The following is a 568,462-nucleotide window of genomic DNA, read 5'->3' as shown; positions in this document are numbered from 1 at the left end:
TACCAATAAGGTACTGTTGGGAATTAAATATCAAACTGTAGCGTTTACCAAATTGTTGGGATTAGTTATCTGACTCCATTAACCAAACACAACCCAACAATTTATGCACGCTCGTTTCTTGAGGGAAAAGATGAACAGGCAGCCGACATTTCCACACGGGGGCAGATTTAATTTCATTAACAATTTAACCAAGTGTACTCCATCAAAAACGGCCGAATTAGTGACGTTGGAGTCTCTGGGAAGTCTTTTTCTCAAGCCCTTTAGCTTTCTCCTATTGGCCATCTTTTCCCCGCATAATGGCGTGCCGACTCCTCCCATGGGCGTGCCAAGCAAGCCCCCCCTGGGCGTCGCGATGTCTGGAATACTCAAAACAACACCGAGCGTTTCTACGTCATCAGGGCCTTTCTGTGTCACCAGCGTCTGGATGTGCTGATTATCTTATCAACTTTACGTCCCGTTCCCGCCGTTCCTGTAAACAACATTTTCCACCAGGGTGCCCTGACATTGAACTACAGCCCAGTCAGTGAATATCTTTTGCATTAAATGTAATTTGTAGTCAATCATATAAAATCCTTTATAGTCAAATGTAGAAAATTCTTTAATATCTAGGGATACTTTTGTTCAAAAGGAGTTGTTAATAGACTAAATTCATAGGTTCAAACAGTTTAACTAAGTGTACTCCATCAAAAACGGCCGAATTAGTGTTGTTGGAGTCCCTGGGAAGCTCTCTTCTGAAGTCCTTTAGCTCTCTCCTATTCATATCTTCTCCCCACATAATGGCGTGCCGACTCCTCCCATGGGCGCGCCAAGGAAGCCCCCTGGGCTTCACCATCTCGTAGAAGAGTCCCGATGTCTGGGATACTCAAAAAAACACAGAGCGTTTCTACGTCATCAGGGCCTTTCTGCGTCAGCAGCGTCTGGATATGCTGATTATCTATTCAGCCTTACGTCCCGTTCCCGCCGTTCCTGTAAACAGCATTTTCCACCAGGGTGCCCTGACCTCGCACCACAGCCCAGTCAGTGAATATCTTTTGCATTAAATGTAATTTATATTCAATAGTATGAAATCCTTTATAGTCCAATGTATAAAATCCTTTATATTCCAATGTATAAAATCCTTCAGTACCTAGTACTATCGTAGCTAAGTCTGTCTGACTTCTCCTGTGAACAAACAGCCTATTCAAAATGATCCATCTGCCATACTTAATATATTGTGCAGAAGTCTGGGGCAATCATTACAAAAGTTCACTCCAGCCCCTTTTCATCCTCCAAAAATGTGCAATTAGAACCATACACAGGGTAGGATATCGGATCGTACTAATATTGATGATTTAGTAAAACTTTTCACTTCACAACTGCTATTTATGGTCAACAAAAACACAGTGCCAGAAAACATTTAAAAATGATTAAAGGTGAGAACCACCAGGAAAAGTATGCGTGTGTCTGTGTGTGGAGTCAAACTTTGGAACAATTTACAAGACGAGATCAAACAATGTCCAACTATTCACGTGTTCAAATATAAATACAAAAAAAACATTACTGGCAGAAAACAGAGATGAATAAAATGGCGTATGAGTGATACTAAAAATTGGAAACACTGTGTTTACAACTATAGTTCACCTTGTTGTTATTGTTACTATTATTATATCATAACTGTTATTATTGCTATTGTTTTTATTATCACAATGATATTTAGTGACGAGTAGCATTATAACGTTAATAGATGGGTACTACAATCATTAGTGTATAAAATATGTGACTTGTTATTATATCCGTGAGATATTATACACAAGAGGAGCTATCTATAGAATGTAATGAATAGGGAAGATAAATAAGCGTCTGCTTCTTACTACCCCTTTTTGAACATGTTATGTTAACATTGTTTTTGTTGTTGAGTCAGTTTTTGTCCTGTTTTATTTTATAAAATGCTCGAAATAAAGTTTTCAATCATTCATTCAACACGGTAAGTGCTCATTATAGACTCACTTTTTATTTCGTGAATATCTTCCTATTTGTCTTATTACCCTACCTTTTGGATGTTTAATTATTATTTGCATTTTTAGTGATCCAGGAAGATGTGTTTCATAGCTATGTATGGTTCTTGTGGATACCTTTCGGAGGACAGGAGTGGACTAATTAATTTAAAATGATTTAATATCGGAAAATGTCACCTGCTACACTAGATATTTGAGCTAGGAGCACGGTTGCCATGGCGCCCAATTGGCCCCGCCTGTGTGCCACTATCTGTGACTCGTTGACAGATTGGCTTCCCTGCTACAATGGAACCTCGGTTATCGAACGCCTCTCAGTTCGAACAAATCGGTTCTCGACCAAAAATTTCGAGAAATTCTTGAATTCGTTCAAAAAATCGGAGTTCGAACGCCGGTACGCTAGGGTGCGATGCTGAGCGGCGTACGGATGTAGATTGCCCCCACCCCTCGTGAAGAACTGTTATGACGTGCGCGCGCACTTCTTTTCGCTTTCGCTTTAAATATCGGTGAACGGAGTGTTTTAGCCCCTAATTATGCCTCCGAAGAAGGTCGGTGCAAGCAGCAAAGTTGCTACAGGTGAAAAAAGAAAAGTAGTGCGTACAACTATTGCATTTAGGAAAGAAATTATAGCAAAATATGAAGGTGTGCGAGTTTCCCTTCTTTCGAGGTAATAGAGCATGGCTTCTGCAGACCTAAGAAATCCTATTCATAATTCTTTTCTTTATCCTTTAACCGCTCACCACTTTTTGCGGAGATCCGGGTGCTAAATGACGTGTAAACGACCTGATTTTTTATGTTGTACACGTTCATGTTAGCGTAATCTTTCGTACGGAAGATTACGCTAACGCGAACGTACGATTAGCCTGGGTTAGCTTTATGTCTACGTTCATGGTAAGCATTCAGGGTGTTAGAACGGATTAAAACGATTTTACATTACTTTTAATGGGAAAAACGATTTTCGGTGATCGAACAAATCGGTTTTCGAACAGGGTTCTGGAACGGTTTATGGTCGAGAACCGAGGTTCCACTGTATTTAAACCCAGTCCTGTCACTCTCCTTTTGTCAGTCCATCAACGAACTACTGCCCCGCAAGACATGGGTTTCGACTCGGTCCTGTTCCTGTTGGTATTTCCTGTCCTGTATTGTTCCCGTTTATTTTGTCCTGTTTGATTTCGGTTTCCAGTTTTCTTTCCGTCTATTTTTGTCCTGTTTATTATTTTATCCAGTTTTTGTTCCGTGTAGTTTGTCCTGTTTATTTTCGATATCTTGTTTCATTATCTATCCTGTCTGTCCCGTCCTGTCCAGTATCGACCCCATTTGTCCGATATCAACGCGGGAAATTGGTATCGGTCTCGTCAGCCTCTGGCTCCCTTTCATTTCACGCCAGACTGCTTCCCAACGTGCATGGCTCCCCATTGCCCGTAAAATAAAAGGCTTGTGTGGGTACCGTCACGCGTTTGGGTCCCGATCCTGTTCTGGTTCATGACACTTATGAGTTACCACTGTATAGAGTTACAGATCAGTTCTAACTATAGTTGTTATTAATATCGTATTGTTACACTTTTATTTATAATCATCTGCGTGCATGATGACAAAGCCGGAAAATCAGTCAATTTTCGAGAAGCTTGTCAGATGTTGCTGACGTGCCAACACTCGGATTCGGAAACACCTCCAGGTGAAGTTCTTCATCCGAAAAGAAGCCAACCTGCTTCATTCCATCTGGCCGGCAATCACGGATGAACGCTTCAGCCTCTGGCTCAATCTAATGAGCAAATGTCATCATTATTATTAGAGAAGTATTTTTCTAAATGAAAATGCGAGAAGAATGTTTAAACAAACAAAAAGTTTTTAGGTCTTGATCAAATTGAGAATTTTAGGAGGTGAGGTTTGGGAGTGACCTTGGTTGTTTGCTTTTATTGAAAAAAAATAAATAAGATAGATAGATAATAATAATAATAATAATAATTTCCTTTGTATTGTCATTCTTTGTAACAATGTACACAGAACGAAATGTCGATACACCTGACCCGTTGTAGCGAGCCGATGCAGCCGCAGCCAACAGAGGGCGCCGCCATTTTACCAATGTTACAAAACAGAGGGCGCCGCCATTTTACCAATGTTATACAGTGGAACCTCGGTTTTCGAACGCCTCTCAGTTCGAACAAATCGGAGTCCGACCAATAATCTGTAGTCTGTGCAGCCCTTTGAGACTCCCTGCGATTAAGGGTGTTTGATCTTAATTCATTTGGTGAAAACTTGATTTTTTTTAATTATTATTCTTTTACAACATAGAATATTCTGTTGTTTTGTGTACTATTTTCCTACCTGTCCCGAACTTCAAAATTTGAATAAAAAGGAAAAAATTTAAGATGTGTTTTAAAAAAAATCGTATTCATCGAAAAATAATCAATCGATTATTCAATTGACCTGAAACATGGCATTGAACTTATCCGATAATAACATCGCCTGACTTTTTTTGTGTCGTTGTTTTCACCTTCAGCCACAAAAATACAAAAAAACTCTTTATTTTTAAAACCACCCCATCAACAATCTCAACTTTTTCGCCGCATTCGGTTGTTGTCTGCACATTGGTCATAAACCGCCTACACTCCACTTATCTGGGAGGACAAACCGTCGATGGCATCGGTGTGTTTTTTTTTTCTTTTTTTTTTCCAGAAGTCTGATATTCAGCGCTCGGGCAAATTCCCTCTTTAGATGTTTATCTGCTGTAATATGGCTTCTCTCCTCGCCACACTGGCCAAGAGTCTGCTTCCATCAGCTATCATGTCAGAGGAGCTTTCGGGGACCGGGCGGCACGTAAAGTCGCCCTAAAATACATCACAAGACCTCTAATGGGCGGAGGCTCCGGCCGGGTCTTGAATTATAGTCCCGGTATAGTCCTGATCCTGTAAATGGCCGGCCTATGTGACATATTTCATCCGAGAGAATTAGTCCTGTTTAGGAGCCGATGTTATATAGCAGCTGTCCTCCACGGGACACGGTCCAAAACTGTCGGACCGCTCGATTGACGACGTTCCTCCGTTGAACACCGGCGTCGTGGCGAAATACAGCAGTGGCGGGCTGTGCATTTCTCACCTAGACCTTCAGTGATGGCCCTTATGTACAAACGTCTAGGTAGTGCAATGACAGGAATCGTTTCCCCACCGAACAACAGCCGGTTCCGTTCGAGACATTTTTCCTCTCTTGTGATTTGTCAGGGATTCTATGTTAACGACTTTAATCAGGGTTCATGGGATCTTTGAAAAGTCTGAAAAAGCATTGAATTCATTATTCTAAAAAGTAAGGCCTTAATTGGCATTACAATGTCTTGAATCCCATATTCAAACCCCCTAAAATATAAACACAGTGATATGATTTGTATTTATCTGAACTAAATAGATTTTGGAAGATTTATCGATTGTTTTTTTTATTAATTCACCGATTTATTTTCGTGGCAACACCGCGGGTGTCAGGACCAGAACGGAGACAGGACCCACTTGCGTGCGTTTCTCTTAGTTCTATAGGGAAAAAGGGAAAGGATGGTACACACGATCTGTAAATCGCTGGTTGTGGGGAGCAGGTTGCTCAGACGCAGAAGTGGTATTTCCATGGCGAGCGATGGCGTTGTCGAGAGCGGAAAAAACAGGTCAGTAGCAGGGACGGGGGAGCAAAAATCATGGTCGAGTTTAGAAAAAAGGTCGGAGCCGGGAAACAGACGGGAACCAGTACAGGAGAGAGTCATGGTCGAAAGGCTTGCGTAGCTTAAGCTGAGGTTCACGGACGGACTGACCACCGGTGACAGAAAGACCGGGGTTTGAAAGGCAGTTGGCGCCCAAGGAGCAGGCTCAGGTGCCTCGCATCAGTAATCATGACAGCGGGACCACAATAACGGAACTTTCAAAACGATGATGTGGTTTCAGTCGGGCTTTTTGGAGCAGGCGTATGTTTTAGGTCTACCCACAATACATATAGCAACTATAAGCTGTGCCAGGTAATGTGTACGAGGCACGATGTATTGTGTGCAAGAAATATTGTTTCAATTGTGTCTTAAATTTTATTTAAAATTGCATTTAAAAGTATTGAATTTAAATTGCTCTAAGCTGTAGGAACCATGTTAAAGATGGCGTCTGTAACTTCATAATATTCTACTTACTGACGCCATCTTCTGGCGGAAATCATCATCGCAGCCTGTGGCGCATGCAGTTGCAAGACTATTTTAGAGAAAGTTGCTTTAAATTAAATTCATTTGTTTCAGGAACTAATTTGGTGGTTACCGATTCGGTCAGCAGGTAGTGCTCATGGATTCTCACCCGAATTAATTCGAACTCCTCATATTTTCTAGCATTTATTATGAAGGAAGCAATACTCAACACATATTTTGATTTTAGCTTTAAATTATCCACCTTGACCATGTTCCCCTCCCTGGCAAAAACACAGCCCTAGATTGATTTAATTACAATGGAAACTTCGTCAGTCGGCTCTGGTAAATCAATCAACATGAGTAACCTTTTAACAAGTCAATAGATGAAATGCAGATGGGGGCGTAGTTTCTGTCGCAGAGGGGTATCTGTATTTTAAATAAACGACAACTATATGGCGACTGTAGCGAATATGGGTGGTAAATAAATTATTCTAACAATTTATCGACCAATTGAATTAAAGAGCCGAGTTTATTCTTTTCAAAACTCGTCTCGCCTTTTTGGAGTACCACATACGTTTTTACATAATTTTGACCTTGTTCAGTGTTGTGGAAAATAGACTTGCATTTGTAGAATAGATTTGCATACATTTAGAAATGTAGAAAGACTTGCTTACAGTTGTGAGAAGAGTCATGTTGACATCATTTCGGGAAGGTCCTTGGCAGACAGTTGAGTTTCCTTAAAAGGGCATGGGACCTGCAAGGACTCTCTGAGCGAACTGAGGCGAACAACATGTCCTAATAAGGGTACCGGGCCGCCTCTTGGGTTGTACTCAATTGAAGCTATAAAAGCGTTGTTATGTCTAAAGTTCTCTGAGTTCTTTGGGATGATGCAATAAAGAACTGCCCCTCATGGCAAGCCTCCATGCATTTGTTGAAACACGTACGAGAAGACTTAATCGATTATCGAACCTGCATTTTCTCCTACATCAGTTCTTTTGAAAGGTGGCTACACACACTTTAAGTGAATTATTTTGACCGTTTTGATAGTTCAATATACTTTAATCAAGACACACACACTCGTGGGTTTATGGACCTTTCGTTTACTAATCATCTACTGAAGAAACCTGAATAGAAGAATAAACAGTAATCAGAAAATAAAACAAAACTAGAGGTGGAGACCTTAAACTAGCACTATTTGGATAGACCACAATGTTGGCTTGATTATTATGTTATTGCATTTTGATAGAGTTCCCCCTTTTACGTCACACCAATACCGAGCAACAACGAGATGTTCTGCGAAGTTCTGCTTCAGTGAAGATGACGGCCCAGTCTTTATTTTCTTTGGCTGTAGAGCGATGAGAAATCCTGGTAGGCTTGTGAGCCGGTTTGGACAAGGACCACAGGATTCAGTGTGTTGAAGTGTTGACTGCCGGTGGCTTGAGGCTTCTCTGAAGTCGCTGGCTTTGTCCGACTGGTTTGACCTCTAGCTTGATCAAGCTTGGCTGCAATGTTCCCTGTAATTTTCCTTACGGGTCTGAGCGTTCACACAAAGTCGGTGAGCAACGCTTGAAACAACAGTGAGCAACAGCAATCCCAGGTGTGGCCGGATAATTAATTATCAAACATGTCCAAAACTTGACATCAAGTTACATTTGCTGAGTTTCCGGCAATGTAAAGTTATTTTTCTCTTTTGAATGAATTGACTCATGTACGATTGCAAAGGTTGTACAGCCTACAAATTCTTTCACAAGATATCCATTTCTTTTTATTTCCTGATATATTTTATCGCATATTAACATTTTGGAGGGCTTTTTTAGTCGGTTGTAAGATACAGAACTGTACTTAATCACATTTTTGAGTGGAAGTACAATGTTGGCAGGTTCACTTGATATAAATGGAAATTATTTGAATGCAACACAAACTTTTTCTTATTTTTTCTGTGTTTTTTCTACTTTTTTTAAAATTCCTTTAAAAAAAATCTTATTGTGTTAATTTTTTCCAAGCTGTTACTTTTTTCTTTTTGTTCTCTGTTTACTTTTTTCCTACATTTCTTTCTTTTCTTTTTTGCTGGCTTTTTTTTAAATGTTTCCTTCTTTTTTCTCTCCCCTTTTTTTCTTTTTTTCCTCAGCTTTTCACTACTTTTTCATTTCGGTATTTTTTTCTTTTTTGTTCTATTCCCCCCTTCCTTTAAGTCATTCTGTGCATCATTTTACATAATATTTGGTCATGTTGGGATTAAAGAAGCAAAAACAACCTGAAGAGCCGTTTAGGACCCAAAAGAGCCGGTTCCTTTTAATGAGCCGAGCCGAAGAAGCCGGTTCTCGACCAACTCTACTAACTTTACTCAACTTCGTTCTACTCTGACTCGACTTCAAAATCCCGCCTTTAGGACACAACGTCAGGGGAACTCGTGTATTTTTACTTTCATGCACTGTAACTTTGACTTAAGTCGCTTCTTAATTAGTAATTTTGAGCCCTGATTTTTGTGCGCCGGCTAGATTTTCTTGTGCGCAGAGAATGTGCGAGCAGTGCGCAATTGCGCACTCGCACAGCGTAGAGGGAACACTGCTTGGCTGCTGATTTGACAAGGTTCTCTGGCTGCTTGTTGAGATGAGACTTGGTCAGGACCGACCAGGTTTAGATCCAATTCTTATTGTTTGGATATGCCCTCTTGCCTTCTTGCGAGGTTAGACGTGCACCAGCTCTTGGTTCTGGTCTCCTGAGAGGGGTGGAGCCCTGTGGTGAAGTTGTCACGGCAACCTTTGATGCACAAAGATAACGTCCCCTACCCAACCTAACATTTCACCAGTATCAGTCAGATAAAATATCTACGTGATTGACTTAAAACACAGTACAGTGGAACCTCGGTTTTCGAACGCCTCTCAGTTCGAACAAATTGGCGTCCGACCAAAAATTTCGAGAAATTCTTGCTTCGCTGTTCGGTCAAAAAATCGGAGTTCGAACACCGGTAATGCGTGAGTGCGTACGCTAGGGTGCGATGCTGAGCGGCGTACGGGTGTTTTAGCCCCTTATTATGCCTCCGGAGAAAGTTGCTCCAGGTGAAAAAAGAAAAGTAGTTCGTACAACTATTGCATTTAAGAAAGAAATAATATCCAAATATGAAGGAGGTGTGCGAGCGCCTTCTGCTGACCACCACAAAGGTAAGAAATCCTATTCATAAGATTACGATAACGCGAACGTACGATTAGCCCGGGTTAGCTTTAAGTTAACGTTAAACATTCAGGGTGTTGGAACGGAGCCCAACATTGAGGGTGTTGGAACGGAGCCCCCTTTCCAATGAACTGCTCACCACTTGTTGTGGAGACCCCGGTGCTAAATGACTTGTAAACGACCTGATTTTTTTATTTTTACACGTTCATGTTAGGGGAATCTTTCGTACGGAATATTACGATAACGCGAACGTTCGATTAGCCTGGGTTACCTTTATGTTTACGTTAAACATTCAAGGTAACCATTCAGGGTGTTGGAACGGATTAAAACGATTTACATTATTTTCAATGGGAAAAATGATTTCGGTGATCGAACAAATAGGTTTTCGAACAGGGTTCTGGAATGGATTATGGTCGAGAACCGAGGTTCCACTGTATTTCCTTCACATGTCTTGATATTGCTTGATCATTTTCTGACATTGCAAAACGGAATTCTGACCAAACGTTGAATACTCTACACAACAAATCAGGGTCTAGGAACCCTGCATCTAAAAAAAAACGCACAGAAACTCATTTATTCAAAGCTAAATTTCAGTGTCCCGCTCACGTCACTTACAAGAAGAAAACGAGCCCTTGAAAAATGGAAGTTAACATTCCGACGCTCGCCAACGCCGCGGAAGAGCGCGGAATTTACAACGCATCTGAGCGTGAAATTGGCCGAATGGAGAAAATAAGAAACGGCCGACGCGCCGCTCACTTTAGGTTTGACTTATTGGCAAAAGATATGGAAAAACTCCCCTACCCAGTCAGCGTTACCGATGTTTATCCGCTGCCTCTTTATTACCGGGGGATGATTCCGTCTCTTCCGTCCTGTCGGGGAAGCGGCGTTAAGGAGCGATCATCACACAGAACAATCCCGCCACAAGTTAATACCCGCAGCGGGGGGGGGGGGTATTTGTACTTAATCCCCGTTATGAGAAAAAGGAAAATAAGACCTCGCAGTTCCCCGCAGCTCAGCACCGACTTTATTAATCTTTAGTACTTTAATCTACATGTATCTCATCTTTTTGCCTTTATTAAACGCTGTTCCTGTCTCGTTTGCCGGATCTTAAATATCCTCCGTGTCGTGGGCATCGCTTTGGTTGTGCCTAGGAAATGAAGAAGGAAAGTTTTGAGTTCTATTTCAAGTGACCCTTATGTCCTGATAACTCACAATGAGAATCCCCTGCTCTTTTTCTTCTACTTTAACTTACAGTGGAACCTCGGTTCTCCACCGTAATCCGTTCCAGAACCCTGTTCGAAAATCGATTTGTTCGATCGCCGAAATCATTTTTCCCATTCAAAATAATGTAAATCGTTTTAATTCGTTCCAACACCCCGAATGTTTACCTTAAATGTTAAACGTAAACATAAAGCTAACCCAGGCTAATCGTACGTTCGCGTTATCGTAATCTTCCGTACGAAAGATTACGCTAACATGAACGTGTAAAAATAAAAAAATCAGGTCGTTTACAAGTCATTTAGCACCCGGGTCTCCGCAACAAGTGGTGAGCGGTTCATTGGAAAGGGGGCTCCGTTCCAACACCCTCAATGTTGGGCTCCATTCAACACCCTGAATGTTTAACGTAATCTTAAAGCTAACCCAGGCTAATCGTACGTTCGCGTTATCGTAATCTTATGAATAGGATTTCTTACCTTAGTGGTGGTCAGGAAAAGGCGCTCGCACACCTCCTTCATATTTTGCTATTATTTCTTTCTTAAATGCAATAGTTGCACGCACTACTTTTCTTTTTTCACCTGTAGCAACTTTGCTGCTTGCACTGACTTTCTTCGGAGGCATAATAAGGGGCTAAAACACCCGTACGCCGCTCAGCATCGCACCCTAGCGTACGCACTCACGCATTACCGGCGTTCGAACTCCGAATTTTTTGACCGAACAGCGAAGCAAGAATTTCTCGAAATTTTTGGTCGGACACCGATTTGTTCGAACTGAGAGGCGTTCGAAAACCGAGGTTCCAATGTACTGTATTTTCACACCCGGATTTAATTTTCCCGTATGTTCCTTTCCGGAGCCTTCGCTCTGAAAATGCTGGTCTACTAGTGATCCCAAGAGCCAAGAAGAAATCCACAGGTTCGAGAGCGTTCTCCATTCGGGCCCCAGTGCTGTGGAATGCTCTGCCCACTGAGATTTGATCTGCAACCTAAGTGGAACTGTTTCAATCTAGGCTTAAAACACACTTCTATTCTATAGCTTATGTATGAGCTATATTTGATGTTGATAATATCTGTGCATTATTTGTTATTGCAACATCTGTTGCAGCCTGGTCATCCCCGAAGGGGGATTACCTCATGTGCAGGCCCTTCTCGAGGTTTCTTTATTTTCCTCATGTTAAGACTTTTGAGTTTTTCCTCGCCCTGATGTAGGTTTCAGGTGATGGTGTCATAATAGTCTGTGGTTTGCAATAATCTGTGGTCTGTGTAGCCCTTTGAGACTCTTTGTGATTAAGGGCTGTACACACAAACATGACTTTACCCAATAGGTGCACTGTTTTAAAGGGCGCACTCTCCTTGGTTCAAATTATTATACAAAACTGAGTTTGATTGCAGTTTATTTAGGATTTATCACAGTGTAAAACACCCAAAAACAACAAAATTCCGTGAAAAAATAAAAGACTAAAAAGTTTGGCACCCACATTTTTACACAAAGCCCTCAAACTCTTCGTCCTCCGTCTTAGACATGAAAAGCTTCGCCAAAGCTTTGATTTCTGAGTCACTTCCCGTGCCGTGCAGCCATATAGGAATTATGCCGGCTTTTGAAAACAATCGAACGATAGTCTGTTTATAAAAGTTATGTTACTTTTTTTAAATACTAAATATAATTTACATACAAATATAATAATAATAATAATAATAATAATTTCCTTTGTATTGTCATTCTGTGTAACAATGTACACAGAACGAAATGTCGATACACCTGACCCGTTGTAGCGAGCCGATGCAGCCGCAGCCAACAGAGGGCGCCGCCATTTTACCAATGTTATAAGTCTTTGGTATGATTCGGCGGAGGCGCGAACCAGCGACCTCCCAGTCTCAAAGCGGGCGCCTTACCATCTAGGCATGAAAGTTTCAACTTTGACTGTTTCCTCCTGAAACAAAAGAATAAAAGAAGAATTTTCAAGGGAACAGAAAGTGCTGCAGAACCTCAGAGGGAAAACAAATCAGAAAATACGTAAAGAGAATAAGTAAAGTAAAAAGAAAAATGTTAATAATGACAAGTTTAACTCTACCCAAAGGTCAAATTCTATGTTTGGTCGCTTCGAGTTTCCGTAGCTTGTATTCTTTCTTATTTTTGTTTGCACTATGCAATACAGCGACCTGTAGCAATCAAATTTTAACAGTGTATAAATAGTATTCAAATAATTCCTGATGTCCCATCATCAGGGTTGGGTAGCGGTACTTTAACTTTATCTCATCTAATCTCATTAGCTGCACCGCTTATCCTCAGCAGGGTCGCGGGGGTGCTGGAGCCCATCCCAGCAAACATCGGGCAGTGGGCAGGGGACACCCTGAACTGGTTGCCAGCCAATCGCTCAGTTACATCTAGGGACAATTTGGACCGGCCAATTCACCTGAAATGCATGTTTTTGGAATGTGGGAGGAAACCGGAGTGCCCGGAGAAAACCCACGCAAGCACGGGAAGAACATACAAACTCCGCACAGTAAGGCCAATAGCTGGATTTGAACCCACGCAGGAGGTTCCCACGACCTCAGAACTGTGCCGCACACGCACTAACCACTGCGCCGCCGTGCTGCACGTTACTTTAACTTGATTACTTTCAATTACTTTTGGATTACTCCAATACCAAATATGCTAATTAAAGACAAAATAAACTAAATATGAATAAAAGGACTAAATTTTGTGCAGGCTTGGGGAGTAACGGAATACATAGAACGGCAAAAAGGATGTTGGCAAGTTGTTTGGATTTATTTTCATTTTGTTTCTGTCGCATTTTATGTTCGTTTTGCCGGAGATCAAAGAGATCAAAGCCAGGAGAGAAAGCTTACCACGTGTTGTGAGTCATCATTTTATTCATATCTAGTTTTTTTTGTCTTTTATTAGCATATTTGGTATTGGAGTCATCCAAAAGTAATTGAAAGTAATCCAGTTAAAGTAACCCTACCCAACCCTGCCCATCATCTTGTTTTTTAGGCGCAAGTAAAAAATCTGGCCACCAGGCTGAGTTTGATCTTAATATTTACACGTTTGAGATACTTGACCTTATTCATTTCTCCTCGCTCCCGTGCAGAAGAAAATCGAGATTGATTACCAGTTCCCCGCTCTACCCCTTCCTCACATTTGTTGCCGCGCTCCGCCGATATTTGTGTCTCACAAGATTCAATCGGACTCGAAAATCGATGCGGGTATCGACGGCTGTCGAATAAAACCCATTACGGCGAACAGATCTAATTCTTCATTCGGAATTGATCGATTCTGGTTTCAATGACCCGTGCATGTTCGGCGGTGCACGCAACCGCCGCAGTGACGTAGGGACGGGGAGGGGACGGGAAGACGTTATTCATCAGCGGCAAAATGTCCCGTCTTTGCACCCTCATAAAAAAGCAGAGTAATGACGCTTCTCTGGGTGCTGTCAACTCCACACTGCTTCATAAAGGATGACACAATTATATTTTACAAGCTCTCCCAAAAAGTGCTGACGTGAAAATCCAATATAAGCTGAAGACGAGCGCATTGGTATCTTGGAGTCCCGGCTTTGGCACTTTGGGGTGTTCCTCCACAGATATTCACTGACGTTACAGTAATCCCCCGGTTTTCGCGGTGAATGGGGACCAAGACCACCCGCGAAAACTGAAAATCCACGAAGTAGCGGCCCCCTTCAAAAATGCTTAAAAAAACGTATACAGGTATACAGTACAGTGGAACCTTGGTTCTCGACCATAATCCGTTCCAGAACCCTGTTCGAGAACCGATTTGTTCAATCACCGAAATCGATTTTCCCATTAAAAATAATGTAAATCGTTTTAATCCGTTCCAACACCCTGAATGTTTACCTTGAATGTTTAACGTAAACATGAAGCTAACCCAGGCTAATCGTACGTTCGCGTTAGCGTAATATTCCGTACGAAAGATTACGCTAACATGAACGTGTAAAAAATTAAAAAATCAAGTCGTTTACAAGTCATTTAGCACCACAAGTGGCTAGCGCTTCATTGGAAAGGGGGCTCCGTTCCAACACCCTGAATTTTGGGCTCAGTTACAACACCCTGAATGTTTACTTCGAATCATAAAGCTAACCCAGGCTAATCGTACGTTCGCGTTATCGTAATCTTCCGTACGAAAGATTACGCTAACACGAACGGGTTAAAAAAAAAGATAAAGCAAAGAATTATGAATAGGATTTCTTACCTTTGTGGTGGTCAGCAGAAGGCGCATGCTGTATTCCCTTAGCAAGATCGGAAACTCACACACCTCTTTCACATTTAGCTATTATGTCTTTCTTAAAGGCAATAGTTATACGAACAACTTTTCTTTTTTCACCTGTCCTGCTTGCACCGACCTTCTTCGGAGGCATAGTTAGGGGGCTAAAACACTCCGTTCACCGATATTAAAAGCGAAAGCAAGAGGCAAGTGCGCACGTGATAACAGTTGGTCACGAGGGGTGGGGGCGATCTACACGATCTACACCCGTACGCCGCTTAGCATCGCACTCTGGCGTACGCACTCAGGCATTACCGGCGTTCGAATTCCGAATTTTTGACCAAACAGCGAAGCAATAATTTCTCGAAAATTTTGGTCGAACACCGATTTGTTCGAACTGAGAGGCGTTCGAAAACCGAGGTTCCACTGTATACCCCCCCGCCATTAAACCGAAGTGATCGCTGGCATGATGGCAAGGAGTTATTGGGTGACTCATCCAGAACTCTTCACGCTGGAACTGAATGTACCAAAACATGACCCACAAGTGTAGCCATGTCTTACATAATCAATTTACACGGAATAGAACTGCGGCGAAACCACTACGGACCATTCAGTATGATTGTATCAACCGCTCTCAACCACATGCAGCCATCGCAGTTTATTTCGCTTGTTAACACTACCCGTTACATATTGAAATAAAAACAGCTAAAATGTGTTGTGTTTGTGAAGTGTTTTGGGAAAAAACAGTTAAAAAAATGGTCTGTGTTCATTTTAATAAAAGTGAAAGAGCTACCTTCTGACAATAACAACATACTTTAGCTAGCGGCATCGAACGGCTTTTACAACAAATACACGAAACCACACACAATTAGCCGTGTTTAGGTAGTACAAACAACCGCTCGCTTTTGGTATAATAAAGTCAAACTTGAGATGAAATGTGACAGAAGAGAATATACTTACGTTGCGTCGCCGAGTTCCCTCCTTGATAAACCGAGCGCCACATAAGAAGGGGGTGAGGTGGGAGGAGTTGAAGGAGAGGGGGGGACTGGGCGATGCGGCAATGACTAAGCATTATGTCAGGGCCTCCCCCTCCCCCTTCACAATAAGAGTGTCCACACCGTGTCCTCAGTTGACACAAGCTCGCGCTTGCTCAAGTCAATAAATGCTTTTATTGAAGGAAAGGTATATTCTTTAGACCCGCGAAGCTCTGAACCCGCAAAAGTGGAATCGCGAATTAGCGAGACTCCACTGTATAACTTTTTGTAGGCAGTGGCCATTTTAAGGCAAAATATAGTTTGAATGTGCCTTTGTATGGTGTTGTCTTCAAAAGATTTTACACTACCTTATTGTTCCTTTATGTTACAGAAGTTCTTACTGTTCATTTATTATGCTCGCAAGCCTTCTAGGGACCAGCGTCCATTTAGTCATGTCATTTTGTTGAAACCAATCAGATGTGTTTTATGTATTCATGTATTCTTGTTTAAGCCAATCAGATGTGTTGAAGCAAACAAGGCCGGCAGAAGAAATACATTGCGAGTTGTGTCTCGAAAAACAAAGATTGCATAGCCAACAATTTTTGTGGGAAATGCAGTGACCTTGTATGCAATAGTGACACCTATGTGTGGACCTCGTTATGGTCCCATGATCTACTCGTCCTCCATATAGTCAGACATGATGACACACAAACATACCCAAATCATTGTTATTTGGTAAAGTGTGAATAAAAAGTAACAAATCAACCTATAGAAAATGAAATTACTCTTTTGTTGAAAAAATACAAAATTGATATCCAAAAATATGGTCTTAAGTTAATTGCAAAGTGCAATGATTTAAATCGGGGTTATTTTCAACCAGACTCATGCAAGAGTAATGACTAGTAAGTCATGCATTAAAAGTAGGATCGGGTCTAAAACATTCAGCCCGACCCGACCTGAGTCGCGGGTACATTAGCCCGAACCCGCCCGTACTCGACGGATGAACTTAATTGATAAACAAGGGTGAAATAAAATTTGCCGCCAAAGTAAACACGAAGATTTACTCCGGTCTTGCATACTTTAGCACCGAAACTATGTTTCGGCGGAACTACGCAGCTTGGGGTTTACTTGGGGCCGAGTCCCTCAAATCAAGTGTGCACTGCGCGTGCAGCACCTTAATGAACAGTTTGGCCCCCTAAGTGCCCATCTCGGCGACGTGCAGCAAACGAAAGGGAAACTAAACAGAATCTCATCATAATCTGAAGAGTGAAATATTCGTCCCCAATTTTTTTTTTTTCATGTTTTTGTATGTTTAAGGTTTACATAAGTATGTTTAAGGTTTGTATAAGTAATCTGTATTGTTTTGTACTAAAAAATAAACGTGCTCTTTAAAGATAAATAAAGTTAAGTTCAATTTACTTTTGGAAGATGAGCTTCAAAAATTAGGCGACATCCTCCTCCGTGGTAAAAAAAAGTGTGTAAAGCTTGTAAGCTGTTGGCAAGAAGTGGAAATGACGTCTGACGAGAGGGAGGTGGAAGGAGGAAGCCGCGCGTCATTTACCAAAACACAGAGGAGGAACATTTCTTTGGATTTTGTGATTTTGAGTTAAACTGTCTTGAAACAGGTCGGGAAGGAGGAAGTTGGAACTCATTTGCGTAGACGATCCGTCACTTTAATTGAGAAAGAAAAGTTGTCCAACACACAAACGGACCATAAACAAAACAAAGCAGGCTCAAATACAGGCAAAACTACAGTCTAGGATTTAACGGGATCAAACAGAACTTGCAGGAATCCCTCAGAATGTTACACCGAAGTGCAACAAAGTCCAACAAGCACTACAAGAATAAACAGGTATCAAACAGGCATGAACAGGTTTTCAACAAGGGTAAACAACGATCTGGCAAAAAGTACCCATAGGAGTAATCAGGAAATGCAGGTCAGCCAGTGTCAAGGGGCGGGGCCAGCTGGGCGCTATGACAACCGTGCAGGACATGACAGATAATGTGGTAAGCATTATCTTTATCTTCATAAATACTTGAGTAAAAGTACATGCAAGCTGTGTAGATCCTCCACTAAGGGGAAAAAAAAAGCAGTGAGAGAGAAGCCCGACCGGCCCGACTTAATGATTGACATTTTAAGCCTGAATTTCAGGTCGGTTTCGGGCCCTAGATCTTACCTCGATCATGCACCTAATGCTTCATCTCATCTCATCAGCTGCACCGCTTATCCTCAGTAGGGTCGCGGGGGTGCTGGAGCCCATCCCTGCAATCATCGGGCAGTGGGCAGGGGACACCCTGAACTGGTTGCCAGCCAATCGCAGGGCACACGGGGACAGACAACTCACTCGCTCACTCATACCTAGGGACAATTTGGACCGGCCAATTCACCTGAAATGCATGTCTTTGGAATGTGGGAGGAAACCGGAGTGCCCGGAGGAAACCCACGCAAGCACGGGGAGAACATACAAACTCCGCACAGTAAGGCCGGGAGTTGGATTTGAACCCGCGCAGGAGGTTCCCACGACCTCAGAACAGTGCCGCACACGCGCTAACCACTGCGCCGCCGTGCTGCCCGCACCTAAGGCTTAATACAGAATATTTATTCGTGTGGTTTTATTTTCCTGCAAAACCGAAAGGCCGACAAAATACATCAACGTGAAAGTGTAGTGTTATTTAATACAGCACTTTCAGTGTTTTTATATATATTTTTTACGGCAAGTGCTTCTCAAATAAATTCTACTTACAGCAGTGAATATTTCCAACCGTGAACCGACTGAGAGTACATCAGTGATGTCATGCCTCTCTCTTTGTGTCACGTGTAACATATCCTTTCTCGTCTTAAGTGCATTTCTATCGCCATCTCAGCCTAAACAGCATCCTAACGCCGCATTAGCATCACTCCCTCAACTTGTTTTTTGTTTGTCTCAAGTATGATGGAGGACGGCATTAAAAAGCGGAACTAAACCTGAAATCTTGCTTACTCGGAGACAGCTCGACCCGATGTCCCGCTGCTCGTCGCGTTGCACCGGGAAAATGTGGCAGGTTCTTAGCGGACCGCGGCACGGTTCCTACTCCCCCCCCCCGTGTTTATTTATTACATTTTATTCCTTTGAGAGACGCATCTGGCCTCGGATAATCTCTCCTTTAGTCTTTTTCGTGTGTAATACATGCAAAGCTCGGCCGCGTGTAATTCCCTGCCTGTTCCTTTATTTCCCCACCCTTGACGAGATCAGAGACATCACGGCGGTGAGATGAAGCGTGTCAACTCGTTGATGTCCTTTTCTGTTGTTTTCCATTCAACCCTCCCTGCTAGAAACCCTTACGATACCAAACTGTATGTGACATCCTACATGCCGACATTTCTTGTTTAAATATTGTGTAAATCATAACTATAAACCTATCCTCCTTGTTTTATAACCTTATCTTCTCTGTTCCTTTATCTTATTGGTTTTTTGCCTCATTGGGAATGTGTGAAACTGGAGTGTCATGCCCAATTTCGTTGTCACAATATCTTAACCCATTTTGTAACAATGACAATAAAGGTACAGTGGAACCTCGGTTTTCGAACGCCTCTCAGTTCGAACAAATCGGTGTCCGACCAAAAATTTCGAGAAATTCTTGCTGTTCGGTCAAAAAATCGAAATTCGAACGCCGGTAATGCGTGAGTGCGTACGCTAGGGTGCCATACTGAGCGGCGTACGGGTGTTTTAGCCCCTTATTATGCCTCCGAAGAAAGTCAGTGCAAGCAGCAAAGTTGCTACAGGTGAAAAAAGAAAAGTAGTGCGTACAACTATTGCATTTAGGAAAGAAATAATAGCCAAACATGAAGGAGGTGTGCGAGCGCCTTTTCCTGACCACCACTAAGGTAAGAAATCCTATTCATAAGATTACGATAACGCGAACGTACGATTAGCCTGGGTTAGCTTTAAGTTTACGTTAAACATTCAGGGTGTTGGAACGGAGCCCATAATTGAGGGTGTTGGAACGGAGCCCCCTTTCTAATGAACCGCTCACCACTGTGCTAAATGACTTGTAAACGACCTGATTTTTTTATTTTTACACGTTCATGTTAGGGGAATCTTTCGTACGGAAGATTACGATAACGCGAAAGTTCGATTTGCCTGGGTTAGCTCTATGATTACGTTGAACATTCAGGTAAACATTCAGGGTGTTGGAACTGAGCCCAAAATTCAGGGTGTTGGAAAGGAGCCCCCTTTCCAATGAAGCCCTAGCCACTTGTGGTGCTAAATGACTTGTAAACGACCTGATTTTTTTATTTTTACACGTTCATGTTAGCGTTATCTTTCGTACGGAAGATTACGACAACGCGAACGTACGATTAGCCTGGGTTAGCTTCATGTTTACGTTAAACATTCATGGTAAACATTCAGGGTGTTGGAACGGATTAAAACGATTTACATTATTTTTAATGGGAATAATGATTTCGGTGATTGAACAAATCGGTTCTCGAGGGTTCTGGAACGGATTTTGGTCGAAAACCGAGGTTCCACTGTATATATATATATATATATATATATATATATATATGTATATATATATATATATATATATATATATATAATGTTGGTATATGTCTTTATTTATACATTAATTTTCATGAAAGCAAATCGACTTTTTCCGCTAATCAACTTGCATTCTTGATAACACGGCAAGAACCGCATACAGTCCAGACGTCATAATCAAAGGAAGTAAATCAAGGCGGTACGGAGGCAGAATAACATACAATGTTAATGGTAATGGAATGCGGAACTCGTCGCCCAGACAAATATAAGGTACCTGCAGTGGCCGCCTTGTTTATTTATTAACAAAGGAATTGTCTGCTTCACTTTTGCTATCACTGAAGCTTGTCAGCTGCAGACCGCAAGTGATGCATGAGCCAATATGTGGACTGCAGAGAACTCAACGTTGCACATCAATATGAAAATCAGTTCCTGGCTCAAATAGCTCAGGGCAGTACATCCAGCTCCAAAAAAGTGACTAATCTTTGGGTCATAAACCCCGCGTAAGACGCCCGGGGTCTTTTTTTTTTTTCTTCTGGTGGAGAGACAGCGTTCAGAAATGCCATCGTTTTCCATTTCGCCAGCCAAGGACCTCACTCCTTGCATTAGCAGATTTCTTTTAATAGTGTGTGAAATAGCAAGGTTGCCAGAAGAGCAAATAAAAGTGGGGAGGAAAAAGGGGGTTGGGTAAGGTGACCTTAGTCTCTGGAGCACCAGATTAAAAACTTCAAATGCTTCGCTAGAGGCTCCGCCGAAGAAACAAAAAAGACCACGGGCACAATGTGACAGTGGATGAAGGTGCTTGGCGAATATCTTCTTGGTACAGAGAGGGATTAGACGTTTCATAAGGCACTGCTAGTCCCATCGGTGCCTATGTTGGTTTGCATAATATTCTTCAAATCTATACTGTGTGGGTGCTGTTTTTTGGAATGACAGACGCTGCCCTACTTACGAACCAGGTTCCGGACGATCGTTCGTAAGTTGAATATGTCTGTAAGTTGCTTCAGTGCTATATTTTGTATGTTTAAGGTTTATACAGTGGAACCTCGGTTCTCGACCATAATCCGTTACAGAACCCTGTTTGAAAACCGATTTGTTCGATATCCGAAATCATTTTTCCCATTGAAAGTAATGTAAATCGTTTTAATCCGTTCCAACACCCTGAATGTTTACCTTGAATGTTTAACGTAAACATAAAGCTAACCCAGGCTAATCGTACGTCCGCGTTATCGTAATCATCCGTACGAAAGATTACGCTAACACGAACGTGTAAAAATGAAAAAATCAGGTCGTTTACAAGTCATTTAGCACCCGGGTCTCCACAACAAGTGGTGAGCGGTTCATTGGAAAGGGGGCTCCGTTCCAACACCCTCAATGTTGGGCTCCGTTCCAACACCCTGAATGTTTAATGTAAACTTAAAGCTAACCCAAGCTAATCGTACGTTCGCGTTATCGTAATCTTATGAATAAGATTTCTTACCTTTGTGGTGGTCAGCAGCGGCGCTCGCACACCTCCTTCATGTTTGGCTATTATTTCTTTCTTAAATGCAATAGTTGTACGCACTACTTTTCTTTTTTCACCTGGAGCAACTTTGCTGTTTGCACTGACTTTCTTTGGAGGAATAATAAGGGGCTAAAACACCCGTACGCCGCTCAGCATCGCACCCTAGCGTACGCTTGAATGTTTAATGTAGCTCAGGAGGTAGAGCGCTCGTCTTGGGATCAAGGGATCCCCGTTCGAATCCCGGCTCGTCCGTGTAACATGTCAAAGTGTCCTTGGGTAAGACACTGAACCCCTAATACCCCCAATAAGCAGGTTAGCGCCTCACATGGCTGCAAGGCCGCTATTGGGAAATGTGGAGCACATTGTAAAGCGCTTTGAGAAGTCATTGACTTGAAAAGCGCTATATAAATGCAGATCATTTCATTTAACCCAGGCTAATCGTACGTTCGCGTTATCGTAATCTTCCGTACAAAAGATTACGCTAACATGAACGTGTAAAAACAAAAAAAAAAGGATAAAGAAAATAATTATGAATAGGATTTCTTACCTTTGTGGTGGTCAGCAGAAGGCGCAGGTGGACGGTGGGGAGAGGAAAATCATCAAAAGTTTTTCAACCTCTTCCAAAACTTGCCGTTGTTTGCTTATAGCACTCACTCCCTTAGCCACATCACTAGATTTCACAGTCTCCTTATTCTTTAGTATCGTACTGATCGCAGATTTAGCCATGCTGTATTCCCTAGCAAGATCAGACACTGGCACACCTCCTTCATCTTTTGCTATTATTTCTTTCTTTAATGCAATAGTTGTACGCACTACTTTTCTTTTTTCACCTGTAGCAACTTGCGCTGACTTTCTTCAGAGGCATAATAAGGGGCTAAAACACCCGTACGCCGCTCAGCATCGCACCCTAGCGTACCCACTCACGCATTACCGGCGTTCGAACTCCCATTTTTTGACCGAACAGTGAAGCAAGAATTTCTCTAAATTTTTGGTCGGACTCCGATTTGTTCGAACTGAGAGGCGTTCGAAAACCGAGGTTCTACTGTATAAGTTTGTTTAAGGTTTGTATAAGTAACCTGTATGGTTTTGTACCAAAAAAATCAACGTTTCATGAAGTATAATGCTCTATAAAGATCAATAGAGTTAAGTTCAACTTACTTTTTGAAGATGCGCTTCAAAATTTAGGCGACATCCTCCTCCGTGGTAAAAAGTGGCCGAAAAAAGCCATCCAACCATTTTCTCAACCGCATCAAACTTTCTTATTCCACTTTTATTTCAAAAGAAACAGCCCGCCTCTTCTTTTCACCAACCATATTGAATGGATGCACGAGATATTAAACATTAAAAATGTCAACGTTCTTTGCGCGCTGGCAATACAGTGTAGTATGTTTACTCACAAACTAGGAAGAGAAAGCTGGATTTCTACTTCGGGGTGGATACTGGGGGACATCTCACAGCGCCACAGGCCGGTAGTGGCAAAAAGAAGCACTACAGTAACGTCCTGTACTCACGAAAAGGTGCACACAATACAAAATCTAATTTACAGCAAGAGTAAACTCCATTCATCCATCCATTATCTGCACTGCTTATCATCAGTAGGGTCGCGGGGGTGCCGGAGCCTATCCCAGCTATCCTCAGGCAGTGGCCAAGGGACACCCTAAACTGGTTGCCAGCCAGTCCCAGGGCACACAGGGACAGACAATTCGCGCGCTCATTCACACTTAGGAACAACTGGGACCGGCCAATTAACGTAACATGCATGTTTTTGGAATGTGGGAGGAAACCAGAGCGCCCAGAGGAAACCCACGCAAGCACGGGGAGAACATGCAAACTCCACACTGGAGGTTCAATCTCATGACCTCAGAACTGTGCTGCATACGCGCTAACCCCACCGTGCTGCCCCAAGAGTAAACTCACCTTTATTTATCTTTATAGAGCATATTATTTCATTTTATTTTGTAGTACAAAACAATATAAGTTACGCATACAAGCCTTATACATACTATAAACTAAACATCCAAAATATAGCACTTAAGCAACCTACGAACAAATTCAACTTACAAACTCATTTGTAAGTAGGGCAGCGTCTGTTTTGTAATGATACAATGTTCAATAAAAAAAAAAGACTTAAAATGTAAGATAACTTTTTTATAAAAACAGTCTCGGTGCCCTCTACCTGACCAATGCGATACTACAACTCTCAGCGTCTCAACTGGATTGTGTGCACTCTTATTTGCATACCTGTCAAGCTGTACGTTTTTACCGTACAAAGTACGTTTATTATGCATTTTAAGACGTGAAAATCTGTATGGAAAAACGCAAATTTGTCACTTATGGGTACCATCCGGTAAACACCGACTATTACGAAACTGCAAATCAATCAAGTCAAACGAGTTCGCCGCGGTAGCCTCCATCTCGGTATCGTTTTTTTTTTTCGTTGCATACGAAGCGAGCAGTTTGATGCTACTGTTCGCATGCGTCTGCCGCCTCGGATTTCATGCGGTAGTTATGTAGTGAAAGGAAATCCGTCTCTTTTTAAAGAACCGGCTTTTTCGGCTCAACTCATTAAAGAGAGCCGGCTCTCAAACGGCTCACTTGCTTTGATGCATTATATTACCAATTGTTATGTTGTATAAAGTAGTTAAGAAAAAAAAGGAGCCCATCCCAGCCATCTCTGGGTAGAGGGCAGGGGACACCCTGAACTGGTTACCAGCCAATCAAAGGGCACACATATATATCTCATCTTATCAGCCGTACCGCTTATCCTCATTAGGGTCGCGGGGGGCTGGAGCCCATCCCAGCCATCATCGGGCAGTGGGCAGGGGACACCCTGAACTGGTTGCCAGCCAATCGCAAGGCACACGGGGACAGACAACTCACTCGCTCATTCGCACCTATGGACAATTTGGACCGGCCAATTCACCTGAAATGCATGTCTTTGGAATGTGGGAGGAAACCGGAGTGCCCGGAGGAAACCCACGCAAGCACGGGGAGAACATACAAACTCTGTACAGGAAGTCTGGAGCTGGTTAGCTGGTTAGCGCTTGTGCGGCACAGTTCATGTCATGGGAACCTGTCGTGGGTTCGAATCCAGCTCCAGACTTCCTGTGCGGAGTTTGTATGTTCTCCCCGTGCTTGCGTGGGTTTCCTCCGAGCACTCCGGTTTCCTCCCACATTCCAAAAACATGCATTTCAGGTGAATTGGCCGGTTCAAATTGTCCATAGGTGTGAACGAGCGAATGAGTTGTCTGTCCCTTTGTGCCCTGCGATTGGCTGGCAACCAGTTCAGGGTGTCCCCTGCCCACTGCCCGGAGATGGCTGGGATGGGCTCCAGCCCCCCCGCGACCCTAATGAGGATAAGCGGTACGGCTAATGAGAGATGTACAATATAACATGTTAAACTACATAAATGAACACGTTTGGAAAAAAAATAATGGTGTAAGATTTTTTTGTATTCTGTAAGGGAAAATACGACGGTTTGTAAGGGAACGGAGCCGTGGAGGTTGACAGGTATGTATTTGCATCAATTGAACGTACTCAGTGGCTCATAAATCACTCGATACAACAAATCGATGATCTAATTAGTCGCCGGCGCTTTTAATCATCGATCTCCAACGATCGAATCGATTAGCTATTGCAGCCCTAGACTGGTCTTTTATAAGCCTCTGGCTTCCTTTTTGATACCAGCTGATTTCTTCATATCGTGATGTGACGTGACTGATTAAACAAGAAAACACGGAGTATCGCCACGGTTTTTATTTCCTTTCCACTGGCGATTGTATCGTTTTAGGACTGCTGACACGTTTAAACAGCCACGGCACGCTCAATCCTTCCACTGCCTCGATAATAACCGCGCTCACTTAATTACAGACTCGGCTTCCCGGAAAGAAAATAGCAAGGAAAAGATTTCACTCAAGAGGGAAAGTGAGACAATGCCTCTCCAAATCCTTGAACGGATTTCTATCTCCAAAGCTCGTGGTGGAGACTATTTGAACCCTAGCATCGCCTGGTGCTTTAATTACTCTTCAATGACTTCAACTAGCAGTCCTTGACCCAGTTTAGATTTCTTATCAAAGAGACCCGGGAAAAAAATGATACTTTTTAAACTTGGGATGAGTGAGGGCTAAAAAAAAAAAAATAAGTAAAAGAGGCTTTTATAGGAAGTCATACTGAAAAGTGGACACAGCCCAGAGTCATTTGAAAAGCAATCGTCCGTTCGATGGCGTGGGCTTGGCATCTTCGCGCCGCTTAAAATTCTCTTTCCGAAACCAGATGGTTATGGAATTACATTTTTTTTTAATCTAAGGCATGGACTTCCTCAGGCTTTGGGAAATCTTCTTGGGATAGCCATTTTGGTTTTATTTGTGGAGGAGAAATTCGGTTGCCCCGGGGGTTAGTTTGACACAGAATCTCCTGAGTCCTTGTATTGACTGTGTCATGAAGTCCGTTTATCTTAAACTTGTGGTTTTCAAATGGTGCATGGTGGATATATTTCCACTTCTTAAAGGGACAGTGTGTATTATTTAGCGGTGCTAAAAAACAAAAGAAAAGCATACCTGTCAACCTGTACGTTTTTGCTGACAAAGTAGGTTTATTATGCATTTTAAGACAGGTACGACGTACAAGAAAATCAGTACGGAAAAACGCAAATTTGTCAATGATGGGTACCATCTGGTATGCACCGACGATCACGAAACAGCAAATCAATCAAGTCAAACGAGTTCGCCGCGGTAGCCTCTATCTCAGTATCGTTTTGTTTTTTTGCAGGTTAGCGTCTTACATGGCTGCAATACAAGGCTTGCTATTGTGCGCATGTGTCTGCCGCCTGGGGATTTCCCATGTCAAGTCAAGTCGCATTTATTTATACAGCCCTTAATCACAAAAATGTCTCAAAGGGCTGCGCAGGATTACAATTACAAAATTACACAATTACACAGATACCTGATCTTAAAGCAGCATGCGGGCAAGAAACAACTCAAAAACCTCAGCGTGAGGAAAAAAAGAGAAACCTTGAGAGAGGACCTCACATGTGGTAATCCCCTTCCAGGATTGACCCAGAATGCCTAGGTAATTATAGGCCAGTGTCTAATCTGCCATTTTTTGCAAAATTACTTGAAAAGGTCGTTGCACAGGAGCTAAATGACTTCATGTCCGAAAATAACCTCTTTGAAACTGTCCAGTCAGCATTTCGGGCAAATCACTCTACTGAGACAGCCCTGGCTAAAGTAACCAATAACCCATCATGCATCATTCCGAAAGCAGAACAGTAGGCCTACATTACAACATAGTTTTGAATTTTCTTTGGATACAATCATCAAGTCGCAATGGCCGAACCTGAATTAAAATGCCGTAAGTCATTCTGATCTGAAAACAACAGGCGGGGTTGATTGAATAAATTTTAAATACATGTGGCCCTAAAAAAACATCGGATTTCATGTGGTAGTTGTGTAGTGAAAGGAAGTCCGTCCCTCTTTAGAGAACCGGCTTTTTCACTATTGGCTAAAGTTATCATTTACATGCTGGCATAGGCTAAAGCGCCAAAACAAAGCCTGCAATTGGCCGAAGAAGATGTGTCAATCATCAGCTGAATCGATCACTATTGGCTAAAGTTATTCAGAGGTAAAGGGGGCGGATCCTTTTTATCATTTACAGGCTGGCATAGGCTAAAGCAGCAAAACAAAGCCTGCAATTGGCCGAAAAAGATGAATGTGAATAGCAGGTTCACATTTCACGGTTGACGGCATAGAGAAAACAGTATTTTACTATTCTGTACTGTATTTGTAAATATTTTTCTCTCCTGGATTTACTACACTCACGGATATAAGAGGACCATGGTTGCACATTATTATTGAACACAACGACTTCGGTGAGCTACTCCAGCTATATATTTTCCCTGTATCTTGTTTCAGACTCGATGTTTCTGTGATAAGCGGTGCAGATAATGGATGGAATGGAGTGTCTATTTTTAAATTAAACTCAATTCCAAGTGTTTATTGTCATATGCACAGTAAAGTTGCGAGCGAAAAAGAAAATAGAAACTAAGGAATGGTTGGCATTTCTTGAATCCCAAGACTTTAACCTTCCGAATGATATTTGGAACGATGCATTTGAGTGACATCGTACGGACACCGCATCCGTACGTGTCCACGACTCGTATTTGCTTCTTTGCAAGCTTTGGGAAAGTTAAGGGGGTAATCAGTTGGACTGAACTATCTGACTGTTTTGTCCACGTTCCCATTGTAGCGCCTTATCATCCGGTGCGTCTTATGTATGTCAAATATAGGACCAAAAACTATTTTTGGGGGGCCCTGGAGTGCGACAGGTATGCAATACACACTGTCCCTTTAAATAAAAAATAATGTACACAGATTAAACAAATCCCGGTTTTGCCTGATATTTCCCTCTTCCGCCATTATCACAGAATAAAAGAAAGGTCCGGCGGGTGTCTGCTGCTTTTTTCCGCGCGGTGCATGCAACATCGAGCAATGCACTTAAAGGTTAATTGGAAAAATTATCTGTTGAGCCCAAAACAAATGGCGCCGGAGTCCCCCTGCTGGCAGACGAGTTAATCTATGGCAGGTCTCCTCTCCGCTCCACCTGCGATCCATCTCCGTCATTCCGCCGACAGTCCCTGCAGGCTCCTGAGAGGACATGCCTCACCGCGCCATTGTGACTGGCCTGCTAATGAATACAGAAGAGCCCGGGACATCCAGACGTGCAGGAAACGCCCGGATCGCTTAGACGATCCTCCGGCCGGATGTTGGGTCAAATGAAGCAGAACGCGGCCCGTAGACCAAAAGCCCAGACAGTTGATGGGTCGGATGTTTGAGGATCATTCAATGGACCAGAGCAGACCCCGATGGAGAAAGGTTTATTACGGCAGATGGATAGGTTGGGGGGTGGAGTATGGATGAGGATTATGCTGTCGTACGAAGAAGACAGCATGAATAATAACCTTCAAGCGAGTACGCTATCAGTTCAGGGGGGAAATAGGGTCCCGATTTTGAACCCTCAAACCAGGGATTATAGCTTCATGCAAAATAGTAGTCAACCTGAAATAGTCTTTACTTGTCTTCCATGTAAAATGAAAGGTCGAAATCTAACAATTGATGAACTAACCTTGGAAACAATTATTATCAGGGTTGGGTAGGGTTACTTTAACTGGATTACTTTCAATGACTTTTGGATGACTCCAATACCAAATATGCTAATAAAAGACAAAATCAACTAAATAGGAATAAAATGATGACTCACAACATGTGGTTAGCTTTCTCTCCTGGCTTTGATCTCTTTGATCTCCGGCAAAACTAACATCAAATGCCAGGGGTGTCAAACTCGTTTTAGCTCGGGGGCCACACGATAGAACAAACATTCTGTCGGGGGCCGGACTAGTATATTAGAGAGAAAGAAAAAGAGAGAAAGAAATAAGACAAAGCGGAGAGAAAAAGAGAGTGGGTGGGACAATGAAAGAGAAAAAGAGAGAGAGAGAAAAAGGGAGGAAAAGAGAGAGAGAGAAAAAGGGAGGAAAAGAGAGAGAGAGGAAAAGGGAGAGCGAGAGAGAGAGGAAAAGGGAGGAAGAGAGAGAGGGAGAGAAACACATACAAGTACAGTGTCTTTGTTCGAGGCACCTGGCTTTGGCAACATCAAGTGGACATATTTCGACCTGCAGCTCGTTTTTCTCTTGCGCTTCTCTGAGCGTTGTCTCGTGGGCCGGATTCAACCCCTTAGTAGGCCTGATCTTGCCCCCGGGCCGCCTGTTTGACACCCCTGTCAAATGCGACAGAAACAAAATGAAAATAGATCCAAACAGCTTGCCAACATTTTGCCGTTCCATGTGTTTCGTTACTCCCCAAGCCTGCACAAAATTTTGTAATTTTGTTCATATTAAGTTTCTTTTGTCTTTTATTAGCAATGTGGGCTTTTACTCCCCCAGGTGGAGTTAAAGAGCCTCATGGCATGAGGAAGAAATGATCTCCTCAGTCTGTCCGTGGAACAAGGCTGTGACAGCAGTCTGTCGCTGAAGCTGCTCTTCCGTTCTTCCATCCATCCATCCATTATCTGGGCCGCTTATCCTCAGTAGAGCCGCGGGGATGCTGGAGCCCATCCCACCTGTCCTCAGGCAGTGGGCAGGGGCCACCCTGAACTGGTTGCAAGCCAGTTGCAGGGCACATAGGGACAGACAATTCAGTCGCTCATTCACACCTAGGGACAATTTGGTTAGGCCAATCAACCTGACATGCATGTGTTTGGAATATGGGAGGAAACCGGAGTGCCCGGAGGAAACCCACGCAAGCATGGGGGAGAACATGCAAACTCCACTCGGTTCGATCTCATGACCTCAGAACTGTGCCGCACACGCGCTAACCACGGTCTGGCGTGGAAAGACAGGAAGCCAGAGACCGACAAGATCGATTCCAATTGCCCGAGCAGATATCGGACAGATGGGGTCGATACCGGACAGGATGGGACAGACAGGATTGATAATGAAACAGGATATCAAAATTAAACAGGTCAAACTAGACGGGAACAAAAACTGGAGAGAATAATAAACAGAACCAAACTAAACGGGTACAATACCAGACAGGAAATACCATCAGGAAAAATGGACCGAGTCAGAACCCACGTCTTGCGGGGCAGAGGTTCGTTGACGGGCTGACAAAGGAAGCTTGATAGCACTGAGCTTAAAATAGACATAAAGCCAATCTGTTAACGAGCCGCAGCTGGCGCCACATGGGCTGGGCCAATTGGGCGCCATGGCAACCGTGACATACTCTGCCTTTATGATTAATTCAAAACACAAAAATGCATAGTTATATTTACCTGAACATGTATATTGTGCTCTAAATTCCTCAAGTAAATGGCCCCTTTAATGATGTTTAGTCATTTTGTATATCTGGCTAGCCAGCTTGCTAGCTGTGAGCTCCAGTACCTCAATTATCTATGGATTTATAACCCAGATTTGCTTTGTCAATCATATTGTAAATTGTGTTATAAATTATATATGTTCCCTTATTTGAATTTTGTTTATAACCTATGTTGGGAAAATCATACAACTAGCAAGCTAGCTTTTGTCATGGTGACTTATTAATTTTGCTTTCTGATTGGTTCTCCGTTCCACTTAAATTCCGTCCTTTCACTCGCCTGTTGTCAGTCCGTCAGCGAACCTCTGTTTCTACAAGGCAAGCATTTTAACTCTGAATCCCGTCGGTCCCGCTTTTTTTCACCCATTTTCCACCCACGTTCCTGATTTCCCCTGTTTGTTTCCGGCGACGACCTGTTTATTGACCCCGACCACGTTTTGATCTCCCGTCCCGGCTTACGATCCCTTTTTTTTAAACCCCGACCACGTTTTGCCCTCCTGTCCAGGCTATCGACCTGTTTTTTCGTCTACGACACTACGATCCACTTCTGCATTCGGAACACGTTCCGATTCTGTGAGCGTCTTGCTTCCCGCGTCCAGCGAGCACCGGATCGCGGGCGCTGCCTTTACTCGTTATCTCAATGAACTTGTGGTTAACGTTACGCATCTGGGTCCTAATTCCGTTCTGGTCGTGACAGCTTTTTACCCCGAAACTGGGAATTTTCGAGCTTTGTCATTATTTCTCGTTTCCTGTTGTTTTCGATGGGTGACACCGTGATGTTCTAGTCATCATTAAAGACTCGTTTGGATCGAAAACCATATGTCGAAAAATCGAGTCAGCGGAGTGAAAACCACGGGGAACCTCTTTAGCTGCAGGCATTAACGGCACACTTCAGTCTGTCAACATCACAGAAAACAAAGATGCTTATGGCTGTTAGTTCTGAATGAATAATGAGATTGTTACTGTACAAGGTATCATCCAGAGCAGGGGTGTCCAACTCATTTGAACTCGGGGGCCACACGATAGAACAAACATTCTGTCGGGGGACCGACTAGTAGATTAACGAAAAAGAAAAAGAGAGATAAATAAAAGAGAACGAGAGAGGGAAAAGGAGAGAGGGCGGGACAAAGAAAGAAAAAGAGAGAGCGGGAGAGAGCGTGAGAAACAAAAGAGATGAAAAGGCGTGAGAGAGGGGGAAAAGAAAGGGAAAGGAAGAAAGAAATCCAAAGAGAAATAGAACGACAGAGGGAGAGAAAAGATAAAAGAAAGCACGAAGGGTAGGAAGAGAGAAAGAGAAAAGGAAAAAAGGAAGTTAGAGCAAATGAAGTTAAAAGGACACAGAGAGAGAAAGAGACAAAGAGCAACAAAGGAAGAGAAAAAGAGAGACACGGGGAGTGAAAGAGACAGAGAGTGGGAGAAAAGGGGTGGAAAAGAGAAAGAGAGAGAGAGAGAGAATTAAATACAAGTACAGTGTCTTTGTGAGAGGAACCTGGCTTTGGCAACATCAAGTTGACATATTTCAACCTGCAGCTTGTTTTTCTCTTGCGCTTCTCTGAGTGTTGCCTCGCGGGCCGGATTTAATCCCTTAGCGGGCCTGATCTGGCCCGCAGGCCGCCTGTTTGACTCCTGTGATCTAGAGCAGTGGTTCATAACCGTTCTGACTTCAGGACCCATCATTCTAGCCTAATGGCAAGCGGCACATCCATTATCTGCACTGCTTATCCTCAGTAGGGCCGCGGGGGTGCTGGAGCCCATCCCAGTTATCTTCTGGCAGTGGGCAAGGGGACACCCTGAACTGGTTGCCAGCCAGTCGCAAGGCACACAGAGACAGACAATTCACACCTAGGGGCAATTTGGACCGGCCAATTAACCTGTGCTAGGTTCAAAACGATGTACGGATGAAATAAAAGACTTTTGAGTTACAATCAAACTCGTTTATTAAAGAAAAGAAAGCACATTGAAAGAAGGCAAAATTGCTCTCTTGGATTGCTATGAAATAATCCCACGGACTGAAGCGTGAGCCTCTTTCTTATACCGTGTCATAGATTTCTGATTGGAGGATAGAATAAAACACGTGCACGTAAGTGCGTTCTGATTGATTTAGGCAGGAATCACATATTTAAATGCAGTATATAATGTTTGTCGCTAAATGGCATACGGTTAAAATAAATGATACACCACAGCAGTTTATTGTTTGAAAATAGATAGGAGTCTTAAGAAGATTACCAGTGGCCTCCAAATTGGAGAGACTATTATGGGACGGTCAAAAAATTAAGGTGGCATTTCCTAGTAGTAAATTGTAATGGGAAGAACTTTTTAAAAACACATATTTTCGCATTTTATTCAAGATCTAAAAATGATGTCTTAAAAAATGCAAGAGCAAGATTAAAAATGGCGTATGTAAATTGCAGCTATATTTGTTGATATGCAAAATACATGGTCTTTTTTTTTGGTTGGTTGGTTCGTTGGTTCGTTCGATGGTTCGTTCGATGGTTCGTTCGATGGTTCGTTCGTTGATTGTTTGGTTTGCTGTTGTTTGGTACGGTTTTTGCTTGGTTCGTTCGTTGGTTTGTTGGTTCATGGGTTTGTTGGTTCGTTTATTAGTTGCTTGGTTGGTTGGTTGGTTCGTAAGTTGGTTGGTGTGTTGTTTTGGTTCGTTGGATCGTTGGTTGGTTCGTTCGTCCGCAAAAGCACGATTAAAGATGGCGTGTGTAAATTGCAGCTATATTTGTTGATATGCAAAATACATGGTCTTTTTTTTTGTCTTTTAATGGTAGGTCGGTCAGTCAGTCAGTTCGATGGTTGGTTCGATGGTTGGTTCGTTGATTGTTTAGTTTGTTCGTTGTTTGGTAGTTTTTTTGCTTGTATCGTTCGTTGGTTTGTTGGTTCATGGGTTTGTTGGTTCATGGGTTTGTTGGTTCGTTTATTAGTTGTTTGGTTGTTTGGTTGGTTCGTAAGTTGGTTGGTGCGTTGTTTTGGTTCGTTGGATCGTTCGTTGGTTCGTTCGTCTTCAAAAGCAAGATTAAAAATGGCGTAAATTGCAGCTATATTTGTCAATATGTAAAATACATGATCTTTTTTTTTCTTTTCAGATTCAGATTCAGATTCAGATTCAGATCTACTTTATTGTCATTCTAGTACACGTGTATACAGAACGAAATGTCGATGCATCTGACCCCCACAGTTTCCTTGAATGTACAGATATAAATAATGTTGTATTGTATTTTGGCTACGTATAGTATTTTACCATAGTGCCGATAGTGCAAGAAGAGTAGCTAACCAGATGCGCAAAATGGGCAGTCAGGTTAACAAGTCAGGTACACAGTAACATTAACACTGTAACAGTAACGCTGTAATTACAATAGTGCAGAGAGCAATGTGCAAGGAGTGGCAAGCTATAAAAAAAAAAAAACTGCCAGTAGTGCAAAAGTCAGATTAGCAGCCGTTTAGATTTAAGTTAACTATATGTTAGATTGACCATTTAACAGTCTAATGGCCAGGGGGACTAGATGGTTTATTGGTTGGTTGATCGGTCGGTCGGTCGTTCGTAGGTTTGTTCTTTTGTTGGTCGGTTTTTGGTTAGTTGGTTAGTTGGTTGATGGGTTGGTTGGTTGGTTGGTTGGTTGGTTGGTTGGTTCGCTGGTTGGTTGGTTCACTGGTTGGCTTGTTCGCTGCGTGGTTCGTTCGTTGCTTGGTTCGTTCGTTCGCTGCTGGGTTCGTTTGTTGCTTGGTTTGTCCGTTGGATCGTTCGTTTGATTTGTTGGTTGGTTGGTTGGTTGGTTGGTTGGTTGGTTGGTTGGTTCGATGGTTTGTTCGACGGTTGGTTCGTTGATTGTTTGGTTTGTTTGTTGTTTGGTACGTTTTTTGCTTGTATCGTTCGTTGGTTTGTTGGTTCATGGGTTTGTTGGTTCATTGGTTTGTTGGTTCGTTTATTAGTTGTTTGGTTGATCGGTCGTTCGTTCGTTTGTTGGTTAGTTCTTTGGTTGGTTGGTTGGTTGGTTAGTTGGTTGATTGGTTCGTTGGTTCGCTGGTTGGTTGGTTCGCTGGTTTACTCGTTCGCTGCGTGGTTCGTTCGTTGCTTGGTTCGTTCGCCGCTGGGTTCGTTTCTTGCTTGGTTTGTCCGTTGGTTGGTTCCTTTGGTTGGTTGGTTGGTTGGTTGGTTGGTTTGTTGGCTCGTTCGTTGGCTCGTTTCTTGGGTTTGTTTGATCACTCTTTCATTAGTTCGTTGGTTCGCTCTTTCATTGGTTTGTTCGTTGGTTCCCTTAACCAATAAGGTCGTAGGGGCACCATTTCCTGTGGAGTGTCTTGGGCAAGTACAGCCTGGTGGCGCCCATCCCTCTCCAGGCCAACACTGGAGAAATTGTCAAATTGGCTTTGAAAGCCCTCAAAAGGTGCTTGAATTAGGCCTAGAAAAGGGTGTACGAAAAAATAGACACGTCTTGTATTAAATCGAAAACGGTTGAGAGTTTTATGCAAAATGCAGTGAAATCATGTTGAGCCACCGTTAAGAAAGCACAACTTAGAGTAGATAATCGCCATAAACGGTTCCAAGATCAAAAGTAACAATCTCATTCGCAGCGGCTTTCGCAAAAGTGGGTGAGGAGAGCGTGGATCCTCTTTAACGGTATTTGTCAGTGTGTTGAGAGGGAAAAACACTGCTTTGGTTTTGAAGTCTGAATGCAAAGGACGGAGGCACACTCATCACTGTTGGGATTGCAGAAGCTTCCAGTGATGGTTTATTTGTACAAAAAATAAAAACAAATAGCAAAACAAATATTGTGACAATCTAAAGAAAATGGACTTAATTTCACTCTGAGGAGTTTAGTGGTAGAAGTAGTACGATAACAATACAATCAAGAAAATAGAAAATGTTCTTTTTGTCAATTGGCTCCAAATAAAATAGTTTAGATCTTAATATTTTAGTAGACTATTATAGTACACATTATGTCACAAAAGTGAGTACACCCCTCACATTTCTGCAGAGATCAATTATAGTGTTTGTAGAACAACATGGAAGAAACATCGCTTTGTCACACTGAAAGGTAGTCTGTGTAAAGCTAGCGGTGTTAATTTATTCTAACAATGAACAAACTCAAAATATAGCTGTCAATAAAAGTGAGTACACCTTAAAGTGAAAGTTCCTGAAGTGTATGGTCTTGAGCAGGGTTGGGTAGGGTTACTTTAACTGGATTACTTTCAATTACTTTTGGATTACTCCAATACCAAATATGCTAATAAAAGACAAAAGAAACTAAATATGAATCAAATGATGACCCACAACACGTGGTAAGCTCTCCTGGCTTTGATCTCTTTGCTCTCCGGCAAAACTAACATAAAATGCGACAGAAACAAAATGGAAATAAATCCAAACAGCTTGCAAACATCATTTTTGCCAATCCAAGTATTCCGTTACTCCCCAAGCCTGCACCAAATTTTGTAATTTTATTCATATTTAGTTTCTCTTGTCTTTTATTAGCATTTTTGGTATTGGAGTCATCCAAAAGTAATTGAAAGTAATCCAGTTAAAGTAACCCTACCCAACAACATGGAAGAAACATCGCTTTGACACACTGAAAGGTAGTCTGTGTAAAGCTAGCGGTGTTAATTTATTTTAACCCTCAACAAACTCAAAATATAGCTGTCAATAACTGAACCCGTTTGCAACAACAGTGAGTACACCTTAGAGTGAAAGTTCCTGAAGTGTATGGTCTTGAGTACTTCCAGGCTGACCCCTCACCTCTTCAATCGCTGCAGCAATGCTGACAGCAGCCCTCCCCGTATTGTTCTTAGTGACACCGAGCACATTCACTCAGCTTATTTGGACATCCAACACAAGCCGTGTTGTGAGTGCATCCTGATTTTTTTAAAACACTGGAAGATCTTGGCCACTTTACTGCAGCTCAACTTCAGTGTCTTGGTAATCATCTTGTAGCCTTGGGCAGCCTTATGTAGTGCCACAATTAGTTTTTTAGAGTCCCTAGAGAGTTCCTTGCCATGGTGTGCCATTTGGGAGTTTCAGTGACCAGTATGACAGAGTGTACTTCAAAGTGAACACGCCCTATTAATACTGGACACCTGGTATTTTGGAGGGGAAATAACAAGCCGTGCTTTGTTTGGACATATAGGGGTGTAGTGCCTTTGGGGTGTACTCACTTTTGTTGCCAGGGGTTTAGTTATTGACGACAATATTTTGAGTTTCGTGAGGGGGAAAATAAATGTTCACTACTATATATACTATACTATATAAGCGTCACACAGACTTCTTTTCATTGTGTCTTAAAATTATTTCCTCAGTGTTGTTCAATTAAACATAATGAAATATTTGCAGAAATGTGAGGAGTGTACTCACTTTTGTGACAAACTGTATATATGTCTATAGTCCAGGTTACATGTGTATGCACACTTATTAAAAATAATCGATCAATATAGGTTTTTCAGGGCCTATACCGATATTTATTACTGGTATTAAGAGGAGGCAGATCACTATTTGGACATCCAAATATGGAGATGATATTCAGTTGCAGTAAAAGCTTAAGAATTGACGTGTTTTTCATGGTCTCTCTTAATCACAAACACACATGTTTGAACAAATGTTATGATAAGAGCTAATATATGAGTCTCCAGCTGAACTGGCTTACCTAAAACAAGTTCACTACCCTTTTTACGCTATCTCTTAAGCACACTCATGCTTCTTTATCATGGACTTTTGAAAAATCTCAATATGATCAGCTGTTTGGATTTACAGGGATGTCGGGGCGCTGTCTACTGCTCTCTAAAGTTCTTCTTCCTGCTCCAGTGGCTCGGCCCCCCGGTCTCTCATCCAATCTGAAGGCACTTTGTGGGTAGTAGCTGAGACTGAAAAGCAGGAGAGAGGGAGAGAGAGGCTCAGCTGCATCTGAGCCTAAATATCTAAGTTTTCAATTTATTAAATCTGCCAGTTGAATAAATAAAAATGCAGATATCCGTCAAATTCCCAAATATCAGTGCCGATAACCGGCCCGCTTCATAATTGTCCGGCTTTTACTTGTTAAGACTTTTTTTGTTATTGTATGAATTAAAAAAAACATTTATAGAATTAAATTTAAATTATTATAAAAGTATGAATTATATAAATAGATTTGTTTTATATGTGTATGAAAGCTGTTTGATGCTAATTCGAAGCAAATACTTTATAGGTGATATGTAAAACCTGTGCACACCCACATTTTAGCTTGTTTAATATCAAGCTAGCTCAAGGCTAATGCACAATGGATTCATCAGATACATACAAGACTTATTAGCCTTGTCGTCCTTGCACAAATATATTGACCCGTGCCATGAGCACACGTTGCATTCCACGAAAGTATGAGAGCCATGATATAACGAAACACATGTACAATAAAACATGTTAAACTATATTAATAAACACGTTTGAAAAAAAAGATATTATTTTGTATTTTATAAAGGAAAATGTTAGGTTCAAGTCTCCAACATTTATAATAAAACGCTCTGAAATAAAAGACAAAGAGAATCGGTTCCTTTTCAACGGAGGATTAAATTTTACTCACGATTCTCTAAGTCCTTGGCTTTCCGTCAACCGTCAGATCCCAGCCCGCGAGGGAAGGTCCAGTCCCGGAAAAAGGGTCTTTATGCTGTGGCCACAGTCTTTCCTGGATTTTCCTCTCGCGTCCTGGAATCGTCAGGTATCTTGGAATCCGGCTCGAAGGACCAATTAAATGTTGGGTTCAAGTCTCCAACATTTATAATAAAACGCTCTGAAATAAAAAACAAAGAGAATCGGTTCTTTAGAATTGGTTATTTTATTAATCATCATTATGAGAGCCGCGGAGACCAAGCTGTTAGAATCTCCTCCTCGCTCTGAAGACTTCTCCGAACCCTCCCTTCTAATATTCAGGTTCTTGGAGAAAAACAACTTGAGTTATGGCATGCACAGGTCAGGGTGCACCCACTGGAATGTGAAAGAGACAGAAACAAAAACTCATGGCCTCGAGAAACAGCTTAGGCTGAAAACAATACAAAAAGGGCTGAGAACACTTATAACATATTTGTGTCAACTGTAGGATAAATATACGTATATAATCCCAACAGAAAATACGACAGTTTGTAAGGGCATGGAGCCATGGAGTGCGACAGGTATGCGCATTATAGTGTGGAAAATACGGTACGTATGATGTGCTCAGTGCCTCTTGTTTCCAACGGTAGCTCCTCTCGAGGATAGGCGGGGGCGAAAAGTTAACAGAGCGTCGAGTAGCTAGGTATTAATGCGGTACTGTACTTCAATATGTTTTATCAGTTCGCTCCATAATCATGGTCCTATGAATGATAACAGCTACTTCATTTAGTTCCACATTGAGTTTGATAGGGCTCATTCACTCTGATCCTCAAATCACATTCTATTATACGCAACCCGAGCACTCGTCTCGGGCGTGACAGCGCCGGGGTATGAAATGGCGCCCCCCCTTTTTCATCAAAAGAGTTACGATCACTCGAGACGGGCTCGTAACAAATAGCCAGCTTTTCGCTTTTATCAGCAACGCCGTGACCCTCGATAGCGTGACCTCATCATTAATATGGGAAGGCCAGATGATAGATCAAACCCATGGTTCAGTGGAGCATCCCTGGGCCGGGACCGGCCTTGAATCGTTCATCACGGCATCCCTGTGGGGAGAGGGGACGCTCTCCAGACTGTCAAATTTGTTTTACTGCTTTTGATAATGGATCCTTTAAAATATGATGGGAACAAAAGGAATTCCTGAGACGCCATGACATTCTCTCATGTTAATACGAGGGGGCTTTTATTCCGTTGGGGTCGGGAATGAGTCACTCATAAAACATGTATCAAACAGCCTGGGTCAGCCAGTCGAAACCGTCGGAACCAGATGAAGATGAGTGGCTTGGCCACTTATGACTCCCCTCGGTAATAGTGATGTAAAAAAAACTTTGAAACACAGATACAATTTTTAAGAATCATCTACAGAATTCCTACACTGTTTCCAAGTCCCTTTTTTCATAGCTTGACTGTTCCTTAGACCAATGGTTCTTAACTGGTCTATCCTCAGGACCCACCATTCCATTCTTATGACGAGCTGCCATCCGAATCCCCCAAATTACACTTCTCAAATGAAAAGACTGTGTAGTTTAAAGCAGGGGGTAGTAGAATATATATATATATATATATATATATATATATATATATATATATATATATATATATATTCAGAATAGCTCACACCTTATAGAATGGATTACTGACTAGCTGACAGACCCCAGTATGTGAAACAGGGGGCTGTACTATGGACAGACTGAAGAGATCTTTTCTTCCTCATGCCATGAGGCTCTTTAACTCTACCCGGCAGAGTAAAAGCCCACAGTAAACCACACCACCTACATTGCATATTACCGAATCTTATTGCAATATGTATTCTGTGTAGCACTATTTAGTTACTCTATATAACACGCTACAGTGGGCATTTGCACGTTACACTGGGTATTTGTATATTGTATTCTTTTTGCTTTATTATTGTATTGTTCTCAGCTCAGGGATGCTGCTGGAAATGGGAATTTCCCTTCGGGGATGAATAAAGTATCTATCTATCTATCTATCTATCTATCTATCTATCTATCTATCTATCTATCTATCTATCTATCTATCTATCTATCTATTTATCTATCTATCTATCTATCTATCTATCTATCTATCTAGACATCCATCCATCTATCTAGACATCTATCTATCTATCTATCTATCTATCTATCTATCTATCTATCTATCTATCTATCTATCTATCTATCTATCTATCTATCTATCTATCTATCTATCTATCTATCTATCTATCTATCTATCTATCTATCTATCTATCTATCTATCTATCTATCTATCTATCTATCTAATATAAGTTAGGCAGTGTTCATTTTAGCTGTGAAAAGTGATGGGTCCCGGGGACTCGCATGCTCAAAAATCTATGGGTCCCCAAAATTTAGTGTTATCGCGGTTGTAATTGTTAATCGGTGACAAATACATAACATAAATCTATATATTCATTCAGTTTTAATCATCACAGTTAATCGGTAATACAAAGCAGTTATCACTTCTGATTTTTCAGTTCACAATATTGTACACTATACAAAATAATACTGCTGAAATATTTATATATTCTTGCACTTTTAATCATCACAGTTAATTGGTAATACAAATCAGTTATCACTTCAAATTTTTCAGTTCATATATTCTTCGTGGTTTGCTGTCCCGCCATAGTTGTAATGCCTTCTCAAGGTCCAATCCATTATCATCCTCCTCATAGCGTCACCAGGAGTATAATTTAGTCCATTTTGGCAGAAAAGTCCTTTTCTTGCTAGCAGTATTCTTTTGTTTATTTTCTTTTGTCGAATCGTTCGCTTCAACACACGTGTTTTCATTGCCTTCGCGATCTTCTGAAGAATTTCTCCGCCGTTTTTTCGTGCCGGAATGATTGCCGTTGTTACCACTTTCTGTGTTATGTTTCGACTTATTACCGACACAGAAGAAATGACCAATTTTTGGTTGATTTGCACCTGATACCAACTGATTTTCGGAGGCATACTTCTCTTTCACTCGACAACCGCCACAACGATATCTCAAAGCAACGAGATCTCGTTTGCCGAGATCGGCGCGAGACCAAAACAACAATGGCGAATGTGCCTGACGAAAAGTTTGGAGTGCGGTAAATCTTTGTTAAAAAAAAAAAGTAATCGGTTAATAATGACAATTTGGTGTCAAAAACGTTGCGTCCCGGGGATGCGCGTCGATTTGACCCAATGCGTCCCCAGCAAAAATGATGTGTCTAGGACGCAGGGACGCGGGCAAACCAGAACACTGGTTAAGTCATATTTCTTTGTATATCCCTTAATCGAATTAGTCTCAAAGGACTGCATAGGCCACAATTACAGCATCCCCTGATCTAAAACCAACATGAGGGCAAGGAAAAACTCAAAACCTAAACTTGAGAGAAATAAGAAACCTTGAGAAGGAGCCTCACAAGTGGTAATCAAGATGACTTGGGTGCAATAGATTTAGCATTGGGTAACAGTACACAAAACATAGTGAACACCTACCTACCTACAACATATATAAAGGCTCTTTAAACTCAGTTGACCATTGTTAACGCATAATTAATAGGGAAAATATCTAATTTTAGACTTTTTAAGGACACCTCAAACTGCACACCCCACCTTACGAAATAGCATGTTTTTGTGAATAATAAAATAGAAGCGGAGTGGAGTGGAGAGGGGGGGCGAGCGGAGAGGAGGCGAGAGTAGAGGAGACGGGAGGAAAGGAGAGTAGGCGGGATGTGAGGAGAGGAGATAAGGCGACATGGAAGGAGAGGAGAGGGGAGAGGACAGAAGGTGAGAAGAGGGAAGAGGAGAGTAGGGAAGGCGAGAAGAGGCAGGAGGAGAGGAGGCCAGAGGAGAGAAGGTGAGGGGAGAGGAGGTAAGAGGAGAGGAGATAAGGTGAGAGAGGAGGCGAGGGGTGAGGACAGAAGTAAGGAGAGAAGGCGAGAGGACGGGAGAGGTGAGGAGACAAGAGGAGAGGCGAGGAGGAGAGAGCAGGGGAGGAGAAGAGAGGAGGTAAGAGGAGTATGGAGAGGTGGGGAAAGGAGGAAAGAGGACACGGGAGGAGAGGAGGCAAGGGGAGAGAAAAGGAGGTGAGAAGAGAGGAGATAAGGCAACATGGAAGGAAAGGAGAGGAGGCGAGAAGGGAGGAGTGGATGCGAGAGGAGAGGGGAGAGGACAGAAGGTGAGATGAGGAGAGAGGAGAGTAGGGAAGGCGAGAAGTGGCCAGAGGAGAAGAGGCAAGAGAAGAGGAGAGGAGGCGAGAGGAGAGAAGGCGAGGGGAGAGGGGGTAAGAGGAGAGGAGATAAGGTGAGAGAGGAGGCGAGGGGTGAGGACAGAAGTAGGGAGAGAAGGCGAGAGAACGGGAGAGGTGAGGAGACAAGAGGAAAGGCGAGGAGGAGAGAGCAGGGGAGGAGAAGAAAGAAGAAAAGAGGAGTATTGAGAGGTGGGAAAAGAGGACACGGGAGGAGAGGAGGCAAGGGGAGAGAAAAGGAGGTGAGAAAAGAGGAGATAAGGCAACATGGAAGGAAAGGAGAGGAGGCGAGAAGGGAGGAGTGGATGCGAGAGGAGAGGGGAGAGGACAGAAGGTGAGAAGAGGAGAGAGGAGAGTAGGGAAGGCGAGAAGTGGCCAGAGGAGAAGAGGCAAGAGAAGAGGAGAGGAGGCGAGAGGAGAGGAGGCGAAAGGAGAGGAGATAAGGCGAGGGAGGAGGCGAGTGGTGAGGACAGAAAAAGAGAGAGAAGGCGAGAGAACGGGAGAGGTGAGGAGACAAGAGGAGAGGCGGGGAGGAGAGAGGAGGGGAGGAGAGGAGGAAAGAGGAGTGAGGAGAGGTGGGGAGAGGAGGAAAGAGGAGACGGGAGGAGAGGAGGCGAGGGGAGAGGAAAGGAGGTGAGAGGAGAGGAGAGTATGAGAGGCAAGTGGCGCAAGAAAAGCTACAATAAAAACACCCTGGTTTAAAATGAAAAGTTAAGGGTAATACTTTAGAAATATGCAATATTACATTTTAAAGAAATAGCAGAATAGGGCAATTTTGTACAGCACACCAGAAAAGGTCTCAGGCTGAAAAAACACTGGTCCAAAAAGCTTTTAGGTTGTTATGTTCTTTTATTTTCCTCCAAGAAAGTTCTGTTGACAATGTTCAAGCTACTTTCACCCAGGTCACGCCACTTGACTGATTTTTACTTTCACAGATAGCGAATGTTTCGGCCTTGGCAGACGTTTTATGGTTCCCATTTGACTTACGTGCTCTGTGATATAACCTGCCAGACGGAGCCTGACGTTGATGATGTCTACCAAAACAATACAGGAAATTGAAACACAAATCAGAAGTACGGCAAAACCCGGGAACAAACAATCTGCGCTTTTTCCTCTCTGTGTTCAATCAAGTTGCATTCAATCTACAGGGTTGGTACATCTTTTCCATGGACAAATTCAAGCACTTATTCAGGTCTTTCAAAGCAGATTTTTCAATTTCTCTAGGGTCATTAAAAGTAGGTACCGTAAATTCCGGACTATAAGCCGCTACTTTTTTCCCCAAACGTTCAACCCTGCGGCTTATTCAGTGATGCGGCCAATTTATGCAATTTTTCTAACGGCCGCCAGCGGCGCTCGAGTACAAAAGGTAAGATTTAGACCGGTGGAATATATGCGCTGAGGAAGACTGCAACTTCTTGGCTTGTGCACGAATTAAATTAGCGTAAACATACCCTCATCATGCAAAATGCAAAAAGAAAGAGGAAGATGAGGACGGTTTACCGTGATTTTTACAAGTACGGTATGTTTTTTTACCAGACCCGTTTACTGTGTTGCTAGCGTGTTGCTACCATTAACTGCCCTGTCACAGGCACCGTTTGGGATGAAAGTTATATTATTATTATTAAAGCTAGGAAAACTCTCTCCGTGTACAGTCTTTCTTTGTAAATATGTGTAACCCATGTATAATATGTATTTGCAACTGTATATGTTTGTAATGTATTTATTTGTATTTATTTTAGACACTTATTCTGATATATTTTGCACGGGTGAATGAAAAAGGAGGGGCGGAACAAACGCGGGGTGACAGGAAGTGGGGACCGGTAAAGGTGAGGAACAGACGGACCTGTTAGCAGACGCGGCCGACAATAGTGGATATATATTTTTCCCACCCTTACCTTTGGAAATATACACTTTTTTCCTTGGATTACTTTCAACGGGACCCGGACTCTGCAGGTCTTCATCAAACCTTAAGTATCGGTATCATTTTCCGTTCATTTTGCCGGCTGTGATTTTTGGACTGTGTACTTTAATGAAGGAAATTTAGTTTCAATCGCGGGACTTAAAGTCAGGTTTGGGTTAATTTTGTGTTTGTGTACATTTTTTAATGTGGGCGCATGCGGCTTATACACAGGTGCGGCTTGTGTAAGTACGAAATCGTTTTTCCTCTTAAAATGTGGTGGGTGCGGCTTATAATCAGGTGCGCTGTATAGTCCGGAATTTACGGTATTCAGCCTGATTCATGTATTTTGTAGATCTATAAATGTATGGATTGCATTTGTGATAGTTAATGGTCTGCATTTATCTAGCGCTTTTCAAGTCAATGAAGACCTCCCAAAAGCGCTTTACAATGTGCTTTATACCCATTCACACACACTCTCACACACCAATAGCGGCCATTGCCGACCTGCTTATTGGGGGAATGAGGGATTCAGTGCTAATGCCGCCCATTATAGCACTTTACAATGTGCTTCACACTCTTCCCTTTTACACACTAATTAACCGATAGCAGCGTCAGCCATGCAAGGCAACTACCTGCTATCGGGGCCATTAGGGATTCAGTGTCTTGCCCAAGGACACTTCGACATATAACACGGAGGAGCTGGGAATCGAACCTGCGACCTCTTGATCCCAAGACGAGCGCTCTACCTCCTCAGCTAGTTTTTTTCTACATTATCTGCATCGCTTTCCTTAGTAGGGAAACTGGAGTGCCCGGAGAACATGCAAACTCCGCCCCGGAATAAGTAGCTGGGTTTGATCCCATGACCTCAGAACTGTGACGCGGACACGTTAACCACTCATCCACCCTTCCGCCGTGCACTGATCAATGTTTTGGTAAATAACAGATATTTGTTGCTTACATTTTCAGTTGCAGGAATTTCTTCCCGTTACAATTTTACACTGGGAAACACTACCTTCATTTTTTTTTTGGCCCATAATAAATCTCTATAATTGATACGTAATCCTTGCACTAGTACACATTTCATTGTACCCGGTTTAGGTGTAGCGACCTGTAGGGGGCAGTGCCGCTTCATAGGACAATGCCATACAAACTAATGCCAGCTGCTGTTAGTCAAAAGGGAAGAAATACAATGGCAGAGCAAAGTCAGCGTCATTTTAACAGCACATTGCGTGTGCATTCATGAAGACATATGATTTTTAGATCTTTAATGAATCGCGAATATGTTTTTGTATCTGAACAGTACGTGAGTAATATTTTTCTGGTGCTGAGGTTTTGAGTTTTTCCTTGCCTATATGTTGGTTTTAGATCAGGGGATGGTGTCATTGTAACCTGTGCAATCCTTTTAGATATTTTGTGATTAAAGGCTATACAATTAAATGTATTTTAACTTGATAATTTTGCAACAAATATCTCCCCATATATGTGTTGTCAGGGATAGACATTATTAAAACTATTTAGTGGCTATATTTGCACAGATAAAATACATGTATATAGTTTAATTCTACATGATGGTGGAAGCAAAGAACTCACGTCCTTCTTGGCTGAAGTCCCGATCAGAGAGAGGGAGTGTTTTATTTTCGTCATGGAAATCATTACAGACAAAAACACGACTTCAAAATAAAAGACTACCAGATTGATAAACGTACAAGAGATATAATTACACTCATTGTTGAAACGTTACTTTATGTGTGTGTTTGTATGAGAAACATTGTTTTTATATTTAGTAATATAAAAACAAGCTAATTACCTTGAGACAGAAATTCAAGAGATTTACATTGAAAACCTGACATTTTTGTGTAAAATTAGGGTAATATGTTACTTATATTTTTAGTGAGGGAGAGGACTTCCTGTTACCTTTGCATAGTCTATAATAAATGTCCACAATCGATACGTAATCTTTGCACTAATACACATTTAATCATTGCATAAGTGGGTAGTTTATCTGCACCGTTTATCCTCAGTACGGACAATTTGGACCGGCAGATTAACCTGTCATGCATGTTTTTGGGAATGTGGGAGGAAACCCGCACGGGGAGAACATGCAAACTCCATACGGGGGAAGCTGCAGTAGCTGGACTTCAACCCTGAACCTCCGCACCGTGCCGCCCATAATAAACATACGGGACATTAAGCTATGTTTTGGATGCATTGGGGCGGCAGTAGCTCAGGAGGTAGAGCGCTCGTCTTTGGATCAACGGATCCCAGTTCGAATCCCGGCTCGTCCGTGCTACATGTCGAAGTGTCCTTGGGTAAGACACTGAACCCCTAATACCCCCAATAAGCAGGTTAGCGCCTTACATGGCTGCAATACAAGTCCGCTATTGGGAAATGTGGAGCACATTGTAAAGCGCTTTGGGAAGTCATTGACTTGAAAAGCGCTATATAAATGCAGATCATTTCATTTTTTTCATTTCAAACTGTTAGCGAATAAAAATCAAAATCATAGTTAGCTAGTCCATCCATTATCTGCACCGCTTATCCTCAGTAGGGTCGCGGGGGTGCTGGAGCCCATCCCAGCTATCTTCGGCAGTGGGCAGGGGACACCCTGAACTGGTTGCCAGCCAATCGCTAGTCATCTCCGTGAATTACCTTCCATATGACTAGACCGATCTGATTCTCCTATTGTCAAGTCAAGTCAAGTCATTTTTATTTGTATAGCCCTGAATCACGAAGAGTCTCAAAGGGCTTCACAGATTGTTACACTATATTACACAAACTATTTTCAACCGACAAGAGGAGTAGGTTATTCGTATGCAATGGAGTAGAAGTGAGTTTTAAGTTTAGATTTAAACATTTCCACTGAGGTTGCAGATCGAATCTCAGGGGGAAGAGCATTCCACAGCACCGGTGCCCGGATGGAGAACGCTCTCGAACAAGCAGAAGACTTCTTTGCTCTCGGGATCATCAGAAGACCAGCACTCTCAGATCGTAGGCTTCGGACCGGGACATAGTGGCAGATCAGATCTGAAAGATAAGAGGGAGCAAGTCCATGTATGATTTTGTACAATACTAAGAGAACTTTGAAGTCACATCTTTGGCTAACTGGGAGCCAATGCAGGTTAGCCAAAATCGGTGTTATGTGATCGTACTTTTTTGTCCTGGTTAAAAGCCTCGCTGCGGCATTTTGTACTAGCTGAAGAGACTTGATTCTGGACTTCGGGAGACCGGAGAGTAGTGCATTGCAGTAATCGAGACGGGAGGTAACAAATGCATGAATTATTGTTTCTGCATCAGACTGAGACAGTATTGAACGGATTTTAGCAATGTTGCGAAGATGGAAGAAGGCAGTTCTAGTAATTTGCTTTACATGCATCTCAAAGGATAGATCAGGGTCAAATATGACACCTAAATTTTTAACTGAGTCACTCTGTGTGATGTGACATTTGTCAATGTTCACAGCAGTTTTTGAGAATAAGTCCCGGCATTTAGAAGGACCAATGACTAACATTTCGGTCTTTTCAGAGTTAAGACGCAAGAAATTGAGTGACATCCACTCTTTTATCTCAGTGAGACAGGCCTCCAAATTTCCACAGTTTAGTGTGGAAGATTCCTCCAACGGAAGATATAGTTGAGTGTCGTCTGCGTAGCAATGGAAGCTGATATTGTACTTGCGAATAATATCACCTAATGGAAGCATGTAAATGTTGAAAAGTAGGGGGCCGAGCACTGAACCCTGCGGAACACCGCAGGTAACATTAAAGGGCTCAGATGTCGTTTCACCATATTTAACACAGTGCGTCCTATCTGAGAGGTAGGATTTGAACCACGAGAGGACAGCTCCTGAGAGACCAATCCATTTTTCCAACCGTTCTAGTAGGATATTGTGGCGCACTGTGTCAAAAGCAGCACTAAGATCCTATGGATCTCTTTTTTTGCATACTTTGGATTTGTTCCACGTTTTAGCCATTGTTTGTAGTTTCCAATTTCTAGCCATCGTTCGTTAAAACGGCAGCCTACCGTCCGATGCATTCGTCTCTTGGATGCAACGTGTAGGGGCAATGACACTTCACATGACAACGCCGTACAAACTAATACCAGCTGCCGTTGATCAATGCAATAGCAGAGCGAAGCCACCTGAGCAGGTGCGTTGAAGATGTTTAAGCACAGTCATGATTACTCATGGCACTCGCATGTGCCCGTCCTCTTTAAGCTCAGTCCTTTCACTCGCTTGTTGTCAGTCCGTCAGCGAACCTCTGTTTTCACAGGGCAAGCATTTTTGACTCTGACTCCTGTCTGTCCCATTTTGTCAACCGTTTTTCACTTGTCCGTTCCTGATTTCCCCGTTTGTCTACGACCTGTTTTTTGACCCCGACCATGTTTTGAACTCCCGTCCCGGCTAACAACTCGTTTTTTTGTTGTCTTTTTTTTACCCCGACTACGTTCTGATCTCAGGTCCCGGCTAAAGACTGTTTTTTTTTTGTCTAACTACACTACGATCTCCCGCTCCGGAAGATCCACTTCCTCATTCGGAACACGTTCCGATGCCGTGTCGCTTTCCTCTATATTTCAATAAACTTGTAACGTTACGCATCTGGGTCCTACTTCTGTTCAGGTCGTGAGACACTTGTTTTATTTGTTTTATTTAACGTGTAGTTTATCGAGTTGGACTGCCAGGAAGCATGTGTTAGGTCTATTACCCTACATCTCTGAATAAAACACCAAATACAGAGACAGGTGACAGTATTTGCTCATGAGGAGATGTTTCATAGTCAAACCCTGATTCACATCTGACCAGAACCACAACAGCTCCCCTATTTTACTACAAACAAGAGTCGCTGGGGGAGGAGGGTTTACGATAGCAAGAGGACACCATCATAAAACTAGTAACATCAAACAGACTGTAGAAAAATAAACATGACAATGCAGCAGCTTCTCACCTCAGGCGAACGGTTGAGTGGTTCACACGGTGACGAAACACTTTAGAGCAAAAAAAACATTTTACTCAACCGTAGGAACCTTATATAATTAAGCAGGGTTGGGTCGGGTTACTTTAACTTCATTACTTTCAAATACTTTTGGATTACTCCAATACTAAATATGCTAATAAAAGACAAAAGAAACTAAATATGAATAAAATGACTAAATTTTGTGCAGGCTTGGGGAGTAACGGAATACATGGAACGGCAAAAATGATGTTGGCCAGCTGTTTGGATTTATTTTCATTTTGTTTCTGTCGCATTTTATGTTAGCTTTGCCGGAGATCAACGAGATCAAAGCCAGGTGAGAAAGCTTACCACGTGTTGTGAGTCATCATTTTATTCATATTTAGTTTCTTTTGTCTTTTATTAGCATATTTGGTATTGGAATCATCCAAAAGTAATTGAAAGTAATCAAGTTCAAGTAACCCTACCCAACCCTGTAATTAAGACAATACTAAATCCAATTATAATTCTGACATTGTCGTAAATGAATAACGAATGGATTTACAATCATCCCATCGCATGGCAACCATTTCAAGCCTTTACAAGCACTTTCAAAATCACGAAAACATAACTTTAAAGCACCCGTACGAAACCCAAATCTACAATTTATATTTAGAGGTCATATCTGTAAACAAAATCTTTATTATGCCAGTGTTGGTTTTCACACACTGGCCCTCGGGGTAGGATCACACAACAGTGTCCCATAGACCGTTAAATGTAGTGTAACTATGCTACAAACACAGATCATTAAATAAGGAAAATGATTGCTGACAGTCTCCGAGGGAGTCATAATCGTAAAGAAAGGCATCGCCTTTTTAGATTTAGTGGGGGAAAACATGCTTTCTATTTGTTTTTGTTTTGTGATATCATTGCTCAAGGTTGACAAATGTCGACGTTGTTCGGAGACATTCGGCACGTTCGCATTTTCAATAAACGCAGAGTTTATCTGATATTGAAAATACCGCGACGGATGGAATATGTATTATTTTTTCCCTCGACGGCGACAATGTGATTTATTTGCGACGGATTTGTATCTTGAAACGAGAGTCAAAACAGGATCCTGTTTTAATCACGAAATATAGATAATTCTTTAATTGACTGTGTTTTATGGCTTATGTATTGCACTTGTATTCTTAGGGTTTATTCCGGCTGAATATACTCTGAAGTGACATGTAATTATGTAGAAAAATAGCAAAAATTTTAAATATAGCTTATTACACCAGGCAAATTACGGCCCGCGGGCCACATGCGGCCCGTCAAGCTTTTTCTGTCATGATTACCGATCTGATGCAACTGTGCCCGCTCCTTTGGCGGCAACTGCCTCGGACTCTGATTGGCTCCCTGTCACTATTTAAACCCGCTGTCACCGGTTGTCAGTCCGTCTGCGAACCACAGTTTACTCTAGGCAAGCTTTTTCGACCCTGACTCCCACCTGTTTTTGCTCCCGTCTGTTCCCCGGCTTCGACCCGTTTTTTTTATCCTGATCTCGTCTAAAATTCTAGAATGCTTCTATATTGTCATGATTACTGATTTGACTCGCTTGTGCCCGCTCCTTTGGTGCCAACTGCCTCGGACTCTGATTGGCTCTCTGTCCCTATTTGAAGACACTCCTATCTGTCCCCTTTTGTCAGTCCGTCTGTGAACCTCAGTTTACTCTAGGCAAGCTTTTTTGACCCTAACTCCCACCTGTTTTTGCTCCCGACTGTTCCCCGGCTTCCGCCCGTTTTTTGATCCTGACCTCGTCTACTCTCCTCTCCTGGCTTTCGACTCGTTTCTGTTCCCGACCACATTTTTGCTTTCCTGTCCCGGCTACTGACCTGTTTTTTCCCGTTCCCGACACTGCCATCGCTCGCCACGGAAGTTTCACTTCCGCGTTCAGAGTGACCTGCTTTCCGTGACCAACTGTCACCGGATCGTGGGTGCAATCCTTTCCTTTCTTCCCAATAAAACTGAGAGAAATGTAACGCAAGTGGGTCCTGTCTTTATTCTGGTACTGCCATTCTCATCCTGGCCGCCAACAAAATTGGTCAAAATACGATCATATATGTATCATAGTAAATACAGTACTACTAATATTACATGTTTGTTTGGTGCCATTTGTTTGTGTGTGTGTGTAATGCAAACATACTTCTATGTAAATACTCCAAAAATACTCCAAAATATCAAATTTAGTTCATAAAAACAGGTACCTTACACATATTTTCATTTTTTTCTGAATATGAAGATAATATTACAAAAATACTAAAAAAACATTTAAAAACTAAAAACGACTCCAAAAATACTACATAAGTTCTACAAAATACTACTATGGAAAAATTCCAGAATACTATATATATATATATATATATATATATATATATATATATATATATATATATATATATATATATACTACAAAAGTAAACTTGTAAAGAAAACTAAAAAAGGAGCTAGATAGCTAGCTAAATGCGTAAAAAGCCAACTAAATAGCCAAGCTAGAAAAAAAAAGAATAAGAATATTATTTTTCGGCGATTTTGGGAATTTTCGACCGCTGAAAGTCTGTAAGTTACAAACACAAAAAGAAAGTGTCCGCTGTCATGCTAGTCTATTTTGGGGGATTCCGTTGAACAGAAAAAAAAAAACGTTCATTCCCAAGAACCAGCAAACATCGCGTTAAATCTGAAACCAATCCTCTCACTTGTTGGAGATATTTGCTCTCGTGCTCTGGATTGTTGCAACATATGGCCCACGGGTTGAACTCATGGCCGCCGTGCCAGAAGAACAAGCCAGGCACAAAAGAAGAGGACGAGCCATCGATCAGCTCCTCTTTTCATATGGACCAGGTACCCTTGACCAGGTCATGCCTCTTAGGGCATGGTCTCAAATATCTGAGACCACCAGGATCAGATGACGGTGTTTGAAATTGCTAAACTTGTTAGAAAGCCAAAGAAGTCAGAAATGTAATGTCCTGTACTTGCGACTGTCCCTCCAATCGACATAATTGAGAACATGGTGAATTAGTACGACCGGGAACTCTCCAAAAGGGGACGCTGTCGTTCTATCCATTCCAAAGTTCTGAGTTATTTGAAACAAAGCAGGTGGAAGTCATTTTTGTGCTGCTCTACTTTTACATTATCATGATTTTATTTTTTTACAGCAACAACATACACGCTGCAATTGTTTGTTTTTTTAAATCGAAGAATTATTTAAAAACAATTATTACTCAGAAATCCATTACTTGTTTTCAGTGCATCCTATTTAAGATGTGTGCTAAGAGGCTTCCATAAAGTGCCTCCGCATAACACCCAACACGATAGTAGCCCGATTTTTACAAAGCCTTATAAGCTGTTTATGAGCTATAAACTGTCCCCCGGCGGCTCATTTTGTGACCCCGGAGTAGCACGAAGGGAATATCGTTCTGAGCGTGTCGGGTATGTTTTGTATTTGCGTAAATCCCATTCTTGTGTGAAATGAGCAGTGTCAGGTACTTTTTCCAGTTACTTCATGTAAAAGTAATTCAGTTACTCCACCCAAAAAGTAGGGCGTCACTTGGGAATTACCGTATTTTCCGCACTATAAGGCGCACCTAAAAGTCTTAATTTTTTTCAAAAGCTGACCATGGGCCTTATAATACAGTGCGCCTTATATATGGCTCAACATTAAATCGCAAGGTCTCGCAACTTACGCAACAGCCGCCGACTCGATTTTCCCCCGCACGTGGAGTAGTCCGCGGTGTATGCTGGGATTTATATACCGGCGTTTCATTGGCTAACCAATGTGTCAATCATCATTTGAATCGATCGCTATTGGCTGAAGTTATTCGGAGCCTCGGATTGGCTAGATGGCCAAAACAAACCCTGCAATTGGCCGAGTTTAGCAATGGCGTAGCAAGCTTAGCAAGCTTGCTAAAGTACGCCATAAAGAAACATGTTACATTAGTCTGGATTTACTTCACTCACGGTTGTAAGAAGACCATGATTGCGTATCCCTATTGAAGGTGAGAACTTAGGTGAGCTATGCGGCTTTATATTTTCCCGGTATCTTGTTTTAGAACGATCTTGATGTTGCTGTGATGAGTTGAGTGAATTAAACTCAATTCCAAGTGTTTATTGTCATATGCACAGTAAAGTGACGAGCGAAAAAGAAAATAGAAACTAAGGAATGGTTGGCATTTCTTGAATCCCAAGACTTTAACCTTCCGAATGATGGAACGATGCATTTGAGTGACATCGTACGGACACTGCATCCGCACTTGTTCTCGACACGTCTTTGCGTCTTTGCAAGCTTTGGGAATGTTAAGGGGGTAATAAGTTGGACTGAACTATCTGACGGTTTTGTCCACGTTCCCATTGTGGCGCCTTATAATCCGGTGCGCCTCATGTGTGTCAAAAATAGGACCAAAAACTATTTTTTTGGGGGTGCCCCCTATAACCCAGTGCGCCCTATAGTGCGGAAAATACGGTAACTGTATATCTCAGTTGTGTCAAACTGCTTTTACCTTGGGGGCCACATGGCAGAAGAAAAAACGAGTAGGTTTAAAAAAGGGATGAAATAAAGTTAGAGGGAGGACAAGAGAGAGGTAGAGCGAAAGAAAGAGAAAAGGAAAAGTGTTTGAAGTTTTATTGATAACACATTGCAGTACGGGCAGCACGGCGGATCGGTGGTTAGTGCACCGCCCCACATTGCAGAAGTCCAGGGTTCGATTCCAGCTCCCGAAATTCTTCTCGTGAGGAGTTTGCACGTTCTCCATGTGCCTTTGTGTGTTTCCTCCAAGCACTCCGGTTTCCTCCCATATTCCAAAAACATGCATTGGAGGTGATTTTTCTGGTTGAAAATGGACGGACGTTACAGTACGTAAGGGAAGTACTGTAATCGCGATTATGTTGATACGCGTTGATATCAACACTGGTATCGAGTTATTGATAGATGGATGGATGGATGGATGGATGGCGACGGTGGCTCAGGAGGTAGAGCGCTCGTCTTGGGATCAAGAGATCGCAGTTCGAATCCCGGCTCCTCAGTGTTACATGTCGAAGTGTCCTTGGGTAAGACACTGAACCCCTAATACCCCCAATATGCAGGTTAGCGCCTTACATGGCTGCACGGCCGCTATTGGGAAATGTGAAGCACACTGTAAAGCGCTTTGGGAAGTCTTGACTTGAAAAGCGCTATATAAATGCAGATCATTTCATTTCATGGATAGATGTCTAGATGTCTAGATTTCTAGATAGATAGATGTCTAGATGGATAGATAGATGGATGGATGGATGGATGGATAGATAGATAGATACTTTATTCATTCCTGATAGATAGATAGATAGATAGATAGATAGATAGATAGATAGAAAGATACTTTATTCATCTCCGTAGGGAAATTCACACTTCCAGCAGTATCCTTTTGTTGTTTATTAACAGATTAACAGGATGGCCTCGGGGTGCTGTGTTATTTTAGCAACAGCGGAGTGGATGACGTCACACGCTAGGCCAAAAGTTCGACGTCCCTGCAGCAGATGGAAATCTTTGTGCCCAGGGTTACACCGCCTCGTGTTCACGTAGATAGCGAGTCCGTCTCCCCTCCGCTTCCCGCAGGCTTTTGTGTCTCTGTCTGTCCTAACAGCGCTAAAGCCGGGTAGCTCCACGTTATTGTCCGGGATGCTAGACGTGAGCCACGTTTCCGTAAAACACAGCAAAATGAACTGCCTGTGCGCTTTGATATTTTTCACCAGCACAGCCAGTTCGTCGGTCTTATTTGGTAGGGAGTTCACTTTTACCATGATTACGGACGGTAACAGAGGCTTATAACGCCGCTAGCCGCTTAGCACGTGTTTTTGATTGTTGCACGTGAGGTAATCTAGCCTTTTCATAGGTAAGAACAAACGAAGACAAACAGGACAGCAAACAAATAACTGGATGGCATTTTCCAGCCGGGGACTGATGGCTGGTTAATTATTATTTGCGGTTCCGGTAAACGTGTTACACGGGGACAGTTGTTGATATTGTGAGCCGTGTTGCGTGCGCTCTAATTTCCAAGCCGTAACCCCGCCGAGTGCAAAGGTGCCGTCTTCAGTAATCCCCCACGCCGAAGACTTTAATGAAATGTGTAATAACGTTCCGTGTCGTACTCTTGCGTGTGATAAGGTTGCCCAGCGGGGCTGACAAAGATAAATGGCCGAGCTCCCATGTCACCCGTCTGCACTTTAAGCAAAAGACACAACTTGCTCACAGATATTTTATCTCTCTTCTGAAAAATCCGACGAACATGAAAAGCATCCCTGAGTTCTTAAACGAGCAAAATGTGAGGAAATAGTACACGGTTTGAGCATGAAATCTATAGAGTATTCCCTTGGTTATTGCAGGTAATGGGGACCAGATACCTCCAATGAAACAAGGTGCACTGAGATTGTTTTTTTTTTAATTACTCTGTGTGTTTGACTAGATTGTTTGGGTATTAACAGTTTGTTCTGTGGGTTTTCATCATAAATTGCCTTAAGTCTCAGTGGACATACAGTGATAAAAATAAATATATAAACACCCTGCTATTTTGCTAGTTCTCGCACTTAGAAATTATGGAGGGGTCTGAAATTGTCATAGTTGATGCATGTCCATTGTGAGAGAGATAAACTAAAAAGAAAAAAACAGAAATCACAATTTATAATTTTTTAATAATTTATTTGTGTGATACACCTGTAAATAAGTATTTGAACACCTGTGTATCATCTAGAGTTCTGACCCTGAAAGACCTGTTAGTCCGCCCAGTAGAAGTCCACCTGCACTCCGTGTATCACCCTGAATCAGATGCACTTCTTTGAGGTCCTTAGCTGCAGAAAGACACCTGTCCACACCATACAATCAATAAGACTTTAACTTGCATGGCCAGGACCAAAGAGGTGTCCAAAGACACCAGAGACAAAATTGTACACCTCCACAAGGCTGGAAAGGGCTACGGAGCAATTGCCAAGCAGCTTGGTGAAAAAAGGTCTACTGTTGGAGCAATCATTAGAAAATGGAAGAAGCGAAACATGACGGTCAATCTCAATCGGAATGGAGCCCCATGTAAAATATCACTTTGTGGGGTCTCAATGATTCTGAACATAGTGATTTCCCACGATTTGTAGCTCCAAGTCATTTGTTTCATGGGTAATGGATCTGGCCTTGGTGAGACACAGGCTCTGCTGGAGTGGCTTGTGGGGGTTCTTAGCTTATCAGTATCAGTAGGCCGGAGCTGAAGCCTCGCTAGTGCCTCCTCCCCAGATGCCTCTTCAGTCCCTACCAGGACCTAATAACAATCCACAGATAATCCGATGGTGATCACCATTTCATTTCTTTGCCGTCTTCTGAGTTACCACAGTGTCTGATTAAATTGATGAATTTATTTACAAATTAACGAGCTACTATAGCTAGCTGTTGCCGTGCCACCCAGTTTGTTTTGGTGGACACATTGACTCTTGTACCCACCCCCCCCTGTTTGATTGACAGCACACACCAGCCTATCACAGTCACACACACAACATACAAGTATACAACCTACCCGTCGTGATAACATATGCTGTATGCTGTCTTCTCAGAACACAATGCACAATATGTTGATATCAATGACAATAGAGACAATTCAAATCAAAATCCGCAAAACAAATGGCAGCAGAAGCTTAGCAAGTCAAAAACTATAGTGAGCAGCCAGGCTAACCATTAGCTAACAACGAAAAGCGGCGAGATTGAATAAACCAAGGAACATGCTAAAACTGGCGCTAACGACAGGCTAGGCGGGCAAAACACACAGTATAAGAGCGTTAACTGAAAGAAAACAAAAGAGTAAAACCCGACGCTAACGGGAAGCTGGCCGGACAAAATTATACCAACCTCAACATACGCGTCTAAAAACTGACCAACAAAAGCCACAACCGCCTAAACACTGCTCTACACTGGAATTAAATATCAAAATGTACCATTTACCAAATTGTTCGAATTAGTTATCTGACTCCATTAAGGGAAAAATGAACAGGAAAGCCAACATTTTCACACGGGGGCAGATTTAATCTCCCTAACAATTAAACTAAGTGTACTCCATCGAAAACGGCTGAATTAGTGACGTTGGAGTCTCTGGGAAGCCCTCTTCTGAAGTCCTTTAACTTTCTCCTATTGGCCATCTTCTCCCCACATAATGGCTTGCCGACTCCTCCCATGGGCGCGCCAATGAAGCCCCCTTGGGCTTCACCATCTCGTAGACGAGCGTCCCGATGTCTGGGGTACTCAAAACAACACCGAGCGTTTCTGCGTCAACAGCGTCTGGATGTGCTGATTATCTTATCAGCCGTACGCTCCCGCCGTCCCTGTAAACAACATTTTCCACCAGGGTGCCCTGACCTCGCACCACAGCCCAGTCAGTGAATATCTTTTGCATTAAATGTCATTTGTATTCAATTGTATAAAATCCTTTATAGTCAACTGTATAAAATCCTTCAAGAGAAAACAAGCCAGATGGGTCGATTTTGAGACCCTCTGTATATTCGCAATGGTGCTGCTTTTTCTGTGCCTAATTGTAAAAAGAAATCTGTTTCGGAATACCTTTAAAACTTCACGCCAATAGTTAGTTTCCTAAACATGACATTTATCGTATCCTGCTCAGACATTCTCCCCTTTAAATTACTTTGTGAGACCATTGGAAATGTCAGCCGGCATTACTGTCATCGGGCAACGAGACTGGGCGTCCGCAGGGTAGGGTTTTCGGCGCCAGACATAGCTCAGCTCCTGCAGGTAGCAGCTGACATGACTATTAGTCTTTCTTCAGCTACTTGCAAGTGTCACAGTCGCCGCTGCACACTTGTCAGAGCTGCTCTGTGTGTTGTTTGAGGTGATTCATCTTCTTGCCAGCATCATTAACTTCTTTGTGAAAGGAACGAGCGAGGGAGACTCCAAACGAGGCGCCGCAAAGTTTCTCCGCCTCTCGCCACTTAAATTTCCTTTTCTGTAATCGGATTGAAAGTTTCTGGGTTTGTAATGTACCTGTCGAGCGAAGCCAATTGCTGTCCTTGTTATGGTGCAAGCAGATTTTTTTTTCTTTTCGAAATTACTTGTTTGGGCGTTTACAGTTTGGTCTGTGGCTTTTCATCATAAATTGTCTTAAGTCTCAGTGGACATACATTTTTAACAAGCTTCCATATAATGGAATCTTAATCGATGGACACCCAACACCTATTTACTCACAGCAAGACAGACAATTTGGTCGGGTATGTTCGGGTCTATTTGAATACTGATTTCTTTAGTTTGAATACCGAAGCAAAATTAGTTTAGTTCTTTTAATATTATGAGTACATCACTTGTTTGCATACTTGTCAAGCTAAGCCAATTGTTGCCCTGGTTATGATTGCCATTTTTTTCTTATAAAGTAAAAATAAACCCTACAATCGCAGCGCAGCACCTATTTACCTACAAGTAGATTTAAAACAAAAACAATGTGTTCAGGTGTATTCGAATTCTGCCTTTTTTAGTTTGAATACCAAAGCAACAAGAATTTTAGTTCTTTTAATATTTTTGAGTACGTGACTTGTCTGCATACCTGTCAAGCTCAGCTTTCCCTGTTATGATTGCAATTTTCCTTAAGCAAAAATAAACCTTACAATTACAGAGAAGCACCTATTTACTCACAGCATGATAGACTGAGTTGGATAAAAAATACAATTCATGTTAAACTGGTTTATTTTAGTGACCAATTAAAACAAACAAATAATTGTTTTAACATCTTTCTTAGTTCTTTCACCACTTGAAGTAAATTTATTATTGCTTATTGTATTAAATCAAATTTATTTGTAGAGCAATTTTAGCCAATAAATGGCCTCCAAAGGTACTGTGTAAAAACGTTCTGAGTACAATAAGACAACAAAATCCCACCCTTTATCCCCACCTAACAATCCAAACCACCTAATAAACGGACACACACTATAGTTAAAGTACCGTATTTTCCGCACTATAGGGCGCACCGGATTATAAGGCGCTACAATGGGAACGTCGACAAAACAGTCAGATAGTTCAGTCCAACTTATTACCCCCTTAACATTCCGAAGGCTTGCAAAGACGCAAATACCTGCCGAGAACACGTGCGGATGCGGTGTCCGTACGATGTCACTCAAACGCATCGTTCCATCATTTGGAAGGTTAAAGTCTTGGGATTCAAGAAATGCCAACCATTCCTTAGTTTCTATTTTCTTTTTCGCTCGCAACTTTACTGTGCATATGACAATAAACACTTGGAATTGAGTTTAATTCACTCAACTCATCACAGCAACATCAAGATCGTTCTAAAACAAGATACCGGGAAAATATAAAGCCGCATAGCTCACCTAAGTTCTCACGTTCAATAATGATACGCAATCATGGTCTTCTTACAACCGTGAGTGAAGTAAATACAGGAGTGTAAATTATTTGCAAATACAGACTAATAAAACATGTTTCTTTATGGCATACTTTAGCAAGCTTGCTAAGCTTGCTACGCCATTGCTAAACTCGGCCAATTGCAGGGTTTGTTTTGGCCATATAGCCAATCCGAGGCTCCGAATAACTTCAGCCAATAGTGATCGATTTAACGGATGATTGACACATCTTTTCCAGCCAATTGCAGGGTTTGTTTTGGCCCTCGAGCCAATTCAAGGCTCCAAATAACTTTAGCCAATAGCGATCGATTCAACGGATGATTGACACATCTTTTTCGGCCAATTGCAGGGTTTGTTTCGGCCCTCTAGCCTATCCGAGGCTCCGAATAACTTTAGCCAATAGCAATCGATTTAAATGATGATTGACACATTGGTTAGCCAATGAAACGCCGGTATATAAATCCCAGCATACACCGCGGACTACTCCACGTTTGGGGGAAAATCGAGTCGGCGGCTGTTGCGTAAGTTGCGAGACCTTGTGATTTAACGTTGAGCCATATATAAGGCGCACTGTATTATAAGGCGCATGGTCAGCTTTTGAAAAAAAATAAGACTTTTAGGTGCGCCTTATAGTGCAAAAAATACGGTATAAGAAAAACTAAATGAGTAGTGATAGAAAATAATATGATTATGGCAAGGCACAGACCAACCATGTGAGGAAAGGGAACTGAGGGTTGCTTATTCACACTGATGGGATGGCATCAGATGGCCTCAGGATATAATGTAGCAGTATAACAAAAAGAAAAATCCTAAACAAAAGTTGTTATACGTTGCACACAATTTAAAATTATGAAAAATAAATGTATATATAAAATGCAGTGAAGCAGTGTAAGTTGACTGGTAAATGGATGTTTCCAAATGATATAGAGTGTTACCTCAGAACTTGATCAGAATCCATTCCGAATCAGTGTTCAACTGCCGAATTGTTTGCATACCGAAACTTTTTTTGTCGTTGTCATTGACCACTTTATTGTCATATATGCTTACATAAGTATATAAACATATAAAAAATGTATAAGGTTTACAATAAAAAGTATGCAAAGTATAAGTCAGAATCTAAATAGTGCAGTAATGCATTGGTTAAATTTTATGACAAAAAGTAAAGATTGTATTTTACACATTATTTAAATAAGCCAAAACATTTCTACACATTGTGAAAGAGTTGTGAATGTTTTACTTCTTGATAATCACACTTAAAAAATGATCCCGGGTTACATTTATGCAGGTTTCCAGCTCTGATTTCAACACAGCCCGTGAAATTATCTTGGGAATTATATTGGCTAACCAAAGTGTCATTCAACATTTGAATCGGTCACTTGTGGCTAAAGATTTTTGGAACCAAAGTAGTTCATGAGATTTTTTTGCAATTAAGGCCCTCAAATTTGCAATTGACAGAGTGGTGTCGTTCAAAGTATCAGAGGCTAACGGCCGTATTGTAAATCATCTGACGAGTCTGTTTATTTTTAAAGGGGATCAATGGAGCCAAACAAACTCATTACAACAAGAATTGTCAAACGGTGCAGGAATGCTTTCAGGCAGATTTTTTTTTTTTATCCGTCTGCATTGTCTTATGTTTCGAAATAAATATTTTTACACTGTTGGATTGCCTGGACTCTTGTGAATGTAGGCAGACCGTTTTTGCGGGGAATTATGTCATGAATAGAATTTCACACCACTTTTGGGTGAGTTATACTGGCTTTATAATTTTTGAGTATCTTGTTCCAGACTGATCGTGATATTTCTGTGACGAGTGTATTTTGAAATGTTCATCATATCTTGCATCCCAAAAGTTTAAGCTTTCCTATAATATGTGGCATGAAGTGTTTCAGTGACTGGTGACATCGGAAAGAGTTTGTTTATCAACTGTCTGACGGTTAAGAAGTAATTGTGTCACATGACACTTTACTGTTAAGGTGTGTACCTTAACAGTAGTCAATTAAATGGGTAGATAATAAAGATTTGTAATAATTTCCTTCTTTAACTCGATTGATGTTCTCATTGTTTTTCTTTTTTCCTTCCCTTTGTCACAAACAGTCATGGGAGCTATTATTATAGGCAAAAAGGCAATAAAACCCACAAAACCGTAATAAAACGAGATGTGGTTCCTATTAAACACAATGGGGATGGCGCCGATTGAACAGGAAGAAAAGATCGGGTATTTCTTATGTAAAAGAAATACACTTTCCTCAACTTATTTATAATAAGAATAAATATTGGTATGATAAGTATTTTTGCCTAGTATTCAAATCAATGTATATTTCGTACCACCAGGCGGCACTAAACATTACACAATGTAATCCGTCAGGCAATTATTTAGTTGGACCTTAAAAATAACAAAGGCCTCAACACTTTCCCGCGTACTAAAAAAACAGAAAAGGAGAACATATCAAAACATCCCAGGCAATATCGTATTTATCATTTCCCCATTAACCTAACGAGTTTCCGTCTTTCGCCATTAATTAGTTCACGTGAGTTCAACTGCAGATATTTGCCGAGCAAGTATTCAATTAGAGACGCGTAAAGCTCCATCAAATTAACCTTTCTTTTCCACTACATTACGTACACGGGGCGTCAAACGCCAAATGAAGTTTTACTTTACGCAAGATGGCGGTACAAATTGCACGTAATGACGAATGAAGCCCAACTTGATGAAAAAGACTCAAAAAGGTTGAAATGTAGCATCAAATTTAGCTCATTAATGACACATACAATTCACATTTCCTGCCTCATTACATTGCACATTACCGGATACGCTCAGGAGCTGACGGAACTGGACTCCGCTCGCTCCCCTTTCCTATTTCCTAACTCTCGATTGAACTTATTTTCCCTCTGAATTGAAAGTGAATGAGTTGTACGCCATGCAGTCAGGTGGGGCTATGCCTTGCCTGCAGGGTTGGGTAGGGTTACTTTAACTGGATTACTTTCACTTACTTTTGGATTACTCCAATACGTAATATGCTAAAAAAAAAGACAAAAGAAACTAAATATGAATAAAATGACTCTTTTATTAGCATATTTGGTATTGGAGTCATGCCCCATGACCAAGCCTCTGGCTGATTGGTCGGCGCCGTCGTCGATGCAGATGCATAAAAGACAAAAGAAACTCAATTTTGTGCAGGCTTGGGGAGTAACGGAACACATGGAATGGCAAAAATGATGTCAGCAAGCTGTTTGGATTTATTTTTATTTTGTTTCTGTCGCCTTTTATGTTAGTTTTGCCGGAGATCAAAGAGATCAAAGCCAGGAGAGAAAGCTTACCACGTGTTGTGAGTCATCATTTGATTCATATTGAGTTTATTTTGTCTTTTCTTAGCATATTTGGTATTGGAGTCATCCAAAAGTAATTGAAAGTAATCCAGTTAAAGTAACCCTACCCAACCCTGGTCGCATTTTATGTTCGTTTTGCCGGAGATCAAAGAGATCAAAGCCAGGAGAGAAAGCTTACCACGTGTTGTGAGTCATCATTTGATTCATATTAAGTTTCTTTTGTCTTTTATTAGCATATTTGGTATTGGAGTTATCCAAAAGTAATTGAAAGTAATCCAGTTAAAGTAACCCTACCCAACCCTGGTCGCATTTTATGTTCGTTTTGCCGGAGATCAAAGAGATCAAAGCCAGGAGAGAAAGCTTACCACGTGTTGTGAGTCATCATTTTATTCATATTGAGTTTCGTATGTCTTTTATTAGCATATTTGGTATTGGAGTCATCCAAAAGTAATTGATAGTAATCCAGTTAAAGTAACCCTACCCAACCCTGGTCGCATTTTATGTTCGTTTTGCCGGAGATCAAGGAGATCAAAGCCAGGAGAGAAAGCTTACCACGTGTTGTGAGTCATCATTTGATTCATATTTAGTTTATTTTGTCTTTTATTAGCATATTTGGTATTGGAGTCATCCAAAAGTAACTGAAAGTAATCCAGTTAAAGTAACCCCACCCAACCCTGCTTGCCTGTATTCATGGGAATAGAGCTATATTTATTTCGGTGTTTAAGTTGCAATGCAAAATTATTTTTCACTTTTGAAGGAATTGACTCATGTACTATTGTACTTTTTTTACAACAATTCTTTCACAAGATAGCCATTTCTTTTTATTTCCTGATATATTTTGTTGCATAATATTAACATTTTTGGGGACTTATTTAGTCGGGTGTAAGATACAGAACTGTACTTAATCACATTTTTTAGTGGAAGTACAATGTTGGCAACAAGATTCACTTGATGTAATTGGAAATTATTTGAATGCAACACAAACTTTTTTTTCTTTTTTCCGTGTTTTTTTCTACTTTTTTTAAATTCCTTTAAAAAAATCTCATTGTGTTTATTTTTTCCGATCGTTACTTTTTTCTTTTTGTTCTCTATTTACCTTTTTTCTACATTTCTTTCTTTTCTTTTTTTTCTGGCTTTTTTAAAATTTTTCCTTCTTTTTCTCCTTCTTTTGTTCCTTTTTTCTCTCAGCTTTTCGCTACTTTTTCCATTTTGGTATTTTTTTTTTTTTGCTCTATTCCCCCCTTCCTTTAAGTCATTTTGTGCATAATTTTACACAATATTTGGTCATGTTGGGATTAAAGAAGCAAAATCAACCGAAGAGCCGCTTAGGACCCGTAAGAGCCGGTTTCTTTTTAGTGAGCCGAGCCAAAGAAGCCGGTTCCCCGACATTCTACTAACTTTACTCAACTTCGTTCTCCTTCGACTCGACTTCCAAATACCGCATTTAGGACACAACGTCAGGGGAACCCGTGTATTTTTATCTTTATGCATTGTAACTTTGACTTAAGTCGCTTCTTAATTAGTCATTTTGAGCTCTCATTTTTGTGCGCTGGCTTGATTTTCTTGTGCGCTGAGAATGTGCGAGCAGTGCGCAATTAGAGGGAATAGTGAGGCACGCAATTCTTTTGCCTCATGAAAGAGGGCGACAGTAAGACCAAGGATTCTGATTTGGTGCACACTTTAGCCCCAAACAATAAAAATAGACATAGTATTAACAAGCTAACAGCAAAGCTAAGTCATTCAGTATTTTATCTCCTTGCAAGGATTTTTTTCATAATAAAGGATTATCTATTGATTTATTTTATTCAATAAGCGTAGACTTCATTAATACACGAATATCAGACCATTAGTTTGTATATTGATTCTTGGCCTTGCTAATCAAACGATAAACACGATGCAGGTTCATTTATTTGTAAATCTAACTGTGCCTCGCCAGACACAAACCTCTTGATTGTTTTCCTGAAAGGTTTTTTTTTTTTTTTAAACGGTTTCATGACCTCCCCTCCAAAAGCTCACTCCGCTTTCCAGGAACTTGATAGCAAGTTATTATCCAATGTAGCATCCCTTTGAGAGGAACTGAAAAGTGGCAGAGTCCCCTTGTGTGGAGCGCTTATTAAGCCTCTTCAGCAGGGGTGTCAAACTGATTTTAACTCGGGGGCCACAAGATAGAACAAACATTCTGTCGAGGGCCGGACTAGTAGATTAGAGAGAAAGAAGAGAGAGAGAATATTAGAGAGAAAGAAGATAGAGAGAGAGAGAGAGAGAGAGAGAGAGAGAGAGAGAGAGAAGAGAGAGAGAGAGAGAGAGAGAGAGAGAGAGAGAGAGAGAGAGAGAGAAAGGATAAAAAGTCGTGAGAGGGGGAAAAGAAAGGGAGAGGAAGAAAGAAATCCAAAGAGAAATAGAAATACAGAAGGAGAGAAAAGAGAACAGAGAGAAAAGGAAAAAAGGATGTTAGAGCAAAAGACACAGAGAGAGAAAGAGACAAAGAGCAACAAAGGAAGAGAAAAAAAGAGACACAGAGAGTGAAAGAGACAGAGACAGAGTGGGAGAAAAGGGGTGGAAAAGAAAGAGAGAGAGAGAGAGAGAGAGAGAGAGAGAGAGAGAGAGAGAGAGAGAGAGAGAGAGAGAGAGAGAGAGAGAGAGAGAGAGAGAGAGAGAGAGAGAGAGAGAAATAAATACAAGTACAGTGTCTTTGTTCGAGGCACCTGGCTTTGGCAACATCAAATGGACATATTTCAACTTGCTGCTTGTTTTTCTCTTGCGCTTCTCTGAGTGTTGTCTCGCGGGCCGGATTCAATCCCTTAGCGGGCCTGATCTGGCCCGCGGGCCGCCTCTTTGACACCTGTGCTCTTCAGGAACGCTGAAGACACTCATTCAACCTCGGAGATTTTCGCAAAAAAAAAAAGCACAAAGCTTCAAATTCAGTTCTGATTCTGCCGTGAATATGTGACACGTTCGGCTTTAAACCTGTTAGCAGCGTTAGGCCTTGTCATATTTATTGCGCCTCACCAGCAACAAATTTATCCTACACTTGAAGTGGAACAAATATAAACAGTAAAGAATGCAATGAATAACGATCAGCATTAAACAAGAGACAGTGAGTTTAATACATTAAATCTTACTCTCACAACCTGAGGCAACTGGTCAAGTAGACATAGGCCTACCTGTCAAGCTGTACGTTTTTGCCGTACAAAATATGTTTATAATGCATTTTAAGACGTGTACGACGTACAAGAAAATCTGTACGGAAAAACGCAAAATTTTCAATGTTGGGGACCATCCGACTATCACGAAACGGCAAATCAATCGAGTCAAACGAGTTCGCCGCGGTAGCCTCTATCTCGGTATGTTTTTTTTCCGTTGCAAACGAAGCGAGCGATTTGATGCTACTGTGCGCATGGGTCTGCCGCCTCGGATTTCATGTGGCAGTTATGTAGTGAAAGGAAGTCCGTCTCTTTTTAGAGAACCGGATTTTTCGGCTCAACTCATTAAAGAGAGACGGCTCTCAAACGGCTCACTTGCTTTGATGCATTATATTACTAATTAGGATGTTGTATAAAGAATTTAAGAAAAAAGGAAGTATAAAAGGAGAAAATGAAAAATGACAGGTTTGTGGTTGTCGCTTTAATCAGTATATTACCAACAATAATTTACTGCAGAAAATGAATTCATAATTTGAATAAGAAAATTCTACTTAATTATATTTGCAAGTATTTTTTCCTTCTACAGTGAACGTCCAAGCTACTTAATTTTTGAACTTTTTAAAAATAAACATCATTCATGTCGAGCAACTCAGTATCCAACAAAAAAATGTATTTAACAATATATATGATAGAACAAAACACATGTACAATATAACATGTTAAACTACATAAATAAACACATTTGGAAAAAAAATATGGTGTAAGATTATTTTGTATTTTGTAAGGGAAAATACAACATTTTGTAAAAGGGCATGGAGAATATAAAGTGAGTTTCACTCTATGAAATGAATCGATTTCTAGTCAGACAACTGCTCATGTATAAATATACTACTCTACTTCAAGTATTTTCACACAACAAAAGTACAGCTCAACAATATGAAGTGTGTTTAAAATAAATACACCAAACTCGCACAACCTGACAGTCAAGTAAAAATAGGCAACTACACTTCAAATATTTTGTTCACAACAAAAGTTAACAGTAAAACAATATAAAGTGACTATCCAATCCCGCTCACGATGTGAGGTTATGCGCTTAATAACATAAGAACTACATTACCCATAATACCACATTCTTACTGAGCATTCTTAGTGTGCCCCCTGACACGAAAGTGACCACGTCGGTTGTTAGCATATTGAAATGTGCCACTGTAGACATGAGTTTATTTGTTTCCCTATATGTCTCTTGGAAACATTTCAATTTTAATATCTATTTACCGTAAATTCCGGACTATAAGCCGCTACTTTTTCCCCTAACTTTCAACCCTGCGGCTTATTCAGTGATGCGGCCAATTTGTGTAATTTTTCTAACAGCCCCTAGCGGCGCTCGAGTGTTGCTACCATTAACTGCCCTGTCAAAGCTATATTTTTATCATTAAAGCTTTGAAAACTCTCTCGGTGTACCGTCTTTCTTTGTAAGAATGTGTAACCCATGTATAATATGTATTTGCAACTGTATATTTTTGTAATGTAATTATTTGTATTTATTTTAGACTCTTTTTCTGATATGTTTTGCACGGATGAACGAAAAATGAGGGGCGGAACAAACGCGGGGTGCCGAGTTTAAGTGGGGACCGCTAAATGTGAGGGACAGACAAGGAAAGAAGAGGGGGTAAAAAGTTGGTTAAAGAAAAAGGAGTTGCGTGAGTAAATGTGTTCATCTGATATATTTTTCCCACCCTTACCTTTGGAAATATGCACTTTTTTCCTTGGATTACTTTCAACGGGACCCGGACTCTGCAGGTCTGCATCAAACCTTAAGTACCGGTATCATTTTCCATTCATTTTGCCGGCTGTGATTTTTAGACTGTGGACTTTAATGAAGGACATTTAGTTTCAATCGCGGGACTTGGAGTCTGGTTTAAGTTAATTTTGTGTTTGTGTTACATGTTTGAATGTGGGCGCATGCGGCTTATAAACAGGTGCGGCTTGTGTATGTACAAAATCGGTTTTCCTCTTAAAATGTAGTGGGTGCGGCTTATAGTCAGGTGCGCTCTATAGTCCGGAATTTACGGTACTTATATACATCATACTATTCACTTGCTGCCTCAATGTGCCCGTGTGTCTGGTCGTGTTTTCGGAGCAGGACGTTTATCGGCCCCGCCCCAAAACATACACAAAGGAGCAGAGAGAATCGAAATGAGAGGGGACACGTTGTTTATTTCATCCAAACATTGAGTCGTGTTCCAAAGTTGTCCAGGCGACAGTGGCATTTATACTGTGTTCTGTCAGCGATGATGTGTTGTTTTTCTCTAGCCGGGCGCTCGATTCGAGTTGCCCTGACCCAGCCAAATTCTTCTCAGTTGAGCAAATAGTTGGAGTCGCCCTGACCCGGCCAAAGTCCCGTCAGTTACGCAACTTCCAAATGTTTCTACTTTTATTCCACAATAGTGTTAAATGATATTGTATTGCCAAGGGCCTTGCCAGGCCAGCTGCAACATTTCCAGCAACAGGGGGAGAAAAAGGTCATGGGGCGTTCCCACTTATCCATGGCTGCCTCCTTTTCTAGCCACGCCCATTTCTTATAAAAACACCGGCTCTGCATTTTGACATTGTCAAGATCCCACATGGTGCAGAAAGACAGATTAGTACAATCAACGGTTGTTCTTTGTTTGGGCAGGGTTTGGTACTTGAAAAGTTGGGCAGTGAGGCGACAATCCATGACTTCATCATGCGGTACTCATGATCCGGAATGGCAGGCAAAACATTCAGTAAACTGGATAAAGACCTCAGACAAGAGTGTTTAGGACTTGATGAGAAAAACAACAAAATAGCAAGAAATCAAGGTGATGGAGTACTGATAAAGGAAAGAGGAAGAGTTGTGACTGGAGGGAAAACTGTGGGGAAATAATTCAAGTCACCACAGCTGTGAGGAAGTCAATTGAACCTAGGAGTGAATGGCCAAATCAGGTAAGAGAGAAAGGACAGAGAGAGAAAGAGCGAGAGATAGTGATAGAAGAGAGCAGAGAGAGTGACAGGAGAGGGCAGAGAGACTGTGGACAGAAAGAGAAACAGAAATAGGAGAGAGGACAGAGGACAGAGGACAGAGAGACTATGGTAAATGATTTAGGGAGCGAGAGAAATAAGAGAGTGGGTGACGAAGAGACATGGATAAAGAGAGAGACAGGGCAGAAAGATAGTAGAGAGGACAGAGTGAGAGAGAGAGAGTGATAGAAGTGAAGACAGAAAGAGAAATAGGCAAGAGGACAGAGAGAGAAAGCAATAGGATAGATAGAGGAATGAGATAGTATAGAGGACATAGAGAGAAAATAGAGATAGGATAGAGGACAAAGAGAGACAAGGGACATAGGGAATCAACAGAAATCAAAACAATGCTTTCAGGCGGACACCTAGCTCTGTCTGTCTTCACAATCCCAGAGTATATTTTTTATTTTATTTATTTTTGTAAAAATGTACACATAAATCCGGCGGCACAGTTCTAGAGGTCAAGGGTTCAAATTCAGACTTCCTGTGCGGAGTTTGCATGTTCACCCCATGTTTGTGTGGGTTTCCTCCGAACATGCATGTCAGGTTAATTGACCAGTCCAAACTGTCCCTAGGTGTGAATGAGGGAGTGAGTTGTCTGTCCCGGTGGTCCCTGCCAGTCCAGGGTGTCCCCCTGCCGACTGCTTGAAGATAGCTGGGATGGGCCCCTGCACCCCTGAACCCTCGTGAGCATGAGCAGTGCATAGAACAAAAGAATGGATAAACAGAAATCCTTGCTCCAGGATTTTTTTTTGTCTTGCAACCTGGATGTTGATTATGAAGGATTTTATACATTTGACTATAAAGGATTTTATACGATTGAATACAGGTTAGATTTATTGAGTTTAATGCTGTATTTATTTAATGACTGTGCCTTTATTCAATGAGCAGAGAAAGTTCAGGGCACCCTGGTAGGAAGTATTGTTTACAGGAATGGCGGGAACGTAAGGCTGATGAGATGATCAGCACATCCAGACGCAGAAAGGCCCTGATGTCGGAGGGCGGCAAGGGGAGTTTTGAGAAACCCTCTCCGTTGTTTTGAGGAACCACAGTTATCGGGGCGCTGGAAAATGTGAAGCTCACGTTGGGCTTTGTTGGCGCGCCCATGGGAGGAGTCGGCACACCATCTTACAGAAAAGCATGGGCTGAGAGAAAAAGCTGGAGGACTTCTGAGGAGGGCTTCACAGAGACTCCAACGACACTAATTCGGCCATTTTCGATGGAGTACACTTAGCTAAATTGTTAATGAAATTAAATCTGCCCCCGTGTGAAAATGTCGGCTTTCTTGGTCATCTTTTCCATCAAGAAACGAGCGCGCATAAATTGTTGGGTGAACGTAAGTTGTTTTTGGTTAATGGAGTCAGATAACTCATTCGAACGATTTGGTGAACGGTACATTTTAAAATTTCATTCCCAACAATTAGAATAGAGAAGAAAATGCTCTTCTACTTCGGTAGGCAATAACACACCATTCATGTAATACCCAGATAGCTTTCCCCATTCTAATCCCCAAACCATAATTTGGATTATCAGACTCTCATACGAGCGGTCTTTTAATCCCAGAATTGCCGAACTAAAACACTAAACGCAATAATGAGGTCGAAGTATGTTCCGAAAAAGCCATAGAAGACGCTCCTGGGAGGACGGCGGCCCCGTGTTTGATATAGAGCAGGGGTGTCCAACTCATTTTAACTCGGGGGCCACACGATAGAACAAACATTCTGTCGGGGGCCGGACGAGTAGATTGAAAAGAAAAAAAAAAGAGAGATAAAGAAATAAGAGAAAGAGGGAGGGAAAAGAAGAGAGAGAGGGAGAGAGCGTGAGAAACAAAAGATAAAAAGTCATGAGAGAGGGGGAAAAGAAAGAGAGAGGAAGAAAGAAATCCAAAGAGAAAAAGAAAGACAGAAGGAGAGAAAAGAGAAAAGAAAGCGCAAAGGGTAGGAAGAAAGAAAGAGAAAAGGAAAAAAAAGTCGCCCTGACCCGGCCAAAGTCCCGTCAGTTACGGAAGTCAAGTCATTTTTATTTGTGACGCCCTTAATCACAAAGAGTCTGAAAGGGCTGCACAGGTTATTGCACGGACTAATATTTCAGACTATTATTACACCATCCCCTGATCTGGAACCAACATGAGGGCAAGGAAAAACTCAAAAACCTCAACATGAGGAAAATGAAGAAACCTTGAGAAGGGACCGCACATGTGGTAATCCCCCTTTCAGGATGACCAGGCTGCAATGGATGTTGCAATTACAAAAAGTACAGAGATATTGTCAAAAAAAAAAAAATTAGAGCAAAATAAGTTAAAAAGACACAGAGAGAGAAAGAGACAAAGAGCAACAAAGGAAGAGAAAAAGAGAGACACAGAGAATGACAGAGACAGAGAGTGGGAGTAAAGGGGTGGAAAAGAGAGAGAGAGAGAGAGAGAGAGAGAGAGAGAGAGAGAGAGAGAGAGAGAGAGAGAGAGAGAGAGAGAGAGAGAGAGAGAGAGAGAGAGAGAGAGAGAGAGAGAGAGAGAGAGAGAGAGAGAGAGAGAGAGAGAGAGAGAGAAATAAATACCGGTACAAGTACAGTGTCTTTGTTCGAGGCACCTGGCTTTGGCAACATCAAGTTGACATACAGTGGAACCTCGGTTCTCGACCATAATCCGTTCCAGAACCCTGTTCGAAAACCGATTTGTTCGATCACCGAAATCACTTTTCCCATTCAAAATAATGTAAATCGTTTTAATCCGTTCCAACACCCTCAATGTTTACCTTGAATGTTTAACGTAAACATAAAGCTAACCCAGGCTAATCGTACGTTCGCGTTACCGTAATCTTCCGTATGAAAGATTACGCTAACATGAACGTGGAAAAACAAAAAAAAGGATAAAGAATAGAATTATGCATAGGATTTCTTACCTTTGTGGTGGTCAGCAGAAGACGCAGGTGGACGGTGGGGAGAGGGATGGAGGAGGAAGGAAAATTATTGTTTGGAAGGATGTTCTTTTCTCTTAACATATCCAAACTAATGACACTTGGTTCTGCCTTCTTTTTAGCACTTTTCATAATTAGGGGCTAAAACACTTGGTACACCTACCAGTATATTCAAAGCGAAAGCAAAACGAAGCACGTCCGCACGCGATAACAGTCGGTCAGGAAAAGAGCGGTCTACACCCGTACGCCGCTCAGCATGGCACCCTAGCGTACGCACTCACGCATTACTGGCGTTCGAACTCCAATTTTTTGACCGAAAGAATTTCTCGAAATCTTTGGTCGGACTCCGATTTGTTCGAACTGAGAGGCGTTCGAAGACCGAGGTTCCACTGTATTTCAACCTGCAGCAATGTTCCCTGTAATTTCCCTTACGGGTCTGAGCGTTCACACAAAGTCGGTGAGCAACGCTTGAAACAACAGTGAGCAACCATAATCCCAAGTGTGGCAAGATAATTCATTATCAAACATGTCCAAAACTTGACATCGAGTTACATTTTGCTGAGTTTCCGGCAATGCAAAAAATGTTTTTACTTTTGAATGAATTGACTAATGTATTATTGCAAAGATTGTAAGGCCTACAAACGTCATTTGTTTTTACAACAATTCTTTCACAAGATATCCATTTCTTTTTATTTCCTGATATATTTTGTCACATAATAATAACATTTTTGGGGCTTATTTAGTCGGTTGTAAGATACAGAACTGTACTTAATCACATTTTTAGTGGAAGTACAATGTTGGCAACAAGATTCACTTGATATCATTGGAAATTATTTGAATGCAACACAAACCTTTTCTACTTTTTTCAAAAATTCCTTTAAAAAAATCTCATAGTGTTTATTTTTTCCGAGCTGTTACCTTTTTCTTTTTGTTCTCTATTTACTTTTTTCCTACGTTTCTTTCTTTTCTTTTTTTCTGTCTTTTTTTCAAAAATTTTCCTTCTTTTACTCTCTTCCTTTTGTTTCTTTTTTTCTCAGCTTTTCACTACTTTTTCATTTTGGTATTTTTTTTCTTTTTTGTTCTATTCCCCCCTTCCTTTAAGTCATTTTGTGCATAATTTTACATAATATTTGGTCATTTTGGGGTTAAAGAAGCAAAAACAACCAGAAGAGCCGTTTAGGACCCGAAAGAGCGGGTTCCTTTTAGTGAGCCGAGCCGAAGAAGCCGGTTCTCGACAAACTCTACTGACTTTACTTTTCAACTTCGTTCGACATTTACTTCAAAATACCGCATTTAGGACCCAACGTCAGGGGAACCCGTGTATTTTTACCTTCCATGCACTCTAACTTTGACTTAAGTCGCTTCTTAATTAGTAATTTTGAGCCCTGATTTTTGTGCGCTGGCTAGATTTTCTTGTGCGCTGAGAATGTGCGAGCAGTGCGCAATTGCGCATGCGCGCAGCTTAGAGGGAACACTGACCTGCAGCTTGTTTTTCTCTTGCGCTTCTCTGGTTGTTATCTCCCGGGCCGGATTCAATCCCTTAACGGGACTGATCTGGCCCGCGGGCCGCCTGTTTGTCACCTGTGATATAGAGGATACAAGGCCGTCTGTTTAGGTTCATTGTCAGAGTTGGGTTGGGTTACTTTAACTTGATTACTTTCAATGACTTTTGGATGACTCCAATACCAAATATGCTAATAAAAGACAAAAGAAACTAAATATGAATAAAACGATGACTCACAACACGTGGTAAGCTTTCTCTCCTGGCTTTGATCTCTTTGATCTCCGGCTAACCAAACATCAAATGCGACAGAAACAAAATGAAAATAAATCCAAACAGCTTGCCAACGTCATTTTTGCCATCCCATGTATTCCGTTACTCCCCAAGCCTGCACAACATTTAGTACTTTTATTCATATTTAATTTCTTTTGTCTTTTATTAGCATATTTGGTATTGGAGTAACCCAAAAGTAATTGAAAGTAATTAAGTTAAAGTAACCCTAAGCAACCCTGTTTACAATGTACTTCAGACTTTACCCATTCACACACACACTCGCACACCGATGGCGGAGTCAGCCGTGCAAGGCGCCTACCTGCTTATCGGGGGCATTAGGGGTTCAGTGTCTTGCCCGAGGACACTTTGACAGGCCAAAAAGCCAAATTAGGATGCAGAGCCTATTGCCCACACCTCTATCCAGCAGACAGTAGATTAGGAACAGGGTTGGGTAGGGTTACTTTAACTGGATTACTTTCAACGACTTTTGGATGACTCCAATACCAAAGATGCTAATAAAAGACAAAAGAAACTAAATATGAATAAATTGATGACTCACAACACATGGTAAGCTTTCTCTCCTGGCTTTGATCTCCATGATCTCCGGCAAAACGAACATAAAATGCGACAGACACAAAATGAAAATAAATCCAAACAGCTTGCCAACGTCATTTTTGCTGTTCCATGTATTCCGTTACTCCCCAAGCCTGCACAAAATTGAGTCATTTGATTCATATTTAGTTTCTTTTGTCTTTTATTAGCATATTTGGTATTGGAGTAATCCAAAAGTAGTTGAAAGTAATCCAGTTAAAGTAACCCTACCCAACCCTGTTCATTGTATGTTCATTGTATGCGTTCTACTCGGGTAATAGGGTTAAAAGGTGGCTAGCGCAGGCGCTAATAGGAAAACCAGTGAATCCTGGGAGCAGTTTCATCTCCGGTGTCTCCACTTGATTAGTTTAACAGCTCCTTTGATCTTTTGCCGTGATTGAAGTGTTTAAGTAGAACATGCTCGGGGAAAAGCCCGAGTGCCGGCAGCGGGTATGTGTGGCACATTGCATGCCTAAGAGGCACAACGTCTTAATGTCAGGGGGAAATTAAAACACTTTTCCATTACCCGGGCCCCGGAATTTGAATTCCTTCGTCTACATGCGATACAAAGTAGGTGACAAGGTCAGTAAATAGCGACTGAATGAGATGTGAGAGTTAACCTTTGAGAACAGGTTGGAATGACTTGACTGCTTACCTGAAAGTGGATTTTTTTATAGTATGGGTGAGAGTGTTTTTCCTATTCCATATCTAGGTTGGGGGGATGGTTTGAAAAGGTTTGTACAGAGCCACCCCGACTTACGACCATTCGAAAAACGGTAGTGTTGGGAATCAAAAGCTGACCATGCGCCTTATAATACAGTGCGCCTTATATATGGATCAATAAATTGTCAAATTTGCTGACGACACTACTGTTTCTGTCATGATTACCCAAGTGGAGCCACCTGGGGTAATCATCTGGCGCGCTGGAATGCGCTTCCTGTTTGGGTTATGTTCCCTTTTTAAGCACGCTACGCGGAGACCTCTTCGTGGGAGGATTACTTCTGTACCCCGTATGACTCTCCCGATTACCTGTGCCTTCTTGTTTACCTGATTCTGCCTGCCTGCCTCCGATCCGACCTGCTTCCGTCCCACGCTACGATCTTCTCTCCAGTCCCGGTAAACTCGACCTGCTTCCGTCCCACGCTACGATCTTCTCTCCAGTCCCGGTAAACTCGACCTGCTTCCGTCCCACGCTACGATCGGCTACGTGTTCCGAAGTTGTCTTCACGGCGTTGCTGCTGACGTTCGACGGTCATCGCGTCTCCCGCTAACCCTGTACGCTTCCCCAAATAAAAGACTTGTAACGAACGCTCTGGGGTCTCCTGCTCTGTTCCGGTCCTCCTGACAGTTTCTGGTTACATTATGAACAATGATAAGAGCGCATACAGACGGCAGGTGGATAACATCGTGGAATGGTGCAATGGAAATGATTTGACATTGAATTTGGACAAAACCAAAGAAACGATTATTGACTTTCGGACGAAAAACAAAAACCAGAAGGAACCTTTACTTATCAATGACAAAAGAGTCGAGCAGGTGGAACATTTCAAACTTCTCGGGACTTTTATTTCAGAAGATCTAAGCTGGGCACTGAACTAAAGAAGGCACGCCAAAGAACTTTTTTCCTAAGGAAGTTGAACTCCTACGAAGTACTAGTCAATTTTTATCGTGCGATTATTGAAAGTGTTTTAGCAAATTCTATTATTGTTTGGTTTGGTCGAATCACAAAGAAAGATCTGTCGAAGTTCAATTCTGCCATCCCTGGAATCTATATATAATGAGTTTTGAAACGTACCTCAAATATTCTTAAGAATGAGAGTCATCCTGGTAATGATCATTTTCATCTGTTACGGAGCGGTGGACGCTTGAAGTCATTCAAGGGTACTAAAAGGTTTACAAACAGTTTTTACCCGAGTGCTGTCCGAATTTTTAATAATTGTAAATTGTAATTTCTGTTTTTCGTTTTATATTCGGAATGTTGTTAAATTTTAAAATTCTCACTGAGCCGAGACAACGAGACGATTTCCGATGATTTTTATGTGAAGATTATTGGTTGAATAAACTAACTAAACTAACTAACTAACAATATTAAGTCGCAAAGTCTTGCAACTAAGGCAAGCAGCCGCCGACTAGATTTTCCCCCGAAGGCTAAGTAGTCCGCGGTCTATGCTGGGAGTTATATACCGGCGTTTCATTTGGTACCAGGAGTAAGCATTTGAGGGCAATAATTCCCTACTCGATCTATTCTTCCAATTCAGTCAATCAAGGCTGTTTCAATTGTGTCTGAGAGGGACCACATCTCATTTTATTGCGACTCTGTTTGTTTTTTTTCCCATTTCTGCTTAGAATAATGGGTCCCAGTGAAGTTAGTGATAAGAGGGAAAGGGGAAAACCGTGACAACAATGATCCAGTCAAAGAAGGGAATGATTGCGAAATACGAAAACTGTGTAGTTTTTAGTTTGGTTTGTTTCGGTACGAGTTTCTGCTTTTTAAACACTGCTTGGAAAGTACAGTAAAATATTTAACTTTTTTACTCTTAGTTTCATATTCATTATCTTTATTGTCGGCCTGGCGGCTGGGTGGTTAGTGTGCAGCCCCAGGGTGCAGCGGTTCAGGGTTCAAGTCCAGCTACTGCCGCCTCCCCTTGTTTAGTTTGCATGTTCTCCCAGTGCCTGCGTGGGATTTTTCTCTGTAAGCCCTGCGACTAGCTGGTAACCAGTTCAGGGTGTCCCCTGCCCAATGCCCGAAAATGACTGGGATGGGCTCTAGCACCCCGGCGACCCTACTGAGGATAAACGGTGCAGATAATGGATGGATGGATTAGCAACATTGGTATCATTGTTTAAGTACATGTTTTATTTAAAGTTTGGATATGAATTTATTTTAGTATGTGGTGATTTTAAATCAGTTTTAGGGGGTCTCTTATATGCGTATTGAATGATTTTATACATTTCACTATAAAGGATTTTATACGATTGAATACAAGTTACATTTATTGAGTGCAATGAAGATTTTCGCCGAGTAGGCTATAGTTCAATGACAGGTCACGCCGTTCCAAATGCAGAATATTTTGACGAGGGAATTTTGATAACAGGACTCTGATGGAGGACGGCAGGCGATGTTTTGAGAACAAGGCCCTGATGACGTAGAAACGCTCTGTGTTGTTTTGGAGTTTTCCAGACATCGTGACGCCCAGGGGGGCTTCCTTGGCACGCCCATGGGAGGAGTCGAGACGCCATCTTGCGGGGAGACGTGGGCCGAGAGGAGGAGTTCAGGGGAGGCTAGACAGAGACTCGAGCGACACTAATTCGGCTATATTCGATGGAGTTCACTTAGTTCTTTGATTAGGGAAATTAAATCTGCCCCCGTGTGGAAATGCCGGTCCCTTGTTCATCTTTTCCATCAAGAAACGAGCGCGCATTGTTAGGTGAATGTAGTTAATGGAGTCCGATAACTAATTCGAACAATTTTATAAATATTTAATTCTTATCAGTGTATATTCAGTACTTGAAGTCGTTTTGGCTTCGCTGGTCATTTGTTTTTTTGAAAAAAGAGAAAATTGTCTACTAGCTCTGCTTTAACTTCACAACCCTTTCATTCGATACATTTGAGAAGTGGACATTTTTTTTCTTGATTTTGGCTATTAATTAACGTGCTATGGTGGGTCCAGAACTCAGACCAGTTGAGAAGAACTACTTTGAAGGAAAAACAGGTTCTGTAAATTTATGTTGTTTGTTTTTTGGCCTTGGTTTTGAGACATTTATTACACACAAAGAAACTATAGGTCCACCAATACAAAAGCCGCTTTTGTTATCTCCCTCCGACTCCTTCACCAAAAGGCTCCATTCTTCTCTTCACAAATCTCAGCTGCCACTTGCAGCTAAGCCATTTCGCCGGGCGCCCATCAGCCGTCAAATGTCAGGAGCTTCACAAGTCATAAGCTTGAAGTATCTCTGGAACACGCAAACAATTTGCTAGCCGTAATGTTGTGTCAATACCGCCGTGCACAAGACAGATGTGGTTATTATTTTGTCATTTCAACATTTCACATCAGTTGGAGAACCTCACAGATTCTGCTGTCCGGAGCCCGAATGTCAACTAATGAGCGGACAGGTGGAAAAGAGCAGCAAATTTGTTACCGCTGACAGGAAGCACTGATGGATGCAACAGCTGCAAACATCCACAAACTGAAGCCGGCAGCCGGTCGTGCACGGATCACCAAACTGCTGCATGCATAGATACAGAGAGGCGCACACGCTTTAGCTTTAGCTTTGTCCGAAATTTTTGTCCCTTGAAATAAACGGCAAAGGGAAAGTTACAATTGCCTTATCCCTTGAAATTAGCATGAACAGTTTCAATATACTGATCGATTGAATTGTAAGTTACAACCAGGATTGGGTAGATTTACTTTAACTGGATTACTTTCAATTACTTTTGGATGACTCCAATACCAAATATGCTAATAAAAGACAAAAGAAACTCAATATGAATCAAATGATGACTCACAACACGTGGTAAGCTTTCTCTCCTGGCTTTGATCTCCGGCAAAACTAACATCAAATGCGACAGAAACAAAATGAAAATAAATCCAAACAGCTTGCCAACATCATTTTTTGCCGTTCCGTGTATTCCGTTACTCCCCAAGCCTGCACAAAATTTAGTCATTTTATTCATATTGAGTTTCTTTTGTCTTTTATTAGCATATTTGGTATTGGAGTCATCCAAAAGTCATTGAAAGTAATCCAGTTAAAGTAACCCTACCCAACCCTGGTTACAACCTATCGCAGAGGCTTTAAAGAAGGACAAAATAATAAGCTAACTGCTATATATAATTATATGTTCAGTATTCCGTTTAATACAACCTTTGTGAGTTTTGCTTTTGTTTTGTTGTTTAGGGTTACTGTTAGTTTAGTTTGGTTTAGTTTTGGGTTGATCTAGTGCAGGGGTCGGGAACCTATGGCTCGCGAGCCATATATGGCTCTTTCTATGAGTATCTGTGGCTCAGAGACCAATTTGATTGCATGCAAAATTTCTCCATCTTGTTCAAAACCGGAGTTGTCTATCCTATACAAGTACACGTAAAGCCAAACCAAAGATATACACGAGAATGACACTTCGCAGTATATATAGGGCACGTTTTTCACTACAATTTACAGTCAAGGTGTCACACAAAAAAAGGGGGAAAAAAAACTTGTTTTGGCTGTACAACGCTAAAGAATCCTTTATTTAAAAGTTCACTATATAATCTGTGTTCAGTGTTCAGATACTTTATGATGAATCCACAGAACTGTAAATACGCCAAAACACCGGAAGAGAACTTAGTCATTTGATTGGGTGAGTGGGAGGGATGGGTGGAGCTATGCAAAAAGTACAAGCATTCCCTCCCATCTCTCGCCAAAGGTAAGCACATAAGGCTCCCTATTCTCAGAATGTTGTGACGTTTTTACAAAATAAATGCTTGCATCTGGTTTTGAAACCAATATGTATGAAAAAAAGGGTCAAAAGGAGTTTAACCGATCTTGAGTAATTGCAAGAAAGAGACAAGTTTAAAGTGGTATGTTTGTTGAATTTGGGACAGGGGCTCTGGCATTATTCTCTTTTCATAATTTTTATCAAATCATCAAAAATAAATGTGCTGAAGACTAAGCTTTTGTCTGGGGCGCGGGTTTAGCAATTTAGTAAATTTGTCTCATAATATATGGTGTGGCTCTTTCCCAAAATAAAATTAATATTTTTTGCTTTTATGGCTCTTTGAGTCAAAAAGGTTCCCGACCCCTGATCTAGTGTAACTGCGGTGTACCCGTCCCACCAAAGATCCACATTAACGCTGGACTGGATGATGAGGCTTTTATTACAGTTGCTGCAATGAGCGACACAACATACACACACCATGTGGTTAGCACCTCCGCTGGTTCTCAATATCGTTAGCAGCGCGCTGGAGACTGCTCTCAACATATCAAATACTTTTCTTTTCAGTTAACATACAATACATCTTAGAATATCAACCATCACAATACATTTTTACATCCATTTTAACAAGATACTTTTAACAAGTGATCGTATAGTGTTTTTTTTTATTCAACATATTTCTTTTCCTGAATTTTAACCAACATCATCCTTTTTATATATATGAGAAAATAGAAATGATTACAATAACGAGTGTAAAAATGGGTACAATTTACCAGCAATGAGTCACACAAGATATCCACAACATGTGGTTAGCACCTCCGCTGGCTTTCAACACTATAAGGGGAATTAGCATTTTAGTACAACGTGCAACGTCCGGCAAAACTAACATAAAAGGCGACAGAAACAAAACGAAAATGAATCCAAACAGCTTGACAACATCAATCACATTACTGTGCATGTTGAGAGATTTGTCAGCTGTGGTTTTATTGTTTAAAATTAACTATTTGCGGAGCACCAAAAGATTGTGGTTACCGTTAGCAGCGCGCTGGAGACTCCTAACAACATCCGTCTTTCGGTCACAAAATCAGAAGCCAAACCAAACCTTACCCCCTACCAGCAGGTGGCACTGTTGGACTCGTCATTGCAGGACACTTACACACAAACTATACAAACATATTTTAGCAGGAATTTCAACAAAACAAAAGTTATTATTACACCCGTTACACTAGTTTAGTTCGGTGGTGGGTTTGTGTGTTTTGTTTCGGGTTGATCTTATTTGGTTTAGTTCAAATTTGTTTGGTTTAGTTAGCTTTAGTTTTGGGTTGATCTTGTTTTGTCTTTAATTTGGGATTGGGTTGCTGTTGTTTGGTTTAGTTAATTTAGTCAAGTTATTTAAGTTTAGTCTAGTTTAGTTTAGTTTTGGGTTTCAGGTTTGTTTTGTCTTTTGTTTTTGCTTGGGCTGTTTTTGGTCAGGGTAGGATTGGGGTTGTTCGGTTTAGTTACGTTAGTTTGGTTTAGGTTTGTCTTTTTTGTTTTGTCCTTTGTCTATGTTGTGTTGAGTTTGGTTGGGTTGTTTTTATACAGATTTGGGATGGGGTTGTTTAATTTATTTAAGTTTGGTTTGGTCTGGTCTTGTTTTTGTTTTTGGTTCAGCTTGGGTGTGGTTTCTTTGTTGTTGTTTTTTTCTTTGTTTTGTTTTGGTTTGGTTTGGTTTGGTTTGGTTTGGTTTGGTTTAGTTTAGTTTGGTTTGGTTTGGTTTGGTTTGGTTTGGTCTGGTCTGGTCTGGTCTGGTCTGGTCTGGTCTTGTTTTTGTTTTGGTTCAGCTTGGGTGTGGTTTCATTGTTGTTGTTTTTGCTTTGCTTTGGTTTGGTTTGTTTTGGTTTGGTTTGGTTTGGTTTGGTCTGGTCTGGTCTGGTTTCGGGTCGGTCCAGTCCGTGTGTGGTTTTGTTGTTGTTGTTTTTTAGTTTTTCATATTTCCACAACACTGATCTTTCTGTCCAGGATTTGGCAACAGAGGCACAATGTGGGCCTGCTTATTGCAACGTATTCAAGTCGGGTAAAAATAAAGAAGTTCAAGGTGTGTCTTTCAAAGTTTTTTTTATTTATTATTATTTACTTTGTATAACGGGAATGCTAAAATACTTATTTATTGTCACCCGAACCCTGTTATTGTATGGATAGCAAGTTTTTTGGGCTATAATTGGGCCGTGGGTAACACGCTCATTAGCATTAGCGACTTATCAGTGGCTTTCATTGTGGCTTAGCCTTGAGCTAGCTACATATGAAACAAGCAAAATTATGGGTGCAAACAGTATGTATTTCTTTAACTGCCACACTAAACTGTGGAAATTTGAAGGCCTGCCTCACTGAGATAAAATAATGGATGTCACTGAACTTCTTGCGCCTTAACTCAAGAACTTGTGACTTGTTCTCAAAAACTGCTCTGAACATTGACAAATGTAATATCACCCAGAGTGACTCAGTCAAAAATTCAGGTGTCATATTTCACCCCGGTCCGTCCTTTCGAACACACGTGAAGAATATTACTAGAACAGCTTTCTTCCATCTTCGCAACTTTGCTCAAATTCGTCCTGTGCTGTCTCAGTCAGACGCGGCGATTATAATTCACGCGTTTTTTACTTCCCGTCTCGATTACTGTAATGCACTACTCTCCGGTCTCCCGAAGTCCAAAATCAAGAGCCTGCAGCTGGTACAAAATGCTGCAGCGAGGCTTTTAACTAAGACAAAATCACATGACCCGATTTTAGCTAACCTGCATTGGCTCCCTGTTAGCTTAAGATGTGATTTTTAAGTTCTGTGGGTAGTATCCAAAATCATGCAAGGACTTGCTCCCTCATAACTTTCAGATTTAATTTCGCCCTATGTTACGGTCTGGAGCCTTCGCTCTGAAAACGCTGGTCTTCTAGTGATCCCAAGAGCCAAGAAGAGATCCACAGGGTCAAGAGCATTCTCCATTCGGGCCCCGGTGCTGTGGAATGCTCTTCCCCCTGAGATTCCATCTGCAACCTCAGTGGAAATGTTTCAATCTAAACTTAAAACACACTTCTATTCTATAGCATATGAATAACCTATATTTTATGTTGACAATATCTGCGTATTATTTGCCCTTATGTAGGTTTTAGATCAGGGGATGGTGTCATAATAGTCTGAAATAATAGTCTGTGCCTTACTTTCAACAGGACCCGGACTTTACAAGTCTGCATCATACGTTAATTACAGGTATCATTTTCCATTCATGATGCCGATTGTGGTTCTAAGATTGTCTACTATATATCAAGTTACAATCGTGGAACTTACAGCCTAGTCTGGGTTAAAGTTGTGATTGTGTGACAGGTTTTAATGCGTACGCACGCGGCTTGTACAGAGGTGCGGCTTGTGTAAATACAAAAGTGGCAAATCACTCAAAAAGTGGTGGGTGCGGCTTATAATCAGATGCGCTCTATTTAGTATTGATTTAGTTTCTTTTGTCTCTTATTAGCATCTTTGGTATTGGAGTAATCCAAAAGTCATTGAAAGTAATCCAGTTAAAGTAACCCTACCCAACCCTGGCGCTAAATAAGACCCATTTCTCGTTCAATAAAGATATCTGTATGTCACCTTGTGACGGATAACCCAAATTCCTCATCTGTGTTTTGTTGCCCCCTGCGGTCTCAGTTAGCACAAGCTTACATCGGGAGGAATTACAGAAGACTTCTTGTTAGAACTCCAATCACTCCAATTCCATTTTCACCAAAGTGACTTTTCCCAGTCATCCGACCGGGGATTTCTTTAGCCATCAATTAGAAACGTCGCTTCTAATCTGAGTCAGCTTCCCCGACACTGGTCATTTCCCATTAGAGTCATTTTCCCCACAATCCCGTGGAGCGATAAACATCTCCGTGGCTCGATAGAGGAGACGTGGAGGAGACCGTAATTAAAGAGGTGCCATTTACTCTCAGTCAGACCCTCTCAGAGATCTGAATCTGCAATTACCTTTTAGAAAATAGCATTGTCAGGACAAGAATCGCATTAATAATGGCCTGCATTTCGGTTTCCACTGAAGTTGCACTTTGATTGTTTATCGCGGAGGAAGGAAGCAATGGAGTGAGATACCAGTACAGGTACAGTGTCTAGAAAAAAGTATTGGCCTGAACTTTTTGGTCAAATTGTCACATTCCGGGCTTTAACTTAAAGCTTCAAGACTGAAAATATTTTCTAAGAATTAACAACACGTGAGACACCATTGTGAATAGGAACCGAATCCTTTCAACATTTTATGTTTTATTTACAACAAATTAGGTGTTGCAAAAATATTGCCTCCGCCAGTCCTTTTAGCTCAGACAACTGCCTGCAATTGGCCGAAAAAGATGAATGCGTATAGCACGTGGCTGACGGCATACAGAAAGCATTTTTTTACTATTTTGTATTTGTAAATATTTTATTCTCTTGGATTTACTAAACTCACGGATATAAGAGGACCACGGCTGCACATTATTATGAACACAACGACTTCGGTGAGCTACTCCGGCTATATATATTATCCCTGTATCTTGTTTCAGACTGAACTCGATGTTTCTGTGATAAGCGGTGCAGATAATGGATGGAATGGAGCGTCTATTTTTAAATTAAACTCAATTCCAAGTGTTTATTGTCATATATACAGTAAAGTTGCGAGCAAAAAAGAAAATAGAAACTAAGGAATGGTTGGCATTTCTTGAATCCCAAGACTTTAACCTTCCAAATGATGGAACGATGCATTTGAGTGACACCGTACGGACACCGCATCCGCAAGTGTTCTTGACACGTATTTGCGTCTTTGCAAGCTTTGGGAATGTTAAGGGGGTATTAAGTTTGACTGAACTATCTGACTGTTTTGTCCACGTTCCCATTGTAGCGCCTTATAATCCGGTGCGTCTAATGTATGTCAAAAATAGGACCAAAAACTATTTTTTGGGGGTGCGCCCTATAACCCGGTGCGCCTTATAGTGCGGAAAATACGGTAATCTTTATTGGATTGAGCTGACAGAGCTGGCTTTGGAAGCCGACGGTTGTCGGTCGCTAGCAGCGTTGGACGGAACGGTAGTTCCGTGACAGGTAGGCAGAATGAATATGTTTTAGCGGGCAGGTCGATGGCCAGAGCAGGAGAGTAGATCGTAAACGCGGGGCAGAAACAGGTCGGAACCGAAGGCAGGAATCAAAACAGGAGAGTAGTATTTGGTACTTGGTAATCTGGCGAAACACACAGGAACACAGAAGTACGGTCTGACGTCCTTCTCTGGGCGCTGACCGCTTAAGAAGAGAACGTCAGCCAATCAGAGAGCGCCCTCCAGCGCGCCAAACGATTGCCACAGGTGTCTTCACTTTGATTTGTTGTTTTGTTTCATTCAATACTTTTCTATACTTATTGCCGTATTAATCGTTGGACTAGGATATTCCGCACGTATATAAAGATCCCTGTAGCTCTTACTGTAGTCTCAATTTCATAGAATTTATAGTCTGGTGCGCCTTATATATGAAAAATATATGACTAAAGACTGTTTTTGGGGGGTCGGCGTTGTAGTCTGGAACCTTAGGTGATTGTGTTCCAAGAATATGTTCCTTCCTAACACGTTTAGCCCAGCACTGCTAACAACACGCCATCCTCCTAATCAGTTGTGACATCATGCATCGTACTCTTCGCCTTTCCCGCTCTCTCGGATGCAGCCTCGTTCACGCGGCGAATAAGCTCGCCCGTGCGTGACTCTCTGCACACTTTATCAAGTGCATAAGGACCATTTGCACAGAAGGCAATTAAAAGCTTTAGTGGTTCCTGCAGGCAAAGCGGTAGTTTGGAGGCCCCAGTCCTCACATGAGCCAGTACCTTATTGGACGAGGCTGGATTCCCGCAACAAAATAGCGTCCGTAATTTATACTGAATAGACGGTAGGCGGGGCGCTCGGGCCAAGACGAAGGCATCTGCATTAATCAAAGGGAAATTACCCGGCACGTCGGCTAATTTGTAGAGTGGGCGCTTCGCACCTGAGCGGGAAAGCGGAGGGAAATGAGTGACTAAATACTGTGAAGAATGCGGTTGCTAAATGGCGGTATTAAATGAAAGAGCCGATTGGTTTTTATCCCCCGTCCCAAGAAAATAGGTGAAAACGTTGATGGAATCGCAATTGACCAGGGTTGGATAGGGTTACTTTAACTTGATTACTTTCAATTACCGTATTTTCCGCACTATAAGGCGCACCTAAAAGGCTTTATTTTTTTCAAAAGCTGACCATGCGCCTTATAATACGGTGCGCCTTATATATGGATCAATATTAAGTCGCAAAGTCTTGCAACTAAGACAAGCAGCCGCCGACTAGATTTTCCCCCGAAGGCGGAGTCGTCCGCGGTGTATGCTGGGATTTATATACCGGCGTTTCATTTCCTAACCAATGTGTCAATCATCATTTGAATCAGTCACTATTGGCTAAAGTTATTCAGAGTTAAAGGGGGCGGATCCTTTTTATCATTTACAGGCTGGCATAGGCTAAAGGGGCGAAACAAAGCCTGCAATTGGCCGAAAAAGATGAATGTGAATCACACGTTGGGTTGCACTACGGCTTAGAGAAAACATTTTTTACTATTCTGTATTTGTAAATATTTTACTCTCCTGGATTTACTACACTCACGGTTGTAAGAAGACCACGGTTACGTATCATTATTGAACGTGATGGCTGCAAGAGAACTTAGGTGAGCTATGCGGTTTTATATTTTCCCGGTATCTTGTTTTAGAACGATCTTGATGTTTCTGTGATGAGTCAATTTTTAAACTCAATTCAATTCAAAGTGTTTATTGTCATATGCACAGTAAAGAACCCCGTTTCCCTGCACAATACAATTCTTACTTTGCTGTCCACACAGTTGCCAGCAAAAAAGAAAATGGAAACTAAGAAATGTTTGGCATTTCTTGAATCCCAAGACTTTAACCTTCCGAATGATATTTGGAACGATGCATTTGAGTGATTGGTTTCATCATACAGACACTGTTTCCGTACATGTCTGAGACACGTATTTGCCTCTTTGCAAGCTTTGGGAATGTTAAGGGGGTAATAAGTTGGACTGAACTATCTGACTGTTTTGTCGACATTCCCATTGTAGCGCCTTATCATCCGGTGCGCCTTATATATGTCAAAAATAGGACCAAAAACTATTTTTTGGGGGTGCGCCCTATAACCCGGTGCGCCTTATAGTGTGGAAAATACGGTACTTTTGGAATACTCCAATACCAAATATGCTAATAAAAGACAAAAGAAACTAAATATGAATACAATGACTACATTTTGTGCAGGCTTGGGGAGTAACGGAATACATTGAACAGCAAAAATGATGTTGTCAAGTTGTTTGGATTTATTTTCATTTTGTTTCTGTCGCATTTTATGTTCGTTTTGCCGGAGATCAAAGACATCAAAGCCAGGAGAGAAAGCTTACCACGTGTTGTGAGTCATAATTTTATTCATAGTTAGTTTCTTTTGTCTTTTATTAGCATATTTGGTATTAGAGTAATCCAAAAGTAATTGAAAGTAATCAAGTTAAAGTAACCCTACCCAACCGTGGTGAAAACAATGATGGAATCGCAATTGACATTGATAAAAATGTGTCGGAGCCAACCTGAGAATGGACACGGTGGAATTTGGAATTTAAAACTTCTGAAAACTAGAATGAGTGTGCACCATTATTGGAGCATCACATGTGTTGAGACGCAAAACCATTTCCCGTTTTGGTCAAGTTATTGGAACATCAGGATGGAAACCCCAAGAATATGACAGAGGGAAAGGGAACTGGCATTTTTCACATCTAAGGTAACCTACCTGACTGCCTGTAAAGCAGGGGTGTCAAACTCATTTTAACTCAGGTGCCACACGATAGAACATTCTGTCGGGGGCCGGACTAGTAGATTAAAGAGAAAGAAAAAGAGAGATAAAGAAATAAGAGAAAGAGGGAGGGAAAAGGAGAGAGGGCAGGACAAAGAAAGAAAAAGAGAGAGAGGGAGAGTGCGTGAGAAACAAATAATAAAAAGTCATGAGAGAGGGGAAAAGAAAGGGAGAGGAAGAAAGAAATCCAAAGAGAAATAGGTAGACAGAAGGAGACAAAACAGAAAAGAAAGCGCGAAGGGTATGAAGAGAGAAAGAGAAAAGATAGAAAAGGAAAAAAGGAAGTTAGAATAAAAGAAGTTAAAAGACACAGAGAAAGAGACGAAGAGCAACAAAGGAAGAGAAAAAGAGAGACACAGAGAGAGAAAGAGACAGAGACTGAGTGGGAGAAAAGGGGTGGAAAAGAAAGAGAGAGAGAGAGAGAGAGAGAGAGAGAGAGAGAGAGAGAGAGAGAGAGAGAGAGAGAGAGAGAGAGAGAGAGAGAGAGAGAGAGAGAGAGAGAGAGAGAGAGAGAGAGAGAGAGAGAGAGAGAGAGAGAGAGAGAGAGAGAGAGAGAAATAAAGTGTCTTTGTGAGAGGCACCTGGCATTGGCAACATCAAGTTGACATATTTCAACCTGCAGCTTGTTTTTCTCTTGCGCTTCTCTGAGTGTTGTCTTGTGGGCCGGATTCAATCCCTCAGCGGGCCTGATCTGGCCCGTGGGCCGCCTGTTTGACACATGTGCTGTAAAGTATAGTGGTCATATACCAACTCCTTCCCTCTTTTCTTTGGTGGACAGACAAAACAATCTGCTTTGCTGCCTCAGGAACTGGACAACTTCCTGTGGTTGACTGAATAAGGAATTCTGGTGTCTACCAGAAGATCCTGAGGGTGACTTCAGCCAACAGTTCTTGCCCTCAAACACAAGCGCTTTTAGTGTCAGAACCCGAACAGACAGAGGACCCAGAAGCGTAATGTTTTCACACAAGCTTTATTTTACGGGAATAGGGAAGTCATGCGAGGGATTTGGCGATCGCTGGGCAGAAGATGTGAGAGAGAAGTCAGGCGCGGGAAAACAGGAAGTCAGAGGCAGACGAGATCGATATCGGACAGGATAGACGGGTACCAGATACAGGATACACGAGGAGATACCGGACAGGAGGGAACAGACGGGATCGATACCGGATCCTGGAGCAAGATACTGGACAGGACGAGACAGACGGGATCAATACCGGATACTAGATACTGGAGCAAGACGGGACAGATGGGATTGATACCGGTTTCTTCCCGCTCCTTTGACTTTCCTAAGTGAATTGATGAATTTCTTTTCAATGTAACAAGCTGCTAAAATACTCACTATTGCCATGCTTTGCAGTTTATTTGTCTGAAGATTCGTTCGATGCTGTCCCAATCAGATGCAGAGGTTTTAATTCATGCGTTTATTACTTCTCGGCTTGATTACTGTAATGTATTGCTTTCTGGTCTCCCGATGTCTAGCATTAAAAGTTTGCAGCTGGTTCAGAATGCGGCAGCTAGACTTTTGACTAAGTCCAAAAAGTTTGAGCACATTACTCCTGTATCTGCCAACTTGCACTGGCTCCCAGTCCACTTAAGGTGTGACTTTAAGGTTCTCTTATTAACATATAAATGTTTGCATGGGCTTGCACCCTCTTATCTCTCTGATTTGATTTCCCCCTATGTTCCTGCACGGAGTCTGCGCTCGGAAAATGCCGGTCTACTTGTGACTCCGAGAGCCAAGAAGTCTGCGGACTCGAGAGCGTTCTCCATCCGGGCCCCGGTGTTAGGGAACGCCCTGCCTCCGGAGATAAGATTTGCAACCTCAACGGAAGTTTTCAAATCGAGGCTTAAGACACACTTCTATTCCAAAGCTTATAATTGATGCCCACCTCATATTCTGTATTGTCCTGTCTTTTTCCGACTGCCTGCCTGGCTGATACGAAGGAGAAGGACGATTTGAGATGAGTCAGCTGACCAGTGTCTGACCTGCAGCATGTCAACCCCTGCATTTACTAGCTGGTAGAGATGGGAAGCAGCGTCGTGGCCGTCATAGACTTTCTGGACTGGTTTGCAGGCTGGGGGCGTCGTTGGTATCATGCTCTTTCCGGACATCTTCAACATCTCACCTAGTGTTTACTATTCTGTGTACAGTAATGCTAATTGTAATTCACCCTGGTCAGTCCTGGTAGGGGGATTACCACATGTGAGGTCCTTTGTCAAGGTTTCATTTTTTTCCCTCACACTAAGGTTTTTGAGTTGTTCCTTGCCCGCATGCTGGTTTAAGATCAGGTAATTGTGCAATTTATTAATTGTAATCCTGTGCAGTCCTTTGACACATTTGTTGTAATTAAGGGCTGTATAAATAAATGTGACTTGACTTGACTTGACTGACAGCATACAACAGCCTCGCACAGTTGCAGCCCTAAGCCACCGGCCCCCATGATGGCATTCTCTGTGTGTTGTCTGCTGCAGAACCCAATGCATTGCACAATGAAAATCCACAAAGTATCAAAACAGGAAAACGTAAACTACAATACAGCAAGGGATTACTATATTGTAAACCCCGACATGATGTTGCTTGGGACATACACTAGTTTTGGAGGTCCCTAAGCTAACGTAGTTTCTTGATTTGATCACACATGCAAATGCAACGATTAGCAAGGAGTGTTGCCAAATTGGAGATAAGCATGTCCTTAAAACGACCATATGCAAAAAGAGCGATAATGGATGATTATGGTCTTATCAATCCCCATGCTGTAATGGGTACAGACTAAGATCAATGTCACTAATTTCTTCTTTATTTATTCACTTTCCAATCTTTCCCTTCCTCACGTGAGACCAACGAGAGGAGGCGTTGAGGACATTAGGTGACCTTCCTAGTTTGTTTGTTATACACGAGTCTGGCAAACCATTTTGTTTTCTTCTTCCAGCCTTCAGAAAACCCGGCTGTCTTTATCGCTCCACGGGATCAGCAATTGTTCACGGACAGTCTCTCAGTAATGCATCCTTACCGGTATCTCTTCAGTGGACCGCTCTGTGCTTTGCAAATGTAAGGTACAATGAGAGAATACGAGAGGAGGATAGAGGTGACTTGGTTGCATTTCAAGTAACTTCCTACGTTCAAACAGGGTATGTACTATGAAAACTACGAAAGGCGGCTTGAGAAGTAAATCATACTCGCTCCTACATATAACGTCATACTCAAACAAGCACAACTGTACTTTCATATAGGCACAGTCATACCTATGTACAAACACTACTATACTGTTCCATAAACACTGCCCAACTGCCTCACACATACTATTATACTCTCATACCCACACTACTGTACTTTCTCACACATACACTACTATACTCGCACATACTACTATACTGTCATATACACGCATACAAAGTCTCTCACACATGTAGCGTGCATAGTCGTGTGTGCATAAGAGTGCAGTAGTTTACAGTATAAAAATACACTCTCAATCATACGACTACTATTATACTATTATACACTAATTTACACGGGTTATATTCATAGCAAATGTATGAGAGAATTCATTAATGAATGGCTTTCTGAGCAGATGGCAACAGATCGCATAGTACAATCAGACAAAGTGTTACCGGAAGCTGGGGATTTAAATGTACAGGGTGCGCCAATCAGCTGTCCTGGCTGTTGGCGCCAAATCCTGAACACAGGTGTTCCCGATCCGGGTGATTGTGACATTAGTATACAGTAAACTAACGTATTCTCATGCACACACTACTATAGAATAGAATAGAAAATAATATTCCTTTATTGTCATTGTTACAAAATGGGTTGAACATATTGTGCCAACGAAATTGGACGTGGCACTCCAAGTTCACATTTAACAGTGAGAATAAAATAAAACAAAGAAGATAAAGGAAGAGAAAAGTAAGAGAGTATAGTACTGTGCATGGGAGTATAGTAGTGTTTGTGATCATAAATAAACTTGTGGTTAACATTACGCATCTGGGTCCTACTTCCGTTCTGGTCGTGATAGATAGAATATATTTGTGTGTGTATGAAAGTATTGTAAGATTGTCAATGAGAGTATAGTAGTTTATGTGTGACAGCATAATAGTGTGTACTAAACTCTCTCACACATACTACTGTACTTTCGTGATGGGGGGGTGAGGGTCAAACAGAGTTGCTGGATACGACAGGAATGTTTGATGTTTGATCTTTCATTACACATTACACATAGTCCAGTGTTTTTCCGAATAGTGAGAATAAAAGAAAACAAAGAAGATAAAGGAAGAGAAAAGTAAGAGAGTATAGTACTGTGCATGGGAGTATAGTAGTGTTTGTGATCAGTTGTGCATGTGTGAAAGTACATGAGAGAGCAAGTATGAGTGACTTCTCGAATGGCCTCTACTACAAAACAACAGACATGTGTAAGATGTTGCTGTTATTCTCCAATATTTCTTACCGGCAATTACCAGCATCAAGGTTACAATGTCGACCATTTCTTTAGAGCAGATAACATGACTCACCAACTCAGTTCAAAAGTACAGTTTTAATCTTTCGGCAACTTAGAAATTATGCAGCAAAATATGGAAAAACATTTGGACCCCCTTCCTGTTCTGAGCGCCTCATAGGTGTCGTAGCACGGACTTAATTGGATGAATTTCTCTGGCGACGAGGAAGTGTACCTCCAGGCACAGATAAAAGACTTCTAAACTCTGTTTTGTGCAGCTTGCAGATGAAAGGCCGGAGAAGACAGGAGCTTGTCAAAAAGACGCGGCGCCTGGCAGGTGTGAAGCGGACCAGAAGAACGACAGGTTATCCTCGGCACCGCTGTATGAGAAATCGAATTGCGTCAAATCCTGAGGTCTTGTTCTTGCCTCTGTTTTCACCCGCTCCGCAACTGTTACATTAATTACAAACAGGGGAGAATTGCACTGTTGTTCACAGAGTCAGAATCAGAAAAATACTACGATATAACAAATGATATTTAGAAAAATATTAGATTCAGATTCAGATTCAGATTCAGATTTACTTTATTGTCATTCGTGTACACGTGTATACAGAACGAAATGTCGATACATCTGACCCGCACAGTTTCTTTGAGCGTCAGCCAGGATAGATAAGATTAACCATGTCTTCGTCAGAATTTTGGCGCAGCAGTTCGTCATCTCGCGGTTCGATGCCTCTTCCAGTTGTTAAATGGTCCAGTTTATTGTCCAGAGAGCGAATGTTAGAGGGGTTAGCCTTTAGCCTAGCTGTTAGCCCGGCCCGCTTCGTCGAGGAGTTAGCCTTTAGCCTAGCTGTTAGCCCGGCCCGCTTCTTCGTCACGCCGCTGTCTTGCCACTCTGCTTCGCTGCTTTGTAGGCCGCTGGTCTTGTAGGTCTTGTTGACATAGCAGTCCGTGGCTAATAAACACTCCCGAGTGGTCGTAGCACCGAGCGCTTGATGTCGAGTGGTCGTAGCACCGAGGAGTGGCCAACACTGTCCTCGAGACTTATTGCACTTAGAATTGGGATATTGCTCTTAAAATTGTGCTCCAAAACTGTGGTTCACTGTGTTGGAAGGTCTGGGGAAGAAGCTATCCCTCAGTCTGTTCATTCAGGCCTTGTGGGATCTCAAATTTTGTTTTGTACTAAAAAATAAACATTTCATAAAATAATATGCTCTATCAAGATGAAAAAAAGTTTAACTTACTTTTGGAAGATAAGCTTCAAGAGGTCCTCCTCCGTGTTAGAGAGTGGCCGAAAAAAAGCGATCCAACCATTTTTCTCAACCGCATCAAGCTTTTTTATTCCACTTTCATTTGAAATGAAACGGCTCACCTCTTCTTTACACTTTACACCTACCGTATTGAATGGATGCCTGAGATATTAAACAATAAAAACGTCAACGTTCTTAGCGCGCCTGAGATAGTATAGACATAGACAATATAGAATGTTTACACACGAACTAGGAAGAGGAAGCGGACTTTTTTACTTCCGGATGGATGCTGGGTGACCTCTCACAGCGCCACATGCTGGTAGTGGCGGAAAGAAGCATTTCAGTAATTCCTGTACCTGAAAAAAGGTGCACACAATACAGAATCTAACTTACACCAATGTCCGGATATTTTTCTCCATCCCGAATTTTTTTTTCGCATCTACCGCTTTACGTAAGTCTTATGGTCATAAGTAGGGGAGCATCTGTATAAGGTAGATAATGAGACGCTTTATAAGCTAGTAATATTTTTTATTATAATCGGTGCCATTTGTAACTCGCTGCATATGCTAATGGCAAGAATGGAAAATCGGCCTCCATTGTTGCTTCTTTCATTCTTCTAAAAAAAAACATTCAATAGCGCACGACTTCATTTCATCTGTCGACTCTTTAATGAAATAGATTTTGGTTCAATTGCTCTCTCATTTTCATACCAAACGGCATATCAATAATTGAGCTCGTGTTTAATTTTGAGGGATGAGCTACGAAGAATGGCAGAAATTGGCCATGGCCACGCTAGCAGCAAAGCATCTGTCAGCAATTGGAACCGAAAAAACGTAAAGATTGGTTAGAAACGAAACAAGGGAATCATTTACTCAAGGAGGCATTGAGGGGTTGGGTTGAGAACCGAACCAAGCTCAATTTCCTCTAGTTTGGTGTGTTAATAGACAAAGGTTTGCGGCGCTCTTTTATCTGTTCAATTTGCAACAAATAGTAAAATTATGATGCAGGACTTATCCACCTCGCTGCACATTTTTCCGGAGTAGATTTAAACTGTCTTGTCACATTTTAGTCAAGTAGAAACCGTGTTTGCTGCAAGACTAATCAGTATGCGTATGCTGTTTGTTACTTTCTTCCTTACTACGGGGTGGCCCTTCAACCAAATCAAAGTTCAAAAGTCATGTTCATTTGTGACGCCCTTAATCACAAAGAGTCTCAAAGGGCTGCACAGACCACAGACTAGTACAGAAGACAAACTAATATTACACCATCCCCTGATCTCAAACCTACATAAGGGCAAGGAAAAACTCAAAAACCTCAGCATAGGTTATATTACATTTGTCAATGTTCAGAGCAGTTTTTGAGAACAAGTCACGGCATTTAGATGGACCAATAACTAACATTTCGGTCTTTTCAGGTCAAACCATTTGATTCCGATTCGTTATATTTTCTTTACCTAAGTTTGCAATAAAGTCAAGGTCAAATGGATGGAGGGCTGAACAAAAATTTGGCTACAAGTTGAAGGCCAGACTGAAATAATGTTGGTTTTTTTCTCAAATGAAAAGATTATACTTTAGTAGACACACAAAATAAACAGTATAGAAATACTTTAAAAATATATTTCTAACTCAACTGTAATATAAGAGACAAGAGATCCAGACCAAAAAAGCAGCAATGTAACAAAAATACAATGATAACAACGTCAACATGACAACTTCGATACCTTCTTTTGCGTAACATTTTGATAATAATGTCCCCAATGCAAATAAAGTGTTAATTGTCTCTCAATGGCTCTGTTGACATAAAGGCAATGGATGTACAGTTTTTGTTAAAAAACAGTAACATGTTTACATTTTTGTTGTTGTTCTTTGCTGGGCGAGCTCTTTCTTATATTTATGCAAATGTGTGGTGTTGCCAAAGTATCAGACCAATTCACCAAATAAAGTAGACTTGGCATTGTCCTCTTCTGTACGAACTGGCTATGCTGGTGAAAAACATCAAAGCGTAAAGGGAATGCAGTTTACTGTATTTTACGGAAACGTGGCTCACGTCTAGCATCCCGGACGCTGACGTGGAGCTACCCGGAGCTACCCGGAGCTACCCGGCTTCAGCGCTGTCAGGGCAGACAGAGACACAAAAGCCTGCGGGAAGCAGAGAGGAGGCGGACTCACTATCTACGTGGACACGAGGTGGTGTAACCCTGGGCACAAAGATATCCATCTGCTGCTCCATCTGACGTCAAACTTTTGGCCTAGAGTGTGACGTCATCCACTCCGCTGTTGCTGAACTACAATCACAGCACCCCGAGGCCATCCTGTTAATCTTTTAATAATCAACACAAGGATACTGCTGGAAGTATGAATTCGCCTACGGGGATGAATAAAGTATCTATCTATTTATCTATCCATCTATCTCTATCTAGTAGCGATAATATCGATATTTTGATAGATCTGCCCTCCCGTATTCAACAGTAAAAGCATCGGAAATAACAGCCTGCATTAAATGTGTCAACGGAGTGCCAACAGTAATAGTGAGTGCAGGGATTTATTTTCCAACTCGCGCTTGACAGGCATTCTCAACATAGATTTACTGAGGTGCAAATTAGCATTGATGGTTCCTACTCATATTAAATAAAATATGTCACATCAAGTTAGCAAATCGTAAATGTTGCGTGAGAATAAAGGAGCAGTACATCCGTCTGTTTTTTTTTAGCTCTTCAATCATTCCTTTGAAATAGATCCACTTGGCATATCTTACCATCTACTTTATTACTTGGATCCAAATCAGTTGTAATTAAACTCTTTTCAATGGCTTCAGTTTTACACGCATTAATTTTTTATACAGTCCCTTGCAAAAGTATTGGTGCCCCATTATTTTTTTATCATATTGACAAAAATAAAAAACTCGAATATTTTCTAAGAATCAACAACATGTGATTCACAATCGTATTTTTTTAATACAATCAACATTTTATGTTGTGCTAACAAAATAAAATTTAAAAAGTATAGGTTGCAAAAATATCGCCCCCCTCCTGAGTTAACACTTTGTACAGCCTTTTCTTTCAAGGCTTTTAGGATATGACTTGTAGAGTAATTGCTTTATATCATCTTTATTTCATTTAGAATCTAATTAGAGGGTTACCAGCAGATAGTGCTCACGGTTTCCCACCAGAATAAATTCGACATAGCCTCATATTGTGTGTAGCATTCAAATTGCAGGAAGCAATACTCTAAACACATTTTATGGAGAGACACACAAATAAATAATGCATACAGTTGATACTAACAAACTACATTTTATTTACATGACACGTAAAATTGAATCAGACGAGAGAATAAAAAGGACTCTGTCGACAAAAGCCCTTGTGGTCTTAGAAAAACGGGAACAGAGAAAGAAATACTGTAGCAGTAATGAAATAAATGATCCATAAACCCGGTTAAGATAACCAAGTAATATAATGATCAGGAATTATTTTCATAGCACCAGGCCAGCACCAAACGGTTTGTTGTGAAATCCTTTCTTGCCCAACTTTGGGTTAAAAAAGGAGGACGTGGTGGGAAGGAAAAAGGTGGGAGGAAGGCTCCATGGCGGGGAAAAAAACCCTCTTCAGAAAGGTCTCTATCCCATTTTGTCACATTCCTCAGCCGAGGGATAGGGAAAAGGAGAACCATGGCTTGGTTTTGCCTAAGGTAACACTCAGGAGGTAGAGCGCTCGTCTTGGGATCAAGGGATCCCAGTTCGAATCCCGGCTTGTCCGTGTTACATGTCGATGTGTTCTTGGGTAAGACACTGAACCCCTAATATCCCCAATAAGCAGGTTAGCGCCTTACATGTGCAAGGCCGCTATTGGGAAATGTGGAGCACATTGTAAAGCGCATTATTGACTTGAAAAGCGCTATATAAAAGCAGATCATTTCATTTCATGTTTCCTGGGTGGGGGAGACAAGGCTTCGGCTTTCGGCCTTTAGGCAGCCTAGGCCCGCCTACTCGCTTCTGCGCCACATTTTTCATATCTTTCCACAACTGCTCTCTAGAATTGAGGCCTGGACTTTGACTTTGCTATTCTAAGACCTGTATAATGTTAGTTTCAAACAATTTTATTGTAGATTTTGTTTTGTCTTTAGGGCCGTTGTCCTGTTGGAAGGTCTCTTGCTGACTCCAACCAGATTGTCTGCTAGAATGGCCCTGTATTCGGCGATATCCATCTTCCCATCAACTCTAACAGCCCCTGCTGAAGAAAAGCAACGCCAGAGAATGATGCTGCCACCACCATGTTTGACAGTAGGGATGGTGTTTCCAGGGTGATGTGAATTGTTACTCTCACGCCAAACGTAACGCTTTGCGTTCAGTTACAGGTTCATTTTTAGTCCCATCTGACTAGAGCACCTTCTTCCACATGTTACTTATCGCTTCTTGCAAATGCCAAACAGGCCTTTTTATAATATTCTTTCAGAAAGGGCTTTCCTCTGGCCACACTTCCATAAAGTTCAGACGGATTATGGCTAATATTTGTTTTATGCACATTATCCCACCTCAGCTGTGTATGCCTGCAGATCATCCGATGTGATTATGTGTCTTCTGGTTTCTTCTTTAGTGTTCTCCTTGTTTGGGTCGATGTTTAGAGGGATACAGGATTCCTTGAAAAGTCTTTAAAAGAATTGAATTCATTCTTCTAAAAATAAGGCCTTAATTGGCATTAGCATTTCTAAAAAACAATTTTCAACTATTAAAAATGTAAACATGTTCATAAGATTTAAATTGGTTTGAACTAAAAAGATTTAGTAACAGTTATCAATTACCTTTTTTCAAAAATTCACTGATTTATTTTCGCGGCATCATCGCCAAAAATAACGGAACCATCAAAACGGTAATGTGGTTTCAGTCGGGCTTTCCAGACCAGTGATTAAGGGCTATACAAATAAACATGACTTGACTTGACTTAAGTCTACCCAAAATATAATTTTTCGCCATGGCTAAGCTTTCTACCAGGTAATGTATATGAGGCACAATCTGTTTCGTGAAGGAAATATTTGAGTTTATTTTTGTTTTGTGTGTTTCAATTGTTAGGTTTTTTTTTGTCGACTTGGTCTTAAATATGATTTCAACAGGTATTAAAAAAAAGTATCTAAAAGTCCAGTGAATTAAACTTGCCTTAAGCTGTACGGACCCTGAGGACAGACAAATCTTGGTACGTTTGAGAATATTGTTCACCCAGTGCTCCGGGAGATGTATAAATGTTGCGAAATCTTCATTTATCCCAATTATGCTTTGAACTATTCCAAAACTTCATCCTGGACCAACCTATTGTGTTTTTTGGTCCTAAAATTGTTGTCATAATGCATCATAGCACTGTATTTATAGGTGCATTTGAACTGAGACCTATGGAACACACATGCACCCTGTTTGCCATTTAAGTCGACATTGGATCATTTAGATTTCATCGGGGAACTTCTGGACTCAACTACTTTTCATTTTTTGTTGTTGTAAAAAAGTAATAAAATGGTTAGCGCATGTGCGGCACAGTTGAACCTCCTGCGTGGGTTCAAATCCAGCTCCAGACTTCCTGTGCGGAGTTTGTATGTTCTCCCCGTGCTTGCGTGGATTTCCTCCGGGCACTCCGGTTTCCTCCCACATTCCAAAAACATGCATTTCAGGTGAATTGGCCGGTCCAAATTGTCCCTAGGTGTGAATGAGCGAGCGAGTTGTCTGTCCCTGTGTGCCCTGCGATTGGCTGGCAACCAGTTGTCCCCTGCCCACTGCCCGATGATTGCTGGGATGAGCTCCAGCACCCCCGCGACCCTACTGAGGATAAGCGGTGCAGCTAATGAGATGAGATGAATATGGTTGCACTTCACGATTGTGTCCCAATTGTTGTTGATTTGTAGAAAATGTTGTCAGGTTTTTTTGGCTTTAAGTTTAAAGCCTGAAATGTGGCAAAATGACAAAAAGTTCTCAGGGAACCAAATCTTTCGCAAGGCACTCTAATTTTATCACAAGTCTTCATTTTATTCCAATCATTTTCATCCATTACCATAGATCTCATTACTTAGATCCCAATCAGACTCAATGGTATTCCTTTCAGATGACTTCTTTGTTGAATTGTATGACTTCGTTTTAAAAACCCGGAAAAGGAGAAACCGGGCTTTGCGTCACTCTCAATTTTGCTCTCGACCTGACAATGACCAAGTTCTGATAAGGTCAGCCGGGCTTACCCTGTCACTGTGGCCTTTTTCTCCCACCTTATAACTTCTGTCTCCATCTGTCTTCATCACCCCAGCCATTGAATTCTCGCCTGGATGAAGTGATCATTAATACGATTTGACGGTCCTCTAATGAGACTGAAATAGATTTCATGTCTCTGCTGTTCCGAATATGGGTGGTAAACAAATGATTCTAACAAACAATTTATTGACCGATTGAATTAAAGAGTAGCGCTTGTGCGGCACAGTTCATGTCATGGGAACCTGTCGTGGGTTCAAATCCAGCTCCAGACTTCTTGTGCGGAGTTTGTATGTTCTCCCCGTGCTCGCGTGGGTTTCCTCCGGGCACTCCGGTTTCCTCCCACGTTCCAAAAACATGCATTTCAGGTGAATTGGCCGGTCCAAATTGTCTATAGGTGTGAATGAGCGAATGAGTTGTCTGTCCCTGTGTGCCCTGCAATTGGCTGGCAACCAGTTCAGGGTGTCCCCTGCCCACTGTCCGGAGATGGCTGGGATGGGCTCCAGCCCCCCCGCGACCCTAATGAGGATAAGCAGTACGGCTAATGAGATGAGATGAGATTAATTAAAGAGCCGAGTTTATACTTTTCAAAATTCGTCTCGCCTTTTTGAAGTACCGTATACGTTTTTATGAAATTAAATGATCTGCATTTATATAGCGTTTTTTTTCAAGTCAATGAAGACTTCCCAAAGCGCTTTACAATATGCTTCACATTTACCCATTCACACACACACTCACACACCAATAGCGGCCGTGCAGCCATGCAAGACCGCAGGTTGGCATTAGGGGTTCAGTGTCTTACCCAAGGACACTTCGACATGTAACACGGAGGAGCCGGGATTCGAACTGCGATCTCTTGATCCCAAGACGAGCGTTCTACCTCCTGAGCTACTGCCGCCTTTTTAGATCGTTATGTCAGGAAAATGGATGAAAAAAATGGTTTAGTTATTCTGAAGGGTGGCTACACACTCTTTAAGTGAATTATTTTTACCGTTTTTGATAGTTCAATATACTTTGATCAAAACACACACAAACTCTTGGATTTATAGACTTTTCTTTTACTAATCATCTGCTGAAGAAGCTTGAATAGAACAGATATCAATAATAAGAATATAAAACAAAGACAACTAGAAGTTGAGAACTTAAACTAGCCCCATTTGGAGAGACAAGAATGTTGGCTTGATTTTTATGTTATTGTATTTTGACAGAGTTCCCCCTTTTAGGTCACACCAATACATACCTGTCAAGATCCAGGGCTCCATGCCCTTACAAAATGCTGTATTTTCCCTTACAAAATACAAAATAATCTCCATCTCATCTCATTAGCTGCACCGCTTATCCTCAGTAGGGTCGCGGGGGTGCTGGAGCCCATCCCAGCAATCATCGGGCAGTGGGCAGGGGACACCTTGAACTGGTTGCCAGCCAATCGCTGGGCACACAGGGACAGACAACGCTTGAAACAACAGTGAGCAACCATAATCACAAGTGTGGCAAGATAATTAATTATCAAACATGTCCAAAACATGACATCACGTTACATTTTGCTGAGTTTCCGGCAATGCAAAAAATGTTTTCACTTTTGAATGAATTGACTCATGTATTATTGCAAAGGTTGTACGGCCTACAAACGTCATTTGTTTTTACAACAATTCTTTCACAAGATATCCATTTCTTTTTATTTCCTGATATATTTTGTCGCATAATATTAACATTTTGGGGGGCTTATTTAGTCGGTTATAAGATACAGAACTGTGCTTAATCACATTTTTTAGTGGAAATACAATGTTGGCAACAAGATTCACTTGATATCATTGGAAATTATTTGAATGCAACACAAACGTTTTCTTCTTTTTTCCGTGTTTTTTTTTCTACTTTTTTTTTTAATTCGTTTAAAAAAAATCTCATTGTGTTTTATTTTTCCGAGCTGTTACTTTTTTCTTTTTGTTCTCTATTTACTTTTTTACTACATTTCTTTCTTTTCTTTTTTTATGGCTTTTTTCTAAAGTTTTCCTTCTTTTTCTCTTCCTTTTGTTTTTTTTTTTCTCAGCTTTTCACTACTTTTTAATTTTGGTATTTTTTTCTTTTTTGTTCTATTCCCTCCTTTTTTAAGTCAATTTGTGCATAATTTTACTTAATATTTGGTCATGTTGGGATTAAAGCAAAAACAACCTGAAGAGCCGTTTAGGACCCGAAAGAGCCGGTTCCTTTTTAGTGAGCCGAGCCGAAGAAGCCGGTTCTCTACATAATTTACTAACTTTACTCAACTTCGTTCGACTTCAAAATACCGCATTTAGGACACAACGTCAGGGGAACCCGTGTATTTTTACCTTCATGCACTGTAACTTTGACTTAAGTCGCTTCTAATAAGTAATTTTGAGCCCTGATTTTTGTGCGCTGGCTATATTTTCTTGTGCGCTGAGAATGTGCTTAGAGGAAACACTGCATGTCAGGTGAATTATCCAGTTCAAATTGTCCCTAGGTGTGAATGAGCAAGTGAGTGGTCTCTCTCTGTGTGCCCTGCTGGGATGGGCTCCAGCACCCCCGTGACCCTACTGATGATAAGCGGTGCAGATAATGGTTGGATGGAGTAACTTAGCAACAGTGTAGTAACGACAGTTCTGTTTCTAAATTGTAGTAATTATATTCAAGGATTTGTCCCAACACTGCATGTAAGATGGAATAATGAGAATGTTTCTTTTCCAAAATGTGTTTAAAAAGTATGAGGTGCCAGGCTCACACACCTTTGATATTAAAAAGCATTTAAAAAATATCATCTTCAGCTTCCCGACATTTTCTCTGCTGACATATGCAGCAAAGTCTCCTTGCCCTTAAATTAAAGGGATTCAAATCCCCGATAAGCGTCCCGGTATCTTCTCGTCTAGCGGTCTTATCTTCTAGCCCCTCCACTTCAAGACAGGTCAATGAATCATCCCTATGATACCCGATAGCAGCTCCCCTATCAAAATGTGCAATATACGTAACCGAGATCAAATTGTTTTTTTTCCCAGTTTTGCAGACTTTTATCTTCATTACTGTAAGAACATTGGAGGAGCATGGATGTAGACTGGTTGACTTTATCACTCACTCTACAGAATTATGTCCATCCATCTAAAGAGGAATTAGCTATCACAAGCCCACAGGGAGCCGTTATGGAGTCTTGTCGGCGTGAATGGCTTAACCCGAGTCGCTTCATGTTTGCCATTGACGAGAAATCGGAAGCTCACGGAAAGACAATGCCAAGGCTGGCTGAGAATTAACCGCATTTGGGTTTCTAGCACATTTAACACAGTTTTCTTGAACACGTTTCCTGCAAAAATGAATATCCATTTGTGTGGAAAGATGATGAACCAACCTCTCCATAGTCAGGAATGATCACAACTCTGCATCCTTTGTTCTGTATGAGAGTGGCCCCCATTTTTGATCTGGAAATGTGTCAATTGTGTTTTAACTAGGCTACTATTTACCACTCCACAGTTTTATGTTACTGTTCTGGACTTATAGCAAGGACTCATGAATTTTACCTCATTCAATGCCGGATTATTCTCTCGAATAGGAACCTGCCAATTTGAGTCATTTTTGAAGACCTACAGAAAATATGGAACTGTAATAATATAGGCATGGGAAGCTTAAACCCTCATATTTTATTTTTTATTCTTTGTTATTGTATGTGTTTGTCTTGCTGTCGGTCACCCTTCTTGAGGGATATGACCAAGGTAGGTAGGCAGGTAGGTAGGTGGGTGGGTAGGTAGGTAGGTAGGTAGGTAGGTAGGTAGGTAGGTAGGTAGGTAGGTAGGTAGGTAGGTAGGTAGGTAGGTATGTAAGTGGGTGAGTGGGTGGTTAGGTAGGTAGGTAGGTAGGTAGGTAGGTAGGTAGGTAGGTAGGTAGGTAGGTAGGTAGGTAGGTAGGGAGGGAGGGAGGGAGGTAGGTAGGTAGGTAGGTAGGTAGGTAGGTAGGTAGGTAGGTAGGTATGTAAGTGGGTGGTTAGGTAGGTAGGTAGGTAGGTAGGTAGGTAGGTAGGGAGGTAGGTAGGGAGGTAGGTAGGTAGGTATGTAAGTGGGTGAGTGGGTGGTTAGGTAGGTAGGTAGGTAGGTAGGTAGGTAGGTAGGTAGGTAGGTAGGTAGGTAGGTAGGTAGGTAGGTAGGTAGGTAAGTAGGTAGGTAGGTAGGTAGGTAGGTAGGTAGGTAGGTAGGTAGGTAGGTAGGTAGGTAGGTAGGTAGGTAGGTAGTTTTAACCTTTGCGATACCTCCAACATCTAAAAAATGTTTTGAGTTTTTCTTTGCCCTCATGTAGGTTCTAGACCACGGGATGATGTCATAATAGTCTGTAGCTTGTAATAGTCTGTGGTCTGTGCAGCCCTTTGAGCCTCCTTTTGCTTAAGGGCCAATCAAATAAACATGACTTGACTTGAGGTTTTTGAGGGTTTTTTTTTGCCCTCATGTAGGTTTTAGATCAGGGGATCAGGTCATAATAGTCTGTAGTTTGTAATACTCTGTGGTCTGTAAAGCCCTTTGACACTTCTTGTGATTAAGGGCCAAACAAATTAACCTGACTTGACCTCATTTTTGTTATTGCTATATTTATATTTAAATCATACTTGTGCATAATGTCACCTAATAATTCGCAATATATATATATATATATATATATATATATATATATATATATATATATATATATATATATATATATATATATATATATATATATATATATATATATATATATATATATATATATATATATATATATATATATATATTTTTTTTTTTTTTTTTTTTTTTTTTTTTTTAACCATTGTGTGTGTGTGTGTGTATTGGTCATTTGGAGCTTGGGGGGAAAAGGATATTGTATTTTTTATTTTCTTATTGTACATTTAATGTTTTAACAAAATCTTTTCAGTAACAATTATTTGGCTGATAAGTGCTACAGAAATATATTTTGATTGATTGATGTTAACAAAAATATAATAGTAGAGTGTCCACAATTGTTGTGAGAAACAGATCACAAGCCAAGTCAAGTTTGTTTGGCCCTTAATCACAAGAAGTCTCAAAGGACTGCACAGACCACAGACTATTACAGACTAAAGACTTGTATTAAACCATCCCTGATCTAAAACCTACACGAGGGCAAGGAAAAACTCAAAAACCTCAAGACAAGTCAAGCCATGTTTATTTGTGACGCCCAAAATCACAAGGAGTCTCAAAGGTCTGCACAGACCACAGATTATTGCAAACTACGCAGTATTGTGACACCAACCCCTGATCTAGAACCTACATGAGGGCAAGGGAAAACTCAAAACCTCAGTCAAGTCATGTTTAATTGTATAATCACAAAGGGCTGCACAGAGTACAGAGTACAGAGTAGTATCACACCATCCCCTGATCTATAACCTGCAAGGAAAAACTCAAAACCTCAGCATAAAAAAAATAATGATTGAAACAACAAACAACATTGTGCAACAATACTGGTATTCAAGTACTCTTTACCCTGTGCAGAAAATGCTTATCACTAGCTAGTTTTTGCAATTTTTGACAGTGTATTTTATATGAAATGAAATACTACTGCATACTTGTTTTTAAAAATTACTATGATCATATAGTTTTTTTTACCACGACTGGGGCCTAAATAATACACACTGTCCCTTCATATAGTTACCTCATATTTTACTTTTTTAAATCATAAGCCGGAAGTCATGTGAGCTGTGTCGCTTATTGAAGGTATGAAAATAATCGCAGTAACCAGGGGAAAAATGTCAGGTCATGCTTCGGGCCCCCATGCGGGATTTAACCGAAATATTACATCTCTTAAGACCCCCGCAATCGTGTTGCAATTATCGAAACCGCCAATACATACGATGTAACCGAATACACTTGTGGCTCTGACACCATAGGGCGGATTTAGAAATCGATATTGATCCAATGACTAGAAAAAAAACATAAAAGGTTTAATTAAATACCTCATTCTTGGTCAGGGATGCTGATTATTGATTGTAGAAGATTGTTGCATGCATTTTTATAACAAATAGAAGTAGTTGAATGAATTTTGTTTGAACTAATGTAACTCACGCTCAGGGTTGGGTAGGGTTACTTTAACTGGATTACTTTCAATTACTTTTGGATTACTCCAATACCAAATATGGTAGTAAAAGACAAAAGAAACTCAATATGAATAAAATGATGACTCACAACAAGTGGTAAGGTTTCTCTCCTGGCTTTGATCACTTTGATCTCCGGCAAAACATAAAATGTGACAGAAACAAAATGAAAATAAATCCAAACAGCTTGCCGACATCATTTTTGCCGTTCCATGTATTCCGTTACTGCCCAAGCCTGCACAAAATGTTGTCATTTTATTCATATTTAGTTTCTTTTGTCTTTTATTAGAATATTTGGCATTGGAGTCATCCAAAAGTAATTGAAAGTAATCAAGTTAAAGTAACCCTACCCAACCCTGCTCCTAATCTACTGTCTGCTGGATAGAGGTGTGGGCAATAGGCTCTGCATCCAATTTTGGCTTTTTGGCCTGTCAAAGTGTCCTTGGGCAAGACACTGAACCCCTAATGCCCCCGATAAGCAGGTAGGCGCCTTGCACGGCTGACTCCGCAATCGGTGTGTGAGTGTGTGTGTGAATGGGTAAAGTCTGAAGTACATTGTAAACAGGGTTGGGTAGGTTTACTTTAACTTGATTACTTTCAATTACTTTTGGATTACTCCAATACCAAATATGCTAATAAAAGACCAAAGAAACTAAATATGAATAAAATGATGACTCACAACACGTGGTAAGCTTTCTCTCCTGGCTTTGATCTCTTTGATCTCCGGCAAAACATAAAATGCGACAGAAACAAAATGAAAATAAATCCAAACAGCTTGCCAACATCATCTTTGCCGTTCCATGTATTCCGTTACTTCCCAAGCCTGCACAAAATGTAGTTATTTTATACATATTTAGTTTCTTTTGTCTTTTCTTAGCATATTTGGTATCGGAGTCATCCAAAAGTAATTGAAAGTAATCAAGTTAAAGTAACCCTACCCAACCCTGCTCACACTCTAACCCAGGGGTGGTCAACCTACATCGCCGAGCCACATGCGGCCGGTCAGGTTCTTTCATCCGTCCCGCCAAACTAAAATGGTTAAAATATAATGACAATAAATATAATAGAATAAAGTATGACTAATGAAAAAAACGTTTATATCTTTGTGCCATTTTTGTTTTCATTGTCCATTTGTGTGTCTAGAACAAAAATACTACGATAGAAGTACTATAAATTACTGCAAAAATATAAAATTTCGTGCTAAGACCTAATTATCTATTTTGATTCCATTCTGAAAAGAAAAATATTAATAGAAATACTTCAAAAATACTACTACAGAAACGTCACAACACAAACACTTCAAATACAACTACAAAATACTACCATGAAAATACTACCAAAATACTACAATGGAAATAATTCCAAACAATTCTCCAGAAATACTACAAAACTACCACATACGTATACTAGAATACAAAGTTACTGTACTACGACAGAAATATTATGACAGAAATACTACGGAATTATTATATCAGAATGTTAAAAGGTAATGGTAAACGGTCTGCATTTATATAAAGCGTTTCAAGTTACTGAAAACCTCCCAAAGTACTTTACAATGTACACTACAAAAAGACAACTACAGTAATATGGCAAAAATGCTAAAGAAATATGACAAAAATACTGCTATGGAAATACTACAAAAATACGACTAAAATACGTGTCTGTGCAGCCTTTTGAGACCCTTTGTGATTAAGGGTGTCACAAATAAACATGACTTGCTTTGGAAATACATCAATTATACTTCTACTGAAATACTAAAATAATACCAATACGTCCATCCATCTATTATCCGTACGGCTTATAATCAGTAGGGTCGCGGGGGTGCTGGAGCCCATCCCAGCAATCCTCAGACAGTGGGCAGGGGACACCCTGAACTTGTTGCCAGCCAGAGCACAGAGACAGACATTTCACTCGCTCATTCACACTTAGGAACAACTGGGACCAGCCAATTACCCTGACATGGAACCCACAGAGGCACGGGGAGAACATGCAAACTCCACACGATGAGGCTGGTAGCTAGATTTGATCGTTATGACCTCAGAACAGTGGCACGGATGCGCCAACCACTAAGCCGCCCGCCGCCCATATACTAATATATTATACTATATTACAAAAACTACTAGAGAAGTGTTGCTACAAAAGACTACTACAAGAGGTTTACAACAGAAATACTGCAAATTACACCTGTAGCGATATTACAAAAATTCTCCTATGGATATATCACAAAAATACCACAAAAATAAAACTACAGTAACACTATACTACAAAAATACTACATAAATACTTCAGATATACAACAAACATTCTTATATGGAAATACTACAAAATACACATAGATAGTCAAAAATACTGAAAAAAAAACAATACTACAGTAATACTCCAAAATGCTAAAATCATAAAACTACTGTAATAATACAAAAATACCCCAAATTACTGCATGTATACAACAACAACAAAAAAATCTACTTTCGAAATACAACAAAGGTATTACAGAAAGACTGAAAAAATACGACAGAACAAACATTATTATACGGAAATACTACAAAATAAAACAGAGATAGTACTAAAATACTAACAAAGACAAATAGTAGTACTACAAAAACACTATAATCATAAAACTACTATAATATAACAAAAATACTACAGATATACAACAAAAACACTACTTTCGAAATCAAACAAAAGTAAGACAGAAATACTAAAAAAATAGTACTATGGAAATACTACGTACAAATCTGACTTCAGAAATACTAAAAAAAAACTCTACTGTCATGATTACCAATGTGATGCTTTGGCACCAACTGTCTCGGACTCTGATTGGCTCCCTGTCACTATTTAAACCCACTTCTTTCTGTCACCTGTTGTCAGTCCGTCTGTGAACCTCAATGTACTCTAGGCAAGCTTTTTCGACCCTGACTCCCACCTGTTTTTGCTCCCGTCTGTTTCCCGGCTTAGACCCGTTGTTTTTATCCTGACCACGTCTACTCTCCTCTCCTGGCTTTACACTTGTTTCCTATCCCAACCACGTTTTTTGCTCTCCTGTCCCGGCTACTGACCTGCTTTTTCCGTTCCCGACACCGCCATCGCTCGTCACTGAAGTCCCGCCTTCGCGTTCAGAGTGATCTGCTTCCCGCGTCCAGCGATCATCGGAATGTGGGTGCATCCCTTTCCTTTCTTCCAATAAAACTGAGAGAAACGTAACGCAAGTGGGTCCTTTCTCCGTTCTGGTCCTGACACCCTACAGTAGTACTTCAAAACTAAATAACAAATGAATTCCTGGAATTAAGCATTAACCTATCTTGCTTGTAAGTACACGTTTGATCCAGAATTTAGGTTAAGAAATGTTCTTATGGTTGAGCACCTTTATAGTCAGTATAAGTGTTTGACGTAAGGTAAACCTTTGATGACGCTACGTGCAACGCGATGTATAATAGACAAACTGAAAATCCAGGGAGAGAAAAATATTCGTCAGGGCTATTTTTGGCATCATCAAGGTATGGTTTCGAATGTATACTGTTTTTTTAGATTATTGTGGAAATAAGTTGTAACAATTAAAATAATTGTTACGGGTTGATGTTTTTTTTTTTTTTTTTTTTTTTTTGCACGCGTAGTTAAAAGCAGACATAAACAATCCAATAAATGTCAGTATTACTCCTTGTATTTTATTTTTGTGTTGAAAATGAAAAATGATAAAACTGTATTACTCGAATGTTGACATGTTTGCGAGGCTTCGAATCCGCGCGTGCGCAGTAGGCGGCGCCTAGCTAAGCAAGCTAAGCTAACAACCCGGATAGGGCAGACACAGTAAGCTAGCCTAGATATAAATTAGACAAAGAAAGCTGGCGAAGAGTCCTACTGAAAAACAAGAGTTTAAAGTGACGGATGGTGACAGGAGCTCCCGTGGCACTAAGCGACACATCTCACCCGATACATACGAAAGTATGAAATTGAAAGGTACGCCGCCACGATGGATTTTCCAACTTTTTTGGCAGCCGATCCATATATTAGCTTCGGCTAGCTGCTAGTTAGCCACCGTTGTTTTCCTAACAGCATATTGAAACGTGAGGGTTTATGTTAGCTTGCTAAGCTAGCGTCTTGTCAAAAGAGCTACATAGGCCACCCTTTTTATATACTAGATACAAATAATATAAGTTTTATTAATATACGGTTCTTTATTTAGTTTGCGGTGCGACAACGATATTGATATGTAACGTGAGCGCGTTGAAGTAAAAATAAATTACTCGTTGAATGTTTGAGTCAAGCTAGCTGATTGTTGTTAGCTGCGTTTGCGTTCGTTAGCATACAGAATGCAACATTTGTCTTCGCTAGGGAGAGTTTAAATCTCAATTTGGACGAAAGCTAAGAGTGTATGGCTGTTTTTTTAATACCAGTACATCGAATTAATGTCATGTTTTTACTCCTAAGCGAACCGTCGTTTTTTAAGGGCGTTAGTGTTAGAATACTACCTGATACATGTTTTGTATATTGTTCATTTTAAGTTTAAGAATCTTTAATAAGTGTCAGAACAAAAAAAAAATACTATTATAGAACTACTAGATATATAGATAGATACTTTATTCATCCTCGTAGGGAAATTCACACTTCCAGCAGTATCCTTGTGTTGAAAATAAAACAATAATAAAGTAAAAGGAATATAATACATAAATACCTAATGTAACGTGTTGATATAGAGTATCCAAATAGTGCTACATAAAATACACACTGTAATAAAAATAGGGTAATATGTGGGGGTGTGGTTTAATGTGGGCTTTTAGATAGATAGATAGATAGATAGATAGATACTTTAATTCATCCCCGGAGGGAAATTCACATTTCCAGCAGCATCCCTGAGCTGAGAACAGTACAATAATAAAGCCAAAAGAATACAATATACAAATACCCAGTGTGACGTGCAAATGCCCACTGTAGCGTGTTATATAGAGTAACTAAATAGTGCTACACAGAATACATATTGCAGTAAGATTCGGTAATATCCCCCGGGTGGAGTTAACGAGCCTCCTGGCATGAGAAAGAAATGATGAAATGAAATGATCTGCTTTTTATATAGCGCTTTTCAAGTCAATGACTTCCCAAAGTGCTTTACAATGTGCTCCATATTTCCCAATAGCGGTCTTGTATTGCAGCCATGTAAGACGCTAACCTGCTTATTGGGGGTATTAGGGGTTCAGTGTCTTACCCAAGGACACTTCGACATGTAACACGGACGAGCCGGGATTCGAACTGGGATCCCTTGATCCCTAAACGAGCGCTCTACCTCCTGAGCTACTGCCGCCCAAATGATCTCCTACAAAAATTACTGCAACAATTTTAAATTTCGTACTAAGACCTAATACTCTATTTTGCTTCCATTCTGAAAGGAAAAACACCAATAGAAATACTTCAAAATTACTACTACAGAAACGTTACGACTCAAACACTTCAAAATACAACTACAAAAATACTACCATGAAAATACTACCATGGAAATAATTCATATACATTCTCCAGAAATACTACAAAAATACCACCTTTGTATACTAGAATACAAAATTACAATATCAGAAATACTACAAAAATATTATGACAGAATGTTAAATGGTAATGGTAAACGGTCTGCATTTATATAGAGCTTTTCAAGTGACTGAAAACCTCCCAAAGTACTTTACAATGTGCTTCACGCTCACCCATTCACACTCACACACTGATAACCGTGATAGCCATGCAAGGCGCCTACCTGAAATACTACTAAAATACCACCACGGATATATTACAACAAAACTACTACAAAATTGCCAAACATATATATCCATATAAAATTTAGTGCTAAAAAATGGAGACCTAATCTATTATTTTGCTTTCATTAAATAAAGAAAAACTTCAATAGACGTACTTCAAACATCTACAGTGTTACTACAATACAAAATACTACTACAGAAACATTACAACACGAACACTCCAAAATACAACTAAAGAAATATTACAAAAATACTACAAAGAACGTACTACAATGGAAATAATTCCCAAAAAATCTACAGAAATACTACAAAAATACCACTAAAGTGCTAGTACACTAGAGTACAAAAATACTGTACTACGACAGAAATATTATGATAGAAATGCTACAGAAATATTACAATCTAACACGCTACAGTGGGCATTTGCACGTCACACTGGGTATTTGTATATTGTATTATTTTTGCTTTATTATTGTATCGTTCTCAGCTCAAGGATGCTGCTGGAAATGTGAATTTCCCTTCGGGGATGAATAAAGTATCTATCTAATATAAAGGTAAATAGTAATGGCAAATGGTCTGCATTTATATCGCGCTTTTCGAGTCATTGAAAACCTTCCAAAGTGCTTTACAATGTGCTTCACACCCACCCATTTACACACACACACACTCACACATTGGTAGAGGCAACAGTCATGCCAGGCGCCTACATGAAATACTACCAAAATACCAGCACGGAAATATTACGATATAATGTTAATATTTCAATATTACCTGATACATTTTCTGTATAGTCTTCATTTTAAGTTCAAGACTTTTGGTTGAAGCTAAACTTTGAAGGCCTTAAAAATGATCAAGTCTGGTATGAGAAGCAGCTAGATTCAGTAAATCAACCAAGGTTGCTTGTAAATGGAATAAAAACCTTAAATAAACATTTCTATGGGGTGTTGGGTAAGATAATTGTATGTATTGTTGGTATCATTATAAAGCTTGTATTTTTTTTTTTGAGGATTACTCGAGAGTTGAACATTGTTGTTGTTTGAGAGAGTCATATATCCCTTCTCAATAATGCAATGTTTACGATGTAAAAACGCTATTAATAACAAAGACTAAACATGCAGATACATCTTTTCCCCATGACAAACGGCATTTGCAAGAAATCAGGATTTACAGGAGGATTAAATTGCTACCAATTTATTTGTATTTAAAAAAAAAACAGTTTGATGTGGGGGATTGTGTACTGGTGTTATCTTATTGTATATATAAGGTTTTTAGACAGGTCTTTGAGTTGTTATTTATCTGGATTTCGATGCGTGGAACAGCATTGATTGAAAACGACTTTGACACCTGATGTTATGTTATCTGATATACAGTACATGGAATTTAATTTGCAGTTGATCATCGAGTACATTTCATATTTTGGCAAAACACCTCTACATTCATACACTGAAGACTGTAGCATCAGTTGATTGCATAGTAAGTCAATTAAAGTATTTGGAATCTAAAACATTTGTGCCTTGTCCAAACCCACACAGGTTGGTGTTTTACTTTTTACCCAATTTGTTGGGTTTGGTTACCTCTATTATGACACAATGCTTGACTCTGCAGTGTACCTGAGACTGAACAAGACAGAGCCTGACGTTTTAGATAACTACTGGTTTCACAACATGTATTTTTAGGAAGGTGGTTTTCCCTAGTGACACTTCAAACTGGTAATAATTGACGTCAAAGCTCAGTAGGTGATTTCCAAGTCGTCTACTCTCGTTGTAGGTTGGAACAAAAAGTTGGGGGCATGAAGTATCCTGTGAAAAACTAGGCGTAAACAACCTTTGAAATACTATAAACTGATAAAGAGGTGAGCTTCTACTTCATAATTAAAGGTTTGGTTCAAATGTTAGGGTGAATATTGTCCTTGTCTTGCACAGTGTACCACCCGTTTTAACTGTCAAAGTTGTATTTGCATTCACTGACCTGTTCTGGTTGTTGCTATTATTACCACAACATTGGATGGTGTGCTGCATACAATGTCAGCCAACCTGTTGGATCTGTTCTGTGAGGGGTATAAAGGTATCATTCCAGTAGGAGTCGTAAATTATACTCTTAAACAAACAATCCCTTCAAGATTACATGGTCTTTGCGCCATGAAGCGAGATCATCCAAATAACTTTCCAATTGTGATTCTATGGTGTTATTTAGTTTTAGAATAGTTTAACATAAAGTAATCGCTTTATGGTTCCAAACTTTATATGAAATAATATAAAAGCGATGTTACAGGTGCTTTGTCATTTGTAATGTCTCTTGAGGCATGTATCGGTTTTAGGTGAGAAGTTTATGATTTTTAATTTGACAAAAATGTCACATTTCCAAGTCTGTATATAACTGATGAAGAGAAGAGTTTTAAGGCGGATGTAATTATCTAGGAGAATTCCTAAGGGGCTTAAAATAAAATGTATTTAATCTATAAAAGGGACAGAAGTTAAATTGTGGTTCCATATTTTACCAAAAGTCTCACTGAAGTGTAAGTCGCACCAGCCAAAAAGTGTATTATTAAGAAGAAAAAGCTATATATAAGGTTTACCCTGAGTACAATTTTCATTTTTGGGGACATTTATTTGATAAAATTAAACACCAAAAACATAAATGTCATGCTGAAAGGCAATTTAAAATGGAGAAAAACACGCTGAGTACGTTTGGACGGTATACGAAAGTAACGTGATATGATTGACATGCCTGATAATATCAGTAACGACCTATCATATTAATCAGATAACTTTAGCACCGACATGTCGAAAATCTGTCCCGGAGGCCAGTTATGGCCTGTGAACAAATGTTTACTGGCCTTCAGCGTCTGTCATATGATTAATTATTCCAGATATTTTGACAGCAGAACAAAATCAATTATACATATTTTTTGGACCATTTCACTAGATGATGGCAGTAGCCATTTGGCCACTCACCCCTTGGCCTTCTGTTAGAATCTTACACCACCCAATATCTGACACCACGACTTTAAAAGAAAAACTGTGATGACAAGTGGAAATTTGAGTTTTTTCAATAAAATTCAAAATAACTGCATCTGCCTAATTTACGAATAGACTGTCGCTGTTTTCAAAGAAAAGAATATCTTAGAGGCACTACTAGACGACAAAACATGCCGACTTTAAAAAGTGAACTGGAAACGAACGCTGTGAAAAGGTGAGCAACTGGAAGCTGTTTTAACGGCACATATCTCTTAACCAATAGGGCTATATGGGCACCATTTCCTGTGGTGTGTCTTGGGCAAGTACTGCCTGGTGGTGTCCATCCCCCTAAATAAAAAAAACACTTAATTTTCAATGAAGTGCAAAATGTAAATGTTGTCCATTTTAAATCTTTGACTTAAATCGGACTCTGAAGCCTTGTCATGTCAGAGGAATAGCATTAACATTTCTAGACATTGGTTTTGTTGAAAAGTAGGGCTGCAACTATCGACTATTTTAATAGTTGACTAGTCACCAACTATTGAAATAATGAGGCAAACAATTTGACAATTCTTTATTATTTTTTTGTAAAAAATTTGAATGAAGTTGATCCATTTAGATGGCAAATTATAATAAACATAGGAAAAATAGTTTAAATGAAAAATACCTCTTTTATTGCACATACTCCGAATTTATACAAGAATTACATCAAAATGGAATCAGCCCCTGTTGGTCAGTAAAGACAAATGCATAAATAAGCCGCTAGGGCTGCACAATTTTGGAAAAAAATCTAATTGCAATCTTTCAGACCTGTATCGCATCTTTGATGCGGTTTTCGGTTTTAAAAGAAAAGTGCATTTTCTGTGCTAGTTTTCATTCTGTGAGAACTTAAACCAAGTGGCATGTAAACTTGAGATGATGTCCTTAACGGCTGAGTGTACGACTGTAACAAAACAACAACTATACATCTACAACTCAAACCAGAATTGCATTTGAATAAATGGTCTTTATTGTCGTAATACAAATTTGTTACTAAATTGGAGGGCTTCTTAGAGAGTAAGAAAGCGATTTGGAGACCAAAAGGCTAGTCGCACGCTTGCATCGGGTGACCGCGACTTCAGCCAGGTTTCTGCGATGATTACAACACAAAAGTCACACATATAGCAGGTTCACATGAGTTGTAGCTACACGTCATCTGTTTCATGGGTGATAGATCTGAAATTGGTGAAATAAAGCATCCGCAGGAGTGTCTCAAGAGAGTTGTTGACTGCGGCAGTAGGCCAGATCTGCCTCGCTGTTGCCTTCTCTTACAATGACACCTCATTCAGACGCGATAACAATCCACGGAGCACTCGCTAGTGATCACCATTCCTTTGCACTCTTTTGACTTTGCTCAAAGACCGATTTAATCAAGTTTTTTCTTTCAATGTAACAAGCCGCTAAGGCTACCAGCTGTAGCGTAACACAGACGTTTGTTTTGGTGGCCAATTGTGGGCACGCCTACTCCGGCTGTTTTACTGACAGCATGCCCCTGCCTATCACAGTCGCCCACACATTGCAAATCTTGCCTACAAACTTTGCCTCGCCTTTATTGGCTAGTGTCTTTAAGATTTGCCTCTGATTGGCTGGCGACGTTAAAACCCGAATGGTGACAATTCTGGTTGGCCAAAAACTCTATAATTATCGAACATGGAACTATCTTTGAAAATCCTTGAAAAAGCACTACCCATCGCAATATCATTTAATTTTGGTTAATCGTGCTGCTCTTTAAGCTTCTGTCTATTATTTAGAGACAGGCATATAGATGATAAATCAAAATCAAGTGAACATTTTTTGTAACTTTAAACGAAGAACTGGTTCATTAGCAGCCGAAGAACAGAAAATGAAACAAATGTGATTTGCATTTTGTGAAATACATTCGGTGGTCAGGCTCAAGCTTTCTTTTTATAGCGAAATATACGTATGCGTTTAAAACTGTTGGCGTGAACGTTACTTGAATCTTACTAAGGCGAGTCACTCTATTTCGTTAAACTATCCGGTGTGCACTTTGAATGTTCGTGTATCGCAGTTACTGCCTTGATACGCAATGTTTGTTTTGCAAAGTAGTCTTTTTATTCGCTGTATCTTGGTTAAACTTTAGAAGTTTTGGTACAAATACTTGATTTTGAATGACTGTAGAATAAACGGGTAAAAACTGTATTATTTTTCGAGGTTACTTATGAAAGGTTTTACATCAACCATATTAGATTAATTCAAGGATTGTAAGATGGCCGCAAATGCATATCAAAATATTTGCTTTGTCCAGTGCTTTAGTGACACGAGTGCACCCTCCAAAGTGGTGATGTCACGGGTTCCCACCCCCCCTCCTCCTGGGGAGATGTCAAGTGGACCTGTGGCGGAGAGCTGGTGTTACACACAGGTTTGAGTAATCGGCACCTCAATTCTTCTTACAAAAGCCAAGTCATCACTGTCTGATAGCTGCTAGCTGATCCCACATTTTATCATTGCGGAATCATTTATGCTTACCAAACACTCATCATTTGTTTTTTTCCCTTTCGGTGCCAAGGTCAAGGTTGTCAAATTTTCCTACATGTGGACCATAAACAACTTTAGCTTTTGCAGAGAAGAAATGGGAGAGGTGCTAAAAAGTTCAACCTTCTCATCTGGCCCCAATGACAAGATGAAGTGGTCAGTGACTCATTGAAACCCATCACATGTTTTTGTAAACCCATTCAATTTTATACGTTTGGTAATTGATAATTTTGTTCCCTGCCAGGTGTCTGCGAGTCAACCCAAAAGGGCTTGACGATGAAAGCAAAGATTATCTGTCATTATATTTACTTCTCGTTAGTTGTCCCAAAAGTGAAGTCCGAGCAAAATTCAAATTTTCTTTGTTGAACGCTAAGCGAGAGGAGACAAAAGCAATGGGTAAGCCACCGGGCATGAGCTCCACAGCAACTTGGAAACATTATAAAACTGTCTTAAAACTGCCTTTTTCTTTGTTTCAGAAAGCCAAAGAGCCTACAGGTTCGTCCAAGGCAAAGACTGGGGCTTTAAAAAGTTTATCAGGCGAGATTTCCTCCTGGATGAAGCCAACGGTCTTCTGCCTGATGACAAACTTACCCTTTTCTGTGAGGTAAGTTTGGGTTATTTTCACTTGCAACTTCACATATTCCTTTGCAGCTTTAGAAAAGAAGTAGTTTGTTGTTTATGAGGGAGTCAAGTCCGCTTCACTGTTCCAACACACTTCATAGGAGGTTATTATTTTTACCATTTTAAAAATACTTTGGAACATGAAAGAGGGGGGTGGGTCAAGGCATCAGCGACACGATAAATGTTATAACATGTGTTCTGTCTTTTGATTTTTAAGGTTGGATTAAGATGCTAATATTTACTACACACGTTAAAGAAAAACAATAAAAACTTCCGGTTTTAAATCTATTAAAACAACCAAACAGTGGTGTTGGATACTTGCACGGGTGCTTGGCGCCGAGTTATGTACGTAGCTTCTAATTATACGCTAAATTCCTGCTCAAAGGTAATTGTGAAAGCACTTTGTCTGCATCTTTGGTTTTCTTTGTTTTTCCATTAAGATGCAATGTAAAAAAAATCAGTCCTTTGGCTGATTGTTTTGCAGCCAATGCTTGAGGTGTCATAATAGGCTGATTCTAATTGTCAGTGGATTTGTCCGTCAGCCACTAATACTCTTATTCCCTGCGCATGACTTATTTTGATAATATCTCTAAAGCTTTAGGACATCTTGGGAATAATACAATTAGAATCTAAGTTTAGCGTACGGATTCTAAATTTTCAGTCCTTTTGATATTGTCAGGTTTTCTTCTCCACTGTTTATCCTTCCCATAAATACAATATCGCTGATTAACAGTCATAAGAGGACTGCCATTCTTTTGTGACAGTTCTAGTCATGCTGATAACCTGAAGGTTCGATATTTTGCAATGCCTCCAAACTGACCGCGCTTCTCTTAACCTTCTCTCCAGGGGCTATATGCGTTTTTATATGTGCTAAATTCTATTTCACTACTCTTCTTTGCACTAATATCTACACACTGGCAGTTTTTCTCTCAACTTTCTATCCATGGGCTATACTTGTTTGTATATTTTCTAAATGCGATATCGCTACTTTTCCTTTCCCCAATATCTGCATACTGACAGATTTTCTCTTAAGCCTTTATCCACGGGCTGTATATGTGCGAAATGCAATTGCACTACTTTTCATTGCACTATTGCTACGATGCGCTGCATTACAGAATAATTTGCACATACAACTTAGGCCAGTCTGCAAGCACTACTTTTGAATACTTTTGCCTATTAATCCTTAAATTCTTTGATAACATTTTTTCTATTTGGTCTTAGTTACTTGATTTTATTGATTATCTTGAAGTGCCAAGTTTGCAAACAATGTTTAGTATATTGTTGTAAGTGACAATAAAGACTATTCTATTCCGTTACCTCTTATTATAAAAATTAAAATTAGCAACCTGGATTTTAATAACTTGATATCTTGGCAAAAACAAAAATATGATACATTTTGGATTCTACACTTTGGAAAACGACCTAAAAGATGACCTCAACCAAAATCTGGTTCCTCATTGCGATGTCTTGTCTCGTGGGCAGGTCAGCGTCGTCCAGGACTCTGTGAACATTTCCGGCCAGTCCAACATGAACATGCTGAAGGTACCAGAGTGTCAGCTGTCCGATGACCTGGGGAACCTTTGGGAGTGTTCACGCTTCACAGACTGCAGCCTCTATGTGGGGGGGCAGGAGTTCAAAGCCCACAAATCCATTCTGGCAGGTATGAAAGACGCTTTTGGTAACTTTCCTGTTACTTTTCATTCTTAATCGTAAAAATTGTATGTCACAAAAGTGAGTGCACCCCTCACATTTCTGCAATGATTTCAGTAGTCTTTAATTGCTCAGAATTTAAGAAACATCACTTTGGCACAGTGAGAAGTTGTTTGTGTAAAGCTTATATAGCAGTTCAGATTTATTTTCCCCCTGGTGTTGACACTGCTATATAAGCTTTACACAGGCTTATTTTATTGTGACAATTAATAATCAAATCTCTGCAGAAATGTCAGGGGTGTACTCACTTTTGTGAAATACTGTAAAACCAGCATTTTTTAATGGAAACTTCACATCAGGCGAGCTGCTCTTTGTAATTGCCGTACCTAGAGACAAACATGCAGCCTCCCTACAAATCCATTAGGGAGGCGTGATTTATCCCCGCGTTGTAAACGTCGATACGAGAGCATTTAACAAGCACCCGTGACAGAGAAGTGTTGAAAATGGCCTCTGTGAGACATGTAATGCCTCTTACCAATGGCCTTCCTCACAGAGCCGTAAGCACCTTGAAAGGTTAGCTGGGGTCGCTACTTCCTGGCAGGTTTTCAGCGACCTGCTTCTGCAAAGGGTTGCTAATCCACCCCACGATCCCGCCTGACCCCAGCGAGCGCAATCCAGGACTCCTAAAAGCCTGGAAGACGATTCGACACAGCGCCGGTAACAGCTGTGGTCAGACGGGAGAGGGAAAAGCTGACGATAGTTCTGATTTAACACATTAAAGAGCGTGAAAAGTTTAATTTTTTTGTGTGTGAGTGCGTGTGTCGACTGCTGTGCTATTTATCACTTGTCTACCCGTGTTTCTCACAGCAAGGTCGCCCGTCTTCAATGCGATGTTTGAGCACGAAATGGAAGAGAGTAAAAAGGTAGAAAGAGACTCATTACTGTATTTAGAATGTTATTTTTATTGGACGCTCTGACAAAGTCCTTTCTCGCCCCCCTCCTCACAAGAACCGCGTCGACATAAGCGACGTGGACCCTGACGTCTTCAAGGAAATGATGGGCTTCATCTACACAGGGAAGGCCCCAAACTTGGAGAAGATGGCAGACAACCTGCTGGCAGCTGCAGACAAAGTAAGCGCAAAAATAATTCGCGCTTCCAAACTTGCAAGACTGAATCTGTCATCTGTCGGTTATTTTTATGCCATTTTCACTTTCATTAGCTGCAGTTGGCAACGGGATGTGGGCTGAGCCCTAGACGAGGGCTTCTCAAAACAACACAATGCTGTAGTGTTTATCCAAAGACAAGATGAAAATTCTGTAAAAAGGCCTCTGATGAAATGTTGATCCCTTTCGGAGGGCAATGTGTTAAGTCTCACTTTTTCTTCAGTTTTTAATTCATTGTCCTGTTTTTATGCGAGTTTAAATACACGCCAAGCTTGCAATGATGCAGTATATTCAGTTGGTACAGTTTTGTTTCATTGTCAATGTGCAGATCAGATTTTTTTTTATTTTCTATCAATTGGGGAAAGGAGAAGAAACAATTTCTTAACCAAATATATATCTATTTCATTGATTTCTACTCGTCTTAAGCTGTGAAAATTAATATAAATTGTGATATATGAGCAAAAACATTGAATTGTTCCTTAAAATACTTCTTAGTTCAGCCCCAATGAGTCTTTTTTTTCCACATTTTGTAGATAGTGCAGGGTAACGAGGCCTAAAATTTATATCACGCACAACTTACTCTTTGCAGTAAAGTGTGTGTTAAAGGATTTAAAGTTTAATGCTAGATGGTTTTAAAATTGGTTTTGAGTGATCAGGTTTATAGAATGCATTTCTTGAGCAGTTGAGAAAATATAAAGTAAGATATGCTAGATATTCTCATTATCTCATTAGCCGTACCGCTTATCCTCATTAGGGTCGCGGGGGGCTGGAGCCCATCCCAGCCATCTCCGGGCAGTGGGCAGGGGACACCCTGAACTGGTTGCCAGCCAATCGCAGGGCACACACGGACAGACAACTCATTCGCTCATTCACACCTATGGACAATTTGGACCGACCAATTCACCTGAAATGCATGTTTTTGGAACGTGGGAGGAAACCGGAGTGCCCGGAGGAAACCCACGCAAGCACGGGGAGAACATACAAACTCCGCACAGGAAGTCTGGAGCTGGATTTGAACCCACGACAGGTTCCCATGACATGAACTGTGCCGCCCAAGCGCTAACCACTGCGCCGCCGTGCTGCCCCATGCTAGATATTATATTTTCATTTTCTCTGCAATGCATTTGTTACAGACTGGTCAGAATTGTACAAATTAAACAAGGTGTCACTGTTTTGTGGTTACCACAGATTTCGTTCCAAAACAATCCTTTAATAAATTAAATCCGTAAACTAGAAACTTTATAATTTTTTTAGTTATTATACAATTAAAAATTCTATTAAACATGGAATTTAAAAAGCAAACCCTTTCTCATTTGTTCATCAAATAAAGTGCTTTCTACTCGCAAACATTTTTAACCAATACTCTTCCCTCTTGGCGACGTATTAACCAATCAGGATGTTGAAAATCCGTAAAACAGAGAGACCATGAAAGGTGAACCTCGTTGTTGCCAGGAATTTCTGTATTCTTGTTTTTTTCAGTTAACAAGACAAAATCATATTTTAGAATTAAAATTCCTCAACTACTTTAATCATAGTATTTTTCATATACTGTGTCCAGCATGTCATTCTATATCCATCAAAAATGATTAGCTAGACTAGAGATCTTTTTTACAATATTAAATCACGGGGTTCTCCAACCTTTTTCAAGCTTAGACTAATTATCGCAAAGGGCACCCAGTTTGATATCTCTTTCGAAAAAAACAACTTGTCATTTTATAACTATGTTGTTACTGGATTATTACAAGATTAATAATTGGAAGTAGAGTTAAATAGATTCTCCTGCCAAAAAATACATTACCTTGAAAATCATATTGACCAAGCACTGGTGAGCTATTTTTTTTTTAGAAGAGGTCCGCGTCTACCCCCAGCGATCATTAGGGGGCATTGGGCAACCTGGTGCCCGCCGGCTTCACGTTAGAGACCCCTGGTTGAAGTCAATTTAAGAAACACGCCATCTTGTGCTCAACGTTCATTACACCGTATATCTAGAGTTGATCCATTATTGTAGATCAGCGCTAAATACCACAATTTTTTTTTTTAACCATTATTAAAAAACAACTTATAATTTATAATTGCTACCCATATTCCTGCAACCTTTTTAGTTTTCAAATGACAAATTACCATATTTATTCATGTATAACGCGCACCCCTTCATTTTTGATTAACAATCCGTATCAAATTTTGGTCAAACTAAGCGTTGTAAGTGAAAAACGTTGAATACCTGTGGCCATGATTAAAATCAGTTATTGATAACGTAAACTCTAATTTACAATGTATTCACTTAATGTCTTTCAAAGTCAGATTCATCAACAGGTACACCAAAGACTTGTATCCCTCGTCGTGCCTTTTTTTGCATTTATTTATAGCTTTAAGGACGACTTAGTGTTTTTTCCATTCTGTAACAATTGTCTCTGGTACCGTGAATAGAAATAGTGTGATGAGATAAAACCAAATGCTTTATTGTATGTCACCCATATCATTGGTGGTCTGTGGTTAAGATTCAGCGCTCTCGCAGCAAACCAGGTTTGATTCCCGTTGCACCCAGTGTTTTGCTCTTGTAATCAGCGATATTTTTAACTGATCAATTATTGCACAAATGCGGAAATATACTAACCTTTTGTCCAGTTTAACGTGGACCCAAACTTTGAGTTCTACTTGAGGTGTAAGAGCATTGCATGTTATACACGAATAAACACAGTAATTGAATTACCTCCAATAATTGCAGCTTTACCCTCTATACATCGTGACATGCTATGATCCCCTCGGTTATTGCTGTTAATGGTGACGAGAAGCCCTCGCTAAACGTGAAAATCCGCCAAGTAGCGTTCCACCTTCATAAAAGTCCCTAAGTCGTTTCTCGAATCCGATAATAATCCACAGAGCTTCTGTTGGTGATCACCATTTCTTTGCACTCTCCTGACTTTCCGCACGGTCAGGTTTAATCTAGGATTTCTTTTTTATTTAACGAGCCACTAAAAGCTTGCTGTTTCCATTGTTTTGGTGGCCACATTGACTTGTGCACTCGTCCCCCAGTTTGACTGACAGCATACACTCGCCTATCACAGTCGCGCACACTGCCATGTCCACCTAACACACAAAGCCCAGTGTTGATTTTACCTCTGAAAAGTGATGTGTTCCAGGGACTCGCATGCTCAAAAATCTATGGGTCCCAACAGAGATCTATGGGTCCCCAAAATTTAGTGTTATCGGGGTTGAAATTGTAAATCGGCGACAAATATATAATTCTATATATTCATTCAGTTTTAATCATCACAGTTTATTGGTAACACAAATCAGTTATCACTTCAAGATTTTTCAGTTCACAACAATATGTACATTATACAAAATATTATTGCTGAAATAATTATATTAATCTATATTTTCATTCAGTTTTAATCATCACAGTTAATTGGTAATACAAAGCAGTTATCACTTCAGATTTTTCAGTTCACAATATTGTACACTATACAAAATAACATTGCTGAAATATTTATATATTCATGCAGGTTTAATCATCACAGTTAATTGGTAATACAAAGCAGTTATCACTTCAAATTTTTCAGTTCATATATTCTTCGTGGTTTGCTGTCCCGCCATAGTTGTAATGCCTTCTTAAAGTCCAATCCATTATCATCCTCCTCATAGCGTAACCAGGAGTAAAATTTAGTCCATTTTGGCAGAAAAGTCCTTTTCTTGCTCGGAGTATTCTTTTGTTTATTTTCTTTCGTCGAATCGTTCGCTTCAACACACGTGTTTTCCTTGGCTTCGTTGTCTTCTGAAGAATTTTTCGTGCCGGAATTATTGCCGTTGTTACCACTTTCTTTGTTATGTTTCGACTTATTACCGACACTGAAGAAATGACCGATTTTTTTGTTGATTTGCACCTAATACCAACTGTTTTTTCGGAGGCATACTTCTCTTTACTCGACAACCGCCACAACAATGACGTCATCTCGAAGCAACGAGATCTCGTTTGCCGAGATCGGCGCGAGACCAAAACAACAATGGCGGATGGCGGATCTGCCTGACGAAAAGTTTGGAGTGCGGTAAATCTTTGTTAAAAAAAAAAAGTAATCGGGTAATAATGACAATTTGGTGTCAAAAACGATGCGTCCCGGGGACGCACGTTGATTTGACCCAATGCGTCCCCAGCAAAAATGATGCGTTTAGGACGCAGGGACGCTGGCAAACGAGAACACTGAAAGCCCTCACTAATCTGCCCCCGTAATAGCATTTGCCGTTCGCTCTCTGCTGAACATAATGCCCTATATGTTTAGCAATGACAATAAAGACGATTCACATCAAAATCTGCCTAGCAGTGAACCAGCATTAAGCAAAGCGTGAAGTAGGGAGGGGCCTCTGCAAGTATGTAATATCTCAATATATATCTCGTATTATTGTATTTCTGGATAGGTAATGTTGCCCTTAGCAAAAGTTTGAAACAAGTGTAAATACTGGATCAAGCGCAATAACTTCATTTCTCGGCGTCTTGAAGATGCTCTGGCACCTTCTCCGTCACCCCCTTTATTATTTTGGTCACATATCCTCTTATTTAATCGGCAAATATGCTCTCGTTTCACACGAGTGCTGTGGTCGGCCAGACGACTCCAATTTTGCATGCAGTGGCTAACCGTACGCTCTCTGGTGTTTTGGTAGTATGCTCTGGAGCGTCTAAAAGTCATGTGCGAAGAAGCCCTGTGCAACAGCCTCTCGGTGGAGAACGTGGCCGACACCCTCATCCTCGCCGACTTGCACAGCGCCGAGCAGCTCAAAGCACAAGCCATAGATTTTATCAACAGGCAAGTATCTCGACGAAGAAGGAGGAAGGAGGGGGAAACCTCCTGTGATGAATTTGAGCTGCCATTTCTGTTTACCGTCCCCGAACGCTTACCTTTTTATCTCCTTGCCATAGGTGCAGTGTCCTCAGACAGCTGGGCTGTAAAGATGGAAAGAACTGGAATAGCAAGTATGTAATTAGCTGATATGTGACACAAGATGAATAACGCCCGCTTATCTGGGCCCCTCGCAGATGCATTAGAATTCATTGTTTTAGCCCCGGCGGACGGCACACTATTTGCCTTTTCGCTTTTGGGCTGCGTATCATTCTGTCCAAGTTATTAATAGACTCGTCGCTGGAGAAACTCTGCAAATGGAGCCTTTTCTCTCGTTTTCTCCGGGACGACAACTTTTGCCTTTCCAATGATGATTCTCCTGCTTTCGCGGCACCTTGAAACTAAAACCTCCCTCGCTCGAACAAGAACTTAAATTATAGGTCAAATCCTTTGTTTTTGTCCTACAATGGCGAGGTTTGGCTTTCAGGTCAAAAATGAATTATATCACCTTTTTAGTTCAGACAGTTCATAGTTGCTCAGGTGTTAAAGATGTATGGCTTAATCATTGAATGTTTTTTTGGGGGGATTCATTTTCTTTCTGTTCTGCATAAATGGAAAAGCAAAGGAATATGGAGTAATCAAATTGCTAATGTTGCTTCATCATTTAACTTGAAAACGATAACTCATTTATTAATAAATGGTGGGAAAATGAATCTTCATGAAGAACCTGTAATATTTTACCTGCGTAAACCTGATTTAAAAGTGAAGTACTCAATTGGATTATACTCCATATTATGAATGAACCAAGACGAGCTTAATCTTCTGCCTTTTATAATTACAACCTGGTTATAGCACAGTAACAACAAGTTGTTGAATTACAAATGCATATCAAGCTAGCAGCCCTTCAAGATAATCGGTTACAAAAAATTACCTCTCTTAAAAAGGTTGGTTACCCCCAACTCTAGAGAAAAATGGAATATAGTAAGTGTTTTAAAAAGCTTGATTATCCCATCACTATTTTTGCCCAATTAAAACTACTAAAATCAAACTTTTTGCACATAGTTTTATCCACAGCAATTATAATAAAATTATAAATAACAAGGTATTTAAGAAAAGTGCATTGTTGCAAAAAATATTTGTTTTAGGGAGTGAATAAAGTAATTCAATTTTTCGCGTGGGTTGATAATCAAAACCCCCACAGTAGAAACATGTATTTTTTCTCCGTAACGTATAATATAGATGACTACAAAAAAATAACAACTTTAGATCTGTAAATAAGAACACCTAACAGGGAATTGCAGTTAAAGAAATGGGCTTTGTTGTCATTTTACAATGAAATTCTCGATCAGTGTAAGAAAGGCATATAGAGAACGGCCAGCTAGCTCCACGTTAGCCTCGAGAATACTTGGGTGGACCATTTATCTGCGATGATTTAAAATACAATAGTCATAAACATAGCGGTTTCCCTTGATTTGTAGCTCTGGTTCATCCGTTTCATGGTTGATAGATCTGCCGATTGTAAGATACAAGGTCGGCAGGGGTGTCTTGTAAAAGTTATTTAGCCTATCCGCAGCAGTTGGCTGGACCCGCTGCCCCAGTTTTGCTTTATCTGTCTCTTCCTGGACCCAATAACAATCCACGATGCACCCGCTCATGATCAGCATTTCGTTCCGTTCTCATGACTTTTCTCAGACGTCAATTTACTAGGTGATTTTTTTTTTTTTTTTTCATTGAACTAAGCAGCTTTAAAATACTAGCTATCGGTGAGCTTAGCAGTTCATTTTTGGTGGACCTATTGACTTGTGCACCAGCCCAACCCAGCTGTTTGAGCGACAGCATACACCAGATTATCACAGTCACGCACACGGCCCTCCGCAACCTGCCCCTGTGATAGCATTTGCTGCGTGTTGTCTTCTGCAAAACACAATGCACGATGAAAATCTGCAGTATTTAAACCGCGATACAGCTATGGATTAATGTGTTTGGAAATAAAGTTTTTTTAAATAAGGAAAAACAAAGAGCCTTACCATTTATGAGAATCAAATAAATCCATGCAGTCACCTAAAGGGAGTGTAAAAATGAGATTCAACTCCTCGAAAGGCACGGGTACTTGCACTACATTAGTTGATCATTTCAGAGGATCAAGAATGTACACGCTATTGGTTTTCAGTCTGTTGCTTTAAGGGGCCATAGCACTTTAACATCGATGCTTTGTGACTTGAGCAATGAGTTAGCTCATTAGTTGGTTTCAAGCCGCAAGCCGCTTATCTCAACTCGTCATTTGCACTCATCGATTTTTAATGTCCGCCCGTTAAAACCGATTCCGTTTGTGCTCGCAGCCACGCCACCGACATCATGGAGACGGCGGGCTGGAAGTCCATGATCCAGTCGCACCCCCACTTGGTGGCGGAGGCCTTCCGGGCCCTGGCCTCGGCGCAGTGCCCCCCCTTCGGTCCTCCTCGCAAGCGGCTAAAACAGTCGTGACGGACCGGGAAAAGCGAGGACGCCACTCTTTTGGAATTCCAACAAAACGGAACACGCTTGAAATAGACGAGAGTGGACCTTCCTCACAGGCGTGGGGGAGGACGGCACAATGGATTTGGAGAGGGGAGGGGGCACGGAAGAAAACAAAACAAAACGGACTCTTGCTTTGCTTCCCTGACTGTTGTCATCAGGGCGGGTTGCAAGTCAATCGTCTGCTTCAGTTTTTTTTTTTTGTTTTTTTTTTGTTTTTTTTTTTCAATTTTCCTGTAATTCTTCAAAATGGCCTTAATATATCTGCCATTGCTCTAGAGTCGCTCTGGAGTTTTTCTCCTCCCCTTTTACTCTGTGCCTGCCTTGTCACAAAGACCAGGCCTCCTCCAGGTTGCACTAGCTCCCGTCTGTTGTCGTATTATTATTTTTTTTTCATATGGAGTTCGATAGGAACGTAACAAGGTTGAACTAAATGGGAAATATTATATATTTGTAATGTTTAGCCCGTTTCGTGACCAGACATTTATGAGCATGAACACTTCCAGTGCGAGGTCCGTTCTTAACACTTTTTAAAAAGACGCGTATGCCCCATATTGATGGCACCATTTCTATGTAAATGACAGCTGAATCAAACAGGAGGGAAAAAAACGTCCGTGTTGTGTCTGTGTGGGATGAAAAACAAATGCTCGTTGTAGATTTCCAATGGTCAGCCCTTTATATAGACCCTTTGTAAAAACATTGAAACGTATCCGATGGGCGGGGCTTGGAAACAATACTTGCGCTGGTCAGGAGACGGGAAAAGAAAGCTGTCGTAGCTGCTAGTTGTCATGTTTGTGTGCGAGGATTAGAGAAAATAACGTTATTGTTTTACAGGATCCTGCCAGACACTCGTGAAAGAAGAGTTGTGGTTAAATGCATTAAAGCAAAAATATTAGACCGAGGTACTCATCAAAAATGCTCTGATTTGCACACTTCATAGTAGGAAAGATAAAGTTTATAATTGTTGCTATTGAGTCCTTATTGTTTTTTTTTCTTGGTTCGAGCTAATTGTTAGCATGTAGCCTAAATGCCAGACGCTCGGACAAGCACACCATGCAAACATTAGATTCATTTAACAACGCATTAATTGTTTTGTATGTAGGAGTAGCATCTCTTGAAGGCATCAAGGCTACACACCAACAGCTGAAGCCAAGATACTTGGCCGATACTGTACAAGTAATTTAGACCCGACAGCAACAATCACACGTGTAATTTATTATACCTGATATGAAGCTGCTAAACTAAGCATTTTTGATGAGTGCCTCGGTCCAATCTCTTCGCTTGAATGCATTTACCACATCTCTTTTTCTCTGATCAAGAGTGTCCGCTGGGACGCTGTATAACTTCAATTTCCAATCACTTTATTTTCTGCGATTTTAACACCAAACTAGCAGAAATTAAAGCTTGGTTTATTCAGTGTGTTGACCAGCGCGAAGTAGGTTCTACTGTGACGTCACGCCTGATGCAGGCTATGAAAGGGTCTATAATAAACAATGAAAGCATTTAGGATGTATTCAACCAGGCTCACCGTTTACCAGTTTATGAATTCAGCTGGAAGAAGAAAAAGAAAACCCCGCAAATGTATATTCTCATCACAATGTGGTTTAGTCAAAGTGGGAAGAATAATGCATGGATTGTTAAGGAAAAGTGTTCAAGATGACTTATTTTTTTAATGACTGTCTTTTCTGTCATTTGGTGCAGAATTAAAAAAAAGGAACTGATCGTGTCTATAAAGAAATGTGTCGGATGCTGCGCATCTCTCGGGCCGGCGATGTCAGTCTTTGTTCCGAATGAGAGCTTGTCCTATTTTTTTTTTTTGTTTCTGCGCGTCGTAGAGTGGATGTGACAACACAGCGGGAGCGTTTGTACAATAAGTGGGCAACATCTCTGCGTACGTTTGGAAGCAGCGGGTGGAACTTGAGACGAGCAATTAAAAACATTTTCCAACACACAGGCCCTGAGGTTTTTTTTCAAGGTTTTTTATCACCTCTTCACCCAAAATATGTACCCCACATGAGCTAAAGCCTAATGAAGTCTTCAAAAAGGGACAGCCACGGAGAAAGTCCACCCGCTGCCCCCGCTAAAGAGCGCCCTCAAATCCTACTTCACCTTTCATCTTGTGCGAAGGCAGCTTGTCAAAAACAAAGGATAACGCAGCAATTCCCGCGAGTTTTGTTCTCGTTCAGACGCGCTCCGGATGTGAGGCCTGTTAGCGTGAGGGGGAAAAAGACTCACCTGCTTTAGAAACGGTTCAAGGGATTCCACTGCGGTTCCAAGGTGCCGTTTGGTGATAAACCGCGGCCACGCTCGGCAAATGTAAGGGCTGTTTTCTAGGGCAGTGTTTCTCAAGTGGGGGTTGCGGGTCTTCCTTGGCAAAGTCATTTTAAGAAGGAAAAAATGGAGGGGCAATTACTTGCTGTTCAATCAATCGGTATGTTTGTGAGGAACCACATTTCATTTTATTGGGATTTTGTTTGTTTTATTTCCTTTTTCTGCCCATAACAGGTCCCAACCGCATTAGGGAAAAACGATGACAACAATTGAGTCGAAGAAGGAAATGATTGCAAAATAAAATGCTGTATGTGTGTCTGCCATTGAAGCGCTGCTGGAAGGTACAATAAATGATTTAAAAAGGTCCTATTTTGAGCTTTTTATAAGTATGTTAATATTTTGTGACCTCATAATTAAATACTCTGATGTTTGGGTACACACTTTATCAATATTTTAGTATGTGTCTATTTTGAATCTGTTTTGGCTTTGCTGGTCATGTATTTAAAAAACAATTTAAAATGACTGAATTTTAATGTTTTATTTTCAGGGATAGAAAAGTGCTTGAATTTATGGTGAAATGCTTGAAATTGTTGCTGTTTTTCATCAAGTCCACTTGAAAATGTTGGCGCCACTGCTCTCTGGGTGCTACGCCCTGCCGTTGCATTTCTTCTTCCGTCCTGATTAACGGCAGCTGGCATTCGTTTGTATGTCCTTGCCCTATGAAGCATCTTCACTCACTACGGCTCCTGAGGACAGGTGCATGCTACACCTTAACAGGGAACTATGAAAAGTGTAAGTATTACGTACCAACTATGGACATTTAGGATGGGCCAAGCAATAAATTAAAGGTAATGTTTCCCAGTGGTAAATTGTAATGGGATGAACTTCACGCAACTGAAAATGGAAGCTACCTATTACAGTCAATTTACCCATCACCGGAAAAAAAGTGGTTTCGGTCTTAGAAATGGTTCTCAAAAGTATTTACACACGTACTGTTCAGATCCACAAATACATTTATGATATAGATAGATAGATAGATAGATAGATACTTTGTTCATCCCCGAAGGGAAATTCACATTTCCAGCAGCATCCCTGAGCTGAGAACAATCGAGAACAATCGAAAATAACACGGGAGCTGCTGGAGTGGCTGCCATTTGTGACGGCGCCGGAAGAAAAGATTCAATTTGAATCATGTACAAACAAACAAACAATTGAATCATGTACAAACAATTCATGTTTCAATAAGTGGAGTGTTAATAAAATGGGGGGAAAATATATACCAAACATCTTAAGTGTTGGATTCCACATCTTTTCAGGCTGATACCGGTAATCAACTCTTGGTAGTCACAGAGACCGATACCATGAGTGCAGACAGGTATGTTACCTCTGTAACTCAAATAAATGAATACCTATATATCGTAGCATGATATGTGTTTAATCTATGTTTTTATTAATGGTACTTTATCACTCTTTTTTTTTCAGGTTCCTAATTGTTTGATGGCCACAGGAGGGTTATTGATTCAAAGTGAATACCAATATTTCAAAAAGGTAATTATGGTTGTATGCACATTTTTTCAGACCAACACTAATACTTAACTCTTAGACTGATACCGTTGGTACATACAAGGATGTTCTTAGAATGAATGTCGTCAAATCATAGCATGATATATATATATATATATATATGTAACCGCGTTGTACGTGTCCCACCAAAGATCCACATTCACGCTGGACTGGATGATGAGGTTTTTATTATTACAGTTCTGCAAATGGATGAGTCACAACATTAGCTTTTTCTGCTGGGTTTGATCTCTTTGATCTCTACAAGGGGAATTAATATTTAGTAAAACAGAACCAAAACGAAAATAAATCAAAACAGCTTGACAATATCAATCACATTACTATGCATGGTGAGAGATTTGTCAGCTGGGGTTATAATGTTTAAAATTAACTTATTTTGTGGAGCACCAAAAGATATGTCTTACCTTTGTAGTACTCTGGTTAAACTGACAAAACCCCGCCTCCTGGTCACATGTTAGAAGCCAAAACCAAACCCCACCCCATACCAGCAGATGGCACTGTTGGACTCAGCATTGCAGGACATTTACCAAAAACTATACACATATTTTAGCAGGAATTTCAATAAAATAAAAGTTATTATTACACCCGTTACATATATATATATATATATATATATATATATATATATATATACACACACACACACACAGTGAAGAAAGTAAGTATTTGAACACCCTGTTATTTATCCACTTAGAAATCATGGAGGTGTTTGAAATAGCATTTCCACTGTGAGAGAGAAATTGTTCAAAAATCATGCATTGTGATTTCTGGATTTTTTTGCGCACTGCTCGCACATTCTCAGCGCACAAGAAAATCTAGCCAGCGCACAAAAATGAGGGCTCAAAATTACTTAAGAAGCGACTTAAGTCAAAGTTACAGTGCATGAAGGTAAAAATACAAAGATTACCCTGACGTTGTGTCCTAAATGCGGTATTTTGAAGTCGAACGAAGTTGAGTAAAGTTAGTAGAGTATGTCGAGAACCGGCTTCTTGGGCTCGGCTCACTAAAAAGGAACCGGCTCTTTCGGGTCCTGAACGGCTCTTCAGGTTGTTTTTGCTTCTTTAATCCCAACATGACCAAATATTAAGTAAAATTATGCACAAAACGACTTAAAGGAAGGGGGGAATAGAACAAAAAAGAAAAAAAATACCAAAATGAAAAAGTAGTGAAAAGCTGAGAAAAAAAGAAAAGGAAGATAAAAAAGAAGGAAAAAGAAAAAGAAATGTAGGAAAAAAGTAAATAGAGAATAAAAAGAAAAAAGTAACAGCTCGGAAAAAATAAACGCAATGAGATTTTTTTTAAGGGAATTAAAAAAAAAGTAGAAAATAAACACTGAAATAAGAAGAAAAAGTTTGTGTTGCATTCAAATAATTTCCAATTATATCAAGTAAATCTGGTCGCCAACATGTTACTTCCACTAAAAAATGTGATTAAGTACAGTTCTGCATCTTACAACCGACTAAATAAGCCCCCAAAAATGTTAATATTATGCGACAAAATATATCAGGAAATAAAAAGAAATGGATATCTTGTGAAAGAATTGTAAGAACAAACGACGTTTGTAGGCCGTACAACCTTTGCAATCGTACATGAGTCAATTCATTCAAAAGAGAAAAATAATTTTGCATTGCCGCAAAATGTAACGTGATGTCAAGTTTTAGACATGTTTGATAATTAATTATCTTGCCACGCTTGGGATTATAGTGGCTCACTGTTGTTTCAAGCGTTGCTCACCGACTTTGTGTGAACGCTCAGACCCGTAAGGAAAATTACAGGGAACATTGCTAACAAGCCCATTCAAGATGGAAACATTAGTTTTGTGTAAATCTTTATATGATAATGACTTTGATAACTTCAAGACAGAAATGAGTAATTGAACAAGTATCTTTCTATTGATCAATCTCCATCTCTCTCAATTTGGGAATCATGTCCCCCTAAGTGTAGATAATAAAAAAGAGAGGCGATGGAAAGATGCGTCCCCGTCGGTCAGGCCGACCTGGTAGCGCCTTGATGGCGGAGGAGCGGATACATGGCCCTGATCAGATAAGAGTAATGGAAGCCAATGAAAAGAAGCCTGTCACTGCCGCCCCAGCGGAATGGATGTGCTCCCTGAGGTGTACTTTTAGTATCACATGCGCCTGCAGAAACACATGTATTAGCTATTAAGAAGCGCCACTAAAAATGTGGATTATAGAAAACACTCACACGTATAAATATACAGTGCAGTGAAACAGTATTTTCCTACTTCCTGATTGCTGTGTTTTTTGCATATTTATCACTGACAAAGGTTTCAGATCCACAAACCTATTTTAATATCACACAGAGACAACGCAAATAAAAATGAGGTTTTAAATCAGGGGTGTCAAACTCTTTATCTCAGGGGCCACACGATAGAACAAACATTCTCTCGGGGGCTGGACTAGTAGATTGAGGAGAAATGAAAAAAAAGGGGAAGAAATAAGAGAAAGAAAGGGGGAGACAAGTAAAGAGGGTGGGACAAAGAAAGACAAAGACAGACAGAGACCGAGAAACAAAAGAGATAAAAAGAGAAATGGTGAGAGAGGGGGAAAGAAAGAGAAAGGACAAAATCCAAAGAGAAATGGAAAGGGAGAAGGAGAGACAGAGAGGAGAGACAGAGAGAAGGAGAAAGCAAGATGGAGAGAAAGAAAAGAGAGAAAAAAGAGAGCAAAAGAATGTAAAAAGACACAGAAAGAGACAAAGAGGAACAAAGAAATAGAAAAAGAGTGAAATAAAGAGAAAGAGAAATACAAGGAGAGGCACCTGGCTTTGGCAACAAGTGGATACATTTCAACCTGCAGTTCATTTTTCTCTTGCACTTCTCTGAGCCTTGGCTCGCGGGCCGGATTCAATCCCTTAGTGGGCCTGATCCGGCCCGCGGGCTGCCTGTTTGACACCCGTTTTTTTAAATGTTGATTCCAATTATGAAGGCACATTAAAAAAAACAAAAAAAACTTTTTGGGTCCTACGCGAAAAATAATTCCCCCCTGAACCTAATAGGGAGTTGGGGTCACATACCAGTAATTAAACGCTGACGATAATCGGTAATGAGTCATTCACAATGGTGTGGGGTTATTTAGGCCCACTCTTCTTACCCAGGAGGGCACCCCAAAAAAATCAGGGTCATGGAAAAAAAAGTTTGAAGCCTTAAAAGTGTCGTAATATGGTTAAACAATACAATACAAAAGCAGCATAAACCAAATTTCCCAAGAAAAGGGGTAATTCTGTTCTGTGCCTATCTCCAGTCTCATGGTGGCTCCCCAAACCTCCAAGTGGAATGTTCGATTTAACTCATTCGTAAACACCTCTGCAAACATGGCATCGGAACGGCATCAAGAGTCTGGACGCGGAGAAAAGAGAAAACATAAGAAATGGTCGATGTTGAAATACACAAGCTCATTATTGTACCATATTTCCACATCCATTTGGTGCACTGTTTTAAAGGGCGCGCTATCCTTGGTTCGGATTGTTTTTTGTCGGCTCATATGGCGCACTGGCCTATTAGATGCCAGTCTAACGTCATGGCCTCGAAACGGCAACAAGAGTCTGAACGCGGAAAAAAGAAAAAAAAAGAAGAAATGGTCGATGTTGTAATAAAAAAGCTCATTATTGTCCCGTATTTCCACACCCATTTGGTGCACTGTTTTAAAGGGCGCACTCCTTTGTTTGGATTGTTTTTTGTCTGCTCATATGGCGCACTTGCCTATCGGATACCAGTCTCACGTGACGGCCTTTAATACCAAAACAAGTGTGTGGATTTAAAAAATAATAACAATTAGTTTAAGTGTGGTTTAATCAAGTATTTATCACAAAGTAAAACAGCAGAATACAACAAAATTGTAATGAAAAAAATAAAAAAATTAAACAAAGCCCTCAAACTCCGATAGTGAATGATAGTGTAACCATTTGTGCTTAGGGCACCCAAATGGCTAGCAACGGCCCTGACAGAAACCTACTAACCATGGCTCTAGTACCCAGACCTCTTACCCTAGGACACAGGTGTCAAACAGGCGGCCCGCGGGCCAGATCAGGCCCGCTGAGGGATTGAATCCGGCCCGCGAGACAACGCTCAGAGAAGCGCGAGAGAAAAACAAGCTGCAGGTTGTCAACTATGTCAACTTGATGTTGCCAAAGCCAGGTGCCTCTCACAGAGACACTATTTGTCTCTCTCTCTCTTTCTCTCTTTCTCTCTCTTTCTCTCTCTGTCTTTCTCTCTCTCTTTCTCTTTCTCTCTCTCTCTTTCTCTCTCTCCACCCTGCTCTTTGTCTTTCTTTGTGTCTTTTAACCTTTTGCTCTAACTTCCTTTTTTCCTTTTCTCTATTTTCTCTCTTCCTACCCTTCGTGCTTTCTTTTCTCTTTTCTCCCCTTCTGCTTTTCTCTTTCTCTTTGGATTTATTTCTTCCTCTCCCTTTCCCCCCCTCTCACGACTTTTTATCTTTTGTTTCTCAAACTCTCTCCCTCTCTTTGTCCTGTCCTCTCTCCTTTTCCCCCCTCTTTCTCTTATTTCTTTATCTCTCTTTTTCTTTCTCTTAAATCTACTAGTCCGGCCCCTGACAGAATGTTTGTTCTATAGTGTGGCCCCCGAGTTAAAATGAGTTTGACACCCCTGCCCTAGGATTTGCACTAGGGCTGAACTTACTTAGGTTATATGTTAAAAAAAATCAAGTTTTTTCCAAATGTGAAAAATCGACTCGTATATTTAGTCTATGGTAAAATTAGATTTCTGTTTAGGTAAAAGTTGGCCACTTCCTGTTACAAACAAGTTCTTTTCGCGGTTATCCTGGAGACTCTAAAAATAGAGCACACGATAACGTCTTCTTCTTTTTAACGCCAAAAGGTCGGCATGTACGGCGGTAAATGTCAAGACCAACAAACGTCTCTAAGATTAAACCAACTTTAATGTCTTGGATTGATAACAACAGAGAAACCAAAAGTGTTTTAAAATCAGTACTTACGTAGGACAGGTCTCTTCCGGGACAAACTCGAAGAAATAATGAGACGGTTCTTAAGCAACGGCGAAATATTTACAATTTCAGGGATCTGTACAATTGTTTTTTTCTTCGGAAAACCAACAGAACTCACGTTTTTTGATTCCATTTCTTGGTGGTCCGTGTCCATTTTAACTCGAACTGGAAATGACACTCGTGAAACAACCAACCAATCACGATTCGGTATAATCAGTTGGGTTGACGTCCCTTTAATTCCGTCTCTTGGACCCCCCTCCAAAAGTTCAATAAATCAGAAAGTCAAATAGATACATAGGACATTTTTCTACATGTTATACAAACACCAGAAGGACCGGTTGACTCCATGTACAGGATTTCTTTGTCACTTTTATGACTTTACATGTGAACAAAGACAGTTTTTTTTTCTCTTCCATACACACAATTTACACCAAAGGAAAGAGGAACTCTAAAGACATTTTCTTAGAATACAGTGTTCCAAAAGTTCCAGGCACATTTGAAGTCTCCATATCTCGTTAACTATGAATGGTTGTAAGATAAAAGTTGGGGATGGCCTACGTGGGGTCAAAAATGACCCTATGGGTTGTTATTCTTCAAAATAAAGTTGTGATACTTTCTGGTCCAGGTTATCAACTGGAACAAGATTGCCATTACCTGGACAGGCCACACAGCCCCACAGCATGATGGAACCACCACCAAATTTCACTGCGGGTAGCAAGTGTTTGTCTTGGAATGCTGTGTTCTTCTTCCACCTTGCATACCGCCCCTTGTTATGTCCAAATAACTCAATTTTAGTTTCTAGCTTTGTAGCCTAGATGGTAGGGCGCCCGTTCCGAGACTGGGCCAAGTCATACCTAAGACTTACAACATTGGTACTCATTGCCTCCCTGCTTGGCGCTCGGCATTAAGGGTTGGAATTGGGGGGTTTGGTCACCTAATGACTCCCAACACAGCAGTTGGGTCTAAAATGGTGGCGCCCTGTTTGGCTGCGGCTGCATCGGCTCGTTACACCTGACCCGTACAGTTAAACTGTGTCGACATTTCGTTCTGTATGCATGGTTACAAAGAAAGACAATAAAAGTAAATTTTATTCTATTCTATTCTACCAGTCTACAGCACCTTATTCCAAAATAAAGCTGACTTGTCCAAATGTACATTAGCATACCTCAAGCGACTCTGTGGCTGTGCACAGAAAAGGCATCCGTCGCATTACTCTCCCATGCAGCATCTCCTTGTGCAAAGTGCGCCGAGTAGTTGAACGATGCGCAGATACACCATCTACAGCAAGATCATGTTGTAGGTCTTTGGAGCTGGTCCGTGGGTTGAGTTTGACTGTTCTCACCATCCTTCACCTCTGCCTATCCGAGATTTTTCTTGGCCTTAACTAGAACTGTGCCTGTGAGCTTCCATTTTCTCACTATGTTTCTCACAGTGGAAATTGACAGCTGAAATCTCAGAGCTAGCTTTTTGTTTCCTTCCCCTGAACCATAATGTTGAACAATCTTTGTTTTCAGGTCGTTTGACAGTTGTTCTGAGGCTCCCATGTTGCTACTCTTCAGAGTAGATGCAAAGAGGAGAACAACTTGAAACAGGCCACCTTAAATACCCTTTCTCGTGATTGGCTTTACTGTGTATGTAGGTCAAGGGTCAATGAGTTTACCAAACAAATTTTGTGTTCCAATAATTAGTGCTAAAGTTATTCAAATCAATAAAACAACAAGGGTGCCCAAATTTATGCACCCGCCTACTTTTGTTTAAGCAATTATTGCACACTTTCTGTAAATCCTATGAACTTGATTTTACTTCTCAGGTTTGTCTGCGAGATGATATATTTAACTGAAATTGCTGATCTGAATTACCAACAATTTATGAAGGAAAATCTTGGAAAATGATCAGGGGTGCCCAAACCTTACGACTGTATTTCCCCACCAATTTTCGAGTATGTACTGGTAGGTCATATATCTCTGGGTTAATTCCTTTAAGTATTTTGTAAGGCTATTGATTTTTTTGTTTTCAGACCCATTAACGGAGTTGACTGGTGTGCTGAAATTTGCGAAAACGGAATCATGGACTGTTGTTCAACATGCATTTAGCAGGAAAATTTGGAACGGAGCCACCAGAGAGGAAGTCCATGGTGAGATGGAGTGATTAATTTGTGATAGATGGGTGCTTAACGTGAAGTCTCTTAGCTTTAGAAGATCTGAGTATGAACTGCTTTCTGGTGGAGCCCCTGTAAATCGATCGGAAGAATCAGTAGGGAACTTGAATGTCCTACAACAACTGTATGGCGTGTCTTAAGAAGATGACTGCACATGACAGCTTCCATGCTACAGTTAGTCCAACTGTTGAAGGACACCAACTCTTTGTGACTTTTGCATTGTAATGCCACAGAAGATAGAAGATGGGAGGATTGGACTACCAGCTTGTTTGTAGTGATGAAGCGACTTTCCACGTAAATGGTAAAGTTCACAAGCATAACACTCATGTAGGGGATACTGAGACTCCACATGGATTTCTGAGAATCCACATGAACTTCTGAGGATCCACATAAACTTCTGAGGATCCACATAAACTTCTGAGGATCCACATGAACTTCTAAGGATCCACATGAACTTCTTGAGCATCAGGTGATTCCCAAAATGTGAGTGTGTTTAGTGTAGACCAGGGGTGGCTAACCCGGTCCTGGAGAGCCGCAGGTCTTGCATGTTTTGGAGGTTTCTTTCCTCCAATCCAGGTGATTCCAATCACCTGGATCAGGGGTGTCAAAGTCATTTTAACTCGGGGGCCACACGATAGAACAAACATTCTGTCGGGGGCTGGACTAATGAGGTAGGAAGAATGAAAAGAAGAGATGGACAGAAAGACAGAAAGAAAGACAGACAGAAAGAAAAAGGACGAATGAAAGAAAGAAAGAAAAAGGAAGAATGAAAAGAAAAGATGGAGAAAAAGAAAGAAAGACAGACATAAACAAAGAAAGAAAGGAAGAAAAAAGAAACAACAAAAAAAAGAAAAAGAGAAAGAAATAAAGAAAGAAAGATAGAAAGAAAAACAGAAAGAAGGAGAGACAGAAAGAAAGAAAAAAGGAAGAACGAAAGAAAGAAAGAAAAAAGGAAGAATGAAAAGAAAAGATGGAGAGAAAGAAAGAAAGACCGACATAAAGAAAGAAAGAAAGAAAGAAAAAAGAAACCACGAAAGAAAGAAAAGGAGAAAGAAAAAAAGAAAGATAGAAAGAAAGACAGAAAGAAGGAGAGACAGAAATAAATAAAGAAAGACAGAAAGAAAGAAAGACAGAAAGAAAGGAAAAAGGAAGAATGAAAGAAAGAAAGAAAAAATGAAGAATGAAAAGACAGACAGACATAAACAAAGAAAGATAGAAAGAAAAAAACAACAAAAGAAAGAAAGAAAAACTAGTAAATTAAGGGGAAAGAAAAAGAGAGAAAGAATTCAGAAAAGGAGAGGGAGAGAACAAGAGAGAGGGTGGGACAAAGAAAGGGAGAAAGAGAGAGAGGGAGAGAAAGAGAGAGAGAGAGAGATAAAGGAGATCGCGAGGCAGAGAATGTTAAACAATAGAGATAAAAAGAAAAATAGTGAGAAAGGGGGAAAGAAAGAGAGAGAAAAAAAATAGAAAGAGAGAAGGAGAGAAACAGAAATTGGGAGAAGGAGGAGGTTGATGCAAAAGAAAAGACAGAGAAAAGGAAAAAAAGGAAGGGGTAGCAAAAAAAGGTAAAGACACAGATAGAGAAAGAGAAGAAGAGGAACAAAGAAAGCAAAAGAGAGACAGAGCGAGTGAAAGAGAGAGAGATAGAAGGTGAGAGAAAAAGAGAGGACGAGAGAGAGAGAGTGAAAGAGAGAGAGAGAGAAGAAATAAATACAAGTACAGCGTTTGTGGGAGGCACCTGGCTTTGGCAAAATAAAGTGGACTTATTTCAACCTGGAGCTTGTTTTTCTCTTGTGCTTCCCTCAGCTTTGTCTCACGGGCCGGGTTCAATCCCTTAGCGGCCCTGATCTGGCCCGCGGGCCGGCAGTTTGACACCTGTGACCTGGATTGTTATCAAGCTCTCACAAAGCTCGCTAGCAAGCTGATAATTGGCGTCACCTGTGTTGGAGCAGAGAAACCTCCAAAACATGCAGGACGTGCGGCTCTCCAGGACCGGGTTGGCCAGCCCTAGTGTAGACCGTCCACTCTTCTTAGAGAAACAGTCAATAGTGAGATGTACCTCCACATACTGGAAAACTGGTTAATGGATAAATCGGGTGAGGGATACTCTGGTGAGTTCATTTTCCAGCAGGATGGGGTGCCATCACACTGGAGCCTCAGGGTTGGACTGTTTCTGAACACAACATTGCCAGACAGATTGGTTGGACGGTCTAAGCAGAATGATCTTGGTGCTTAAAATGTCTGTACTATGTGTACTGTGACTCAATGTTAAATCTAATCAACCCTGGTCATACTGGAAGGGGGATTACTACTTGTGAGGCCCCTTATCAAGGTTTCCTATTTTCCTGTGGTTTTGAGTTTTACCTTGCCCGCGTTTTGTATTAAGATCAGGGGATGTTGTCATTGTAACCTGTGCTGTCCTTTGAGACATTTTTGTGATTAAGGACTATACAAATACTAACACCATGGGATTTATTTTTGTGGGTATGTGTGAAAGGATTGGTCTACGGTCCCCCTATTCCAGGAGACGTGGATGAAGGAACTCATAACAGAAGCTGTTGCAACCATTGACAATGAAAAGCTGGGATGCTCTTTCCTAAAAAATGGACTACCTGCTTAAAACAAGACCACATTTTTCTGAACTTTCCATCCCTCATAGCTTCCGAGATATTCAATGCCAAAACGCGCCCAGGACTTTTGGAACACCCGGTCCAACACCCCTCCTGCAAGGATCTTTTACTGTACAGCTGATTGGCTCAGGTGATGGATATCATACATACTAAGGTGTGACAACACATCAAATCTGTAGTTTCCTGTTTGTGTCTTAGCTTTTTAGATCTCCGGGCGGAAATGTCCTGGTCATGAGATGTTATCGCCACGCTCACATTGGTTGCGAATACAGCACGATGCATTCAAGTATATCTGGAAAACAGAGCAGCGATGGAAAGGCTGATGAGACCATAGAGGTACGCGAATGGGATAACATTTTCGGTAAAGTCTGAGCGGGTCAACGAGTGATTTTCAAATACTGCATCACATTTCTGCCAGAATGTAGTATCGGACAAATGGAAATACTTCCTTAGACGTTCGGTTTTTCGGAGTAAGGAGTGGCACATGAACGCACCCCTCCCCCTATGGCATTGCCGTCAACAGAACATCTGGTCAACATGATAATTAGCTTTATCATATGCTACATTAGGGGTGGGGGAGGTTTTACGGGGTTATGTTTTTGTCAACACTGCAAACCAGGTCAAAATGCCATTTTTTCACTCTACACGAGTCATCTGCGGGAATTACCGGTAGTTATAAATAAAAACAATTTTGTTGCTGTCATGTGAAAAAAAAGTTTTAGCCCCTAAGAATAGTAGCAATGCATTTAATATTGGTTGGTTGGTTAAGAATGGTTGCTTAGTTGGTTGGCTAAGAATGGTTGCTTATTTGGTTGGTTGAGAATGGTTTGGTCGGTTGGTTTGTTAAGAATGGTTGGTTGGTAGGATAAGAATGGTTGGTTGGTTGGTTAAGAATGGTTGCTTATTTGGTTTGTTAAGAATGGTTTGTTCGGTTGGTTTGTTAAGAATGGTTGGTTGGTTAAGAATGGTTGGTTGGTTTGTTAAGAACGGTTGGTAAGTTGGTTAAGAATGGTAGGTTGGTTTGTTAAGAATGGCTGGTTTGTTAAGAATGGTTGCTTAGTTGGTTGGTTAAGAAGTGTCAGTTCAGTTGGTTTGTTAAGAAGTGTCAGTTCAGTTGGTTTGTTAAGAATGGTTGGTTGGTTGGTTGGTTATGAATGGTTTGTTCGGTTGGTTGGTTGGTCTGTTGGTTTGTTAAGAATGGTTGGTAGGTTAAGAATGGTTTGGTCGGTTGGTAGGTTAAGAATGGTTGGTTGATTAAGAATGGTTGGTCGGTTGGTTTGTTAAGAATGGTTGGTTTGTTAAGAATGGTTGGTTGGTTAAGAAGTGTCTGTTCAGTTGGTTTGTTAAGAATGGTTGGATTGTTAAGGTTGGTTGGTTGGTCGGTTGGTTTGTTAAGAATAGTTGGTTGGTTAAGAATGGTTGGTCGGGTGGTTTGTTAAGAACGGTTGGTAGGTTAAGAATGGTTTGTTTGGTTGGTTTGTTAAGAGCGGTTGGTGAGTTGGTTAAGAATGGTTGGTTCGGTTGGTTTGTTGAGAGCGGTTGGTGAGTTGGTTAAGAATGGTTGGTTCGGTTGGTTTGTTAAGAATGGTTGCAATACATTTAATATTTACATATTTAAAATACATTGAACATTATAATTCAAGAATTTTTAAGGATTTCAAGCACCTGTCCGAACCCTGGAAAACATTTTAGAAGCTCTGTTTATTTCACATGACAGCAGCAATTTTGTTGAGTGTTTCCAGTATGCACATTAAGTGTACGTACATGAGTGTCCAGTTCGGGGAACCTGAAAACTTTTTCGATACAACATTATTTCCTGTTGTCGAAAGTTTAGAGTAGGAGTGTCCAAACTATGGCCCTTTACTTTTTTAGGCTATGAAATTTTCCTCTGAGAAGTGGGCCTACTACTGTCCAACTGAGTATAAAACTATAAAAATTAATCAATTTAGTCAGTGGGGAAATTAAAGCATATAAATAAAGGTTGTGTCCACAACTTGGAATTTTGCTACTCTCTGCCGCCATCTCCTGGCCTCCTTGCATGGCTTTCTTTTTTCTTTTTTTCTTTCTTTCCTTCTCTTTTTCTTTCTTTCTTTCTTTCACTTTGTGCCTATCGTTTCTCTCTATTTCTTCTCATTCATTATTTCACTCTCCTTTTCTTTCTATTTTCATTCTCTCCAGTTTTCTCTTTTGATCTTTCACACTTTTTGCCTTTTTTCTCTCTCACTCCCTCTTCTCTCTTGCTCACTTTGTGCCTCTCTTCTCTTTCTTTCTTTATTTCACTATGTGCCTCTTTTCTCTCCTTTCATAATTACACTCTCCTTTTCTTTCTATTTTTTTTTCTCCAACTTTCTCTTTTCTTTTGATCTTTCTCACTTTTTGCCTCTCTTTTTTCTCTTGCTCACTTCCTCCTTCTCTTTTTCCACCTCTCTACCTGTCTAATGCCCCTTTCTCACTTTGTGCCTATCGTGTGCCCTTTTTTTCTTTCTTTCTTTTTCTTTTACTTTGTGCCTCTCTTTTATCCTTCTTCTTTCTCATTCATTATTTCATTCTACTTTTCTTCCTTTTTGCTTTTTCTCTCCAACTTTTCTTTTCTTTTGCTCTTTCTTACTTTTTGCCTCTCACTTCTTCCCACTCTCTCTTTTTCTCTCTCTCCTAACCTTCTGTCACCTTTTTCTCTCCTAACTTCCCCCCTCTCTATTCCCATCTATTTCACTTTGTGCCTCTCGTTTCTCTCTCTTTCTTTCTTCCCATTCATTATTTTACTCTCCCTTTTCTTCCATTTTTCTTTTTCTCTCCAACTTTCTCTTTTCTTTTCATCTTTCTCACTTTTTGCCTCTCTTTTGTCTCTTTCTCACTTCCACCTTCTTTTTCCACCTGTCTTTCTCGGTCCCTCTTCTCACTTTCTCACTTTGTGCCTCTCTTTTCTCTCTTTCTTTCCTTCTTTCTTTTCTTTCTTTCTTTTTTTCCTTTTTTGTTATCTCACGTTGTGCCTCTCATCTCTTTCTTCTCATTTATTATTTCACTCTCATTTTCATTCTATTTTTTCTTTTCCTCCCTAACTTTCTCTTTTCTTTTGATCTTTTACACTGTTTGCCTCTCTTTTTCACTTCTTCCCACTCTTTCCCTTTTTCTTTCTCTTCTAACTTTCTGTTACTTTTTTTTCTCTCCTCACTTTCCCCATCTCTTTCTATCTATTTGTCACTCTCTTTCTTTCTTTCTCCCTCTCTTTTCTCTTAATCCTGCAAGAGTCCTTTTTCAACCACGCGGCCCCTGAGCTCTAACAAGTTTGACACCCCTGCATTAAATGAAGAAAAAAGAACAAAATCAAGTGTGCTTAAAAATGACGCCTGCTCTGGTGGCTTCGCTTTGCCATAACATCTCTTCTTCCCTCGCATGGCTGACTCCCTATTGGTGTGCGAGTGTGTGTGTGAATGGGTAAGTGTGAAGTACATTGTAAAGCGTTTTGGGAGGTCTTCATTGACTTGAAGAGCCCTTTTGACTCGGTCGTTTCGTACGTAGCTTGCATGCTAACAAAGTAAGAGTATCCCTGCTTCACAGGTTCTTTCTGCGATGGAATTTAAAAATAAATAATAATCCAAACCATTTCATTTGGACACTCCTAGCTAGGGTAGGGTAGGGTTACTTTAACTGGATTACTTTCAATTACTTTTGGATGACTCCATTAGCAAATATGCTAATAAAAGACAAAAGAAACTAAATATGAATAAAATGATGACTCACAACACGTGGTAAGCTTTCTCTCCTGGCTTTGATCTCTTTGATCTCCGGCAAAACGAACATCAAATGAGACGGAAACAAAATGAAAATAAATCAGCTTGCCAACATCATTTTTGCTGTTCCATGTATTAATTTGATTCCTATTTAGTTTCTTTTGTCTTTTATTAGCATATTTGGTATTGGAGTAATCCAAAAGTCATTGAAAGTAATCCAGTTAAAGTAACCCTACCCAACCCTGCTCCTAGCTAGTGTTTTGAAGGTCAAACCAAATCTTCACACATGGATACACTAACACACACACACACACACCAGGGGTGAAGCGCATTATCCTGTGGAGGAATAGGGCGTGTCACTGTGGTAGTTGTAGTCCGGGCAGACCTTCTGCACCAGTTTGTAGTCCACGCTGTAGAAGGCGATGTAGATACAAATGACCTTGAAGGGCTTGGAGCAGAGCCAGGAGACGTGACTCTGCGTCTGCTCCTGATAGCAAACCTTGGACGGGTCGAAGCTGCACAGCGCCGTCTTCTTGTTGCGGTCCGTCTTCTCGTACTCGATGCGGCAGTTGAAGGACTTGGTGTCCTTGGTCTCCGGCGTGGACTGCTGGGCCGCCTCGAACTCCACCACCTTGGAGGGCGGCACCAGGCTGACCGAGACGTTGCCCAGCCCGGTGGAGTTGTGGCGGAAGTAGACGCTGAAGGTGCCGTTGCCGTGGTCCACGATCTTGCCGGTGATCAGCAGGTTGAGCTTCACCGTTTTGATGTTGGAGTGGAAGTCGCCCCAGCCGAACATCTTCTTGAACTTGCCGGTTTTCACGATGGGCCTGCGCTTAGTTCTGGACGGCCCGTCCCGAACGTCCGTCTGGTTAGATAACCAGTCCCAGAAGTCCTCCATGTTCTGGATGTAGGACATTTCCCTCACGTCGCTCTTGAGCCCGGGGGAGACCCGGGCGAATAGACGCAAGGGGTTGAGGATCCTGGGACTGGCCCCCGTGGGGGACAGCGTCTCCTGCGTGTCCCTCTCCAACTCCATTAGATCTGCCGCTGCCCCGCGTACTTTGCTGCACGCGACCTTGGAGAAAGGAAAAACACGTTTTACAAATCGTCCAATTTTTAATCTTTTAACAAAACGATTCCACGATGATCATTTAAAACAGTGATACTCAAATTTCGGCCCAGTCACATGTAATGTTCCCTCTAAGCTGTGCGCACAAGAAAATCTAGCCAGTGCACAAAAATCAGGGCTCAAAATTGCTAATTAGGAAGCGACTTAAGTCAAAGTTACAGTGCATGAAGGTCAAAATACACGGGTTCCCCTGACGTTGTGTCCTAAATGCCGAATTTGGAAGTTGTAGTCGAGTAAAGTCAGTAGAGTTTTTCGAGAACCGGCTTCTTCGGCTCAGCTCACTAAAGAGAACCGGCTCTTTCGGGTCCCAAACGGCTCTTCAGGTTGTTTTTGCTTCTTTAATCCCTACACGACCAAATATTATGTAAAATTGTGCAAAAAAATGACTTTTAAGGAAGGGGTGGAAATAGAACAAAAAAGAAAGAAATACCAAAATGAAAAAGTAGTGAAAAGCTGAGAAAAGGGAAACAAAAGTAAGAGAAAAAAGAAGGAAAAATTCAGAAAAAAAAGAAACAAAGTAAAAAAAGTAAATAGAGAACAAAAAGAAAAAAGTAACAGTTAGGAAAAAATAAACACAATGAGATTTTTTTTAAAGGAATTAAAAAAACAGGGAAAAAGAAGAAAAATTTTGTGTTGCAAGTCAATCTTGTTGCCAACATTGTACTTCTACTGAAAAAAATGTGATTAAATACAGTTCTGTATCGTGCAACCGACTAAATAAGCCCCCCAAAATGTTAGTATTATGCGACAAAAGATATCAGGGAAAAAAAAAAAAAATGAAAATCTTGTGAAAGAATTGTTGGAAAAACAAATAACGTTTGTAGGCCGTACAACCTTTGCAATTCATTCAAAAGTGAAAAATGATTTTGCATTGCCGGAAACTCCGCAAAATGTAACTTGATGTCAAGTTTTGGACATGTTTGATAATGACTTAGTTGCCACACTTGGGATTGCTGTTGCTCACTGTTGTTTCAAGCGTTGCTCACCGACTTTGTGTGAACGCTCAGACCCGGGGAAAATTACAGGGAACATTGGTCACATGTGGTCCATCCCCTGAACAAAGCCAGAGAGCATTTTAAACCTCATAAAGAACTAAAAAAATAATGACCTCACCGTACATAATTTCGGAGCAGGACGTATATCGGCCCCGCCCCAAAACATACACAAGAGAGCAGAGAGAATCGAAATGAGAGGGGAACTGGTTGTTTATTTCATTCAAACATTCAGTCGTGTTCCCCTCTCATTTCGATTCTCTCTGCTCTCTTGTGTATGTTTTGGGGCGGGGCCGATATACGTCCTGCTCCGAAATATTTGGCGCCCCACGTTGTTTATTTCACCCAAACATTCAGTCGTGTTCCAAAGTTGTCCGGGCGACAGTGGCATTTATACTGTGTTCGGTCAGTGATGGCGTGTTTTTCTCTAGCTGGGCGCTTGATTCCAGTCACCCTGACCCAGACAAATTCTTATCAGTTAAGCAAATAGTTGGAGACGTCCTGACCCGGCCAAAGTCCTGTCAGTCACGTACCTTCCAAATATTTCTACTCTTTATTCCACAATAATAATTATGTCGATTGGAGGGACATTCTCAAGTACAGAACATGACGCAAGTTTCTTACTTCTCTGGCTTTCTAACGAGTTTAGCAAATTCAAACACCAACATCGGATCCTCGTGGTATCAGATATCTGAAACCACGCCTGTAGAGGCATGATCTGGTCAAGCGAGTATCAAATATCTCAGACCACACCCATTGAGGCATGATCTGGTCAAGCATCCCTGGTCCATATACTGTATAAAGAGGAACTGATCGATAGTCCGTGCTCTTACCTACTGGCTCTCGTCTACTGCCCCGCATGGCGGTCGCTTAATGTGGCCGTGCAGGCCTGCCCTGTGGCCTTGAATTCAGCACGTGGGCCACATGTTGCGACCAACCGGAGTATTAGAACAAATCTCACCGCAACAACAAAAGGGCGGTTTGCTGGTTCTTGGGACGAGCGTTTTTTTCTGTACAAGGGAATCTCCCCAAATTGACGAGCATTATAGTGGGAAACTTTCTTTTTGTGCTAGTAACTTTCAGCGGTCGAAAACTTCCATATTCTTCTGCCACTTTTTTTTTTTCTATCGTTAATTATCTGTGTTAATAAACTGTGTGTGCAATTTCAGCCTGGTTCATTGATTCAATTTGGGATTTGAATTCATATCAGAACTCAAAAGAACTCAAGTAATAAGGATTTGATTTTTAGCAGTGTAGGAATTCAGAGAAATGGTGGCGCACAAGCAACCCCTAGAGGCAAAATCGTTTACTGATTGCAGTGAAGAATAATTGGTTTCAACCCTGATGATTTTCAAAATTAAAGCTCAACGATCGCTACAGTTGGTTTGTTGGTTAAGAATGGATGGTTAAGAAAATAGTTGGTTGTTTAAAAAAAAGTTGGCTTGTTGGTTAAAAATAGTTGGTTAAGAATGGTCGGTTGGTTGGTTAAGAATGTTTGGTTGGTGGGTTGGTTTGTTAAGAACGGTTGTTCGGTTAAGAATGGTTGGTTGGTGGGTTGGTTTGTTAAGAATGGTTGGTTGGTGGGTTGGTTTGTTAAGAATGGTTGGTAAGTTAAGAATGGTTGGTTTGGTTGGTTTGTTAAGAATGGTTGGTTGGTGAAGAATGGTTGGTTAAGAATCGTTGGTTAACAATGGTTGGTTCGGTTGGTTTGTTAAGAATGGTTGGTTGGTGGGTTGGTTTGTTAAGAATGGTTGTTCGGTTAAGAATGGTTGGTTCGGTTGGTTTGTTCAGAATGGTTGGTTGGTAGGTTGGTTTGTTAAGAATGGTTGGTTGGTGAAGAATGGTTGGTTAAGAATCGTTGGTTAACAATGGTTGGTTCGGTTGGTTTGTTAAGAATGGTTGGTGAAGAATGGTTGGTTGGTTGGTTAACAATGGTTGGTTCGGTTGGTTTAAGAATGGTTGGTTGGTGGGTTGGTTTGTTAAGAATGGTTGGTTGGTTGGTTTGTTAAGAATGGTTGGTTGGTGGGTTGGTCTGTTAAGGATGGTTGGTTGGTGGGTTTGTTAAGAATCATTGGTAGGTTACGAATGGTTGGTTTGGTTGGTTGTTTAAGAATGGTTGGTTCAGTGGGTTTGTTAAGAATGGTAGGTCTGTTGGTTAATTATAGTAGGTAGGTAGAATGGGTAGGTTGATATGTAGGTAGGTATTCCCAACACTGGGTATGAGATATCATTAATGCTTAGCCACAAAGAAAGTATCCCAGCTGCGGTGGTAAACACAACACGGTCAAACCTCGTCCTATGTTTTTAACTCGACACGCACGTTGCCAAGGTTCTCCTCGACGTGCCGCAAAGGTCGCAAAGCATTACAGACGTTCTTTGATGTCCGCGCCTGCCAACCTCCACGGCCGACAATAAAACAAGCTTATCGTGGCGCTAAGAAGGCGCTAAGCGCTAATCCAGATGCAGCGACGAACCGTGATCCTCCTCGCGCCCGCGAGCTGTTTAGCCCCAGGAGCCTTTCCTGGTCCACTTCAGATAAAGCCTTAATAATTCAGCGCAATAAGCTTAGCCGGTTTTATTAGTAATTAGCGCCGGCTTTCCCCCGGCCCGGTTGCCGGGACGGCGGAGAGAAGCAGATGTTGAAAGCCACGAAGAGCAGAGGCTCTTTAAACTACTTCCACGGTAATTACCATTTTGCTGTAAGCCCGAGTCAAGCGGGCGCACGTGTACTCCGCTAACAAAGTAGGACCGTCTACTTAGTTACCGCAAAACGTCCTGATGCCTGCTTTGGTTTTCGGGTGCTTGAAATCCTTGAAAATGCTTGTACCGTATTTTCCGCACTATAAGGCGCACCTAAAAGTCTTAATTTTTTTCAAAAGCTGACCATGCGCCTTATAATACAGTGCGCCTTATGTATCGCTCAACATTAAATCACAAGGTCTGGCAACTTACGCAACAGCCGCCGACTCGATTTTCCCCCGAACGCCAAGTAGTCCGCGGTGTATGCTGGGATTTATATACCGGCGTTTCATTGGCTAACCAATGTGTCAATCATCATTTGAATCGATCACTATTGGCTGAAGTTATTCGGAGCCTCGGATTGGCTAGAGCGCCGAAACAAACCCTGCAATTGGCCAAAAAAGATGGATCAATCATCCGTTGAATCGATCGCTATTGGCTGAAGTTATTCGGAGCCTCGGATTGGCTAGATGGCCAAAACAAACCCTGCAATTGGCCGAGTTTAGCAATGGCGTAGCAAGCTTAGCAAGCTTGCTAAGGTACACCATAAAGAAACATGTTTTATTAGTCTGTATTTGCAAATAATTTACTCTCCTGGATTGACTTTACTCACGGTTGTAAGAAGACCATGATTGCGTATCATTATTGAACGTGAGAACTTAGGTGAGCTATGCGGCTTTATATTTTCCCGGTATCTTGTTTTAGAACGATCTTGATGTTGCTGTGATGAGTTGAGTGAATTAAACTCAATTCCAAGTGTTTATTGTCATATGCACAGTAAAGTGACGAGCGAAAAAGAAAATAGAAACTAAGGAATGGTTGGCATTTCTTGAATCCCAAGACTTTAACCTTCCGAATGATGGAACGATGCATTTGAGTGACATCGTACGGACACCGCATCCGCACGTGTCTACGACACGTATTTGCTTCTTTGCAAGCTTTGGGAATGTTAAGGGGCTAATCAGTTGGACTGAACCATCTGACTGATTTGTCGACGTTCCCATTGTAGCGCCTTATAATCCGGTGCGGCTTATCTATGGAAGATATAGGACCAAAAACTATTTTTTGGGGGTGCGCCCTATAACCCGGTGCGCCCTATAGTGCGGAAAATACGGTATGTCTATGTTTTGTTTTAGAGGCTTGACTGGTGCTTCAAGTTTGGGTGAACTGCTTGTCAATGCTTGAAATCGTTGCTATGTTTCCGGGCAGTTTGACTCCATGAATCCGGGTTGCTAATCGTACAGATTGAATCCGGCCCGCGAGAAAACACTGAGAGAAGCGCAAGAGGAAAAAAGAGACGAACAATGACCTGCAGTTTTAAAGATGTCCACTTGATGTCGCCAAAGCCGGACGACAGGCCCAAAACAACTGGAGGTTTATATTATTCCCTGTCTCTTTTTCTTTCTCTCTTTTTCACTTTCTGCCTCTTTTTTCTGTCTTTCGTTCTCTCTCGTCGTTCTCTCATTCTCCTTTTTTTCTCTCCCTCCAACTTTCTCTTTCTTTCCCTCTATCTTTTTCTTTCTATCTTTCTTACTTCCCTTTTTCTCTTTTTCCATCTGTCTTTCTCACTCTTCTCTTTTTCTCACTTTGTGCCTCTCTTTTCTTTCTTTCTTTCTTTCTTTCTTTCTTTCTTTCTTTCTTTCTTTCTTTCTTTCTTTCTTTCTTTCTTTCTTTCTTTCTTTCTTTCTTTCTTTCTTTCTTTCTTTCTTTCTTTCTTTCTTTCTTTCTTTCTTTCTTTCTTTCTTTCTTTCTTTCTTTCTTTCTTTCTTTCTTTCTTTCACTTTTTGTCTCTCTTTTCTCTTTCTTTCTTCTCGTTCATTATTTCACTCTCCTTTCTATTTTTAATTTTATCTCCAACTTTCTCTTTTCTTTTGATCTTTCTTACTTTCTGCCTCTCTTTTTTCTCTTCCTCACTTCCTCCTTCTCTTTTTCCATCTATCAGTCTTTCTTGCTCCCTCTTCTCTTTTTCTCACTGTGCCTTTCTTTCTTTCTTTCACCATGTGCCTCTTTTCTCTCTCTCTCTTTCTTAATTATTATTACTCTCCTTTTCTTTCTATTTTTCTTTTTCTCTCTCACTTCCTCCTTCTCTTTTTCCACCTCTCTCTGCCTTTCTCGCTCCCTCTTCTCACTTTCTCACAATGTGCCTCTCTTTTTTCTTTCTTTCTTTCTTTCACTTTGTGCCTCTCTTTTCTCTTCCTTCCTTCTCATTCATTATTTCATTCTACTTTTCTTCCTTTTTTGCTTTTCTCCTCCAACTTTCTCTTTTCTTTTGATCTTTCTCACTTTTTGCCTCCTCATTTCTTCCCACTCTTTTTCTTTTTCTGTCTTCTAACTTCCCCCCTCTCTATTCCCATCTATTTATCTTTCTTTCTTTCTCCCTCCCTCTCTCTTCTCTTTATCCACTAGTCCGGCCCCTGCATGAGTCCTTTTTCAACCAGGCGGCCCCTGAGTTTGATAGATTAAGAAAAAAAACATCAAGTCTGCTTAAAAATGACACTGACAAGCCTGCTCTGGTGGCTTTGATGTAACATTTCTTCTTCCCTCGCGACGAACGGCAGCTGGCATTCATTTATACCGCATCGTTCGGTAAAGCGCCTTTGGTGACGGGACCGATTCCATTTTTGGGAATCCGTGCCTGCATCAAGGCTCCCGACTCTGGTGACGGCTACACAACCTATAAAATAAATACAATCGGTGTATGAATGACACCACGATGGCTGACACCCAATCAGGTTGTCGATATGCTCGGTGTAATTATCGGTAGGCCGCTACTGCAGTGTTAATTCCGCACGATTATAGGGGAGGACCCAAGCGTGCGTTTTTTGCAATGTTTGCCGCTCTTCTATTGCAGCGCTCATTGGAATGTCTCGTTTCAAGTCGCCCGCAGCACGACGGCGCAGATTAAGAAATCCTAATTAAGCTTTTTTTTGTAGATTCACCTTGACGAGACCTTGTTTTCTTGTACAAAAAGATTTTTTTTTCTTCTCTTCCGACTTTCGGAAAATGTCTAGTGCGCCTGAATGATCGAGGTGGGTTGTTCACGGACGAAGCGGCTCGATGGGCCGGCTCCCCATCGTGAAGGCTCCTTTTAAAATACTCTTTCTCTTGTTGTCCCTTTCCTTTCATCTATCTTACTCTATTTCTCCCTTTATTGCGCTCTCTTTCTCTCCTTTCTTTATCTTACTCTATTTGTCTTTTAATCTCTTTCCCTCCCCTTCCCTAGCTCTCTTCCTTTCCTTCTCTCTCTTACCTTTATTTATTTCTATTTTTATTAATTTTCTCTCTTTCACTTTCTTTCCCTCTTTCTCTCCTCTTTCTATCTTACTCTTTTTGTCTTTAAATCTCTTTCCCTCCCCTTCTCTCTCTCTTCCTTTCCTTCTCTCTCTTACTTTTATTTCTTTAGATTTTATTTATTTTCTCTCTTTCACTTTCTTTCCCTCGCTCTCTCCTCTTTCCATCTTACTCTTTTTGTCTTTTAATCTCTTACTTTCCCTGCCCTCCTTTTTCCCTCTTAGTTTTTTAATTCAATTTCTCTTTAACTTCTTTCTCTCTATTTTACCCTTTCTCTCTTCTCTCAATTTGTCTTTTAATCTCTTTCTTTCTCCCTCTTACTTTTTTCTTTCTATTTTATTCAATTTCTCTTTAACTTTGTTTCTCTCTCTCTCTCTTCTTTCTCTCTATTTTACTCTTTCTCTCCTCTCTCTATCTTACTCTATTTGTCTTTTACTCTCTTACTTTCCCTGCCTATTCCTACCTCTTTCTTTCTCCCCCTTACTTTTTTCTTTCTATTTTTTTCAATTTCTCTCTAACTTTATCTCTCTCTCTTCCTTCTCTCTATTTTATGCTTTCTCTCCTCTTTCTATCTTTCTCTAGTTGACCTTTAATCTTCCTTTTCCTCCTTTTTCTATTTCATTATTTTGCCTTACTTTTTCTTTCTATTTTGTTCATTTTCTCTCTTTTACTTTTTTATTCTCTCTATCTTACTCTATTTCTCTCTTTATTGCCATCCCTCTCTCTCCTCTCCATCTTATTGTATTTTGTATAACTTTCCTTCCCTCCCCTTTTCTATCTCTCTTTCTTTCCTTCTCTCTCCTCCTATTTTTCTATCCTACGGAACTTCTCTGTTTCACTTTCTTTCCCTCTGTCGTCTTTTTCTGTTTTACTTTATTTCTCTTTATTTCCCTCTTTGTCTCCTCTCTCTATTTGTCTTTTAATCTCTTTCTTTCCCTCCCTTTTCTATCTCTCTCTCTTTACCTTGCTTTTTTCTTTTTATTCTGTTCAATTTCTCTTTCACTTTCTTTCCCCCCCCTTCTCTCTCCTCTTTTACCCTCTATTTGTCTTTTAATTTACTTTTTCCCTGCCCTTTTCTTTCTCCCTCTTACTTTTTTCTTTCTATTTTATCCAATTTCTCTTTCACTTTCATTCTCTCTTCTTTCTCTGTTTTACTTTATTTTGCTCTTTATTGCCCTCTCTTTATCTCTCTCATTCTATTTGTCTTTTAATCTTTTTCTGCCCTTCCCTTTTCTATTTCTCTCTCCCTTGCTTAATTTCTTTCTATTCTGTTCAATTTCTCTTTCACTTTCTTTCCCCCCTCTCTCTCCTCTTCCTCCCTATCTTACTCAATTTTTCTTTTACTTATTTTTTATTTTTTCCCTGCCCTTTTCTTTCTTTCTCCCTCTTTTTCTTTCTATTTTTTTCAATTTCTCTTTCACTTTATTTATTTCTCCTTTCTCTCTATCTTACTCCATTTCTCTCTTTATTGCCCTCTCTTTATCTTACTCTATTTGTCTTTCAATCTTTCTTTCCCTCCCCTTTTCTATCTTTTTTCTCTCTCTTACTTTTCTGTCTTTATATCTAATTAATATCTTTCACTTTCTTTCTCGCTATCTTACTCTCGTTCTCTCCTCTCTCTATCTCACTCCATCTTCTAATCTTTTTTCCATCTTTCTTTTCCTCTCTTACTTTTTATCTTATGTAACTTATCTCTTTTACTCTTTCTTTCTACTCTTTTTCCCTATCTTACTCAATTTCTCTCTCTCCCTTTTCCTCTTTCTCTATCCAACTCTATTTTTCTTTATCTGTTTCTCTCTCTTTATCTATATCACTATATCGCTCTCTTTATCTCAGTCACTCGCTTTCGGAAGGAGCAATGTCATTTGTGTCGTTTACTTCCTATAAACAATTTGCAACTTTAAATAACATTAAAGTTCCCTGTACAGCACAGGTGTCAAAGAGGCGGCCCGCGGGCCAGATCAGGCCCGCTAAGGGATTGAATCCGGCCCGCGAGACAACATTCAGAGAAGCGCAAGAGAAAAACAAGCTGCAGGTTGAAATATGTCAACTTGATGTTGCCAAAGCCAGGTGCCTCGAACAAAGACACTGTACTTGTATTTATTTCTCTCTCTCTCTCTCTCTTTCTTTCCCACCCCTTTTCTCCCACTCTGTCTCTTTCACTCTCTCTGTCTCTCTTTTTCTCTTCCTTTGTTGCTCTTTGTCTCTTTCTCTCTCTGTGTCTTTTAAACTCTTTTTCTCTAACTTATTTTTGTTCCTTTTCTCTCTTTTCTCTTTCTCTCATCATGCCCTTTGCACTTTCTTTTCTCTTTTCTCTCCTTCTGTCTTTCCATTTCTCTTTGGATTTCTTTCTTCCTCTCTCTTTCTTTTCCCCCTCTTACAAATTTTTATCTTTTGTTTCTCACGCTCTTTCCCTCTCTCTCTTTTTCTTTCTTTGTCTGGCCCTCTCTCCTTTTCCCTCCCTCTTTCTTTTATTTCTTTATCTCTTTTTATTTCTCTTTAATCTACTAGTCCGGCCCCCGACAGAATGTGTGTTCCATCGTGTGGCCCCTGAGTTAAAATGAGTTTGACACCCCTGCTGTACAGTATATTAAACTATTAAAGGCAATTATCGTGTAGTAACAAAATATACATGGGAAATGAATTAATTTGGTGCATAATTATTGGTAAGTTACCATTGAAAACCAGTTTTTTTTTTTTCTAAAAAGAGAGGAAATTTCCATCACTGCTAAATGTGCAAGGTGGGTGTGCGAGTGTTGTCAGCGTTGATGTGTTGATGTGAAGCTTAGACGGCAGTGAAGGATTTCAGGTTCTCCTCTCCTCATCGCTCTTAAGTAGGATGGCTCCTCTCCTCATCCCCTTGTTGCCATCGCCGTTCCTCCACTTGTTCATCATACTTAAACCTCTCTACTCTCATTTGCATTAGAACTGCTCACCTGAGAAGGGGGCAAGGTTTTTTTTTTTTCCAGCTCACTTATAGTTGCTGCCATGAGGTGCTGTAAGATAAATTATGGTTTAAATGTGCCTATTATACTCTTGTATTTTATATATTCTTATATATTTATTTTTATAGTATACTCAATAAGTGTGTGGTTTTACAATTTCGCTTGGTTTTCAGGGGCAAGTGCCTCCGAGGTCAAAAGATGACTTTGCCTCCCACATTCTTCTTGCAGAGACGCATTGTGTTTACAAAGTTTCGATTTTGGGAGAGTTTTCCTTTCACATGTTGGTTTAAGATCAGGTCATTGTGTCATTGTAATCCTGTGCAGTCCTTTGAGACATTTTTGTGATTAAGGGCTATACTTGACATTCCAAGTCTGCTCGAGAGCCACAGAGACCCTTTGTGTTTATAAGGTTTCACTATCCTTCTTACTCATTTACAGGGTTGGGTAGGGTTACTTTAACTGGATTACTTTCAATTACTTTTGGATTACTCCGATACAAAATATGCTAATAAAAGACAAAATAAACTAAATGTGAATAAAATGACTAAATGTTGTGCAAGCTTTGGGAGTAACGGAATACATGGAACGGCAAAAATGTTGTTGGCAAGCTGTTTGGATTTATTTTCATTTTGTTTCTGTGGCATTTGCTGTTCGTTTTGCCGGAGATCAAAGAGATCAAAGCCAGGAGAGAAAGCTTACCACGTGTTGTGAGTCATCATTTGACTCCCTGTACGCTTTGATGTTTTTCACCAGCACAGCCAGTTCGTCGGTCTTATTTGGTAGAGTTCACACTTCCCATGATTACGGACGGTACCGAAGACTTATAACCCCGCTAGCCGCTTAGCTAGCTCCGGCTTTGCATCCACGATAGGGCCCCCTCATCACGCCGGCACGAGAATTCTTCAGGACAAGGAGTTAATTCCTCGAATAAACGCGTTTTTTGTGCGTTAAAACCTATAACGATAGGATAGAAAGTAATCCGAAGTGTCGTTGTCAAACGGGACGAAAAACACCGAAGATAGAAGCGGACACTTAAAACAATAAATCACAGAGAGAGCAAAATAACACGGAGCTGCTGGAAATGATGTCCCTTAAAAATGCTCCTCAAAGAGTTATGAGAATCCCTGATGATTGCAGTCAAAGTCAGACCAAAGCCATTATCGTTGCAGTCCGGCGATCGGGTCAGAATCTCCGATTCCGCCTTACGGCTCGGCGAAGACGGATCTGCCCGGACATCAATCCGTAATCGGCGCTAGCGATCCGAGCGACGGCTCGTCCCGTGGGCCGCCGTATCGTTTAAGGCCTGACACGGAGGTAATTGCTACAGTGACCACTAGTGGCCTCTCACAGGTTATTAAAAAGCCACGAACGTCTGGTTCTTTGCAAAAGATCCCACACAAATCCGATGCCTTTCGATCCCCGCAACCACTAGGGGGCACCCAAGAGTGCTTTACTTTGTGTGTCTGCTCAAAAATACTTCCACAGAAATACTACACAATAACTCCAAAACTAAATATCAAAAATAATGCTTAAAAACAGGGACCTCATATAGTATTTTGCTTTCATTCTGACAATAAAAACAAGTATAGAATTACTACAAAAATACTACTACAGTAATACCCTATTACAAAATACTTGTACAAAATTATTTACTCCAAAAAGACAACTACTGTAATATGTAAATGTAAAATACAAAAGAAATATGACAAAATCATACTATGGAAATACCACAAAAAGTACTCAAATACTGGTTTGGAAATACATCAATTATACTTTGACTAAAATACTAAAAAAATACCAAAACACAATACTATAATACATATAAAAAGGACTAGAGAAATATTGCTACAAAATACTACTACAAGAGGTTTACAACTGAAATACTGCAAATTACACCTATAGCAATACTCCCAAAATTGGAAATATCACAAAAATACTACAAAATAGAAGTACGGTAACAAAAAATGCTCTTCTCTTTATCTCTCCAAATCAGTCTTACTCTATCTCTCCATCTCTTTCAAGCTAACTCTATCACTAACCAAGCTTTCTCTCTCCAACTCCCTCTTTCTCTATCTCTCTATATAGTGTAGATCTATTATACATGAAGTTTATCAGCTTGTATTATAAATGTATATTTTCAATGCCATCTACAAGTTCAAACTAATGTCAGGAACTTTAAGCAAAAAAACAAAGTTCAGCCTTATATCAAGAAACCACGAGACCAAGAGGCAAGCAAAACATTGAAGTTGCTGGGTTTCCTGTTGGCTTATACAACGCCTCAAAAAACCCAACTGAAACTTTGAGAACCACAAGACCAAGGGGCAAGCAAAATAATTGAAGTTGCGGTTTCCTGTTGACCAATACAATGCCTCAAAAAAGGTTTACTATCTCTCTATCTAGTGTAGACCTATTGTACATGAGGATTATCAGTTTTTTATTATAAATGTATATTTTCAATGCAATCTACAAGTTCAAACTAATGTCAGGAACTCTAGGGACAAGAAAAAAGTTCAGCCTTATGTCAAGAGACCAAGAGGCAAGCAAAGAATTGAAGTTGCGGTTTCCTGTTGACCTATACAACACCTAAAAAACAAGTGAAACTTTGAGAGCCACGGGACCAAGGGGCAAGCGGAAAATTGAAGTTGTGGTTTCCTGTTGTTCTATACAACGCCTCGAAAAAGGTATAAAAATTGAAAAATTGAAGACTTTTGGTCTTCAGAACATATTCTGCCAATAAAAACTTCTCGAGAAGCAGTTAGTCTCCAGTCTCTTAATTTACCAACAATCTCCTCACCCGAAATTCAACAAACACGCTAAGGACAAGATCGGAACCAATCCTTCTTCATTCGCTTTATCGCTCCCTCACTCTCACTGTCTCTCCCTCTGTCTCTCTCTCTCCCTCTCCCTGTGTGTGTCTCTCTCTTTCTCTCTCTCTCTCTCTCTCCCTGGTTCTCTCTCTCCCTGTGTGTCTCCCTGTCTCTCTCTCTCTCTCTCCCTGTCTCTCTCTCTCTCCCCGTCTCTCTCTCTCCCCTGTCTCTCTCTCTCCCTGTCTCTCTCCCTTTGTGTCTCTCTCTCCCTGTCTCTCTCTCTCTCTCTCTCCCTGGTTCTCTCGCTCTCTCTCTCTCCCTGTGTCTCTCTCTCTCTTTCCCTGTGTGTCTCCCTCTCTCTCTGTTTCCCTCTCTCTTTTTGTCTCTCTCTCCCTGTGTGTCTCTCCCCCTCTATGTCTCTCTCTCTCCCTGTCTCTCTCTCTATCTCTCTCCCTGTGTCTCTCTCACCTCTCTATCTCCCTATCTCTCTCTCTCTCTCTCTTTGTGTCTCTCTCTCTCTCTCTCCATGTGTGTCTCTCTCCCTCTCTCTCTCTATGTCTCTCTCTCTCTCCCTGTCTCTCTTTCTCTCTCTGTGTGTCTCTCTTTCCCTGTGTCTCTACACATATTTATATACACACATATAACTGTAATGATTGGGATCGTGAGCCGGCGGTAAGGCCCCAGAGGTGCTCGGTCAGCCCGGCATCTCACCGAGAAGAATGGATTGGCGCTCTGATGACTACAAGAGCCTCACGCGCCAAAGCCATCACTTTTCATCAGAGTGGCGTCCGGGAAAATGCCTGCAAGCAGCCCCACTCGTACCCCAGTCCTGTTATGGGGGGGGTGTGGATTTGGGAATTAACTGATTGCATTATACTATACATGGGAGGGGTACGATAGAAAATAATTCTCGCCGGGCCGTACACGTAAATCAATGAAAGGGGAGGAAGAGAGAATGAGGAAGAAAGAAAGAGGGTGAGAGAGAGCGCGAGGGGGAGAGAGAGAGAGACAAAAAAAAGAAGAAATAAAAAGGGAGAGGGAGAGAAATAGATAAATAAATACATCAAGAAAGACAAAAAAGAAAGACATAAAAGAAAAGATGAAAAAGAAAGAAATCGATAAAGAAGTTGATAAAGGAACAAATAGATAAAAAAGAGATAAAAAAGAAAGACATCAAGAAATAGATAAAGAAAAAAAGACAAGGAAATAGATAAAAAGAAAGAAATGAAGAAAAAAGAAAGATAAGATAGATACAAAAAGAAAAACATGTTCCTGTGTGCCCTGCGATTGGCTGGCAACTAGTTCAGGGTGTCCCCTGCCCACTGCCAGGAGATGGCTGGGATGGGCTCCAGCCCCCCCCCCCCGCGACCCTAATGAGGATAAGCGGTACGGCTGATGAGATGATATACAGAATTAGATTAAAAAGAAAGAATGAAAGGAATGAAATTCATTTAGAAAAAATAAAGAAATAGAATAGAATAGAATATGCCTTTATTGTCATTGTTACAACATGGGATATATTGTAACAACAAAATTGGACGACTCCAGTTCCACATTTTACAGTGAGGAAAATGAAACAAAGAGATAAAGGAACAAAGAAGATGTTTTAACTGAAAAGAAATAAAGAAAAAGAGAGAAGGGTAAAGAGTAGGAAAGAAATAGAAAGAGTGAGAGAAATAGAGAGACACAGAAAAAGAAAAAGACATTTAAAAAAAAAGAAAGGGGGAAGGAGAAGGAGAGAAAGATCAAAAGGACACAGAGAAACAGATAGAAAGAGGGAGAAAGAAAGAGAAAGAGAAACAGAGAGAGAGAGAGAGAGAGAGAGAGAGAGAGAGAGAGAGAGAGAGAGAGAGAGAGAGAGAGAGAGAGAGAGAGAGAGAGAGAGAGAGAGAGAGAGAGAGAGAGAGAGAGAGAGAGAGAGAGAGAGAGAGAGAGAGAGAATATACTGATCACGTTTGACCCTCCTGCTATATGGAAATCAAACAACTAAAACCACTATTACCTGAGCCTGGCAAACACATTTGTCTGAACTGGGTCCAGTTCATAGGTGACATCCTGAATATTCTGGAACTGGATTTGTAAACATCGTTTCTGTCACAAAACTCTACAATATAGGTGACTAATGTCAAGAACACACTCACGTTCCACAAAAATTCAGTCCACTTGGCTCTTCCCAACCCGACACCTAACACTAAGCCCCCAGCAGAACAAGGGGTGAGTTGCTGTTCCATGCAACCCTTCATCAGCAGAGACGCCCGACAGCCAACACTGGTTTACCCCCTCCGCATCATATGCGCCGATATCATTCATTCTTAACTATCCTTCCCCATTCACATCTATATCCCTTGCGCACACTCTTGCATCCATGAAATTAACCAACCTCACATCCAGAGCACGTTTCTGAACTTTAAACATTAAGATAAAAATAAAAAAGATCCGATTATATTTCGCGTGATAAAACTAAGTTTGGCTCTTGACTCTTTTGTGTTCTCTTGTGGGCCGGATCAGTGAATCAAAGTATACATCTTCTTTGTTCCTTTATATTGGGTAAATTATAACCTTATCTTCTTTGTTCCTTTATCTTCTTTGTTTTCTTTTAGCCTCACTCTTAAATGTGAACCTGGAGTGCCACGTCCAGTTTCGTTGTCACAATTTGTTCGACCCGTTTTGTAACATTGACAATAAAGGTATATTTGATTCTATTCTATTCTATTTTTACTTTACCATAATTTTTCCAGTATCATGCTTTATCACATAGCATATTATAGTAGCTAACGGTTACTGGAGGATCTTTTCCAAGCAAAACACATTCGTTTACAAAAGGAAAAAAACTGCGTTACCTGGTTTCTTTAAACAGTCGAGTAAATGCAGTTCTACACCTGAACCAACTCACCACGCTGTACAAACTCAAGTAAAAGCTATGGAAAAAAATATAGTATTTACCTTAATTGTCGTACTGGTTTGAAATGGATAACAGATATTTATATACTGTTTTAGCAGTACATCAGCTATAAGATTAGACTACATCAGATAATATTACTACTTAAAAAGAGTGTATCCTTTACTGCCCTCTAGTGGCCAGAAAGAACATTTGGTTTGCATTTATTTTAAAAATCATAGCTTTTAACAGAAATTATCTAGAGACTGGCTTCTTTTTTGAGATGAAATAATCCAACAGACTAAGTCTGGCACCCTGACCCTTTGTTGACACGCAGGCTTGTTTCACATATTTAAGTGTTGCAATTTTCATCCTATCGACCATGCACAAATCCGAAAAGTGGTGAAATTATCCGCAGAAAATCACGGCCGCAGGTGAAGTATTTACCCCAAGTTTTTTCTGAAAGTATTTGCATCAAATGAAAAACCGCAGGGTGTCCGGAACATTTGCCGGAAAACAACCTTCGTCATTTGCATCATTAAAGGGACGCCGCTGCCGAAAGATGGCGGAGAGCGAACATAATCGAGTGCTTGACTAACTACCCGGGACATTTCGGGGGTTTGGTTTTTGCACATTCGCAAGCTCCATTGACTCGGGATTAAAAAAAACATGGCTGCATCTGGAGAATAAACGTCTTGTGAAGATAAAGATTGTGTCCGTGGCTAAACTCAGGGAATGCTAATGCATCACTTTTAAATCACACCTCTTTAGTTTTATCATTTTTACAAAGCAAGCTTTTGGGGTATGTCTACGTTTTGCACATCCTGAAACAAAAATATGTCCTGGTCTCTTGCAGACTCCAACAGATTTTCTGCCAGAATTGCCCTCTATTTGGCTCCATCCATCTTCCCAGTCCCTCCAGAAGAAAAAGCAACCCCAGAACATGATGCTACCACCACCATGTTTGACAGTGGGGGTTGGAGTTTCCAGGGTGTTATGCAACGTTACTCTTCAACAAACGTAACACTTTGCATTCACCCCAAAAAGATCAATTTTGGTCTCATCCGACCAGAGCACCTTGTTCCACAAGTTATTTTGTGTTTTGCGAACGCTAAAGAGGCTTTTTAATGGTATTGTTTAAAAAGGGCTTACTTCTTGCCACTCTTCCATAAAGAGCAGCTTTATGCAGAGTACAACTGATGGGTTTTCTTATGCACATTTTGTCCCACCTCAGTTCTGCCTGTAGGTCATCCAATGTGATCATGGGTCTCTTGTTTGCTTCTCTGATTAGTTTTCTCCTTGTTTGGGCCAAAAGTTGAAACCTGGGGTTTCAGAAAGTGGGCCAGATTTGGTAGGCGGAAAATGTGGGCCGCGTTTAACAAATCTTTGTTTCTCACATTCTCTTTCTTTCTCCTTCTCCCTTTCTCTTTTTCTTTGTCCCACCCTCTCTCTTTTTATCTCCATTTCTTTCTCTTATTTATTTCTCCCGCTTTTTCTTACTCTCACCTACTAGTCTGGCCCCCGAAATAATTTTTGTTGTATCTAGTTTGACACCCCCTAATTTATAGTGTGTTCAAAACAAACTATGTTTTCCTGGACTGGATTGCTCAGCACAACAGCCCGTGACTTCCCATCAAAGCACCTCTACCGGAATTAAATCCGTACTTTGACTTGGCCACACCAGAACATTAATTTTGTCTTTTTGAGCCAGTCAGAGGTGGACTTGCTGGTGTGTTTAGGATCATTGTCCTGCTGAATCATCCAAGAGCGCTTTAAGGGCACAAACTGATGGCCGGACGTTCTCCTTCAGGATCTTCTGGAAGACACCAAAATTTATTATTCCGTGAACCAAAGGACTTAAGGCAGCAAAGTAGCCCCAAACCATCATACTGCCGCCACCATGCTTTACAGTTGGCATCATGTTATTTTTGTCATATGCCGTGACGTTCAGTCTACAGAACGTTTCACCAAAGGTTTAGAAGATAATCAAGATGCTTTTTGGCAAATGTGAGGAGACCTCTCGGTGTTCTTTTGTGACAGCAGTGGTTTTCGCCAGGAAACTACCACTTTGATGCTATTTAGGTCTGGTGTCTTTCTTATGGTGGAGTCATAAACACTGGCGTTAACTGGGGCTGCTTTGCTCTTCGGGACCAGGTCAATTTACTGTAGTTAACGGAATAATGAATTCTGGTGTTTACCAGAAGATCCTGAGGGCGAACAACTGGCCATCAAATCGAACGTTCTTGGCTCATGCAGCAGGGCAACAATCCAAAACACACCAGCAAGTCTAAAAAGAACATGATGCCAACAGCAATGCCTGGGGTGGCAGTTTGATGGTCTGGGGTTGCTTTGCTGCCTCAGGACCAGGACAACTTGGTGTGGTTACAGAATAATGAATTCTGGTGTTGACCAGAAGATCCTGAAGTTGCAGTTTGAGCCCTCAAACTCAAGCGTTCTTGGATCATGCAGCAGGACAACAATCCCAAACACCTCTGAATGGCTAAATAAATAAAGGTTCTGGAGTGGCCATGTCAAAGTCTGGATTTAAATCCAATTGAGATGCTGTGGTGTGACCTTAAACTGGCAGATCATGCTAGAAAACCCTTCATCATGGCAGATTTAAAACAATTTTGCAAAGAAGAGTGGGCCAAAGTTTCTCCGGACCGTTGTGAAAGACTCATAACCAATTATGGCAAATGTTTGAGTAAATCTAGATTCAAGACCTACTTCTATTCAATAGCTTATGATTGATGCCCACCTCATAGTTTTCTTTTCCTGTCTTTTTCCCACTGCCTGTCTGGTGGTGATACGAGGGAGAGGGACGATTTGAGATGAGTCAGCGGACCAGCGTCTGGACCTGAAGCATGTCAACGCCTGCATGGACCGGCCGGTAGAGATGGGAAGCTGTGTGTTGCTGTTATGGACTTTTCAGACATTTTTACAGGCTTGAGGGTTCATTGCTGTCATGCACTTTCTGGACAAATTTCTACGTACCACCTACAGTGGAACCTCGGTTTTCGAACGTCTCTCAGTTCGAACAAATCGGTTCTCGACCAAAAATTTCGAGAAATTCTTGCTTCGCTTTTGGTTCAAAAAATCGAAGTTCGAACGCCGGTACGCTAGGGGCGATGCTGAGCGGCGTACGGGTGTAGATTGCCCCCACCCCTCGTGAAGAACTGTTGTCACGTGAGCGCGCACTTCTTTTTGCTTTCGTTTTGAATATCGGTGAACGGAGTGTTTTAACCCCTAATTATGCCTCGGAAGAAGTTCAGTGCAAGCAGCAAAGTTGCTACAGGTGAAAAAAGAAAAGTAGTGCGTACAACTATTGCCTTTAAGAAATACATAATAGCAAAATATGAAGAAGGTGTGCGAGTTTCCGATCTTGCTATACATACAGCATGGCTTCTGCTGAGCACCACAAAGGTAAGAAATCCTATTCATAATTCTTTTCTTTATCCTTTAACCGCTCACCACTTGTTGTGGAGGCCTGGGTGCTAAATGACATGTAAACGACCTGATTTTTTAATTTTTACACGTTCATGTTTGCGTAATCTTTTGTATGGAAGACTACACTAATGCGAACGTACGATTAGCCTGGGTTAGCTTCATGTTTACGTTAAACATTCATGGTAAACATTCAGGGTGTTGGAACGGATTAAAACGATTTACATTACTTTTAATGGGAAAAACGATTTTCCGTGATCGACCAAATCGGTTTTCGAACAGGGTTCTGGAACGGATTATGGTCGAGAAGCGAGGTTCCACTGTATGTTTGTTTTATGATGTTCACTATGTTTTGTGTACTGTTACCCAATACTAAATCTATTGGACCCTGGTCCTCCTGGAGGAGGGATTACCACTTGTGAGACACCTTGTCAAGGTTCCTTATCTTCCTCGTGCTGAGGTTTGAGTTTTTCCTTGCCCGCATGTTGGTTTCAGATCAGGGGATGGTGTCATTGTAATCCTTTGCAGTCCTTTAAGACATCTTGTGATTAAGGGCGTCACAAATAAATGTGACTTGACTTGATTTCAGTTATGGCTGGCAAAGGTAGCCCAAATTGCTATTAGGTCCCGGGGGCAATTACTTTTTCACATAGGGTCAGCTAGATTTTGAATTTTTGGGGTGCCTTAATAAATAAAATCAACATTTCAAAACTGCAAATTGTATTTCCTTAGGTTGTCTCTCAGTGATTAAAATGGGTTTGATGGTTTAAAACCTTTGTGAGTCCATAAGTATTGAAGTTATATACAATTTTATACACTGTTTTAGCTTACGTAAAGTCAAATATACTTGTTCTAAAATCTGATTTCAGTGTTTGAGAGCAAACTCTGAGAGAAGGGTGTCGTAAACCACGTTTTGCGTTGGAATGTGCCTGTCCTTCCTTTCTGTGCAGATAACAATGACTTATCACCTTGCCTGGGTTGTTGGATATGTGCCTGGCACCATCCTGTCTGTAGGGCGATGACATATCACCCCTCCACCCATTCTTCAAGTCATAGTTGAGAAATTTGCATCGACGACGGCGCAGACCAATCAGCCAGAGGCTTGGTCGTGGGGCGTGAACATTTCTTCGGCATGGGTTATAACATGGGAAGACCCTGGAACCCCGTCGTCTCCTGCACACGATGGTAATTTTGGCACGGCAGAAAGACCCGATTTGTTCAACTCTTTAGGCTAAATAAATTGATATGTGGACTATACTCGTCGTTCGGCTGATTAAATCTCTCCGACTTCTGAACATGCTCCAACTGTAAGGGTTTAGACAAGACACGGGAAGTGTCTTCGGAGTCAGATTTCAGTATTACACATATATATACCACAGCCATATCCTCCTAGCGGGAGGTGGCTGGAGTCATTTCTGACTCTTTTTGGGAGATTGATTGAGAGGAGGGGATTCCCAGCCCCCTCGCTCAACCCAACTGAGGTGTTGGGAGTCATTAGGTGACCAAACTCCCCAATTCCAACCCCTAATGCTGAACGCCAAGCAGGGAGGCAACGGGTACCAAGTCTTAGGTATGACTCGGCCGAGGCTTAAACCACAACCTCCCAGTCTCGGGGCGGGCGCCATACCCCCTAGGCCATTGGGCTGGATTTCAGTATAATAAATGTTAAAACCTTACAGTATGCAAAAAAACACTGAAATCAGGAAGGGGGCAACTACCGTATTTTCCGCACTATAAGGCGCACCTAAAAGCCTTTCTTTTTTTCAAAAGCTGACCATGCGCCTTATAATACAGTGCGCCTTATTTATGGAACAAAATTAATTCGCAAAGTCTTGCAACTAACTTGCAGCCGCCGACTCGATTTTCTCCCGAACGCCAAGTAGTCCGCGGTGTATGCTGGGATTTATTTACCGGCGTTTCATTGGCTAACCAATGTGTCAATCATCAGTTGAATCCATCACTATTGGCTAAAGTTATTCGGAGGTCAAGGGGAGGATCCTTTTTATCATTTACAGGCTGGCATTGGCTTAGACGGCAAAACAAAGCCTGCAATTGGCCGAAAAAGATGAATGCGTATAGCACATGGCTGACGGCATAGAGAAAGCATTTTTTTTCTATTCTTTATTTGTAAATATTTTATTCTCCTGGATTTACTACCCTCACGGATATAAGAGGACATTATTATGAACACAACGACTTCGGTGAGCTACTCCGGGTTTTATATTGTCCCTGTATCTTGTTTCAGACTGAACTCGATGTTTCTGTGATAAGCGGTGCAGATAATGGATGGAATGGAGTGTCCATTTTTAAATTAAACTCAATTCCAAGTGTTTATTGTCATATGCACAGTAAAGTTGCGAGCGTAAAAGAAAATAGAAACTAAGGAATGGTTGGCATTTCTTGAATCCCAAGACTTGAACCTTCCGAATGATGGAACGATGCATTTGAGTGACATCGTACGGACACCGCATCCGCACGTGTCTACCACACGTATTTGCTTCTTTGCAAGCTTCGGGAATGTTAAGGGGCTAATCAGTTGGACTGAACCATCTGACTGTTTTGTCGACGTTCCCATTGTAGCGCCTTATAATCCGGTGCGCCTTATCTATGGAAGATATAGGACCAAAAACTATTTTTTGGGGGTGCGTCCTATATCCCGGTGCGCCTTATAGTGCGGAAAATACGGTACTTTTTTACGACACTGTATCACTAACTGACTTCATCTAGCAAAGAAAACTGTTATCATTGTGTTTTTTTCTTTTATCCTAGGAAATGAAACGGCAGAGACGACGTGCGGTGTTTATAAAGCGTCGGAGGTAGACTCGGACCGACGTCTCCAGGTAAGGCATTTCCTGGGAGTTATCTGGAGAGCTGCCGTAAACACTTGGCATTTTGCGCAAGCGTTACCTTTCAACGCATCATCACTTTCATTTTAATCCCCTTACACGCTCAAAGCTCCGAGTCCCGACACCTGCGGCACATCTCGCGCCGTCTGATAGCCAGGATTCCCGAGAGCCTAATACCACCATCGAACACCTTCCATCATCTAACCCGCTTAGAAACGCGTTTGACTTGTGCGAAACCTCCCAAAATACAGTGGCACCTCTACTTACGAATCAAATTTGTTCTGGGAGTAGCTTTGTAACTTGAAAACTTTGTAAGTTGAGACGCATTTTGAATGTAAATGCATTAATTCGTTCCAAGCCCTGCAAAAGAACAGTATGATATTTGTTTAATAAATCAGAACATGAAACAAATATGCAGGGTTGGGTAGGGTTACTTTAACTTGATTACTTTCAATGACTTTTGGATTACTCCAATACCAAATATGTTAATAAAAGACAAAAGAAACTAAATATGAATAAAATGACTCAATTTTGTGCAGGCTTGAGGAGTAACGGAATACATGGAACGGCAAGAATGATGTTGGCAAGCTATTTGGATTTATTTTCATTTTGTTTCTGTCGCATTTGATGTTAGTTTTGCCGGAGATCAAAGAGATCAAAGCCAGGAGAGAAAGCTTACCACGTGTTGTGAGTCATAATTGTATTCATATTTGGTTTCTTTTGTCTTTTATTAGCATATTTGGTATTGGAGTCATCCAAATGTAATTGAAAGTAATCAAGTTAAAGTAACCCTACCCAACCCTGCCCACTGCCTGAAGAGAGCTGGGATGGGCTCCAGCACCCCCGCGACCCTACTGAGGATAAGCAGTGCAGATGATGGATGGATAGGAATTCGATTATAGCACCATAAACATAAAACGAGAGAGACATCATGTAAAAAAAATACAAAGGATAAAGACAATAACTAAAATACCAATTTACCTTCTGCATTTCTTGAAAAACTGATCCAATGACATCTGCTTTTGCAATATTTTGACAATCCGACGTATTCAAAATGAACAATAGTCTGACCTGTCAAGACTTTTTACTGTTGATTCCTTTCCACAAATTCAGAAAGTACATAAAATTAGCTAAAATGTCTTTCATTTGGGATAACTGAATGATAGGTGCGTCCGCCTTCCCACTATTCTTGCCAGAACCGCTCCGTTTTCTCCCCTCTGAACTGTGATGGTGACACAAAGAGCATGCTGGGATACACACAGCCTGTTTGTTTACGTTCGAGAAACTCCGTACTACACTGTTTTCTGACTTTGTATCCTAAAACTTTTTAACTAGAGGCAATATTTTCTGGTTCCGGTACTCTGTAACCTAAACCATTTATATGTAGAGGTACCACTGTACTCGACAAGTTTTATTCCAACGTCGTTTGTTCTTACAATTCTTTCACAAGATATCCATTTCTTTTTATTTCCTGATATATTTTGTCGCATAATATTAACATTTTGGGGGGCTCATTTAGTCGGTTGTAAGATGCAGAACTGTACTTAATCGCAATTTTTAGTGGAAGTACAATGTCGGTAACAAGATTCACTTGATATCATTGGAAATTATTTGAATGCAACACACAAACTTTTTCCTCTTTTTCCCGTGTTTTTTCTACTTTTTTCTTTTTGTTCTCTATTTACTTTTTTTTCTACATTTCTTTCTTTTCTTTTTTTTCTAAATTTTTCCTTCTTTTTTTCTCTTCCTTTTGTTTCTTTTTTTCTCAGCTTTTCACTCCTTTTTCATTTTGGTATTTTTTTCCTTTTTGTTCCATCCCCCCTTTTCTTTAAGTCATTTCGTGCATAATTTGACATAATATTTGGTCATTTTGGGATGAAAGAAGCAAAAACAACCTCGAGAGCCGTTTAGGACCCGAAAGAGCCGGTTCCTTTTAGTGAGCCGAGCCGAAGAAGCCGGTTCTTGACAAACTCTACTAACTTTACTCAACTTCGTTCTACTTCGACTCGACTTCAAAATACGCATTTAGGACACAACATCAGGGGAACCGGTGTAATTTTACCTTCATGCACTGTAACTTTGACTTAAGTCGCTTCTTAATTAGTCATTTTGGCTCTCATTTTTGTGCGCTGGCTAGATTTTCTTGTGCGCCGAGAATGTGCGAGCAGTGCGCAATCGCGTAGCTTAGAGGGAACACTGATCCCGGGACTTTTCAAGCTTTTTCACGGATATCAAGCACCTTTAAAAAACGGACTTAGCTGACTTTGTACATCGACTTGAACAAATCCTCCCGAAATACTTGAAAAGCTTTTGTCCTCAAATGAATCCGTCTGTTCCCGTAGTGTATTCCAGTGACCTTTTTTTCCTTTTGTTTCAAGTACACTAACTCCTCACCACAGTTAAGGAAGTAATATTGCAAATACATTCGGGGCGGATTTTCCCGTTGAAGTGAATTCTGACAGCGCAATTGTTTTTCGCAGCGATAGCGCGGCGGTTGAAGCCGTTCGGCTTTGAAGAAGAAGCGAGCGAAAAACGGGGCTTTCTGTTTCCCGGCTGTGAAGACGTCAACACAGACGGAGGAGGACTGACGATTCTTGGCAAGGCCCGGCCAATGACAGGCTGAGAGATAGGACGGCCTCAAAGCGCCCGGCGCAAACGAAGCTAAAGTCAAAGTAATCAGAGAGGAGATTTATTGTACTTATTGTAAAGCTGTCACACCTGTCTTGCTCGGAAAACTTCCGCCGCTTTAATTAAAGGAGTCCGTCATTTTTCAAGGCTTGAACATTTCGTGGCTACGCCTGCTTTGGTTGAGTGTTAATTGGATGTCAGAATCCAGCGTAAGATGAAGTAAGGTTGGCATGTTGGGAAAAAAGTAGAGGTAACTAGCGCCGTTATCTAAAATGTATTGGTTCGTTTCAGAGGTAAGATGGGGCCTAAGAAATCCAGTCTGATCGGACCTGGTCCAATGGTATTAAAGCCCTAACCAGCCTGAAGCAAATGACAAGATTTGAGCGACCGAGCCTGAAAAAAAACGATATTCTTCACAAAATGAGTGAATTTGCCCTGCAGATCGCCACGGCAGTGGCTCAGGAGGTAGAGCGCTCGTCCTGGGATCAAGAGATCGCAGTTCGAATCCCGGCTCCTCCGTGTTACATGTCGAAGTGTCCTTGGGTAAGACACTGAACCCCTAATGCCCCCAGTAAGCAGGTTAGCACCTTACATGGCTGCACGGCCGCTATTGGGAAATGTGAAGCACACTGTAAAGCGCTTTGGGAAGTCTTGACTTGAAAAGCGCTATATGAATGAAATGAATGAATGAATTTTTTTTTTTTTTTATAGCGCTTTTCAAGTCAATGAGTTCCCAAAGCACTTTACAATGTGCTCCACATTTCCCAATAGCGGCCTTGCAGCCATGTAAGGCGCTAACCTGCTTATTGGGGGTTTTAGGAGTTCAGTGTCTTACCCAAGGACACTTCGACATCTAACACGGACGAGCCGGGATTCGAACTGGGATCCCTTGATCCCAAGACGATCGCTCTACCTCCTGAGCTATAAATGCAGATCTTTTCATTTCATTTCACCTTCGTCCGAAATTGCAGTATTTTTGTCATCACGGAGTCTTGGCTTCCCCGACGCCGCAGTCCAACTAGCAGGACGCACGCTACACCGGCACGACTGAGACGGAGACTCCGGTAAAAACAGGGGTGGGGGACTATGCGCTGCAATACCAGCAGAATCATTGACACACACTGCTCACCCTAGGGATCAATGACATGAGAGATTTGGGTGACTACACAAAATAGTGTTGAGGATTGTCTTTTCTTCTTCCAGCTATTTACTTGTTCAGGTTTAGATACAAAGGAGCATTCATGGCGAAATACAGAAATGAGGAGTGGTGCGGGAGATTGGGAATAGTGCGTCGAGTTAACTTTGTGTTATTGTTGCTATTCTTAAATCAAAACTGTTATTATTAATATCATTACAATTGTTGTTATATCATTGGCATATTTGGTGGGAAAGATGAAGGGGTAGGTAATATAAGCATTTATTTCTTACTACCCCTTTTCGAACATATTATGTAAGGTTATTTGTTGTTGAGTTATTGTTTTTGTTCTGTTTTTATTTTGATGTTCGAATAAAGTTTCATTCATATATTGCAAAAAACTACCTCACACGAATGTAAAATGGTACTCACGTACATGCTGTCTGCACTATGTTTGTTCACTGCTCAAAACACACCGCACAAAAAAAAAACTGAAAACTTGTGCCAACACTACCTCATACGAATATAATGGTACTCATGTCTATGTTCTTGCACATGTCGACTGCACTACGTTTACTGCTCACCTTGCACAATGTCTGACCATTTCCTTTTTTCTGCACTATGATGTCTATGTTTGCACCAATGCATATGCTGACTATTTTTTTGCACTATGATGACTTTGCACCAAATGCAATATTGCACAACCCTTACGATACCAACGGTATCACGACAACACTGTATGTAACATCCCACATGCCGACATTTCTTGTGTAAATACCATATAAATTATAACTATAGCCTTATCCCCCTTGTTTTATAACCTTATCCTCTCTGTTCCTTTATCTTCTTGGCTCATACCTCACTGTGAATGTGTAAAACTGGAGTGTCATGCCCAATTTCGTTGTCACAATATGTTAACCCATTTTGTAACAATGACAATAAAGGTATATTCTATCTATCTATTCTATTCTATTCATTCATTCATTAAAGAAATGATTTAGACATCCGGCCTTAGCATTTTGAATCTAAAATGAATGAGAATAATGAATTATAAATGAATCTTCTTTTTTTTTTTCAATAAAAGCAAACAACCAAGGTCACACCCAAACTTCACCTCCTAAAATTCTCAGTTTTATCAAGACCTAAAAACTTTTTTTTCGTTTAAACATCCATCTCACCTTCTCTGACAACAAACAACCCCGAGCCGAGGTATACACATCGGCTCCAAAGTTCACAGCATGGACGCCATCCTGACCAACCCAGAAGGGCGATTTTCCCCGTCTCTGACAACATACAACCCTGAGCTGAGGTGTGCTCCCTGACTATCTTGGAAGGGGGATTTTTGCAACCTCTGACAACAAAAAACCTGGCCCTGAGGTGTGCACTTCAGCTCCGAAGGGCCCACTATGTATGCTACCCTGACTACCCCAGAAAGGTGATTTTTTGACGTCTCTGACAACAAAAAACCTCAAGTTCACAGTATGCACGCTACCCTGACTACTCTGGAAGGGTGAGTTTTGCCGTCTTTGACAACAAAAAGCCCGGCGCCAAAGTGCGCAAAATCGGCTCTGGAGTGCGCAGCATGCAAGCTACCTTGATGACCTTGAAAACTTTGTTGGAGAAGGCAAAAAAACACTCTTCCGAAGTCGTCAGGGTAACGTGCATCTTTAGCAGATCCCCCACGAAGAAAAAGGAACATGACAAGTGGATCATTGAAAAAAAAAAAACATCAGCGAGAGAGAGAATTCCCAGCCCAACTTCGAAGATTGACATTTTATGCCCGAATTTCAGGCCAGGTTAGATCTGGTCCCAAGTTCTTACCTCTCCTTCATACATCTCTTTAATGGCCAAATTCAAGCATGTTTTAAGGACTTTCAAAGCCAATTTTCATATTTCTCCAGTACCCATCAAACAAAGAAATCAGGTACTCCTCAAATAAGTCCGCAATCTTCACAAGGGATGGACCAGTTATCAAGCAGGCAGATTGTCGGCACCGATAATTTAGGAATTTAACAGATATCAGCACCAGCATTTATATGTATACGATGGGTCGATTTAATTATATTTAGAACTGGGATGTTAAGGCTCAGATGCAGCTGAGCCTCTCTCTCCCTCTCTCCAGCCTTGGATGCTACCATCCTATATACTTAAAAAAAAAAATTTTTTTGTAAAAGGTTCAAAGGAGCTATCTAAGTTTTTATGTCCCGTTATACGATTTGCTGCTAAGCCCAACTTTATTTCCTGTTAGTTTATGGTCCAAGTAAAGGATTAGTCATGTTAGTTCAGTTAAAATTCAGATTTATCTACAGTAAACGGTTTCAGAAAGCTATTATAGTTTTATGTAATTTATAACAAATGTTCTTTGTTCCTTTTTGCATAATTAAACATTTCTTTAAGCATTCAGAGCAAATAATATCGGCTACAAATATCTGTTATCGACCTCCTCTTAATACTATAATCGGTAATAGGTCGATCCTTAATCTTCACACGTGTTTTTCAGATCGCAAGCCTCTACCAGGGCAAAAATAATGCGAAGAAGAATAAAACGAGGGTCAATTACACGGTAGATAGCGTTGATGCCCTACTCGATGTCGTCTTTCCATTCATTAAATTAGCGTCCTCCCAATTGTGTTTGAGAGGCACCACATCTCATTTTATTGTCATCCGGTTTGTTTTATTTCCTTTCTTGGAAATGTTAATAGATCCCTAGAAAAGTTGTGGTAAGGGTGAGAAAAAGTGGAAAACGGTTACAATAACAGTAGAGAAAAATATAAAAAAATATGGAAACATTGTATCTGCCATTGAAGTATTGCTATAGTATACAGTAGATGGTTTAAAAATGTTATATTTCTATCTCTTTTTTTACCAGTATATTGATCTTTATTATTTACACAATTAAATAATTATGGTTGTTTAGCTTCAGGAGTTTTAAATATTTTGGTCAGTATATGCGAGTATATACGGTAATTGAAGTCCATTTGGTTTTGCCGGTCATTTTGTTGTTTTTGAACTAAAAAGGTCTACGCTTCGAATTGCACGATCCATGACTTCGATGAATTTGAGAAGTGGATTTTTTTCTTTTATTTGGCTTGCCATGAGGGTTAGAATGGTGGGTCCTCGACTCAGACCAGTTGAGAACCACTGAACTAGAGTCCATTGGATTGTTTATTCTGACACTATATGTAGAAGGCATGGATACATCAAGATTTACTGCATCACTGGTTAAGAGGGCACAGCAGCGCCTGTACTTCCGCGGAGGATGAGGAGAGCCCACCTGCCCCCACCCGCCCTCATCACATTCTACAGGGGCACCATTGAGAGTATCCTGACCAGCTGTATCTCTGTGTGGTGTGGAGGCTGCAGCGCTACCAACTGGGGTAGTGTGAGGAGGGTAACGAGGACAGCAGAGAAAATAATCGGGACTACACTTCCCTCCATTCAGGACATTGGCCAGAGGCGCTGCCTATCCCATGCTAAGAACATTATCGGGGACCCCTCTCACCCCCATCATGGACTGTTCACTCTGCTAGCCTCTGGGAAGAGGTACTGCAGTGTGCGGTGCAGAACCACCAGGTTCCGCAGTAGTCTAGTCCCCCTGGCCATTAGACTGTTAAATGGTCAATCTAACATATAGTTAACCTAAATCTAAACGGCTGCTAATCTGACTTTTTGCACTACTGGCAGTTCTTTATAGCTTGCCACTCCTTGCACATTTGCTCTCTGCACTATTGTACTTACAGCGTTATTGTTACAGTGTTAATGTTACTGTTTACCTGACTTGTTAACCTGACTGCCCATTTTGCACATCTGGTTAGCTACTCCTCTTGCACTATCGGCACTATGGTAAAATACTATACGTAGCCATAATACAATACAAGTTTTACTTATATCTGTACATTCGAGGAAACTGTGCGGGTCAGATGTATCGACATTTCGTTCTGTATACACGTGTACTAGAATGACAATAAAGTAGATCTGAATCTGAATCTGAATTTATTTGTAGTAAAATCATTAAATATGTATAACTTCCCATGTTGCTCAGCTATTGCTTGAGAATCATTGCATAGGGGGCACCTGAGATCATACATCACATTAGTAATAAGCTAATTTGTGTCAAAAGAAAACTGCTCTTGATTTGTTTCCTAGTATGTCATCTTGAAAACCTACGTTAGCTCCCCCCCGATTCCTTAAGCTTCGCCCGTACGATAAAACACATTTAGTCCACGAGTTCCCGGTGCCGACGTGCACCAGAGAGCACCGTAACGGTTCCTGACCCTGCCGAGTAGTAAATGACATCGCTCTTAGATAGCCAAGACGGGAATCTAACGTTGCCGCAGGCCGCCATCAAAATTCATAGCTGTAGACCGAGATCAGGAAACTCGACATCATAGTAAACAAAATGGATCCTGTAGTGAAGAGCGTCAAGTACCGAAAATTCCGGACTACGAGCCGCTATTATATTCAGGGATCAGAATGGAGATTTTCATTTTCAGCTGAAATAGCCAGCGTCCAGGAATAAACCAGGGCGGAACCCCCCCCCCCAAAAAAAACCTGGGTTTTAGGCAATTTACTTGTCCAAAACCATGCTTATATTTATCATTTAAGTAACATTTTTAGAATATTAAAATAATTTGCCCACATAACTGATTTTTTGGTAAATACTGCAAGATAAGTTCAAATGCAGTTCAGTCCCTGCAGCTTGAGCAACAATTTTTCTAACGGCCGCCAGGGTGCGCCAGAGCAATAAAGGAAAGAGTGAGACAGTCGGATTTTGAATTTGTTTGCTACGCAAGAGAAAAGTGAAAAAGTCGGAATGCCTTTGGGGTTCAAAAACAGCGGAAATCCGCGGATCCGCGGGAAATTCTGATCCCTGTATATTCCTACATTTTAAACACTGTGGCTTCACGTCCATTTCTGACGTTTTTAAAAATCAGCGGGGTAATGTCTAGTACAGAAAAGTAACACATTGTGCCACGATTACACTAGTTTTTCGACTTTGTCTGCGGCTGTCAATCTATAATAAACTAGCGCAGAAGTCCATCCATCCATCCATTATCTGCACTGCTTATCCTCAGTAGGGTAACGGGGGTGCTGGAGCCCATCCCAGCTATCTTTGGGCAGTGGGCAGGGGACACCCTGAACCGGTTGCCAGCCAGTCGCAGGACACACGGAGACAGACAACTCACTCGCTCATTCACACCTAGGGACAATTTGGACCGGCCAACTCACCTAACATACATGTCTTTGGAATGTGGGAGGAAACCCCATGCAAGCACAGGGAAAACATGCAAACTCCACACAGGAGGTTCGATCGCATGACCTCAAAACTGTGCCGCACACGCGCTAACCACTACGCCACTGTGCTGCCCAGCGCAGAAGTCATTAAAAAACGTTCTCACGACAAAACTAAAAGCACTGTACTGACTCAAATTCAGAAAACTGAAACAATCACACCAGCCGGTAAACAAGCAGAGCCATGCTACATATCTTAAGCTCTCCCATCCTTTGCACGGATAAGAAAGTGAAAATGGAGACCAAGTATTGCTACTACTACATAGAAAATCCTTATACATGACAAAACTAGTTACGAACTGAGGAGGGGTACACGATAATTATTGATAAATGTTTTTTGTATCAGCCACGTGTGTCTGATCTGATATAACGGTAAAACACAAGGAAAAACGATAATGTAGACCACAGGTGTTAAACAGGCGGCCCGAGGGCCGCGTCAGGCCCGCTAAGGGAGTGCATCCGGCCCGCTAGACAACACTCATAGAAGCGCAAGAGAAAAACAAGCTGCAGGTTGAAATATGTCAACTTGATGTTGCCTAAGCCAGGTGCCTCTCACAAAGACACTGTACTTGTATTTCTCTCTCTCTCTCTCTCTCTTTCTTTTCCACTCCTTTTCTCCCACTCTGTCTCTGTCTCTTTCACTCTCTGTGTCTCTCTTTTTCTCTTCCTTTGTTGCTCTTTGTCTCTTTCTCTGTGTTTTTTAACCTCTTTTGCTCTAACTTCCTTTTTTCCTTTTCTCTCTTTTTTCTTTCTCTCTTCATACCCTTTGCGCTTTCTTTTCTCTTTTCTCTCCTTCTGTCTTTCTATTTCTCTTTGGATTCATTTCTTCCTCTCCCTTTCTTTTCCCCCTCTCTCGCGACTTTTTATCTTTTGTTTCTCACGCTCTGTCCCTCTCTCTCTTTTTCTTTCTTTGTCCCGCCCTCTTTCCTTTTCCCTCCCTCTTTCTCTTATTTCTTTATCTGTTTTTCTTTCTCTTTAATCTACTAGTCCGGCCCTCGACAGAATGTTTGTTCTATCGTGTGGCCCTCGAGTAAAATGAGTTTGACACCCCTGATGTAGACGAATCCAATTCTTCTCATTTGCATCTGTCGATTCCTTCCGTTTTTAAAAATCAGCGGGGAAATGTCTAGTACAGAAAAGTAGCACGTTGTGCCACGATTAAGACACTTGTACATAATGATTATTGATAATTGTTTTTTGGTATCAGACAAGTGTCTGTGATCCGATATAACGGCAAAACACAAGGAAAAAAGATAATGTAGACGTAGCCAATACTTATTTTGTTTGTTATGAGTCTATAAAAAAACCATTCAATCAAGTTAGTCGTGAAGCACTTATTAGAACAAATTTATTCGAACCGTCTTTATCGTCGTTGATCATTTTTGATCATAATTTTTCCATTATCAATTATTATGTTCCCCTTTTCAAGCACAACGTTGGATAATATAGATTGGAAAAACTCAAAATGAACTAGATTAGAAGTTTATTTTTTGCATACAATTTGAAAGACATCTTGATAAATTAAAAAAATCAATGATTCAAATTTCAAGTGCAGAGAAAATGTAGCCAGATGTTTCAACATTATTAGTGTCCCCTGCCCACTGCCCGAAGATAGCTCGGATGGGCTCCAGCACCCCCGAGACCCTTCTGAAGATAAGCAGTGCAGATAATGGATGGATGGATTATATATTTATTTTGATTTTACGATTTTCGAATAAAAAAAACCTTTATGACTACTAGGGGGGCCGTGGGCCGTAGTTTGCCTACCCAAATGGTTCAAGGGACATAGAGTATTATTTAGCGCCTCTTAGTGGTAAAAATAACTGCATTTATTACAAAAAAAATATTGATTTGAATAATAATGACTTAAATGGCATGAGGCTTACCTAGAGGGAGCTGCTGTAATTGTCTGCCATCTTTCTGCTACGGGTAACCCCCAAAACCAAAAACCTTGGGAAAGGCTAGGCAAAAAATGAGAATGGTCATTTGGAATTTCTGTAGTTTGTATTTCTTCTTTTCCTTGTGCTTTGTAGCACAATTGTAGTTTTCTGTCCCAATACACAATACAGGGACATCTAGTGGTCAAATTCAAAAACACTGTCCCTTTCTAATATTTTGTTTTCCCATATCTAGGTCTTCCAGGGTTCAAATTTCTTAATTTGATGGATTTTTCATGACTCAAACAAATCGCACTCTTCTTGTGAAACATTTTTCATGAGCAAACTGTTCGCCAATTCTCAAACACTGCTTATGTCATGAAATAAGTCTGAATCCCTTCCCCGCTGAGACAAAAACCGAGCTGTTTACTCCAGTCCCAGATTTTGACGCGCCCCGCTTTTACGGATTACGCTTAATTTCCCACGAGCGTCAGCTCCAATTCGACACCCTTGTTTATTTCGTTCCCCCGAAGTTTAGAGTGTAGTGCTCAAAATGAAGAGAGGAGACATCAATCGATTTTGAACCGTACCATCAGGATCATATAATACCCTCAAAACGCCAAATTCCAATTATGTTCTAAAAGCCTTACCTGTCAAGACTAGAACGGAAACAGGACCCACTCGCGTAACGTTTACCACAAGTTTTATTGAAGGAACGAGAAAGGGGTTCGCTCTCGTACTCGGCTTGTGATCCGAACACGGAAGTGGATCTTCCGTAGCGAGCAATAGGGGTGTCAGGGGTGGAAAACTGGTCGTAAGCCGGGACAGGGAGAGCAAGACGTGGTCGGAAACGAGTCGTAAGCCGAAACGGGACAGCAGACGTGGTCGAGATCGAAACAGGTCGTAGCGGGAGACAAACAGGAGCAAAAAACGGGACAGGCGAGAGTCAGGGTCAAAGAAAGGCTTGCCTTGCATCACGGAGATTCGCAGAAGGACCGACAAAAGAGGACAGATAGGAGTGGGTTTAAATAGGGACAGGGAGCCAATCAGAGTCTGAGGCAGTTGGCGCCAAAGGAGCAGGCACAGGTGATTCGCATCAGTAATCATTACACCAGCCTTGATCCCCTTTTATAAAATCTCCTAGGTTACAAAAGCAGATTCGACCTGAAGGGTGTGGGTATCAAAGAATGGAAAAATAAGGGTTGATAGAGACAATGATGTAAACCGGAGGTGGGCAAACTACTGCAGGCGTAATAATCCAGCCCGTCAAACGAAAACTATAAAAATATGATAACATTTATAATGATAAAGAAAGTACTACTAATAAAAAAAAATATTGGTTTTTTACTTGGTTTTACCTTTTGTGTCTCTACTACAAAAACTACAACAGAAACACAACAATTACTACAAAACCAAATCTCAAATGAAGTGTTTGAAAACAGAGACGAGATATATTACTGTATTTTGTTTTCATTCTGAAAATAAAGATACTTCCGAAAGACAAAAACACTACGAGTAATAATGTAATAGATAACTACTATGACAGTAATACTACAGAAATATTACTACAGAAATAAAACTACAGTAATACACCCAAAAAACGACAATGCAAATACTGCAGAAGTCCTACTACAGAAATACTGCTAAAATATAACTACAGTAAAACAACAAAATTAAATACAGTAAAACTCGGATAAGTCGGACTCGCATAAGTCGGATTCTCGGATAAGTCGGACAAATTGCGTGGAACGTTTGTTCTCTAGGCTTTTCTGTAGTATTACACCTCGCATAAGTCGGATTTTATAAGTCGGATCCTCGCCTAAGTCGGATGGATTTTTCCGTACAATTGACCCTTTTTAATGGTTTTCGCCTCTGATAAGTCGGATCGGTATCAGGTCGCCTAGGACATCTCCCAAATGCTCTAAATTTCAGCCTCCAGTGGCAGTAAGCGATGGAATTTTCCGGGAAGATTTTCACTCCTCACAGATTTTCCGGGAAGATTTTCACCCCTCCCAGATTTTCCGGGAAGATTTCTTGATGTGACGTGGCGTTCCGTGATTGGCAGAGGCTATTCATCAAACTCCTCCTCAGTGTTGAATGATAGCACTCTCAATCACAGCACGCGGTCATAGAACAAAGCCTCGTAATCATAATCCCATTGTTTCTTATTACAGTAGTGCTAGCATTCAAATTGAATTTGTGTGAATTTCTTTGGACTTCCTTCTTAGTTCGAAATTTTGCGACCTCGGATAAGTCGGATCCTCGGATAAGTCGGATGAAAATGACCGGTCCATCTGGATCCGACTTATCCGAGGTTTACTGTATGAAATTAAGTGGCTAAAATAGGGACCTTCCTCCATCCATTATCTGCACCGCTTATCCTCAGTAGGATCACGGGGGTACTGGAGCCCATCCCAGCTATCTTCGGGCAGTGAGCAGGGGACACCCTGAACTGGTTGCCAGCCAATCACAGGGCACACAGAGACAGTCAACTCACTGGCTCATTCACACCTAGGGACAATTTGGACCGGCCAATTAACCTGGCATGCATGTTTTTGGAGCGTGGGAAGAAACTGGAGTGCCCGGAGGCAACCCACACAAGCACGGGGAGAACATGCAAACTCCGCACAGGAGGTTCAAGCTCATGACCTCAGAAAGCCCTTTGAGACTCTTCGTGATTTAGGGCTATACAAATAAAAATGACTTGACTTGACTAACTGTGCCACACACGCGCTAACCACTGAGCCGCCGTGCTGATTAATAATAATAATAATAATAATTTCCTTTGTATTGTCATTCTTTGTAACAATGTACACAGAACGAAATGTCGATACACCTGACCCGTTGTAGCGAGTCGATGCAGCCGCAGCCAACAGAGGGCGCCGCCATTATACCAATTAGGTATGTCTCGGCCGAGGCGCGAACCAGCGACCTCCCAGTGGACCTAATATACAGTATGACTTATACTCCAGATGAGTTATATTTTTTCCTTCTTAATTATGCAATTTTTGGATGGTGCGACTTATACTGCGGAGCAACTTATAGTACAGAAAAAAAGGTAATTTCTCTTTTCATTCCCAAGCATGAATTATTACTAGGTGGCACCGACTGGATAGAACATCGGCATCACGGTTCAGAGGTCCCCGGATCAATTGCAGTGAGTGTCCTCCCTAAGAATAAGTGTATGAGTGAATGGTTAAAAAATGGGGGTTGAGAAGAAAGCAGAATTAACACTTAAACGCTAACACTGAAAACACAGGAAACAGAAATTAAAATATTTATAAATCTATAAAGAAAAAGATACAATAAAAAACAATTGCAACCTTCGTTATACTCAACAAAATCAAAGCCAACAGCACAAAATCCCTGAAAAAAAAAGCATTTCGACCAATCAAAAGAGAAATATATTGTCTCGAAAGGAATTGGCTCTCGATTGGTGGTTCTCGAGGTTGAGGTTTTTGAGTTTTTCCTTGCCCTCATGTAGGTTTTAGATCAGGTGATGATGTAATAATACTGTGTGGTTTGCAATAATCTGCAGTCTGTGCAGCCCTTTGAGACTTCTAGTGATTAAGGGCGTATCAAATAAACTTGACTTGAGGTTTTTGAGTTTTCCCTTGCCCTCATGTAGGTTTTAGATCAGGGGATGATGTAATAATACTGTGTGGTTTGCAATAATCTGCAGTCTGTGCAGCCCTTTGAGACTTCTAGTGATTAAGGGCGTATCAAATAAACTTGACTTGAGGTTTTTGAGTTTTCCCCTGCCCTCATGTTGGTTTTAGATCAGGGGATGGTCTCATAATAGTGTGTATTTTACAATAATCAGTGGTCTGTGCAGCCCTTTCAGACTCCTTGTGATTAAGGGCATCACAAATAAACATGAGTTGACTTGATGTTTTTGAGTTTTCCCTTGCCCTCATGTAGGTTTTAAATCAAGGGAGAGTGTCATAATAGTCTGTGGTTTGCAATAATCTGCAGTCTGTGCAGCCCTTTGAGTCTCCTTGTGATTAAGGGCGTTACAAATAAACATGACTTGAGGTTTTTGGGTTTTTCCTTGCCCTCATGTAGGTTCTAGATCAGGGGATGGTGTCATAATAGTCTGTGGTTTGCAATAATGTGCAGTCTGTGCAGCCCTTTGAGACTCCTTGTGATTAAAGGAGTTACAAATAAACATAGCTTAACTTGACTAGAGGTTTTTGAGTTCCTTGACCTCATGTAGGTTTTAGATCAGGGGATGGTGTCATAAAAGTCTGTAGTTTGCAATAATCTGTGGTCTGTGCAGCCCTTTGAGACTCTTTATGATCAAGGGTGTCACAAATAAACATGACTTGACTTGAGGTTTTCGAGTTTTTCCTTGCCCTCATGTAGGTTTTAGATCAGGGGATGGTGTCATCATAGTCTGTAATAGTGTCTGTTGCAGGCCTTTGAGACTCCTTGTGCTCAAGGACATTACAAATAAACACGACTTGACCTACTGGATAGGACGTGTGCACTGCAAACCTGAGTATTTTTGATGAGCACCTCGGTCCAATCTTTTCGCTTTAATGCATTTTAACACGACGGCAACTTTCTATTCCTTAAATCTTGTTTTGCCTCCTCGTGCGTCACGTTATTTTACCGTAACGTCAAAGCCCTCTCTTGTTGATGACACAAGGTTAACCTTGACAAATTGTCTTGCTTTAGTTTTTTGCCTCCAGGCTAAGCCCCGCCCACCAGATCCAATGTTTACAAACAAATCTAAGTAACAATAGCTGTGATCAGAAGTAGACTCGTTAAGGACCTTCGATGTCTTTAGCCATCGATGGCGGGGAACGAGTTAAAAACATAATAAACCTTTACTCTGGAAACCCGGATGCCGTTTCGGTTCATTTTCTGGCCTCGGGGGCGAACACAGAGGGGGTTCAAAGTCAAGGCCGACGGTCTTGATCCCATTCTACACGACAAAGTCCCTCTCTAAGGACCCTTTCACCTCTTTCCCCTTCCCCTCGCTCAATTAGCTTGTATTTGATTATTTATATCTTGTGTATTTAAGAGCAGCGAACACTAAGGAGTGTGATCAAAAATGTACAGTGCGGGGGATTAGGAGCGGCTTTTTAATCTCACGCCTGTGATAATACAGCTCGGGCTGATTGATTAGTTTTTCAGGAAGCTTATGTCAGAAAAACCTAATCCGTCTCCAGATTGTGCCAGCCTTGTAAGGGTTTTTTTTTTCCCCTCTCTCTCCGTGCCGCCATTTTGTCGTGGCGCCGAATTACAGAAGCTGCCGAGCTGCGATAAGGTTTCTCCCGTCCCTTTTACCGACCGCGCCGCCCTTAAGTCCGGCGACCCCGCCCTACCCCTCCGCTTCTTCCCGTCCCGACGGACAATAAGTCATGTGTTTATATACTTCATGTCCCCGCTCTCTTCGCATCAACCTCTCCCGGGATTTGGTTTGTAAGAATGATGGAGGCCAACTGGAATTTGGAGGTTTTTTTTGAAAGCCAGATTTAAATGCGGGGAGAGGGAGTTGAATTGGAAACGGGGAAAAGGCAAGCAGGCCGGGGAAATCTCTATGGATGCGATTAAGCCTGGATTTGCGGCATTAAAAGGGGCTTGCTGGCACGCACGTGAGGACTTTCAAGAATTACCGTGTTTTCCCACGAAAAGGCGCAGCTAAAAAATCCCAAATTGGCCAGAAAATATGAAGGATGAATTTTTCAATTCCATCGTTTAAAGAAGAAATCCAGTGTTAATCTTGTATCATGTAGAGCCACAAATAGATTCGTGACTTATATCGTATATCCAGGGTTGGGTAGGGTTACTTTAACTGGATTACTTTCAATAACTTTTGGATGACTCCAATACCAAATATGCTGAAAAAAAGACAGAAGAAACTAAATATGAATCAAATGATGACTCACAACACGTGGTAAGCTTTCTCTCCTGGCTTTGATCTCTTTGATCTCCGGCAAAACGAACATCAAATGCGACAGAAACAAAATGAAAAGAAATCCAAACAGCTTGCCAACATCATTTTTGCCATTCTGTGTATTCCATTACTCCCCAAGCCTGCACAAAATTCAGTAATTTTATTCATATTTGGTTTCTTTTGTCTTTTATTAGCATATTTGGTATTGGAGTAATCCAAAAGTCATTGAAAGTAATCTAGTTAAAGTAACCCTACCCAACCCTGCCTATATCTTATATTATTCAAGAAAAAAAATATATATATATATTTCGTTTTTATTATTTTTTTTTCCTCACCCTCATGTTGGTTCCAGATCAGGGGATGGTGTAATAACAGTCTGAAAAAATAGTCTGTGTAATAACCTGTGAAGCCCTTTGAGACTCTGTGAAGCCCTTTGAGACTCTTTGTGATCAAGGGCTAAACAAAAAAAAATGACTTGACTTGACTTAAATCAAACGTTTGCTTTATTCCGATTTTGAAATCTTTGTTTGGTTTGGAAATTTCAGAATTTCAATTGCGGTTCATTCGGTAATTTGCATACTCGGCAGCCAATCACAAACCTGCATCGAATAACTTCGTGCTTCCAGACTTTCCCAAGGTTATGCATTTGCATATCATTTTCCAAAGTGAAAAGCCCAAATTCCATTTTTCAGTACCATTGACGCACAGAGAACACAAAAAAATGGATATATGGTTAGAAAATCAGGCCAAAACCGCAGCCCCAGAAGAAAGATTCAAAAGAAGCTAACAAAATGTATGACGCTACAAAACGTAAACACAACGTCTCTGCCCGGGTGGCCGACAACTTTTTCAAGACAGAAAAAAAAAATCCTTCGTTTTCTTTTTTTTTTTTTAATTCTTTTTTTTCAAATCAAACGTTTGCTTTATTCCGATTTCGAAATCTTCGTTTGGTTTGGAAATTTCGGAATTTCGGTTCGTTTGTCAATTTGCATACTCGGCAGCCAATCAGAAGCCTGCATCGAATAACTTCGTGCTTCCGGACTTTCCCGAGCTTTATAAGGTCATGCATTTGCGTATCATTCTCCAAAGTAGACGCAAGAAAAATGGATAAGTGGTTAGGGAATCAAGCCAAAACCTCATCCCCAGAGGAAAAATTCAAAAGAAGCTGACAAAATTGATGACGCTAAAAAACGTAAAGCATCGTGGAACGAGGAGTTCACGTGGCTTGTAGCAGAAGACGCAACGCAAACATTGCATGAATGAAGATGAGTAAATACAGGTACATACTGATGGCAGATGGAAAACCGCCATGTCATATCCATGCAATGAATGTTATAAGTAGATTTATAATAAACTTAATTTTAAAGTGGCGTTCTGTTATATATTCTGATTATCAATACCTATGTACTTTGCAACAATGGCTTTTTTTGCGATGAGTCGTCTTATTGTGTTTCAAGTTGGGAAAAAATGGGGCAGGCAACTTTATGGCTGGGCAGGCAATTTTTCAGAGTTGTCTTCTTGTGTGCGCGTTTATCGAGATACATCAATATAAGATCTTCAAACATCTTTTTGATGGCCCAATTAAATGACTTTTTAAGGACTTAATCTGGTGTTAATCACAAATCTACAATTTAAATATATAGTTTTCAATCTAGCGTGTGCCTCTATCAAGGCATATGACTTTTAGATCTTGAGTAAATTACGAATATATTTGTTTTTGAGAAAAAACGCTCCCCATTTAGGTGTAATATGTGGATTACATTTTCAGTTGCAGGAAGTTCTTCCCATTACTATTCACCACTGGGAAACGCTACCTTCATCTTTTGCATGGCCCATAATAAATGTTCATAATTGTGCCAAATCCTTGCACTAATACACATTTCATGGTGCCCTGTTATAATGTAGGATGCCCCTGTTTCCTCCCATTGGTGGCAATGGCGCTTTATGGTTCAATGCCGTACAAACTAAGGTCAGCTGCCGTAAACCACGAGGGACTCTCTTACTTTTTGTTGCGGAGAGATTTGGTCTCGCGCTCCGAATGGTCGCAAAATTTGACCCACGTGCTGAACTCAGGGCTGCAGAGCAGGCACATACGGCCGCGCCATGCAGCCGGCTTGCGATGAGTCATTCAGGTAGTTGAAAAGGGGAACGAGCTATCGATCAGCTCCTCTTTTTATATGGACCAAGGACGCCTGACCAGATCTTAGATATCTGGTACTCACAGTATCGGGTGACAGTGTTTGAAGTTTCTTAGAAAGCCAAAAAAGTGAGAAATTTGTCTAAAGTTCTGTACTTGAGAATATCCCTCCGATCGACATAATTACGTATGGTGAGGACATTATTTTATCAATAGATAGCCTTGAATGTTTTAACTACATTCAAAACTTCATTTTACCAGATTTCATCATGGGACATGGTGAATGGGTACGTTCGCGAACTGTCCAAAAGGGAACGCCGCCGTTCCACCCATTCCAAAGCGGACCACCCGAAACAAAGAAGTAATGTATCTTCTGTGCTTATTATCTCTACAATGGTCTGGTGAGAAAGTGTTGACACCTGCACCGAAACAATCCAGGTTCAATTCCCGTTGCAAACAATCTTTTGCAATTTCAACCAGGGATACTTATCTACTAAAAGAAAGAAATAGAGAAAAAAGGAGGAGAAAAAAGAGAAAGAGTCAAGTCAAGTCCTGTTTAATTGTATACCCCTTAATCACAAAGTCTCAAAGGGCTACACAGACCATTGCAAACCACAGGGCAAGGGAAAACTCAAAAACCTCAACATGAGGAAAATGGAGAGAAAAATAGAGAGGACACAAATAGACAGAAGGAGAAAGAAGAAATACAGCTACAGGGTCTTTGTGAGTGGCACCTTGCTTTGACAACATCAAGAGGACATATTTAAATGTGCATCTCATTTTTCTCTCGCCCTTCTCTCACTGTCGTCTTGCCGGCTAGATCCAATTCCCTAGCGGGCCTGATCTGGCCTGCGGACTGCACCTATGACACCACTGCCATAAGTATATAAAGACCCAAACGATTATACAAATAAACACGGTATCTTTTAGAACCGCTTTCTTCCATCTTCTTAACATTGCTAAAATTCGTCCTATAATGTCTCAGTCGGATGCGGAGATTATAATTCACGCGTTTGTTACCTCCCGTCTCGATGACTGTAATGCACTACTCTCCGGTCTCCCGAAGTCCAGAATCAAGAGTCTTCAGCTGGTACAAAATGCCGCAGCGAGGCTTTTATCTAGGACAAAAAAGTCCGATCACATCACCCTGATTTTGGCTAACCTGCATTGGCTCCCTGTTAGCCTAAGATGTGATTTCAAGGTTCTCTTAGTATTATACAAAATCATACATGGACTCGCTCCGTCATATCTTTCAGATCTGATTTCCCCCTATGTTCCGGTCCGGAGCCTTTGCTCTGAAAACGCTGGTCTACTCGTGATTCCAAGAGCCAAGAAGAGATCCGCAGGTTTGAGACAGTCTCCATTTGGGCCCAGGTGCTGTAAAATGCTCTTCCCCCTCAGATTCAATCTGCAACTTCAGTGAAAATGTTTAAATCTAATCTTGAAACTCACTTCTACTCTATAGCATATGAATAACCTATACTTTTCGTGGACAATATCTGTGTATTATTTGTGATTGCAACATCCTTTGCTGTCTGGTAATCCTGAAAGGGGGATACCACATGTGCGGTCCCTTCTCAAGGTTTCTTCATTTTCCTCATGTTGGGGTTTTTTTGAGTTTTTCCTTGCCCTCATGTTGGTTCCAGATCAGGGGATGCTGTAATAATAGTCTGAAATAATAAACTGTGCGATAACCTGTGAAGCCCTTTGAGACTCTTTGTGATTAAGGGCTATACAAATAAAAATGACTTGACTTGACTTTTACTGTAGTCTCAATTTTGTGCGCATTATGAATGTGAAAACCCTATTTTTCAGGGGTGTGCCTTCCAATCCGGTGCGCCTTATAGTGCAGAAATTACGGTATTTGGCAACTTTGCGCGGCACCGATGCCAATCTCGGCCCCCTATCGGGGTCACAAGCTTTGGGCCTCGGGGCCCGACTGCATAATCCCTCTTAAACAATATTGCCGTTGGCATTTACGGCCTCACCGGGGCCCCGCCGTCGTCTCCTAGTTTCTTGGCAAAGGTTGTCATCTTGCCAGCTCCGAACCCTCAAAGCCGCGGCGTCTGGTATTGACCGTTTTCAGCCCCGCAACCTATTTCTTTTCCAATCATCGGGCGTGATTGCGTGTGGAGGCGATCAATTCACGATAAAGGTCTTAAAATGAAGAGAGGGAAGTTGAAAGGGATTGATAGCGGTGACACGGTTGCCCTTTGCACTGACAATAATGTTGAGTGGGACTATTAAAGACTTGAGTCAAACAATTAGGAGCCGCATGATTGGTCTTGTGATGCGCTCAGACGCTGCTTTAAGAGTACTTCGTGCGCTTCGCCCGGCTACAGGATCCATTATGTTTCTCTCATTCGGTTCCATAACGTGTAAATACATTTGTGAGAGCATTTTCCCTTCATGCCAAAACTTAAAATATGTACAGTGGAACCTCAGTTCTCGACCATAATCCGTTCCAGAACCCTGTTCGAGAACCGATTTGTTCAATCACCGAAATCATTTTTCCCATTAAAAACAATGTAAATCGTTTTAATCCGTTCCAACAACCTGAATGTTTACCATGAATGTTTTATACCAGCTCAGTAGCCTAGATGGTAAGGCGCCCGCTTTGAGACTGGGAGGTCGGTGGTTCGCGCCCTGGCCGAGTCATTCCTAAGACTTAAAAAGTGGTCGGCGGCGCCCTCTGTTGGCTGCGGCTGCATCGGCTCGCTACAACGGGTCAGGTGCAATCGACATTTCGTTCTGTGTACATTGTTACACAGAATGACAATACAAGGAAATTATTATTATTATTATTATTATTAACGTAAACATGAAGCTAACCCAAGGCTAATGGTACGTTCGCGTTAGCGTAATCTTCCGTACGAAAGATTACGCTAACATGAACGTGTAAAAGTAAAAAAATCAGGTCGGGTTCAAGTCATTTACCACAACAAGTGGCTAGCGATTCATTGGAACGGGGGCTCCGTTCCAACACCCTGAATTTTGGGCTCAGTTCCAACACGCTGAATGTTTACTTCGAATCACAAAGCTAACCCAGGCTAATCCTACGTTCGCGTTATCGTAATCTTCCGTACGCTAACACGAACGTGTAAAATAAAAAAGATAAAGAAAAGAATTATGAATAGGATTTCTTACCTTTGTGGTGGTCAGCAGAAGGCGCATGCTGTATTCCCTTAGCAAGATCGGAAACTCGCACACCTCTTTCATATTTAGCTATTATGTCTTTCTTAAAGGCAATAGTTGTACGAACAACTTTTTCTTTTTCACCTGTCCTGCTTGCACCGACCTTCTTTGGAGGCATAGTTAGGGGCTAAAACACTCCGTTCACCGATATTAAAAGCGAAAGCAAAACGAACGAAGCACGTCTGTCCACGATAACAGTTGGTCAAGAGGGGTGGGGGGCAATCTACACGATCTACACCCGTACGCCGCTCAGCATCGCACTCTAGCGTACGCACTCACGCATTACCGGCGTTCGAACTCCGAATTTTTGACCGGACAGCGAAGCAAGGATTTCTAAAAATTTTTGGTCGAACACCGATTTGTTCGAACTGAGAGGCGTTCGAAAACCGAGGTTCCGCTGTATTATAAAGCGTTTAGTGGTGCTGGTGTAACAGAGTTGAAATTTGATTGTTTTGAATGTTTTTTAGAATTCTCACAAAATCTGTGTTTTTGTTGTATTACTGTTAATATTCCGGTACCTCATTCAATTGTTAAGTCATGGGCGTCTGCGACTGTCTTTTTCGTTTGGCACTTTATGGGCTTCAGCGCTTGCCGTAGCTTCAGCTAATTTGCATCGCACTGAAGGTAAGATGTGCCCAATATCAGTTGGATAAAAAATGCATATTTTGCCAGATCTAGGAGCTGCTTTCACAATTTATTTTTGTATATAAAGATATATAAGTTGGGCTAAATGATGTATATAAAAAAGCACTAAATAAGAAGTAAAGTAATACAGCTTGAAACGATGATGCAACATGTTTTGCTGCAAACACGCCGCGAGGTGCGGCCTGTTGAGTGATAACCCGTTTTTTTTTGTATTTTTAATGTTCAAGATTATTGCAGTCATGAACAGATGCCCCTGACTTTTGTATTGTTTTGTTTACTGAATGCAGGTACGTGTGAAAGTTATGTTCATTGTTATTATTAAAGTTTTACTATTGATGTGCTCGCATGTTGTTTGCTTGCCGTAGCTTCAGCTAATTTGCATCGTGCTGAAGATTATTGCAGTCGTGAACAGATGAAATGAAATGAAATGATCTGCATTTCTATAGCGCTTTTCAAGTCAAGACTTCCCAAAGCGCTTTACAGTGTGCTTCACATTTCCCAATAGCGGCCTTGCAGCCATGTAAGGCGCTAACCTGCATATTGGGGGTATTAGGGGTTCAGTGTCTTACCCAAGGACACTTCGACATGTAACACGGAGGAGCCGGGATTCGAACTGAGATCTCTTGATCCCAAGACGAGCACTCTACCTCCTGAGCCACTGCCGCCTTGACTTTTGTATTGTTTTGTTTACTAAATGCAGGCATCATTTTTGTTCTCTCTCTCTCTCTCTCTCTCTCTCTCTCTCTCTCTCTCTCTCTCTCTCTCTCTCTCTCTCTCTCTCTCTCTCTCTCTCTCTCTCTCTCTCTCTCTCTCTCTCTCTCTCTCTCTCTCTCTCTCTCTCTCTCTCTCTCTCTCTCTCTCTCTCTCTCTCTCTCTCTCTCTCTGTGTGTCTCTTTTTCTCTTCCTTTGTTTGTCTTTGTCCCTTTCTCTCTTTTAACCTCTTTTCTTTTTCTCTAACTTCCTCTTTTCCCTTTTCTCTCTTTCTCTCTTCATACCCTTCGCGCTTTCTTTTCTCTCCTTCTGTCTTTCTATTTCTCTTTGGATTTCTTTCCTCCTCTCTCTTTCTTTGTTCCGCACTCTCTCTTTTTCCCTCCCTCTTTCTCTTATTTCCTTATCTCTATTTTTCTTTCCCTTTAATCTACTAGTCCGGCCCCTGACAGAATGTTTGTTCTATCGTGTGGCCCCCAAGTTAAAATAAGTTTGACACCCCTGCTCTAAAAGTAGTCGTACTAAGTATAAAGCTATCCAAAATCCTAATAAACGTGGTGGATGTCAAGACACTGGTTTGCCCTCATGAATTCAGGGGTGACGGATGAGAACCCGGCTTGTCTGTACATCGCACGTACATTGTTCTGCTGTCGTCGCGCACGGGGGATAATGGCGGCAGATGTCAACAGGAAAGAATGGATTCTCCCAGGATGGCACTGACCCGCTTATTTGTCCCCGGGGGGTGAAACGCAGATGTTGCGACCGCGGTTTTCGCACATTGACTCGGTGTTTTATCCAGCCTTGTTACTATGGGCGGCCCATAGGGGGCCCTCTCAAGAAAAACATTTGTGCTCACCCTGCCCCCCCATTGGACGCCTGAATTAAAAAGAACATTGTGATATTCTTTATCACTAGGACATTAAAAATATAAAGAGACTTTGAGTATCGCCTGTACAGTTAGACTACATAGCTACGTACTACAAAAATACTTCTACAGAAAAACTACAGCGATGCTATAAAAACAAAAACTACTTTGGAAAGACTTCAAGAATACCGCGACAGATATACTCCAAAAAAGCCACGACAGTAATACTCAAATACAAAAATACTAAAACAAAAAATGTTACAACAGAAATACTACAAAAACACTGCTTCAAAATTTCCACAAAGATTCTACTGGGGAAATACTACAGAAATGCAACTATAGAAATACAACAAAAATACAACTAAGGAAATGTTACAAAAATACTAAAACAAAAATGTTACAACAGAAATACTACAAAAATACTGCTTTGGAATTTCTGCATTGATACTACTAGGGAAATACTACAGAAGTGCAACTATAGAAATACTACAAAAATGCAACTATAGAAATACAGCAAAAATACAACTAAGGAAATGTTACAAAAATACTAAAACAAAAATGTTACAACAGAAATACTACAAAAATACTGCTTTGGAATTTCTGCATTGATACTACTAGGGAAATACTACAGAAGTGCAACTATAGAAATACTACAAAAATGCAACTATAGAAATACAACAAAAATACAACTAAGGAAATGTTACAAAAATACTAAAACAAAAATGTTACAACAGAAATACTACAAAAATACTGCTTTGGAATTTCTGCATAGATACTACTAGGGAAATACTACAAAAATGCAACTATAGAAATGCAACCGAAATACTACTACAAACATATTATGACAAAATACAAAAAAAAGATCCAACTACAGAAGTATTACAAAATTTACTAAAGAAATACTACGGAAATATTACTATGAATACAATACAGAAATACCACATAATCACTAAAAAAATAGTACTTTGGAAATACTTAAATAATACTGCAACATAAATACTACAAAAATGCCCTGACAGTAATACTCAAATACAAAAATACTATTACAGAAATACTACAAAAATACAGCTTCAGGATTTCTACAAAGATTCTATGAGGGAAATACTACAGAAATGCAACTATGGAAATACTACAAAAATGCAACTATAGAAATACTACAAAAATACATTTATGGAAATGCTACAAAAATACTACTACAAACATATTACGACAAAAATACAAAAAAGATACAACAACAAAATATTACAAAATTTACTAAAGAAATACCACGGAAATATTACTACGAATACACTAAAGAAATAACACAGATTAACTAAAAGAATAGTACTTTGGAAAGACTTTAATAATACTGCTACATAAATACTACAAAAATGCCCTGACACTAATACTCAAATACAAAAATATTAAACAAAAATGTTTCAACAGAAATACTACAAAAGACCACTACAGTAATACAACAAAAACTCTGCCTTGGAATTTCTACAAAGATTTTACTAGGGAAATACTACAAAAATACATCTTTAGAAATACTACAAAATGCAACTATAGAAATACAAAAAAAAATAAAACTATGGAAATACTACAAAAATACAACTATGCAAATACTACAAAAATACTACAGACATAAAACTACTTATAATACGAAAATACTACAGATTTACAACAATCTACTAACAAAATACATCAAAATTACTACATAAATACAAAAAATACTACAATAGAAATACTACATAAAATTACTTCAGAAATACTACAAAAGTAGCACAAAAAGTATTCTACAGTAATACTTCAAAACTAAATAACAAATGAAGTGTTTAAAACAGGGACCAAATATACTGTTTTGCTCTAATTGTGGTGGTTTCAAAATCAATTTGATGAAATTAATCTAAATTTAAAAAGAAGAAAAACATGTCCCCTGCCCACTGCCTGAAGACAGCTGATATGGGCTCCGGGACCCCCGCGGCCCTACTGAGGATAAGCGGAGCAGATAATGGATGGATTTGTAATTGTGTTTGTTTATTTTAATAAGCACATATTGGTATATTTTGATTCAGTTTACATGGAAATGTGAATAAAAAAAACATTCAATTTGTTCTACTGTAAGGACCAATCCAAGAAAAGTCATCAAATTGAAAGTTATAAAAAAAAAAAAACATCACTTAGAGCAGTTTTTCAACTAGTGTGCCTGCCGTGAGACCGTGAATTTGCCCAATTTTATCTTTCAAAAAAAATCAGGCCATCATTCAGTATTTTTGCTATCTTCAGACGAGGAACTGTAATACTCATCCATACCAGTAGGTGGCAGTAGATTTTTTACTAATTATCCACTCATGAGGTATCACAGTACATTTAATAACTTAATTTGTTTAGCAAAGCGGTTTACGATTGCACTGTGAAAAATAAAAACATAAATAAAGCACATCATTCTTTTTTTTAAAAAGTATTATTTTCTTATTTTCATATAATAATTATCTGCTTATGAGGTAGTACAGTGAAATACAATGACATCACTTCATTTTCAAACATTTTCGACGGACGGTGTGCCTCGGAACTTTTTTAGAAATAAAAGTGTACCTTGGTTCAAAGGGTTGAAAAAACATTTCTTCCTCGTGCCATGAGGCTCTTTAACTCCACCCGGGGGAACAAAAGCCCACATGAAACCCCACCCCCACAATTGCATATTACCTTATTCTTATGACAGTGTGTATTTTCCATAGCACTATTTAAATACTCTATATCAACACATTATATTGGGTATTTTTGTATTCTATATCTTTTATTTTATTATTTTATTTTTCAACACAAGGATACTGCTGGAAGTGTGAATTTCCCTACGGGGATGAATAAAGTATCTATCTATCTATCTATCTATCTATCTAACACTGACTTAGGGATTTTTTTTCTGTGTTTTAACTAATATACCGAATATTATACCAATCTGTGATTGACAGTTCCTTCATAATGATAAATTTGTCATTGATATCAATGCAGTGTATGAGAAGTGTGGCACTACAGGATAAACACGAATTGAAGACTTAAAAAAAAAAAAACTACGTTCAGAAGAAGGTCGGAATAAACAGTCAAAAAATATTCACACGACAATGCTTGAAGACTGTCTTTCGTTGCAAGTGCATGTAATAATATTAATAGTAAAAATAATCCAATGAAAATGAGTTCAATAACATTTAGCAATAAGCAATAAGCCTGGGAATAAGATATGAATACCCATTTTTCTGTACAATACCCACAATTCAATGAAACAGACATGATTATATTTTTACAATCAAGCATAGCCGGTAAACATCCATATTAAGCATTTACTTGATTGATATATGATACGATAGTCCAAAAAGAGAATAAATGACCAAATTACTCAACTAAATTCACGCCTAGGCTTACTTTGCACAATGTTGCCCATTTTGCACTACTGCATATAACACTAATACGATCCCCTGTAAGTAAACACCCAATGTAAATATCTTTCTTGTGTAAATATTGTGTAAATTACCTTTTTGAATTTTTTATCCTTACACTTAAATGTGAAACTGGAGTGCCACGTCCAATTTCACAATATGTTCAGCCCATTTTGTAACAATGATTATAGAATAGAATAGAATATACCTTAATTGTCATTGTTACAAAATGGGTTAACGTATTGTGACAACGAAAGTGGGCATGACACTCCAGTTTCACACATTCACAGTGAGGTAAAAAAGCCAAGAAGATAAAGGAACAGAGAAGATAAGGTAATAAAACAAGGAGGATAAGGTTATAGTTATAATTTACACAATATTTACACAAGAAACGTCGGCATGTAGGATGTTACATACAGTTGGTATCGTAATACAGTTTGATATATTCTATTCTATTCTATTCTAAATAACACCTAGCGACAAAATGACCATAACAAACATTTTTTTTGTAATAAAAAATCAAGAAAAACGAGTGCTATATTACATGACAGCAACAGAATCCCCAAATAAGCCATTAAATAAGATATGATCATCCCTTTTTTAGACAACATTATAAATGTAAACTGTAAATGTTCTGCATTTATATAGCGCTTTTCAAGTCAATGAAGACCTCCCAAAGCGCTTTACAATGTCCTTCACACTTTTTCCCTTTTACAAACTAACTAGCCTCAGCCTTGCATTAGGAATTCAGTGTCTTGCCCAAGGACACTTCGACATATAACACGCAGGGGCCCGGGAATCGAACCCGCGAACTCTTGATCCCAAGACGATCGCTCTGCCTCCTGATCCAATGCCGCCAACAATAATTAAAACGGGGAATTTGATAGAGATTCTACTGGGGGAATAGCATAGTAATACAACTATGGAAATACTACAAAAATGCAACAATGGAAATGCTACAAAAATACTACTACAAACATATTACGACAATAATACAGTGTAAAAGTATAACATCTCACATGCGGCCCCGGAACTCCAAACAGTTGCCCAGCCCTGGAGTCTCTCATTTTGCTTAGGGGCCCCATGAAGGTTAGGGCCGGTCCTGCTAAAAAGTAAGCGACAGATGGCTATGATGCGAAATATATATTATAATTTCAGGATCAATCGTATCCCTCACGAGTCTTGACTTGATCGATATATGACATAAATCGGGCACAACAGACCAAATCACCAAATTCCATTAAAAAGCTTCGCAAAATCTTACCTGGTGCAGAAGGAGAGAAAAGAGGAATATTTGTAGAGCGCTCATCTTTGGGGGTTTTCTTAAAGTGGGGGATGCGTTTAATCAAAAAGAGCACTGTTTAAATCCTCTTGGAGATGTCGCTCGAACATCTTTGTGGTCGACTACGAGAGGAAAAAAAAAAGGGGAAAACAATTTAAGAGATAGTAAAGATTACAGATAATAACTCATCGCATTGTTTAAGAACAATTAAAGCAATATTGCTTATAGGCTGCGGTGCAAAGCATATTTTTCAACAGGAAGTGTCTTGTGACACCCAAAAATCAAACTCCTAAATCTAATTTAAGAATGGTTTTAAAGTAAAGGACCAGGCATGCAAAAAAAATGTAATTAAACTGAGAAAATAAAATGAATTTAATTCGTTTTTATACTCATTGATATCTACATAGTAAAAAAATGGCACTCCAAGATAACAATGTAATAAAGAGGAAAAAAGGTAAAAGACTTTTGGGGTACTGAAATACATTGAGCCAATTGAAATGAATGGGCGCTCCGTTCACTTCATTTCCCTCAAAACTTAAAGGGACAATGTGTAAATAAAAAAAAAAAAGCGTTATTACATGTCATTACGCACATTAACTCAAAGCATTTTTAAATTCAACCCGCAGAACTCGTGAAAACAAGTTTTGTCAGAATTTAAAGGGACAGTGAATGAAAAAAACCCACATTTGCATATTACCCTATTCTTATTACAGTGTGTATTTTCCGTAGCGCTACTTAAATACTCTATAGCAAAACAATATATTGGGTATTTTTGGTATTCTATATCTTTATTTTATTATTTTATTTTTCAACACAAGCATACTGCTGGAAGTGTGAATTTCCCTACAAGGATGAATAAAGTATCGATCCATCTATCTATCTAGTGTGCCGCGGAATATTGCCCGATTTGATATTTGCACGAAAGATGCCATTGGCCTGTAAACGTCCTTTGTGTAACTGTCACACTCATCCACATCAGTAGGTGGCAGCAGTTTACATTTTATTTCTTATTAGATACTCGTTTTCTGCTCATGAGGTTGTTTAGGGCAGTGTTTTACAACCTTTTTTGAGCCAGGGCACGTTTTTTTTTACATTGGAAAAATTTTGCGGCACACCACTAACCAAAAATGCTGTAAAATGACACTGAACCGTAAGTTTAATGACACATATAATTTATAATACCCCCTGTTTTTACAGCACAGACGCTTGACAATGACATAATATAACATATAATATAACAGGTCATTAGCCGGGACGGGATATCGGGACATGGTCGGGGTGAAAAACGGGTCGTTAACCGGGACGGGAGATCAGAATGTGGTGGGGTCAAAAAACGAGTCGTAGCAGGAGACAAACGGGGAAATCAGGAACGGGCGAGCTGAAATAATATAATAGAAAATGATTCATAATTGTTTTATCAAATTTTCAAAAAGTGATATTGGATAATTTCTCACGGCACAGTGCTTGAAAATCACTGGTTAAGGGAAATAGGGTTTTTTCTTGTTTTTTAATGAAAATTACACTGCAAAAAAAAAATCATAAAACAAGTCAAATAATAGAAAACGTTTGCCTTATTCTAATCATTTTCTTATATTACTTAATAAAGTTAATATAGGGAAATAAATTATTCTTCCTAAGGGCAGATTATTTTTGCTCATTTCAAGTATTTGTTTTTCTATAAAACAGATGGAAATCACAATAAAATTTGAAACTAGTAAAACCCCATATCACACCGAAATTATTAACCAAAAGAACCTGTTTTCGATTTTGAGAGTTTTTTGATCAAAAATGGGCTGAAAAACGAGATTTTATATAAATATATATACACATATACACACACAATGTAGTGCTTAAGAGACTGGTTTAAGTAATAAGAGTGCAAGATTTCTGCGCCGTGATTTCCAGTATTGCAAAAAAAAAAATAGCTAGAAGAAACTCCCAGAAGATGCATTTAAATAACCTACCTTCTTAAGTGGAATTGCTCACTTGATTGGCCGCATCATTATCTTCCTCCTCCTTCGATCCACTTCCAAAGTCCTGACTTGTCTACCAAAACTCTACAACAAAACCAAGAACAGAGTGGAAAAACGATCCTTCCCTGTTACTTTAATCCTGACAAATGCTCGGAAGAGAAATATCCCACAGTGCGCGCGCCCCGTGCGCTCTCCAAAAAAAGCGCGTCGCACTCCTTTACGCACGCACGCAGGCGCTCCTCTTCTGCATCCAAGGCGCACAACGGTCCCGCCTGGCGCCACTGCGACCACCTTTTGTGAGGAGGGGGAACACGTCGCCTGAGATTTAACCCTTTGGGGAGACCCACGCACCCCACTCAACTCCTGTCTTCTTAGCAGGTTCCTGAAAAAGAGCATATCGACATTTTGAGTTGCATAGGGATTGAAATGTGATAATTGATTTCGTTTTTGTAATTGCTACTAAAAGGTGTTATTATGAGTGGTCTAAAAGCACCAGGGTTCTTTTTGAGAGGGTCAAGTGCTTTGCTGAAGAAGTGCGACTTCAAAACATGGTATGTGGCTGAAATGGGACTTGGGCGCCACCATGTGGTTGCTCGGAAACATTAAGAAAGGTGGTTGCAAGAGGAAGTAAATTGACTGATTAATACAGAAAATCCCCCGGGTTTAGTACACCTGTCTCATCTCTCATTAGTTGCACCACTTATCCTCAGTAGGGTCGCAGGGGTGCTGGAGCCCATCCCAGCAATCATCGGGCAGTGGGCAGGGGACACCCTGAACTGGTTGCCAGCCAATCGCAGGGCACACAGGGACAGGCAACTCACTCACTCAATCACACCTAGGGACACTTTGGACCGGCCAATTGGATCGTTGCACAAAAGAATGCCATTGTTCTGTAGACGTCCTTTGTGTAACTGCCACACTCATCCACATCAGTAGGTGGCAGCAGTTTACATTTTATTTCTTATTAGATACTCGTTTTCTGCTCATGAGGTTGTTTAGGGCAGTGTTTTTCAACCTTTTTTGAGCCAGGGCACGTTTTTTTTTACATTGGAAAAATTTTGCGGCACACTTCTAACCAAATATGTTGTAAAATGACATTGAACAGTATGTTTAATGACAATATAATTTATAATACCCGCAGTTTTTACAGCACAGACACTTGACAATGACATAATCTCATCTCCTCTCATCAGCTGCACCGCTTATCTTCAGTAGGGTCGCGGGGATGCTGGAGCCCATCCCAGCAATCATCGGGCAGTGGGCAGGGGACACCCTGGACTGGTTGCCAGCCAATAGCAGGGCACACAGGGACAGACAACTCACTCGCTCAATCACACCTAGGGACAATTTGGACCGGCCAATTCACCTGAAATGCATGTTTTTGGAACGTGGGAGGAAACCGGAGTGCCCGGAGGAAACCCACGCAAGCACGGGGAGAACATACAAACTCCGCACAGGAAGTCCAGTAGGTGGATTTGAACCCACACAGGATGTTCCCAAGACTTTAGAACTGTGCCTGCACACGTGCGAACCACTGCGCCGCTGTGCTGCCCTCGCACACTTGTGTCATGGCCAAATTCGAACACTTTTTAGGACTTTCAAAGCCAATTTTCTGATTTCTGCAGTACTGTTAAAAGACGAAATCCAATGCGTATCAACCCATAGCCAGTGTCTGAAACTCAGGAGAAAAAGTTAGCGGACACATAAAGTTGCCTGCCTCATTTTTCACAACTTGAAACACAATAAGACGACTATTCGCAAAAAAACCCATTCTTGCAAAGTATTAAGGATTGATAATCAGAATACGTATAACAGAACAACACTTTAAAATTAAGTTTATTATAAATCAACTTATAACATTCATTGCATGTATATGACATCGCAGTTTTCGATCTGCCATCACCAGTGTTCCCTCTGAGCTGCGCGCGTGCGCAATTGCGCACTGCGCGCACATTCTCAGCGCACAAGAAAATCAAGCCAGCACACAAAAATGAAGGCTCAAAATGACTCATTAAGAAGCGACTTAAGTCAAAGTTACAGTGCATTAAGGTAAAAATACACGGGTTCCCCTGACTGACGTTGTGTCCTAAATGAGTATTTTGAAGTCGAGTCGAAGTAGAACGAAGTTGAGTAAAGTTAGTAGTTTGTCTAAAACCGGCTTCTTCGGCTCAGCTCACTAAAAGGAACCGGTTCTTTCGGGTCCTTAACGGCTCTTTGGGTTGTTTTTGCTTCTTTAATCCCAACATGACCAAATATTATGTCAAATGATGCACAGAATGACTTAAAAGAAGGGGGGAATAGAACAAAAAGAAAAAAACACCAAAATAAAATAGTAGTGAAAAGCTGAGAAACAAAGGAAACAAAAGGAAGAGAAAAAAAGAAGGAAAAATTTAGAAAAAAAGCCAGAAAAAAAGAAAAGAAAGAAATGTAGGAAAAAAGTAAATAGAGAACAAAAAGAAAAAAGTAACAGCGCGGAAAAAACACATGAGATTTTTTTTAAAGGAATTTAAAAAAGTAGAAAAAAAACACTGAAAAAAGAAGAAAAAGTTTGTGTTGCATTCAAATAATTTCCAATTATATCAAGTCAATCTTGTTGCCAACATTGTACTTACACTAAAAATGTGATTAAGTACAGTTCTGTATCTGACAACCGACTAAATAAGCCCCCAAAAATGTTAATATTATGCGACAAAACATATCAGGAAATAAAAAGAAATGGATATCTTGTGAAAGAATTGTAAGAACAAACGTTTTAGGCCGTACAACCTTTGCAATCGTACACGAGTCAATTCATTCAAAAGAGAAAAATTATTTTGCATTGCCGGAAACTCAGCAAAATGTAACTTGATGTCAAGTTTTGGACATGTTTGATAATTAATTATCTTGCCACACTTGGGTCTATGGTTGCTCACTGTTGTTTCAAGCGTTGCTCACCGACTTTGTGTGAACGCTCAGACCCCTGGAAAATTACAGGGAACATTGGCCATCCGTATGTACCTGTATTTACTCATCTTCATTCATGCAATGTTAGCGTTGCGTCGTCTGCTACAAGCCACGTGAACTCCTCCTTCCACAATGCTTTTAATATACCTTTAGTAGAGTCATAAATTTTGGTCGCTTCTTTTGAATCTTTCTTCTGGGGCTGAGGTTTCGGCTTGATTCCTGGTAAGGATATGTCAGAGTGTGCAGTTTCCTTATGCGTGAGAAGATAAGGAGGACATTGTTGTTCAGCCTTTAAGCATATTTATTCCTCAACAGCAAACAACAACACGGCTCCATTCAATTCAACATAGCGATCAACAATTAGCAAAACGAAAATTATATATATATATGTAACAGGTGTAATAATAACTTTTGTTTTAATGAAATTCCTGCTGAAATGTTATATAGTTTTTGTGTAAGTGCCTGCAACGATGAGTCCAACAGTGCCACCTGCTGGTATGGGGTAAGGTTTGGTTTTGGCTTTTGACTTGAGACCGGAAGGCGGGGTTTGTTGGCAGTCTAACTGCGTGCTGTCAACGGTAAGACACGATCTTTTGGTGCTCCGCAAAAGTGAATTTTAAACATTAAAACCACAGCTGACAAATCTCTCAACATGCACAGTAATGTGATTGACGTTGTCAAGCTGTTTGGATTTATTTTCGTTTTGTTTCTGTCGCCTTTTATGTTAGTTTTGCCGGACGTTGCATGTCTTGCTAAAATGCTAATTCCCCTTATAGAGATCAAAGCCAGCAGAGAAGCTTACCGCGTGTTGTGTTGTGACTCATTCATTTGCAGCAACTGTAATAAAAACATCATCATCCAGTCCAGCGTGAATGTGGATCTTTGGTGGGATACATATATATATATATATATATATATATATATATATATATATATATATATAATTTTTGTTGTTGTTAGAGATGCACCCGCCGGGCGTCCGGACAGACGTTATTTCAGACACTGCCAAAGTCCTGTTGTTCGTCCCAGAGTGCTGCATGTAGTAAAAAGAAAATTGGAAAAATCCAAAAACAAATGTTAAACCAACGGCTGTCGTTCACTAAATAGGACATAGAAAATGGAACTGGGTTGTGTGTCCCATTTTATTAGTGTTTGTTGCCGTCTTTGTTTGGTCCATGTAGTAATAAATGTTCTTGTTCTTTGTCTTACTGACAGCACTCGACATCAAACTTTTTCAAAAGGAAAGTCAATTCTTCTGATTTTAACTCATGTGTGGAACAAGGGGTGCCAGCGTCATTTTTAAGCAGACTTGTTTTGCTTTTCTTCATTTAATGTGTGGTCTGACTGCCGAAAAACAAGAGAATTTCAAGCATTTAAGAGCACTTCACACCATTTCAGACACTTTTCGAGCTTTGAAAGTTCAAGCCTTTTCAAGGATTTCAAGCACCCGTACTGTCATGATACCTGATGCGATGCACCTGTGTCCGCTCCTTCGGCGCCAACGGCCTCGGACTCTGATTGGCTCCCTTTCACTATTTAAACCCACTCCTTTCTGTCACCTGTTGTCAGCCCATCAGCGAACCTCAGTTCACGCTAGGGAAGCTTTCCGACCCTGACTCACTCCTGTTTTTGCTCCAGTCTGTTTCCCGGCTTCGACCTGTTTTTTGATCTTGACCAGGTCTACTCTCCTCTCCTGGCTTTCGACTCGTTGCTGATCCCGACCACGTTTTTTGCCCTCTCCTGTCCCGGCTACTGACCCGTTTTTTTTCCCCGTTCTCGCCGCCGCCATCGCTCGCCAGGCCGCGTTCAGAGCAACCTGCCCCCCGTGACCAGCGATCACCGGATCGTGTGTGCAATCCTTTCCCTTCTTCCCAATAAAACTGAGAGAAACATACGCAAGTGGGTCCTATCTCTGTTCTGGTCTTGACACGTACGGACCCTGATCCCACTTCCAGGTTCACTTATTAAAGGTCTCTTTGGCGTTCTTGCACCTTCAGTTCTAAATATTTTAAACATATCACTCGCCTCTGGTGTAGTTCCAGCTGCTTTTAAGTCCGCTGTCATTAAACCCACACTGAAACGACCCAACCTAGATCCAGAAAACTTATGTAATTATAGACCTGTGTCAAACCTACCGTTTCTTTCTAAAATACTTGAAAAAGTAGTGGCACAGCAGCTGAACGATTTCATGTCCGATAACAATCTCTTTGAATCGATGCAATCAGGATTCAGGGCTAACCACTCTACTGAGACAGCTCTGATAAAGGTAACCAATGATCTCCTACGGGCAATGGACTCGGGCGCATCATCACTTTTGCTGCTGCTGGACATTAGTGCTGCATTTGACACAGTGGACCATATTATCTTGCTAGAACGGTTGGAAAAATGGATTGGTCTCTCAGGAAACGTCCTATTATGGTTCAGATCTTACCTCTCAGATAGGACACACTGCGTTAAATATGGCGAATTGACATCTGAGCCATTTAGTGTAACTTGTGGTGTTCCGCAGGGTTCAGTGCTTGGCCCCCTTCTCTTCAGCATTTATATGCTTCCACTAGGTGATATTATTCGCAAGTATAACATCAGTTTCCATTGTTACGCAGATGACACTCAACTCTATCTCCCGATGGAGGAATCTACCACACTAAACTGTGGAACTTTGGAGGCCTGCCTCACTGAGATAAAAGAGTGGATGTCACTCAATTTCCTGCGTCTTAACCCTGAAAAGACTGAAATGTTAGTAATTGGTCCTTCTAAGTCCCGTGACTTATTCTCTAAAACCGCAGTGAACTTGGACAATTGCCACATCACACAGAGTGACTCACTTAAAAATTTAGGTGTCATTTTCGACCCTGATCTGTCCTTTCAAACACATGTGAAGAAAATTACTAGAACCGCTTTCTTCCATCTCCGTAACATTGCTAAAATTCGTCCTATACTTTCTCAGTCGGATGCGGAAATCATAATTCATGCGTTTGTTACCTCCCGTCTCGACTACTGTAATGCACTACTTTCCGGTCTTCCGATGACCAGACTCAAGAGTCTTCAGCTGGTACAAAATGCTGCAGCGAGGCTTTTAACAAGGACAAAAAAGTATGATCACATCACCCCAATTTTGGCTAACCTGCATTGGCTCCCTGTTAGCCTAAGATGCGATTTTAAGGTTCTCCTACTACTATACAAAATCATACATGGACTTTCCCCCTCGTATCTTTCAGATCTGATCTGCCCTTATGTCCCGGCCCGAAGCCTTCGTTCCGAGAGCGCCGGTCTCCTGGTGATCCCAAGAGCCAAGAAGTGTTCCGCTGGTTCGAGAGCGTTCTCCATCCGGGCACCGGTGTTGTGGAATGCTCTTCCCCCTGATATCCGATCTGCAACCTCGGTGGAAATGTTTAAATCTAGGCTTAAAACTCACTTCTACTCTATAGCATACGAGTAACCTAATCTTCTTATATGTAATAACTTGTGAAGCCCTTAGAGACTAATTGTGATTAAGGGCTATACAAATAAAAATGACTTGACTTGACTTGACAAGGCCTTTATCTATTTTATTCTTACTATCATTATACAATTACAAACTATTTCAGGATTCGTACACCTTTTTAATGGCCGAAGTCGAGCTATGTTAAGAACTTTCGAAGGCAATTTTTCCATTTCTTCAGTGCCATGAAATAAAAAAAATCCAGTGTGAATCGTGTATTTTGCAGATCCACAAAGATATTTGAGATTTACACAGGCAACTTTTAATGTTGCGTGTGCGTTTATCAAGACATGATTTTTAGATCTTGAGTCAATTGGGAATATATTTGTGGATCTGAACAAGACATGTGTAAACAGTCTGGATTCAAATCTGTCAACCAAAATGTCAACCATTTATAAGCACTTGAACCAAAGTTCAAGGACATTTCAATACGTTGTTAAAATTCAAGCATTTTTGAGGATTTCAAACACACATAGGAACCCGGAATTATAAATGTGTCACGGTTGCCATGCTGCCCAATTGGCCCCGCCCATGTGGCGCCAGCTGCGGCTCATTGAGATTGGCTTTCTGTCTGTCTCTCTCTCTCTCTCTCTCTCTCTCTCTCTCTCAAAATGATTGCGAAATACAAAAATGGTGTACGAGTGTCTGCCATTCAAGTATTGCTGCAAGGTAAACAGTTTAAAAATATTAAGATTCTTAGCCATTTACCAGAATAATAATCTTTATCATCTCCAAAACTAAATATTTATTGATGTATAGGTACATATTTTGTTATTATTTGGGATATGAATTTCTTTTGGTATGTGTCTATTTCAAAGCTCTTTTAAAGGGTCGCTTATAATGGATGTAGGATTATGTGAGAGTATATACGGTACCTGACATCGTTTTGGTGGTCATTTTGTCCTTTGAAAAGGAAAAAAAAGGAGAATATAGAATATATTCTATATCTTTGCTTTAAACTGCACAATCCTTTAATACATTTGAGAAGTGTAAATTTTTTCTTGATTCCTGACGTAGCTTATCATTAGAGTGGGTCGTAAAGTCAGACCAGTTGAGAACCACTGTGTTGGAGCAATCCCCATTCGATTTTATTTCACAAGAAATTCACATTATACCTTTAAATACTTTCAGACTCCCCGTTTATGGAGCCAATCGATAACCTGAGAGTTCACCTCCTCTAAAACAGACTCCTCTGACCTTCCTGAGACTTTCAGCCCGTGACTTCCTCCGCTCAGCCAAAAAACATCCACTTCAGCACTCATCGCCTTAACTGTCCGCTCAAAAAGTACCTTAAGAAAGGGAAAAAAAGGATTACTCTAGATAAATGGCAGCGATAGATGGAAAAGACCAAACTGAGGCCGCGTACTCTATCACACATGTTATCCTCTGTGCCGGAAACGAAGAGGACAGCCATGCTTTCAGGTAGACCCCGAAGATCTTCGCTGCGCTGTCGATGAGCTTGAGTCTGTCCTGGTGGGTGCAGGGGGAAGGACAGACAGAGGACACCTCGAACTGCATTCTCCGTTTCACCGCTTAGTAGTTTGGCCAAGGCGGCGGCGGCGCGGCAGCCCATTGATCTCCCTGGAGAAAAACATGAGGTATGTGAGCTTAAAGGTATTCCCAAATAGAACTTTTTTCTCAATAAGGCACATAACCTGTTACTGTTCCCACAATTATGCAAATATGTTGCAAATTTCTACATGCACTAGAGGAATTTGATCTCAAAGTTGGCTTGATTCCTGTAGAGCTGTGAGCTCAGTGAAGAAACACTTCAAAATGACAAATCCCGTTAACACGACAGTGATTGTAAGGAACAGCTCAATTCTGCTTGGAGAAATTGGAACTTTGCTTACCCTGTCAGTGTTCTGGTTTGCCCACGTCCCTGCGTCATGGACGCATCATTTTTGTTGGGGACGCATAGGGTCAAATCAATGTGCGTCCCCGGGACGCAACAGTTTTGACACCAAATTGTCATTATTACCCGATTCCTTTTTTTTCTTTTTCTTTTTTTAAAACAAAGATTTATCGCACTCCAAACTTTTCGTCAGGCAGATCCGCCATCGTTGTTTTGGTCTCGCACCCATCTCGGCAAACGAGATCTCGTTGCTTCGAGATGACATCATTGTTGTGGCGGTTGTCGAGTGAAAGAGAAGTATGCCTCCAAAAAAACAGTTGGTACTAGGTGCAAATCAACAAAAAAATTGGTCATTTCTTCAGTTTAGGTAATAAGACGAAACATAACACAGAAAGTGGTAACAACGGCAATAATTCCGGCACGAAAAAACGGTGGAGAAATTCTTTGAAAGACCGAGAAGGCAAGGAAAACGCGTGTTTTGAAGCGAACGATTTGACAAAAGAAAATAAACAAAAGAATACTAGCAACTTTTCTGCCCAAATGGACTAAATTATATTCCTGGTTACGCTATGAGGAGGATGATAATGGTTGGGCCTTGAGAAGGATGATAATGAAGGCTACATGTTCTGTCATGAGTGCACCCGGCGTGACAAAAAAACTGGATGGCATAAATCATTTCGCAATACGAACTTTCAGAAAAGCACATAGGATCGGCACAACGACAATGGAAACCACAAATTAGCTATGGGAATTCCGTTGCTGCAATTGGACCTTGAAGAGGCATTACAACTATGGCGGGACAGCAAACCACGAAAAATATATGAACTGAAAAATCCGAAGTGATAACTGCTTTGTATTACAAATTAACTGTGATGATTAAAACTGCAAGAATATATAAATATTTCAGCAATATTATTTTGTATAATGTACAATATTGTTGTGAACTGAAAAATCTTGAAGTGATAACTGATTTGTATTACCAATAAACTGTGATGATCAAAACTAAATGAATATATAGATTTATTTATATATTTGTCGCCGATTTACAATTTCAAGTTTTGGGGAGCCATAGATCTCTGTTGGGACCCATAGATTTTTGAGCATGCGAGTCCCCGGGACCCATCACTTTTCACAGCTAAAATGAACACTGCCCTGTCTTTGCCTCCTATTAGGTAGGCGACAGTGGCTTTTTATATATTTTAATGGGCCGCGTGTGTCGCCGTTGGTATAATTCTGTCCGGCTAGCTTCCCGCTTTCATTTTTGTTTTGGGTGTTTGGGCATTTAAGTTGGCCATGGTCCTGAAATGTTTGTGTGTTTTTTGCAATTTTTTTCCTTTCTTAATTTCTTTGTTATTGTGTTTGTCTTGCTGTCGGTCACCCCTCTGGAGGGATATGACCAAGGAAGGAAGGAAGGAAGGGAGGAAGGTAGCTTCCCGCTAGCGACGGGATGCCGAGAGATTCCCTGTTCTGTTTGCTCCTGGTTGGCTCTCGTTGGCTGCCTACTTTGTGTTTTTTGGCTAGCTAGCCTGGAATCTGTGTTGCCCTGTCCCTTATCGGCTTTGGGTTTATTGCCGCAGCTCTGACGCTTTTAGTTGTTGGTTCCAGGTTAGCCTGGCTGCTCACTGTGTGTTTTTTATCCAGCTATCCCGGCGTGAGCACCAATTTTTCCTCGAATTTCTTGCAGGGTCCGTACACCTTTTACATGGCAACATTTTCAAGGCCATTTTACGGTTTCTCCAGTGCCATTAAAAGAGGAAATCTGATGTAAAGCAAATCATTGCCCTGAGGTGACTGAGTGCTGCCTGTAGGAAAAAGAACCGGGTCATTTGATAAATCCTAAGCCACATATAAAACAAGCAGCTGGATAACAAAAGAAACCGTGGCTCATTTCATTATCGTTTGCTGATGTCTCTGTTTGGCCCATGTTGTATGAAATGTTCTAGTTACCGTATTTTTATTACAGACAGCAATTGATGACATCACTCTGAAATATTGATTGATTTATGGCAAATTTATTCTTGTACTATGTGATATCAATTCACCCTTATTCAATAGCATGCACTTATTTATAAACAAAACTGTTCCGTATTAGCAGGGACATAAACTTAGATTAACCGAACATCAAGTTAAGACCAATGGCCAAATTGTTTAGGATCATTCAGCTCTTTTTCTGCCGCTTTTTCTCAATTGCTTCAGGATTTTATGTTTTTCTTTTGCTGCGCTTCTGAGTCAGGCTTTTCCTTCATTGCTGACAGCAGATTTAAAGAGCAGGACCTTTGCATTGGCATTTTGGTGTGATTTACCTGTTCTGACGCAGCTTTCCAAACGCACCTGTAGGGGGCGATGGCGCCTCACGTACCAACGACATACAAAGCAATGCAATAACAGTGGCGTCATATTGAAGCCGTTTTTTCCCTTTGTGCAGAGATGTCAAACTCAATTGCTCAAGGGGCCAAAATTCAAAACACACTTAAGGTCGCGGGCCAAGCAGGATAAACATTTATTGAACACACTTAAATGTTTTTGGAACATAAATATGAATAAAAACAAAAAAGATTATTAAATTTAAACCTTGAATCACTTATACAGTATTTATTATTTTGCTCTGAATAAAAATATCTTGTTAAATTATATAACTTAGAACTTAACTTAAACAACTTAACATTAAAATAACATTCAATGTATATATTAACTTAATTATTTCCCAAAGATCGATTAAACTCATTTTGACCCTTTTTATTCATACATATCGGTTTCAAAACCAGATGCAAGCAGTTATTTTGTAAAAACGTCACAACATTTTGAGAACAGGGAGCCTGATGTGCTTACCTTTGGCGCAGACGGAGTAGGGCGAGAGATGGGAGGGAGTGCCTGCACTTTTTGCATAGCGCCACCCATCCCTCCCGCTCACCCAATCAAATCACTTTAAGTTCTCTTCCGGTGTTTTGGCGTATTTACAATTTGTTCCGTGGATTCATTAAAAAAACACCTGAACACTGATTATATAGTGAGATTTTATATAAAGGATTCTTAAGCGTTGTACAGCCAAAACGAGTTTTTTGGTGTGACACCTTGACTGTAAATCGTAGTGACAACGTGCCCTATATATTCTGCGTTGTACCATTTTGCAATTCAGCTTTGGTTTGGCTTTGCGTGTATCCGAACAGGATTAATGATTCAAGTTTTGAACGAGATGGAGAAATTTTGCATGCAATTAAATTTGTCTCTGAGCCATAGGTTCTCATAGAAAGAGCCATATCTGGCTCGCGAGCCATAGGTTCCCGACCCCTGGTATATAGTATAGTATACGTCATATATGAAGGAATAGGTACAGTGACTAAAACGTCAGAATATGATGTCCAGGGATGAGACGGCATTGCTCATATTGACAGGCCATTAATAACAATAATGTAAAATGGTTTTGCGGGCCGGGAGTTTGACACATGTGCCTTAGTACATAGTCTGTCGAGTCAGACTGCCGAGAAACACCATTTGGCAAGACATTCAAGCATTTTCACGCCCTTCACACAAAATTCAAGCATGTTCCTGACCTTGAAAACACGTTTGTCGCCGCAGCAGTCTTTAGTTCCAAGTTAGGTTGGCTGCTCACTGCTCGTTTTTCTGCCAAGGCTTCTTTAGTTGATCAGTAAGAGTACTTTGGGTTTGTGACTTGTAGAAAAGATGATGCCATGTTATGACTTTGTTTTTATAAACTTATGTTTTCAAGACTACTAACCATTCTGTTAGCCACGCACTTGACAAATAATATATCTCATAGCAACTTTTGCCTTATTTTGTTAATTAATGGTCCATTAAGTAATGCACTGACTTGTTCTCAAAAACTGTTCAAAGCATTGACAAATGTAATATCACCCAGAGTGACTGAGTCAAAAATTTTGTCGTCATATTTGATCCCAAACACATGTTAAGAATATTACTAGAACAGCTTCTTTCATTTTCGCAACATTGCTAAAGTTTTCCCCATGCTGTCCCAGTCTGATGCGTTTGTTACCTCCCATCTCGATTACTGTAATGCACTACTCTCCGGTCCCCCAAAGTCCAAAATCAAGGGCCTTCAGCTGGTACAAAATGCTGCAGCGAGGCTTTTAACTAAGACAAGAAAGTTTGATCACAATACCCCGATTTTAGCTAACCTGCATTGGCTCCCTGTTAACTTAAGATGTGATTTTAAGGTTCTGTTGGTAGTATACAAAGTCCTGCATGAACTCGCTTCCTCATATCTTTCACACTTAATTTCCACCTATGTTCCAGTCTGGAACCTTCGCTCTGAAAATGCTGGTCTACTCGTAATTCCAAGAGCCAAGAAGAAATCCGTAGGTTCGGGAGCGTTCTCCATTCGGGCCCAGGTGTTGTGGAATACTCTGCCTACTGAGATTCGATCTGCAACCTCAGTAGAACTGTTTCCATCCAGGCTTAAAACACACTTATATTCTATAGCTTATAAATGACACATTTTTCACATTGATGTTGTCTGTGTATTGGAACATCAAAAGGAGCATGGTCATCCTGGAAGGGGGATTATCTCATATGTGATCCCTTCTTAAGGTTTCGTCATGCTGAGGTTTTGAGTTTTTCCTTGCCCTCATGTTGGTATAAAATCAGGGATTGGTGTAATAATAGTCGAATAGTCTGTGCAGCCCTTTGAGACTTCTTGTGATTAAGAGCTATAAAAATAATCATTACTTGCCTTTGCTTTACTCAGCTGATAGAAATTGTCTGTTTTGAAGAAAATATTATACTACTTTATTCTGAGTCGGATTTTGTTCTTCCTAGTTGGTGCTACACAATTAGGGCTAATTGTTGAACCCCCGAGCTTTATGCTGCCCAAAAAGGAATTTCTCCAATTTACCTTATCCGTTTTCTCATGACTAGTAGTAATGTTGCTTTTGGGTGACATGAACACATTACCTTGGACAACATAATCAAGTTATATTTCATATTCGCAGTGGTTAGCGCGTGTGCGGGACAGTTCTGAGGTCATGAGATTGAACCTGTGTGGAGTTTGCATGTTCTCCCTGTTCTTGCTTGGGTTTCCTCCCACATTCCAAAAACATGCATATCAGCTTCATTGGCCGGTCCAAATTGTCCCTAGGTGTGAATGAGCGAGTGAGTTGTCTGTCCCTTTATGCCCTGCGACTGGCTGGCAACCAGTTCAGGGTGTCCACTGCCCGAAGATAGCTGGGATGGGCTCCAGCGCTCCCGCGACCCTACTGAGGATAAGCGGTGCAGATAATGGATGGATGACAATCCTGTGTGTGTGTGTGTGTGTGTGAAAGAGTGTGATAAATATGCTAAAATGCTCTGACTGCGTAGTTTATTTTAGGTATAAATGTCTAGGGATGAGTTTATAATACACAAGATGTACCTTTAAGACATTAGACTTGCATTCACACTTATTACTTACCTCCTAAAAATGTCTTCTTGATTGCGATGTTTGGCAAGGAGTTCAAGTAGTCCTGGTTTTAAAAAAAAGTCATAATAATAAACAAATACATTCCATCTCAAGATGTATGACCGTAAAAACAAGTACACACCCACACTGCATGGTAAGCTTTCACACGATAGGCCAGATTTAAACCTTTGCAGGTGAATCTGAGACATAAGTAGCCCTTTAAGGCCAAAGAGTGAGCCAGAGAAACCAGCTGATAGAAGTTCATGTCACCTCCAGCTCCATGGGTTAGTATGACAGCTGTGTTCACGTGTTCTGATGTGGAAGGAACGCACAAGGATGCTTCCAAAGATTTTGTCCCGAATGGCACCGTCACAAGTTCCTGATAAATACAAATCAGTAGTCATATTTATTTGTATAGCACTTTTTCACAAAAAGTCTCAAACAACAAAATAATTAGTAAAATATAACATCAGCTATTTAAAATATCTTTGTGGGAATGGGTATATTTTAAGCAAAAATATAGAAAAAGTAAATATGTAACTTGGTTTACCTAGAATCTAAATGCCATACAAACTTATACCCAGGGTTGGGTAGGGTTACTTTAACTGGATTACTTTCAATTACTTTTGGATTACTCCTATACCAAATATGCTAATAAAAGACAAAAGAAACTAAATATGAACACAATTATGACTCACAACACGTGGTAATCTTTCTCTCCTGGCTTTAATCTCTTTGATCTCCGGCAAAACTAACATCAAATGCGACAGAAACAAAATGAAAATAAATCCAAACATCTTGCCAACATCATTTTTGCCGTTCCATGTATTCCGTTACTCCCCAAGTCTGCACAAAATGTAGTCATTTTATTCATATTTAGTTTATTTTGTCTTTTATTAGCATATTTGGTATTAAAGTAATCCAAAAGTAATTAAAAGTAATCAAGTTAAAGTAACCCTACAAACTAATACCACCTGCAGTTAATCACAAGGGAAGACTAAATGCAATGGCAAAGTAAAACCACCATTGAGCACTGTCTGCATCAATTTTAAGTAGACTTGTGAAATATGCCAACAATGTTCAAGCACTTCACCCAAAATTCAAGCACTTTTCAATTCTTGAAACCACAAAATTAAAATTCAAGCATTTTAAGGATTTCACGCATGTGGAGGAACCCTGATCCTTAAAGACAAATCTGGATGCAAGTAGTCAGATTTAATATTAATTACCATTAGGGTTGGGTAGGGTTACTTTAACTTGATTACTTTCAATTACTTTTGGATTACTCCAATACCAAGTATGCTAACAAAAGACAAAATAAACTAAATATGATTAAAATAATGACTCACAACACGCGGTAAGCTTTCTCTCCTGGCTTTGATCTCCGGCAAAACTAACATAAAACGCGACAGGAACAAAATGAAAATAAATCCAAACAGCTTGCCAACATCATTTTTGCCGTTCCATGTATTCCGTTACTCCCCAAGCATGCACAAAATTGAGTCATTTTATTCATATTTAGTTTCTTTTGTCTTTTATTAGCATACTTGGTATTGGAGTAATCCAAAAGTAATTGAAAGTAATCCAGTTAAAGTAACCCTACCCAACCCTGATTACCATTAAGTATTGAGCAAATGTGCACTGCTGTTAATTTGTGTTTGAAAATGAATGGTACTCTTCGTTTTTCCAACATTTTATATAATTAAATTCAAGCAAGAGTGGTGTCATGAAAAAGAAGTGGTCGAACATAAATAAGTTGTATTATTTCCATAAACCCGAACTTTCGTTGTTCAAATATTGTCAGTTTGTGAAGATGACAGAAGACGGTTTTGTATTTACCTCGCAAAACGAGTCCATGACCGGATGCAGCATCAACAACTTCCGGTTTCTACAATACCTGAAAGAAAACGCCCAGCAGAGGGCGACAGAAAAAACTGGATGCACAGCGATAAAAACACAGGCCATAAATGGTCTGCATTTATATAGCGCTTTTCAAGTCAATGAAGACCTCCCAAAGCGCTTTACAATGTGCTTCACACTTTTCCCTTTTACACACTTACAACATTTTTTTTCAAGTGCCCCAAAACTTAAATGCAAACTTAGTTACGTCTCTAGGATTCTTGTCTGGCATCATAAAACTACTGATAAGCTGTTGACTGAACTACCTCCTATCAAGCTCTTCTCTTCGATCAGTTCAGAATCTCCTTTGCTCCTTTAAGACTTTTCAAGTCAGGTATCAATACTGTATCTTTATTACTGTATTTCTTCGCTATGGGTGCATGGCTTGCAGAGATGCTAGAGGAAGAAGTAAAAAGTGAAATTTCCACAGAATGTCATTAGAATCTTTTTTAATAAAATCTGTATTCAAGTTGTGATAGAAACGGTCTAAATCATGGCAATGAAAAAAGCAATACATAAAATATTTGTCAGTACTGTATAAAATAGAAAATTGGAAAAAAAATATATATATTTTTTTTTCGGCTTCTTGGAAATCACAGTTCCTCCTTGACCTGTAAAAGATGCAAGGACAAAAAGTGGTTACTATTAAATTGATTTGTCTTGACTGTCATTAATATCAATATAATAAAACACTGCACACAGCGAGATTAGACATGGTACTCACTTCAGGGGAAAACCCATATAAGGACTTTCAAGAGAAAATAACAAAAATACGCCAAATATGTTTACAGTTCTTAGAAATTGGCCTAAATCGTAAAAAAAGTGTCACAAATATAAGTCACAATGTATACATTCTTTTACTCATATATTTTTCAAGTATATATATTTGACTAGAATATAAATATTGATCAATATTTAGAACATTTTGATCAAAACTATCCATCCATTATCTGCACCGCTTATCCTCAGTAGGGTCCCGGGGGTGCTGGAGCCCATCCCAGCTATTTTAGGATAAAATACTTACATGCTTCCGAAAGCAGGAACACGGAAAAAGGTCATCGGTAGGATGCTCGACCAACTCCATGCCTTTACGAATTTTGGGTTCAGTCACCTGCAGTTTTGCGTATTCCTACGAGAGAATAATATTGATTTAACATAGAAACTGCGTGGTTTTCTGAATAACAATAAAATAAATACAGTGACTTACAAAACTATTTGAGCCCTTGAATGTTGTGACCATTTTGCCACATTTCAGACTTCAAACATCAAGACATAAAACTGTAATTTCTTGTAAAGCATCAACAATAAGTGGGATGATCTCTCTGGATGAACTGAAGAGTTCTACAGCTAAGGTGGGAGACCAAAATCCAACTTTTTGCCAACAATGCAAGACGTTATGTTTGGCGTAAAAGCAGCACAGCTCATCACCCTCAACACACCATCCCCACTGTCAAACATGGTGGTGGCAGCATCATGGTTTGGGCCTGCTTTTCTTCAGCAGGGTCAGGGAAGATGGTTAGAATTGATGGAAAGATGGATGGAGCCAAATTCTGGAAGAAAACCTGGTGGAGTCTGCAAAAGACCTGAGACTGGGACGGAGATTTCTCTTCCAACAAGACAATGATCCAAAACATAAAGCAAAAGCTACAATGGAATGGTTCACCCAAAAACATTCCAAGGTGTAAGAATGGCCAAGTCAAAGTCCAGACCTCAATCCAATTGAGAATCTTTGGAAAGAACTGACAACTACTGTTCACAAACGCTTTCCATCCAACCTCACTGAGCTCGAGCTGTTTTGCAAGGAGGAATGGGCCAAAATATCAGTTTCCCGATGTGCAAAACTAATAGAGACATATCCCGAGCGACTTGCAGCTCTCATTGCAGCAAAAGGTGGCGCTACAAAGTATTAACTCAATGGGGCTGAATCATTTTGCACACCCACTTTTTCGTTTGTTAAAAAAAACTTAAAATATCCAATAAAGTGTGTTCCACTTCACGATTGTGTCCCACTTATTGTTGATGCTTCACAAGAAATTAGTTTTATATCTTTATGTTTGAAGTCAAATGCGTCAAAAGGTCAAAGTTCAAGGGGGGCAAATAGTTTTGCAAGCATTCTTACATTCTTAAGACAGTTCTATAAACATCAATAAAATAATTCCAAGGAAAAACATTTGAAAATACCTTGAAAAGTAGGTAATAATAACAAAATATGCTGTCTCCCATAAGGTGTTCACGTGCAAACTGTTGACCTGCAAAAGCAATTTTTTGGGCCTGAAAAAAACAAAAACAAATAATCACCATGTAAATAAACCATCCAATAATGCGAATGATTCATGAAAACCAACTTCTTCATCGTGATCTCGAGCCCACTGGATCTTTTCCAACAGATCCTGGAGATCCGCCCTGACTGGGATGTAGTGTTGCCACGGAATAAGCTCCTTGTAGAAATGCTCGTAGTACGCGGAATCCTGCTTGAAGACCACGCTGTCCCCGGCCAAGAGGTAAGGCAATCGATATGCCGCCACCGTGCCGTCAATGTTGACTTGATACTTGTACTGAAGCCCCAACAAAAAAGAAGCACATGAGTTACCGTAAATTCCGGACTATAAGCCGCTACTTTTTTCCCAAACGTTCGACCCCAGGTAAGATATAGACCGCTGGAATATATAATATATGCGCCGAGGAAGACTGCAACTTCTTGGCTTGACTAACAACGAGAAAGCTTTCACTAAAACTGGCCGCATGCGAAAGGCAACTTTTTCGCAAGTCTGCCAGTGGATCCTGACAGCGTGGGGCAGCATAAAAAAATCCACCATCACCAACGGGTTCCGAAAAGCCGGTCACGGAGAGGAGGGCACAGAATCAGGAGTGGATGAAAGTTCCAGCGAAAGTGACAGCGACTTTGATGGCTTCAATTTTAAGGAGGAAGATGAGGACGGTTTACCGTGATTTTTACAAGTACGGTATGTTTTTTTAACAGAGCCGTTTACTGTGTTGCGAGCGTGTTGCTACCTGTCACAGGCACCATTTGGGATGAAAGTTATATTAATATTAAAGCTTTCAAAACTCTCTCGGTGTACCGTCTTTCTTTGTAAATATGTGTAACCATGTATAATATGTATTTGCAACTGTATATTTTTGTAATGTATTTATCTTAGAGACTTATTCTGATATGTTTTCCACGGGCGAATCAAAAAGAAGGGGCAAAAACAACGGGGGCTGACAGGAAGTGGAGTAAAGGTAAGACGTGTTTGTGGACGCGGCGGACAATAGTGGATATATATTTTTCCCACCCTTACCTTTGGAAATATACACTTTTTTTCTTGGATTACTTTCAACGGGACCCGGACTCTGCAGGTCTGCATCAAACGTTAAGTACCGGTATCATTTTCCGTTCATTTTGCCGACTGTGAATTTTGGACTGTGTACTTTAATGAAGGACATTCAAATTCAGTTTCAATCGTGGGACTTAAAAGTCGGGTTTGGGTTAGTATTGTGTTTGTGTTACATGTTTTAATGTGGCCGCATGCGGCTTATATACAGGTGCGGCTTGTGAAAGTACAAAATCGGTTTTCCTCTTAAAATGTGGTGGGTGCGGCTTATAATCAGGTGCGCTCTATAGTCCAGAATTTACGGTAGTTGCGTTTACAATAGACGCGAGAACTCAGACCCGAGCCCAGCCCAAAATGAACAACCCTCCTCCTCCCGAGTCCTCACTACTAAAATATGAATTTTCAGGTTAGCTTCGGGATCGGTCCCCCAAATCAAGTTCATCGGTCAGGCTCTTTCATAACCGCGGGCCCACTAATGTAAATTCCAGTCTACAGAGCGCACCTGATTAAAAGCCGCATGCTCATGTAAATGTTCTGCATTTCTAAGTCAATGAAGACCTCCCAAAGCGCTTTACAATGTGCTTCACACTTTTGCTCAGATTAAATAGCAAGACTCAATTTTTTCGTACAAGCGGTATTGAATTTTAGGCTGCAGGTTTATAGAGCCATAAAAAAAGAACAAATTCACGGCGATTTCTTACATTTTAAGACAGGGGTGGGCAAACTACCACCCGCAAGCCGGATGCGGCCCAGCTGGCTTTTTCATCCGGCCCGCCAAACGAAAATGATGAATCTATTCTTTTCAATCATGTTGCAACAAACATCACATTACAAAATGAACAAATCACCCTAAAAGGGATGACAGGTTGAAGACAAAGACTTATAAGAGACCTGTCCCCAAAATAAATACCTTTGGATGCTTCTTTTATAAACTAATTATCATCCATCCATCCATTATCTGCACCGCTTATCCTGAGTAGGGTCGCGGGGGTGTTGGAGCCCATCCCAGCTATCTTCGGGCAGTGGGCAGGGGACACCCTTTACTGGTTGCCAGCCAGTAGCAGGGCACACAGAAACAGACAACTCACTTGCTCATTCACACCTAGGGACAATTTGGACCGGCCAAATAACCTGACATGCATGTTTTTGGAATGTAGAGGGAAACCGGAGTGCCTGGAGGAAACCCACACAAGCACGAGAAGAACATGCAAACTTCACACAGGTTTGATCTCGTGACCTCAGAACTGTGCTGCGCACGCGCTGACCACTGCGCCGCCGTGCTGCCCACTAATCATCATATCTTACACCATTTTACAATTATTTGTTAATCCATTTAAACAAAACAAAAAAGAAAATGTATACAAACATAAAGAAATACTACTAATAAAAAATGTTTTAGGGTCCCAACTTTGTTTCCATTATCCCATTGTGTGTCCAAAAGAAAAATACCACCATTAAAATACTACCACAGAAATATTACGACAGCAATACTGCAAAAATAATTCTACAGGAATAAAGCAAAAGATATACTGTACTAGTGCCCTGTGATTGGCTGGCAACCAGTTCAGGGTGTCCCCTGCCCACTGCCCGATGATTGCTGGGATGGGCTCCAGCACCCCCGCGACCCTACTGAGGATAAGCGGTGCAGCTAATGAGATGAGATGATATACTGTACTAGGAAAATTCAACTAAGGAAATACTACAAAAATACTACCACTGAAATAATACAAAAATACCATTGCAGTAATACTTAAAGACAAAAAAAAATCATGACATAAATACAATAAAATTTTACTATAGAAATATTACAATACTACAAAATTCTACTATAGAAATACTAGAATAAAACTCCATAAATAATAAAAAAATCCAATTGCAGAAATACTAAAAATCAAACTGCAAAAATACTAGAAAAGTACAATTTCATTATTACTACAAAACTTGATATCAAACCTAGTGCTTTAAATAAGGATATATGATTATGTCGTAATTGTGAGTGTTTAAAAAATAATTTAAAAAGACTTATCTATTTAAAAACATCCATCAATCCATCCATTATCTGCACCGCGTATCCTCAGTAGGGTCGCGGGGGTGCTGGAGCCCATCTCAGCTATCTTCGGGCAGTGGGCAGGGGACACCTTGAACTGGTTGCCAGCCAGTCGCAGGGCACATAGAGAGGGACAACTCACTTGCTCATTCACACCTCTATTTAAAAACAAATATAAAGAAATACAACGGAAATAAGAAAACAAGCACATATTTACTACTGCGCCGAAACAAAAACACGAATGAGGCTGCGCTGCGTAAAATGTGAACCCTGTATTTCTAGACAACAGCGCAACCTTTGTTTTTTCCTAACCTGAATTCATTTTTTTTTTGCATGACTCATAATAAACGCTTACAATTACTCATACACGTGACCCTTAGGGGCAATGCCATACAAACTAATGCCAGCTGCCGTTAACGACAATGACAGGAAAAAAAAGCAATAGCAAAGCCAAGCCACCAGAGTACGCGTGTCGGTGTCATCTTCAAGCAGACTTGTTTTGTTTCTTTAAAGCGTGATCTATTGATTCAACCTGCTGGGCAACCATTTCAAGCATTGACAAGCATTCTACCCAAAATCCAAGCACTTTTAAAACCTTGAAAACACTTTAAAATTCAAGCATTTTCAAGGATTTAACGCACCCGTAATGAATGATTTTTTATTTTATTTATTTGACTATAAGGGATTTTATATAATACAAATTACATTTGTTGAATGCAGTGGGGATTTTTCACAGGAGGACAGGTCGAGTGTTTTGGCTGGGGAATTTTGATAGCGGGGCGCTGACGAGGGAATTAGGCCTTGTTTTGATAAACGCTTGGCATTCCTTTGAGCTGATAAGCTTTCTTGTTGTGAGTCCTCTAGACGTGGCGGCGTCTTCCGGCGAGGAGGAGGTGACCTTGGCACCTGACCCGCCCCATGGGGTGGGGGGGGGGGGGGGGGGGGGGGGGGGCTTCGTGACACACCGGTCAGACGAGGTGGGGAGTTCCCGGCCCGCCCCAGGGGAGGAGTCAGCACGCCCCGACGTGTCAAAGACGGAGGATCAGATCGGAGAACGAGAGATGGGAGGCTCGACAAGACTAATTAGAGCACAGGTGTCAAACAGGCGGCCAACGGGCCAGATCAGGCCCGCTAGGAGATTGAATCCGGCCCGCGAGACAACACTCAGAGAAGCGCAAGAGAAAAACAAGCTGCAGGTTGAAATATGTCAAATCGCTCTCTCTCTCTCTCTCTCTTTTCCACCCCTTTTCTTCTACTCTCTGTCTCTTTCACTCTCTGTGTCTCACTTTTTCTCTTCCTTTGTTTCTCTTTGTCTCTTTCTCTCTCTGTGTCTTTTAACTTCTTTTGCTCTAACTTCCTTTTTTCCTTTTCTCTCTTCCTAGCCTTTGTGCTCTTTTCTCCCTTTCTGTATTTCTATTTCTCTTTGAATTTATTTTTTCCTCTCCCTTTCTTACCCCCTCTCTCACGACTTTTTATCTGTTTTGTTCCTCACACTCTCACCCTCTCTTTCTTTCTTTATCCCACCCTCTCTCCTTTCCCTCCCTCTTTTTCTTGTTTCTTTATCTCTCTTTTTCTTTCTCTTAAATCTACTAGTCCGGCCCCTGAGAGAATGTTTGTTCTATCGTGTGGCCCCCGAGTCAAAATGAGTTTGACACCCCTGAATTAGACTAATTCACTAATAATTCGGAAAAATTTGATGGAATTCACTCAAGAAATAATTTAAGAAAATAAATCTGCCCCCGTGTGAAAATGCCTGTCTCTTGTCAATATGTTTCCCTAAAATTAAGAAAAGAGCATGCATTATTAGGAGAATAAAGTTTGTGTTTGGTCAATGGAGTCAGATAACTCATTCGAACAATTTGGTAAACGCCACATTTGTTGTAATATAGATTTTCCCTAACAGTACAAACCCTGAAATATAGTTCACTAAAGACTATTTTGGGGGGGTGCGCCTTATAATCCGGTGCGCCTTATAGTGCGGGAAATAGCTTATAAAACGTCACCTTGAAAAAGTCAAAGAAGGACACGTGTTTAACCAGCGGGCCGTATAAGCTCTCGTCGTGCTTAAAGAAAAAGAAGTTGGTGAAGGCGGCGTCGATCATGTGTGGGTTGGCCCTGGACAGCTTGACGAGTTCCAGACGCTCCTGCCGACTGTCGCGGCCCCTCCAGAACGCCGTAGCGTTCTTTTGGGCCCAGGGCGGCCCCGTATTACCCTGCACCGACATCATGTCCAGGCTGACTCTGTGTATCGGATGAGACAACAACGTTGTGAGTCACATTTCAGAAAAAAACTGAGAAAAAAATGATATCATGATGAATGAGCAATGGAGCTCATATAATGCCATGTTTGTATAGAAAAACAGCCACAAACAGAAAACTAGCAACAGTGTTTGAAACAATGGCGTGCATCTTTTACGTCGGGCGTACAACTTACACAACGATGTCTGCCCGGTTGGCCGACAACTTTTTCTAGAAAAAAAAAAAAATCTTTTTTTCCCCCTGCAAATGTTTGATTTGGCAATTTGCATATTCGGCAGCCAATCAGAAGCTTTTATCTTATCGAATAACTTCCTGCTTCCGTACATTCCCGACTGTTATAAGGTCGTGCATTTGCATATCAGTTATCCAAAGTAGACGGAAAGAGAACACAAGAAAAATGGAGAAGTGGTTAAGAATCAAGCCAAAACAAGCCCCAGAAGAAAGATTCAAAAGCATCAGTATGTACCTGTATTTACTCATCTTCATTCATACAATGTTTGCGTTGCGTCGTCTGCTATAAGCCACGTGAACTCCTCTTTCCACGATGCTTTTAATGTACGTTTACCTTTTGTAGGGTCATCAAGTTTGTTAGCTTCTTTTGAATCTTTCTTCTGGCGATGAGGTTTTGACTTAATTCCTAACCACTTATCCATTTTTCTTGTGTTCTCTGAGCGTCTGCTTTTAAAAATGATATGCAAATGCACGACCTTATAACACTCGGGAAAGTCCGGAAGCACGAAGTTATTTGATGTAGGCTTCTTATTGGCTGCAGAGTATGCAAATTGCCAAACGAACCGAAATTTCCAAACCGAACGAAGATTTCGAAATCGGAATAAAGCAAACATTTGATTTGAAAAAAAATCTTTAGTTTTTTTTTTTCCTTGAAAAAGTTGTCGGCCACCCGAGCGGAGAGATTCTGTAAGTTGTACGCCCGACGTAAAAGATGCAGGCCCCGGGCGTCCGGGCAGACGTTATTTCAGACACTGCTTTAAGATAGGACCATTTCCAATATTATCTACCATATTTTCATGCGCACTGTATTATAAGGTATTATTTCGGGTTTTTTTTTTTAAGCTGCACCCTGTAGTACAGATAATACGGTAAAAGTGCTTGGCGTGAATCAAAAACAATTTTATTCAGCCTTTCTTTGATGACTTAATAAAATAGGGTTATTATTTTGGGTCAAATCATTCAAAGCCCACACACAACAGCTGAAAAAGACATCTTAAGCCATGAATTTCAATGAGTTAATTCTGAAAATATTTTTTTACTCTTACTTGAAAAAAGTTTATTTAAAGAGGGGTGTTTGAACTTCACACCGCATAAATTTCAAATCATTTGAAGACGTGAATTTGCTCTCAACTACAGTGATCCCCCCATAATTTGAGCTTCGGTAATAGGTGGTTCACTGGTTCACGGATTTTGAATTGGATTGTCTTTTTTGTGAAGCAGACAACAGAAAGCAGATGCTATCTCAAGGGCAGTTTGTATTTGTGTGTGTGTTGGTTGAACCTGACTGTAATAGACTGGTGTGTTTGGCTAGTCTAACAGTAGGACAGGCGCACAAGTCAATAACGAACTGTGAAACATGGCGACGGCTGTCTTTTCAATTTCATTACATTGGAAATAAATTCATCAACTAAATTGGACTCTGAAGAAAATCAGAAAAGCGCAAAGATAGGGTGATCACCAGCTGGTGCTCCGTGAATTATTATCGGGTAGGGAAGCGACCTAGGCAGCATCGGTGGAGAAGGCAATAGCTTTAGGTCTGGCTTACTGCTACAGCTAGGCTAACCGCTCTCTTAAGCAACCCCTGCCAAACTGTATCTCACGAACGACAGATACATGACCCATGAGACTGATGACCTGGAGCTAGAACTTGTGGAAAATCACTATATTCGTGAGAGTTGTATTTTAATCATCACAGAGACATAGCTATATTTAAGGATGCCCGATGCAAGCTAGGTGCTCTGGTCCCACTAACTGCGATAACTAAGGGATTACTGTAATATTTTTATATTATACTAATACAGTGGAACCTGGGTTCTCGACCATAATCCGTTCCAGAACCCTGTTCAAGAACCGATTTGTTCAATCACCGAAATCATTTTTCCCATTAAAAATAATGTAAATCGTTTGAATCCGTTCCAACACCCTGAACGTTTACCATGAATGTTTAACGTAAACATGAAGCTAACCCAGGCTAATCGTACGTTCGCGTTATCGTAATCTTCCGTACGAAAGATTGCGCTAACATGAACGTGTAAAAACAAAAAAATCAGGTCGTTTACAAGACATTTGGCACCTCAAGTGGCTAGCGCTTCATTGGAAAGGGGGCTCCGTTCCAACACCCTAAATTTTGGGCTCAGTTCCAACACCCTGAATGTTTACCTGAATGTTTAACGTAATCATAAAGCTAACCCAGGCTAATCGTACGTTCGCGTTATCGTAATCTTCCGTACGAAAGATTACGCTAACACGAACGTGTAAAAAAAAAAAAGATAAAGAAAAGAATTATGAATAGGATTTCTTACCTTTGTGGTGGTCAGCAGAAGGCGCATGCTGTATTCCCTAGCAAGATCGGAAACTCGCACACCTCTTTCATATTTAACTGTTATGTCTTTCTTAAAGGCAATAGTTGTACGAACAACTTTTCTTTTTTCACCTGTCCTGCTTGCACCGACCTTCTTCGGAGGCATAGTTAGGGGCTAAAACACTCCGTTCACTGATATTAAAAGCGAAAGCAAAAAGAGGCAAGTGCGCAGTTGGTCACGAGGGCTACACGATCTACACCCGTACGCCGCTCAGCATCGCACTCTAGCGTACGCACTCACGCATTACCGGCGTTCGAACTTCGAATTTTTGACTGAACAGCGAAGCAAGAATTCCTCGGAATTTTTGGTCGAACTCCGATTCGTTCGAACTGAGAGGCGTTCGAAAACCGAGGTTCCACTGTACTCAAAAGTGATGCATATAGATTAAATTTACCTTCCCATGGTCTCGAGGACGGATTCAGTCAGGTCATACGTGGGCATGACAATATCTCTGGTGTTGTTGGAGCCACACCAGGAGAAGATGGGATGGATGTTCTGAGAGGGCTTCCTCTTCTCAAGCGGCCAGTCACCCAGGTTGACAAAAAACTCTATATCAGGTAACTTAACCTGGACAAACCACGATATGAGCGTGCTTTAAATGAGAATGTATATATATGTATATGTTGTGAAGCAGTAGTTCTCAGCCTTTTTCAGTGACCTTGAGAAATAGTTTTTACCACAAACCAACGGAAGTTTTTGTAATTAACGGGGTTAATAGTTGTATTACTTTTGCATTATTAAAATGTGTAACTGCATACACAGTCACAAATGAAATGAAATGATCTGCATTTATATAGCGCTATTCAAGTCAAGACTTCCCTAAGCGCTTTAAAGTGTGCTTTACATTTCCCAATAGCGGCCATGCAGCCATGTAAGGCGCTAACCTGCTTATTGGGGGCATTAGGGGTTCAGTGTCTTACCCAAGGACACTTCGACATGTAACACGGAAGAGCCGGGATTCGAACTGCGACCTCTTGATCCCAAGACGAGCGCTCTACCTCCTGAGCCACTGCCGCCCCCGCAATTGTGTAAATTCTAACATTTTATTATGTAAGTCGTTTAAAACTCCTTCACTTATTGAGTCGATATTAATGTACTCCATGGTTGTATATGTATTTGATTTACATTTTTATATCTTAATAGAATTGCTTGACTTCTTAATCTCATCTCATCAGCTGCACCGCTTATCCTCAGTAGGGTCGCGGGGGTGCTGGAGCCCATCCCAGCAATCATCGGGCAGTGGGCAGGGGACACCCTGAACTGGTTGCCAGCCAATCGCAGGGCACCCAGGGACAGACAACTCGCTCGTTCACACCTAGGGACAATTTTTGGACCGGCCAATCCACCTGAAATGCATGTCTTGTGGGAGGAAACTGGAGTGCCCGGAGGAAACCCACGCAAGCACGGGGAGAACATACAAACTCCGCACAGTAAGTCCGGTAGCTGGATTTGAAGCCACACAGGAGGTGACCGAGACCTTAGAACTGTGCCGCACACGCGCTAACCACCGCGCCACCGTGCTGCCCTGACTTCTTAATATATAATTAATTCAGTTGTTATTCAGTCTCCACCTCATTTGGCGTTTTTTCAAGTGTTTTTTTATTCAGTTTGAAGAAAGCCTCGAGTTGTATCAGTACTTGACAGACTCCATACATGGCCCACCCTCCTGGTATAAAAGTGACTGTCAGACACTTTGTGAAACCATATAAGCGTTGCCCGAAGTATTGTAATATAAACCTCAACGGAACTGTTCAACTACACAGCTTGTTTTACCTATTTCACAACCCAGGTGTAAAAAAAAAAAAAAAACATGTGGAGGAAGTTAAAAAAAAAGTGTGATTTTATTCATTATTAATTGATCTATATTAAAAATTAATGTAAGTATAACATTATTTTTTTTCAATCAATTATTAATCAATTAGTGAGTCAATGAATAATTTTGTGCAGTAAGAGCAATAGTACACAAAATAAGTAAAATCATCTTTATGCATACACCATTTTGCTAGATTTAGTTGCATTTTTCCAAATTATAAACAAGACATTTAAAAATATAGTAAGATAAAAAAAACATTAAGGCCTCCTTTTCAATGCATTCATGCGATGGCACATTTAGTTTTTCATGCTAAGAAAATACACAAATATATTTGATATATTCGTATTCAAATCATGTCTCTCCCCAAAGCGGGCAAAAAGCAGGTTTATTGTGTATTGCATAGACGGCAACACACATAAAACTCCTTTTGATTGTTCTGTATGTGTTAAATAATCTCATGGGATAAATGACCTGTTTACGGCAATAATACCCTAAGAAGCAGGGACAGGCCTGGCTAATAGAGCGCTCGTCTTGGGATCAAGAGATCGCAGTTCGAATCCCGGCTCCTCCGTGTTACATGTCGAAGTGTCCTTGGGTAAGACACTGAACCCCTAATACCCCCAATATGCAGGTTAGCGCCTTACATGGCTGCACGGCCGCTATTGGGAAATGTGAAGCACACTGTAAAGCGCTTTGGGAAGTCTTGACTTGAAAAGCGCTATAGAAATGCAGATCATTTCATTTCATTTCATTTACTCAGATAGGCAGTAAATAGGTCATATGGCACACACTCTGCTGCGACGGCATTGACTGTATCCCTGGTACAATCAGTGAAAATTAATTTTCTAAGGGGAACAAAAACAATCAATTGAATGATATGCGACTTAAAATGTACGCAAAAAATAAATAAATTGGATGTAAAATCTGGCAATTCAATCAAAAAGAGGCCCTTAGATCATGAGTTGGACAAACGTGTCAAAATGCAACTTGCCTTTCGACTAAGTGACAGGAGGATGGCGTCCATAAAGATCCGAAAGCCGACGTGTTCGCCGAGTGTTTGAACGTACACCTAAAAAAAAAAGTTGCACAGTACACACTTCAGTGAAGTCTTTTGGGGACTTTCATCATTTGACTTCTTCCATTGAGTTTCACAGGCACGCAATCCTTTCCACGCTACTAAAATAAATTGAAAGAGTAAAACTTTCAAGAGAGTAACCTTGCCGACGACGGCCTGATAAAATGTAAAATAAATTACAAGCAGGGAAAGGATAACTGATTGACTGTAGAGTGTAAGAGTGTTGGAGACGAAAGTATTACTCGTGCAATAACCCCCCTGAATGATTCCCTGTTTTTTTGTGTGCTGTCAAAGCGCTTCACACTCACAGGCACACACACAACTTTATTATTAAACCAGAATTATGATGCAAAAGTTTGTTGGGGCAGTTTTTGTTTTATCGATTCATTTGAGTTTATTTGTCGGAACCATTTGTCAAAAATGTCAGACTTTTATTTACAAGGAAAAGCTAAGGTCCATCAAAATGGGGGAATGGATTTCTACGAAAAAAAAGAGAGTCACGAACTGACAATGACTGCTATAAACGTCAGTGTTTAACAGGTATTGGTAAACGTTTTGAGTCGGGTGATGCATTGGGTTAAAGATTTGCATAGGGGCTAAGAGTCTTAAATCTGATACTATGGTATTACACGAGAAAAATACAATTTTAGTCAATCCATTTTTTATTTGTTTGCATATATCTGCAAGAGTTTTTTCATTGTCCATTTTTTTTATAAAGGGATAATTTCATTAAATTGGTCTGTATATATATATATATATATATATATATATATATATATATATATATAGGGAAGCACGGTGGCGCAGTGGTTAGCGCGTGTGCAGCACAGTTCTGAGGTCATGAGATCGAACTTCCTGTGTAGAGTTTGCATGTTCTCCCCGTGCTTGTGTGGGTTTCCTCCGGGCACTCCGGGTTCCTCCGACATTTCAAAAACATGCGTGTCAGGTTCATTGGCCGGTCCAAATTGTCCCTAGGTGTGAATGACCGAGCGAATTGTCTGTTCCTGTGTGCCCTGCGATTGGCTGGCTACCAGTTGAGGGTGTCCCCTGCCCACTGAATGAAGATAGCTGGGATGGGCTCCAGCACCCCTACTGAGGATAAGCAGATAATGGGTGGATATATATTTATATATATATATTACACACATAAACAAAACTCAATGCATCACGGTGCCTAAGGACAGCTTATGTGCCTGTTCTGTAAATAGCTCACCTACAGTGGTCATTGTGATTTTCTAGTAAAATGATATTTAGTGGTTGACTGAGTCTATCGATCCATCCATCCATTACCGCTTATCCTCAGTAGGGTCGCGGGGATGCTGGAGCCCATCCCAGCTGTCCTCGGGCAGTGGGCAGGAGACACAGGGACAGGCAACTCACTCCTCGCTCATTCACACCTAGGGAAAATTTGGATCGGCCAATTAAGCTGACATGCATGTTTTTTCAGGGAATGTGGTAGGCCGGAGTCCCCGGCGGAAACCCACGCAAGCACGGGGAGAATATGCAAACTCCACACAGGAAGGTTCGATCTCATGACCTCAGAACTGTGCCGTACGCGCGCTTACCACTCCGCCACCATGCTGCCCGTCATGCAAACTAATGTCAGCTTAATCACAACGGAAAAAGAAATGCAATGGCATCGCGAAGCCACCAGAGAGCAGTGTCTGCATGATTTTTAAGCAGACTTGTTGATAAACATGGCAACAATTTCAAGCATTGACTGACAAGCGCCACACCCAAAATGGAAGCTCTTTCTACTGCTTGAAAACCACATTAAAATTCAATCGTTTTCAAGGGTTTCAAGCACCCGTATGAACCCTGTGTACAAAACAAGACTCAGCACAGCATAGGAATGTACAACATCTAATACGTACCTTATTATCTTTAATTGTGTAGTGACACAAGCTTTGCCGCTGCCCAAAACGCTGTGGAATTTCCTGAGCGTTTCGATCCGGGTCGACGCTGGGGAAACGGGACAGGTCTCGTTCTATCTGGGGAAAGGAGTGGGGGCAGCGCATATCGGAAAGCCAAACGGAGCCGTCCGGTTGCGGACAGTTACAGCCCTCGTGGTAGACGGGTCCTGACAAGACAAGAAACACATTGTTACTTGTTAATATAAGATCATAGGTGCCGCCGCGAGCGGCAGCCTTTCCAGCAGCTCCGTGTTGTTTCGCACTTATTCTGATTTATTGTGTTAAGTGCCTCCTTCTATCTTCTGTGTTTTTCGTCCCGTTTGACAACTACACTTTGGATTACTTTCTATCCTTTCGTTATGGGTTTTAACGCACAAAAACGCGTTTATTCGAGGAATCAACTCCTTGCCCTGAAGAATTCTTGTGCCGGCGTGATGAGAGGGCCCTATCGTAGATGCAGAGCCGAAGCTAAGGCTAAGCGGCGTTATAAGTCTTCGGTACCGTCCGTAGTCATGGTAAATGTGAACTCTCTACCACATAAGACCGACGAACTGGCTGTGCTGGTGAAAAACATCAAAGCGTACAGGGAGTGCAGTTTGCCGTGTTTTACGGAAACATGGCTCACGTCTGGCATCCCGGACGATAACGTGGAGCCGCCCGGAGATACCCGGCTTCAGCGCTGTTAGGGCAGACAGAGACACAAAAGCCTGCGGGAAGCGGAGAGGAGGCGGACTAGCTATCTACGTGAACACGAGGTGGTGTAACCCTGGGCACAAAGATTTCCATCTGCTGCAGGGATGTCGAACTCTTCGACTAGCGTGTGACATCATCCACTCCGCTGCTGCTAAACTACAACACAGCACCCAGAGGCCATTCTGTTAATCTGTTAATAAACAACAAAAGTATACTGCTGGAAGTGTGAATTTCCCTACAGGGATGAATAAAGTATCTATCTAGCTATTTATCTATCCATCTAATGAAACAAAATGTTGCCAAATTACAATCGTGTAGACTGTCTTTGAAGCTCTATACAATTGTAGCAGAGGGAAATAATTTAAATATGTCCCTGAATCAATTCGACCTCACAGATTCCACTGTTAGTTGTCAATCCACCTCTGAGAAAGTATGGAGACTTGGCCACGTGTCGATCCTCGAGCAGAACGTGGACTTGAAGGTCGGTGTAGCTTGCGTACATCCGGTAGCGAACCAGGAAAGACCCGTCTTTGCGATCCAGAACCTGAATCCAAATCCTGGGAAACTGCTCAAACGGAGACACCAACTTCACCTCAAAGGTTTTCTCCCCCGGAGAGGTTGTTAGACTGCGGAAAAGAGTGAAAATTGCAGCCTGTCACTTTGCACAAGATTGAATCGGTGCAAAAGCAGTCCACAGGGTTCGTACACCTTTTTCATGGTCAATTCAAGCATTTTGGAATAAGACCATTTTTCAAACTCTCCAGTGCGATTAAAAGAAGAAATCTGGCGTGAATCATGTATTTTGAAGATCCACAAAAATCTCTGTGATTCAGATATACGATTTTTAATCTTGCATGTGCATTTAACGAGACAAATTATTTTCAGATATGTTTACAGTATACATTTACTTTCATGTTCTACCAAGCAAATGATAAGCAGGGTTGGGTAGGGTTACTTTAACTGGATTACTTTCAATGACTTTTGGATGACTCCAATACCAAATATGCTAATAAAAGACAAAAGAAACTAAATATGAATAAAATGATGACTCACAACACGTGGTAAGCTTTCTCTCCTGGCTTTGATCTCTTTGATCTCCGGCAAAACGAACATCAAATGTGACAGAAACAAAATGAAAATAAATCCAAACAGCTTTTTGCCGTTCCATGTATTCCGTTACTCCCCAAGCCTGCACAAAATTTAGTCATTTTATTCATATTTAGTTTCTTTTGTCTTTTATTAGCATATTTGGTATTGGATGGGCAGCACGGCGACGCAGTGGTTAGCGCATGTGCGGCACAGTTCATGTCTTGGGAACCTCCTGAGTGGGTTCAAATCCAGCTCCAGACTTCCTGTGCGGAGTTTGTATGTTCTCCCCGTGCTTGCGTGGGTTTCCTCCGGGCACTCCGATTTCCTCCCACATTCCAAAAACATGCATTTCACGTGAATTGGCCGGTCCAAATTGTCCCTAGGTGTGAATGAGCGAGCGAGTTGTCTGTCCCTGTGTGCCCTGCGATTGGCTGGCAACCAGTTCAGGGTGTCCCCTGCCCACTGCCCGATGATTGCTGGGATGGGCTCCAGCACCCCCGCGACCCTACTGAGGATAAGCGCTGTAGCTAATGAGATGAGATGAGATTTGGTATTGGAGTACTCCAAAAGTAATTGAAAGTAATCAAGTTAAAGTAACCCTTCGCAACCCTGATGATAAGTAAGATGTGGGTTAATTTACTCGTAAATCTGACAGTGCCTCCCTCACCAGACACAAACTCACCAGATCTTACTGATGTGTATAGTCTGTACTAAAAATGTACACTGATAAGTTTCCTAAGTGCAACCATCTTTTTTCACTGAGATAGGCTATCTTTGGACTGACAGGTGAAAAACGATGTGCGTCTCAAGTGCTGCAACCAGGGGCCAATTGTTTCAAATTGTCTGCTCGCTCGAATTACACCCGTCACGGTATTTGGAAAGTTTTGACAAGATCTAAAACTAGACTCTTTGTTTGCTGTTACAAGAGTGGATTGAAATGTAGCTGCTCTGTTCACCTGAGGGGTTGAAGTGTGAATGTGCAACATCAGTGGAAGTTTTGAAATCTAGACTTAAGACCTACTTCTATTCAAGCTAATGATTGATCCTAACCTCATACTTTACTTTTCCTGTCATTTTTCGACTGCCTGGCTGGTGATGATGGGAAGGAGAAGGATTATTTGAAATGATTCAGCGGACCAGCGTCAAGTCAAGTTTATTTGTGACACCCTTAGTCACAAAAAGTGTCAAAGAGCTGCACAGACCACAGATTATTGCAAACCACAGACTATTATGACACCCTCCCCTGATCTAAAACCTACACGACGGCAAGGAAAAACTCAAAAACCTCAACATGAGAAAAATGAAGAAATAATCAACAGCTATCGTCAACATGAAATATAGAAAAGAAGTGTGTTTTGAGCTTAGATAGTCTGGAACTGAAGCATGTCAACGCCTGCATCGACCAGCCGGCAGAGATGGGAAGATTCCTTCTTGCTGTCATGGACTTTATGGACATTTTTACAGGCTTGAGGCTTCACTGAGGCAAACATTTTATAAAATAATATTCTCTATAAAGATAATGCTAAATCTATTGGACCCTTGTCACCCTGGAATGTAAATGTATTGCATTTATATAGGGCTTTTCAAGTCAATGAAGACCTCCCACAGTGCTTTACATTGCTTCACACTTTCCGCTTTTACACACAAACTAACCATGCAAGGCTATCAGGGGCATTAGGGATTCAGTGTCTTACCCAGGGACACTTCGACATATGACACGGAGGAGCCAGGAATCGAACCTAAGACCTCTTGATCCTAAGACGAGCACTCTACCTCTCGAACTAATGCCGGCCTAAACCGAAAACCAGTATATGTCTCCACCTGGTTTTGAACCAGGGACCTAATGGTGTGTAAGTAGTGTGTGATAACCACAATACTATGGAAGCAGCTGCCAAGGGTTTCCAATTGTGAAGCTCCTTCTCAAGGTCTCCCATTTTCCTTATGCTGAGGTTATTGAGTTTTCCTTACCTGCATGTTGGTACAAGATCAGGGGATGGTGTCATTGTAACCTGTGCAGTCCTTTGAGACATTTTTGATTAAGAGCTATACAAATAAATTGGACTTGACTTGAATGTGAACAAAGACACTAGAAATCTAAATCAGTGTTTTATAACTAGTGTGCAGAGAGACCTTGAGCTGTGTGCCACGGGAAATTGCGCAGTGGTTGGCGCGTGAGCGACACATATCTGAGGTCATGAGATCGAACCTCCTGTGTGGAGTTTGCATGTTCTCCCCGTGCTTGCGTGGGTTTCCTCCGGGCACTCCGGTTTCCTCCCACATTCCAAAAACATGCATGTTCGATTAATCAGCCGGTCCAAATTGTCCCTAGGTGTGAATGAGTGAGCGAAATGTCTGTCCCGGTGTGCCCAGCGACTGGCTGGCAACCAGTTCAGGGTGTCCCCTGCCCACTGCCCGAAGATAGCTGGGATGGGCTCCGGCATCCCTGCGACCCTACTGAGGATAAGCGGTGCAGATAATGGATGGATGGCCATCGTGTAGTCACTTACTTTCTTCCTGATGGGTCCACAGCCTGGATGAAGAAAAACCGGGCTGGCAAGACGACGTTTGTCTCAAGTCCAGGCCCCCATACGAGAGTCTTTGCGGTGCAAGGTGCTCCCGAATTGGCCAGAACCTCCGTGAATTCGGGTAGAAACGAAGACAGACCGAAAAGAAGCCACAAACACGTTTGGAGCAACATGTCGACGTTTGGACTCCCTGTTGTTACAAGTTCTTAAAACTTGTCATTATTCGGTTTCATTATAGAACGGTGTCGCTCCAGGGTGTTTTATTCCCGCTCCCATTTGGAAACGTCTTTATGTCTTCTACATATTTAAGAGTGTCGAAAATTAATAATAAACAGTTTTGGGAGTTAGTTGCTTGTGGGAAACGTGCTAGCTTTAGCATTAGCTGCTCTAAGGAGTGAATGGATGAGGGGGATAGAGAAGAGAGGTTTTCAATTGGTTGATCTATCGTCCAATGAGACGTTTTTTGGAGCGTAAATCCGGAAGTGAGATTTACCGAATTAAAGCATAGATCGAATGAAGACTAAAACATTATTTTTATTGATCATTACCAATCGTACATTTTTTATATTTTCATATGTATACATATATATTTGAATAAAAAAAATCTTATAAAAACGTATAATTTCCCACGTCTGTAACTCATTCGTTTTAAACATTCCCTTCATGCAAAACATAATTATTTTTGAAATAGCGGCAACAATGTTTAACTTCTTACATCATTTTCTTGATTTGACCTGTTTTTTTACCTTTCTTATGAGTGCCAAAAACCATATGAAAGGCTGGGTTATGAAATAAAAAGGAAAATGCTGTCGTTTGGGTCACTTTGAGTCTTGGTAGTTTGTATTTTATTTTTTACGTATGTCGAAAAATTAGCATTTTTTCCCTACGTAGCGTAAGACTCGACATGCTTTTCCTCCATCTTGCTTCTACGGGTACCCCAGAGTGCCAAAAACCTTGTGAAAGGCTGGGATATAAAATAAAAAGGGAAATGGTGTTGTTTGGTCATTTTGAGTCTCATTAGTTTGTATTTTTTTCACTCAGGTTGAAAAATGTGCATTATTTTTTACATAGCATAAGGCCCGACATACTTTTCCGCCATCTTGCTACTACGGGTATACCAGAGTGCCAAAAACCTTGAGAAAGGCCGGGTTATGAAAGACAAGGGGAAATTGTGTCGTTTGGTCACTTTGAGTGTTGGTAGTTTTTTTTTTTTTCACTCAGGTTGAAAAATGTGCATTGTTTTGTACAGAGCATAAGGCTTGACATGCTTTTCCGCCATCTTGCTTCTACGGGTACCCAGGAATACCAAAAACCTTGTGAAAAGCTGAATTCTAAAAGAAAAAGGAAAATTCAGTCATTCAGTCACTTTGTGTTGTTTTCAAACACTACCCTGAACCTGACAAATGTAATATCACCCATGGTGACTCGGTCACAAATCTAGGTGTTATATTTGATCCTAATCTGTCGTTTCAGTTACACGTGAAAAATATTACTAGAATAGCTTTCTACCACCTCCGTAATATTGCGAAGATTCGTTCGATTCTGTCCCAATCAGATGCAGAGGTTTTAATTCATGCGTTTATTACTTCTCGGCTTGATTACTGTAATGTATTGCTTTTGGGTCTCCCGATGTCTAGCATTAAAAGTTTGCAGCTGGTTCAGAATGCGGCAGCTAGACTTTTGACTAAGACCAAAAAGTTTGGGCATATTACTCCTGTATTGGCCAACTTGCACTGGCTCCCAGTCCACTTAAGATGTGACTTTAAGGTTCTCTTATTAACATATAAATGTTTGCATGGGCTTGCACCGTCTTATCTCTCCGATTTGATTTCCCCCTATGTTCCTGCACGGAGTTTGCGCTCGGAAAATGCCGGTCTACTTGTGACTCCGAGAGCCAAGAAGTCTGCAGGCTCGAGAGCGTTCTCCATCCGGGCCCCGGTGTTATGGAACGCCCTGCCTCCGGAGATAAGATCTGCAACCTCAACGGAAGTTTTTAAATCGAGGCTTAAGACACACTTCTATTCCAAAGCTTATGATTGATGCCCACCTCATATTCTGTATTGTCCTTGATTTGAGATGAGTCAGCGGACCAGCGTTTGACCTGAAGCATGTGAACGCCTGCATGGACCAGCTAGCAGAGATGGGAAGCTGCGTCGTGGCAGTCATAGACTTCCTCGACTAGTTTACAGGCTGGGGGCGTCGCTGCTGTCATGCACTTTCTGGACAAATTTTCAACATGTTACCTAGTGTTTACTATTCTGTGTACAGTAATTGGGATTCACCCTGGTCAATCCTGGAAGGGGGATTACCACATGTGAGGTCCTTTCTCAAGGTTTGTCTTTTTTCCTCACACTGAGGTTTTTGAGTTGTTCCTTGCCCGCATGCTGGTTTAAGATCAGGTAATCGTGCAATTTTGTAATTGTAATCCTGTGCAGTCCTTTGAGACATTTTTGTGATTAAGGGCTATATAAATAAATGTGACTTGACTTGAGTCTTTGTGGTTTATATTTTTCCATGTGCTCTGTAGCACTGGATTTCAAATGCACTCCCCCATAGAGCGACATCTAGTGGTCAAGTAATACGCACTGTCCCTCTGTAGTAGTAACCTCATGAAAAAAAAACGCTATCGACCTGTTAGCCATTAACTCACACACCCAAAAAACAAATACATCTCTCAACAAAGTACATCAATCCATGTTTAATATCACTTTGCTTCTGCATCAACATATGTTCATTGAGTCAAGTAATCTCTATTACACTAGTATAATATTAAGAAGAAAAAGTGATAGAATCCATTGAAATAAGACAAACTTTGCTGCCATCATCGAGAAAACTTGAGAAATGCTTTTTTTTTCTTTTTTTTCTTTTTTTTTCTCACCGTGTGAAGAACGTCAGAGTTCCGGGTGCTTCGGACAAAGAGTATCAGCAGTGACGGGTACAACACACATAGAGGGAAAAATACCCCGTCCGTATCGTATTTTTCCAACAGATATCGAAAAGTACGGATACTATATAAAACAAACGGAAACGAAAACATAGAAAGAAAACACCCTGTCAGTTGTAGTCTTTTTTTATGTCTTTTTATCCGCCGTTCAAAAAAATGTCTGAGATGTCTCGTTAAATATACGTGGCTATTCTATTCGAGTGTCCGATAACGCGGGGGGACATCATGACGATATTTTGCATGAGTATGTACCTAAATGCAGCAATGATAGACATACTCAAGGCGCCGTGATGTGCATAAAGTGGCTTGCGAAACTATTCGGCCCACTGGAACTTTGTGACAGTTTCAGACTTCGAGCATTGTTGTGGATTGTTTGGAGTCGGCTTGCATAAGGAACGCATTAGAGGGGAAATTCCAGTCTGTTTATCCCGGGTGTAAATGTCAGCGAATATTATTATTAGTAATCGCCTTGGACGAAAGACTGGCGTTCGTCCTGCCAAGATTTCTTGGAAGGGAGCATGCCAGGTCAAACCGACCCCAGGAACAACAGTTCCTGGAACTGTGGAACCGACCCCAAACAGTTCTTGGAAGTTATATAAAAGATAACAAAGCACTGTCCGGTGGCGTGCATGTACACGTGCAAGGGGGCGGACGAAAACTAAAACTGATGTTGTATTAGGATATAAAAAGCCACCCGTCTCTGACGACGGGGAGATACTTCGAGATTTCTGTGGACGAGGTTCAATAAACGAACTCTCCCTCCTACGCCACGACTCCGCTGCACCTTGTTTTTCAAGTATTATGTGTTATATATTGTGGGGCAAATTGATCGAGCTGTTTCCACAATAACATCAAGATAGAAAACTGTCATTTCTTGTGAAGCATCAACAATAAGTGGGACACAATCATGAAGTGGAACACACTTTATTGGATGATTTTCCGTCATGAATCAGAACAGATACAGGACCCAATTGCGTGACGTTCTCACACAATCCTTTATTTTATGGGAAAGTCATGCAAGTTAGGTAGCCGGTCTGGCGTGGAAGGACAGGAAGCCAGAGACCGACGAGACCAATTCCAATTGTCACGGTTGCCATGGCGCCCAATTGGTCCCAGCCGGGTGGCACCAGGTTCTGTCACGGTTGCCACGGTGCCCAATAGGCCCCGCCCATGGACACCGGCTTAAACGCGTTGACTCATTGCTCCTTAGGAGTACTTGAACGCGGTCCTTTGAGCCGTTAGTTGTCTGGGCGTGGGTGAAACTTCTGCAAGACTCCTGTTAAACTCTGTGAAATGCCTAGTTCTGTGAAAATGCCGGTGTTTGATCCTTTTTTATTTTTTGGCCTGATCTGTTTGATTTTGATAACTCTTTTGTTCGGATTTCGATCCACGTCCGGGACCATCGATCCCCGGATCAAGTGTGCGCGCATTCCTCCTCTCCCTAATAAACTGTGAGTACCTTACGCTATTGGGTTCTTTAATCCTGTTTCCTGTCCTGGTTCGTGACACCAATTGCCCAAGTTGATATCGGACAGGAAGTGACAGGCAGGATAGACAACGGATTGGAATATCGGAAATTAACAGGAGAAACTAGACGGGGACGAAAACTGGAGACAATAATAGAGAGGACAAAAACAGACGGAAACTAAACTGGAACCCGAAATTAAACAGGACAAAAATAAACGGGAACAATACCGGACTGGAGATATCACAAGAAAACAGGACCGTGTCAGAACCCAAGTCTTGTGGGGTAGAAGTTCGTTTTACGGGCTGACACTGAAGCAAGAGAGCGCTGAGCTTTATATAAACAGAAAGTCAATCTCTCAACGAGCTGCAGCTGGCACCACAAGGGCGGGGCCAATTGGGCACCAAGGCAACCGTGACACATACGGGCGCGGCCAATTGGGCGCCACGGCAACCGTGACTCACACGGGTGTGGCTAATTGGGCGCCATGGCAACCGTGACAATTTTCAACTTTTTTAACAAATGAAAAACGAAAAGTGGATGTGCAAAATGATTCAGCTCCTTTTATTTCAGTGCAGCAAACTCAGTTCATAAGTTCAGTGAGGATCTCTGAATGATTTAACGTTGCTCTAAATGACTAACGATGATAAATGGAAATCACCTGTGTGTAATGAAGTCTCTGTATAAATACACCTGCACTGTGACAGTCTCAGAGGTCTGATAAAAGAGCAGAGAGCATCATGAAGAACGAGGAACACACCAGGCAGGTCAGAGATACTGTTGTGGAGAAGTTTAAAGCTGGATTAGGAGACAAAAATATTTCCCAAGCTTTAAACATCCCAAGGAGGACTGTGCAAGCAATAATATTGAAATGGAAGGAATATCAGACCACTGCAAATCTGTCTGTAGGACAACAATCAGTCGTATACTGCACAAATCTGGTCTTTATGGAAGAGTGTCAAGAAGGAAGACATTTCTTAAAGATATCCATAAAAGGTGTTGTTTAAAGTTTGCCAAAAGCCACCTGGGGGACACACCAAACATGTGGAAGAAGGTGCTCTAGTCAGATGAGACTAAAATCGCACTTTTTGCCAACAATGCAAGACATTTTGTTTGGCGTAAAAGCAGCACAGCTCATCACCCTCGACACACCATCCCCACTGTCAAACATGGTGGTGGCAGCATCATGGTTTGGGCCTGCTTTTCTTCAACAGGTATAGGGAAGATGGTTAAAATTGATGGGAAGATGAATGGAACCAAATATAGGACCATTCTGGAAGAAAACCTGACAGAGTCCGCAAAAGACCTGAGACTGGGACGGAGATTTGTCTTCCAACAAGACAATGATCCAAAACATAAAGCAAAAGCTACAATGAAATGGTTCACCAAAAAACATATTAGGGTGTTAGAATGGCCAAGTCAAAGTCCAGACCTCAATCCATTTGAGAATCTGTGGAAAGAACTGAAAACTGCTGTTCACAAACGCTTTCCATCCAACCTCACTGAGCACTAGCTGTTTTGCAAGGAGGAATGGGCCAAAACATCAGTTTCTTGTTGTGCAAAACTGATAGACATATCCCGAGCGACTTGCAGCTGTCATCGCAGAAAAAGGTGGCGCTGCAAAGTATTAACTCAATGTCGGCTGAATCATTTTGCACACCCACTTTTTCGATTTGTATTCGTTAAAAAAGTTTAAAATATCCAATAAAGTGTGTTCCACTTCATGATTGTGTCCTACTTATTGTCGATGCTTCACAAGAAATTACAGTTTTATATATTTATGTCTGAAGTCTGAAATGTGGCAAAAGGTCACAAAGTACAAGGGGACCAAATAGGGATTATCCTCCTTCCTTCCGGACGGTTTGAAAAATACAGACGGAATACACAGGTACAAAAGATCCTCTTCACCCGATGCTTTACGACATAATCACGATATGATACACCACCATGTACCATGAAACATTTGTTGTTCTGAAACACACAAGAGCCTTCAGCTGGAGAGGCCGTCACCATCGAATAGAGGACGAGAGGATACCATAATAATCAAGAACGATATCGAATGAAATCAAGGAATCCTTTGCTGTTTTACACATGGACATCTTCACCGACATCTGGATAGCACTGGAAAAAAATACTGTTTTTTTTTCGTTTTTCTCGGTTTTTTTTCGGAACCATTTACTGATAAACGACTCACGAGGAAGTTGGCGGTGTGGACGGTGGAGTCGACCGTCGTATTTTATGAAGACGCGGGTTCAAAATCCTGAAAGTTCAGGAGTCAAGACTTGATTGGAGAGAGGTGAGTGGGAGGATCCTTTCCGATTGGTTGTTTTACTTTTAAGTCGATTCTGTTTTTTGTATAAGACACTTGCAGTTTGTTTTTTGACTGTTCCTGCGTACTGTTGTTCGTAGTCTATTATGAACAGTTTACATCATTGTCACTATCGGCCAATCGGGTTGCTGTTCTTTGATATCCGCACCCTATAGGCCGGATCTGCTTTTGCAACAGATATGCTTATTCCATTTTTAATATCAGACACCTGCAAGGAGATAGCATAGGAGGCCAGATTGTTATTTCGACTATACTTCAGTGTTGTTTGGACTACTATGCACAGTTTACATCATTGTCACTGTCGGCCAATCGGGTTGCTGTTCTTTGATTCCGCACCCTTTTAGGTGGATCTACTCTTGAAACGGATACGCCTGTTCCATTTTTAATATTGGACACCTGCAAAGGAGCTAGCATAGGAGGCCAGATTGTTATTTCGACTATACCTCAGTGTTGTTTGGACTACCATGCACTGTTTACAACATTGTCACTATCGGCCAATCGGGTTACTGTACTTTGATTCGGCACCCTAATAGGCCGGATCTGTTTTTGTAACTGATCAAATTATTCCACTCTAATATGGAAAGGAGCATAGGAGGCCAGATCGTTATTTCGACTATACCTCAGTGTTGTTCGTACTTTGGACTATTATGAAGTTTACATCATTGTCACTATCAGCCAATCATGTTTCTGTTCTTTGATACCCACACCCTATAGGGCGGATCTGCTTTTGTAACTGATAACTTTATTCCATGTTCAATATTAGACACCTGCAAGGAGATAGCACAGGAGGCCAGATCGTTATTTTGACTATACCTGAGTGTTGTTCGTTGTTTTGACTACTATGCACTGTTTACATCATTGTGACTATCAGCCAATCATGTTGCTGTTCTTTGAAAGCTACACCCTTTTAGGCGTATCTGTTTTCGTAACTGATGTTTACTCCTATTTTAATACTCAACATCTGAAAAGGAGATTACATAAGATGCCATTACATTATTTTGACTATTATTGCGCACTGTCATTTATTGTTTTGAGTATTTTAAACTGTTTCGATGGTGGTACTATGGGCCAATCATGTTGCTGTTCTTTGAATCCCACACACGTTAGGGCGGTTCTGCTTTTGGAAGCTAGGTGATTTCATAAAACGAAAGGGGTCAGGAGAGGGCCTTTAGAACAGGTTGGAATCTCTCATCTGAGGTGTGGCTTCTCTCCCTGACCTCCTTGCAAGTTCAAAATCAATTGATGTCTGCTCTTCTTCATTTTGATTGTCTACTAAATTTAAAAGTATCAGGAACCTAGGTAATTTAATAAAAAGAAAGGGCTCAGGAGAAGGGCTTTAGAACAGGTTGGAATCTTTTACCTGAGGTTTGACCTCTCCCCTGTTCTCCTTGCAATTTCATAATCGATTGATGTCTTCTCTCCTTAATTTGAGTGTCAACTAAACTTTAAACTTATCAATAACCTAAAATTTAAACTTATCCTTGTTCTCCTTGCAGGTTCATAATCCATTGATGTCTTCTCTCCTTAATTTGAGTGTCAACTAAACTTTAAACTTATCAATAACCTAAAATGTAAACTTATCCTTGTTCTCCTTGCAGGTTCATAATCCATTGATGTCTTCTCTCCTTAATTTGAGTGTCAACTAAACTTTAAACTTATCAATAACCTAAAATTTAAACTTATCCTTGTTCTCCTTGCAGGTTCATAATCCATTGATGTCTTCTCTCCTTATTTTGAGTGTCAACTAAACTTTAAACCTATAATAACCTAGGAGATTTAATAAAAATAAAGGGCTCAGGAGAAGGCTTTTAACACAGGTGGGAATTTATTTTCTGAGGTTTGACTTCTCCCTTGTTCAAAATCTATTAATGTCTTCTCTCCTTTACTTTGTGTGTTTACCAAACTATAAACATAACATGTGACTCATTAACATATCCCACAAAACCTGCACATCCGGCAAACGGTGACTCAATCACAGAAATCCAAGTCCTTTAAGTGTTACTTTACTAAGAAAAAACATTTTACTCTAGAAAATGGCCCTTTAAACATCCACCAATGTATCATTTGCGTGTCACCACAAACAAATGACCACTACTTATTCGTCTTTTGTGACTTTACACTGATTGCACTCCTGTTTTTTTTTCGTTTTTTTCTTATGGCACATGAATAATATATAAATAGGTTGATATAAACATACGGTGTGTTCTCTGAGCCGTTTTTGCATACAAGTCATACTATTCTTTTCTGGATCCTTAATAGTTGCCGGGTGGTGGAACCTCATCAGCTATTGTATTTGAAATAAGCAGCAGCCCGAACGTAAACTTGATCAATCGTGTAAATCCCTTTATGGTTGGCGAAGATCGCTTAAGTGTTATTTATCGTGAGAGGGGGAAAAAGCCAACTATTTGCGTTTTGAATCAAAAAATATTTGCAGAAAAAAAATCAGAAGAAGAAAAAAAAACAGGTTTTGGCGTAATAGCGATGCAGGTATACGTTAAATTTTTTTGGAATATATATATTTATATATAGATTTTGTCAATATTTCAAAAAATAGAAAGTTTTTTATAGTTCTGTAGTTGGTTATATTAGTAAATAAAAAAAATAATAATTGAATCTCCTGTTAAAGTAGCATTAAAGTAAGCATGCTGATTTTTAATATGGCAGTTTGATATTTCGATAGTCATTCCTTGTTTTGTTTCATGCATGTTTCGTTTTTTTTTGTTTATTAATGTAGAGTATCTACACAGTGAGGTCAAGAAACCCAAACCCATCGGGAATACGCACTCACACACATACAGTGCCCAAAACGCTACCCATCGTTTCTTTTTTTTCCTACCGATCAATTGAGGATTTCTCCCGTCCACTTACTGTGTGACAACGTGGCACACTCGTCCCAAAACCCAAAAAAGAGAAAAGTCTTTCTTCAGCCTCTCTTCCTTTTTTTTTTTTTTGCTTTCATCCGTGGAGTACAAATCCCAGACCTCAGAAATCCATCAGTTTGTCTCACTGGTCTCCCGAGATTAAAACTGGTACCACTTCTTGTCCTTACACTTCAACATCACCTGTGAAGAAAGCATGGCAGAAGTAGAGATTTTTTTTTTCAAACGATGTAATTTCCTAAAACAGGGGTGTCGAACTGGATCAGAACCACCGACGGTGTAAAGTAGGCTTAAACGTATTTGCTCAAGGTGTGTATGTCTAATCAATTACATGTTCCTTTTTGGCGTCTCTTAGTCTTCCTGTCTTTGTTTAAAGGTGTTGGTACTTTTCCAGGGGGGTGGTCTTTTGTCTTTGTCTCAACATACCAGTACTTTTCCATGTCTTGTGATTTCAATAAAGAAGAAGAAGAGGATTTGGAAAATGTATTTAATAGGGAAGATAAAGGGGTAGGGAAAATAAGCATCTGCTTCTGACTACCCCTTTTCGAACATGTTATGTGACATTATTTTGTTGTTGACTCATTGCTTTTGTCCTGTTTTTATTTTAATGTTCGATATAAAGTTTTCATTCATTCATTCATTCAATCAATAAAACACAGAGAAAGACGGGGGTGAGCGAAAGTAAGAGAGAGAGTATGGAAAGAGCGAGTTGCTAGTCCTCTCTCTGCTTATCTCCCCGGCTGCAGCAGGTTAAAAAAACTGAACAAGTCTCTTGCCTGGTGTATTTTCTAGCGTTAGCCAATTTTTATAGCTCTCCCAAACGTCAGTGGTCTTTTTAGACCCCACAGACAGATTTAAACAATACTGAGAAAAGCACAAGAGAAAAGTGAGCCAGTTCACATTAAACAATGACCCTCAGTTTTAAATATGTCCATTGTATGTCGCCACTCACAAGACAAACCACCTGTTGTAACTGTATTTACCATTTATCAAGCATGGAATATTTAAGGAAACACATTTTACTTAATGGTGAGGTGCATCATTTGATGTGTCTCTTAAAAAAAGTTAGGTATGAATTAACACTGCCCAACTGAGTTCAAAGAGCCCTTATGCGGCTATCGGGAGATCAAACCTTCCTGTGTAGAGTTTGCATGTTCTCCCCATGCTTGTGTGGGTTTCCTCCGGGCATTCCGGTTTCCTTCCACATTCCAAAAACATGCTTGTCAGGTTAATTGGCCAGTCCAAATTGTCTCTAGGTGTGAATAAGCGAGTGAGTTGTCTGTCTCTGTGTGCCCTCTAACTGGCTGGCAACCAGTTCAGGGTGTCCCCTGCCCACTGCCCTAAGACTGCTGGGATGGGCTCCAGCATCCCCGTGACACTACTGAGGATAAGTGGTGCAGATAATGAATGAATGAATGAATATGAGTTAACACTGCATTAACCTATACGCATATTTGCTTTTGTCTTTAGCAAAGCTGTTCGGGGCGGAATACAACAGGTAGAAAGAATGGGGTTGAAAGTGACATCATTCTCCCTTCTTCTCTTTCTTTGTTCTTCTTTATTTCACTCTCTGTGTATTTTTACCTTGTTTTGCTCTCTCCTCCTTATTCCCTTGTCTCTCTCTTTTTCTTTTAATCTCTCTCTCTTTCTTTCCCCTTCTTTCTTTCACCCCTTCTCCTTTTCTTTCCTTCTCTTTTCTCACCTTATCTCTTTCTTTCTATTTGTCTTTGGATTTCTTTCTTTCTCTCTGTTTCTTCCCCTCTCTCGCTATTTCTCTTTATATTTCCTTTGTTAATTACTCCCTCTTGCTTTCTCCTTTTCTCTTTCTCTATCTATCTTTCTTTCCCCTTCTCGCTTCTCAACATCCCTCTTTCTATTTTCTTTGCATTTCTTTCTTTCGCTTTCTTCCCCCTCTTTCACGATTTCTCTTTTGATTCCTTTTGTTTCTTACTCTCTCTTGCTTTCTCCTTTTCTCTTTCTCTCTCTTGCTTTCCCCTTCTTGCTTACTCCCCTTCTCTTTTTCTCATCATCTCTCTTTCTATTTTCTTTGAATTTACTTCTTTCTTTTTCTTCCCCCTCTCTCACTATTTCTCTTTTTATTTCTTTTGTTTCTTACTCTCTCTCTGTCTCTCTCTCTCCTTCTAATTTTCTCTTGCTCTCTTTTGCTTTCCCCTTGTCTCTTTCTCTCTCTTGTTTTCCATTTCTGTCTTTCTCCCCTTCTCTCTGTCTCTCCTCTTTTTCTATTTCTCTTTGAATTTCTTTCTTTCTTTTCCCCTCTCTCAATATTTCTCTTTTTATCTCTTTTGTTTCTCTCTCTCTTTCTTTGTCCCACCCTCTCCACTTTCCTCTCCCTCACTCTTATTTCTTTTTCTTTTTTCTTTCTCTTTAATCTACTAGCTCCCGAGAGGAATGTGTGTTCTATCATGTGGCCCCCGAGTTAAAAAGAGTTGGACACCCCTGATATGAAAGACCCCCAGCCCTACAGCTAATACAAACCTTTTATGCCATTAATTTACCAGTCGGGCCCCCATGACAGCATTTTTTCCAACATGTGGCCCCAGAGCCAAATGAGTCTGACACCCCTGTCCCAAAACATTCGGTTTTACCTCATGAGCATGCTTGGAGAAGCTTTCGGCGCTGGTCATCATCAGCGCCGTTCTCTCTTCGAGCTCGCCGAGCCTCTGACCCCTTTCGTCCAGAGCGATGCGGGCCCTCGCCAGTTCACCCACGGCCCCTCCGGCTGCCACCTTCATGCCCTCCATCCCTCCCTGACCAGGGATGTGCTGGGCCAAACTTCGAGAAGCCTTACCCGCCGCCGCCTCGCCAACTGCGGGATAGACGGGATCGTAAACGAAGCGGGAGGAGGTGTTATGAGAAAAGGAATGAATGGGAAATACACACAGAGCTCTTCCCTGTCGAAGGTGTGAGCGTTCCCTCCGAAGAAGCCCTTTAGGAAGCCTCTATTCTGGGCCTCTGGTGTTTCTGTTGGTGTAAACAGCTCCCCTAGCATTTCCTGAAAGTGTCGACAGCGCTGTTAGAAACCTGACAGCGTCGCGGGGGGAAGTATGCTCATGATCACACTTGACAATTCTTTCAGCCCCATTAAAAAGGCAATAATGGATAGATAGATAGATAGATAGATAGATAGATAGAGAGAGAGAGAGAGAGAGAGAGAGAGAGAGAGAGAGATGTTTAGATAGATGTCTAGATAGAGATATAGATGTCTAGATAGAGATATAGATGTCTAGATAGATAGATGTCTAGATAGATAGATGTCTAGATATCTAGATAGATAGATATATAGATAGATAGATAAATAAATGTCTAGATAGATGTCGAGAGAGATGTCCAGATAGATAGATAGATAGATGTCTAGAGAGAGAAATAGATGTCTAGATAGATGGATAGATGTCTAGATGGATAGATAGATGTCTAGATGGATAGATAGATAGATAGATAGATAGATAGATAGATAGATGTCTAGATGTCTAGATAGATAGATAGATAGATAGATAGATAGATAGATAGATAGATAGATAGATAGATATAGAGAGAGATAGAGAGAGAGAGATGTTTAGATAGATGTCTAGATAGAGATATAGATGTCTAGATAGAGATATAGATGTCTAGATAGATAGATGTCTAGATATAGTTGTCCAGATGTCTAGATAGATGTCTAGATAGATAGATAGATGTCTAGATAGATAGATAAATGTCTAGATGTCTAGATAGATAGATAGATGTCTAGATAGATAGATGTCTAGATATAGTTGTCCAGATGTCTAGATAGATAGATGTCTAGATAGATAGATAGATGTCTAGATAGATAGATAAATGTCTAGATGTCTAGATAGATAGATAGATAAATAAATGTCTAAATAGATGTCGAGATAGACGTCTAGATAGATAGATAGATATATGTCTAGATAGATGGATAGAGAGATAGATGTCTAGAGAGAGAAATAGATCTCTAGATAGAGAGATAGATGTCTCGATAGATGTCTAGATGGATAGATCGATGTCTAGATGGTTAGATAGATAGATAGATAGATAGATAGATAGATAGATAGATAGATAGATAGATAGATAGATAGATAGATAGATAGATAGATAGATAGATAGATAGAGAGATAGAGAGATAGAGAGAGAGATAGATAGATAGATAGATAGATAGATAGATAGATAGATAGATAGATAGATAGATGTCCAGATAGATAGATAGTTAGATAGATGTCTAGATAGTGGGATAGAGAGATAGAAGTCTAGCTAAAGAGATATATGTCTAGATAGATGTCTAGATGTTTAGATAGATGTCTGGATAGATAGATGTCTAGATAGAAGTCTAGATAGATAGATGTCTAGATAGATAGATGTCTAGATAGAAGTCTAGATAGATAGATGTCTAGATAGATAGATAGATGGTTAGATAGAGAGATAGTTAGATAGATAGACAAATGTGTAATTAGATAGATGTCTAGATAGATAGATAGATAGATAGATAGATAGATGTCTAGATAAATGTCTAGATACATGTCTAGATAGATGCCTAGATAGATGTTTAGACAGGTGGATAGATAGATAGATAGATAGATACTTTATTCATCCCCGTAGGGAAATTCACACTTCCAGCAGTATCCTTGTGTTGAAAATGAAATAATAATAAAATAAAAGAAATATAATACATAAATACCCAATATAACGTGTTGATATCGAGTATTTAAATAGTGCTACATAAAATACACACTGTAATAGAAATAGGGTAATGTGCAAATGTGGGGGTGGGGTTTAATGTGGGCTTCTACTCCCCCGGGTGGAGTTAAAGAGCCTCATGGCAAGAGGAAGGAATTATATCCTCAGTCTGTCCGTGGAACAAGACTGTGACAGCAGTCTGTTGCTGAAGCTGCTCTTCTGTTTTTTGCTCTCGTCTGTCTATGGCTTCAACCCGTTTTTGATCCTGACTACGTCTGCTCTCCCGTCCCGGCTCCTGACCTCTTTTTGTCCCAGACTACGTCTTCTCTCCTTTTCTGGCTTACGACTCCTTTCCGACCCTGACCATGCCTTGCTCTCCCAGTCCCAGCTACCGACCCGCTTTTTCCGTCCCTTGACACCGCCATCGCTCGCTACAGAAGATCCACGTCCGTGTTCGGATCACAAACCGAGTACGAGAGCGACTTGCTTCCCGCGCCTAGCAAACACCGAATCGTGGGCGCAGCCTTTCCTCTTTCCTTTAACAAAACTTGTGAAAAACGTAACGCAATTACGTTTGGTCCTGACACATACTTAAAATGATACCTCAGAATAACAGGATGTTTTTCTTCTACAAAGAAAGATCACAAGGTTGTCATACAAAATTAAGGACCAAGACTATAAAGGACAGCGGTCATTAGTGATGTGACTCAGCTGTGCCCGCTCTTTTGGCGGCAACAGCCGCGGGTTCTGATTGGCTCCCGATTAGTATTTGAACCCAATCCTGTCTTTTGTCAGTCCGTCTGCGAACCTCAGTGAACACTAGGCAAGCCTTTTTCGACCCAGACTCCCACCTTTCCCGTTTTTTGCTCCCGTCTGTCGCCAGACCCATTTTTGATCCTGACCACGTCTGCTCTCCCGTCCCGGCTTCCGACCTCTATTTGTCCCCGACTACGTCTTCTCTACTTTTCTGGCTTACGACTCGCTTACGACCCCGACCGCGTTTTTGCTCTCCTGTCCTGGGTACTGACCCGCTTTTTCCGTCCCTGACACTGCCATTGCTTGCCACAGAAGATCCACTTCTGCGTTCGGAGCACAATCCGAGTACCAGAGCGACTTGCTCCCCGCCTCCAGCGAACACCGGATCGTGGGCGCAGTCCTTTCTCATCATTCCAGTAAAAACTTGTGAGAAACGCAACGCAAGTGGGTCCTGTCTCCGTTCTGGTCTTGACAGGATGATTCAGTTCTTTATTTTTGATTCAATATTTTCGATTTTATAGTATTACCTTTAACTCTCAGATGGGAAGTGACAGTGCCAGACAATTTTTGCCATTTTGACTCAGTTTTAAAGGCCTACAAAATTCAGTGTCTTGCCCAAGGACACTTCAACTTTTAACACGGAGGAGCCAGGAATCGAACCTACATCGTCTTGATCCCAAAACAAGCGCTCCACCTGCTGAGCAACTAGTCTGAAAAACTGGCGTCCTGGATGCAACAGTATGTGGTAGTAACGCTTCACATAAAAACTCGATAAGGAGGACTGAGGCCACCATTGGCGTCCTTTTTACGCACTTTTGAAATTTTTCCTTATTTAAAAGCTTGGTCAGACTGCTGGGAAACACGATATAGGAAATCATTTCGAGCATTTTCAAGCACTTCACCCAAAATTCAAGTATTTTCCTGACCTTAAAAACACATTAAAATCCAAGCATTTTCAAGGATTTTAAGCACCCGACAAACCCTTACGTGATACATTGTCTGGTGTGCTGCAGGAAATTGGAACAAATAACTTATTTACATTGTTACGGTAGAATTGGTGCTAGGTATCGGTATGAGTTCATTTATTTTTTTGGTCCGTTAATAACATAGTAAGAACATATTAACAACATATTTCATAAATGCATTTCAAATCGGTTGCTATTTGCATTACTCAGCAACAAAAACATGAGCTTCAAAGTAGTTTAACCCTCAAATTAGTTCTTTTAGTGTCTGCATTTCAGATTATTCCTCCCTATACATTGCATTCCACACGTTTATAGACGACATCCAGGGTTGGGTAAGGTTACTTTAACTTGATTACTTTCAATTACTTTTGGATGACTCCAATACCAAATATGCTAATAAAAGACAAAATAAGCTAAATATGAATCAAATGATGACTCACAACACGTGGTAAGCTTTCTCTCCTGGCTTTGATCTCTTTGATCTCCGGCAAAACGAACATAAAATGCGACAGAAACAACATAATAATAAATCCAAACAGCTTGCCAACATCATTTTTACCGTTCCATGTGTTCCGTTACTCCCCGAGCCTGCACAAAATGTAGTCATTTTATTCATATTGCGTTTCTTTTGTCTTTTATTAGCATATTTGGTATTGGAGTAATCCAAAAGTAATTGAAAGTAATCAAGTTAAAGTAACCCTAACCAACCCTGAGAAAGAACTAGAAAGAATGACATCGAAAGAGAAATAGAAAAGAGAAAGAGAGAAAAGAAAAGGGAAAAAGAGAGAAGGGGAAAGCAAGAGTGTGAGAGAGAGAGAGAGAAGAGAGAGAAAAGGAAAATAGGAAGAGAGAGCAAAAGAAGGTAAAAGACAAAAAGAGAAAGAGACGAAGAGGAACAAAGAGAAAAAGAAAAGACAGAGAGTGAAAGAGAGAGAGATAGAGTGAGAGAAAAAGGGAGGGAGAGAGAGAAAAAAGAGAGAGAGAACGTGAGAAACAAGATATAAAAAGAGAAATAGTAAGAGAGAGGGAAGAAAGACTCGCAGGGTTGGGTAGGGTAACTTTAACTGGATAACTTTCAATTACTTTTGAATTACTCCTATACCAAATATGCAAATAAAAGACAGAGTAATCCAAAAGTAATTGAAAGTAATCCAGTTAAAGTAACCCTACCCAACCCTGACGACATCCATCCTACATTGTTAACATTTCCTCGAGAGACTAAGCGAATTTATTTTCGCCATTAGGTGGCAGTGTGGCGCCATCACCCAGATCAGATTTTTCCCTACCAGCCACAGCATCAAATCGAAAAACACTGAATATAAAATGCAACAATAATAATAAAACCTTTTACTGAAAAACAAAAACACCCTACGGTCCCTTTGGAGTGGCTATAAATGCCTTGTGAAATTTGACATACTGCCGAGAAATAAGCCGCCCTGCCATTTGATCACAAAATTGCCGAGTCTAAGTGAAAAAAGCGACAGAAAATAAATATTTACTGTTAAGTGTGTCTTTAGACTACTGGTGTAAAATAGAACACCGTATTAAAATAATATATCTATATTCATATAGATGTCCTGATAACTGATGTGACTCACCTGTGCCTGCTTATTTGGCGCCAACTGCCGCAGGTTCTGATTGGCTCCCTGTCACTATTCGAACCCAGTCCTGTTTGTCCCCTGTTGTCAGTCCGTCTGCGAACCTCAGTGTATACTAGGCAAGCCTTTTTCGACTCTGACTCCCACCTTTCCCGTTTTTTGCTCCCGTGTGTCCCCGGCTATGACCCGTTTTTGACCCTGACCACGTCTGCTCTCCCGTCCTGGCTTCCGACCTCTTTTTGTCCCCGACTACGTCTTCTCTACTTTTCTGGCTTACGACTCGCTTACGACCCCGACCTTGTGTTTGCTCTCCTGTCCCGGCTACTGACACACTTTTTCCGTCCCTGACACCGCCATTGCTTGTCACAGAAGATCCACTTCTGCGTTCGGAGCACAATCCGAGTACCGTTTTTGTTCCCGTCTGTCTCCGGCTACGACCTGTTTTGATCCTGACCCCGTCTGCTCTCCCGTCCTGGTTTATAACCTTTTTTGTCCCCGACTATGTCTACTCTCCCGTTCTGGCTTACGACTCGTTTCCGACTCCGAACACGCCTTGCTCTCCAAGTCCCGGCTACCGAACCGTTTTTCCGTCCCTGACACGGCCATCGCTGGCTACGGAAGATCCACTTCCATGTTCGGATCACAATCCAAGTGCAAGAGCGACTTGCTTCCCGCATCCAGCGAACACTGGATCGTGGGCGCAGCTCTTCCCCTTTCTTTCAATAAAACTTGTGGTAAACGCTACGCAATTGGGTCCTGTTCCCGTTCTCTCTCTCTCTCTATCTCTCTCTCTATATATATATATACATATATATGTCGCTGTATTTTGTAGTGCAACCAAAAAGTATATTTTTAGCCTGTTTATCTAGTTTTAATATATTTTCATCTTATTTTTTCAGAAAAATAAAATCAAAAAAATAATCATTTAAATGTAATGTGTGTAATATCTGACCTCTAGATGGCATTCTAGTGTGTAGTACAACTAAAAAAAGCACAAGGAAGAATACAATACTAGTGTGGGGAGAGAAAAGGGAGAGGGGGGGAAAAAGGGGATAAAACTGGAATAAAAAATGAAGAAAATAAACAAACAAAAAAAATAAAATAAGAAACGAGCAAAGAAAAAAAGACAAGGAGCAAAAAAGAAGAAAGGGAGAAAATTGGGAAAAAGGCAAAAAAGAAAGAAAAAAAGAGACAAAAAAGGGAAAAAAAGAAAGGTAAGAAAATGAAGATAAAAGAAGAAATGGGGAAAGAAATGCAATGTATTTTAAATAAGGCACGTTCATGTATTTTTTAATAGTATTTCAATCAATATTGTGTTTTTTTTAATGAATGAACATTTAAATAGGGCAGCACGGCCTTGGCGCGTTTGCGAGACAGTTCTGAAGTCATGAAATCGAACCTCCTGCGTGGAGTTTGCATGTTCTCCCCGTGCTTGCGTGTGTTTCCTCCGGGCACACCCGTGTCCTCCCACATTCCAAAAATATGCTTCTCAGGTTAATTGTTGTGAATGAGCAAGTGAGTTGTCTGTCTCTGTGTGCCCTACGATTGGCTGGCAACCGGTTCAGAGTGTCCCCTGCCCCCACTGCCTGAAGAAAGCTGGGATGGGCTCCAGCACCCCCGCGGCCCTACTGAGGATAAGCGGTGCGCATAATAGATGGATGGATGAACATTCAAATACAGCTAGCAGGTGCTTAATAATACACACTGTCCCTTTAAGTTTCAAGGCCTGAACGCTCATGCTAAGAAGTCAGCTCCATCTTCACTCCTTTATAAGTCTCACTCTTGCCACATTTTCAGGAATTATATTCCACCCATGTAATCCTTTTATGAAACAAAAACATATGAATCGACTTTACAGGGTGTTGTACTGTAAAATCGTTTGCACCATTACTAAAATGGAAGTTTAAACCCATACTACAGTCTTAAAAGCAAAGATTTTGTCCACCACAAATGCATTTCTCAGAACAGATTCCCCCTCTCTTGCTTTTGGCTGGCAAGTGACCTGAAAAGATGAGAAAGGCGAGCGATTCTCACAATAAACCTCAAGTATTTGTGTTTGCCAGTCTCTGAGATGTGATGTCATTTTGCCCGAGGGAGGCTTGACAGTGCGCCTCGGTGTCTTTTTCAAACGCCTTCGGGCTCTCCACTGGGCCTGCGAGGAGCAATATCCCCACAAAAGTGTCCTTTCTGGATCATCGTAAAACCAGAAAGCCACAGGTCACTCCGTACAGTTGATATTATGAACTTGCTGGCACTATAAGAGAAACTAGTTGAAAAAAATATGTGTACAGCTATGCTCCCCCTAAACTGCCTGCGTGCGCCATGGTGCACTGACCAGACCCCAGCGCACAAGTAAATCTATCTAGACATCTATATAGACATCTATCTAGACATCTATCCATCTATCTATCCAGACACATATCTATCTATCTATCTATCTATCTATCTATCTATCTATCTATCTATCTATCTATCTATCTATCTATCTATCTATCTATCTATCTAGATATCTATCTATCTATCTAGATATCTATCTATCTAGATATCTATCTATCTAGATATCTATCTATCTAGATATCTATCTAGATATCTATCTATCTAGATATCTACCTATCTATCTATCTATCTATCTATCTATCTATCTATCTATCTATCTATCTATCTATCTATCTATCTATCTATCTATCTATCTATCTATCTATCTATCTATCTATCTATCTATCTATCTATCTATCTATCTATCTATCTATCTATCTATCTATCTATCTATCTATCTATCTATCTATCTATCTATCTATCTATCTATCTATCTATCTATCTATCTATCTATCTATCTATCTATACATCTATCTATACATCTATCTATACATCTATCTATACATCTATCTATACATCTATCTATACATCTATCTATCTAGACATCTATCTATCTAGACATCTATCTAACTAGACATCTACCTAGACACCTACCTATCTATTTATATAGACATCTATCTATCTATCTAGACATCTATCTAGACATCTATCTATCTGTCTATTTATATAGACATCTATCTATACATCTATCTATCTATCTAGACATCTATCTAACTAGACATCCATCAATCTATCTAGACATCTATAAATCCATCTAGACATCCATCAATCTATCTAGACTTCTATCTATCTAGACATCTATCAATCTATCTCGACATCCATCTATCTAGACATCTAGACATCCATCAATCAATCTATCTAGACATCGGTCAATCTATCCAGTCCGTCTGTCCGTCCGTCCGTACACCCACCCATCCATTCAAACAATTTCAAAATATATCAAGCCAATCTTGTTACCATCTAAAAAGGTTGATTAAATACAGATTTGTATTTTGCAATCGTACCAGATTAAGTCAATTGATCAAAATGTGAAAAACGGACTACTGCGTTGGAAACTCAGCAACGTGTAACTTGTTGGAGAACTGAGCTGCAATGCTAAACAACGGGGCTGCTTTGCCTGGGATGTTTTCCCACTTCTTCACTGTCACTTGTGTTAGCGTGATCTGAGGGCCCAAACTTCGCCCTTTTAAAAGGATGTCACAATGTAACTCCAGATACATACACCATGTTTTACTTTCATTAAGAGAATTATAGAAGACTTTTAATTTTTTGCTACTTCAGGAATACTTTTTTCTGGTCCAATATGGCTCTTCGAACATTTTGAGTTGCCGAATCCTGACTTGGGTCCACCCCAAAAAAGGTAACACTGTCGATTGTTACATTAGCACATAGGATTGCCCTTTTCGGAAATGAAACCTATCGAGATAAGCAAAGTCATTTGCATTCACAGACCTGCAGATTGTCATACATTTCCTGGCTGTATGTGATTCTCTGGATCTCGGTGGGGGAACTGAGATAGAGCGCCTGTCCCCCGTTGGTGAAGCAAAAGGTTCTTGCGATGCGCATGTCCGTCAGAGGCAGGTAATTAACATCCATCAGCGGTCTTAGACTCGGCAAACTGTGGGAACAAAAACAAAAGGGAAGGGAATTAGTAAGCAAGTGGCACAGTTACGGATATACAACGGTAGCTCTTTAAACGAGGACCCCTAAACACAAAAACTTAGGGGACTTGGGGCGGCAGGAGCTCAGGAGGTAAAGCGCTCGTCTTGGGATCAAGAGATCGCAGAATCAGATTCAAAATTACCTTTGTTATAATTGTACAGACGCTCCCCTACTTACGACCATTTGACTTAGGTGAAACGGTAGATACGAACATTTTTTCCAGGATGTCGAAAAATATCCGGACATTGCTGTAAGTTAGATTTTGTATTGTGTGCACCATTTTCCGAGTAGAGGACAGTGCTGTAGTACTTCTTTCAGCCACTACCGGTGTGTGGTGCTGTGAGAGCTCATCCAGCATCCACCCCGAAGAAGAAATCCCACTTCCTCTACCTAGTTCTGTCAGGACCAGAACGGAGACAGGACCCACTTGCGTTACGTTTCGCTCTGTTTTATTGGGAAGAAAGGGAAAGGATTGCACACACGATCCAGTGATCGCTGGTCGCGGGAAACAGGATGCTTTAAACGCGGGAATGGCACCTCCGTGGCGAGCGATGGCGGTGTCAATGGGTCAGTAGGAGAGCAAAAAAAGTGGTCAAGATAAAAAAAAAAACGGGTCGAAGCCGGGAAACAGACGGGAGCAAAAAAAGGAGTGAGTCAGGGTCAAAAAGTTTGCTTAGAAAAAACTGAGGTTCGCAGACGAACTGACAACAGATGACAGAAAGGAGTGGATTCAAATAGTGACAGGGAGCCAATCAGAGTCCGAGGCAGTTGGCGCCAAAGGAGCAGGCACAGGTCCCTCACATCATGACAAGTTTGTATGTAAACCTTCTATTTTTTATTTTCAGCGCACTAAGAACATTTACAGTTTTATTGTTTAATGTCTCGTGCATCCATTCAATATGGTTGGTGTAAAGTGTAAAGAGGTGGCGAGCCTTTTCTTTTGAAACGAAAGTGGAATAAGAAAGCTTGATGCGGTTGACAAGATGGTTGGATCGCTTATTTTTGGCCAATTTATACCACGGAGGAGGACCTCTTGAAGCTCATCTTCCAAAAGTAAGTTAAACTTAAGTATATTTATCTTTATAAAGCATATTATTTTATGAAATGTTTATTTTTTAGTACAAAACAATACAGCTTACTTATACAAGCCTTAAACATACTTATATAAACCTTAAACATACAAAATATAGCACTGAAGCAACTTACGAACAAATTCAACTCACGAACTATCGTCCGGAACTCCTACGTAAGTAGGGGAGCGTCTGTATTGCAACAAAAAATTACAGTTGCACTCCAGTTGGCAAAATATACAATATTAAGACTAATCGAAAACTCATAAATATAAAGTGTTTGCTTCTATAATACATAGTATACAAAACCAAGATATTGCACTTCGAACCGGGATATTGCACTTAGAACAGAAACAAAGTAAACGATACCTTCCATTCACAAAATATTTTGGAAATAAAGTCACCGCGTAAATAAAGTAAACCATACAATTAACAGTAGGTCAATAAAATTCTAATATAACAACTGTTTTTAGAACCTAAGTAAAGAACTTCTCAAATAAAAACTATACCCAAGGTGGATATTGCACATAAGACCAGGGTATTGCACTTAGAAATGGAACATTGCACTTTATCTTCCGAACGTTCCGATTGGTGCAAAAAGGTGGTGTTGTTTCGCCAAAGTAAATATTTTCAATTAGCTCAAAAGTGATTTCTATACAAAGTGCAAATTCTCTGTGTTTTACTGTTCTATTATATTTCCCCCCAAAATGAGAAACAAAATCATTTTAGTGACATTTGCGCGAGAAAATATCAACGCAGGCCTAGATTGCCTTCTTATGGTTTTGTGTGAAAATAACATGAATGATATACGAATATTAAAAATGTAAAACACAATGGTATAATAATATGTTAATAATTTCACATATATGACGCACCAGAGTATAAGTCGAAGCCCTGGCCAAACTAAAACAACTGTGACTTATACTCCAAAAAATACAGTATCCATTTTGCAGGAAGTGTTTTTTGTGGCGCTCTGTGATTGACTGGTGACAGTCAGGGAACAAAGACAGCTGGGCACGCCTCCGGCTTTTCTGGGACCCTGAATTGGATAAGCAGTCTCAAGAACAGATGGATGGATCTTGTTTTTCAATTAATTCCACTTCCAGACTGTAGCATTTGAATATTTCCTCAGATTTTATATTCATGAAAACAAGGTGACCCCTCTGAGGGCAAGCGGGAAAAAGTTATTTCAGCTCGTAATAGAGGTTTTCACTGAAATTGGTGGGCAAACTACGGCCCGTGGGCCACATGCGGCCCGTCAGGCTATTTAATCTTGCCCACCAAATGTTAAAAATACAGTAATCCCTCGCTGTGTCAAGGTTTACTTTTTTTTCGGATTTTCATTGTGCATTGTGTTCTGCATTCTGATTGGCTTAAGAGTTACCCCACCCCTTTTCTGCCTGTGTCTGCCTTCGCAGCAAAAATGTTTTGTTCTAAACTGTTTATTATGTACGCACAAATCCTTTTTCAATTTCAATTCAACAACATGAGTGCTACATTGAAGTAGAAGTATATGTAGATGTAGAGCAAATAAGCCCAGCACAAAATTGACCACCACATAACTCAGAATTTTGGAATGGATAAAACGACTGCGTCCCCTTTTGGACAGTTCCCGAATGTACCAATTCACTATGTACCATGATGAAATCTGAAAGCATGAAGGTTTGAATGTAATTAAACCATCCAAGGCTATGTATTGATAAAATAATGTTCTCACCGTACGTAATTATGTCGATTGGAGGCACATTCTCAAGTACAGGACATTACGCTAATCTCTCACTTCTTTGCCTTTCTGACAAGTTTAGCAATTTCAAACACTGTCACCCTATACTGAGTGTAACAGATATCTAAGACCACGCCGGTAGAGGCATGATCTGGTCAAGCGAGTATCAAATATCTAAGACCACGCCCATTGAGGCTGACCTGGTCAAGCGTCCCTGGTCCATATATAGAGAAGAACTGATTGATAGTTCACTCTCTTTTGGCGGGTGCTTGACGTGGCCGTGTAGGCCTGCCCTACGGCCTAGTGTTCAGCACATGGGCCACACGCTGCGACCAACCGGAGCACGAGACCAAATCTCTCCGCAACAAGTAAGAGGATGGTTTCAAATTTAACACCATGTTTGCTGGTTCTTGGGAATGAGCGTTTTTTTCGGTACAAAGGAATATCCCCAAATCGACTAGCATTATAGCGGGAAACTTTCTATTTGTGCTAGTAACACTCAGCGGTCAAAAACTCCCATAATCTCCGACGGCCCAGCCACCCTCCCCCTTCCTTCTTTATATCAATTATTCCATGTGTTAATAAATTGTGTGTGTTATTTCCATTGGCCTGGTTCATTGATTCCATTTTCTTGGGATTATACATTTATATCAGAACTGAAAGAGCTCAAATAATAACGTCTATCAGTGTAGGAAATTCGAGCATCCTTCAGAGAAAAAAAGATTTATGGTGGAGCACTAGCAACACCTAAAGGCGAATTTGTTTACTGATTGTAGTAAAGAATAATACGTTTCAATCCTAAGGATTTTCAAAATAATAGCAAGAAAAATCCCGACACAGACAAAAAAGGTTTTTAAATGCAACTAATTCTGACAAACATGCATTGGTGGATAAGGTGCTGGTCTGTGCAATCAGCGCAACAGATCCGGCATAAGTATGTTGTGTGTAATCCTCATCTCTCTCCGTATCTCTCGTTTTAGAGATTGAAATTATGACGCAATTCAGCTATTGCCGCATTATGTACACAAAATATAGTAGTAAATCAAATTGAAACCGTCTTTGTTTTAGCTAAATGTACCTAAATTTTTGATGATTCTTGGTATGGAATCCTACCTGAGCGTCATGACGTGTCCGTTGGCACAGAAACAGGCGAGGCACACACTATTGCACACCGACACCACGTCGGCCCGAAGCACGAAGGACGATTCGGTGATGTTGTGGACGAACAGGCAAGACTGCGAGGGCATCAAGAAGACTTTGGCCTGCCTCTCGGAGCACACCAGAGCCAGATGTCCTTCTCCGCAGGTGTCCTGGGAGGAGGAGGGCGAGTAGTGGACCAGCTTGCGTTTTCGCAGTCGGTCGGGGTCTTCCGGAGCGTTGAGATCGCGCCAGACCTCGTAGGGGCTCGGAATGAGCGCGCCGGTGCAGTCCAAGAAGCCAAAGCGCAACACGGAGCCCTTTAGCATCAAAACTGCTCCTGAGAGTTTTGAGTGGACATCAGAGGGAATTAAAAACAGAACTTTGTTGTAAACATGGTCTGTGTATTCCACGCAAAGCCAATCACAGTCATACCTCGATTTACGAGCACCTCTAAACAAGAGAATTTTAATGTCTGTTGGTACCTCGACATATGAGTTCAATTCGTTCCGGGATCACTCTCGTTGCTCAAATTGCTAACGTAGTATGGTGTTGGCAGCCCAACAGAGGTTGTTGGAGAAAACACCTCTTTAAAAACAAATCTCGCCTTGGGTTATTAAAATTGCTGCCGCTAAATCTTATTGCACTTATTTCTATAGCAGTATTGTTACAGTTCACTATTCTTCTTCATTACATGACCATTATTATTATTTTAACTTTTTTTTCTAAGCACTATTCAGGGATCAGAATGGAGATTTTCATTTTCAGCTGAAATAGCCAGCGTCCAGGAATAAACCAGGGCGGAGGGTTGGTCGCAACGTGTGGCCCATGAGCTGAACACTAGGCCGTAGGGCAGGCCTGCACGGCCACGCCAAGCACCTGCCAAAAGAGAGTGATCTATCGATCAATTCTGATCCCTGACTATTTGACTGAGGCGATCATTTCTTCCCCATGCCATGAGGCTCTTTAACTCCACCCGGGGGAGTAAAAGCCCACATTAAATCCCACCCCCACATTTGCATATTACCCTATTTTTTATAACAGTGTGTATTTTCTGTAACACTATTTAAATGCTCTTTATCAACATATATTGGGTATTTTAGTATTCTATATCTTTTGATTTATTATTTTATTTTTTTAACACAAGGATTCTGCTGGAAGTGTGAATTTCCCGACGGGGATGAATGAAGTATCTATCTATCTATCTATCATTTGTTGCCTATTCATCATAATAGTACCAGCTCAGTAGCCTAGATGGTAAGGCGCCCGCTTTGAGACTGGGAGGTCGGTGGTTCGCGCCTCGGCCGAGTCATTCCTAAGACTTAAAAAGTGGTCGGCGGCGCCCTCTGTTGGCTGCGGCTGCATCGGCTCGCTACAACGGGTCAGGTGTAATCGACATTTCGTTCTGTGTACATTGTTACACAGAATGACAATACAAGGAAATTATTATTATTATTATTATTATTATTTTATTTTTTTCCAAGTCGTTATATTACATGTTTTTTCCCGGAGTGTCATGTCTAACCTCGTTGCATAATCACATTGATATTAAAAACAATAAAGACGATTCTCATTCTAATGAGCACATTTTCCCACAATAAAACAATTAAAAACACATTTTTGAAAGTCTTAAAAATGTGTTTGAACTGAAATGTTTTAGTAACATTTATAGCTTGTCTTTTTTACAATTCACAGATTTACTACTGAGGCAACATCGCGTGACCACGATAACGGAACTATCAAAATGGTGATGTGGTTTCAGTCGAACGCATGTCTTAGGTCTACCCACAATACACATGGAAACATCGGACAAATATGGTTATTTTGGACCATGGGTAAGTGTACGTTTTATTAGAAGTGGCTTTCTGACGAACGCTTTTCACCATGGCTAAAAGCTGTCCTGGGTATTGTGTGCAAGAAATATTTGTGTTTTTTTGTTTTGTTTGTTTATATTACAGTACAGGTTTTTGCTGTTGTCGACCAGGTCTGAAAATTGATTTCAAAAAGCAATAAAAACTCTTAAAAAGTCTTGAATTTAACTTAAGCTGAAGGAACCCTGGCATCAAGTCTCGTGCTTGCTCTGGCACTCTTCCGGTACCCCCCCAACCATCTGCATATACCTGCGTTATGGCAACTCTCTCATAATAAACTCACATTTTATTTCCTGGGTATTATTGTATTTATCTTATTATTGTATTTTTTATTTTTTATTGCCATTTAAACATGTTTTAGTGATTAGGAAGATATTTTTTCATAGATATTTAGCTTAAGATGTGGTTTTACAGTACAGGTTTTTGCTGTTGTCGACCTTTAGTATCATAAAAAAATCATGCATGGACTTGCTCCCTCATATCTTTCAGATTAAATGTCCCCCTATGTTCAAATCCGGAGCCTTGGCTTGAAAAATGTTGATCTGCTAGTGATCCCAAGAGCCAAGAAGAGATCCGCAGGTTCAAGAGCATTCTCCATTTGAGCCCCAGTGCTGTGGAATTTTCTGCCCCCTGAGATCCGATCTGCAACCTCAGTGGAAATGTTTAAATCTAGGCTTAAAACACACTTATATTCTATAGCTTATGAATGACCTATATTTCCTGTTGACAATATATGTGTATCATTTGTAATGGCAACATCCATTGCAGCCTGATCATCCTGGAAGGGGGATTACTTCCCTTCTCAAGGTTTCTTCATTTTCCTCATCATGAGGTTTTTGAGTTTTCCTTGCCCTCGTGTAGGTTTTAGATCAGGGGAAAGTGTCATAATAGTCTGTAGTTTGCAATAATCTGTGGTCTGTGCAGCCCTTTCAGACTCCTTGTGAGTAAGGGCATCACAGATTAACTTGACTTGACTTGAGGTTTTTGAGTTTTTCCTTGCTCTCATGTAGGTTTTAGATCAAGGGGTGGTGTAATAATGGTCAGCAGTTAGCAATAATCTGTAGTTTGTGCAGCCCTTTGACTAGATGATGTAGAGTTAACTTTGATGCTTTTGGGAAGTCTGGAAAGGAACACTTAGTTTTTGATTATTACATATAGGGAATATTTGCTTGTTACATGAGCTGTGAGCATAATCCTGGAACAAAATAAATGAGGGGTACCAGGTAAATCATTTCTTCCAAAGCAATCACAAACAACCCCTAGGGCCGAATTTAAAGGGAAAACAATCGGTATGTTTGAAAAGATAGGAATAGGCTCCCAATTATAGCAGCAGAGTACCCTGAAGTGTGATGACATTTTAGTTTGTGTGACATTATCAACACACCACAAAACAAGTCAGACAGAAAAACACATGAAGTGTAGCTAAGCTTAGGCCTTTTTCCTTGCTCAGTTTTAGTGTGTGTTTTTAAGTTTCCTGTTGTTGGACTCTTAATCAGCAACTTTAAATAGCTCCTGTAAAGAAGCCGTCGCAAAATTATAGATGTTTTTATTCATATTTTATTGGTTGGGCTTTATGTGTAATGTATGTTTCAAGATCCGAGATTGTCTTTTGTGATAAAAATAAAATGCTGATGACATTTTCTTTGCAACCTCGGAGTAAAATTTTGTTGTTAAAAACTAGGATTCAATAAAAACAAAAGCAAATATGTCCATACAAAAAGGACTCTGTAAATGTATTCTGTGTTATAGAATCTGCCAATTTTTGAGCCAATGCACACTCAGTTTTATTGAAACAAAAATCTGTTTTTTGTTTGTTAAAAACGTTTAAAATATCCAAAAAAGTGTGTTCCACTTCATGATTGTGTCCCACTTTTTGTTGATGCTTCACAAGAAATGACAGTTTTATATCTTGATGTTTGAAGTCTGAAATGTGGCAAAGGTTACAGGGGGGCAAATAGTTTTTGCAAGCCACTGTATGTGAAAAATATATGACAAAAGATCATTTTTGGAGGTTGCGCTCTAAAATCTGGTGCGCCCTATCGTGTGGAAAATATACCGTAAATTCCGGACTATAGAGCGCACCTGATTATAAGCCGCACCCATGACATTTTAGGGGGAAAACCGATTTTGTCCATAAACAAGCCGCACCTGTATATAAGCCGCATGCACCCACATCAAATAAACACGAAATTAATCCAAGCCAAATTTCAAGATCCGCAATTAAAACTAAATGGGGGGGGGGGATTTTTTAAGGGTTATTGGTCTATCTTCTTGATTCATTATCCGTTATCGGTCAGTTCATAATACGCTACAAAGCCTAGGAGCCGGGACTCTTACTCTCAGCCAAAAGGCCAAGCTAAGGTCCTAGCCTTAAAGCCTTGCTGCGATCATTGCGAATGCACCGTTCCCGGAGGTACTGCAATACCGGGCCGATGCGTGGAGTGGACAGAGCAAGCTCTTATTCCATCTAAATGTCCTTCATTGAAGTCCACAGTCCAAAAATCACAGCCGGCAAAATGAACGTAAAATGACATAGGTACTTAAAATTTGTTGCAGAACTGCAGATTCTGGGTGCCCGTTGATAGTAATCCAAGGAAAAACAGTGTATATTTCCAAAGGTAAGGGTGGGAAAAATATATATCCATTATTGTCCGCCGTGTCCACAAAAACTCACCTTTACCAGTCTCCACTTTCCCATCAGCCCGCGTTTGCTCCGCCCCTCTTTTTTAATTTGCTCGTGCAGAATAAGTGTCTCAAATAAATACAAATAAATACATTACAAAAATATACAGTTGCAAATACATATTACACCTATTTACAAAGAAAGACGGTCCATTCTGTCATGTCCAGCATGGTCGCCGTGGCGACCGGCTGGCCCCGCCCCCTGGGCACCGGCTGTAGCAGATCGTCTAATTTGCGTGGGTGCTTCTTAAAGGCGGGTTTTGGGGATTGCCGGTTGCTGGTTCATTGCGTTTTCTGTTCTGCATTAATCTGTTGTTTGACTTGAGGAAAACCTGTGTTTGCCCGTTCTGAGTAAAAGCCTGTTTTGTGAATATTCGTAGTCCGAGTTCCTGTTTGCCTGTAAGCCTGTTTTTGTTTTGTTTTGTCCCTGAGTGTTGGACGACTTTTATTTCCTTAATAAAAGTATCTGATCGTTAACGCGAATGAGTTCACTCTTCCTGCCTCCGATCTGGTCCGGTCCCGTGACAGAATGAACCAGCCACCGGCAATCCCAAAAACCCGCCTTTAAGAAGCACCCACGTAAATTAGACGATCTACTACAGCCGGTGCCCAGGGGGCGGGGCCAGCCGGTCGCCACGGTGACCAAGCTGGACATGACACATCGAGAGAGTTTTCAAAGCTTTAATAATAATAATATAACTTTCATCCTAAACCGTGCCTTTGGGAGGTAGCCTCACGCTACTAAGAAGACGCTCGGATACCTGCAAATTAGTCTGTTAAGGAAATAAATGCCAAAGTTGTTAGAATCACGGCAGACCCTGCTTTTTGCTCTTTGGAAATTTCGTCTAAGTTGTCTTTCTCAACATCGGAAGGAAACCTAATCATGATGACGTCGTTCCACGCTCCTTTATTTGAATACTCCCCAGCAATATGCCCGTTTGCAATTAACACGAAAGCTGCCGCGGCGCATATATTTCACCGGTCTAAATGTCACCTTTCCCACTCGTTAAAAAAAATTACATAAATTGGCCGCATCTCTGAATAAGCCGCGGGATTGAAAATTTGGGAAAAAAGTAGCGGCCTATAGTCCGGAATTTACAGTAATAATTCATTGGTGGCTATGGCAAACACAGACATTTGTAATCTGGACTCACCACAGGGACCAATGGTGACCTGTTCCTCCATTCTTTCCTCCTGGTCTGTAGGAATGGACATGGGTATGAGCAAGATCACACCAAGACTGGTGCCAACCCACAGACACGGTGTGGGAAAACTGTCGCTCTTTCGCCCGAAGGACTCCCCAAACTGCAGCGTGGTGATGGCCTCTTTGGTGTCTCGATCGATACTCGAAACGCTGGAGCTGCGCGATCGACTGAAGGAGTTTTCGCGGCTCTCTGCATCGGCGGAGGCCACCGGAGAGACAAAAATGACACAGGAACGATGCGAAGAGGAGGGGCAGAGAAGTAAAAGATGATTAAAACAAGTGTGATACAGCAGCAGGAGCAGCATAGACAGATGGATTAATGACGGCAATAAACGCCAAAGAGGAGAACAATAAGCTGGCTATTAAAACAAGAATTATGAAGACGGGAAATTCTGAAGAAACATTTAGAAAGAAAGACGTAACGAGACTATTCAAAAATCTAGGATTGCTTTCCGGGACATTGCCACATAAAACGATGATATGTTCCTGTTGAGACGGAATAGTTGAAAAATAACAAGTCATTACACAAGCACACAAAGACCTTAGTCACGTTGTTAAAATACACAGACAGGAAGACACAAAAATCTAACAATACACACATGGAAAATGGGACGAATCAAATCAACAGATAAACACTTTTTAAAGTACTGCACAACTGGATTTTTGGGGGGCCAATGGTGGTTTAGATATATTTCAAGAGATCGCATAACAAATAACGTGCCTCTGAAATTTTCAGCGGTGCCCATTGGCCCAACAATATTTCTCTGGACCAATGCTGATTTTTATTTGTCAGAGAAAACAGAATAAAACAAGTTGTCTCAACTACTTACAGTAGCGCCCAACCACCCAACCAGATTTTCTTTGGTCAATCCTGAAGTAGCTATTTGTAAGAAGTCCAAAATCAGATAAAGGAATTAAATCTAATTTACTCCCCAAACTAAACACTTGTGAGCTACCCAGAGCTATCCGGCTTCTGCGCCGTTAGGGACAGAGATATAAAAGCCTGCGGGAAGCGGAGAGGAGGCGGACTCGCTATCTACGTGAACACGAGGTGGTGTAACCCTGGGCACAAAGATCTCCATCTGCTGCAGGGATGTCAAATTTTTGGACTAGCGTGTGATGTCACCCACTCCGCTGTGGCTAAACCACAACAAAGCACCCCAAGGGCGTCCTGTTAATCTGTTAATAAACAACATAGGAGACTGCTGGAAGTGTGAATTTCCCTACGGGGATGAATAAAGTATCTATCTATCTATCTATCTATCAATCAATTATGTTACCAGGGCGATACACCATAAACATGGATTAAAGTCTGAACAAAGGCTGCTGACAGGCAAGTTAAAAGCTCGTCAAATCGGCCAAATAGAAGAGCAAAACCCTTGGATAGTGAATAGTGACTCTGCAGATTGCCATATTTGACTCGAGTAGTCTTTTAGCGACTGATTCTCATAACCGGTAAGCCCCCGAACTGTCATGATTGCTGATTCGGGGCACCTGCGAATGCCCCGTTGGCGCCAACAGCCCTGAGCGCTGATTGGTTCCCTGACTCCTTTTAAACTCCCGGCTTCCAAGAGGAACCTGTCAGACCGTCCTGCGAACCTACGCTTTTGCTAGCCAAGCACCGTACCCTCCGACAATCTCCTGCTCTGTTTTCTTCTGCCTGTTACCTGTTGCCGAACTGTTTCTGGACCTGTTTCTGCCCTGCTCTTCCGTCCCGGCCATCGACCTGGTTTGCCCTGTTTCCTGCCTGATACGTGTTGCCGACCTTTTTCTGGACTCGATTACCGGCCTTGCTCCCCTGTACCGGCTACTGACCAGCTTCCCTGCCACCCTCGACTATCCCCGCTTGACACAAAAGTGCCACTTCCGCATTCCTGCCATTAACTTCCCGTGTCCGACGATCATCGGATCGTGGAAGCAAGCACTGCTCTCTTTTTCAATAAAACTGAGTTAAACGAACGCTATTGGGTCCTGTCTCCGTTTCTGGCTTGTGACACTAACACACAAACAGACAATAAGTCGCCTTAATTCCAGGTGCAATGTTGATCCAAACAGATTCCAGTTAAGACAAACATGAAACGTGAATCCTCGTACACAAAACAGAACACTCTACGCATCCATCATAAAAGTATTTCTGTTTTACCACACTGGTGAATTATTTAAGAGTCAGGCAACGTGCAGTGCAGCCTCAGTGAGTGAGTGCGGAGTTTATGTAACAACAACTACAGATGGTGCAAAGCCTGGTGGACACATATCAGGATCAAAATGATTTGGGGGGAAAACATTCTCAGCAGCTATTCTAGGTGATATGAAAACGTGTGCACAGGCTAAAAAAAGACTATGGAAGTGGGTGTGGAGTTATACTGCACAGTGTGTACAGTACGCTGCAAAAGACAGTCAATGCGAAGAAGACATACCCCCTAAGAACAGGAAGGCGATTTTAAGGAACGGTCGCGATGGACAGGGTTGGGTAGGGTTACTTTAACAGGATTACTTTCAATTACTTTTGGATGACTCCAATACCAAATATGCTAATAAAAGACAAAAGAAACTAAATATGAATAAAATGACTAAATTTTGTGCAGGCTTGGGGAGTAGCGGAATACATGGAACGGCAAAAATGGTCTTGGCAAGCTGTTTGGGTTTATTTTCATTTTGTTTCTGTCGCATTTGATGTTCGTTTTGCCGGAGATCAAAGAGATCAAAGCCAGGAGAGAAAGCTTACCATGTGTTGTGAGTCATCATTTTATTCATATTTACCGTAAATTCCGGACTATAGAGCGCACCTGATTATGAGCCGCACCCACCACATTTTAAGAGGAAAACCGATTTTGTACATACACAAGCCGCACCTGTATATAAGCCGCATGAGCCCACATTTAAACATGTAACACAAACACAGAATTAACCCAAACTCGACTTCAAGTCCCGCGATTAAAAACTAAATGTCCTTCATTAAAGTCCACAGTCCAAAAATCACAGCCGGCAAAATGAACGGAAAATGATACCGGTACTTAAGGTTTGGTGCAGACCTGCAGAGTCCAGGTCCCGTTGAAAGTAATCCAAGGAAAAAAAGTGTATATTTCCAAAGGTAAGGGTGGGAAAAATATATCAGATGAACACATTTACTCACGCAACTCCTTTTTCTTCAACCAACTTTTTACCCCCTCTTCTTTCCTTGTTTTTCCCTCACCTTTAGCGGTCCCCACTTAAACTCGGCACCCCGCGTTTGTTCCGCCCCTCATTTTTCGTTCACCCGCGCAAAACATATCAGAATAAGTGTCTAAAATAAATACAAATATATACATTACAAAAATATACAGTTGCAAATACATATTATACATGGGTTACACATATTTACAAAGAAAGACGGTACACCGAGGGAGTTTTCAAAGCTTTAATAATAATAATAATATAGCTTTCATCCCAAACGGTGGCTGTAACAGGGCAGTTAATGGTAGCAACACTCGAGCGCCGCTGGCGGCCGTTAGAAAAATGACATAAATTGGCCGCATCACTGAATAAGCCGCAGGGTTGAAAGTTAGGGAAAAAAGTAGCGGCTTATAGTCCAGAATTTACAGTAGTTTCTTTTGTCTTTTATTAGCATATTTGGTATTGGAGTCATCCGAAAGTAATTGAAAGTCATCCAGTTAAAGTAACCCTACCCAACCCTGACGATGGAACAGACAAACTGAAACAAGAACTGACGTTTTCATCAATGGGCAGTGAATGCATCATTGGCCGAAGTCCCCTTACCTCTGTCGCTCCAGCAGTAGGGGTTGGTGGCGCTGTGGTGTTCGTCGTGAGAGTACATTGTGACTCCGTGTAATTGCTGGAGCATTGCCCTCCTGGATGCATAACCTAACCGATCCCCCACAACATGAAATATCCCGACCCCCGACAAAAACACCCACAAGCGCCCGACGTACAGGAGAACAAGTGCAGCCATCCAGTCAAGAAACACAAGACAAACGAGATGCACGGTTGTGCCGGGGAATGACAGAAAAAGAAAAGAAAGAAAAATTGAAGCTGAGTTTGGAGAGTTTTTAAGTATACACAGTCAGTAGAAAGTGACACTTATCCATGAAATGCTCGTGGACTCATTAAATACATTACCGTTCGAATGTTTGGGGTCGCTTAGACATTTTCGTTTTTGAAAAGGAAAATCACAGTTTTTTTAAATAAAGAAAAAGGAAAACTATTCGGAAATAAATCCCATACATTGTTAACATGGTAAATGACTGTTTTAAGGGCAAATTTCTTGTTATAATACGATATCTACATAGGTGTATAGAGCAGGAGTAGGGAACCTATGGCTCGGGAGCCATCTATGGCTCTTTTCATGAGTACGTATGACTCCGAAATAAAATGTAACTATTGCACATCTCTCTGTGGCGTTCCAAAGTCAAGTGATTTCATCACGATTTTGGTCCATATAAAGCCGAAGCAACTTAATGCAGAAGTTCGATAAGGAACCGTTTAAACTGATAAATAAAAACGCTGGCAAACGACTTTGATTGGGTGAGCAGTACAGGTGGGCACAGCGCACGGCACTTCCTTCTCTCTCTCTCGCTCAGTGCAAGTGAATATGACGATATGCTTATCGTTTGCAGTAATTTGTGACATTTTTACAAAAGAACTTTGCATGCACATTGTTTTGAAACCGTTATTAAGGACAAATCTAACGGCAAAAACTCCTCAACACTCTTAACTGAAGGTGGAAGACACATTGTAATGGCATATTTACATTGATTTGGGACACAGGATTTGGCATTATTATTTCATACATTTGATTAAATCATCAAATGACACACCGTGAAATAAAATGTGCTGAGGAATTAGCTTTTGTCTAGAGAGTGTGTTTGGCAGTTTTTTCAATTTTGTCTGAAATTATATGATGTGGCTCTCTCAATTTCTTTTTAAAACATTTTTTGATTTTATGGCTCTTTGGGTCAAAAAGGTTCCTGACCCCTGGTATAGATCTTCCATCCAGCAACCAGCACTCCAGTGTTCTAACATTGTGTTTGCTAGTTGCGTTAGAATGTCAATGGATGATTAGATTGTGGCCTGTGCAGTCCTATGAGACTTTTTGTGATTAAGGCTGAACAAAAAAAATGTTATTTGACTTGTGCCTCTATGTTAGCATTGCTAAAAACAGTTTGGCTTGTTAAAAAGTTACGAAACTGACCTTCACTTTCATGTGAAACTGACATTTGATTCTTGTTGTAAGAAATGAAGGCTTATCCAAGCGTGAAATTCCTAGGGAACTGAAGACATCCTACAATGGTGTCTACTACAGTACTTCCTTCAGAGAACAGCACACGTCACTAACCAGAATAGTAAGAGTTAGGGAGTAGGAGACATTGCTTCACAACCATGAAAAAGGACGAGAATATTAGTGTATTTATAGTTAGTGTATTTTGTCTTTTATTAGCATAATTGGTATTGAGAAATCCAAAAGCAATTGAAAGCAATCAAGATACATTACTGCAAAATGATGGTATTCGGTGTTACATTACAGATTCCATTTTTCAACAAGTAATTAGTAACTGTGTCGGATGACATTTTTGAAGTGTGCGACCCCTTCTCAAGCTTTCTTCATTTCCCTCGTGCTAAGGTTTTTGAGTTTTTCATTTTCCTCATGTAGGTTTCAGATCAGGGGATAGTGTAATAGTAGTCTGCAGTCTGTGCAGCCCTTTGAGACTTCTTGTGATTAAGGGTGTCACAAATAAACATGACTTGACTTGATGTTTTTGAGTTTTTCCTTTCCCTCATGTAGGTTTCAGATCAGGGGATACTGTAACAGTAGTCTGTAGTTTGCAATAATCTGTGGTCTGTGCAGCCCTTTGAGACTTCTTGTAATTAAGGGCTATACAAATAAACATGACTTGACTTGATGTTTTTGAGTTTTTCCTTTCCCTCATGTAGGTTCCAGATCAGGGGATAGTGTAATAGTAGTCTGTAGTTTGCAATAATCTGTCGTCTGTGCAGCCCTTTCAGACTTAATGTGATTAAGGGCTATACAAATAAATGACTTGACTTGACTAGCGCCTAGTTTGAGAAATAAATGCCTTACACCTAGCAGCTTTGTTAAATAGTACCGGCAAAATGAAATGAAATGATCTGCATTTATATAGCGCTTTTCAAGTCAAGACTTCCCTAAGCACTTTACAGTGTGCTTCACATTTCCCAATAGAGGCCTTGTATTGCAGCCATGTAAGACGCTGACCTGCTTATTGGGGGTATGAGGGGTTCAGTGTCTTACCCAAGGACACTTCGACATGTAACACAGACGAGCCGGGATTCGAACTGGGATCCCTTGATCCCAAGACAAGTGCTCTACCTCCTGAGCTACTGCCGCCCCCAACAAAACACCAGTCTCAACATCGTACTAGTGGTAAAGCTAAAGCCATATCTGAGACTGGGCAACAGAAGGAAGAGTCATATGGGCAAAAGAGCACAGACTTTGGACAACTTATATGATAAATAAAAGTGTGATTTTACTCTAGGTGACCCCAAACTTGTTAACGGTAGTGTACAATTTTAGGAACATTTGCTTGGCTAAATATGTTTCTATATTTGTAATGAGATCAGTAAACACTGCACTACTACAACACATGCATGTCCATAGCCCCTATGCAGAACTGTTTCATGAAACCCAGCGTTTTGTATTGAATAACTTCGACCATTACTTTGAAACCCCAGTCAAAATTCGACAATCACGACAATACTGCTTGATAAGAATCAAAGAGAAAACAACTTTTTCCCTTACACAGGGATTTTGGGTGCAAGCGGTCTAAGGTTTTGCCACGTGTGTCTGGGGTGTTGTTATGCCATGTGACACTCTCAGCGGGGAACTGGCTAATAAAAGTCAGGCACTGTGGTAAGTTGACAGCAAACAGGGACCCTCGGGAGGACCCTTAAAGGGACCTAGAGATAATGCAACTCGGTCTTGGGTAAGTGATAAAGAAGGAGGCGACAAATGAAGGAAGGGAGATAAAGGAGATGGTTGTGATGTGAGACCAGCCACCATTTAAGCCCGCAGAACCCAGTCACCTTGAGAAAATCCTTCTTTGATTGCTAAATAGTGTTTCAACTGGGCCTTTCTCAATATATTAAAGCATCTATTGGAGCGTAAATATTTCAGGTGAGAGTGTTGAAAGGGAAAAAACAAGATCCACATATACATTCACTAAAAGATAAGAGATCCAAGGTAGTGATAATGATCCAGATAGAGTGAAAGGATATGGTGAAAGTGAGAGAGGGGATATTATGTTTTTGTATACATAAAGCAAGGGATATAAAAACTGGATATACACAGAGATGGAGAAAGAGAAGTGATGTAGGTTGTCGAAAAATGAGTGGAAAATAGGGTGAAAAATAGGGGAGAAGGGGCAATAGAATGAAATATAGATAGAGATACACATCTACATAGAGAAGTAGAAAGGTAAGAGGAAAGAAGACCAAAGAGCGATCGTAAAAGACAGAGTTTAAAACAGACATTGGACAGGTGCAAGAGAAATGAGACTGTCAAGGAAAAAGAAAAGGAGAATGACTCTAAGAGAGAGCAACATTGGTTCCAAAGAGAGATAGAAACAAAGAGATCCAGATATCTACAACTAGTGAATAGGGATAAAATACAGAAAGAGACTGAGACAAAGAGAGAAAGAGAGCCAGAAAGAGAGCCGCCCTAATCATCCTTTCGGAATTATATCATGCAGTCATTGATGCGGGTGAGCATACGCTAAACTGTGTTTTAAAGGTTCTTCGGCATCTAGGAAATTTCCTGTAGTCAAGGAGTCCCACCAACCCAAAACTATCAATATTTTACAATGTACACTATACTGCACAGGTTGTCTTTTATCACTGTGACTGTCATGATGACTGCGAGCTACCTGGTTGGTTCCCTGTCCTTTTTTAAGCCCAGTCCTTTCAGTCACCTGTTGTCAGTCCGTCAGCAAATCTGTGTTTCTACAAATCAAGCACTTTGACTCTGACTCCCGTCGGTCCCGCTTTTTGCACCCGTTTTTCCACCCGTCCGTTCCTGATCACCCAATAGCGTTCGTTTAACTCAGTTTTATTGAAAAAGAGCAGTGCTTGCTTCCACAATCCGAGGATCGTCGGACAAGGGTAGCTGATGGCAGGAACGCGGAAGTGGCACTTCCGTGTTGACCGAGGATAGTCGTGGGAGGCAGAAAAGCTGGTCGATAGTCGGGACAGGGTAGCAAGGGGGGTAACGAGTCCAGAAAAGAAGTCGGCAACAAGTATCAGGCAGGAAACAGGGCAAAACAGGTCGATGGCCGGGACGGAATAGCAGGGCAGAAACGGGTCCAGAAACAGGTCGGCAACAGGTATCAGGCAGGAAAAAACAGGGCAGGAGATTGTCGGAAGGTACGGAGCTTGCCTAGCTGAAAGCGTAGATTGGCAGGACGGTCTGACAGCTTCCTCTTGGAAGCCGGGGATTTAAAAGGAGTCAGGGAACCAATCCGCGATCAGGGCTGTTGGCGCCAACGGGGCAACCACAGGTGCCCCGAATCAGTAATCATGAAATATCGAGAAGATGAAAGGCTAAAGTTTGAATTGTTATTGCTATGCACCCCCAGAGGAGCATATTCTTACGACTAGGGGGTCTCGGAAGTGGACAGGGTTGTTTCCATTCTGCTCACGCGTCGCTCTCGCATTGCTGCAGCCACACGCTAGCCATTATGTTCTCAGAAGGAGAACAATGCGTCGTGTTTTGACTGCACTATGATCACTTCATTAATCTTCATTTCAACAAAACAAACGCCTTACGATCTACCCATATAGTCATTGTGATCAACTAGTGGACCGCGATCAACGGCACCCCTGTCGTACAAAATGCTAGGAAATTATCATTTGTTTTGGCAATTGCTTTTATAAAGAAAGTTTCTCAAACTGATGACTTTGCTGCAGCGTTAGCGTAGCTAAATCATATGAAGGATTTTATACATTTGACTATAAAGGATTTTATACGATCGAATACAAATTACATTTAATGCAAAAGATTCACTGGCTGGGCTGTGGTGCCATGTCAGGGCACCCTAGTAGAAAATGTTGTTTACAGGCAGGGTTGGGTAGGGTTACTTTAACTGGATTACTTTCAATTACTTTTGGATTACTCCAATACCAAATGTGCTAATAAAAGACAAAATAAACTAAATATGAATAAAATGATGACTCACAACACGTGGTAAGCTTTCTCTCCTGGCTTTGATCTCTTTGATCTCCGGCAAAACGAACATAAAATGCGACAGAAACAAAATGAAAATAAATCCAAACAGCTTGCCGACATCATTTTTGCCGTTCCATGTATTCCATTACTCCCCAAGCCTGCACAAAATGTAGTCATTTTATTCATATTTAGTTTCTTTTGTCTTTTATTAGCATATTTGGTATTGGAGTAATCCAAAAGTAATTGAAAGTAATCCAGGTAAAGTAATCCTACCCAACTCTGTTTACAGGAACGGCGGGAACGGGACGTAAGGCTGATAAGATAATCAGCACATCCAGACGCAGAAAGGCCCTGATGACGTAGAAACGCTCGGTGTTGTTTTGGTTATTCCAGACATCGCGACGCTCTTCGACGATATGGTGAAGCCCAGGGGGGCTTCCCTGGCACGCCCAAGGGAGGAGACGGCACTCCATTATGCGGGGAGAAGATGGCCAATATGAGAGAACTAAAGGACTTCAGAAGGGGGCTTCCCAGAGACTCCAACGACGCTAATTCTGCCGTTTTCGATGGAATACACTTAGTTAAATTGTTAATGAAATTAAATCTGCCCCCGTGTGGAAATGTCGGCTTTCCTGTTCATATTTTCCGTCAAGAAACGAGCGCGCATAAATTGTTGGGTGAATGTAGGTTGTGTTTGGTTAATGGAGTCAGATAACGCAAGTGACATGGGAGAAGAGAAATCAGTCAAAGGCTGATCACCTAACTAGCTTAATTGTACAATGCTAAAAGAGATGCCGCTCATCTGAAGTCCCAGGGAAGGAATAGGTGTGTCTTCCCTTGCCATTTCCCTTCTGTCTTTTCACCTAGCATGCAAGCCTCATTAACATCAGCCTCTTCTCTACCACTGCTTGTTGACCTTCAATTATTGCTAGATCCTGCTGGCTCTGCGCTGTGGCAAGGCAGAGCGATAAACAACACAGCTAAATGTGGCAAATACCGTAGATGAGTGCACGCGTAATGGGCTCATCGGAAAAGCATCTGTTTACACACAGCATAAGGGGGGAGGACGTGGAAGGCCTCATTTGCCATGTGGTTGTCTTCGGTTCGAGTTTTAGTCAGCTAAATATGAAACCAGTTTGTTTTAAACCGTAAACAGAAGAAGAGGTGCGTTTACATCGCATCTCCAATTTCCGATATCGATCCCGTCTGTCTCTTCCTGTCCAGTATCTTGCACCAGCCTCCAGTATCCGGTATCAACCCTGTCGGTCTCATCCTGTCCGGTATCTTAATCCAGCCTCCATAATCCGGTATCTATCCCGTCTGTCTCCCCCTGCCCGGTATCTTGCTCTAGTCTCCAGTATCTGATATCGATCCCGCCTGTCTCGTCCTGTCCGGTATCTTGCACCAGTCTCCAGTATTCAGTATCGACCCCGTCTGTCTCATCTTGTCCCTTATCTTGCACCAGTCTCCAGTATCGACCCCGTCTGTCTCATCCTGTCAGGTATCTTGCTCCAGCCTCCATTATCCAGTATCGATCCCGTTTGTCTCCTCCTGCCCGATATCCTTCTCCAGTCTCCAGTATCCGATATCGATCCCATCTGTCTCTTCCTGCCCCGTATCTTGCACCAGCCTCCAGTATCCGGTATCAACCCTGTCGGTCTCATCCTGTCCGGTATCTTAATCCAGCCTCCATAATCCGGTATCTATCCCGTCTGTCTCCCCCTGCCCGGTATCTTGCTCTAGTCTCCAGTATCTGATATCGATCCCGCCTGTCTCGTCCTGTCCGGTATCTTGCACCAGTCTCCAGTATTCAGTATCGACCCCGTCTGTCTCATCTTGTCCCTTATCTTGCACCAGTCTCCAGTATCGACCCCGTCTGTCTCATCCTGTCAGGTATCTTGCTCCAGCCTCCATTATCCAGTATCGATCCCGTTTGTCTCCTCCTGCCCGATATCCTTCTCCAGTCTCCAGTATCCGATATCGATCCCATCTGTCTCTTCCTGCCCCGTATCTTGCACCAGCCTCCAGTATCCGGTATCAACCCTGTCGGTCTCATCCTGTCCGGTATCTTAATCCAGCCTCCATAATCCGGTATCTATCCCGTCTGTCTCCCCCTGCCCGGTATCTTGCTCTAGTCTCCAGTATCTGATATCGATCCCGCCTGTCTCGTCCTGTCCGGTATCTTGCACCAGTCTCCAGTATTCAGTATCGACCCCGTCTGTCTCATCTTGTCCCTTATCTTGCACCAGTCTCCAGTATCGACCCCGTCTGTCTCATCCTGTCAGGTATCTTGCTCCAGCCTCCATTATCCAGTATCGATCCCGTTTGTCTCCTCCTGCCCGATATCCTTCTCCAGTCTCCAGTATCCGATATCGATCCCATCTGTCTCTTCCTGCCCCGTATCTTGCACCAGCCTCCAGTATCCGGTATCAACCCTGTCGGTCTCATCCTGTCCGGTATCTTAATCCAGCCTCCATAATCCGGTATCTATCCCGTCTGTCTCCCCCCTGCCCGGTATCTTGCTCTAGTCTCCAGTATCTGATATCGATCCCGCCTGTCTCGTCCTGTCCGGTATCTTGCACCAGTCTCCAGTATTCAGTATCGACCCCGTCTGTCTCATCCTGTCCGGTATCTTGCTCCAGCCTCCATTATCCATTATCGATCCCGTTTGTCTCCTCCTGCCCGGTATCCTTCTCCAGTCTCCAGTATCCGATATCGATCCCGCCTGTCTCTTCCTGTCCGGTATCTTTCTCCAGTCTCCAGTATCCGATATCGATCCCGCCTGTCTCTTCCTGCCCGGTATCTTGCACCAACCTCCAGTATCCGGTATTGACCTCGCCTGTCTCCTCCGGTCCGGTATCTTGCTGCAGTATCCGGTATCGATCCCGTCTATACCGTCTGGTATCTACTCGTGTGTCCTGTATCGATCCCATCTGTTCTGTCTGGCCTCGATCTTGTCTGCCTCCGACTTCCCTGTCTCACTTCTTCCGCACAGCGATCACCGCATCCCTGGCATTTGTGTTCACGCACATGACCGCCCCACTCCCGTAAAATAAAGCTTGTGTGTTACGCGTCTGGGTCCTCCGTCTGTGTAGGTTCTGACAGGCTCAAAATGTCCCCAAGCCTTTACTTATTTTATATTTGAAAGTATAAACTTGGCCAGCCAGATTATTACACTTCTGTATTTTTTTTCATCTTTGGTCATTTCATTTAAAGAAGTGCTTGCATCATCTCCTTTCCAGGAATCAATCAGGTCTTCAGCAGCAGCTCATACGGCTCCTGGTCATCCAGTAACCACTTAAAAATTCTGCACCTCACTCTCAAAAGCTATTACCAACCTTATAGAGAACGTTCACACCTCTTTGAACTTCTCCACCATCATAAGAATCCTGCCACTTTCAGCCACACTGTTCCTTCCATTCAGAGTAACCTTTCAGACCCCCGCATATGGAATCTCTTCTTATGACAATGTCAGACCGAGATTCTAACCCCGGACGCGAAATACCATTTTGAGTTTTGAAATTGTGAAGCTGTTTTGATAGAGACTCATATTTCTTTAATTTTGCTTTTGTGCAGTACAGAACTAGCAAAAGTATCGACTCCCTAAATGTTTTGCCATTTTCCCACATTTTAAGCTTTAAACTTCAAACACAAAATAGTTTATAGGAATCCACAACATGTGAGACACAATCGTGAAGTGGAAGCAAATATTTTCAACATCTTATATTATGTTTACAGCGAAAAAAAACTAAAAAATAGGTGTTGTAAAACAATGACATTGTACCTGAGTGCCATTAATTCTCAGTTTGCGAGCAATGATATCAAAATGGAAAGACTGTAAAACCTCTGAAAACCTATAAAAACCTGGCTGTCACTTTTGCCCCAAACAAGGGAAAAACTAATCAGAGAAGGAACCAAGCTGAGGTGGGCCAATCTGTTCATAAGACAACTATTAGTCATTCTCTGAAGAAAGCCCTTTCAGACAGAATACTTGGCGTTTGCAAGAAACCTCATGGGAGACACAGATAGCATGTGGAACAAGGACTCTGGTCAGAAGAGACATAAAATTGAACTTTTTGGGCTGAAAAAAAGGTGTTTTGTTTGGCGTAAGAGTAACACTGAAAACACCATCCCCACTGTCAAGCATGGTGCTGGCAGTATCTTGCTCTTGGGTTGCATTTCTTCAGCACTGACTGGAAATATCATTACAGTGGATGGAGAGATAGATAGACCCAAATGCAGGCCAATAAAATCTGATGGAGGCTATAAGAGATTTGAGAATGGGGGGCAGGCTTACCTTTCAACAGCACAACGACCCCAAACATTAAGACAATCTACAATGGAATGGTCTCAAACTAGCACTATTAAGGTGTTAGAATGGCGCTGTACAAGTAAAATCTTGCCGTTTTTCCATTCCTCTTTGGATGGAAAAATATATAACATTTTTCTAGTCTTTTTTTCTCGTTTGCCTTTATTTGATTCCAACGTCAGTAAAGGAAAATAATGCGAGCTGCAAGCCTGAAATGCAAACAGGATAAACATGAGAACCACACTCATGCCCGTACATGCTGCTGCGCACACTGGCAAATAACCTGCTGGGTCACTTCATTCAAAGATGCCGCGGATCAAAGTCATTGTGTGAATGCAACCGGGGAAGGGAAAATGTCAAAATGCCAGGGTGCAAATCAAATTTGACGTCCCACTCTTCTCATTCATCTTTTGTGTGTGCGCTCGCCATAGGAGGCTTTTAGGAAATCTAGCCGGGCGCACATTTATAAAGCAGAACTTGAACATAAACTGAAGAAAATCTGAAAAAGGGACATTCTGATATAGGTAGGGAATTCAAGATTTGATTTGTTAAATGTATATATGTATACATACAAGCTAACCCTTTGATATGTAGAGCAAAAAAGCCCATCACAAAATTGACTCCCATATTTTTTTTTCAATTTAGAATCGATGTAACGACTTTTGAACAGTTCCCAGTCCTACTAATTTACCACATACCATAATGAAATCTGATAACATGAAGTTTAGAATGTAATTAAAACATCCAAGGCTATGTATTGATGAAATAATGTTCTCACTGTACGTAATTATTTCGATTGGGGAGGCATTCTCAAGTACAGAACATTGCGCAAATTTCTCACCTCTTTGGCTTTCTAGCAAGTAAAGAAACTTCAAACAACATCAACTGATCCTGCTGGGCTCAGATATCTAAGACCATGCACAAACAGGCATGATCTGGTCAAACATTCCTGGTCCATATAAAAAGAGGAGCTGATCGACAGCTCGCTTTCTCTTTTCTCCAACTCGTTGCGCGCCGGTCACGTGGCGCAGCCGTGCGGGCCTGCACTGCGGCCTTGAGTTCAGCACGTGGGCCATACGTTGCTACCATCCAGAGCAAAAGACCAAATCTCTCCACACAACAAGGAGAAGGACGGTTTCAGGTTTAACACCATGTTTGCTGGTTCTTGGCAATGAGCGGTTTTTTTTTTGTGTACGAGGGAATCTCCCCAAATTGACCAGCATTATAGCAGGAAACTTTCTTTTTGTGCGAGTAACTTTCAGCGGTCAAAAACTCCCATAATTCCCCTCCCTTTTATTTACTATCATTGATTCTCAGTGTTAATAAATTGTGTGTCCTGTTTCAATCGGCTTGGTTCATTGAAATAATTTTCATGGGATTAGTGCATACCTGTCAACCTGTACGTTTTTTGCCATGCAAAGTACTTTTATTCTACATTTTAAGACGTGTACGACGTACAAGAAAATGTACAGAAAAACGCAAATTTGTCAATTATGGGTACCATCCGGTATACACCGACTATCACGAAACGGCAAATCAATCAAGTCAAACGAGTTTGCCGCGGTAGCCTCTATCTCGGTATGGTTTTTTTCGTTGCAAACGAAGCGAGCGGTTTGATGCTACTGTGCGCATGCGTCTGCCGCCTGGGGTTTTCTCATCATGCATCATTCCAAAAAAAAAAAAAAATGGTGTAAGATTATTTTGTATTTTGTAAAGGAAAATACGACAGTTTGTAAGGGCATGGAGCCCTGGAGCTTGACAGGTATGTTAGGAATTCATATCAGAACTCAAAGCACTTAAAGTAATAACTTAATACAATTTTTTATCAGTGTAGGAAATTCTAGCATCCTTTAGAAGAAAAAAAAAACCCTTGGTAGAGCACCAGCAACATCTAGAGGCAAATTCGTTTACGATTGCAATAAAGAATAATTTGTTTCAATCCTAACAATTGAAGCTAGACAAATCCCTATATATACGTACATATAAAAAAAGCGGTACATTTGATCGCAGTCTTTTTTTGTGCGCGAATCAAAATCAGTCTTAAGAATATTAGATCAACAAACCAAAAAAAATTGTGCTTTTTTTAAAATCGCAAGTCAAAAACTTCTAATGCGATAGTCTTGCCTAAATATAAAGCATGAGTGGACTAAAATAGTAGTCTGTTCTCCCTGTGCTTGTGTGGGTTTCCTCCGGGCACTCCGGTTTCCTTCCACATTCCAAAAACATGCATGTCAGGTGAATTGGCTGGTCCAAATTGTTCCTAGGTTCGAATCAGCGACTGAGTAATTGCCCCTGGGTGTGAATAAGTGAGTGATGTGAATGAGCGAGTGAATGGTTGTCTGTCTCTGTGTGCCCAGCAACTAGCTGGCAACCGGTTCAGGGTGTCCCCTGCCCACTGCCCAAAGATAACTTGGATGGGCTCCAGCACCCCCACAACCCAACTGAGGAAAAGCAGTGCAGATAATGGATGGATGGATACATCATTGCCAGATGGACAAAAAAGCCTTCTGGCTAATTCTGTCTTTTTCAAATCATGTACTGCGTGTTTTGTTCAATTTCATTGTCCCCTTTTAAACAACCCAACAATCAATCAATGGAATTCTACTATCTTTGTTGAACAATAATTACTTTTTGGAACGACAATGGTACACAATTGATTTTTCAACAATTCCTTTTCCAACATAATTTAGCAAAACCTTGCCCCAGGCTATTTAGGTGGAGGATTATTTTCTCCCCACATGGTGTTTGATCGAAGAAAGAAAGAAAAAAATCATCATGTATAGTTAAAGATTGTCAAGTCTGTAGGTTAGTAAATACAAGCAGCACAATGCAAGGGTCATTTCTTGCATTCCTCACATAACTGATTTTGGTTTGGGATGCCAATGCAAGGTGCAAGTGAAATTCCTTCCAAAAAGCAGGTTGATTTGATAATCGTTTCCATTTTTGGGGGGGACCGGTAATATAATATGCAAGCATGCATTTTTACATGTTGGCAAAAGTTCCCTCTACATTAAAGGGACAGTGTGTAATATTTGACCACTGAACGTCACTTTATTTTGTAGTGAATCAAAACTACGGAAACAAACTCAAAGTAATCAAAATTCACCATATTTCGTTATTCTTATTTCATCGCCCAGCCTTCCGTGAAAATGGAAGGAAAAAAGGGAGGGGGTGAAAGAAACGTGGACAAACAGAAAAGAGAAAAATGGAATAAAGAGAAAGGAGTCAAAAGAAGAAGAGAAAAAAAGGGAAGGGGAGAAAAACCTGAAAACAAGGGGAAAAACTAAGGAAGAACAAAATACAAAATGAATAAAAAAGAATAAAAGAAAGAACAGGGGGAAAAATATTAAAAAAAAGAAAATAAACTGGGAAAAGTAAGGCAAAAGAAATATAGGAAAAGGAAAAACACAGAAAAAGCAAAATTTTAAAAAGAAAAAGAAAAGATGGCAATCAAATGTGGCAGCTCCCTGGAGGTAATCATCATCTTATATCAAATAAATAAAAATGTCTCCACCCACCCGAGTATTTGAAAAAAAAAAAGGCACATCTTTATAATAGTTAATTTACTCTAACCTATGATTCAAACCGATATTTTTTCTTTGAAATAAATGATGTTTTTCTTTACCACCAGGAGGCGCTAAAAATACACACTGTCCCTCTAATATTATTGCTTTTTAAATGTAATGGAACCAGAGGTGGGTAGTAACAAGTTACATGTACTCCCTCACATTTACTTGAGTAGATTTTGAGACATGGTATACCTCTAGGACTATTTCTAAATCACTATACTTTTTACTTTTACTTGAGTAGATTTGTGAACACAAAACTGTATTTGTACTACATTAGGCTACATTGAACCCGTTACTTAAACCCCCTCCAAGTAAGTACGTGGCTGTTATTTCGTCAGAGACCTCGTTTCTTTTACTCACATTTGGCAAGTGACCCAAACAACCACTACATGGCACTTGTGAGCAGGGTTAGGAATGTTGTGTTTTTTTACTGTACTTTATGCGCAGTGTATATAGCTGTAGCCTCATAAATATAATCATATATATATATATATATATATATATATATATATATATATATATATATCATTTTTTTCTAATCCACAGTGGGTTCACCCTAACAAACTGTCTAAGTACACGAGACTTAAAACTACACATTTTGTTGTTGAGTGGATAGACTTTGATGGTCTGATTTTATGGCTGTTTTAAGAAAAATCAATGTAAGAAAATAACAAAAGTAGTAACAATTAAAGAGCTAACGATACTCAGTAGTTACTTTTTCTCAATTAGTTATTTGGATGACTACTTCTTACTTGAGTCACATTATTCTGAAGTGACCATACCTGACAACCTGTACGTTTTTGCCGTACAAAGTACGTTTATTGTGCATTTTAAGACGTGTACGACGTACAAGAAAATCTGTAAGGAAAAACGCAAATTTGTCTATGATGGGTACCATTCACCTACTATCACCAAACGGCAAATCAATCAAGTCAAACCAGTTCGCCGCGGTAGCCTCTATCTCAGTATAGTTTTGTTTTGTTCCAAACGAAGCGACCGGTTTGATGCTACTGTGCGCATGCGTCTGCCACCTCGGATTTCATGTGGTAGTTATGTAGTGAAAGGAAGTCCGTCTCTTTTTAGAGAACCGGCTTTTTCGGCTCAACTCATGAAAGAGAGCCGGCTCTCAAACGGCTCTTTTGCTTTGATGCTTTATATTACGAATCATTATTGTTGTATAAAGAAGTTAAGAAAAAATGAAATAAGACAGGTTTGTGGTTATCCCTTTAATCACTATATTACCAACAATAATTTAATGCAGAAAAGGAATTCATAATTTGAATGAAAAAAATGTATTATTCTACTTAATTATATTTGCAAGTATGTTTTCCTTCCACAGTGAACGTCCAAGCGACTTCATTTTTAAACTTTTTTTATAACAAACCTCATTCATGTCGAGTAACTCAGGATCTCACAACAAAATGTTAATTAACAATATATATGATATAACAAAACACATGTACAATATAACATGTTAAACTACATAAATAAACAAGTTTGAGAAAAAAAACATGGTGTAAGATTATTTTATATTTTGTAAGGGAAAATACTACAGTTTGTAAGGCCATGGAGCCCTGGAGCTTGACAGGTATGAGTAACAGTACTTTTACTCGAGAACAATTTTTGGGCTACTCTACCCACCTCTGAATGCAACCTGAATCATTTCAAAAGCTCACTTTTAATTCTTCACTGCTGCAAACTTGCATTAGCATGGTCGTATAACCAATTCTGCAAGGGCAAAAGGACAGCATGCACATTTCAGGAGGGGAAGGGGAAGTTAGAGAGGTTAACGGGTGGGAAACGGGAAGACAAGCACACACCTTCCGTGTGGGACACAGGCAAAGAGATCTCCATGCAAGCGGCAGACTGGGCCTTTCGGAATGGCGGTCGGCCGGGGCCTCTGCGGGCAAGCCGTGGCCCCTCGGGACCCATCGGGACTCGAGGCTTCCCCGCCGGGCAGGGCTGAGAGGTGGGGCTAGTGCAATGTCCATTGACATGATCTGCAATAACGGCAAAGGGTTAGGGAGGATAGAAGGTTCCCGATTTACCATATCTCCGGACTATAAATCATGGGTCGCACCGGCCCAAAATTAAGAAGGAGTATAAATCGCACACCCGACTTATAGTCTGGAAAATACGGTAGTTAACGACCTTACTATTCGTCAACACAAGTCACATAACCATGACAGAAAACTGAAATCAATGCAGGAACCATTGCGAAGGGGTAAAAAAGAAAATAATATCCCACTGTTGCCGAGGTTTTTTTCAGGGTTCGTACACCTTTTCAAGCACTTATTAACAGGGTTGGGTAGGGTTACTTTAACTGGATTACTTTCAATGACTTTTGGATTACTCCAATACCAAATATGCCAATAAAAGACAAAAGTAACTAAATATGAATAAAAGGACTAAATTTTGTGCAGGCTCGGGGAGTAACGGAATACATGGAACGGCAAAAATGATGTTGGCAAGCTGTTTGGATTTATTTTCATTTTGTTTCTGTCGCATTTTATGTTCGTTTTGCCGGAGATCAAAGAGATCAAAGCCAGGAGAGAAAGCTTACCACGTGTTGTGAGTCATCATTTGATTCATATTTAGTTTCTTTTGTCTTTTTTTAGCATAATGGTATTGGAGTAATCCAAAAGTAAGTGAAAGTAATCCAGTTAAAGTAACCCTACCCAACCCTGATTATTAAAGACTTTCCAAGCCAATTTTCCAACTTCTCCAGTACCGTTAAATTTTCTTTTTAGTGCGAATCGTGTATATAAAGCTCAGCGCTCTCTTGCTTCGGTGTCAGCCCGTCAAACGAACTTCTGCCCCACAAGACCTGGGTTCTGACTCGGCCCTATTTTCCTGTGATATCTCCAGTCCGGTATTGTTCCCGTTTATTGTTGTCCTGTTTAATTTCGGGTTCCAGTTTAGTTTCCGTCTGTTTTTGTCCTGTTTATTATTTTCTCCAGTTTCATTCCTGTCTAGTTTCTCCTGTTAATTTTCAATATCCTGATCCGTTATCTATCCTGTCTGTCGCTTCCTGTCCGTTATCGACCCCATCTGTCCGATATCGACTCGGGCTATTGAAATCCGTCTCGTCGGTCTCTGGCTTCCGGTCCTTCCACGCCAGACCGGCTGCCTAACGTGCATGACTCCCCATTTCCCGCAAAATAAAGGATTGTATGAGCACGTCACGCGATTGGGTCCTGTATCTGTTCTGGTTCTGACAATATCTGCGATTTATATATGTGATTTTTAATCCTGCGTGTGCATTTATCCAGACATATGATTTATAAAAAATTGCGATTTGTTTGTAAAAAATATGTATGTAAAATTTAATATGTAGCTTAAATTTTCAGTTGCTGGAAGTTCTTCCCTTTACAACTTAAGAAAATGTAGAAATGGAATGAACATTCCGGAAAGATCAGATCTCTGACCTTCCTCGAATGAAAAATAATTAAAAACGTGTCCAACCTCTTAATGAAAATTGTAGACAAAATTAAAATTTGATGCTTTGCAATACTTAAGAGCTTAGTAGAATACACAATAGGGTTGGAAAATTTACACCATGCTGATCTACTGGTGATCCCAAGAGCCAAGAAGAACTCCGCTGGTTTGAGAGCGTAATGGTATTGGAAAATTTACGCCGTGCTGATCTACTGGTGATCCCAAGATCCAAGAAGAACTCCGCAGGTTTGAGAGCATAATAGTATCCTGTCGTCTGTGCAGCCCTTTGAGACTCCTTATGATTAAGGTTGTCACAAATAACCATGACAAATAACCATGACAATTTACCAAAGGGAAATGCTATTTTAATTTCTTGCATTTCTCATAATAAATGTCCATGATTAATGCATAATTTTGCAATTTATATTTCTTGTGTGAATATTGTGTAAATTATAACCTTTATCTTTGTTACTTTATCTTCTTTGCTTTCTTTTGTCCTCACTGTTAAATGTGAAAATGGAGTGCCACGTCCAATTTCGTTGTCACAATATGTTCAACCCATTTTGTAACAATGACAATAAAGGTATATTCTATTCTTTTGTATTCTAATTTCTCATCTCATCTCATTAGGTGCACCGCTTATCCTCAGTAGGGTCGCGGGCGTGCTGGAGCCCATCCCAGCAATCATCGGGCAGTGGGCAGGGGACACCCTGAACTGGTTGCCAGCCAAACGCAGGGCACACGGGGACAGACAACTCACTCGCTCATTTACACCTAGGGACAATTTGGACCGGCCAATTCACCTGAAATGCATGTTTTTGGAATGTGGGAGGAAACCGGAGTGCCCGGAGGAAACCCACGCAAGCACGGGGAGAACATACAAACTCCGCACAGGAAGTCTGGAGCTGGATTTGAACCCACGCAGGAGGTTCCCATGACATGAACTGTGCCGCACATGCGTTAACCACTGCGCCGCCGTGCTGCCCTGTATTCTAATTTATTCTATTCAATTTTATTCTAATCAGACTGCCCTGTTTAGGTCTAGCATGCGCCTGTCTACTTTAGCACAACCCGTAGGGGGCGAAGACATTTCATCTTACAATGCCGTACAAACTAATGCCGGCTGCACTTAATCACGAGGGAAGAAGAAACACAATGGCAAAGCGAAGCCACCAGAGACTTTTTTTAAGCAGATGTATTGATTAATTTGGCAACAATTTGAAGCATTTACAAGCACTTCACCCAAAATTCCAGCGGTTTACAATCCTTGAAAGAACATTAGAATTCAAGCATTTTCAAGGATTTCAAGCACCTGTACGAACCCTGTTTTTTTCCATTTGTAATTGAGATTCGGATCAGTAACACATGGCTTGTGAAGACGGATATTTAGTACGATGCATTTCAAAACATGGGAGGAGCAGGCAGTGTTAAAAGGATAGATGGTTGTCGGAGAGAAAGGGGGATGGACAGGAGAGCAGAATAATCTGGAAGGAGGAGGAAATATAGATAGAAGAGACTTAAAGGCTTGTTTTATGTCTATATGCTTTTTTGCGTATCGAGTTTATTTAACCCCACCCAATAATCGGTTTTGTTTTCAAAGCCTGGCTATTCTCACTTGCCAAACAACATTACAAGTTCAATGACATCATATCTGGTCTTGATTCTCCTTGTGACGTACTGCCGTTTCAGCTTCAGCCTCCCTCAGGGGTGAGTAAGGCCCGTCGCAACCCTGATTTACGTCCGGTAAAACTGCAAAGTGTGTGTATGGTATGCGTAATATTCTGTAGGGATCACTGGCGGAATTAAATTAAGCTGACTGCAAAGAACTGAGAAACAGTTTGGACTATGAAACTGTCATGATTACTGGCTGTTGTTGAACTCCTGCCTTCCTGAAAGAACCCGTCAGATCGTCTGCGAACCTATGCTCCCAGCTAGGCAAGCTTTTGTGACTCTCCGACTCTATCCTTCCAAGTTTTCTGTCTGATACCTGTTGCCGACCTCTTCTCTGGACCCGTTTATGTTTTTGCTCCTCCGCCCGGGCCATGGACCTGTTTTCTCGCTGTCAACAATGACCTTCGCTCGACACGGAAGTCCCACTTCCGCATTCTTGCTATCCGTGAACGACAATCATCAGATCGTGGATGCAAGTCCTCTTTTCTCTTCTGAATAAAACTGAGTAAACGAACGCAATTGGGTCCCGTCTCCGTTCCTGGTCCGTGACAGAAACACGCAATATCAATTGCTCAAATATACGGGTAGGTCAATAAATGAGGAAGTAATTCATTTAAATTAGTCTCGGTATAATGGCGGAACGTGAGGCAATAATTGAATTTGTGCGAATCATATGAGTGTAAAGTAGTGTTGTTCACTACAGTAATATCCATGGCGATCTCCTTGATTGAGGATGATTCATAGTCAACAAATATCCAGGGTTCCTACACCTTCTCCATGGCCAGATCCAATCACTTTTTAAGGACATTCATAGTCATTTTTTCCATTTCTCCAATACGATTAAAATAATAATGTGTTTTTCAGATCAACAAATAAATCTTTTAATATAAATATGCGATTTTTAATCTAAAGTGTACATTTATCATGACATATGTTTTTTAGATCTTGAGTAAATTGTTAATACATTAAAATGTATAGCTTATATTTTCAGTTGCAGGAAGTTCTCTCATTTCTACTTTACCACTCGTAAATGCTACTGTACCTTCATTTTTTGTCGTGGTTGCCATGGCGCCCAATTGGCCGCGCCCATGTGTGTCACGATTGCCGTGGTGCCCAATTGGCCCTGCACGTGTGTGTCACGGTTGCCATGGTGCCTAATTGGCCCCGCCTGTGGGACGCCAGCTGCAGCTCATTGAGAGATTGGATTTCTTTCTATATTAAGCTGAGCGCTCTCTTGCTGTTTGGTCAGCCCGTCCAACGAACTTCTGCCCCACAAGACATGGGATCTGTCTCAGTCCCGTTTTCCTGTGATATCTCCAGTCCGGTATTGTTCCTTTTGTACTGTTTAATTTCGGGTTCCAGTTTTGTTTTTGTACTGTTTATTATTTTCTCCAGTTTTCGTTCCCGTCTAGTTTCTCCTGTTAATTTTCCATATCCTGATTCGTTATCTTTCCTGTCTGTCCTTCCTGTCCGATATCGACTCGGGCTATTGGAATCGGTCTCGTCGGTCTCTGGCTTCCGGTCTATCCACGCCAGACCGGCTACCTAACGTGCATAACTCCACACTTCCCGTCAAAATAAAAGGCTTGTGTGAGAACCTCACGCGATTGGGTCCTGTATCTGTTCTGGTTCTGACATTTTTTGCATGGCCCATAATACATGTCCATCACTGATATGTAATCCTTACACTTATACATATTTCATAGTCCCCTCTTTAAGTGTAGCATTAGCAGACATGGGACCAAGTCACACATGTGCAAGTCTCAAGTAAGTCTCAAGTCTTCACCTTCAAGTCCCAAGTAAGTCCCAAGTATTTTTTTCTTGGGCAAGTCAAGTCACAAGTCAAGTCCCGAGTCTTAGATTGCCAAGTCCAAGTCAAGTCACAAGTCATAAAAACAGCGACTCGAGTCGACTCGAGTCCAAGTCACTAAGTCTCAAGTCCCCATGTCTGAGCATTAGTCTGTCATATTAGGTGTGTCCCATAGGAGGTGATGACACTTTATAGGACAATACCATACAAACTAATGCCAACTGCCATAACTCAATGCAATGGGAAAGCAAAGCCACCAGAGAGCAGTGTTGGTGTCATTTTTACGCAGACTTGTTGTGGAAACAATTTCAAGCATTTCATCAGAGATTGAGCACTTTTTGATCCTTGGACATATACATTAAAACATAAATTAACACATAATTAACACATAAATTAGCACATAAATTATAACTTTTTTTAAGGATATCAAGCCTCCGTATGAACAATGTACATATCCCCTTTCCAAAGGATATATTGAAATATTTTTGTTCTCTTCCTAAAGCTAAATCATCTTTGTCTTACCCAAAACTATTATTAGTTAGCATAGCACTTGCTGCCTGAAACCATATACACTCAAATGGTCTTCTGAATAAGATTCCAGAGATCCAGATTGATTTGTTCAACACTACTTAAAATATGTATTTGTACGTTTATGCATAATTGCAAACTATTTTCACTATCGAGCGACCCACGATACAAAATTGCCTTCCTCAATCAAATCCACAAAACTGGGACGAGTAAATCGGTGAAAATTATCTCCCCAAGTCGCTCTTCTCTTTTACAAAATGATACTCTAGTGCACATTTTCAGGTCTTTTGCAGTTTAGCAAGAGAAACTGCCAATAAAAATAAATAGAAACTTAAAAATATTACAAAGGTTATCGATACCACTAGAAGCTAAAGAGTTACTGTCACAGTTAGCTTGGCGTCCAATTGGCCCCGCCCGTGTGGCGCCAGCTGCGGCTCATTGACAGATTGGCTTTCCGTCTTTTTAAGCTCAGTGCTCTCATTTTCCTTTGTCAGTCTGTCAACGAAGCTCTGCCCCGCAAAACGTGGGTTCTGATGACAGTCCTGATTTTCTGTTGGTTTTTCCTGTCCGGTATTGTTTTCGTTTATTTTGTCCTGTTAAATATTGGTTTCCAGTTTCGTTCCCGTCTATTTTTGTCCTGTTTATTATTCTTTCCAGTTTTCGTTACCGTCTAGTTTGTCCTGTTTATTTCGATATCCTGTTTCATTGTCAATCTTGTCTGTCCTGTCCTGTCCGGTATCGACCCCATCTGTCCGATATTTGGTCGGGCAATTGGAATCGATTTTGTCGGTCTCTGGCTTCCTGTCTTTCCACGCCAGACCGCTGCCTATCGTGCATGACTCCCCATTTCCCGTAAAATAAAAGGCTTGTGTGAGAACGATCCTGTTCCGGTTCATGACACTTACATGTTTGGCAAATATATATAATTATAAGCCGCTACTTTTTTCCCTAACTTTTAACCCTGCGGCTTATTCAGTGATGCGGCCAATTTATGTCATTTTTCTAACGGCCGCTAGCGGCGCTCGAGTGTTGCTACCATTAACTGCCCTGTCAAAGCTATATCATTATTATTAAAGCTTTGAAAACTCTCTCGGTGTACCGTCTTTTTTTGTAAATATGTGTAACCCATGTATAATATGTATTTGCAACTGTATATTTTTGTAATTTATTTTTTTGTATTTATTTTAGACACTTATTCTGATATGTTTTGCACGGGTGAACGAAAAATGAGGGGCGGAACAAACGCGGGGTGCCGAGTTTAAGTGGGGACCGCTAAAGGTGAGGGACAGACAAGGAAAGAAGAGGAGGTAAAAAGTTGGTTAAAGAAAAAACAGTTGCGTAAGTAAATGTGTTCTTCTGATATATTTTTCCCACCCTTACTTTTGGAAATATACACTTTTTTCCTTGGATTACTTTCAACGGGACCCGGACTCTGTCGGTCTGCATCAAACCTTAAGTACCGGTATCATTTTCCGTTCATTTTGCCGGCTGTGATTTTTGGACTGTGGACTTTAATAAAGGACATTTAGTTTCAATCGCGGGACTTGAAGTCGGGTTTGGGTTAATTTTGTGTTTGTGTTACATGTTTAAATGTGGGCGCATGCGGCTTATATACAGGTGCGGCTTGTGTATGTACAAAATCGGTTTTCCTCTTAAAATGTGGTGGGTGCGGCTTATAATCAGGGGCGCTCTATAGTCCGGAATTTACGGTAATCCATAACCGTTGATGACTGTTCATTGGAACACAATGATCCATATTCCCTTTGCATGGAACCTTAGATATAAAATGGTCACTTTCACCATTTACTTTGGAATTCGTTTTTTTTTTTTTTTTTTTTTTAACGGCTGCAAGAAAAAATAGAGGTTAATACAGAGGCACTTGAGAAGTCTCGGAAGCAGACGTTTTTAGAGAAAGCACAAGCAGTGCAAAACACACCCCACAATGATGTAGATGCAGTTAGACACGTATAGCGAGAACGTTCAAGTTGCTGCGATGCTGTTAAAGAAGAAAATGATCCAATTACAATGAGAGGAAGTGCGTGATCCATTCACTGTCGAGCAACGCTGTCAATGCAGGAGAGAAAAAGAAGCGGATGGACCATTCAAAGTACGGTGACAAAGTTTCATGTCCAAAAAAGAGTTATGGATTACGAGTCACCTTTTTAAACACTTGCAAAATGTAGAAGGAATGAATATAGGAGATTGAAATCAAATCAGAGGACACCGATGGGAAGAAAATGGGCAAACACGTCAGGCCGTTTGTTTTAACAGGAGAGCGACAAGGAGAAAAACAAAACAAAAACTTAAAGCAACACAAAAGCCTAGAAAACACGACAGGAGTAGAAAACTGACTCAAAGGACCAAAGTAAAAGAAACAAAACTGCTGGCTTTCGCCTACCGTACCAAGATCGGTCTTAAGATCTGTTGGCAGACTTAACTTTCTGCCGGGTCCCTTTACTGAAACAAAGGAATAGGAAACAAAGCAGCAGTTAATCCCTTTCGAAAATAAAGAAATAAAACTGAAAAATAAAACTGAACATAGGGATTAATCAGAGTCAAACAAGGATATATAAAAAAAAATGGAATTAAACCCTGACCATGCAAAACGCTACAGATACAGTCGTATGCAAAAGTTTGGGCACCTGTGATCATTTTCAAGAATTTCCTTTACAAATTATTGGTTGTCCAAATGTTCTTTAGCATACCTCAAGTAACTCTGTGTGTAGCATGTGCGGAGAAAAGGCTTCTGCCGCATTACTCTCCAATACAGCATCCCCTTGTGCAAAGTGTGCTGAATAGTTCAACAAAGATCATGTTGTAGGTCTTTGGAGCTGGTCTGTGGGTTGAGTTTGACCGTTCTCACCATCCTTCACGCCTGCTTATCCGAGATTCTTCTTGGCCTGCCACTCCGGGCCTTAACTAGAATTGTGCCTGTGAGCTTCCATTTCCCCACTATGTTCCTCACCGTGGAAACTGACAGCTGAAATCTCTGAGCTAGCCTTTTATATCCTTCCCCTAAACCATGATGTTGAAAAATCTTTGTTTTCAGGTCATTTGACAGTTGTTCTGAGGCTCCACTGTTGCCACTCTTCAGAGAAGATGCAAAGAGAAGAAGAACTTGCAACTGGCCCCCTTAAATACCCTTTCTCGTGATTGGCTTCACTGTGTATGTAGGTCAAGGGTCAATGAGCTAACCAAACACATTTTGTGTTCTAATAATTAGTGCTAAAGTTATTCAAATCAATAAAACAACAAGGGTGCCCAAATTTATGCACCCGCCTACTCTTCTTTAAGCAATTATTGCACACTTTCTGTAAATCCTATGAACTTCATTTCACTTCTCATATATAATTGTGTTCGTCTGCTATATGATATATTTAACTGAAATTGCTGATCCGAACAACCAATGATTTATAAAGGAAAATCTTGAAAATGATCAGGTGTGCCGAAATTTTTGCATACGACTGTACATATTTGAAAATGTATACTGCACTGGAGTTCCTCATCAGTGATCCCAGAGAATGTGATATCTTAAGTACTCGAATGATCTTTATTCAAACTCAAAATATTGTAGGTCATTTTCACTCTTTAAGCTGTATCAATAGGCAAATAATGTGTTTTTTAGGGTTAGGGTCAATGTTCCCTCTAAGTTGCGTGTGTGCGCCATTGCGCACTGCCCAGAGCGAATCTGCTCACAGGAAAATCTAGCCAGCTCACAAAAATAAGGGCTTGAAATTGCTAATCAAGAAGCGAATTAAATCAAAGTTACAGTGCATGAAGGTAAAAATACACGGGTTCCCCTGACGCTGTGTCCCAAATGCGGTATTTTAAAGTCAATGTCGAAGTAGAACGAAGTTGAGTAAAGTAAGCAGAGAACCGGCTTCTTCGGCTCGGCTCACTAAAAGGAACCGGCTCTTTTGGGTCCTAAACGGCTCTTCGGGTTGTTTTTGCTTCTTTAATCCCAACATGACCAAATATTATGTAAAAATATGCACAAAATGACTTAAAGGAAGGGGGGAATTAAACAAAAAAGAAAAAAATACCAAAATGAAAAAGTAGTGAAAAGGTGAGAAAAATGAAACAAAAAGAAGAGAAAAAAAGAAGGACAATTTCAGAAAAAAGCCTAAAAAAGAAAAGAAAACAAATGAAAAAAGTAAAAATAGAGAACAAAAAGAAAAAAGTAACAGCTAGGAAAAAATAAACACAGTGAAATTTTTTTTAAAGGAATTAAAAAAAAGTAGAAAAAAACTGGGAAAAAGAAGAAAAAGTTTGTGTTGCATTCAGATATTTTCCAATTATATCGAGTATATCTTGTTGCCAACATTGTATTTCCACTAAAAATGTAATTAAATACAGTTCTGTATCGTGCAACCGACTAAATAAGCCCCCTAAAATGTTAGTATTATGCGACAAAAGATACCATGAGAAAAAAAAATGAATATCTTGTGAAAGAATTGTAAAAACAAATGACGTTTGTAGGTCGTACAACCTTTGCAATCGTACATTATTCAATTCATTTAAAAGTGAAAAATGATTTTGCATTGCGGAAAATCAGCAAAATGTAACCTGATGTCAAGTTTTGGACATGTTTGATAATAATTTAGTTGCCACACTTGGGATTGCTGTTGCTCACTGTTGTTTCAAGCGTTGCTCACCAACTTTGTGTGAATTCTCATACCCGTGGAAAATTAGAGGGAACATTGGTTAGGGTTTTTTCAATCCAATATGTATAGTAAGTCTTACCAACCATATTGCACTGTATAGGAACTCTGACAAGGAAGCCAAAACAAAAAGATTTAACCTGGGTTCGAAAATAACAGACAGTGGAGCCAACAAAAGGATTCGTATACCACATTTTGCAAGCATTTTGTGTGATTTCAACTTGGGATGGAATGAGTTTTCCCCATCAGTAGAAAAAGAAGAAAATCAACTTCAGACAGGATAAAAACACATTTTAGTGAATGCAACCGGTTTGAATATGTCTACTTCTGAAGTACCTCTTTCTTTGTGTGAGGACGGCCTTGTCGGGAGCTCGGTATTAAAGATCATTTGAAAGGAAAGAAAAAACATTTGCCGGAGTGCAGAGGAGTAGAAGGCGGCTAATTAAAATGACTCTTCTGACTTCTGAGCGCAAGGTTACTTTGTGGTGTATGTCATAAAGCACCTCCACGCATTCAAAACACAAGCTGGTGGAAAATGCGAAATATTTTCAAACCCCCTTCGAGGTCTGCTAATTGACAAGATCTTTAATCATCGCCGTGGTGTTTTGCTTTCAGTCAAGATTGTTTCACGATCCATTACCAGCTAAAATCCCCACGTGGGTTTCGGTTTGTGCCGTCTTCTTGTTAGTCTGATAACACATTAGCGTGACGTGAATATAGGAGAGAGCCGACATTTGGAATTGTAATGTGTCGTGAGTACGCTTCAATCGATCCTGCAAAGAGGACCATTTGGCGAACTGGGCCATGCAATAACACCCACTAAAAATACTGATTACCGCATTTTCCGGACTACAAATGGTTCCGGAGTATAAGTCGCATTCGCTGAAAAAATGCATAAGGAAAAAACATATTTGGGGTGACACCAAAACCAAAAACATGCATGTGATGTTGAAAGGGAAGGTAAAATAAAGATATAAAGAAAGATATCCCCCCATAGAAGTTTTTTGGGCACAACATCTGCAAGGTTGAAATGATCAACACAGGCCTAGAGCGCCCTCTTGCTGTTAAGTGTGAAAATAGCATGTGAAATGATATACAGACGCTGCCCTACTTACGAACGAGTTCCGGATGATCGTTCGTAAGTTGAATTTGTTCGTAAGTTGCTTCAGTGCTATATTTTGTATGTTTAAGGTTTATATAAGTATGTTTAAGGCTTGTATAAGTAACCTGTATGTTTTGTACTAAAATAATCAACATTTAATAAAATAATAGGCTATATAATGATGATGTGAAGTTTAACTTACTTGTGGAAGATGGGCTTCAAGAGTTAGGCTACTTCCTATTCCGTGGTAGAAAGTGGGCGGAAAAAAGCCATCCACCCATTTTCTCAACCACATCAATCTCTCTTATTCCACTTGTTATTGTTATTGTATAGTAACTTGTTTACCTGAGTGCCCATTTTGCACATCTGGTTAGCTTAGCTGCTCCTCTTGCACTCTTTGCGCTACTGTATAATACTATACATAGCTATAATTATTTAGTATATTATTAGTACTTCAATACTCCAACTCAATACAACATTCTATTTATATCTGTACATTCAAGGAAACTGTGCGGGTCAGATGTATCGACATTTCGTTCTGTATACACGTGTACAAGAATGACAATAAAGTAGATCTGAATCTAAATCTGAATGTTTCATTTCAAAAGAAATGGCTCGCTTCTTCTTTACACTTTACACCAATCATATTGAATGGATGCATGGGATATTAAACAATAAAAATGTCAAAGTTCTTAGCACTGTAGAAATATAGTACATGTAGTATGATTACACATGAACTAGGAAGAGGAAGTGGATTTCTTCTTCAGGGTGGATGCTGGGTGAGCTCTCACAGCGCCACACGCCGGTAGTGGTGGAAAGAAGTACTACAGTACAGTCACCTACTTGGAAAAAGGTGCACACAGTACAAAATCTAACTTACAGCGATGTCCGGATATTTTTCGACATCCCGAATTTTTTTTTTCATATCTACCGTTTTTTGTAAGTTGATGGTCATAAATAGGGTTGCGTCTGCACCGGTAATAATAATTGAAAACTCAATGATACAATAATGTGTTAATAATTTCACATATATGGTATGTTCCCTGGCCAAAGTATAAAAAAACTGCGATTTTTTTCCCCGAAAAATACGGTAATCAGTTCAAAATACCTTTTTGATATAGGAATGCATTTTGACCCCAGTGAGCATGTCACTTTCCTTAGAAACACAAGACTAGACGGACAACAAAGAACAGCTGACTGGATGTGTTGTGTGTTGCTCCAATGGTGATGCGGTTTAGCTTAAGCAATGAAAACACAAGCCTTGGAGACACAAACAATGTTAGAACTTCAGGAACCTCCTCGTATTGAAAACGTTTGAAAATTTAAACAATATTCAAAATATTAGATGTCAACCGATTATCGGGTGGCCTGATTATCTGCACCGATATTCGGGAATTTGACGAATATCTGCATCGGCATTTTGATTCATTCCACAGGCCGATTATTTAGGCTCAGATGCAGACAAGCCTCTCTTTCCCACTCTCCTGCCTTCTGTCTTTGACGTTACCCACCCTGCGCCTTGTGATTGGATACGCTACCAAGAGAGGAGCCACTAAAGCAGGAAGAATAACGTTGGAGCAAATTCAAAGTAATTCATGTCTGGCCTCCTTATTTGAGTGTCTACCAAACTTTATACTAAACAATAAATAAAACATAAAACCCTGCTAAGGCAATTTTTTTACATACTATTTTTCAGGTGTAATTGCTTTCAGTACAGAAAGCCACGCAGCATGCATTGAACCAGACACCCGTCTAAAGGCATCCACTTGCTATTGCGAGGGTTGGGGAAAAACGGAATACATGGTACGTCATTATGTAATCAGGATACACAATTAAAAAAAAATACAGAAAAAAAAACGTTATCAATTTAAAGGTATTTTTAGCTAAGAAAAAGGATTACTTTGCAGAATTACAATTTTTAGATGAATTGTGTCAGAATTTCAATCACTGACACGAGAGACAGAGAGAGATTAGGTTTACACACGACGAATGTGTTGCAGGTAAAAACACTCCTCTTTTTGTCTGTATTTTATTTCTCCTTCCATGTAGCACTCACTTTGTTGAATTGGCACAAGCCTGCAGTTTCGTGGGCAGCAAAGTTCCTCACGAGTGATGCGTTCAGGTACATTTAGTAAATTTGAATACTTATCTTCCTTTTGTATTTTGCAAGCTAATTGTTTTTAAAAATGCAGTATTTGATGATTGTTATGTTAGTCTAGATCACAGGTGTCAAACAGGCGGCCCGCGGGCCAGATGAGGTCCGCTAAGGAATTGAATCCGGCCCGCGAGACAACACTCAGAGAAGCGCAAGAGAAAAACAAGCTACAGGTTGAAATTTGTCAACTTGATGTTGCCAAAGAAAGGTGCCTCTCAGAAAGACACTGTACTTTTATTTATTTCTCTCTTTCTTTTCCACCCCTTTTCTCCCACTCTGTCTCTTTCACTCTCTGTCTCTCTTTTTCTCTTCCTTTGTTGCTTTTGTCTCTTTCTCTCTCTGTGTCTTTTAACCTCTTTTGCTCTAACTTCCTATTTTTTCTTTTCTCTCTTTTCTCTTTCTCTCTTCCTACCCTTCACGCTTTCTTTTCTCTCCTTCTGTCTTTCTATTTCTCTTTGGATTTCTTTCTTCCTCTCCCTTTCTTTTCCCCCTCTCTCACAACTTTTTATCTCTTTTGTTTCTCACGCTCTCTCCCTCTCTCAGTTTTTCTTTCTTTGTCCTGCCCTCTCTCCTTTTCCCTCCCTCTTTCTCTTATTTCTTTATCTCTCTTTTTCTTTCTCTTTAATCTACTAGTCCGGCCCTTGAAAGAATGTTAGTTCGATCGTGTGGCCCCCAAGTTAAAATGAGTTTGACACCCCTGGTCTAGATAATCTGAATACTTATAAGAGGTTTGGCATCCCCACTTCAAACAAGTAAAAACCATATTGGGTTCTTAATGTCATCTTAAATATAAAATAAAACAGCATCTTATGTATGTTATGTAAAAGAAAAAGTTTTATTTTTGTCTTATAAATAATGCTACGTAGTTGAAATTCAAGCACTTTTTGTCGGACTGCAAGTAACTACCTAAACATCTTTATCAAGGTCACATTGTTCATTTGTTTTTAACAAAATGTTGTAATTTTATTTATACTGTTTACATTGTCTTTTATTAGCATACCTGGTATTTGAGTAATCTGATCTAATCTAATTTAATCTGATCTGCAACCTCAGTGAAACTGTTTAAAACACACTTCTATTCTATAGCTTTTAAATGACCCATATTTCATGTTGACAATGTCTGTGTATTGTTTGTAAACGCTACATCCATTGCAGCCTGGTCATCCTATTTATTTTATCTTTTATTTTATATTATACTTAAATTATTTTATATTTTATTTTTAAGTAAATTGTTTGTTATTGCAACATCCATTGCAGACTGGTCATCCTGGAAGGTTTGTTATTTTTCCTTCATGTTGAGGTTTTTGAGTTTCTCCTTGCCCTCATGTAGGTTTCAGATCAGGGGATGATGTAATGGTAGTCCCTAGTTTACAATAGTCTGTGCAGCCCTTTGAGACTCCTTGTGATAAATGGCTATACAAATAAACATGGCTTGACTTGACTGAGGTTTTGAGTTTTTCCTTGCCCTCATTTAGGTTTCAAATCAGGGTATGGTGTAATAATAGTCTGTAGTTTGCAAAGGTCTGTGGTCTGTGCAGCCCTTTGAGACTCCTTGTGATTATACAATTAAACATGACTTGACTGAGGTTTTGAGTTTTCCCTTGCCCTCATGTTAGTTGTAGACCAGGGGATGGTGTCATAATAGTTTGTGGTTTGCAATAGTTTATGGTCTGTGCAGCCCTTTGAGACATGGCTTGACTTGACTCATCCAAAAGTAATGGAAAGTCATCCAGTTACATCACGGTACTTAAATATTATGGTATCTGTATTACGTTATCGATTACATTTCCCAACAGGTAATTAGTAACTGTATCGGATAACATTTTAAGAGTAACCCTCCCAACCCTGCCCACTTCATTGTAGCCCAGGATGCAAAAAGCCACAAACAGATGTCTATGAGGTGGATCTGTGACACATCCCTCTTACCATTGTCCAGTAAGTAAAAGACTGGGCTGCAGTGGCTGGCTCTCAGACTGGCCACGGGCTCTGGCAGGACGCGCGGGTCATTGTGAAGGGAGGTTGGGTAATGAACTGGAATAGGAGATCCAACAGACAAGACTTTTCAGAGCAAAACGGGGGAAAGAGACACAAAATGGTTGGAAAAGAAAGACTTGCCCGAAATAGGAGAGGTGAGTCATAACAGGAAATGCTTATATAATGTGGAAAGGTAGATACAGTATAGAGCAGTGGCGGAAATAATGATTAGAAGAAAAAAACTGAGGGTCAACTATACTCCTTATCAGTAAATGACGATATTGCCCTGCCCAATCTCTTTTTCCTGTTCAGTCAATGGGCGCTGTCCCAATTATGTCCGAGACGGACCCCTTCTCATTTTATTGTGATTTTGTTGGTTTTATTTCCTTTTATACCCATAATAATGGGTCTTAAGAAAGTTAGTGACAACAGCAATCGAGTCAAATAAGGAAAGGGAAATTATTGTACAAAATATATTGTAAAGTACGTGTGGCTGCTATTAAAGCACTGATTGAAAGCAGAGTAAACTGTTTAAAAAGGTTCTATTTCTAGCTTTTCTTTTACCAGCATACCGATCTTAATGATCTACACATTTAAGTAATCATGGTTGTCTAGGTACAAAAAAAAATTCTGATATATTGGGCACAAACGTCTTTCAGTTTGTGGCTATTTGAATGCAGTTTTAGGAGGTTGCTAATATGTGATAGATAGATAGATAGATAGATAGATAGATAGATAGATAGATAGATAGATAGATAGATAGATGTCTAGATAGATGTCTAGATAGATAGATAGATGTCTACATAGATAGATAGATAGATAGATAGATAGATGTCTACATAGATAGATAGATAGATAGATAGATGTCTACATAGATAGATAGATAGATAGATAGATGTCTACATAGATAGATAGATAGATAGATAGATAGATAGATAGATAGATAGATAGATAGATAGATAGATAGATAGATAGATAGAGAAATTCACACTTCCAGCAGTATCCTTTTGTTGTTTATTAACAGATTAACAGGATGGCCTCGGGGTGCTGTGTTGTAGTTAGCAACAGCGGAGTGATGTAGGCTTATATGTGAGTACAGTACATACAGTTACTTGTTTTAGTCTTTCTGGTCATTTCTAATATATTCCACTATTTGAGCTTAAAACTGCACAATCCTTTTATTCAATACAATTAAGAAGTGGATTTTTTTTTCTTAATTTGGGTCATTATAGTGGAATTGTGGGTCCTGAAGTCAGACCAGTTGAGAACCACTAGTAGAGTCCTTACAAAAAAGGTGGGCAGTACAAACATTGAACCTCCGTACTATGGATTCATTTCTTGCCGTAAAAATGTGCATTCACATCCACACAAACAAGTCCTCATGAGAGAAGTGTAGACCAAATATTTCTGTCTTCAGCTGACAACACAAGAATCGCTGAGGTGAAACAATGACATGCATCAATGCCGCCCACCCGTGCCGCTTTGTAAAAGGAAAGCGCAGAGGTTTGAGCTGCTCCTGATATGCTAGTGCAGATTCGTGACTGCAACTGGAGGCTAAATTTGGATTCCGGCGAAGGTAGGTGGCTGTGGTGCATTAACCGAGCAATTTTATAGAAGGACTGTTTTCGTTGCGAGAGAATCAGTACTGTTATTATTTACATAGGCGCATGTATACATCTAATTAACACTGCTAAATGAACAGGGTTGGGTAGGGTTACTTTAACTGGATTACTTTCAATTACTTTTGGATTACTCCAATACCAAATGTGCTAATAAAAGACAAAAGAAACTAAATATGAATCAAATGATGACTCACAACACGTGGTAAGCTTTCTCTCCTGGCTTTGATCTCTTCGATCTCCGGCAAAACTAACATAAAATGCGACGGAAAGGAAATGAAAATAAATCCAAACAGCTTGCCAACATCATTTTTGCCGTTCCGTGTATTCCGTTACTCCCCAAGCCTGCACAAAATTTAGTCATTTTATTCGTATTGAATTTCTTTTGTCTTTTATTAGCATATTTGGTGTTGGGGTAATCCAAAAGTAATTGAAAGTACCGTAAATTCCGGACTATAAGCCACTACTTTTTCTCCTAACTTTCAACCCTGCGGCTTATTCAGTGATGCGGCCAATTTATGTAATTTTTCTAACGGCCGCCAGAAGCGCTCGTGTGTTGCTACCATTAACTGCCCTGTCAAAGCTATATTATTACTATTAAAGCTTTGAAAACTCTCTCGGTGTACCGTCTTTCTTTGTAAATATGTGTAACCCATGTATAATATGTATTTGCAACTGTATATTTTTGTAATGTATTTATTTCAGACACTTATTCTGATATGTTTTGCACGTGTGAACGAAAAATGAGGGGCGGAACAAACGCGGGGTGCCGAGTTTAAGTGGGGACCGCTAAAAGTGAGGGAGAGACAAGGAAAGAAGAGGGGGTAATAAGTTCGTTAGAGTAAAAGGAGTTGCGTGAGTAAATGTGTTCATCTGATATATTTTTCCCACCCTTACCTTTGGAAATATACACTTTTTTCCTTGGATTACTTTCAACGGGACCCAGACAGGTCTGCATCAAACCTTAAGTACCGGTATCATTTTCCGTTCATTTTGCCGGCTCTGATTTTTGGACTGTGGACTTTAATGAAGGACATTTAGTTTCAATCGCGGGACTTGCAGTCGGGTTTGGGTTAATTTTGTGTCTGTGTTACATGTTTAAATGTGGGCGCATGCGGCTTATATACAGGTGCGGCTTGTGTATGTACAAATTCGGTTTACCTCTTAAAATGTGGTGGGTGCGGCTTATAATCAGGTGCGCTCTATAGTCCTGCGGTAATCAAGTTAAAGTAACACTACCCAACCCTGTAAATGAAATTCTATATATAATACATCGAGAATAATGCCCTTGAGCCCTTAAACAGGGTTTGTACACCTTTTACATGGCCAAATTCAAGCACTTTTAAAAGAACCTTCAAAGCCAATTGAAAAATGCTTCCAGTTTATAAAGAAAAAATCTAGAGTCAATCATGTGTTTTGCAGCGTCACAAATATGTATATCTGTGATTTACTTACGTGATTTTTAGATATTGAGTAAATTGCGAATCTATTTGTATTCGAGAGAAGTCTCTCCCCATAAAGGTGTTGCGTAAAAATGACAGTAATTTGTGGCTTACATTTTCAGTTGCAGGAAATTCTTCCCATTACTATTCACTCCATTCACTACATGCCCAAGTATGTAATCTTTGCACGAATACACTTTTCATTGTTCCTTGTTTAGGTGTAGCATGCACCTGTCCTCTTCGGCATGACCAATAGAAGGTGATGGCGCTTCATAGGCAAAAGCTGTACAAACTAATGCCAGCTGCCGTTAATCATGATGGATGAAGAAATGCAATGGCAAAGCGAACCCCGGCAGAGAGCAGTGTCTGCATCATTTTTAAGCAGACTTGTTGAGAAACTTGGCAACAATTTCAAGCATTATAAGCACTTCACCCAAAAGTCAAGCAACTTTCATTTCTTGGAAATACAACATTATAAATTGAGCATTTTTAGGTATTTCTAGCACACACACAAACCCTGCCTTAGTGGTATTCCCGCGCAGATTTTTTTTTTCAATTGGCCACAAAACGTGTGGTTTTCTTTCACCGAATAATGCAAATATGTTTTTAAAAATATTTACTGAAGAAATCTAATGTCAAAGTTTACTTATATGGCTTGTTTCCTGTAGAGCTGTGATGTCATTGAAGGAACAAAACCATTTCAAAATGGCGAAATGCATTACCAGAAAACAATCATCTCCGCTTGGAGGTACGCGATTGTGGATTTTGTTTTTTGTTTTTCACAGTGTGTATTGCAGTTGGTATAATTTTTTCCGGCTAGCTCCCCGATAGCTTCGGGGCTGCCGAGGGCTTTCCTGTTTTGCTTGCTCCCGGTTGTACCTCGTTAGCTGACCACCGTGTTTTGTTTGGCCGGCCAGACTGGCATTGGTACCAGTTTTGTGGTGTCCCTTCATTTTATCGCTATAGCTGTTGTCGGTTTATTGTTGTTGGTTCCTGGTTAAGCTAGCTGCTCACTACTACCTTTTGTTGATCGGCCCCGGTTAGCCCCCGATTGGTCTGGTCACCCTTTTTTGTAGAATTACTGCATCCACCTGGTACACAACGCCTAGGAATTGTCCACAAAATCTACAAAAATACTTAAAACACTAGTAACCTCTTTGACTAATCAACACATAAAACAATATGGATATTGGCTGGCTAGGGAGCTGGTGTTTCTCTGATGACATCACAGTTCAGGATTACAAAGACAAGACATGCCGTCTTCAAAATGCATGATCTCGGAAAATAATTTGAATATACCAAAGGAATAAACTGTCCAGTTGCCATGGCGCCCAATTAGCCCCGCCCGTGTGGCCCCAGCTGCAGCTTGTTGACGGATTGGCTGTCTGACAGTATTTAAACTCTGTCCTGTCAGTCCCCTTTTGTCGGTCTGTCTGCGAATCTCTGTTTTTACACGGCAAGCCGTTTTTTCGCCTGTCCCGCTTTTTGCTCCTGTTTGTCTCCCGCTACGATCTGTTTTGATCTTGACCACGTCTGCTCTCCCGTCCTGAATTACGACCTGTTTTAATCTCAACCACGTCTGTTTTCCCGTCCCGAATAACGATCCGTCTTTGATCTCGACCACGTCGACTCTCCTCTCCTGGCTTTCGACTTGTTTCCGATCCCGACCACGTTTTTGCTCTTCTATCGCGACTACTGACCCGTTTTTTTCCGTTCCCGACACCGCCATCGCTCGCCACTGAAGTCCCACTTCCGCGTTCAGAGCGACCTGCTTCCCGTGTCCAGCAATCCCGGATCGTGGGCGCAACTCCCTCCCTTTCTTCTAATAAAACTTGTGAGAAATGTTACGCGAGTGGGTCCTGTTTCTGTTCTGGTACTGACATAAACATAGATTTTATGCAAAAAACAGCTATTACCTCACGTTTTGCATGTTTAGGAATTCAGGCATTACCGTAATGACCTGAAAAATTGTCAAAATTTCAAGAGGTAATTCATTCTCTTCTTATAAAACTGCTTGCCCTGCAAGAAGGGGAAGAGTTGACATTATTCTAGCACACCGTCTTCCTCCCGTAACATGCTAACAGCTAAATATATCTCGCCAGGCAAGGTGCAGCTCAGTGGTGTGTCAGCTTATTAGCCTATCTTCTGACTGGGTCTGGTCCTGCCATATTTCAGTACAGCCAAACTCGCTGCAAAGCTTTTTAGAACTATGCCGCTCGCACAAAAAGCATTGACTAAAAATGTGAGAAATGTGCACAATGACAAGATGGTAGGGGAATGTGACAATTTAAAAGGGAGTCATAGACAAAATGGCTGTACACCATTAAAACACTAAAAAAATAGCTCAAAATGGATTTTTAAGAAGTTGGCCACTTGATAAAACGTTGTAGCTTGTTTTTTCCACTTATTGTGATTATTTTTGTGTCACTTTAAGTTTTCTTATTTCTTCGTTTTCGGAGGGAGCTTTGTTTTCTACAATTCGACCCATTTTCTTGAAAGGAGCTGTACGGAATTTGAACCATTTTTTACTCGTTGCCGCCCTCTCCTGGCTCATGTCATCATTGCACCCTCAGTCAGTTTGTTCATCATGTACGTGCATTTATTGGATGCGCTCAAATGGGCTCATCTTTTTCATCTTTTTTGAGGTTTGGTTTACCGTTTGGACCTTACTAGAAGCAGGACTTTTCTTACTTTCACCATTTTCATGCTACACTGACAGATAGACCAAAAACCTGCAGTGACAAGCATGACGTCACTCTCCAGCACTCCCCCACGGGTTCTGATTGGCTCCCTGTCACTTTTTGAACCCTGTCCTGTCAGTCCCCTGTCCTGTCAGTCCCCTGTTGTCAGTCCGTCTGCGAACCATAGTGTATACTAGGTAAGCCTTTTTCGACCCTGACTCCCACCTGTCCCGTTTTTGCTCCAGTCTGTCTCCGGCTACGACCCGTTTTTATCCTGACCACGTCTCCTCTCCCGTCTCGGGTTACGATCCCCTTTTTGTACCCGACTACGTATACTCTCCCGTTCTGGCTTACGACTCCTTTCCGACCCCGACCATGCCTTGCTCTCCCAGTCCCAGCTACCGACCCGTTTTTTGTCCCTGACACCGCCACCGCTCAGTACGGAAGATCCACTTCTGTGTTCGGATCACAATCCGTGTACGAGAGCGACTTACTTCCCGCGTCCAGCGAACACCGGATCGTGGGCGCAGCCCTTCCTCTTTCCTTCAATAAAACTTGTGAGAAACGTAACGCAATTGGGTCCTGTTTCCGTTCCGGTCCTGACAGACTAGCTCGGTGACACGACATCATATTATATTTTATATTATTTTTATTTTTTTTTGTTTTGCAGTTTTTTTAAATTAATAATGCTGTTGATCTATTTTAATGCATTATTAATTATTGTTTATTCGTAATTTCATTTTTCAGTAAATGGTTTGACAAAGTGAGTCAAAAATGTATAGTTTAATGATTTTATTTTATTTTGAAATTTAGAAGAACGTTAAATATTTTCAGTTACAGTAAATAAAGCTATTCTCTGTTGGTCCATTTTTGGGGGGAATAAGTCTATAGTTTTATACAGCTGGCAGTGGTGTACTTATAACAGTTTTATAGACAAATTATACTTTTGGGGGGAATGTTTGGCTGGCTGGGGGGTGTAGAGTTTTAGTCTTGGGGGGCACCGGAAGCGCGACAAAAAATAATTGAAAAGCACTGCACTTCATGAACCTTTTTTGTAGGATAAAATGAAGTACTGTTTTTTGGGGGGGGGCATGTTTTTTAAGCAAAAACTGAAATTAACAATCTTTTTAGTTGACTCAAATTCTTTTAGAGATTACTGTTAAATAAAATATCTGTTCTTCAGAAGGACAAGCCAACAATAAAGCCTCATGGGAGGTGGACTTTAATATTTATTGCGAGGTGAAAAGATAACCCTGATCTTTTCGGATAAAACATTTTATCCATCTGCGTTCGCAGGACTATCCACTACCGTTTTCAATCGTTTAATTTGAAAATGACAAGCTTAAAATGTACCAGAATGACCATGACCTTTTCCGACTGCCAAGAAACTGCGAGAGGTTTTATCTAATCCTTCTCATCTTGCTTGCTTTTCTCCTAAAATGACCCAACGGTGTCCTGAAGCTAAATCTCAACAATTACGATCTGAAAAATACGCAGGGGAACTGGAAATGATGGTTTCCATTGTTTGCAGTAGCATCCTGAAATTTGTTTTATGATTTAATGACAGTGTCTGTGAATTTAACAAACAAACATTGTGTTGTGATAAAACCTCTGATCAAGAACATTACCACAAAAAGCCTACGCGAAAATGGCCCCTCGGGGAGCTCGGATTGAACAATTCTTAAATGCCTAATTTTTTTTTGTTGCCATCAAGAATCAAGCAATATCACAGTATTAAAAAAGATCTACTGTAAATTCTGGACGACCAAGCGCACCAGAATAAAAATCGAAAATACTAAAACAAAAATATTACAAAAACACCACTACGGAAATACTCCAAAAAATAAAACAGTTGTACAACAAAAATGCTCCTATGGAAATACTTCATAAATACCTCTAGAGAAATACCACAATATTACCACGATAGAAATAATATAATAGAAAAATAGTACTACAACAATATCACAACAAAAAACAACAGAAATTCTACTATGGAAATCTGTCTGTCTACCAAAGCCATATCCCCTTCTTGGGAGGTGGCTAGAGTCAAGAACATATTCTCATTTACCAAAAATTAATTCCCCTTCGCTCTTCCTAACCTGACACCGAACATTAAGCCCACAGCACAACAAGTGGGTGAATTGTTGTGCCATGGAACCCTTCATCAACTGCACTGTTTTCAACTGCTAACTAACGAGAAGACTTAATAGGTGCCCAATTAAGGAAAGGAGTGGCCCGAACACATACACTGGTTTACCCCCTCCGCATCATATGCATCGATATCAGTCATTCTTAACTGTCCTTCGCCATTCACATTCATCCTTAGTATTTAAATGAAATGATCTGCATTTATATAGCGCTTTTCAAGTCAAGACTTCCCAAAGCGCTTTACAGTGTGCTTCACATTTCCCAATAGCGGCCGTGCAGCCATGTAAGGCGCTAACCTGCTTATTGGGGGTATTAGGGGTTCAGTGTCTTACCCAAGGACACTTCGACATGTAACACAGAGGAGCCTGGATTCGAACTGCGATCTCTTGATCCCAAGACGAGCGCTCTACCTCCTGAGCCATTGCCGCCCCACAAGGCTATATATCACATCTACAGAAATATTACAAAAATACTACTGTAGAAATACTACAAAATTACTACAACAATAAAACTACAGTAATACTACAAAAAGACACAAGAAGAATACAACCCCTAGCAAAAAGTGAATCATCAGTCTTGGACAAGTACTCACTTCGACATTTTATCCTGTAGAACAAACTCAGATTAAAAGCATTAAAAAATATGTTTTTCAATCATGTAAATTCTTGGCATTCAGAAACACTACAAGAAATTAATTAAAAAAATAACTTTACGGTGGTCGGTAAATGCTACTTTTTCTTTCTCCAAGGAATGCTTTCACAGTTTTTGCTCTGAGGCATGATGCATTGTCATTTTTTTCAATTGAAAGAATAAAAAAGCTGTCCAAAATGTCTATGTAAAGTTGTGCATTTATTGCAGATTTCTCCCCAGTGCCTTTGCCTGACATGCAGCCCCATATCATTCAGGACTGGGGGAATTTGTTTTCCTATTTGTAAATCTCACCGGAACGGCACCAAACAAAAGTTCCAGCATCATCACCTTGTCCAGTGCAGATTCTTGACTCATCACTGAAAATAACCATTCAGTCATCCACAGTCCATGATTGCCTCTCCTTAGCCCATTGCAGTCTTATTCTTTTGTGTTTAAGCGTCAACGATGGTTTCCTTTCGACTTTCCTATATGAAAATCCTATTTCCTTTAGGCGATTTGCACAGTACTGTCATATACATTGTCTCCAATTTCCTCCTGTTTCCTCTTCATTTTTCCTGTTGTGCAGTTTCTGGTTTCAAGACATATGGCCTTAAGTTGTTTGTATTGACGCCTACATGTCTTCCCCGGCTTGACTTTAAAAACCTTCTCATCCTGTTTGTACTTGGTCCAAATCTTCGATACACCTGACTGTGAACAGCCCACATCTTTGGCAACCAGACGAGTAGAGTTACCGTCTTCAAGAAGTTCCACAATCCTGTCTTTGGTCTCCAGAGACATCTCTCTTGTTGGAGCCATGGTTCTTGCCAATCCACTTAGTCCAAGAGCCCCCCCCAAAGTGTGATGACTGCACTGTTTTTAACTGTTGACCGACCAGCCGACTTCATCTAAGCCAGCTGCCCAATTAAGGAAAGGAAATTGACTGGATAAGTCCTTATGTTCTACTGAAAATGCACTGAAACCATATTGATTTTCCTCCACATGCTCTATAAAAGTAACATTTACTGACAATTTCAATGTTTTTTCTCCATTTCTTTTCGTGTTTCTGAATGCCAATATGTTACACCTATGATCGTGTCATGTTTGTGATCTGAGTTTTTTCTACAGAATGAAATGTCTGAGCGATGGCTTGCCCAAGACTGGTGATTCCATACTTTTTGCTTGGGGTTGTATATATACACAGACAGTAGAGGTCTACAGGATGGCCAAATTTTTCAATCCAATGTGCACCCCAACTTCAAAATATAGCCCACCCACTGGTTTGAACTCTAGGGATAAAGTAGCAGCTTGTGATCTGGAATTTACTGTAAATATTTATATTTTTGCCATTTTTCAGATGTGCACATTTAACGCGGAGCCTTCCCCAGGAGATGCACACACACACTGGATGATGAGGCCTCTGCCTACTGTTGCCATGACACTCAGAGCTTCAATTACACACCTCACTTTGTGCCTCAAATTGCTTTGGCACAAATCCCGGCCTTATTCATACTGCTTGAGCTTGGCCACTCGTGGTTTTCTCTCATCTCCGGTGCAAAGCAGTGGACTTGGACCCATGTGCTCTCTCTGGCCGGTCTCGAACACACCCGGGCACAACAGTAAAGCCTTTTTAATGCATTTATCTACGATGTACAGGAAGACTGAAGTCAAACAAAGGCCGTCCAGCAGCCTCAATTATCAGCGATCATGTTTCGTATCCGGGGCAGAGCCACTTCAAATCCTTAGTGGTTTTTTTCTGCAGCCATGAGGAATTTGTGCAGCTACACCCGGGGTTTATCATCCTGGGGGCTCGCGAGTATAAGGCCCCTGCCTTTATGTGAAAGTTAAAGGGACAGTGTGTATTATTTGCCCATTAGACATCGCTGTATTTTGAATTGCCACTGAAAACGAGTGAGAAAAACAAAATACAGAGACTCAAAGTGACCAAAATGCACCGTATGACTTTTGAAGAGAGATAAGAACATAAAAAAATTATAAAAAAGAAAATTATTTTGGTGTTGAGTTATTGTTTTTCTCTTGTTTTCATTTCAATGTTCAAAATAAAGTTTTTATTCATTCATTCAAACACAGATTTTTGCAATCTTTTCCAGCAAACACCTTGCATTTTAAAGTGTGATGAAATCACACGCAACACTGTGCAAGGGGATAACAGATAAACCAAGTGGTCAAAACTTTGCAGTGCATTAACCAATCACCTCGTATTATTTACAGCCCTTCTCATTACACATAGCGGCATAAAAAAAAACAGTGAAACGTAGGTGGGGAGTGGGAAGAAAAATCAAGCGGCACCGGCTTGATTAAAACGTACCGCGAATGTCGATGGTCTTGAAGATAACGGCACCCGGGTTGGGCCTTGTAACTCCGTGTCGTATATTTTATGATAGCATTAAGGCGCAGTTATGCGTGTGAGTGCGATGAGGTTACCTGAGGTGGGTGACTTGCTTCTCTCCATGTCCACGGACTGCTGGTTGTCGGATAGTTCGGTAAGGCCTACAACAGCCAATGGCGGTCAAGGAGAAGAGAACATAGTCAACGTGTGCCCTGGGTGATTATTTTGTCTTTATCGCTTGAACAGATTCAAAAGTTGTATATTGTTGAGAATCAGACACTCTGCACCTTTAGGGGGAAATGAACAAAGAATTGTTTGTTGTCGTGTTTTTGGACAGTGATGATAAAGGTCTGTAATTTGGAATGGTTTAAATTTAATCTAGGGCTGCTACAAACGATATTTTGATATTGGATTAATGGTTGATTTGTTTTTTTTGTCACGGTTGCCATGGCGCACAATTGGCCCCGCCCATGGACACCATCTGGAACTCATTGACAGATTGCTCCCTGTCACTACGTAAACGCTGTCCTGTGTGTCGCCCGGGGTCAGAGCGTCTGCCCTGAGAATCTCAGTTTTTCCTGTGTTTTTGCTCTTGTTTTGCCAAAGCCCTGTGAATCTCCGTTTTTTTCTTGTGTTTTTGCTCCTGTGTTTTTGCTCCTGTTTTGTTCTCGCCACGATCTGTTTGATTTTGACCACTTCCGCGTTCCGAGCAATCTACTCCTCGCTTCCAACGATCTCCGGATCGAGGGTGCGCTCCTTTCTCTTCTCCCGAATAAACTGCAGGGTTGGGTAGGGTTACTTTTACTGGATTACTTTCAATTACTCCAATACCAAATATGCTAATAAAAGACAAAATAAACTAAATATGAATAAAATGATGACTCACAACACGTGGTAAGCTTTCTCTCCTGGCTTTGATCTCTTTGATCTCCGGCAAAACTAACATAAATGCGACAGAAACAAAATGAAAATAAATCCAAACAGCTTGCCAACATATTTTTTGCCGTTCCATGTATTTTGTTACTCCCAAAGTAATTTTATTCATATTTGGTTTCTTTTGTCTTTTATTAGCATATTTGGTATTGGAGTAATCCAAAAGTAATTGAAAGTAATCCAGTTAAAGTAACCCTACCCAACCCTGATAAACTGTGAGTAATGTTACGCAAGTGGGTTCTGCTTCCTGCTTCCTGTCCTGGGTCCTGACATTTTTATGATCAATTGATGAAATAAATTGCATTTAAGAGTCACCTCGCAACTCTGCGCTTCGGTTATCAGCTGTTCACAGCTTCGCGGGTTTCGAATTGAATTGTCTTTATTGGTATCAACTTATTGTGCGTTGTGTTCTGCAGCAGACAGCGCACAGCAAATCCTACCACGAGGGCATGTTAGCTGGGTCAGCGTGCAAGACTATGATAGGCTGTCGGTCAAACAGCAGGGGTGCACAAGTCAATGTGTCCACCCGAAACAAACTGCAGAGCACGGCTACAGCTAATATTTCAGTGGTTTGTTAAATTGAAAAGAAATTCATCTATTAAATTGGACAAAGTCAGAAGAGAGATTGTTTTCAGGTTTGGTAAGAGACTGAAGACGCGTTGAAGATCCGGCCTACTGCGACTATGCTAGATAACACCCTTTGACAAGCCTGTATCTCACCAATACCAGATCCATTACCTGTTAAACGGATGACCTGGAGCTACAACTCGTATGAAACCGCTACATGCGGGATGGTTGTATTTTAGTCATCGCGGAGACCTGGCTCAACCGTAGGATACCCGATTCTAGAAACAGCTAACCAGCTGCTCTCTAAATCGCTTTCTTACACTAATAGGAGGAGCCCTCCAATTTTATTGTACTTTTGTATCATGGCAATAAAGACTATTTGTTCAAATGCAATTCTGTTTTCAGTGTTTTTAATTGTGGATCTATAGGTGTTATTATGTTACAGTCATATACTCTCAGTTGGTAAGGACGTCATCTCGAGGTAAGTTTGACCCTTGGGGGCTACCGGTCCCCATTAAACGTGATAACCAAGGTAATTGTCTATCCTGAAACCAAACAAGGTTTCAAATTAACAAAAATAATAACTAAATGGAATATGGGTAGGCAAGTAAAACCCTCTGCTTCAACCTTTTCCCTTGGGGTACATGTTTATGCATTATGTCACTGTATTGGACAGCTGTTTTTCTGCAAATATCGTATTGTTTCCTTTTGTTAATTAGTGGCTAATGTTCCTTTTTTTCAATTTAAAACAAGTTACGAAAAGTGTAAAGAATTAATGGACATTGAGCAGTTTGTAAATATAATGCCCGCATGTAAAAATATGACATTCTACTATTTATGACCTGTCTAATGATTCAACACACAGGTAATCATTAATCTATTGTGGAACACAATAGATTAATGAATTACAAGTAATATTAGAATTGTCTGAATTGTCTTTGATTACAAAATAGTAAACGTTGTATAGGACATTAGACGTGGCACTCCAGGATAAAAATGTAATAAAGGGAAAACTAAGATGAAGATTTTTTTAGTATATATGGGCAAAGTATTTGAGTTACTGCTTGGAGAACTATTTCCAATCCAGAAAAGGTTTTAATTCAATATTGGAACATTTGGCAACAAGATTAGACATGGTGCTCTAAGATAAACATGTAATAAAGACTTTAAAAAAAAAATAAGATGAAAAAAGAGTTATTATATAGTGCTTTTTTAAGTAAAACAGAAACCTAATCTAATCTAATCTAAAAATAATCTAATCTGTTAATGAAATAGTCGGCAAATCATTTTACAATCGGTTATGTGTCATGATTACCCCGTCTTCCTGTCAACAATTGTCAGTTTGTCTGCAAACCTGAGCCCTACGTTAGGCAAGCACTTTTTGACTCCTGACTCAATCCTGTCCTGTTTCCTGTTTGATTCCCGGCGCCGACCTCTTTTCTGAACCCGTTTACGTTTCTGCTCCTCCCTTCCGGCCATCGACCTATTTTTACCCCGCTCTCGACACTGCCTTCGCTCGCCACGGAAGTGCCACTTCCGCGTTCCAAGCGATCTGCAACCTGTGACTGACGATCACTGGAAGCAAGCTTTTTCCTCCTTCTAAATAAAGCTAAGTAAAACGAACGCAAGTAGGTCCCGTCTCCGTTCCTGGTCTCTGACATTTACTATGTGGTTAATTAGTTATTACGCTACTTGTTCTAAGTCTAATTATGACAAGTTTTTACGACAACAATTTAATAATGCTCTGTTTCCAGGCACAGAATGGCTGATTTCTGGTGAGACCTGCACTACAACAACTCAGGCTATCCATTTCAATGTAATTTGCACATTGACAAGATGAAAAAAAGAGTTATGTTTTAGCGCTTTTTCAAGTAAAACAGAAACCTAATCTAATCTAGAATTAATCTAATCTGTTATTGAAATAGTCGGCAAATCATTTTACAATCATTACGTGTCATGATTACCCCGTCTTCCTGTCAACAATTGTCAGTTCGTCTGCGAACCTCAGCCCCACGCTAGGCAAGCCTTAGAAATGCAAGTGGGTCCCGTCTCCGTTCCTGGTCTCTCACATTATGTGGTTAATTAGTTATTACACTACTTGTTCTAAATCTAATTACGACAAGTTTTTACGACAACAATTTAATAATGCTCTGTTTCCAGGCACAGAATGGCTGATTTCTGGTGTGACCTGCACTACAACAACTAATTTAACTCAGGCTATCCATTTTAATGTAACTTGCATATTGACATGCCAATTTTTGAGTATCTGTATAAGGTAGTGCAAATCCCACATGGAAATCACATACAGAGGAGTATATAACAAAAAACACAAAAGGTTCGGGTAATTCATCGCATACATCATGCACAAGCATTTGCAGGGACTGAATTTGCACTATTTTGTTACCGTGTCGTCCAGAATGCTCCGTTTTGGGGCATCCTGAACATAGAATGTATGCTATAGTCACCAAATAGAGTGTATGCTATTTGTATCTGGACTGTTCCTGCAGAGGACAAACCACTAGACATGGACTGGAACAAGCAAAGTCAAAATATTGAACTTTTTTCCAAGCATCTCTTTGGTTTGCCTCGGTTATTCCCTTTTCATTACCTCTGTTGTCTTAGCAAGCTCGACACACACGCATGCAGAAACACCGACACACTCCGTATAACCTATCAGGTAGGTTTGACTTACTCTGGTAGGATGTACGGATCCTTTTCTTTGAATCGGAATAAAAGTTCGACAGGCCGCGCATGCAAAACTCTGGCAGGCAGGCCCGCATGCCACCATGAGGAAGGAGAGGAAGAGGGGATATGGCATAAGGGGGAATTTGGGGTGGGAAATCAAGTAGGTGAGAGATTCGTGAAGGAGTTAGCGAGTATGAGGATGAGAAAACAAAATACGGATTATAGAATGAACAGTGTGAGGGAAGGGCGTAATGAAGGGGAAAAAAGGGGAAAGAGAAAAGAGCACACCGTCTTAGAGTGTAAAAGAAAGTGAAATCAGGTCGCAAATGAGTAGCAGAAACACTAATATAATGTTGGAATCGAGTAAATGAACATATATAAAGTATGAGGCTAACATCAGCTACAAGGTGCATCGAAATGTTGTTGCCTGCTTGTGTAAAGGTGATGTACGTAACTTCAAAATAGGTACAGTGTGTAATTTTTTACCTTTATACGTGTATGGCATTTTGCAACCATAAACGAGTGCTGAGAAGCACAAGGAAGAATATAAACTATGGAGAAGTATATAGTAAGCATCAGCTAAAGGTGCATCAAGGTGCATCCTCTGCACTATTGTACCACAGTGTTATTGTTACTGTTTACCTGACTGCCCATTTTGCACATCTGCTTAGCTGCTCCTCTTGCACTCTTTGCACTAGCCATAATTATTTAGTATATTATTAGTACTCAATACTCCAACTCAATACAACATTTTATTTATATCTGTACATTCAAGGAAACTGTGCGGGTCAGATGTATCGACATTTCGTTCTGTATACACGTGTACTAGAATGACAATAAAGTAGATCTGAATCTGAATCTCTCTCTGATCTGAAGGTGCTATCATTTAAAATAGTTTCTAGTATTTGACCACTTTACGTATATAGCCTTGTGCAACCAAAAATGAGTGCTAAAAAGCACAAGGAAGAATATAAACTATGGAGAAGTATCCGGTGAAGAAAATAGGTATTTGAACACCCTGCCATTTTGCTATTTCTCCCACTTGGAAATCATGGGAGGGTCGGAGATTTTACGCATATTTTCTGGAATTGCCCTGTAATAACAAATTTCTGGAGAAGTATTCAGACAGTAATTAAATTAATTATTGGTTGGGAGTTGCAGTTGGACCCAGTGACAAATGTATTAGGAATTTTGCCAGGAGAATTATTGACTGGTATATAAATATATACTACAGGTTATGCTTCTGGTAGCAAAGAAAATGATCACAGTGTCCTGGCTGAAACCAAAACCTCCAGACATAAAACAATGGAGAGACAAATTAAAGCAAATGTACATTATGGAAAAAAAATCACTGCAAGACTTCAACTGAAGCTAGATCAATTCGAGAAAAGATGGAAGATTATGACACAATTTTTACTTGATGTTTAAACAACTCACTTTTTATTTTATTTATTTTATTAACATTTTTTCTTGTTGTTTCTTTTGTTATTTATGGGTATGTCAATTGTATATTTTTTTGTTTGTGTTGCTGTATGATGGAGGAATCAAACCTCAGTCAAAGTGTGTGTGTGAGAAATTTAAAAAAAAAATCTTGGAGGGGTCTGGAATTTTGATGGTAGGTGCATGTCCACTGTGAGAGAGATAAACTAAAAAGAAAAATCCAGAAATCACAATGCATGATTTTTTAATGATTTATTTGTGTGGTATAGCGGCAAATAAGTGAAAAAATGAATGTTAATATTTGGTACAGTAGCCTTTGTTTGCTATGACAGCTGTAGTCTTTTACCACGTTTGCACACACTGCAGGAGGGGTCTTGGCCCACACGTCCACACAGATCTTCTCTAGATCAGTCAGGTTTCTGGGATGTTGCTGAGTAACACGGAGTTTGAGCTCCGTCCAAAGATTTTCGATTGGGTTCAGGTCTGGAGACTGGCCATGCTATAACCTTCATATGCTTCTTACGGAGCCACTCCTTGGTTTTCCTGGCTGTGTGCTTGGGGTCAATGTCGTGTTGGAAGACCCAGCCAAGACCCATCTTTAATGCTTTGACTGAGGGAAGGAGGTTGTTCCCCAAAATCTATCAATACACGGCCCCAGTCATGCTCTCTTTAATGCAGTGCACTTGTCCTGTCCCATGAGCAGAAAAACACCCCCAAAGCATGATGCTACCACCCCCATGCTTCACAGTAGAGATGGTGTTCGTTGGATTGCACTCTTCATTCTTCTCCCTTCAAACACGCTTAGTGGAATTATGATCAAAAAGTTGTATTTTGGTCTCATCTGATCACAACACTTTCTCCCATGACTCTTCTATATCATCCAAATGGTCATATTCAATATTGAGATGGGCCTGGACATGTGCTGCTTTAAGCAGGGGAACCTTTCGTGCCATTCATGATTTTAAATCATGACGTTTAGTGTCTTAACTACAGTAACCTTGGAAACAGTGGTCCTGGCTCATTTCAGGTCATTGACCAACTCCTGTCGTGTAGTTCCGGGCTGATTCCTCACCTTTCTTAGAATCATTGAGACCCCACGAGGTGATATCTTGCATGGGGCTCCACTCCGATTGAGAATGACCGTCATGTTTAGGTCCTTCCATTTTCTAATGAATGCTCCAACAGTGGACCTTTTTTCACCAAGCTTCTTGGCAATTGCTCCGTAGCAATTTTGTCTCTCCTGTCTTTGGACAGCTTTTTGATCTTCGCCATGTTACAAGTTAAAGTCTTACTGATTGTATGGGGTGGACAGGTGTCTTAATGCAGCTAACAACCTCAAACTGGTGCATCTGATTCAGGATGATACATAGAGTCCAGGTGGACTTCTAATGGGCGGACTAACAGGTCTTTCAGGGTCAAAATTCTAGATGATACACAGGTGTTCAAATACTTTTTGCAGCTGTATCACACAAAAAAATTATTGAAAATCATGCATTGTAATTTCTGGATTTTTCTTTTTAGTTTATCTCTCTCACAGTAAACATGCACCTATGGGGAAACTTTCCACTATATCTATCCATCTATCTATGATTAAAAACATCTACCAAATGAGTAACAGTTGGAAAAATGATTATTCTATTCAAATTTTGGCACAATATTTAATTGACATTTTTTCATTTAAAAAATGCTCACAAGACCAACTTACAAATCTTGAACGTTTTATAAATCAGCTCAAATACATCTCTAAAAAAAATCAATGAATAAATAAACCAACAAAATGAAAAAAACAGTGGTGCTTGTTTGGTGGTAGTTGTAAAAAAAAAACATCCAACAAAAAGCTGTGAAAAAAGCTTGAGAACCACAAAACTACTCTTAAAAAAGTAATTTATCGGTATTGTCTGGGTCACTTGTTCAGCATTGTATTGTGTTTTCAAAATCTTGCACCCCTGTGGTGTGCAAAAGGGCCACATTGGCTGTTTTTTTTCAAATTCCAAATTGATTTTGTAAAGCCAGCAGAGAGAAAGAAAGAGACCTTCACAAACCGTGAGCGCCGCGGGAGTCAATGAATAGCTCTTACGCAACCGCCAGTGAATAAAAAAAAAAGTGAACTCACGACCTTCAAATTAATACATTTTTATACAAATTGGTTGCATTTTTTAAAGATCATGAGCCATTAACCTTTGTTGATGATTTTGTTATTAAATGCCATCTGTTTTTGAGCTCATTGATATTTTCCTGCTTCCTGCGTTTGGGTCTACTGCAAAATCATAACATAAGGACTAGACCACTTTGGGTGTCTTTGTCTCACTCCCTTTTTTCTCTTTTCCTATTTTTTAATCTCTCTCCCTCTTTGTGTGTCCTTTTCTCACTGTCCCCCCTTCTCTCTTTCTTCTTCTTTCTTTTTGTGTCTTGTTTTCTTTCTCTCTCGTTGTTTCTCTCTTTCTCTTTTCACACACTCTCTCTCTTTCCATCGCTCTCTCTTCCTTTTCTTTCTCTTTAATCTACTGGTCCGGAGCCTGTGAAAAGTTTTTTTTCTATCATGGAGCTTCTGACCTAAAATGAGTTTGACACCCCGGGCTAGTTGAATTTTGAATTCGGAATACAAAAAAATGGATAAAATATAGTATGAAAAGTACAAAATATGACGTTTAAAATTGCATTAACTTTGGTTACAAATTTGATAATGATGCCTGGTTATGTTAGGCCAGCAGAGAAGTCCTTGCTGGCACTGGCCGCCCACCACTGGCAAAATCCTAGCAGTTAAATAAAAAAAGCCGCTTGTTCATCCGATCTTAAACACTGAAGAGACTTGTAATGTACTCAGAGGCAGAGGGGACATCTTGACGGATCATTAGTGTGAAAAAGAAGCATTTTTCTTTCAGTTTCAAGGAGAAGGCGAGCGTAGGTCGGGGAAGGGGACGAGACCTGTGAGGTATTTTGGACTAAAAGGCCCCGGTTCAAGCAGTGCTAAAATAGAAAAAGGACACAACTGAAAGGACCACATGCAAATTAATGCAAGTCGGACTGACACGCATATCCTGCTGACATGCGCTTCATATCAGAGTGCAGATGTGGGACAGGCATGTGAATGTTATGTTCTCATTAAGTCGTGTGAAAGAAAGAGAGAAAGAGAGAGAGAGAGAGAGAGAGAGAGAGAGAGAGAAAGAAGAAAAAAAGATGGAGGGAGAGATGGAGTAAAGAAAGAAAGAAAGAAAGAAAGAAGAAAAAAGATGGAGGGATAGATGGAGTAAAGAAAGAAAGAAAGAAATAAAGAGGGAGGGAGGCAGGAAGAGATGGAGGAAAGAAAAAAGAGGTAGGAGGGAGAAAGAAAGAAAGAGGTAGGAGGGAGAAAGAAAGAAAGAAAGAAAGAGTGAAAAAAGGAGGGAGGGTGAGAGAGAGAGAGAGAGAGTGTAAGAAAAAGAAAGAAAGAAAAAAAGGAAAAAAAAAGATGGAGGGAGAGATGGAGTAAATAAAGAAAGAAAGAAAGAAAGAAAGAGGGAGAGAGGAAGAGATGGAGGAAAGAAAGGTAGGAGGGAGAAAGAAAAAGAAAGAGTGAGGTGGGAGAAAGAAAGAAAGAAAGAAAGAAAGAAAGAAAGAAAGAAAGAAAGAAAGAAAGAAAGAAAGAGAAAAATAAAGGAGGGAGGGTGAGAGAGATGGAGGGAAGAAAGAGAGAAGAGGGAGAAAGAGAGAAAGAAAGAGGGACTGCAAAAAAATATTACAGAAATTCTGCTAAAATACAATTACAGTTAGACTACAAGAACAATACAGAAATACTAAAAAAAACCAACTGCAGGATTACTACAACAAATAAAAAATACAACTAAAGTAATACCTCAGTGCTCAACTATACTTTCTATTTATTATGCATCGCATTAGATTAATTTAAAGAAGTGACTTTTCATTAAAAACACACTCTTATCAGGGTGACCGCAAACTTTTAGACCCTTCTCACGGTTTCTTTATTTTTGGAGGTTTTTGAGTTTTCCCTTGCCCTCATGTAGGTTTTAGATCAGAGGATGGTGGAATAATAGTATGTAGTTCGCAATAGTCTGTGCAGCCCTTTGAGACTCCTTGTGATTAAGGGCATCACAAATAAACACGACTTGACTTGACTGAGGCTTTTGAGTTTTCCCTTGCCCTCATGTAGGTTTTAGATCAAGGAATGTTGTAATAATAGTCTGTAGTCTGTTATAGGCTGTGGTCTGTGCAGACCTTTGAGACTCCTTGTGATTTTGGGCGTCACAAATAAACATGGCTTGATTTGTCTTGAGGTTTTTGAGTTTTCCCTTGCCCTCATGTAGGTTTTAGATCAGGGGATGGTGTGATAATAGTCCGTAGTCTGTAATAGGCTGTGGTCTGTGCAGCCCTCTGAGACTCCTTGTGATCAAGGGCGTCAGAAATAAACACGGCTTGACTTGACTTGAGGTTTTTAAGTTTTCCCTTGCCCTCATGTAGGTTTTAGATCAGGGGATGGTGTGATAATAGTCCGTAGTCTGTAATAGGCTGTGGTCTGTGGAGCCCTTTGAGACTCCTTGTGATTAAGGGTGTCACAAATAAACACAGCTTGACTTGAGGTTTTCGAGTTTTTCCTTGCCCTTATGTAGGTTTTAGATCAGGGGATGGTGTGATAATAGTCCGTAGTCTGTAATAGGCTGTGGTCTGTGCAGCCCTTTGAGACTCCTTGTGATTAAGGGCGTCACAAATAAACACAGCTTGACTTGAGGTTTTTGAGTTTTCCCTTGCCCTCATGTAGGTTCTAAATCAGGGGATGGTGTGATAATAGTCCGTAGTCTGTAATAGGCTGTGGTCTGTGCAGCCCTCAGAGACTCCTTGTGATCAAGGGCATCAGAAATAAACATGGCTTGACTTGACTTGAAGTTTTTGAGTTTTCCCTTGCCCTCATGTAGGTTTTAGATCAGGGGATGGTGTGATAATAGTCCGTAGTCTGTAATAAGCTGTGGTCTGTGCAGCCCTTTGAGACCGCTTGTGATTAAGGGCATCGCAAAAAAACATGGTCTGACTTGACTTAAAGTTTTTGAGTTTTCCCTTGCCCTCATGTAGGTTTTAGATCAGGGGATGGTGTAGTAATAGTTTGCAATAGCATGTGGTCTGTGCAGCCCTTTGAGACTCCTTGTGATTAAGGGCGTCACAAATAAACACAGCTTGACTTGAGGTTTTTGAGTTTTCCCTTGCCCTCATGTAGGTTCTAGATCAGGGGATGGTGTCATTATAGTCTGTAGTCTGTAATAGGCTGTGGTCTGTGCAGCCCTCTGCGACTCCTTGGGATTACGGGCGTCACAAATAAACATGACTTGACTAGTGTACATTTTAGTTTATAACATTAACTTTACAAACTAGTTGACTTGCTATGTTAAAGAATATTACGTACATTTTCCCATTGTGGTTCACTGAAATTTCAAAATCGTTTTTTTTTCCGAAAAAATGATCTCATTTTCTTAAACATCCGTGAAAAGTCCAACCGGTCAAATCTATTTAGGTCGGGAAAACTTTTTAATTTGTCCGTTGATTGATTAAGGCCTAAAAGGGAACGGCATCGATTACTCGGAGGAATCTAATTAAAGCAACTGCATTATTGACCAAGCTACCTGTGGATCGCGCAGCTTATACATAGATCAGTCTTAAAGTATGCTAGCAGCTCCAGAGAAGACAGAGAAAGCGGGAAAGTAAATGCACAAAGAAGAGGAGAGTCTATATGTCATGGCTGAATAATTGACTCTGAGTTTGAGTTGTTGTGTAGAGAGTGTTTGTCGGCCTCATGCATATAGAGATGCAGTTCCTTGTATAACTATTCCCCACCCAAGGACTCTTTGACCTATTGCTATATTCCAGGCTATAGTGATAAAAAACTCAAACTCTTTTTTCAAGAATCAACATGTGAGAGACAATCATGAAAAGAAACTGAATGTATACAGCATAATATTTGCTCTAACGAATAAGAAAGTGAAAAAACATTGGCCCCCTTTGCGCTTAAACTTTGTGCAATCTCCTTTCGCACATCTTGAAAGCGTTATATTTACCCATTCTTCCTCACTGAACAGCTCGAGTTACTACCGTAAATTCCGGACTATAAGCCGCTACTTTTTTCCCGAACTTTCAACCCTGCGGCTTATTCAGTGATGCCGCCATTTTACAAAAGGTAAGATTTAGACCGGTGAAATATATGCGCAGAGGAAGACTGCAACTTCTTAGCTTGTGCACAAATTAAATTAGCGTAGACATTTCCTCATCATGCAAATTGCAAAAAGAAAGGCACATGACGCAACCTTCAAGCTAAACGCAGTCGGGCAGTCCGACATAGGACTTACTTGGCATGCGTGATGCTAGGGTGTTTTTAGATAAGGGAGTGTGGGACAACGTCTATAGGACAAAGTTTCTTTCCCACAATGAAGGAAGACGACTTTGATGATGTTAGTTACGAGGAAGAAGATGAGGATGATTTACCGTACTTACTACAAGTAAGGTATGTTTTTTTAACAGAACTGTCTACTGTGTTGCGAGCGTGTTGCTAGTAGCGTTTTGCTACCCTTCACAGGCACGGTTTGGGATGAAAGTTATAATATTATTATTAAAGCTTTAAAAACTCTCTTGGTGTACCGTCTTTCTTTGTAAATATGTGAAACCATGTATAATATGTATTTGCAACTGTATATTTCTGTAATGTATTTATGTCAGAAACTTATTCTGATATGTTTTGTACGAGCAAATGAGAAAGAAGGGGCGGGGCAAACGCGGGCTGACGGGAAGTGGAGTAAAGGTGAGACGTGTTTGTGGACGCGGCCGACAATAATGGATATATATTTTTCCCACCCTTACCTTTGGAAATATACACTTTTTTCCTTGGATTACTTTCAACGGGCAACCGGACTCTGCAAATTTGCATTAAATGTTAAGTACCGGTATAATTTTCCGTTCAGTTTGCCGGCTGTGTATATTGGACTGTATCGGGTAAGGGTGAAATTCGTGTTTGTATTGCATTTTTTCAATGTGGGCGCATGCGGCTAATATACAGGTGCGGCTTGTGTATGTACAAAATCGGTTTTCCTCCCGAAATGTAGTGGGTGCGGCTTATAATCAGGTGCGCTCTATAGTAAGTTTTGATGGTAACGTATCTTCCGCACCATAAGGAACACCGGGTTATTAGGCGCATCAACCCAAAATCGTCTTTTGTGATATATTTTTCATGTATAAGGCGCACTGGAATATAAGGCGCATGGAATGAAGACTACAGTAAAAGCGAGGGTTGCATAATTTTTTTCTTAAAAAGCATTAAAATTTAAATATTATTTTAAAGAAAATAAATTATTATCTGGTTTCACCACTAAAATTACTTTAAACAACAAACAATTAACATGTTAACCACAAGAGGGCACTCAAAGACCACTATATATGTTTGTCAAAGGCAGAACAGTTACAGTATCATTTAATTGTAACTGTGCATTTACAATTTCATCCGCCACATTTTCCTGTAAATAAGGCGCACTGGATTATAGGGCACACTTTCAGATTTCTGGCAATATTGCGGATTTTAGGTGCGCCTTATAATCTGGAAAATACGGTAATTATAAATCATTAATTTGATTCAGAATATATAAATTGGTGAGTAAAAATGCAAATTTGGTCAGTATAGGAATGGTTCAAACAACCAGACACCTATCTTTTCTTACAAATCAAGTAAACACTATATTCAAAAAGAAAAGGATCAGGATCAGGACCCTGTATAATAATATATAATAACCTATATTTTATGTTGATAATATGTGTATTATTTGCCCTCATGTAGGCTTTAGATGAGGGTATGATGCCATAATAGTTTGCAATAGTCTTGGCCCTTTGAGACTCTTTGTGATTAAGGGCGTCACAAATAAACATGACTTGACTTGACTTGACCCAAATGGTGATCTTGCCATAAATGCTTCATAGGATTGAGGTCAGCTTGGCTATTCTAACGCCTTTATATTGTTAGTTTTAAACCATTCCATTGTAGTTTTAGCCTTATGTTTAAGGTCATTGTCCTGTAGGAAGGTAAATCTACACCCCATTCTGAGGTCCAACAGAGTTTCTGCCAGAATCCCGCTGTATTTGGCTCCATTAATCTCCCTTGGACTCTAAGAATATTCCCAGTCTTCTTTATTGAAAAAAAGCAACCACAGAGCATGATACTACCACCCCCATGTTTGACGTTTGTGTTTTCAGGGTGATGAACAGTGTTACTCTCAGCCAAGCGTATCACTTTGCGTTCATCCCAAAATTTGAATTTGGGTCTCTTATGACCAGAGCACCTTGTTTCACGTTATTTGTGTCTCCCTTGTGGCTTCTTGCAATAGCCAAACAGGGATTTTGATAGTATTCTTGCAGAAAGTTTTTTTTCCTTCCACTCTTCCATTATGGGACATTATGGGGATGCATAGATGTTCCCACTCAGCTGTGTATGCCTCCAGGTCATCCAATGTGTTAATGGGCCTCTTGGTTGCTTCTCCAATTAGTTTTTTTCTTGTTTGGACTGAAAGTCTAGATTCTAGATTAATTGGAATGCTTCCTAGCAAAGTGACGGCTAATATTGTACCCCTTAAAAACCGCGACACTTTCTTGACATATCAAGCATACAGCCTTTGATCGGACATCTTTGAAAAAATGTTGTTGTCCATTCTGTTTTAAACACTCGGCACTCACTGTCGACTTTTCTTTTCTTTGATAAACTCATGTTTGTTTTAAGAAGGGGGAAACCGGGAAGGAGAGTCCTTCTTCTGGAAAAAGCTTAACCGTGAAGAAAAGTGGGCAAATGCTCAAGCGCGCCATCTATTGGGGAAATGTGGGCATGACAGGGGAAAGTAAATGAACAAGGTTTGCCGGTATATTTTGATATAACTGGGATGTTTGGCGGGCCGTAGTTTGCCGATGTCTGGTCTAAAAGGATAGCCAGGTCTTGGTAGGTTTGCAGTGGTTTTATGCTCTCACCATTTGTATTTTATTGCTCTCACAGTGCTCTGCGATATGTGTGAAAGTTGCGAAGGTAGTCATATTGTAAGACATTGTATTATTCAGAAATCACCAGGGAACTTCTGGAATCAGTTGGCTGAGCTGAGAGAACATGGGCCCAATATTTTTGCAACACCTTCTTTTCAGTTTTTTCGTTGTAAACATAACACAGAATGTTGGAATCATTTGGTTTCACTTCATGAACGTGTATCACATGTTGTTGATTCTTGGAAATATTTTCAGTTTTTTAGGTTCAAGTTTGAAGCCTGATATGTGGTAATATGACAAAAAATTCTTGGGGGAGCAATGCTTTCTCTAGGCACTGTAAACGTGTGCGTGCATGTGTCAATATGTATATGTTCGCTACCTGAGGTGGACTGTCTGTTCCTGCGGGGGGAGCGGGTAAGGCGTTGATAAGGATCGGCGGCACCGTACAAATCCAGAGTCGACATGCACAACAGGATGCTTTTCTGCAGGTAGTCCACCACCGCAAGGCCATTACAGTTCCCGAATGCCAAACTGGGGACACAAAACACAGGGGGGGTTACATGCATGCACATCGATAGAGCTACAGTGTACAGTGGAACCTCGCTAGTTCGCGGTTCCACTTTTGCGGGTTCAGAGCTTCGCGGGTCTAAAAACTATACCTTACCTTCTCAATAAAAGCATTTCTTGACTTGACGCCATTGAGCGCGAGCTTATGTCAACTGAGGACACGGTGTGGACACTCTTATTGTGAAGGGGAGGGGGAGGCCCTGACACAATGCTTAGTCATGGTGAGTTACCGCTTCGCTCACCCCCCTCTTTTAACTCCTCCCACCTCACCCCCTTTTTATGTGGCGCTCAGTTTATCATGGAGGAACTCGGCGACGCCACGTAACTATATTCTCTTCTGTCACATTTCATCTCAAGTTTGACTTTATTATACCAAAAGCGAGCGGTTGTTTGTACTACCTAAACACGGCTAATTGTGTGTGGTTTCGTGTATGTTGTAAAAGCCGTTCGATGCCGCTAGCTAAAGTATGTTGTTATTTTCAGAAGGTAGCTCTTTCACTTTCATTAAAATGAACACAGACCATTTTTTTAACTGTTGTTTACCAAAACGCTTCACAAACACTCATCAAATATCACATTTTCACTGTTTTTATTTTCAATATGTAACCGGTAGTGTTAAAAAGCAAAATAAACTGCGAATGCTGCATGTGGTTGAGAGCGGTGAATACAATCATACTGAATGGTTTGTAGTGGTTTCGCCGCAGTCCTATTCCGTGTACATACAACATATTTTACAGTTGTTGTTTTTTTTTTGTTATAACATGAATTTCACTCTCTCTCTCTCTCTACCCGTATTCTATATGGTGTACTGTATACAGGGGGGGTATACTGTATACCTGTATACGTTTTTTTAAGCATTTTTGAAGGGGCGCCGCTACTTCGCGGATTTTCAGTTTTTGCGGGTGGTCTTGGTCCCCATTATCCGCGATAACCGAGGGATTACTGTATGCAGCATTGGAATATTGTTTGCTTGTGAAGGATTTTATATATTTGACTTTAAATGATTTTATACATTTGACTATAAAGGATTTTATACGATTGACTACAAATTACATTTAATGCAAAATATATTCACTGACTGGGCTTTAGTTCAATGACAGTGCAGTCTGTTCCAAATGCAGAATATTTTGTCTAGGGGATTTTGATAACAGGACTCTGACGGAGGACGGCAGGCATTGTTTTGAGAACAAGGCGCTGCGTTGTGAGAACGGTGGGCGCAAAACAATTCCTTGGCATGTCCATGGGAGGAGCCGACACGCCATCTTGCGGGGAGACGTGGGCCAAGAAGAGTAAGCTAAAGGACTTCAGAAGAGGGCTTCCCAGAGACTGCAACGTTACTAATTTGGCCGTTTTCGATGGAGTACACTTAGTTAAATTGTTAATGAAGTTAAATCTGCCCCCGTGTGGAAATGTCGGCTTCATGTTCATCTTTTCCTTCAAGAAACGAGCGCGCATAAATTGTTGGGTGAATGTAGGTTGTGTTTGGTTAATGGAGTCAGATAACTCATTCGAACAATTTGGTAAACGGTATATTTTGATATCTAATTTCCAACACCTGCCTTTATTAAAATGACGTAAACGCTTCATCGTATTCAGCTCGGTTGGGGGTATTCAAAAATTATGACAGCCAAAATTTGATGTGATTTATGAATTCCTTAAAGGGAATCTGTGCAATATTTGACCATTAGATGTACTGTTTCGTGTAGTCCACCCAAACTGAATGTCATGACTAGCATCACCTGTGCCCGCTCATTTGGCACCAGCCGCTGCGAGCTATCTGATTGGTTCACTCTCCTTTTTTAAGCCCAGACCTGTCACTCTCCGGTTGTCAGTCCGTCAGCGAAGGCAAGCATTTTGACCCTGACTCCCGCCTGTCCCATTTTTGCACCTGTTTTTCCACCTGCCTTTTCCTGATCTCCCCGTTTGTCTCCAGCTATGACCTGTTTTTGATCCCGAACACGTCTGCCCTCCCGTCCCGGCTTACGACCCGTTTTTTATCCCGACCACGTCTGCTCTCCCGTCCCGGCTTACGACCCGTTTTGATCCCGACCACGTTTTTGCTCTCCTGTCCCGGCTATCGAACTGTTTTTTCCGTCCCTGACACCGCCATCTCCCGCTAGGGAAGATCCACTTTCGTATTCGGATCACAATCCGATTGCATGAGCGTATTGCTTCCCGCGTCCGGCGAGCACTGGATTGCGGGCGCTTCCCTTCCTCTTTCTATCAATAAACTTGTGGTTAACGCTACACATTTGGGTCCATTCTGGTTGTGACACTGAGTGCTTCAAAGCAAAAGGGAGAATATAAACTCCGGATACTGAAAGAGACCTAACCGCACCAGTTTTTCTTCAGGTTGTTTTGCCCAGCTTTTCATGAGGTTTTTGGTTTTTGGGGGCACCTGTAGCAACAAGATGGCAGACAATCATGTCATCTCCTCCTTGGTGGGTTTTATATTATTGAAAGCAAATACAAAGTAATTGACTTATGAGTATTTTTTTAAACTGCATGTTAGGATAGTTCATGTGTTTTTGCATACTACTCAAATCAATATTTCTTTAATGAATTACGTCTGTTTTTTTACCATCAGGAGAAACAATACACAATGTCCTTTAAACTATTAATAAAAAATATGAAGCAAAAAAAAACAATAATAATTGAAAGAAAAAAAAAAACATGGCTATTTCATGTTCTGCTTATAGTAAATGAAAGATCTTATATTATATCCTTTCATTCATTCATTTGTTCCTTCCTTCCTAACTTCTTGCCCCCCTCCTCAGAATTTACCTGCTGTCCCTTTTTCTACTCGTAGGACCCTCTCTTCCTTCCTCGCGTACTCTCACCCTTCCTTCCTTCCTTCCTTCCTTCCTTTCTTACTTGCTACCTGCCTCTTTCCTTTCCTTCTTTACTTGCAAAACGCCCGCCCTCCAAAACACCCTCCCTCTCTCCCTCCTATCCATTCAAACTAAACATGATTTCCCAAAAGTTCCATCACCAACGGCTGTCCCCTTGCTCTCGAACCAGTTTAGCATTAAAGAGATGGATCAACAACGATGGCCCCAAACGCACGGAGGCTTGCGTACAACATGCGCTTTTGTGGCTTTTAAGGGCCTTCACCCATTCCGACAACTGGGTGTACTCTAGTTTGTTATTCCCCTGTAAGCTCTCTTCCCTAACCCCCCGCTGCTGCCAAACAGCACAACATTTTTACTTTCTTCCCCTTAAAAGGAGTCCAGAAATGAGGAAGAAGTGAACAACCACAAAAGGGTCAAGGTTTAGAAAAAGTTGCTTGAAGTGGACTGGAATTGAAATGTCGTTTCTTTGTTTGCTTATGAAGGATTTTATACATTTGACTATAAAGGATTTTATACGATTGAATACAAGTTACATTTATTGAGTGCAATGAAGATTTTCACAGAGTAGGCTACAGTTCAATGACAGGTCGCGCCGTTCCGAATGCAGAATAATTTGTCTAGTTCTGTTGATAACAGGACTCTGACGGAGGACAGCAGGCGATGTTTTGAGAACCCTGATGGCCCTGATGACGTAGAAACGCTCGGTGTTGTTTTGGTTAATTCCAGAAGTCGCGGCGCTCTTCTCCGAGGGGGTGGAGCCCAGGGGGCTTCATTGGCACGCCCATGGGAGGAGTCGGCGCGCCGTTGTGTAGGGAGATGATGGCCAATGAGAGTAGAAGCGAGAGGACTTGAAGAGACGCTTCACAGAGACTCCTACAACACTAATTCGGCCATTGTCGATGGAGTACACTTAGTTAATGAAATTAAATCTGCCCCCGTGTGAAAATGTCGGCTTTTCTTGTTCATCTTTTCCATCAAGAAACGAGCGCGCATTGTTGGGTGAATGTAGGTTGTGTGTCGTTAATGGAGTCAGACAACTAATTCGAGCAATCTGGTAAACGATACATTTTAATAATTAAAATCTAACCCTTAGCAAAAACGAAATTGAGAAAAAGGTTTTAATCATGCTCACAAATTTGCAATGTTGTCACAGTTGCCATGGCGCCCAATTGGCCCCCGCCGTCTGGCTCCAGCTTCTGTCATGGTTGCTAGGGCGCCCACTTGGCCCCGCCCATGGACACCAGCTGAAACTCGTTGACAGATTGCTCCCTGTCACTACTTAAACGCTGTCCTGTGAGTCGCCTTTTGTCAGAGCGTCTGCGAAACCCTGTTTTGACACGTCACGCCCTGAGAATCCCTCTGTTTTTGCTCTTGTTTTCCCAAGCCTTATCAATCTCCATTTTTTCCTGTGCTTTTGCTCCTGTTTTGCTCTAGCCACGATCTGTTTGATTTTGACCACTTCCGCGTTCCAAGCCATCTACTCCCGCGACCAACGATCTCCGGATCGAGTGTGCGCTCCTTTCTCTTCTCCCCAATAAACTGTGAGTAACGTTACGCGAGTGGGTTCTGCTTCCTGTTCTGGTACCTGACAAATGTTGCATGAGATCAGTGGGTGTAATGTCCTGATAAAACGAGGGACACGATTGACGTCGTCTGATTCACGTTACAGTCACAGTCTCAGGAGATTGAAAAGGAAACAATTATGAGATTCCGTCACAAAAAGAAATCTGAATGTTGGCTGATTCATCAGGCTGGCATTTAAAGCAGTTCACTCTCTTGTACTTTGCTTTGAGTTGGTGTGAAGGACGTTGATTTCGCTCAACAAAGAAAAAACGAGGAAACCAGAAAAAACGCTGAATGTTTTGCTGAAAGGCCACAGTGGTCCAAAACAAATAACGGGTTTCTGTCCTCGCTTGCTTTGAACATGTTTTATCGACGTATTTTATTCTGCATCTATTTTATGTGTTCTTGTTGTTTTATAATTACTAAAGCAGGGGTGTCAAACTCCTTTTAACTCGGGGGCCACACGATAGAACAAACATTCTGTCTAGTAGATCAAAGAGAAAGAAAAAGAGAGATAAAGAAATAAGAGAAAGAGGGAGGGAAAAGGAGAGAGGGCGGGACAAAAAAAGAAAAAGAGAGAGAGGGAGAGAGCGTGAGAAACAAGTCGTGAGAGAGAGGGGAAAGAAAGGGAGAGGAAGAAAGAAATCCAAAGAGAAATAGAAAGACAGAAGGAGAGAAAAGAGAAAAGAAAGTGCAAAGGGTAGGAAGAGAGAAAGAGAAAAGAGAGAAATGGAAAAATGGAAGTTGGAGCAAAAGAGATTAAGAGACGCAGAGATAGAAAGAGACAAAAAGCAACAAAGGAAGAGAAAAAGAGAGACACGGAGAGTGAAAGAGACAGTGACAGAGTGGGAGAAAAGGGGTGGAAAAGAAAGAGAGAGAGAGATAGAGATAGAAATAAATACAAGTACAGTGTCTTTGTGAGAGGCACCTGGCTTTGGCAACATCAAGTTGACATATTTCAACCTGCAGCTTGTTTTTCTCTTGCGCTTCTCTGAGTGTTGTCTTGCGGGCCGGATTCGATCCCTTAGCAGGCCTGATCTGGCCCGCGGGCCGCCGGTTTGACACATGTGTACTAAAGGATCAAGTATTTACCCTTTATTGGAAGAATATTCTTCGGCAGAAATGTGTTTCTTTCAATCAATCAATTTTCCTTCCTTCTTTTAAAGATCCATCGTTTCTTTTATACGTTCTATAACAATATCTCCTTCCTTTCTTCCATCCTCCCTCCCTCCCTGTCCCTTCTTTCTTTCTCTTTCTTTCTTTCTTCGTTATTTATTACTTTATTCTTTCCTCATTATATAATTCTTTCTTTCTTTCTCTTTCTTTCTTCCTTTCTTTCTTCCATATCTTCCTCCCTCTTCCTTTCTTTCCTACATTCCTCCCTCTTTCTTTCTTTCCTTAATCTCTTCCTCCCTCCCCCTTTCTTTCCTCCATTTCGGTCTTTCTTTCTGTCTTTCTTTCTTTCTTTCCTCCATCTCTTCCTCCCTCCCTCTTTCTTTCTTACCTCCATTTCTACCTCTTTCTTTCCTTCTTTCTTTCTATCTGGCTTTCTTTCCTCCATCACTTCCTCCCTCCTTCAATCTTTCTTTCCTCCATTTCTCCCTCTTTCTTTCTTTCTGGCTTTCTTTCCTCCATCTCTTCCTCCATCCCTCTATCTTTCTTTACTCCATTTCTCCCTCTTTCTTTCTTTCATTCCTTCTTTCTTTATTTATTTCTATCCTCCGTCTCTTCCTCCATCCCTCTTTCTTTCCTCCATTTCTCCCTCTTTCTTTCTTTCTTCCATCTCTTCCTCCCTCCCTCTATCATTCTTTCCTCTATTTCTCACTGTGCGCATGCATCTGCCGCCTGGGGATTTCCCATCATGCATCATTCAACATCGGATTTCATGTGGTAGTTGTGTAGTGAAAGGAAGTCCGTCTCTTTTTAGAGAACCGGCCTTTTCAACTCATTCAAGAGACCCGGCTACCAAATGGCTCACTTTGATGTTTGCTTTGACGTATTATATTATGAATCATTATTGTTGTATTAAGAAAAAAAGGAGGTATACAGGGAGAAAATGAAAAAAGACAGATTTGTGGTTATTACTTCAATCAGTATCTTACCAACAATAATTGAATGCAGAAAATGAATTCATAATTTGAAGAAAATGTATTATTCTACCGCCCTGCGATTGGCTGGCAACCAATTCAGGGTGTCCCCTGCCCACTGCCCGATGATTGCTGGGATGGGCTCCAGCACCCCCGCGACCCTACTGAGGATAAGCGGTGTGGCTAATGAGATGAGAGATGAGATGAGGTATTATTCTACCTAATTATATTTGCATGTATTTTTTCCTTCTACAGCGAACGTCCAAGCGACTTAATTTTTGAACTTTTTTTAATAATAAACCTCATTCATGTCGAGCAACAAAAAAATGTTAATTAACAATATATATGATATAACGAAACACGTGTACAATATAACATGTTAAACTACATCAATAAACACGTTTGAAAAAAAAAACATGGTGATTATTTTGTATTTTGTGAGGGAAAATACAGCAGTTTGTAAGGGCATGGAGCCCTGGAGCGCGACAGGTATGAAAATCTGTACTGTAGTTTCATTAAGGAGAGCCACATTATAGCTAAGGCTGTGGAAGTCATACACACCTGAGCAAGACAACAAAGAACACAGACTGTAAAGTGTACGCCCGTGTCTATAAAAAGCTTGTTTGGCAGATCCATTTAGCGCTTACATAGCTGGTTAGTCGCAATGATTTCACAGTAAATTACCCCCAAAAAATACTCTACCACATGTGCTATCTGCCACACTTTTCCACCACCTGCTTTAGCTACAGCAGTAAAACATGGACGCTCCATATACTAGACCAGCATTTTTCACAACATGTAAACAACACCCTGCCCAGACTTCCATCTGTCAAATTTAGAATAGTTGTTTACCCCCTTAAAACAGCAGCTGCTGCCTATTTCTTTTTTATTTTTTATTTTTCCCTTTGGACAGAAAGCATACACAGTGACTCACAGGCCATAAGCGGAGTTGATGTCCAGGCTTGAAATCTGCTGCGGAGGTTCGCCATCTATCCAAGGGAGCTGGATCACCAGCTCTGCCTGGTAGCCGGGAGGTACCCGCACCGCTCGATCCTTTACCCTGAAGAGAGAAAAATGTTGATTTAAAAGTTTTGGGTCGAAGTCTTCAGGATTTGGCACATGAAATGAAATGATCTGCATTTCTATAGCGCTTTTCAAGTCAATAAAGACTTCCCGCTTTACAATGTGCTTCACATTTCCCCATTCACACACACACTCATACACCAATAGCGGCCGTGCAAGGCGCCAACCTGCTTATTGGGGATATTAGGGGTTCAGTGTCTGACCCAAGGACACTTCGACATGTAACACGGTGGAGCCGGGATTCGAACTGCGATCTCTGGATTCCAAGACGAGCGCTCTACCTCCTGAGCTACCTGCCGCCCCCACATGTACAGTCAAAAGATTGGGCACCCCTGATCATTTTCAAGATTTTCTTTTATAAATCATTGGTTGTTAGGCAGGTGCATAAATTTGGGCACCCCAACAGAAAAATTCCATCAATATTTAGTAGATCTTCCTTTTGCATAAAAAATAGCCTCTAAACGCTTCCTATAGCTTCCAATGCGGGTCCAGATTCTGGGTGAAGGTATTTTTGACCATTTTTCTTGACAAAACATCTCGACTTCACTCAGGTTTGATGGTTTTCGAAAATGGACACCCCGCTTTAAATCACACCATAGATTTTCAATAATATTCAGGTCTGGGGACTTAGATGACCATACCAGAACTCTGTAGTTGTTCCTCTGCATAAATGCCTGAGTAGAATTTGAGCGGTGTTTGGGGTCGTTGTCTTGTTAAAGTATCCAGCCCCGGCCCAACTTCAGCTTTGTCACTGATTCCAGAACATTGTTCGCAAAAATCTGCTGATAATGACTGGAATCCATGCGACTTTCGACTTTAACAAGATTGCCAGTACCTGCACTGGCCACACAGCCACACAGCATGATGAAACCACCACAAAATTTCACTGTGGGTAGCAAGTGTTTGTCTTGGAATGCTGTGTTCTTCTTCCACCACGCATACCGTTGTTATGTCCAAATAACTCAATTTTAGTTTCATTAGTCCACAGGACCTTCTTCCAAAATGGCGCTGGCTTGTCAAAATGTGCTTTACCTCAAGCGACTCTGTTTGTGGCATGTGCGCCATAAAGGCTTCTGCCGCATTACTCTCCCATACAGCTATCGTTGTGCATAGTGCGCTGAATAGTCGACCTATGTGCAGTGACACCATCTGCAGCTAGATCATGTTGTAGGTCTTTGGAGCTGATCTGTGGGTTGAGTTTGACTGTTTGCCTCTGCTTATCTGAGATTTTCCTTGGCCTGCCACTCCGGGCCTTAACTTGAACTGTGCCTGTGTCCTTCCATTTACTCACTATGTTCCTCATAGTGGAAACTGAAAGCTGAAATCTCTGAGATAGCTTTTTATATCCTTCCCCTAAACCATGATGTTGAACAATCTTTGTTTTCAGGTCATTTGACAGTTGTTCTAAGGCTCCCATGTTGCCATTCTTTAGAGAAAATGCAAAGAGGAGAACAACTTGCAACTGGCCCCCTTAAATACCCTTTCTCATGATTGGATTCACATGTGCATGTAGGTCAAGTTTCAATGAGCTTATCAAACAAATTTTGTGTTCCAATAATTAGCCTACTCTTGTTCAAGTAATTATTGCACACTTTCTGTAAATCCTATGAACTTCATTTCACTTCTCTGATATCACTGTGTTTGTCTGCTACATGATATATTTAACTGAAATTGCTGATTTATAAAGGAAAATCTTCAAAATGATCAGGGGTGCCCAAACTTTTGCATAAGACTGTATTTCAGACAACAGATGCCAGGAAATCAGACCCAGTCGCACAACAAACAACAAATCGTCCACCTCTGGTGTATTGTCTAAGCTATTACAATTCAACCAAGAACACTTGAGTGCAGTGAGAAATTCCAATCAATATTTGATACATTCCCCTCAGAAATAACTTACTTAAGGCAGGGGGTGGAGTCTTTGAGAGATTCCGGCGTTCCACCGCCAGGGCTTACTGGCTGCTGATAGTGGGGCTGGGGAGAGTGGGAGCCTGAGTGCGGCTCGGAGAGACAAGGATTGTTTTCATTTTCGGATGGGGAGATGACGTCCTCTGGATCGCATTGCAGTCGGACCTCGAGAGACTATTCAAAAAGATCAATATTATGATATTGTATTATAAGCTGACAGCTGTTTGCTAAAGCAGTGTTTTTCAACCGGTGTGTTGGGGGTACGGTAGTGCCCCGCGAGACATTGTCTTGTGTGCTGCAGGAAATTGCACAATTTTATCTTTACGAATAAGCATACCATTATTCAGTACCTTTGTTTTTTTCCAGTGCTTAGTTAAATAGCTGAAACATTCCTCCATGTCAGTAGGTGGCGGCAGATTACTATTACATACCAGCACTACTGCTTTTCTCTCTTTTTAAAAAAAAAAAAATTAACCACGTTTTGAAATCCAAACTACAAACTTCAGTTTACTCTAGGCAAGCTTTTCGACCCTGACTCACTCCTGTTTTTGCTCCGGTCTGTTTCCCGGCTTCGACCCGTTTTATGATCTTGACCACGTCTGCGCTCCTGTCCCGACTTACGACCCGTTTTTGATCAGGAAGAAGAAGGTATCCTCAATTTCTCTAATTAGAGCTATTTGTGCTTTTCTTTTTTACCTCCCGTCTCGATTACTGTAATGCACTACTCTCCGGTCTCCCGAAGTCCAAAATCAAGAGCCTTCAGCTGGTACAAAATTCTGCACCGAGGCTTTTAACTAAGACAAGAAAGTTTGATCACATTACCCCGATTTTAGCTAACCTGCATTGGCTCCATGTTAGCTTAATATGTGATTTTAAGGTTCTGTTGGTAGTATACAAAATCATGCATGGAATTGCTCCCTCATATCTTTCAGATTTAATTTCCCCCTATGTTCCGGTCCGGAGCCTTCGCTCTGAAAATGCTGGTCTACTAGTGATCCCAAGAGCCAAGAAGAGATCCACAGGGTCAAGAGCATTCTCCATTCGGGCCCCGGTGCTGTGGAATGCTCTTCCCCCTGAGATTCGATCTGCAACCTTAGTGGAAATGTTTAAATCTAAGCTTAAAGCACGCTTATATTCTATAGCATATGAATAACCTTATTTTATGTTGACACTATAAGGGGATGGTGTCATAATAGTCTATAGTTTGCAATAGTCTTTGATCTGTGCAGCCCTTTGAGACACTTTGTGATTAAGGGCTATACAAATAAACCTGACTTGACTTGACTTGACTTTTTGACATAGTGACCCGCCTCATCAGAGAGCAGCAAAATATTCGTTTGGCAAGTCACTGCCGATGGTATTAAATAGTAGAGCTTGTTTTGGGGGGTTTACTGCCGTCCATCATGGCGTCAAAACCTTCCGTCACATGGTTATAGTCACGTGTATGACAAACAACCCTGATAACAACAGAACTGTAAAACCTGAAAAGTTTCCGTCCATTTCAAACGTTACTCACCACAATCTGAGTATTGGCGTCATATTTGCTGAAACGGTACAGGATGATATGGGCCGAGATCCCGACCACACAGAAGATGCGACTTTGGGGACACCAGCTGACCATCTGCACCGCAAAGGGGTCATCGTCCACCAGTTCTGCAGCGCGACTCTCGTTTGGTTTGGGCTTTTCAAACACCTTGGAAGTCTTCAACTTGTACAACATCTGCAGTGTAACTGAGTGGAAACATATTTCATTTGTGGAGAAAATACGATTACAACAGAAAGCAATGCCTGTGCACCGTGTGATGAAAAGCAGCATCTATAATTGCAGAGAAGCGTTTTCCCCAGGCTTACAATTTGAACTGGAACAACATATTAAGGTGTTTCGGTTATCAAACTGCAACAGAGTGTTGATAGCCGCTGGGAGAAAATAAATCATTTTGGAAAAATTTCCGGGGTAAAACATGGATGAATTTTGAATCCAGTGCAATAATTGTTGATGCTACGGTGGTTATGTGGTAACATAGTAGGAAATATAGTATCTAAATGTCATGATTACTGATGCGGGGCACCTGAGTCTGCTCCGTTGGCGCCAACAGCCACGGACGCTGATTGGCTGCTTCCTCTTTTTTAAACCCCCACCTTCCTGACAACACCCGTCGGATCCTTTGTGAACCTAGGCTACACGCTAGGCAAACTTTTGTGACTCTGACTCTATCCTGCCCTGTTGTTCTGTTCTTAATCCCGTTGCCGACCTTTTTTCTGGACCCGTTTATGTTTTTGCTCCTCCGTCCCGGCCATCAACCCGTTTTTTCTCACTCTCGACATTGCCTGCGCTCGACACGGGAGTGCCACTTCCGCGTTCCACGGGATCTGCTACCCGTGACCAACGATTCCCAGATCGTAGGTGCATGTCCTTTCCTCCTTCTAAATAAAATTGAGTAAAACAAACGCAATTGAGACCCGTCTCTATTCCTGGTCCGTGATATGTAATCCTAGCACTAATACGCATAGTATAGTGCTCTGTTTAGGTGGAGTATGCACATGTCTTCTTGGGCGCGACCCTTAGGAGGAGATGACGCTTCAATGGACAATGCCATACAAAGTAATGCCAGCTTCCGTCAATCACAAGTGAAACCACCAGAGAGCAGTGCCAGAATCATTTTCAAGCAGACTTTTTGTGAAACATGGCAACAATTTTACGCATTTACAAGTATTTCACCCCAAACCCAAGCAGTTTTCAAGAATTTAATCTTTGTTTCCCACACCCTCTGCTTTAATGATCTTGTAGATCTTTTAAAAAAGGTTGGAACTTCTTTAGTGAAGTTTGGGTTCTCTCATGTTCTCCTTGCAGGTCCACAATCCATTGAGGCCTTCTCTTTATTTTGAGTGTCTACTGAAATATAAACCTAACAGTTAGGCAGTATACAAAATAAAGCTTCATATAATGTAAAATTGGCTTTTTTCTATATTAACCAGCTAAAGTAGGAATAAACCTCCAAACAACCATTAATTATGACTAAAAATACCTAGTCAATGTTTGGGAGTTTTGAAACAACCATAATGAAAAGCTAGGCATGGTGAAAAGAAAAGACCAAGGAAAGCTAACTGTTTTCTTGTTTTAAAGTAAAATCGGCATTTTCAGCACAGCAACTGCAAATAATTTAGACAACTGGATTGCACTTACTTGCAGATGCATCCCAAAACTTGATTGAACCATCCGCATGTCTGCACAAATAAAAGAACAGTAAGTAAATGAGGAGGTAAAAAAGAACAAGCGAAAAAATAATTGACGTGGAAATCAATGAATACATAAATGTATAAATAAATAGGACGGGTTTGTGCCTGGATCTATTTATGTGTCAGGTCCTGCAATGCTTTTGGTGGACTAACCTAGATTGCGTTTTTTCTTTTTATTGAAATGGTAAGCATAAACACACATAAAAAAAACTCTCTTTTCTTTTCATTCGAGAAAAAAACCCAAAAAAATATGAGGTACAACGTGACTACGGAAGTCATGCCGAATCAGAGACCAGCTTGCGTGTTTGCTTCAGAATGGTTTAGCATCTCTGCCAACCTCTCAGAGTGCGGCATTGCCCCACTCTGCGTTGTGCTCATTATGCTGGCCTTGGCAGAGTCCCGGATCTAAAATTATAAAGGGCCGACAAAACAGCAAATGCAAAACACTATCATCTCGTCCCCATGTGGATTAAATCAACCCGTGAATGCTAAAAAACACATTTTCCTTGGTGGGGATGGAGAAGGAGCCTATTGCAATTGTGTATGAACTGAGGATGAGCAAGCCAAACAAAATCATATATCTGCTTAGCACTTGACGCAATTGGGCCATGCAGACATAGGAACCCTCATCAGAGGTGATTTACTTCCAACATTGCAATACCATTCCTGTCAACCTGTCGTTTTTGCCGTACAAAGTACGTTTATTATACATTTTAATTTGTCAATGATGGGTACCATCCGGTAAACACCGACTATCACGAAACGGCAAATCAAACAAGTCAAACCAGTTCGCCGCGGTAGCCTCTATCTCTGTATCGTTTTTTTCGTTGCAAACGAAGCGAGCGCTTTGATGCTACTGTGCGCATGCGTCTGCCGCCTGGGGATTTCCCATCATGCATCATTCCCATCATGCATCATTCCCATCAGGGGTTGATTGAGTAAATTTGAAATACGTGTGGTCTTAAAAAACATCGGATTTCATGTGGTAGTTGTGTAGTGAAAGGAAGTCCGTCTCTTTTTAGAGATCCGGCTTTTTCGGCTCAACTCATTCAAGAGAGCCGGCTCTCAAACGGCTCACTTGCTTTGATGCATTATATTACGAATTATTATGTTGTATAAAGAAGTTAAGAAAAAAAGGAAGAATAAAAGGAGAAAATGAAAATAGACAGGTTTGTGGTTATCTCTTTAATCACTATATTACCAACAATAATTTAATAAAGAAAATGAATTAAGAATTTTAATAAGAAAATGTATTATCCTACTTAAATATATTTGCATGTATTTTTCCTTCCACAGTGAACGTCCAAGCTACTTAATTTTAACTTTTTTTATAATAAACCTCATTCATGTCGAGCAACTCAGTATCTCACAACAAAATGTATATATATGTTACAATACTTATGATATATCAAAACACATGTACAATATAACATGTTAAACTACATAAATAAACACGTTTGAAAAAAAAAATATGGTGTAAGATTATTTTGTATTTTGTATGGGAAAATACGACAGTTTGTAAGGGCATGGAGCCCTGGAGTGCGACAGGTATGCAATAAAAACAAATGAGTGAACATGTGTTTTATGACTTTTTCTCTATACTCAATGATGAGGGTTCTCAACATCTCCACAAATTAAATCTTCTCACAAAAGAACCAATTTTGGTGACTCACCCGGTAATAATGATCTCTGGGTAGGTGTGGGAGCCTAACGTCCACATTCCCCCACTAACTGGCCATTCCTGGCATGGGAACACAAAAGTGTTGTTTTTTGTTAGAAGTAGTGACATCGCCAACATTGTCTGAGATTCACAATGCCGGTTCGCGAGTTTCCTGGGTAACAATTGATTGAGAAGATGGTTTCAAATCAAACTGCTTTTCCTTTCTTCATCGCAGTTTTTATTTGAGAAAAGTAAGTAAATACACGAGTAGAGCAAATAAGCCCAGCACAATATTGACTCCCACATTTTCTTGTTTTAAGTAACTCAGAACTTTGGAATGGATGGAACGACTGCTTCCTCTTTTGGACAGTTCCCGAACGTACCAATTCACCATGTACCATAATGAAATCTGATAACATGAAGTTTTGAATGTAATGAAAACATCCAAGCCAATGTATTGATAAAATAATGTTCTCACCAAACGTAATTATGTCAATTCGAGGGGCATTCTCAACTACAAAACATTTTGCAAATTTCTCACTTCTGCAATTTCAAACACTGTCACCCCATACTGGGAGTATCAGCCATCTAAGACCACACCCATAGAGGCATGATCTGGTCGAGCATCACTGGTCCATGTAAAAATAATTGGTTAAGCTATAGCCTGCCTCTTTCTCACCTACATGACTGACTGACTGACTGACTGACTCATCGCACGCCGGCCACATGGAACGGCCGTGCGGGCCTGCACTACGGCCTCGGGTTCCGCAGTTCGAATCCCGGCTCCTCCGTGTTATATGTCGAAGTGTCAGGGATTGGGTAAGACACTGAACCCCTAATGCCCCCAATAAGCAGGTTAGCGCCTTACATGGCTGTACGGCCGCTATTGGGAAATGTGAAGCACACTGTAAAGCGCTTTGGGAAGTCTTGAATTGAAAAGCGCTATATGAATACAGATCATTTCATTTCATCTCTCTCTGGCTCCCTCTCTCCCCTTCCCTCTAACCAGCTCGGTAGCCTAGATGGTAGGGCGCCCGCTCCGAGACTGGGAGGTCGCTGGTTCAAGCCTCGGCCGAGTCATACCTAAGACTTACAACATTGGTACTCATTGCCTCCCTCGCTCGGCATTAAGGGTTGGAATTGGGGGATTTGGTCACCTAATGACTCCCAACGCAGCAGTTGGGTCTAAAAATGGCGGTGCCCTGTTTGGCTGCGGCTACAGTTTAACTGTACGGGTCAGGTGTATCGACTTTTCGTTCTGTGTGCATGGTTACAAAGAATGACAATAAAAGTAAATTCTCTTCTTCTTCTTCTTTTTTCTAGTAAAATGAAAAAAAAACTTGAAATGAGCAAAAATGTCTGCCGATTTTATACGACAAGGCAGCCAATGAAACCGGATTTTTTTTGGGGGGGGGTTTGTTGGTCATGTAAATATTTACAGTCATTATTGTAAAATTCCAACTGTTTTTTACACTGTATGTTGACTCGGTGGCCTTGGGGGTATGGCGCCCGCCCCGAGACTGCGAGGTTGTGGTTCAAGCCTCGGCCGAGTCATACCTAAGGCTTAAACATTGGTACCCGTTGCCTCCCTGCTGGGCGTTCAGCATTAGGGGTTGGAACTGGGGGGTTTGGTCACCTAATGACTCCCAACACCTCAGTTGGGTTGAGCGAGGGGGCTGGGAATCCCCTCCTCTGAGTCAATCTCCCAAAAAGAGTCAGAAATGACTCTAGCCATGTCCCACTAGGGGGATATGGCTGTGGTATATATATATATATATATATATATATATATATATATATATATATAATGTTGACGATATATTATCTTAACCTTTTGAGAGTAGCCGGTCTTCTTGTGCTTAGCTCCTATAGAGTAGAGGACAGGGATGATGTCCGGAGGGCAGTCTGCAAAATAAGCTGTGCATGTCACTGGAGATTCATGGATGTCCATAGGGTAAGGGTTCTCAAAGACAGGGAAGCTGCAGATATAGGAAATAAAAACATAAAGTCAGATATGATCGTTGCTTTTTTCTAGTCACTCCAATCAAATCACGTTTGCTAGAAAATCTGAAAAGTACGTACTTGCTCTGCGTCAGATCGACCACTATTAAATCCTTTTCTAAAAGCACGACCACTGCGTAGGGATCTTGGACTTCTGTAAGATATAAAATCAAGAGAAAAATATGACTTCTTCTTCATGAGTAATGTTTGCCGTACCATTTAAAGTTCCTGGCGGGCCGCCATGGCATAATTGGTCCCACCAGGGTGTCATCAATTTATATTGATAAAAATGTAATGTTATTTTCAAATAAATAAATGCGAAGTTAATCGGAATAACTTTAATATATCTGGTGGCGTACATCTTTTATGTCGGGCGTACAACTTACAAAACATCTCCGCCTGGGTGGCCGACAACTTTTTCAAGAAAAAAAAGAAAAAAAAAGAAAAGATTTTTTTTTTTTCCGAATCAAACGTTTGCTTTATTCCGATTTTGAAACCTTCGCTCGGTTTGTAAATTTCGTTTCGTTTGGCAATTTGCATACTCTGCAGCCAATCAGAAGCCTGCATCAAATAACTATGTGCTTCCGGACTTTCCCGAACGTTATAAGGTCGAGCATTTGCATATAATTTTCCAAAGGAGACACACAGAAAATACAAGAAAAATGAATAAGTGGTTAGGAATCAAGCCAAAACCTCAGCCATGGAAGATTCAAAAGAAGCTAACAAAATGTATGACGCTACAAAACGTAAACATACATTAAAAGCATCGTGGAAAGAGGAGTTTAAACATTGCATGAATGAAGATGAGTCAATACAGGTACATACTGATGGCAGATGGAAAACAGCCATGTCATATAAATGCAAAGAATGTTTTAAGTAGATTTATAATTAACTTAATTTTAAAGTGTTGTTCTGTTATATATTCTGATTATCAATCCTTAATACTTTGCAACTATGGTTATTGTTGCGATGAGTCGTCTTATTGTGTTTCAAGTTGTGAACTTTTCAGAGTTGTCTGCCCTGATGTCCGGGAACTTTTTGTCATGAGTTTCAGACACATATATATCTAATTTAAAAAAGATCACAAACGCCATGGTGTTCTCGCTTGCATCCTTTTGTTGTCCTCTCACTCCTTTTTAATGAATTGGTTTTCTGTCGCTGCACTCATTTGTTTGCTAAACAAATGGGATTGGGGGTGATGTTTCTGTTGGGTTGAGCAGCACATTAAGCACAGGAAAGGTTCGAGAGAAAAAAATTGAGTCGAAGCAGGGGAAAAAAAAATCCTAATTTGGACTCATTTCATCCATTCATCCATCCATCCATCATTTATCCTCAGTAGGGTCGCGGGGGTGCTGGAGCCCATCCCAGCTATCTTCGGGCAGTGGGCAGGGGACACCCTCAACTGGTTGCCAGCCAGTCGCAGGGCACACAGAGACAGACAACTCACTCGCTCATTCACACCTAGGGACAATTTGAACCGGCCAATTAACCTGACATGTGGGAGGAAACACGGGGAGAACATGCAAACTCCACACAGGAAGGCTGGTAGCTGGATTTGATCCCATGACCTCACAACTGTGCCGCGGACGCACTAACCACTCAATCACCATGCCGCCCGGACTCATTTTAATGTTTCAAAATGTTAATATTCAGAAGAGACTGATGATATTTTTTCTTTTTGTTTTACATGTTTTATATTTGTGCGTGTTTTCAGCGGTTTTGTGTTGATTCAGCCTAGATTGGTCAAAAGTTGAATTGTAAAAATCTTGTATTGAATTGATTTTCATAGCACTGGAATGGATGCTGTGTTGCTTGACTTTAAAGTTACTATTAACAATTTCAAATAATTTAAAAGTTCACTGTAGAGTGTAAACATAAAGGTTAGTTTAATATAGTAGTATAATACATTTTTTATTCTCTATAAAGAGCCGGAATTACCATCACTACGAAGTTGCACGTTGCAAAAACATACCTATCGACTTATACATGTTCCCGATATGTTCCCATGTTTTTTGATTTTCCTAATTGTTTACACCGTAAAACAATTTTCGTAGGTAAAAAAATACATTAAACAAAAAACGTTTTGAGGGGTTCTACATAGTCTGTATTGCTGAGAGTAAATAGGTGCAGATTTGTGTTTGTAAGGTTTATTACCCCTTAACAAGAGAATTGCATCATTAATAAGGGGAGCAATTCGCTAAAGTTGACAAGTATGCAATAACCTCCTGTGAACCATGGAAGAGGAACCGGCATCCTGTCATAGCAGCAATCACAAAAGCAAAAGTACTGATATTTCAAACTGTAATTTACCAAATCAACGATATGATTATTACATTGAATTACATTTTAAACTTGAATCAGTGATTTGGACCGTTTACTCGTGATAGGTTATCTTAAAACAGGACAGTATTGGTTATGGAAGGATACTAGTTATTTTTGGGGTAATTGGATGACGAGCACATTTTTTTTGCATTAAACTCCTGTTTCGTTGGTTTTGCTTTGCGGGTGTTATGTGTTTTCTGTTTCATTGCCTTTCATAACTAGTACATTAATAATTTACAAAGGCAAACGTATATCACGGATCTAGCTTCTTGATTTTACTCTAAAAATGCACAAAATCGATGCGTTTGAATTTAAAATGTACAGCATTTTCTTGTGAGGTCCTTTCTCATGGTTTTTTATTTTCCTCTTGAGTTTTCCCTTGCCAGCATGATGGTTCAAGATCAGGGGATGGTGTCATTGTAACTTGTGCAGTCCTTTGAGATATTTCCTAATAAGGGCTATACAAACAAATGTGACTTGACCTGTGGGGGGAGCGTGCCCCCCGGACACCCCTAGATTGTCCACCCAGCGGGGTCGCACATAATTCTATGGGAAACACTGATGAGCAATATGATGATTTTGGAGCAGACCTTACTGCCTCGCCCCAAAACATAGAAACAAGATTTAGGGAGAACTTGGCGGGAGAGGGAGAGCCGTTTATCTTCGTCAGAGTCCAAAACAGAGTTCTCATTCGTCTAAGAGACAATCAGCTTTTTTATATCCTCAGACAACATCTCATGTTACTTAGCGCGTCCCATCGCGATGACACACTTGTTTTTTCCTCAATGTGCATGCTTTTCGGGAATTGACAATGTTTTTTCAGAATGTTTTCGTCCTCTTTCAATTTTCCAAAGTTACACAATTTCCAAGAAACTCGTTGGGGTCGGCCTGACACATCCAAATTCCTGACTTGACCACTTGTTCCACGCCAAGCAGAATGTTATTACTTGGTAGCCCAAGGCGAGTGTTATTAATAATAACACATTTAAACTCGGGAGAAACAAGCCTGGAATTTCCCGTCTTTCACTAATGTGTTCTACTTATGTCAAGCTCAACTTCAATAAACAACAACAATGATTGGTTCTTTTGTCACGAACTACATTTTGTTTGCACTCACCGTTATTGTAGGGGGTGTCACAAAGCGTCATGAACTCAACAATGGGATAATCCATCTCGAGCACCGTAATCGCCTTGCCGTGCATGATGGTTAAGGTGGGCCGCCGTCCTGCCTTGTCGTATGAAAGACCTCCAGAGAAGATGACAAAAGGCTCACTGTCGGAGATGAGAAGAAAATTTTTTACCATTTTATCGTGGTGAGGAAACATTTAGCAAGAATCATAGAGATTCTCTCTGAATTTAATACAAATGACTTGTGCTGAGTTTAATATAAAGAATCAAACCTGTTTCTCGAGGTTTTATAATCCACTTTCAGTATCGGTTTACATGATTCCTTCCTTCCATCTTTTTGTATTTTTCCTTAAGCATAGAAAAAAAGGCCAGGTAATTCACAATACATCACAATAATATGACACATTGCTGACGGTATTATAAACATGTCAAATTAATAAACATGCTGTCATATCTGTATTTTATTGCTCTTATTATGTGGTGCATAATGCAGTATTGTCACATAAATCTGGAATCCATTTGCAGTAGGAGATGCAGTAACACACTACTTTTGTGCGTTTCGCTCTTATTTTTTATTTTAAAACATGTTGCGAGAAACATCACATCACCAAATGTACAAACCACCAAAGAAGAAAAAAGGGATGATAGGTTGAAGGCAAAGGTTTATAAGAGACCTGTCTCTAAAATAACTTGGATCGTTTAAACTCATGTATTACATCATTATAAATGACATTTGTTCGAATATTTTGAAATAATCACATTATTTGTCGAACCATATACATTCTACAGTTTAGAAGTTATTTTCCCCATTGTTCTCCTCCTAAAAGGTGGGGTCGGTAACTTATATATCTTACTGTCTGACACCATCTTCTGGCTGACATCATCATTGCAGCCTTTGTCAAGCTTCTTTTGTTGCACGTACAAGTATGTTAAATTCTTAGTTGTGGACTTTGTTGTGTATCTTTTTGGGGTTTGAGTTGGGGTTTGGATTGTATTTAAAACAGCCCTCTTCTTACTTTCACCATTTCCATCTTAGAATAGAAGAAAAGCGCCAGCACGCGCATAAAAACACTCTTCTGTCCCCCCAACTCCCCGCCTCCTTTCCTCCAGCGTAATGTGCTTGCGGCCGAAACTATGAAGGTAAAAGTAACATAAAAGCAGATAGGCGCGGTGGGAAATTGTACCTAAAGACTCTTTGAACTCAGTTGGGCGTTAACACATAATTATTAGAGAAGATATTTATTAGAAAAAAACATTTAAGGGTGTTTGAATATATATATTGGCCTGGAGAGAGATGGGCACCACCAAACTGAACTTGCCCAAGACGCACCACAGGAAATGGTGCACCCCTTAGACCCAAGTGCTTAAGTGATCCAACAAAAGAAACAACCCCCCCCCAAAAATACTCAAATAAATATATTTGTGTTTTTATGTATTTATTTATTTACTTAATCCCCTGTTGTGGATTAACTGTAAGTCAACAGGCTTGAAGTTGGCAATAGCCTATTGTGTGTAGACATCTGGCGGAAGTTATGGCAGGATGTTATTGCAGGAAGTCACGGGCTGTCGTGCTGAGCTAGCCAGGCCGAAAAAACAGTTTGTTTTGAACACACTATAAATGCCGACGTGAAAAGAGAAACGATGAACATTGTTCGACTATTAAATGAACATTGCTCGAACATTGAATGCTGAGTAAAGAGCGTTCCCTCTTTGCCATATCTCCTTCTCTGCGTATATTATGGGGCGACGCCCAACGACGTCCTCTCCAAAAGTATTCTAAAGGCTTTGGTGCTAGTAATCAGAAAGTATCAAGCCACTGGGAATGATTTCAGTATGATAAATCACCACTAGATGGCAGGAAAGGTTTTGATCAGATTTTTGTCAGCACATCAAGGAGCCCCTCGTGTTGCTTCCTCAATCCAGCGATTGAGAGTGTATCACGGCACTGGAAACATCTGTCCCTGAAATTTTTTGAAAATTCATGCATCGGTTCAGTGTTCTTGCACTAAAATGTTATTTTGCATGAAAAGTGCCCCTGTATTTATGAAAAATATTTATATAATGAAAGGTATCACAAATGCAAAGAAAAAAGCACTTAAGTAAAAGTTCAGCTTTAAGTGCACCCCTTCACAAAAAGCTGTTTTCCTCAGCAGTTTACGAGTATTTTAAATAAATTGTGCGTTGTTCAACTTTGATAAAAGCTAGAAACATGCTTTTCTCTCATGAAAGATACGGGTGCATCCTTTCTTTCTCCTTTCCTATTTGAGAAAAACATCTGGCAGTTTAAAAAGGCCCTTAAATTGGTTAAGTTACAACCCTGGGCATGCCTGCATATAGGGGGAAGAAATTTAGATCAATGCATTAAAGCTTTGTCGAGCAACAGCCAAGCCAATGGAGCACATTGGACTCAATTGCCGGGACCGGCAAAGTAAAGCTAGCGGCAAAGCGCTTGATTTATTTCACGGAGTCAGCAAGCGGCAAATTTAGGACGATGATGTGACAGGCAGGCGTCTGCTCGGGATCACAGTTGCACATCATGCCAGCGTAACAAACATGGCGGGGGGTATGTTTTTCAGGGGCTCGAGTAGCGGTGTCCAGGAAGTCGATTGCGCAAAACATTACCGGGCCGCATCCGTGTCGACAGCTGACTCAAAACAACTAGTCAAGATTATTTATTTACAATCAGGGACTGTTGTCAGCCCAAAAATATGGTTACTGTTTGTTTTGGCAGTAGAACCCCTGCAAAGAAAGCTTTGTATTGGTCTGGGTTTGTCTATGACTTTTTCATGGCCAAATTCAAGCACTTTTTAAGCTATTTCAAAGTCAATTTTTCAATGTATCCAGTAAATTCTCCATTAAAATAATAAATCTGGTGTGAAATATGTATTCTGAAGATCGAAAACTATATCTGCTTTTTACCTATATCATGTTTGATCTTGCATGTGCATTTATCGAGACATGATTTTTAGATCTTGAGTAAATCACAAATATAATTGTGGATCTGAACAATACCAGTGTAAATATTCTTGGGACAAATATCTCCCCATGTAAGTGTTAGGTGAAATGAAGGTAATTTTGGAGAAGACGTTGTTGGGCGTCGCCCCAAAATATACGCAGAGATGAAACATGGCAGAGAGGGAAGGCCCTTTATTGCAACATTCATTCAGCAACGTTCAAGCCACGTTCAAATTCGTCCATGAGACGCTGGGCTTTTTACAATGTGTTCTCGTGATCAAGTAATGTTCCAAAGTGTTTTTTCTCGGAATCGACTTGCTTAGTCAGCAACTTGTGATTTCTTGTATAAACATTATTTCATAACATCCTGCCAGATGTCTGTTGTCAGCTCTGTTGTCAACTCGAAGGTGATTTACAGTTAATCCACAACAATAATATATAGCTTACATTCTCAGTTGCAGGAATGTCTTCCCATGACAAATTATTCTAAATGGCCGATAAAAAAATGTCCATAAATGATACGTAATTCTAGCAGTAATACACATTTCATAGAGCCCTGTTTAGGTGGAGCACGCACCTGTCCTCTTTGGGTGATGACGCCTTACAGGACAATGTCGCACAAACTAAAATCAGCTACCGTTACTCAAAAGGAAAGAGGAAATACTACGGTAGAGCGAAGCCACCGGAGAGCAGTCCCAGCATCATCAGAAACATGGCAACGATTTCAAGCATTTATAAGCACTTTGCCCAAAATTCAAGCACTTTTAAATTCTCGGAAATATTACATTAAAATTCAAGCATTTTCAAGGATAGAAAAATTCCTATATTGTTATAATAGATACTCTTATTATATAGCAGGGGTCTGGAACCTATGGCTCGCGAGCCATATATGGCTCTTTCTATGAGTACCTGTGGCTCAGAGACAAATTTGATTGCATGCAAATTTTCTCCATCTCGTTTAAAACTTGAGCCATTAATCCTGTTCAGATACACGCAAAGCCAAACCAGAGCTGAATTCCAAAGCAGTACTTCGCAGAATATATAGGGCACTTTTTCACAACAATTTACAGTCAAGGTGTCACAACAAAACAAAAAAACAAAAACAAAAATCGTTTTGGCTGTACAACGCTAAAGAATCCTTTATATAAAAGCTCACTATATAATCTGTGTTCAGTGTTCAGATACCTTATGATGAAATCCACAGAACAAACTGTAAATACGCCAAAACACCGGAAGAGAATTTAAAGTTATTTGATTGGGTGAGTGGGAGGGATGGGTGGAGCTATTCAAAAAGTGCAAACACTCCCTCCCGTCTCTCGCCCTATGCCGTTTGCGCCAAAGATAAGCAGATCAGGCTCCCTGTTTGCAGAATGTTGTGACGTTTTTACAAAATAACTGCTTGCATCTGGTTTTGAAACCAATATGTATGAAAAAAAAAAGGGTCAAAAGGAGTTTAACCGATCTTGAGTAATTGCAAGAAAGAGACAAGTTTAAAGTGGTATGTTTGTTGATTTTGGGACACGAGCTCTGGCATTATTCTCTTTTCATAATCTTTATCAAATCATCAAAAATAAATGTACTGAAGACTAAACTTTTGTCTGGGGCGCGGGTTTAGCCATTTAGTAAATTTGTCTCGTAATATATGGTGTGCCTCTTTCCCAAAATAAAATTAATATATTTTGCTTTTATGGCTCTTTGAGTCAAAAAGGTTCCCGACCCCTGTTATATAGTATGCTGAGAATGACGATCACTGCAATGATAATGACGATCACGGTGGAAGTGGCAGTGGTGATGATAATGATGATGATGACGGAGTGACCGTGCATCCACAAAACTTATGTAAATACCGCAAATTCCGGACTATAAGCCGCTACTTTTTTCCCAAACTTTCAACCCTGCGGCTTATTCAGTGATGCTGCCAATTTATGTAATGTTTCTAACGGCCGCCAGCGGCGCTCGAGTACAAAAGGTAAGATTTAGACCGGTGAAATATATGCGCCGAGGAAGACCGCAACTTCTTGGCTTGACTCGCGGCGAGAAATCTTTCACTAAAACTGGCCGCATGCGAAAGGCAACTTTTTCGCAAGTCTGCTAGTGGATATTGAGAGCGTAGGGCAGCATAAAAAAATCCACCATAAGCAACGGGTTCCGAAAAGCCGGTCACGGAGAGGAGGGCACAGAATCAGGAGTGGATGGGTGCGTGGGACGACGTCTATATGACAAAGTTTCTTTCCGACACAGAGGAAGACGACTTTGATGGCTTCAGTTCTACGGAGGAAGATGAGGACGGTTTACCGTGATTTTTACAAGTACGGTATGTTTTTTTAACAGACCTGTTTACTGTGTTGCGAGCGTGTTGCTAGTGTGTTGCTACCATTAACTGCCTGGATGAAAGTTATATTATTATTACTAAAGCTTTGAAAACTCTCTCGGTGTACCGTCTTTCTTCGTAAATATGTGTAACCATGCATAATATGTATTTGCAACTGTATATTTTTGTAATGTATTTATCTTAGAGACTTATTCTGATATGTTTTCCACGGGCAAATCAAAAAGAAGGGGCGAAAACAACGGGGGCTGACGGGAAGTGGAGTAAAGGTGAGACGTGTTTGCGGACGCAGCAGACAATAGTGGATATATATTTTTCCCACCCTTACCTTAGGAAATATACATTTTTTTTCCTTGGATGACTTTCAACGGGACCCGGACTCTGCAGGTCTGCCTCAAACCTTAAGTACCGCTATCAATTTCCGTTCATTGTGACTTTTGGACTGTGTACTGTTTCTATCGCGGGACTTAAAGTCGCGTTTGGGTTAATTTTGTGTTTGTGTTACATGCTTTAATGTGGGCGCATGCGGCTTATATACAGGTGCGGCTTGTGTAAGTACAAAATCGGTTTTCCTCTTAAAATGTAGTAGGTGCGGCTTATAATCAGGTACGCTCTATAGTCCAGAATGCTCTATAGTCCGGAATTTACGGTATGTATATTCTAGAGGTGTTTGTTATATGTAAATTCACAGGACATTTAGCAATAAGACACAATTATTAATGGAGTAGAGTAGGTTTAAATTGGCATATGCTTCATCCTATTCCTGACATGTTACGTTCACATTGTTTTTATTTTTTGACTTTTTTTGTTTTTCTCATGTTCAAAATAAAGTTTCATTCATGCGTCCATGTTATTACTGCAAAGCAAGAATTGTTGCAAAGGGTTGTAGAAATAAAGTACATTTACAACAAAACACCTACGAAATCATGTCAAGTTGTCTTTGTAAATTATTAAGTCATGTGTAGCTCATACCTAAGCTCAGGAGTGCAGAAGCTTGTATCTCTGTCATATCAGATTAGCCTATGAATCGTTGCACTAATCTCGGATCTTACTTTGTCTTCCTGGAGAAGGGTCCAGATGAAATTTGACATCTTGACAGCTTGTTAGACTGCGGATTGATAGCCGTTCATTCTTTAGAGACTGATTTTGTTACGCTTATTAACACGGGCTTGTTTAATCCTCAGTGACGAGTCATTTTGTTGTCATGAACATTACACTTGTTTCTGCTGAACAGACCGCTGCCCCGTTTCTTTACCTATCGGAATAATTGGTTCAATTACCTGGGCTGAAATGTTACAGAGATTAATTAATTCAATGACAGATGTTTTTATCAAATTGGAATAGCCGGTGCCAGCAATTTTATGTCATTTTAACCCATTTTGGAAGGCCTAAAATAGTAAAAAACTTGTCAAAAACCCTCATATTTTATTAGGGAAAAAAAATTATGTTTGTAGTTTGTGTACCATTGTTTAGGAATCAACGGTTGAATATCCCAGTTTCTTGAAAATAATACAACAGTTTTTTTTGAAAGGATGTATTTCAAGTGGAGCTTTCACTTTGGTGCTTTTTTTGCATTTGCGATACCTCCAATATCTAAACAATGCTTTACATAAACACAAGGGCAGATTTATTGCCATCACGAAACGTCATCCCTATCCGACCAGGCGATTACAATGGGACTTTGCCATCTTTTTCTTAAAGGAATAACCTCTGGTGAGAAATTTCTCGAACAATCCGTCTATCCGTCATGACCCTCATCATACAGCTTCAATATACGCCTACATTGCCAGAAAAAAGGAAGCAACACTAGGAATATGGGCTTCCTTGATGTGTGGACAAAGATCTGAACAAAGCCACTCCTGCCATCTAATGGTGATTTCTCAAACTAATATAATTTTCGAAAGGCTTTATACCTAATAATAGCAGCGCAATCCCCTTTACAGTATGTTTTTTTTTTAAATAAAACAAGAAAAAACTATTTTGACATTATGACATAGAGTAAGTTAAATGAAATAACCCCTTACGTTCCTGTAGAATTCGCCTTAAATCCCAATCCAAGACGTGCCCTAGGTAAATTGAATGCTGTTCTTGAACCTTTTGGAGAATAAATAAAAGGTTTTTATTCTGACCTGATTTTTTGTTTTTTGCAATCAAATGCCTGGAGATGAATTTAAGCATCTGAGCTTGAAAAGTGATGAAATAATAGTTTGAAGCCTTACCTGGTAAATTGTCAATTTTGATCACAATTTGATAAACTAAACATTGCATTTTACACATTTTTTCTAATGGTAGGTTTAGGCCTAAAAATCTTGCAACTCCGTATTTTACTTTGGCCAATGTTTAGACATTGTGAAAGAGTTGTAAATGTTTGACTTCTGGGAAAGAAGTCTCCATGATTATGCACATTTGCGCGTGATAATCGTGGGTAAAAATGAATCTCGGGTTGCATTTACATACGTTTGTTTTGGGCTGTGATTTCAATGCAGCCTGTAAAATTGCATGAAATTATGTTGGGAATTTCGTTGGCTGACCAATGTGTTGATCGAAATGTGAATAGGTCACTATTGTCTGAAAATTTTCAAGACAAATTAAGTCACGACTTTTTTTATCCTTCTTCTTTAATACAAGTCCTGATTGGTTGTCTCAGGCTATGAACCATAAAAAAAATCTTGCAATTAGCCAAGAGTGGTGTAAATCAAAAGGTCAGAGGCTATCAGCTATATCAGAAATCATTTGATGAGTCTGTTTATTTTTAAGGGATATGGAGCGAAATAGACGGATTACAACAACGATCCTCTAACTATGCACGGATGCTTTTATGATGATTTTTTTTTTTTTTAATCTCTTGCTGTTTTATGTGCTTTGGAGGATATATTTTACATGGTTGGATCCAATGGACTCTCCTGAATGTTAACACATCATGTTTTCAGGGAATCATGAGTAGAATTTCAGGGCACTTTTAGGTGAATCATCCCGGCTTAATAGTTCTCAGGTATCTTGTTCCAGACTCATTGTGATGTTTCTGTGATGAGTTTATTTTAAAATGTTCATCAAATCCTTAATAATAAGGGTTTAAGCGTTCTAATCCTTTGTGGCATGACGTATTTCAGTGTCTGGTAACATCGTGGAAAGACAGTCTGCCGTGAAGGGGTTACAGAAGAAAGCGCCACCATTTCATTTTTGGTTTTCACTTATTAAAAAAAAGAGAGTCTTGCCACTGTACAGGCATAACAGTATGCAGATTGTATGCAACATAAATAAACAAAGAAACAAGGCAACACTTGTTTTCAGTTCTCACCATGCGGGAAAGTGACCTGGATGGGCTTAGAGGTGTTTCTGAGGTTCCACAGTGTCAGGCTACCGTCTGAGTGGCTGCACATAAACTGCTTTCCTTCGTGATGCCAGCTCACTGAGTGGATAGCCTGAAACAAGAAGAAAAAAACAGGAAAAAGCATACCGAAGTTTAATAAACTCTTTGATTGTAATATTTTTACAATAACTCTTTACTTAATTTCCAATCGACATTTTAATTTCAATTTATATGCTAGTAATCAGGGTTGGGTAGGGTTACTTTAACTTGATTACTTTCAATGACTTTTGGATTACTCCTATACCAAATATGCTAATAAAAGTCAAAAGAAACTAAATATGAATACAATTATGACTCACAACACAAGGTAAGCTTTCTCTCCTGGCTTTGATCTCTTTGATCTCCGGCAAAACTAACATAAAATGCGACAGAAACAAAATGAAAATAAATCCAAACAGCTTGCCAACATCATTTTTTGCCGTTCCGTGTATTCCGTTACTCCCCAAGCCTGCACAAAATTTAGTCATTTTATTCATTTTTAGTTTCTTTTGTATTTTATTAGCATATTTGGTATTGGAGTAATCCAAAAGTAATTGTATGTAATCATGTTTAAGTAACCCTACCTAACCCTGCTAGTAGTCAGTGAAAAACTTATTAATGTACTTTCTGCAGTACGTATCCAAAATTCCGACTACTGTGAACGCATCACGCTGTCCATAATATTCTTTTAGGCTGTTTAATTACACTCTGGTTTTTAATAAAGAGTAAAAAATAGACACTAGAGGGAATTATTTGATATAATTTCATTTTTTAAATAGTAAACATTATCCGTTGTAAAAAGAAATCTCGAAGCTAGCGCTTAGGCTAAATATCAATGGAGGACCCGATTCAAAAGCTAACAGAAATTAGCATTGACTTTAACTGAAGTACTGTATTCCTTCGAACAACGAATATTAACACTAAAACATGGAAAGACATACCTAGTCGTATGGTAACACTCCTTTAGGAAACGAATTATCATATTGATATATATATAATTATAAAATATAATTATTATTATTAATACAAATAAAAAAGGTTCATTTGATTGAACTCCAATGAAAGCTTTCTTCTGTTTTGATTATTAGTGTGTACCCCATCCAAGTACGGCAGCACACTGCCCTCTAGTGGAGTAAAAGTTAGTAATTGTTTTTAATTGGCAAGTTTGTTTCATGGCGCTAACATTATGTCTGTCAGGACCAGAAAAGAGACAGGACCCACTCGCGAAACGTTTCTCACAGTTTTATTGGGAAAAAGGGAAAGGAGCGCATACGGGATCCGGAGATCGCTGGTCGCGGGGAGTAGGTTGCTCAGACGCGGAAGTGGGAATTCCGTGGCTAGCGATGGCGATGTCGGGAACGGAAAAAAACGGGTCAGTAGCCGGGAGAGAAGAGCAAAAACGTGATCGGAAACAAGTCGAAAGCCAGGAGAGGAGAGTAGACGTGGTCGAGATTTAAAAAAACGTATCGTTATTCGGGGCGGGAGAACAGACGTGGTAGCGATCAAAACAGGTCGTAAGAGAGCAGACGTGGTCTAACTCAAAACAAATCGTAACGGGAGACCACCAGGAGCAAAAAACAGGACAGGCGAAAAGAGCTTACCGTGTAAAAACAGATATTCGCAGACGGACCGACAAAAGGGGACTCACAGGACGGAGTTTAAATACTGACAGGGAGCCAATCTGTCAACAAGCTGCAGCTAGCGCCACACGGGTTGGGCCAATTTAGTTGGTTGCACGATACAGAACTGTATTTAATCCCATTTTTAAGCGGAAGTACAATGTTGGCAACAAGATTGACTTGGTATAATTGGAACTTATTTGAATGCAACACAAACTTTTTCTTCTTTTTCCCTGTTTTTTTTCTATTTTTTTAATTCCTTCAAAAAAATCTGATTGTGTTTATTTTTCCCTAGCTGGTTCTTTTTTCTTTTTGTTCTCTATTTACTTTTTTCCCTTTCTTTCTTTCTTTTCTTTTTTTCTGGCTTTTTTCTGAAATTTTCCTTCTTTTTTCTCTTCCTTAAGTTTCTTTTATTCTCAGCTTTTCACTACTTTTTCATGTTCGTATTTTTTTTTTCTTTGCTTTATCCCCCCCTCCTTTAAGTCATTTTTTGCATAATTTTACATAATATTTGGTCATATAGGGATGAAAGAAGCAAAAACAACCCGAAGAGCCGTTTAGGACCCGAAAGAGCCGGTTCCTTTTAGTGAGCCGAGCCGAAGAAGCCGGTTCTCGAAAAACTCTACCGACTTTACTCAACTTTGTTCTACTTCGACCTTGACTTCAAAATACCGCATTTAGAACACAGCGTCAGGGGAACCCGTGTATTTTTACCTTCATGCACTGTAACTTTGACTTAATTCGCATAGTTAGCAATTTCGAGCCCTGATTTTTGTGAGCTGGCTAGATTTTCTTGTGAGCAGAAAAGCTCCGGGTAGTGCGCAATGGCGCACACATGCAGCTTAGAGGGAACATTGCATATGGAGTGCATTGTTTTAGTGCATACCGTTTCCGATTCAATGAGTCATTTTCCGTTACCTCATCGTAGTAGATCCTGAAATCAGCCTTCTTGACTCTGAGGTCCCACTGTACGATTGTCCCGCTCTCGAAGCCGACAAGAAGCTGGAGAGGGATGAAAGATGATCGATGATGGAGCATACACATATTGACTGTTTCGTTGCAGAAGTTGTTAAGGAACCATTATTTTGAAATCCACTTCCATACATAGCTTAGCTCGCATTAAATATTCCTGTAATGTTTCTGCTGATGTCAAGTATTACAATCAATTTGCACTGTGAGAGAAATCATGTCATCCAATTTCTCCACAACTCCAGTTGAAAAGAAATACAGCAGAACCTCGGTTTTCGAACGCCTCTCAGTTCGAACAAATCGGAGTCCGACCAAAAATTTTGAGAAATTCTTGCTTTCCTTTTCGGTCAAAAAATCGGAGTTCGAACGCCGGTAATGCGTGAGTGGGTATGCTAGATCGCTCTTTTCGTGACCAACTGTTATCGCCCCAAAGGTAAGAAATCCTATTCATAATTCTTTTCTTTATCCTTTTTTTTCTTAGTTTTACACGTTCATGTTAGCGTAATCTTTCGTACGGAAGATTCCGATAACGCAAACGTACGATTAGATAGATAGATAGATAGATAGATAGATAGATAGATAGATAGATAGATAGATAGATAGATAGATAGATAGATAGATAGATAGATAGATAGATAGATAGATAGATAGATAGATAGATAGATAGATAGATAGATAGATAGATAGATAGATAGATAGATAATGTCTAGATAGATGTCTAGATAGATAGATGTCTAGATAGATAGATGTCTAGATAGATAGATGTCTAGATAGATAGATAGATGTCTAGATAGATAGATAGATAGATAGATAGATAGATAGATAGATAGATAGATAGATAGATAGATAGATAGATAGATAGATAGATAGATAGATAGATAGATAGATAGATACTTTATTCATCCCTGTAGGGAAATTCATACTTCCAGCAGTCTACCCCGTTGTTTATTTACAGATTAACATGATGCCCTAGGGGTGCTTGTAGCGGAGTAGATGACGTCACGCTAGTCCAAAAGTTCGACATCCCTGCGGCAGATGGAAATCTTTTCTTTGTGAAAATCCAGGGATACACCACCTCGTGTTAGCAAGTCCGCCTCCTCTCCGATTCCCCCCGGCTTTCGTGTCTCTGTATAGCGGCGTTGAAGCCGGATAGCTCCGGGTAGCTCCGGGTGGCTACACGTTAGCGTCCGGAATGCTAAACGTGAGCCACGTTTCCGCAAAACACAGCAACTGCGCTCCCTGTGCGCTTCGATGTTTTCCACCAGCACTCGATGATTTTATTTGGTCGTGAGTTCGCATTTCCCATGATTACGGATGGTACCGAAGACTTATAACGCCGCTAGCCGCTTAGCTAGCTCCGGCTCTTCTTCCACGATAGGCCCCTTCATCACGCCGGCACGAGAATTCTTCAGGGCAAGGAAATTGATTCCTTGAATAAACGCATTTTCGTGCGCTAAAACTTATGTCCATAGGATAGAAGTAATCCATAGTGTAGTTGTCAAAACGGGAAGAAAAAACACCAAAGATAGGAGCTGACAATAAAACAATAGGGCAGCTGCTGGAAAAGGCAGCCGCTCGTGGCAGCGCCGCTTTGATTAGCCTGGGTTAGCTTTATGTTTACGTTAAACATTCGAGGTAAACATTCAGGGTGTTTGAACGGATTAAAATGATTTACATTATTTTTAATGGGAAAAATGATTTCGGTGATCGAACAAATCGGTTTTCGAACAGGGTTCTGGAACGGATTATGGTCGAGAACCGAGGTTCCACTGTATGTACACTAATCCGTGCTTCTAATATTTCTTGGGGCTACAGTGTCAGGCGAAAGTATTGGCCTGCCGAGAGCTTTTCTTCATTTTGACACCTTTTAGGCTTGAAACTTGAAGCTAAAAAACGAAGATTTTCTATGAATCAAACACACGTGAGACCCAATCTTGATGTGGGAAAAAATTTACAACAAAAAACAGAAAAGTCGGTGTTGCAATAATATCGGTTCTCTATTCTCTCAGCTCAGCCAGAAGTTTCCTGATGACTTCTGAATGATCCAATGTCGACTTAAATGACTAACAAAGCCAAACAGAGAGCACCTGTGTGTCATTAACATACCTGTCAACCTGTACGTCTGTGCTGTACAAAATACATTTATTATACATTTTAGGACGTGTACGACGTATAAGAAAATCTGTACGGAAAAAAGCAAATTTGTCAATTATGGGTACCATCCGGTATACACCGACTATCACAAAACGACAAATTAATCAAGTTCGCCGCGGTAGCCTCTATCTCGGTATAATTTTTTTCCTTGCAAACAAAGCGAGCGGTTTGATGCTACTGTGCGCATGCGTCTGCCGCCTGGGGATTTCCCATCATGCATCATTCTGAAAAAAAAAATGGCGTAAGATTATTTTGTAAGGGAAAATACGACAGTTTGTAAAGGCATGGAGCCGTGGAGGTTGACAGGTATGCATTAAGTCTCAGTTTAAATGCACGTGATTTGTGACGTGCTCAGAGGTCTGTGAAAGGGGACACATCTTACGGAGAATTGTGTGAGCAATGATATGTCAAGAACCGGAACAGGAGAAGAACCCAAATGCGTGACGTTTCTCACACAAGCTTTTATTTGACGGGAAATGGGGCAGTCATGCACGTTAACCTAAATGCCAGTGTTTCGGCGACTGTTGGGCGGAAGATGTAAGGCGCAGTCTGGCGTGGAAAGACGGGAAGCCAGAGGCCGACGAGATCGATACCAATTGCTCAAGGAAATATCGGACAGATGGAGCGATACCGGACAGGACGGGACAGACAGGATTATATCAAAACTGGAGATCGATATAAAACAGGACAAAATAGAGGGGAACATTACCAGACAGGAAACACAGGCAGGGAACCGGACAGAGTCAAAACCCACGTCTCGCGGGGCAGAGGTTCATTGACGGACTGACTGGTGAGTGAGAACACTGAGCTTAAACAGAAGGGAAACCAATCTGTCAACGAGCCACAGCTGGCGCCAATTGGGCGTCATGGCAACCGTGACATAATATTAAACTGGAGAGAGCACAAAACACTGCTAACCTACCAAGACCTGGCTCTCCCTCTAAACTTCCAGCCCAAACAAGGAGAAAAGTAATCAAAGAAGCAACCAAGCGACCTCATAGCTCGCCTTGTTACATTTTCATTTGACCCACATGGTTTCGTAAAAAAGCGCTGCAGTGCTGTTAAAACAGCTTCAAGTTTCTTCACATTTTCACAGTGTTGGTTTCCAGTTAGCTTTTTGTAGTCAGGATGATTTATCTTTTGATATTTCTTTCCACAGTCTCTTTGGAAATTAGGCAGACGCAGTTGTCTTGGATTCAGGTGGAAAAATAACTTAATTTCCACTTGTCCTGGAAGCGAAGGCCCTCACATTCAATTTTCCTTTTTTTATTAACATTCGCTATGTCGGAAATGGGGTGGCCTAAAGTCTTACAGAAGGCCTATGGGCAAGATGGCCAAAGGGATACTCCAATCATTTGGTGAAATGATGATTTTTATTTTTTAATTTTTTTTGGAGGGGTACAAATGTATTCTATACTATGGTCAACATTACTGGTGGGCCACATAGGTTATTATTAATTTTATGACAGAGGCCGTGATCCAGTAAAAAATTGTACTTGGGATGTAACTTCCCCCCCAGCTAGACTTAGGACATGCCTGCAACAGAGCATTTGTGGAAAGATCTGAAAAAAGCTATGCAGAAACGATCACCATGAAATCTAAAGGAACTTGAGCTTATTTTGTGAGGAAGAATGGGCAAATGTTTCTGTCTCAAGATGTGAAAAACTTAAATACTTGTTGCTGTGATCACACAATTTATTAACATGTTTTTGATGTGTCTGTTTGTATTCTTACAATAATTGTAACATCTTGGGGTCCGCTAACTAATAATCAAGATGCCCTTCACTTTAGTGCAGGAAAGTCTCGTCACAAGCTGGCCTCCCCTGATATACTCCCTTGATTTTACAGTAACTCATTGTTCTTTTATGTTAAAAAAGTTTCACTTTTCTTACTCCTTATTCATTGTGCTCGCAGGCCATCTAGCTAGCAGCATTATATTGCTCCATTTAATCATGTGATTTTGTTAAAGCCAATCGGATTCGTTTCATGTATTCATGTGATATTGTTGAAGCCAATCGGAAAGGTTGTTTTACGCCTGTGTTTTGAATAAATGGGCTAGTGGTTATCAGATGGGTGTCTTTCCTCTCTGAGCCGACCTTGGAAGCAAATCCATGGGAAAGCTCAGGTAGGATGCGCCTCCGATGAAAGGGATGACGAAAATCAATTTCTGACTCTGAGAGTGTCTTTCTTTACTTTAATCTCAAGTTTTAACCTTGACTGCCTCTACTTTTCAATTGTTTATTTGTTATCACAAAATAAAATGTTGAATACATTTGGTTTCTTTTGCGGATTACGTCTCACCTCTTTTTGAGTCTGGGAAAATATGTTCTATAAGTTTAAAGCCTAAAATATGGCAAGATGTCAAAGAGTTGGAGGGTTAACTGTAAAATTATCTTCATTTACAGTCATAGAAACAATGTGAACATTCTTGATTGAAGTTTTATCACAGCATACCTGTCAACCGTACATTTTTGCCGTACAAAGTACATTTATTTACATTTTAAGATGTGTACGACGTACAAGATAATCTGTACGGAAAAACGCAAATTTGTCAATTATGGGTATACACTGACGATCAGACCAGTTCGCCGCGGTAGCCTCTATCTCGGTATCGTTTTTTTTTCTTTTTCGTTGCCAACAAAGCGAGCGGTTTCATGCTACTGTGCGCATGCATCTGCCGCCTCGGATTTCATGTGGTAGTTACGTAGTGAAAGGAAGTCCGTCTCTTTTTAGAGAACCGGCTTTTTCGGCTCAACTCATTCAAGAGAGCCGGCTCTCAAACGGCTCACTTGCTTTGATGCATTTTATTACGAATGATTATGTTGTATTAAGAAGTTAAGAAAAAAAGGAAATATAAAAGGAGAACATGAACAAAGACAGGTTTGCGGTTATCCCTTGAATCAGTATATTACCAACAATAATTTAATGCAAAAAATGAATTCATAATTTGAATAATAAAATTCTACTTAATTATATTTGCATGTATTTTTTCCTTCTACAGTGAACGTCCAAGCGACTTCATTTTTGAACTTTTTTTATAATAAACCTCATTCATGTCGAGCAACTCAGTATCTCACAACAAAATGTTAATTAACAATTTATATGATATAACGAAACACATCTACTATATAACATGTTAAACTACCGTATTTTCCGCACTATAAGGCGCACCTAAAAGTCTTAATTTTTTTCAAAAGCTGACCATGCGCCTTATAATACAGTGTGTCTTATTTATGAATCAACATTAAATCACAAGGTCTCGCAACTTACGCAATAAGCCGCCGACTCGATTTTCCCCCGAACGTGGAGTAGTCCGCGGTGTATGCTGGGATTTATATACCGGCGTTTCATTGGGTAACCAATGTGTCAATCATCATTTGAATCGATCACTATTGGCTGAAGTTATTCGGAGCCTCGGATTGGCTAGAGCGCCAAAACAAACCCTGCAATTGGCCGAAAAAGATGTATCAATCATCCGTTGAATCGATCGCTATTGGCTGAAGTTATTCAGAGCCTCGGATTGGCTAGAGGGCCAAAACAAACCCTGCAATTGGCCGAAAAAGATGTGTCATTCATCCGTTGAATCGATCGCTATTGGCTGAAGTTATTCAGAGCCTCGGATTGGCTAGAGGGCCAAAACAAACCCTGCAATTGGCCGAAAAAGATGTGTCAATCATCCGTTAAATCGATCGCTATTGGCTGAAGTTATTCGGAGCCTCGGATTGGCTAGATGGCCAAAACAAACCCTGCAATTGGCCGAAAAAGATGTGTCATTCATCCGTTGAATCGATCGCTATTGGCTGAAGTTATTCAGAGCCTCGGATTGGCTAGAGGGCCAAAACAAACCCTGCAATTGGCCGAAAAAGATGTGTCAATCATCCGTTAAATCGATCGCTATTGGCTGAAGTTATTCGGAGCCTCGGATTGGCTAGATGGCCAAAACAAACCCTGCAATTGGCCGAAAAAGATGTGTCATTCATCCGTTGAATCGATCGCTATTGGCTGAAGTTATTCAGAGCCTCGGATTGGCTAGAGGGCCAAAACAAACCCTGCAATTGGCCGAAAAAGATGTGTCAATCATCCGTTAAATCGATCGCTATTGGCTGAAGTTATTCGGAGCCTCGGATTGGCTAGATGGCCAAAACAAACCCTGCAATTGGCCGAGTTTAGCAATGGCGTAGCAAGCTTAGCAAGCTTGCTAAAGTCCACCATAAAGAAACATGTTTTATTAGTCTGTATTTGCAAATAATTTACTCTCCTGGATTTACTTCACTCACGGTTGTAAGAAGACCATGATTCCGTATCATTATTGAGCTATGCGGCTTTATATTTTCCCTGTATCTTGTTTTAGAACGATCTTGATGTTGCTGTGATGAGTTGAGTGAATTCAACTCAATTCCAAGTGTTTATTGTCATACGCACAGTAAAGTTGCGAGCGAAAAAGAAAATAGAAACTAAGGAATGGTTGGCATTTCTTGAATCCCAAGACTTTAACCTTCCGAATGATATTTGAAACGATGCATTTGAGTGACATCGTACAGACAGTGTTTCCGTACATGTCTGAGACACGTATTTGCTTCTTTGCAAGCTTTGGGAATGTTAAGGGGGTAATCAGTTGGACTGAACTATCTGACTGTTTTGTCCACGTTCCCATTGTAGCACCTTATAATCCGGTGCGCCTTATCTATGGAAGATATAGGACCAAAAACAATTTTTTGGGGGTGCGCCCTATAACCCGGTGCGCCCTATAGTGCGGAAAATACGGTACATAAATAAACACGTTTGAAAAAAAATATGGTCTAAGATTATTTTGTATATGGTAAGGGAAAATACAACATTTTGTAAGGGCATGGAGCTTGACAGGTATGAAATAAGCACACAAGGCCCACATGTGAGAACGGCACACTAAAATTACATCAGCATAAATGGATGCAGTTTTGGATGACAGTAGCAGTAAAATTAAGGGCGAAACAAATTAATTCTGCCGAGAGAAAAGACTTGTGACATCTCGCTCTGCAAGTTTAAGAAGTTGAGGCAAAGAAAAGACAGGAGGCCTCCAAGAAATTGTACAGTCAGCAAACGTTGCCAGAATGATTTCCCAGAAGTCCTACAGCACAGGTGTCAAAGAGGCGGCCCGCGGGCCAGATCGGGCCCGCTAAGGGATTGAATCCGGCCCGCGAGACAACACTCAGAGAAGCGCAAGAGAAAAACTAGCTGCAGGTTGAAATATGTCAACTTGATGTTGCCAAAGAAAGGTGCCTTGAACAAAGACACTGTCATTGTATTTATTTCTCTCTCTCTCTCTCTCTCTCTCTTTCTCTGTGTCTCTCTTTTTCTCTTCCTTTGTTGCTCTTTGTCTCTCTCTCTCTCTCTCTCTCTCTCTCTCTCTGTGTGTCTCTTTTTCTCTTCCTTTGTTGCTCTTTGTCTCTCTCTCTCTCTCTGTGACTTTTTAACCCCTTTTGCTCTAACTTCCTTTTTTCCTCTGTCCCTCTTTTCTCTTTCTCTCTTCCTACCCTTCGGGCTTTTATATTCTCTTTTATCTCCTTCTGTCTTTCTATTTCTCTTTGGATTTCTTTCTTCCTCTCCCTTTCTTTCCCCCCTCTCTCAAAACTTTCTATCCCTTTTGTTTCTCATGCTCTCTCCCTCCCTCTCTCTCTTTCTCTTTTTTTCTCCCGCCCTCTCTCCTTTTCGCTCTCTCTCTCTGTGTGTCTCTCTCTCTCTCTCTCTCTCTCTCTCTCTTTCTCTCTCTCTCTCTCTCTCTCTCTCTGTGTCTCGCTTTTTCTCTTCCTTTGTTGCTCTTTGTCTCTCTCTCTCTCTGTGACTTTTTAACCCCTTTTGCTCTAACTTCCTTTTTTTCCTCTGTCCCTCTTTTCTCTTTCTCTCTTCCTACCCTTCGGGCTTTTACATTCTCTTTTATCTCCTTCTGTCTTTCTATTTCTCTTTGGATTTCTTTCTTCCTCTCCCTTTCTTTCCCCCCTCTCTCAAAACTTTCTATCCCTTTTGTTTCTCACGCTCTCTCCCTCCCTCTCTCTCTTTCTCTTTTTTTCTCCCGCCCTCTCTCCTTTTCCCTCCCTCTTTCTCTTATTTCTTTATCCTTTTTTCTTTCTCTTTTATCTATTAGTCCGGCCTCCGACAGAATGTTTGTTCTATCGTGTGGCCCCCGAGTTCAAATGAGTTTGACACCCCTGTCCTACAGGGTATGTCATCGATATGCAAATCTACACGAGACGGGTTAGCTATAGTGTCTTTTTAAAAAATTCCATATTCTCTGTTATTCAAATCGCTAGAGAAACACACTCGCAGAATGAGTTAAAATATTGAAACGAGCAATCGTGACATGTGAAAAGTGATGGGTCCCGGGGACCCGCATGCTCAAAAATCTATGGGTCCCAACAGAGATCTATGGCTCCCCAAAATGTAATGTTATCGAGGTTGAAATTGTAAATCGGTGACAAATATATAACATAAATCTATATATTTATTCAGTTTTAATCATCACACTTAATTGGTAATACAAAGCAGTTATCACTTCAAGATTTTTCAGTTCACAACAATATTGGACATTATACAAAATATGATTGCTGAAATAATTATATTAATCTATATTTTTATTAAATTTTAATCATCACAGTTACCGTATTTTCCGCACTATAAGGCGCACCGTGTTATAAGGCGCACCTTCAATGAATGATATATCTTAAAACTTTTTCCATACATAAGGCGCACCGCATTATAAGGCGCTACAGTAGAGGCTGTAGTTATGTTATGCAACCATTAGATGGTGCCGCGCTAATAGGAATGTCAACAAAACAGACTTTATTAATAGATAACAAACAAGCTTTCCACAACTCCATTCACTCCCAAAATGAATAAACAGCTGTTTTATTATTTTCTCTGAGGTAAAGCATTTTCGTGACACATCTTTAACATCTTTGAACAACAGCAAGTCATAACATTTTACTTTTCCTCCATTTAGTCAACACGCAAAAAAACGTCTGATACTGTAATGGTAAATTAAACGTTAGTGCAATCGCAATATAGTGACATTCGTAATGTGCAAAAACAATAAAGAGTACAAAACAATAACAATAAAGCAATAACATAATAACTGTAAAATGTAAAACGTAAACAGCTCATCCTCATGCTTCCTCCACTTCCGCACCATCGATTCATTAATGTTAAACTCTCTCGCTGCTACTCTATTCCCGTGTTCTACTGCGTGACTGATCGCCTTGAGTTTAAACTCTGCGTTGTAAGCGTGTCTCTTAATAGGAGCCATTTCAGGGTCTTTATACAAACGCACAAATAAAAGAGAATCGTTGTTTAATATTTCCCAGTATGCACAGCGCACTTCTTCTACGCGAAAAATGGAGTCGGTGGCTGCTTACCGTAAGTTACAAGACCTGTCGCGGCTCAATATTGATCCATGTATAAGGCGCACCGGATTATAAGGCGCATAGTCAGCTTTAAAAAAAGATTTTAGGTGCGCCTTATAGTGCGGAAAATACGGTAATTGGTAATACAAAGCGGTTATCACTTCAGATTTTTCAGTTCACAATATTGTACACTATACAAGAAAATATTGGTGAAATATTTATATATTCATGCAGTTTTAATCATCACAGTTAATCAGTAATACAAAGCAGTTATCACTTCAAATTTTTCAGTTCATATATTCTTTGTGGTTTGCTGTCCCACCATAGTTGAAATGCCTTCTCAAGGTCCAATCCATTATCATCCTCCTCATAGCGTCACCAGGAATATAATTGAGTCCGTTTTGGCAGAAAAGTCCTTTTCTCGCTCGGAGTATTCTTTTGTATATTTTCTTCCGTCGATTCGTTCGCTTCAACACGCGTGTTTTCCTTGCCTTCGCGGTCTTCTGAAGAATTTCTCAGCCGTTTTTTCGTGCCGGAATTATTGCCGTTGTTACCACTTTCTGTGTTATGTTTCGACGTATTATCGACACTGAAGAAATGATCGATTTTTTGTTGATTTGCACCTAATACTAACTCTTTTTTCGGAGGCATACTTCTCTTTCACTCGACGACAAGCACCAAAACAATGACGTCATCTCGAAGCAACGAGATCTCGTTTGCCGAGATCGGCGCGAGACCAAAACAACAATGGCGGACCTGCCTGACGAAAAGTTTGGAGTGCGGTGAAACGAGAACACTGCATGCAACAGAACAGTGCCGTTAAAAGTAATGAGTATAATTATGAATCACATCCATTTTTCCAAAGCCGGGAGTATAATATCACAGTCTCATCAAATGCTTCACTTAATATGCGAGACATAATTGCTTATAATTCCTGAAAAATATCCAAAAGGAGTGAGATTCAAAACCCAGAGCTCATTAAGCGAAAATGAAGAAAAAAAACTTGAGACATAATCTCCTGCAGCTTTTATTTTATCATCTTGGAGTAATAAAGGTAACGTCCGATTTACGTCCTGAATCGAGTAAATCCGTTACCATGGTAGCAGTTGCTGCCGAGACAGTTATTTGCTGTGCCTACTGGTTGCCAAAAGTGTTGCCGGGCTGCTGCACGCTGCGTAGCCACACATTGAATTGATAAAAAAAATGAGCATCTGCTGGAAAAAATGAATATCTGTTGCCCATAAACAACGGATCGTTAGTTGGGTGTGACCTGTATCTGATTATTTTCAACACTCTAGATCAGGGGTGTCGAACTCATTTTAACTCGGGGGCCGCACGATAGAACAAAAATTCTCTCAGGGGCCGGACTAGTAGATTGAGGAAAAGAGAGAAAAAAATGAGAGAAAGAGGGACAGAAAAGGAGAGAGAGTGTGGGACAAGGAAAGAGAGAAACAGAAGGAGAAAGAGAGAGAAACAGAGAGAGAGAGAGAGAGAGAGGGAGAGAGAGCGAGAACGTGAGAAACAAAAAATAAAAAAAGAAATAGTGAGAGGGGGGAAAGAAAGCGACAGAAAGAAATCCAAAGAGAAATAGGAGAGAAAGAGAGGAGAACAAAGAGGAGAGAAAAAGAGAAAGGTAGAAAGAGAGAATGGAAAGCAAGAGAGAGAAAAGGAAAAAAGGAAGAGAGAGCAAAAGAACGTAAAAAGACACAGAATGAAAGAGACAAAGAGGAACAAAGGAAGAGAAAGAGAGAGATGGAGAAAGTGAAAGAGAGGAGAGGGGAAATACAACTACAGCGTCTTTGTGAGAGGCACCTGGCTTTAGCAACGTCAAGTGGACATATTTCAACCTGTAGCTCGTTTTTCTCTTGCGCTTCCCCCAGTGTTATCTTGCGGTACGAGGGGCTCAAAATGTACACGCTAATGTTTGAGATTCCCTACACCCCCATGCGAAGTGATAAGTCATTGTTATCTGCACGGACTGAAACCAAAGACACATTCCAAAGCAAAGGTGGTTTACGACACCCTTCTGAAGAATTGCACTCAAGGCTGAGGTCAAACTTGGGAAAAGTATTTTTGAGTATATAGTATATAAATTCAAGATTCATGTGTGTCTGCATGTTCTGCGACACAGTTGGCTAGGTACTCCCTGTCTTAATTCATTGCGGTGCGTACACACTACGGACTATAAATGTCAACAAATTATCATTATCATTCAATTGACCATTTGTGCAAACTCATCGTGAAATATTTTATTTAAATTGAAATGTGGAATGAGTAGCTGCTTGGCTGTGGAACTGAAGCTTAAAGGATATCGGATACATCGTCAAGGTTGGGAAGGGTTACTTTAACTTGATTACTTTCAATTACTTTTGGATTACTCCAATGCCAAATATGCTAATAAAAGACAAAAGAAAACAAATATGAATAACATTTTTAAATTTTGTTCAGGCTTGGGGAGTAATGGAATACATGGGACGGCAAAAATGATGTAGGCAAGCTGTTTGGATTTATTTTCATTTTGTTTCTGTCACATTTCATGTTAGTTTTGCCGGAGATCAAAGAGATCAAAGCCAGGAAAGAAAGCTTACCATGTGTTGTGAGTCATCATTTTATTCATATTTAGTTTATTTTGTCTTTTATTAGCATATTTGGTATTGGAGTAATCCAAAAGTACCGTATTTTCCGCACTATAAGGCGCACCGGGTAATAGGGCGCAACCCCAAAAAATAGTCTTTTGTCCGATATTTTCCATACATAAGGCGCACCAGATTATAAGGCGCTACAATGGGAACGTCGACAAAACAGTCAGATAGTTCAGTCAAACTTATTACCCTCTTAACATTTCGAAAGCTTGCAAAGAAGCAAATACGTGTCGTAGACACGTGCGAATGCGGTGTCCGTACGATGTCACCAAACAAACATTTCTTAGTTATTGTATATTTTGCTAGCAACTGTGTGGACAGCAAAGTAAGAATTTTACTGTGCAGGGAAACGGGGTTCTTTACTGTGCATATGACAATAAACACTTTGAATTGAATTATGTTAAAAATAGACTCATCACAGAAACATCAAGATCGTTCTAAAACAAGATACCGGGAAAATATAAAACCGCATAGCTCACCTAAGTTCTCTTGCAGCCATCCCATTCATTAATGATACGTAACCATGGTCTTCTTACAACCGTGAGTGTAGTAAATCCAGGAGAGTAAAATATTTACAAATACAGAATAGTAAAAAATGTTTTCTCTATGCTGTAGTGCAACCCAACCAACTGTCTGATTCACATTCATCTTTTTCGGCCAATTGCCGGCTTTGTTTCGCCCCTTTAGCCTATGCGAGCCTGTAAATGATAAAAAGGATCCGCCCCCTTTACCTCCGAATAACTTTAGCCAATAGTGACTGATTCAAATGATGACACATTGGTTAGGAAATGAAACGCCGGTATATAAATCCCAGCATACACCGCGGACTACTTCGCCTTCGGGGGAAAATTCAGTCGGTGCATGCTTGCCTTAGTTGCAAGACTTTGCGACTTATTATTGAGCCATAGATAAGGCGCACTGTATTATAAGGCGCATGGTCAGCTTTTGAAAAAATAATAATTTTAGGTGCGCCTTATAGTGCGGAAAATACGGTAATTGAAAGTAATCCAGTTAAAGTAACCCTACCCAACCCTGTACATCGTACATGTCACTTTTGGTGAGTTTCAGCCTTTGAAATCAAGACCTTACTCAGACCCTACTCCTGGCGCACCAGGTAAATTCAGTACCAGAAGATGAGTCGAAGGTGAAACATTCGACTTCCCTTGAACGCAACGTCTGATGACACTCGGAGCAAGCAGCGGTGGCAGCTGTGAGCGTGTCTTGATTTTGGATTTTTGCAGCCTGTCGAGACAGATTCCATGAAAACCATCGCCCCAATCAATGACCCCTTCTGCAGTAGTCCGCCACCTGACACTTTTTGTACCAATTTGTCTTCGTCTTGACCTAAGACTCACATCATATTACGTCTAAAGCACAGGTGTCAAAGAGGCGGCCCGCGGGCCAGATAAGGTCCGCTGAGGGATGGAATCCGGCCTGGGAGACAAGACTCAGAGAAGCGCAAGAGAAAAACAAGCTGCAGCTTGAAATATGTCAACTTGATGTTGCCAAAGCCAGGTGCCTCTCACAAAGACACTGTACTTGTATTTATTTCTCTCTCTCTGTCTCTCTCTCTCTCTCTCTCTCTCTCTCTCTCTCTCTCTCTCTCTCTCTCTCTCTCTCTCTCTCTCTCTCTCTCTCTCTCTCTGTGTGTGTCTCTTTTTCTCTTCCTTTGTTGCTCTTTGTCTCTCTCTCTGTGACTTTTTAACCCCTTTTGCTCTAACTTCCTTTTTTCATCTGTCCCTCTTTTCTCTTTCTCTCTTCCTACCCTTCGGGCTTTTATATTCTCTTTTATCTCCTTCTGTCTTTCTATTTCTCTTTGGATTTCTTTCTTCCTCTCCCTTTTTTCCCCCCTCTCTCAAAACTTTCTATCCCTTTTGTTTCTCTCTCTCTCTCTCTCTCTCTCTCTCTCTCTTTCTTCCACCCCTTTTCCCCCACTCTCTGTCTCTTTCACTCTCTGTGTCTCTCTTTTTCTCTTCTTTTGTTGCTCTTTGTATCTTTCTCTCTCTGTGTCTTTTTAACTTCTTTTGCTCTAACTTCATTTTCTCCTTTTCTCTCTTTTCTCTTTCTCTCTTCCTACCCTTCACCCTTCCTTTTCCCTTTTCTCTCCGTCTGTCTTTCTATTTCTCTTTTGATTTCTTTCTTCCTCTCCCTTTTCTTTCCCCCTCTCTCATGACTTCTCTTTTTATCTTGTTTCTCACGCTCCTTCCCTCTCTCTCTTTTTCTTTCTTTGTCCCGCCCTCTCTCCTTTTCCCTCTCTCTTTCTCTTATTTCTTTATCTGTCTTTTTCTTTCTCTTTAATCTACTGGTCCGGCCCCCGACAGAATGTTTGCTCAATCGTGTGGCCCCGGAGCTCAAATGAGTTTGACACCCCTGGTCTAAAGTATCCCGAGAACAGCTCTATGTAGGTGCAAGGGATTGGCAGAAGGAATTACAGCGTTATCGTCAGATCAATGGAGAGAAAAGACGGAGATGAAGGTGTTCCTTGGTTTTTATCTTGCTACTCACCTTGCCTTCATCCTTTGGGCTGTCACTCAGATGAACTACGGGTCCTGGATGAGTTTTAGTTGACCTGTGAGGGGACAGATAAGAGCAGAGAGAGACAGTGATGAGAAGATTTAATCAAAGAAAAACAGACTTTTTCTCTTAAAGCAGGGGTGTCAAACATGCGGCCCGGGGGCCAGGTCAGGCCCGCTAAGGGATTGAATCCGGCCCGCGAGACAACGCTCAGTGAAGCACAAGGGAAAAACGAGCTGCAGGTTGAAATAAGTCCACTTGATGTTGCCAAAGCCAGGTGCCTCTCACAAGACAGTGTACTTGTATTTCTCTCTCTCTCTCTCTCTCTCTCTCTCTCTCTCTCTCTCTCTCTCTCTCTCTCTCTCTCTCTCTCTCTCTCTCTCTCTCTCTCTCTCTCTTTCCTCCCTTTTTCTCTCACTCTCTGTGTCTCTCTATCACTTTCTGTGTCTCTTTCTCTTTCTTTGTTTCTCTTTGTCTCTTTTTTTCTCTGTGTCTTTTTACCTTCTTTTGCCCCCTCTTCCATTTTTCCTTTTCTCTCTTTCGCTCTCTCCTGCGTTCCCCTTCTCTCCTTCTCCCATTCTCTCTTTCTCTCCTTCTCTTTTCTCTCCTTTCCTCTTTCTCTCTTTCTATTTCTCTTTGGATATCATTCTTTCTCTCTCTTTCTTCCCCCCTCTCTCACTATTTGTCTTTATATCTTTTTTGTTTCTCACATTCTCTCTCCCTCCCTCTCTCTTCTCTCTCTCTTTCTCCCTTTCTCTCTTTCATTGTCCCAACCTCTCTCTTTTTCTCTCCTTCACTTTGTCTTATTTCTTTCTCTCTTTTCCTTTCCCTCTAATCTACTAGTCCGGCCCCCGGGAGAATGTTTGTTCTATCGTGTGGCCCCCGAGGTAAATTGAGTTTGACACCCCTGTCTTAAAGAGACACTGTTGTATTTGAACGCTATATGTCGGTGGATTGAGTGGTGCAACTGAAAACGAGTGGTACAAAGCACATGATGAATACAAACGGTGGAGACTTAGAGTGACCAAACCGCATTATTTTTCATTCTCTTGTTTTTTTCCATGAGGTTTTTATTATTTGGGGGTACCATTAGCAGCAAAATGGCGGACGATTGTGTCATGTCAAATAAATACAAATCTTACAAACAAAATGCACATTTGTACGATTGTTCATGTTTTTTGCTTCCTGGTTGGTTGGATCTCTTAACCACAAGGATTGTAGGCAATGTTCCCTGTCATTTTCCTTACGGGTCTGAGCGTTCACACAAAGTCGGTGAGCAACGCTTGAAACAACAGTGAGCAACAGCAATCCCAAGTGTGGCAAGATAATTCATTATCAAACATGTCCAAAACTTGACATCAAGTTACATTTTGCGGAGTTTCCAGCTATGTAAAATTATTTTTCTCTTTTGAATGAATTGACTCATGTACGATTGCAAAGGTTGTACGGCCTACAACGTTGTTTGTTCTTACAATTCTTTCACAAGATATCCATTTCTTTTTATTTCCTGATATATTTTGTCGCATAATATTAACATTTTTGGGGGCTTATTTAGTCGGTTGTCAGATACAGAACTGTGCTTAATCACATTTTTTAGTGGAAGGACAAGGCAACAAGATTCACTTGATATTATTGGAAAATCATTTGAATGCAACACAAACTTTTTCTTATTTTTTCAGTGTTTATTTTCTACTTTTTTTTTTAATTCCTTTAAAAAAATCTCATTGTGTTTATTTTTCCAGAGCTGTTGCTTTTTTCTTTTTGTTCTCTATTTACTTTTTTCCTACATTTCTTTCTTTTCTTTTTTTCTGGCTTTTTTCTAAATTTTTCCTTCTTTTTTTCTCTTCCTTTTGTTTCTTTTTTTCTCAGCTTTTCACTACTTTTTCATTTTGGGTTTTTTTCCGTTCTATTCCCCCCTTCCTTTAAGTCATTTTGTGCATAATTTTACATAATATTTGGTCATGTTGGGATTAAAGAAGCAAAAATAACCTGAAGAGCCGTTTAGGACCCGAGTGAGCCGAGCCGAAGAAGCCGGTTCTCGAAAAACTCTACTGACTTTACTCGACTTCAACTTCCAAATTCGGCATTTAGGACACAACGTCAGGGGAACCCGTGTATTTTTACCTTCATGCACTGTAACTTTGACTTAAGTCTCTTCTTAATTAGTAATTTCGAGCCCTGATTTTTGTGCGCTGGCTAGATTTTCTTGTACGCTGAGAATGTGCCGAGCAGTGCGCAATTGCGCACGCGCGCAGCTTAGAGGGAACACTGGTTGTAGTGGCACCATTTCCTGTGGTGTGTCTTGGGCAAGTACAGCTGGTGGCACCCATCTCTCTCCAGGCCAAAATATGTTTCCACCCGGTTTCGCGTCTTGGACGAATGTGCTAACCATTAAAATCATAATAATAATAATAACACATTGTATTTCAAAGCGCCGTTCAGGACACCCAAGGTCACTGTACATTTAGTAGGATGCAACAATAGAAGAAGAGTAAAACAAGCAAGTATTAAATAGCAAATTAGAGGTAAAAGGGGGCAGTATGAGGGGCAGATGGTCAAGAAAAGGCAAGTCTTAAGAGGTGAGTTTTGAATCCAGATTTGAAGGTGGACAGAATCGTAGAATTTTATAGGTCAGGCGGCAATGAGTTCCAGAGCTGGGGGGCAGAGCGGCTGAAAGCTCTGTTCCCAATGGAGCCGAGGCGGGCAGGGGGTAGAGTGAGATGGAGGGAGGAAGATAATCGGAGGGTGCGGGATGGAGTCGCAGTGTGAAGGAGGTCGGAGAGGTAGGGAGTTTATGAATGGCAAAGTAGGTGTAGAGCAGGATTTTGTAGTTGGTTCTATGGTTGATTGGGAGCTAGTGGAGTTGCTGAAGGACAGGGGTGATATGATGGTGAGGGGGGTTTTGGTGATGATGTGTGCAGCAGAATCACGGACCAGCTGAAGTTTATGGAGGGACTTTTGAGGTAAACCAGTTGGTTGTTGTCTCTGGGGTGAGGAAGGGGAGGAGACGGTTCATGGAACGCAGGTGAAAGTCGGCTAACCAGGTGATATTTTTAGAAGAGTGTGCTGTCAAGGATGACACCCAGACTCTTGACCAGAGGGCAGGGAAAAACTGAGGAATTGTCAACGGAAAGGAAGAAGGAGTCAACTTTAGAGAGGGTGGATTAGGTGCCAATGAGAAGAAGTCTGTTTTCTTGAAGTTGACAGTGAACCATGATTTTATTTGACAAAGGCAAGAGGTGAGTTCAGGTGGTGGGAATATCGAGTTAGGTTTGCAGGAAAGGTAAAGCTGGGTCTCATCCGCAAAGCAGTGGAAGGAAATATTCATGAAGATATGCCGAAGGGGAGAAGGTAGGTTTTAAAGATGAGGGGCCCCAGGACAGAGCCCTTGGGCACACCTGAGGAGACTTGAGTTGAATGAATTGAGTGTGGCCAGAGAGGTACAAGTGAAACCGTTGGAGGGGGATGCAAGATAGACCAAGTGAAGAATCAATCAATATTGTTTTTTATTAATGAGTGGAGCTTTTTTTTAGCCCACTAGGGGCGCTAAATAATAGACCATATTCTTTTTTTTTTTTTACAAAAACATTTTTACCCCAAAACATCTTCCCCAATGGGCAGCACGGCGGCGCAGTGGTTAGCGCTTGTGCGGCACAGTTCATGTCATGGGAACCTGTTGTGGGTTCAAATCCAGCTCCAGACTTCCTGTGCGGAGTTTGTATGTTCTCCCCGTGCTTGCGTGGGTTTCCTCCGGGCACTCCGGTTCCCTCCCACGTTCCAAAAACATGCATTTCAGGTGAATTGGCCGGTCCAAATTGTCCCTAGGTGTGAATGAGCGAATGAGTTGTCTGTCCCTGTGTGCCCTGGGATTGGCTGGCAACCAGTTCAGGGTGTCCCCTGCCCACTGCCCGGAGATGGCTGGGATGGGCTCCAGCCCCCCCGCGACCCTGATGAGGATAAGCGGTACGGCTGATGAGATGAGATGAGACATCTTCCCCAATGTAATGAATGCAAGAGCCATTAATATGTCCCTGTCAGAGGGGACCCGACCAGAACATAGGCAGGAGGCAGGAAGGGAGAACTCATTTGCGTTAACAATTAATACTTTTATTAAGCTAAATAAAAGTCGTCCAACTCTCAGGGACAAAACAAAACAAAAACAGGCTTACAGGCAAACAGGAACTAAGACCAGGGAATACTCACAAAACAGGTTTTAACTCAAAACGTGCAAAGACAGATTTCCTCAAGACAGACAGAACAGAATAATGCAGAACAGAAAACGCAATGAACCAGCCTCCGCAATACCCACAACCCACAAGTTGCACACACGCAAATTAGCTGATTTACTACAGCCAGTTTCCAGGGGGCGGGGCCTGCCGGTCGCCTCGGCGACCATGCTGGACCCGACAATCCCATTTTAAAATTAATATTCTGTTATTCATATTCTTAAAAACACTCAACATTTTTGTACAAATCCCTCTGTACACCTAATACACAATTACTCTCTTTTCACACATACAAGAACTCAAAGTACAATATTTACAGTTTTCAAATTATACAGAGCGTCACTACAATTACCCGCAATCAAGAGTATTTGTCTTCTTCCGGCGGGTATAATAGCCGAAGATAAACAAAAGCATCGAGTGAAAATGACGATGCTGTGGAAACAAAGCCTCTACCTAGGAATTTACTGATCGAACGGTCCGGCTTTCCGAAGTGTTTTGATGACTGATGGAGTGGAAACACCGTCTTCTGTTGTCCTAACAAATCCGCCCTGGTGCTATCCCTGAGTCGATGGTCATCCAGTATGTGATGGACAGTTTCCATCAGTTTGGACCTTATGGTCTTGTTAGCGCTGTTTGTAAACTCCATTAGGAGAATGAAAAAGATAAATGATCCCCAAAAAATGATAAAAAAACAACCTCATGTGTTTGTGATGGTTAAAAAGCGTGGTTCTCGAATAGTTGGGCAGGCGAGTGTGTTTGACTTCCTGGAACTTTTTTTTTTAACTTTACCAGAATAAATAAATACATAAATTGCGCCTCCACAACAATAGGGGGCAGTGGCGTTCTCAGTGGCAGAGTGTTTACATTTAGCCTCCATGCAGTATAATGTCATGATTACCGATGCGATGCACCTGCTCCTTTGGCGCCAACTGCCTCGGATTCTGATTGGCTCCCTGTCACTATTTAAACCCACTCCATTCTGTCACCTGTGGTCAGTCCGTCCGCGAACCTCGGTGTACTCTAGGCAAGCTTTTTCGACCCTGACTCCTACCTGTTTTTGCTCCCGTCTGTTCTCCTGACTGCGACTTATTTTTTGATCCTGACCACGTCTAGTCTCCTCTCCTGGCTTTCGACCCGTTTCCGATCCCGACCACGTTTTTGCTCTCCAGTCCCAGCTACTGACCCGTTTTTTCTGTTCCCGACACCGCCATCGCTCGCCAAGGAAGTCCCACAGAGAGACAGTATTCGACCGATTCGAATACCTCGGATTCTGATTGGCTCCCTGTCACTATTTAAACCCACTCCTTTCTGTCACCTGTGGTCAGTCCGTCTGCGAAACTCGGTGTACTCTAGGCAAGCTTTTTCGACCCTGACTCCCACCGGTTTTTGCTCCGGTCTGTTCTCCTGGCTGCGACCCATTTTTTGATCCTGACCACGTCTAGTCTTCTCTCCTGGCTTTCGACCCGTTTCAAATTGTGATTGGCTCCCTGTCACTATTTAAACCCACTCCTTTCTGTCACCTGTGGTCAGTCCGTTTGCGAACTTCAGTGTACTCTAGGCAAGCTTTTTCAACCGTGACTGCTACCTGTTTTTGCTCCCGTCTGTTCTTCTGGCTTCCACCCATTTTTTGATCCTGACCACGTCTAGTCTCCTCTCCTGGCTTTCGACCCGTTTCCGATCCCGACCACGTTTTTGCTCTCCTGTCCCAGCTACTGACCCGTTTTTGCTGTTCCCGACACCGCCATCGCTCGCCAGGAAGTCCCACAGACAGACAGTATTCAACCGACTCGAATACCTCGGATTGTGATTGGCTCCCTGTCACTATTTAAACCCACTCCTTTCTGTCACCTGTGGTCAGTCCGTTTGCTATCTTCAGTGTACTCTAGGCAAGCTTTTTCAACCGTGACTGCTACCTGTTTTTGCTCCCGTCTGTTCTTCTGGCTTCCACCCATTTTTTGATCCTGACCACGTCTAGTCTCCTCTCCTGGCTTTCGACCCGTTTCCGATCCCGACCACGTTTTTGCTCTCCTGTCCCAGCTACTGACCCGTTTTTTCTGTTCCCGACACCGCCATCGCTCGCCAGGAAGTCCCACAGACAGACAGTATTCAACTGACTCGAATACCTCGGGTTCTGATTGGCTCCCTGTCAATATTTAAACCCATTCCTTTCTGTCACCTGTGGTCAGTCCGTCTACAAACCTCAGTGTACTCTAGGCAAGCTTTTTCCGATCCCGACCATGTTTTTACTCTCCTGTCCCAGCTACTGACCCGTTTTTTCTGTTCCCGACACCGCCATCGCTCGCCACAGAAGTCCCACAGACAGACAGTATTCAACCGATTCGAATACCTCGGATTCTGATTGGCTCCCTGTCACTATTTAAACCCACTCCTTTTTGTCACCTGTGGTCAGTCTGTCTGCAAACTCTAGGCAAGCTTTTTCGACCCTGACTCCTACCTGTTTTTGCTCCCGTCTGTTCTCCTGGCTTCGATCCATTTTTTGATCCTGACCACATCTAGTCTCCTCTCTTGGCTTTCGACCCGTTTCTGATCTCGACCACGTTTCTGCTCTCCTGTCCCAGCTACTGACCCGTTTTTTCTGTTCCCGACACTGCCATCGCTCCCACTTATGCATTCAGAGCAACCTGCTTCCCGCGATAGAATTAGGGTTAGGGATAGAATAAAATGAGTAAAATTTGTGCAGGCTTGGGGAGTAACGGAATACATGGCAAAAATGATGTTGGCAAGCTGTTTGGATTTATTTTCACTTTGTTTCTGTCGCATTTGATGTTAGTTTTGCCGGAGATCAAAGGGATCAAAGCCAGGAGAGAAAGCTTACCACGTGTTGTAAGTCATCATTTGATTCATATTTAGTTTATTTTGTCTTTTAGCATATTTGGTATCGGAGTCATCCAAAAGTAATTGAAAGTAATCCAGTTAAAGTAACCCTACCCAACCCTGTGCATGAGATATTAAACAATGAAAATGTCAAAGTTCTTGTTAAGGCTTGTATAAGGAGCCTATTTTGTTTTGTACCAAAAATAAACATTTCATAAAATAATATGTTCTATAAAGACAAACAAGGTTGAGTATAGCTTACTCTTGGAAGATGCTTTCAAGAGTAAACCGACATCCTCCTCCGTGGTAAAAAGTGGCCGAAAAAAAGCGATCCAACCATTTTCTCAACCGCATCAAGCTTCCTTATTCCACTTTCATTTCAAATGAAACAGCTGGCCTCTTCTTTACACTTTACACCAACCGTATTGAATGGATGCATGAGCAGGCTTGGGTAGGGTTAACTGGATTACTTTCAATTACTTTTGGATTACTCCAACATGCCCCATGACCAAGCCTCTGGCTGATTGGTTGGCGCCGTCGTCGATGCAGATGCATAAAGTACAAAAGAAACTAAATATGAATCAAATTACAAAATTTGGTGCAGGTTTGGGGAGTAACGGAATACATGGAACGGCAAAAAGGATGTTGGCAAGCTCATCTCATCTCATCAGCTGTACCGCTTATCCTTATTAGGGTCGCGGGGGGCTGGAGCCCATCCCAGCCATCTCCGGGCAGTGGGCAGGGGACACCCTGAACTGGTTGCCAGCCAATCGCAGGGCACACGGGGCCAGACAGCTCACTCGCTCATTCACACCTAGGGACAACTTGGACCGGCCAATCCACCTGAAATGCATGTTTTTGGAATGTGGGAGGAAACCGGAATGCCCGGAGGAAACCCACGCAAGCACGGGGAGAACATACAAACTCCGCACCGGAAGTCTGGAGCTGGATTTGAACCCATGCAGGAGGTTCCCATGACAAGAACTGTGCCGCCCATGCGCTAACCACTTCGCCGCCGTGCTGCCCGTGTTGGCCGGAGATCAAAGAGATCAAAGCCAGGAGAGAAAGCTTACCACGTGTTGTGAGTCATCATTTGATTCTTGTCTTTTATTAGCATATTTGGTATCGGAGTCATCCAAAAGTAATTGAAAGTAATCCAGTTAAAGTAACCCTACCCAACCCTGAAAGGTATATTCTATTCTATTCTATTTCAAATGGCAGCAGAGGATGAAATGAAAATCATCAATCAAATAAAACACAGAGGGCAGCACGGCGGAGCAGTGGTTAGCGCTTGTGCGGCACAGTTCATGTCATGGGAACCTCCTGCGTGGGTTCAAATCCAGCTCCAGACTTCCGGTGCGGAGTTTGTATGTTCTCCCCGTGCTTGCGTGGGTTTCCTCTGGGAACTCCAGTTTCCTCCCACGTTCCAAAAACATGCATCTCAGGTGAATTGACCGGTCCAAATTGTCCCTAGATGTGAATGGGCGAATGAGTTGTCTGTCCCTGTGTGCCCTGCGATTGGCTGGCAACCAGTTCAGGGTGTCCCCTGCCCACTGCCCGGAGATGGCTGGGATGGGCTCCAGCCCCCCCGCGACCCTAATGAGGATAAGCGGTACGGATGATGAGATGAGATGAGATGAAATAAAACACAAATTCTGCAAAGACGAGCTTCCTTCACCCGAAGGAGTTGTAAGAAAAAGGTTTCCTGGGCGAGCATAAACTCGGCATCTGGGACCTTGGCAGCCATTCTTCCCACACAAACAAACACTCGGGCGAGCTGTTATGACTGCCGGCTGCAGTTTGGGGATGTCGCAAGAGACCAAGATGCTCAGCGAGGAAGGCAAAAGTGACTGACATAGTGGAGGGGAGGTTGAGAAAAAGGAGGGGTGTCAGACTCACACTACAGAGTGTTACGTGGGCGGTGACATTTCAAGAGAAAGAAACAGTTAGCAGACGCTCAGGAGACCTAGTGGGGGAATTGTACTAGTGCAGGGGTGTCAAACGGGCGGCCCGCGGGCCAGATCTAAGATGCTAAGGGATTGAATCCGGCCCGCGAGACAAGACTTGGAGAAGCGCAAGAGAAAAACAAGCGGCAGGTTGAAATATGTCAACTTGAAAGACACTGTACTGTATTTATTTCTCTCTCTTTCTTTTCCACCCCTTTTCTCCCACTCTGTCTCTTTCACTCTCTGTGTTTCTCTTTTTCTCTTGCTTTGTTCTCTTTCTCTGTCTTTTAACCTCTTTTGCTCTAACTTCCTTTTTTCCTGTTCCCTCTTTTCTCTTTCTCTCTTCCTACCCTTCGCGATTTCTTTTCTTTTTTTCTCTCCGTCTGTCTTTATATTTCTCTTTGGATTTCTTTCTTCCTCTCCCTTTCTTTACCGCTTCTCTCACAACTTTTTATCTTTTGTTTCTCACTCTCTCTCTCTCTCTCTCTCTCTCTCTCTCTCACTCTCTCTCTCTCTTTCTTTTCCACCCCTTTTCTCCCACTCTGTCTCTTTCACTCTCTGTGTCTTTTAACCTCTTTTGTTCTAACTTCCTCTTTTCCTTTTCTCTCTCTCTCTTCATACCCTTTGCGCTTTCTTTTCTCTTTTCTCTCCTTCTGTCTTTCTATTTCTCTTTGGATTTCTTTTTTCCTCTCCCTTTCTTTTCCCCCTCTCTCACAACTTTTTATCTTTTGTTTCTCATGCTCTCATCCTCTCTCCCTCTCTCTTTCTTTTCCACCCCTTTTCTCCCACTCTGTCCTTTTCACTCTCTGTGTCTCTCTTTTTTCTCTTCCTTTGTTGCTCTTTGTCTCTTTCTCTCTCTGTGTCTTTTAACCTCTTTTGCTCTAACTTCCTTTTTCCTGTTCTCTCTTTTCTCTTTCTCTCTTCCTACCCTTGGTGCTTTCTTTTTTCTTTTCTCTCCTTCTGTCTTTATTTCTCTTTGGATTTCTTTCTTTCTCTTCCTTTCTTTTCCCCCTCTCTCACGACTTTTTATCTTTTGTTTCTCTCTTTCTCTCCCTCTCTCTCTCTCCCTCTCTCTTTCTTTTCCACCCCTTTTTTCCCACTCTGTTGCTTTCACTCTCTATGTCTCTCTTTTTCTCTTCCTTTGTGGCTCTTTGTCTCCTTCTCTCTCTGTGTCTTTTAACCTCTTTTGCTCTAACTTCCTTTTTTCCTTTTCTCTTTCTCTCTTCCTACCCTTGGCACTTTCTTTTCTCTTTTCTCTCCTTCTGTCTTTCTATATCTCTTTGGATTTCTTTCTTCCTCTCCCTTTCTTTTCCCCCTCTCTCACGACCTTTTATCTTTTGTTTCTCACGCTCCCTCCCTCTCTCTCTTTTTCTTTCTTTGTCCCGCCCTCTCTCCTTTTCTTTCCCTCTTTCTCTTATTTCTTTATCTCTCTTTTTCTTTCTCTTTAATCTACTAGCCCGCCTTGACAGAATGTTTGTTCTATCGTGTGGCCCCCGAGTTTAAACGAGTTTGACACCCTTGTACCAGTGCAATATTCAAAATTCAAGCATTTTCAAGGATTGCCTTAGCACCAAGATGGCCGACAATTATGTGATCCGCATCTTTTGTGGAATAAATACAAATGTCTCCATCTATGGGTCTTTTTTCAATGCACATTTAAATTATACCTCATGTATTTGGGCTTATGATTCGTATCCGTATTGATTTTCACCACTAGTAGACGCTAATTGTGACACACAGTCCCTTTAAACCAGGGGTGTCTAAGAGAGAAAAGAGAGAGAGAAGGAAAAAAGAAAGAGAGCAAAATAAGGTAAAAAAGACACAGAGGGTGAAAGATTCAAAGAAGAACAAAGATAGAAAGAGAAAAAAGACAGAGAGAGTGAAAGAGTGAGATAGAGAGTGAGAGAATAAAGGGAGGAGGAGAGAGAAAGAGAGAATGAGAGAGAAAGAGAGAGTGAGAGAGAATATGAGAAACAAAAGAGATAAGAGTAATAGTGAAAGAGAGGGAAAGAAAGAAAGACAAAGAAAGAAATCCAAAGATAAATAGAAAGAGAGAAAGAGAGAAGGGGAGAAAGAGAGAACAGGAAAGTGCACAAGGGAGAGAGAGAGAAAAGAGAGAAAAAAGAAAGAGAGCAAAATAAGGTAAAAAGACACAGAGGGAGAAAGAGGAACAAAGAAAGAGAAAGAGGGAGGAAGTTAGAGAGAGAGAGAGAGAGAGAGAGAAAGAGAGAGAGAAAGAGAGTGTGAGAGAGAGAGAAAGAGAGTGTGTGAGAGAGAGAGAGAGAAAAAGAGTGTGAGAGAGAGAGAGAGAGAGAAAGAGAGTGTGAGAGAGAGAGAGTGAGACAGAGAGAGAAAAAGAGAGGGAGCGAGAATAAGGGCGAGAGAGAGAGATAAAGAGAATATGATAAACAAAAGAGATAAATAGAAAAATAGTGAAAAAGAGGGAAAGAAAGAAAAAGAAAGAAATCCAAAGAGAAATAGAAAGGGAAAAAGAAAGAAGGGGAGTAACAGAGAGGATTACATTTTGAGAGAGAGAGAAAGGGAGAAAAGAGAGAAAAGGAAAAAAGAAAGAGAGCAAAGTAAGGTAAAAAAGACACAGAGGTAGAAAGAGTCAAAGAAGAACAAAGAAAGAAAAATAGAGACAGAGAGTGAAAGAGATAGATAAAGAGTGAGAGAAAAAGGGAGGACGAGAGAGAGAGAGAGCAAGAGAGCGAGAAATAGAAAGAGAGAGAGAGAGAATATGATAAACAAAAGAGATAAGAGAAATAGTGAAAGAGAGTGAAAGAAAAATGGATAAAGAAAGGAATCCAAAGAGAAATAGAAGGGGAGAAGGGGAGAAAGAGAGAAAGGGAGAAAGAGAGAAGAGAGGGAGAGAGAGAAAGAGAGAAAAGAGAGAGAAAAGGATAAAAGAAAGAGAGCAAAATAAGGAAAAAGACAGAGGGAGAAAGAGTAAGAGAGAGAAAAAGAGCGACAGAGAGAGTGAAAGAGAGAGTGAAAGAGAAAGAGAAAAAGGGAGAAAGAGAGAGATAGAGAGAATGTGAGAGACAAAGGAGATAAAAAGAATTGTGAGAGCTGGGGTAAATAAATCCAAAGTGAAATAAAAAGAGAGAAAGAGAGAAGAGGAAAGCGAGAGAGAGAGAGAGAGCCAAGAGAGAAAAGGAAAACAAGGAAGATATAGTAAATGAAGTTAAAAAAGACACAGAGAGAAAGAGACAAAGAGGAACAAAGAAAGAAAACAAGAGAGACAGAGAGAGCGAGAGAGATAGAGAGTGAGAGAAAAAGGGAGGAAGAGAGAGGGAGTAAAAGAGAGGGATAGAGAGTGAGAGAAAAAGGAAACAAGAGAGAGAGAGAGAGAGAGAAAGAAATACAAGTACAGTGTTTGTTCGAGGCACTTGGCATTGGCAACATCAAGTGTACATATTTCAACCTGCAGCCCGTTTTTCTCTTGCGCTTCTCTCAGCGTCGTCTCGCAGGCCGGATTCAATCCCCAAGCGGGCCTGATCCGGCCCGCGGGCCGCCTCTTTGACACACCTGCTTTAAACAGGACCCTTAATCCCATCGGTGTCAGCGTTGACTCACAATTCGATGGCTTTGTTCCACATGATGACGTATCCGGACAAAACGAAGGACTCGATGTTGACGATGTGTGTGTTCCCGCGCTCTGTCCCCACATAAAGCCATTTACTCTGAAAGGGAAGGTGGCAAAAGGTGATCCTGGAGAACAAGGAAGAAAAACAGAGAGGAAAAGAGTTAGCATAAGCACAAGCAGTTTTTTTTTCTATTAGCAGTCTGGACGCGACATAAATCATCTATTCACAAAGAAACCAAAACAAAACCCAAAAACCGGGACAAGTTACCGACATGGATAAGGCTTGCTGTGATCCGATACTACAAAATCGCCGCTGTTGTCATGGCGACAGTAGCAGTTCTTGACTTTTTATGAGAACCGATATTTAACTATCGTCATGATTACCGATTCGGGGCCCTGAGCGCTGATTGGTTCCCTGACTCCTTTTAAACCCCCGGCTTCCAAGAGGAAGCCGTCAGACCGTTTGCGAACCTACGCTTTTGCTAGGCAAGCTCCGTACCCTCTGACAATCTCCTGCCCTGTTTTCTCCTGCCTGATTTCTGTTGCCGATCTGTTTCTGGACCCGTTTCTGCCCTGCTCTTCCGTCCCGACCATCGTCCTGTTTTGCCCTGTTTCCTGCCCGGTACCTGTTGCCGACCTATTTTTAGGACTCGTTACCGCCCGGGGCTCCAGCCCTGAGCGCTGATTGGTTCCCTGACTCCTTTTAAACCCCCGGCTTCCAAGAGGAAGCCGTCAGACCGTTTGCAAACCTACGCTTTTGCTAGGCAAGCTCCGTACCCTCTGACAATCTCCTGCCCTGTTTTCTCCTGCCTGATACCCGTTGCCGATCTTTTTCTGGACCCGTTTCTGCCCTGCTCTTCCGTCCCGGCCATCGTCCTGTTTGGCCCTGTTTCCTGCCCGGTACCTGTTGCCGAACTATTTTTAGGACTCGTTACCGCCCGGGGCTCCAGCCCTGAGCGCTGATTGGTTCCCTGACTCCTTTTAAACCCCCGGCTTCCAAGAGGAAGCCGTCAGACCGTTTGCGAACCTACACTTTTGCTAGGCAAGCTCCGTACCCTCTGACAATCTCCTGCCCTGTTTTCTCCTGCCTGATACCTGTTGCCGATCTGTTTCTGGACCCGTTTCTGCCCTGCTCTTCCGTCCCGACCATCGTCCTGTTTTGCCCTGTTTCCTGCCCGGTACCTGTTGCCGACCTATTTTTAGGACACGTTACCGCCCGGGGCTCCAGCCCTGAGCACTGATTGGTTCCCTGACTCCTTTTAAACCCCCGGCTTCCAAGACGAAGCCGTCAGACCGTTTGCGAACCTACGCTTTTTCTAGGCAAGCTCCGTACCCTCTGACAATCTCCTGCCCTGTTTTCTCCTGCCTGATACCTGTTGCCGATCTGTTTCTGGACCCGTTTCTGCCCTGCTCTTCCGTCCCGGCCATCGTCCTGTTTTGCCCTGTTTCCTGCCCGGTACCTGGTGCCAAACTATTTTTAGGACTCGTTACCGCCCGGGGCTCCAGCCCTGAGCGCTGATTGGTTCCCTGACTCCTTTTAAACCCCCGGCTTCCAAGAGGAAGCCGTCAGACCGTTTGCAAACCTACGCTTTTGCTAGGCAAGCTCCGTACCCTCTGACAATCTCCTGCCCTAATTTCTCCTGCCTGATACCTGTTGCCGATCTGTTTCTGGACCCGTTTCTGCCCTGCTCTTCCGTCCCGGCCATCGTCCTGTTTTGCCCTGTTTCCTGCCCGGTACCTGTTGCCGACCTATTTTTAGGACACGTTACCGCCCGGGGCTCCAGCCCTGAGCACTGATTGGTTCCCTGACTCCTTTTAAACCCCCGGCTTCCAAGACGAAGCCGTCAGACCGTTTGCGAACCTACGCTTTTTCTAGGCAAGCTCCGTACCCTCTGACAATCTCCTGCCCTGTTTTCTCCTGCCTGATACCTGTTGCCGATCTGTTTCTGGACCCGTTTCTGCCCTGCTCTTCCGTCCCGGCCATCGTCCTGTTTTGCCCTGTTTCCTGCCCGGTACCTGGTGCCAAACTATTTTTAGGACTCGTTACCGCCCGGGGCTCCAGCCCTGAGCGCTGATTGGTTCCCTGACTCCTTTTAAACCCCCGGCTTCCAAGAGGAAGCCGTCAGACCGTTTGCAAACCTACGCTTTTGCTAGGCAAGCTCCGTACCCTCTGACAATCTCCTGCCCTAATTTCTCCTGCCTGATACCTGTTGCCGATCTGTTTCTGGACCCGTTTCTGCCCTGCTCTTCCGTCCCGGCCATCGTCCTGTTTTGCCCTGTTTCCTGCCCGGTACCTGTTGCCGACCTATTTTTAGGACTCGCTACCGCCCGTGATCTCCCGTCCCGGCTATCGACCAGTATCCTCGCTCGACACGGAAGTGCCATTTCCGCGTTCCTGCCATCAGCTACCCGTGTCTGACGATCTTCGGATCGTGGACTGCTCTCTTTCTCAATAAAACTGAGTAAAAACAAACGCTATTGGGTCCTGTTTCCGTTTCTGGCCCGTGACAGTTATAGGGTATGCTCGGGGTCTTGTTATACAGAGAACACAATAAATACCAAACGATAAAAAATAAAAAGTGACACGGCAGTTTTTGGAGCTTTTGTGTTAGGATCCGGTGGGCCTCCTACCACCAGGGGGCACCAACCGTGTTTGGAACTGGGCTAAGGTGTGTGCAGTGTAGCAACCTCCCTCCAGTTTGGCACCTGATCCTGACATTACCCCTTGCTCATGGGCTGGCCGCCAGGACAGGAAACCAGGTGTGGCGGAGGGAACCTTCTGTCAGAACCAGGACAGGAAGCAGAACCCACTCGCGTAACATTACTCACAGTTTATTGGGGAGAAGTGAAATGAGTGCACACTCGATCCGGAGATCTTTGGTCGCGGGGAGTAGATTGCTCATAACGCCGAAGTGGTCAAAATCAAACAGATCGGGACGAGAACAAAACAGGAGCAAAAACTTAGGCAAAAACGGAGATTCTCAGGGCTAGACGTGTCAAAACAGAGTTTTGCAGACGCTACAACCAAAGGCGACTCACTGGACAGCGTTTAAGTAGTGACAGGGAGCAATCTGTCAACGGCTTTAAGCTTGGTGTCCATGGGCAGGGCCAATTGGGCGCCCTGGCAACTGTGACAGAAGCTGGCACCACATGGTGGGGGCCAATTGGGCGCCATGGTACCCGTGACAAGTTCCCTTTGCTGCCTGGACAGGGAAGCAGGCGCGGCCCGGACAGGGTACAGGTCTGTGGGGTCGTTTCTGGTTAGGCTTGGTTTTCTTTTCCAGTTTGGATATTGGGTATTTATATTGTTTTATGATGGATTTAAACTGTAAATATGTTATTCTACTGTTGCTTTTATTATTTCTATACTGTGTGCCATTATTGCTTGTGTTTGTAGAAGGAGGAAACAGTATGTTCACTAAACAGCCGACACCTAGCTGCGGCCAGATAAGGGACACTCAGCTCCTCTCTGACCGCAGGCACGCCTAGTTCCTATAGAATATGCTTACGATAACATGTTGTTGTGTAAACAGGTCTCAACTGTTTATTTTGTCACTCCACCTCCCTTTAGCAGAAGAGACCTTATGTAAACTAGGGCGTTCCGAACACAATAAAAAGGCAAGGATGAAGGAGACTTTTTCAGAGTGTCTAGTAGACTGTAATAGGCAGCCTATGGTCATCTCTCCTTGCAAGTAAGAAAGTCATATTCACGTCTCTGTGTCTTCTTTGAGTGCAGGTTTTTATTACAAGTGTTGGTGTTAACCTAACATTTTATGACCGCTTATTTGTTGTTTCTTTGTTCCTGGTTTTGTTCCATGCATCCATGCATTTGTTTCTGCTTCCCTTGACTTGGGTCCACCAGCAAAACTTGACGGAATGCGGGAAGCTTCCACATTCTGTCCCAGGGGTGAGCATAAAGTCTTTCATCTGCTTCTGTAACCTGTCCCGGTGGTGGGGGGAGGGTTCCTCTACTGCTTCTGTTTCCTGTCCTGGAGGTGAGGAAGAAGGTCCCTCAGCAGCTTTAGGTCTTGGGTTGCTTCCTGGAACACCGGCTGACTCGCTTGCTCAAAAATAACTTTTGGTTCCTTGCTAGACTAGACTTTCTTGTACGCCAAATGTACACTAGATTTCCTTAACAGAACTCTTTAGTTGCTTGTCAAGGCGGACCTCTCTTGCCCCCTTTCTTGCTGCTACAGGAAGGATTTGAGTGGAGGGCAGTCCGGGCTTACGCAACTGTTGCTGGCCTCCTGTGGGCGGTTGTCAAAGCAACCTTATTAAGATCCCTTGTTTCACCGCATCAAACTTCACCTTCACGCCCAGTGCCACATCAGACAAGTCAATCACTTTAATAATTGAATTGGAGCAACCGCGGGATTCATTGCATATGTTTGACATTTCACTTTTTGACATTGCAACATTGCTCTTAATCTTGGCCGTGTTTTGGCAGGGACGAGCAAGGTCTTTCAGGCGTCCCCTGTCTCAGAAGAGAAGATCTTTTTGCTACAGATCTTGTGATTGTTCTGTTTTTTTTGTGGGTAGGGGTTAGGGGTGTCCGGCCCATGAGGAAGGGATATTGTAGGGAGAGAGGTTGCTAAACTGCACACATCTGTACCCAGTTCCAAACACAGTTGGTGCCACCTGATCCTAACATATTGGCCATTCTAAAATGCTAAATCATCATTATGAATTTGAAAATGTGAAATTACCAAATGATTGTCTTGCCTTTAAACGCAGCGCAAGTCCTGTGAGTGAAGCATGCTAGTGCTTTGGAGAGCCCTGTTTTTTGTCCTATGTTCGATGTCAAGGTTGCCACGGCGCCCAATTGGCCCCGCCCATGGACACCAGCTGAAAAGCGTTGACAGATTGCTGCCGGACTACATAAACGCTGTCTTGTGAGTCGCCTGGTGTCGGAGCGTCTGCTAAACTCTTGTTGTGATACGTCAAGCCCTGTGAATCCCCGTTTTTGCCTGTGTTTTTGCTCTTGTTTTTCCAAGCCCTGTCAATCCCCGTTTTTGCCTGTGTTTTTGCTCTTGTTTTGCCAAGCCCTGTGATTCCCCGTTTTTGCTCTTGTTTTGCCAAGCCCTGTGCATCCCCGTTTTGCCTGTGTTTTTGCTCTTGTTTTGCCAAGTCCTATGAATCCCCGTTTTTGCTCCTGTTTTGCCAAGCCTTGTGAATCCCCGTTTTTGCCTGTGTTTTTGCTCTTCTTTTGCCAAGCCATGTGAATCTCCGTTTTTGCCTGTGTTTTGCTCCTGTTTTGTTCTAGCCACGATCTGTTTGATTTTGACCACTTCCTTGTTCCGATCAATCTGCCGTCATGAACCAGAACGGAAACAGCACAAGTTTTATTGAAGGAACGAGGAAGGGGTGCGCCCACGATCCGGTGTTCGCTCGCCACGGGGAGCAAGTCGTTCTCGTACTTGGATTGTGATCCAAACACGGAAGTGGATCTTCCGTAGTGAGCGATGGCGGTGTCAGGGCGGAAAACTGGTCGGTAAGCGGGCCTGGGAGAGCAAGGCGGTTGCGGTCGGAAACGAGTTTTAAGCCAGAACGGGAGAGCAGATGTGGTCGGGATCGAAAACGGGTTGTAAGTCGGGACGGGAGAGCAGACGTGGTCGGACTCAAAACGGGTGGTAGCCAGAGACAAACGGGAGCAAAAACGTGACAGGCGGGAGTCAGGGTCGAAAAAAGGCTTGCCGTGTAAAAACAGAGGTTCGCAGACGGACTGACAACAGGGGATTGACAGGACTGGGTTTAAATATTGACAGCTAGCCAATCAGAACCCGCGGCAGTTGGCGGTAATCATGACAACAGCACTCTAGCGACTTGATAGAGCATTTGCTTTGTATTTTGAAAAAACACAACTTTTGACCGGACTGACCAAAAGACTCACTTGTTTTTTTTGACATACTCAGAAAATTTAAGATGTCCCCGGTTTAAATCTTCCAACGGGACATATGTTTGGCAAGCCTTCCCTGAAAGTCTAAACTAGTCTGAGAAGGTCCTAGGACATACTGAATGAACAAGTACAGAAAAGTATGAATAAAACTGTAATTAAAAAAAATGTACTGAAAATTCTGAAAGGATTCAAACATTTTAAAAAGTACTTTAAAGTATATAACGGAACTAAATAGTGTGAAAAACCTCTGAAAAGTAGTAAGACGAGAAAATGTAAAAAAGGCAAAAATGTAATGAAAAGTAATACAATGTTATAAAAGCATTAAACATACTGAATAGTGCACATAATGTGTTGGACATGAATTTTGTACTGCTTTTCAACATTGTCTTGCAGGCAAGATTCAATCCCTTGTGTGCAGTCATCAGGGTAAAGAGCAGAGGACTGAGCACGCAGCCTTGTGGGACTCCTGTGCTCAGGGTGATGCTTTTTGAGACTTTGAAGGCCACACATACCGCCTGAGAACCCCGGGTTGGGAAATTAATTTTTCCACTGAAGTTATATACTATTTTATATGCTGTTTTATACCACTTATACTCAAAAATATTTCCTTGTGTCACCTCAGCCTTGAGTACATTTCTTTAGAAAGGTGTCGAAACCTCATTTCCTTTGGAATGTGTCTTTGTAATTCTGTTTGTGTAGATAGATAGATAGATAGATGTCTAGATAGATGTCTAGATGTCTAGATAGATGTCTAGATAGATAGATGTCTAGATGTCTAGATAGATAGATAGATGTCTAGATAGATGTCTAGATAGATAGATAGATAGATGTCTAGATAGATAGATAGATAGATAGATGTCTAGATAGATAGATAGATAGATAGATAGATAGATAGATAGATAGATAGATAGATAGATAGATAGATAGATAGATAGATAGATAGATAGATAGATAGATAGATAGATAGATAGATAGATAGATAGATAGATAGATAGATAGATAGATAGATAGATAGATAGATAGATAGATAGATAGATAGATAGATAGATAGATAGATAGATAGATAGATAGATAGATAGATAGATAGATAGATAGATAGATAAATAGCTAGATAGATATTTTATTCTTAGATAAATACCGGTACCTGTGGCCTTCAAAGTCTCAAAAAGCATCACCCTGAGCACAGGAGTCCCACAAGGCTGTGTGCTCAGTCCTCTGCTCTTTACCCTGATGACTGCAAACAAGGGATTGAATCTTGCCTGCAAGAGAATGTTGAAAAGCAGTACAAAAATCATGTCTAACACATGATGTGCACTTTTTAGTATGTTTAATGCTTTTATAAGATTGTATTACTTTTCATTACATTTTTGCCTTTTTTACATTTTCTTGTTTGACTACTTTTCAGAGGTTTTTCACAGTAGATAACAATGACTTGATCACCTCGCTTGACTTAATCACCTCGCCTTGGGGGAAGGACGATGATGACCTATCACCCTTCTCCCAATGCTTCGAAAGACGATTGGGATAACTGCATCAAGGACGGCGCGGACCAATCAGCCAGAGGCTTGGTCATGGGGCTGGACATTTGATCGCCATGTAATTACCGAGGAAGAAAGATGTGTTCAACTCTTGGATTTGGCTAATAAATGAATATGTGGACGAGACTCGTCTCAATAACTTCTCCGACTTCTGAAAACGCTCCAACTGTAAGGAGTTAGGAGTCGGATTTCAGTTTAATAAATGTTAAAACCTTACACCACATAAGGCCAGATACGTTTTAAAAACATTAAAGAACCTTAATAATTAGTTGTGATTGCTCCAGCAAGGCATGACTACATTGCCAAGTGCTGTAAGCACTAACTGCTTCATTTAAAGAATTTTGGTAATAACTATATTTTGACGACTTCATATTTACAAACTATGCTAATGGGCTCATGTTGATGAGTTTTGCTAACAGATACATGCTAAAAAGTGTTGCTAACGGCTAAATGCTAACTTCTTCATGCTAAAAAATTTTGGCAATATTTTAACGACTTCATATTTACAAACTATGCCAATGGGTACATGTTGATGAGTTATGCTAACGGATACATGCTAAAAAGTAATGCTAAAAACTAATGCTAACTGATTCATGCTAAAAAATTCGGTAATGGCTATATTTCAACGACTTCATATCTACAAATTATGCTAATGGCCTCATGTTGAGGAGTTATGCTAGCGGATACATGCTAAAAAGTAATGCTAAAAGCTAATGCTAACTGATTCATGCAAAAAAATTTGGTAATGGCTATATTTCAACGACTTCATATTTACAAATTATGCTAATGGACTCATTTTGAGGAGTTATGCTAACGGATACATGCTTAAAAGTGATGCTAACGGCTAAATGCTAACTTCTTCGTGCTGAAAAAGTTAGATAATCGCCATATTTTAACGACTTCATTTTTACAAATTATGCTAATGGTCTCATGTTAATGAGTTATGCTAATGGTTACATGCTAAAAAGTAATGCTAAAAACTAATGCTAACTGATTCATGCTAAAAAATTCGGTAATGGCTATATTTCAACGACTTCATATCTACAAATTATGCTAATGGTCTCATGTTGATGAGTCAAGCTGACGGATACATGCTAAAAAGTGATGCTAACGGCTAAATGCTAACTTCTTCATGCTGAAAAAGTTTGGTAATGGCCATACTTTAACGACTTCATTTTTACAAATTATGCTAATGGTCTTATGTTAATGAGTTATGCTAATGGATACATGCTAAAAAGTGATGCTAACGGCTGAATGCTAACTTCTTCATGTTAAAATTTTTTGTTAATGGCATTATTTTAACGGCTTCATATTTACAAATTATGCTAATGGCTTCATGTTGATGAGTTATGCTAACAGATACATGCTAAAAAGTGATGCTAAGAGCTAAATGCTAACTTTTTCACCTTAAAAAATGTTGTTAACGGCCATATTTTAACATCTTCATATTTACAAATTTTGCCAGGCCTCATGTTAATGAGTTATGCTAATGGTTACATGCCAATAAGTGATGCTAATGGCTAAATGCTAACTTCTTCATGCTAAAAAAATGTTGGCAATATTTTAACGACTTCATATTTACATATTATGCCAATGGCCTCATGTTAATGAGTTATGCTAATGGGTACATGCTAAAAGGTGATGCTAACGGCTAAATGCTAACTGCTTCATGCTGAAAAATTATTCTAATGCGAACATGCTAACGACTCAGCAAATTGAATGGGCTCAATGCATTTCGGATGGGCCAATTCAAATAGAATGGCTCATTCCTCTTGAACATGTACATTTTAAATGTTTATAAAGTGTAATAACAGTGTTATTACTATGTTATTACCATGAATGTGATTTTGAGACCTCCCCAAGGCATATCCTTGTTGCCTACGGTTGTGGGCCCATCTCAAATGAACTTGCCAGTACCGGGGGGATGTGGGGGGCGGAGTCCCCCCACAGAACCAAGTAAAAAATTACAAATACATCTCTCTGAGTCAATAACTTTATGCTAACTCATAATGCTAACAACTCAACGCTACTGGTTCTCTACCAACATCTGCCAGATCCCTCACAACTCTTACAATTGCCGCGGGAACTGTAACCATTGTGAGTGATAAATATGCAAAAAAACACAGAAATCAGGTAGGGGATACACTGCAGGCTCACCAGTGGAGCAGTAAATCACGCACAAAAAGAAAAGGATTGAAAAAAAAAGGAGCTTCATGAGTCATCCTTCAAAGGACTTACTATTTAACTCTGCGTCTCCAGGCTCAACCTCCAGAGAGGAAGCCCTTGATCGCCCCCGCTACGAATTTCCTCCGGAATAGAGCATTAGTCACTCGAGAGGATTGTGTTGTGATGGGTGTCAGTCGCTTTTTCTCGTAGCTGTCATTCCTGATTCATTTCAGATCATAATCTAATTCGCCGTTATTGAAACCTCTGACGTGCCTCTCTGAGGAATCGCAAGAACAGTCTTTGTTGCTTTTCGAAATGCATTCCGTTTCTCCAGGAGTCCAATGTGTCATGATTGCTGATTCAGGGCATCTGTGACTGCCCAATTGACGCCAACAGCCCTGAGCTCTGATTGGTCAAAGACTATTTTTAAGCCCCCGGCTTCTAAGAGGAAACTGTCAGACCGTTTGCGAACCTATGCTCTCAGCTAGACAAGCTTTGTACTCTCCGACATTATCCTGCCCTGTTTCCTCCTGCCTGATACCTGTTGCCGACCTGTTTCTGGACCCGTTTCTGCCCTGCTCTTCCGTCCCGACCATAGACCTGTTTTGCCCTGTTTCCTGCCTGATACCTGTTGCCGACCTCTTTTCCGGACTCGTTACCGCCCTTGCTCTATCCATCTATCTATCTATCTATCTATCTATCTATCTATCTATCTATCTATCTATCTATCTATCTATCTATCGAGACATCTATTTATCTATCTATCCATCTATCTATCTAGACATTTATCCATCTATCTATCCATCTATCTATCTATCGAGACATCTATCTATCTGGACATCTATCGAGACATCTATCTATCTATCTATCTATCTCTAGTCATCTATCTAGACGTTTATCTATCTATCTAATCTATCTATCTAGACATATATCTAGACATCTATCTAGAAATCTATCTATCTCTCTATCTAGACATCTAGACATATATCTAGACATCTCTCTCTCTCTCTCTCTCTCTCTCTCTCTCTATCTAGACATCTCTCTCTCTCTCTATCTAGACAACTATCTATCTATCTATCTATCTATCTATCCATCTATCTATCCATCTCTCTATCTATCTAGACATCTATCTAGACATCTATCTAGTCATCTATCTATCTAGACATCTAGACATCTCTGTCTAGACATCTATCTATCTAGCTATCTCTCTGTCTAGATATCTATCTATCTCTATCTAGACATCTATCTATCTCTAGTCATCTATCTATCTAGACATCTATCTATCTATCTATCTATCTATCTATCTATCTATCTATCTATCTATCTATCTATCTATCTATCTATCTATCTCTAGTCATCTATCTAGACGTTTATCTATCTATCTAATCTATCTATCTAGACATATATCTAGACATCTATCTAGAAATCTATCTATCTCTCTATCTAGACATCTAGACATATATCTAGACATCTCTCTCTCTCTCTCTCTCTCTCTCTATCTAGACATCTCTCTCCCTCTCTATCTAGACAACTATCTATCTATCTATCTATCTATCTATCTATCTATCTATCCATCTCTCTATCTATCTAGACATCTATCTAGACATCTATCTAGTCATCTATCTATCTAGACATCTAGACAACCCTGTCTAGACATCTATCTATCTAGCTATCTCTCTGTCTAGAGATCTATCTATCTCTATCTAGACATCTATCTATCTCTAGTCATCTATCTATCTATCTAGACATCTATCTATCTGTCTATCTATCTAACTCTATCTATCTATCTATCTCTAGTCATCTATTTAGACCTCTATCTATCTATCTATCTATCTATCTTTATGAAATGAAATGAAATGATCTGCATTTCTATAGCGCTTTTCAAGTCAATGACTTCCCAAAGCGCTTTACCGTGTGCTTCACATTTCCCAATAGCGGCCTTGTAAGACGCTAACCTGCTTATTTGGGGTATTAGGGGTTCAGTGTCTTACCCAAGGACACTTCGACATGTAACACGGACAAGCCGGGATTCGAACTGGGATCCCTTCATCCCAAGACGAGCGCTCTACCTCCTGAGCTACTGCCGTCCCTATATCTAGTCATCTATTTAGACCTCTATCTATCTATCTATCTATCTATCTATCTATCTATCTATCTATCTATCTATCTATCTATCTATCTATCTATCTATCTATCTATCTATCTATCTATCTATCTATCTATCTATCTATCTATCTATCTATCTATCCATCCATCTATCTATCTAGACATCTATCTATCTATCTGGTTTAGTAACAAGTCAAGAACATTTCAGATAACAACTGTACACAACCGGCAAACTGTGGGTATTGCACTAAAAAACCGAGGTGTTGCACTTCGAACAGGCAGATTGCACTTAACCTTGTTATCAATGACAAAATTCAATGCAGTTCTAAACGGCATTGTACTACTTGCACCAGTTTTCTTTTGTAGTCCTAGGCAAACCTCCAAGTGACATTCTACCGACAAATTCTTATTCCACCTGACGTCTCCTCAAGGACACCTCAGCAGACGCCCGCTATGCGCTACAGGTATAGCGGCAAAGAATGCCGCAGAGAGAAGAACCTCCGTGACAACAATTGAAATACCCAGCGCCTCACGACACTCATCTCGTCCTTTCATTTCATTTTATTATACTCTCTTCAACTCCCTGCTGAGGCTCTCTGTAGCACTCTCTGGTCAAGGTTTGATGCATGTTCACCCACACAGCTACTTTCCTTGTCACGGTTGCCAAGTGCTTGCTCACGGAAGCAGCAATTCATCATCCCAGCCGCCGATGCGCTCCACCGACTTGCGGGGAGTCACATTCTATCCCCGCTGCGGAGTTCGCTTGGACAGGCCCCAGAGATTTTCACAGGTTAGTTTGCCCCGAAGCCCAATGTCGGCGAGGACAGGCCCCACGTAGCTAAACATAGGACAAGTATAGCCTCAACTTCGGGTTAACCTCTCCTGGTCTGCAAACACCAGAGCGGTGGTAGGGAAGGCCCAGCAGCGACTGCATTTCCTGAGAGTGCTCAGGAAAAAACAGCTAAAACAGCAGCTGCAGGTGTCCTTTTACAAAGCCACAGTGGAGAGCATTCTGACGTACTGCATTACGGTGTGGTATGCTCAGTATACAGCAGCAGACAGGAAAACGCTCCAGAGGGTCATCAAAACAGCCCAGAAAATCGTCGGTTGCTCTCTGCCCAGTCTAGAGGACATTGCCTGCTCTCGCTACCTCAGCAGAGCAGAAAACATCATCAAGGACTTTTCTCAGCCCGGCCAACTCCTCTTCGACCTGCTGCCCTTTCGGCAAGCGCTACAGGTCACACAAAACAAAAACAAACAGACAGTTTCTTCCCCAGAGCCATTACCACCCTAAACACACACCGCACAAAAAACTGAAAACTCTTGCAAACACACTATCTCATGCGAACGTAAATGGTACTCATGTCTATGTCTCTTGCACAATGTTGACTGCACTATGTTTACTGCTCACCTTGCACAATGTTGACTATTTTTTTTGCACTGTGTTGACTATTTTTGCACCAAATGCATATTGCAAACCCTTACGATACCAACTGTATGTAACATCCTACATGCTGTCATTTCTTTGTGTAAATATTGTGTAAATTATAACTATAACCTTATCCTCCTTGTTTTATAACCTTATCTTCTCTGTTCCTTATCTTCTTGGTTTCTTTACCTCACTGTGAATGTGTGAAACTGGAGTGGCATGCCCAATTTCGTTGTCACAATATGTTAACCCATTTTGTAACAATGACAATAAAGGTATTTTCTATTCTATTCTATTCTAAAGGTAAAGCATACAAAAATAAGGTGGTGTACTCATAGGTGTCAACCTGTAGGTTTTTGCCCTACAAAGTACGTTTATTATGTATTTTAAGACGTGTACGACGTACGAGAAAATCCGTACAGAAAAACGCAAATTTGTCAATTATGGGTACCATCCGGTATACACCGACTATGACAAAACGGCAAATCAATCAAGTCAAACGAGTTGGCCGCAGTAGCCTCTATCTCGGTATGCTTTTTTTTCGTTGCAAACGAAGCGAGCGGTTTGATGCTACTGTGCGCATGCGTCTGCCGCCTCGGATTTCATGTGGTCGTTATGTAGTGAAAGGAGGTCCGTCTCTTTTTAGAGAGGCGGCTTTTTCGGCTCAACTCATTAAAGAGAGCCGGCTCTCAAACGGCTCACTTGCTTTGATGCATTATATTATGAATTGTCATGTCCAGCATGGTCGCCGTGGCGACCGGCTGGCCCCGCCCCCTTGGCACCGGCTGTAGCAGATTTTCTAATTTGCGTGTGTGCTTCTTAAGGGCGGGTTTTGGGGATTGCCGTTTGCGGGTTCATTGCATTACTTTGCAATATTCTGTTCTGTTTGACTTGAGGAAACCTGTACTTGCCCGTTCTGAGTAAAAGCCTGTTTTGTGAGTATTCCTAGTCTGAGTTCCTGTTTGCCTGTAAGCCTGTTTTTGTTTCTGTCCCTGAGTGTTGGACGACTTTTATTTCCTTTTAAAGGTAACTGATCTGAATGAGTTCACCCTTCCTGCCTCCGATCTGGTGTGGTCACGTGACAATGAATTATTATCTTGTATAAAGAAGTGAAGAAAAAAAGGATGTATAAAAGGAGAAAATTAAAAAAGACAGGTATGTGGTTATCCCTTTATTCAGTATATTACTAACAATAACTTAATGCAGAAAATGAATTAATAGAAGCATCCAAAAATACATAAAGTTGGCTGAGCTAAAACAGCAATGGTTTTACAACATCTACTTTTCAGTTTTTCTGTTGTAAATATAATATACAATTTTAAAAGAATTTGATTCACTTCACGATCGTGTCTCAAATGTTTTTGATCCATAGAACATATTTTCCTTTTTTTTTTTTTAGCTTTAAGTTTGAAGCCTGAAACGTAGCCATATGAAGATCTCGGGGGCCAATACTTTCGCTAGGCACTAGTCCAACGTTTTTAAGTTATGTTCCTCCTCCAAAATAAACATGCTGATACTCACAGCTTTGTATAGCTGCTGTTCAGCTTTAAAATTGGATATCAGTTTTGAAAAAACCAACAGGAATAATTTACTGAAGCAAACAAACGAAAATGTTGCTAGCATTCTTATCCAAACAATGAGATGAGAACTGAGGAAAGGAGCATGTTTTAGAAAACCGGCTCTTTCGGCTTGGCTCACTGAAAAGAGTTGGCTCTTCAGATTTTGATGATTTTAATGGTATATTACCAAAAATAATAAAGCCTTATGCACCAAATTCATGAAATTTGAAAATGTACAATATAACATACTGTCCTTGTGTGCCCTGCGATTGGCTGGCAACCAGTTCAGGGTGTCCCCTGCCCACTGCCCGGAGATGACTGGGATGGGCTCCAGCCCTCCCCGCGACCCTAATAAGGATAAGCGGTACAGCTGATGAGATGAGATGAATATAACTAAATTGTAATAGCTGTTATTGTTTTAATATATAGGGAATTAGTTACTTTTCCCCCTCATACTTATCAAACACAGAGATAAGGGCTCTCACATTGCATATTGACCACTAAAGAGCAATTAAGAGAGAGAGAGAGAGAGAGAGAGAGAGAGAGAGAGAGAGAGAGAGAAGACGTAGAGAGAGAGAGAGAGGAGGAAACAAAAAGAGTGAATGAAATAGAAAAAGAAAGGGAGATACGAAGATAGAGAAAAAGGGAGAGGTGATGATACAAAAAGAAAGAGTGAAAGATAAATAGAGGAAGATATGTATGTATATATATATATATATATATATATATATATATATATATAAGGAGAGAGAGAGAAAAAGAGAGAGGCATGGAAAAAGGCAGAGAGAAAGAGAAAAAGAAAAAGAGAGAGAAAGCTAAAAAGAGAGAGTTAAGTCTATGGCAAGAGATAGAGAGAGAGGCAGAAAGAGGTTGAGAGAAAGAGAGAAAGTGAAGGAGGTAGAATGAGATACAGAGAGAAAGAATGAGATAACAATGGAAAAAGAGAGAATAAGAGCAAAAGAAAGTCAGAACAAGAGACAGAAAGAGACAGACAGAGACAGAGAAAGAGAGAGAGAGAGAAACAGAGAGCGAGAGAGAGACAGAGAGAGAGATATAGAGAGAGACAGAGACAGAGAGAGACAGACAGAGACAGACAGAGACAGACAGAGACAGACAGAGACAGACAGAGACAGAGAGACAGATGGAGAGAGAGAAAGACAGAGAGATTAAGAGAGAGAGAAAAAGATAAACAGAGACAAAAAGAGCCAGAGAGAAACAGCCAGGGAGAGAAACAGAGAGAGAGAAAAGGACAGAGAGAGTGACAGAGAGACAGAGACAAAGACGGACAAAGGTGAACAGAGACGGACAGAGACAGAGAGAGAGAGAGAGAGAGAGAGAGACAGAAAGAGAGAAAGAGAGAGAGAGAGAGAGAGAGAGAAAGAGATAAAGAGAGAGAGAGAGACAAAGAGACAAAGAGAGACAGAGAGAGATAAAGCGGGACAGAGAGAGAGAGACGGGGAGAGAGAGAGAGAGATAAAGAGAGACAGAGAAAGATAGAGAGTTTTGTTGTTGTCTCAGAAGTTGTCTCACATTTCCCTGTTAAACTTGAGCCAATACAGGATAGAGAGAGAAAGCGAGAGAAAGAGATAGAAAGAAAGAGATATGTAGAGAGAGAGAGGGAGCTTTAAAGGCCCACCCACCTTTCCCTGTTAAACTTGAGCGAATGCAGGATAGCAGGCCGCCTTTGACGGAGATTCCACAAATGTAAGGTGTCATCTGCGCAGGCTGTGACTAAAGCTCCCTGCAAGGAAAATCAAAAGCAGCTTCAGAAAATGTACCTACAGACTAACGTTTATTAGCATTCAATCAATATGCAAATCATTCAGATGTTGACTGACGGGACATACATTAAGCAGTAACAACAATAGCGTCTCCAATCTTCTTTGTCCTAGACATGAAAAGCAATGAAATAAAAACACCAATAAATAAAGACAAAAATAACACTGTAGTTGTGTCTTCTTTTGGTGTGTATCTTGGAGTATATTAACCCTCTTATGACCGTGGGAGCGCCGTTGCCGCCGTTTAGATAGATAGATAGATAGATGACTAGATATAGATGGATAGATAGATAGATAGATAGATAGATAGATAGATAGATAGATAGATAGATAGATAGATAGATAGATAGATAGATAGATAGATAGATAGATAGATAGATAGATAGATAGATAGATAGATAGATAGATAGATAGAGATATCTCAGGATCAGGACCCAAATGCGTGACGTTTTCTCACACAAGCCCTTTATTTTACAGGAAATGGGGAGTCATGTACGTTAGGCAGCGGTCTGGCGTGGAAATGATAGGAAGCCAGAGGCCGACCAGATCGATGCCAATTGCCTGAGTTGATATCGGACAGATGGGGTCGATACCGGACACGACAAACAGGACAGAAAATGAAACAGGATATCGAAATTAAACAGGACAAACTGGAGAGGATAATAAACAGGACAAAAATAGACGAGAATGAAACTGGAAACCGATCTTAAACAGGACAAAATAAACAGGAACAATACCGGACAGGAAATACCAACAGGAAAACCGAGTCAGAACCCACGTCTTGCGGGGCAGAGGTTTGTTGACGGACTGACAATGGAAGCGCGAGAGCACTGAGCTTAAATAGACGGAAAGCCAATCTGTCAATGAGCCATGGCAACTGTGACAAGACTATTTATTCATATATTTCAAATGGCTGATATTCATTTATTGCACATTTTAAAAAAATTCAACACACAAACTGCTTAGCAACGGAAGCAGTCCATGTCTTAGTCCAGGGGTATCAAACTCATTTTAACTCAGGGGCCACACAATAGAGCAAATATTCTGTCGGGGGCCGGACTAGTAGATTAAAGAGAAAGAAAAAGAGGGTTAAAGAAATAAGAGAAAAAGGGAGAGAAAAGAAGAGAGAGGGTGAGACATAGAAAGAGAGAGAGGGAGAGAGTGTGAGAAACAAAAGAGATAAAAAGTCATGAGAGAGGGGGAAAACAAAGGGAGAGGAAGAAAGAAATCCAAAGAGAAATAGAAAGACAGGAGAGAAAAGAGAAAAGAAAGCGCAAAGGGTAGGAAGAGAGAAAGAGAAGAGAGAAAAAGAAAAAAGGAAGTTAGAGCAAAAGAGGTTAAAAGACAGAGAGAGAGAAAGAGACAAAGAGCAACAAAGGAAGAGAAAGAGGGAGACACGGAGAGTGAAAGAGACAGAGACAGAGTGGGAGAAAAGGGGTGGAAAAGAAAGAGAGCGAGAGAGAAAGCGTGAGAAACAAAAGAGGTAAAAAGTTGTGAGAGAGGGAGAAAAGAAAGGGAGAAAAACAAAGAAATCCAAAGAGAAATAGAAAGACAGGAGAGAAAAGAGAAAAGAAAGCGCAAAGGGTAGGAAGAGAGAAAGAGAAGAGAGAAAAAGAAAAAAGGAAGTTAGAGCAAAAGAGGTTTAAAGACAGAGAGAGAGAAAGAGACAAAGAGCAACAAAGGAAGAGAGAGAGGGAGAGTGAAAGAGACAGAGACAGAGTGGGAGAAAGGGGGTGGAAAAGAAAGAGAGCGATAGAGAAAGCGTAAGAAACAAAAGAGATAAAAAGTCGTGAGAGAGGGAGAAAAGAAAGGGAGAAAAACAAAGAAATCCAAACAGAAATAGAAAGACAGGAGAGAAAAGAGAAAAGAAAGCGCAAAGGGTAGGAAGAGAGAAAGAGAAGAGAGAAAAAGGAAAAAGGAAGTTGGAGCAAAAGAGGTTAAAAGACATAGAGAGAGAAAGAGACAAAGAGCAACAAAGGAAGAGAAAAAGAGAGACACCAAGAGTGAAAGAGTCAGAGACAGGGAGTGTGAGAAAAGATATAGAGAGAGAGAGAGAGAGAGAGAGAGAGAAAGACAAATAAACACAAGTACAGTGTCTTTGTTCGAGGCACCTTTCTTTGGCAACATCAAGTTGACATATTTCAACCTGTAGCCTGTTTTTTCTCTTGCGCTTCTCTGAGTGTCGTCTCGCGGGCCAGATTCAATCCCTTAGCGGGCCCGATCTGGCCCGCGGGCCGCCCGTTTGACACCCGCGTCTTAGTCTGTACATTAATGACTTTTTGCGTCATTAAGCACTCTCCGAAACGTTTGTCTCACTCCCTGAAACAACAATAAGCGATAAAAACATGTAAGATGCGTGACCCTGGTTCCAGCCATAACAGATTGCAGGCAAATTCCCACAGTGAAGCTCTTGGAAAGCTCTTAAGATGGTCGCCCAAGGACAAATTGCTATTAGATTAAAAAATGTAATCTCGGTATTAAAACGTGTGCGGCAGCTTTTAGCCGCTTATTAATTTTGTTTTTATATTATCTGCCCGCTGGTCACATTTTTTCACATGAATCACTTGCATAAACTCCTTTTAGGCCACAGGTGTCAAACAGGCGGCCCGCGGGCCAGATCAGGCCCGCTAAGGGATTGAATCCGGCCCGCCAGACAACACTCAGAGAAGCGCAAGAGAAAAACAAGCTGGAAGTTGAAATATGTCAACTTGATGTTGCCCAAGCCAGGTGCATCGAACAAAGAAACTGTACTTGTATTTCTCTCTCTCTCTCTCTCGGCATCTCCCTGACTCTCTCTCTCTCTCTCTCTCTCTCTCTCTCTCTCTCTCTCTCTCTCTCTGCATCTCCCTGCCTCTCTCTCTCTCTCTCTCTCTGCATTTCCCTGCCTCTCTCTCTCTCTCTCTCTCTCTCTCTGCATCTCCCTGCCTCTCTCTCTCCCTCTCTGCATCACCCTGCCTCTCTCTCTCTCTCTCTCTCTCGCTCTCTCTCTCGCTTTCTCTCTTGCTCTCTCTCTTGCTCTCTCTCTCTGCATCTCCCTGCCTCTTTCTCTCTCTAACTACCTTTTATCCTTTTCCCTCTTTTCTCTTTCTCTCTTCTCTCCCTCTGTCTTTCTATTTCTCTTTGGATTTCTTTCTTCCTCTCCCTTTCTTTTCCCCCTCTCTCACGACTTTTTATCTTTTGTTTCTCACGCTCTTTCCCTCTCTCTCTTTTTCTTCCTTTGTCCCGCCCTCTCTCCTTTTCCCTCCCTCTTTCTCTTATTTCTTTATCTCTTTTTCTTTCTCTTTAATCTACTAGTCCAGCCCCCGACAGAATGTTTGTTCTATCGTGTGGCCCCCGAGTTCAAATGAGTTTGACACCCATGTTTTAGGCGAAAGGTTTTGCTATTTTCCTTGAGTAGATTTTATGATTTGATGTGTGGACAGGATAGCAACACAGAATTTTAAAATATTGAAATCTGTCTATGCATATACTGTAGTGTCATGATTACCTGTCTGTCCCCTTTTGTCAGTCCGTCTGCGAACCTCTGTGTATACAAGGCAAGCCTTTTTCGAACCTGACTCCCACCTGTTCCCCTTTTTGCTTCCGTTTGTCTCCGGCTACGTCCTGATTTTGATCCCGACCATGCCTGCTCTCCCGTCCCGACTTACGACCCGTTTTCGATCCAGACCACGTCTGCTCTCCCGTTCTGGCTTAAAACTCGTTTCCGACCGCGACCGCCTTGCTCTCCCAGTCCCGCTTACTGACCAGTTCCCGAGACCGGCTACGACCCATTTTTGATCCCGACTGCGTCTATTCTCCCGTCCTGGCTTACGACTCGTGTCCGATTCCGACCCTGTTTTGGCTCTCCTGTCCCGGCTATCGACCTGTTTTTCCGTCCCTGACACCGCCATCGCCCGCTACGGAAGATCCACTTCCGTATTCGGATCACAATCCTGCGTCTAGCGAGCACCGGATCGTGAGCGCTGCCCTTCCTCTCTCTATCTCAATAAACTTCAAACGTTACGCGATTGGGTCCTGTTTCCATTCTGGTCCTGACATTTAGTCGTAAATGTGTGAGTTTACCAGTTATATCATTTTAATTCTTTTGAATTAAAGTCAAGTCACATTTATTTGTATAGTCCTTAATCACAAAATGTCTCAAAGGAATGCACAGGATTAAAATGACACTATCCCCTGATCTCAAACCTACATGCAGGCAAGGAAAAACTCAAAACCTCAGCAGAGGATAATGTAAAACCTTGAGAACGGACTGCACATGAGGTAATCCAAGTCAAGTCCCATTTATTCATGATACCCTTAATCACAAAATGTCTTAAGGGACTGCCAGCATCCCCTGATCTTAAACAAACATGCAGGCAAGGGAAAACTCAAAAACCCCAGCATGAGGAAAATAATAGATATTGAGAAGGCGCCAAAACCTAACATCACTATTTCAATCAAATCAATCATTTAGAACAGGGGTCTTAAACTCCATTGTTTTTTTTTAATGTTAGACAAAATACGATCCAAAAATAAAATGAATTTCAAGAATATTTGTGAAAATAAATCAAACTGTGATACATGAATCCAAAATCTGCGTAGGCTGCAGACAACTGTATACTTAAGAGGGGGATCAACTGTACTGAATTTTTCAGGTACTTTTGTGTTCCATCTCCTTGGTTTATAAATGATTGTCGAGCCATTTTGCAGTTGTTGCCACAATAAATATCACGGTTGCCACGGCGCCCAATTGTCCCCGCCCGTGTGGCGCCAGCTGCTGCTTGTTGACGGACTAGCTCCCTGTCAGTATTTAAAGTCGGTCCTGTCAGTCCCCCTTTGTCGGTCCATCTGCGAATCTCTGTTTTTACACAGCAAGCGCTTTTTCGCATGTCCTGTTTTTTGCTCCTGTTTGTCTCCCGTAACGATCTATTTTGATCTAGACCACGTCTGCTTTCCCGTCCCGAATTACGACCTGTTTTGATCTCGACCACGCCTGTTCTCCCGCCCCGGCTTCGACCCGTTTTCTGATCTCGACCACGAATTTTGCTCCCCTGTCACTTTTTATACCCCCCGTCTCCTTGTCACCGGTTGTCAGTCTGCCTGCGAACCTCAGCTTACGCTAGGCTAGCTTTTCGAACCTGACTCTCTCCTGTTCTGGTTCCCGTCTGTTTCCCGGCTCCGACCCCTTGTTCTGATCTCACGAATTTTGCTCTCCTGTCCCGGCTACTGACCTGTTTTCCCGCTCTCGACACCGCCATCGCTCGCTACCGAAATACCACTACCGCGTCTGAAGCAACCTGCTCCCCGCGACCAGCGATCTCCGGATCAAGTGTGCAATCCTTTCCCTTCTTCTCGATAAAACTTGTGAGAAGCGTTACGCGAGTGGGTCCTGTTTCCGTTCTGGTCCTGACAATATATCCATTTATCTAGCCGTCATACAGTCCTTACATTTTTTCTAAGAGGTGTCCTGATTTTCTATATGGAGAGAGGCTTTGAGTTTTACAAAACCACCCACAGGAATCAGTCAGGACAAAGGACTGGGAATTTTCCAGTAACTCCTGTTTGCCACCTTCTTGGTTAATAAATGATTGTCAGCCATTTTAAAAGAACACTTGAGAAACCGTTACAGCCTTGTCTCAAGCCCAGAATATTCAGCTTTATTTATTCTATTTAATTAAACAAAGACGTAAAACGGCTTACGACGGGGCTCATTTTTACCCGTCTTGTCCCGGGACCCGGATGTTGATTTGTACACACGGACAAAAAAACATATGTACTCCATCCACAAGAAAAAACGTAATTTGCTTACATTACACACTGAAAGACGACGATAGCACTGTTCAAGTTTAGCTTATATATCTTACGCAACTGTGTACTGTCCTCAATATCCAACAAGACAAATTTGTAATATGTCAGAGTTGCCATGGCGCCCAATTGGCCCCGCCCGTGTGGCGCCAGCTGCGGCTCATTAACAGATTGGTTTTATGTCTATTTAAGCTCAGTGCTCTCGCGCTTCCTTTGTCAGTCCGTCAACAATCCTCTGCCCCGCAAGACGTGGGTTCTGACTCGGTCCTGTTTCCCTGTTGGTATTCCCTGTCCAGTATTGTTCCCGTTTATTTTTGTCCTGTTTAATATCGGTTTCCAGTTCGTTCTCGTCTATTTTTGTCCTGTTTATTATTCTCTCCAGTTTTCGTTCCCGTCTAGTTCGTCCTGTTTATTTTTCTATATCCTGTTTTATTATCTATCCTGTCCGGTTTTGACCCCATCTCTCCGATATCAACTCGGGCAATTGGTATCGACCTGGTCGGCCTCTGGCTTCCTATCATTTCACGCCAGACTGCTACCTAACGTGCCTGACTCCCCATTTCCTGTAAATAAAAGGCATGTGTGAGATACGTCACGCGTTTGGGTCCTGATGTATTATTTTTATGCTCTCCGAGGGAGGGGCTGCCGGAAAATCCAACGTATTACCTCCATTTATCTTCTGTGACTCCCCTGAGTGCTTCTCCTCGTTTTCAATTAGATTCCCTGCTTTTGTTCTTAAACATCAAATTACTATTTAAGCGCGTCTTCGTTTGTAATGGCAGTTCGAGTTAATAAGGCCTTTGAATTTTAGTTTTTTTCACATTTCAAAATCGGCTTTTGTCTTTTGGGGGAGTAACTCGATGGATGAGACAAATGGTGATTGGCGGGCAGGGATTTGGAAACAAAAAAGAAGAAGAGGCTGTCAAAAAAATAATAGAATACCGTATTTCCCGCACTATAAGGCGCACCTAAAAGCCTTTATTTTTTTAAAAAGCTGACCATGCGCCTTATAATACAGTGCGCCTTATATATGGATCAATATTAAGTCGCAAAGTCTTGCAACTAATGCAGCAGCCGCCGACTCGATTTTCCCCCGAACGCCAAGTAGTCCGCGTTGTATGCTGGGATTTATTTACCGGCGTTTCATTGGCTAACCAATGTGTCAATCATCAGTTGAATCCATCACTATTGGCTAAAGTTATTTGGAGGTCAAGGGGCGGATCATTTTTAGCATTTACAGGCTGGCATAGGCTAAAGCGGCCAAACAAAGCCTGCAATTGGCCGAAAAAGATGAATGTGAATCACACGTTGGGTTGACGGCATAGAGAAAGCATTTTTTACTATTCTGTATTTGTAATTATTTTATTCTCCTGGATTGACTACACTCACGGATATAAGAGGACATTGGCTGCACATTATTATGAACACAACGATTTCGGTGAGCTACTCCGGCTATATATTATCCCTGTATCTTGTTTCAGACTGAACTCGATGTTTCTGTGATAAGCGGTGCAGATAATGGATGGAATGGAGTGTCTGTTTTGAAATTAAACTCAATTCCAAGGGTTTATTGTCATATGCACAGTAAAGTAGCGAGCGAAAAAGAAAATAGAAGCTAAGGAATGGTTGGCATTTCTTGAATCCCAAGGCTTTAACCTTCTGAATGATATTTGGAACGATGCATTTGAGTGACATCGTACGGACACCGCATCCGCACGTGTCTACGACACGTATTTGCTTCTTTGCAAGCTTTGGGAATGTTAAGGGGGTAATCAGTTGGACTGAACTATCCGACTGTTTTGTCGACGTTCCCATTGTAGAGCCTTATAATCTGGTGCGCCTTATGTATGGAAGATATAGGACCAAAAACTATTTTTTCGGGGTGCGCCCTATAACCCGGTGCGCCTTATAGTGCGGAACATACAGTACTTCACATACAAATAATTATTGTAAAAGGCAAGCCTTTTTCGACCCTGACTCCCACCTGTCCCGTTTTTTGCTCCCGTCTGTCGACCTGTCGTTTATGGCATATCATTTTGTAATTTTTGTATTATCTTAATGTAAAAATGATTATTATTTTTGAGTGTTTTACTTTTTTTTTTGGAGCACGTTCCATCGAGTTAAAATTAATTGTATATCACATAGTTATTATATATTTACTATATTTTTCATTTTTCTGTAACCCAGAAATAGAATAGATTATATACAAATAATTACCTTTAATGGCATATAATTTTCATTTTTTTAATGTAAAAATTATATTAAAAATGATTAAACTTAAATATTTTAACTTTGTTTTGTAGCGCTGTACATGGAGTTAAAATTAATTGTATATTACATACCGGTAGTTATTATATATTTACTATATTTGTCATTTTTGGGAACACAGAAATAAATTAGATTCTATACAAATAATTATCTTTTATGGCATATAATTTTCCTTTTTTTAATGTATAAATTATATTAATAATCATTGTTTTTTCAATATTTTAACCTTGTTTTGTAGCGCTGTGCGTGGAGTTAAAATTAATTGCATGTAACATCGTTATTGTATATTTACTATATTTGTCATTTTTTGGAACACAGAAATAAAATAGATTATATACAAATAATTACCTTTTATGGCCTATAATTTTCCTTTATTTAATATAAATATTTAATCATAATTATTATTTTTAAATATTTTAACTTGGTTTTGTAGTGCTGTACATGGAGTTATAATTAATTGTATATTACATAGTTATATATTTAATAGATTTGTCATTTTTAACCCAGGGATAGTATAGATCAAATACAAATAATTGTCTTTTATGGAATATAATTTTACATTTTTTATTTTTATTTTAACGTAAAAATCACATTAATAATAAATAACGAAAACTTCAGAATGTTTTCAAAAATTATTTTTGTATATCATAAAACAAAAAGAATAATAATTATCATAGTATGGTTGTTTTAATAATCCAATTTTGAAATAGGTAAGTACGAATTTCTTTTAACTAAAATTTCAATATGTGTCTTAAATTGAGCAAAATTAAATCCAGGTGGTGATTACATTTTTTTGTCTGAATTAGTTTTCTTATTTTTAAACTACTTTTCATATTTCACTTAAAATATGGAGTGAAATTAAGATTCAGATTTAGATTATGGAAATAATAGATATTTTAAGTTTTTTAGAGTGACGTTTGTTGTGGATTAACTGTAAGCCAGCAACTTTGGAGGTGACAACAGAGCTAATAACAGACATCTGGTAGGATGTTATGAAACAATGTTGATACAAGAAATCACAAGTTGCTGACTAAGCGAGTCAAATCCGAGAAAACATCACGTGATCTTGAGAACACATTATAAAAAGCCCAGCGTCTCCTGGACGAATTTGAACGTGGCTTGAATGATGCTGAATGAATGTTGCAATAAAGGACGTTCCCTCTCTGCCATACTTCGTCTCTGCGTATATTTTGGGGCGACACTCAACGACGTCTTCCAAAACATTTTGATAGAGAAAAATAAAAGAAAAATACTTTTATAATATTTATTTCACTTTTTTAAAAAAAAATAAGTTCCATAGTTCCTGATAATAACGATTAAAATTAAATTGAAATTATGAAAATACCTAATATTTTAGAATTTTTTTTTTAAAGTTACATATTGACACAGCGAATCAAGAAAAATATTTTTCTTTATTTCTTTATTTTTTCCAAAAAAATACGTTCACGGTTTACTATAATACTGATCGAAATACCATTTAAAATTTGAAAATACTCAATATTTCAGACCGTTTTCTATTTAAAGTTACATTTTAAAAGAGTGAAATATTGATTTCATATTTTTTGTAATAAATACATTGAGAAAAATGTAATTAAATGGAACAAAAACAAAACATATTCATAGATAAATTATAAATGAAATATTTCAGCCTACCACAGTACACCGCTGCTTTAATTAGATTGCACATGATATAAAAACAAAATGATAAAGTAACCCTCACTATCCTCCAATCTATTACAGTATTTTAATGAAGCCCTTCGTGAAAAGCAATTGTATGTAAATACCTCTTGAGATTTATGTTCGTCCCCGTGTGGTAAACAAGAAAGTAAACAAGGCATATTTCATCTTATTTGACTACCAGCTTCATTTCTTATTTTTACGTCTTTGTCACGGTTGCCATGGCACCCAATTGGCCCCGCCAGTGTGGGCCCAGACAGATTGGCTTCCCTGCTATTTAAACAGTCCTGTCACTCTCCTTTGGGTCAGTCCGTCTGCAAACCTCAGTGAATACTAGGCCAGCCTTTTCCGAACCTGACTCCCACCTGTCCCGTTTTTTGCTCCCGTCTGCTGACCAGTTTTGGTACTGACCACGTCGGCTCTCCCGTCCCGGCTTACGACCTCTTTTTGTCCCAGACTACGTCTACTCTCCCATTCTGACTTACAACTTGCTTCCGATCCCGACCACGCCTTGCTCTCCCAGTCCCGGCTAACGACCTGTTTTTTCTGTTCCTGACACCGCCATCGCTCGCTACGGAAGATCCGCTTCCGTGTTCGGATCACAATCCGAGTACGAGAGCGACTTGCTTCCTGCACCTAGCGAACGCCGGACCGTGGGCGCAGCCCTTTCTCTTTCCTCCAATAAAACTTGTGAGAAACGTAACGCAATTGGGTCCTGTTTCCGTTCTGGTCCTGACGGTATTATTCTTTGAGAAAAATCGAAGGTTGAAACCAGGCAAATGATTAGTCTAATATCCTCCACGGAACAGTTTCTGAACATAACCAATTAAAGCCGCATTCTCTAATTTAAGAACAAAACTCAATTTGTCCTTTATACAAGCCGCGCCAGATTTTGAGGGCTTAGACAGCCCCAAAAAATTGAATTTTCTTGCTCCCGTTTGTCTCCGGCTACGACCCGTTTTGATCCCGACCACGTCTTGTCCCCCGTCCCGGCTTACGACCCATATTTGATCCCGACTACGTCTACTCTCCCGTCCTGGCTTACGACTCGTTTCCGACTCCGACCACGTTTTTGCTCTCCCTGTCCCGGCTAACGACCCTTTTTTTCCGTCCCTGACAACGTCATCGCTCGCGACCGAGGATCCACTTCCGCGTTTGGAGCACCATCCGTGTACAAGAGCGACAATGGATCGTAGGCGCAGCCCTTTCTCTTTCCTCCAATAAAACTTGTGAGAAACGTAACGCAATTGGGTCCTGTTTCCGTTCTGATCCTGACGGTATTGTTCTTTGAGAAAAATCGAAGGTTGAAACCAGGCAAATGATTAGTCTAATATCCTCCACGGAACAGTTTCTGAACATATCCAATTAAAAGCTGCATTCTCTAATTTAAGAACAAAACTCAATTTGTCCTTTATACAAGCCGCGCCAGATTTTAAGGGCTTAGACAGCCCAAAAAAAAGGTATTTTCTTGCTCCCGTTTGTCTCCAGCTACGACCCGTTTTGATCCCGACCACGTCTGCTCTCCCGTCCCGGCTTACGACCCATATTTGATCCCGACTACGTCTACTCTCCCGTCCTGGCTTACGACTCGTTTCCGACCCCGACCACGTTTTTGCTCTCCACGTCCCGGCTAACGAACCGTTTTTTCCTTCCCTGACACCACCATGCTGACTGGCTTCTTGTACTTTTTTAAGCCCAGTCCTGTTACTCTCTGGTTGTCAGTCCATCAGGGAACCTCTGTTGTTACAAGGCAAGCATTTTGACCCTGACTCCCGCCGTTTTTGCACCCGTTTGTCCACCTGTCCGTTCCTGATCTCTCCGTCTGTCTCCGGCTACGACTTGTTTTTAATCCTGACCACGTCTGCTCTCCCGTCCCGGCTTATGACCCGTTTTTGATCCCGACCACGTTTTTTGCTCTCCTGTCCAGGCTATCAACCTGTTTTTTCTGTCCCTGACACCGCCATCTCCCTCTACGGAAGATCAACTTCCGTACTCGGATCACAATCCGAGTGCGAGAGCGACTTGCTTCCTGTCCTTCATCTTTCTATCTCAATAAACTTGTGAGAAAACGTTACGCGATTGGGTCTCCCCTTTGTGCTGGTCGTGACAGTATCTTCGTAGCACAGTTGTATATACAGTATTCCGTTACTGTCCAACCCTAGGTGTGTTGTGATGAAGGTTAATGCTGTTATCAGTGTTCCCTCTAAGCTGCGCGCGTGCGCAATCGCGCACTGCCTGCACATTCTCAGCGCGCAATGTGCAGTTTTTAGAGTTTTTCGAGAACTGGCTTTTTCGGCTCGGCTCACTAAAAGGAACCGGCTCTTTTTCTGGTCCTAAACGGCTCTTCAGGTTGTTTTTGCTTCTTTCATCCCTACACGACCAAATATTATGTAAAATTGTGCAAAAAATGACTTAGAGGAAGCGGGGAATAGAACCAAAAAGAAAAAAAATACCAAAATGAAAAAGTAGTGAAAAGCTGAGAAAAAAACGAAACAAAAGGAAGAGAGAAAAAAGAAGGAAAAATTTAGAAAAAAGCCAGAAAAAAAGAAAAGAAAGAAATGTAGGAAAAAAAGTAAATAGAGAACAAAAAGAAAAAAGTAACAGCTCGGAAAAAATAAACACAATGAGATTTTTTTTAAAGGAATTTAAAAAAAAGTAGAAAAAAAACATGGAAAAAAGAAGAAAAAGTTTGTGTTGCACTCAAATAATTTCCAATTATATCGAGTCAATCTTGTACTTCCACTAAAAAATGTGATTAGGTACAGTTCTGTATCTTACAACCGACTAAAAAAGCCCCCAAAAATGTTAATATTATGCGACACAATATATCAGGAAATAAAAAGAAATGGATATCTTGTGAAAGAAGAATAGAAAAAAAAGAAAAAAATACCAAAATGAAAAAGTTGTGAAAAACTGAGAAAAAAAAAAAACAAAAGGAGAAAAAAAGAGAACAAAAAGAGCAGGAAAATTTCAGAAAAAAAGCCAGAAGAAAAGAAAGAAGCAAATAAAGGGGAAAAAAGTAATAGGGAACAAAAAAAGGCAAGAAAAAAGTAACAGCTAGGATAAAATAAACACAATGAGATTTTTTTTAAAAGGGATTTTGAAAAAACAGGGGAAAAAGAAGAAAAATTTGAGTTGCATTCAAATCATTTCCAATGATATCGAGTCAATTTTGTACTTCCACTAAAAATGGGATTAAATATTTTTTCATTCAAAAGAGAAAAATCATTTTGCATTCCCGGAAACTCCGCAAAATGTAACGTGATGTCAAGTTTTAGACATGTTTGATAATGAATTATCTTGCCACACTTGGGATTGCCGTTGCTCACTGTCGTTTCAAGCGTTGCTCACCGACTTTGTGTGAACGCTCAGACCCGTAAGGAAAATGACAGGGAACATCGGCGGTTATAGTGCAGGAGCTCGAAAAAAAAGCCACTTTTACGCTAACAGCTAAAGTCAATACATCAAAGACGCGTGTCAAGAGAAAACTCTGAGCAAGCGGCCATTAGCGGGGCAGACACTGCCCACGCACTTGAATTCCAAAGAGGGCATTGACATGTGACACATAATGAGGAGAGCACCTGCATTCAAGCCTTTCTCATTGACAATCAGGGTTGGGTAGGATTACTTTAACTGGATTACTTTCAATTACTTTTGGATTACTCCAATACCAAATATGAATAAAGTGACTCCATTTTGTGCAGGCATGGGGAGTATCGGAATACATGGAATGGCAAAAATGATGTCGGCGAGCTGTTTGGATTTATTTTCATTTTGTTTCTGTCGCATTTTATGTTCGTTATGCCGGAGATCAAAGAGATCAAAGCCAGCAGAGAAAGCTTACCGCGTGTTGTGAGTCATCATTCACACAAGCCTTTTATTTCATGGGAAATGGGAAGTCATGCACGTTAGGCAGCGGGTCTGGCGTGGAAAGACAGGAAGTCAGAGACCAATGAGATCGACTCCGATTGCCCGAGTCGATATCGGACAGATGGGGTCGATACCGGACTCGATGGGACCGACAGGATAGATAGCGAATCAGGATATCGAAAATAAACTGGACAAATTAGATGGGAACGAAACTGGAAACTGATATTAAACAGGACAAAACAAATGGGAACAATACCGGACAGGAAATACCAACAGGAACAGGACCGTGTCGAAACCCACGTCTTGCGGGAAAGTCTGGCGTGGAATTATAGGAAGCCAGAGGCGGACGAGATCCATACCAATTGCCTGAGCAAATATCGGACTGATGGGGTCAATACCGGACAGGATGGGGCAGACAGGATTGATATCAATACAGGATGGATATCGAAATTAAACAGGACAAATTAGACGGGAACGAAACTGGAAACTGATATTAAACAACGGGACAGACAGGATTGATTTCAAAACAGGATATTGAAATTAAACAGGACAAACTAGACGGGAACGAAACTGGAAACCGATATTAAAATACGGGATGGACAGGATTGATATCAAAACAGGATATCGAAATTAAACAGGACAAACTAGACGGGAACAAAACTGGAAATATCAAACAACGGGACCGACAGAATTGATATCAAAACAGGGTATCGAAATTAAACAGGACAAACTAGACGGGAACGAAACTGGAAACCGATATTAACTAACGGGACGCACAGGGTTGATATCCAAACAGGATATCAAAATTAAACAGGAAAAACTAGACGGGAACGAAACTGGAAACCGATATTAAACAACGGGACGGACAGGATCGATATCAAAACAGGATATCGAAATTAAACAGGACAAATTAGACGGGAACGAAACTGGAAACCGATATTAACTAACGGGACAGACAGGATTGATGTCAAAACAGGATATACCAACAGGAACAGGACCGTGTCGAAACCCACGTCTTGCGGGAAAGTCTGGCGTGGAATTATAGGAAGCCAGAGGCGGACGAGATCCATACCAATTGCCTGAGCAAATATCGGACTGATGGGGTCAATACCGGACAGGATGGGGCAGACAGGAATGATATCAATACAGGATGGATATCGAAATTAAACAGGACAAATTAGACGGGAACGAAACTGGAAACTGATATTAAACAACGGGACAGACAGGATTGATTTCAAAACAGGATATTTAAAATTAAACAGGACAAACTAGACGGGAACGAAACTGGAAACCGATATTAAAATACGGGATGGACAGGATTGATATCAAAACAGGATATCGAAATTAAACAGGACAAACTAGACGGGAACGAAACTGGAAACCGATATTAACTAACGGGACGCACAGGGTTGATATCCAAACAGGATATCAAAATTAAACAGGAAAAACTAGACGGGAACGAAACTGGAAACCGATATTAAACAACGGGACGGACAGGATCGATATCAAAACAGGATATCGAAATTAAACAGGACAAATTAGACGGGAACGAAACTGGAAACCGATATTAACTAACGGGACAGACAGGATTGATGTCAAAACAGGATATCAAAATTAAACAAGACAAACTAGACAGGAACGAAACTGGAAATTGATATTAAATAACGGGACGGACCGGATTGATATCAAAACAGGATATCGAAATTAAACAGGACAAACTAGACGGGAACAAAACTGGAAACTGATATTAAACAACGGGACGGACAGGTTTGATATCAAAACAGGATATTGAAATTAAACAGGATAAATTAGACGGGAACAAAACTGGAAACCGATATTAACTAACGGGACAGACAGGATTGATGTCAAAACAGGATATCAAAATTAAACAAGACAAACTAGACAGGAACGAAACTGGAAATTGATATTAAACAACGGGACGGACCGGATTGATATCAAAACAGGATATCGAAATTAAACAGGACAAACTAGACGGGAACGAAACTGGAAACTGATATTAAACAACGGGATGGACAGGTTTGATATCAAAACAGGATATTGAAATTAAACAGGATAAATTAGACGGGAACAAAACTGGAAACCGATATTAACTAACGGGACAGACAGGATTGATGTCAAAACAGGATATCAAAATTAAACAAGACAAACTAGACAGGAACGAAACTGGAAATTGATATTAAACAACGGGACGGACCGGATTGATATCAAAACAGGATATCGAAATTAAACAGGACAAACTAGACGGGAACGAAACTGGAAACTGATATTAAACAACGGGACGGACAGGTTTGATATCAAAACAGGATATCGAAATTAAACAGGATAAATTAGAAGGGAACGAAACTGGAAACTGATATTAAACAACGTGACAGACAAGATTGATATCAAAACAGGATATCGAAATTAAACAGGACAAACTAGACAGGAACGAGACTGGAAACTGATATTAAACAACGGGACAGACAGGATTGATATCAAAACAGGATATCGAAATTAAACAGGACAAGTTAGACGGGAACGAAACTGGAAACCGATAATAAACAATGGGACAGAGAGGATGATATCAAATTAGGATATCGAAATTAAAGAGGTCAAGCTATACAGGAACAAAACTGGAAACCGATATTAAATAACGGGACGGACAGGATTGATATCAAAACAGGATATCGAAATTAAACAGGACAAGTTAGACGGGAACGAAACTGGAAACCGATAATAAACAACGGGACAGAGAGGATGATATCAAAACAGGATATCGAAATTAAAGAGGTCAAGCTATACAGGAACAAAACTGGAAACCGATATTAAATAACGGGACGGACAGGATCGATATCAAAACAGGATATCGAAACTAAACAGGACAAACTAGACAGGAACAAAACTGGAAACCGATATTAAACAACGGGATAGACAGGATTGATATCAAAACAAGATAGCGAAATTAAACAAGACAAACTAGATAGGAACGAAACTAGAAACTGATATTAAACAGGACAAAACAAACGGGAACAATACCGGACAGGAAATACCAACAGGAAACACGACCGAGTCTTAACCCACGTCTTGCGGGGCAGAGGTTGGTTGACGGACTGATAAACTAAGAACTGAGCTTAAAAAGACGGAAAGCCAATCTGTTAATGAGTCACAGCGCCATGGTAACTGAACAAAAGGAACAAAGACCACTTTATAAAAACAAGCAGATGTCCCAAATTGTTAACCAAGACTTACCTCATTGATAAGGAACTGAAGTTGAAGAACCGCTGCGCCGCTCTCATGCTGACAAAAGCAGTCGACGCCGGGTCGTCCTAATCTGATGACATTACAGTCAAGGAACTTTCAAAGAGTTACAGAAAACAGTCAAGACGGGAACATATTTTGGTCTTCTGTTTCAGTGTCTTAATGAGCTACCGAAGTCAACAAAAACATGACATAATGCGACCTAAAACGAAAGTTTTGTTTTGTTTTTACCATCTTTCCAAATGAAGACTGGGAAAAGCTACAAATGCACATTGATGTTTGAGGATTACTCCTCAACTCCTTACCTTGGGGGTTTATAGTTTGGATCCGTGCAAGGGAAATCAGGAAAAGGAGCATAGCGGTGGTGTGTCCCTCACACTGTACTTGTATTTCTACTATCTCTCTCTCTTCCTTTCTCTTCTCCTTTTTTGTTTCACTCATTTTCACTCTTTTTTTGTTCCTCCGTCTCTTTCTCCCTCTGTGTCTTTGTATGTTCTTTTGCTCTCTCTTACTTTTTCCTTTTTTCTCTCTTTTCTTTATCTCTCTCTCTCTCTCTCTCTCTCTTTCTCTCTCTTTATCTCCTTCTCTTTTCTCTTCTTCTCTCTATCTATTTCTCTTTAAATTTCTTTTTCTCTTTTTTCTCCCTCTCTCACTATTTCTCTTTTGATCTCTTTTATTTCTCATATTTCCTCCTCTTTCTTTTTTTACGTTTCTCTCTCTCTCTTTCTTTCTTTCTTTGTTCCTCTTTGTCTTTTTACCTTCTTTTGCTCTCTCTTTCTGTTTTCCTTTTCTCTCTCTCGCTCTCTCTCCCCTTTTCTCTATTTCTCTTTTTTTGGGTTGTCTTTCTTTCTCTTTCTTTTGCCCTCTCTCACTATTTCTCTTTTTATCTCTTGTTTTTCATATTCTCTCTCTCTTTCTCTTCTCCTTTTTGTTTCACTCTTTTTCACTCTCTTTCTTTGTTCCTCTGTCTCTTTCTCTCTCTATCTTTTTATGTTCTTTTGCTCTCTCTTACTTTTTCCTTTTCTCTCTCTCTCTATCTCTCTCTCTTTCTCTCTCTTTCTTTCTTTGTTCCTCTTTGTCTCTTTCACTCTGTGTGTCTTGGAATTTACAAGCAAGGCAACAGACTAGCACAGGGCCAAGGGGACAGAGTGTTAAAATAGTGAGTAGGGGGAGTTCTGATATGAGGGAAATCTGTAACTCAAATAAGTTTTACGTGCGCATGCTTCGGAAACAAAGGAGCTTCTGAGATGTTGAGAGAGCTGACTGAGGAGATATCGAACCACAGATCAGTCTCAACAGGTTGTGATGGCTTTTGAATTCAAAGGATGTTCCTGGATGGTTATCAGGAGGTTTACAGCCATCTTTCATCAAACAACATAACTCCTGATGTCATCTGGCTTTATAGTCTGGAGTTATGGGTCAGTTGTCCATGAAGCTAAAAACGAGAAATAAATTTATGCTAAAAATGATAACCATACACAAAGACTGAAGACGTCCATCACACTTGGCTGTCAGAACCCGAACAGACGGTGGACCCAGACGCGTAACGTTTTCGCACAAGCTTTATTTATTATATGGGAACAGGGCAGTCATGCGCGGGAACACAAATGCCAGCGTTTCGGCGATTGCTGGGCAGAATAGACCGGAACGGGACAGGACAGACGGGATTGATACCAGATATAGGATACACGAGTAGATACCGGACAGGACAAGACAGACAGGATCGATACAGGATACTGGAGCAAAATACAGGACAGGAGGGGACGGACGGGATCGATACAGGATACTGGAGCAAGATACAGGACAGGAGGGAACGGACGGAATCGATACAGGATACTGGATACACTAGCAAGATACCGAAGAGGGCAGGACAGACAGGATCGAGACCGGATACTGGAGACTGGAGCAAGATACCGGACAGGACGAGACAGACGGGATCGATACCGGATACACGAGCAAGATACCGGGCAGCACGGGACGGACGGAATCAATACCGCATACTGGATACATGAGCAAGATACCGGACAGGGCAGGACACACGGATTCAATACCGGATATTGGATACATGAGCTAGATATTGGACAGGGCAGGACAGACGGGACCGATACCGGATACTGGAGCAAGATACCGGACAGGACGGGACAGACAGAATCAATACGGGATACTGGAGCAAGATACCGGAACGGACGGGACAGACGGGATCGAGACCGGATACTGGAGACTGGAGCAGGATACTGGACAGGACAAGACAGACGGGATCGATACCGTATACACGAGCTAAATACCAGACACAGGATCGATACTGGAGACTGGAGCAAGATACCGGACAATACGGGAAGGACGGAATCAATACCGGATACTGTTATACATGAGCAAGATACCGGACAGGGCAGGACAGACAGAATATATACCAGATATTGGAGCAAGATACCGGACAGGGCAGGACAGACAGAATCGATACCAGATATTGGAGCAAGATACCGGACAGGACGGGACAGACGGGATCGAGACCGGATACTGGAGACTGGAGCAAGATACCGGACAGGACGAGACAGACGGGATCGCTACCAGATACACGAGCAAGATACCGGACAGGACGGGACAGACGGGATCGATACCGGCAGCAAGATACCGGACAGGACGGGACAGATGGAATCGATACCGGATACTGGATACACGAGCAGAATACCGCACCGAGTCAAAATACAAGTCTTGCAAGTGCAGAGGTTGGTTGATGGACTGAAAGGGAGTGAATGAGAGAACTGAGTTTAAATAGGAGGGAAGCCAATCAGGTAACAAGCCGCAGATGGCGCCACACGGGCGGGCCCAAGGGAGGGCAACCGTGACATTGGCATCAGTTTGACCCACAACAGCTCAGGGCAAAGTGTTTGTGTAACATTTGAGCTCGCAATCACGTCTCCGTTTGAGTAATGGCGCTCCACCTTCACTGGCACCGGATAACGTGAACCCTTGTTTATCGTTTTGGTTGAGAAGCCAGTCGCGGTGGTTCGGAAGCTCAGGGCAGAAACACAGATACAGTAAGTGCAGTAATCTTTTATACCGACAGGGTTTGGTACACATAAGTCAGGTAAAGAGGTAACAATCACAATCCAAGATGCAGGTTAGGTGTTGGTGTTACAGAAAATCCAAGAAGCGAAGGTGACAGTCCAAGAGTCCATCAGGACTTACTCTTGATTCGGAAGGCCAGGCGAATGTTTGGTACACTGGAGTAACAGATGGCTGATAGAAAAGATCTTGGACTTTGACAAGCGAGGCGACAGACTAGCACAGGGCCAAGGGGACAGAGTGTTAAAATGGTGAGTAGGGGGGGGAGTTGTGATAGGAGGGAAATCAGGATAAGTGACCTCTGCTGTGGGAGAAAAACCCCAGTTCCTCCAAATCAAATGTTGAAGTCTCCTTCGGCAAAACACTGAACCACTGATGCCCCGATAAGCAGGTCGGCGCCTTGGATGTATGGAGGTATTGGTGTGTGAGTGTGGGTGGGAATGGGTAAGTGGGTAGCACATTATAAAGCACTTTGGGAGTTCTTCAGTGACTGGAAAAGCGCTATATAAATGCATACATACCCTTACCGTTTAACCATAAGGTCAAAAGAGAAATATTTATATTTTTCAAAACAAGTATTTTAATTTGAAATGGACTATTATCCCTGGTCTATCCCGGTTAAAGGAGAACCCCCTGCAATATCCAAAATCAGTGATGGAGCCCCTCTCCCATTTTTAACATGCTTTCAGTCAGCCCCTGCTCACAGCAATAGTTGACTGGGGATAATGGATAGCAGCCGCACAGGTGCAGTTCATTTTAGACCAACAGAACGGATAATAGAGCAGCCATGTACGACACAAATTCGTTCTCTCGTTCCCTGGTCTGAGAAATAGTCGACTGAGGGTAGTGGAACGCTACAAAACCAGTGCAGTTCTTTTTAAGGTGTGCCTCAATGGCATGGTTCAGCGGCTGGAACTGGAAGAAAAATAGTCGACTGAGGATAATGGATCGTAGCCTCAACCATGCATTTAGTTTGAAGCAGACTTCATTGCTTTGGACAAAAGTATCTTCTGCCGGTTCCTGCTCAAAGCAATATAGATTGGGAATAATGGAACGCTGCCGCACGAGTGCAGTTTATTCTAGGTGGAAAAACAGTGACGAAAAAAAAAGAGGCCCAAAGTTCACTCTTTCAGTTCCTGCTCTCAACCATATGCAATCAGGGATAACGGATCGCGTAACATTTTTTCGACCCGCGAGTCGAGGGAATATAGTGTTATGTCTGGCGCTCCGTTAAGAGGTCACCAATTTGCGTCTCACCTCCTGCGTTTTTCTCTTCAGCTTCTTCCGAACGCTATAAAGTTGCTAAAACGTTCAGCAGCCTTTTATCTTGTGCGCTCAGTACAAAAACAGTAATTGTCAAATCAAATCAAATGTACCGTATTTTCCGCGCTATAAGGCGCACCTAAAAGCCTTTATTTTTTTTTCAAAAGCTGACCATGCGCCTTATAATACAGTGCGCCTTATATAAGGATCAATATTAAGTCGCAAAGTCTTGCAACTAACTTGCAGCCGCCGACTAGATTTTCCCCCGAACGCCAAGTAGTCCGCGGTGTATGCTGGGATTTATTTACCGGCGTTTCATTGGCTAACCAATGTGTCAATCATCATTTGAATCGATCACTATTGGCTAAAGTTATTCGGAGGTCAAGGGGAGGATCCTTTTTATCATTTACAGGCTGGCATTGGCTTAAACGACAAAACAAAGCCTGCAATTGGCCGAAAAAGATGAATGCGTATAGCACCTGGGTGACGGCATACAGAAAGCATTTTTTTACTATTTTGTATTTGTAAATATTTTATTCTCCTGGATTTACTAAACTCACGGATATAAGAGGACCACGGCTGCACATTATTATGAACACAACGACTTCGGTGAGCTACTCTGGCTATATATATTATCTCTGTATCTTGTTTCAGACTGAACTCGATGTTTCTGTGATAAGCGGTGCAGATAATGAATAGAGTGTCTATTTTTAAATTAAACTCAATTCCAAGTGTTTTTTGTCATATATACAGTAAAGTTGCGAGCGAAAAATAAAATAGAAACTAAGGAATGGTTGGCATTTCTTGAATCCCAAGACTTTAACCTTCCGAATGATGGAACGACGCATTTGAGTGACATGGTACGGACACCGCATCCGCACGTGTTCTTTACACGTATTTGCGTCTTTGAAAGCTTTCGGAATGTTAAAGGGTCAAAAAGTTTGACTGAAATATCTGACTGTTTTGTCGACGTTCCCATTGTAGCGCCTTATAATCCGGTGCACCTTATGTATGTTAAAAATAGGACCAAAAACTATTTTTTCGGGGTGCGCCCTATAACCCGGTGCGCCTTATAGTGCGGAAAATACGGTATTCATAAAGCACTTTACAGGCAATAATTTGCCACTCAAAGTGCTGTATAGAAACATTGAATTTACAATAAGACAATACCCCAACCCTACTACTTGGCGTTCGGGGGAAAATCGAGTCGGCGGCTGCAAGTTAGTTGCAAGACTTTGCGACTCAATATTGATCCATATATAAGGCGCACTGTACTATAAGGCGCATGGTCAGCTTTTGAAAAAAAATAAAGGCTTTTAGGTGCGCCTTATATTTATTTTCATTTTGTTTCTGTCGCATTTGATGTTTGGTTAGCCGGAGATCAAAGAGATCAAAGCCAGGAGAGAAAGCTTACCACGTGTTGTGAGTCATCATTTGATTCCTATTTACTTTCTTTTGTCTTTTATTAGCATATTTGGTATTGGAGTAATCTAAAAGTAATTGAAAGTAATCCAGTTAAAGTAACCCTACCCAACCCTGATCCCTACCAAGTCGAAACACGTAATATGTAATGGTTAAAATATAATAAAAATAAATTCATTATCGATAGAAATAAAATATGATAATGGCAAGGCACAGAGTAACCATGTGTGTCATGATTACTGATGCGAGGCACCTGTGCCTTGGCGGCAACAGCCCTGGGCGCTGATTGGCTCCCTGCCTCTTTTTAAACCCCCAACTTCCTGTCATCATTTGTCGGATCATCTGCGAACCTGCGCTACACGCTAGGCAAGCTTTTGTGACTCCTGACTCCATGCTGCCCTGTTTTCGGTCTGATTCCCGTTGCCGACTTCTTTTCCTGACCCTTTTATGTTTTTGCTCCTCCGTCCCAGCCATCGTTTTTTCGCGCTCTCGACATTGCCTTTGCTCGACACGGAAATACCACATCCGACGATCACCAGATTGTGGGTGCAAGCCCTTTCCTAATTCTAAATAAAGCTGAGTAAAACGAACGCATTTGGGTCCCGTCTCCGTTCCTGGTCCGTGACAATGTGAGGATATCAGCAGATGGCCTGAGAAATGTCATCTAATTAACCACAACTTAAGTGCAAACACTATGAGAATAACAAAAATTAAAAACAATTGCAGAAAAAAAACATAAAAATGTAAAATGAAAAGCAAGTATGTTAAAAGTGGTTAGCGCGTGAGTTTAACTTACTATTGGAAGATGAGCTTCAAGAGTAAGGTGACTTCCTCCTCCAGGTTAAAAAGTGGCCGGAAAAAAGCCTTCCGACCATTTTCTCAACCGTATAAAGCTTTCTTATTCCACTTTCATTTAAAAAAAAAAAACGGCTACCTACGAACTTTTTATTAGGGATGTCGAAAAATATCCGGACATTGCTTTAAGTTCGATTTTGTATTGTGTGCAGCTTTTTCCAAGTACAGGAAATTACTGTAGAGGTTACCCAGCAATCCACTCCGAAGAAGAAATCCGGCTTCTACTTCCTGGTTCATGTAAACATAACAACGTGTATTGTAACTGTGATATTTTTATTATTGAATATCTCGTGCATCCATTCAATATAGTTGGTGTAAAGTTTAAAGAAGAGGCGAACCGTTTTTTCTTTATAAACGAAAGTCTCATAAGAAAGCTTGAGGCGGTTGAAAAATGGTCGATACGCTTTTTTTTGGGCCACTTTTTACCATGAGGAGTACCTCTTAAACTGAACTTTCTATACTGTATTTCTAGCGCGAACTTTGACATTTGTATTGTTTAATATCTCGTGCATTCATTCAATATGGTTGGTGTAAAGTTTAAAGAAGCGGTGAACCGTTTTTTCTTTATAAGCGAAAGTGTAATAAGAAAGCTTGAGGCGGTTGAAAAACGGTCGAAAAGCTTTTTTTTTGGCAACTTTTTACCATGGAGGAGGACCTCTTCTATAAGTAAGTTAAACTGAACTTTCTATACTGTATTTCTAGCGCGAACTTTGACATTTCTATTGTTTAATATCTCGTGCATCCATTCAATATGGTTGGTGTAAAGTTTAAAGAAGCAGTGAACTGTTTTTTTCTTTATAAGCGAAAGTGTAATAAGAAAGCTTGAGGCGGTTGAAAAATGTTCAAAAAGCTTTTTTTTTTGGCAACTTTTCACCATGGAGGAGGACCTCTTCCAAAAGTAAGTTAAACTCAACTTTATTTATCTTTATAGAGCATATTATTCTATGAAATGTTTATTTTTTTGGTACAAAACAATACAGGTTACTTATACAAGCCTTAAACATACTTATATAAACCTTAAACATTCAAAGAAACTTACTAACAAATTCAACTTACCAACAAATTGTATATATATATATGAATCAATATTCATCAGCTACACCGCTTATCCTCAGTAGGGTCACAGGGGTGCTGGAGCCCATCCCAGCAAACATCGGGCAGTGGGCAGGGGACACCCTGAACTGGTTGCCAGCCAATCGCAGGGCACACGGGGACAGACAACTCACTCGCTCATTCACACCTAGGGACAATTTGGACCGGCCAATTCACCTGAAATGCATGTTTTTGGAATGTGGGAGGAAACCGGAGTGCCCGGAGGAAACCCACGCATGCATGGGGAGAACATACAAACTCCGCACAGGAAGTCTGGAGCTGGATTTGAACCCACACAGGAGGTTCCCATGACATGAACTGTGCCGCACATGCGCTAACCACTGCGCCGCCGTGCTGCCTATATATGAATTTATTCATTTTTATTTTAAATTTAATAACTCCTGGGTTTTTATGACCCAAGCTAAGGAATGGATCGGTCCATATTCAAATCGGATTATTGTTATAATTACTTTTACATCGCAGACTCAACAACGGTGAGATTTAAGACCCTCCAAACTACAATCCCTCGACATCTTTGTCCCATTTAAAGTAAACAGCGATAAGCTTTCATACAAACAAATACACGAGTGCAGAGCTACAAAATTACATATCGGAACGTGAAAAACAAAGACCGGACAGAATAAGACAGGGCTACAAAGTCTGTCGTGTTCGTTCTGCCTGGTAATCAACAAACACAGTTGCTTCCTCCGTCGTGTTTTTGCTAAAGGTTATCTCAAGGACATTGAAACGATATGCAAAACAACCCCAATACATCCAGTCTGCTTCTTTCCAAATATATTGGGCAGGAAAGCCCTAAAAAGGATCATGAACACTGCCCAAAAGATCACAGGTAAAGGATTACCGTATTTTCCGTGCTATAAGGCGCACCTAAAAGTCTTAATTTGACCATGCGCCTTATAATACAGTGCGCCTTATATATGGATCAATATTAAGTCGCAAAGTCTTGCAACTAATGCAACAGCCGCCGACTAGATTTTCCCCCGAACGTGAAGTAGTCCGCGGTGTATGATGGGATTTATATACCGGCGTTTCATTGGCTAACCAATGTGTCAATCATCATTTGAATCCATCACTATTGGCTAAAGTTATTCGGAGGTAAACGGAGCGGATCCTTTTTATCATTTACAGGCTCGGATAGGCTAAAGGGGCAAAACAAACCCTGCAATTGGCCGAAAAAGATGAATGTGAATAGCAAGTTTGGTTGGTTGTCTACGGCATAGAGAAAGCATGTTTTACTATTCTGTATTTGTAAATATTTCATTCTCCTGGATTTACTACATACACTCACGGATATAAGAGGACCATGGTTGCACGTTATTATTGAACACAATGACTTCGGTGAGCTACTCCGGCTATATATTTTCCCAGTATCTTATCTATAGTCCGGAATTTACGGTAATTCGAACAATTAGGTAAACGGTACATTTTGATCATTCCCAACACAGGCTATCCCCCTACCCAGAGGACATTGCCAGTTTTTGCTACATCAGCAGAGCTACTCCTTACCACCCGGCAACCGCTTTGTCCAACGATTATAATCGGGCAGACGGTTCAGATTCCACGGGGCCCGAACGAACAGACTGAGTAAATTGGGTACATTTTGTGTAAATTATAACTATAACCTTATCCTTCTTGTTTTATAACCTTATCTTCTCTGTTCCTTTATCTTCTTGTTTTTTTTTACCTCACTGTGAATGTGCGAAACTGGAGTGTTATGCCCAATTTCGGTGTCACAATATGTTAACCCATTTTGTAACAATGACAATAAAGGTATATTCTATTTTATTCTATTCTAACACACTGAACCAGTAATTCTCAACTGGTCTGACTTGAAGACCCAGCATTCCACCTGAATCAAGAAAACTATCCACTTATCAAATGTATCCAATGAAAGGATTGTTCAGTCTAAAGCAGATATTAGAGAACATTTTCACTTTTTTTTTTTTTTTTTTGAAAAAATAGCAAAACCAAAACAACTTCAAGTACTGTTTATACTCGCATATAAGCTACCCCCTAAAACAGCTTTAAAATAGCCACATACTAAAACAGTGATATAGAATAGAATAGAATATAGAAAAAGGATCATGAACACAGCCCAAAAGATCACAGGTAAAGGATTATATACATTTGACTATAAAGGATTTTATACGATTAACTAAAGTACATGTATTCAGTTCAATAAAAATATTCACTGACTGTTTTTATTCAAGGTACATTAGAATAGAATAGAACAGAATAGAATATACCTTTATTGTCATTGTTACAACATGGGATATATTGTGACCACGGAATTGGACGTGGCACTCCAGGTCCACATTTTACAGTGAGAATAAGGAAAACAAAGAGATAAAGGGACAAAGAAGATGTTTTAACTGTCTTTGTTGTATAGGCTTTGTTTTCCTCCGGAGGGGGGAGGTGTATGAGGGGGTGAGGGACAGACAGAGATGGCCGGATCCAATTAGATGTTTGATCTTACTGTACACAGAGTCCAGTGTTTTTACCCTAATTGGTCAGTCCATGTGTTGAATGGATTTGGGAAGTACATATCAGTACATAAGTACATATAAGACGGGTAGTTGTGGTTTTCTTTAGTTCCAGGATGAAAATGGTGAACGTAAAACTGTTTCAAATACAATACCTCAACTTCAGAATGTCTCTGCATACGAAGGTTTCAGGTTATGAAGTACTTGAACGAAAAAATATTGCCTCTAGTTCTAAAGGTGTTCTAGGAAGTGAAAAATACAGTTCAGTATGCGCTGCTATTCACCGTTCCCAGAGTTTCGCAAACGTCAACAAACTGGCTATCGCTTGAAATCTGCACTGTTCAGAGTTCAGAGACAAGGAAGAGGAGGGGTTTGGGCAAGATGGCGGAGAGGAGGACGCAGCCCAAATTAAAATTGAAGACAGTTCAGCAAATTTCTATAAAGTCTCGGCTTTTGTGGAAAGGAATCATCCAGAAAAAGTGTTGACAAATTGGGCTAACGTCTGCCAACCGATTGTGAAAAGCAGACGTCGTTGAATCAGTTTTTCAAGAAATTCCAGTCAATAAGTTAAATAAATTATTGTATATTTTTCTTTGTTTTTATACATAATGTGCCCCTCTTTTCATGTTTATTGTGCAGTAATCTCATTTTACAAGCATTTGTTTCATGTTCTGATGCTCCTCTACGATTTATTAAAATAATATCATACTGTACTCTGGAACGGAGTAGCGCATTTACTTTCAAAACACGTCTCTACTTAGAAAGTCTTCAGGTTCCTAAACTACTCCCAGAACGAATTAAATCCCCAAGTAGAGGTACCACTGTACATTCTAAAAGCACCAAAGAGATAAAAAAGGAAGTTTATTTAGGGGCATCCAAGGATTTCACGTACTTGCACGTGCAACAAAAGGAGCTGCTATGATGATTTCAGCCAGAAGATGGCATCGACAATTAAATATTTTTAAGTTACGTACACCACCTTTAAGGAGTGTAGGTGACCCTCTGTTATTTTTCTTCTTTGCATCAGTTTGCCAAGGAAAGGGCCCTCGTTCACTAAAATTGGGTATGAAAGAAACACTGCACTGCATCTCTAGCACACATAGGACCCCAATTGTAAGTGCGATATCCCGGTTTTATAGAGCTTTCATTTTACATGTGTGTATTTATGTTTGCATGTATGTAAATACCGGAGCAATATACCCCTAGTGGGAGGTGGCAAAAGTCAAAAACACACTCGCATTCTTGACTCTTGATTGAAACAGAGGAGGGGGTTCCCAGCCCCCTCGCTCCACCCAACTGATGTGTTGGGAGTCATTAAGTGACCATATCCTCCAATTCCCACCCCTAATTCCACGCGCCAAGCAGGGATACTTGCAATGGGTACCATTGTTGTAAGTCTTAGGTATGACTCATAGGAGGTTCGAACCAGTGACCTCTCAATCTCGGGGCGGGCGCCTTACCCCCAAGGCCACCGAGTTTATTTTAGATATGAATACTTTTTATTTTCGATCAGGTTTTATAATTGTATATTTTGCTAACTGGAACGCGACTCATGCAGCACGGCAGCGCAGTGGTTAGCGCGTGTGCGGCACAGTTCTGAGGTCTCGGGAACCTCCTGTGTGGGTTCAAATCTAGCTACCAGACTACCTGTGCAGAGTTTGTATGTTCTCCCCCTGCTTGCGTGGGTTTCCTCCGGGCACTCCGGTTTCCTCCCACGTTCCAAAAACATGCATTTCAGGTGAATTGGCCGGTCCAAATTGTCCCCAGGTGTGAGTGAGTTGTCTGTCCCCGTGAGCTTTATATAGACAGAAAGCCAATCTCTCAACCAGCCGCAGCTGGCACCACACGGGCGGGGCCAATTGGGCACCATGGCAACCATGACACCTTCCTGTGTGGGGTTTGCATATTCTCCCCCGTGCTTGCTTGTTTCCTCCAGGCACTCCGGTTTCCTCCCACGTTCCAGAAAACATACAAGTCATGTTAATTGGCCGGTCCGAATTGTCCCTAGTGATTTGTCTGTCTCTGTGTGCCCTGCGACTGGCTGGCAACCAGTCCAGGGTGTCCCCTGCCCACTGCCCGAAGACAGCTGGGATGGGCTCCAGCACCCCCGCGACCCTACTGTGGATAAGCGGTGCAGATAATGGATGGATAGATGAATGGAACGCGACTCTGATTTCATTGTAGAAACACCATGATAATAAAGCAGATTCTGATTCTGATTTGTTATCCAATTTGCTACTTTTTATCTCTTTTTCTTCATTTTCCTCTGCATGGGCTTACAGTATATATTCACCTCAGTGACCACGTACTATTGAATATACTATGCCCTTTGATTGACGGACAGCCAGTCCCGGATGGCTGTGCCCGGCATATACAATCGTTGCGACTTTCGTTTTCTCGCAGTCGATGTTTGGCGCCCAGGGAGGATGACAGGAGGATCAGAGAAAATGGTGTGGGGGAGGACAACAGGAGGGAAAGGAAGGGGAACAGACCGTCTTCCAGAAAACCTGCTGACAGTCTTGGACCTCAACCCCCAGGCAAGAAAGGATTGCAAAGATATTTTTTGTCATATTGTTTTTTTTTGTCTCACGCTTACTTCTAAGAATTTTGCAGCATTCAAAAGTGTATAACGACTATATATTATTATTGTTATTATTATGTGTAACGACTCTATTTTTGGAAATACAGTGGTACTTCTTGAAGGATTTAATACATTTGACTATAAAGGATTTTACACGATTGAATACAAGTTACATTTATTGAGTGCAATGAAGATTTTCACCGAGTAGGCTTAAGTTCTACGACAGGTCACGCCGTTCCATATGTAGAATATTTTGACGAAGAAATTTTGATAACAGGACTCTGACGGAGGACAGCAGGCGATGTTTTGAGAACAAGGCCCTCGTGATGTAGAAACGCTCGGTGTGTCATGTCCAGCATGGTCGCCATGGCGACAGGCTGGCCCCGCCCCCTGGGCACCAGCTGAAGCAGATCAGCTAACCTTAGTGTGTGCTACTTAAGGGTGGGTTGTGGGTTTTGCGGGTGCTGGCTCATTGCATTTTCTGTTTTGCATTTTCTGTCTGCATTTCCCGTTCTGTTTTGCTCTGTCCTGTTTTGTTTGAGTCGGAAGAAACCTGTGTTTGCACGTTTTTAGTTAAAGCCTGTTTGTTCTGTCTTGTCCCTGAGTTTTGGACGACTTTTATTTTACTAAATAAAAGTTTTGATCGTCAACGCAATTGAGTTCTCCCTTCCTGCCTCCTGCCTCCGTTCTGGTCTGGTTCCCCCTCGTGACACGGTGTTGTTTTGAGTTTTCCAAACATCGCGACGCCCAGGGGTCCCTCTTGAAGGATTTTATACATTTGACTATAAAGGAATTCATACGATTAAATACAAGTTACATTTATTGAGTGCAATGAAGATTTTCACCGAGTAGGCTATAGTTCAATGACAGGTCACGCCGTTCCATATGTAGAATATTTTGACTAGGGATTTTTGATAACAGGACTCTGACGGAGGACAGCAGGCGATGTTTTAAGAACAAGGCCCTCATGACGTAGAAACGCTCGGTGTTGTTTTGAGTTTTCCAGACATCGCAACGCCCAGGGGTCCCTCTTGAAGGATTTTATACATTTGACTATAAAGGATTTTATACGATTGAATACAAGTTGCATTTACTGAGTGCAATGAAGGGGGGCTTCCTTGGCACGCCCATGGGAGGAGTCGAGACGCCATCTTGCGGGGAGACGTGGGCCGTGAGGAGAAAGCTAGAGGACTTCAGAGAAGGCTATACAGAGACTCGAGCAACACAAATTCGACTAATTTGGCCACTTAGTTAAATTGCCAATGAAATTATATCTGCCCCTGTGTGAAAATGTCAGTTTTTCTTGTTAATATTTTACATCAAGAAATGAGCGCACATCGTTGGGTGAATGTAGGTTGTGTTTGGTTAATGGAGTTAGATAACTAATTCGAACAATATGGTACATTTTAATATTATTTCCCAACACTCTACTTACGAGTTCAATCTGGCATTGTATAATGAAACGCTTGTAAACCGGAACACGTTTTCTTATTGAAATGAATGGAAACGGGATTAATCCGTTCCACGGTCATGAAATTTAACCAAACCGCCGTTAAATCAACTGTAACTGCCCTAGATGTACACTAATGTTCGGTCAATGTACATAAATACAGATGCTGCCCAATTTACGAACAAATTCCGGACATTCGTTCGTAAGTTGAGTTTGTTCGTAAGTTGCTTCAGTGCTTTACTTTGTATGTTTAAGATTCATATAAGTATTTTTAAGGCTTGTATAAGTAACCTTTATTGTTTTCTACTAAAAATAACACTTCATAAAATGATATGCTCTATAAAGATAAATCAAGTTAAGTTTAACTTACTTTTAGAAGATGGACTTCGAGAGTTAGGTTACTTCCTCCTCCGTGGTAAAAAGTGGCCGAATGAAAGCGATCCAACCATTTTCTCAACCGCATCAAGCTTTCATATTCCACTTTCATTTCTAATGAAATGGCTCGCCTCTTCTTGACACTTTACACCAGGGGTGTCAAACTCATTTGAACTCGGGGGCCACACGATAGAACAAACATTCTGTCGGGGGCCGGACTAGTAGATAAAAGAGAAAAAAAAAAGATAAAGAAATAAGAGAAAGAGGGAGGGAAAAGGAGAGAGGGCGGGAGAAAAAAAGAGAAAGAGAGAGAGGGAGGGAGAGAGAGCGTGAGAAACAAAAGGGATAGAAAGTTTTGAGAGAGGGGGGAAAGAAAGGGAGAGGAAGAAAGAAATCCAAAGAGAAATAGAAAGACAGAAGGAGATAAAAGAGAATATAAAAGCCCGAAGGGTAGGAAGAGAGAAAGAGAAAAGAGGGACAGAGGAAAAAAGGAAGTTAGAGCAAAAGGGGTTAAAAAGTCACAGAGAGAGAGAGAGACAAAGAGCAACAAAGGAAGAGAAAAAGCGAGACACAGAGAGAGAGAGAGAGAGAGAGAGAGAGAGAGAGAGAGAGAGAGAGAGAGACAGAGAGAGAGAGAGAGAGAAAAGGAGAGAGGGCAGGAGAAAAAAAGAGAAAGAGAGAGAGGGAGGGAGAGAGCGTGAGAAACAAAAGGGATAGAAAGTTTTGAGAGAGGGGGGAAAGAAAGGGAGAGGAAGAAAGAAATCCAAAGAGAAATAGAAAGACAGAAGGAGATAAAAGAGAATATAAAAGCCCGAAGGGTAGGAAGAGAGAAAGAGAAAAGAGGGACAGAGGAAAAAAGGAAGTTAGAGCAAAAGGGGTTAAAAAGTCACAGAGAGAGAGAGAGACAAAGAGCAACAAAGGAAGAGAAAAAGCGAGACACACAGAGAGAGAGAGAGAGAGAGAGAGAGAGAGACAAAGAGCAACAAAGGAAGAGAAAAAGAGAGACACAGAGAAAGAGAGAGAGAGAGAGAGAGAGAGAGAGAGAGAGAGAGAGAGAGAAATAAATACAATGACAGTGTCTTTGTTCAAGGCACCTTTCTTTGGCAACATCAAGTTGACATATTTCAACCTGCAGCTTGTTTTTCTCTTGCGCTTCTCTGAGTGTTGTCTCGCGGGCCGGATTCAATCCCTTAGCGGGCCTGATCTGCCCCGCGGGCCGCCTCTTTGACACCCGTGCTTTACACCAACCATATCAAATGGAGGCACGAGATATTAAACAATAAAAATGTCAAAGTTTGCGCTGGAGATACAGTATAGAATGTTTACACACGAACCAGAAGGATGAAGCGGGATTTCTTCTTCGGGGTGGATGCTGGGTGACCTCTCACAGTGGCGGAAAGAAGCACTACAGCACTGTCCTCTACTCGGATACAAAATCTAACTTACCGCAATGTCTGGATATTTTTTGAAATCCCCCAAAAATGTTCGTATCTACCGTTTTTCGTAAGTCGAATGGTTGTAAGTAGGGGAGCGTCTATGTACCGCATAGTTTAAATAAAATAAAAAATGCAAAAGCTGAGGTTACTGAACAGTACAACGCTTGATTAACTAACAGCAGAACAGAATCGAAATGATAAAATATAAAAATTGGAGTCTGCAAGAAACCTTCCAACAGGACAATGACCCTATCCATGACTTTAACTATTCTTTATCAACAATGAACTGCAATCAAAATCAAGTTATATGGACAGCTACCATACCATTCATCAATAAAATCTTATTTTAGAAACTATAAAAACTTAAAACACACACACACCTTTAATATATTCGCCATCAGTAAATGGTTTTCCATGCTTTGCCACTCAGTGAGCAATGTGATAGCTTGCTTCAGTGGTGGCGTTTGTAGCAGTGACAAATGTTTTCAGTCTGTGTTTGTTTGCCATACTTGGACACAACGCGTTTTAATGTCTCCGCTTTTCCAGACTCGTCCTTGAATTCATTTTCATGCTTCGTCTCATGATGACGCTTAACACTTGTTGACATGCGAGGTAAAACGCTCTTGAGGCATAATGCACAAACAACACTGTCATTTTTTGCACAAAGCCTCAGTCATCTGTCCACGCTGGCTGAAAAGAACAAGATTTTTTCGCTGGAGGAGCTGTTGTGATTCGTTCATTTATCGCGCGCCGGTGTTTCTAATGATTCTAATGATTGTTTCTTTAGTGGTTTAGTAGTTAGGAAGTGCAGTTTGCTGTGTTTTACAGAAACGTGGCTCACGTCTAGCATTCCGGACGCTAACGTGGAGCTAGGCAAATGTTTAGCGCTGTTAGAGCAGATAGAGACACAAAAGCCTGCGGGAAGCGGAGAGAAGGCGGACTCGCTATCAACGTGAACACGAGGGGGTGTAACCCTGGGCACAAAGATTTCCATCTGCTGCAGGAACTTTTGGCCTAGCGTGTGACGTCATCCACTCAGCTGTTGCTAAACTACAACACAGCACCCTGAGGCCATCCTGTTTATTTGTTATTAATCAACAAATTAAACACAGATCTTTCCTCCTCTGTGAGGCGCAGACACACGGAGCAGAGGAGGAAGGGCGCTACCGTAAAGCCTCTAAATAACACAGAAAATGTCTGAATTTCACCTAAAAATACGCACGGAAAAAAATCACTGGTTAACCCCGTGCCATAGGTTGCCGACCCCTGATATAGAGCATTTGTGGAAAAAAATCTGAAAACTTCTGTGCACCATCACCATCAAACGTTAAGGACCTTGAGCTGTTTTGCAAGGAAAAATAGGCAAATGTTTCTGTTCCAAGATGATGTAAAACCTTTAACAATACTTTTTCAAGGCATTTTAAATCTCCAGACCGTGACTTTCCCCGGGCTCCACGTTTTTGCACGCATCCCATTCGAATTCCCGTCACAATCGGGGCCACATCAAAACAAGCGAGATGCTGTCAGAACACAAAAGCCGTTGCGGAGGTGAACCGCCTACATTGAGCCGTGAGATAAACAGCGTGCTTCTGCCAGATAGCCACGGAGGGACCGGACAAATTGTCGATTGTTTCGCTTGAATTGCCGTTATTTCGTCTGTGAAAGCAAAACAATCAACACCAGAACACATTTCTCTCGCTCACGTTGCAGGCGCCAGGGTTGGGTAGGGTTACTTTAACTGGATTACTTTCAATTACTTTTGGATGACTCCAATACCAAATATGCTAATAAAAGAGTCATTTTATTCATATTTAGTTTCTTTTGTCTTTTATGCATCTGCATCGACGACGGCGCCGACCAATCAGCCAGAGGCTTGGTCTTGGGGCATGACTCCAATACCAAATATGCTAATAAAAGAGTCATTTTATTCATATTTAGTTTCTTTTGTCTTTTATGCATCTGCATCGACGACGGCGCCGACCAATCAGCCAGAGGCTTGGTCATGGGGCATGACTCCAATACCAAATATGCTAATAAAAGAGTCATTTTATTCATATTTATTTTCTTTTGTCTTTACATTTATTATTATTATTTTTATTTTATGCATCTGCATCGACGACGGCGCCGACCAATCAGCCAGAGGCTTGGTCATGGGGCATGACTCCAATACCAAATATGCTAATAAAAGAGTCATTTTATTCATATTTAGTTTCTTTTGTCTTTTATTAGCAATAGCAAATATGCTAAGAAAAGACAAAATAAACTAAATATGAATAAAATGATGGCTCACAACGCGTGGTAAGCTTTCTCTCCTGGCTTTGATCTCTTTGATCTCCGGCAAAACGAACAAAAAATGCGACAGAAACAAAATTAAAATAAATCCAAACAGCTTGCCAACATCATTTTTGCCGTTCCATGTATTCCGTTACTCCCCAAGCCTTCACACAACGTAGTCATTTTATTCATATTTAATTTATTTTGTCTTTTATTAGCATATTTGGTATTGGAGTAATCCAAAAGTAATTGAAAGTAATCCAGTTAAAGTAACCCTAGCCAACCCTGCTCATGCATCCATTCAATACGGTTGGTGCAAAGTGTCAAGAAGAGGCGAGCTGTTTCATTTGAAATGAAAGTGGAATAAGGAAGCTTGATGCGGTTGAGAAAATGGTTGGATCGCTTTTTTTCGGCCACTTTTTACCACGGAGGAGGATGTTGGTCTACTCTTGAAAGCATCTTCCAAGAGTAAGCTAAACTCAACCTTGTTTGTCTTTATAGAACATATTATTTTATGAAATGTTTATTTTTTGTTCAAAACAATATAGGCTTCTTATACAAGCCTTAACAAGAACTTTGACATTTTCATTGTTTAATATGTCATGCACAGGGTTGGGTAGGGTTACTTTAACTTGATTACTTTCAATGACTTTTGGATTATTCCAATACCAAATATGCTAATAAAAGACAAAATAAACTAAATATGAATAAAATGATGACTCACAACACGTGGTAAGCTTTCTCTCCTGGCTTTGATTTCTTTGATCTCCGACAAAACGAACATAAAATGCGACAAAATGAAAATAAATCCAAACAGCTTGCCAACATCATTTTTGCCATTCCACCTGTTCCTTTACTCCCCAAGCCTGCACAAAATTTTGTAATTTTATATACTTATAAGTTATATACTATTTTATTCACTGTTTATCTTACTTAAAGTCAAATATACTTGTTCCAAAGTCGGACTTCAGCCTTGAGTGCAACCTGTCAGACGAGTGTCGTAAACCACACTTTGCGTTGGAATGTGGCTTTTCTTTCATCCTGTGCAGATAACAATGATTTAATCACCTCGCCTGGTGAGGTGGAACATGTGCCTATCACTCTTTTCCCAAGCTTCAAAGGATCATTGGGAAATCTGCATCGATGACGGCACCGACCAATCAGCCAGAGGCTTGGTCATGGGGTGTGAACATTTCATCGGCATGGATTATAACATGGGAAGACCCAAAAACCTTGTCTCCTGCACACGATCAAAATTGGCACAGACAGAGACCTGATTTATTTAACTACGTGATTCGGCTAAATAAATTGATATGTGGACTACACTCGTCGGTACAGCTAATTCAACTTCTCCGACTTCTGAATATGCTCCAACTGTAAGGAATTAGGATTCTTATTTCAGTTTAATAAATGTTAAAACCTTACAGAAACCACTGACTTAGACACGCACAATGGTTGAAGTACAAAACAAAATAAAGAGTAATAGAAATAGAATGTGATTATGTCAAGGCACAGACTAACCATGTGCGGAAAGGGAGCTAAAGAAGGCTTAGCTAGAATGGATCTGTAACGTCTACTGCCGTCGATGGCGCGGACAGAGTTTACGTACTCTCGCTGTGCATCTGCTGAGTCATTAACACCAACTAAGCTTCTAAACGCGATTGTCAGACTTGCTTAAGCCAAAAGCTCGATTTTCGTACCGGTTGAATATTTAAGCACCCACGTCCAGCTTTTTTCTCGCTGTTGTGGCCGAGCCATCTGGCGACTGTTAGTTTCCGTGCATCTGTTTTGTTCCGAGTGCATGTCAATGAGTTACTCCCTGCCTCCAATTTCCAGGAGTCATCGGGCTGCTTTTAGGAGGGTGAGCTGCTTTAATATTAACTTTGCGTAAAAACAATGTATTTTTCTTTTTAGTTTAGCAGATAAACAGGTCAAAGTGCGAACTGACGTTAAAAGGACAGTATTGTCATGATTACCGATGTGATGTACCTGTGCCCGCTCCTTTAACTCCAACTGCCTCGGACTCTGATTGGCTCTCTGTCCCTATTTAACCCACTCCTATTTGTCCCCTTTTGTCAGTCCATCTGCGAACCTCAGTTTACTTTAGGCAAGCCTTTTTCGACCCTGACTCCCACCTGTTTTTTGCTCCCGTCTGTTCCCCGGCTTCGACCCGTTTTTTGATCCTGACCACGTATACCAGGGGTGTCAAACTCATTTTAACTCGGGGGCCACACGATAGAACAAACATTCTGTCTGGGGCCGGACTAGTAGATTAAAAAGAAAGAAAAAGAGGGTTAAAGAAATAAGAGAAAGAGGGAGGGAAAAGAAGAGAGGGCGGGGCAAGGAAAGAGTGAGGGAGAGAGCGTGAGAAAAAAAAGAGCTAAAAAGATCAGTCGTGAGAGAGGGGGAAAGAAAGGGAGCGGAAGAAAGAAATCCAAAGAGAAATAGAAAGACACAAGGAGAGAAAAGAGAAAAGAAAGCGCGAAGGGTAGGAAAAGAGAAAGATAAAAGAGAGAAAAGGAAAAAAGGAAGTTAGAGCAAAATAAGTTAAAAAGACACAGAGAGAGAAAGAGACGAAGAGCAACAAAGGAAGAGAAACAGAGAGACACAGAGAGTGAAATAGACAGAGAGTGGGAGAAAGGGGGCAGAAAAGAGGAGAGAGAGAGAGAGAGAGAGAGAGAGAGAGAGAGAGAGAGAGAGAGAGAGAGAGAGAGAGAGAGAGAGAGAGATCCAAGTACAGTGTCTTTGTTCGAGGCACCTTTCTTTGGCAACATCAAGTTGACATATTTCAACCTGCAGCTTTTTTTTCTCTTGCGCTTCTCTGAGTGTTGTCTCGCGGGCCGGATTCAATCCCTTTGCGGGCCTGATCTGGCCCGCGGGCCGCCTGTTTGACACCTGTGACGTATACTCTCCTCTCCTGGTTTTCGACTCGCTTCCGACCCTGACTCCGTTTTTGCTCTCCCGTCCTGGCTACTGACCCGGTTTTTCCGTTCCCGAAGCCGCCATCGCTCGCCACGGAAGTGCCACTTCCGCGTTCAGAGCGACCTGCTTTCTGCGCCCAACGTTCACCGGATCGTGGGTGCAACCCATTTCTTTTATTCCAATAAAACTGAGAGAAACGTAACGTAATTTTATAGTGCAACCAAAAACGAGAGCTAAAAAACACAAGGTAGAATACGAACTCTGGAGACTCAAAAATAAAGCACCACTTTTTTGTATAGACTTTGCAAATGTTTTCGGTTTTTCAGGTTTTCATAGCTGCAACATGGTGGACAATTATGTCAGCTTCCTCTAGCTTCATGTTACAGTTCTGTGAAAAAAGTATTTGCCCATATCCAGAATGTATTTTGCATATTTATTACTCACAACATTTTCAGTTCATCAAACTGTCACGACCAGATAAAAGGGCAGACCCAATCGCGTAACGTTTTCTCAAAATTCTATTGAAAGAAAGAGAAAGGGCTGGACGCGGGAAGCAAGTCGCTCTCGTACCCAGATTGTGAGCCGAACACGGAAGTGGCTCTTCCGTAGCGAAAAACTGGTCGGTAGCCGGGACTGGAAGAGCAAGGCGTGGTCGGGGTCGGAAACGATTCGTAAGTCAGAACGGGAGAGTAGACGGGGACAAAAAAGGTCGTAAGCTGGGACAGGAGAACAGACGTGATCAGGAGCAAAAACAGGTCGTAGCCGGAGACAAACTGGGAGGAACGGGCTGGTGGAAAAATGGGTGCAAAAACAGGACAGGCAGGAGTCAGGGTCAAAAAGGCTTGCCTTGTATCAACGGAGGTTTGCAGACGGACTGACACCTGGAGAGTGACAGGACTGGGCTTAAAAAAGGACAGGGAACCAATCAAAAAGCTTGCAGCGGCTGGCGCCAAATGAGCGGGCACAGGTGGGGATTTGGACCAAATGTTGATTCTATTTATTAAGGCACAAAAAATGTAAACCCTATCTGGCCCTATGTGAGGAAACAAATCCCCCCAGTAACCGTGACTAACCACCGTTTTTTGGAAAGCTGACTTCAATTCCACAAAATGGATTGTCACCCCCTGTGTCAAATCATAAAACTTAAATTGAATCTGATAGACAAAGTGAAGTAGGCTACAAACACCCCCAAGAATACAATTGACAATCCGAAGAAATTCCCAAGGTGAATTGAAATCAAGAAGTCAGGAAAAGGTCACAAACCCATTTTCAAGGCCATTTTCAGAGTCATTATCCACAAATGAGGAAAACTGGGAACATTGGCAAACCTTACCCGGAGCTGTTGACTGACTAAGATTACCGTATTTTCCGCACTATAAGGCGCACCGGGTTATAGGGCGCACCCCGCAAAAATAGTTTTTGGTCCTATTTTTGACATACATAAGACGCAACGGATGATAAGGCGCTACAATGGGAACGTCGACAAAACAGTCCGATAGTTCAGTCCAACTGATTACCCCCTTAACATTCCCAAATCTTGAAAAGAAGCAAATACGTGTCATAGACACGTGCGGATGCCGTGTCCGTACGATGTCACTCAAATGCATCGTTCCATCATTCGGAAGGTTAAAGTCTTGGGATTCAAGAAATGCCAACCATTCCTTAATATCTATTTTCTTTTTCGCTCGCAACTTTACTGTGCATATGACAATAAACACTTGGAATTGAGTTGAATTTAAAAATAGACACTCCATTCCATCCGTTATCTGCACCGCTTATCACAGAAACATCGAGTTCAGACTGAAACAAGATACAGGGACAATATAAAACCCGGAGTAGCTCACCGAAGTCGTTGTGTTCATAATAATGTGCAGACAATGTCCTCTTATATCCGTGAGGGTAGTAAATCCAGGAGAATAAAATATCTACAAATACAGAATAGAAAAAAATGCTTTCTCTATGCCGTCAGCCACGTGCTATACACATTCATCTTTTTCGGCCAATTGCAGGCTTTGTTTCGCCGTTTAAGCCAATGCCAGCATGTAAATGATAAAAAGGATCCGCCCCTTGACCTCCGAATAACTTTAGCCAATAGTGATCGATTCAAATGATGATTGACACATTGGTTAGCCAATGAAACGCCGGTAAATAAATCCCAGCATACACCGCGTACTACTTGGCGTTCGGGGGAAAATTTAGTCGGCGGCTGCAAGTTAGTTGGAAAACTTTGCAATTTTAAAATTGATCCATAAATAAGGCGCACTGTATTATAAGGCGCATGGTCAGCTTTTGAAAGAAATAAAGGCTTTGAGGTGCGCCTTATAGTGCGGAAAATACGGTACTCCGAGAGTACAACCACAGCTCATACAGAAGGATACAAAAGAACTGAAGGCATGATAAAATAATGTTCTCAACGTACGTAATTATTTCGATTGGAGGGGCTTTGTCAAGTACAGAACATGCAAATTTCTCACTTCTTTTGGCTTTCTGACAAATTTAGCAACTTCATATACCGTCATCTGATCCTGGTGGTCTCAGATATCGGAGACCACGCCCAAAGCGGCATGATCTGGTCAAGCATCCCTGGTCCGTATAAAAAGAGGAGCTGATCGATCACTTGTCCTCTTTTTTACTGCCTTGCATGATGGCCGTGTCAAGTGACCATGCGGGCCTGCTCTCTCAGCACGTAGCCCATACATAGCGATGACCCGAAGCACAAGACCAAATCTCTCCGCAACAGCAAGTAGGACGGTTTCAGATTGAACACCATGTTTTCTGTTTTTTGGGAATGAGCAGGGGTGTTTTTTGTACAAGGGAATCCCCCAAAATTGACTAGCATTATAGCGGGAAACTTTCTTTTTGTGCTAGTAACTTTCAGCGGTCGAAATTTCCCATAATCTCCGGCGCCTTCCCACCCCCTTTTTTTCATTATCATTAATTCTCAGTGTTAATAAATTGTGTGTCAATTTCAAACGGCCTGGTTCATCAAATTCATTTTCTTGTGATTATTAATTCATCTCAGAACTTAAAGAACTCAAAGTAATGACGTAATTTAATATTTGGCTGTTGACAAGTTGGCCGTTTTGGATGTAAATCTCTCAGAATTCAGTCTAATGAAAATAACGTGTTTTTATATTCCTGAATACAAAAACAATCTTTCTCACACACACACACACACACACACACACACACACACACACACACACATAAAACAACGTTTCAATAATCAGTCTAATTATATCTCTTGTACGTTTCTTTTATTGTGAAGTCGTGCTCATGTGTGTACTGTTTTCACTGACGTATAATAAACCACGCCCACCGTTTGGGCTCCCTCTTTCCTTTTTTCAACCAACATGAGAGCCTCGTGAGTACCTTGCAGCTGCTATCACGATGTAGTTTTTAACAATATATGTATTTTATCTGTGTAAATACAGCCACCAAAGAGTCTTAATAATGACTATCTTTACCAGCTTTATAAGAAATGATATCATCCTTCAGAGAAAAAAAGATTTAAAGTGGAGCACCAGCAACACCTAGAGGCAAATCTGTTAATATAAAATATGTAAAATTAAAGCTAGAAAAATCCCTACAGCCATATACTAACAACAGTAGAATTACCGAAATTTAGTCATAACACATTATAGTACTTGTTACAAAGAAAAGTAATTGCGTCCACATTATCGAGGAAGGTAGTCACGTTCTAGGAAAGTAACGCGTTAGTCCCGGCATCGACAGGTAACACCAAAAACTAGAAACCTTGTGAAAGGTCTGTGCAAAAAATCTAGAAGAACAATGTTTGTTGGTCACTTTGAGTCTCCATTGTCTTTTTTCTTCCTTGTGCTTTGAAGCAATCGTTTTTGATCGCACTACACAACAACGCGACAAACTTAGGTCAAATAACAAAGCATTAAAGTTAATCCTTTTTCATTAAGAGTTATACACATTTTTTTACAGATAAAGAAAATAAGTATTCGAACACCCTGGTATTATGCTATATATCCCACATAGAAATCATGGAATGTTCTGAGATTTTCATCGTAGGTGCATGTCCACTGTAAAAGAGATAAACTAAAAAGAAAAATCCAGAAATCACCATGCATGATTTTTAACAATTTATTTGTGTGATACAGTTGCAAATAAGTATTTGAAAACCTGTGTGTCATCTATATCACACAAATAAATCGTTGAAAAATCATGCATGGTGATTTCTGGATTTTTCTTTTTAGTTTATCTCTCTCACTGTGGACATGCACCTACGATGAAAATTTCAGACGCTAAGTGGGAGCTAAATGGCAGGGTGTTCACATACTCATTTTCTTCACTGCAAATCATCCGAAGCACTAGATATGATAAAACGCTGAAGGACTTCCTGCTACATTGCACATTTAAAGTGGTATTACAATTACGGCATTACCGGTCCCTTTAAGCAGCGCGGCAATTATCTGCATCATCTGCACAACTGTCACTGCGTAGTAATGACGCCATTGCTGGTCACTTTATCTTTGTCTGATGCTTCTCTACATCATTTGCCTGGCAGCTATTAGGTACGACAGCACAAATGGAGATTCATTCTGTCCTATGTCCGAACCTTGCCCGTCAAAGTTGCTTATGAGTGCAATTCTGGTACAGCTTGAAAGATAAATCATGTGTGTGTTTTTCTTTACATAGCTAAAAATGATCCATATTTTGGCTCATTCACGCGGTTTGTAAGGTTTTAATATTTATTATACTGAAATCTGACTGCGAAGACACTTCCTGTGTCTTGTGTAATCCCTTAAAGTTGTCCAGAAGTCAGAGAAATTATTGAGCCGAGCGCCGAATATAGTCCACCTATCAATTTATTTAGCCGAATCAAATAGTTGGACAAATCGGGTCTTTCTTCCATGCCAATTACAATCGTGTGGAGAAAAACGACGAGGTTCCGGGGTCTTCCCATCTTATCACCCATACCGATGAAATGTTCACGCCCCATGACCAAGCCTCTGGCTGATTGGTCCGCGGTCATCGATTCACATTTCCCAACCATGATTTGAAGAATGGAAGGAGGGGTGCCAGGCACATACTCCCAACGCCCCAGGCGAGGTGATAAGTCATTGTTATCTGCAAAGACTGAAACCAAACACACATTCCAAAGCAAAGGCGCTTTACGACACCCTTCTCTTAGAGTTTGCCCTCAAACACTGAAATCAGATTTTAGAACAAGTATATTTGACTTTACGTAAGATGAAACAATGTATAAAATAGTATATAACTTCAGGTTGCAGTAGGTGATACTGGGAATTTTGGTCTAGATCAGTTTAACGTAGGTACATAGCAGTCCATATCGATACTTGTCGCTTGATTATGTCATCATCATTGAATAATTGAACCCTATGCCCTTTGAGTCCGTTTTTAACTACAAGTCAAGTCAAGTCAAGTCATTTTTATTTGTATAGCCCTAAACTACAATAAACAGCACGAAGATTTTAGGCACTAAAAATCTTTTTATACCCCCCGTCTTACTGTCACCGGTTGTCAATCTGTCTGCAAACCTCAGCTTACGCTAGGCAAGCTTTTCGACCCTGATTCTCTCCTGTTCTGGTTCCCGTCTGTTTCCCGACCCCTTTTTCTGATCTCGACCACGATTTTGCTCACAGTAGCAGAACACTTAACCAAACAAATTGTGCTAACTGTTTGCCCTTGTCCTTTTTCGCTTTTGCTAGGGTGGGCTCATAGATTTGACCCTCCTTTGAGGAAAATGCTGGAGGGGCGAAGTATTGACGCCAGGCGAATAGTATCACTTCCGATCCAAGTACTTGCTTAGTATCGATAGTATAAATATGTGGACACAGCCGCCCACCCCTCCTATCCCGCTGGTCTGCTTGCCATTCGCATGACCGACATTTAAGGTGATCAAAGCGATCTCCAAATCACATTGATTGATCACGCCATTAGCGCTCTAATTGACCCGAGATCCACTTCTCCTTGTATCTCTTGCCACAAATTCCAATCTCATTCTGTCGGATAAGCAATTACTGCCACCCACGTGCTTTTTTTTATTTATTTCTCTCATATCTTCTTGATCGAGCTTTAAAATGCTTGTATGTGTGTGTGTGTGAAGGATTGGGGGAGTAATAATTGCTTTGCGCTTGTTTAATCTTAATGGTAAAGCAGGAGAGGGAAGGTCAGACAATTTAAATGAGAGTATCATCTCACAGCTAAGTCAATGTTGGAAAAATATAGCCTGATTGTCTAAGAGTCTCAAAAGGCTGCACAGACCACAGATTATTGCAAACCACGGACTATTATGACACCATCCCCTGATCTAAAACCAAAATGAGGGCAAGGGAAAACTCAAAAACATCAAGTCAAATCAAGACACATTTATTTGTGACACACTTAATCACAAGGAGTCTCAAAGGGCTGCACAGACCACAAAGTATTGTAAACCACAGACTATTATTATACCACCCCCTGATCTAAAACCTACACAAGGGCAAGGGAAAACTCAAAAACATCAAGTCAAATGAAGACATGGTTATTTGTGACGCCCTTAATCACTAAGAGTCTCAAAAGGCTGCACAGATCAAAGATTATTGCAAACCACAGACTATTATGACACCATCCCCTGATCTAAAACCTACATGAGGGCAAGGGAAAATTCAAAACCTCAGTCAAGTCAAGTCAAGTCACGTTTATTTGTGATAACCTTAATCACAAGGAGTCTCGAATGGCTGCACAGACAACAGATTTTTGCAAACTACAGACTATAATTATACCATCCCCTGATCTAAAACCTACACAAGGGCAAGGGAAAACTCAAAAACATCAATGAAAAGAAAAGAGTTAATATTGTTCCAATTGCTCGCTAAATGTTTAAGAAAATTGATTTTCCCCATATCGCCCGCCCTTAAAGGGACAGTGTCTAGTATTGAGTGCCTCGTGTGGAACAAACAAACCTTCATTCAGTAAAATGAAAAAACACACAAATGTCAATTTTAGATGGAAAAATGCATAATTCTTGACATAGCGGAATCCGTATTTAGTCGTCGCCGCCATGTTTGTCTGGCATCTTGCTGCTATGCTGTGCACTCAAAGTTAAAAAAATATTTTATAATATTACATATTACCAGGGTTGGGTAGGGTTACTTTAACTTGATTACTTTCAATGACTTTTGGATGACTCCAATAGCAAATATGCTAATAAAAGACAAAATAAACTAAATGTGAATAAAATGATGACTCACAAGACGTGGTAAGCTTTCTCTCCTGGCTTTGATCTCTTTGATCTCCGGCAAAACGAACATCAAATGCGACAGAAACAAAATGAAAAGAAATCCAAACAGCTTGCCGACATCATTTTTGCCCTTTCATGTATTCCGTTACTCCCCAAGCCTGCACAAAATTTAGTCATTCTACCGTATTTTCCGCACTACAAGGCGCACCTAAAAGCCTTTATTTTTTTCAAAAGCTGGGCATGCGCCTTATAATACAGTGCGCCTTATTTATGGATCAACATTAAGTCTCAAAGTCTTCCAACTAACTTGCAGCCGTGTATACTGGGATTTATTTACCGGCGTTTCATTGGCTAACCAATGTGTCAATCATCATTTGAATCGATCACTATTGGCTAAAGTTATTCGGAGGTCAAGGGGCGGATCCTTTTTATCATTACCAGGCTGGCATAGGCTTAAACGGCAAAACAAAGCCTGCAATTGGCCGAAAAAGTGTATAGCACGTGGTTGACGGCATACAGAAAGCATTTTTTACTATACTATATTTGTAAATATTTTATTCTCCCGGATTTACTACACTCAGGGATATAAGAGGACATTGGCTGCACATTATTATGAACACAACAACTTCGGTGAGCTACTCCGGCTATATATTATCCCTGTATCTTGTTTCAGACTGAACTCGATGTTTCTGTGATAAGCGGTGCAGATAATGGATGGAACGGAGTGTCTATTTTTAAATTAAACTCAATTCCAAGTGTTTATTGTCATATGTACAGTAAAGTTGCGAGCGAAAAAGAAAATAGAAACTAAGGAATGGTTGGCATTTCTTGAATCCCAAGACTTTAACCTTCCGAATGATGGAACGATGCATTTGAGTGACATCGTACGGATACCGCATCCGCACGTGTTCTCGACACGTATTTGCTTCTTTGCAAGCTTTGGGAATATTAAGGGGGTAATAAATTGGACTGAACTATCTGACTGTTTTGTCCACGTTCCCATTGTAGCGCCTTATAATCCGGTGCGTCTTATGTATGTCAAATATAGGACCAAAAACTATTTTTTCGGGGTGCGCCCTATAACCCGGTGCGCCTTATAGTGCGGAAAATACGGTAGTTTCTTTTGTCTTTTATTAGCATATTTGGTACTGGAGTAATCCAAAAGCAATTGAAAGTAATCCAAATAAAGTAACCCAACCCTGTATATATATATATATATATATATATATATATATATATATATATGCTCCTTCAGAAGTTGGCGCGTGACTGCAATGGCAATGTTGCTACACAGCCATTAAACCTATAGAATTCTGTCCCTGTTTGAAAGGATTTGAAAAAAAAAACACCGCGCATTTAATCGAGTGATGGATGTCAGACACGCGAGCTGATTGCTAATGGCGAGGGTCAGCACGTCTCATGGCGCTCGTGTTAACAGAAACACAATTATTGCCCATGACATTTGCAAAAAAACGGCCAGATCATTGGGTTATGTTTTCTCCTCTCTCAAAATGCCACAAACGCTTCTCACATTAAAGAGCCAACCAAAAAAAAAACAAATTACCGGTTGCTGCAAATGTAATTAGCAACTCTGGGATTCTAATTTGAATAACAATAACTCAAGGGGAATGCCTCATGAGAAAGGACAGAACAGTCGATGTGTGTTTAGGTTTTTATATGGAGATAACGGAAACCTGGCCGGAGCAGTCAATAGTCAGAGGAGCCGAAGACCGATTGTTCTTTTCTTCGAGCGAGAAGGCAATTTGGGTTTGAAGGATTTTATACAATTGACTATAAAGGATTTTATACGATTGAATACTAGTTACATTTATTGAGGCCGGGACAGAGGAGTAAAGGCTGAAACGGGTCCAGAAAAAGGTCGGCAACAGGTACCAGGCAGGAAACAGGGCAAAACAACTCAATGGCCAGGTAAAATCAGAAACGGGTCCAAAAAAAGGGTGGGGAAAAGGTATCAGGTAGGAAAACAGGGCAAAAACAGCTTGATGGCCGGGACGGAGGAGTAATAGCAGAAACGGGTCCAGAAAAGAGGTCAGCAACAGGTATTAGGCAGGAAACAGGGCAAGTTCAGGGCACCCTCGTAAAAAATATAGTTAACAGGAATGGCGGGAACGGGACGTGAGGCTGATAAGATAGTCAGAACATCAGACGACGCAGAAAGGCCCTGATAACGGAGGACGGCAGGCATTGTTTGAGAAATGCTCTCCTCTGTTTTGAGTTTTCCTTACATTGCGGCGAGGTGGTGGAGCTCACGTTGGGGCTTCATTGGCACGCCCATGGGAGGGGCCGGCACAACATCTTGCGGAAAGACGTGGGCCGAGAGGAGAAGCGAGTGGATTTGAAGAGAGTTTCCCAGAGACTCCAACGACACTACCGTAAATTCCGGACTATAGAGCGCACCTGATTATAAGCCGCACCCACCACATTTTAAGAGGAAAACGGATTTTGTACTTACACAAGCCGCACCTGTATATAAGCCGCATGCGCCCACATTTAAACATGTAACACAAACACAAATTAGCCCAAACCCGACAAGTCCCGCAATTGAAACTAAATGTCCTTCATTCATTCAAGTCCACAGCCGGCAAAATGAACGGAAAATGATACCGGTACTTAAGGTCTGATGCAGACCTGCAGAGTCCGAGGACCGTTGAAAGTAATCCAAGGAAAAAAGTGTATATTTCCAAAGGTAAGGGTGGGAAAAATATATCAGATGAACACATTTACTCACGCAACTCCTTTTTCTTTAACCAACTTTTTACCCCCTCTTCTTTCCTTGTCTGTCCCTCACCTTTAGCGGTCCCCACTTAAACTTGGCACCCCGCGTTTGTTCCGCCCCTCCTTTTTCCTTCACCCGTGCAAAACATATCAGAATAAGTGTCTAAAATAAATACAAATAAATACATTACAAAAATATACAGTTGCAAATACATATTATACATGGGTTACACATATTTACAAAGAAAGACGGTACACCGAGAGAGTTTTCAAAGCTTTAATAATAATAATAATATAACTTTCATCCCAAACCGTGCCTGTGACAGGACAGTTAATGGTAGCAACACTCGAGCGCCGCTAGCGGCCGTTAGAAAAATTACATAAATTGGCTGCATCACTGAATAAGCCGCAGGGTTGAAAGTTAGGGGGAAAAGTAGCGGCTTATAGTCCGGAATTTACGGTAATTCGACGAATTCGGCCATATTCGATGGAGTTCACTTAGTTAAATTGTTAATGAAATTAAATATGCCCCCAGGTGCAAATGTCGGCTTTTCTTGTTCATCTTTTCCATCAAGAAATGAGTGTGCATTGTTGGGTGAATGTAGTTTGTGTTTGGATAAGGGAGTCAGATAACTCATTCGAACAATTTGGTAAACGATACATTTTAATATTAACCTCCCAACAAGTTAAATTAGAAAAACATTTGTACTTTTCAAGTCACCTAAGACGTTCTGAAGCGCTCACCGTTGAGGCATTCGGGGTTCAGTGTCTTTCTCAACGACACTTTGATATTTAACTCGGAGGAGCAAGGAATCAAACCTGCAACCTTTGGGTCCCAAGACGAGCGCTCCACCTCCTGTCGCCCCACATTTACTATTAAGTAATGGTCACAAACCGTTTTCCCTCACTGCCTGGGAAATAAGATATATATCTATGTATTTAACACCTGCCCTGACTCTGGTCGGAGGTGAACTGGATCTTATTCCCGGCAGAATCATGTCGAGAAACAGGATTGGTTATAATCAGGTGTGGGAATTGATAAGCGTGTAGGGATTTTGATTCCATTACGGTGGTTGCTATGAGTATAATTCCTTGAAGAATATTATTATAATACAGTTCCTAGCAAAAGTATTGGCCCCCAGAAGGAACCCTTTCTGGTATTGCCACATTTCAGACGTCAAACATGAAGATAAAAAAAAACCTGAAAGTATTTTCCATGAGTGAAACTAAATTATTTTAACATTTCATACTATCTCATCTCATCTCATTACCTGCACCACTTATACTCAGTAGGGTCGCGGGGGTGCTGGAGCCCATCCCAGCTATCTTCGGGCAGTAGGTAGGGGACACCCTGAATTGGTTGCCAGCCAATCGCAGGGCACACGGGGACAGACAACTCGCTCGCTCATTCACACCTAGGGACAATTTGGACCAGCCAATCGACCTGAGATGCATGTCTTTGGAATGTGGGAGGAAACCGGAGTGCCCGGAGGAAACCCACGCAAGCACGGGGAGAACATACAAACTCCGCACAGTAAGTCCGGTTGCAGGATTTGAACCCACACAGGAGGTTCCCAAGACTGTAGAACTGTGCTGCACACACGCTAACCACTGTGCCGCCGTGCTGCCCCATTTCATATTATATTTACCCCCCAAAAATGAAAAGAAGTGTTGCAAAATTATCGCCCCCCCTGGTCTCTCACCTCAGCCAACTGACTCCAGAGGTTCCCTGATGACTTTTGAATGATCCAATGTCGAGCTAAATGCCTAACATAGTGCACCTGTCCGTCATTTAGTCTCAGTTTAAAGACACCTGCTCTGTGATGAGCTCGGAGGACTGTAAAGACCAAAGAACACACCAGGAAGGATAAAGTTGTGGAAAGGTTTAAAGCAGGTCTGCAAAATGTACACATTTTCCAGAGCACTGTGCGAGCAACAATAAAATGGAGGGAGAATAAAACCAGGGCAAACCTTCCAAGACCTTGCCGTCCCTCTCAACTTTCAGCCCAAACAAGGAGAAAACTAATCAGGGACGTAACCAAGAGACCCATCACATTGTATTACTTGCAAGCATACACAGCTGAGGTAGGACAATCTGTGCATAAGACTGAAAGAGTGGCAAGAATAAAACACTTCCTGAAAGAATACGATAAAAAAAGCCTCGTAAGGTAAATTATGGGCTAAATGTGCCTTTTATAGTATATTCTATCCAATAAATACTTTTACATTTATATTTCTATCGTGCTCAATAAGTGTGTGGGTTTACGATTTCGCAAACGCCTTCAGGGTCAGGAGAGTAGGTTTCCAAAGCCAAAGGAACTTTGTCTCTACAATTAGGGGGCGACTGGTGGGCTTCCTAGATGTTATCAAACAGATGCACAGAACTCCTTTCGGCTAACCCAAACAACCCAAGGACAAGAGCATGAGCTTCCCAAGCCAAAGGAACTTTGTCTCTATAATTTGGAGTCCGCTGGTCATTTTGCCAAGACTACTATCTATGTGCAAACAATAAACTGCTGTCATGTATCATTTATTATACTCGCACGCCATCTAGCGAACAACATTATACACTGCATTTAAATATGTGATTCCTGCCTAAAGAATGCGCTTACGTGCACGTGTTTTATTCTATCCACCAATCAGAAATTTATGAAACAGTATAAGAACAAGGCTCACGCTTCAGCCTGTGGGATTATTTCATAGAATAGAATAGAATAGAATATACCTTTATTGTTATTGTTACAACAGGGGTTGAATATATTGTGACAACAAAATTGGACGTGGCACTCCAGGTCCACATTTTACAGTGAGGATAAAGAAAACAAAGAAGATAAAGGATGTTTGTACTGTCCTTGTTGCAGGCTTTGTTTTCCTCCGGAGTGGGGTGTATGAGGGGGTGAGTGACAGACAGAGATGGCCGGATCCAACTAGATGTTAGATATTACTGTACACACGGTCCAGTGTTTTTCCCCCTGGTTGCTCAGTCTACATGTTGGAAGTACAGTCCTTAAGCATGCCTGATTAAAGTCGCCGGCGTCGATAAAAGCTCCGTCGGGGTGTGAAAGCTGCTGTCTATTGATAGCAGCCAGCAGGAGATTTAGCGCTATGCTAACGTTAGCATCCAGTGGAACGTAAACAGAAACCACAATGACCACCGTTAGCTCTCTCGGTAGCAATACAAGAACGCAATTTCTTTAATAAACGAGTTTGATTGTAACTTGAGTTACTTATTTCATCCGGACATCATTTTGAACCTGACAAAAAGAGTAAAACTATTAAAAAATATTGAATTTGTAGGTGGTTTCACAATGTTTCACCATGTTTCAACACCAATATATGCATTTATACCACATAAGGCTGTGAGTCTATTCATAAAGATACACTAGTGACGGATCGAGTCTCTTGAGAGACCGTATAGGATTTTCCGTACTCAAAGGAAGACTGATGTTGCGTATGATTGCAATTTATTCTCAGAACCGGCATAAAAGACGTTCCAACGAATCCATTCAAACGCGATACACGGCTTTCGTAGCAACTCTTGACCTCGGGAGACGACAAAGCCGACTTCCAGAAGACGGCAGATGTTTGCATGCGTATTCTAAGGGAGAAACCAAGGGAGAAACGGATGAACTGTAAAAGTATCGTGCATGCATCGTTGCGAAGAAAACGCTTCATTGTTTCGACGGCGCCTTTGGAAATACTCTGCGCTTGGGTTTGTTTGTTGCTGCCTTTCAAATTACCACGCTGAGGCATTTGTTAAGTCGGGGCGAGATTTGATGCTTCGCCGAATGCGTGAGGTGGACAAAAGAGCCGGCAGAGTCTTGCAATGGGATTGGTCCTTATTATAATAATAATAATAATACATTGTATTTTAAACAGCCTTTCAGGACACCCAAGGTCACTGTACATATAATAGGACACAACAATAAAGCAAGAGTAAAACAAGCAAGTAACTAGACAATTCCCGAGGCAATTGTGAGAGTTGTGATAGATCTGGAAGATGATGGTAGAGAACCGGTAGCGTTGAGTTGTTAGCATTTGAATGTCGGAATAAAGTCAAAAGGAATGGGCCAATTAGTATAATTTATAAACATGAAGTCGTTCGCATGTAACCATTAGCATAATTTTGTAGCATGAAGCAGTTAGCATTGAGCTGTTTTTTTAGCATGTATCCATTAGCATAACTCATTAACATGTACCCATTAGCATAATTTGTAAACATGAAGTCATTAGCATGTACCCATTAGCATAATTTGTAAGCAGACGCATGCGCACAGTAGCATCAAACAGTTTCGTTTGCAACGAAAAAAACTATACCGAGATAGAGGCTACCGCGGCGAACTCGTTTGACTTGATTGATTTGCCGTTTGGTGATAGTCGGTGTATACCGGAGGGTACCCATAATTGACAAATTTGCGTTTTTCCCTACAGAATACCTTGTACGTCGTACACGTCTTAAAATACATAATAAACGTACTTTGTACGGCAAAAACGTACAGGTTGACAGGTATGACTTTCTCCGCCATTTTTTTGTGCCGGAATTATTATTATTACTGACACTGAAGAAACGACCAATTTTGTGTTGATTTTCACCTAATACTGTTTTTTCCGAGGCATACTTAACCTTCGCTCGACGACAAGCACCACAACAATGACGTCATCTCGAAGCAACGAGATCTCGTTGGTCAAGATCGGCGTGCAGGCGAAAACTCGAGCCGCGAGACCAAAACAACAATGGTGGATCTGCCTGACGAAAAGTTTGGAGTGCGGTAAATCTTTGTTAAAAAAAGGAATCGGCTAATAATGACAATTTTTTGTCGAAAAAGTTGTGTCCCGGGGACGCACGTTGATTTGACACTATGCGTCCCCAGCAAAAATGATGCGTCTAGGACGCAGGGACATTGTGTTTGTTTTTTGACTTTTGTTGTTTAAAGTTCATTCATTTATACTACTGTATTAACTTGAATCAGATCTATACCCAAATACCTCCCTAGCAGAGGGGGCACACATCGTCGTTCGAGATTGAAGCCCACCGACACCATGTTCAGAGAAAGGACCAGGGCCAATAGCCTCGACTCTGTCACTCTTTCTAGATAAGGTGGCGTTTGACAACAGGAGATATTGATTCAGCTGCCTGCCGGCTTTTTTATAGAAGCCTGCGCCATCGTGATGACCCGTCGGCCTGCCCGCCTCGATGCCTCCCATCAACACAGCCACAATGTGCGGATAAATACAAATGGGAAGGGGCGGGGGGGACAGTGTTTGGAATATGGCGATGGTAATCACAGGCGAAATTGAATGAAGACGGTTGAAGAGAGGACAGATAACGTGATGAGTTTTAGAAAGGAAAAATACAGCTGTGAGTTTTGGTAAACTGGCTGTGCTAAAAGGGGAAAAGGCTAGTTTTAGAGACAGTAGGGCTAAACCTTCCATCAAGATCAGCAGCCATCGGCGTAACCAGCCCGTTTATGGGGGTGCTCAAACTCAAGATCTGCCTAAATATGATTATAAACACTCGATTAAAAAAAGAAAATATAAACAACGCAGTGTCGGAAATACTCCACAGCCTTAAAATGTCATGATGTGAATCTCCTTTGCCCGCTCCTTTGGCGCCAACTGCCTTGGACTCTGATTGGCTCCCTGTCCCTGTTTAAACCCACTCCTTTCTGTCACCTGTTGTCAGTCCGTCTGCGAAGCTTTTCAACCCTGACTCACTCCTGTTTTGGCTCCCGTCTGTTTCCCGGCTCCGACCCATTTTCTGATCTCGACCACGATTTTTGCTCTCAGTCCGTCTGCGAACCTCAGTTTTCACTAGGCAAGCCTTCTTCGACCCTGACCCCCACCTGTTTTTGCTCCCGTCTGTCCCCCGGCTTAGACCTCTTTTTTTTTTATACTGACCACGTCTACTCTCCCGTTCCGGGTACGACCAGTTTTTGATCCCGACCACGTTTTTGCTCTCCTGTCCCGGCTATGGACCTATTTTTCCGCCCTTGACACCGCCATCGCTTGAAACGGAAGATCCACTTCCGTGTTCGGATCACAATCCGAGTACGATAGCGACTTGCTTCCTGCGCCTAGCGAACGCAGCCCTTCCTCTTTCCTCTTTCCCGGCTTTCGACCTCTTTTTGTCTCCAACTATGTCTACTCTCCTTTCCTGGCTTACAACTCGCTTCCGACCCCGACCACGTTTTTGCTCTCCTGTCCCGGCTACTGACTCGTTTTTCTGATCCTGACACCGCCATCGCTCGTTACGGAAGATCCACTTCCGCGTTCAGAGCAACCTGCTTCCCGCGTCCAGCAATGACCGGATCGTGGGCGCAATCCTTTCTCTTTCTTCCAATAAAACCTGTGAGAAACGAAACGCAGGTGGGTCCTGTCTCCATTCTGGTCCTGACATAAAATGGTTCAGTACATTTGATTCCAAGCACCGCTCTCGCTCCCTCTATGCAGCTCGGCTATGGTCACTTGCAGCACAGTGGCAGAGTCTATGGGGGCTCTGGTGTTTTAGAGTGAGAGTAGAGGTAAGATCGGGCGTAAAATATTCAGCCCGACCTGACCCGAGTCACGGGTATGTAAACCTGAACCCGCCCAGACCAGACAGATTCACTTGATTTGATAAACGAGCTCCAAGTAAACCCGAAGGTTTAATTTGCAGAAGCTTTACTCCGGCAGTGCATACTTTAGCACCAAACTGTGCGTTTCAGCTAAACTACACAGCTTAGGGTTTACTTGGGACCGAGTGCCTCAAATCAAGTGTGCAGTGCCAGTCCAGCGCCTAAATGGACAGTTTGGTGTCGAAGTGTGCATTTTGGTGACGTGCAGCGAACAAAAGTTAACTGAAGAAAATGGCAAAGAAGAAAAAATCAAACGATGCAGATTACAAGCTGTAGATGGTGAAAGATTAGCCGAAAAGCAAAAAAAAAGTTGCGCGTCTTTCACCCCAACACCGAGGAGGAAAATCCCTTTGGATTTAATGATTTTGAGTTAAACTGAGTGTATAGTATCCATCCAATATCTGCAACGCTTATCCGCAGTAGGGTCGCGGGGGTCCTGGAGCCCATCTCAGCTGTCCTTGGGCAGTGGGCAGGGGACACTCTGACCTGGTTTCCAGACAGTCACAGGGAACACAGAGACAGACAACACACTCGCTCATTCACACCTAGGGATGATTTGGATCGGCTAATTAACCTGAAAACTGGAGTGGCTGGAAGAAAAACACGCAAGAACGTGGAGAACATGCAAACTCCACTTTGGGGTGACTGCGGTAGCTGGACTTCAACTCTGAGCCTCTGCACTGTGGATTATTGATATATGATCTTATCATTTATTACCTATATAGATGACTAAATTAATATTTCTAATAACTACAAGATGTTTGTATGTGGTGGAAAGCGAGAGAGATAAGTACCCCCAAAGATCTAAACCAAAAATCGCCCCTGATAGCAGCTACTGAGAGATCCAATAAAATGGAGCCGAGATTAAGCAAATAAGAGATTTTAAAAACATTTTTTGCAAAGATTAAATCAAAAACCTCCTTTAAAAAGAATCCCTCCTGAAACACTAGATCATTCTCGAAACTGGATTAGCTCTGTTACACAAGCAACTACGTCAACATTGAAATCAATTAATATCTCATTTGCAACCGTATAATTAACCGTCCTCTAACCAATCCAGTGTTTGCCACGTATTTACTTTACACATTTCCGATAGTGGCACGTTATTACTTGGCTCGACGCTGCCATTTTTTTCAGGAAAACATAGCAGTCCTCCCACTCACACCTTCGAGAAACAGCCATGAGTAACAGGGTTAGATGATGTTCTCTCGAGTGTCCTTTCACTATACTCTCTGATATTGCGCATGCAAAAATGGCCAACTCCAAAACACCTATCATGTGTCATCCAACACTTGTAAGTCTTGGCTTGAACAGATGCTAGTCAATTGATTCCAGCAAAGGCTGATAGACGGACTACAGATTCCTGAGATTTACTAGTAGAAACTAGTACGAATACAAAAAAACAGAATAATAAGACATGTAAAACCAACCGACCAACGAAGGAACCAACCAACCAACCAACCAAAAAAATAACCTAACAACAAAACGACCAACCAAATGACCATGAAGCAAATAACCAGCCTGCCAATACAAAAAACAGAATAATAAGACATGTAAAACCAACCGACCAACGAAAAAAACAACCAACCAACCAAAAAAACAACCGAACAACAAAACGACCAACCAACCAACCAAATAACCAGCGAGCCAATACCAAAAAACAGAATAATCAACAAAGCAACCAATCAAATGACCATGAACCAAAAAACCAGCCAGCCAATACAAAAAAACAGAATAATAAGACATGTAAAACCAACCGACCAACGAAGGGACCAACCAACCAACCAACCAAATAACCGAACAACAAAACAACCAACCAAATGACCATGAACCAAATAACCAGCCAGCCAATACAAAAAAACAGAATAATAAGACATGTAAAACCAACCGACCAACGAAGGAACCAACCAACCAACCAAAAAACCAACCGAACAACAAAACGACCAACCAACCAAATAACCAGCTAGCCAATATAAAAAACAGAATAATAAGACATGTAAAACCAACCGACCAACGAAAAAAACAACCAACCAACCAAAAAAACAACCGAACAACAAAACGACCAACCAACCAACCAAACAAATAACCAGCGAGCCAACACCAAAAAACAGAATAATCAACAAAACAACCAATCAAATGACCATGAACCAAAAAACCAGCCAGCCAATACAAAAAACAGAATAATAAGACATGTAAAACCAACCGACCAACGAAGGGACCAACCAACCAACCAACCAAAAAAATCACCGAACAATAAAACAACCAACCAAATGACCATGAACCAAATGACCATGAACCAAATAACCAGCCAGCCAATACAAAAAAAAACGAATAATAAGACAAGTAAAACCAGCCGACCAACGAAGGAACCAACCAACCAACCAAAAAACCAACCGAACAACAAAACGACCAACCAACCAAATAACCAGCTACCCAATACAAAAAACAGAATAATAAGACATGTAAAACCAACCGACCAACGAAGGGACCAACCAACCAAAAAAATAACCGAACAACCAAACAACCAAACAAACGACCGTGAACCAAATGACCATGAACCAAATAACCAGCCAGCCAATACAAAATAAACAGAATAATAAGACATGTAAAACCAACCGACCAACGAAGGAACCAACCAACCAACCAACCAAAAAACCAACCGAACAACAAAACGACCAACCAACCAAATAACCAGCTAGCCAATACAAAAAACAGAATAATAAGACATGTAAAACCAACCGACCAACGAAGGGACCAACCAACCAACCAACCAAAAAAATCACCGAACAATAAAACAACCAACCAAATGACCATGAACCAAATGACCATGAACCAAATAACCAGCCAGCCAATACAAAATAAACAGAATAATAAGACATGTAAAACCAACCGACCAACGAAGGAACCAACCAACCAACCAACCAAAAAACCAACCGAACAACAAAACGACCAACCAACCAAATAACCAGCTAGCCAATACAAAAAACAGAATAATAAGACATGTAAAACCAACCGACCAACGAAGGGACCAACCAACCAACCAACCAACCAAAAAAATAACCGAACAATAAAACAACCAACCAAATGACCTTGAACCAAATGACCATGAACCAAATAACCAGCCAGCCAATGCAAAAAAACAGAATAATAAGACATGTAAAACCAACCGACCAAACCAGACCAACCAACCAACCTAATCAACAACCAAACACCAAATCAGACCAACCATCAACCAACATTTTTACAAAATCAAAACTGGATTAACAAATGAAAACTCTCGCCTGGCCTACCTAAACTTTTTCACACGTCCCTAGTTGAGATAACTCCAATATTAGACTTATCGAACCGTTTCTCCACTCCACTGTTACGCAAACCATTCTGCCGATTGTTGGAATTAAATATCAAAATGTACCATTCACCAAATTTTTCGAATGAGTTATCTGACTCCGTTAACCAAAACAAAACCTACATTGACCCGACAATTTATACACGCTCGTTTCTTGAGGGAAAAGATGAACAGGAAGCCGACATTTCCACACGGGAGCAGATTTATTTTCCCTAAAAATTTAACTACCGTATTTTCCGCACTATAAGGCGCACCGGGTTATAGGGCGCACCACGAAAAAATAGTTTTTGGTCCTATTTTTGACATACATAAGGCGCAGCGGATTATAAGGCGCTACAATGGGAACGTGGACAAAACAGTCAGATAGTTCAGTCCAACTGATTACCCCCTTAACATTCCCAAAGCTTGCAAAGAAGCAAATAGATGTCTCACACATGTACAGACACAGTGTCTGTACGATGTCACTCAAATGCATCGTTCCATCATTCGGAAGGTTAAAGTCTTGGGATTCAAGAAATGCCAACCATTCCTTAGTTTCTATTTTCTTTTTCGCTCGCAACTTTACTGTATATATGACAATAAATACTTAGAATTGAGTTTAATTTAAAAATAGACACTCCATTCATTATCTGCACCGCTTATCTCAGAAACATCGAGTTCAGTCTGAAACAAGATACAGGGATAATATATAGCCGGAGTAGCTCACCGAAGTCGTTGTGTTCATAATAATGTGCAGCCAATGTCCTCTTATTTCCGTGAGTGTAGTAAATCCAGGAGAATAAAATATTTACAAATACAGTATAGTATAAAATGCTTTCTGTATGCCGTCAACCACGTGCTATACGCATTCATCTTTTTCGGCCAATTGCAGGCTTTGTTTTGCCGTTTAAGCCAATGCCAGCCTGTAAATGATAAAAAGGATCCGCCCCTTGACCTTCGAATAACTTTAGCCAATAGTGATCGATTCAACTGATGTTTGACACATCTTTTTCGGCCAATTGCAGGCTTTGTTTTGCCGTTTAAGCCATTGCCAGCCTGTAAATGATAAAAAGGATCCGCCCCTTGACCTCCGAATAACTTTAGCCAATAGTGACTGATTCAAATGATGATTGACACATTGGTTAGCCAATGAAACGCCGGTAAATAAATCCCAGCATACACCGCGGACTACTTGGCGTTCGGGGGGAAAATCGAGTCGGCGGCTGCAAGTTAGTTGGAAAACTTAATGTTGATCCATAAAAAAGGCGCACTGTATTACAAGGCGCACGGTCAGCTTTTGAAAAAAAATAGAGGCTTTTAGGTGCGCCTTATAGTGCGGAAAATACGGTAAGTGTACTCCATCGAAAACGGCCGAATGAGCGACGTTGGAGTCTGTGGGAAGCCTTTTTTCTCAAGTACTTTAAGCTCTCTCCTATTGGCCATCTTCTCCCCGCATAATTGTGTGCCGACTCCTCCCATGGGCGTACCAAGGAAGCCCCCCATGGTTGTTGAAGAGCGTCGCGATGTCTGGAATACTCAAAACAACACCGAGCGTTTCTACGTCTCTTATCAGCCTTTCCTCGCCGTTCCTGTAAACAACATTTTCTACCAGAATGCCCTGACCTTGCACCACAGCCCAGCCAGTGAACATCTTTTGCATTAAATGTCATTTGTATTCAATCGTATAAAATCCTTTACAGTCCAACGTATAAAATCCTTCAATGTCCCTTTAATCGAAACAGTTGATCTGTTTTTCTCACCGAGCGCTAAATCTAAAGTTTATGCTTCACAAACTGTGAGTCACACGGTGGGAAGATAAATCATCCCTGTTGGACGCCAAGGAGCCATCTCTCGTCCCCGCTTCCGTCCTCTCATCTTCTCCCGTTCGTCCTCGGCTTCACGCACGTACACCTTGGCAAACACCTGCTCGCGCGAGAAGACGCGCTTCCTCTCCTAAAGGGTGTCGAAGCGTCTCGGGGCATCACGCTGCGATTTCCCACCCCCCACCTGAGCCTGAATGCATCTTGTTTTGCATGCGTGCCGGGATGTAAACATACAGATGCGACATTGTCTGCATCTTAAAGGCGATGAAAGGATAACCGGCGAGATGAAGAGCACCGACGTTCACCTTAGAGATGATCCGCATCAAACGTTTTTGAAAAAAAAAAGAAGGAGAAGCAGGAGGGACAGAATTTCAAATGACGTGGCACAAACATAAGTGAGGCCCGACTGCTTTTCACGGTTTGACGGATCGAAAGAGAAAAAATCAAATGTCTATATTTTTTAAAAAGATTCAAAAGATGGAGTCAGGAGTTTTGAATGGATTTGTCAGCTGGGTATGTTAGGTCACTACCGACGGGAAATCATTGGAATACAGAAAAGTTGGGTGAATTGTTTGATTCTGTGTTTTTGTGGGGGTTGGGTGGTCGGTCGGTCGGTTGGTCAGGTGGTTAGTAGGTAGGTTAGTTGGTCCATTGTTTAGTCATTTGGTTGTTTTTTTTTGATTGGTCGTTTGGTAGGTGGGTCTGTTAGTTGGTTGGTTGGTTGGTTGGTTTTACATGTCTTATTATTCTGTTTTTTGCGTTGACTGGCTGTTTATTTGGTTGGTAGTTTTGTTGTTGGGTTGGTTTTTTGGTTGTTTGGTTGTTCTGATTTGGTGTTCGGTTGTTGTTTTGGTTGGTCGGTTGGTTTTACATGTCTTATTATTCGTTTTTTTGTGTTGGCTGGCTGGTTATTTGGTTGGTTGGACGTTTGGTTGGTTATTTTGTTGTTCACTTGTTTTTTTGGTTGGTTGGTTGGTTGGTTGGTTGGTTGGTTGGTTGGTTGGTTGGTTCCTTTGTTGGTTGGTTGGTTTTACACGTCTTGTTATTCTGTTTTTTGTATTGGCTGGCTGGTTATTTGGTTGGTTATTTTGTTGTTCACTTGTTTTTTTGGGTTGGTTCCTTCGTTGGTCGGTTGGTTTTACATGTCTTATTATTCTGTTTTTCTGTATTGGCTGGCTGGTTATTTAGTTAGTTGATTGTTTGGTTGGTCGTTTTCTTGTTAGTTATTTTTTGGGTTGGTTGGTTGGTTGGTTGGTTGGTTCCTTTGTTGGTCGGTTGATTTTACATATCTTATTCTGTTTTTTGTATTGGCTGGCTGGTTATTTGGTTGGTTGGACGTTTGGTTGGTTATTTTTTTGTTCACTTGTTTTTTTGGTTGGTTGGTTGGTTGGTCCCTTTGTTGGTTGGTTGGTTTTACACGTCTTGTTATTCTGTTTTTTGTATTGGCTGGCTGGTTATTTGGTTGGTTATTTTGTTGTTCACTTGTATTTTTTGGTTGGTTCCTTCGTTGGTCGGTTGGTTTTACATGTCTTATTATTCTGTTTTTCTGTATTGGCTGGCTGGTTATTTAGTTAGTTGATTGTTTGGTTGGTCGTTTTCTTGTTAGTTATTTTTTGGGTTGGTTGGTTGGTTGGTTGGTTGGTTCCTTTGTTGGTCGGTTGATTTTACTTATCTTATTCTGTTTTTTGTATTGGCTGGCTGGTTATTTGGTTGGTTGGACGTTTGGTTGGTTATTTTGTTGTTCACTTGTTTTTTTGGTTGGTTGGTTGGTCGGTTGGTTGGTTGGTTGGTTGGTTGGTTGGTTGTTTTTACACGTCTTGTTATTCTGTTTTTTGTATTGGCTGGCTGGTTATTTTGTTGGTTGGACGTTTGGTTGCTTTTTTTTGGTTGGTTGATACGTTGGTTGGTCTGATTTGGTGTTCGGTTGTTGTTTTGGTTGGTTGGTTGTTAGGTTGATTGGTTAGTTGGTTGGTTGGTTCGTTGGTTGGTCTGATTTGGTGTTTGGTTGTTGTTTTGGTTGGTTGGTTGGTTGGTTGGTTGGTTCCTTCGTTGGTCAGTTCATTTTACATGTCTTATTATTCTGTTTTTTTTATTGGCTGGGTGGTTTTTTGCTTGATTGGATGTTTGGTTGGTCGTTTTGTTGTTCAGTTTGTTGTTTGGGTTGTTAGTTGGTTGGTTGGTTGGTTGGTCTGATTTGTAGTTCGGTTATTGTTTTGATTGTTTATTTCCTCCGTTGGTCGGTTAGGTTTGCATGTCTTATTATTCTGTTTTTTGTATTGGCTGGCTGGTTATTTGGTTGGTTGGCCGTTTTGTTGGTTGGTTGGTTCGTTTTACATGTCCTACAATTTAGTTTTTTTTTGCAGAGGTTAGTTAGACGGTCGGTAGGTAACTCGCTTAGTTTTACACTGTAAGTGTGTATTCTTTTCTAGTTTTTAGGAAAAATAACTATTAAGGCCTTTTGGAATATCTGAGTTCTAAAGTTGTTCACGTGGGAGCGATCGAGTAGTATAAAATGAATTTCATGTATATAATTTTACTGCAGTCACTGCATCGTCTCGGAAATTCTAAAAAGACCTATCACCATTTCTGGTAGTTCTCCCTCCATTTTTGCAACGAAAAACACGTAAACCTAGATGAAAGTACGGGAAAAAAACTGAACAACAAAACCATCGGGGGGGGAAGTCATCTAAAAATACGCCTTTGCATTCACAGGAGAAAATATCATGCAGAATGACAGCGCCTCGCTATGTGTGAAGAGAGAAAGGAGAGCGCAGTGAAGGCAGCGCTAGCTACTAATAGCTCATTATCATGCAGATGGCTGTGCTGGTGGCTAAGGTCATGACTTTGCTTTCACTTCCTTACAGATGTTCGAGCAGCTCCTCAGGCACATGAAACCACACTGTCAATCAAAATTCACTTTGGAAATATAATGACGCATATTTTAATCCCTAAAGACATCGCTTTGAATCGTGAAGAGTTCAGATTCGGATCCGTTTGAGAGCAGGGATGCTTACACTCTTTCAGCGTGCTTCCATTAGCATCGCCAGTTAAATCAGCGACGCTCTCACCAATGTTCCCTGTAATATTCCAGGGGTCTGAGCGTTCACACAAAGTCGGTGAGCAGCGCTTGAAACAACAGTGAGCAACAGCAATCCCAAGTGTGGCAGCTAAGTCATTATCAAACATGTCCAAAACTTGACATTTTGCTGAGTTTCCGGCAATGCAAAATGATTTTTCTCTTTTGAATGAATTGACTCATGTACGATTGCAAAGGTTGTACGGCCTACAAACGTCCTTTGTTCTTACAATTCTTTCACATAATATCCATTTCTTTTTATTTCCTGATATATTTTGTCGCATAATATTAACATATTTGGGGGCTTATTTAGTCGGTTGTAAGATACGGACCTGTATTTAATCACATTTTTTTAGTGGAAATACAATGTTGGCAACAACACGACTTGGTATAATTGGAAATGATTTGAATGCAACACAAACTTTTTCTTCTTTTTTCCGTGTTTTTTTTTCCACTTTTTTTTAGATTCCTTTAAAAAAAATCTCATTGTGTTTATTTTTTCCGAGCTGTTACTTTTTTCTTTTTGTTCTCTATTGACTTTTTTCCTACATTTCTTTCTTTTCTTTTTTTTTCTGGCTTTTTTCTAAATGTTTCCTTCTTTTTTTCCCTTCCTTTTGTTTCTTTTTTTCTCAGCTTTTCACTACTTTTTCATTTTGGTATTTTTTTTCTCTTTTGTTCTATTCCCCCCTTCCTTTAAGTCATTCTGTGCATAATTTTACATCATATTTGGTCATGTTGGGATGAAAGAAGCAAAAACAACCCGAAGAGCCGTTTAGGACCCGAAAGAGCCGTTTCCTTTTAGTGAGCCGAGCCGAAGAAGCCGGTTCCCTGACAAACCCTACTAGCTTTACTCGACTTCGTTCTCCTTCGACTCGACTTCAAAATACCGCATTTAGGACACATCATCAGGGGAACCCTTGTATTTTTTACCTTCATGCACTGTAACTTTGACTTAAGTCGCTTTTGGGAGGTCGGTGGTTCGCGCCCCGGCCGAGTCATTCCTAAGACTTAAAAAGTGGTCGGCGGCGCCCTCTGGCTGCGGCTGCATCGGCTCGCTACAACGGGTCAGGTGCAATCGACATTTCGTTCTGTGTACATTGTTACACAGAATGACAATACAAGGAAATTATTATTATTATTATTATTCTTATTAGTAATTTTGAGCCCTCATTTTTGTGCGCTGGCTCGATTTTCTTGTGCGCTGAGAATGAGCGAGCAGTGCGCGATTGCGCACACGCGCAGCTTAGAGGTAACACTGGCGGTCACGAATGCTAATTCGGTTAGCATCTATTGTGGCATCTCAATACTGCTTTTCTGCCGTATGCAATTCCTCTGCCGATGATCCAGGTTCAAATTGAAATTCTACTTCAGAGACGTCATTGTTGAACTGGCTACCATTGGCAATCTTTAGCATTACCTTTTACCATTACCATTCATGCCTTGAGGCTCTTTAACTCCACCCGGGGGAGTAAAAGCCCACATTAGACCCCACCCCCACCTTTGCATATTACCCTATTTTTATTACAGTATGTATTTTATGTAGCACTGTCCCCTGGCTTCGACCCGTTTTTGATCCCGACCACGTCTGCTATCCCGTCCCGGCTTACGACCAGTTTCTGACCCCGACCACGTTTTTGCTCTCCTGTCCCGGCTATCGACCTTTTTTTCCGTCCTTGACACCGCCATCACTCGTCACGGAAGATCCACTTCCGTGTTTGGATTACAATCCGAGTACGAGAGCGACTTGCTTCCTCTTTACTTTCATAAAACTTGTCAGAAACGTAACAAAATTAGGTCCTGCTTCCGTTCTGGTCCTGATAGTGTTGTTGTCATTGGTTACGAACCACATTGCGTTCGCTTGTAACCGTTCCTCGAGGATTAAGGGAAAGTTCACCAACATTAAACTGACGGCGATGATACGGAAAGATAACTGTAGCATTTTTGATTGATCTTCCATTGCTTTATATATGCAAAACACACATACATTATGAAGTTGGCAAATCGTTTTTCTGTACATAAAAACTAGTTAAATTATTAAAATTAGATGATTTTAGTCAAGTTTTTCATTGCACAGCTGCTATTTAAGGTCAGCAAAAACATAGTGCCAGAAAAAATCCGTAAATTATTCATTCGGAAAGATGGGAATTATAATTTAAGGGCCTGTCGTGAGTTCATAATCCCAAAGGTGAGAACCACCAGGAAAAGTATGTGTGTGTCTGTGTGTGGAGTCAAACTTTGGAACAATTTACAAGAGGAGATCAAACAATGTCCAACTATTCACCTGTTCAAATTTAAATACGAAAAAACATTACTGGCGGAACACAGAGAGGAAGAAAATGGGGTATGAGTGATACGAGAGATTGGGAATATTACTATTGTTGTTATTATCATTGGTGTATTTAATAGGGAAGATGAAGGGTTAGGGAATATAAGCAACTGCTTCTTACTACCCCTTTACGAACATATTATGTAACGTTATTTTGTTGTTAAGTTATTGTTTTTGTTCTGTTTTTTTTCATTTTGATGTTCGAATAAAGTTTTCATTCATTCATTCACTTAACAATAACATGGATTCATTTCCGTTCTGGTCTAGTCAAAATCTAATATTAAGTTACCGTAAATTCCGGACTATAAGCCGCTACTTTTTTCCCAAAAGTTCAACCCTGCGGCTTATTCAGTGAAGCGGGCAATTTATGTAATTTTTCTAACAGCCGCCAGCGGCACTCGAGTACAAAAGGTAAGATTTAGACCGCTGGAATATATGCGCCGAGGAAGACTGCAACTTCTTGGCTTGTGCATAAATTAAATTAGCGTAAATATACCCTCGTCACGCAAAATGCAAAAAGAAAGGCCCCGTTTTACAAGTACGGTATGTTTTTTTACCAGACCCGTTTACTGTGTTGCGAGCGTGTTTCTAGCGTGTTGCTACCATTAACTGCCCTGTCACAGGCACGGTTTGGGATGAAAGTTATATCATTATTATTAAAGTTTTGAAAACTCTCTCGGTGCACCGTCTTTCTTTGTAAATATGTGTGACCCATGTATAATATGTACTTGCAACTGTATATTTTTGTAATGTATTTATTTTAATTTATTTAAGACACTTACTCTGATATGTTTTGCACGGGCGAATGAAAAAGGAAGGGAGGAACAAACGCGGGGTGACGGGAAGTGGGGACTGGTAAAGGTGAGGAACAGACAGACCTGTTTGTGGACGCGGCGGACAATAGTGGATATATATTTTTCCCACCCTTACCTTTGGAAATATACACTTTTTTTCTTGGATTACTTTCAACGGGACCCGGACTCTGCAGGTCTGCATCAAACCTTAAGTACTGGTATCATTTTCAGTTCATTTTGCCGGTTGTGATTTTTGGACTGTGGACTTTAATGAAGGACATTTAGTTTCAATCGCGGGACTTAAAATCAGGTTTGGGTTAATTTTGTTTTTGTGTTACATGTTGTAATGTGGGCGCATGCGGCTTATATACAGGTGCGGCTTGTGTAAGTACAAAATTGGTTTTCCTCTTAAAATGTGGTGGGTGCGGCTTATAATCAGATGCGCTCTATAGTCCGCAATTTACGGCATTTCCCTGGTTTTTATTTTATTTATTCATTTTTTTAACAAGTCTTGTCTTGTGGAGTCAATCTCGTGAAGGCAAAGGAACACATCAAACGGTCCATGACGAGATATTGGCCCTTTTCCCGATCAAACATTTGAATGGAAATATTTTTAGCGATCCCTATGGAGCAAAGCGCCCCCACTTGTCAAATCCAATGCATACGCTCAACAACACAACAAGCAATTTCCATTTAGAGTGAATGGACACACACTTTGAGCATAGTTCCCCTCTTGGAGTTCACCCCCTGCGCTCGCCTTCATATCCGCCCTCATTTCCACATGCTCACTGTAGTATCTTCATCCCCCGATCCAGATTTAACTTCCACCGACATTTTCCGGGAACAGAAAACATTTCGTGAATCGCCGCCAGGACGGGAAATTTACCGCGTGTTCTCATCTGTGTGCCCTCCGACTGGCTCCGGGGAAGTACGGACTAAAAAAAAAAAATAACAGATCTGATTTAAAGTCTCGGAAGTCTTGCCTTAATGAAGCCCTGCCAGCGTGAGTTCTGCCCGTAGGATAATGCGTCTAATATCGAGAGAGCGCATAAAGCCGCCTGGAAATAAAGTAACCTAAGTACCTCTCGTTATCTCTGGCCTCTGGAAGATATAATACGATTTATTGTACGTGATTAGTGTACAAATGAGAATCTGATTAGGGAAAATCCCCACATATTTACTGCACACCGTAGATAGGTTGAGTGTCTAATTGCTACCTAGAGTCAATTAGGCTGCAGTGCCTAGCGAAGGGAACATTATTGTCAGAAACCAGGACAGGAAACAGGAATGAGAACCCAATCGCGTAACGTGACCCACAATTTATTGGGAAGAGGAGGAATTCCGCGCACACTCGATCCGGGGATCGATGGTCGCGGAAGTAGATCGAGATCGGAACTAAGGAGTGGTCGAAATCAAACAGATCGGGTTAAAAAAATAAAACAGGATCAAAACACAGGAAAATACACAGGACTTGGTATATCACAGAGTCTAGCAGGAGTTTCGCAGACGCTCTGACACCAGGCAACTCGCAAGACCGCGTTTAAGTAGTCCGGCAGCAATCTGTCAGCTGGTGTCAGTGGGCGAGGCCAATTGGGCGCCGTGGCAACCGTGACAGAACCTGGCGCCACACGGTGGGGACCATTTGGGCGCCGTGGCAACCGTGACAATTATGTCATATTGCCATGTTTCAAACCTAAAATTTCAGGTTAAAAAACGTCTATGTGGTTTGTTCTATCAGATAAAAAAAAAAGTATCTAATGGAACTAGAATAATATATATGGTTCCTAGAGAAATGATTGTCTCGTCAAAAATATTTTCGTCATATTGCCGCATATCAGGCTTCAAAATTCAAGCTAAAAACTGGAAATATTTCGTAAGAATCAATAACATTCCATTCCATTCCACTGTCTGCACCGCTTATCCTCAGTAGGGTCGCTGGTGTGCTGGAGCCCATCCCTGCTATCTTCGGGCAGTGGGCAGAGGACACCCTGAACTGGTTGCCAGCCATTCGCCGGGCACACAGGGACAGACAACTCACTCGCTCATTCACACCTAGGGACAATTCCAACCGGCCAATTAACCTGAAATGCATGTTTTTTGAATGTGGGAGGAAATCGGAGTGCCCGGAGGAAACCCACGCAAGCATTGGGAGAACATGCAAACTCTGCACAGGAAGGTTCGGCTTCAGGACCTCAAAACTATGCCGCACACGCGCTAACCACTGCGCCGCCGTGCTGCCCGAATCAACATGTGAGACACAAATGTGAAAATGATTTCAACAATTTAAATAATATTTACCAAAACAAACCTGAGAAGTACCGGTAAGTGTTGGAAAAATATTGAACCCCTAAATAAATGTCTAAATACTGTAGATATCTAAATAGATAGATAGATAGATGTCTGGATAGATAGATGTCTACACAGACGTCTAGATAGATGTCTAAAAAGATAGGTAGATGTCTAGATAGATGTCTAGATAGATGTCTAGAAGGATAGATAGATGTCTAGATAGGTTTCTAGAAAGATAGATGTCTAGATAGATGCCTAGAAGATAGAAAGATGCCTAGAATGATAGATGGATGTCTAGATACTGTAGATGTCTAGATAGATTTTTAGATAGATGTCTAGATAGATGTCTAGATAGATGTCTAGATAGATGTCTAGATAGATGTCTAGATAGATGTCTAGATAGATGTCTAGAAAGATAGATAGTAGATAGATGTCTAGATACTGTAGATGTCTAGATAGATAGATGTCTAGATAGACGTCTAGATAGATGTCTAGAAAGATAGATGCCTAGATAGATGTCTAGAAAGATAGTTGGATGTCTAGATAGATGTCTAGAAAGATAGATGGATGTCTAGATAGATGTCTAGAAAGATAGATGTCTAGATACATGTCTAGAAAGATAGATAGATGTCTAGAAAGATGTCTAGAAAGATAGATGGATAGATGTCTAGATAGATGTCTATAAAGATAGATAGATGTTTGGATACTGTAGATGTCTAGATAGATGTCTAGAAAGATAGATAGATGTTTGGATACTGTAGATGTCTAGATAGATAGATGTCTAGATAGACGTCTAGATAGATGTCTAGAAAGTTAGATAGATGCCTAGAAAGATAGATAGATGTCTATAAAGATAGTTGGATGTCTAGATAGATGTCTAGAAAGATAGATGTCTAGATAGATGTCTAGAAAGATAGATAGATGTTTAGATACTGTAGATGTCTAGATAGATAGATGTCTAGATAGATGTCTAGAAAGATAGTTGGATGTTTAGATACTGTAGATGTCTAGATAGATAGATGTCTACAAAGACGTCCAGACAGATGTCTAGAAAGATAGATAGATGTCTAGATAGATGTCTAGATAGATGTCTAGAAAGATAGATGTTTAGATACTGTAGATGTCTAGATAGATAGATGTATAGATAGATTTCTAGATAGATATCTAGAAAGATAGATAGATGTTTAGATACTGTAGATATCTAGATAGATAGATGTCTAGATAGACGTCCAGATAGATGTCTAGAAAGATAGATAGATGTCTAGATATATATCTAGAAAGATAGATAGATGTCTAGAAGATGCCTGGACGATAGATAGATGTCTAGAAAGATAGGTAGATGTCTAGATAGATAGATGTCTAGATAGATGTCTAGATGGATGTCTAGAAAGATAGATAGATGTCTAGTTAGATGTCTAGAAAGATAGATAGATGTCTAGATACTGTAGATGTCTAGATAGATGTCTAGTAGGATCGATGTCTAGATAGATACAATAGATGTCTAAATAGACAGCCAGACAGACAGACCAAATTGGCACCTCTACTATGCAATTGAAACAGTTGACACTTCTGATATCGAAACAATGTCGAAACTAGTAACAGTACTCTCTCATTCTTGATTTGAAAAAAAAAAAAAGAAAATCAACTGCAAAGGCTCTTAACGAAAAGTGATTACCTGCAATTAAGAAGGTTGCTCGCTATTCCGTAGAAAACAACAGACTTATTTACATATTCCGTTTTCCCCCAGATTTCTTTTCTAATAGCTGTTTGCATTCATTACCTGCCTGAATCGTGCATCATTTCCCTTGTCTATCTCTCCTCATCAGGCCTCCTCTGCACCGCTAATGAGCGCTAATATGAATCATTTTCTATCATCTGTAGCGATTTGGCGAACAGAGAGGAACAGATAGGCGGGTTTGGGAATAGCGGTAACGGCGTTACGTGATTACGATACCAAAAAATGGAATTGTACTCCGTTTTCATGATTACTGATGTGAGCAGGGTTGGGTAGGGTTACCGTATTTTCCGCACTATAAGGCGCACCGGGTTATAGGGCGCACCCCCAAAAAATAGTTTTTGGTCCTATATCTTCCATACATAAGGCGCAGAGGATTATAGGGCGCTACAATGGGAACGTGGACAAAACAGTCAGATAGTTCAGTCCAAATTATTACCCCCTTAACATTCCCAAAGCTTGCAAAGAAGCAAATACGTGTCGAGAACACGTGCGGATGCGGTGTCCGTACGATGTCACTCAAATGCATCGTTCCATCATTCGGAAGGTTCAAGTCTTGGGATTCAAGAAATGCCAACCACCTTAGTTTCTATTTTCTTTTTCGCTCGCAACTTCACTGTGCATATGATAATAAACACTTGGAATTGAGTTTAATTCAAAAAAAGACCCATCACAGAAACATCGATTTCACTCTGAAACAAGATACTAGGAAAATATATAGCCGGAGTAGCTCACCGAAGTCGTTGCATTTAATAATAATGTGCAACCATGGTCCTCAAACTGGACTGGACTGCCAACACAGAAGTTCTATGTAGGAAAGGGCAAAGCCGACTTTACTTCCTCAGAAGGCTGGCCTCCTTCAACATCTGCAAAAAGCTCCTGAAAATATTCCATGAGACAGTAGTGGCAAGCGCCCTCTTCTATGCGGCAGCGTGTTGGGGAGGCAGCGTCAAGAAGAAGGATGCCTCTCGTCTCAATAAACTGGCTAGGAAAGCGAGCTCTGTTGTGGGCAAAGAGCTGGACAGCCTAACAACAGTAGTTGAGAGACAGGCACTGAAAAAGCTGCGGTCAATCATGGACAATCCATCGCATCCACTACACAGCATTATCTCCAGACAGAAGAGCAGTTTCAGCGACAGACTGCTGTCACTGTCTTGTACTACGGACAGACTGAAGAGATCTTTTCTTCCTCATGCCATGAGGCTCTTTAACTCCACCCGGCAGAGTAAAGGCCCACATTAAACCACACCACCTACATTGGATATTACCGAATCTTACTGCAATATGTATTCTGCGTAGCACTATTTAGTTACTCTATATAACACGCTACAGTGGGCATTTGCACGTCACACTGGGTATTTGTATATTGTATTCTTTTGGCTTTATTATTGTATTGTTCTCAGCTCAGGGATGCTGCTGGAAATATGAATTTCCCTTAGGGGATGAATAAAGTATCTATCTATCTATCTCTTATATCCGTGAGTGTAGTAAATCCAGGAGAGTAAAATATTTACAAATACAGAATGGAAAAACATGTTTTCTTTATGCCGTAGACAACCAAACTTGCTACTCACATTTATCTTTTTCGGCCAATTGCAGGCTTTGTTTTGCCCCTTTAGCCTATGCGAGCCTGTAAATGATAAAAAGGATCCGCCCCCTTTACCTCCGAATAACTTTAGCCAATAGTGATCGATTCAAATGATGATTGACACATTGGCTGGGAACTGAAACGCCGGCATATGTATCCCAGCATACACCGCGGACCACATCGCCTACGAGGAGAAATCTAGTCGGCGGCTGCTTGCCTTTGTTGCGAGACCTTGCGACTTAATATTGATCCATATATAAGGCGCACTGTATTATAAGGCGCATGGTCAGTTTTTGAAAAAAATAAACGCTTTTAGGTTCTCCCTATAGTGCGGAATATACGGTACTTTAACTGGATTACTTTCAATGACTTTTGGATGACTCCAATACCAAATATGCTAATAAAAGACAAAAGAAACTAAATATGAATAAAATGACGACTCACAACACGTGGTAAGCTTTCTCTCCTGGCTTTGATCTCTTTGGTCTCCGGCAAAACTAACATATAATGCAACAGAAACAAAATGAAAATAAATCCAAACAGCTTGCCAACATCATTTTTGCCCTTCCATGTGTTCCGTTACTCCCCAAGCCTGCACAAAATTGAGTCATTTTATTCATATTTAGTTTCTTTTGGTCTTTTATTAGCATATTTGGTATTGGAGTAATCTAAAAGTAATTGAAAGTAATCCAGGTAAAGTAACCCTACCCAACCCTGGGTATCAGAAAGCGTCACACATCATATGGCATTAATTTATTCTGTCTATCTTCTAAACAACAGCCCTTGGCCCAAAGGCTTTCCCGGTGCCAGATGCCTCTCTCCTTAATTTGATTCCTCACCTCATCGCCTTCGTCGCCGCATTCGGCCCGTCCGAGGCGTCGTCTCGACATCTGTCGGCCGTGACCAGCAAAAAATAGCTGTTTTGAAATCTTTTTACCGGTTTTGACGCATTCCTTTCTGCAGGGTTGACTTAAGAACGCAATCTGATACAGTAACTAGTTACCTGTTGAAAAAATTAATCAGAAACGTAATCCAAGCACCTTAATAATTGCAGTAATGTAACTTGATTACTGTACTGTCGATTACAAATTTTAATCGTATTGTATGGTTTATGAACGAAAGATAAAACTTTTTCACATGGCAGACGAGATAGAATCGGTTTTGGTTCACGATTAAAACAGATGAAGAACCAAATACTGCTTTAAACACACCAAATGCTCCCTTTCTAAATTTCCATTTCTGTGGCATTTTATGTAAGTTTTGCCGGAGATCAAAGAGAGCAAAGCCAGGAGAGAAAACTTACCACGTGTTGTGAGTCATCATTTTATTCCTATTTAGTTTCTTTTATCTTTTATTAGCATATTTGGTATTGAAGTCATCCAAAAGTAATTGAAAGTAATCCAGTTAAAGTAACCCTACCCAACCCTGCTGATACGTCGACGAGATTCCGCACGTCTTCCCTTTGCTCACCGGCCCGACGACAACTATGCTAGGAATTCTGTATGGGGATTGTTTTGCCTTTAAGGTCTGAATTTTTCAAATGTTTAATGTTAACATATGGAGGTATCAACGTTTCTGTGGCGAGGTGCCAACTACTTGTTCTTTGCATGCTAAGGTGTCAGGAAAAGTATCTAAATATATATATATATATATATATATATATATATATATATATATATATATATTAGTATATACGTCCTGCTGCATGGTCCAGATAGATGTCTAGATAGATACATGTCTAAATAGATACATGTCTAGAAAGATAGATGTCTAGAAAGATGTCTATAAAGACAGATAAAAGTCTAGAAAGATGTCTAGATAAATCGATAGATGTCTAGGTAGATAGATAGATGGCTAGATAGAGGAATAGATGTCTAGAAAGATGTCTAGAAAGACAGATAGATGTCTAGAAAGATCTCTATAAAGACAGATAAAAGTCTAGAAAGATGTCTAGATAAATCGATAGATGTCTAGGTAGATAGATAGATGGCTAGATAGAGGAATAGATGTCTAGAAAGATGTCTAGAAAGACAGATAGATGTCTAGAAAGATGTCTAGATAGATGTCTAGATAGATGTCTAGATAGATGGATAGATAGATAGATAGATAGATAGATAGATAGATAGATAGATAGATAGATAGATAGATAGATAGATAGATAGATAGATAGATAGATAGATAGATAGACCACCACCATGTTTGACAGTGGGGCTGGTGTTTTCAGGGTGATGTGCAGTGTTACTCTTACACTAACAGCAACACTTTGCATTCAGTCAACATGACCCAACATGACCAAATATTTTGTAAAATTATGCACAAAATGACTTAAAGGAAGGGGAGAATAGAACAAAAAAGAAAAAAAATCAAAAATGAAAAAGTAATAAAAAGCTGAGAAAAAAAAACAAAAGGAAGAGAAAAAAAGAAGGAAAAATTTAGAAAGCCAGAAAAAAAAGAAAGAAAGGTAGGAAAAAAGTTAATAGAGAACAAAAAAAGGAACAGCTCGGAAAAAATAAACACAATAAGATTTTTTTTTAAGGATTTTTTTAAAAAGTAGAAAAAACATGGAAAAAAGAAGAAAAAGTTTGTGTTGCATTCAAATCATTTCCAATTATATTGAGTCAATCTTGTACTTCCACTAAAAAATGTGATTAAGTACAGTTCTGTATCTTGCAACCGACTAAATAAGCCCCCAAAAATGTTAATATTATGCGACAAAATATCTCATCTCATCTCATTAGCCGTACCGCTTATCCTCATTAGGGTCGCGGGGGGGCTGGAGCCCATCCCAGCAATCATCGGGCAGTGGGCAGGGGACACCCTGAACTGGTTGCCAGCCAATCGCAGGGCACACGGGGACAGACAACTCACTCGCTCATTCACACCTAGGGACAATTTGGACCGGCCAATTCACCTGAAATGCATGTTTTTTGGAATGTGGGAGGAAACCCACGCAAGAACGGGGAGAACATACAAACTCCGCACAGGAAGTCTGGAGCTGGATTTGAACCCACGACAGGTTCCCATGACATGAACTGTGCCGCACAAGCGCTAACCACTGCGCCGCCGTGCTGCCGCGACAAAATATATCAGGAAATAAAAAGAAATGGATATCTTGTGAAATAATTGTAAGAACAAGCGACGTTTGTAGGCCGTACAACCTTTGCAATAATACATGAGTCAATTCTTCAAAAGAGAAAAATAATTTTGCATTGCCGGAAACTCAGCAAAATGTAACTTGATGTCAAGTTTTGGACATGTTTCATAAATAATTATCTTGCCACATTTGGGATTGCTGTTGCTCACTGTTGTTTCAAGCGTTGCTCATCGACTTTGTGTGAAAATTACAGGGAACATTGGTTGTCACTCTCCGGATCTAATCTGGTCTTTCTCATAGCCTCTGTGTGTTTGCACAGCAAGGAATGGCTGTGATTTGCCACTCAAATCATGAAAGCCCCATCCCACGCTAAACCTTCTCCTCAGTCACCTGAAGAAAGCAACGTCGATTTCCGAAGGAGCCATCGCGAGCGCCCGACGGTGAAAATAGTGCCGTATATCTTCCGGAGCGCTGCCGTGTCGCTCGCTTACACGTTCGCTCTTTGTCCTTTCCGTACAAAAAACATCCCGCCTCTGTTGTCGGAATCAAAGGTTAGACGGGTTCCTTTTCGAGATGTTCTTGCTCTTTGCAGCCGAAGATCCAGGCGCGTTTCACGGGACGTGACTCGATAAGTGCTGGTGGCAAAACGTCAGCGTCTTCGGATGCTAAGCTGTTTGCAGGGTTGGGTAGGGTTACTTTAACTGGATTACTTTCAATGACTTTTGGATGACTCCAATAGCAAATATGCTAATAAAAGACAAAATGATCCAATGTCAACTTAAATGACTAACAATGACACAGAGTACCTGTGTGACTGTCAGAAATAGCACAAATGGTAGAGCCAACCGCGTAACGTTTACTTACCAGTTTATTGAGATATAGAGGAAAGGCAACACCCGTTACCCGGTGCTCGCTGGACGCGGGAAGTAAGACGCTAACAGAATTGTGAAGTGTCGTTGACGGAAAAACAGCTCGATAGCAGGAGAGTAAAATGTGGTCGGGATCAAAAAACGAATCGTAAGCCGGGACAGGAGTTCTTGAAGTCCTTTTGGTTTTGCTGGTTATTTGTTTTTGGGGAAAAAAGGTGAATATATTTTACCATTCCTGCTTTGAACTGCACCATCCTTTCATAGCAATACATTTGAGAAACCGCATTTTTCCTTTTATTTGATGATGGTTGGTCCCAGGGTTGGGTAGGGTTACTTTAACTTGATTACTTTCAATTACTTTCGGATTACTCCAATACAGAATATTCTAATAAAAGACAAAAGAAACTAAATATGAATCAAATGATGACTCACAACACGTGGTAAGCTTTCTCTCCTGGCTTTGATCTCTTTGCTCTCCGACAAAACGAACATAAAATGCGACAGAAACAAAATGAAAATAAATCTAAACAGCTTGCCAACATCATTTTTGCCGTTCCATGTATTCCGTTACTCCCCAAACCTGCACAAAATTTAGTAATCCAAAAGTAATTGAAAGTAATCCAGTTAAAGTAACCCTACCCAACCCTGCTCCTAATACTAACAGAGTAACGATGTAATCTAATACAGTAAGTACTTACCTGTTAAAAATGTAGTCAGTAATATAAGTAGCAAAATATTGAAGTGATGTAACTTGATTACTTGTATATTACTCCCATTGCTTATAGGGTTAGGAGAGTTACTTTATCAATGTATTCTAATACAGTTACTAGTTACCTGTTGAAAATGTCATCAGTAATGTAATCCAAATAACAAACTATTGAAGTGATGTAACTTGATTACTTTGGAATCACTCCCAAAAAGGGTTGGGTAGGGTTACTTTAACTGAATTACTTTCAATGACTTTTGGATAACTCCAATAGCAAATATTCTAATAAAAGACAAAAGAAACTAAATATGAATACAATGATGACTCATAAGACGTGGTAAGCTTTCTCTCCTGGCTTTGATCTCTTTGATCTCCGGCAAAACTAACATCAAATGCGACAGAAACAAAATGAAAGTAAATCCAAACAGCTTGCCAACATCATTTTTGCCGTTCCGTGTAGTCTGTTACTCCCCAAGCCTGCACAAAATTTTGTCATTTCATAAATTGTAAATTAAAAAAAAGTTCCAAATTCCATACAGCTCCTTTAAAGCATTTAACTTATGATACTAAGTTTTGAATTAGTCTAAAATTGTCCTTATTGTCATTGATAACAACGTAGTAAACATTGTTTACTGTCACAATCCTGAAATAATATTCCCTCTTTATCACTCTCTCGCTTACCTAATTTCGTCCCTCACTTTTGGGTTCAGTTTATCCCTTCACAGGTGCGGTCACTGGTCCTGATTTCCCTCCTATCACAACTTTACCACATCTCTATTGAAACACTCCGTCCTCTTGGCTATGTGCTAGTTTGCTGCTTTTACATACCACCTACCAAGCACTCTTGTCTCAGCCTCTTGTTATTTCAGTGTATTGACCCATGCCTGTGTTTAGGACTATAATAAATAACCACTATTTTCTGTACAAACCAGTGTTTCTGCGCTTTCCTTCAGCACCACCTCAAGTAACTAACATTTAGCAGCATCATAATTCCAAAAGAAGTCAATAAATAAGAGGTAAGATATATATTGTGAAGTTATTAAAGTGAACCTTTAGGAAATACCTGTCACGGTTGCCATGGCGCCCAATAGGCCCCACACGTGTGTTGCTAGTTAACAGATTGTCTTTCTGTCTACTTTAAGCTCAGCCCTGACACGCTTCCCTTGTCAGCCTGTCAACGAACCTCTTCCCCGCAAGACGTGGGTTTCGACTCGGTCCCGTTTTCCTGTTGGAATTCCCTGTCCGGTATTTTGCCTGTTTATTTTCGTCCTGTTTTGTATCGGTTTCCAGTTCGTTCTTGTCTATTTTTGTCCTGTTTATTATTCTCTCCAGTTTTTGTTCCTGTCTAGTTCTTCCTGTTTGATAGATAGATGTCTAGATAGATAGATAAATGTCTAGATAGATAGATACATGTCTAGATAGATAGATAGATAGATAGATAAATGTCTAGATAGATAGATAAATGTCTAGATAGATAGATAAATGTCTAGATCGATCGATCGATCGATCGATCGATCGATCGATAGATAGATAGATAGATAGATAGATAGATAGATAGATAGATAGATGTCTGTCTAGATAGATAGATAGAGTTTTAGATAGATAGAAAGATGGATAGATGTCTGTCTAGATAGATGTCTGTCTAGATAGATAGATAGATAGATAGATAGAGGTCTAGATAGATAGAAAGATGGATAGATGATGTCTGGATAGATGTCTAGATAGATGTCTAGATGTCTAGATAGATGTCTAGAGGTCTAGATAGATCGATAGATGTCTAGATAGATCGATAGATGTCTAGATAGATGTCTAGATGTCTAGATAGATAGATGTCTAGATAGATGTCTAGATAGATGTCTAGATAGTGGTCTAGATAGATAGATAGATAGATAGATAGATAGATAGATAGATAGATAGATAGATAGATAGATAGATAGATAGATAGATGTCTGTCTAGATAGATAGATAGAGTTTTAGATAGATAGAAAGATGGATAGATGTCTGTCTAGATAGATGTCTGTCTAGATAGATAGATAGATAGATAGAGGTCTAGATAGATAGAAAGATGGATAGATGATGTCTGGATAGATGTCTAGATAGATGTCTAGATGTCTAGATAGATGTCTAGATGTCTAGATAGATGTCTAGAGGTCTAGATAGATCGATAGATGTCTAGATAGATCGATAGATGTCTAGATAGATGTCTAGATGTCTAGATAGATGTCTAGATGTCTAGATAGATAGATGTCTAGATAGATGTCTAGATAGATGTCTAGATAGATAGATAGATAGATAGATAGATAGATAGATAGATAGATAGATAGATAGATAGATAGATAGATAGATAGAGGTCTAGATAGATAGAAAGATGGATAGATGTCTGTCTAGATAGATGTCTGTCTAGATAGATAGAAAGATGGATAGATGATGTCTGGATAGATGTCTAGAGGTCTAGATAGATGTCTAGATGTCTAGATAGATAGATATATGTCTAGATAGATAGATAGATAGATAGATAGATAGATAGATAGATAGATGTCTAGATAGATAGATGTCTAGATAGATAGATGTCTAGATAGATAGATGTCTAGATAGATAGATAGATAGATAGATAGATAGATAGATAGTTAGATGTCTAGATGGATAGATAGATGTCTAGATAGATAGATGTGTAGATAGAAAGATAGATGTCTAGATGTCTAGATAGATAGATAGATAGATGTCTAGATAGATAGATGTCTAGATAGATAGTTAGATGTCTAGATAGATAGATAGTTAGATGTTTATATAGTTGTCTAGATAGATGGATAGATAGATGTCTAGATAGATAGATGTCTAAATAGATAGATAGATGGATAGATGTCTAGATAGATATATGTCTAGATGTCTAGATAGCTGCCTAACGTGCATGACTCCCCATTTCCCCTAAATAAAAGGCTTGTGTGAGATACGTCACGCGTTTGGGTCCTGATCCTGTTCTGGTTCATGACAATACCGTGAAGAGAAATGGATAGCTAGTTCATCTTTCACAAATATTAAGTACATGTTGCCTAAACAAATGAAGCGCTATTCACTGAGATGTCTCCCTCATAGGATCCGTCGGCATAAATTTGGTAGCAATGGATCCTGATTAAAAACCAGTGGCATTTCCGAGCTGATTTCCAGCAGCTCTATTAATAGTCATCCGACCTTTCATTTCTCGACCTCCTCGCCGTCGCTCCCAAGGAGCAAATAACGACAGTGAGGAGTATACGAGGGAATGTCGGGATGAAAAGGAGGAGAATAATTTAAGGTAATTGCTTTACACTTGTACTGCCTACCAAGGGTCATCTCATTCATCAAGAAAATGAATCTTAATAAAACTTTTTAGCGAGGACCCAGAGGGCAAATATGAAGTATTGGTGGAACATTTTGAGGACTTCTGTTAGAAAAGTTGAACGTCCAGATCAGGAATCTTTATTCTATCAAACTTTTGTCATGATTGTCTCTTTTTAAACCCCCTGTCTTCCTGTCACCGGTTGTCAGTCCGTCTGCAAACCTCAGCTACGCTAGGCAAGCCTCCCTGACTCTCTCCTGTTCCGATTCCTGTTTATTTCCCGGCTCCGACCCATTTTCTGAACTTGAGTAAGTTTTTGCTCCCCCGCCCCGGCCACCGATCTGTTTTTTCCCGCTCTCGACACTGCTATCGCTCGCCATGGAAATACCACTTCCGCGTCTGAGTTTGTATTATTACAGTAGTTTTATGATTATCGAATTTTTGTAGTATCACTGTAGTATTATCACAGGGTGACACACCACACTCTTCTGTTCAACAGCAGGGCCCGACAGCTTTCACTGGTTTACCCCTGCTGCATCATACAGGTGCATTGTAATAAAAGTGCAATAAAAATAAGTGCAATAACATTTAGCAGCAGCAATTAAAAAAAACAATAGAATTCACAAGGTGTATACATTCCCAGCTTTGTGCAATAGTATATCTTTTTTCACTGTTTCCTTTAGCAGCAACAAAAAGAGAGAAAAAAAAAATTAACTCAGGGTCCGGAGAAAAACTCCGAAGGGAAAGCCTTGACTTGCTCAATGTCGTCAAAAAAACACAAAAATAGGTTGGATGAGTAATCCAGTGTGTTTGGGTCTCCCCGACCATGATATTTTGGATGATCACAACTCTTAAAGCCAAATGAAGTCACCAGCCCCACTGTCAAACATGGTGGTGGGAGCATCATGCTATGGGGTTGCTTTTCTTCATCTGGGACTGGGAAGATTGTTAAGAGTCTTGGTCCACATTAAGCACTGAAGCAGGCATGCTGACCAAGAGTTCACCGTGACTCACCGGGCATTGCAACGCCATCGCTTTTTCCCTATCATCATTTTTGTATTTTGCCCTACGCACATACAGTGGAGCTGCAATGCACAATCAGAGGCTGATAAGAAAGTAAGGCAGACAAAAAACTGGGCATTGTCAAACCCCCAAAACTGGACACTAAGGTCAGAGTTAAAAAGACTGATTTGAAAATAGGCCAGGATGGAGGTAGCGGGCGTAGAGGGAGTCGTCCAAAATCGTATAAAAAATTGCGTAATACTTGCTTCCTATTATTCCGCAGACGCCTATTGTCGCTGAAAAGGATACAAAAGTGATGTGACTCAATCATGGCCAAGAAAATGCAGAGCATCATGGGAACCAATGACAGTTGATGGCATCATTACAGTGTTACAAGCAAATGAGCGGCCTTCCTCGCCGGAGAGAGATATCATAATGGAGTCCGTGGGGGAAAAGAATAACCATTGAAAAAAATCACATTGCTTAGAGATTGCTAAAATGGATAAAAGGATCGGCTTCAGGACTGAGGATAGGTAGATTAGAAGCTCTTGGGTAGTATAGCTAGCACAGCTAGATAGCTGGTATTCCTAAATAGATAGATAGATGGCATAGGTGGTCATCTGGAGATATGTGGGAGCAGATGGTAGGTAGGTAGTTAGTTAGGTAGGTAAGGAGGTCAGTAGGTAGGTTTGTGGGAAGGTCGGTAGGTAGGTAGGTAGGTAGGTAAGTAAGTTGGTAGGTAGGTAGATTTGTAGGAAGGTCGGTACGTAGGTAGGTAGGTAGGTAGGTAAGTAGATTTGTAGGAAGGTCGGTACCTAGGTAGGTAGGTAGGTAGGTAGTTAGGGAGGTCAGTACGTAGGTTTGTAGGAAGGTCGGTACGTAGGTAGGTAGGTCGGTTGGGAGGGAGGGAGGTAGTTAGGTAGGCAGGTAAGGAGGTCAGGAGGTAGGTAGGTAGGTAGGTAGGTAGGTAGGTAGGGAGGTCAGTAGGTAGGTTTGTAGGAAGGTCGGTACGTAGGTAGGTTTTTTAGGAAGGCCGGTAAGTAGGTAGGTTTGTAGGAAAGTCGGTACCTAGGTAGGTAGGTAAGTAGGTAGGGAGGTCAGTGGGTAAATTTGTAGGAAGGTCGGTGCGTAGGTAGGTAGGTAGGTAGGTTTGTAGGAAGGTCGGTACGTAGGTAGGTAGTTCAGTAGGGAGGGAGGGAGGTCGGTCGGTAGGGAGGGAAGTAGGTAGGTTTGTAGGGAGGTAGGTAGATATATCGATACAAGGCCTTGCAAACGTATTGCCTCCCCGCCCTCCAAGAACTATCCCAGACATCAAATTTATAGATAAGAAATTCAAAATATTTTATAAGAATCAACAACATATTTAACACAATCCTGAAAAGGAACCAAATGTATCCAACACTTTACATTGTGGTAAAAAAAAAAAAATGCTCCCACCACCATGTTTGACAGTGGGGATGTGTTTTACAGACTAAGGAGAGCACCGTCCTCATCATGCTCTCATTTTACTGATGCACTATCGAGAGCATCCTGACCAGCTGCATCATTCTGTGGTATGGCGCCTCCATGTGTCCTGCAAAGCCGCCAGGATTGGAGGTGACCCCACCCACCCAACTCAGAGCCTCGTCAAGAGTCTCAGAAGCAGAACCAGCAGGCTCAGAGACAGCTTCTTCCATCTGCCCTACTCACTCCCAACCCGTTGCCTTCTGACAAATCAGTGCAAAACAGCTTGATTTAGATTTCAGCTATCCGTTGCACATTTTTTATCCGAAACTGTATACATTTTATAGGCATAGGTCTTTTTCTTTTTTTGACCTTGTTTTTTGTTTGTATTTTCCCATATTTATTGCATGTTTACACGCGGGAAAAAGGAGGTATTTTCATCCGTGCTGTATGTTGTGCATATAAAAAATTTGACAATAAAGTTGAAATTTCCTGTATTCATTTTGCCACTCATCAAAGATAGATGTCTAGATAGATAGATTGATAGATAGATGTCTAGATAGATGTCTAGATGTCTAGATAGATGTCTAGATAGACGTCTAGATAGATAGACGTCTAGATAGATGTCTAGATGGATAGGGAGATGTCTAGATAGATAGATGTCTACATAGATAGATGTCTCTATAGATAGATGTCTAGATAGATAAATAGTTTGAGATAGATAGACAGATGGATGGATATTTTTTCATCCCCGTAGGGAAATTCACACTTCCAGCAGTATCCTTGTGTTGAAAATACAATAATAATAAGATAAAATAACATAAAATACACACTGTCATAAAAATAGGGTAATATGCAATGTGGGGGTGGGGTTTAATGTGGGCTTTTAGTCCCGCGGGTGAAGTTAAAGAGCCTCATGGCATGAGGAAGAAATTATCTGCTCAGTAGTAACACCTAGTGGCTTCCAGTAGCTTTCCCTCCCTGCACCTAATAGCATAGCTGCTACAATATACCGCATACTGCAACAAGACGGCTTGTCCATGTAAACATTCTAATCGATTAGGAATTAAGGACGGCCTTGACGTGTCATTCATCCGCCTAGTACAGTATATAAACAGCCCGTAAACATAATCTCTACGCCGCCGCTTCCAGTAGCTTAGCGAGCGAGTCCGAAGCCTTATTCAGATGCGTTTTTTCCGTAACCGCAAACGAGGCTTCATTATGCATCGGCACACGCCGTCATGGCGGGGCGTGATCGGCCCCTGCCGACCAGCCATTTGGCCCCTGATTGAATATCTCCCGATACCGTTTACGGCTCTCTGCTCGCCGACTGTAGTCGCCGTCGTAGTAATGATACTGATAGGGGGCATTTGCGTGGCGACGGAGGGTCACTTTACACCAGGTAAGTTTCCGAAGGCCGTTTTCCTGACGAAGGGGAGAGAGCTGGAATTGTGATCTGAAAGGGATGGGCGAGAAAAACGATGTACTTTTTATCTATAGTCTATTCTTTGTCATACTAGCTTTTAGTTTCAGGAAAAAAGTAGGCCTTTTTAAGGGATTTTCTCACAGTTTTAACACATTTTTATTTTATTTTTAGAACAATGTAGGACCTTATAAGTCATGGATAGATAGATTTCTAGATGTCTAGGTAGATGTCTAGATAGATGGATGTCTAGATAGATGTCTCGATAGATGTCTAGATAGATATATGTCTAGATAGATGTCAAGATAGATAAATGGATAGATGTCTAGATAGATAGATAGATAGATGTCTAGATAGATGTCGAGATAGATGTGTGGTTAGTTGGATAGATGTCTAGATAGATAGATGTTTAGATAGATAGATGTCTAGATAGATGTCTAGGTAGATAGATGTCTAGATGTCTCGATAGATGTCTAGATAGATATATGTCTAGATAGATGGATAGATGTCTAGATAGATGTCTCGATAGATATGTGTCTAGATAGATGGATAGATGTCTCGATAGATGTCTCGATAGATGTCTAGATAGATATATGTCTAGATAGATGTCTAGATAGATAAATTGATAGAGGTCTATATAGATAGATAGATGTCTAGATAGATGTCAAGATGGATAGAAAGATGTCTAGATGGACAGATAGATAGATGTCTAGATACTTAGATGTCTAGATGTCTAGATACTTAGATGTCTAGATGTCTAGATAGATAGATGTTTAGACAGATAGATGTCTAGATAGATAGATGTCTAGATAGATGTCTAGTCAGATAGATGTCTAGATGTCTCGATAGATGTCTAGATAGATATATGTCTAGATAGATGGATAGATGTCTAGATAGATGTCTCAATAGATATATGTCTAGATAGATGGATAGATGTCTAGATAGATGTCTCGATAGATATATGTCTAGATAGATGGATAGATAGATAAATTGATAGAGGTCTAGACAGGTGGATAGATGTCTAGATAGATGTCAAGATGGATAGAAAGATGTCTAGATGGACAGATAGATGTCAAGATAGATTTTTAGATACTTAGATGTCTAGATGTCTAGATAGTTAGATGTCTAGATAGATAGATGTCCAGATGTCTCGCTAGATGGATAGATGTCTAGATAGATGTCTAGATAGATGTCGAAATAGATAGAAAGATGTCTAGATGGACAGATCGATGTCTAGATAGATAGATGTCTAATAGATAGGTGTCTAGATATTTAGCTAGATAGATAGGTGTCGATATAGATAGGTGTCTAGATAGATAGATGTCTAGATGTCTAGATAGATAGATGTCTAGATAGATAGAAAGATAGGTGTCTAGTTCGATAAATGTCTAGATAGATAGATGTCTGGACGTCTAGATGTCTAGATAGTTAGATAGATCGATAGATCAATAGATAAAAACAAAACAAGGACAAATATCAACAACGCACATTCCAAATCCAACCCTTTTGTGCTGTAATATGCGGTCTTTAATACTGGTTTATCCTGGAGTGCCATGTCTAATCTGGTTCCAAACATAGGTCACTATGTCGCTATCAATGAAAATAAAGGCGATTCTCTTTCTTATATTACATATGTAGAGCCTCTGGAGGCAACTTATTCAGGAGAAAATTGGCTCATACCCCAGCAAGTGTGTAATTATAACAACAACCTAGTGTTATTTATTTTGGACCCGGAGGGAGCAGCCATCTGAGACAATTTGCTCTTTTGGAGTTTTTGTAGCATCAGCATATTCCATAAAATGCGATGCCTTCTTTTTTTTTTGCAACAATTGTGCTGGAAAATTGTATTCATATTTACAATTACCGTATTTTCCACACTATAAGGAGCACCGGGTTATAAGCCGCACCATGTGCCTAACCAGGCTGTTATTTTACTGTATTTTTTACAGCAATTATAGCAGGGGAAGAGATAACCCGATTGGACCAAAAGAGAGTTCGCAGACGGACTGACAACAGGTGGCAGAAATGAACGGGATGGGAGGTGACAGAGATAACCCGATTGGACCAAAAGAGATCACATTTGATCTTTATCGCGTCATCAGGACTCTCATTCCATGGTCAAGATAGATGTCTAGATGTCGAGATAGATAGACCAGAACGGGGACAGGACCCACTTGCGTTACGTTTCTCTCTGTTTTATTGGAAGAAAGGAAAGGGTTACACCCACGATCCGGTGATCACTGGGCGCGGGAAGCAGGTCGCTCTGAACGCGGAAGTGGAACTTCCGTGGCAAGCGATGGCGGTGTCGGGTACGGACAAACGGGTCAGTAGCCGGGACAGGAGAGCAAAAACGTGGTCGGGATCGGAAACAAGACGAAAGCGGGGATAGGAGAGTAGATGTGGTCAGGATCAAAAAATGGGAGCAAAAGCAGGTGGGAGTCAGGGTCGAAAAAGCTTGCCTGGACTAAACTGGGGTTTGCAGACGGACTGACAACAGGTGACAGAAAGACGGGGGTTTAAATGGTGACAGGGAGCCAATCAGAGTCCGAGGAAGTTGCCGTCAAAGAAATGGGCACAGGTGAGTCAAATCAGTAATCATGACACGTTCTTTTCCACAAGAGAGGACAGAATAGGTTTAAATACAATAAAAAGGGCTAGGTGAGTAAAAGAAAACAATTTTGTGTCAGAAATACTCCACTGTCTTGAAATGGTTCAGTCCAATTCATTCCTAGCACTGCTTGTCTTTGGCTCGGCTAGTGTCACTTGCAGCATAACAGTCGGATGGATAAATAAATGTCTAGATTTCTAGATAGTTGGATGTCTATATGTCTAGAATAACGTGCATGACTCCCGTAAAATAAAAGGCTTGTGTGAGAAACGTCACGCGTTTGGGTCCTGATCCGTTTCTGGTTCATGACAATATACATGTATACATAAAAGAATATTGCCAATATTAAAAAGATAAAAATACAAGATTAACTCATCATGAGCTAAGGCTATGAGATAAAAATAAGGTGCGCCTTTATAGTCCGGGAAAAAAAACCGGTGCTCTCACAATTCCGCCTTTTTGCTGCATTGCAGAAATGAACGGGAGGGAGGTGACAGGTGGACACGAGGGACGTTAGGTTTCCGAGAAAGAAGCAGAAATCAAAAGGGCTTAAAGGCGATGGGCAACGCAGGGAAGAGGGAAAAAAACAGTAAAACGGGAACATGGAGGCAGAGAGAGAGAGAGAATCAGCCGAGGCCCTTGTGAGCGCCGGCGAGATGTGTTCGGCATGTCAATACAAACGCTAAGTCACTGGCGGGCTCCCGTGCAGCCGCAATCTCACTTTGCTTTGGGAATTTCAAGGGGAAGAGATAACCCGATTGGACCAAAAGAGATCACATTTGATCTTTATTGCGTCATCAGGACTCTCATTCCATGGATTTTCATCTACAGCATCTTTATTCCAGGACTGCAACTGTTTTCATGGTCGGCTAGTTACGACCATTGAACTATAAATCGAATCATTTTTCATCCATCCACCCATTATCTGCACCGCTTATCCTCAGTAGGGTCGCGGGAGTGCTGGAGCCCATCCCAGCTGTCTTCGGGCAGTGGGCAGGGGACACCCTGGACTGGTTGCAAGCCAGTGGCAGGGCACACAGAGACAGACAACTCACTCACTCATTCACACCTTGGGACAATTTAGACCGGGCAATCAATCTGACATGCATGTTTTTGGAATGTGGGAGGAAACCAGAGTGCCTGGAGGAAACCCATGCAAGCACAGGGAGAACATGCAAACTCCACATGGTGAAGGTGCGGTAGCTGGACTCAAACCCTGAATCTCTGCACTGTGGGTCTGCATGCTATCCACCCAACCACAATTCATTTTTCATCCATCCATCCATTATCTGCACCGCTTATCCTCAGTAGGGTTGCGGGAGTGCTGGAGCCCATCCCAGCTGTCTTCGGGCAGTGGACACCCTCAACTGGTTGCCAGCCAATCACTGGGCACACAGAGACAGACAACTCACTCACTCATTCACACCTTGGGACAATTTAGACCGGCCAATCAACCTGACATGCATGTTTTTGGAATGTGGGAGTAAACCGGACTGCCCGGAGGAAACCCACGCAAGCACAGGGAGAACATGCAAACTCCACACGGGGAGGCTGTGGTAGCTGGACTTGAACCATGCACCTCTGCACTGTGGGTCTGCCAACAGCCACAGACCCTGATTGGCTGTTGTAGTCTTTATAAACCCCCGCCTTTCTGAAAACACTCGTCAGATCGTCTGCGAAACTATGCTACACGCTAGGCAAGCTTTTGTGACTCTCCGACTCTATCCTGCCCTGTTTTCCGTCTGATTCCCGCTGCCGACCTCTTTTCCGGACCCGTTTTTGCTCCTCCGCCCTGGCCATCGACCTGTTTTTTTCTGGCTTTCAACACTGCTTTCGCTCGATAGGAAGTGCCGCTTCAGCGTTCCCGGCTATCTGCTACCCGTGACCGACGATCATCGGATCGTGGATGCAAGTCCTTTCCTCCTTCTAAATAAAGCTGAGTAAAACAAACGCGATTGGGTCCCGTCTCCGTTCCTGGTCCGTGACATATTTACAGTATGTAACAGCTCGAGACAGAGACACAATTGCATGATATACTCTCGGCAAAGATTGTATTCATGTTGAAAGATTTTATATTTTATTTATTTGACTGTAAGGGATTTTGTACGGTTTTATACAGGTTGCATTTGTTGAGTACAATGAAGATTTTTCACAGAGAAGGCTTGAGGTCAATGCAGCCTAGACTGAAAGGGATATTTACAGAAAACAGCGAGACGCGGGAAAAGCAGAAATTTTTTCGAGAAGTTGTTCTGATAAGCTTTGTTGTTGTGACCCGCCCATGGGAGGAGTCAGCACGCCCCCTGGGAGGAGTCAGCACTTCCTGTGGGAGGAGCCTACACCCCGACTTGTGAAAAGAACTTCAGAAGACAGGACTTCAGAAGACGAGAGAAGAGATGGGAGATCGAGAATGAGAGGGAGGCTCGAAGAAGACTAATTGGACTAATTCGGCTAAATTCGATGGAATTTACTTAGTTAGATACTTTAAGAAAATAAATGTGCCTCGTGTGGAAATGCCGGTCTCTTGCCAATATTTTTTCCATTAAGAAAAGAGCATGCATTGTTGGGTGAATGAAGGTTATGTTTGGTTAATGGAGTCAGATAACTACCGTATTTCCTGCACTATAAGGCGCACCGGGTTATAGGGCACACCCCCAAAAAATAGTTTTTGGTCCTATATTTTCCATACATAAGGCGCACCGAATGATAAGGCGCTACAATGGGAACATCGACAAAACAGTCAGATGATTCAGTCCAACTGATTACCCCCTTAACATTCCCAAAGCTTGCAAAGAAGCAAATACGTGTCGTAGAAACGTGCGGACGCGGTGTCCGTACGATGTCACTCAAATGCATCGTTCCATCATTCGGAAGGTTAAAGTCTTGGGATTCAAGAAATGCCAACCATTCCTTAGTTTCTATTTTCTTTTTCGCTCGCAACTTTACTGTGCATATGACAATAAACACTTGGAATTGAGTTTAATTTAAAAAAAGACCCATCACAGAAACATCGATATCACTCTGAAACAAGATACTGGGAAAATATATAGCCGGAGTAGCTCACCGAAGTCGTTGCGTTAAATAATAATGTGCAACCATGGTCCTCTTATATCCGTGAGTGTAGTAAATCCAGGAGAGTAAAATATTTACAAATACAGTACAGAATAGTAAAAAACTGTTTTCTCTATGCCGTCAACCCAACATGCTATTTACATTCATCTTTTTCGGCCAATTGCAGGCTTTGTTTTGCCCCTTTAGCCTATGCCAGCCTGTAAATGATAAAATGGATCCGCCCTCTTTACCTCCGAATATCTTTAGCCAATAGTGATCGATTCAACTCATGATTGACACATCTTTTTTGGCCAATTGCAGGCTTTGTTTTGCCCCTTTAGCCTACGCCAGCCTGTAAATGATGAAAAGGATCCGCCCCCTTTACCTCCGAATAATTTTAGCCAATAGTGATGGATTCAAATGATGATTGACACATTGGTTAGCCAATGAAACGCCGGTATATAAATCCCAGCATACACCGCGGACGACTTCGCGTTCGGGGGAAAATCTAGTCGGCGGCTGCTTTCATTAGTTGCAAAACTTTGCGACTTAATATTGATCCATATATAAGGCGCACTGTATTATAAGGCGCATGGTCAGCTTTTGAAAAAAATTAAGACTTTTAGGTGCGCCTTATAGTGCGGAAAATACGGTAATTTGGTCAACGCTACATTTGTAATGTATTAAATTCCTAACAATGTAGAGATGCCTCACTCCGTTAGAAAATCGTGCCTGGCGACAATAGTCGACAATAGAAAACCTTTCCATAATCCTTTTTTGTCGACCAATCACCGCAGCCATACACGTTTTACGAATTCCCCATTCTCGTCTTTCCCACAAACACTCCGACAATGTGTCGTTTCTCCACCCAAATTTTCTCTCGGCGTCTGTTCATCATCCGACCCAGCAGGACCAGCAGCGCGGCGGCTGCAACATCGATTATTGTTTGCAGCCTCCGCCTCACCTTCCCTACGGGGGCTGACGGGAACACGGTGTATTTATGAGTGCGTAATCTCCTGGCCAGGTCCCCTCTGATACGCCATCTCCGTTCCTTGTGACCGGGTGACCCGAGGCGTGGGATGGTGGAAGGACGCGACATGACAGATGAGAAATGACAGGGAAATGGGAAGGAGGAGGGGGGCGCTAAGACGCACTGGTTCTACAACCCTTACTGAGACAGATCACTGTGTTTTATGATGAATTCACCTCAGAAGGTAACAGGGATGGACTTGATTTCTTGTCAGTTTGCTTATGCAGAGGCCCCTCTAGAACTGTGGGTCTCAGATGGTCTGACTTCAGGACCAACCATCGTCAAATAAAAGGAAAAATGCGGTTTCTCAAATGTATTGCTATGAAAGGATGGTGCAGTTCACAGCAGGGATGGTCAAGTCAAGTCAAGTCAAATTTATTTATATAGCCCTCAATCACAAAAATGTCTCAAAGGACTGCACAGGATTACAATGACCTGATCTTAAACCAACATGTGGGCAAGGAACAAATCAAAACCTCAGCGTGAGGAAAAAGAGAAACCTTGAGAAGGGACCTCACAAGTGGTATCCCTCTTCCAGGATGACCAGGGTGAATTACATTTAGCATTACAGTACACAAACATAGTAAACACTAGCTAACATGTTGAAAATTTGTCCGGAAAGTGCATGACAGCAGCGGCGCTCCCAGCCTGTAAACTAGTCCAGAAAGTCGATGACGGCCACCACGCAGCTCCCCATCTCTGCCAGCTGGTCCATGCAGGCGTTCACATGCATCAGGTCAAACGCTGGTCCGCTGACTCGTCAAATATCTCATCTCATCTCATTAGCCGTACCGCTTATCCTCATTAGGGTCGCGGGGGGGCTGGAGCCCATCCCAGCCATCTCCGGGCAGTGGGCAGGGGACACCCTGAACTGGTTGCCAGCCAATCGCAGGGCACACAGGGACAGACAACTCATTTGCTCATTCACACCTATGGACAATTTGGACCGGCCAATTCACCTGAAATGCATGTTTTTGGAACATGGGAGGAAACCGGAGTGCCCGGAGGAAACCCACGCAAGCACGGGGAGAACATACAAACTCCGCACAGGAAGTCTGGAGCTGGATTTGAACCCACGACAGGTTCCCATGACATGAACTGTGCCGCACAAGCGCTAGCCACTGAGCCGCCGTGCTGCCCCTCGTCAAATATATTCACCTTTTTTCCCCAAAACACAAATAACTAGCAGAGTACGAATAATAGCTGTCTTATGGACTGATTGTCCCATCTTAGTTGTGTATGCCTGCTACTGTGATCATGGGCCTCCTGGTTGCTTCTCTGATTAGCTTTCTCCTTTTTTTGGCCAAAGATTTAGAGGGACGACCAAGTCTTGGTAGGTTTGCAGTGATTTTATGCTCTCTCTCCATTTAGATATGATTAATCGCATGAGTAAATGTGAAATATTCTTATATCCCTAGACAACTTTATCCTGGACCTGCCTGGTGTGTTCTTTGGTCTTCAGTACTGTCATAATGCTGTCTGTTCAGATGCATTTGAACTGAAACTTAATGTTACTGTCATGATGCCGCTGCTGGCTTCCTGATTGGTTCCCCATCCTATTTAAGCTCAGTCCTTTCACTCGCTTGTTGTCTGTCCGTCTTCGAACCTCTGTTTCTACAAGGCAAGCATTCTGACTTTGACTCCCGTCGGTCCCGCTTTTTTCACCTGTTTTCCCCCCGTCCATTGCTGATTTCCCCGTTTGTCTCCAGCTACGACCTGTTTTTTGACCCCGACCATGTTTTGATCTCCCGTCCCGGCTTACAACCTGTTTTTTGATCTTGACCACGTTTTACTCTCCTGTCCCGGCTATCACCCTGTTTTTCCATCTACAACACTACGATCTCCCGGTTCGGAAGATCCACTTTCGCATTCGGAACACGTTCTGATCCCGTGGGCAGCTTGCTTCCCACGTCCAGCGAGCACCGGATCGTGGGCGCTGTCTATCCTCTATATCTCAATAAACTTGTGAGTAAACGCGATTGGCTCTACCATTTGTGCTATTTCCGACAGTCACACAGGTACACTGTGTCATTGTTAGTCATTTAAATTGACATTGGATCATTCAGAAGTCATCAGGGAATTTCTGGAGTCCGTTGCCTGAGCTGAAACAAAAGGAGGCTAATAGTTTCGCAACACTTGGTTTTCAGTTTTTTGTTGTTGCAAATATAATATAAAATGATGAAATGTTTTGTTTCACTTGTTAATTCTTAGAAAATATTTCCAGTTTTTTAGCTTTAAGTCTAAAGGCTGAAATGAAGTATTGGGACTAAAAATATCTTGGCGGGGGCAATACTTTCACTAGACACTGTTTGTATTATTCTAGGTCCATTAGCTCCCTAACCAGGATTGGGTAGGGTTACTTTTACTGGATTACTTTCAATTACTTTTGGATTACTCCAATGCTAAATATGCTAATAAAAGACAAAATGTAGTCATTTTATTCATATTGAGTTTCTTTTGTCTTTTATTAGCATATTTGGTATTGGAGTAGTCCAAAAGTAATTGAAAGTAATCCAGTTAAAGTAACCCTACCCAACCCTGCCTATGGATGTAATTGTTTTACCAATTTATTCGGAACACTTCGGAAGAAAAACTATAATAATACAATACATTACTAATTTCTAATGTGTCAAGACCAGAACGATGACAGGACCCACTTGCGTTGCGCTTCTCACAAGTTTTATTAGAAAAAAAGAGAAAGGGTTGTGCCCACAATCCGGTGATTGCAGGACACGGAGAGCAGGCAGCTCTGAACGCGGAAGTGGAACTTCCGTGGCGAGCGATGGTGGTGTCGGGAACGGAAAAAAACGGGTCAGTAGCCGGGATGGGAGAGCAAAAACGTGGTCGGGGTCGGAAACGAGTCGAAAGCCAGGAGAGGAGAGTAGACGTGGTCAGGATCAAAAAACGGGTCGAAGCCGGGGGACAGAAGGGAGCAAAAACAGGTCAGTCAGGGTCGGGAAAGGCTGGCCTAGTGTTAACTAAGGTTCGCAATTTCAAGTTTCTTTTGTCTTTTATTAGCATATTTGGTATTGGAGTAATCCATAAGTAATTGAAAGTAATCCAGTTAAAGTAACCCTACCCAACCCTGTCCCTAACACAATGTGTTTGTTTTGTTAAATAAATGCCTTTTTTTCCATCTAATAGAACAAAATGAGATTGATATCGCCCTCACCGCACAGACAGAAACGCAATGCCCTTTTCACGAGTCGTAAATGTATCATCATTTTCAGAGTAAATAAACGAAAAACAGGAAATTTCCCACAGCACACCTGATGATATTTCACGGCGCATCGCAGCACAGCTGTTGGATATCACTTGAAATACAAGCACGGCTATTTATAGAGCAGAAATTTACGGCGCATAATCGTTGCATGCAGTTTGCATGGAAATTGCATGTTCCATACCATGCCAGTGAGTTCGAGTCGAATTTAACAGAATATAGAATAGACCAGGGGTCTCAAAGTCAATTGACCCGGGGGCCGCCGGAGCTAGGGTCTGGATTGTCATGGGCCTAATCGGGTTTTCCACAATAATATATGTCTGTGTCTATGTCTATGTCAGGGTTGGGTAGGGTTACATTAACTGGATTACTTTCACTTACTTTTGGATGACTCCAATACCAAATATGCTAATAAAAGACAAAAGAAACTAAATAGGAATAAAATGATGACTCACAACATGTGGTAAGCTTTCTCTCCTGGCTTTGATCTCTTTGATCTCCGGCAACACGAACATCAAATCCGACAGAAACAAAATGAAAATGAATCCAAACAGCTTGCCGACATCATTTTTGCCTCTCCGTGTGTTCCGTTACTCCCCAAGCCTGCACAGAAATTGAGTCATTTTATTCATATTTAGTTTATTTTGTCTTTTATTAGCATATTTGGTATTGGAGTAATCCAAAAGTGATTGAAAGTAATCAAGTTAAAGTAACCCTACCCAACCCTGCTCCTAATCTACTGTCTGCTGGATAGAAGTGTGGGCAATAGGCTCTGCATCCTAATTTGGCTTTTGGCCTGTCAAAGTGTCCTTGGGCAAGACACTGAACCCCTAATGCCCCCGATAAGCAGGTAGGCGCCTTGCACGACTGACTCCGCCATCAGTGTGTGTGTGTGTGTGTGTGTGTGTGTGTGTGAATGGGTAAAGTCTGAAGTACATTGTAAACAGGGTTGGGTAGGGTTACTTTAACTGGATTACTTTCAATTACTTTTGGATTACTCCAATACCAAATATGCTAATAAAAGACAAGAGAAACTCAATATGAATAAAATAATGACTCACAACACGTGGTAAGATTTCTCTCCTGGCTTTGATCTCTTTGATCTCCGGCAAAACGAACATAAAATGCGACCGAAACAAAATGAAAATGAATCCAAACAGCTTGCCGACATCATTTTTGCCTTTCCGTGTGTTCCGTTACTCCCCAAGCCTGCACAAAATGTACTCATTTTATTTATATTTAGTTTCTTTTGTCTTTTTTTAGCATGTTTGGTATTGGAGTAATCCAAAAGTAATTGAAAGTAATCCAGTTAAAGTAACCCTATAACCCTACCCAACCCTGTCTATGTCTATGTCTATATCTTTGTCTATGTCTTTATCTTTGTGATTTTCAATGACTACAGAGGATAAGCATCCAAAAATAAACATCAAGAATTAATATGAAACTCAAGCAAACATTAATGATTTACGTGGGCTGCACTTAGTTTAAAGGGACAGTGTGTTTTATTTGACCAATAGATGTTGTATTGTGTATTGTTGTTAAAAAAAGTGCTAGAAAGCATAAGAAAGAATACTATGGAGACTCCAGGTGACCAAAATACAGCATTTTTCTTCTCAATTGATTGCCCAGTCACTCACAAAGAAAGAGGAAAAAAGAAAAGAAAAAAGGAAATAAAAGTGAAAAGAAAAAAGATGTCAGGTCCAGAACGGAAACAGGACCCAATTGCGTTTGTATCTCATCTCATCTCATCTCATCAGCTGCACCGCTTATCCTCAGTAGGGTCGCGGGGGTGCTGGAGCCCATCCCAGCAATCATCGGGCAGTGGGCAGGGGACACCCTGGACTGGTTGCCGGCCAATCGCAGGGCACACGGGGACAGACAACTCACTCGCCCAGTCACACCTAGGGACAATTTGGACCGGCCAATTCACCTGAAATGCATGTCTTTGGAATATGGGAGGAAACCGGAGTGCCTGGAGGAAACCCATGCAAGCACGGGGAGAACATACAAACTCCGCACAGTAAGGCCGGGAGCTGGATTTGAACCCACGCAGGAGGTTCCCACGACCTCAGAACTGTGCCGCACACGCGCTAACCACTGCGCCGCCGTGCTGCCCTTGCGTTTGTACAGGGGTGTCAAACTCATTTTAACTCGGGGGCCACACGATAGAATAAACATTCTGTCGGGGGCCGGACTACTAGATTAAAGAGAAAGAAAAAGAGAGATAAATAAATAAGAGAAAGTGGGAGGGAAAAGGAGAGAGGGCGGGACCAATAAAGAAAAAGAGAGAGAGGGAGAGAGTGTGAGAAACAAAAGAGATAAAAAGTCATGAGAGAGGGGGAAAACAAAGGGAGAGGAAGAAAGAAATCCAAAGAGAAATAGAAAGACAGGAGAGAAAAGAGAAAAGAAAGCGCAAAGGGTAGGAAGAGAGAAAGAGAAAAGAGAGAAAAAGGAATAAAGAAGTTAGAGCAAAATAAGCTAAAAATACACAGAGAGAGAAAGAGACAAAGAGCAACAAAGGAAGAGAAAAAGAGAGACACAGAGAGTAAAAGAGACAGAGAGTGGGAGAAAAGGGGTGGAAGAGAGAGAGAGAGAGAGAGAAAGAGAGAGAGAGAAAGAGAAATAAATACAAGTACAGTGTCTTTGTTCGAGGCACCTGGCTTTGGCAACATTAAGTTGACATATTTCAACCTGCAGCTAGTTTTTCTCTTGCGCTTCTCTGAGTGTTGCCTCGCGGGCCGGATTCAATCCCTTAGCGGGCCTGACCTGGCCCGCGGGCCGCCTGTATAATGTACAATATTTTTGTGAACTGAAAAATCTGAAGTGATAACTGCTTTGTATTACCAATTAAGTGTGATGATTAAAACTGAATGAATATATACAAAAGTCAATTCCATTGAAGTTGGGAAAAAGTTTAAAATGTCAGTAAAATTAGAATAGAATGACTTGCAAACCTTTTCTAACCCATATTTAAATGAATACACCACAAAGACAAGATTATCCATGTTCAAACTCATAAACTTTATTTCCATAAGCAAATAATGATAAACTTAGAATTTTATAATTGCAACAAGTGCCAAAGTAGTTGGGAAAGGGGCTTCTTCACCATTGTGTTACATCACCTTTCCTTTTAATAACACTCAATAAACGTTTAGGAAGTGAGGAGACTAGTTGTTGAATCGTTGATAGTGGAATCCTTTCCCATTCTTGCTTTATGTACAGCTTCAGCTGTTCAACAGTCCGGGGTCTCCTTTGTCTTATTCTGCGCTTTATAATGCGCCACACATTTTCAATGGGAGACAGGTCAGGACTGCAGGCAGGCCAGTCAAGCACCCGCACCCTCTTACTACGAAGCCACGCTGTCGTGAGACGTGCAGTGTGTGGCTTGGCATTATCCTGCTGGAAGAAGCAAGGGCGCCCATGGTAAAGATTCTGTTTGGATGGCAACATACTTTGTTCCAAAACCTGAATGTACTTTTCTGCATTAATGGTGCCTTCACAGATGTGCAGGTTACCCATTCCTTGGCCACTCATGCACCCCCATACCATCACAGATGCTGGCTTTTGCACTTTGCGTGCATAACAGTCTGGGTGGTTCTGTTCTTCTTTGGACCGGAGGACACGACGTCCACAATTTCCAAACACAATTTGGAAAACTGACTCATCAGACCACAGAACACTTTTCCACTTTGTATCAGTCCATTTTAGATGGGCTCGGGCCCAGAGAACCCTGCGGCGTTTCTGGATGTTGTTGATGAATGGCTTACGCTTTGCAACATAAAGTTTTAACCCACACTTACGGATATAGCGTCGAACTGTATTGACTGACAGTGGTTTTCCAAAGTGTTCCTGAGCCCATGTGGTGATGTCCTTTACACATTGATGTCGGTTCTTAATGCAGTACCGCTTGAGGGCTCGGAGGTCACGGGCATTCAATAATGGTTTACGGCCATGCCGTTTACGCACAGTGATTTCTCCAGATTCCCTGAACCTTTTCACAATATTATGGACTGTAGATGATGATATCCCTAAATTCCTTGCAATTGTACTTTGAGGAATGTTGTTTTTAAACTGTTCAACAATTTGCTCACGCAGTTGTTCACAAAGAGGTGAACCTCGCCCCATCCTTGCATGTGAATGACTTAGCTTGTTCGGGTCTCCCTTTTTTATACCCAGTAACAACTCTCACCTGTTGCTAATTCATCTGTTCACCTGCAAATAGTTGGTTGATTTCCATTCATCCACTTTCTGAGTAGTTATTGACACCTGTCCCAACTATTTTGGCACGTGTTGCTGTCATCAAATTACAGAGTTGATGATTTTCTCCCAAAACAATAAAGTTTATGAGTGAAGACAATAAATATGTTGTCTTTGCTGTGCATTCATTTAAATATGGGTTGAAAAGAATTTGCAATTTACTTGGATCAATTTTTATTTGCAATTAACACACTTTCCCAACTTCATTGGAATTGAGTTTTGTAGATTTATATTATATATTTGTCGCTGATTTACAATGTCAAACTCGATAAGACTAAATTTTGGGGACCCATAGATGTTTGAGCATGCGGGTCCCCGGGACCCATCACTTTTCACTGGTAAAATGAACACTGGGATGGGAAAACACCATTCGAGATACTAATTGATCATCAATTTCGTGTTTATGTAACAAAGGACTGCCTTCTTTAGCGAAAACACAATCCTTGATTTCATTCTATGCGCCACGGATGAATGAGAAACAATCCCATAATATTTTTTTCCTTTTCAGTTCTCGCCGAAGCCAATCTCAAACATGGCAACCCGGGAAGTGTTCTGAAGTGTGTTTGAGTGTATGGTGTGGGCAGGGAAATTGCTTAATACTTTGCCGTTAAAGGCCACTTTGCTTTTCCGTCGAGGTGGCGACACAGCGGGAGAACAGCCATAACTTGGTGAGCGAGCCTGCCTTTTTTTGCTATTTGCTCATAATGCGTTTCTGAATGTTCAACTGATCTTTTGTCAGAAAATTACCACAGTGAATTTATCTGAGAGAGCCTCATTAGTGGGAAAGGGATATAAGGGACAGGCTGCCGGTAAAGATCTGGGCAATATTCTGTGAAAATGTAAAAAAAAAAAAACAGAAGGGAATGATCTGACCACCCCGATGCTTTACAGGCCCGGTAGGCTGCCATGATTTCTGTTTTGTACCCCCCTGTTGATGGAATCTAGTAGTTGCAATACTCTAGACCACAGGTGTCAAACAGGCGAGCCAGATCAGGCCCGCGAGACAACACTCAGAGAAGCGCAAGAGGAAAACGAGCTGCAGGTTGAAATATTTTAACTTGACGTTGCCAGAGCCAGGTGCCTCTCATAATCACTGGACTATTATTTCTCTCTCTCTCTCTCTCTCTCGCGCTCTCTCTCGCGCTCTCTCTCGCGCTCTCTCTCGCGCTCTCTCTCGCTCTCTCTGTCTCTTTCTTACTCTGTGTCTTTTTAACTTCTTTTGCTCTAACTTCATTTTTTCCTTTTCTCTCATTTCTCTTTCTCTTTTCTCTCCTTCTGTCTTTCTATTTCTCTTTGGATTTCTTTCTTCCTCTCCCTTTCTTTTCCCCCTATCTCACGACTTTTTATCTCTTTTGTTTCTCACGCTCTCTCCCTCTCTCTCTTTTTCTTTCTTTGTCCCGCCCTCTCTCCTTTTCCCTTATTTCTTTATCTCTCTTTGTCTTTCTCTTTAATCTACTAGTCCGGCGCCCGACAGAATATGTGTTCTATCGTGTGGCCCCCGAGTTAAAAGGAGTTTGACACCCCTGATCTAGACCCCATGAAAACTCTTTTCCCTCAACAGGCCATGAATAATATAACTGGATTGTGACTTCTTCCTTTTGTCAACGTTCAAAGTATTTCAACCCAACTATGTCTATAGACAAAGGTTTTCCAGTTCAAACATTGTCACCATGCTTTGGTTATAAGACAAACGCAACAAAAATTATTTAAATGATGGCTTAATCCCTCCATTATCTTGTCAATTGATTTATGATTAGGATTTTTTTGTTACTATGGTAAAGATGTATGTAGAAAGTGTGATGTATTAAATCGAGACCTATTGGCCCCTGAGATTCGATCTGCAACCTCAGTGGAACTGTTTAAATCTAAAACTTAAAACACACTTCTATTCTATAGCTTATGGATGACCTATATTTTGTGTTGACAATATCTGTGTATTATTTGTTATTATAACATCCGTTGCAGCCTGGTCTTCCAGGAAGGGAGATTACCTCATGTGCGGTCCCTTCTCAAGGTTTGTTTTCCTCATGTTGAGGTTTTTGAGTTTTTCCTTGCCCTCATGTAGGTTTTAAATCAGGGGATGGTGTCATAATAGTCTGTAGTGTGCAATAATCAGTGGTCTGTGCAGCCGTTTAAGACTCTTTGTGATTAAGGACGTCACAAATAAACATAACTTGACTTGACTTAAGGTTGAGTTTTTCCTTGCCCTCATGTTGGTTTTAGATCAGGGGATGGTGTCATAATAGTCTGTAGTGTGCAATAATTGGTGGTCTGTGCAGCCATTTAAGACTCTTTGTGATTAAGGACGTCACAAATAAACATAACTTGACTTGACTTAAGGTTTTTGAGTTTTTCCTTGCCCTCATGTCGGTTTGAGATCAAGGGATGGTGTCATAATAGTCTGTAGATTGCAATAGTCTGTGGTCTGTGCAGCCCTTTGAGACTCCTTATGATTAACATAAACATAAACATGACTTGACTTTGCTATTCTTCGTTAACCTCATGTTGAGATTTTAAGATTTTCCTTGCCCTCATGTAGGTTTTAGATCAGGGGATGGTGTAATAATAGTCTGTTGTTTGCAATAATCTGTGGTCTGTGCAGCCCTATCAGACTCCTTATGATTAAGGGCATCGCAAACAAACATGGCTTCACTTGACTTGACTGAGGTTTTAAATTTTCCCTTGCCCTCATGTAGGTTTTAGATCAGGGGATGGTGTCATAATAGTCTGTAGTGTGCAATAATCTGTGGTCTGTGCAGCCTTTTCAGACCTCTTGTGATTAAGGGCATCATAAATAAACATGACTTGACTTGACTTATGAAATTAAAGTTCTGATACCATCCAAACAACAAATTATACTCGTCTTCTTGCGAAATATGGGCTCATGCAATAATACATGATACAAATAAACAATACTCCATATGTAAATTTGCTTTTTTTAAAGTAAGTAGATCATTTTGACATGGCCAGTTTATAAATAGCTCGCCTGCAGAAACGGTGGGCACCCCCTGACCAAGGGGCTCTTAAGAAAGGCATCAAAAACCTTCAACACCCCTCGCAATCCAGCATCTCATTTGCAAGTTCTCACATGCGCTCGCCTCTCCCGGGCGGCGAGCGTCGAGTATACACAACGGGCGCGAAAATTAAATTTCCTCTCGAATAATCATCAACGGTGATCAGGATAAAAGCAAATGGGTTCTTCCCCAGGCCTGTGTCGGTTCCGAAACCAGCCCGGTTTATATCCTCGGACGGGGTGATGATAAAGGATGTCGGTGGCAGAATAGAACACGACGCCGCGGAGGTAAACTCTGTCTTCGAGCTCAGATATCGTTTCACATTTGTGCTGAGGCACGCTCAGATTTACGGATAAATAGAGCTAAATCTCATGCATGATTTGATTGGCAGAGCAGGAAAGGAATATATAGGCTGTAGCAAAGAAAATTTGTTTTTTTTTCGGCTTACCTTAACCTATAAATTAAGTCTATTAACTACTCCTTTTGAACAAAAGTATCCCTAGATATAGAAAGATACATTTGACTCTAAAGAATTTTGTACGATTGACTACAAATTACATTTAATGCAAAAGATATTCACTGACTGAGCTGTAGTTCAATGTCAGGGCACCCTGGTGGAAAATGTTGTTTACAGGAACGGCGGGAATGGGACGTAAGGTTGATAAGATAATCAGCACAACCAGACGCTGGTGACACAGAAAGACCCTGATGACGTAGAAACGCTCGGTGTTGTTTTGAGTATTCCAGACATCGCGACGCCCAGGGGGGGCTTGCTTGGCACGTCCATGGGAGGAGTCGGCACGCCATTATGTGGGGAGAAGATGGTGAATAGGAGAGAGCTATAGGACTTCAGAAGAGGGCTTCCCAGGGACTCCAACAACACAAATTCGGCCATTTTTGATGGCGTACACTTAGTTAAACTGTTGAACCTATGAATTTAGTCTATTAACTACTCCTTTTGAACAAAAGTATCCCTAGATATTAAAGAATTTTCTACATTTGACTATAAAGGATTTTATATGATTGACTACAAATTACATTTAATGCAAAAGATATTCACTGACTGAGCTGTGGTGCGAGGTCAGGGCACCCTGGTGGAAAATGTTGTTTACATGAACAGCGGGAACAGGACGTAAGGCTGATAAGATAATCAGCACAACCAGACGCAGAAAGGCCCTGATGACGTAGAAACGCTCGGTGTTGTTTTGAGTATTCCAGACATCGCGACGCCCAGGGGGGGCTTCCTTGGCACGCCCATGGGAGGAGTCGGCACGCCATTATGTGGGGAGAAGATGGTGAATAGGAGAGAGCTAAAGGACTTCAGAAGAGGGCTTCCCAGAGACTCCAACGACATTAATTCGGCCGTTTTTGATGGAGTACACTTAGTTAAATTGTTAATAGAATTAAATCTGCCCCCGTGTGAAAATGTCGGCTTTCCTGTTCATCCTTTCCTTCAAGAAACGAGCGCGCATAAATTGTTGGGTGAATGTAGGCTGTGTTTGGTTAATGGAGTCAGACTAAACGCTACATTTTGATATTTAAATCCCAACAATTCGTAATCCTCCATTATGAAAAAAGTCCAGAAAACAAACTGAATGGCTTGACTTGCTAATATATCGCTAATGCTATCACTAATTCTACCATTTGTGGCTAAGGTGTGTGCCGAATCAGAATCCTTTGTCTCAATATCGCCCTCTGCCATGAGGCAAGAGAATTGCGTGCCTCATTCTGCATCTGCAGACGCTCAGCACAGTGATATATTACATTAGGACAGCTGTCTCTCCTGACTGCACATGCAAGCTACAGTATCTATCTAGTCCTCTGTCTATGCTAGATATCAATATCTTTCTGAAAGTAAAGTACGAATAAATAGTTTTCTCTATATACTAGCTACTTATCTATTCTTGTATGTCCATGATGACAGTTGAGGCACAACATCAACTGTCTCCCCTGACGCCACATGCTAGCTAGAGTATCTAACTAGTCCTCTGTCTATGCTAGCTATCAATATCTTTCTGACAGTAATCTTCATACTAGATACTTATCTATTTTTGGATGTCTATAATGAGAGGTGAGGCACAACATCACCTGTCTCCCCTGATTGCACGTGCTAGCTACAGCATCTATCTCGTCATCTGTTTATGATAGCTATCAATAACTTTCTGAAAGTAAAATATGTATGTGTAGTTTTCTCTGCATACTAGCTACTTATCTATTTTTGTATGTCCATGATGAAATGCACATGCTAGCTACAGTATCTATTGTAGTCTTCTGGCTATGCTAGCTATCAATATATTTCTGAAAGTAAATTATGTGTATCTAGTTTTTTTCTATATACCAGCTACTTATCTATTCTTGTATGTCCATGATGACAGGTGAGGCACAACATCACCTGCCTCCCCTGACGGAACATGCTAGCCACAGTATCTATCTAGTCCTCTGTCTATGCTAGCTATCAATATCTTTCTGAAAGTAAAGTATGTATATCTAGTTTTCTCTGTAAACTATCTACTTATCTATGTATGTATGTCTGTAATGACAGGTGAGGCACAACACCACCTGCCTCCCCTGAGGGCACATTCTAGCTACAGTATCTATTGAGTCCTCTGGCTATGCCATCTATCAATATCTTTCTGAAAGTAAAGTATGGATATATAGTTTTCTTTATATACTGGCTACTTTTCTATTCTTGTATGTCCATGATGACAGGTGAGGCACAACACCACCTGCCTCCCCTGAGGGCACGTTCTAGCTACAGTATCTATCTAGTCCTCTGTCTATGCTAGCTATCAATATCTTTCTGAAAGTAAAGTACAAATAAATAGTTTTCTCTATATACTAGCTACTTATCTATTCTTGTATGTCCATGATGACAGGTGAGGCACAACATCAACTGTCGCCCCTGACGGCACATGCTAGTTACAGTATCTATCTAGTCTTTTGGCTATGCTTACTATCAATATCTTTCTGAAAGTAAAGTATGGATATATCGTTTTCTCTAAATACTATCTAGTTATCTATTTTGGTATGTCTATAATGACAGGTGAGGCAAAACATCACCTGCCTCCACTGATTGCACATGCTAGCTACAGTATCTATCTTGTCATCTGTATATGCTAGCTATCAATATATTTCTGAAAGTAAAATATGGATAGTTTTCTCTTTATACCATCTACTTATCTATCTATGTATGTCTGTAATGACAGGTGAGGCACAACATCACCTGTCTCCCCTGATGGCACATGCTAGCTACAGTATCTACGTATTCCTTTGTCTAAGCTAGCTATTAATATCTTTCTGAAAGTAGGGTATGGATAGATAGTTTTCTCTAAATACTATCTAGTTATCTATTTTGGTATGTCTATAATGACAGGTGAGGCACAACATCAACTGTCTACCCTGACGGCACATGCTAACTACAGTATCTATGTAGTCTTTCGGCTAAGCTAGCTATCAATATTTTTCTGAAAGCAAATTATGTATGTCAAGTTTCCCTTTATACGAGCTACTTATCTATTTGTGTTTGTCTATAATGATAGGTGAGGCACAACATCACCTGTCTCTCCTGACTTCACATGCTAGTTAAGGTACCTATGTAGTCCTCAGGCTATAAATATATTTCTGAAAGTAAATTATGTATATCTAGTTTTCCCTTTATACTATCATTTTATCTATTTTGGTATGTCTATGATGACAGGTGAGGCACATCACCACCTGCCTCCCCTGCATGTTCTAGCTACAGTATCCATCTAGTCTTTCGGCTATGCTAGCTATCAATTTATTTCTGAAAGTAAAGTATGGTATATAGTTTTCTCTATATACTTATCTATTTTTGTAGGTCCATGATGCCAGGTGAGGCACAACGTCAACTGTCTCCCCTGACGGCACATGCTAGCTACAGTATCTATGTAGTTCTTTGTCCATGCTAGCCATCAATATCTTTCTGAAAGTATGAATATAGTTTTTTTTCTAAATACTAGCTACTTATCTTTTTTTGTATGTCTATAATGACAGGTGAGGCACAACATCATCTGTCTCCCCTGACGAAACATGCTAGCCACAGTATCTATCTAGTCCTGTGTCTATCCAAGCCATCAATATCTTTCTGAAAGTATGGATGTATAGTTTTCTCTAAATGCTTTCATTTTATCTATTTTGGTATGTCTATGATGACAGGTGAGGCACAACACCATCTGCCTCACCTGCATGTTCTAGCTACAGTATCCATCTAGTCTTTTGGCTATGCTAGCTATCAATATCTTTCTGAAAGTAAAGTATGGATATATAGTTTTCTCTATATACTTATCTATTTTTGTAGGTCCATGATGCCAGGTGAGGCACAACATCACCTGCCTCCCCTGCATGTTCTAGCTAGAGTATCTGTCTAGTCTTTCGGCTATGCTAGCTATCAATAGCGTTCTGAAAGTAAAGTATGGATATATATTTTTCTCTATATACTTATCTATGTTTGTAGGTCCATGATGACAGGTGAGGCACAACACCACCTGCCTCCACTGCATGTTCTAGCTACAGTATCCGTCTAGTCGTTCGGCTATGCTATCTATCAGTATCTTTCTGAAAGTTAAGTATGGATATATATTTTTCTCTATATACTTATCTTTTTTTTTTATGTCTATGATGCCAGGTGAGGCACAAAATCACCTGCCTCCCCTGCATGTTCTAGCTACAGTATCCATCTAGCCTTTCGGCTATGCTAGCTACCAATATCTTTCTGAAAGAAAACTATGGATGTGTATTTTTCTCTATATACTTATCTATTTTTGTAGGTCCATGATGCCAGGTGAGGCACAACATCACCAGCCTCCCCTGCATGTTCTAGCTACAGTATCCGTCTAGTCTTTCGGCTATGCTAGCTATCAAAAGCGTTCTGAAAGTAAAGTATGGATATATACTTTTCTCTATATACTCATCTATTTTTGTAGGTTCATGATGCCAGGTGAGGCACAACATCACCTGCCTCCCCTGACGGCACATGCTAGCTATAGTATCTATGTAGTTCTTTGTCTATGCTAGCCATCAATATCTTTCTGAAAGTATGGATATATAGTTTTCTCTAAATGTTTTCTTTTTATCTATTTTGGTATGTCTATGATGACAGGTGAGGCACAACACCATCTGCCTCACCTGCATGTTCTAGCGACAGTATCCATCTAGTCTTTCGGCTATGCCAGCTATCAATAGCGTTCTCAAAGTAAAGTATGGATATATACTTTTCTCTATGTACTTATCTATTTTTGAAGGTCCATGATGCCAGGTGAGGCACAACATCACCAGCCTCCCCTGCATGTTCTAGCTACAGTATCCGTCTAGTCTTTCGGCTATGCTAGCTATCAAAAGCGTTCTGAAAGTAAAGTATGGATATATACTTTTCTCTATATACTCATCTATTTTTGTAGGTTCATGATGCCAGGTGAGGCACAACATCACCTGCCTCCCCTGACGGCACATGCTAGCTATAGTATCTATGTAGTTCTTTGTCTATGCTAGCCATCAATATCTTTCTGAAAGTATGGATATATAGTTTTCTCTAAATGTTTTCTTTTTATCTATTTTGGTATGTCTATGATGACAGGTGAGGCACAACACCATCTGCCTCACCTGCATGTTCTAGCGACAGTATCCATCTAGTCTTTCGGCTATGCCAGCTATCAATAGCGTTCTCAAAGTAAAGTATGCATATATACTTTTCTCTATGTACTTATCTATTTTTGAAGGTCCATGATGCCAGGTGAGGCACAACATCACCTGCCTCCCCTGCATGTTCTAGCTACAGTATCCATCTAGTCTTTCGGCTATGTTAACTATCAATAGCGTTCTGAAAGTAAAGTATGGATATATACTTTTCTCTATATACTTATCTATTTTTGTAGGTTCATGATGCCAGGTGAGGCACAACATCACCTGCCTCCCCTGACGGCACATGCTAGCTATAGTATCTATGTAGTTCTTTGTCTATGCTAGCCATCAATATCTTTCTGAAAGTATGGATATATAGTTTTCTCTAAATGTTTTCTTTTTATCTATTTTGGTATGTCTATGATGACAGGTGAGGCACAACACCATCTGCCTCACCTGCATGTTCTAGCGACAGTATCCATCTAGTCTTTTGGCTATGCTAGCTATCAATATCTTTCTGAAAGAAAACTATGGATATATGTTTTTCTCTATATACTTATCTATTTTTGTATGTCTATAACGACAGGTGAGGCACAACATCACCTGTCTCTCCTGACTGCACATACTAGTTAAGGTACCTATATAGTCCTTAGGCTATAAATATATTTCTGAAAGTAAATGACGTATATCTAGTTTTCCCTTTATACTATCATTTTATCTATTTTGGTATGTCTATGATGACAGGTGAGGCACATCACCCCCTGCCTCCCCTGCATGTTCTAGCTACAGTATCCATCTAGTATTTCGGCTATGCTAGCTATCAATAGCGTTCTGAAAGTAAAGTATGGATATATACTTTTCTCTATGTACTTATCTATTTTTGAAGGTCCATGATGCCAGGTGAGGCACAACATCACCCGCCTCACCCCAAAAAAAATCGAGTCGATCCGGCGGAAAACTCCAGCCGCTGCTATGCTAGCATACATACAGTTTTAGAAGACTTCCCGGCGGCGAGGCGAGACAGAAAGGATACATCCGAACGCCGCCCGATCTGGAACCGATGGCCAGGATCTTCTGCACGGGGTCGAAAGCCAAGGCGCTGGGCTGGTAGGGGAAACCGTGGCGCACGGTCTTGAACACAGAAACAAACGAGGATTTCAGACTGTGCCGCTCGTGACATTTTGAGTGTTTATTCTCCCGTTTCGTCCAATGGGAAAGTATGAATGGACGGCCGCCGGCTGTATGCTGCTGCCAATAATAGCCCGGAAAGTGTTTTTCGCAGGCTGCTCCCTTGCATGTCTGAGAGTGTGATTAACAAGACCCCCCAGGGCAGGAGTGTCAAAGAAAAAGAGAGAGAAAGAAAAAAGAGGAAGAGGGAGGGAAAAGGAGAAAGGGCGGGACAAAGAAAGAAAAAGAGGGAGAGAGCGTGAGAAAAAAAAGATAAAAAGTTGTGAGAGCGGGGGAAATGAAAGGGAGAGGAAGAAAGAAATCCAAAGAGAAATAGAAAGACAGAAGGAGAGAAAAGAGAAAAGAAAGAGCAAAAGAAGTTAAAAAGACACAGAGAGAGAAAGAGACAAAGAGCAACAAACGAAGAGAAAAAGAGAGACACAGAGAGTGAAAGAGACAGAGTGGGAGAAAAGGGAGGGAGAGAAAGAGAGAGTGAGAAACAAAAGATAAAAAGTCGTGAGAGGGGGGGAAAAGAAAGGGACAGGAAGAAAGAAATCCAAAGAGATATAGAAAGACAGAAGGAGAGAAAAGAGAAACGAAAGCGCAAAGGGTAGGAAGAGAGAAAGAGAAAAGGAAAAAAGAAAGTTAGAGCAAAAGAAGTTAAAAAGACACAGAGAGAGAAAGAGACAAAGAGCAACAAAGGAAGAGAAAAAGAGACACAGAGAGTGAAAGAGACAGAGTGGGAGAAAAGGGGTGGAAGAGAGAGAGAGAGAGAGAGAGAGAGAGAGAGAGAGAGAGAGAGAGAGAGAGAGAGAGAGAGAGAGAGAGAGAGAGAGAGAGAGAGAGAGAGAGAGAGAGAGAGAGAGAGAGAAATAAATACAAGTAGAGTGTCTTTGTGAGAGGCACCTGGCCTAGACAACATCAAGTGGACATATTTCAACCTGTGGCTTGTTTTTCTCTTGCGCTTCTCTGAGTGTTGTCTCGCGGGCCGGATTCAATCCCTTAGCGGGCCCGATCTGGCCCGCGGGCCGCCTGTTTGACACCTGTGCCCCAGGGGGGTTTCCCAGTGGGTGTGACACCAGATGACTATGAATTGAAGAAGTCCTGTGGATTTGTGAATGAAAATGGTGTCAAAAGATGCGGCCCGAGGGCGGAATCAGGCCCGCCAAAGGGTTGAATCCGGCTGAGAGAAGCACGGGATAAAAACGAGGAACGGTTTTCAACACACTAGGTGTTTTTCTGTCCCTCTATTTTATCCCTCTGTATTTTATTTCTTTCTCTCTTTATCTTTTTTTCTCTGTCTCTATCTCTCTTTTTATTTCTCTCTTTATTAGTCTCTCCTTTTTCTCCATTCCCTCTCTTGGTCTCTCTTTTTTCTCGTCTCTCTCACTCCATATTTTTCATTCTCTTTCTTTGTCTATGTCTCTCTCTTTTTTGATCTCTTTCTCTCCTTTTTCTTTTTTTTCTCTCTCTCTTTAGGCCCCTCTCTCTCTCTCTCTTTATCTTAAATCTCTTTCTTTTCTTATTCTACCTCTGTCTAGTTCTCTTTTTATCTCTTTTCTCTCTCTCTCAAATGTGACACCTAGATTTTTGACGAGTCACTCTGGGTGACGTTACATTCGTACTGTGTTGCAGTTTTTGGTGTTGCCTTTGTAGCCTTCGTTGTAGTTGTTGTAGTTGATGTTGCCCCGCAATTGTTTTACTTAAAACATAAAATACGCAAATATGAAATAAGCACTGAAGGAAACTGATCAAAAATAAAAGTTTTTCATCCCTTGTACCGTTTCCGTTCTATTCCTATTGTGAAAAACGGCTAACGTGAAAAAAATAAACAACCTCGAATTCCCAAGGGCATGCTGCAATTCCACTAGCGCGTCTCTGGCGCACACCAGTGATTATATATGCACATAATTGAAAACAACGGGGAAAATAATGCGGAATTTTGATGAGCTGATTGACTTTAGATGTAAAAACAACATCACAAGGTCATTCGCTGTAAAACCCACTTAACCGCAGTCTTGCAAAAGTATTGCCCCCCCTCTTCCAAGAACTTTTTGACATATTGCAGGCTTCAAATTTATAGATGAAAAACTCAAACATGTGTGACGCAATCAAGAAAGGAAACCAAATTTATTCGCTATATTATGTTGTGCTAGCAAAGTATGTGTTGGGTACGTCTCTAAGTTTTGCACATCTTGAAACAGGATTTCTTTGGCCCATTCTTCCTTACAAAACAGTTCTTTCAGGTTTAATGGTGATCTTTTGTGCACAGATCCAAAAAGTCTGGACTGTGGCGTTGACGTTAGTATTAAACCATTCCATTGTCTCATCTCATCTCATCGGCTGCACCGCTTATCCTCAGTAGGGTCGCGGGGGGTGCGGGAGCCCATTCCAGCAATCATCAGGCAGTGGGCAGGGGACACCCTGAACTGGTTGCCAGCCAATCGCAGGGCACACTGGGACAGACAACTCACTCGCTCATTCACACCTAGGGACAATTTGGACCGGCCAATCCACCTGAAATGCATGTCTTTAGAATGTGGGAGGAAACCGGAGTGCCCGGAGGAAACCCACGCAAGCACGGGGAGAACATACAAACTCCGCACAGTAAGGCCGGGAGCTGGATTTGAACCCAGGCAGGAGGTTCCCACAACCTCAGAACTGTGCCGCACACGCGCTAACCACTGCGCCGCTGTGCTGCCCCCATTCCATTGTAGATTTTGTTATATGTTTACGTTCGTTGTCCTGTTGGAAAGTGAACCTGCGCCCCATTCTTAGGTCTCTTTCAGACTCCGATATTGACTGCCAGAATCGCTTTGTATTTGGCTCCATCCATCTTCCCATTAGCTTTAACCATCTTCCCAGTCCCTCCAGAGGAAAGGCAACCCCAGAGCATGATGCTACCACCACCATGTTTGACAGTGGGGGTGGAGTTTCCAGGGTGATGTTTCAACAAACGTAACACTTTCCATTCAGCCCGAAAAGGTCAATGTTTGACTCATCTGACGAGGGCACCTTCTTTCACGTGTTATTCATGTGGCTTCTTGCAAACGCCAAATGGGCCTTTTTATGGTATTCTTTCAGAAATGTTTTTCTTCTTGTCACTCTTCTAGAAAGGGAGGATGTATTTGTCTCCATTCATCTTCCGATTTCAATTCTAACAATCTTCCCCATCCCTGCCGAAGAAAAAGAACCCCAGAGCATGATGCTGCCATCACCATGTTTGACGGTGGGGATGGTGTTTTCAGGGTGGTGTCCAGTGTTACCCTTACGCTAAACGTTATACTTTTATTTCAGCCCAAAATGCTAAATTTTTGTCTCATCTGACCAGAGCACCTTCTTTCACATGTTATTTGCGTCTCTTATGTGGCTTCTTGCAAACACCAAATGGACCTTTTTATGGTATTTTATCTTGCCATGCTTCCATTAAGGGCAGACTAATGCAAAGTAAGACTAATAGTTCTCTTATGCACAGATTGCCTCACCTCAGCTGTGTTTGCCTGCAGGTCATCCAATGTTACCTCTTGGTTGCTTCTCTGATTAGTTTTTTTTGCTTGTTTGGACAGAAATTTTAGAGGGACGGACAGTTCTGAGTAGGTTTGCCGCGATTTTATGCTTTCTCCATGTTGATTTTACTGCTCACACAGTGCTCAGGGACATGTGCAAATTTTGAGAAATCTTGGACACTGTCCCTGCCTTTAGATTTTCCACAACTTCATCCCTGACCTGCCTGGTGGGTTCTTTTGTCCACATAATGTTGTCTGTTCTCCAGTAACTTCTTGCACAGACCTCTGTACCCTTACAGAGCAGGTGCAATTAAACAGACACAGTGGCGCATTCTGTTGGTCATGGTTAGGCATTTAGCTCAACATTGGATCATTCTGAAGACATTAAGGAACTTCTGCAGTCAGTTGGCTGAGCTGAGAGAACAGAGGTCACCTACCTTTCAGTTTTTTGTTGTAAATGTATTTTAAAATGTTGAAATAATTTTTTACACTTTATAATTGTGTCTTACATGTGGTTGATTATTGAAACGTTTCAGTTTTTAAGCAAAATGTTTGAAGCTTAAAATGTTGCAAAAACAAAAAGTTATGGGCGGGGGCAATAGTTTCGCCGGGCACTGTATGATCAGAAACTCAAACTTGCCATGGTTGCCATGGCGCCCAATTGGCCAGCCCGTGTAGTGCTAGCTATGGCACATGGACAGATTGGCTTTCCTTCTATTTAAGCTCAGTGCTCTCACTCACCCTTTGTCAGTCCGTCAACGAACCTCTGCCCCGCAAGACGTGGGTTTTGACTCATTCCTCTTTCCTGTTGGTATTTCCTGTCCGGTATTGTTTATTTTGTCCTGTTTAATGTTGGTTTCCAGTTTCGTTCCTGTCTAGTTTGTACTGTTTGATTTCGATATCCCGTTTTGATATCAATCCTGTCTGTCCTGTTCTGTCCGGTATCGACCCCGTCTGTCCGATATCTGTTTGGGAAATTGGTATCAATCTCGTCGGCCTCTGGCTTCCTGTCCTTCCACGCCAGACTGCTGCCTAACGTGCATGACTCCCCATTTCCCGTAAAATAAAATGCTTGTGTGAGAAAACATCACGCATTTGGGTCCTTGTCCTATTCCGGTTCTTGACAAGTCTTCATTTACAGGGAAGAAAATAAGTATTTAAACACCCTGCTATTTCACTTAGAAATCATGGAAGGGTCTGAAAGTTTCACCATAAGTGCATGTCAACCGTCAGAGAGATAAACTAAAAACAAAAATTATTTAAATGAGAAATATTTTCTCCTATGTGCTTTATCAGTTAAACATGTTTATTGTAAGTGTGACTTTTTGAAAAATACCTTAGGATAACAAAACTTTTGATAAATATTGGTAGTTTATTATCAAAAACCAAAATTTTCCATATCTAGCAACACCATAAATATATGTTAAGTCAACGTAATAAACGTTTAAGAAAAAGAAAAACAGACTTGGATTCGTTGGCCTCTAACTTCCTGTCTTTCCATGCCAGAATGTGCATGACTCCCCATTTCCCATAAAATAAAAGGCTTGTGTGAGAAAACGTCACGCATTTGGGTCCTGATCCTGTTCATGACACAAACCAGTTCAATTCTAACCTCAGCAACAGTCAAAATAAATTTCAGAGACCAGATTTGGAGATACCTTGCCTTCTACCATTAGTCATTCCCCTGTCTCACCTCACTTATCCCAATCCATTCCACAAAGGTGCGCCCAGTGCAGCGTGAGCAAGGATAATTATAACGCCACTGATTCTAAAAATGTTTTTTTTTTTTTTTCATGCGCCGAATAAAAGCGGAGGTTTGTTTATTTGCTGGTGGAGTTGCATAACCTCTCGGCTCTACCTCGTCTCTCGGGGCCTTTGAGCTTTAATTAAGCATGCGCAGGCATGAATTTGGAAGGATAATATGAGCGTCTGTGGACAAACACAATGAATTCAATCAGAGCTGATGCAAATAGAGGAGAAATGAGAAGAGCAATATGAGGAGAATTCAAACCCGTGCGAATGTGTTCTGTAGATTCCCACATGAAAATAAACAGAAACAAACAAAAAACAAAACAAAAAAAAAGGACAGTATTTATAACAATCTATTAAATACATGTAAAGTCAAGGTGGGTGAGGGTGTTATAGGTTGGTCGTTTTGGTTGTAACATTTCTCAGAATTCACTGTGTGAATATAACTTGTTTTTATATTCCTAAATATAAAAACAATCTTTCACACACACACACATAAAGTAACGTTTCAATAATCAGTCTAATTGCATCTCTTGTACGTTTATCAGTCTTGTACTCTTTTGTTTTGAAGATTGAAACACACATTAAGTAACGTTTCAATAATCAGTCTAATTGCATCTCTTGTACGTTTATCAGTCTTGTACTCTTTTATTTTGAAGTGGCATTTCCGGTGTATTTTTCTGTTTCCTGTGTGAATAAAGTTAACTACACACACGGGAGGGGCCGGGGTGGGCCACCGGAAAGTGCTCTCCCGCTTGGGAAATGTATTTACCTTGATGCTTGTTTTTATTTGATTAATTCTGCCAACATAGAGTTGATATAAGTTTTAACTTTAACAGGGTGTTTGAAATCCTTAAAAAGGATTCGTTTTTAATGTGTTTTCAAGGATTGTACCATGCTTAAGTTGTAGGTGAGGTGCTTGTAAACAATGTTCCCTCTAATCTTTCAGCGTTCACACAAAGTCGGTGAGCAACGCTCGAAACAACAGTGAGCAACGGCAATCCCAAGTGTGGCAACTAATCCATTATCAAACATGTCCAAAACTTGACATCACGTTACATTTTGCTGAGCTTCAGGCAATGCAAAATTATGTTTCACTTTTGAATGAATCGACTCATGTACGAAAGCCTGAATCACATCTGACCCGAAAAGCAACAGCTCCCCTATTTTATAACAAACAATTGAGTCACCGGGTCACTGGGGAGGAAAGTTTAACATAGCCATAAACATGACAATGCAGCAGTTTCTCTTCTCAAGAGAATGGTTGAGTGGTTCACAAGGTGAAGCAGGGAAAGCATTTTACTCCACTGTAGGAACCGTATACAATTAAAACAATTCTAATTCCAATTCAAATTCTAACATTTTAGTAAATTAATAATAAATGTATTTACACTCATCCCATCGACAAAGAAAATATAAAAGTCTAGGAATAATATTTTTGGTCGTGTGGGTTCAATCACAGTTGGACCATCAATGCGTGGGTTCAAATCCAGCTCCAGACTTCCTGTGCGGAGTTTGTATGTTCTCCCCGTGCTTGCGTGGGTTTCCTCCGGGCACTCCGGTTTCCTCCCACATTCCAAAAACATGCATTTCAGGTGAATTGGCCGGTCCAAATTGTCCCCTAGGTGTGAATGAGCGAGTGAGTTGTCTGTCCCCGTGTGCCCTGCGATTGGCTGGCAACCAGTTCAGGGTGTCTCCTGCCCACTGCCCGGAGATGGCTGGGATGTTTAACATAGCCATAAACATGACAATGCAGCAGCTTCTCTTCTCAAGAGAATGGTTGAGTTGTTCAAAAGGTGCAGCAGGGAAAACATTTTACTCAACTGTAGGAACCGTATATAATTAAAACAATTCTAATTCCAATTCAAATTCTAACATTTTAGTAAATGAATAATAAATGTATTTACAATTATCTGATCAACTAACAAAATAGAAAAGTCTAGGAATAATAATTTTTTGCCGTGTGGGTTCAATCACAGTTGGACCATCAATGCAGAAATTCGTTGTACAGTAATCCCTCAATTATCGCGGTTGATGGGGACCAAAACCACCCGCGAAAAGTGAAAATCCGCTAAGTAGCGACGCCCCTTTAAAAATGCTTAATTTTTTTTTTTTAATTCTAAAAAATGCTTAAATTATTTTAGTTATTTTTTTTTTTAAGGGCATGTGCGGCACAGTTCATGTCATGGGAAACTCCTGCGTGGGTTCAAATCCAGCTCCAGACTTCCTGTGCGGAGTTTGTATGTTCTCCCCGTGCTTGCGTGGGTTTCCTCCGGGCACTCGGGTTTCCTCCCACATTCCAAAAACATGCATTTCAGGTCCAAATTGTCCCTAGGTGCAAATGAGCGAGTGAGTTGTCTGTCCCCGTGTGCCCTGCGATTGGCCGGCAACCAGTCCAGGGTGTCCCCTGCCCACTGCCTGATGATTGCTGGGATGGGCTCCAGTATCCCCGCGACCCTACTGAGGATAAGCGGTGCAGCTGATGAGATGAGATGAGATGAGGTATTGGAGTAATCCAAAAGTAATTGAAAGTAATCCAGTTAAAGTAACCCTACCCAACCCTGCTAGTAACAGTCATTTAGGTGTAACACAGTTACCCACCAAATGACCGACACCAAAAAGTAGTGTTACTCTGAAAGTAACTTAAGTGACAAGCGTGAATACCCCTGTAGGAGAAAATGTAGGTTCGATAATCTTTTAAGTCTTCTTACGTGATTTAATAAAGTACACCAAAGCCTGCCATGAGGGGGAGCTCTTTATTTCGTCATCCCAAAGAAACTCAGAGAACTCCAGACATAACAACACTTTTATAGCTTCAGTTTGAGTACAACCCAAAAGGCGGCCCTAGTCCTCAGTAACAACAAGGAAGATGCTGTCGTACCCTTATTAGGACATGTTGTTCGCCTCAGTTTGCTCAGAGAGTCCGTGAAGGTCCCAAGGACCTTCCCGAAATGATGTCAACATTCCATCACACTGTAAGCAAGTCTTTCTACATTTCTTTCTAAATGTACGCAACTCTATTCTACAAATGCAAGTCTATTTTCCACAACACCCCCTCCCAAGAACATTTTATCCTATTGACACAGTTCAGGTTTCAAACTTAAAGGGACAGTATGTAATATTTAGTGCCTCCTAGTGATCGAATTAAAACGTTATTTCAGTGTAAAGAAAAACAGTGATTTGAATACTAGATTTTTTTTTTAGACCCGGTTAATGGGGACCAAAACCACCCGCGAAAAGTGAAAATCTGCGAAGTAGCGATGCCCCTTCAAAAATGCTTAAAAAAATAAAATAAAATAAAAAAATAAAAAATCTATCATTTTATTTTATTATTGTTATTTTTTAGACCCGCGAACGTGGAACCGCGAAGTAGCGAGGTCCCGCTGTATTACGAGAGGACCTGGAAAATAAAAAAATGAAAAATCCTGTTCCAGGCCTTCATGTGCAATTTCTCAAGAACCGTTGGCATATTTTTCTGAAATATTCCATTATCAGCCAAGTGGGCTGTTGAAGATATTAAAATGAGATTAATCACTCTTTGACCATCTTGTCAAGAATCACTTGTCGCGTCTGTTCCTCACTCAAAGGAGAAGAGAAGACCGAAGAGAGAAGAATTATACATGTACCGTAAATTCTGGATTGATTCAAAAATGAATGTGCAAAATATATATATATATATATATATATATATATATATACACAATATATATACACCGATATCGGAGCCATATCCCCCCAGAGTCAAGAATACATTCACATTTTGACTTATCTGGAAGATTGATACAGAGGAGGGGGTTCCCAGCCCCCTTGCTCAACCAAACTGCTGTGCTGGGAGTCATTAGGTGACCGAACCCCCCAATTCCAACCCCTAATGCCGAGCGCCAAGCAGGGAGGCAATGGGTACCAATGTTGTAAGTCTTAGGTCGAGGCTCGAACCAGCAACCTCCCAGTCTCGGGGCAAGCGCCCTACCCGTTATGTATTACGCAGTGTAATAACAGTGTTATTACTATGTTATTACTATAGCAGTTTTTTTTTTAGATTTTTCCTAAGACATCTCCTTATTGCTATCGACGTGCCAACAACTACATGCTAACGACTACATCAGGGGTGTCAAACTCATTTTAACTCGGGGGCCGCACGATAGAACAAAGATTCTCTCGAGGGCCACACTGGTAGATTAGAGAAAAAGAAAAAAATAGAGAAAGAAATAAGAGAAAGAGAATGAGAGGAAAAGAGAGAGTGTGGGATAAGGAAAGAGACAGAGAAAAGGGAATTAAAAAAGATAAAAAGACAAATAGAGAGAGAGGGGGGAAGAATGAGAGAAGAACAAAATCCAAAGAGAAACAGAAAAAGAGAAGAGGGAAAAAGAGAAGGAGAAAGCAAGAGAGGGAAAGAGAAGATAGATAAAGAAAAAGAAAAAAGAGCAAGATAAGGTAAAATGACACAGGGAAAGAGAGAAAGAGGAACAAAGAGAGAGAGAGAGGGAGAGAGAAAGAGAGAAAGAGAAAAAATGAAGGAGAGAGAGAGAGAAATACAAGTACAGCGCTTGAGAGAGGCACCTGGCTTTGGCAACATCAAGTGGACATATTTCAACCTGCAGCTAATTTTTCTCTTGCGCTTCTCTGAGCATTGTCTCGCGGGCCGGATTCAATCCCTTAGCGGGCCCGATCCGGCCCGCGGGCCGCCTGTTGGACTCCCCTGGTCTACACACTAACAACGTTATGCTAACGGGCCATTAACATCTTACAAATCCAGCCCCAACTTTCACAATTGCCTAGGGAATTGTCTAGTTGTCAAACTACTACCCATGTTTCCTTTTATTGACATTCACTATGTTTTGTGTACTGTTACCCAAATGCTAAATCTATTGCACCCTGGTCCTCCTGGAAAGGGGAATACCTCATGTGAGGCCCCTTCTCAAGGTTTCATATTATCCTCGTACTGAAGTTTTGAGTATTTCCTTGCCCGCATGTTGGTTTCAGATCAGGGGATGGTGTCATTGGAACCTGTGCAGTTCTTTGAGACATTTAGTGATTAAAGGCGTCACAAATAAATGTGACTTGACTTGTGAGACCCCTTCTCAAGGTTTCTTATATCCTCATGTTGAGGTTTTTGAGTTTTTCCTTGCCCGCATGTTGGTTTAAGATCAGGGGATGTTGTCATGGTAACCTGGGCAGTCCTTTGAGACATCTTGTGATTAAGGGCATTACGAGTAAATGGGACTTGACTTTGATTACCTCATGTGAGGCCCCTTCTCAAGGTTTCATATTATCCTAGTGCTGAGGTTTTGACTTTTTCCTTGCCCGCATGTTGGTCCAAGATCAGGGGATCGTGTCATTGGAACCTGTGCAGTTCTTTGAGATATGTAGTGGATAAAGGCGTCACAAATAAATGTGACTTGACTTGTGAGACCCTTTCTCAAGGTTTCTTATATCCTCATGTTGAGGTTTTTGAGTTTTTCCTTGCCCGCATGTTGGTTCAAGATCAGGGGATGTTGTCATGGCAACCTGTGCAGTCCTTTGAGACATCTTGTGATTAAGGGCATGACGAGTAATGCCTTGACTTGGATTACCTCATGTGCGGTCCCTTCTTAAGGTTTTATATTATCCTCATGCTGAGGTTTTGAGTTTTTCCTTGCCCGCATGTTGGTTTTATATCAGGGGACATTGTCATGGCAACCTTTGCTGTCCTTTGAGACATTTTGTGATTAAGGGCATTACGAGTAATGACTTGACTTGGATTACCTCATGTGCGGTCCCTTCTTAAGGTTTCATATTATCCTCGTGCTGAGGTTTTGAGTTTTTCCTTGCCCGCATGTTGGTTTTATATCAGGGGATGTTGGCATGGCAACCTTTGCTGTCCTTAGAGACATTTTGTGATTAAGGGCATCGCCGAGTAAATGGGACTTGACTTGGATTACTTTATGTGCAGTCTGTCCTCAAAGTTTCATATTCTTGTGCTGAGTTTTTGAGTTTTTCCTTGCCCGCATGTTGGTTCAAGATCAGGGGATGTTGTCATGGCAACCTTTGCTGTCCTTTGAGACATTTCAAGATTAAGGGCCGTCAAAATGTAGTAAAAAAAGTAGCGGCTACACATTTAAAAGACAGACCAACAGAAAAAAATACACTCACATCCTCTGGGATTTTCCACACCCAGACCCTGTTAGGTACTCTGACCCCACTTGAGTGCCCTGTTGCCGGGATACCGCCTCGCCATATACATCCACACGAGTGAAGGAGAAGTCCATTTACGCCGATGATTCCCACAGAAGCTCATACATATTGTAAAGCGGAGGCCGTTTTTCTTCGCTGTCACTTCAGTGTATCAATGTTTGTACAGACACTTAAAACTTGGCCGCGGCCTTTCGCGAGAAAAAAAACATCTCCCCGGCAGCCGTTTAGTGCATATTCGATATTTTTTTAGCAAACTCAGGTTGTTAGCCATCGTTGATATAGATGAGCTTAACAGCAAATCGAAGGCGATAGGAGCCCCCTCCGTGTATAGTAATGCACATATGTTAGCATTTAGCGATCGTGCATTTCTCATGTTGACGCGACGTTTAAAAGTGGGGCGCGTCACTTTAAAATATTCGACTCGATGGCGCCATCTTCTGGCTGAAATGATCATTGCAGCCTCGGTCTGTATGTGAAATTTGTTTGAAAGAACTCTTTCGTTTTGGGGGTTTGGGATGGCATTGGGACTGTATTTGAAACGGTCCTTTTCTTACTTTCACCACTTTCATCCTAGAATAGAAGAAAACTGAGCACACGCGTGAAAACACTCTCCTCCCTTCATACCCCCCTGGCTGTTTTTCTCCAGCGAAATGCGCTCCATGGCCGGAACACCAAGGGTAAAAGCCAAATAAAAGCGAATAGGTACGGTAGATAAATCAACATTGTTGTGGATTATCGGAGTCAAGCTCAATATAAGGAGAACGCATTAGTTAAAACGGGAAATTCCAGGCTTGTTTCTCCCGAGTGTAAATGTCAGCGAATGTTATTATTAATCGCCTTGGGCTGCCAAGGAATAACATTCTTTTCGGCGTGGCACATGCGGTGGAACATGTGTAACTGTGAAAAATCGAAACAGGACGAAAACATTCTGTCTGGTAGCATGCATTTTTGAGATAAACGTTTTTTGCCATAGCCATTGCTGTTTTTCGTAGTTGGTTTCCAGTTAGCCTAGCTATTCACTGCGTGTTTTTCAATCTACCACCCCATTGGCGACTCTTCAAGAGTTTTTTTTTTTGCCAGTTAGCCTCTTTTCGGCTAGTGAAACACAACGCTTAGGCATCCCTCACAAAAACGACCAAAACTTTGTTTAAAACACTTCCTATCTCTTCAACTAACTGTTAAGATTATATAATTATATTTATCCTGCAGTTGACATTAATATGTTATATGTGTTCTCAGCCATTTTGAAGAGTTCTCAGCCCGTAAGCTGCTCTTCAAGGCCATGAGTTGTTTTTTTGTTTCTGTCTCTTTCACATTCCAGTGGGTGCACCCTGACCTGTGCATGCCATAACTCAAGTTGTTTTTCTCCAAGAACCTTAATATTAGAAGGGAGGGTTCGGGGACTTCTTCAGAGTGAGGAGGAGATTTGTAACAGCCTGGTCTCCGCGGCTCTCATGATAATGATTAATAAAATAACCAATTCTAATTGACCGATTCTCTATGTCTTCTTTTATTTCAGAGCGTTTTATTAAAAATGTTGGGGACTTAAACCTAACACTAACTCATAAAACAATATGGCGACTGGCTTGCTAGGGTGTTCCTCCGATGATGTCACAGCTCAGGATGACACAGTACATGCCGTCTTCAAAATATATTGTTTTAAAAAGTAATTAGAACATACTGATAAAATATGCAAAGCGTATAGACAGATATTTAAGAATTTAAGAATACTGAACCTTTAAACCACCTCACCAGTTTAAGGGTTAAACCCAACCCCGCGCAAACTACCGTTCTCTATCGCTCTCTGAACATTGTGGAGCCGCAGAGATGGTCTAGACCTCCGTTTCTATAAATAGATCCCAGCACCGATGTCTCCTCCTGCCATCCAATTGTACACTGAGCGGCTACAGCTACAAACATAATGAGTGTACGGGTGCGCTTGATTTCAAAGGAAACATTCCTGAGGATTTTGGCAGGGTTTACTTCAAGGCTCCGGGATTTTTAAGCATTCATTATGCCAACTCAGTCCATATTATAAGGATAATTCTTAAATTCTTATAGGAAAATACATCATTTTGAATTTTCGATGTTTTCATTATGACACCAAAGCAGACTGTTAAAGGTAATTCCCAATTCTCAAACATGCAAAATGTGAGGAAATAGTACAGTAGTACCTCTACTTACGAATGTCTCTACATACTAAAGTCAGTTCAGGTCAAATCTGCCCGGCAACCAGTGCACATGCGTGCTAACAACATGCTCTTCGTGTCACCATCAGAGTTCAGAGACAAGGAGGAATTCCGGCAAGATGGCGGGGAGTAGGCCGCAGTCGTTGTTCAAAAGCCCAAATGAAAGACATTTTGGCTAAATTCCATGAAGTGTCGGAATTTTTGGAAAGGAATCACCCGGGGTAAAGTGTTGATAAGTCGCACAGACGTCATTGGATCAGTTTTTCAAAAAAACGAGATGTAAAAAGTTAAATCAATATTTATATAATTTTTTTTTCCTTCGCTAAATTCCATGAAGTGTCAGAATTTTTGGAAAGGAATCACCCGGGGTAAAGTGTTGATAAGTCCCGCAGACGTCATTGGATCAGTTTTTCCAAAAAAAACGTGATGTAAAAAGGTAAATCAATATTTATATAATTTGTTTTTCCTTCCCTAAATTCCATGAAGTGTCAGAATTTTTGGAAAGGAATCACCCGGGGTAAAGTGTTGATAAGTCCCGCAGACGTCATTGGATCAGTTTTTCAAAAAAAACGTGATGTAAAAAGGTAAATCAATATTTCTATAATTTATTTTTTTCTATGTTTATTTACATTACATCCCTCTTGTTTTATTTTTATTAAAAAAGAAAAATGGGGAAAAGGAAAAAAAGAAAAAACATGGAAAAGGGGAACACATGTATAAAAAGGTAAAAAAGAAATTGATGAAAAAAGGTGAAAAAAAAGAGAAGGAAATAAAAAAAGAATAATGGGAAAAGGAAATTAAAAAAAGAAAGTAGGAAAGGAATAAAGAAAGAAAAAACATGGAAAAAGGGAAAAAGTGTAAAAAAGGCAAAGAAGAATAGATGAAAAAGAGAAAAAAAGGAAATTAAAAAAGAAAAATGGAAAAAGGAAAAAAGAAAGAAATAACATGGAAAAGGGCCCAAAAAATGTATAAAAAGGCAAAGAAGAAATTGGTGAAAAAGATGGAAAAAAATAGAAAAAAAGGAAATAAAAAGAAAAATGGGAAAAATAAATTAAAAGAGAAAATGGGAAAAGGAATAAAAGAAAAAACCTGGAAAAATGGGAAAAGGTGTAAAAAAAAAAGGCAAAGAAGAAATAGATGAAAAAAGAGAAAAAGGAAATTAGAAAAGAAAATGGGAAAATAAAAAAATAAAAAGATGGAAAAGGGAAAAAATGAAAAGATGAAAAAAAGGAAAAAGCAAGGCAGAAAACAAGGAAAAAAGGAAAGCAAAAAAGATATTTTTATTTTGTTTTCGGGGGTACCTGTAGCAGCAAGATGCCCGACAATGGAGTCAACTCCATCTAATTAAGGCTTCCATTATGTAAAATAAATGGACATTTATTTCATAATTCATGTATTTTTGCTTATTTTTCCAAATCAGTATTGATTTTTTTTTTAATAAATTATCGTTTCCCACCAGGAGGCGCTTTATAATACACACTGTCCCTTTAGCCTTTCATATTAAGGCTGGGGTCTCAAACTATCCCCCGCGGGCCGCAATTGGCCCCCATTTCATAACCCAGGGTCAGCTAAGAATGAAGGAGGAGGGGGATTTTCTGACTAACCTTATCTTCTCTGTTCCTTTATCTTCTTGGCTTTTTACCTCACTGTGAATGTGTGAACCTGGAGTGTCATGCCCAATTTCGTTGTCACAATATGTTAACCCATTTTGTAACAATGACAATAAAGGTATATTCTATTCTATTCTAAATACTGTAGTTGGATTACGTCTCCTGCTCAGTGTTTGAATTATAATCCCATGAAGAAATAAAACGAAATTCTGCAGACGGCACCCGTAAATCCTAATTGGCATGCACTGTGTGAAAATACATAAGAAAACCAGCTAGAGTTTATAGGATCCTTTACTAAATGATACACCAACGGTGTTTACAAGCCACTAATCGGATTATTCCCAGTACTCCCATTATGCAAAACCAACAAGAATCAGATTAAGGCGTTAGTTCAACTGAGAGTATTTTATTACGATGGTTAGGTCCGTTTTTCCCATTTTTCAATTCCTGGTACGTTCAAGTATGCGCAGTTCCCCCTAGCTCTGATATATTGATGCCCAAAAGCATTCTGGGACTTGTAGTACTGAGACACAAATTTAGGCTTACTCACTTAAAAAGCCTTGTGTTTATTAGTTGTTTTCTCCGGGACATTTTACATTTATATATCTCAAGGTTTCTTCATTTTCCTCATGTTGAGGTTTTTGAGTGTTTCCTTGCCCTTATGTAGGTTTTAGATCAGTGGATGGCGTCATTTTAATCCTGTGGTGTCCTTTGAGTCATTGTGTGATTAAGGTTGTCACGAATAAATGGGACTTGACTTGGATTACCTCATGTGCGGTCCCTCCTCAAGGTTTCTTAATTTCCTCGTGTTGAGGTTTTTGAGTTTTTCCTTGCCCTAATGTAGGTTTCAGATCAGGGGATGGTGTCATTTTATCCTTTGCTGTCCTTTAGGACATTTTGTGATTAAGGGTCTCACAAATTAATGGGATTTGACTTGGATTACATAATCTGTAGTCCCTTCTCAAGGTTTCTTATTTTCCTTGTGCCGAGGTTTTTGAGTTTTTCCTTTCCCGCATGTTGGTTTCAGATCAGGGGATGTCATTTTAATCCCATGCTGTCCCTGCGCAGTTCCCTATAGCTGCGATATTTTGATGCCCAAAGGCATTCTGGGACTTGTAGTACGGAGGCTTACTCACTTAAAAAGCCTTATGTTTATTAGTTGTTTTCTCCGGGACATTTTATATTTATATATCTCAAGGTTTCTTCATTTTCCTCATGTTGGGGTTTTTGAGTGTTTCCTTGCCCTCATGTAGGTTTTAGATCAGGGGATGGGGTAAATGTAACCTGTGCAGCCCTTTGAGACTCCTTGTGATTAAGGTCGATACAAATAAACATGATTTGAATTGACCCTCAAAGCAAAAATGCCAGAGTGGTATGTAGAGTATTCAAAGTTTGGTCAGAATTCCGTTTTGCAATGTCAGGAAATGATCAAACAATGGCAAGACATTTGAAGTGAATACGGTGTTTTAAGCCAATCACATAGCTAGGTTATCTGACTAATACTGCTGGTTTGTGAGGTTGGGGAGGGGGGTGTTAGCTTGCATTGGCACATCAAGGGTTGCCGTGACCACTCCACCACAGGGGTCCGCCCCTCCCAAGAGACCAACCCAGAGCTGGTACACGTCTCACCTCACAAGGGAAGTCTGAATTTGGCCAGTCACAAGGTAGGAGGGCATGTCCTGACAGGAGGAGCTGGACCAAGGCCCTGGCCTTGCTAGGACAGCAGCTAAGCTTGAACATGTTATGTCCAGAACGGAATCAGGACGAAACATTTACCACAAATTTTATCGAAAGAAAGAGGAGGGACTGCACCCACGATCCGGTGTTTGCTGGACGCGGGAAGCAAGTCGTTCTCGCACTCGGATTGTGATCCGAACACGGAAGTGGATCTTCCGTAGCGAGCGATGGCGGTGTCAGGGACGGAAAAACAGGTCGGTAGCCGGGACAGGGAGAGCAAAAGCGTGGTCAGGGTCAGAAATGAGTTGTAAGTCAGGACAGGAGAGTAGACGTAGTTGGGATAAAAAATGGGTCATAAGCCGGGACGGGAGAGCAGACGTGGTCGGGATCAAAACAGGTCATAGCCGGAGACAAACGGGAGCAAAAACTACTTGAACCCAGTCCTGTCTGTCCTCTGTTGTCAATCCGTCTGCAAACCTCAGAGTACACTAGGAATGCCTTTTTCAATCCTGACTCCCACCTGTCCCGTTTTTGCTCCCGTTTGTCTCCGGCTACGACCTGTATTGCTCCTGATCACGTCTGTTCTCCCGTCCCGGCTTATGACCTTTTTTTGTCCCTGACTACGTGTACGTTCTGGCTTACGACTCCTTTCTGACCCCGACCACACCTTGCTTTCCCAGTCCCGGCTACCGACTTGTTTTTTCCGTCCCTGACACCGCCATCGCTCGCTACGGAAGATCCACTTCCGTGTTGGGATCCCAGTCCGAATCCGAGAGCGACTCACTTCCCGCGTCCAAAGAAGACTGCATCGTGGGCGCAGCCCTTCCTCTTTCCTTTAATAAAACTTGTGGTAGATGTCACGCAATTGGGTTCTGTTTCCGTTCTGGTCCTGACAGTATCCACCCAAGAACTGAACAAGGTTTTTCATATATACACAAATGAAGTGAGAAACTATCCCTTCAGACATTGTTCTCATCTCAAAAAAGGCAGAACTCAACTTTCCCCTCGTTAAAAGTTACAAGAGCAGAGAGTTGAAGGTCCACTGGATTTGGATTCCCTGAAGAAAGACAAACCCGTCCAACCCTGGCACACAGCAGCTGTCAAAAAGCGGCAGTAAAACTTTCCGATGCCCCGAAAATCGTTTGGCTATAAACAGCTCGATGAAATCGCTTCTCCGACGACTTTATCCCACCGTCCCCGGCTGCTCCGTTATTATTCCAGAGCCTTAAAGTAGCTGATGTGTGGTGGCGGCGGCCATGACGGATGGGATTCTACTTATAGTATTGCAACCTGTATTTTCTATTTTCTATCGCTGTCGCCCTCATTAGTGTTACGGGTGAGCTGATGCCTCTGATTTCTTCAGGACATCTACTGGTTCCCGGCACCAACGTGAACCCCACACAAAAATATTGCCCCACTCACATTTCAAGCTTCAAACTTAAACCTAAAAAAACTGAAAATATCGTCTAAGAATCCCCAACATGTGAGACACAAATTATTTCAGCATTTTATACTTTATTTTTGAGGAGTAGGTTAGGAGTGACGGACAAGATTGGATAGATTGAGGAATGAAATTGTGAGAGACAGAACTGGAGTAGTAGTGGAACGGAGCAAGTGAGTGGATAAGAGAGTAGTCGGTTGGTTTGGACACATGGAGAGGATGGATCAGGATCGAATGTTGAAGAGGATCTACAGAGCAAGAGTAAATGGAAGGAGACCAAGAGGAAAGCCGCGATTGACGTGGATGGATAGTGTTATGAGTGCACTGCAGGAAAGAGGTTGAAATATAGTGTAAGCTAGAGCTCTTGTTGGTGATAGGAATGAGTGGAGAGGTGTGAAAGGATAATGGGATGTTTGGACAGGTTCTATGATACGGCAGGGGTAAACCAGAGAAAGCTGTCGGGCCCTGCTGTTGAACAGAAGAGTGTGTTGTGTCACCCTGACCCGAGTGACACGGCCGCTTTCTGGTGTCCCATTTCATATGGAGGGACGAAAGCATGACCAAGATAGATAGATAGATGTTTAGATAGATAGATAGATAGATGTCTAGATGTCTAGATAGATAGATAGATAGATGTCTACATAGATAAATAGATGTCTGATAGATGTCTAGATAGAGAGATAGAGAGATAAATACTCAGTTTACAACAAAAAAACTGAAAAAGGGGTCTCTACAGAAGTTCCCTGATGACTTCTGAATGATCCGATGTCAACTTAAATGACTAACAATGACAGAGTGCATAAAGTCTCAGTTTAAATGCATCTGCTCTGTGATGGGCTCAGAGACAGCATGAAGAAGAGACAGCATGATGAAGACCAAAGAACACACTAAGTAGGCCTGGAATAAAGTTGTAAAATAAATTTAAAGCAGCAATGGAAAGTGAGAACGTTTTGCAACAAAACACTGTGTGAGCAATAATATCAACATGTAGAGAGCAAAAAATAAATCACTGCACTACCAATACTTGGTTATTCTTGGGCTAAACACGGTGAAAATTAATCAGAGAAGCAACCAAGAGGCCCGTGATCACATTTGGCTGATACACAACAGAGAATAGACAATAAGTGAATAAAACAACTATTAGTCGTTCTCAGCGTAAATCTGCCCTTTATGGAAGAGTGGCAAAAAGAAAGCCCTTTCTGAAGATATACCATGAAAAGGCCTGTTTGGCTTTTGCAAGAAGACACAGATAGATGTCTAGATAGAGAGATAGAGATAGAGATAGAGATAGAGATATATATATACAGAGAGAGAGAGAGAGATAATGGATGTCTAGATAGTTGTCTAGTTAGATAGATTTCTAGATAGACGTCTAGATGGATAGATAGAGAGATAAATAGATGTCCAGATGGATGTCTAGATAGATAGATGTCTAGATTGATAGAGAGAGAGATAAATAGATGTCTAGATAGATGTCTAGATAGATAGAGATAAATAGATGTCTAGATAGATGTTTAGATAGATAGAGATATAAATAGATGTCTAGATAGATGTCTAGATAGATAGATGTCTAGATTGATAGAGAGAGATAAATAGATGTTTAGATAGATGTCTAGATAGATAGAGATAAATAGATGTCTAGATAGATGTCTAGATAGATGTCTAGATAGATGTCTAGATAAATAGATGTCTAGATAGATGTCTAGATAGATAGAGAGATAAATAGATGTCTAGATAGATGTCTAGATAGATAGAGAGATTAATAGATGTCTAGATAGATGGTTAGATAGATAGAGATAAATAGATTTCTAGATAGATAGAGAGATGTCTAGATAGATATAGATAGTAGGATAGATGTGGAACAACATGCTCTGTTTAATGGGACCAAAATGTAACTTTTTGGGCTGAATGCAAGGCGTTACATTTAGCTTTAGATCAATACTGCACATCACCTTATAAACACCATCCCCACTGTCAAACATGGGGGTGGCAGTATCATGCTCTGGGGTTGCTTTTCTTCAGCAGGACTGGAGAGAAAAGTTGATGGGAAGATGGGTCCATTCTTTTAGAAAAGCTGTTGGGGTCTGCAAGAGACCTGAGAATGGGGCGCAGGTTCGCCTATATAACAGGACCATGACCCGAAACATGAAGAAACATTTTAAATGGAATAGTTTAAAAACAATAATACATTTCCTTTGTCCCACTTTGAGAGTTCTCTCCTGCCAGGAGATTCATTTTTAAGTGAATCCAGAAGTTTACTTATGAGAATAAGTTCCTGGCATGACTCAAGAACCCTTTTCCACCAAAACGCAGACGAAAGGGCCCCACCTGATCTCAGAGGCCATCGGTTTTGGCCTCCGCCGCAGAGTTCGACGCTCCGGGTGAATGTCAAACATCGATTTTCTGTCATTTTTTTTTCTCTCTCTCTTTCTCTCTCGCTCGCTCAGCTTTCCATTTCAGCCTGGCATCGCCTCCTTACTCGAGAAAGCCCTCGGGGCCTCTGACACATGGTAATATGAGACGAGTTGCAAGTCCATCACTCTGAGTCATCACAGCCATTGAGAATTGCTGCAAACGGAGCCAGGTGACTCAGACCTAGAACTGAAGGAGAACCTGACAGTCCAAATATCGATATTTAGCCAGTTCTTGGATCACATCGATACTATTGTCTCAGGATCTCTACCGTCTCCCCATTTTATCTATCACTTTAATATTGTTGGTAGGCAGGGTTGGGTGGGGTTACTTTACTGGATTACTTTCAATGACTTTTGGATGACTCCAATACCAAATATGCTAATAAAAGACAAAAGAAACTCAATATGAATCAAGTGATGACTCACAACACATGGTAAGCTTTCTCTCCTGGCTTTGATCTCTTTGATCTCCGGCAACACGAACATCAAATGCGACAGAAACAAAATGAAAAGAAATCCAAACAGCTTGCCAACATCATTTTTGCCGTTCCGTGTATTCCGTTACTCCCCAAGCCTGCACAAAATTGAGTCATTTTATTCATATTTAGTTTCTTTTGTCGTTTATTAGCATATTTCGTATTGAAGTAATCCAAAAGTAATTGAAAAAAATCAAGTTAAAGTAACCCTACCAAACCCTGTTGGTAGGTTACATTACACATAGGGTATTTTCAGCACTTTAAGGTCAAGTTACATTTATTTGTATAGCCCTTAATCACAAAAAGTCTCAAAGGACTACACAGGCCACAATTACACCCTGATCTTGAACCAACGTGAGTGAAAGGAAAAACTCAAAAACTTCAACATGGACTACAGGGACTACAGATTAGGTAATCCAAGTCAAGTCCCATTTATTCGTGACGTCCTTAATCACAAAATGTCTCAACGGACAGCACCGGATTAAAATGACCTCCCCTGATCTGAAACCAGCATGCAGGCAGGAAAAACTCAAAAAACCTCAGCACGAGGAAAATAAAAAACCTTGAGAAGGGACCACACATTAGGTAATCCAAGTCAAATCCCATTTATTCGTGACGTCCTTATCACAAAATGTCTCAAAGGAAAGCACAAGATTAACACAAATCCATCCCCTGATCTTAAACCAGCATGCGGGCAAGGAAAAACTCAAAAACCTCAGCATGAGGAAAATAAGAAATCTAGAGAAGGGACTGTACATGAGGAAATCCAAATCAAGTCAAGTCCCATTCATTCGTGACACCCCTAATCACAAAATGTCTTAAAGGACAGCACAGGATTAAAATGACACCATCCCCTGATCTGAAACCTACATGAGGGCAAGGAAAAACTCAAAAACCTCAGCAAGAGGGAAAACTTGAGAAGTGACAGAACATGAGGTAATTCAAGTCAAGTCTCATTTATTCGTGAAGTCCCTAATCACAAAATGTCTCAAAGAACAGCACAGGATTAAAATGACACATCCCCTGATCTGAAACCAACATGTTGGAAAGGAAAAACTCAAAACCTCAACATGAGGAAAATAAGAAACCTTGAGAAGGGACTACATTTGAGATAATCCAAGTCAAGTCCCAGTCATTTGTGACGTCCTTAATCACAAAATGTCTCAAAAGGAAAGCACAAGATTAACATAAATCCATCCCCTGATCTGAAACCAGCATGGGGGCAAGGAAAAACTCAAAAACCTCAGCATGAGGAACATAAGAAACCTTGAGAAGGGACTGCACATGAGGAAATCCAAATCAAGTCAAGTCCCATTCATTCGTGACAGCCCTAATCACAAAATGTCTTAAAGGACAGCACAGGATTAAAATGACACCATCCCCTGATCTAAAACCTACATGCAGGCAAGGAAAAACTCAAAAACCCCAGCACGAGGGAAAACTTGAGAAGTGACTGAACATGAGGTAATCCAAGTCAAGTCTCATTTATTCGTGAAGTCCCTAATCACAAAATGTCTCAAAGAACAGCACAGGATTAAAATGACAACATCCCCTGATCTGAAACCTACATGAGGGCAAGGAAAAACTCAAAAACTTCAACATGAGGAAAATAAGAAATCTTGAAAAGGGACCGCACATGAGGTAATCCAAGTCAAGTCCCATTTATTCGTGACACCCTTAATCACAAAATGTCTCAAAGGACAGCACCGGATTAAAATGACATCCCCTGATCTGAAACCAGCATGCGGGCAGGAAAAACTCAAAAACCTCAGCATGAGGAACATAAGAAACCTTGAGAAGGGACTGCACATGAGGAAATCCAAATCAAGTCGAGTCCCATTCATTCGTAACACCCTTAATCACAAAATGTCCTATAATACAGCACAGGATTAAAATGACACCATCCCCTGATCTGAAACCTACATGCGGGCAAGGAAAAACTCAAAAACCTCAACATGAGGAAAATAAGAAACCTTGAGAAGGGGCCTTACGAGTGGTAAACTCCCTTCCAGGATGACCAGGGTGCGATAGATTTAGCATACGGTACGCAATACTTAGTCAACATCAACAATAAACAACAACAACAACAAGCAATAACAATACAAACAATATAATGCACCTAAAAACCCCAAATTGTCCAGAAATTTGAAAGTGGTACATATACTTACAAATGTCTCCACATACAAAAGTGATAGATTACAAAGTACCTGAACGAGAAACTATTGACTCTAGTTACAAAGGCGTTTCAGGATACAAAGTCAAAAATACAGTAGAGTACTCGCTGCCATTCGCCACTCCCCGAACGTAAACAAACTGGCTATGGCTTCAAATCTGCCTGGCGACCCAGTGCGCATGCCAGTTCTGCCGCCCAGCATGCTCTTCGTGTCACCGTCACATTTCAGAGTTCAAAGACGAGGAGGAAAAGGCAACTGGTGGGTATGCGTGAATCTAGGCAAGCTCTTCGTACCCCAGTTCTAGCTAATAGGTAAATAAATCGTTTTAGTATTTTCTCTAACATTTATTCTTTTAATCCATGATATACCTCGTATTTGGATTATGGTGCAGTAATCAAAATGAAATGTATTTGTGCAGCGGCGATCCATTATCCCCAAACCCATTATGCTGTGAAACGCGACTGCCTCAGATTAAATGCTTGGTTGTGGCCACAATCCTCGGTCGACTATTGCAGAGACCAGGGCCGACAGAGGGCATTCTTTGAATTGGTTTGAGCTGCTGCTTAAATGAACTGCGCTGTTTTGGATCCATTATCCCCAGTTGATTAATGCTGCTAGCGGGGGCACGCAGAGCGCACTTTTGTCGGGCCTGGCTGTTCTTTTTTGTTATGACTGTATTTCCACCCAAAATGAAATGTACTTGTGCAGCCGCGATCCATTATCCCCAAACCCACTATGCTGTGAAACGCGACTGCCTCAAATGAAATGCTTGATTGTGGCCACAATCCTCGGTCAACTATTGCAGACCGGGGCCAAGAAAGGGCATTCTTTGAATTGGTACGAGCTGCTGCTTAAATGAACTGCGCTGTTTTGGATCCATTATCCCCAGTTGATTCATGCTGCTGGCGGGGGCACGCAGAGTTCACTTTTGTCGGGCCTGGCTGTTCTTTTTTGTTATGACTGTATTTCCACCCGAAATGAAATGTACTTGTGCAGCCGCGATCCATTATCGCCAAACCCATTATGCTGTGAAACGCGACTGCCTCAAATTAAATGCTTGGTTGTGGCCACAATCCTCGGTCGACAATTGCAGACACCAGGGCCGACAGAGGGCATTCTTTGAATTGGTTCAAGCTGCTGCTAAAATGAACTGCACTGTTTTGGATCCATTATCCCCAGTTGACTATTGCTGAGTGCGGGAGCCGAGCGAGTAAATTATTTCTATTTACCTTCTTTCACCGTAAAGTGTAGCCACAATCCATTATCCCCTGTTGACTTGGTGCATGCGGAGGCACACAGAGCGCACTTTTGTCGGGCCTGGCTGTTTTTTTTTGTCAAGACTGTCTTTCCACCCAAAATGAAATGTACTTGTGCAGGGTGATCCATTATCCCCAAACCCATTACGCTGTAAAACGCGACCGCTTTAAATGAAATGCATGGTTTTGGCCACAATCCTCGGTCAACTATTGCAGAGACCGGGGCTTACAGAGGGCATTCTTTAAATTGGTTTGAGCTGTTGCTAAAATGAACTGCACTGTTTTGGATCCATTATCCCCAGTTGACTAATGCTGCTAGGGGGGGCACGCAGAGCGCACTTTTATCGGGCCTGGCTGCCTCAAATAAAATGCTTGATTGTGGCCACAATCCTCGGTCGACTATTGCAGAGACCGGGGCCGACAGAGGGCATTCTTTTAATTGGCTTGAGCTGTTTTGGATCCATTATCCCCAGTTGACTAATGCTGAAAGCCATCCCCAGCTAATTGGTCCCTTGCATGGCGCCTCTATTTTTTGTTCTTCCCGCCTATCATGTACAGCACCCTATCGCTGCAAGCGGGGATTTTAGCATATCGCGATAAACGAGGGATAACAGCCAAATCCAACTCATCCCGGGCAGGGTCTCGATGGAACAGAAGACATTGAACAAATTACTACATTTTCGTTTTAAATGTGTCCAATTAATAGGTTTGATATTTTTCCTTGTGCTGGCGTTAAGGGTCATCCCAAATCTCATTTTGATCATTCTTTAGAGGAAATGATAAATGGAAATGGGCCGAAGATGTCCCGGGGGGGTGAACATTTTAGCAAGCTCTACGTCTTTCAATATTAAGCGCTCGACTTTCCGACACGTGCGATTTCGCTTTGGTGTCGAGTGGCCTCTTTATTGGGGACGCTAGAGTTATTTTTCATCCGGGCTTTAGGCCTTTTGGACACTTTGGTTCCCAAACTTTGCATTATTGTCTCGATTCAAAGCACGGGAAAACCTCATCTGGTGACGTTGGGATTACTGTTTGAGTTGCCATTTACACAGGCTAGAAGATTGAAGAGAAAGGAAGGAAGGAAGGAAGGAAGGAAGGAAGGAGTAAAAGAGCAAAAGGAGCAAAGGAAGGAGTAAAAGAAGGAAAGAGTAAAGGAAGAAGAGTAAAAGAGCAAAGGGGCAAAGGAAGGAAGGAAGGAGTAAAGGAAGGAAAGAGCAAAGGAACAAAGGAAAAAAGGAAAAAAGGAAGGAGTAAAGGAAGGAAGGAGTAAAGGAAGAAAAGAGCAAAGGGGCAAAGGAGCAAAGGAAGGAAGGAAGGAGAAAAGGAAGGAAAGAGTAAAGGAGCAAAGGAACAAAAGAGCAAAGGAAGGAGAAAAGGAAGGAGAAAAGGAAGGAAAGAGTAAAGGAGCAAAGGAACAAAAGAGCAAAGGAAGGAGTAAAGGAAGGAAAGAGTAAAGGAGCAAAGGAACACAGGAGCAAAGGGAGGAGTAAAGGAAGGAAGGAGAAAAGGAAGAAGAGTAAAAGAGCAAAGGGGCAAAGGAAGGAAGGAAGGAAAGAGCAAAGGAACAAAGGAAAAAAGGAAGGAGTAAAGGAAGGAAAGAGTAAAGGAGCAAAGGAAGGAGTAAAGGAAGGAAAGAGTAAAGGAGCAAAGGAACAAAGGAGCAATGGGAGGAGTAAATGAAGGAAGGAGTAAAGGAAGAAGAGTAAAGGGGCAAAGGAAGGAAGGAAGGAGTAAAGGAAGGAAAGAGCAAAGGAGCAAAGGAACAAAGGAAAAAAGGAAGGAGTAAAGGAAGGAAAGAGTAAAGGAGCAAAGGAAGGAGTAAAGGAAGGAAAGAGTTAAGGAGCAAAGGAACAAAGGAGCAAAGGAAGGAGTAAAGGAAGGAAAGAGTAAAGGAGTAAAGGAAGGAGTAAAGGAAGGAAAGAGTAAAGGAGCAAAGGAACAAAAGAGCAAAGGAAGGAGTAAAGGAAGGAAAGTGCAAAGGAGCAAAGGAACAAAGGAAAGAAGGAAGGAAGGAAGGAGTAAAATAAGGAAAGAGTAAAGGAGCAAAGGAACAAAGGTGCAAAGGGCGGAGTAAAGGAAGGAAGGAGTAAATTAAGAAAAGAGTAAAGGAGCAAAGGAGCAAAGGAAGGGAGGAGTAAAGGAAGAAAAGAGTAAATGAGCAAAGGAACAAAGGAACATAGAAGGGAGTAAAGGAAGGAAGGAGTAAAGGAAGGAAAGAGTAAGGGAGCAAAGGAACAAAGGAGCAAAGGGAGGAGTAAAGGAAGGAAGGAGTAAAGGAAGAAAAGAGCAAAGGAGCAAAGGAAGGAAGGAAGGAGTAAAGGAAGGAAAGAGTAAAGGAGCAAAGGAACAAAGGATGGAGTAAAGGAACGAAGGGGTAAAGGAAGGAAAGAGTAAAGGAACAAAAGAGCAAAGGAGCAAAGGAAGGAAGGAGTAAAGTAAGGAAAGAGTAAAGGAGCAAAGGAACAAAGGAGCAAAGGAAGAAAGGAATGAGTAAAGGAAGGAAGGAATAAAAGAGTAAAAGAGCAAAGGAAGGAAGGAATAAAAAAGCAAAAGGAGTGAAAGGAAGGAGCCAAAGAAAGGAGCCAAAGAAAGAAAGAAAGAAAGAAAGGAGCAAAAGAAAGAAACAACCAAACAAACATAAAAAAAAACAAAAAGACAGAAACATAGAAAGAAACAGCGTGAGAGAAACTGAGACAATGAAACAAAGAATGAAAGAGAAGGAACCAGAGCCAAAGAAACAGAAAGAGAATCACAGAAGAAGAGAGAAACGAAGAAAAAGAGAAAGAAACAAAAACTAAAAGGAAACTGAGAAAGAAGAAACTGAAACTGAAAAAGAGACTACGAAAGAAACTGAAAAAAAAACCCAAAAAGAAACAAAGAAACAAAGAAACAAAGAAAGCAAGAAAGAAACACAGAAAAAAAAACAAAGAGAAACAGAGAAAGAAAGACACCAAGAAACAGAAAGAAAGAAAGAAACAGAGAGAGCAAGAGAGAGTAAAATAAAAAAGGTAGAGAGGAAGAACAATGAGAAAAAGAATTAAATATTTTTTTTCTCATTCTCCCTCTGTCCTTCTTTCTCCCACTTTTTTTCTGACTCTTTTCATCCTCTCTTTCGTTGTCTCTCTCTTACCCTCTTTCTTTTTCTCTCTCATTTGCTCTTTCTATCTTTTTAGCCCTCTTTCTCCCTTTTCTTTCTCTTTTCACTTTCTTTATCATTTTCTCTCCATTTCGCTATTAAATAAATCTTTTCAGTTTGATGGGCTTTAAGTTTGAAGCCTGAAATGTGGCAATATGACAAAAACTTCTCAGAGAGGGGGTCAATACTTTTGCTAGACACTATCTTTTTCCTATTTTTTCTAAATTCGGCGCGTTTGTTATTTCCTTCGGTTCCTGTTTGCAGCGACTGTGTGCTGACACGGCAGCCACACGCTCACGTCGTATTTGCTTATGTCAACGCTTCCAAGAGAGCAGTAAGCAAAGAATGGCTTTCGGTCTTATGAGGAGGCACGTGATTTCGTTTCGTTCAAAAGGAAGAGTTTTCTTTCCTTTTTTTTTTTTTATTTTTTTATTTTTTTTTATCCTTTTGGATATTGCCATTGTAACCCCCTGTCAAGGAGATAAATAAGAATTCAACGTTTCAATCTAGTATTAAAATTTGATGGTAGGAAATACAGTGGTACCTCTACTTACGAAAGGTTTAGGTTACGAAGTAGCAGAACGGGAAAATATTGCCTTTAGTTACAAGTCAAAATACAGTACAGTACGTGCCACTCCCAGAGTTTCCTAAATATAAACTAACTGGCTATGGCTTCACATCTGCCCTGCAACCCAGTGCGCATGCCTGCTCCCAGCATGCTCTTCGTGTCACCGTCACAGTTCAGAGTTAAGAGACGATGAGGAAGAGGAGAGCTTCCGGCAAGATAGCGGATAGGAGGAAGCAGCTATGATGCAATTAGTCCAAATTAAAGACATTTTATCAAAATTCCATAAAGTCTCGGGAAAAGTAATCTTCTGGTAAAAGTGTTGCTAAGTCGGGCTGTCGCTATGTCTGCCTCGCGCATTTCTGACGCATTGTCAAAAGCAGATGTCATTGGATCAGTTTTTCAAGGAAGGTCAAGGAACTCAAGGAAAAAGGTATATTAATATTTCTATTATTTTCTATTATTATTTTGAAAAGAAAAAAAACCTTGAAATACTACAAAAACACTACTAGAGTAATATTATTTAAAAAATACTCCTACAGTAATACCATAATGCTACTATGACAATACTACAAAAGAAACAACTGGAGTAATATTACCAAAATATTGAAGAAATACAACAAGAACACTACTATGAAAATATTATAAAAATACTACAATAATGTGGTTGGTTGTGGTGGTTGGATCCCTTAATCACACGGGTTGAATGGGCACCATTTCCCATGGTGTGTTTTGGGCAAGTACAGCCTGGTGGCGCCCATCCCTCTCCAGGCCAACAAAATTACTACAATAGAAATACTTCAAAAATACTACTACAGAAATACAAATATACAACTACAGTAAAACTATAAAACAAAATACAACTACAATAATACAACTACAATAATATTACAAAAATAATTAAGAGATACTACGAAAATACTACTATGGAAATACTTCAGAAATACCACAAAAATACTTACAGAAATCTAACTACAGTAAAACTATAATACAAAATACAACTACAATAATACAAAAATAATAAAGAGATACTACCAAAATACTACGATGGAAATACTTCAGAAATACAACTACAGTAAAACTATTATACAAAATACAACTACAATAATACAACTCCACAAATATTACTAAAATAATAATAATAAATAAAAATAGTACTTTGGAAATACTTCAGAAATACCACAAAAATACTAACAGAAATACAACTACAGTAAAACTATAACACAAAATACAACTACAATAATACAACTACAATAATATTACAAAAACAATTAACAGATACTACAAACATACTAGTCTGGAAATACTTCAGAAATACCACAAAATACTAACAGAAATACAACTACAGTAAAACTATTATACAAAATACAACTACGATAATACAACTCCATAAATATTACTAAAATAATAATAATAAATAAAAATAGTACTTTGGAAATACTTCAGAAATACCACAAAAATACTAACAGAAATACAACTACAGTAAAACTATAACACAAAATACAACTACAATAATACAACTACAATAATATTACAAAAATAATTAACAGATACTACAAACATACTAGTATGGAAATACTTCAGAAATACCACAAAAATACTAACAGAAATACAACTACAGTAAAACTATAATACAAAATACAACTACAATAATACAACTCCATAAATATTACTAAAATAATGATAATAAATAAAAATAGTACTTTGGAAATACTAACAGAAATACCACAAAAATACTAACAGAAATACAACTACAGTAAAACTACAATACAATATACAACTACAATAATACAACTCCAATGATTACAAAAATAATAAAGATATACTACAAAAATACTACTATGGAACTACTACAGAAATATCACACCCATATATAAAAAAATACCACTACAGTAAAACTATAATACAAAATACTACGACAGAAACGCTACAAAAATAGTACAATAGAAATATGAAAAAAATACTACAAAATACAACTACAGTAGTAAAACAAAAAAATTACATAGAGCCTACAAAAATCTACGATGTAAATTCTGACAAAATACTAAAGAATACTGCAAAAACTACTACTACGGAAATACTACAAAAATAAAAATGTAATTCAGTGCTTAAGACAGGGACCTAAAAATAGTTTTGCTTTAATTGTGAGTGTTTTAAATCATATTTGATGAAACTATATTCAAAAACAAATATAACAAGTAATATACTGTGTACCGGTAGATATCTGCGTGTATTTCTACTCCTAAATGAAAAAAAAACTCGGATAGTTCTTCCGGATCGACCCCTTGGCCGCATTTTTTAACTCAATGAGTGGTTAGCGCTTGTGCGGCACAGTTCATGTCATGGGAACCTGTCGTGGGTTCAAATCCAGCTCCAGACTTCCTGTGCGGAGTTTGCATGTTCTCCCCGTGCTTGCGTGGGTTTCCTCCGGGCACTCCGGTTTCCTCCCACATTCCAAAAACATGCATTTCAGGTGAATTGGCCGGTCCAAATTGTCCCTAGGTGTGAATGAGCGAATGAGTTGTCTGTCCCCGTGTGCCCTGCGATTGGCTGGCAACCAGTTCAGGGTGTCCCCTGCCCACTGCCCGGAGATGGCTGGGATGGGCTCCAGCACCCCCGCGACCCTAATGAGGATAAGCGGTACGGCTAATGAGATGAGATGAGATGAGGTTTGCCACTCTTAACAGTTGCCCGCCCCTGCATTAGACCACACAGTGCCATCTAGTGGTCAAATATTACACACTGGGGCTTTAAAGTTGAGTGATCCTCAGCTCGTCATCCTTTTTCCTTCCCTGAAACTAAAAATGAGCCACCGGGGCCACCTGCTACCTTCGATTCCTCGGGTGGTGAGTTCAATAAGAGCTATCAACGCCCCTCGGCCGCTCACAATTTCAACATTTCAGATGAAAACATGGGGAAACCGCAGCAATGGCTTCTTATCCCACACTCCCAAAAAGAAAAAATGGCGTATGCCAGGGGTGGGTAAAATTACGGCCTGCGGCCCACGTGCGGCCAGTCAAAATATATATATACTGTATATACCTGTAATTAATGTACTACTAATAAAAAACATCATTAAACCGTGTCTCCATTGTCCCTGTGTGTGTCTACAACAAAATGCTCCAACAGAAATACAACAAAAATACTACAAAATTACTACAAAACTAAATACCAATGTTATGGACTAAATATATATTTTCAAATTCATCCTAAAATGAAAGAAAATACTAAAAAAATACTCTAACAGTAATAGTAAAATACATAAGTACTTCCACAGAAATATTACGACAGAAACACTACAAAAATACAACAGTAATACTACAGAAATACTAAAGAAATACGATAAAACTACTGTGAAAATATTTCTCTAGAAACACTTAAAAAAAAATACCACTATAATAGAAAAATACCGCAGTCATACTTCTGAAATATTACAGATATACTGCAAAGTTGTATTATAGAAATACTACAAAAATACTGTAATACAAAAAAAACTATTACAATATCATTTCAAAAATACTAAGGAAATACTATAAAACTACAATGGAAATACTTCACAATACTTCTCTAAAAACACACGACAAAAATACTACTATAATAGAAAAATCCCGCAGTCATACTTCTAATATATTACAGATATACAGCAAAGTTGTTTTATAGAAATACTACAAAAATACTACTTAAATACTGTAATACAAAAAAACTTACAATATTATTTTAAAAAAACTGAGCAAATACTATAAAACCACAATGAAACTCTTTCAAAATACTTCTCTAAAAACACACTACAAGAACACCAGTATAATGGAAAAATACAGCAGTCATACTTCTAAAATATTACAGATATACTGCAAAGTTGTTTCATAGAAATACTACAAAAATACTGTAATACAAAAAAACAATTACAAAATCATTTCAAAAATACTAAGGAAATACTATAAAACTACAATGGAAATACTTCAAAATACCTCTCTAAAAACACACTACAAAAATACCACTATAATAGAAAAATCCCGCAGTCATACTTCTAATACATTACAGATCTACTGCAAAAAGTTGTATTATAGAAATACTACAAAAATGCTGCAGAAATACTGTACTACAACAAACTATTACAATATGATTTCAAAAATACTAAGGAAATACTATTTAAACTACAATGGAAATACTTCAAAATACCTCTCTAAAAACACACTACAAAAATACCACTATAATAGAAAAATCCCGCGGTCATACTTCTAAAATATTACAGATATACTGCAAAGTTGAATTATAGAAATACTACAAAAATACGATCGAAATACTGTAATACAAAAAAACAATTACAAAATCATTTCAAAAATACTAAGGAAATACTAAAAAACTACAATGGAAATACTTCAAAATACCTCTCTAAAAACACACTACAAAAATACCACTATAATAGAAAAATCCCGCGGTCATACTTCTAAAATATTACAGATATACTGCAAAGTTGTATTATAGAAAATCTACAAAAATACTACAGAAATACTGTAATACAAAAAAATGTACAATATTACTCAAAAAATACTAAGCAAATACTATAAAACCACAATGGAACTTCTACAAAATACTTCTCTAAATACACACTACAAGAATACCACTATAATAGAAAAATACAGCAGTCATACTTCTAAAATATTACAGATATACTGCAAAGTTGTATTATAGAAATACTACAAAAATACTGTAATAAAAAAAAAACTATTCTTGGTTCATATTATTTCAAAAATACTAAGGAAATACTTTAACTCCTTGTGATTAAGGGCGTCACAAATAAACATGACTTGAGTTTTTTGAGTTTTCCCTTGCCCTCATGTCGGTTTTAGATCAGGGGATGTTGTAAAATACTCTGTAATACTATGTAGTCTGTTCAGCCCTTTGAGACTCCTTGTGATAAAGGGCGTCACAAATAAAGATGACTTGACTTGTTATGAAAGACAAATCTAATTCTAAACATGATAGTAGCTTTTAACTTTGATGTTACCAAAAACAAAGAAATCTATTGTATCTATGTTATGACTGCAGAAAAAAGGTCTAAATGTAGTAAAAGCTAGCACTCTTGTTGGTGATAGGAATGAGTTGAGAGGTGTTGTAAAAGGATAGTGGGATGTTTGGGCCGTCATGTCCTGCACGGTTGTCATGGCGCCCAGCTGGCCCCGCCCCTGGACACCGGCTGAGACACATTGGACTGATTGCTCTTGGAGTAGAATTTTAAATTTTCCTTTTGGAACTGCCCGCTGCCAGATCATTGTTTAACCCTCGTTGAAACCCTGTTCGTGCCCGTTTGATCTGAGTACTGCCTAGTTTGTAATTTCGATTGCCTTTGAACCCGTTTTGTTTTGGGTCAGTTTGTGTGTTGGACAACTTTTCTTTCCTAATTAAAGTGACAGATCGCATACGAGTTCCGACTTTCTGCTCCCCGGCCCGTTTCGCGACATGGGCGCGTTCTGACGGATGGGCAGGGCACCCGTATGATGCGGCAGGGGTAAACCAGTGAAAGCTGTCGGGCCCTGCTGTTGAACAGAAGAGTGTGTTGTGTCACCCTGGCCCGAGTGTCCCGTTTCATCTGGAGGAACGAAAGCATGACCAACTTAGGTGCCGAGGTGCTTATCTTGTTTGGGGTGTTCGGGCGTTTGGGTTGGCCATGGTCCAAAAAAATGTTTGGCAGATTTTTTTGCAATTTTTTTCCCCTTTTTTATTTTCCTTGTTATTTTCCTGGTTATTTTCCTTGTTATTTCCCTTGTTATTTTCCTGGGGTTTTTTATCCTTGGGTTTTTTTCTCTTGGTTCTTTTTCTCTTGGTTCTTTTTCTCTTGGTTCTTTTTCTCTTGGTTCTTTTTCTCTTGGTTCTTTTTCTCTTGGTTCTTTTTCTCTTGGTTCTTTTTCTTGGGTTCTTTTTCTTGGTTATTTTTCTTGGTTACTTTTCTTGGTTACTTTTCTTGGTTACTTTTCTTGGTTACTTTTCTTGGTTACTTTTCTTGGTTACTTTTCTTAGTTATTTTTCTTAGTTATTTTTCTTAGTTATTTTTCTTGGTTACTTTTCTTGGTTACTTTTCTTGGTTACTTTTCTTGGTTACTTTTCTTGGTTACTTTTCTTGGTTACTTTTCTTGGTTACTTTCTTGGTTACTTTTCTTGGTTACTTTCTTGGTTACTTTTCTTGGTTACTTTTCTTGGTTACTTTTCTTGGTTACTTTTCTTGGTTACTTTTCTTAGTTATTTTTCTTAGTTATTTTTCTTAGTTATTTTTCTTGGTTACTTTTCTTGGTTACTTTTCTTGGTTACTTTTCTTGGTTACTTTTCTTGGTTACTTTTCTTGGTTACTTTTCTTGGTTACTTTCTTGGTTACTTTTCTTGGTTACTTTCTTGGTTACTTTTCTTGGTTACTTTTCTTGGTTACTTTTCTTGGTTACTTTTCTTGGTTACTTTTCTTGGTTACTTTTCTTGGTTACTTTTCTTGGTTACTTTTCTTGGTTACTTTCTTGGTTACTTTTCTTGGTTACTTTCTTGGTTACTTTTCTTGGTTACTTTTCTTGGTTACTTTTCTTGGTTACTTTTCTTGGTTACTTTTCTTGGTTACTTTTCTTGGTTACTTTTCGTAGTCATTTTTCGTAGTCATTTTTCTTAGTTATTTTTCTTAGTTATTTTTCTTAGTTATTTTTCTTAGTTATTTTTCTTAGTTATTTTTTGGGGTTATTTTTTGGGGTTATTTTTTGGGGTTATTTTTCTTGGTAATTTTTTTTGGTTATTGTATGTGTTTGTTTTGCTGTCGGTCATCCCTCTTGAGGGATATGACCAGGGTAGATAGAATTGTATCTACAGAATATTTTCTAAACGAGACACAAATGGCCAAAGTTCCCATGTGACCCATGACAGAAATAGACACAAGAGTGTGGACGAGTCTCATGGAGCCAGACTTACAAGCTGTCCCTTATCCTTTGAACTCTGTCTGGGGTGGGAAAGGGCCAAAGTGGAAGCAGCGATTGCGGCTTCTCACCACACAATGCCGAGATGGAATCCTACGCACTTGCTCTCTACTCCAGCCTCAATCAATTCTGCGTATTTCATATCAACAGTGCTTGCAAGCACTCGCCGCCCAGGCAAGGTGCGGCTTCCGGCACGGGACCAGCCGTTTTTTCTCTCTTTTTTACGCTCTCTTTTTCTGCCACTTTCTCCTCCCCGTCTGCCTTCCAGCCAGCTTGTCGAGGGTGCTCTGCGGCATCCTTTTTCTGGTGAATCAACGCCTCCTCTTCCAATCTCTTTTGTTGGGGAAAGAAAAACCGCCATCCCTCCCCACCCCGAACACCACAAACTACCCGTATTCTGTCGGTTTCTTAATGAATAATTCACCCCCACCCCCTTTTTTTCACTCAATGGTGCACAATCACTGCAGTCGAGCCCCCGAAATGCATCGTGCTAAAAATACACCTACTGTAGAAGACTAGCAAACACCCCCCCCCCCCCCCCCCCGACCACATTACCCCCCCTTCGGTGAAAAAAACACATCAACTATGAGGACAGTACTGCAGGGTCCCTTCTTGTGTGCACTTTGTATGCAAGGGAGGGACGCCGGTTATGTCATCGCGTGCACACCATTTCTGCAACGCCAAAGGACGCTATTTAGCGACATGCTCCTTGGTTGTTTAGATCACATGACCGTGCACGCTAGTCGGAGCTTCCTGGACCAGCACCCACATGTCAGGATTTTCGCATATTGCACTAAATACGATCCCAAAACTGTATGTAACATCCTACATGCCCATATTTCTTGTGTAAATTATAACCTTTATCTTTTTTGTTCCTTTATATTGTGTAAATTACAACCTTATCTTCCTTGTTCCCTTATATCCTCACTGTTAAATGTGAAACTAGAGTGCCACGTCCAATTTCATTGTCATAATATGTTCAACCCATATTCTATTCTATAAACAGAATCGGCAAACGGAGAGGGGTTGTGTGTCACTTTGGGTTGGACTAGCCATTTGGTATACAGATTTTCTGGTTGGTGGGAATTTTAGTAGAGGAAAACAGCAAAAAAATTGGAGAGAGAGAGAGAGAAAACTGATTGTGTTCAGGGCTAGAGATGGGAAAACATGTTTTTTTTTTCAATGAGTGAGTTCATCCATTTATAACAATGATAGATAGATGTCTAGATAGATAGATGTCTAGATAGATAGATAGATAGATGTCTAGATAGATGTCTAGATAGATGTCTAGATAGATAGATAGATAGATAGATAGATAGATAGATAGATAGATAGATAGATAGATAGATGTCTAGATATAGATGTCTAGATACATGTCTAGAGATAGATAGAGATAGAGAGATAGATGGATAAGATCTATCTTTCTACCTTGGTCGTATCCCTTAAGAAAGGTGACCGACAGTAAGACAAACACATACAATAACAAATAAAATAAATGGGAAATAAAAGGGGAAAATAAATAAAATAAAATAAAATATAAAAGAAGATGATAGTAGATTGAGAAAATCACTTGTGGAGCTACATGCTAGTATGTGATAAAGGAAAATAAAACCTTTGTTAACACAGTGTGCGTGAATGTAAATAAAGAGGGCAGGTGGAAGCTTAGTCATGCACCCACCTTGCACAGCTGAAAGTTTTCCGACACGAGCGTTTCCTGCACGTCGATTTCCTTGGGGGTGGGCGCCGCGGTCGGGGTACCGGCGGCGCTACCGCACGACGGGGAGCCCACTGTCCCGCCGCCGGGAGAAGAGGTGGTCAACCCGTCCAGCACCTTCCGAAACTTCTTCATCTCCGATCTCTTTTCTTGCACTAGCGCGGAAGAGGGACGAGAGTGTCGGACGAAGCTCTCTGCAGATGCTCGGTGAGGATGATGTCGGGCCTCCTCGTCTCGTCTCTAAGTGCAATTTAAAAAGTCGCACGGGCGCCTCATCCTGGCCGCCGTCCCTTCCGAATGAAAGCTTCTGGATGGCTCGCCGCCTCCGTCGCAGCTGCAGCAGATGCTCGCCCACAAACTTCTCCGGATCCTAGAGTAGGATCCACGCAGCACGGAGGAGGGACATCCCACGCGGCAGCAACAGTCAACCTCGGGGAGAGCGGAAAACAAAAACAACTTGGGAAGGGAAGGATAAGGATAATTTGAAGATAAAAACTAAAAAAAAAGAACAAAGAGACTTTGAGCAGGAATCCACAGAGAGAAACCACGGAGAGAAAATCGGCTTGTTGGAGCCCAAGCGCTCGCCGAGAGAGACTGGTGCTGTCCGCGGTGCTGAAAACACTCACCGAGCCTGGCAAGCCCCACCCCCTTCACTCTCTTCCTGCAGTTTCTGCTCTCCCTCTCTTCACTCATGGAAATTGCAATAGAAAAAAACCTTAGTTGCCTTTATTATTACATAGAAGGGTACAGCCCTAGCTTGTTGTTAACTCTTGATGCTAACACTAATGATTAGCATTGCTGCAGCTACTAGATAACCTAAAATAGATAATGTGGTCATGTTTTGAGATGGCTACAAATAGGAGAATACACATTTTCTTTTACTTTTTGTGTATTCTATTAATCATCTTATGGAAGGAATACCTATATTATTTCCTTAAAAATATTAGCAGGGATGATGCCACACTCCCAGCACCGCACTTTGTTTTTAATGAGTGGGCTGATAGGTACCTTGAAGCTAAGACTAACATGCACAGTGTTTAGCATTGATGCTTCTAGTTTTAATTGGAAATATTGTTTTGAGATGGCTACAAATAGGAAAATTCACCTTTTCTGGTTAGCTAGCTACTTTTTGTGTATTCTATTAATCATGTTATGGAAGGAATTCCTATCCTATTTTCTTAAAAATATTACCAGGGATGATGTCACACTCCCCACTTTGTTTTTAATGAGTGGGCTGATAGTTAGCTTGAAGCTAACACTGACATGTGCAGTGTTTAGCATTGATGCTTCTAGTTTTAATTGGAAATATTGTTTTTGAGATGGCTACAAATAGGAAAATTCACCTTTTCTGGTTAGCTAGCTACTTTTTGTGTATTCTATTAATCATGTTATGGAAGGAATTCCTATCCTATTTTCTTAAAAATATTACCAGGGATGATGTCACACTCCCCACTTTGTTTTTAATGAGTGGGCTGATAGCTAGCTTGAAGCTAACACTGACATGTGCATTGTTTAACATTGATGCCTCTAGTTTTAATTAGGAAATACTGTTTGGAGATGGCTACAAATAAGCGGATAAAATAAATAATCGTCTAAGATTATATGAAAATACATGTTTTAATTGCTAGTTAGTCGGCTACTTTTGTTGTTTTGTACTTATGTTATGGAAGGCATATCTATCCTATTTTCATAAAAATAATGCCAGGGGTGATGTCACAGTCCCAACCTCGCTCTTTGTTTTATAATGAGTGGACTTTTACCCATATTCTAACTTCCAATGATAAAATTTTCCTATGATTTCACATTTTATACAAATGTTTTTTGCATAATCACAAAACATACATGTTAAGTTTCAGAAATGGGAAATCGGGAGATTTTTTTTTGATGCGGTTATTATTATTTGAAAAGACAACAATAAAAATTCGTTTTTCAATCTACTTTGTTATTTTATGTTTACATGTGATTATTACAATGTTTAATTATTCCAAATTTTCTGGTGTTCTTTAACATAGTCATATGTAGCACTCTAATTTGTCTGCTGCTCATGAAGGAATGAGATCACGTGGAGTTTGAGATTATGATTGCAGAGTCTGGATCAAAGCTTTTTCCGGTGCAGAACGGCGAAAAAGACGATGATAAAGACTACGGATAATTCGGCTAAATTTTAATCGGCAAAACTTTGTTCACATAAAAATTTCGGCGACCAAAAATTAAATTACCGTATTTTCCGCACTATAAGGTGCACCTAAAAGTCTTACTTTTTTTCAAAAGCTGACCATGCGCCTTATAATACAGTGCGCCTTATTTATGGATCAATATCAAATCACAAAGTCTTCCAACTAACTTGCAGCCGCCGACTCGATTTTCCCTCGAACGCCAAGAAGTCCGCGGAGTATGCTGGGATTTATTTACCGGCGTTTCATTGGCTAACCAATGTGTCAATCATCATTTGAATCCATCACTATTAGCTAAAGTTATTCGGAGGTAAAGGGGGCGGATCCTTTTTATCATTTACAGGCTGGCATAGGCTTAAACGGCAAACAAAGCCTGCAATTGGCCGAAAAAGATGAATGCGTATAGCACGTGGTTGACGGCATACAGAAAGTATTTTTTTACTATTCTGTATTTGTAAATATTTTATTCTCCTGGATTTACTAAACTCACGGATATAAGAGGACCATGGCTGCACATTATTATGAACACAACGACTTCGGTGAGCTACTTCGGCTATATATTTTCCCTGTATCTTGTTTCAGACTGAACTCGATGTTTCTGTGATAAGCGGTGCAGATAATGGATGGAATGGAGTGTCTATTTTTAAATGAAACTCAATTCCAAGTGTTTATTGTCATATGCACAGTAAAGTTGCGAGCGAAAATAGAAACTAAGGAATGGTTGGCATTTCTTGAATCCCAAGACTTTAACCTTCCGAATGATGGAACGATGCATTTGAGTGACATCGTACGGATACCGCATCCGCACGTGTTCTCGACACGAATTTGAGTCTTTGCAAGCTTTGGGAATGTTAGGGGGTAATCAGTTGGACTGAACTATCTGACTGTTTTGTCCACGTTCCCATTGTAGCGCCTTATCATCCGGTGCATCTTATGTATGTCAAATATAGGAACAAAAATATTTTTTTGGGGGTGCGCCCTATAACCTGGTGCGCCTTATAGTGCGGAAAATACGGTATTAGAAATCAGTAGATGTTGCTCTCAGATCAGTAGGCGGGAGAATCGTAGCCAAAGCGGTAGTCTCCCGACCAAATCGGGAGACTTAACAAGTGTGACAAAATGATTACGTTTGATCTGCCATAATTCTGCTTTATTCAATACAATTCAGGCAAAGTTTCTTCTTAGAATGGAAAGAGCTTTTTACCTTCATGACAACCTAGTTCTGTGCATCAGGTGAAGGTTATATAGCAGGGGTGACCCTCGAGAGCAGCATGTCCTTCATGTTTTTGGAGTTTCTCTGCTCAATTACAGGTGAGTCCAATCACCTGGGTCATTATCAAGCTTCCACGCAGCTAGCTAACAAGTTTTACACCTGAGTTGGGGAAGAGAAACCTCCAAAACATGCAGGACATGGGACTCTTGGGGACCGGGGTGGCCACCCCTGTTATATAGATTTTTAGCATTTTCACCAAAAAAAAGACAATTATTTATGTCTGTGACAGCAAAAATACAAAAAATATTGATACAATAACTTGAAGCGTCAGATTGTACTGTGTATTTATTTTTTTCTAAAGTGATATTGTGAGATTTTTGACCTCTAGATATCACTGTATTATGGAGAGCAACAGAAAACGAGTGGTAGGAGTGCACAGGGAAGATTATGAACTAGAGACTTCTCATCTCATCTCATCAGCTGCACCGCTTATCCTCAGTAGGGTCGCGGGGATGCTGGAGCCCATCCCAGCTATCATCGGGCAGTGGGCAGGGGACACCCTGGACTAGTTGCTAGCCAATCGCAGGGCACACGGGGACAGACAACTCACTCTGTCACACTTAGGGACAATTTGGACCGGGCAATTCAACTGAAATGCATGTTTTGGGAATGTGGGAGGAAACCGGAGTGCCCGGAGGAAACCCACGCAAGCACGGGGAGAACATACAAACTCCGCACAGTAAGGCCGGGAGCTGGATTTGAACCCACTCAGGAGGTTCCCACGACCTCAGAACTGTGCTGCACACGCGCTAACCACTGCGCCGCCATGCTGCCCAAACTAGAGACTTAAAGTGACCAAAAAGCACAATTTTTTCATCTTTTTTCTCAGCTTTTTTGGTTTATTGGGGTAGACTTTGCAGCAAGATGACAGACAATCATGTTGGCTTCCAAATGCTAAGCAAAATGAACACAAATACCTCAACCTACAAGTATTCTGATTAGCCAGCCAGCCATCAATCATGTTCCCTAGCTACTGTAGCCATTTAGTTAGCTACTATATATCAGTTTGAAATGATTTCCTCCCACATTCCAAAAACATGCATTTCAGGTGAATTGGCCGGTCCAAATTGTCCCTAGGTGTGAATGAGCGAGTGAGTTGTCTGTCCCCATGTGCCCTACAATTGGCTGGCAACCAGTTGAGGGTGTCCCCTGCCCACTGCCCGATGATTGCTGGGATGGGCTCCAGCACCCCCGCGACCCTACTGAGGATAAGCGGTGTGGCTAATGAGATGAGATGAGATATAGACAGAGAGACGGAGAGGTAGGGAGAGAGAGAAGGAGAGAGAGAGCAACAGATAGAGAGACAACAACAGAAAGTTTACATGATAGTTCATGTATTTTTTCCCATTTTAAATCAATAAGGTTTTAAAACCAGGGGGAGGGGCTAAACAATACACACGGTACCTTTAAATATTGATCTTTTTTTAATAGTGTTAAGTAGTGTTAAGTCAAGTCATGTTTATTTGTATAGCCCTTAATCACAAGCAGTCTCAAAGGGCTGCACAAACTATTTCAAACAACAGAGTAATGTAATACCATCCCCTGATCTAAAACCTACATGAGGGCAAGGAAAAACTCAAAAACCTTAACATGAGGAGAATGGAGAAACCTTAAGAAGGGACCATACATTAGGTAATCCCCTTTCCAGGATGACCAGGCTGCACTGAATGTAACATGACCAAAAAAAGACAATTAAAAATAAAGTATAAAATAACAAAAGTATAATGTAAAATAAAAAAATAAAAAGGATGACCATCGACAATATATAAGTAAAAAAAAAAAGTATGCCCTTGCTGGCCTGGTCCGTATCCAGGTCGACTCTTATACTAAAACTAAATGACCATCCAAATGAATTTGTATGTATCATTTGATTTGAAAATACACATTTTAAAGCAGTTCCTATAATAGATGCAAGACTGGGTTGACAAAAAGCTTTAAAGGGACCGTGTGTATTATTGAGCACCTCCTAGTGGAAAAAAATAATAATAATAGGGTTACATGAACTATCATACAAACGTGCATTTTAGAAACTCATTGTCATGTTTACTGATGTGATGCGCTTGTGCCCGCTTGTGTGGCGCCAACTACCTCGGACTCTGATTGGCTCCCTGTCCCTATTCAAACCCACTCCTTTCTGTCACCTGTGGTCAGTCCATCTGCGAACATCAGTGTACTCTAGACATGCTTTTTCGACCCTGACTCCCACCTGTTTTTGTTCCCGTCTGTTTCCTGGCTTCGACCCGTTTTTTGGTCCTGACCACGTCTCCTCTCCTCTCCTGGCTTTCGATTTATTTCCGATCCCGACCACGTTTTTTGCTCTCCTATCCCGGCTACTGACCTGTTTCCGTTCCCGACACCGCCATCGCTTGCCACGGAAATTCCACTTTCCGTGTCCAACAATCACCGGATCGTGGGTATAACCCTTTTCTTTCTTCCAATAAAACTGAGAGAAACGTAACGCAAGTGGGTCCTGTCTCCCTTCTGGTCCTGACACTCATAGGTTAAAAAGTTTGCATTTATTTGACATAACATGAGCCTGAGATGGAGCTGAAATTATTTTTCGCCATTTACCTGTCTGGCTGTGAGTAAATAGGTGCCACGTTCTATTTTTAAGGTTTATTATCGCTTAACCAGAGGAATTGTAATCATTATGTCATAATTACTGATGTAAATCACCTGTGCCCACTTCTATGGCGCCAACTGCCTCGGACTCTGATTGGCTCCCTGTCCCTATTCAAACCCACTCCTTTCTGTCACCGGTTGTCAGTCCGTCTGCGAACCTCAGTTAACACTAGGCAAGCCTTTCCCGACCCTGACTCCCACCTGTTTTTGTTCCCTTCTGTCCCCCGGCTTCGACCCGTTTTTTGATCCTGACCACGACTCTCTCGACTTGTTTCCGACCCCGACCACGTTTATGCTCTCCTATCCCGGCTACTGACCCGTTTTTTTCCGTCCCCGACACCGCCATCGCTCACCACAGAAGTTCCACTTCCACGTCCAGCAATCACCCGATTGTGGGCGAAACCATTTCTCTTTCTTCTAATAAAACTTGTGAGAAACGCAACGCAGGTGGGTCCTGTCACCGTTCTGGTCTTGACACATTAGGAATCAGTAATGTATTGTATTATTGTAGTTCTTCTTCCGAAGTGTTCCGAATAAATTGGTAAAACAATTACATCCATAGGCAGGGTTGGGTAGGGTTACTTTAACTGGATTACTTTCAATTACTTTTGGATTACTCCAATACCAAATATGCTAATAAAAGACAAAAGAAACTAAATAGGAATACAATGACTCAATTTTGTGCAGGCTTGGGGAGTAACGGAATACATGGAACGGCAAAAATGATGTTGGCAAGCTCATTTCATCTCATCTCATTAGCTGCACCGCTTATCCTCAGTAGGGTCGCGGGGGTGCTGGAGCCCATCCCAGCAATCATCGGGCAGTGGGCAGGGGACACCCTGAACTGGTTGCCAGCCAACCGCAGGGCTGTTGGGAAGCTGTTTGGATTTATTTTCATTTTGTTTCTGTCGCATTTGATGTTCGTTTTGCCGGAGATCAAAGACATCAAAGCCAGGAGAGAAAGCTTACCACGTGTTGTGAGTCATCATTTTAGTCATATTTAGTTTATTTTGTCTTTTATTAGCATATTTGGTATTGGAGTTATCCAAAAGTCATTGAAAGTAATCCAGTTAAAGTAATCCTACCCAACCCTGTCCATAGGTGACAACAATACAAAAAAGAACGAGATGGTTTATTTAATTTACCGGCTGCACTTGAGATCTCCCGATTTCAGAGTGCAAAGCCCTCAGCCTAGCATTTAAGCCTCACTTTTTTTTTTACCGGATTTTAATATTTTATAGCGTACGGGCAAGGCTCGGTTGAGTGTAATACAACTATTAGCACATGACACGAGTGCAAAAAAAGTCTTCGAGGCTTCAGGAACATGCAAAAGCTGGAAAACCAAGAACTGTCTCTCAAGCTGCTTTACAGAGTAACAAAAAGATTACTAGTAGGCATCAGCTGATGAATGTGACTGAAGAAAACCCTTTAGTGAATTTCCCCAGTGGGTCGATTAGTTTTATAATTGCGGTTGGCTGGAACAATCAGCACGGTCAAGCTGGTTGGTTAATATTTGAACAGTCATTAAAGGCTTTGAAAGAAATACCACATTTTTGCACAGTCATCCATTTATGAAACCACAAACATATATGGGAAAAGAGTTGTCCGACAAGGTTGTTTTATAAGATGTTTTCAGAAATGTTAAGATGATGAACCGTACACAGGGTAAAATTGGATGGTTTAGTAAAAAAATTTCACTGCACAACTGCTATTTAAGGTCTACAAAAACATAGTGCCAGAAAACATTCATAAATTATTTATTCGGAAAGAGGGAAATTATAACTTAAGGGGCTGTCGTAAATTCATAATCCCAAAGGTGAGAACCACCAGGAAAAGTATGTGTGTGTCTGTGTGTGGAGCAATGTTCCCTGTAATTTTCCACGGGTCTGAGCGTTCACACAAAGTCGGTGAGCAACGCTTGAAACAACAGTGAGCAACGGCAATCCCAAGTGTGGCAATTAAATCATTATCAAATATGTCCAAAACTTGACATCAAGTAACATTTTGCTGAGTTTCCGACAATGTGAAATTATTTTTCTCTTTTGAATGAATTGACTCATGTACTATTGGAAAGGTTCGCGGCCTACAAACGTCGTTTGTTCTAACAATTCTTTCACAAGATATCCATTTCTTTTTATTTCCTGATATATTTTGTCGTATAAAATTTACATTTTTGGGGGCTTATTTAGTCGGTTGTAAGATACAGAACTGGACTTAATCACATTTTTTTAGTGGAAATACAATGTTGGCAACAAGATTCACTTGATATCATTGGAAATGATTTGAATGCAACACAAACTCTTCTTTTTTCCGTGTTTTTTTTTCTACTTTTTTTTAAAAAAATCCTTTAAAAAAAAGATCTCATTGTGTTTTTTTCTGAGCTGTTACTTTTTTCTTTTTGCTCTCTATTTACTTTTTTCCTACATTTCTTTCTTTGCTTTTTTCTAAATTTGTCCTTATTTTTTTCTCTTCCTTTGGTTTCTTTTTTTCTCAGCTTTTCACTACTTTTTCATTTTGGTATTTTTTCTTTTTTGTTCTACTCCCCCCTTCCTTTAGGTCATGTTGTGCATAATTTTACATAATATTTGGTCATGTTGGGATTAAAGAAGCAAAAACTACCTGAAGAGCCGTTTAGGACCCGAAAGAACCGGTTCCTTTTAGTGAGCCGAGCCGAAGAAGCCGGTTTTCTACTAACTTTACTCAACTTCGTTCTACTTCGACTCGACTTTAAAATACCGCATTTAGGACACAACGTCGGGGGAACCCGTGTATTTTTACCTTCATGCACTGTAACTTTGACTTAAGTCGCTTCTTAAATAGTAATTTTGAGCCCTCGTTTTTGTGCGCTGGCTAGATTTTCTTGTCCGCTGAGAATGTGCGAGCAGTGCGCAATTGGGAACACTGGTGTGGAGTCAAATTTTGGAACAATTTACAAGACGAGATCAAACAATGTCCAACTATTCACTTGTTCAAATCTAAATACAAAAAAAACATTACTGGCGGAATACAGAGATGAAGAAAATGGGTGATACGAGAGATTGGGAATAGTGCGTCTAGAACAGGGGTGTCAAACTCATTTTAACTCGGGGGCCACACGATAGAACAAACATTCTGTCGGGGGCCGGACTAGTAGATTAAAGAGGAAGAAAAAGAGATAAAGAAATAAGAGAAAGAGGGAGGGAAAAGGAGAGGGCGGGACAAAGAAAGAAAAAGAGAGAGAGGGAGAGAGCGTGAGAAACAAAAGAGATAAACGGAGAAGTCGTGAGAGAGGGGGAACGAAAAGGAGAGGAAGAAAGAAATTAAAGAGAAATAGAAAGACAGAAGGAGAGAAAAGAGAAAATAAAGCGCATAGGGTAGGGAGAGAGAAAGAGGAAAGGAAAAAAGGAAGTTAGAGCAAATGAAGTTAAAAAGACACGGAGCGAGAAAGAGACAAAATGCAACAAAGGAAGAGAAAAATAGAGACACAGAGAGTGGGAGAAAAGGGGTGGAAAAGAGAGAGAGAGAGAGAGAGAGAGAGAGAGAGAGAGAGAGAGAGAGAGAGAGAGAGAGAGAGAGAGAGAAATAAATAAATACAAGTACAGTGTCTTTGTGAGAGGAACTTGGCTTTGGCAACATCAAGTGGACATATTTCAACCTGCAGCTTGTTTTTCTCTTGCGCTTCTCTGAGTGTTGTCTCGCGGGCCGGATTCAATCCCTTATCGGGCCTGATCTGGCCCGCGGGCCGCCTCTTTGACACCTGTGGTCTAGAACTATGGTTAACTTTGTGTTATTGTTGCTATTGTTATATCATAACTGTTATTAATATTATTTCTATTGTTGTTATATCATTGGTGTATTTAAGAGAGAAGATGAAGGGGTAGGGAATATAAGCATTTGCCTCTTACTTCCCCTTTTCGAACATATTATGTAACGTTATTTTGTTTTTGAGTTATTGTTTTTGTTCTGTTTTATTTTAATGTTTGAATAAAGTTTTCATTCATTCATTCATTCAACATGACAGACTTAAGCCCGCAATACATATTTTTCCGCGTCTCCGCACGACGCAAGGGGAAAAGGTCAAAACCAACTCGACGTATAAATATGTAAAGCACAGTGTGCAAATGAATACATTAATCACATTTATGAGACACCACTGCGTAGGAAATGTCACAAATCCGACTTGGAAAGGAAGAGGGACGAATAGAACGACTCCGAAAGGAATCAGGTATCCTAATGAGCCGGTTTCCATGCCGGGCACCGGCGCTCTTACGTAAGCCATTTTACATCAGCAGCCTTTGCCCTACGGCCATGTTGGACGTTGAAAAAACACCCCACACACTCGTGCAGAAACAATCTTTTTTTTGTAAAAAGAGAAAAATAAGAGGGACAACATGAAAAGCCGTGTCAGAAAGAGCAATGCCTCGACGTGGGTTTAGTCATGTTTTTTCTGGAACTGCTTCACGATGCATTCTAGGGCGAGCAGCGTGCCAAAAAACGTGTCTGCTGATGTGTAAGGAGGTGGAACACGTGGACGTGTAATCCCGAAAGGAGCTTTGTTTTGGCGTCGAGGTGTTGGGTAGGGTTACTTTAACTGGATTACTTTCAATTACTTTTGGATGACTCCAATACCAAATATGCTAATAAAAGACAAAAGAAATTAAATATGAATCAAATGATGACTCACAACACGTGGTAAGCTTTCTCTCCTGGCTTTGATCTCTTTGATCTCCGGCAAAACTAACATAAAATGCGACCAGGGTTGGGTAGGGTTACTTTAACTGGATTACTTTCAATGACTGTTGGATGACTCCAATATCAAATATGCTAATAAAAGACAAAATAAATTAAATAGGAATAAAATGATGACTCCCAACACGTGGTAAGCTTTCTCCCCTGGCTTTGATCTCTTTGATCCCTGGCAAAACGAACATCAAATGCGACCAGGGTTGGGTAGGGTTACTTTAACTGGATTACTTTCAATGACTTTTGGATTACTCCAATACCAAATATGCTATAAAAAAAGACAAAAGAAACTAGATATGAATCAAATGATGACTCACAACATGTGGTAAGCTTTCTCTCCTGGCTTTGATCTCTTTGATCTCCGGCAGAACGAACATAAAATGCGACAGAAACAAAATGAAAATAAATCCAAACAGCTTGCCATCATCATTTTTGCCGTTCCGTGTATTCTGTTACTCCCCAAGCCTGCACAAAATTGAGTCATTTTATTCATATTTAGTTTTTTTTTTGTCTTTGAGTAGCATATTTGGTATTGGAGTAATCCAAAAGTAATTGAAAGTAATCCAGTTAAAGTAACCCTACCCAACCCTGGTAACGACACACGCCTCTACATGCCAATATCTTTGAAGAGCGGAATGACACTACACCGAGAAAGAACGGTGACCAGGTGATAAAGGTGCTGTATCCAAGTTAGATCAGAAGGCTTCTCCTGCTACTGATAAATATGAGAACCAAAACTATATGTTTCATGTAGAGGGAGCAAACCCCTAGCCCAATAAAATGGCCTGGGGAGGGATGGGCACCACCAGGCTGTACTTGCCCATGACATACCACAGTAAGTGGTGCCCTGACAATCCAAGCGGTCAGGGTTGGGTAGGGTTACTTTAACTGGATTACTTTCAATGACTTTTGGATGACTCCAATAGCAAATATGCTAACAAAAGACAAAAGAAACTAAATATGAATCAAATGATGACTCACAACACGTGGTAAGCTTTCTCTCCTGGCTTTGATCTCTTTGATCTCCGGCAAAACGAACATAAAATGCGACAGAAACAAAATGAAAATAAATCCAAAAAGCTTGACATCATCATTTTTGCCGTTCCATATATTCCGTTACTCCCCAAGCCTGCACAAAATTTAGTCATTTTATTCCTATTTCGAATTTCAATGGGTTTTTTTTTTTTCAGTTTTAGAGTTTGGGACTGGCTGCAGACATCACTCTGGTCTATTCAATATTTAATGCGCTGACCTTTTGTTTACATTCGCACCACAAGAGTTTTTAAATGATTCATATTTCGACCTGCGTGTATCTCTTTGTTCAGCATCTAATCCGGGGGTCACCCTTAAAAGCTGAGAGCTACTTTTTTGTCACGGATCAGCGCAAAGGGTGAACTATTAGCTATGCATTTTTTAAAACAGCAACATATGCTATTACTTAGTTACTAGCATCATCGTGTGGTATGCTGGGAGCACCGCTGGGGACAGGAAAAACATACGGAGACCAATCAACACGGGTCAAAATATCATCGGCTGCTCTCTGCCCAGTCGAGAAGACATTGCCGGCTTGCGATAGCTTAATAGAGCCATTCATATTATAAAAGACAATTACCACGGCAGCACGGCGGCGGAGTGGTTAGCGTGTGTGCGGCACAGTTCTAAGGACTTGGGAACCTCCTGTGTGGGTTCAAATCCAGCTACCGGACTTCCTGTGCGGAGTTTGTATGTTCTCCCCGTGCTTGCGTGGGTTTCCTCCGGGCATTCCAGTTTCCTCCCACGTTCCAAAGACATGCATTTCAGGTGGATTGGCCGGTCCAAATTGTCCCTAGGTGTGAATGAGCGAGCAAGTTGTCTGTCCCTGTGTGCCCTGCGATTGGCTGGCAACCAGTTCAGGGTGTCCCCTGCCCATTGCCCGATGATTGCTGGGATGGGCTCCAGCACCCCCGCGACCCTACTGAGGATAAGCGGTGCAGCTAATGAGATGCGAGGAGACAATTACCACCACCTCTTTGACTTGCTGCCCTCTGGTAGGCACGACAGGTCCCTCAAAACAAGTACAAAAAAAGCTGAGGGACAGCATTTTACCGAGGGGCATCACCACCCTAAACGAGTGCACAAAACTGTGCTGCTAAATGTTATTGCACTTATTTTCATTGCACTTTTGTTACGATACACGATTATTTTTCATCGCATTATTATTCTAGTTTCAGTTTTTTCTAAGCACTAATTTGTCATTTTTGTTTACCTGTTTATCCAGATAGTATTTGATCTTGTTTCTCTTCAAAGTCTTTAGTACAGGTTTTACTCTGGGGTGCCATGTCTAATCTCTTTACATATAATGTCTCACAACAAAGACAAGTCTATTCTATTCTGTTCTAGTCAAGTCTGTCATGATTACCAATGTGAATCACCTGTGCGCGCTCATTTGGCACCAACTGCTGCGGGCTCTGATTGGCTCCCTGTTCCAGTTCTGTCATCTTCCTGTTGTCAGTCCGTCTGCGAACCTCTGTTGATACAAGGCAAGCCTTTTTTGACCCTGACTCCCACCTGTCCTGTTTTTGCTCCCGTTTGTGTCCGGCTAGGACCTGTTTTGACCCCGACCACGTCGGCTTTCCCGTCTCGGCTTACTACCCATTTTTGATCCCGATTACGTCTACTCTCCCATCCTGGCTTACGACTCGTTTCCAACCATGTTTTTGCTCTCCCTGTCCGGGCTACCGACCTGTTTTTCCGTCCCTGACACGGCCATCGCTCGCTACGGAAGATCCACTTCCGTGTTCGGATCACAAGCAGAATACGAAAGCGAACACCGGATCGTGGGTGCACCCCTTCCTCGTTCCTTCAATAAAACTTGCGTTAAACGTTATGCGAGTGGGTCCTGTTTCCGTTCTGGTTCTGACGCTAACAGTCTTATAGCCACTTTCTTTCCATTACCACCCTTCAAAAAAACACACACACACACGACCCATTTTTGATCCAGACTATGTCTACTACTCTCCCGTCCTGGCATAGGACTCGTTTCCGACCCCAACCACGTTTTTGCTCTCCCTGTCCCGGCTACCGACCTGTTTTTTCATCCAGCGAACACCAGATTGTGGGCACAGCCTTTCCTCTTTCCTTCAATAAAACTTGTGGTAAATGTTACGCAATTGGGTTCTGATTCCGTTCTGGTCGTGACAAAGTCAAATCAAGTCACATTTATTTGTGACGCCCTTAAATACAAGATGTCCCAAAAGACTGCACAGGATTACAATGACACCATCCCCTGATCTTTAACCAACATGCGGGCATGGAAAAACTCAAAACCTAAACACAAGGAAAATAAGAAACCTCTATGCTATTCTATTCTATGTTACTACCAGGTTGTAGTCATTTGTAGTTGTTATGATTACTGATGCGAGGCACCTGTGCCTGTTCCTTTGGCGCCAACAGCCCTGGTCGCTGATTGGCTCCCTGCCTCCTTTGAAACACCCGTCTCCCGAAAGGAATCCGTCAGACTGTCTGCGAACCTATCCTCTCAGGTAGGCAAGCTTTGTACTCTCCGTCATTATCCTGCCCTGTTTTCCTGCCTGATACCTGTTGCCGACTTTTTTCTGGACCTGTTTCTGCTTTTGCTCCTCCGTCCCGGCCATCGACCTGTTTTGCCCTGTTTCCTGCCTGATATCTGTTGCCGACTTTTTTCTGGACCAGTTTCTGCTTTTGCTCCTTTGTCTCGGCCATCGACCCGTTTTGCCCTGTTTTCCTGCCTGATACCTGTTGCCGACTTTTTTCTGGACCCGTTTATGTTTTAGCTCCTCCGTCCCGGCCATGGACCTATTTTGCCATGTTTCCTGCCTGATACCGGTTGCCGACCTCTTTTCTGGACCTGTTTCCATTTTGCTCCCCCGTCCCGGCCATCGACCCGTTTTGGCCTGTTTTCCTGCCTGATACCTGTTGCCGACTTATTTCTGGACCCGTTTATGCTTTTGCTCCTTTGTCCCAGCCATCGACCCGTTTTGCCCTGTTTCCTGCCTGATACCTGTTGCCGACTTTTTTCTGGACCCGTTTATGCTTTTGCTCCTCCGTCCCGGCTATCGACCTGTTTTGCCCTGTTTTACTGCCTGATACCTGTTGCCGACCTCTTTTCTGGACCCGTTTTGGCCTGTTTTCCTGCCTGATACCTGTTGCCGACTTTTTTCTGGACCCGTTTATGCTTTTGCTCCTCCGTCCCGGCTATCGACCTGTTTTGCCCTGTTTTACTGCCTGATACCTGTTGCCGACCTCTTTTCTGGACCAGTTTCTGTATTGCTCCCCCGTCCCAGCCATCTACCCGTTTTGCCCTGTTTCCTGCCTGATACCTGTTGCCGACTTTTTTCTGGACCCGTTTATGCTTTTGCTCCTCCTTCCCGGCCATCGACCCGTTTTGCCCTGTTTCCTGCCTGATACCTGTTGCCGACCTTTTTCCTGACCCGCTTATGCTTTTGCTCCTCTGTCCCGACCATCGACCCGTTTTGCCCTGTTTTCCTGCCTGATACCTGTTGCCGACTTTTTTCTGGACCAGTTTCTGTATTGCTCCCCCGTCCCAGCCATCGACCCGTTTTGCCCCGTTTCCTGCCTGATACCTGTTGCCTGATACCTGTTGCCAACCTCTTTTCTGGACCCGTTTCTGTTCTGCTCCCCCGTCCTGGCCATCGACCTGTTTTCTCGCTGTTCCACGACACGAAGGTGCCACTTCCACGTTCCTGCCAGCTGTTATCCCTGACCGACGATCATCGTGGATGCAAGCACTGCTCTCTTTCTTAATAAAAACCGAGTAAAACAAACGCTATTGGGTCCTGTCCCCGTTCCTGTCTTGTGACAGTAGTAGGGTCAAAATAGGCCCAGTCAAAAATCTGCACTGAGTGATTTACATTGATAAAAACATCTTAAAAGAATCGTTCATGTATTTAAAAACACTCCTCTTGTCAATGATTCCTCTCGCCAGTTAGAAGTCACATTTCCTAGGAAATCACAATGACCCATCGTTAAGAGGGAACAAAAGTGAGGCTGTGACGTTTCATCCTCATATTAAAGCAGCTTCCAAATATAAACTCTGTTTTGGGGGATTTATCACCCAACAGGGGACAAAACCGAACCCAGGAAAAAAATCTAATTCTTCCCCCTTGTTTTAAAGCCTTGTAAGGTTCTCTTCGAATCAATAGAGAATACAAATGGGACGGCACTAATAAGAAGAAAGTGCTGATTAGTTTTTCATCAAAGCTGAGCGGCCTTTGGAGCCGGAGATAAGTGAGTGGCTTTCTCCTAACAAATGCTTAATAGCCAATAGGACACCTTATTATGTGCTTGTTTCTCAGCCAGGACCGTGTCCTTATTCGCCGATGGCACAAAAAGCGCCATTATCACCGGAGTCATTACAATAGAACCGAAAGGTGATTCGCTGATAATTGATGTCTGAAAAAAAGCACCAGAAATAGATACGTTTTGGATCTTCTCATCTCTCATTAGCTTCACCGCTTATCCTCAGTAGGGTCGCGGGGGTGCCGGAGCCCATCCCAGCAATCATCGGGCAGTGGGCAGGGGACACCCTGAACTGGTTGCCAGCCAATCGCGGGGCACACAGGGATAGACAACTCACTCGCTCATTCACACCTAGGGACAATTTGGACCGGCCAATCCACCTGAATGCATGTCTTTGGAATGTGGGAGGAAACCGGAGTGCCCGGAGGAAACCCACGCAAGCACGGGGAGAACATACAAACTCCGCACAGGAAGTCCGGTAGCTGGATTTGAACCCACACAGGAGGTTCCCGAGACCTTAGAACTGTGCCGCACAAGCGCTAACCACTGCACCGCCGTGCTGCCTGAATTAACATTTTTTTGGGTTGAATTATCTCTGCGCGACATTAAAATTGGTGTGATGATCCGAAACCTTTATGGTTAATATGCAAAAAACACAGTAATCAGGAAGAGGGAAAACCCTTTTTCCCAGCACTGTATATACCGTATTTTCCGCACTATAAGGCGCACCTAAAAGTCTTAATTTTTTTCAAAAGCTGACCATGCGCCTTATAATACAGTGCGCCTTATATATATCTCAATATTAAATCGCAAGGTCTCGCAAGGTCTCGCAACTTACGCAACGGCCGCCGACTCGATTTCCCCACGAACGCCAAGTAGTACGCGGTGTATGCTGGGATTTATTTACCGGCGTTTCATTGGCTAATCAATGTGTCAATCATCAGTTGAATGGATCACTAGTGGCTAAAGTTATTCAGAGGTCAAGGGGAGGATCCTTTTTATCATTTACAGGCTGGCATTGGCTTGAACGGCAAAACAAAGCCTGCAATTGTCCGAAAAAGATGAATGTGAATAGCACGTGGTGACGGCATAGAGAAAGCATTTTTTACTATTCTGTATTTGTAAATATTTTATTCTCCTGGATTGACTACACTCACGGATATAAGAGGACATTGGCTGCACATTATTATGAACACAACGACTTCGGTGAGCTACTCCGGCTATATATTTTCCCTGTATCTTGTTTCAGACTGAACTCGATGTTTCTGTGATAAGCGGTGCAGATAATGGATGGAATGGAGTGTCTATTTTGAAATTCAACTCAATTCCAAGTGTTTATTGTCATATGCACAGTAAAGTTGCGAGCGAAAAAGAAAATAGAAACTAAAGAATGGTTGGCATTTCTTGAATCCCAAGACTTTAACCTTCCGAATAATAATTGAAATGACGCATTTAAGTGACATCGTACGGACACCGCATTTGCAAGCTTTGGGAATTTTAAGGGGGTAAGAAGTTGGACTGAACTATCTGACTGTTTTGTCCACGTTCCCATTGTAGCGCCTTATCATCCGGTGCGCCTTATGTATGGAAAATATAGGACCAAAAACTATTTTTTGGGGGTGTGCCCTATAACCCGGTGCGCCTTATAGTGCGGAAAATACGGTGTATATATATATATATATATCTGTTAATAACGGTCTCTCTCATTAAGTGTCCTTTTCATTGTGTGCATGCTTCACGCCGCCTACTCGGGGCCCCGCGGGTGAAGTCCCGAGAGTCGGTTTGTTGACGTCACCGGCTCATCATGCCAACATTTGTTTCTACGCCACCCTTGCAAAAGTCTCCCGGCATAATTAAACTCGCAGACACCCTCGGGGAAAAAAAAGACTTTGATGCGTGAGTCATTTTCTTTCCATTCTGTGCTCACTTCAAATGTGCCCAAGCTTTCCCTCTCGTCATTAACTGTGTTGTTGAACATGAATCAATACTGCAGTCGGTGACAAAATTATTAACCTTAAATTTTTTTGGCGGAGCGCAGCGAAATCTCAAGTGTTGCATTAACCCCGGGAAACCGATCCCCGACACTTTCTTTTATTGCGTTTCCGTTATTTCTTATTCGATCTCATTTTTCGGGACCTGCAAACTCTAATAAAGTAAAATGGTTATTATTCAAAGTTTTTGCACCTTGGCCAAAGTCCAGCACTTTTTAAGGACCCTGCTATTTTGCTATTTCCAGGGTTGGGTAGGGTTACTTTAACTGGATTACTTTCAATTACTTTTGGATGACTCCAATACCAAATATGCTAATAAAAGACAAAAGAAACTAAATATGAATAAAATGACTACTTTTTGTGCAGGCTAGGGAGTAACGGAATACATGGAACGGCAAAAATGATGTTAGCAATTGCCATGCAGCTAGGTGAAAAAAGGTCCACTGTTGGAGCAATCATTAGAAAATGGAAGAAGCTAAACATAACGGTCATTCTCAATCAGAGTGGAGCCCCAGGCAAGATATCACCTCGTAGGGTCTCAATGATTCTAAGAAAGGTGAGGAATACGCCCGGAACTCAATTATTTTTGGATTACTCCAATACCGAATATGGTAATAAAAGACAAAAGAAACTAAATATGAATGAGATGCCAAAATGTTGTGCAGGCTTGGGGAGTAACGGAATACATGGAACGGCAAAATTGATGTTGGCAAGCTGTTTGGATTTATTTTCATTTTGTTTCTGTCGCATTTTTTCTTAGTTTTGCCGGAGATCAAAGAGATCAAAGCCAGAAGAGAAAGCTTACCACGTGTTGTGAGTCATCATTTGATTCATATTTAGTTTCTTTTGTCTTTTATTAGCATATTTGCTATTGGAGTTATCCAAAAGTCATTGGAAGTAATCCAGTTAAAGTAACCCTACACAACCCTGGCTATTTCTCCCACTTCAAAGTTATGGAGGGGTCTCAAATTTTCATCGTAGGTGCATGTCCACTGTGAGAGGGATAAACTAAAAAGAAAAATCTAAAATCACAATTCATGGTTTTTTAACTATTTATTTGTGTGATACAGCTGCAAATAAGTATTTGAAAACCGGTGTATCATCTAGAATTGTGACCCTGAAAGACCTGCTAGTCCGCCCGTTACAAGTCCACCTGCATTCCATCTACCATCCTGAATCAGATGAACCTGTTTGAGGTCATTAGCTGCATAAAGACACCTGTCCACACCGTACAATGAGTAAGACTTTAACTAATAACATGGCAAAGACCAAACAGCTGTCAAAAGACACCAGAGACAAAATTGTACACCTCCTCAAGGCTGGAAAGGGCTGCAGAGCAATTGCCAAGCAGCTTGGTGAAAAAAGGTCCACTGTTGGAGCAATCATTACAAAATGGAAGAAGCTAAACATGACGGTCAATCTCAATCGGAGTGGATCCCTTTGCAAAATATCACCTCATGGGGTCTCAATTATTCAAAGAGAGGTGAGGAATCAGCCCGGAAATACACGGCAGGAGTTAGTCAATGACCTGAAAGAGCTGGGACCACCGTTTCCGACGTTACTGAAGGTAATACAGACGTCATGGTTTGAAATCATGCATAGGACGAAAGGGTTCCCTGTTGAAAGCAGCACATGTCAAGGCCCGTCTTAAGTTTGCATATGACCATTTGGATGATACAGAGGAGTCATGGGAGAACGTTTTGTGGTCGGATGAGACCAAAATAGAATTTTTTTGGTCATAATTCCACAAAGCGTGTTTGGAGGAAAAAGAATGAATAGTACAATCCGAAGAACACCATCCCTACGGTGAAGTATGGGGGTGCTTTTCTGTACATGGGACCAGACGAGTGCACTGCATTAAAGACAGGATGACTGGGGCCGTGAATTGTGAGATTTAGGGGAACAACCTCCTTCCCTCAATCAGAGCATTGAAGATGGGTCGTGGCTGGGTCTTCCAACATAACAAGATGCCTAAAACACATTTGATTCTTCCTGAAACAACAGTGCTTTGAAAAAGTATTTGCCAATTCTTCCTTATAAAAAAAACAAACCTCAATTTGATGGACTACGCATATCATTTTTCGGAACTTTCCACAAGTGCCCAATGGGATTGAGGTATGGACTTTGGTTTGGCCATTTGAATGCCTTTTGATAGTTAGTTGTACACCATTCCATCGTACATTTTGCTTTTTAGGGTCGTAACCTGCTCAGATCTCTCTCAACAGATCTCCCTATATATGTTTCCATCCATCTTCCTAGCAACTCTAACGATCGTCCTTGTCCTTGTTAAAAAAAGACAACCACAGAGCATGATCCTGCCACCACCATGGTTGACAGTGGAAATTGTGTTTTCAGGTTGATGTGCACTGTTACTCTTGCGCCAAACGCAATGCTTTGCATTCAGCACAATAAGTTCAATTTTGTCGCATATGACCAGAGCACCTTGTTCCACCTGTTATTTGAGTCTCCCATGTGGCTTCTTCCGAACACCAAACGGGTCTTTTTATGGTATTCGTCCATAAAAGGTAGATTTATGCTGAGTGCAACTAATGGTTCTCTTATGCACAGATTGTACCACCACAGCTGCGTATGGCTGCAGGTCATCCAACGTAACCACAGTCCTCTTGGTTACTTCTCTGATTTGTTGTATCTTTCCTTGGGCAGAATGTTTAGAGGGACGGCGAGGTCTTGGTATGTTTGCAGTGGTTTTATGCTCTCTCTCAATTTTGATGTTATTGCAGGCACAATTGCAAAATCTTCTTGTATCCATTCTTGTTTTGAACTTTTCCACTATTTTATCCTGGACCTGCCTAGTGTGTTCTATGGGTTCCATAATATTTTCTGTTCAGGTACATTTAAACAGAAACTGACAAACAGGTGAGCTCTCAATACTTTTGCTAGACACTGTATTTGATGTTATCATTTTGTCTGGCGACTGTCAGGCTTTCACATATGCTCTCACCGGCGAATTTCAACAGCCAGAAACCAATTTTCTCGTCCTATGCAATCTAAGAGACAAATAGGCCTCAGACATTTGACTTGACAGCCTAATATTCAAGAGACCCAGAGTGCAATTATACATGACGCCCGATGCTTCACCTTCAATAGATTTGTAGCTTAAACAGAACTGAAATGTTTTATCACGCATCATTGTTTCTGTATGTGCCCATTACGGTGGGTTTCAGGATCTATCAAGCCCGAAAAATTCAACAATGTCTAAGTGCTGTCATTTGATTTGCACCAAAAAATATACCAAGTTAGCCGTCATCGTAAACAATAAGCGGGAAAATGGAGATGTCACTAAGCACTTTGAAATTTACTATAATGTAGTATTATCGCAAAAGACATTGAGAGCAACACGGGCCTTAGGCACCGGCAGCCATATGGTGTTTTAAATGTTATTTTTTTGCTAATTACCGACTGATTTCAGCAATGAAGAAGCGTTTATGTACCTCATTTCTTCCCTCAAAATAACTATTGCTAATGTTAAATTGGGGTAAATTAACGGTAATGTTCCTTCTAACGGTTTAAATGATAAAATCTCAAATTTGCCAAACATTTTGAGGATGATAGTGTTGGAATGTCTTGTTAAATTAACACAACCTTAAATTAATCATCTGACTCCAATTTGTGACCTTTCCCAATCACCATTCATCCAAACAATTTGCGCGCTCTTTTCTGCATAGAAAGTTCTCAAAAGCCGGCATTTCACTCATGGGTGCATTTATTTCTATTACACAAATCACTACATCTCTGCACGCTTCTCCTCCCAAAAAAACGACTCTTCTCCTTCTTACGAGTTGCACAGCAAAGCATCTCCTCCGCCCCATCGCTGGATCCCATTGGTCTCCCGTCCCGGAAGAATGGCGCGTCGATTCCGCCTGGTCGCGACGCAGCCCGCTCTCATTGGTCTCCCGTTCCCGGGAGAATGGCGCGTTGACTCCTCCGCGTCGGCCCCCAGACAGCTCGTCACCTCCCTCTGCCTGAGAGCTGCCCCACGTCAAATTTTACTCCAGAAAACTTTGGCACAAAACACAAAGAGTCCAACAGACAAACCCAAATTCAAACTTCCATATTCCTTTAATAGGTAACATCAAATGAACCTTGACATGAAGAGGTTAGCTAACAACCCAAACACAAAGAAAACAAGCTAAATGAAATACTGTAATCGCACAAGTGATTCTTACATGTTAACTTCAAGTCAAGGCCAGTCAACAGTCGAAAAGTTACTTTAAACCATATATATTATTACATACAAGACTTGCAAAAATATTTAGAAAATGTTAAGGACGACAAAGATACCTCAAGTAGTCAATTCAAGTCGGAAGATATAGTTGAGTGTCATCTGCTTAGCAATGGAAACTGATATAATACTTGCGAATAATATCACCTCATGGAAATGCTGAAAAGAAGGGGGCCAAGTACTGAACCCTGCGGAACACCACAGGTAACACTAAAGGGCTCGGATGTCATTTCACTATATTTAACACAGTGCGTCCTATCTGAGAGGTGAACCATAAGAGGACGGTTCCTGAGAGAACAATCCATTTTTCCAACAGTTCTAATAAGATATTATGGTCCACAGTGTCAAAGGCAGCACTAAGGTCCAGCAGCAACAAGAGCAGGACAAAGACTAGGAACCTTCCCGTGGTGTCCTGCGAAGGGCTCTCTCCCGGGGGAGCCTTACGAATCCAACTCAATCCACTCAGACTCGCTCTCTCTTTCTTTCTTGGTCCTCTCTCCTTCTTTGTCTCTCCTTTTCTCTCTTCCCCCTTTACACTCGTGTCTCTCATTTTCTCTGTCCCTCTCTTTCCTACTCTCTCCCCACCTCTCTCACTCTCTTTTCCCCCTTTTTGCGTTTTACTCTGTCTGTCTTTCTCTCTTTCCATCTGTCCCTCCCTTTCTCTTTCTTCTACTCTCCTCTCTCTGTTCTTCTTAGGGCGGGCGACTTCGAGAGCAACCCTGGCCCCCAGTCCAAATGCCAGTGGTGCTTTCAAACCATTTGCTCAGACCACACCCAAATCACCTGTACTACCTGCCCACGGGGCTTCCATAAATCATGCACCGGCCTGTCCGAACGTACTAAGGACTTCAGAGGCTTCGTCTGCTTGGTTTGCTTGGGTCGCACCCCGTCAGG

The 568,462-nt window shown here is 41.0% G+C and overlaps 5 protein-coding genes and 1 long non-coding RNA gene across 22 annotated transcripts; 1 reads left to right on the top strand and 5 right to left on the bottom strand.

Annotated features, from left to right (window-relative positions):
• Positions 1-92,270: 92,270 nt before the first annotated feature.
• Positions 92,271-108,853, bottom strand: LOC148352574 (uncharacterized). 3 transcript variants are annotated; one of them, XR_015852673.1, is made up of 4 exons: positions 108,807-108,853; positions 93,687-93,796; positions 93,435-93,602; positions 92,271-92,640 (listed from the first exon to the last, which is right to left on the bottom strand). It is a non-coding gene; the product is annotated as an uncharacterized LOC148352574 (long non-coding RNA). The 3 variants fall into 3 exon arrangements; XR_015852675.1 differs by lacking the exon at positions 108,807-108,853 and adding an exon at positions 99,650-99,732; XR_015852674.1 differs by lacking the exon at positions 108,807-108,853 and adding an exon at positions 95,609-96,363.
• A 665-nt stretch (positions 108,854-109,518) lies between these two features.
• spopla (speckle type BTB/POZ protein like a) lies at positions 109,519-129,708 on the top strand. 2 transcript variants are annotated; one of them, XM_088353115.1, is made up of 12 exons: positions 109,519-109,704; positions 113,253-113,337; positions 116,748-116,861; positions 117,009-117,130; positions 117,219-117,370; positions 117,451-117,578; positions 119,078-119,255; positions 120,113-120,168; positions 120,254-120,376; positions 125,066-125,208; positions 125,322-125,375; positions 127,581-129,708. In XM_088353115.1, the coding sequence occupies exons 3-12, from the start codon at positions 116,784-116,786 to the stop codon at positions 127,723-127,725; spliced, it is 1,179 nt and encodes a 392-aa protein (XP_088209241.1). In that variant the 5' UTR covers positions 109,519-109,704; positions 113,253-113,337; positions 116,748-116,783; the 3' UTR covers positions 127,726-129,708. The 2 variants fall into 2 exon arrangements, with proteins under 2 accessions (XP_088209241.1, XP_088209240.1); XM_088353114.1 differs by lacking the exon at positions 113,253-113,337.
• Positions 129,709-139,303: 9,595 nt separating this feature from the next.
• On the bottom strand, positions 139,304-199,371 carry nxph2a (neurexophilin 2a). 2 transcript variants are annotated; one of them, XM_088353637.1, is made up of 4 exons: positions 199,226-199,371; positions 197,244-197,383; positions 145,425-146,183; positions 139,304-141,669 (listed from the first exon to the last, which is right to left on the bottom strand). In XM_088353637.1, exons 2-3 carry the CDS (start codon positions 197,286-197,288, stop codon positions 145,440-145,442), a joined length of 789 nt encoding a protein of 262 aa, XP_088209763.1. In that variant the 5' UTR covers positions 197,289-197,383; positions 199,226-199,371; the 3' UTR covers positions 139,304-141,669; positions 145,425-145,439. The 2 variants fall into 2 exon arrangements, with proteins under 2 accessions (XP_088209763.1, XP_088209762.1); XM_088353636.1 differs by lacking the exon at positions 139,304-141,669 and having other exon boundaries at positions 145,079-146,183.
• A 7,353-nt stretch (positions 199,372-206,724) lies between these two features.
• tex30 (testis expressed 30) lies at positions 206,725-214,871 on the bottom strand. The gene is made up of 5 exons (XM_088353639.1): positions 214,766-214,871; positions 213,069-213,305; positions 212,939-212,990; positions 207,025-207,239; positions 206,725-206,947 (listed from the first exon to the last, which is right to left on the bottom strand). The coding sequence occupies exons 1-5, from the start codon at positions 214,796-214,798 to the stop codon at positions 206,786-206,788; spliced, it is 699 nt and encodes a 232-aa protein (XP_088209765.1). The 5' UTR covers positions 214,799-214,871; the 3' UTR covers positions 206,725-206,785.
• Positions 214,872-215,257: 386 nt separating this feature from the next.
• poglut2 (protein O-glucosyltransferase 2) lies at positions 215,258-234,569 on the bottom strand. Its single transcript, XM_088353635.1, has 10 exons — positions 234,148-234,569; positions 230,972-231,177; positions 229,820-230,025; positions 227,862-227,939; positions 225,452-225,624; positions 222,208-222,445; positions 217,171-217,380; positions 217,007-217,096; positions 215,850-215,954; positions 215,258-215,436 (listed from the first exon to the last, which is right to left on the bottom strand). The coding sequence occupies exons 1-10, from the start codon at positions 234,336-234,338 to the stop codon at positions 215,419-215,421; spliced, it is 1,515 nt and encodes a 504-aa protein (XP_088209761.1). The 5' UTR covers positions 234,339-234,569; the 3' UTR covers positions 215,258-215,418.
• A 2,279-nt stretch (positions 234,570-236,848) lies between these two features.
• stxbp5l (syntaxin binding protein 5L) lies at positions 236,849-545,846 on the bottom strand. 13 transcript variants are annotated; one of them, XM_088353620.1, is made up of 30 exons: positions 545,231-545,846; positions 508,105-508,202; positions 417,634-417,715; positions 400,648-400,748; positions 384,304-384,438; positions 371,709-371,772; positions 356,981-357,064; positions 354,393-354,516; positions 346,083-346,158; positions 345,800-345,954; positions 342,442-342,514; positions 342,191-342,338; positions 340,373-340,440; positions 338,647-338,687; positions 336,979-337,193; positions 335,455-335,636; positions 333,406-333,531; positions 325,782-325,933; positions 314,985-315,053; positions 310,888-310,953; positions 299,878-299,982; positions 292,437-292,490; positions 284,407-284,586; positions 269,272-269,376; positions 265,466-265,705; positions 259,735-260,098; positions 255,619-255,784; positions 246,684-246,795; positions 246,389-246,609; positions 236,849-243,965 (listed from the first exon to the last, which is right to left on the bottom strand). In XM_088353620.1, exons 1-30 carry the CDS (start codon positions 545,399-545,401, stop codon positions 243,924-243,926), a joined length of 3,819 nt encoding a protein of 1,272 aa, XP_088209746.1. In that variant the 5' UTR covers positions 545,402-545,846; the 3' UTR covers positions 236,849-243,923. The 13 variants fall into 13 exon arrangements, with proteins under 13 accessions (XP_088209746.1, XP_088209750.1, XP_088209747.1 ...); XM_088353624.1 differs by lacking the exon at positions 269,272-269,376; XM_088353621.1 differs by lacking the exon at positions 292,437-292,490.
• Positions 545,847-568,462: the final 22,616 nt, after the last annotated feature.

This window comes from Urocampus carinirostris, chromosome 14, assembly GCF_059441175.1.
Source record: "Urocampus carinirostris isolate Australia breed hairy pipefish chromosome 14, RoL_Ucar_1.0, whole genome shotgun sequence".
Lineage (NCBI taxonomy): Eukaryota > Metazoa > Chordata > Actinopteri > Syngnathiformes > Syngnathidae > Urocampus > Urocampus carinirostris.
The sequence above is the reverse complement of the archived record's forward strand: the minus strand, read 5'-3'. Positions and strand labels throughout refer to the sequence as shown.

Coding starts and splice junctions, on each gene's coding strand:
- spopla (XM_088353114.1), top strand. CDS start 116,784: ATGTCACGGGTTCCCACCCCCCCTCCTCCTGGGGAGATGTCAAGTGGA. Junction 116,862..117,008: donor AGAGCTGGTGTTACACACAG/GTTTGAGTAATC, acceptor TTCGGTGCCAAG/GTCAAGGTTGTCAAATTTTC. Junction 117,131..117,218: donor CCCAATGACAAGATGAAGTG/GTCAGTGACTCA, acceptor GTTCCCTGCCAG/GTGTCTGCGAGTCAACCCAA.
- nxph2a (XM_088353637.1), bottom strand. CDS start 197,288: ATGAGCGCTCTACAAATATTCCTCTTTTCTCTCCTTCTGCACCAG. Junction 146,184..197,243: donor TTTCTCTCCTTCTGCACCAG/GTAAGATTTTGC, acceptor CCTTTCTCCAAG/GTCGCGTGCAGCAAAGTACG.
- tex30 (XM_088353639.1), bottom strand. CDS start 214,798: ATGCTGCATCCGGTCATGGACTCGTTTTGCGAG. Junction 212,991..213,068: donor AAGCTTACCATGCAGTGTGG/GTGTGTACTTGT, acceptor TTTTAAAACCAG/GACTACTTGAACTCCTTGCC. Junction 207,240..212,938: donor CAAGAAGACATTTTTAGGAG/GTAAGTAATAAG, acceptor GTTTTTCTCCAG/GGAGATCAATGGGCTGCCGC.
- poglut2 (XM_088353635.1), bottom strand. CDS start 234,338: ATGTTGCTCCAAACGTGTTTGTGGCTTCTTTTCGGTCTGTCTTCGTTT. Junction 222,446..225,451: donor GTCCTCGAGACCATGGGAAG/GTAAATTTAATC, acceptor TCCGATACACAG/AGTCAGCCTGGACATGATGT. Junction 217,097..217,170: donor CTCGAGATCACGATGAAGAA/GTTGGTTTTCAT, acceptor TGTTTTTTTCAG/GCCCAAAAAATTGCTTTTGC.
- stxbp5l (XM_088353620.1), bottom strand. CDS start 545,401: ATGAAGAAGTTTCGGAAGGTGCTGGACGGGTTGACCACCTCTTCTCCC. Junction 371,773..384,303: donor TGGAACAAAGCCATCGAATT/GTGAGTCAACGC, acceptor GTCCCCTCACAG/GTCAACTAAAACTCATCCAG. Junction 345,955..346,082: donor TATAAAACCTCGAGAAACAG/GTTTGATTCTTT, acceptor CATCTCCGACAG/TGAGCCTTTTGTCATCTTCT.